This window comes from Sparus aurata, chromosome 20 (assembly GCF_900880675.1).
Source record: "Sparus aurata chromosome 20, fSpaAur1.1, whole genome shotgun sequence".
NCBI lineage: Eukaryota > Metazoa > Chordata > Actinopteri > Spariformes > Sparidae > Sparus > Sparus aurata.
Window position 1 is genome coordinate 17,071,990 of NC_044206.1, and position 576,716 is coordinate 17,648,705.

The 576,716-nt window shown below is 41.5% G+C and overlaps 17 protein-coding genes and 3 long non-coding RNA genes across 63 annotated transcripts in view; 7 read left to right on the forward strand and 13 right to left on the reverse strand.

Annotated features, from left to right (window-relative positions):
• Positions 1-6,849: 6,849 nt before the first annotated feature.
• Positions 6,850-34,601, forward strand: LOC115571833 (vinculin). Of its 2 annotated transcripts, none has more exons than XM_030401467.1 (21): positions 6,850-7,210; positions 18,411-18,481; positions 20,925-21,075; positions 22,628-22,736; positions 23,889-24,011; positions 24,156-24,316; positions 26,646-26,739; positions 26,864-27,011; positions 27,597-27,750; positions 27,840-28,015; positions 28,614-28,804; positions 29,427-29,626; positions 30,672-30,800; positions 30,938-31,087; positions 31,247-31,355; positions 31,438-31,740; positions 31,834-31,958; positions 32,069-32,254; positions 32,343-32,546; positions 32,685-32,789; positions 32,887-34,601. In XM_030401467.1, exons 1-21 carry the CDS (start codon positions 7,043-7,045, stop codon positions 33,031-33,033), a joined length of 3,204 nt encoding a protein of 1,067 aa, XP_030257327.1. In that variant the 5' UTR covers positions 6,850-7,042; the 3' UTR covers positions 33,034-34,601. The 2 variants fall into 2 exon arrangements, with proteins under 2 accessions (XP_030257327.1, XP_030257328.1); XM_030401468.1 differs by having other exon boundaries at positions 6,851-7,210; positions 26,649-26,739.
• Positions 34,602-36,222: 1,621 nt separating this feature from the next.
• adkb (adenosine kinase b) lies at positions 36,223-150,674 on the forward strand. 6 transcript variants are annotated; one of them, XM_030401469.1, is made up of 11 exons: positions 36,226-36,585; positions 40,286-40,360; positions 40,455-40,508; positions 53,416-53,494; positions 83,001-83,173; positions 85,694-85,802; positions 118,456-118,626; positions 136,650-136,685; positions 140,928-141,042; positions 148,636-148,722; positions 149,049-150,674. In XM_030401469.1, the coding sequence occupies exons 1-11, from the start codon at positions 36,533-36,535 to the stop codon at positions 149,171-149,173; spliced, it is 1,077 nt and encodes a 358-aa protein (XP_030257329.1). In that variant the 5' UTR covers positions 36,226-36,532; the 3' UTR covers positions 149,174-150,674. The 6 variants fall into 6 exon arrangements, with proteins under 6 accessions (XP_030257331.1, XP_030257329.1, XP_030257333.1 ...); XM_030401473.1 differs by lacking the exon at positions 36,226-36,585 and adding an exon at positions 37,537-37,558; XM_030401470.1 differs by lacking the exon at positions 36,226-36,585 and adding an exon at positions 39,268-39,426.
• LOC115571837 (uncharacterized) lies at positions 47,296-78,021 on the reverse strand. Its single transcript, XR_003981990.1, has 3 exons — positions 77,787-78,021; positions 72,943-73,062; positions 47,296-47,388 (listed from the first exon to the last, which is right to left on the reverse strand). It is a non-coding gene; the product is annotated as an uncharacterized LOC115571837 (long non-coding RNA).
• A 2,635-nt stretch (positions 150,675-153,309) lies between the features above and the next one.
• On the forward strand, positions 153,310-180,007 carry kat6b (K(lysine) acetyltransferase 6B). Of its 8 annotated transcripts, none has more exons than XM_030399775.1 (17): positions 153,310-153,671; positions 155,990-156,849; positions 161,438-161,546; positions 163,651-163,766; positions 163,990-164,071; positions 164,572-164,701; positions 165,844-166,805; positions 167,919-168,040; positions 169,115-169,227; positions 169,351-169,492; positions 169,627-169,788; positions 171,555-171,648; positions 173,219-173,450; positions 173,716-173,875; positions 174,299-174,589; positions 175,453-175,744; positions 175,867-180,007. In XM_030399775.1, the coding sequence occupies exons 2-17, from the start codon at positions 156,232-156,234 to the stop codon at positions 178,713-178,715; spliced, it is 6,474 nt and encodes a 2,157-aa protein (XP_030255635.1). In that variant the 5' UTR covers positions 153,310-153,671; positions 155,990-156,231; the 3' UTR covers positions 178,716-180,007. The 8 variants fall into 8 exon arrangements, with proteins under 8 accessions (XP_030255635.1, XP_030255643.1, XP_030255641.1 ...); XM_030399783.1 differs by having other exon boundaries at positions 153,314-153,671; positions 165,844-165,899; XM_030399781.1 differs by lacking the exon at positions 153,310-153,671 and adding an exon at positions 155,015-155,103 and having other exon boundaries at positions 175,867-178,715.
• Positions 180,008-180,893: 886 nt separating this feature from the next.
• Positions 180,894-182,898, reverse strand: dusp29 (dual specificity phosphatase 29). The gene is made up of 3 exons (XM_030399784.1): positions 182,175-182,898; positions 181,859-182,082; positions 180,894-181,226 (listed from the first exon to the last, which is right to left on the reverse strand). Exons 1-3 carry the CDS (start codon positions 182,354-182,356, stop codon positions 181,012-181,014), a joined length of 621 nt encoding a protein of 206 aa, XP_030255644.1. The 5' UTR covers positions 182,357-182,898; the 3' UTR covers positions 180,894-181,011.
• A 149-nt stretch (positions 182,899-183,047) lies between these two features.
• Positions 183,048-185,815, reverse strand: LOC115571528 (dual specificity phosphatase DUPD1-like). The gene is made up of 4 exons (XM_030400973.1): positions 185,419-185,815; positions 184,976-185,193; positions 184,655-184,815; positions 183,048-183,113 (listed from the first exon to the last, which is right to left on the reverse strand). Exons 1-4 carry the CDS (start codon positions 185,544-185,546, stop codon positions 183,048-183,050), a joined length of 573 nt encoding a protein of 190 aa, XP_030256833.1. The 5' UTR covers positions 185,547-185,815.
• An 898-nt stretch (positions 185,816-186,713) lies between these two features.
• LOC115571596 (dual specificity phosphatase DUPD1-like) lies at positions 186,714-191,978 on the reverse strand. Its single transcript, XM_030401066.1, has 6 exons — positions 191,730-191,978; positions 191,423-191,494; positions 190,354-190,388; positions 189,139-189,324; positions 187,850-188,070; positions 186,714-187,054 (listed from the first exon to the last, which is right to left on the reverse strand). The coding sequence occupies exons 4-6, from the start codon at positions 189,291-189,293 to the stop codon at positions 186,843-186,845; spliced, it is 588 nt and encodes a 195-aa protein (XP_030256926.1). The 5' UTR covers positions 189,294-189,324; positions 190,354-190,388; positions 191,423-191,494; positions 191,730-191,978; the 3' UTR covers positions 186,714-186,842.
• A 3,092-nt stretch (positions 191,979-195,070) lies between these two features.
• On the reverse strand, positions 195,071-200,022 carry LOC115571529 (uncharacterized). The gene is made up of 6 exons (XM_030400974.1): positions 199,779-200,022; positions 199,470-199,687; positions 199,086-199,275; positions 196,212-196,466; positions 195,820-196,037; positions 195,071-195,300 (listed from the first exon to the last, which is right to left on the reverse strand). The coding sequence occupies exons 1-6, from the start codon at positions 199,907-199,909 to the stop codon at positions 195,086-195,088; spliced, it is 1,227 nt and encodes a 408-aa protein (XP_030256834.1). The 5' UTR covers positions 199,910-200,022; the 3' UTR covers positions 195,071-195,085.
• A 278-nt stretch (positions 200,023-200,300) lies between these two features.
• samd8 (sterile alpha motif domain containing 8) lies at positions 200,301-206,268 on the forward strand. The gene is made up of 6 exons (XM_030401065.1): positions 200,301-200,497; positions 201,447-202,024; positions 203,105-203,200; positions 203,293-203,410; positions 203,524-203,674; positions 204,563-206,268. The coding sequence occupies exons 2-6, from the start codon at positions 201,468-201,470 to the stop codon at positions 204,865-204,867; spliced, it is 1,227 nt and encodes a 408-aa protein (XP_030256925.1). The 5' UTR covers positions 200,301-200,497; positions 201,447-201,467; the 3' UTR covers positions 204,868-206,268.
• Positions 202,984-205,558, reverse strand: LOC115571597 (uncharacterized). Its single transcript, XR_003981949.1, has 2 exons — positions 205,480-205,558; positions 202,984-203,392 (listed from the first exon to the last, which is right to left on the reverse strand). It is a non-coding gene; the product is annotated as an uncharacterized LOC115571597 (long non-coding RNA).
• Positions 206,269-206,987: 719 nt separating the features above from the next.
• Positions 206,988-211,705, forward strand: LOC115571142 (voltage-dependent anion-selective channel protein 2-like). Its single transcript, XM_030400249.1, has 9 exons — positions 206,988-207,140; positions 208,381-208,452; positions 208,580-208,629; positions 208,790-208,942; positions 209,024-209,076; positions 209,173-209,400; positions 209,891-210,041; positions 210,691-210,748; positions 210,843-211,705. The coding sequence occupies exons 2-9, from the start codon at positions 208,386-208,388 to the stop codon at positions 210,932-210,934; spliced, it is 852 nt and encodes a 283-aa protein (XP_030256109.1). The 5' UTR covers positions 206,988-207,140; positions 208,381-208,385; the 3' UTR covers positions 210,935-211,705.
• A 62-nt stretch (positions 211,706-211,767) lies between these two features.
• On the reverse strand, positions 211,768-293,062 carry LOC115571143 (catechol O-methyltransferase domain-containing protein 1-like). 5 transcript variants are annotated; one of them, XM_030400251.1, is made up of 8 exons: positions 292,942-293,062; positions 292,476-292,599; positions 214,973-215,097; positions 214,779-214,884; positions 213,949-214,067; positions 213,140-213,194; positions 212,159-212,292; positions 211,774-212,063 (listed from the first exon to the last, which is right to left on the reverse strand). In XM_030400251.1, the coding sequence occupies exons 2-8, from the start codon at positions 292,489-292,491 to the stop codon at positions 211,911-211,913; spliced, it is 708 nt and encodes a 235-aa protein (XP_030256111.1). In that variant the 5' UTR covers positions 292,492-292,599; positions 292,942-293,062; the 3' UTR covers positions 211,774-211,910. The 5 variants fall into 5 exon arrangements, with proteins under 5 accessions (XP_030256113.1, XP_030256114.1, XP_030256111.1 ...); XM_030400252.1 differs by lacking the exon at positions 292,942-293,062 and adding an exon at positions 292,693-292,760; XM_030400253.1 differs by lacking the exons at positions 292,476-292,599; positions 292,942-293,062 and adding an exon at positions 217,019-217,283 and having other exon boundaries at positions 211,768-212,063.
• LOC115571141 (zinc finger protein 503-like) lies at positions 242,682-245,353 on the reverse strand. The gene is made up of 2 exons (XM_030400248.1): positions 244,716-245,353; positions 242,682-244,262 (listed from the first exon to the last, which is right to left on the reverse strand). The coding sequence occupies exons 1-2, from the start codon at positions 244,968-244,970 to the stop codon at positions 242,835-242,837; spliced, it is 1,683 nt and encodes a 560-aa protein (XP_030256108.1). The 5' UTR covers positions 244,971-245,353; the 3' UTR covers positions 242,682-242,834.
• LOC115571145 (uncharacterized) lies at positions 292,483-354,825 on the forward strand. The gene is made up of 3 exons (XR_003981882.1): positions 292,483-292,705; positions 293,771-293,849; positions 354,789-354,825. It is a non-coding gene; the product is annotated as an uncharacterized LOC115571145 (long non-coding RNA).
• A 22,212-nt stretch (positions 354,826-377,037) lies between these two features.
• On the reverse strand, positions 377,038-474,088 carry LOC115571000 (calcium-activated potassium channel subunit alpha-1). 20 transcript variants are annotated; one of them, XR_003981859.1, is made up of 34 exons: positions 473,061-474,088; positions 458,340-458,483; positions 432,628-432,689; positions 425,386-425,479; positions 425,185-425,296; positions 419,868-419,943; positions 418,648-418,723; positions 418,383-418,553; positions 416,502-416,593; positions 412,862-412,972; positions 412,644-412,749; positions 412,456-412,538; positions 411,004-411,073; positions 410,743-410,898; positions 410,413-410,522; positions 409,794-409,862; positions 409,197-409,283; positions 407,267-407,343; positions 406,400-406,408; positions 404,880-405,053; positions 400,462-400,494; positions 396,411-396,504; positions 391,087-391,210; positions 390,507-390,731; positions 389,483-389,675; positions 388,378-388,491; positions 388,053-388,145; positions 386,941-387,071; positions 385,544-385,738; positions 383,728-383,846; positions 383,377-383,598; positions 380,487-380,516; positions 380,037-380,065; positions 379,114-379,227 (listed from the first exon to the last, which is right to left on the reverse strand). XR_003981859.1 is itself a non-coding variant. In XM_030399950.1 (34 exons), the coding sequence occupies exons 1-32, from the start codon at positions 473,292-473,294 to the stop codon at positions 380,506-380,508; spliced, it is 3,693 nt and encodes a 1,230-aa protein (XP_030255810.1). In that variant the 5' UTR covers positions 473,295-474,088; the 3' UTR covers positions 379,114-379,227; positions 380,037-380,065; positions 380,487-380,505. The 20 variants fall into 20 exon arrangements, 19 of the variants coding, with proteins under 19 accessions (XP_030255804.1, XP_030255803.1, XP_030255814.1 ...); XM_030399950.1 differs by having other exon boundaries at positions 380,487-380,542; XM_030399944.1 differs by lacking the exons at positions 380,487-380,516; positions 416,502-416,593 and adding an exon at positions 416,325-416,416 and having other exon boundaries at positions 377,038-379,227.
• A 693-nt stretch (positions 474,089-474,781) lies between these two features.
• On the reverse strand, positions 474,782-511,896 carry LOC115571561 (disks large homolog 5-like). Of its 3 annotated transcripts, none has more exons than XM_030401009.1 (34): positions 511,130-511,896; positions 503,804-503,872; positions 502,842-502,995; positions 502,331-502,474; positions 499,819-500,002; positions 498,495-498,751; positions 497,814-498,126; positions 496,697-496,927; positions 495,392-495,576; positions 495,164-495,289; positions 494,805-494,937; positions 494,576-494,700; positions 494,092-494,267; positions 493,887-493,990; positions 493,455-493,547; positions 491,236-492,198; positions 491,028-491,151; positions 489,655-489,799; positions 489,024-489,145; positions 488,173-488,253; positions 487,906-488,065; positions 487,577-487,654; positions 486,230-486,392; positions 486,011-486,144; positions 485,542-485,706; positions 485,274-485,457; positions 484,725-484,873; positions 484,245-484,415; positions 483,940-484,136; positions 482,702-482,845; positions 482,392-482,519; positions 482,058-482,167; positions 478,825-478,934; positions 474,782-476,436 (listed from the first exon to the last, which is right to left on the reverse strand). In XM_030401009.1, exons 1-34 carry the CDS (start codon positions 511,428-511,430, stop codon positions 476,333-476,335), a joined length of 6,027 nt encoding a protein of 2,008 aa, XP_030256869.1. In that variant the 5' UTR covers positions 511,431-511,896; the 3' UTR covers positions 474,782-476,332. The 3 variants fall into 3 exon arrangements, with proteins under 3 accessions (XP_030256869.1, XP_030256868.1, XP_030256870.1); XM_030401008.1 differs by having other exon boundaries at positions 502,842-503,010; XM_030401010.1 differs by lacking the exon at positions 487,577-487,654 and having other exon boundaries at positions 502,842-503,010; positions 511,130-511,430.
• Positions 511,897-515,846: 3,950 nt separating this feature from the next.
• Positions 515,847-525,523, reverse strand: LOC115571266 (annexin A4-like). 2 transcript variants are annotated; one of them, XM_030400554.1, is made up of 15 exons: positions 525,342-525,523; positions 522,451-522,869; positions 522,317-522,357; positions 521,995-522,135; positions 521,810-521,897; positions 521,602-521,696; positions 520,860-520,973; positions 520,510-520,600; positions 519,924-520,003; positions 519,720-519,776; positions 519,537-519,630; positions 519,272-519,367; positions 518,401-518,459; positions 518,168-518,290; positions 515,847-518,063 (listed from the first exon to the last, which is right to left on the reverse strand). In XM_030400554.1, exons 2-15 carry the CDS (start codon positions 522,857-522,859, stop codon positions 518,004-518,006), a joined length of 1,548 nt encoding a protein of 515 aa, XP_030256414.1. In that variant the 5' UTR covers positions 522,860-522,869; positions 525,342-525,523; the 3' UTR covers positions 515,847-518,003. The 2 variants fall into 2 exon arrangements, with proteins under 2 accessions (XP_030256414.1, XP_030256415.1); XM_030400555.1 differs by lacking the exon at positions 525,342-525,523 and adding an exon at positions 525,082-525,191.
• LOC115571267 (zinc finger CCHC domain-containing protein 24-like) lies at positions 525,167-544,892 on the forward strand. Of its 2 annotated transcripts, none has more exons than XM_030400557.1 (4): positions 525,167-525,280; positions 529,562-529,762; positions 542,071-542,235; positions 542,746-542,882. In XM_030400557.1, the coding sequence occupies exons 1-4, from the start codon at positions 525,188-525,190 to the stop codon at positions 542,857-542,859; spliced, it is 573 nt and encodes a 190-aa protein (XP_030256417.1). In that variant the 5' UTR covers positions 525,167-525,187; the 3' UTR covers positions 542,860-542,882. The 2 variants fall into 2 exon arrangements, with proteins under 2 accessions (XP_030256417.1, XP_030256416.1); XM_030400556.1 differs by lacking the exon at positions 525,167-525,280 and adding an exon at positions 525,598-528,273 and having other exon boundaries at positions 542,746-544,892.
• Positions 544,893-546,007: 1,115 nt separating this feature from the next.
• Positions 546,008-550,489, reverse strand: LOC115571268 (peptidyl-prolyl cis-trans isomerase A-like). The gene is made up of 6 exons (XM_030400559.1): positions 550,215-550,489; positions 549,973-550,003; positions 548,848-548,936; positions 548,660-548,756; positions 547,704-547,779; positions 546,008-546,477 (listed from the first exon to the last, which is right to left on the reverse strand). Exons 1-6 carry the CDS (start codon positions 550,365-550,367, stop codon positions 546,342-546,344), a joined length of 582 nt encoding a protein of 193 aa, XP_030256419.1. The 5' UTR covers positions 550,368-550,489; the 3' UTR covers positions 546,008-546,341.
• A 1,432-nt stretch (positions 550,490-551,921) lies between these two features.
• LOC115571265 (zinc finger MIZ domain-containing protein 1-like) overlaps positions 551,922-576,716 on the reverse strand; it is a 128,385-nt gene continuing 103,590 nt past the window's right edge. For 2 of the 4 annotated variants that reach the window (XM_030400550.1, XM_030400553.1), the window contains 19 exons: positions 572,842-572,877; positions 562,546-562,681; positions 562,026-562,140; positions 561,241-561,458; positions 560,943-561,144; positions 560,336-560,611; positions 560,063-560,245; positions 559,898-559,975; positions 559,649-559,814; positions 559,422-559,563; positions 557,928-558,138; positions 557,612-557,717; positions 557,353-557,513; positions 557,174-557,241; positions 557,021-557,089; positions 556,692-556,933; positions 556,437-556,600; positions 555,804-556,067; positions 551,922-555,639 (listed from right to left, as the gene is read on the reverse strand). In XM_030400550.1, coding sequence (XP_030256410.1) covers positions 555,532-555,639; positions 555,804-556,067; positions 556,437-556,600; positions 556,692-556,933; positions 557,021-557,089; positions 557,174-557,241; positions 557,353-557,513; positions 557,612-557,717; positions 557,928-558,138; positions 559,422-559,563; positions 559,649-559,814; positions 559,898-559,975; positions 560,063-560,245; positions 560,336-560,611; positions 560,943-561,144; positions 561,241-561,458; positions 562,026-562,140; positions 562,546-562,681; positions 572,842-572,877 — 2,945 coding nt within the window. In that variant the 3' untranslated portion in view covers positions 551,922-555,531. The remainder of the gene's footprint in view (positions 555,640-555,803; positions 556,068-556,436; positions 556,601-556,691; positions 556,934-557,020; positions 557,090-557,173; positions 557,242-557,352; positions 557,514-557,611; positions 557,718-557,927; positions 558,139-559,421; positions 559,564-559,648; positions 559,815-559,897; positions 559,976-560,062; positions 560,246-560,335; positions 560,612-560,942; positions 561,145-561,240; positions 561,459-562,025; positions 562,141-562,545; positions 562,682-572,841; positions 572,878-576,716) is intronic. The other 2 variants (XM_030400551.1, XM_030400552.1) reach the window with 1 other exon arrangement.

Consider the following 576,716-nt stretch of genomic DNA (forward strand, 5'->3'; position numbering starts at 1 on the left):
GAATGTTTGCATAGTAAAGGATTTATTATCCTTAAAAAGGCATAATTTTCATTTTAGATCTGCTAACTGCAGACAGCATAGTTAACTGCTCAAGTTTTATGTTGACATAATGGTAAATGAAACTCTATAAATGTATTTGTAATGCTGCTATAAACAATTATAAGGAGCTCATAAGGCTTTAATACAGTTCTTAAGCAGTCTATAAACTGATAAGCCTCTTAAGAGTGCTAATAAATGCTTTAAAATCCGACTATTAACATGTTTATGATAATATTTTATGATAATATTTTAACACAATTGGTCTTTATACTGTCTAATAATTTTTCCTATGCATCCTAAAAGGACTTATTAGGGCCTTATCACCTATTAACTAACACTTAACCTGTAACGGTCGGCTAATTTAATACAATTTTCCAATATCTATTGCAATAATTTTCTGATATAAACAATATGACAGGTTTTGTTTTTTTTTTAACTCTTCGTTAGCACATCTAACAGCTACTGCTATTGCTAACTCTTTCATACTTGTTGCTAGGCTACCACAGTTGCCCTCGTAGCATTCTATTAGCAAGCCAAACTAGCATGTCATTTCAGAAAGAATTTATGGAAGAAATGTTTTCCCTGTCTGGAGACTTTTCCTCTGATAACCCAAAGATCACTGCTTCCCTTCTCCAGTTTAGCTAAGAAGGCTATTTGTTGCTTATGCTAACGTGGATGTGCTCAGTTTGGGTGCCCTGCAGTTAGCATGTAATGTGGTTATCTAAAGCTGCTAGCTATTTTAACAGCTCCCAGGTTTACCTGTTTTTGGGTTGTGTGCGTCTAACATAGCGCTTGCTGGTTGATCATTTCTATTCTCATGCTGCTGTCATCTTCCTTTGTTCCTATTAACGCTGACATTTAATAGTTTCATAATTTTTTGTGTATGTTATGCTATGTTCATTATGACCATTCTTAGCTCTTTGAGTGTAATTGTATTGTTTTAATTGAGCACATATGTTGGAGTGATGCCTTTATTTTGGAGGTTTTCTGTCCTGTTGGCTCTGTTTAAAACTCTTATCTCACAATGTTTTGGCTATTTGGATGCAAACATTGTTGTGTCTTGGACACAGTCTAATCACGTTTTGTGTTTTCTCTGAAATATTGGCTTCTTTAGAAATTCAATGCCGATTTGCCACGCACAAGACAGGTAGACGCAAACATTTGCTTTAATTTTCGTATAAGCGTTCAACAAATACAGCTCAAAATCAATGGATTACGGTTCAGCTTTCTGTAATATTCATCATAATTACACCTAAACCGCAGAGCACCTGTTCAGCTGTTTATCAGCTGCACTCACTGGCATACATACAAGGACTGAAAGTCATGTACGGCTTATTAATTGCTAAGTCATAACGTTAAATAAGAAGAGGTGTTCAGTTCCAAGCCATGAATTTTTGTGATACCAGTTATCACAGTAGCACATCTGCATTGGCTGATGAGTAAAAGCCAGGTGGATTGCTGGGTCTACATTTTTGAGATAGTTTTTTCTTTATAATCGTTGGAGATATTTTATTGAAGTATGGTCTCATGGTAAACACCTGCAGTGCATAACATAATAGCTGGTGTTGACTTCTGTATCCAATGCACATAAGATGTTTAGTTTTTTGCTTCGTCTGTGGGGAAAGGAAGATGTCGAAGCCCAAACACTCACACATCCAATCAGCACATATCCAGTATTAACTGAATAAATCCGTTCCACAGGAGTTGGCTGAGTAAACTCACTTTCACCAAACTCAGTGTGTTGGCAGAGATTGCCCTGCTTGATACTGCAACCAATGCCAGCAGTCTGTTCAGTCAAGAGTTTTTAGAATTCAACTGATGTGATTCGCAGTATATTAATGTGCCTTAATAATTCGATGAGAGATGGGTCATATGGATATATATAATAAACTAAGTAGTCATGCATTCATACACTAAAAACTTATGCACATAAGTTTGTTAACAACCTAACTGCTATCCTAAAAATTGCACCAAATGTATTTTGTTAGTTGACTTATAAACTTAAACCTCTTTACAAATGGCGTTTGAGCACAAAGGCGTTGTTCATACCGACAGAATATTTGGTGCAATATTTGCCACGTTTTCACCGATACTAAATTTGTAACCCCAAAACACAAGAAAATGTGTATTGTGTGTATCTTCCTTTTCAGCTTTGCATTAATTCATTTGAAAAGGTCAACATTTCGATCACACAGACCTTTCTCAAGACGTATCACTCATTGTTTGGTACAGTTCACAATTACATGACATCCCACAGCTGTGCTGGAGGTGTATGTCCACGATCACATGGACGCAACAACACAACAGCTCATCAAATCAAGATCACCGTGAGCTGACAAAGTACATACAGTCTATATAATCCCTGACACAGAGGAAAACATTTCTCACATTGAACGCTTCAGCATATACACAAGAAAATAGGTCAAGTCTATAAGACATAGATGCCCAAAGGTGTCCTGCAGTCCTAAATCCATCCATGTAAATATTTACCACATGCACTTTCAAAAGGATCCCTATAGACTAAAAAATGTGTTCATCTGTCACCTATACACAATAAAATGTCTACACATTTAATTTCCCCCTCAGATGACAACTACTCTCCCACGAATTAACCAACATATGTTACCACAAAACAAAGTCACATTGAAGCCAGTCCCCTGCACGTGGCTACAGTATGTCGGAATCATCCAGCGATATTAGATGTTCACAAGAGTAGTCTAAGCAGAGAGTAGTTTTGTGATTCCTCTCCATTTCTGATGCTGCTGCTGTCACAGGACACGACAATGGTACTGAGTCAGACACCTCGAGCAGTGCTTTCTTGCTGAGTATCTCCCGCTGATGACAATGTACACTGAATCAGAGAGGCTGGAAAGGGTCTTTAAAATTTACCATCGTAAATATTCTAGGTATAAATGTTGAACAGGTGTATCACATATAAAACACCAAACCAAACAAAAACATAAGAGTGATGGTGAAGTAATGAAACCAGGTCTTACAGCGGAAGAACCTGCCTACAGCCCAACATAAGTCAACACAGGGAGTAAATAAGACACATGCTCATGTACTTTAACATCTGTAAAGTTAAAAGCTTACACAAATTGTAATAATTTCTGAAAGAGCATGCGTGTCAGTGCTGCGCCAAGGCTTTGCTGTATTTAGAGACTTTTATTGCCCCCATGTGGCCTTTTAACATATTACAGAATATGTTATCTACCCACACTGCACATGCATCCCCTCGCTTTCAGCTTTTGGAATAGATTTGAATTGATCCAAAGCGCTACAAAGAGCCAAACACACGTTCAATAAAAAGTCAAGACAGCAGAAGGCCTTCAAGGATCTAAGTGGATGTACGTGTGAAATCGTGACTGTAGAAGTGTTGCACAACAACATTCAATGACAGTGACAACAAATCATTAAAAAAAAATGAGATCCGATTAACAAGACCTAAACCAGAGATATTGTCACAGTAAAAAAAAAATCTGCAGAAGCATGCTAGTGACGCTGGGTGGCTGCACGATGTTGGTTTGAGTTGTGTGTGAACAGTTCACAATGACTACGTGTACAAGAAGAAGCTTAGTAGGTAATGTTTACCTTCTTAGTTAAGTGTTAGCATATTTATGCCAATTAGCACTACACACTACAGACAGCTGAGCCTGGTGGGAATATCAGTGTTGGCAGGTGTTTGGTCATAAGCCAAACTATTGTGCAAATAAAATAAAATTGACCTCAAGATTGTGCCAGTTGAAAGGTTAAGGGTTCACTGAATGTATTGCAATACACGAGGGGATATGAATGTCATTATGTCAACCTCACGGTGGTGCTAGAGGCTAAAGTGAGGGTGTCACCAGAGTCATAAGAATTGTCCAAGGAACTTAAAACAGAAGGGGTCAGCTTGTCACTGAATCTGGCTTTGGGGATAGACTATGAGGGCAGCTATATTGAAGTCAGTGGCAGATGCACGGAGAAACAGACTAAAATCTGACATATCTACACTCGATGACTTCTAATGAAGAAATGCCACACAGAAAATGAAAGACAACACCTTCTCACTTTTCCATATGATTGACAGGGCTGATCATATTGCCAACAAACAGCGAACGCCTGACTGATTTCTGCTGATGAGGAGCTTTTCCTACACAAATTCAAGGAATGAACAATGTGTCAATTTTGAGTGTGTTTCTCCACGTACTTCCCATAGACTTCAATACAGCTGTCACCACAGTCCAGCCCCAAATCAAGATTCTGTGATGTAACAACTCTTCCTTCTTTTTTAGGTTCCTTGGGATTGACCAGGAAGCATGAATACCTTTCCAAAATTTTGCGTGAGATATGACACTGGATAAGTGACCTGCTGGTGGCACGAGAGGAAAAGTCAGGCAGATCACATGGTAGCTATAGAAAAGTTTTCTCTCTACAGTAAAAAGGCAGCTGGATTTTAAAAAGTACAAACCATGAAATTAGTCCCATGGTCTCTTTTACCAGTTAAACACATTAAAGTATAAACATACTGCAGCTGTCCTATTAAAGTATGTACTGATGGATACAGTATACATACATTTGGACATACTATTATTTATACATTGCACTTCCAACTTTCACCTTGTTGCTCATAACCATCCAGAGCACAAACTTTAAAGCATATAGAAAATCAATCAATCTGACATCTGTCTGTTCTCTCTCAACCTCCTCAGGGACCCCTGGGGATCTCTGGACCCCAGTTTGAGAACCAATGCATTAAATCATCCAGTCACTTCTCAATGTTACTGCTGCACTGTGCACTCACTTGCTTTTGAGTTTGTTTGTTTTTTATTACAAGTACTTCCACTTGTTCTGGCCTTACACAGAGCAAATTCTTGCAGCCTCATTCTAGGGTTGGATCTTTCAGGGATGATGTACTTTGAACAGTGATGTTGCAGCATGTGTCCTCCACCTGCTCCAAAAAGGGAAACACATCTGCTGCAACATCACTGATTGGAGTTTGGCCAGGAGTGCAGCTCTCTTGAACGCATGGACATTTCAAATCAGAGAAATCAGTGCAACGGCTATTCGCGCCACTGTGAATCTGTGCTAATTTACTCTTTTAGCTGAAATCCCTCCCAACTTCCTGCAGGCAGTAGTTAATTTGCAGATATTAAGTGATTGAGTACGATATGTTTGCCTCACATACAGCATAATAGTGAGTTGTTCCTGTTTCACTGATTGCATTTACTTCTTTCAACCAGAGGATGGCACCTGCTGCTCACTCTTACAGAGATTCAACAAAGACAGGAAGAGCCAGGAAGAGACAGAAGCAAGCACCAATAATTGGTCTCCAATGAAGAACATTTAGAAAGTTTTGTCAACCAATTGTCATATAGAGTTGCAACTCGTTTAGTTGTGATGTGTTTTGATAAGCAACCAAAAAACACAATCGTCTATCTTAGTGTGTCTCACTTGAGATTTATGCCATTGAGAACATAATCTGTTTGCATTACTGTGTGAGTGCACTTTCCCACCCTTCTTGCAGCAGCAGGGATATGTATTATCAGCCCTACATTGTGTGGGGAAGGTGCAGACCACCCATCTTGAGCAGCCCTGCTCACATTCCAGCATGGACACACAGGACGGCCTTGTCAGTAACTGGAGTGCTGAGGAAACGGCAGGCCATCTTTGATGTCTATATTCAGGATGGACTCATGGCGGACAGTGCATTTACTCGACTTCTGGGAGATGCAGGAGGAAATAGACATGGTGCTAGTATCTATTGTTTTTTACTATCCAGGTATAAAAAGGGCATATGCAAAAAAACTACATCTACATCCTGTGCTCTGCAGTAGCTATGTTTACTTAATGAAGTAGTTAGGTTAACAAAATGAGGTGTCCGTGATGGATAACTCGTAGCCAAACAGCAAAATCGTGACCACGTAGGAATCCTGATCTCCCCAATGAGGTTAGCTTTCATTGGCATTTGGTATAGTAACCGCAGTATATATGAAAAGGGAAGCATATCAGCCCCTTGTATGTTTACACAAGGGTTCAAACAAGAGTAACTTCCTTGATTCTTTCTTTTTGGACTCTTCCTTTTTAGGAAACAGGCCGCTGCCTTGCGGGCCCTCCTGGGATTCTGTGGGAATTCCTTAGCTGATTTGCTTGGCAGTAGGTTTTTTTCAATCCTCAAATATTGTTGTTTCAGTGTGCGTGATGGAATTGAAAAAATGTGCGAGGACACTTTTCACAAGGCGCTGTCCTCCTGAGTTTGTAAACAAGTGTGGGTGGGTTGTTGGTGTCATCTATAATAAGTGAGAAAGGAATCCAGTCTTTTATTTTGAAACATCCTCCTTGGACCTCCTCCACATTTTTGTTTTTTTAAATAACATTATATTTATGTGGAAGCCAACAGATTAGCCTGTAATGAGCCAATGACAAAAATAGCCCTGAGAGGAAAATTCATTATCCTCTTTTATGGAGGGATCAGTGTGAAGTTTATGAGGAATGTCCTGTTCTAGCATTAGTTTTCAGGGACGTCTGCGTTCTGATCTCATATCTGTCGGTGCTGGAGGTGCCAAAAGCTTGTCTGGCTGGTGAATGTACAGCGGCTGGAATTTACTCCTCACAAACAGTAGACACATATTTCCCTTTTTAGGGCATGAGAATCTATTACGTAATTTCGGGAGCACTCGGATCTCTAGCAAACTCGCCTGTGTCGAAGCGGGAGGGGGTCCGACAGAGCGGCACCCCGCTCGTCCAATCAGACGCCATGGAACTCGCCTTCTCGCTCGCTGATTGGTCGGAGGGCGAATATCGTTGGTGACGTTTAGGCTCTCACTCCGGTAGGGAGTTTTGTACGTTGATGGTTTCACAGGGGTAGTTGTAGTCTTCACACCGGAGGGTGAAACTGTCCTGGAAGAGGGGCGCTATCGGGATTGTTTCAGGGCTTTTGTAGCGGGAGTTTGGGGAGAAAGCTGCCTCGGGTGGTAGGAGATTTACTTCTTTTTCTCTTGGATAGTGCTCTAAAGTTGCCACCATGCCGGTTTTCCACACGAAAACGATAGAAAGTATCCTGGAGCCGGTGGCTCAGCAGATATCCCATCTGGTGATAATGCACGAAGAAGGTGAAGTTGACGGGAAAGCTATTCCAGATCTGTCGACGCCGGTGGCTGCCGTGCAGGCGGCTGTTAGCAACCTGGTCCGGGTGAGTAACTTGCCTCTCGACCTGGTGAAAGTCTGCCTAAACTCGGCGGCTGCTGTGGGCTACCTGTCGCTCTTTGTCCCACACAGTCCGCTCTCGATTTAACTTACATGGACGTTGAAACACAACACTTTGACGGCTTTGGCTAGCTCTGTTTTAGGTGTTTAACAGACGAAACTATAAATGCAGGTTAGCAAAGTTAACTTTAAGTTGTTTGACTCGGGGCAAAGGGCAGTGACGCCCTTTTCCCCTTGAAAAATATGTCCTGCCTCCTCTGTAGCTGACTGCCATATCTTGACGTAGGCACTGCTGCTGCTATGAATGAGCCAGGTACTGGAGCAGGCTACAGTGATCACCTTTTTATTCAACCCAGTTTATAAAAAAAGAAAGAACATAAATTACACGTGTTGTCACTGAATATGACTGTGTATTTGAATATGAATGAATCTGTGTGTAGTGTGTCAGGATCCTCAGTTTACTGAACCATGTAGTGGGTGGGGCAGCCCAGTGCCCCGCATGTCATTTGAAACCAAAACTTTCAAACGGATCAATATACTACTACTACACTACTGCACAGGAGAGGTGGAAAGGGAAGCTGGAGAAATGATTGATCACTGAGTCATTGATATTAAAAGTAAGCTGTCAATGCTTTGCCAACATGATGAAATTATGTCAAGATAGGACTAGGAAGCGCCATCAAACCCTCCACCAAGGCTGCACAGTTGTGTGCCAAATTGTTGATATGTACACAGTGCTATGTTGCCTTCTGTGACCCATCAGATTTTCTGACCTGATAAGGGTTCTCAGCCACGTTACTTCTCCAGAAACACTTCACTGTCACATACTGTGTTTTAGTGGGCCCAAAGTGATGTCATCAAATTGCTTGTTTTGTCCAACCAAAGCCAACAGTCTAAAACCTGGAATCAGGATCAGGAACCTGGAAAAGGCTGGAATTGACAAATGTCAGACGTTTGTCCGTGAAAAGTGACTTTAATGGTTTATAACATTGATATTGGTATTTAATTTCCCTCCGATTGAGTAATTGACTCATTGTCGTATCCATTGTATGGTCACTTGGCATCAAAGAATCTGATTGGTCAGAGATTCTAGGAAACACAGAATCCGGATCCAAAGTAAATATAGTGTAATCACTTGTTCTTTGACCCATGGCCTAGAACTAAGGACCACAAAATTCAACCAAAATTAGAACCTGCCAACTAACAAACAAGCATACTGGACTAAAAATATATCCTTCCTGGTATAGATACAGTGTCTGTAATTTTGACTCACTCTTGACGCACTATGACAAACGCTCATACATCCTCATCTAGTTTGTGCTCCTGATATTTTTCTTCCCACACCGAGCAATTAAAATGTCTTTGGAGCTTCTAATTTTGCTTCCCCAGACTGTCTCATGCATATATTAAACAAGTTCCCCTCTTGACTAGATGCCACTGTGGTTTCAAGTATATTTAGAGTTAAAAAGCGGACGTCACCGCCGTGGTGTTCCTCAGAACTCCATCATAACTGTCATGGCAATAAGTGAGGAAATGACAGTGTTTCGTTTCCTCAAATTTAAGCCTTATACTCACCAATACATGGAGGTTTCCTAGAAAGGAAAGAAGGATCTGTGAGGGGGATGTCAGATATTGCGGCTTGAAATGTGAAGAAGAGATGAAGACTAAATTAGGCAGACCTGGACAGACTTGGTTGCTGTGTGGTGTTTTCTCTGTCAGCCTGGCCAGGCACAGAGCCCCTGACAGTTGTTGGGCGATACGTCTGGACAATAGCTTTGGCGTCTCCTGTCAGCAAAGGAATTCTTCATTTGAAGGGATTGCCTACCATTGGCCCGCAGTGTATTTGGTAGGTTTTATGGCCCGTAACCATTGAAAGCTAGTTGACTTCCTTCAATGCGGTTGTTTTTCCTCAGTGCCCACTCTCAAACTATAGGTCTGGACCCCATTGTGTGCATAATTGTCTACGTCTACAAGACTTCCTTCCTCTGAGGTGCATTACAGAGAGGTGTTTAGATGGTGTGTAATGGTTTTGTTTGACATCATACCTTGAAAGAAAACCCTCTGACGTATCTTATTGTAGTAATACCTTTGAAAACAGTTCTAAATAAAACTGTTGACCACAACCTGTTGTAATAATTCTTCACAAAGTCATGTTTCTGGTTTTATAATCCGATGTAGATGAATGAATGAATGAATGAATGAATGAATAGATGAATAATGAAGAGATCTGCTTTTAAAAGTTAACAAGGTTGTTTAAGGGTCATTGAAGATGCACAGACTAGTCTGTCCTTCAAAGGAATTCTGATGATGGGAATGTTAAGCAAACACTTTTGCACACCCCATTTTGTATTTCTCTACTAGATATTTTTGATGAATAGAAAAGGATGAAGCCACAGAGAAATAATACCTAACTCTGCTGAAGTTGGTTTCCTTTATTTGCATTAATATTTTAGATTATTTGTATTAATATGTTACAGATGGACATCCTTCTTTTATTATTCCCCAAACCCAAAGAGCCCAAGAAAGTAATGAACTCGGCTTTAGATACGGAAACATGACATTGTTACGATTTAATAAAACATTAATGGAGCACTTGTCAGCATTTCCTGACGCACGAACTGTCCTGTGCACTCTCAGCTAGCTTGGGGGTGAGATAATCCAGCCCTTCTGGACATTCTGAATTGTGATCAGATGTTTCCAACAGTGGCATGAATGAATGAACAGGCCTGTAATTATTTCCAGTTGCTGTAGCAACATTACAACATGGACACTGTTATGATTTCATTGAAGTTAAGAATCAGATGTAATTTCTTCTGGTTTCAATCCCACTAGTCCCATGAGTCATACACTGCAAAGCCCAAATGAGAAAATAAACACGCTGTGCGGCTCTTATCGTTGACTTCTTTGTCACTGAAGAAACTGAATACTGTCTAGTTGTTGCTACTTTGCCCATGCAAGTTTTCCCGAGTTTGATTGTAGCATTTCCAATATTTGCACGAATTGTCAGACACTCAGTTGAAGTGGTTCTGTCAAACAAAGTTAATATCTAACTGGAGAGTAAATTACTGTCAAGGAAAGGATCATCTTTGCAAGGGAAAGGGATGAAGCTGTCTATAGTGTTTCTGTAGACATTCTCAGGGCGGGGCTGTGTCAGAGAAAAGCGATTTACCTCATTGTCTGTGTTGCCCAGAAAACCACATGTTGCGCAGACTTCCTCCATCCTGAATTCTGTTCCAAATCTTTTGAGCCAGAAGTTAAACACAGTTAATCAAGGTGGATTTTGGATGACAAACGATTGTTCCTTTCCAATGACATATTATAATGTTCGTTTCTGGTTACTTTCTATTGCCAGACCAAAAAAATGGAAGATGCTTTTTAGGATGCTCTTGGTCTGTCTGAAGAATTCTTGTGCACTCACTGTGACAAATGTGTAGATCATTAAATAATTAATTTGAAAGGGCCTAATCTTATTATTCCAGATGCTTGGAGATAAAAGTGCAGCCCCTGTAAACTGACCCAGTATTTCAATCGTAGCTTTCTGAGTCAAATATGTCAACTCTGAGCGAGACCCCTCACTGGTGATCAACATCTCTGACTTCAGTGTTTCCTGATTGAGGCAATGAGCCTGATGAATGCCACAATTAAGGATGAATGTGAGGAATGTGAAGAATTCCCAGCAAGCAGGAATGTGTCCCTGCTCCGAGGGGGGTTGAGCTGATCCTGAAATGTTGAGTATGATCATCAATTTAGAAAGGTCCCTTCAGTGTTCCTGTGTTTATTAGAGCATGACCTATATAAGATTTTTGGAGCCAATTGCAATATCGAAATTTCTTGCAATAATGCTTAAAATGTGGTTAGCAGACACAACATTTTATATTTAATTATATTAAATATTTTGTCCAGTGATGAAGCTTGAGATTGCTGAAACTATTTTCTTACAGGATGTGGCTGGCCATAGACAATGAACGTGTGTAAATGGTGTGTTTGGACAGTTCAACAATTGTGCAATAAACAAGCCCTGTGGTTATTGCATAAATAGCTTGTGCAACAGTATCATAAAGTGAGAGAAATAACTACCGTCACAGCAGGGCTCAACCAACTCCTATTTTAGCCCTTTAATGTGAGGCAGCTCTGATGCTTTGGTTTAATTCCAGTTTTGTCTCATATTTGTCTGGTTTTAGGTTTCAACTTTCAAGTATGAAAAAGTGCTTGAATCATTATGAAACTGTTGCATTTAAAACATTCGGAGCAAATATGTGTGTACCGTCTACATTACAGCTTAACAGGCATAGAAATGTTTTTAATGTATATCAAATGATTCTGAGCGTTAACATATTTTCTTGCTAGGGTAAATGGAAGAACAACTTGCTTCTCTGTGTCAGCATTCATTCTTTTGAGTTGACTACACAGGCCCTTTTTATGTCAGGCCTGTTACTTCATTATTTTTATAGCTCCTTTTTATAGGCGTGGGATAAGGAAAAGAATGCCAGTGATGTACGGTCCTGGAGCGGATCAAGTTGTAAGTGAAAGTCTTCCTATTTGCATGGATAACAAGACTCACATGAGTTGTAGAGATGCTTCTGAGTGCAGATCACTCTGTCAATCTTTGGATAAAAAATTCACTTCTTACATCTTCTGCAGTGTTATTGAGGTTACAAAATACCACACTTTGCTTTGTGCAGTGGTACCAAAGAAGAGCAAATACTGGACGTTGGGTTCAACTGTAGTCTATCTGAAAAAATTCTAATACATTTGACTTGTTCTAGAGAAAACTTCTGCAACACACTCTTAGTGTCCTCAGCTTCTCAAACGGTAAGAGAAATACAGCAGGTACATCAAGTGGACATTTTCAAATAGCTTAATAAGCTACTTACATCAGTATTTAATGAGCTCTTGAACAGTCATTTCAAACACCTACTTCATGAATCCTTTACAGATGGGAAACAAATGTATTGTGTTCGTTAACGAAAGTGCTTGAAGGCATACAAAAGAAAATGCTTCCTATTACCTGGTACTCCTGCTTCCTGCAATTTATCAAGGGAAATCATTTCATGCTGCAAACCGTTTCGCTCTGTGATCTTGGCAACCATACAGCGATCACAGTCTGAAATGTTTGTGAAGTCTGTAGTGAAAAGAGATCATCTAGTCTTGAGAAAATGCAGTGTTGTGATATGGGCTCAAACTGCACCTGTAGTCTGTTTTTTTGTCATCAGTCGGATATAAATTTGTCATAATGGGAGGACACGGAGGAGTGTTGAATTGATGAGGAAATGCAGGAAGCCAAGTCAGGAAGACCCGGCAGCTGTCGGCCCCTCTCAGGAACAGGAGTGCGAGCCAGGGAAGGGAAACCCCTCTCCCTCGGCAATTGTGGTTGTAGACCATTACAAAGGATACAATGGAGTAGGGCTGTCACTTTTTCCAAAATAATTGAGTTTAAATCATGATTGAGAACAACAGCTAACCTGATGTGCCAGATAGTTTGCTCCACAAATCCATTTGGAGAGAAGCCACAAGAAACTATTTGGAATAGGACAGGCACTTCTAAAAAATGCTTGGAAGTTGATTGCACGATCCATCTGTCTGTCACGGTGTTAAAAGATTCAACCAATCAGATCACTGGTTGGAGATTGCTACCACCAGTCGAGCCAGTTCATAAATCAAACTCTTTCTCTTCTTTCACTGAATTAGACTCTGCAGTTATGTTGTAATTGATGCTAGCAGCATCTACGCTAACCTCTTAAGGAGCTCTCATAGTAACTGCATTTTTGTATCTCCTTGGACTTTTGGAGCAGGAAACAGGCTAATATGGCCCACATAATGTGCACCTACACTCATTAGAAAATTGGCAGTACCAAGTCGGGAAAGACCAATTACATGGCTGATTATCAGATCTGACATTCAGCATTTTCCCAGTTGTTTTGATTGATTGCTGATAAAATACATTTCTGTAAAATCTGTCGGCTTTTGATCAAACCATGAACGTTTGCCCCCTTTTCTAATGATCGTTTGAATATTTCAAATACAAATGATTGTCCCCAAATGCACTGAAAGTTTTAGTTTCATTCAAAAGCAGCCCATAGATTTATGGAATATTGAAACACCTGACTGGATTCCTGGTTTTGATGTTGTCATTTCCTGCCCCACCCTACCCCAACAGAAGGAATGTCTTCTTTTGCAATCCTTGTTCTGGTAGAAAATGACCAAGCCTTGCGTTATATCGACTCACTCTTCTGCATCTTTAGACAGGGATTCACACTGATGACTGCCCCTTCCTAGTAACACTGTACAGCTGCTAAGCTCCAGTAACATGATATAGATAGTTGTGATATATACTTTGTGGTTGCAGGGCCTGTTTTGCCATGACCAAGCAAGCCATTTGATTTGTGACTTTCATCGCCTTGGACACCCCATATGTCTTCCTGAACCGAACTGATAAATCATGTTACATGGCAGATGTACTGTCAAGGCGTTGACCTTCAGTGCAGCCTCTCTGCTGACCCTCTGAGTCATTATTAGTCAAAAGTCATTTGATATCTCAGATCACAGTACTTGCTGGTTCTGAGACTATTGATCAAGGGTAGCTAATGGAGTGCTGCGCCATCAATTTGGGAGAGCATGTCTTATCAGATTGCAGTCCAAAGTCACTTAGAGTGGGAATCAGTGTCTGAGTTGCACTTTGAAGAACTAGGCCTGCAGAATAACGTAAGGTTTATTTGTAGGACATTGCTAAGGGCAGCGGTGATGGCGCTTGCCAGAATTTTGCCATCATAGATCTTAGTGGTCGCCATGACTAACACAGCATTGTGCTAAAACTACCCAACATGTGAAAGGCAGACTGTGTCTTGGCAGTCTTGAGGCTTTCAGAGTGGCCTTTCTTCTGCCGGCAGAGCGATGGGCTGCTGTCAACAAAGCTGAGTCTGTTCTAAAGGAGCAGCCACTTTATCAAGCTACTTCACAACACAGGGTTTCCACACAGCACTCTTGGATGGTAAAAGGGAGTGTCAGTGTTTCCACTCCAGACATGAATGGTAAATGAGACTGTCAGGCCACTAGTGTGGTATGTGACAGCCTGGAAGAGGATGACACTGAATCAGTGAAAGGTTTTAAAAAGAAGCTGGAAGTGAACCTTCCTTAAAGTGGTGAGCTAGAATCTTTTCAAGGAACAGGATATTTGTGTTGTGGTTTGGCCCTTAGGTCTCGACTCTGATTAAGAATGAGTTGACACTGGACGGATGCAAATTAAAGCACAATCATTGTGCAGTGACTATAGCTGCAAGGATTCATTGATTTATCGATCAGATTAACTATTTTTTGATAGTTGATTAATCATTTCAGTAATTTCTGAAGCAAAAATGTTGGTTCCAGCTTCTTAAATTTAAAGATTGGCTCCTTTTCTTTTTCATTAATGCTAGTTATTGAATAGTCTTTGGTTTTTGGACCCTTGGTTGGACAAAAGAAGGAATTTGAAGATGTCACCATAGGGCACGGGGAACTTGATGTGCATTTTTCACAGTTTTATGGACTTAATGGAGCAGATGAATCCATAATGAAAATAATTGTCACTAGCAGAAAAAACGTGCAATTTGAAGATTTTCAGTGAATGCCAGTGATGTATGATTTTCATTTACTTTGCTTCATAGTAAATTATTAATCTTTTCAACCAAAGAAAAGTCCACTAGTTGAATCAATAATTTAAATAATCTCAAGTTACACCCTTAATGTCAAGTTTGGTCGGTGTTGGTATCATAAGAATGTGATCCAATATTCGGACGGAGGCTCAGAATAGCGAGGAAGGCCAGGCCTCATGAACTGCTTGACAACAACAGTTATGAACTCGGGTCAGTGTGCTATTCTTGCAGTGAATTGTTTGGATCGCTGTATGACTGCAGACTGTTTTTGAACTTCAGACAGCAGGAAGTGGCTCCGCAGGGAGCAGGAAAAGGAAGACAGCGATGACCTGTTGAATCCAGTACTGAGAGCCTCAGCTCTGCTTTGTTTCACTCTTGCATGATGCTTTGGGGAGAAAATGACTCAGCACTCGTTAAACTCAGCTTTTGGCCTCCACATTGTTGGCCAATAGTGTAGTCTTTCTTCTCCAGTTTGTTCAGTTTAGGTCATGTCCAAACTTGACTTGATCTTATATAAATCTTTGTTTCGTGTTGACAGTGCTGCGCTCAGATTACTTGAGTTAGCGTGTCAGTCAGACCTGCAGTTCACTATCTTAAGGAAAAGTAAGAATGGTACTATTTTATGTAGGGCTGCATATTTATTGAAGTATGATCAAAATCTAAATCATTGATACTTCTATTTATTAATAACAGTGAAATGTGTGACAATACATCATTTAGATGAAGGACTAGTGCTGCAGAGATGTCCTGGCCTACAAATCTTGTTTGCCAAATGTAAGAAAAACATTGTTTTGGTTTTTTTTCTAAAGGCCCTAACAAACGTCACATAATCGTGATATTATATGATGCGATAGATAATCATTCCCACCTATCATGAATCATATCCCAAACGTTATCACAGTATGGTTTGTATGTAGCTAATGTTTAATGTAGCTTCTGCTTTACATGTCCTTAACGAAATCTGCACTGATAAGCTACCTCAAAAAGCTTTCTGAAGACACACACAAACTGCAAATTGTTTAAAAGTATTGTCACCACCCTTCACTCCTATATTAGAAGTCACAAAGCAAGAGAGTGGTATTACTTTCTTAGAGGAGGTTACTGTGTTCTGCAGTGCTGTCAAGGATGTTAGGTCTTTGTGTTAACTTCCTGCCCCCTCAGTCCTGTTTACTAACCTGTCAGTGCCCTATATCCCTGGTCTGCACCTCCGCTGCCCTTTAGGTGAACAGGACAGAACAGCTTTAGTTGTTGCTGTTGGCTTTTATTCAGAGCCACTAGTTGGCTGACTGTCAGGGTGGTATATGTACACTGCCACTTTGCTCTGAGATGGGCAGCCTCTGCTAAGCTCCCATTTTAGTTTGGCACAACCTTTGGCCCTAATTTATAACCCCTCAGTTACTCAAGAGTCCCTCTGGTCCGTTGAAAAGAGAGTGAGGAGATGTATGTCTGCTCTGCTCCATTACAGCCTCCACGTCAACCACCTGGAATAGCTCTGCTACTGCCTGCAGTCGGACACGTTGACAAGCTCTCTTAGAGTGCTCACCACAGCATCAAGAATACATCCCAGATGTGCAAATAAATAGCAGAATTGACCTTTTTTGAGTTTGATTTCCAGTAGCGCTGCGTTAGGGTCGTGTTTTAAGATATTTAAAACACGACCCTAATGCTAACAGTGCCATCTCAATTCCAAGAGCCTGGGTCAACCTCCTTTTTGGAATTTAGTTTCAGTACTCATTTCCACCTTGTTTTGTATATGATCTGTTACCTAAATTGGATATCAATTAAACCTTGGCTAGTTTATAGCCTGTCACTTTGCAAGATTGTGCAGCAAAGTTCAGCATGGTGTAACATCTTGAAAATATTATATAATGCTAAATAGTGTGTGTGACAGTGAGGTAATCCCCAATGTTATAAACATTTGTTATGATAATAATGTAAAATATTAAATAAAAGGTTTAATATCTCCCTAAAGGGCAGGGATGCTGCTCATTTAACCCAGTCAGCGTGATCTGTGTCCTGGTATGAACGCCTGTGATCTCTCACCCATGGCAGCTCAACGTGGGTGAGTTGTGTCTCCCTACAGAGCTGAGGTCATAATGGGGGAGGTGAGTCATTTTGGCATTTGAGGGAGAGGAGGCGTTCAGCTGCTCTGCACATTATAGCTGTGCTGAGGCCTGGCATCCCCCCAGCAGCTGCCTCTGTGAAATGATGGTCCGCTGGACAAGTAACAGGGCATCATTCTGAAAAACTGCATGATTAAAGACAAAAATCCCACAGGGGGAAAGTTGTGAGTTTTTACTCAGGCATATGACATGCTATTGATGTATAAAATGAGAGCTCAAGTTGCATTAAAGCTTGGGGAATTGGATATCATTGAGGCAGCACAACTGTGGCAATCCTGTGAAACTTTGTGCCAGGGCTGAAAGTGTTGACTGATACAAAATCCTCATGACTGATGAACTAGTCATCAGGGCTTTGGCTGAGGTGAGGGTGTTTCCTGTCTCCACGGGAGACATTTTGACCACCTTTGGTGCCGCCTCTCTCACTTTTGAAATATGATACAGTTGCTAATTGGCTTGTCATTTATAAAGAAACAATATGTGGCATATTCCGTTTTTTTTTTTTGTTTTTTGTTTTTTTATGAAATCGATGCATTAGTTTCACAATGCAAGGTTTGGGTTATGTTATAACCTAGTAGTTTACAGCGTCCTTGTCAGAATTCTAGCCATATGCATAATTCATGACAAGGACTCCAATATGAAAAAATATAATGGATGAGATGGTGGCAAAGAACTTCAACAAATCCATTTGTTTTTTTACATGCTAGAGTGCATCATCATGATTATACCATGGCCACAAAAAAAGGAAGATGTCAAGAGAAGCTTATGATTAAAATAGAATCACAAGATCAAGTGTGAAGTTTTTGCGCTGTTCAGTTACTGCGGTTAAAGCTGTTGCACTGATTAAGAACAAAAGTTAGACTGTTTCAGTTGTAGCTGACACTGCTTAACCATTAGAAAATGGAATGACTTGGATTTGAGATTGGATTAATGTAAAAGCCTTGTTTAAGGAAATATGTCAATCAAACTAATGACATAATTTGATACTGTGGTTGACTTAAAAAAAGCACTTTTCATTCCGTATGTTTCGGTTGCACATGAATCCATGATATGCAGCAGTGATCACAATGTCCTGCAATCAATTCAAGACAACAAAAGGCATCAAAGAATATTCATCTAAAACCATTTACAGTAACTACTACTAAGGGATCCTGTATGGTGGCTCAGTTTTAGGCGTTTGATCCAAACACTTTTCACACGTTTTCACCCTGTTCGCCCAAATCACCTGCCACAGTTTCCGCCTCCGGTCCTCCCACGACTGTTGTGCAAAAGTTGGATAAAGATTGTTGTATAAAAGTGATTGTTCAGCATCTGTTATGACACTGTAATGGACCATTGACATTCTCAGGTTGTGACTGTTGTGTGTCAGTGATACATAACCTCATTATTTCCGTAATATTTTATTGACTTTTGCTCATAAAGATTGTTTGTTTTCCAGGTTGGGAAGGACACTGTACAAACCACAGAGGACCAGATCATGAAAAGGGACATGCCACCAGCTTTTATCAAGTAAGCGCAGAAGGATCTCGCTGCAGAACCTCTCAAATGTATTTGGATGACATGCTTCTCTCTCTGCAGTATCTGGAACCCACTAGCCTCTCTTTGGCTCTCCTTCTCTCTTTATCTGTTGCAGTAATGGCTGGTTCTGCCCAAGCAAAGGTCAGACATGGCATGTTAAGTGCCTCAGAATCTTGCCCTGGTGTAACATAAATACTTTTTTTCTTTGCACACAGAGAATTTCCTTTACCCTTCAGGAGAAAGGGCCACAATCTCATACATGCCCTCATGTATAAAAGCCACTGACTGCTGCTGCTGCTTCTTGTACATCTTAAAACATAAAACACACAAAAACATCTTCCTTTCGATGTGGAAAAAGAGCCATGTATGTATATATTTAATCAAAGTATTTGTTTATCTGACTCACTCCACATCAGATAAATCATTAACCCGTGCCCAGCTGCTTTCTGTTCGTATCACATTCCTTTACCGCTCATTATTATGAGACACTACAGTCGAGGGAGGGAGGGGCGGGACCCGGGAGCCCCCCCAAGGTCAGGGATGAAACGTATTGGCAGGCGCAGGTCATCAGGCTCAACACATTTGGCGCCTCGAAGTCACATCGTCACCCTGTCGTCATCCATCAGCACATGTGCTGGAATGCGTCGTCTCCACTAAATATAGTGTCTGGCGGGGTCCGGTTAATGCATGGCTGTTTTTCGCTGGTGCACGCTGAAGGACACTGCTGGCTGGCCCTCTAAAGACACACACACACACACACACACACACACACACACACACACACACACACACACACACACTCTCATGTCAGCCTCGATGACATGCACATACATTAGCCTTTATCCTGCAGGAGACTTGCTCCCTCAGAAGAATGGAAACCTCCTCTTGTTTGGCCCCTTTGCAACGCTTTTAAATGTGGAAAACGCCACTAATGATTCCTTGTTACCGTGGCAACATTTGGACAGTATACTGTGGGAACTAGTACATTTGTCGGTCTTTGGCTTGTTGCCTGTTTCTATGTGCAGTATGGCTGTTATGACACCATGCAGGTGGCATTTACAACATTGAATCAAAGGAGCGAGCCTGCGGGTTTGTGCTGCTCACTGCAGTTCACTGAGTGCATCACACCAAGAAAGCAACTATCAATCATTTACATTTCTGTGGAAATAGGGGTTAAATTGGGCCAGAGCCAGAGAGCCTGTGAGAACAAGTTGCTTTTGTGCTCATGCTGCAGATGCAGAGTAAGTCCAAGTCAAGTCATTTTCAATTATAGGGACAAAATGACAAATCAGAAAAATACCTTCATAAGACTTTACAATCTGGACATCACACGACACCTTCTCACCTTCGTACCTCAACCATTAGAAGAGTTAAATGGTTTCATTTTTTAAACAGCCCACAACTTCCTTCACCCATATCCAACTCGCTCAAAAATTCCCTGAAAAATGAAACGGCAAATCCATTCATTTGAATTTGTTCTGCTTTTTGGCAAATAATCTTCACTTAGATATGTCACAGTAGATTTCCTCTGGAGCTTTCGGCTCACAAAATGAGACTTAAAGCCAACTACTATTTCCGAGGTCAAGCCTAAACCTTCAGGCTCAATTTATCAGGCTGTTTCCTAGTCTCTCTTCCGGGTAGTGACAATACCACAACACATACAGTTTACTCCCTTTTAAGTCCCTTAACAATGTACAAAACAAAAGCTAAAAGAAATGTCTGCAATGAGACCAAATATTGTTCTTATTCTGTAAAGTATGTCTGCATAAATTACTTACTAAAAAACAGAGTTAAGATATGTAACAGTGTATTCATGCATGCTGCACTGTAGCTTGTTTTAGACAGTATTGGTTAACGCACAGGCTGCTAATCGCACAAAGACATTTTGTAGCACAGGAAGGAAACTACTGATAATAGAGACTCCCTATTTTCAGTTCACTAATCTTATGTCACATCCGTTCTGTGTTACTTTAGAGCATCACTTACAATACATTTTAAATTATTTCAATACTTAAAGTCATATATTAAAAAAAAAAACCATGAGGAAATGTACTGTTAGGCTTTGATTTAAGGTGTAAAGGAACTGATTTCTAATTCCCAATTCAAACCCTGCAATGTATGGAAGCAGATATAAAAATAATTCATCTGGGATTTAGACTCCATCCACTCATATAAGTCCTGCTTTAAAGATGATGAAAAGAATATAAGAAGAGGAAAAGGAAACAGAGTCATGCTTGGACATCAGCTACTGTGCGTTATGGCTAGCTGTATTCGAAGCTTCCATCTGTTTTTGCTGTAGGCAATTTGCTCCCTCCATGTGTAATGTCCATCTGGCTTGTTAAGAGCTTCCTATCATCAGCATGACTTGTTCTGATGATTTCCTTTTTTTTTTTTTTTATCGGCCTTCAAATCAATCGTCTTCTGCTTTCCACAGAGTGGAGAATGCATGCACTAAGCTGGTGCAGGCTGCCTCCATGCTGAAAGCCGACCCATACTCGGTTCCTGCTCGCGATTACCTCATCGATGGCTCCAGGGGCATCCTCTCCGGGACCTCTGACCTCCTCCTGACCTTTGATGAAGCCGAGGTACTTTATTTTGTTTGACTCATCAGTTTACCAGCATAAGTTTGCTTTAGATACAGTGTCTTCAGTTTTAGAGGATTAATGTTGGTGAAATGGTTTTCTGCATTTGGCAGGATGCTCTACAGTTCTCCCAGTGCATCAGCTTAGCTTTATTTCTCTTTTTTTTTTGTCTGGACTGACCCTGATGTTTACAGATGATGTAACAGATGAATGGAAATGCGTCAATGCGACATCACATCCTCTGCACTTGGCTGGATATAAACACAAATGAAAGCAGGGAGCAGACCTGGTGATAAGCTGATTGACTGCAGCGCAACTAGATACCAAACCAGGAATTATGGCCCCTGCACGGAAGTGACTGTGCCAACAAGGAGCCAAATATGTCCTGAACAAGGCTGCCAGAGTACACTAGAGTGGAGCTTGAGCATGCAAAAATAAATAGTGATGCACTAGATTGCAGTAATATATATTGAAAATGTGTGTATATTTGGACTTAATTTCAACTTAAATTAAAGTTAAATTAAATACTTATTTTTGTATGTACATAAATACATTTACAGTAAAGATCGCTGCCCAACTTTCTCTGACAGGGTTTATTTTCTAACCGTAAAATATCCTGCATTATTTTGATAATCAAATTTGGATGGTTATGTGCTTCCTTGTTTGTCAAAAAGTAAAAGGCAGAAAAGAAACCAGGAAAACACGACACCTATACCATGCAGTTGATATATGGCATCATATCATGAAAACAACATAATGTCTGTATATTGCAGATACCCATTTAAACTCACGTTGTCAACAGATTTTTATTTATCTCAAAAAATAGTGTCATCTGCGTCAAAACTCGAGCATTGGTAAGGCTGTCAAAGATAATGTGTATTGTAGCAAGGTCTAGTCCGAATTACTTGAACAAAACACTTCTAATCAGTAGAAGGCGAGAAATGGACAACACGTAGATGAAATACCTTGTAATTGTGTTAAAGGTTGCACCATTGATTTTCATTGAGCGGAAGCTGAGCTGAAAGGGCTTTTTAAAGAACACTTCGGCATCGCAGATGCCTGCTGCAACAGGTCTGTTTGCCCTTGGGTGCTGTAATGCCTATAAAGAAGATGGAAAGCTAGATAAATATACCACAAGTCTGTGGAACTCTTACACAAACTCTTCCTAAATCTTGAACCAGGCAGCACTATCATATATCAGGCCCATCGTTCTGTTCCTCTCTTGGACAGAGAGTATGAAAAAAAAGATGCAGATCGGCTCTCTGGGAGCAGACATCAGGCTGTCTGCAGCAGTCAGCAGGAGTCATCAGTCAGCGGTGCCATCATGTTTTCCAATGCAGCTCAGGCATCGCTCTGTATAACAGTTCACATAAAGCTGGAGTGAAGCAGGACAAAGAGGCTGGAATGTCAGTAGGCAGCATTATCAGAGTGTAATTAGAGAGAATGTGAATGGGAAGGGACGGGCTGTGTTTGCATAATCACTTTTTCTCTGGGAATGCTGCATCATTGTTTTCCACTTAGCTTTTGCTGTTGTTTTATCTCGTCATCATCACAGGTCCGCAAAATAATCCGTGTGTGCAAAGGCATCCTGGAGTACCTGACGGTGGCGGAGGTGGTGGAGTCTATGGAGGACTTGATCACGTACACAAAGAACCTGGGACCAGGTCAGTCTGCTGATGCGGTTGCAGCAAGATCACGTTGTTAATTTCTTGACCTGACAGTATGTCAGAGATTTGCTGTCAGTGTTGACAGATTTGAGGGTGCTTTTGCTGGAGTGAGCATTTTGTTTTTGCTATGTTGGCTTTTGTTTGTTGTTTCGAAAGTATAGCTCAAAATTTCTACTTAATCTGGCAAAAGACACGTTTTTTTCCTTCAGTGAATCGTTATGAAGTAAAAGTTGTTTGCACTTGTTTAATGGCTATAAAATAATGACCCCATCAGTGTTTACACTGGTTTCCTATAAACTATTAAATGTGCAATTTGATCTGACACGGGGCACAAAATCTCCGAGGAACATTATTTTATTCATCAATTATTCCTTTATTATCTAATTTTTAAGGGTTTTCATGTTTTTATATCAGTAAAGGATTGCATGCCCCTCCACATGATGATTAAAATCTCTGAAGCTCTTTTTGGGAGTGTTTTGAAATATCGTCACGCTAAAACAATTCTGTCTTTCAGTTCCTGAAAGTAGAGTGCAACTGCACCAGAGCAATCCTAGTTGATGATCTCATTACGTGCTGAATCTATAATCCTAATGAGACGATGAGCAATTATCCAGCCCTTTTTATTGATTCTATGAAAGACTATTTAGATCCTCATAAACCCAAATTTAGAACGTTGTGGAGATGTGAGGAAATGCTTGCAAGCAAAACAGCAAGCAGTATAAGCAATAATGCAGGGTAGCTCAAAGTTGAAATACATGATAATAAACTTGCTATAACGTCATGATTAACAGACGGTTAAAAGCATTTACAATTGATTGAAACATGACTTAAGATAAGGCCTTTGTAGTGTAGTTGTAAGAGAGCAACAACCTATTCTGTGAACAAGTACCATGATTATGAGTTCAGATTGAAAAAGGATCAAATATCAGGCAGAAGGAGGAATAAAAGCCAATGCTGGTCCCATCTCACGCTCAATGATGACCATTCGACCTTTTGATGAAGATGGCAGGGTGCATGCATTACTGTACAGACAGTTACAGTAGAAGTACAGCACTGAACTATTACTTTTTAAAAATAACACTCAAAGGCTTTTAACTAAGTAATCGTACTCCGTTCCTTTCCACCTCTGTTTTATTTGCCTGTATCCAGGAATGACAAAGATGGCAAAGATGATAGATGAGCGACAGCAGGAGCTGACGCACCAGGAGCACCGTGTGATGTTGGTCAACTCCATGAACACAGTCAAAGAGCTGCTGCCCATCCTCATCTCAGGTAATCACACACTTCTTCATGAAGAGCCTCGTTGTTGTTTTATACGATGCTTGTGTCCATTTCTTCATTACTCCATTTTCCACACAATTACATATTGAGCTGCAATATCGTGATGTTTATTGTGAGTTCTGTTCCATCTTTCAGGAATCAAAATCTTTGTGACAACCAAGACGTCTGGCAGCCACGGCGTGGAGGAGGCCCTGAAGAACCGTAACTTCACTTTCGAGAAGATGAGTGCGGAGATCAACGAGATCATCAGAGTGCTGCAGCTTACATCCTGGGACGAGGATGCGTGGGCCAACAAGGTACGTGCGATAAATTATACACGCCGAAATCACATGCACACACTTTTTTTTATGAATATACTTGAGCAACAGGAGACTGCTTTGCTCTTGGAGTGTTTATGCTTTCTTTTATGGATCACAGCTGGAAGCAGTGTCTGTACGAGCATAGATTGAGTTTTGTCACGCCTCACTGTGTTCTCGCTCACTCCCAGAATGCCTTTGGCAAGAGGCCGCAGACCATAGACATTATACAGTGATGTTATTCTCATTTGGTGTATTTTTTTTTTTAACAAGGCATGCACTTGGTCTCATCAGGATGACTTTATTTCAAGGTGTGAACAATGCTTTTGCTATATCTCTACCTTACAATGTTTAAAGAAGGAATGCTTTAACTTTCTCTCTGTCTCCATGTAGCCGGTTCAATCTTTTGGCTTCTTTTATGTAATTTCTCCTCTGCCCTGCACGTTCTGCTTCTTTCCTGTCCCGACACTATTTCCTGTGCCACTACCTTTTCTTTTGGTGACACTTTTTTTCCTGTTGGTATGTCCAGTTCAACGTTTGTATTTATGTCGTTCTTCCTTTCTTTTTACTGTTTCTTTCCCCCTTCACCCCCTGTAGAAGGTAAGCCCTCACCACTCTCGCCCCTTGGTTGTGCAGCAGCATGTCTGACAGATGTGTGCGCTGTCTGCTTTGTGGTGCCATAGTGTGCTTATCAGTAGCGAGGCAGTTCTGAGGTTAAACTGTTGACTATTATTAGAGTGTATTAGCAGTTTAAATATTTTTGTACTGCTAATGGAATGGTGTTTATTGAGCAAAGTGTCGAACAGGTTGAATTTCTGATGTGATGACGATTTTACTATGGATATGTTTCGCTTCATGACATTGTATCAGCATCTATGTGTCCTCCTCCTATGTCATTTTAGCCTCACCATTTGCATGTCCTTAACCCGCCTTGATTATTGATTGACCTGACTCGTGCGGTATCGATGCGGGTGTCATTAATGAGATTTCTCTCAGCATTCACCTGACAACTTGAACAGCCATAGGAGGAGAGCGCATAGAAAACCTGATCTGGATTTTTGTTGTATGAGTGGCTCATTTTTACTCCCTGAACGCTAAACATGCCTTTCACTTCCCATAATCCCCATTACTAATGCCATGAACTACACCTCGTCTAATCTCTAAGTAATACCAATGTGTGTTTGATTATAGGCTTTGGCGAATTTGTGTTTGACAGGATCTTTGCACTCGTATCAAACACAGTCTTTCATGTTACTTCACTCGCTTGTTCACTCGCACACACAGGTGGTTAGTGACAGAACAGCAGCTGCACATGTTTGAACAGTACACTAATACACCCACACGGCTCTGGTTACATCACTTCACACCTTTGTACTTCCGGTTTCTTTCTTTTTTTTCTTGTTTTTTTTTAAATCCCTTCCCTTGTGCACTCCCTGTTACTAACACAAACATGCCTGTTGTTTTCTTTCATTTTGACAATAGGTTTATTGTGAGAGGCTCAGACATATTTTGTGATGAATGTCTTTGAAACAAGCAGCAGAGTTCAGAACTCTTGCTGAACTCTGTGGTGGAGATTTAGACAGCATTATGAAGGATAGTTACTTGGGTTTTCTCAATGTCTATTCTCATGTCTTCAAAAGAATAAGCTAATTTCACTGCTCATTCATCCGCTCTTGTTCTCCTGCTTTGCTACATGTCCGACAGGACTCTGCTTTGTTCTGCAGACTCTGACAATGAGGGAGCTCATTGTCGAGTTAGCCGCTGTTGGACAGATTGTTTGTATTTCCATCCGCTCTGATTGAGATACAATGGAGTGCCGTTTGGCTTTTATAACATGACACGCTCATTATTGATCATGTGAAAGGATGATGGAAACAGCATGTGATACATGGTTTGTGCCTGACGGATGTTAGAGATGCTGCACATGAACTTTTCTGTGTGTGTCTTGAATAAGTAAACCATGTGACTTGCCCGCTCCAAGCTCAGTTTCTATGAGTCATCATGAACTTATTTTTAAATATGAATATATTTATTTAACAACATGCTTTAAAGAGGTGCTTATTCTTAAACAGACATACTTTTTCTTTTACCTGAAGTACTAACCCATTTAGACTGTTTTGGTGCAAGTTGATGAGTTTTTGAGATTTCTGCGTTCTCTTGAAAAAAAAGAAATAGAAGACCTTGGCATGTTTTGCTCAGTGTGAATGTGGTGATGAGGTTATGATTTGTAGAGAAACATTTATTCATGGAATGACTGATCGAGTCCTTTCTTAGTTTTCTTTGCATTGATTCCCTTCTAAGTTATTCATCATTCTGTCTTTTCAACCCAAAGGACACAGAGGCCATGAAGAGGGCTCTGGGGCTTATCGACTCAAAAATGGCCCAGGCTAAGAACTGGCTGAGGGATCCGAATGCTCAACCAGGTAATACATTTCCACATGCTCCTCCTTTAACTGTTCGTTCTGTCGCAATCATGTCCTCAGGCCAACAATCCCGTTGTATCTGGTGACATAATTGATGCGCTGACTTTGTGCTGTGTGTTTTCAGGGGACGCAGGCGAGCAGGCTATCCGCCAGATCCTCGATGAAGCTGGGAAAGTGGGTGAACTGTGTGCTGGGAAGGAGCGCAGAGACATCCTGGGCACAGCCAAGACGCTGGGCCAGATGACTGACCAGGTGTCTGAGATGAGGGCCAGGTAACCATAAAAACACATTTTCTTTTTCTGTGTCCCAGTTACAGCAAGATAACTCCCCTCACATCTCGCACAGCCAGTGTCTCTTTTATGAGCGGATCTTGTGTTCTTGTTACTGTGTGTTTCCTTGATACTATAGCCAAATCTTCATTGGTTATATGAACAGTATTAATATATGTTTCCTCGTTTCTGTTGTTTCATTTTCCGTCCTTAAAGTGTAGGCAGCGTACGGCAGTAAGCATATTGGAGGGGATTATAGTGTGTAAGAGTGGAAGTGATATTCATCTGACATGAAATCTGATCACAAGGGACCCTGAGTCACGCTAGATTTAAAGCAGCTGTCTGGTATTAATCCATAATCTACTTTAACCCCTGGTTGATATACTCGTCTGAAAGCTGAGAGATGCCTCTGAGCCTCGTCTGGAAATTGGGACATTAAGTTAGGAAGTACTATTTTTAAAACAGGAAGACCGTAAGGCTTAAAGTTTTGAGTCAACAAACAAAGAAGAGTGCATGTGTGGCCTTTTTGAAGGCACAGCGATGCTGCAGTTTATGGAATCCATGTGTTTTCCCTTCTGTCCACCCCAGAGGTCAGGGCGCGTCCCCAGCTGCCATGCAGAAGGCACAGCAGGTTTCCCAGGGGCTCGACGTGCTAACCGGCAAGGTGGAAAATGCTGCCAGGAAATTGGAGGCCATGACTAACTCCAAGCAGGCCATCGCCAAAAGAATCGATGCTGCTCAGGTGAGTCATTAACTACGGCTGCCTTCCAAAAACATGGACTCTCTACATGCAGGTATTTGATGGTTTTTCGTGCCATTCTACACCTGCAGAACTGGCTGGCAGACCCTAACAGCAGCCCAGAGGGAGAGGAGAACATCAAGGCCCTGCTCACTGAGGCCAGAAAGATCGCAGACATGTGTGAGGACCCCAAAGAAAGAGAGGACATCATGCGCTCTCTTGGAGAGATCGCTGCCATGACTGCCAAGCTGTCAGATCTCAGAAGACAGTGAGTTATTGACTGTTGGAAATGTTGCATTATTTATTTATGCTGAGCTTGTGTTTTTTTTTTTTTGTCAGAGCCCGACTTTCTTTCTCTCTGTCCCTACTGATCTAAATCAAATTGCATCTGTTTACCAATGTTGCTGGGTGTTTGTTTTATCATATGCAGGAAAATGTGAGAAATCAGTGTTGAGTAATGTTTAATCAACTTGGGCTTGAAATCAGTTAGTTTTGTTGGGGTTTTTTTCTTTTCTAATTCCCCTACAATAATTCTCTTCCTAAATTTAAAACCTGCACACATGATTATTCTTCGTGTCTGAGCAGATTTGGTGCCACAATTTAACTGGAGCTGTTCTCATTCCTCTTCGTAAAAGTTGACTGCAGGAAAGATTTTGTACTTCAACAGGAATAGTACTAAACTAATTTTCTCCCTAATTTTACTACATTTTAAGGTGAACTACTCCTGATTTGGACTAAACTTGGCTGCGTGGAAGTGCTGTTAGTCAAACTATTTGCTCTCTAACTCTAGCTGGCCATTTAGAGGCCTCATGTCTTCATAATAAAACACAACCGCAGACATTTTTGCTTTTTTAACTTCCTTATAGGGGTAAAGGTGACACTCCTGAGGCCAGAGCTTTGGCTAAACAGATCGCAACAGCCCTGCAAAATCTGCAGTCCAAGACCAACAAAGCTGTGGCAAACAGCAGGCCTGCAAAGGCAGCTGTGCACTTGGAAGGAAAGATCGAGCAGGCGCAGCGCTGGATCGACAATCCCACCATAGATGACAGCGGCGTGGGTGAGTCTGACTCCCATCCTTCCCAACTTCCTCCTCTGTCTATCTTTCTCTCACACTCTTTCACATTCTTTCCACTGCTCCTGTGGTTAAACTGCAGACCAGACACTTTGTGCACATTGCTTTCTACTGTACACGCCATTCCACAATGCTCTCCCAACACCGTAATTAGTGTTTTGGCTCGTCTCCTCTCAAACCTGGACATCGTTTTACATGTTTACACTAGAGCTGCAGGCTGATTGGTTAACACAATATAATGGAGTCCATGCTTATAAAGAAAGAATATGAAATGATGCAGAAGATGCAATACTTGGCTCATCCCTGTAGTGTTGATACAAGGTACAACTCAGGTAAATACAAAATCCACTTTGCATTTAATGGGCAGCTGTTTGCAGGAAGTTTGATACTGGCAGCTCATTTTATAGTGAAGAAATGCAGAAATAATTGACAATGTCCTGACGTCACATAAATACCAGGAGCTGTGGATGGCTTGTCACTTTAGTACACAAGTTTATCAAAGCTGATGCTCTAGAAGACTATTGATAACAAACTATTAAAAGGATTAGAATGTTGTTGTTGTTTTTCGTGGATCTTTATTTTCTGTCTATATTTGTGTGTGTTTTAGGTCAGGCAGCCATCCGCGGGCTGGTGGCAGAGGGCCGCAGGCTGGCCAACGCTCTGCCGGGCCCCTACAGGCAGGAGATGCTGGGTAAGTGCGAGCAGGTGGAGCAGCTCATGGCCCAACTGGCTGACCTGGCCGCCCGTGGCGAAGGGGACTCCCCGCAGGCACGCGCCGTGGCTCAGCAGCTCCAGGAGGCTCTGAAAGTAAGACTTGTCACGTTCATTCTCATTCAGATCTGTAGCTTCTTTGATAGATCAGGATTCAGTCACCGACACAGAGGAACAACCCCCTCTGCTGGTTAACAGTGGTGGAAGAAATACAAGTAGTGCAACCATAATGGGAAAATATTCTAATTAAGAACTGGTTAACAAGTATTAGTGGTATGATATGCAATTGTTAAAAGTAAAAGTACAGTACTCATCATGAAGAATGTACCCTATTACCATTGACATTTAGAAGACGGAACATATACAATGTGCAGATAAAAAAGAAGAAGTAATGGAAATGTCAGAGCTACAATTTTGTGATTTCATGCTTTCAGTTGAATTTAAAGACTAAAAGCTGCAGGCTGAGAAACTCTAAGAAGTCATTCTGAAACAAGGTCTTCATGGTTCCTGAATAGTCTGCATTGTGTAGAAGCCACATTTTGAGTTTATGTCATTCAAAGCTCTAAATTTCAACTAAGCTCTAAATCTGCAAGTTGGGTAGGTAATACAGCTGTTCAATATAATCTAATGGAGCTAAATGTGTTTTATTGTCAGAAAAATGTTTGGAGCAAAAATATGAATTCTCCAAAAATAAAAATGTAGAACAGTGATTTTTCCCCTTTAAACTTCTCACGTGTTTTTCATTTCAGTAAATATTCTACTGATCCAATATCTAAGTCCAAAAACTTAAAACAGATTGGTCTATCATAACTTTGTTTTAATTTTTTCCCTCAGTTATATCTGGTCTCCCTGGTATATACAACTGCAAATAAAGTAGATGATGTCATATATGATATTGTATCAGCCAGAGAGGTCAAAGAAGTACTTTTACTTTACTACTTCAATTACATTTTGCCTTGTAGGATTTTTCACACAGAACTTATTTTACATTGCCATATTGAAACTTTTACTTAGGTAAAGGATCAGAACAATACTTCCACCACTGATAGTTGTATCCCTAATCATATTCTAATACTGTATGTATTTTATCAAAGTGAAGCACTGACTGACACTTTTAAAAATGTGTTTGTCCTCTTCCCAGGAACTGAAAGGAAAGATGCAAGAGGCGATGACTCAGGAGGTGTCTGACATCTTCAGTGACACCACCACTCCCATTAAGTTACTGGGAGTGGCTGCCACCGCCCCTCTGGACGCCCCCAACAGAGATGAGGTCAGTGGTCAGTCACCCTCCTCCTCACCGTGACCTCACTGCACCGAGCCTCCTTTAGTGGTGTTATATTTGCCGGCAGGGTGTTGTTTTATTTCTAACAAGTCTTTTGGATAATTGTTTTATTTGATCATGTGTAGGTCTTTGACGAAAGGGCTGCCAACTTTGAGAACCACGCCAATAAGCTTGGCACCACAGCAGAGAAGGCTGCTGCTGTCGGCACTGCCAACAAGAGCACCGTGGAGGGAATCCAGGCCGCCGTCAAGTCAACGAGAGACTTAACACCACAAGTATGTCACGGTTTAGTGTTTATATCTGTTTCCGTTTGTGTCTGCCCTCCACTCCGCATCACGAGTCACAGAGCTTAAGTGTTTCTCACTTCTCGAGCCAAATCTGTAGCAGTTTTCAGTGGGCTGACAATTAATAGCTCGGAATGGTTTTTTTTATAGGTGGTATCTGCTGCTCGTATTCTGCTGAGAAACCCTGGCAACCAAGCTGCATATGAACATTTTGAAACCATGAAGAACCAGTGGATTGACAATGTGGAGAAAATGACAGGTGAGGTTTCTTAAAGATGCCTTTAATTATCTAATCCAAACTATTACATTCCTTCCCGTATTAAGATGTTGTGCATGTTTAGGTTTGGTGGACGAGGCCATCGATACCAAATCTCTGCTGGATGCTTCGGAGGAAGCGATCAAGAAGGACCTGGACAAGTGCCGTGTGGCCATGGCCAACCACCAGCCTCAGATGCTGGTCGCCGGCGCCACCAGCATCGCCCGCAGAGCCAACCGTATCCTCCTGGTGGCGAAGCGAGAGGTGGAGAACTCTGAGGATCCTAAATTCAGAGAGATGGTGAAGGCCGCTTCTGACGAACTGAGCCAGACAATTTCTCCAATGGTGATGGACGCTAAGGCGGTCGCTGGCAACATCCAGGATCCAAGTAAGTTGATCTTGCAAAAAGGATTTAAGATTATGTGTTATGTGTTTTTGTAATCCTCTGATCATTAATGAATGTTTTTTTTGTTATTACCAGGTCTCCAGAAGGGCTTTTTGGACTCAGGTTATAAGATTCTTGGTGCTGTGGCGAAGGTCAGGGAGGCATTCCAGCCTCAGGAGCCAGACTTCCCACCACCTCCTCCTGAACTGGATCAACTTAATGTGAGTCCTCAATTGTGCACAACTTTGAATTTGGCAGATTATCTTAAGCTATTTTGGTTCAGCATCCAAAACAACCGCCACACCATAATTACTTTAATTTGTCCTTGTAGCTTAATGATGAGGCAGCACCACCCAAACCTCCTCTTCCTGAGGGTGAGGTTCCTCCCCCAAGGCCTCCACCCCCAGAGGAGAAAGACGAGGAGTTCCCTGAGCAGAAGGCTGGTGATATGGTCAACGAGCCCATGATGGTGGCTGCCAGGCAGCTCCACGATGAAGCTCGCAAATGGTCCAGCAAAGTAAGCACACACTGAAAACACAGTATTGGACTTTTACTTTGAAAATCCAACACTTTCATATTGATTGCATTCCCGTTGCACCTCTTAGGGAAACGACATCATTGGTGCTGCCAAACGAATGGCTTTGCTCATGGCTGAAATGTCTCGCCTGGTGCGTGGAGGAAGCGGAAACAAGCGCGCCCTCATCCAGTGCGCCAAGGACATCGCCAAGGCTTCTGATGAGGTCACACGGCTGGCCAAGGAGGTGGCCAAGCAGTGTACTGACAAGCGTATCCGGACCAACCTGCTCCAGGTCAGTTCGGCACTTAGTCATTATATCCACCTTACTGATGATTAGTATTAAAAAATCTCAGTGTGTTACTATTTTATAATACTTATAGCCACCATTATAGTTAACAGTATTGATTTAGTCTTTCCGATCTCATTTCAGGTGTGCGAGCGCATTCCCACCATCAGCACTCAGCTCAAAATCCTGTCCACAGTCAAGGCCACCATGTTGGGTCGTACCAACATCAGTGAAGAGGAGTCAGAACAGGTTAGCAATCACCAATTATGTTCCTAAAATAGCCTTTGATAAAAGGATTATTCCAGTCTCCCTCATTTTTTTAATCTTGTTTTTTTTCCTTCAACAGGCTACTGAGATGTTGGTCCACAATGCCCAGAACCTGATGCAGTCTGTGAAGGAGACGGTCAGGGAGGCCGAGGCAGCTTCCATCAAGATCCGAACAGATGCGGGCTTCACCCTCCACTGGGTCAGAAAAACCCCCTGGTACCAGTAAGAGGAGGGCTGCTGCTCCTCTGCTTCATGCTGGTTCCATCCAGCCGTCCAGGAGGACATTGAATGGACAGATATTTAGTTTGTCAGAGCTATGAAATCGGCGCCCTACACCCTAATGTGGGCAGAGTTTCTGTATTAGTCCCATGTCCTGTCTGTAACATTTGCTGTTCTGGTAGAATGTAATGTTATGGGTTAGATTATTACTGGGAGTTTTTTTTCTAAAGTGTGTAAAAAATTTGTTTTTAAAGCTTATATTTTGACAAATCCCAGGAATATATATACGGTATGTTTTGATTAGAGGTTTCATATAATGCAAGGTTGTTTTTTGGCCTCTTCTAGACACAAACCTTAAGTTAAAAATTTGAATAACTAGATTTTTTGCAAACATTTTTGTATCTTTGTACTGATAATTTTATTCTCACTATCAGTCATTTTTCGCCTTTTGCTAGGATAAGCACATGAACTCGAGGAGTTGTTACAAGTACAGTATAGGCCTACGCTCAGCACATGCAAAATATATTCAGTGGTATTATGCCTGTTTACACTATTCTTATTATCACAAGTGAAAGAGAAAAACACTGTTTATTATTTCACATACTGTAATGCAATTGTAGCGATCTTTATTTTCTTACAAGTTCTGCCAAAGATATTCTGCCATGAACTTTTTGAAATAACGTCTCTCTCTGGTTTGCAGTAAATTTTTTGAGCTTTTTTTTTTTTTTTTTTACACAAACCTATTAAAGACGTTTACCAAAATTTCTACCAGCAGCAGTTTAAGATGAAAAACGTCTTTACAAGCTCACATTTGACTCTTTCTAGGTATGTTTAACGTTTCACATGTTGCTTTGAGATTACACGTAAGAAACAGGCTTGTGTGAGGCCGAAGAGCCAAAAAACGATTACGAAGACTTTCACAGCGAGCTAACAAAAGCACCGTCTTATTAAGAGAGGCTCGTCTTCATTGCTGTTTTTTCTTTTCTTAACTCTGCACACGGTTGTACGCCTCATGTTGTCTCGTTGTGCACAATCATTTTTTTTAGTGATATATGAATTGCACACTTCTCCTAGGTAGTCAAGGGAAATGACCAGAGTTTAGAGATGAAGCCAAGTGTCATCTGCAGCTGGTTAAAAGAAAAATCTCCATTGTCTCAACACTAAACGATAACTGGCCACTGTTTTGTGGCAACTGTAGTTGATATTTTGAAACATCTGAAGACCGTTGCCGTGAATGTGTCTTTTTAAGTATCTAATACCAACTGATGTGCCTTTTGCAAAAGAAACTTTATTTGCAATTGATACAAGTTTTAATTTCTAGATGATTTGTATCATTTGTACAAGGTGAGATCGTTTTGATATGTTCAAAAACACTTGGTGTACACGGTTCTTCTTTAAAGTTACAACCGCTTCATGACTTTTAACTTCCAGTCGGATTATGCTCTATGCAAACCTTGAGAAAGTTTGTCGAAAAACATGATAATTATGCAACTTGGTTGGGTTTTAAACAGGCCTTAACGACATTTTTGCTGAGGCACTGTTCACAATTTTGTAATAAAGCATTTTATAACACTTCTGGGTGTGTTTTCTCTATAATTTCTGTTCCATCCCATATTTGCTGCTTTAAGTGCTTTAAATGTATTGTTAGGAAGTCAAAGATCTTGTTTTATCTTATATTTGTTTTATTTGTTTCTTTAAGTCAGCAGTTATATTAATGTCAAGGCCCGTTTGGGTGGAGAAACAATATCTACATGCAAAAATCTGTCTTTTTAAGTATTTTATATAAACCGACAACTGCATTTATTTTACTATGTGTGTAATATACTGAGTAGCTGAAAATATTGTGTCTTTGACTGCTTGCTGACTCACTCCACTTGGATCAGCCTGCAGGTATGCAAACTTTTGATTGGGATTCTTTCTCTGAATACAAACACATTAATTGATCCTCCTTCAACAGTCACAATATAAAACATTTTCCTGAATTCCCATTAAGGCATGGCTGCAGGGGAACCTGGGGCAAAAAATGAACTGTTGTGGTCTCTACCGGCCCCTTGTTTGCACTCTGTTACTGTCACACAGGCATACTTATAAAATACAGTTCACACAGCAGACTACACTTGGCAGTTTAATTATATTTTGCCTGGAGTCACACAAATCAAACCAACAAATTCTCCTCCTATAAGAGTTTTACTTGCCCCCTAGGTTTGTGTCGGTGTATGAGAACTGAACGAATTACACATTAAGTCACACAATTTCAACAAACTAAATGTGTTAAAATGACATTTTAGGATCCTTCATTTGAGTTTTTTGCTTTATTAAAGCATATTAACAGACAAATTACCACCAACAAATTTGCACACGCTACTTGGGGCTTTTATTTGGGTGCCCGTTTTGTCCAATCAGTGATTCAGCCTTGGCATGAACATCATGAAATGAAGCCTCATTGCCAGCGGGCAAAAATGCGGGATTTCTGAATGGAGTTTGGTGCAGCCTGAACTGATGAGCAAGAAATTACCAAGAAACATTTCTTCATTTCTTGTTGTGTGGAGCCATTCCAGTATTCTTTTTCAATTTCGCAATATCGTTCCCTGAAATTGTTAATCTTTCATGTACTTTTGGGATGCACTTATTTATTTATTTATTTTCCTGGATCTTTGAGGGAATAAGCCAAGAAAAAGAGCAAAAAAAGAAGAAAATCATTGGCTGGGACTGAAATGGAAACTTTGCAGTATATCTCACATTTTCACATTAAATTAGTTCATTTCTCTCTTGATTTTTTAAAACTTGATCGGTTTGCTGATGTCATTCAGTGCCAGGCAGGTGACTCTATTTCTGGTAATACGCTGTAAATTAAATTAATTTTGAGATATGCACTATGCACATTTTGACCACTAATAAGACCAATAGTTAGAATGAAGGAGGTGATAATGTGATTTAGTGTAGCCCACTTTTTACCAAACTAATTTGCACTCTATTAAACTCATATAGGCTAAACCAGGTGACAAGAGATGAAGACGGGCCCTCTCGGACCTTGAGGGTCTGGGGTCTGTTTGGTACTCCCGCTTTTAAGATTTGGTGCAACAGCATCCTACAAATAATGTTAAATACTTTGGTAACACACAATGTCTTGAATTCAGCAGCTCAGATATATTCCTAAATAGACATATCTGAGTGTGGAGTTTAACTTGATCTGGGTGAAACAGGTGAAAGGCAAAGCACCGCGATAACACCGAGATAATGATATCCTTCTCCTTTTAATGTGAGTCAAATGCACTTTGGCACGGTCTGGATGAAAGAAACCCGCACACACCGATCCTCTCACGGACAAAGCCATTAGTTTTCTCTCCAGGTTGCATGCTGGTGACCAATTTATTCACCAGCATCTGTGGGGAAGGAAGCCGCAACCACTCACCACTCTCCCCCTGCCAGGCAGCAGCGGCTTCAGGGCTCCGCAGCGTCAACACAGCCGTTGCTGATTAAAAAAAAAAAAAAAAAACTAAAGAAAAATGTCCGACGAAGAACCGCCAAACATGTCAACAGGGAGGAAAAGAGCATTAAGGTAATACGCCGCCTGTATTGTTATGTGACATGGTGCGTGAAGCTCCCTGGAGTTAGCTGCTGCTAGCTAGCTGTTAATTCATGCTAACGTGTCTGGTTGCCGGAGTGAGCTGTCAGCGGGGAGGCGCGAGGCGACAAAGCGCTCAGCAGGTCGGACCTTTGAACGTTACATCGACCGGAGTGCTCAGGTGAAGCAGCCGTTAGCATTTAGACACGGGGTCGTTCCGTCGTAACGATGCTAACACGGCTAGCGGCAGAGGGGTGGGTACACCACTTGACAGGGAGGCAAGAAACCTCGCTACATCCACACAACCTGCGATTTACCGATTTAAAGAACATACACGTTAGCTATTGTGGCGGTTGGGAATGTCTTTATTTTTTAAAAGCAAAATGGATGAAGGGATTTTTGACAGGCGCGAGACAAACTTTGACGTGAGCTAAGAAGTTCAAACATCACGGATGCGGTCAGTGAAGGCATCTCATCATGAAGTGCACGGATTTTGCATTTTTTTCCCCCCAGAATTTTTCAATAATAATAATTTAAAAAATGCAGTTATCACGAAGAAAAAGGCGTATTAATTAACATTTAACCAACGTGTAATAGGAGCTATGGAGTATGATAAAGAGCACGACATACGAATGAAACGAAAAACGTCAGCAAAAAACCTAAACAATGATTGTTAAAGATGTCCTGTGACCTTTCAGTAAAACGTCGTTTCAGTACATATGGCTGTTCAATGAATCAAAGCATCAGTAATTAATCACACATTACCATAATGTAACCTACTACAGTGCTGGCAGGCAGCTACTGCCTTGTTGACATTATGCATAATGTTATGTGAATGGTGCGGCGTTCACGTAACTTCAGGAAAACTTTCGTCATATTGTCCATAGTCACGATTCACTCTGATGAGTACAGTCGGTAAAAACGGACGAGGACGTTGTATTTGCAGACTTGAATTCTCTTGGTAAAGGTAATTTTCACACTTTATATGTTCAGCAGGATTTTCTAGAGTACTTTAAACACAGCACAGTAATTTCAGATCGCAGGTGACTTATTGCTTCTGAAGCGCTGCGGTTAATATGGGAGCAGGTCAGGTTGGGCTGAAGAGTAAAAGTGAGAGCAACTTTTGGCTGCCTTTGAATGACAAAGCAAAAACAGCATTTTCATTGAGGAAATTTTGACATTTGGGTGATTATCGGGGCCGATATTAGTCATGTTTCTGATTATCGGTATCTGTGATTCTTCTGTCAGGTTGTCGATAAATGAACTAATTTTTAAAAAGTCACAGCATCCTCTCATACAATGTCCTGCCCACAGCAATATCTGATTAGTACCACGTCAAGATTACAAGCCTATAAACACTGAATAATCAGAATCTGCAAAGCAACTACTAACTAAGTGTATTATATAAATGTAGAGGAGTGGAACTTGAAAGTAGCAGAAAATGGAAATACTCAAGTAAAGTACCTCAAATTTGTTCCTAAGTGAATTGTACTTAGCTTTATTCTATGACTGAAGAGCTTTATTTTTACTGCAAAAAAATATTGCGTCAGCTGGCTAAACTGTCCAATGTTAAGTAAAAGTAAACTCATAAGAATGAGAGTAAACTTAATGTTTCATTTGAAAAAGGAGGGTAAATTGAATTTATCTGTGTTTCGCCACAATTTACAGCCCTGCAAATCAGCACAAGTGTAAATCTTTGGATTTTGATAGCAGAATTTCATATTGTTGCATCAGTTTCAGGGTCATTGTATTGTGACTGCCAGCCCATCGTATTGGCTAATGATCATTGTAACACCTGTACTATAGCATTATTCCAGCACCCAGGAACAGACTGAAGCTTCTGTTCAGAAGATGTCAGGTCTCTGACAGAGTGTAGACAGAATTCATAGGAAACCAGTGGAAATAGGCTGTAGGATGGGAGAAATTTGGTAAAAAAAAATGTCAAGGATGCCACAGTATGGTCCACTACCAATTTATATTTATAGTGGCCCTTCACAAGATGGCAGTGATGCAGGTGAGCAAGTGATATCATGCTACTAACAACTTAAAACAAGAAATAAGTATATAATCATCAATTAAATCACTCCAAGTCAAAAGTAAAAGACATTATCAATGATAAAGAATAACAGAGATGGTAGGCGTAACCTTACATGTTTCCTTTAAGCCCTAATTAAATTTTTTTTTTTTTAATTGTTTTACTATATCCCTGAAGATTTAATTGTCTAGACCAAATAAGAGTCATAAAACTATGTATGTGATTATTTGCTATACTCGAACAAGCTGCGTTCCAAATGTAAAGTAAAAATGTTGCTCCAAAACAATGTAGAACCTGCTATCAATACCACTTAGATTGAATTTAATGCACGTTTATTTATTTTTTTTTGTTGCTGTTAAAAGACTTTAGATACTATTTGTATACAGCTGCAAAACCTGGCAATATTTTTTCAGTTGACAAAACATACAACATGCAGTTGGATTACATGCAGGTTAAAATACATTCTATATGGTTAAAAAACTAAAGGTTAGTCCTTTAAAAGTCATTAATTTTTGCTAAATCACTGCACTTCCTGTTAACAACATGGTTCGCCTGCTTTCCCATTGGCATCAAACGCAGCACAGAAGGCTTGACAATAATTGGACCATGTGTAGCCAATCATAAGCCTGGAGTATACTATAGCCCGCCCACTTCCTCCAACAACCAGTCAGTGTCAGCCAAAGTGCAGCCACAGTTCCTGTAGTCAAAAAGCACATTGCTTTGACAGAGAGGAGGAAGCTGCTAACCATTTACTCATCAAGTGAGGCTGCTGAGTTTTCTGACACAATGCCAACTGCCAGGTAAGGTCCAAATGATAATATCCTCCAGGGTTTCCACAGGTTCTTCTGTTGTGGTTGTTTTCTTTAAAATGTGCTAACAGTACTGCCTGCCTTTAAATGGGTTGATTGAAAACACTGCAAGAAAGCGTATGATCTCAGATTTTAAAGAATCTGTATGTTCTTCCATCCATTGTATTACAAATCATGTTAAAGCCAAACTGCTGCCCAATGAATGCTAACTTTTAACTGACTCTCTGTGATCTTAACTGGACATTCATCAGGTTAGTGTTGTTTTTTATGAAAAATGGGTCACCTGTTGTGTCACTCCTGTTGTCAAAAGTAGACTTTGGCCACTGTGATATCTTATTGCTGAAAAAATATGAGTGGAATGGTCATAAGGAAATTGCCAGATTTTAAACATTATAAAATACAGCTTTTCCTGCTTTGATGTGCAAACTTTAGTTAAAACATGCATTATCCTAAAACTTTTGAATGACACGTCTTTACATGAGAACATTGCTTTATGTTCTGTCTTTTCAACAGGCTGAAATGCCTGCATTTCATTTGACCAATCTCCATCAAAATGTGGAAAAATAAACTCAGTCATTGCAAGATTAACATTTCTCAATGCTTCCCAAAGTCATAAAAGATCATTGTGGGTCTGGTATGAACTCAAAAGTTTGCAATTACACTGTTTATGCAGCATGTGTCATACACATGTTGACTGCAGGGTCAGGCAACAGAGTTTCATTGATTTAATGTCATACAATTGGAAACAGATGATTTTCTGTATCACAGCAGATTTTTGTGTGCTCTCTGTTCCTGCAGAGCCTGGTGAGTGGGAGTCTGCATAATACAATATGTTTTTGTCTCTCTGCAGTGAAAACACACTCTTCGGGATGGGAAATCCCTTGCTCGACATTTCAGCTGTTGTGGACAAAGATTTCCTTGACAAGTAAGTCTAAACAGCGCCTTTGTGGTGCCTGATTCCTTCCTATTTCTGTGCCTGCCTTAAAACACGCTGACATCTGTTTTATGCTTCCTGCAAGGTTTGGATTGAAACCTAATGACCAGATCCTCGCTGAAGACAAACACAAGGCCTTGTGAGTTAAAACGTCACACATGTGCTTCAGTGGTGCAACGCAAAGGGTTAAAATTACGTGGAACCATATAAGGGATACACTGGTCATTCATACCCAATACTACAGTACCATCTTGACACTTAAGCTGTGCTCAAAATAGCCAAGTTATAAATCAGCCCTCTGAAACTGTGAACCTCAGAGCTGGACACGCCCACATTTTCCCCTAAACTGAATTTGTGCCAGACTAAACCGAGACGGCTCTAAATTCCACACTGTTTTGGACTAAATGGTAGATCTGCATTGATATTTTAACTGCATTTCCTTAGGTGGACACAAAATAAATGAATTGATTCAAAAATAGAGGGTTTCTTGCATATGCACGCTGCCTCCACAGACCCTCCCTCTTTTACATTGCAAGCAAATGCAACGGTAACATTATAGCCTTCCTCGAAAAGCGTGGTTGGGTTTCCCTGAATATAGCGCTCCACTCATTTGATTTTCAGCCGAAGGTAAACCCACAACAAAAAAATGAACTAAAAATTAAAACAGATTACTGCCTGATCTTACACTGCCCTCTTCTTGATAGAGTGCAGATGGTGTCTTTTTCAGGGAATTTGTCTGTGTTAATTTTAGTGCAGAGATAAAAGGTTCACCATCTGCACGTGTGATGACAGTTAGAGGGAGAGTTTTTGACAATTTTCACACATTTATGGGTAAAACACTTGCACTCACCAACATTTGTTTTGTCCTCGCCTCTTTAGAGATGAGAGTGGGAATGTCGGATTTGTGATCTCTAATAAATACCATGGTAGCAAGAGTTGTTAACCTTACTGTTGGGTAATCATTAATTTAATTTGGCACATTGTACATGATACTGGAATTTCTAAATATGATACACTACCCTGAAAAATATAAAAGATATTTTGATTTTCAAATGGAAAATATAAACAAGATACATATTACAAGGCAAGTGTTTTTTTTGTTTTGTTAAGCAAAACAGCATTAAAGATAAATTACATCTGGCAATAATCATAGGAGAAGCAGGGGAGAGGCCTATGTGGACACTGCAGCAGTGTGTGTGTTGACTCGCTGCCCGAAAAGAAAAGAGATCGATATACATTGATACTTTGGGAAATGAGTGTTGAAACGGTTTAGAATATTCAGTTGTAATATTTTTCATAACACTATTCCAGACTAGACAGAAACTTTTTTTTAGGAATTGGATTCCTAAACATATTTCAGTATTTTGATGCATGTGATAAATATAGTAAAATCTAAGAAAAAAAGGACTGCAAAAGTCAACAATTCTAAATAAAAAATAGAAATGGAAAATGGAAAACATTTTAGGGATCAGCTCAGGAAGACAGATCTTTCCATTCAACTGAGTGTTGTAGTCCATGAGAAAATAAAAAGTTAATACTTAAAATACCATATATCACAATCAAAGAATTAGATAACCTTGAAATGTGGAAAGATCCTGCTGAGTAACAGACAAGACAAATTCTGGGCCATGAAACAAAACCTCCTTGTGGATTGATCAGGCATTAAAAGTTGTTGTTGCTGTTTTGGTTAATATTTTTATTTTCAAGTCTCTTATTGAAACAAACAATTCACTTTTCACTCAGTCATAAAAGGACATATTGGTTCTGTCGTGACCCACGGCTACACTGATTGAACCCCAGAGCATCTCTTGTTCATTTTGCGCTTGATTGAGCTCCCCAAAAATTGTATGTAATATTCAGACGTTGCCTGTAGTCAGACTGCTCGCCTCCACTTGGCCCTGCTCTCATAAGAGTCCAAGAACGGACTTCCATTTTTTTTCTTTTGGCCTTTATTTAACCCGGGTCACTGAGCACAAATGCTCTTCTTCGGGGATTTATTGCTCCACACTCGGGCACATTCACACCTTGAAGCTGCCCAGTACAACGGTCTTATCTGCTGGATGTAAGATAACCACATAAGACCTGTCTGCTGACCACTGAGCGGCTCCGCATTGGTGTTAAGTACCTTGCTCAAGGGCACCCACAATTCTCATGCTGGTTTTACGATTGAGCCCATCTAAAGCTCATAGCAAAATACTTTCATTCTTCTTTTGACATTAAATCTTTACCAGGACATTTGTATGATCAGGGTGATTAATTTGGGATGTGTAACCATGAAGGAATCTTTTACAAAGCTGCACACAAGAAATTCAAATAATTGTCCTTACAATAATTGTAATTTTTACTCACTGATGATGAGAGTAGAGACTACTTTGCAACAATTAGTGGTACTGTATACTGGACAGACGTCTTCTGGTACATTGCTATTGTTAATACCCTTGATTTTAAGGTAAAATTAACTGCCTTAAAGGTGCAAAATTATTCTGTTGATATTATTAAATATCAAAGCCCATATTAAGAAGTCATTTCAGTGAAGCTTGCTGATAGAATATTCATGTATTGGCACTCTGTTCCATGATTATACATCGTCCCTTGATGCAGATTTGGATCTAGACAAACATTCTCTGTCATTATTAAAATGGCAAATTTAGAAGATTACTCAGCCTTGGCAGAGGTGTCTGCTCTCTGAGTGCTTTTCTAGCTTTGATGCACGTTGATTGAACGATTGCAAACCTGAGAGGGGCAGAATTCCATGTACTCGTGTGTAAAATTCTAAGCAAGTGCAGTAATTGTAAAATCATAAAGCACTAGAGTAATGCGTACACAATATGAAGACAGAGGAGTACATTAGAGCATCTGTATCTTTTACAATAGCTACCTTGTCAGGTCTTGTTACTTGACAAAGGGACACATGTGACCTTGGGCGGCGGCAGCAGCAGCGGTGGCGGTGGCACAAAGCAGCATCATCAGCAGTGTTGTTCTCCTCCAGCACAAAAGCAGCGGTGTTATCTTTAGCCCCACAGACACCGTTCCCTCCACATTCTGCACAAGGTCAGGGCAGGATTAACATGCGGCTTTGGTGGTTTATTCCCAGCACAATGCATTTCAATGCATGTCCCCTCCAATACCACACGCACCACCATACTCGCCCTCACGTCTGTCACTTTATATCTGAATGTACATGTGGTTTTTTTTTGTTTGTTTCAGTTTATCTGTAAACTTTCCGCAACTTAAGCTTCAGATGCTGTGATACTAGCCACAGTTCGTGACTACGACAAGAGGTCATTCACGAGGTCATTGGTCCATGGAAGAGGAAGAAGCTGACTTCAGTGTTTTGACGAATAACATCATTACTTAAAGGGGCCACAACAGACTTACAAGGCTAGTCGACTAACGCCATTGTTGTGCTTCTGAATCTACAGAGTGTAACACGATTCATTTTTTCTCCCAATCACCCTGGTGGGAGAGAGATCATTGGATGCAGTGCACTGTAGCCATGAGTGAATTCAATTATCTAGTCACAGCAGAGCCCATATAATCCTGTTGTGGCTGAGAAATTGCCTGCTGTAGAAACCATCAGCATCCCTGTTAGTACTGGCTGGGGACCTAATGTTTTTTTTTTTTTTTTCCCGGAATAAGCCTCAACTGTGACTTTTGATGCCTTTTCATTTTACTTGGAATGTTTCAAAGTAACAATTAATTATCAGTTTTAAAGGTGCAATGTGTAACCTGGACTGTAGACATCTATGTTTTGTGTTGACAGAAGTGTATATATACAAAGGTTAGCATGCTTACCAGCTAGCTCTGGGCCGCTCTGTCTCGTAATGCCACGTAGTGTAGCTTAGCCATCTGGAGGTGGGCGCTGAGTGATGCCTGACTTCCATCTAGCTCCTCTCCCGCGTCATGCCTCTTCTGTCCCTGCTTGGGCCCCATTGTGTTGTATCGTGTCTGTGTTCCCTGTCGTCAAACTGGCCTCCCTCGGTTTTGGGGGCTGCTGAGCCCAGATCCATTGCCTACTCATCCTGCTTCCCTCCAACGTTCCCCGCTTGATACCCTGATCCCTGGGACTGAAAACCTCCTTGTCCCTGCAGTCCAAGGATCCTGGGCTAGCAGAGTAAACACCAACACTCTGCATGGCTAACTGAGCTAACTAGCCATCGGCAGCTAAGGATTGAAGCAGTTAGCGGTCACTCTGGTGATATATATCTGGTGCTTATGTATTGCACCTTCAAGTCAAAATGGTTTAGTTTTCTTACTATGGAAACTAGAGCAGAAATAATTACTTGATTAAGAAATTAGTTTGGTGACACTTGTTTGGCCAAAATACAGATTGGCTTTTTGTCTCTGCTTTACATTATTGTTAATGTAATATCTCTGGATACAAGACACTTAGTTGGACAAAACAGACTTTTTGAGGATGTCAATCAACGGTAGTTGGTTCGCAGTTCGAAAACCTTCATTTCTCAGATGTTCGGGTGCAAGTATATGTGGTTTTCTTAGTCCTCTATGCTAGTCAGGTAAATATTTAGTTTAAGGTACTTGATGTGAAAAAAAACCCAAGCAGTGTGGGGACAAACATTAATTGAGAAAATGATAATCAGATAATGAAAGCATGCAGGTTTAGGACACTTCCATATTGGCTTCACTTTTCAGACCTGGAGGCTAGGTCGCTGCCTATAGTCTATAGTGGCAGCCCAAACAAAAACTTTGCTCTGCTGAAAAAAAAAAAACCCACTAACCCCCTAGGAGTCCTGGTTGCTCAGCGGTTAGGATACATACCATATAAACCACAATGTCTCAGTTCATATCCGGCCACAGACATTTGCAGCATCTGCATTGCTTTCTCTCTGGTCACGTTTCCTGTACTTTCTCCTGTCAAAGGCCAAGAAATACTTCAAATTAAAATAAATGCATAAATCATGTAGATCAATCTCAAGTATGGCCAGAACCAACCCAGTAACCTCATCTCTCTCTGCTCTTTACTTATGTTTAACACAGATTTTTTACAGTGTGTTGGTTAGTGAGTCATGTCGCACTGAAACGCTCAGGTCCTGTATTGTATCTGCTTTCATTTGAACTGTCTTTCCACTGTGGTTTTCTTGACCTGCAGTTGAAAGGGTTGTGTTTGAGAGAATGCTTTGTGTGTTTTTGAATTCAGAGTATGAGCGGAAACCAACTAACCAAAGCACCGCATCTGACACTCCTCCACCCAGCGAGAGGAGCATCATCTCGCATTTCAGCGGGGGATATTTGTCAGATGTGACGCTGGAGGTCTTGCTCACTTTTTGCAGTCACTGCTGCCATCATGTGGCTTAAGTTCGGTACCTGCAAGGCGGGGAATATGCAATAGTGTTTTATAACTCACAATGATGGAACATATTGTCCTTATCCCCGATGATGAGACAAATTAGTGTTAAAATTGAATTAAAGGTATACTATTCACTGCACTGTTGTCTTTTAGAGTTTATACTGATTGGACGGCTTTGTATTCTTTTTATTTTGTCGGCATCTGTTTGTTATTTATTGCCACATTTCTCCCAGTGGTGGCTGACTTTGCCCAGTGCTGACTTGCAGTGGAAGGGGTATGTACCTTTTATACCCAGCAGGGGGCAACAGTAGCCTGCTGTTTTTACCCCAAGGAGTCTCCATAGGAAATAACATGTCAACATAATGAAAACACGCCTCTTTCTGCAGGAGATTATAATGTGGGCAAATAGACATTTTTATTCCAGGATAACTAGGCATTACAGGTTATTTCCTAACATACCATCCACCCAAACCCTCTCGGGCTTGTTAACCATATCATATTAGAGCTAATGATCATTAGCGTGTCAAATGAGTGAGTCATTGTTACTGTGAGTGTATTGTCACCTCCGAGGGGGAGAAACAAAAACATCAGCTGGCTCCTGAATATTAGTCCCGTTCAAACATTTGTTTTATGACTCCCTCTGTCCAATGATAATTAATTGTTTACTTTCTCATCTCGGGATGATGGCGTGACTCTTTTCAGAGGTTGTTTGCTCACAGCAATTAAGTTCATCAGTGCTCATCCTCCTCCCTCCTCCCTCCTCCCTCCTCCTCCCTCTCCCACCCCGCTTTTCCTCCTTTTTCTCCCTTTCTCTATGCTAAATGCAGATTAGCAGCGTCACAATCGCATCCAGAATGAGAGTAAACTCCTCATTATGCCGTGTGACCCTCTGCTGCATGAATAATTCAGGGCTGCAGCGTTAGTGGCTGCCTGTTATTAGCATTCGGGATGGCGAAGGAAAAACGAGAGAGAGAAGGAGAGAGAGAGAGAGAGAGAGGGTGGGAGGCTCATATCACTGACAGGGCTGACTCAGGGGGATCAGCCCTGGATTGAGACACACATCACACACACATCATCACACGACACAGGAGATCAGTGGAGGTGCCTCTCCACTCACACACCCCGCTGTCTGTGTACATCTTACACACCCCTGCCGCCGTGCAGCTCAATCTGCTTACTGGGAGGAAAACAACAAAGGCCCCTCTCACTGAGTACATGCTAAACACTGTGGCTCCTGGGTGTGTGTGTGTGTGTGTGATTGATTCTGCTCTGTAAACACACTTGACTCTCACCCCTTTTTTATGTCTATTTTTATTTTTTTTTATACATAACGAAGCGAATTGTGAGTGTTAGAAACCCCCAGCAGAGCTATCCTGGTGTGTCAGGAAGAGGAAACACTCCCCCTTGTGAGTGTGTGTGAGTGTGTGAGTGTTTGTGTGTTTGTGTGTGCTCACATGCAAGCATGCGTGCAGAAGCTGCATGTGCTTGCCATGGTGCCACTTCACTGGATGCACTCATGCTTGACTGAGTGTGTAGACACATCACAACCACCCCCCTTTTTTTACTTCCCAGCTCCCTTGTCTGTTGCTGAGGCTGAGTGCTGTACTACAGTACTTAAACTCACCTCCGCTGGCCCGCTGGGGGGTCAGAACATCCGGCTCCCCCTGCTGCTGAGGGCAAAGGTCGCGGGCCTGCATCCATCAGCTGGCCCCTGCGCCAAGAAGAGAGAGCAGAGATTAATGGCACTCGACTGGTAATTGAGACATCAGAAAACATGCTCGGCTGCTGTCATCCGCGCGCCGCTCTTGATGTTTTATTGATACGCGTGAATCCGACGATTTGGGGCGCTTGCTCACATCTGAAGCTGTACTCGACTGTAAGAAATGTGGATCTAGACCTTTTGAATTATAGAAACAGGAAAACTTTCCAAATAATGGAGCTAAAGAAGCCTCACATCTTGCCCCACTGTTTGTCCTCTGATGAAATGGGTTAACGCGCAGCGATGCGGTGTGATTGCCTCGCATTTAAAGCGTACATGCTGCATCATGAGAGATGGCTGATGCAATCATAATTAAAGCTCGTCCTCGCCGGAGCTGCAAATGCCTTTCCCCCCTCTTGTTGATGGCGGCTGCCAGCAGGTGGTGCCAGAAGGAAACATCACAAGTCAAAGGGAGTGTAACAAACATAATCCACATCTCTGTGCATGTGTCGTCTCCCCCCCCCCCCCCACACACACACACTCCTCTACCCTCCAACTCCCCCCTTTTTAAAGAGCGTTTTATAATTGAAATGTGGGCGTCTCAGCCAGTACATACAGCATGTTCAGTTCAGAAAAGCATGCTCAGGGCTATTTTTAGGCATCTTTGATCCCTAGCAGCCACACAGGAAAAGCCACTGATGGCAGCAGCCCTCATACATGTAGGCTAGTTAGTATACTATCTGTGCTGATCATTTCTCTACACCTAGCCTGTGCGGGGGTAGAGTTGGGAGGCCCGAGTGGTGAGCAGCAACACTCCCCGCGTGTTTAAAGTTCACACTGGGCCATATGGTCCCCGCAGTAGGGGGTGTTGGTGGAATTATTCACACGGAGCGCTCCGAATCGCCAAGATCCTGGTATCAACCTCCAAGATAAGGGGAACGTCTCAAAGGCTTTGTGCTCCGGCTTCAAATCTCAATCCTCAGGAGAACACCAGAAGCCCCGTCCTCGCTTACACACTCCCGTCTTCCCACTCTCTCCCTCAATGTGTCCCTCTTTCTCTCTCTTTCATGTCCTCTCTCTCTCTCTCTCACTCACACACACACAACACACACACACACACACACACACACACACACACACACACACACACACACACACACACACACTCTCACACTCCCTTCTCCCGCATCCACACAGTACAGTGTGACAAACAACGCCACCCTCTGCGGCGCGAAGCCAAAAACCTGTGACATTTTAGAGGAAATAATATGAACTCATCCTCCATGACCAGATTTTGCCCCCGCCGCCTAATCCTTGAGTGCAGCCTAATTAAGTACAAACAGCAGTCCTCGGTTAATGCCAACAAATGGGCTGCTGCCGCTGCTGGAATCGGCCAATTATTAAAGGGATGCACATTTGTTGTTTCTGCATTCTAATGCAATTACTCACCCATTATGACCATGTAATTGCGCAGTCATTAATTGTACATCCAGTCTATATTGCAGAAAGGCTCGTAAGGCTCTTTCCTGCACTGGGGGACTTGTGGCTGTTTTTTCTCCGCTGAACAGTGGACCGGTCCGAGATACCTGAGCGACGGCCGTATCGCATTGCTTTTGTACGAATCAACATTCATCCCTTTACTGTGGCATATTAGAAGATGTCAGAGGACGGGGAACAAGGCCTTGCTCGCTGTTTGAATCATGACTCATTTGTGTTCAGTACTTTTATGCGCCTCATTCTTCGCCATCTATTCCCATCCTGCCCTAATGTTCCGCTGATAAGAATGTCCTATTCATTCTGCGTTTTTCACCAGTTGCTACAGAGAGAGGGGGAGCGAGAGAGAGACTCTACAGGCATTGAATGAAAAGCACATCTATTTCTGAGGGGGAGCGCAGGCACGGTAGAAGATAATTATTGATTTGAAATAAGAAAAGATAAGGCGCAACCTTGAGCAGCCCGGCGATAGCGCGCAGAACAGAATAATTAATGGTCCTGTCTTGTGTCGGGACAAGCTTTCACACTGAGACGAGCGTATTGATTTTAAACAGATAAACTGCGTAACCCTTTGTGAAGGGTTTGACAAACAATTTAATTGGGGGGAAAAACAACAATATTCCTCACCCTTTCCATCTCCCTTTCATCACGTCCCCGAGCTGTTTTTCCTCCGCCTGACCTATGGAAACAATTACTGTGCATCAGGCCTTGTACTGCCTCCAGACTACCAAGGAAGGCTGGTGTAGGATGCACACACTGATTGGGGAATCTAATCAATGGTGTAACCTGTCTCCGCTCCAGATGCCCGTGTTGAAACCGGGATTACCGTAGCCTTTTAGCTGCGTCGTCCCCTCTTCTGCTCCCATCAGAGGGGGAGAAAGATAGATCCGCCTGTTTGAATGTACCTGCCTGCTATAGCTGAAGCAGAGATAATTTACTGTTCCTGTACAACCCTCCTCCTTCCTAATCCCCCAAGGAGAGCAGCAAAGAAGCCCCCAGTCCTCCTCACTTCTTGCCTTGCCCTCCCCTGATTAGCGATAGGGGCTGTTTGATCATGTTTCCCTGCCTGTCCTTGTGATTTGTAAGCTGTTTAAACGTGAACGAGGCAATTAAATAAGGACGAACGGAGGAGAGTGGGTGCCGTGGTGATCATTAGCGATGAATTACCCCGGTGTGCACTCAAACACTCGGGAGGACTTTCACGCGGACCACTCCCGAGGATCCAGATCCAATCTAGCCATTGATTAACAGAGACTTGTTCTTCCTGCGAAATCACTCGACGGGGATTTTAGGGCACTCATCCGGTCTTATCGAGATAGGCTAACATCAAAGGCGAATGAAGAGGGATTGGGTAAATGGGCTCGCCTTGCCCTCCATGTAAGAGACTTAGAGGAGCAAATCTTGAATTATTGCCTCATGTAAATAATCTACTTGGCTCGTTTTTTTGGGGGTGGGAGGGAGGCGAGAGAGGAACTCATGAGTCACTCGGGGCAGAGAACACTCATAGTACTTTGGAAGCTCTCATATTTCCCTTGATGGGAAACAACGGTGGGGGCTCCATCTTCAGGAATGTAAACAACACGATGTTCCTGACTTGTGTGATCTGCCCCGACAATTTGGATGCGTTAAGCCTTGGAGATGCAGAGGTATTAGTTTGTGAGGAGGACTCTCATATCCTCTGAATACAAATATTCCATTCAGTAGCCTAATTCCCCTTAATTTGATTTAAGCCAAATAAATAAGTGCCTCTATTAGTCTCAAATTGGAAGGTATGAAATTGAAAAAAAGCACAGTGCCTTTAGTTAAGAGTGGTATTTAACCACCAGTGTCAAGGGCAGTCTCTTGTAAATGCATGTGTTATATAACACAGCCTGTCTGTACATTAGTGGAATGCATGGCATAGTTGGAATTGCTGTTCCATTGAACAACACCAGTGGGTTTTAAAAAGAAAAAGGTTACCGGCTGAGGACATTTTGTTCAAAACAATTTCTTTTTCTTTGCTCCCTCCCATCATCGAGTGAGCTCACACTGCAGTCGACGGAAAAGGGATTTTCTCTTCCTAAATGGCCATGGGGGCCGTTTACGGTGTCACTACTATGGGATCACATGATGTTTGAGGGTGTAAAGGTCTTGAGGCAGCTGCTCCTTTTCGGATGGGATTTTCGAGGCATCCAAGAGCAGGGCCCCATGCTGTCTGCACTGAAAGGTGGAGCAAATACTTCTAGGAAGGGGAGAGAAAAAAAAGGCTGAAATCCTCAGAAGCTGTGTGTCTATTTGAAATGGGTTCTGGAGTCCCTCGGCTGCCTTCATGTTATAAACACCCACAGTGCTCAAATTCTTCCTTTGTCAAGGAGTCATAACAGGTGTCTCAGGAAGGATTTTTTTTTTCCCGGTTAGCATATTTTCCACTTGCATGGAAAGTTATTTTTTTTTTCTTTATTAGGAACATTCTGCCCTGGGTAGACCCCTCGCCTTGAGACATGATATGCAGACTTTCTTTGAAGCCGTAAAGGTTACTTTCACACTCGCTCAAAATTCGGCCATGCCTAGTTAAACCAGGTTGCGCTCAAGTATTGAACACCTCTGGCAGACACATGTTGGTAAGCCATGATGCACTTTGCATACATATTTCTCCAGTCTGCGGCGAGTGTATGCAAGCGACACAGCGTTTTTCTAGAGATTCAACAAGTTTGCTCTCTCAGAACGTGCAACCTTTGACCTCTCCTCCACGCATGTTTTTTTAATCCTAAAAAGGGAATGCATTGGCAGCGTGTAGTGGAGCCTTTACATAACCAGCGACCCTTGGGATTACGCTTGAGCATTTTCTCAACCCACCCCTCTTACGCAGTTAATTTAAGGTGGAATTACACATGACACCAGTGGGAATGGTACAGGGTAACGGTGCACCTTGAACTATTTACCATGTCATTGGATTTACAAATAAATACACTTAGAAATGGACAAGTCTTCAATTTGCAGTCGGAGGGGGAAAAAAAAACAGCCACGGACCTCCTAATGTGGCGTATCATCTTGACTGCAGTTAGGTCAATTTCCTTCGCAGGGTGGACACGTTTTGTATAGCCCGCCCCCCTGGGAGGTTGTTTGTATGAGCGATGTGGAGAATACACATTATTCATGTTCTCAGCTCCCCCAGATAAAGCCTCTATCTCGCAGCGTAGCCCAGCTTTGCATCATGTTACGCCTAAGCGTCGAGGCTATTGATGTTTGAAATGGCAGCATGATGGGAAAATACAAAAAAAATGATAGAAGCGCCGTCAGTATTTCACTGCAAGGGACCCAAGGGTGTTCCCGTGGTTTATGTTTGAAAACTCAGCAATTGTTTACTCCCTATTCCCCAATGTCGTGTCTGTTTTCTTGACTCATTGTGTTTAGTCTGTTACAGTCGTTTCTAAACTTTCGCTGTATGCTTCTTCATACATCAAACATTTAATCAGATGTGGTCTCTCCCTAAACAAGTTATCCGGCTATGAGGTTTTTTCTGCACAAGGAAATTGTAGAACTTGTTTGTCTAATTGCTCAGAAAAACATCACCTATAAAATAGAAAATCTCTGCCTGTCTCTGCCATGCGAGAGATGAATAGTTCCTTTTATGCATTCCCCTTTGAGGAAGCATTTCAAGTTCCCCCTCGCAAATGACTTTCTCTGCTCATCTTGCTTTAATACTGTGTACGGCTAACTACAACCATGTGTGGACAATGTTGCTCTTTTTGCTTTTATCAGGCTGACATTCAGACCCTAACTGGCTCTTTTCAACTCCAGCAGCATTTGTGGTCAAGTATCCCATTTAACAAAATCCAGCATTTGCTTGCTTCTTTTTTCCAGCCTCTTTTTTTTCTTTCAAAGCAGTTTATATAAACAGCTTGCACCTGGAATGTCACAGATGAAGAAGAAAAAAAAAAAGGAAAAATTGTATTGCAGAGTCGGCATACTGCTGTCTTCTTTACAGCCGGGACAGAAAAGGCAAAAACAAAACATTCTGATGACTTCACCGACTTATTTTTCGACGAGGGTGTAGTGAAGGAAATTAGCATACATTAGCATTCATTTGGCGATGTATGATGTAATTAATGTGCATTTAGCATGTTAGCAGGTTGTTGTGCTAACATCAGTGTAACAGCATGTTATGCTAGCCCGGTTCATATCAAAGCTTAAAATTTGCATCCCTCAGTACCCTGTGTTAAACTAGCTGTGGGATCAACATGGATGCCTTTTACTAAACCTCGCAGCAGTCCATCCAATAGTTTTGAGATATTATCGGATATTTTCACATCCTCAGTGTTCACAGCTGCTCTTCAGCTTTACCTGTCTAACCTCCCCTAATTGATTTTTGTGTTGACTTATTTGTGGTGCTTATGCCTCATTCCTCCTACGCGTGTTGTAATGTGACAAATGTTGAGAAGGCTGCGGTTGTACTTACTATGCTCCCCTAAGGCTTTTTTTTTTCAGCAGGTCTGGTCTAATTCAATTTGTAGTTAACCTTGAATGTTGCCTTTTGTACTGTAACACCTCTTCTATTTATTTCAGGTTTGAGGAAATCGTCAAGAGGAACAAAGTTGAGTACCACGCCGGAGGTTCGACCCAGAACTCAGTGAAAATTGCTCAGGTTAGTCTTCTCTGGCCCCTCTACAGTCTGCCTGAATGTGTTTTGAATATACAGTGGTATGCCTGTAACCTTAGATTTGTCAGCTTGGCAGCCCTGGGAATAGAGAGCATAGCTGCACAGCATGTTGACACATTACAGTTTTAGGTGTTGTGAATTCATCAGACCTGCCACGGAAAGAGAAAGGCGGGGAGGATTCATAATATTTGCAGCGTTATCTAGTTGGCCTAATTTCCTGAGACATATCAAACATCAATTAGAGAGAATTACAAGTAGATGCAATTAACATGTCACAACAAATTACATCAAACAAATGCTGATCTTCTGCCTGGCTGTTAGACAGATTTGAGCATCTTAAAAGAAAGTGGTGATTGTCCAAATCTAAAATTGCAATCTGAACTTGAGAAGATTATTCACTGAATCATTTTTTTTATTTATTTATTTTTTTTAAGTGACTGCAGCAAGTCTGTGAATTTGACATGCAGTGATTAGCTGCTGATAAGGCTTTGGTCTGTGCACAATAAACAAAGAAAAAGCATCCAGCTGAAAAATAATTCTCTTCCAAGTAGAAATGAGTCCAGAAGCTAATTGAGAGGCTGATGTTTGTGAAAGCGCAGACTCTTTCTTGTGTGTGGGTTTTTTGTTTGTAACGTGTCAGAACAGTGTGTAGACTTGCAATTTGTACATGTGTGCTTGTGTGTACGTGCCTGTGTGCGTTTCTTACACACGCTTGTGTGTATTTAGCACAAGATAGATACCAAGAGAGGGAAGAGAAGGCAGGCAGGCCCTCAGGCTGCCACCATCTTCATGCTTTGGAGACGGTAAGCATCCTTTAAAAAGACATGCGAAGCTGCGCGCCTCCATACAAACACTCTTTAATTATCAAGATGAGAAGCGAGAAGATGAACCTCAGTCACTCGCAGACATTAACTGCCAGTTTTTACTCTTAGGGAAGAAGCAACTTCCCTTATTTTTCAAATCTTGCGTGCTTGGTGCAGTTGGGTTTTAAAAATGGCGGCCCAACTTCCCCACCAGAGTCAATTAAAAACTTGAGCACTGCAATCGCAAAATTCCCCCAAAGATTATTTTCTACTTTCTTCCCATCACACTATTAGTTTAGTCAGACACAGACCTAAGAAAGGATGATTTATTTAAATGCACTGCATGTAATTTCTGCCACCAGGGGTCCCTTCATCAAAAGAGTGAGGGATTATGGGAGTTGTTGTCTTCATTGTTAAACAAACTGCCATTTTTGATGAAAGTCTATCTCCATGACTCGGGCTGAAACGTTCACTGACAAGTTCATGTGTTAAAGTTCTCCTCACACCTTCCTCACGCTCACCCAGAAATTAAAACATCCGTCAAGCAATACAACATTTTGTATTTCTCTTGGTTTGTTGGAAAAAATGTTTAATGTAAACACCAAACAGATGGTTTGTTATGCATGAACCATCTGGGAAAAGCGCCACAATAAACTTTCCATTCTCTCACTGTCTATCACGGGTAGTGCTGAATCCTTGTCTTCTACAACAGTTCCTGAATGATACTTTGTTTGATACTAATTATATGAAATCGGCTTAAATTACGCTTATGAGATTAACTCCTTAGGTCTTCAGATGTGGTATTGAATGACAAGTTATTTTTTGACGCCCGATCGTATCGAGGCAAAGCGGTCAGTAGCCATCAAAGAACGATACCCAGCCCTAATCACAGGCTGACATCAACCAATTAAGTCAAACTAGCCAACTGAGGGAAGAGCAGAAACATCTTTTCCATCGAGAAAAGCCTTCAGTGCCGTTCTCTGCCCCTTCTTCCAATAAAATATGCTCTTCAGTTCTGATATAACTGGTGCTGGCAGCATCTATGCAAACCTCTCAAGGAGTTGCCATTGTTGTTCAAGCCACAAGCACATAGTTTGAAGCCTGCTGAGATGGATTTGTGAGATCACTTGAATCAAGTGCACAGCTCAACAAAATGTATATCAAAGGTCTTTTTCATAGACATTTTACTGCATAAATGTTACATGTGATATGTTTAAGAAGACACTGAAGGAAGTGCCCCGAGTTGCTAACCTTGTGAACTCAGATGTCGAAGGAGATTTTCATTGCAGGCCCCTTGCTGGAGAAAGAGCCGTCATGGCCTCTTAGCCCTGTGAGGAGCGTTGAGTCAACTAAATTATTCTGTCTTATAATGGCATGGCAGGCCCCAGACAAATGTTATTCTACTCTGTTTATTTGGATATTTACCCCCTTCCGAGGGAAGATGTCGAGCCGATTCTGAAATGCTCAAGATAACAAGAGTGTTTTTTCGTCCCACACCCAGAAGTCTCAGAAACAGTTTCTGTCAATATATACCTTGAAGCACTGACTTTTCCACATTTCACTTTCAGGTGATGGTGTTCTTTTATGAAAAATGTATAATGCATAACCGGCTCCCAGATTATCACATTGTAGCACTTGCAATATGTGAAACTTCAAACCCTGCTGTATTGTGGAAGCTGAACCTTCAAACACGAATGATATGCACTGCAGCACTGAATCCACATCAAAGGGCCCAGTGACTAAATGAGATGCTCGATCCAGGGCAGGTTTGCTCAGGAGCACCATCGCTGCTGGAGGAGAGAAAAGTGTTCAGAGGCTTTGCACAGGAATCGCTGCACACGCTGGGAAAACCCAGGGTGTGGGAGGATCAATGCCTTCGCCAGTAGAACTCGTACTTTCCTCCAAAAAACTCGACCGCTTCATCGGAGGCTGTAATAGGTTAAACACTGCCGCTTCATCCGAGCTAAGATTTCTGCACTATCAAGGAAAACCTAAACCTCGGCTTTAAGAAGATGCAGAATCGATGGTAATTGGATTTAGTCAAATGAGAATTGACCAAGCTTGAGCTTAGATGGATAAGTATTGTTTCCCTCTAACTGCCGACTCTGCCCCCACACTTTGATCGAAATCAGCCGCTTGCAGTGTTGCTAGCCGTTGATTGGTTGCGCTCAGTTCCATCTATAGCTGTCTTTAGCACTGGTACGATCGTTTTTTTTCTTGTCACTTATATTCAAAGCCCACATTGCGATAAACATGAAGTCCACAGGTAGATGTGGAACACATTTTTGACTTCCTTAGCTTGTGCGTCAGTGCTACTCAATAATGCTTGGATCTTGTTCGGATCAAGCCAGTTGCAGGGTTTTACAGTATGCACATCTCTCTGGCTCCAAGAAGAGAGAGAGAGACAGAAAGAGAGAGAGAGAGAGAAAAATGCGATGATAGAAGTGGGTTGGAGGTTGTTGCCTTTGCCCAGGCTCTAACAAACACCATGCCCTGAAGGTGCATCCGACATAAAGGCTCACCTACTGGATGTTGCAGGGCTGTAAGGTAACAAAAAACAGCCCGTGCAGCGCTGCTTGCTCACATACAGCTTCACACATCAAAGGGGCCTCTGCTCAGATAGGGCACGGTGGGAAACAACAGTCCTATTTTTTTTTTTTTCAGTCATTTACAAAGTTGAAGGAGAAAAAAAAAAAAAGCCATGGCCGTTCTGAGCATGTGATCCAGAATTTGGTGCCGCCGAGCTCACATGGTGTTTATCACAGGTGACAGAATTGGTGGGGGGAGTCGGTTGACTGGAGGGGCTGGTATCAAGAAGCACAGTCAATTCATTTAGACAGAACATCAAAGTCCTCCAACAGCTCCTTAGGGCCCAGAGATTGAAGTCTGAGCAGAGACAGGCTCATAGGGAGTTATTGCTGCTGCCAGGGAAGTAGATCCGACTCCGAGTGCCTCGTGTAAACCGTGCATTCTCATTATGATCCTCACAAATCAACAGCATTGACGTATTTTATTTCTCTGCACTGTAAGCACGCTTTGTACCCATTCACCAAAGGGACAAATTGTTATGTTTAAGTGCCCTAGCTGTGAACGCGTCACAAAGAGTTATGATTAAGTGCGTTCCCATTTTCTTTATTTAGATTTTGTGCGATGTTTGCAGTCTATATCATCAATCCACCGTGATGTCTTAATTATTGTTTAGAAAGTAAAGGCTTTTGAAAAATCTGCAGTCTCTGTTATGGTTATGATGCCTGTTTAACATTTCCTCAGACTTGGTCAATCGTGGAAGGGGTGAATGGGGCCCAGGCTTGGATGTTGGCTCGGAGCGCTTAATTGGAAACGCATGTGCACCACACTGTCGAAAGTTGTATTTAAAAAACAGAAAAAAAAATCCCACAGCACTACTTGACTTCGAGAAAAGGTCCTCACCAGCTCATATTTTGTAGGGGGGGATACTTAAACTGGGTTTGATGTCTCATTGAAGGCATTGACTTATTTCTCGAGGTTGAAAATATTCCATGACCTAATGTTTGGCTTTTACAGCTCGTTTTGTTAAATAAATAAAGAACAGCAACTTGCCCTCCATTTGAATGGGCTGAATGAAGAAATGCCTACGTCTGGTTCCACTTAGAGAAAAGAGGACAGTTCAGGAGAAAGAGTGGAGCTTTTGTGTTTAAACTATGTGACTGAACGTTCAAGAGGATGTGCTAACATTTTTACTGTTACTTTGTATTTGTACTTCTGACACTTGTGCACAAGTGTTCAGAGAAATATTCTTTGTCCATGAAGAGACGTTTGAGAGATTCAGAGGTTCATTTTCCTACTGAGATGTACATAAAGAGCTTTGACTTTTCTTGTTTGGGTTTTTGATCGTGTCGAGTGAGCTTGTAGTTGCATAGATCTCGGCGCAGCTGTGCCGGAATGAGCACGCTAATGACCGATTAAAACCTGGACCCTGGTGGGCCTTTGAGTTCCACACCGCAGAAATCAACCCTCTCAAGCATGCGCCTGTTGTTAAAGCGAAAAGCCTCTTGTTTGTTTTAAGACAGGTTAATTGCAGAACCACTGTTAGCACCCACTCTGAGCCGTTTCATGGCACCGGGGTCGTGCCGTTTCCTTCCCATTACGAAGCAGTGGAAGGTCACAGTCTGTTAAGCTTCTTGTGAGAGATGCATGAAACCAAATGGATTTCACCCCCCCTTTCCATTCCCATCTCCACTCATTCTAGACATTCCAGGTGTGCAAGCGAGCACTTGAGGGGGGCTGCCATTGTTTTCCTCGGCACAAGCAGAGGAAGCAACGAACGCCTCATTCGCTTTGATGAGCGATGTGTTCATGCGTGGGCTTCAATGTCACCCGCCATGAGGCAGCTGTGAAGTCGCAGCTCACGTCTGTGGTGCCATTTACTCAATGATGAAGTGGGGAGATCTCTGTTGGTTCCACATCCACCTCCCCTCTACACACACATGTAGGTACACACACCTCGTCTGAGCATGTGTTCCTCCCACCTCGACTGTATTGTGACTGTATGTCACAGCTAATACCGGCGTGCATCAAATCTCAAGCTCTGTGATCACAATGATAAAGGTTGACTGGGCGATTATGCAAGGCTTTGTCATCAGAGGGATTTGTTAACAGGCGATGGCCCCCGCCGCGTTGCGCCTTCTTTCTTGTGTATCCTCGAATTTGACTTTCACACGAAAATGATTTGTTTGATTTAATTTTCCTCTCAGATTCACAAGATTTGTGTTGCCCCGGCGAGAAATGGCACAGATTGCTGTATAGGTGACACATTACCGTCCCAGTTGAAGTTAATTTGCCGTCAAATTTGCGACTTAATTTAAGCTGCCAAAGGGAAGATGTGGGGAGTAGATTGTAACTCATAAGTATGCATTGGAAAGAGTGTTGATTAACATTGAGGGCTCAGGAGACAGACGCACTCAATGTGTATCATCTGGCCTCAGAGGCTGGCAGTGGAATTGAATGTGATATCTTGCATAACGTGTCCTTGCTTTAAGTCCTTAGTTCCAGGCTCAGGAAGAAAGGCTGCACCGTTGGCTTGCTTGCTTTTTTGCTTGGCTGTTGTACAGTTGCCCGCGCTCCAGGCGAGCTCTGAGTGAAATCTAAAAGGACTTGTGAAACAGACAGTAGTCTACATATCTGGCAGCATTTTCATGTCAAATTAGAATGATACTTTGCACAGGACACTTAGTTTGCCTGCCACGTCGCTGTATTCTGCAGTTGAAAGCAGCCGCTTGCGTGTTGGTGATGAAACATATCCGCTCACATGGCTGCGGAATGGTCTAAGAGCCTTTCAGACTGTAAACAATGGTTCATTAAATTAACTATTGGTTGGAATCATCTGTTTGCACAGGTCAGGTAACTGATGAATGAAAGGATGATTGTGCATTTTACACAACTGTTCTCCGTTTTCATGTGATTATGATTGAACGATGCCCCACTCTCATATTTCCCCGCAGAATGTCTGTGGCAGTAGCATTTATTTGGCACATTCTCAGCATGCTCCCACTCTTGCAGTTGAAGTGTTGCATAGCAACTGAGAAAAACAGCTTTAAATATTTTGGTTAAAAAGGTTTTAAGAAAATAAAGAACAGCCTGCAATTACTGTTCATTTCTCCCGAGTTCATAAGTTTAAGGAGCTGTAGTATTGTGCCAAGTAATAAATGAAATACCAAATTAGGCTTTGTGTTTGCTTGGAAAAACTGAGAAAGCGGTATGTCTAGGATATTGCGTCCCCTTTTGCCAATCCGGTTATTCATCTATAGCTACTTTGTTTATCGAATGAGTGCTGGCAGCTGCCTGCACCTTCACTAATTCACAACTGTTTTGAAACAAAGCTCAGAGTAGTTTTCAGAGTGCAGCTTGGCGCAGTTTTCAAGCCAACTGAGTATATCTGTGACAGGATGGAAAATGTGTAGGTGAGAGCAAATTTGAAGTGATGTGCCTCAGGAAAATGGATGGGGATAGAGCGATGGGGATGGGGGCGCATGTGGAGAGAGAGAAGGCTGGATGACGCACAGCAGGTGACAGACAGACACTAATAGTAATGGCTCTTATCAGTGCTTCGCTCGCTCCCTCTTTTCACATGGGCTCTGACATCCTCCTCCTACTCCACCCCCTCCATCTAGCAGGGGGTGCTGGGAGCTCGCTGGGTTGTGCAGCCCGCTCAGACGGAAAGAGCCTGCCAAACACCGGTCCCCTCACATATAAATTGCATCATTAACATCGCCTAGATTATTCCAAGCTCTCCCACCGGGTTTATGGCAGCACCGGCTCAACTTAACTATTTGACTCACTGAAGACATTCAGGTTTCCTGAGTGAGCTGTGCTCAGATCTGCGCTGAAATGCGCCAATTCTATTCTCTCTTAAGGTTTTAAACAAATCCAGAGGAAATCTGTATCTTTTTTTCACTCAGAAAGGCTTATTATATAGTTGAATGTGCTTTGCTGTATTTCCTTCACAGCTATTTACTTCAGGTGTGTGTTGTCCGGCACGCAAAATCAAGACTAGTTACTTTTAGGGCTGGGTGATAGGGGAGAAATTACTGTTGAGGGACATGGCTGAATTCAGTTTCACAGTATTAATAACTCTTGTTCTGCCATCTCAATATATATTACCTATATGATCATCAACTTAATTTTTGATGCAACTAAAAGTTGAAATGTCAGACAGGACTCTTGAGGACTTTGATAACCAATTTTTGTAAAGTTTATTATTACAGCATGTTCATTTGTACACAGTATGCTTATTGAATCCTGATATGTTTCAACTGAAAATTGACATGTTAAAGATACAATATGTAGGAATTTCTTGAGTTGTTTACCTTACCACATTATCCCAAATGTTTCCAACTATGTTTAAACCCAGAGAAATCCACAACTTTACTCAAGGCAATTGTGCGTTTCATTTGATGGCCTGTTGCTACTTCCTGGATAAGGATGTTGCCTCCTCTCCTTTCAGTAATGTCTTCAAGTTTCCCCTCCAGCTCCAGTAAAAAAGGCAACATTACAGAACATAAACACCGGAAAATAGAGGATACCTCCGCAGAAGTTAAAAAGTAATCACTGAGCTCTCCTCCCGTCAGTAAACAGCTCCGGATCAGAGCAGAATCCGATGTAAATCTGGGTGGGAATTCCTCCAGAAGGGCTGGCTCTGCACCCAGCTTTCTAGCAGCCAATCAGCAGATATGACCCCCGCTCTGCCTGGTCCTCCACATCACTCTGCGCAGATGTCTTTTGTTTTGTACTGATATGGAGATATGATGCCATCATGTTTTGATTTAGGGCTAGAAAGGATCAGATGAGTAATCGTTTAGCCCACGAAACAACATTTTTGCTTGTTAACTGAGACGATTTTAAAGTAATATCCGGTTGCAGCTTCTTAAATGTGAGGATTTGCTGCTTTTCCGTTTTATTTAAAAGTTTATCTATTAAGAATATGGTTGGGTTTTAGACTGAATAAACACAATTTACCATTTACCATGTACCATTTAAATAAACACAAATAAACCCATTCATTGATAATAAATGTGTTGTCTCAGTTCTAATAGGATTCTGCTCGAAGTCAAGTTATATTCGATCATTACTGACCAGCTCTAGTTGCATTGTCCCTTCTTTAAATTAGAAAAGAGAATCCTTGATCTGTCGCACCTTAGAAGGAGGCTCTCTAGCCCAATTGACATCAGCAGTGGAGCTGGATGGAGCTTCCTCAGATCAGTTGGCAATTAACTCTGTAATTACTATCCGAGGTCAGGGTTAAGCTCCGAGTTAAAGGTTGGAGCAGCAAACATTTTTATATGATCCTCTTACTCTATTATCCTTTCTCTCTGCTACAAGGTTTTACCTCATGGGGAGAATACATTACATAAAGCCCCTTGGCAATTACTCCTCAATGAATATCCTCATGGTGTATAGTCCATATGATTAATCTGGAATCCCCTCTGCCCCTGTCCAACCCGCAGGCCTGGCTCTGCTTACCATGCAAGTTTCATTTTCACCTGAACAAATGGCTCCTTTAGACAAAAAGTGCCAACCTTTTACTTTTACTGGCTGCTTGGGAGAAAGGGAAAAAAAAAAAAAAACGGGAACAAGAGAGGGAGAGCACAACCTCCTGCAGTAAAAACAGATATTCCAACAAGGGGAAAAAAGGAGGGGTGGGGTCAGAGTAGTAGCTGGTGGTGGGGAGTTTTTTGGATGAGGAGGGGAGCCGACGCTTAATAGTGTTGAATAAAGGAACATTTATTTTTGTGCTTCGGTCTGTAACAGCCTCAGGAAATAGCTCAGTCTCTTGATCGGGAGCAAATCCTATTAACTTACAGTGCTCTCACTCAGGGTAATGGGCTCCACCTTGAGACTTGGGAGAGCACTTTTCCCTCTGACACATTGATACCGGTGTCTGGAGGGCTTGGCGTTGGGTAGTCTAACACTCGGGCGAAGACTAATCAAGTCAAACAATCCGCCGGGCCGGAGCAACACGGAGCGAGGATGTTGATATCCAGCGAGCTCATTCAACAGGCCCCTTCACACGTTCCTAACCCAATACCAAAGGATCAGTGCACGGGATCAGTTCAAGATCAGGTTATTCGAGCCCCTGAGAATTGTAAAGCGATCCCTTAGCAGCTTTTGCTTTCTCAGGAGTGATCGGAGCTGTCGGCTCTGTTATAGACTGCTTGGGCCAGGGCAAAAGGGAACTCCTGGGGTCTCCATTTATTTCGGTCCAGCAAGGGGAAGGACTGTCTGGGAAAGTGTTTGCACTGTATGTGTGTGTTTGTGGGAGAAAGTGAGAAAGAGAAACTCAATTTACAGTATGTGGGTAACCACCGTCCCCAAAGCCAATTGGTAGAGAAGCTCCAATATCTTTTAGTGAAAACATAGGGTACCTCTAGTTTATTATTTTCTGTCAGGAATCTGATGTTTAAAAAAAATATGGCTGGAGTTAGTTTAAAGCTGCCACATACTGTTATTAGCCTACTGCAAGAACCTCCAGAGTAATAGGAGCTCTCTATCAAAGCATAACTACTCCAATTAAGAGACTGTGCTGGATTTGTGGGTGGCAACAGACTTCTCCGCTGGTAAAAAGCAACAAATTACCCATTTCCCAACACACACCCCATATGTTTTTTGAGAATTGGCACCCTCCGAAGCCTCGTCTGAACGTGTCCTAAACTTGACCGCGTTTGAAGCTACGTGACACCACTGATGGATCGCTTCAGTCCGGACGCGCTCATAAATCCATGTTCAATGGCATGTTCTTCTCCTTTCACCATTACCCCTTGTGCCTGCTGTCATCCGGCTGTCTTATGTCTGCAGAGTTACAGTGTGCACCTGTCAGAAACAATTTATGGCAAGCAATTTGTTGTGTACCATGGGAGTTGCAGTTTCTTGAGTTTCCCCCTGTTTTTCTTCTATTTGTTTCACATTAGACATGGATGTTTGTCTTGCATTGTATCTGTTTTGCGTGGGATAAATTTAAGGATTACAACCCCCTTCTCAGGGGTTTTTAATGATCTAAAAACTCACTAAGCTTAAGACAAGGATGTTATTCTTTGGAGGTACATGTTTTTCTCCGGACAGCAACATTAGTTGGCTTGTCATGAGCTGTCACCAGCTTTGTTTGATACAATAAAATGAAATGAATGCTCAGCAATTAGATGTTTGTTCTGTCTTATTGTTGCACGACTGCGCCTCTGCTGCTTGTGCTCTCAGCTAGGATTATCGCCCCTAAGAGGGGGAAGCATTACAAAATGACAGCCTCTCATGTCGAACAAGTCAAGCTGATTCAGTGAATATTGAAGAGTTTCCCACCACATGTTCTCCTGCATGTTAAGGGAGCAGCGTTAACCTTGTTTTGATTTGCATCTCCTTAGCAATTAAGATAATATGTCGTAATTAGAATTTTAATGTACCGCTGTGAGATTTTTGATAATTATACAGAATTCTCCGCGGTGATTTTCTTTTGCCTGCTTGTCTTCACAGATGAATTCATGGCTGATTAGATCACCGCTCTAATCAGATTTGAGTTACATTGTAAAATATCTTCCCACATGTCTCTGTCAAGCTGAGTTACTCAGTGTAACTGTGAAACGGTTAAAGTGACAACACATATGTTCGATTGGCAGTTGACAAATTGTACTTTTACAAGCAGCAGGTTGCTGCATAACAACAGATAGAAAGCTGAGGTGGGACTTCAGTCTGCCAGACACATATAATTAAGTATAAAGGCTGGTTAGTTGAATACTGGGTTGGAGTGATGTCTTGTGCTGTGTGTCTGAAATCACTTACTCCTTCACTCAAGCACTGTTCTTTAAATAATAAAAGCTCAACGGTTTGCTCTGACTGTTACTGGCAGTCAGTTAGGACTTGGTACATCACTGACAGGTGCAATATCACAACACATCATCATCATCACAACAGTGACTCTTTGTTACATGATGGTATTTTTGGGCCAATGCTTTACATTTTTGTGTACTATTGCATATGTTTTAAGCTTGTATTTTACACTAATATTGAACATGAGGTTACACTATAGCTCTTTGATTGTGTCTCGAACACTTTGTTTGATGTTTCACACCTCTCTTGTTCTCAACCACTAATAAATGATTAATTGATCTTTCAGTCAAGGTAGTGGCATAGATTTTGGCATAGCAGTTACTGAAATGTGTGAAACAGATTGATTAATGATCATCAAGGAAGGGGATCTTATTTTCACCTAGCGCCACCATGTGGTCAAATTTTCACCTTTCAGATGACTGTATGATACCTTATACATTGAATAACCAACATTAATGTCAGCTCACTGTATTTTAAATTCTTAATGTTAGCATCTTCACTAGCATTAATGTAAGCAGTTGATTTTGCTAATTTTGCAATTTTAGTATAATAATGGAATAATACCATCCTAAAACCATGTTATGGTATAATATACCTTGCTAAAATTAGCATGTATGATAGTTTGCAGACATAATAAGTTTAAAGGATCAATTCAAGATATGGCCAGAATTTTATTTTAAAGGTGCAGCATTTTTAAAGAATTACTAATTGCATGCTGAAATTATCAACAGAATGTTAAGAAATGACAGTTTTGAGGTTATGGCATCTGCGTATTGTGTCACAGAGATATCTATTAATGTTAACATGCCAACTAGTTAGGCCCTGCCCATTTGAGTCGCATTCTCCGGTGCTAGTAGTGTAAACACCAATACTCCCAATACATGCCCAGTTAACTGAGCTAACTAGCAGCTGTAGTTAGCAGCAGTTAGCGGTTACTCGTGACTTGTGATATGCTGTCCCCTGTTTGTTTTGAGCATGAATTGGCCAATTCTCACATATTGCACCTTTAAGACATTAATAAGATAAATCAACACAACAATATTAAGTGCAGAGATGTCTGCTGAAGTTCCTTGGGTCATAGTCCTGTTCATAACTGCTGTAAATCACCTCTATACTGTATGTGCTGTCTTCAAACTGGCATATGTTAGTCTCAGAGGCTATGTGTCCAGCCGTGTACACTGGGATGCTCTACAAGCTCTACGGCTACCTGAGCTAGTGATCTTGTTAACAGCAGGTGGTCACCGCAGCCAAAAATGGCTACAGCAAAGGGTAGCAAGGCTGGTATAATTAGCAGCAGTAGGCGTTATTGCTGCCCGCTATAGTTTTGGAGTTACCATTAAATTCTGGCTATTTCTTACAATAATGAGTAAATTCCAGATTGAATTGTTGGTGTTTTATTAGGTCAAGCTATTTCAACATTGATGTGAATGTTTGCCTGCTCCAATTAGTCCTTACACCCCACAATGCAACCCTGGGATCACTGCACACAATGCATATTACATCAGTAAACTCAACCTCAATACATTAAGTATGGTTGTTTTTTTGTGTATCTGCCTGTGTTTTCACAGTGCTGTTTTCTAGCTGCTTGTTTATATTCAGCTCAAGACAGCAGCCAATATTCCCCTTGGCCTTTTCACTACAACAGTACAAACCAGTCAATATTGGCAGGAGAATATTTTCCTGCCCCAAGTTGCCACAGTATCAATACTTTAGGTGGATAACAGGGGCCAGGGTAAATGAACAGATATCTGCAAAGAAAAACTAAACCTGAGACCTCTTTGTGGTGCGAAATTGGCCACCACAAAGGAATTAATGACGGATCCTTCCAGCATAATTGTCTAATTATGCCGGGCAGATGGGGCACTGCTTTAACTAGGACACATTGTGCTACCTCTCCAGACTCTCCACAACAAAAGGCAAACCAGTGTGACAGCCTCTTCAGCAGTGAGTGGGAGGGAGAGTGAAAGAAAGAAAATGGAGAGAGAGAGGAGAGGAGAGGAGGGGGAAAAAAACTGGGTCTGTCACAGAGCCATTCCTCCACTCGATATGTTACCACAGAAACAAATGTATGGTGTAAACACTGCGTGGATCACAGCTCCTGGGAGGTGAATCACTGCAGTGTAATGAGGTTGGTTTACATGCTGCTTCTCAGCTTCCCACCCAGACTAACTCAATACTTAAACCCTCTAATTAAAGAGAATCGGCCACTCGATAATTGATCGCATCGGTTGCCTCGGCGTACGCCGTCACTGTTAGGCTTCACACCACTGTTTATTAGAGCTGTCTGCCAGCTTTGTCTCCTGGGAAGGAAGAGAGAAGGGAAATGCTAGAGGGGAGGGGTAGGTAGGGATGAAACAAAGGTAAACATGTAAAGAAATTAAATCTGCGTTCTTGAAAGCTGCTGTTTAAAGTAGCAGTGGGACAAGCAAGAGGCTATCACGTATCAGCGTTGGTCTCGAGGGTGTTTCAGGCACTTCAGCTGTACATGTCACTCGGTGGTTATACTGCTTGTCTGTGGTAGCCTTACTCCCTGCATCAAAAAGTCATTAAAGGGGCATTAAGTAATCTATGACCTTTATTGACCTCTTTCTGCAACCCACAGGAATTGCAACAACACTGAAGAGAATCTCGATATGCCAATGCCGATTCCATACCACACTATGTTTTCTAAGCAAAGTTTCTAGTAAACAATAGTCAAAGATGTGCTTGATTCTTTTTTATGTGCTGTTCGTCAACATTTTCATTCTAGGAAGCAGTGCACAAAGGAAACAGAAGAGCTTCTCAAAGCTGAAAAAAGCTGGGGAGACAGCTACAGGGACTCAGAAAACAAAAATAAAGTATTAAAAAAAATATATATATTTTTTCCTAATGTGCAGTTTAATTGGCAGTGGTATTCCAATTTTTGTAGTGTGACTGACGGCTGAATCTGCAATTCTCCCGTCGATAGAAAACAAAGGCAAAGTGTTGGGCTGTGTGATATAGCCTCAAAATAGTATCATAATGTTTTTTAAGCTGTGTTGCAATACACAGTATTTATCTCTATATTTTGAAATCTCCTCAAAAGGCCTCAAGCACTTAATATTTACAAAGAGTGAGAATTCTGATAAGTAATCTTCAGTAATGCGAATATAATGACTGTGTTTAAAGGCAAGTACTACAACAAGTCGAACAGTCTGATTTGTTCAGTCAAATTAAATCACTTTACTGTAATGCAAACTTTAAAACCAGGAAAAGACAACACTTATCTTATATCATGCTATAACCACATCCAAATCTATGACAATTTATTCTGTAGCCTTGTATTATGATAATTATTTGATATCGACATTCTGCAAAGCCTAAGTGGAGTGCATTGATTTACTTATAACTGTAGTATGTACTTGTACTACATTTTAAATGTCTGGTGCAGCTTGTTTCTTTTGCCTGAAACTAATTATAGTCATAATTTGCGGGTTTCAAAGCAGAGTTCAGGAAGTAGAGAAAGTTCGAAAGCATCTAAAATCGAAAAACACTTAAATAATAGTCATTTTATTCAGTCTGTAAAGAACGTGTGAAAGGTCATTACAACCCCACAAATATACAAATTAGACCTTTAAATCATTTTTGTACCCAAGAAAATGTAGCGTAGGCGGTAATCTTTGTGTATGGACATTGTGTCACAACATTGCAGGTGTTTGCACTCTCACTTCTCCTGTCTTTCTTCATTTCCCTTTCCCTGCCTAGCTCCTCTTCAGGTTATTATTGACCCATGTCAGCTTTACCACTGAGGTCCATCACTGTGTTTTGAAGCAGGTAGACAGGAAGTGACAGAACTGACTATTGAGCACCTTCAGGACCTTTGACTTATAGATTTCCTCTGACTCCCTGTGGCGTGGGGTAATTGCTGAGTTTCAAAAATTGATTTATGGAAAGTAAATGTATCATCAAGGACTGGGACTGGGAGGGGGGAGGGAGAGGATTGCCGGTGAAGAGGCTGAAGAAGAAACACGGCTGCTGGAGGAACATAACATACAGTGGCATGTATTTGTGGTAAATGGGTCTGGGAGTAAATACCCAGAGTACACCTGCAGAGCAGACAGAGCAGGTTATTACAGATAGACCTGAACAGGTGTGGAGGAGTCGAGGAAGATGTACGACTACAGTCAGTCTGTTGAGCTAATTTGAAAGGGCTTCTTTGTTTGCTACGGCTTCAAAACACCACTGGCGTAGCAATGCAGTATCACGCTGCTTAACTGCACCAACATCAGTTATTAGCCATTTAAGATAACATAGAATTACCAAGAATGAACATTAAATATTTGTACCAGGATTTTGTGCATGCCATTATTACCTTGTCAAAAAGGCTGCTAGGTAGAAAAGTGTGTGAAAGAATGTAAAGGCAAATGGCTATAATTAGGGCTTATTCATCAAAACGACTTTTTTGAGTGGAGTCACCATTATTAGATTTGTTCTTTAAGTTACATCTCATTTGTATTTATGAGCTAAACGGCGACCTGACCTTGGCCTCAGACAAATAATTATAGTTTTCCTTGGCACGGTGTTTTTTTGTACAGAATGATCTGATCAGTCTGTCATGTCTACATTGGCAGCAACCCATTTGGCAACCAACCAAAGAGAAACATATTATTACAAAGTGGGTGTAACTTCCTTATGCCAATCACAAAGTGCTGGTTTGGCATTTCTGAATTCCTGTGGCTGGCAGCTGCTAGCCATTTCTCTGACAACCTTTTTTAAAGAGGCTTGCTGGGGTTTTCCCGTCATTAACAATTATAAGAAAAAATACTCTACTTTCATGCACACTCATAGAAACAGTGATATACTTAACTTTATACTGGGAGGCCAGAAATATAGAGCTCCCCTATTGTCTTATGAGATGCAGGAGATCTTTATGAAATCATGTTTATTGGCACTGTATTTTTTTTTTTTTTATAAATGAGGCAGATAAAATGTCAGAAATACTCTTAAATGAAGTCCAACACTACAACATATACTATAGCCTGAAAACACATGAAGTTCAGTGAACATCCCTCTGAAATAGAGCTGCAAGTAATGATATTTTCATTATCAACTAATCTGCCAATTCTTTTCATGATCAAGTTGTCGATAAAATGCTACTAGCATTGCTTCTTTTGTCCAACCATCTAAAACCCAAAGACTTTTTGTTTACTATCAAAAATGAAAGAAACAAAGAAGAGCATTTTTTAAAGCTGGACCAGAAAAAACAACCTCAACGGTCATCAGTCATCAGCAGTTTGTATGTCCGCAGTTCCAAGTCGTCCGTTTTGTCCGAGTATCACCACCTGGTGGTCGGCGGGTTATTTCCTCTCATGAAGGCGGAGAATGTACAAGCTAGTTGGCTATTGGCTGTAGGCTCCAGGTGCAGTCTTTTTTAGCCGGGACATAGGCAACGTGAGGCAACGCAGCAGTTGGCTTTCTTTGCTACCAGTTCTCTAAATTTGATTTTGTGTGTCTTGGCAGCTGTGTGATGGCACATTTCCCCTGACAGAAGCTGGCATATGTAGCATGACATTATTTACCTAAATAAACTAAATACTGTCTACTTACACTGTGCTATACTTCTGCTGCCATTAGTCTTGATGCAATCATTGAGATTTGTTGTATACACCCAGCTGGTTTATCCTTGAGTGTGTAATACCATAAGAGCAAGCACAGCCCTGTTTATTTAATGTTTCTGCAGAGGTTATGAAGAGAAGTTAAGTTTATTGAACTTTGTATCCTTTTGCACTCATTGGTTTTTATTTCAAGGGTGTGAGAGAGACACAGCACTTCCCCCTGGCTCTGAGCAGATCCTCTGTGCTATGTTATTGTAGTGGTGACCTTGGTTCTTCTCTAAAAGCCTTCTGTCAGTGCAGATTCTTACAGGCACACAGCCGTGTAGTGTTGGCTGGAAACTCATTGAATCCGCTCCGCCAAAGCCAACAGGGCAGAAGGGTGCAGGTGCTGCACTGAAATTGGTTTGCTTTTTGCTTAAAAAGTAAAGTGTGCTTCACCCAGAATGGCTCTCTCTAAACAGTCTCTGTAACTAGACTCGGCTCCCCGCACTCCACTTTGGGGTTATGGTTTCACTGGAATTACAAAAGTCTGTTTACACAGTGCGAAACAAATATACAGCATGAATTGGATTCTGATACTAGACTGTATATATTTGGGTTATGAAAACTGCTCAGATGGTGGTATTTGGCCATTCCAGTAAATAATGAGTGTAGGATGGAAGTTAGGTGAATCAGCCTTGGCCCACGCTCAGTTTATAAAGATTATTATGAGACTGTGATTTCAAGTAGAAAATAGACTGAATGAGATCGAATTCGTTTTTTTGGCAGAAGGAAAGCCTTGTTGGCACATGGAACAATATCTAAATAGAAATCACATTTTTCACTCCAGTTAGATTTAACTGGAGTGCATTGTCCTCCTTTCTGGCTCAGAAACTTTGCTGTCTAGAAATGTGAAAGTTGCAGCCGCAGAGTTACGGTATATTAACATTATTGGCACGCGGGGTGTTATATCTGGCACGGAGAATCCATTTTGAGAGAGCTTGGAAATACTGTGTATGTAAAGAGCGTCTGTCACAGACCTTAGTTTCTTCTCTTAACCTGCAGAGTGTTAAATAGGTCAGTAATATTTCCCTTCTTTTTGTTGTAAAAATGCACAGGATACAGGACCAAATCATTAGCATGGATGGAATCCAGAGCATTAATGGTAACCAGGCAGAGTCGAATGACATTGTTATTGCAGCCGTTCCCCGGGAAAGTGAGGGGAGCTGAAAATTTATATTTGATTTATTGCAGGGTTTGAATTTATGTTCCAACTCTCAATAGGAAAGTAAGTGATCTTCGCCCGGTTTTCTCACAAGAGAGGGCCCCACAGCATCTGGTGCTGGAAACATCTCTGTATCAAACGGAGTTCCTTCTCGTTTTCTTTTTGCACTGCTTAACCACCAAGAATTTACACCTGTAGGGGATATAGTATTACTATGTTTATTGGATCGGATTCAAGTCTGAGCCTTGAGAAATTATCACACGAGCGAAATAAGCTGCTCTTTGTGGGAAACGTTGTGCAACAAGTTACCAGACGCACATTACATTTTTGTTGTGATTATCTGCTATTTGCTACTTTGCGATTCATGATTGCGACGACGTAGCTAAGTTGTTATTTACCTTGGTTTATTATGCACTAAATGGTGTTTGATAGCTTGAGTGTCTGCTCAGTATTGCAAGCATTATGACATTGATATAAAGATCTTTAATCTACTCTGCTCAAGTGCTGTTATTTATTAGGAGCCATTTTTTACTTATACTGCAGATGAGAGCAGAAATATACAGCTCACTGTCACCGTGAGTGTGCTTTTGAATCCTCGAAACATCGTATCTTCACATTATTATCTGCTTGAAGTGATGATACGAATACCATTCTTTATGGTTTGGTAATAACTGCCTTATTTTTCATAGGGACGCACAGCATTATTTATCACTGGCAGTGTTCATGAGGATTAATGATGCATAACTCTGTCGGAGTTGTCTGGCATACAGCACCAGCCGAAGGAATCTGGAAGGTTATCAGAGCAATAAATCCCAAGTTTTTCCGCCGTTGTTTGTCACGATGCACTGCAGCAGCCAGTAGTTATGACGGTTCCAGCTTGTCCCCCCCCCCTCCACCCCACCGCCACCACTTCTCCTTCTCTCTGTAAGCCGTCAGAAAAATAACACAACTTGTTTAAGCTGCCAGTTGATAAGGTGGAATTTGATCGCACAACCTCCAAAGTTCAAAGCGGGCAACTGTTCTCAAATCTTCTCCTTATTACGTTGATTCTGTCTGCTTCCAGCTGGATGATGGGGTGTAGATAAGGAGCGAGCCGCACACTCTCTCCACCTCTGATGTTCGTTCTTGGCAATGGGAACACGAGCACAGTCTGTTCAGTCTTGCATTTTAACTGTTTTGTCAATTGCCGTCATCCAATTCTGTTATGTCTATAAACTGAAAATTAAATTAGGTGTGCAGACTGTTACACAAGTTCAATCTATACCCGCCCAACAGCAGTATTTCTTTCATCACGGCTTATACTCGCTTGTTTAATTTATTGAATCAATTGCCCCTTTAACTTGCCAAGCAGGAGGAAGCCATCCATGCATTGTCCATGATCCGGGCAGAGAGGAAGATTCAGTCTATTAGTGCAATGATAGGACCCTTTACTGCAGCAAGCTCACTGACTGAATGGCATCCTTCTCAAGGTCAGGCCGGAGCTAAGAGCTATTTTCTGCTTACCTGTGCAGCCAGCCGGCCACAGAATCTGCACACAAACTGCCTTTACACCAGTGAGCTTAGTAAGCGGAGAGGCTCATCACTGATATTTCCAGCTGGTAACATGAAGATGAACCTCTTTGCCTGCAGAAAAGGACACAAAGGCATGAGTAATATGATAAGTGGGATCTTGCTACAGTGCGTAAAGACATTAGGAATGTTGTTTTTCGATCTGCGCCAGGGGCCGAATCACATCCTCCCATTGTGCCCCTGTCAAAGAAAACCGGTATGTTAAGCGTGAATCTGTTTGCAGACAGGGTCAGAGGTCAAACTGAGAGCGCGGTTGTTTTGTCTGCTTGTTTCTTGATGGATGTGAAATGTGTGGCCCGTACCTCGAAAAACACAAGCATCCGGATGAAGTAATGCGGCTTGATCACCATTAAAAGAACTCATGGCAGGCTCGTTTTAAGCTGCTTACGTTCAAGGACCTACTTTATGTATGTCCAAACCTTAAAGAAGTGTGTCAGTGATCCGACAATGGATATACCGGAGGATTAAGGTTAATAATGTCTGGGATGGTTTGTTTTTTGTTGAATAATCGTGATAATCATTTCCCTGATGGTAAATTATGTCACGAAATGCAGTCATAACACTCATTAGAGCCCACTTCCTCCCAGCAGCTAATGTTTTGAAGTGAATTTTCCGCACTGTCACATTAAATTTTACCCGGGCCTGACCTGTGCTAAGCCCTCAACCGGGGCTGTCATTTGGCGTATGCTCCAAAAAAAAAATCTCTTCGGTAACACGGATCACCCGCGCTGTCACCATATCCAGGGGGGGCGCTGCCACCTCCGAAAGATCAAAGCACTGTGCAAATCTGCCATACTGCATACAGGGGAGTTGTGATAGGAAGGCGGGGCCCCAGAACTGATTCACCTGTGCAGGGGCCGAGCGCAGCTGCACTCCCACCAGCTGGAGCCCGTGGACCACAGATAGGATTAGAGGCTTTAGCTGCAAAGGTCCCTCATCATCTCTCCGTCTGGACCTCATGTAGCAACAACCCCCGCAAACACAAACACCACTTTATGATCACTTAATAACACCCGCGGCCTTACTTCGCGCACACACTCACACACACACACACACACACACACACACTCGGTAAATCAGCTCATGTGCTTTTATAGCCACCATTGTCTCTGCAGATAAATAGGACAACCTAGCAGTCTGGGAGTCCCAGCCCATGAATCTGGTGTGGAGGCATTTTCTCTCCTCAACCCCCCCACCTCAGAAAAGGTATCACTGCATGGGCCCGCCATTGTGAAGCTTCTGTATCCCAGCTCAGCCCCTCATGCCTGCCAGGTAAACCCGTCTGCCTCTTTGCTGCTGCGATAGGGGAGTTTGGCTCTGACTGACTGAAACAACATCACCTTGTTTATCCTGTAAATAATTCACCCCTCCCGGGCAACAGAAACAAAATCAAGGTTGTGTGTTTAACAAGGGAGGCGAGGAATGAAGAAGAGCCAAAAAGGAAGAAAAAAAAATCAGGTGTTTCCTTTTTAGATAAACTTGCCGCCCGGGGACAGCGACACATCCCTCATTCCTATGCAGTGCGAAGATGCTGCAGTGAGATGTGTTAGGAGTTGTGTGTGTGTGCGGAGGGGTTTATTTTGTGTGCTCACTGAACTTGCCCTTTGATAGCTCTCTGAAGAGGGTGCAGAGATACTGTTGGGGACATTCTTGTCGTGTTTAACATCAGAACCTATGGAGTGTGTCCGCGCATCATCGAGTTTGATGCTTATCATTGGGGGCTGCTCCTCGGAGCTGTCACCTCCCCCCTCGCCCGCCGCCCCGTCTGTGACACGCATGTATGCGGACACGCAAGAAGTCTTCGTTTGTCTTGGTGTTTTGTGTTCGTCTAACATCGCTCCCCTAGGGTAGTGCACCAGTGTCTTGTACAGACAGACTGTTTATTTCCTTCTCACTTGTAGCATCCTCTCTCTGTTTTGTTCTGGGTTTTTTATTTGTTGGGATTTAAACAAGGCTTAAATTAAGTACAGTGCCGTCCGTGTATATTTAGACAAGTGACACGTTTGGTACTACGTCGGCTCTGAAATAAAACCATACAATGAAAAATGCACACTTTCAAACTGAGGATTATAAAGCAATGGCATCAGCAGAAACAGTTTAAATAGAAAGAAAAAAATAGGAAAACTAGAAGGGCATTCTGAGAGCGCAGAGCTCTGCCAAGGCCAATGGTCCACTGTACAACGATATGCAAATCTGCAAGCGCAACAACTAATATATGTGTGGATATATTTGTTATGTCAAAGTATGGTCGTGCCTAGTTGAAGCCTCATCATCTCAGCTGCACATTGATCATGTACTTTTAAATAGGAAATATTTCAGATACTTGGCATACATTTGTGAAAATACTTGTGATAATCTACATATGTACATATATGTAGAAATATGCACATAACATCATAGACATGGCAGTTTATCAAGAACAGTTGTTAAGAAAAACTTTATGTTAAAAAAAAGACGATTTTACTCTGAATTAATTTGCACATGTCAGACAATGAAGTGTAATTAAATTTCCATAGCAAAGCGATTACTGGTACTATGTGGATTGATCATTCTGATTTAAGATTCCAACTTAACCGCTTACATGGACATTAAATGAAATGATCCGATAAGAGGTGCGTTTACACGCCCCAAAGCATTTAATCAATATATAACTTTTTTGACATCCGCAAAGTGTTTCCAGCTGATGTGAATCATCTAATCTGCTGGAAATATAATGATTTATTTTGTAAATTAATTGAGAGAGAAAAGATCCGACTGTGTGTTGTTCAAGTATTTACATGGTAATTAGGAACAGATTATCAAAGATTTACACCACCGATCGATCTGATTGAAAGCTAATTCAGATCAGGCCAGATTGGAGCACTCTCTTCTGATTGAGGTGGCTACATGACACATGATTACTCTGATTATTTGGGTCCATTATCACAGCAAATGTTTTGTTATTTTTGTAGTCGTTTCTGTCCCAATTGAACTTAAAACCATCTACTGTAATTGAAGATGTGTGCCGTTTATTCTGCCATGGCCAAAAGCTCGATCTCGCGATGTCAGCGAAAGTAAAAAATCCCTTCTGTATCTGATTTGGATCAACTCCAATACGTAATGGGTTACTGCAACACCCCTCCACCGAGCTTCATGAAAATCAGGCCAGTAGTTTGTTTGTGATTCTGCTGACAAACAAGTGTAATCGAAAGCATAACCGCCTTGGTGGTGTTAAAATGTTTGGAAGGGTGCCCTGGTGTCTGTCTGCTGTCAGATACCTAATAAAGGCAAAAACTAAAGTCAAAACACGTGCATCTTGTTGCTGCTCCATCCTACAATACTTGCCTCCACCAGATATTTAAGGAATAAAGAATAAAGGGAGCAGAGGTGCAGTGTAAAATATCCATCCCTGTACGTATATGTCAGCCCCTCTCTATCCCCTGTGGCTGATTAGAAATGTGACACAGTGTGCATAGATCACATGCATAATATAAATGTCATCTTAAGTGGGAATCAGCACTGAAAAGCCGTCATCAAAGTTAGCGGCCCTCGATTAATTATGTAATCTTGTTGTGGCGTCGAGTCTATTTGCATAACAGTAGATGATGGAAATTGATTTGCATTTGTGCAATATTTTAATGCAAAATGACTTACTAATGACAAAATGTATCCCCCTCATCATCTGGTTGCACTGGCAGAAATCCCTACATTGTTAACTGGGTATGGATGTAAACAGCAAACACCTTCAAACCGACTTAATGATAATTTTTTTTTTTTTAAATAACTCACGTAATATGATTGGATTCCCTTAGAAACAGTCTTTTTAGTGGTTGGACATAACTCAAGAATCAAGGGGTTAACCTATCAGGATCTGTTTGATTTGATGGGAAAAATCCCTAAGGTGGAATATGAAATTGTTGAAGTCCCACTTTCATGGGTTCCTTCAAGCCAAGACTCAGCACTTTAACATTAGACAGGTTGTTAAATTTCAGATATAATGCCGAAGTAGAGCCAAATCAGTAGGACATGAGTCACTGTCCAAATACTTGCAGATTGTACAGTATATTTGAACGTCATTAAAGCGTCAGTCGGCTTTATATTGTCCTGCAGCCAGAGCCTAAAGCCGCATGACAACTGTGAAACAGCCATTGCAAGAGCAGACTTGATAGTGGCGATACACAAGCCTCCCCGCCATGCTGTTGTGTCAGCAAGGGACGCGCCAGGAACTGATCAGAAGACAACGAGGATCTGGATATTTGAAGCTGATATTGGGCCGGATTCCCATCAGGCTACATGCTATGCCTCCCCTTTGAGTGTTGATTGCAGAGAGGAGAATGTGGTTGACTGATCTGAAAGGAAATTACTGGAGAGAGAGCTTATCCATGCCTTTGACTGATAATCAGCTCATTATCGTGTTGATCATTTACAGCTCTCCCTCTCGCCTGCTCTCTATTCTTTTAGCTGTGTCACTGAAGCAGAGCACAGAGACTTTTAATGGCTTGGCAGGGAGCCTGCTTTGGTGAGGCAGAGTTAAAACAGCCATGCTAGCCCTGGCTAGTCTCCACTTTTTACACAGTGCAGGTCCCCACCCCACTTATCAACCCTCCCAGGGAAGAGAAAAAATTAAAGAAAAACAACAACAGCGACAACAACATATGCAACCCCGACGCGAACGGTGCCCCAGCACCCCAACACGGCTAACTGTGCATGAAATTGAACTGATTGGAGTTATTGACCAGAAGGCTCCAGCCCCTGAGAGGACACGGAGGAGGGAGGGGTAGGGGTGGCTTGTGTGTTACCTGATTGAGTGAAAAATCCTCAGCCGGTTGCTTTGATGCCCGGCACTTTACAGGAAAGAGTGATTTAATGGAAGCTGCCAGACCTCATCAATGTCAGCGCTCGTGGTGAAGGCCCTCCGCTCCGCAGTGCTTTATATAAAAGCGCTCGCCATGACAGGTCCTGATGGACAGATGTTTGCTAGTTGTTTTTTAACTGCACAGTAAAAAGAAACACGGATATCAGCCTCCACCCCTGGCTCTGAAAGACAGGCTGTGGAGCGAGAGCAGGCAGTTAGAGGCCACCCCGGCGTGCAGCACCCTCGCCCTCTGCTATTTTAGGCCTCTATAAATAGCCCTATTGAATTTTTGCCGGGGTTGATAAGCCTATAATTAATGTGACCATCATTAGGCACGGACATGTTCTTCTCAAGAGGACCCCGCTGGTGAGGTGAAGCGAGGAGAATGGACACTTCTCCCTCTGTCCTTGTTTTTAAGGATGAACCCGACGAGCGCGAGAGGGTGGAAACTGGAGTGACGGCCAAGCAGCTTCTTCCCAGTGATGTGCAGAAGGCGCCCACTTTGTTGTCGAGCCGTGGGATAACACACAGCGTCATCTATCAACTCCCCACAAAGGCCCACTGTGCAGTGTCTTCAGTAGGTCTGAATTGCATTGGAATTGCATCATTAATAGAGCAAAAATGATTCCTAGCAACTCCGGGAGAATACATTGACCCCGGAGGGAGACTAGAAACAAGACAGTGTTTTTACAGGAGGAATATCTAACTAGAGGTCCCATTACCACTTCATCAATATACAGCAGCAAGTGAGCGAGGAGACGGAAGAAGGGGAGGGGAGCGGAGAGAAAAAAAAAAAAGGCAGAAGAAGAGGGAATGTAATAGCTTATAGTGCTAATGGCAGTCTGAGCGCTGAAGTCCCAAACATTCAGCCGGCTCATCTCATCTGGGCTCTGTAATTGCCCTCCTGGAAGCTGCCACGCGAAGCGGCTGCCTCAGTAGTGAAGAGTGGCAGCTGCTGGATGTTGAGGAGCAGGCCTAGGTCAGCTCCCCAAGTGGGGCTCCTTGCAAACCATGAGATGTCATAATTAATAGCTACGTGGGGCCCCTGGGGGCCAGTGATAGGGGTGGGTGAGATTATTTGGATAAATGGAAGCCAGACAGAAAGAGATGGCAGACTTATTCTACAGTTAACATAATGTATATTTATCATCACTTCGCCTTAAGCGAGTACGCTTGTTTGTATTAGGTTTCCCTTCCTTATCTAAACGCACCTCGAGATCGTTCGCTGTGTGGTGTACCATGGGAACTTATTAATCTTTGGGGACTGGCGTTCTCCCTAGTTAAGTAAATATACATGAGCTGCTGTGCGTGATACAAGCTTGCAGCACCTTCAGAAAAAAAAAAAAAAATCTGTTAATTCAGCTTCTCTGTTTCTTCCCGACCTCCTCTCTCTCCTCTCTGTCTCTAACATGCCGCCTGGGGGCAAATCTCACTCTGTCTCATCTGCTGCTTAATTTCACTGGAGCGGCCCTCAGTAATGAAGCGCCTTGATGTACATTTGCCAATTTCTGCCTCTGCCACTGCGGTATAATTGGGATGTGACTAAGCATGAATACCCAGCGCAGGGTTGGTTGACCTCTCTGCGACCCCGCGAATAGCGCTTTTGTCATAATGGAGGTATTATCTCACATAATCTGGGAATGGAGAGGGATTGTCTGCAGGGTGCCAGGGATGGAAATGAATTGATATAACTCCCCGCTCCTGTGCACCACAGAGGAGGGGGGAAAAACCCTGCAAGATACATTTTTTAACATGCTCATAATGAAGACATTTTCTTCTTATCTATCGCTGCTTTGTGTTTATTGGAGTAGGAGAGCAGCTACTGGCAAAAGCAGGGGTGGGCTTTTTAGGAAGGGAGGGAGTTCTGATGCTGTGGCACTAGAGAGGATTTCTGTGTGTGTGTGTGTGTGTATCAGCCTTTTCCCTGCGTGGGTGCACTGTGTACTCATGCACATCTTAGTGTGTATGTGTGTCTGTTAATGACCCTGTAAAATGACAAGTTGAGCTGGCAGTGAGAGTACAGCCGACGGTCAGAGGGAGAGAGGGAGAGGAGGTGGAAGTGGCAGGAGGGTTCAGATGGAGGTGGGAGGGGGTGGGGGTATGGTTGCGAGGTCGGTGGTTCCACTGTGATTCACCATGCTGTCATCAGAGGGACGGGGGCCCCTGAGTGGCCCTCTCTATTCCCACCTGAGAGGCCTGCAAATGGAGGGGCCGCGCTGTCATTATTTACAGCCCGCAGCTCCTAACCTTGGATTCGGAGCTCATCACGGCGAAGGGAAAATCAGATAGGACTTGACGTGTACCCGAGCCAGTGACCTTGATAAGTGTGAGGCGCCTCCGGCAAGAGGTTAGGGAAGAAGAGCTCGCTTCTGTCAGCTTTCGCTGTGGATTTGCGCGTGCGTGTTCGCACATGTTTGTGTGTGTTTCAGCCAGGTGGGGAGGGGTGGGTTGAGGGGGTCCACAGCTGGATGACTGAACCATGACTCAAGTTGACACGTGGTGAGCCCGTTCATGGACCAAGATGGAGCAGGCATATGTGGCATCATTACTGTTCATTTTGCTGGCACTAGTACCGAGCAGACAGGTTAATTAACTGATGACAGAAAATCAGTTGACCATTATTTTGATAATCAGTTATAATTTGAAGAATTCCGCTAAATCCAGTTCTTGACCTGACTTTGGATATTTCTCCTAATCATTATTATTGGTGTTGGCATTATGTGTAAGGTTCCAAAAGGTCGTAGTAAGCCATATAGACATTTTTATTAGAAGAAAAGTCTTCAAAAACTGCATTAAATTTGATAGCAATGATATTTGAGCTGTAGGTCAAGTAGGCTTCACAATCAAGCAGGTGAAGGAGAGCGAGTTGCCATGGCAACCCCTTTAACGTTTGGAGTAACTTTAAGAAATCAAGTGCACAGCATTATCAACTACTGGTGAGAGGATTTCAGCTCAAAAGTCGTAAGAGAATTTTTCAGTAGGAAATTGAGTGCAGTAGGAAATTGGCAGTCAACCAGTCAATCAGACTATGGAATCTGGATCAATATGTGGATCTCAGACCTCGGTCTAGTATCAAATATATGAATTACATCAGTATTGGCACATGATACTGATATTGGATTGGATAAATCCCAAATTAATGATGCCAAACACTGTTTGCAGCTACTACTAATCACAAGGATTTTCCAGGCACACGCTGCATGAGTTTCGGGTTGATTTAATCCTGATTTGCCCCTCTCGACAATCACAGGAGAAATCTGGTCTGGGACCTTGGTTGGTACTGAAGTTCGGCCCAGATTATCTGTTTTACAGATCCAGTCGTAGACCTCCCGATGTGCCAGTAGACTGATTGGGGCTGCCCCCATTACATCAAATAAGTCATATTTAGGTTTAAAAATTTTGATTATTATGATTACGACTACTTTCGCCATAGCCAGTTAGAGAGAAAAGTCTACAAGGAGATGGAAGTGAATGAGAGGACTTAAGAAATGTTGACCACCAAACAACAACACACTGTATGTGTAGGTTAGACAGCAGAAAGGGATGGAATGCTTGTCCATAAGTGGCAGGAACATGACTGACTATATAACGTGTCTTCCAAGACACACAAACTTGAGCAGAACTTTAGAGAAATTCCCACTGCGGTGTACTCTTTTTGTTTTAGCATCACAACCCCTGTGAAATGACTTGTTTGACTGTCATAATTTGATCCATCCAGTTCAATAACATTTGGAAAGTCCAGAAGAGTCACAAGATTAAATCATTGTATCTCTATTCAAGATGCTAAACTGGAAGTTATCCAGGTCATTTTGTAGCCGGGAAGTCGAGCCACTTTGGCCTCATGCGCCATTGAGCAGTTTTCATAGGAATAAACAGGGATCCACCTCTAACACTGTGTCCAGATTTTAATGCAGTGTCCTTGGTTGTTGCGCCACAGTCGCTGTTTTGTTTACATCTGCTACTCCATGTGATCACATGAGAGAGAGCCCTTGGTGGTGCATTTCTCCCTATTGCGTCTTGTCAAATGGCGTGTGCATGTTTGAGATTAGAGCGTGGAAACATCTGTGGAGATTCTCCATACGTGTGTGATGGGGAAAAAAGATGGTTAAGATTTTAAAACTCCTGTAGTCTGAGCCCGGCCTTACTCTTAACGGAATACAAAACATGCAATTTGAGGATATCACCTAGGGCTATGAGAAATTACGATGTGGGATCTTTCATAAAAAACCATAGGGATTAATGGATAGTGAAATTAATCATTATTTTCGGCCCAATATTTTACCAAGTAAAAGGTGCAAAACCCTCCCAGATCAGCTGTGTTTGTAAATTGGCTGTCGTGGTGGGTCCCAAAACACATCTGACCCTTTTTTTTCTCTCTTTTATTTGATTATTTATTTTCTCCAACTGAACTAGTTACCTGGAGACAGTCAGGGCATAAAAAAACCAAAACAAACAAACGGGGGAGCATCTCTGGACGAGTGATGAAAATGCATTTTTCTTCCCCCACCGAGATGCTATTTGGTCGCGTGAAATGATTAATTTCACACATATACAGGTCATCCCCAAAAGCAGCAACATCTCATTCACAAGGGGCCCCCGTCAGCAACAAAACAGGAGGCTGCAATAAAATGAGCAAACAGCAGCACGTACTGTACGTCAATAAATCTTTGGAGGTTAAACCTGAGCGCTGTAGAATTTGAGCAGCGGCCCCCACCCCTTCTCCCTCTCATCAGGTAAGAGTCACTGAGTACATCGGGACTGTCGTGACCAAAAAAATGGTCAACGAGCTGTTTGGGGAGTGTCCTGTGGTAGCAGGTACACACACACACTCGCGCACACTGAGCCTGTGTTTGCATAAGTAGGATGGAGCCTTGAATTATGGGGTTTGTGTAAATAAGGAGATGAGACTGTTTTTAGCACACAGGGATAAGGGAGTGCTTGGATGAGAATAGTGCCTCTATGTGGAGTGGAATTGGTCTTGGGTTGTTTACGACAGCTCGCAGCCCTCATATATCACAGGCAGTATGTTTGCTGTGAAGCTACAGTTTGTATGCCATCTGCCTTAGCTGAACTTGACCATTCAAACAGACTTATATTTTGTAAACTGAGCTCACTGTAACTGCTGTTTTTTTTTTTTCATATATCTTATCTTTCACAGTGGATGATCCAGGAGCCCCACAAGGTGGCTACTTTCTTCGGGTGCATTGGTAACGACCACTTTGGGGAGATTCTGAAGAAGAAGGCCGAAGAAGCCCACGTTGACGCTCATTACTATGAACAGAACGAGGAACCGACCGGTACCTGTGCAGCCTGTATCACCGGGGACAATAGGTTAGCCACCTTTCAGTCACCCTTGACCAAGGAATGACCCTCTAGCTCGGATTTGAAATACTCCTTTTGGTTCATTTTTACATCCTCAGGCAGGCAGTTGACTCCTCAGGGCTGGAAGTCATAACAGCGAATCATAGCTCGGCTCACACATCAAAAGGAAAAAGAACAGCTTGAGTGTGTTTTTTCCAGGGCCCCACTCGGTCTCTGCCGCCCCAGTGGGTTGTCATCCATCTATAGGCTGACAGTAGCAATGTGTTAGAGATGGCTGGGCTATCCCAGCTCTCACCTGTCAGCCTTCTCGGCTGTAAAAGGGGCTTTAGCCTCTCTGGCGACTCTCACGCTAGCATCATCATCAGCACGTCTGAGACAGCAGAGGTCAAAGCCTGCACACACACACACACATACATACACACACATATATCACTAACAGCGAGGGCTCCAGTTCATGATAGACCAGGTGTGGATCAATAACCTCCTTCTCTAAACACTCCCCTCCTCTGCAGCCCTTCATCTGCTGCTACTGGAGTTGTCAGTCAGTCAACGACTGGACCTCGACCGCCCGGGAGCCGGCCCCGTTGAACGGTCTTAGTGGGCTTGTTTGATGTGGGCTCTGACACCTGAAAAGGTCAGGTGCCGTGCTCAGGGAGACGAGTGCTGTAATATTTCTTACAGGTGTTTAACAGACAGCTCAGGAGGCCAGAGGAAAGGTCGCCGGCAGGGCCAGATTGGAAGGGTGATGGCTTTGAAGGATTGGGAGGCAGTACGTCACAGCCCCCAAGGTTTGATTAGTGCAAGTCTTCAAAGAAAAAAACCTACTCCATCTGACAATTTGAGTCCCAGTCTGTGAAGATTCTGTATGTTACATCTAGGAGTTAAATTGGGGGATCCCTCCAAGAGTTCTTGTGTGATAATTGCAGCCCAAAATAACTTGCTGTGTCTGCTTTTTTGTTTTTTCACATAAGGAGCAATGATGTTGCTAACTTTTCACATTTAGGTGCACCAGCACGTGATTTAGATGCACTCCATAAAACATTTTAACGTAATTTCTGAACACATTATGTAAATGATTGTAATCTTAATTTTAATCGGATGCAACAAGAAATTGCAAGAATCTCAAAATAAACCTCTAAATCTGAAAATGTTGACTGATTTTTTGGGTGCAAGAGTGACCGAGAGATGTTGAATCATCTTCTGTGACTTGTTTCCACCTGAATTAAGTCTGCAAGCTAACTAGGGCAATTAACTATCAGCTATATTTTAATGATCAATTAGTCTGGTTATCGTCATGATTAATCATTTGGTCCATAAATGGTAAAAAAAAAATATATATATATATATATATATATATATATATATATATATATATATATATATATATATATATAAAAAATGAAAAACTCATCCCAATACCCCAGAACCCAAATTGACATCTTCATATTGCTTCTTTTGTCAAACCAACAGTCCAAAACCTAAAAACTGCTCATTTACTGTTGTCAATTACAAAGAAAAGCAGCAAATCAGTAGTTGGTAATATTTCAATCAACTAATTGTTGGAACTCTTAAGGTAACCCTTGTGTTCCCTGCCATACCATTTAGCACTGCTACCAAGCTCCATTCACAAAATCCTGCCAATATGATGTATTAGATAAAAAAAAATAATACATGTTTAATAACTTTAATCAGGGCTCTAGGGTGCAACTAATTTGAAATCTGTCAAGTGTGACAGAACGTTTTCACTGGTCGCAATTTAGCAGTTAAACGTGCTGTGATTTCAATGGAGAAAAACATTTATTTCATTCACCTTATTCCTGTTTTCAATCATTTGCATGATATGTTAAGAAATTAAATCCAACATAATTATATGCTGATACAGGGAAGCTGTAGGGAAACAAAGTGGTTGAATGTGGTTAGCTGACCATGCTTACCACCATGAGCAGTTTTTTTCGTGCCATGCAAGGACAGATCTCTTCCCGTAGTGGCACCCTCCTGTCACATGGTTGCCTAACAGTTTTTCCTCTAAGTAGCGATGATGGTCGCACTCATTTTGATGGCCGCTCATAAAGCGACAGCGCACAAGGACTGGCTAATGAGCTATGTTAAGATAATGCCACCTGCTTCACTTTCCAGCTCCCACCACTCACTACTCAACTCAAGTGTTCATTTAGTAATGCATTTCTGTTGTTTTTCCACCTTTTTGTTAACAATGGACCACTTTTCCAGGTGATATGGTAATTCAAATAATTTGGAGGTGGCTCATCGTTGGCCTTGAAAAAGCCCTCTGCTTATTACAATCTCTGTTTTTTGGGGCGAGGTGTTTGAGATAACCCTCCTTTTAAAAGAAAAAAAAAAATAAAGACGATTTCACCTTGGTTCAGACATTCTGGGAAAGCATTATCATCCTTTTATATCGTGAAAGAACAAAGGAAAGTCTGGGGCCGGAGTGTTTTTAGGGATGTTTTTGAGACAAAATTAAGATGGATGATAAGCGAGGCGTAAGATTTATGGGGTCTGTCTCTCCAGGTCCCTCGTTGCTAACCTGGCAGCGGCAAACTGCTACAAAAAGGAAAAACACCTGGACTTGGACAGCAACTGGGAGCTGGTGAAGAAAGCCAAGGTCTATTATATTGCGGTAAGTGAGACCCTCTACATTCAGAATGACTGTTCCCAACACTATTGCCAGAAGAGGACAAAATGTTAAGAGGCTTTATTCAGGAAATGCCTCAGCGCGCCTTCTGCATTGTCAATATATCCATTCATCCTTTGTCGGGTGAAATGAGCTATGTTACCTATTGAGACAATACAGCTCCATTCTCTCCATTTCCCCCCCCCCCCTCGGTCTTTGTGCGCAGAGCTTCAGCACGGTGTGAAATTGTTCTACATGTAATGCATTCATTCATTTCTTTTAACGTGAAGACAAGCCAACAGGTGCTGTGAAAGTGTGAAAATTGATTATTCAAGTTCATTCTGCTTTACCCCCCTCCTACACAATCTTCCCCTTTTACAGACAAAACTCAAGCACACACACACAGATTGAGGAGGACAGATGTGCTCTTAGGCATTCACACACACACTTAAGCTGCACCGCTGAGGTAATGTCTTCACTTGCAGCTCCTGGAGTAGGATGGCCTGCCATGCTCATGTTTCACTGTTTGGGATTATATTTAATTCAGGCAGATCAACATTTTGTCTGATCTCGAGTCAAGATGATATCCCTGAAATTGCACCGCATTCCACGTCTTTAAGCAGTTCATTATCGGCATAAATCAACGTTACAGCCCAGCCATCAGTAAACTCCTTGGCTTATTGTCCAGGGTGAAATTCACAATGCTCCCCCTGTTGCCCACAAGCCCTCTAAACACGAGTGTACTATAGTCCAATAATGACAGAGGTTTCATAATTAGCCGCCCAGTCGCAGAAACAAACACACACACACACACACACACACACACACACACACACACACAAAAAAAGCCGTCAGTGCTTGTGCCAGAAAGCAGATCAGTGAGTCCATCCTCCAGAGTTTGTGTGGTCTCATTTTTAGCCTCTGCTTCGCATTAGCAAACACAGCACATCCTCTGCAAATTGGCAGTTGGGTTTTGCCCACATCCGACAGTCTTGCGCGCAGGGAAAAGCTTCCGTGGGATTTGAGGAGGGGAATAGAAGGGCCACAAATGGGTGTTTGTCAGTGCTTGGAATCTCAAACGTCGTTTCCAGCATCCCTCCTGGGCCTCTTTGTCAAAACAGGGGGATCATTCGCTTTATTAGAGTCCCATTCGCACTTCTAAAGTACTTAGCCAGATACACTGCCACAGCTATTCCCACTTAATACTGTGTGGCGTGTCTAGACCGGTGTTCACTAAGGCCTCCTCTCTCCATTAACCTTGTCGAGAGCACTCAGATGTATTTACCCAATTTACAGCCAGATACATTTTCTCCATCTCTCTCACCCTCTCCCTCTAACTGTACCAACCTCTGCTATGTATTAATGTGCTTTGTTGATTTTCATTAAACGTCCGCTGGGCGGTATGCGCAGTCTTGTACACTCTAATCTGTAAATGTAATTGCTGAAAAAAAAAAAAAAAAGCATGTGTGTATTTTAGCATGTTATTCGCTCACATGTGTGTTTGTCGGAGCATGTGTGTGTTAAAGAGGTGATTGATGATTCCTGGCAGAGGCTCTCAAGGTGCCTGCTACTATGTGGTGTGATTGGATGAAAACAGAATTATTAGAGGGCTCTTGCAGCCAGTCTGGCTCATCCAGCAGCAGCGGCGGCGGCGTCAGCAGCGGCAGCAGCAGGGCTGGTGGCAGACGCAGAGCAGGGAGGCAACACTGCCATTTCTCACAAAGAGAGAGAATGTTGAACTCCTGCCAAATGTTTGGTGGCAGGCTGTTGCTAGGAAATCTGGGTCCTTAGGCAAATCATTGCACAAAGACCAATAACAAAGGCGTGAGGGGGAAGAAGGAATGGCTAAATGCATTTCAGGCAGAGGATATCTCTTCTTCTTCTTTTTTTTTTTTTTGCCGTTGAATGCCATCGCTGCTGCAGTGATGTTTACAGTTATTTCTTTCCCCGACGATTGTAAACATCAGAAATGGAGGGTGATGTATTGTGTGAAGGGGAGATGAGTGACTCTAATTGGTGGGGGTGATGTGTGCGTGCTGGCCCAGTTAGCCTCATCCCCCCCCCCCCTTCCCTTCACTCCCTCTTTCCTTCCATCCCCATCCCCCTTGGCCCTCTATGGACAACCTCTTCCCCCTCTCCTTTTGCTGTCTCCTTTGGCCCCCCCCTTCATCTTTCTCTCTTTCTCCAGTCTCTCAGACACACATACACTTGCTGCTAAACACACACAGCATGCACGCACACATTCTGCAGCATACCACTGGCTTGTTTTTCTTAGCACTGAGCGCTTTGCCCTGTAATTTGATCTCCGCTGCTTGATGCATCCTCGATGATGCCACTTTGAATTAACCTATGGCTCCACAGCTCTCCTTAGCCCCAGCTAATAAAATAGCTGCTGCTAACTTATGCTATTTACATTCTGGGGAGGAAAAAAAAGAAAAACACTTCCATCTCATGGCAAGCGACGGAGATGAAGAAGAGGGGAGACGAACAAGACAATTGACTGTGAAAAGGCCTGTTAATGACTGGGCACAGATGGTCAGAAATAACCCAAGGATAGACGGAGGAGACACTCGCCTCTGCCAACTGGCCTGATACACAAAACTCACCCAATGAGACACAAGCGGCAGAGCTGTTAGGTCACAAACCTGATCACAGCTGCGGACGCTGTTTCGTTTACGCCCTAAGCTAATGGCGCAATCCCTGTTAGGTTAGCCACGCCCGAGGAAAACAGCTAGCGCCACCTTTTTTTCCTTTTTCATTCAAACAGCGCAACGACTTGAAGTCGAACGCCTCACACTGTTAACACTGGCACAGTGCATATAGCATTAATTGGCGGTTGTATTCTTGCCCTCACTGCAGGGGAAAGCTGAGTTCAGCTTCAGTCACCGTAGCATAATATGCAAGGAAAGGAGGCGAAGGGGAGGGCAAAAAAAAAGCGCAATACTGGCACCACAAGCAGCACGTCAGCCTGCTTACACTCCAGAGTGGCACACATACACACACACACACATATACACACACATTGTTACTCCACCCCACCAGCCCCTGCAATTTGCAGCCAAAAAGCCGAAGGGAGAGGTTTTCCACACACACACAACTAACTGACATCTCATCAGCCAGCCGAAGGGCTGATTAGCACAGAGGTGACTGCGGCTGTGTCTCTGTCCAACTCAGAGGACCACACTGTCCTCACGCTGACCTTGAGCTCCCTCTTCCCCTCTGTCCTTCTTTTTCTATCCTCCTCTCTCCCTTTCACTACTGCTCTTTATCTCTAGTTTTCCTCCCCTCCTCTGTCTCCATATCATCCCTCCTTCTCCCCCCCCACCTCCTCTCTCTTTTCTGTCTTTTCTCTCTTTCCCTCTCCACTCTGTACTGCACCACTCTGCACTGCCCCTGTCCTTCCACATAGCCAGGGAGGGATCACGAGGCAGAATGCAGGCAGTGGAGAGAAAGACGGAGGGAGGGACGGAGGGATGAGGAGTGGAGGGGGGAGGAAAAAAACTGGCAGGCTCCCCCTTTGTCTGCAGGCGATCAGTTACAGTCTTGGTTGCCGATGAAATTTAATCCCCACCGCATTTACATGCCAAGTTTGACTTCTGGCAAGCCTTATTAAATAGATTTGTAAATCATTTCATCTTGATTAGAATCTGTTCTCAAGGGATCAACATTTTTTCGCCTTGCTTGTGTTTTGTTATGTGCACAATCTGTGCCCACTGGTGTTAAAAATTTGAAAGTCAACCCTTGGTGGTGTTATTTTTCTGTGCAGGCGGGTGTGAGCGGTAGGTTTTAGGGGACAAAGAGCGATAGGTGCCAAGTCCCGTCCGTCAGCGGCCAAGCCACTGTGTCAGCATGTCTCCCGTCTCTGGAGGTCATGTCGGTGGGCGAGCAACTGCTATGATGTGTCTTCTCTTTATTAGGCTGACACCACAGTGTCTTTAGCATGGAACAATGTCATTTCAAATTGTGCCTAATCAGATGGCATTTTTGTAATTGCCAGCAAGCGTCTTATGAATATGAATTCATAATTGTTCAATTACAAGCCGACTGCATCATATTTATTGGCTTATTTATTTTTTTTCTCCCGCTGGCCTGGGCCAATTATAGGATTTAAATCTTGAGGCAATCAAGTGATAAGGGTGAGGCGTTTAGTGTTTGCTGTCACTATATAATTCTCTCGAATGTTAAACATGCATCTGGGAGGGCTGTATTTGTCAGGAGGCTGTGAGTGGAGGTGCACCTGCCTAATTGAGTGGTAATGAGCTGTCAGGAGTGCGGGCTTGGTGATTGGCTCTCGGCGGGGCGTCCCGTGCCAGTGGGACGTATGGGCTGGCCCGGCCCTGCTGGAGGATCAGCCAGCTACGCAGCCCCGCAGGCCTGAGTGGGCGGAGCGTGGCAAATTAGGGTGGAGAGGCCAAACGACGCTGGCTGCCGAGACATCCTGTGGCTTTCACTCATCTGTGGGATTTATTTAGGTTGTTTACAACTATCCTTACTCTCGATTTAGTTTTACTTCTTCATGATGGAGGTGGAAGAAGATTCCACATGTTTTGCTGTTGTAAGTAATATGTTGCACTGTAAAGATACTCCGTTTTGAGTAAAAGTCCTGCGTTTAATTGTAATTGAAAGCCACCATGTGTAGAATTATTTATGGGATTATTACATCTAAAGTGCTCTTAAAAATTCCAACAGTGGAACAAAAAAGTGCCCGTGCAGGTAAGCTATTTCTTGATAATGATGGCACAATGCAATGCATCAAACTTTATAGATGTGAAAATTAAAAGTCCTATGACAGCTATAAAATAAAGTATTTATAATATAGCGATTTATAAGTGATTGAGGGAACAAGAGACACGGCTTCAGAATAAGAATCAGAATTGGATTTATTGCCGGGTAGGTTTTCAGATACAAGGAACTCGCCTCAGTGTATCTGCATAACAATTATGATAGTAAAAGGAAAATATAAAGAAAGATTCAGTCAAGTCCTGCAAGTTAAGAAGCATAAATAGAAACTGGAAAATTGACAGTATCACATGGTAAAAAGAATGTATTGTAAAAACAGAGTTTTAAGCCCATTTATTAAGTGTCAAACAGTGCCTTTAATACTCCCAGTCTGGTAAGTCTGGAAAATGAACTGTAGGGTCCAACAGGCGTCTCTCAGTCAAACAAAACAAAAGACGCAAGAGGATCATGGGAGTTGCTGACATCATTTTTAGGAAACCAGCACTGCCAATGAAAATCTACTCCTGTGAGATAGGCAGTAATGTTTGCAGATGAGGAAAGTTTTATTCACGTCATGTTTAGTCACACTTGCTTTTGGAAGTTATGGCAACAGGCGACCACACGAAACGCATGATTACCTCGGATAAAAAAGGTATTTCTTTGGGTTTGATCGCAGTTGAAAACACAATATGCAGATTGGTCATATTATCAAAGGAGCATGTTATTATTGATTATTTTACTGATGATTTTTTATTTAGTGTGCTGATTAACATGAGCTACATCATAAACTATTGGGAACCAGTAATAAATAAACTAGTGATAGCTAGTGGAGTAAAATGTTTAATATTTCCCTTTTGAAATGTGATGGAGCACCAATATAAATAAGTATACAATTAAATACACAAGTAAACTACAAGTACATCAGAGTTGTACTGTACAGTACCTTTTTCAACATACTCAGTGCTCCCACTGTTTATCTTCTATTTGTTTGATTAACTACAATATAAACACAGTAAGTTTTGCAGAAGCAGCTTTGTTTTTAGAAGCATTGCGCAGAAAGTTCACAGGATGTCAGAGATCACCTCATTTTTGTTATTATGGAGGAGAGGTTCTCATCACGCTGAATTGCATCTATTTTGGTTCGGATTTTCTGTATTTGTGTGTTTTATTTTTATTTATTTCTTGTTTAGAAAAATGTGTGTGGAAATACTTAAAAGTTGGCAGGGGCTCTGCTGGGTTTTTTATTTTTTATTTTGGGAGTCTTTATTTCCAGCATCCTAATTTGAACAACAACAGGAGGGGAAGAAAATGCTTTAATCCACTGTATCTTGAGTAATTGCCTCTTGGGGTGGGGGCGCGGGGGCACATATTTGGACTCTGGCTTGCTTCCAGGCTGTAGTCCATATTACTCTGCCAGCATGCAGTGACTTTCTCCTTGTACACCCACGTTACCTTGTAAAAACAGTTTTTCTTCTTCAGCAGGGAAAACACCATGTCCTTTCACCCCAGATTACTGTGTGCATCTGCTCCACCGGCAACAAGTCTGTTTTCCTCCTGCCTCGCTGCAAAAGGGATGAAATAGTTCAGACTTAATGATATTTCTACTTTCCATCACCTTGTCCTTTCTCCCTCTGCATCAAAGCACCCAGCTTGTGTTGTGTGTGTTTTATTCATGAGACGAAGTTGTAAAATGTAGAATAATGTTTCAGTCCTACACTGGGATGTTGTGGCCATTTGTGCGAGTTCCACGGCTTAATTGAATAGACTGAGTAATTATTTGTCAAGTAATGCTGAGCAGAAAATAAATAGCCACTTTGCGGCCGTGAATTGTGCCTGATGGCCATGTGTTGATACTCTCACCAGGGAGAGTAAAAACCTGCTCTACTGGCTAAGTATCTGATTAAGATTCACATGATGAAACCGCAGACGCTTTAGGATAGTGTGTCTCCTGGGCAAAGATAGGGAGTAGAGTTAAGTGTCAGACGCTGTTATATTATCACGCTGGAGCATAAAGCCCCCAACTGGATAAATATTGCTGGAATATTCTCCTCGTCACAAACCATCCGCAGCAGTCGAGTGAGCTTGACAGTTCCTCAGACAAAGCATCACCGCAGATGTGCATCGCTGTGCAGCAGATGCTGGACACTGTTCTTTGAGAATTGTTTCCTTCTGCAAGGTTTCATTTTTCCCTTTTATGTCGTTGTAATTTGTTTATGGTCTGTAATAAGCCTGTGCATATCTTCCTTCTGCCAGTTTGGCCCGGGTCCATTGTAAACTGCCAGTAATTTTTTTTTTCTCTCCCTTTTTTTAAAAGGAGACTAATGACTTCTGAGGATAATATAATATTTTGTACGGATTTGATCATTCATTAATTTAAGTTATAATCCTCGAGATTTTCATGATATCACACCTCAATTTTCATTCTATTTCTGGCCAACTTTTTCTTCTTTCTTAAACAGCCTTTGTAATTCCCTCTCCATTTAGTTGTTTCCATTGTTACTGGCTGACAGTCCCCATGGGATGTAAATATATCAAGAGTTTGACCAGCAAATATTCCACCTCATTCACACCTTATTCCTCCGCCCCAATGATACCTTGTGTGAATTATGGCCACAACTTTCAGTACATCCAGCCACTTAACCAGTAAAGGCGTTTTCCATGAAAACAGGTCACCAATGCTCAGTCCTAGAGCGACTGGTACACTATACTGCTTATTCATAAAGATTTAAGTTGGTGACTTTACTCTGTAGAATGAATAAGACCAACACTATTATTATTGCTTAGCCCACTTAGCTACGCTTCTAAAGCCTCAGATTTGCCGCTGGTGCGTCAGTTATTATGATACTTTGTTACTTACGCAAGCTCCATTGAGCACAGGAAGGATCACCCATAATTGTTTGCCTAGTGACCTCCCCAGGAAACATGGATAAGGACCTTAAAAATGCCAATTTTCTTTTTTATACAAAGCTTGAAGTCTGCAGGATGCATAGCGATGAGGTAATGTATCGATATGTGGTTATGTTAGATTAATAACTGTAATATGACAATGGTGCTGTTGATGCATCTAGGCTAGCCTACACATAGCCCACAGCTAATATATTGTGTAAACAGTGCACAAGTGCATGGTGAACATGATGAAGAAGACAAAAGGTGTTGCAATTTTATTTATATCACGCCATTCAAAGTCTCAACAGGATTTGATTATACATTATGTGCTACTACATGTATGTTGGCTGTCTTCTTTAGTCTTCATCATTATGTAGTAGTATGAATAAACTTAGTCCATGGTATACAGGAGTTTCTTCTGTCTGTTGAAAGAAAGATGAAGTGTAAAAGCAACAAGTTGTGGTTGTACTGGGTGTTGCATCAGGGACTATTTCTTTGTCGGGAGCAGTGACTTCTTGGGTGTCCATGCTGGTTGCCTGGCTGTTTCCCCCTGCTCTGAGTGTTTATGCGAAGCGAATCCCCTGATATAACTTTATACTCAATAAACAGATATGAGAGTGAAATATAGCTTCTCATTCAACTAAATTTGATTTAATACTTAAATTATTGTGTAGCTATAACGTGTCAAATGACAAATGCCCTTCACTAGTGCACAGAACCAAAGGCGTTTTGTCTTTTGCATTAAATTCTATAATAAATTGATGATAAGCAAAACCTCAAATTTGAAAGGCTGGAACCAGAGAATGCTGATGAATTGATAGTATTTGTTATTTTAGTCGATAGACACGTAGCTTCACTACAGCAGCAGAACTGATCCCTGCCTGGGTCTCAGTGAGCATGTCTGGGGTTAGCACATGCAGTGGGAAAGTGTTTATTTTTCATACATGGTCCCACTCAGACATAGGCTAGTACTCTGACCTTATCTATTGTTTCTCAAGTGTATATTGTAAGCAGCTTTGGAGGCTTTATAGAGACTTAGCCAGCAGGGCTGCCGTTGCTCTGGTGGAACATTTGGACCTCTGGCAAGTGTCAGATTTTCAGCAGCACATTAAATCTCTTAACCCAGTTCTTTTTTTTTTTCCCTCCCTTTCCTGTGTCTGTCTCTTTCTTTTCCTCTTTCCCTCTCCCCTTGCCATGCTAACAAGCTGGCTGTGATTTATTTTTCATGTGTGGCGCTGTTGGCCTCCGCCATTTTTTTTTTTTTCCCTCCCCAGCATCTAAACATCTTGTGCCAGTGGTTAGCCTGGTGCCCGGGCCCTAGGGGGGGCAGAGTGGAAATGCAGCCAAAGCAGCTGCACATCCACCCCGACCGGGCGAAGTCCTCCAGTCGTACTGTGATCAGGAGGCCAGCACCACTTTGATTAGCATGTCCGTCGTTATTGGCCTGCTTGAATGTCATGCACCGTGAGCCCAGTCGTCTAATGCTTCGGCTGGCCAACGGGGCCGCTCCCTGCAATTACTGATAGGGCTGCTTGTTCCAGCGTGGAGGAGAGGCCAGCGAGAGCGCCAAAGTGCCAAATCATTGTCCTCGGTAAATAAAAAGCAGACATCTTCCTTTTTGATGTTCTATATGTGCGTGCCTTATTTTCAGATGCTGTGGCGCAATCACATTTGAAAGCATTTTGCGCTCCCAACATAACAAGGGGGAACCAATCAAAACAATAACTGTGGTTCCTTTTGACAAAGCCCTTGGCTCACAATTGTCAGAAGATGTAAGCTGACTCATCCACACAAGAAGGGCATGTATCCCTGGGAGCGAGGGGCGAAAAAGCTATGATGAATCTTCCCCTCTGTGCTCTCCTCTCTCCACTGAGTCTGCATGGATTAATTACATGACTAGTAGCTAGTTTAGTCCCATTATTTATTTTTTATAATGAATAATTTTACTCTCCCTCTCCGCCTAGATTTTATTCTGCTCAGGACTTTTTCGGCTGCACCCCGTGGAAATAAGAATGCATTGATTATTTTCCATCTAGCAAATATCCCACCAACTGAGGAATAACATGCCTCTCCCCTAATTGGTTTGTTTATCTTGAGCAACAGACTCTGGGTTTGTTTGGACTCTGGCTGGCATCCACACACTGCACCGCTCCTCAGCATGATTACTCACCTTGGGAGGAGGCTGCTGGAGCAAGGTTGATGTTCCCCGCATAGACATCAGGCTGTCATTCTCCCCGCTTATGTGACATCATTTGCCAAGACAGATTTGTTACAGGAAAAATAAATTCAGGCCTAAAAAGGGATTGATTTAAGGACAGGCTGCGAGTGGAAAAAGGCGACAGGAGGGATGGGGGCTCCCAGACACATTTCACCACTGAGAGGGCTCGGGCCGGATCCAAACAAGCTGCCAACAGAAGATGGATTCTGGCTTCATGTATAATTGATAAACTGTATGTTCTAGGTGTCAGCTTTAAAGAGGGAGCTAGGACTATATCAGGAAGCTATTTTTCCTCTCTGAGGCGAGCATCATTTTTATTTTGTCCTCCCCCGTTCTCTGGCTTATCTTCTCAGTTCAGAAAGCCCCGTTGAAAATTATCGTTTTCTTTGAAGACGACGTTCGGGAAGTGCAGCTTTAAAAGCACATCCTGTTCCTGCGCCTATTAGGAGTGCTAGTCCAGGGCAGATAGCCATCTGCAAAGTTGACTGTACATCCTGAGTTATCAGGATTAGCCATCTCACTCTTGACACCTAGCACATTAATATTAGCTATGGGAGACTCCATCCTGCTGAAAGCAGCATAAAAGGATTAATGCAGCGCTTATCCTTTTGGAAATAATGCCCTTTATTGAGCGGATTTGACACTGTAAAGGCTAATGATGACATTGAATGGAGCCAGAATAAGTAATGGTGCATCATCCCGTGTCATGCAGCCAGAATGGTCGCTATTTGCATTCCGGCGGCTCAAACCGTATTGATTTTGTGGAAGGCGTTGGGTTGTTTTTCCTCTGCAGCAGTAAGAAAGTGTTACTCAATCATCAGCGTCTTGTAGCTAATGACAGTCCTCTCCCTGTAGGCCCAATGACATGCTCTGTTCATCCTCATACTGTACGCTACGATCTCACCTCTGAGCACTCTGAGCTGCAGCAATTACTGTACATGAAACACAATATGGCAGCGTGTCACCCTCCCCGCCTGTCACACAGAGACTGTGGGACTAATGTGGCTTTGCCCACTCACTTTAATAGGGATAAATTCGTATCCTGCCACTCAGATCTAAAAGTGTTAGCTGTACGGGCTATTTTTGTGGAACAGAGGAGGCTTTAACACCAACTTTGTACTCCATAATTTCCATTTGAGAACAATATTATAACCTTGAAAAGCTTTTTTTTTTTTTTAAATCGCCCATATATATTTGACTCTGGGTGTAAACAGGAAACGTGACTGCATGGGGTAACTGGATTTTCTGTCACACTGCAAGAATTTAAATCACACTAAAATGATTGTAATTCAGTGCGAGAGAGTCTCCTTGACCCCACCCTCCCCCAACAAGATTTGATTATTAAGAGGTTAAACAACTGTAATAATAAATCTGTCAAGTTTTTAATAAGACATGCCATTTTGTAACCGGTGTGATGGCAGTGAGGGGCAGACAAGTGGCCATCAGGGCCACCTGAGAACATTCGCTCTGTTCTTTCTGCTAAATTGCTCCTCCGTTAGGTGTTTTTTTTTTTTCTTTTTCTTTTAGCTGACAAGATAGTAACCTTATCAATCACAGCTGCTTCCCTCTCTCTCCCAAGGACTTGTGTTGATATGTTCTAAGTGCTCTCTCCTTTGGCGGTTTTAATGAGTATATTGCATGCTCATTTGAGCGATGCCTCCCTGTTTCTTAATGAGCTGATAAAGCCCCAATTATGGAGGCAAATCCTGATTTCTGATTTGCATTACCGACTCTTGTTTCACCACACACGGCGGAAATGTACATGATTGAGGTGCTGAGATGTTGGCCTGCCTTCCCAGAGACCTCCATGGTGTGTGTGCGTGTGTGTGTGAAGGGACACAGGAGATGGACAGATTAGATTAGATACAGTAGATGCTGCACGGCCCCGGCCGTTTGTGCGTAGAATGTGATTTAGTTGTGAGGTTTGAATCGGGCTGTGGGGCTGCTCTGGGCTCTGTGATGGGTGAGGGGACAGACTGACAGTGACAGTGGGGTGGTAATGGCTCTGAATGAGGAGGAATGGCCCCTGTAAGGCCTCCTCTCCCAGTGGCAGAGCAGGGCAGCCCTGTCCAAATACACTGCAAAATGAATTCTTCTCTACACCTATTTTTTTTGTCTCCACAGAGCTAGGAATCAAGGCTATTTATAGCTTCACCAGTCTGAGGAGAAAATGGTGAAAGAAATGGAAAAATGCTACCCTTAAAGAAATCCAGCCTTCACTTTTATTAAGTATCAGCAGCTGCAGTAACGCCACAGCCCATCAGATGTTGAGACATGAGTTGAAGTAAAAAGATGAGAGGATGTTGTATCACATTTGCAGTTTTTTTTTTTTTTGAACGGGGCCTCGATCCGATAGCCGAGAGGGAGGCGCAGGGGCCCGATCAAAGTTGACCCCTGGATGTGTGATCAGAGATGTGGGCATATCGGCACGAGTGCAATTGCATGCGAAATCCCAGGTTTGTTTTCCGAGCAGCCACATATTTGCCTCTCTTGCCCTCCATGCCCCCTTTTTTCGTCTCTGAAACTGAAACATCATGTCTAGAACTTTGGCTGGGGAGCTCTGCAGTTCATGAAAAATGCATTCACTCTGCTCTTTTTCTAACTCTTCGCCTCTGATACCCTTGTCATATCATATCCATGTCATGTCAGGGTGTGTATTAATTATGTAGCAGGCGCAGTTGAGGAGACAATATTGATGCATCTCAACTAGACATCCCCATGTATATTACTCACTCGTTGTTGGGAAATATAAACAAGACTTAATTAAGGATGAGAGGACCCTTTAATATTTAGCCTTGTGAGTAAATAATTCTTAGCCAGTGTTTACAGGAAGCATTTCTTTCTCTTTTGCCTGCTTCTCCCTCGGGCTCCATTTTATTCTCAGACTCTCACTCTGTTCAGCCGCTGTGGTCACTTCCTCCGGTTCAACTGAGGTGTCAACCCGGTCATCCTGCCTCTCTTTTAGGGGTGGTTAATCTGCCCAATTTCCCAATTCGATTCAATTCTGATTATTGAAGTCTCGATTTGTTTACAAATCAATTTTAGATTATTAACGAATATCGATTCGATTTTCAATTATTAACGATTATTGATCTTCCATTTAACATCAGTCTGCTGCTGAATTATTTTACTTATCTTTTGAGTAACACCTCACAGCACCTTCAATATTGTATAGTGTAACTGTAATATCAAAATTATTATTTTTTAATTTGTTTTAAATGTAGTGTTTCACTGTTAAAAGAAAGCTGCCAAGCTCAGCAGCCGGACTCATGTTAGAAGCATTGTTGGTGACGAGAACCAGGGCGTGTTTCTCTATTCCCCACTCGTCTGCCATTGCTTTGAGAAACTCACACATATTTGCGCTTGTGTGGCTATCATCCATAGCTTTCGTCTGAAGTACGTAGGACATTAGCTTCCATTAACTGCTGACATAATGAGCTGTAACGGTCACATATGAGACTGTAGCTCTGGATGTCCAGGCATCGCAGGTTATTGCTACCCTGTGAGCAGAGTTGAGGGACACTTGCACGGAAAGCTTTGTCTCCTTGTAAAGATTTGGAATCGATTTAAGTGTGAAAAAGCTCCGGGATGGAATAACACGTCTTGGCTCCAGACTGTGGACCATGTAGCGGAAGCCAGTAAGAGGAGGACTCCAGTTTGTATTACTATTTCAAAAAAAAGAAAAAATGTTTTCTTTTTTTCTTTTTTTTTTAATCGATTTTTGGAAATTTAATAATCGTCAATATTATAATCGCGATTAATCAATAATCGATTTTTTTCACCACCCCCTACTCTCTTTTGGTGTCTTTATGTGACGCCGTCGATGGGACCCAGTAGCACCTTTTTTTGGAGGTGGCCCAAATCTTTGCAAGCAAAAATATGCGCAAGTAAGAGGTAATTTTTTTGTAATAGAACATTGATCTGCAGTTGCAACACATGATGTCAGATCCTGTTTGGGATTTGTGTTTTCTGTTTATGAGTCCTTCTCCATGCTGTAATCTTGTGGAACTGTGACAGCACTTGAATATATCCCCTCACCAAATGAATATCAGGAGGGAGAACAGTTCTGGATGGTTCCTCTTGAAATGCAGCTGTTTCCCTCCGGTCCTCGTCCTCCTTCTGTGAAAAATGGTCTCTCAGGATTAAAAACCACTACAAACACTTCAGAGATATTAATCTTCCTCTAGGACTTCATTCAAAAAGTTGCTTTTAAAAGAGAAAAAAAAACAAAAAAGATTTTACACACTTGCTATGTTTAATGCCAAGATGGATATCTGTGTTCCGCGCAGATTGAATACATCATGCTATGAAAGCACACTGTCAGTAGATAACCCTGTCAACTTTGATCCCATGCACTTTGTAATGCTAGAGTGATTGTTTTACAGCGTGGTGATTGCAGCGGTTTGGCAGGAATAATTGAAGTTAAAGGTGTCGATCCGTGAGTGTAGCCTGTAGCCTGACACTTCAGACGTATTATGAAGCCATCACGTCTAATTTGCACAGGCCTCTTTTGTAATTTACCCCCAATTCAGAGGAACAGTCTCCTGCTCTGCAGCACAATGCACACTCTGCTCGCATTGTTCATGCTCATTGGAAGAGACACTGAGTGAATGAGTCTTGGAGCTCCAATAATGTGCAGCACTGTTCCTGTCATATTTGTTGCTGTGTAATGGCTCCTGATTTGTAGTTTCCTGCAGCGCCTTTTTCGGTTTTGGTGCAGAGCAGTCAGTGCTGCTGCGCGCTACACAGCAACTGCTTTCTGTGCATCCAGTCCAAGCAACTTGTTTACTACTGGCGGCTGAAGCAACTGCTCGACAGATAAAGGACCTCAAAACATCGTATAGTCTTTGAGAGGGGGAGGAAACCTCTTCAGAGGAAAGATTGGGGTTTTTCCACATGCCGCCCAGACATTCTCACACATATTGAGTTTGTCTGTGCGCATCTTTGAAGATGCAAATGTGTCAACCACATGTAACCAACCACCCAGCGAGAAGCTGAGATGCTCAACTGCCTTTCTCACGGCTCTTAAATGGCTGCCAGTGATCTTCAGCGGCTCTGCCTGTCTGTGAAGCCTGCAGTTCCTTTTTAACAGGCAGATTAGTTTTTGTGGGATATTGAATAATTTGTGCACATTTATCACTGAGCAGAAACGTCAGTTCAACCACATTAAGAGACGGAAAAGAGTTTGGCTGTAAGGTTTTATGACTTCTCCTGTAGCGAAGTGTTGCAGTAGATAGTGTGTGTAAGCCATTAATTGGTCGTCAATGTAAACAAGGCGCTGCCAGAGGCAGTCAAATGATTTATTCAGTCCAGTCACCAGGATAAAATGTTTGTAGTTAACGTTAGTGTCAATCACTGATATGCTCACATTTGTATGTGTCATAAGCTACATAACATATGGACATTTATGTCTAGAGGTGGGAAGAATGGTGGTGGAGTTGCAGGCAAGATGACTGGGCAAGCCAGTGACCGCAGTTCATAACTGCGTTTCAACATTTATCAGTGTAACATCACTGGCTAATTTGAAGAAGACAATTTCCAGCCATATATTTGTGACAAGAAATACATGTTTGTTTCTGGCTAAACATTTTAATGGGATGTCAGGGCATCTCAACAACAAAAAAATCTTATTTTTGACGAGAAGTTGGGACATGACCTTTTTGCTGACTCTTACAAAGTGTTTTTTGTCACTGGAGCATTGTCACAACAGAGAATTTAAAAGAAAAGGTGCAACATAAAGAATGTTTAAAGTTGAAACATGTCTGTTGTTTATGGAAAAATCCATTGCCAATATTAACTAGGGTTAGGGAACCGATAGGGTTCAATTTGTGAGTTACACCTTTTAGATCTTTTCTTCCTGACAACACAGACAGGGTACCTTTTACTTTGTACATGCATTCTCTCCTAAATCAAGAGAATATTTATACCTCAAACTTGCCAGCCTGCTTTGACGCCTGCTGTAAGAAAAAAATAATATAAAAAGACGGAACATCATAGCCTGGCATATCCTGACAGAGGAGACATTCGTAAATTATTAATTTTTCCCTTGCACTGTCACCTATCATTGCACTATCCCTCTGCTCCTTTCGTTTTTGAAATGCAAGAGTGGTAGTCCTGCAGCATAGCAAGTCATGTTACTGGCACTCATTTCAATATCTGAAGTGAAAGGTCGGGATGATATATTCTGTCCTGCCGCGGTGACAGTGACTTACATGCTACCAGTTCAAGATGGTACACTTTTACGAGGCCCACCCAGCCTGTCGAGCAAACTGATAATGAATCAATCTGTGTGAAACATTTATGGGTGCCCACCGCCCCCCTCCCCCCCTTCCTTGCGTGAGGCCAATTAGAGCATCCTCGGTGGCCCCTGCTGTCTGAGTCAGGGAAGCCCCTTGCATTGTCATATCAATATACCTCTGTTGATCTCCAGCTGAGGCGAGTCCGGCTGCTCTTTCCACACATGCTAATTTGCATTCGCCAGCATGTGTGGGAGATGGCATGCTGGCTGCCTCTCCTCCTTGTTCCCAAACCTACTGTTGCCTCCCTCTCTCTGTCTTTTTTCAACTTTTTTTCTTTTTTTCTTTTTTTTTTTTGAGAGGGAAAGGTTTCTTGATTCCTGGCATGCCAGAGAAGGGTCCTCTGAGGATTACATTGGCTAAGCCCTTATCACTCCAGGAAATTCACTGCCTGCTTAAAAAAGTGGTAGGAGTAGAAAATCAAGGGGAAGTGTTATTCTTTTTAAGTTTCTCCCTATTCCCATGGAAAGTTATTACGGGTTTGAAGAAAAGTCCTTTTTTTGGCACTCAAGTTTTTCTCGCAACTGCATTTCATATTTCACCCTTCCTTTTTTTTTTTTTTCCAAGCGGCTGGTGGAATTTTAGAAGTGGAAAATGTGAAGGCAGGTGCTTGAGAGGGAGAGAGGGGGAGGCTTAGGGAGGGCTGTGCTCACTGGGAAGCGATGTTAAACATCCAGGGGAAATGTTTGTTATTCTAATGGGATACCACCATGGTAACAGCTTTTAGAGACTCCCAAGGCTTTGTGTCGAGTATATGCACGCTTTCATCAATCTCGCCTAATTTCTTTGGGGATTAGCAAATATAATCAGTCCTTTTTTCTCCAAGTCGTCACCTGCTTATCGACATGAATATTATGGTGAAATTTAGCAGAACACCGCCCTGTTGGATGTGGGGAAAGCAATACACGGGCCATTAATATAAATCACAAATTGAAGTGAGTCACTAAATGGATTCAAAAGTCATTAGTATTCCTTTTTGTGCTGAATGACATCTCAGACAGAATAGCTTACATTTTGCACATACTTGCTTGCTTTTTTCAAAAAATAAAAAATCCTTGCAACCGAGACCAAAGCACTTCTGCTCGTATTACATCTCCAAGTTAAACATGCTTCACACAGAGGTAATGAATTATGTTATTTTCAGATTTAATACCTTAACAGGGGTTTTAAAGGCAATGGAGTGAACTCATTTACAAGACTTGGAGGAGAGAAAAAAAAGGAAACCCAGCCTGATGAGGAGCCCCTGTTTTTAAAAGGCTCCAATAACTCGTAAGCCCCCCTCTCAGTTTTATACCTTTTCCTCTCCCCCTGCAGATTTCCTTAAGTGGCTTATGTGAATTGCAATTGCCACATTGAAGCCGGGTGTACACAGAATACATTTCTTCCCGGCCGTGACCAGCTAACAGCGCGTTGAACTTGTGCGTGTGGTGATGGAGAGGTTTCACACACAGCACTGCAGCGCCATGGGAGTAAAACCTGACCTAAAGCTAAGCCCCCAGCCGGAACAGCCTTCCATCAAACTCTCACAACACTGCTCTCTTATCTACTGGCATTTCTGTCTGATACAAATAGCCAAGACGTGATATAGTTGGCTACATGTCATATCTGGCATTGTACTACGCTCTATCTGCTCCCCCCTCTGTGAAATATAATGCTTTTAACTCACCAGCTTTTTGCCTCGGCTATTTTTTCCATCTGTAGCAGAGACAGAGACCAGTGTGTTTGCTCGTCTTGGCCAAAGGCCAAAGGCTCTTTCTGATATAATCCCCACCATCGATCAGACTTTGTTTACTCTAACATGGTTTCTCTCCCCTCAAGCAATTAGAAGGCAACCTTCCACCTCCTGCTCCACAGACCAGCTTTATACGTTTATTTTTCCCTTAAGTGGTAATTTTTCATGTTGTGGCTAAGCTCTAAGAAGTGTGGGTGTATATTAAGTAATGGATACTCTTCAACCAGACTGACATGTTGGATACCAAATTTTTGTAAATGTTTCTTTGTCTTTGAAGAGTAAAATTCTCCAGTCTAATCAGTATACTGTATCACTTTGGGATGATTCACACGTTTCCTATGTAGCACTCCACATCCTGTGTGTTTCGTTTAGGCTACTCCACTTAGGAATCTCAAGCACTTTGAAATTTTAGAAAAATGGACCAAGCCGGGGATAACTCTCCTCTCGGTCTGAGAGGCTCTCGTCCTAATAAATCAGGCGGGAGAGTGACTGGCCTTCCCTGTGGTCCTGGCTAAAGAGGTTTATAATCCACACAGAGAGGGGAACATTTTGTTTTATTGGTAATATTGTGATCACAAACAGAGTTATGACCACTTAAAACACTTGTGCGGAAATACTTACCTTGAGTCAGTGACATGAATCAGATACTATTTTTTTGTGGTTTCATTTTGAAATGAATGTTTTAGTTAATCATGTACATAAAACGTATTGGAGAGGAATTCTGGGTAAATTAAAACTTATTTACTACCTCTTTTCTATCGGGAGCACTATGTTGACTTTTCATTTCATTTAAGTGATCTGAGTGGGAAATCAAGCAGTGATGAGAGGCCTAAAAATGGCCACAGCTGTGCAAAAACTTAACTTTTCTTTACCGTAAAAGTCTCAATTTGTGTAAATTAATGTTATACTGTGTACTACACCTTTCAGTGATGGTGCAACTGCAACTCTCCACTATAGAGTAAAGTATTGAGTGTTTATTGTGTAGAGAACAATGAATGGGTGAAGAAGGACCAGATGTAAATTTGTTCCATTCACCTGTTGTTTTGACTCTTTTAATATGTGCATAAACCCCCCCCCAAAGGATAAAATGGTTCAAGTATCGAAGAAGGTTTTTATGTTTTATGCTGAGGTGGAAAAGTTGATGTATTTGATAACAGCAAAATTTGAGAGTGCAATGGAAACACTAGCATTACTTTGCATTTACTTTAACTGATTTTTATGGAAAATGTGTTCTACTCATACCAGCAGAAACAAAAAGAAGGTCACAGTTAGAAGGAAACTTCTCTGCAAGAATTTGGGAACATGTGTAACAACAACAAACCATAACTAGAATACCTCCACCAAGGCCCAACAGTCTGTTTTAATTCAATCGAGCCTAATCCAATATCAATTTCAATAGCCATGAATCGCTCTAAATTTAAATCACCCGTAGCTGCTTAACCATAATTGAATCTCACCAGAGCTTCAACAGCCAACCACTAGGACAACAACACAAGACAGATGGATCATAAGCTCCATTGTTTTGTGGGAGAACGATAGATTGATAAACAAGAGAAATTAAAACAGTTATCTCAGCTGCGCATTGATGGTAGTTGCAGGTTTCTATCCCTATTTGTTAACATAATGCAGCTTAAAAAAACACTAAACACAATGAAAACATTAAATAGTATAGATTCAAATTGTACTCATTTGTAGATACCAGCCACCTAAATACACCAGATTTTTTCAAAAGTGAGAAAATTCCTTTATCTGGATCCACACCATAAGGTAAATGAATGGGGTCTATTCTGGATCCAGAACCATCCTCCATAGGATTTTTTTCTCCATTCAATAGTTTTGGAGAAATCCTTCTGACTACAACCAACCATCTACAACTGATCAAACAAACCTTCTACAACCAACCATCTACAACTGATCAAACAAACCTTCTACAACCAACTATCTACAACTGATCAAACCAAATATCTACAACTGATCAAACCAACCATCTACAACCAACCAACCAACCAATCATCTTCAACCAACCAACCAACCATTGACAACCAACTCCAACCAACCATCTGCAACCAACCAACCAACCAACCAACTAAGCAAACTGGCAAAGTGGACAAAACCTTAAAATTTGGACCTCTGCCAAGGAAGTTATGCCATAGTTGATAGGAGTGACACAAATGTTTTGAAAAAGTTTAACAAGCATGCAACAAAATGCAAATGAAAGGAAAAAAAAGGTATTTAAACTCATAAATACTCCTCTTTGTCCTCACAGCTTTGTGAGGACAACACAGCATGGTCAGCAGAAAAAACATGTGACATTGGTCAACAAGTGTCACTGATTGTTTCCATAAAAACATAGTGTCATTAGCGGATACTTTTTTTTGACTTAGTCAGTCTTTATTTTGGTAACACTGTCTACCTTGTGTTGGAATAATCCAAGAGTAGAATAAGGCTGGTCCAAGCCTGTAGATAAACATATCGTCATGAAACTATTCCCTGACTTGTTAGTCATCTTGTCCTACAGGAAAGACACTCTTAACCATGTTGGAGCTAATAAGTCTTGAAGTCAGAATTATCAAAGGCAGGCGGCATGCTAATGCCTCTGAACAATTTCGATTTAACATCTAACACATTGCTTCACCCTGTTACTTGTGCTTTTGGCAGACAACCCTGACGCCTACCAGCAGCATCTGAATTTTGTGATTTCTTAGGTTTTGTTTGATGCTTAAGAAAGACTCATATTTTCTGGCTGTGATTATAGGCATCTTTAAGTCTGAGATGCTATTCTCAAGTGGGAGAAGCTCTTAGTACACTACACTACTAATATGTGAGTGCTTTGAGGGAGGAAAATGTCTGTTTAGCCCAGCGGAGAGCAATAACTTTCACAATAACTCACAGAAAGAATGTAAGTAGAGGAGCAGTGGGCAACTTTTAATGGTATTGTCATGCATTCACTTTTAAAAGTTGAAAGTAGTCTTTTAGCCTCTTCCATATTTTCTTTTTTTCTTTGATCACTAAGATTTTGAAGTCCTGCGGAGGTATTTCAGCTGTGAATAGTCGTTCACAGGTAGAGAAGTAGTCCTCACTCAGCAGCTAATCGTAAAGGCATTTTCAAGTTTTGGCAGACACCGACCCCTTCTCTTAACAATCAAAGCACCACAGCAACAAGTGAGTCTTTTTAGAGCGGGTACTTGCACTGACAAGACCAGTCAACTTTCCGTTGAGTGCGCCGATTCTGCTCTTCCTCTCTGTATGTTTACATCATCTGTGTGCACTGACATATTTTTCTCCCTCTTGACCTGAATAAAAACAAAGACAATCAGAGTTGACAACATCACAGCGCTGGCAAGATAAAAAACATGTGGAGTGAATAAACAAGCTCTAAAGTTTCCTAGCCTTTGACGGCGTTTCTTACCAGTTGTCATTTTATATAGCTGTGTCATTTTGTGCATAATTCCACGGTGCATTGGGTTGGCTTGATTTGATTTAGGACCTCCACTTTCAAGGAAATTGGGCTTAGGGTATGAAAGTTCACACTTCTTGCCTCCAGGCAATTGATTTTTCTGAGCTTGATTCTAGTGCTGTAGCAATACCCAGTAGTGAGTGTTAGCACCGTGTTGTGTCACTGAGGTCCAAAGATACTCAAACCTTAGTGTGAACTCAGTCTGATTTTATAATTTAAAGTTGGAACGTGCAAAGTTAAACTAAGTAATCCATCAGTAGACAGAAAATACATTTTTATCAAAGGAAAATTGCAAATATTCTTTGTTTTTAGCTTCTCTAGTGCAAAAAGTCTCTGCTTTTCTCCATTTTGTATGATCATATGGTGAATATCATTGAGTTTTTAATTGTTTGTCAGTGGAAAAAAAGCATTTTTCGGGCATTTTCTGCCTTACTATAGACTTTCTGTAGGCTGAACAATTGCCAACTCACTAATTATTAGATATTGAAAATAACAGAATTAATAGCAGCACTTGTTTTATTATAGTTTGGTTTATTGCAAATCATAATAAAATCTTTAACAGCATAAACTGTAGCAATTTAAAGGAAATGTTTGTACTTTAAAGATACGGTATGTAACATTTCTGCATTAAAATGTCCAGTTGAGTTGTGTAATCAAATGATCCCAAATGTTTTCAACAATATTCAAACACAGAGAAATCCTTAGTTTCACTGAAGATAACGGTGTGTTTTATCTAGTCAGCTGTTGCTATAACTCTCTGGCATCATCAGACAATACGACAGAGAATGAGGTGGGTCTGTGAACATGACTGAACATGTGAATTAAACTTTAAAAAATTCCTCCTTTTTGAGCATTTCTAGTCACATCAGATTTTTATCAGCAGTGTTAGTTGTTCAACAATGAAGATGATTCCACGCTGCATCACAACATCATCAAAATAGGTCTTTTGTTTTCATTGTTTTGATTGAGAGAATTTAGCAGCATAAATAACATGCTGTGTGTTTAAATATAGAAAAAAAAATATATTATGTATCATTATATAACAAGATGAGAATTAAAGGCTCACTCTGCTGATTTTACTCATAAAGGTCAGTTTACAAGTATTGAGGAGAACTACTCAGTCTGTGAAAACAGTTTATAGTATGATGTCCGTTGTGGATCTGGAGAAGCTTTCCACAGCCTGAGAAAATAACCCCTGATGATGTTTGGTTTGGTTTTCGAGAAAGAACTAAGCGCCTATATAGGCAGGCAGGGCTCAATAAAAATACACTGCATTATAGAAAGTGTAGAGTCTGGGATTTTGACCCATAGTAGCATCCAAAAGTCAAGATATCTTGGCATAAATGGCACTGTACAGTACCACTGAAAACATGAATTGTGAAATCATAACTTGAATTGAGAATAAAGATCATATAAAAGATCACACCATAGAAACATCCTAATGCAGCATTTTTGAGAAAGTCTTCACACACCAACCAAATCACTAAAATTAATGTTATCAAAGTGTGTTTCTGAAGAACCACAGATTTCAAACTTTAGGAAGTTCAGAAGTTCAAACTTTAGGTTTCTTTATGTTACATTTTCTGTTTCTCCCATCACAATGCTCTGGTAGTGCTTTGGTTAGGGTTAAAAAAAACATCATGTTTTGACTGAAAATACCTGTTTTGGTCGCTACAACCGTGGCTGAAAATGTCCAAAGTCTCAAAACAAACTTAAACTTAAAAACACCCATTTTGGTCACCACAAACAAGGCTGGATATGCCATTTCTAGCCAAAATTATTGATGTTTTGTCTCCACAAGCTCAGCGAGAAATTCTCCTTAAAAATATCCAGTGGTGTCAGGCTTATGAATGTTGAAACACTGCAATCCCCCGTCAAAAATATCCAGTGATTTCACACTTACAAATTACTTAAAAATCACAGTTAAATCACTTTAACAGTATGATAATGCATACACATTTCAGCCATTAAGGTCTTCAGAGCAAGTACAATATGGCCACCTTTGAAAACGTCCTAATGTTTAAGTTCTGAAGCAGCACTCTAGATATTCCAGCAACTATTTATGCACGTTTGGCAAAAAAAAAAAAAAAAAAAAAGTCTGCTGCAACTTCTCGCTCCCGTCTGCTATTTTTGATTTGTAATTTGGCGATCAGGGAGAAAGCTGTTGATGGCTGTTGGTGTTTTCATCGGAGGGCCATCACATTACAGTTTCAATTATAGGATTTTTTTTTTTTTTTTTTAAAACACACATGAATAATTAAAAGTTATTTCTCTGCCATGTGCTCTCCTATGTCGCTGGTGCTGAGAGCACACAGTCCGAAGTTATTATTAGACTGAATGTAAGCGGCCCCGTGTCCTCGGCTCTGAGCAGTGGGCACCGAGCTCCTGCATTGAGTTTGACAGCCTTCACACAATATTGTGCAAGGGCGCTCCCTTAGCTTCTCATGCTGGTTAAATGTAATATGGCAGATGGATAGTATTTGCAGGGAGAGCGGGGGTCTCACCCTCCCTCTCACTCTTTTTTTTTTTTCGCCGTCTCTTGCCAGTACCTCAGACATTTCAAGGGGGAGAAATATGTATCAAATTAACTCTTAGCAACAGGGCCTCCGAGCTCCCTGCCCTTGTCTTTTCAGCAATCAGAGCTTTGTTATTTTAGTCTTTCAACCAAAACCAAACTGGATTCAATGGCTTCAGCAATTACCTGTAATTTTCCAACCTGGTGCGCTAGCTTTCACCAGAGCGACTGCGAACAGTGAAAGATTGTCTCTTCGGTTGCTCATTTTAGTGTTCAAGTTAAGTGCACTAATTCATTTACATCCACGGAGTGGCACATTTGGAAATGTTCACTTCCCAGCAGCAGGAATGTCTGCAGAGATTTAGTTTCTGTCTGTGCACACAACCTCAGAGTCACTGAAACTGGAAACCCCTCTGCAATGTCGACACTCCGACACTGAACCTCTGCTTTATACATCTGACCCATATATTAATATGTCCCTTTCAAGCCAGTTCAGAAGAGACAACTCTGAAGCCCCGACATCTGTTTTCACATTGCAGACTTTTATCCCATTTTTCCATCGACCCCCACAAATTCCCCTTTCGGTTCCCCATCCTGTTCTTGAATCGTGTAAGAAAACTACAGGAGCTCAACTTGACTCCATAAATGTATGTGTGTGTGTGTGTGTGTCAGTGTGTGTGTGTGTTTGTGTGAGTCGAAGTGATGTTTCCCCTTCAGAGGTACTGGAGGAGAGAGAACTGCTCGCACTAAAATGCTAATTAAGTGCAGTGTGGCAGACAAGGACACTTGAGAGTGTATGCATTAGCAAATTTTAACTCCCTGCAAACCAAACAGTTTGTTCTGGGCTAATCTCCCAATGATGGAGGCAAGAACAACAGTAGGAACCAGAGAGAGCAGAAGATATAGAGTAGCTTCAGAACATGAAGAGAGGAGGGGGCAGAGAGAAGCATGGTTTTTCTTTTCATTACCAAGATAACACAGTTTTAGGAGAAGAAAGCATCTCCTCTGGCATCGTTCGTTCGTTTCATCTCCTCATAGAGGTAACATATGGTATCTGTAAGGGAGAGTCAGTTTGTGCTATGCGGTGAATAATTTTGTGGATTAGTATTGGCATTTAAATGCTCTTGGCTTTAAATCTTGTCTGTTTTAGATCTTAAGTACATTCCTTGGCATCCCGCTCTCCCCGCTCAGGCTGGCCTCTTCCCCCGGCCAACACATTTTTGAAACTGTAGAGCTTAACAGGAGAGCAAAAGGCAGCCATCTGAAAAGACCCTGAAGCTGATCTCGAATTACTTTTTAGAGAGATACCACTCAAATCAAACGGATTCTTCCAATGTTGTGATGCCAACAAACCCTTAACCTGAAGTTGGGGTTAAAAACCTTTTTACAATTTTTTTTTCTTCTTTCCCATCCATTACTTTACAGAGTGGAGGCGTCTGAGGTTAATGTAATTACGGTCTCTGATGGTTGTACAAATTGCAGGCTGGTAGTGTGACACACGCTCAAGTGCTCTGTGGTTGGCTCTAATGTCCTGTTTTATCCACGCTCATTAAGACGACCTTGGCCAGGTATGTTTAGTTATCGCCGTGACCTTCGTGCTGCATCTCTGTATTTCACGTATGACCACGAGAGACCTTCATGACATCGGCTGGGGGGGAGATATCCGCTAGCTTGAATATCAGGTAATATTTAAAGCAGAGTAAAGGTTTAAGAAATAAATACTGCAGCAGTTACTAAGTCATGTCTCTGCCCAGTTGTTAAATCCAGCGTTTGTGGCACATTTATGTTGCCCCAGAGAATCCCGGCTGACATGATGGCCCCCTCTCCCTCATCTCTGAGCGGCCTTTAAAAGCACAGCCCTCCCTTCTGTTTCCAGTACAGTTGGCCTCCCTCCAGCTCCCTCCAAGAAGTGGATGAATTCCTAGATGTCTGATAAGCTCCACCAGAACACGATTCTTAATGGAAGAGAGAAGAAGAAGAAGAACAAGAAGAAGGGGGCCAGATGCTATCAGCGCGGTTGAATTGCCTTGCAGTCAGATCAAACATCCTAAAAGTTGCTGGGAATGCTGAATCATGTCGCGGGGTTGTTGCACATTTATCTTCTCTGTTGGTTTAATTGAACTTGTTTCTAAGTGAAACCAACTGGCCGCTTCAATGCAAACAAAACATCATTAGCATTGTGAAAATCCCAGTTGTTTCGTTGCTTTTTTCTTTTCCCCCCACGCATTTTCCTTTTGAAATAAAAAGCCTCAAATGAGCTCTTTTCATCCTTATAATTTTGCTCTCTTCCACTCAAGGCACTTTGTGACACCATAAATCACTTACCTCTGTTTGTTTGTCCTCTCTCTTTCTCCTGTTTATCGAGCCAGAGACTGACACAGGTCCCCCCCACCCCACCCCTCATCATGTGTGAAGGTCTTGTTTGTCCCTGTGTGTGTTTGTGTGTGTGTAAAACAGCGGGACCTTCAGGATCGGGGAGTAAAATGTTTCTCGCAACACTAGCGTAGCGTGCCGGAGGTGTCTTGATGGCGATGGAGTCATACTGAGCTAATGAAGCTCCAAACCTCAGCTATCGATCCACCTCGCAATGGTGCTTTACAGAGATAACTGAGGAGGAGAGCAGTGTGTGGCCTCACGCGCGCTCTGATCTGTGTGACATCTAATTCTGTGTAATGAACCCTGTGCACCAGAGAGCATGATGGGGGGCTGTCTATGGTAATGACAGGGATAGCATGGCCTGGGCGGCTTTTGAAAAGCTTTGAAACACACTGCTGGTTAGCTCACAGGGCTTTCCTGACATCGAGGAATATATCACCAGAGCAAATGCCTCAATAAAGAGGATCTGAAGCAAAGTCGCTTTGCAAAATCGTATACATGTGTTTGACTGCATAAAGTGCTTCTCTGTAGTTTCTGTTGTACACAGTATTTCCATTTCTTGCCTAAAAATAAAGAAGGGATCCCTTCGCTGTTGTTCTTCCATTGTGTGATCAGAACTTTTCCTTACCTCAACTGAAGGTCTAAACCTGCAGCCACATTAGCCCTCTGTCCATCGAAACTATAACAAAAACACACTGCAATAGATACTGAGCAGTAAAGAGTGTATCAGAGCAATAATATAGTTTGTATGCTAGTAGTGTGGCGCGACACTGAACAGGGCGAGGGCACACAGCTAGAATAATGTCTTTTATTTTCGAGCACAGTGCATAAGTGTTTCTGTCGGCCAACCGAGGCCATGAGTTGAACAAAGGTTAACTACAACCCATGAGTCTGCTCGAGCGGGCTGGGAACAGGGAACACGTCCTTGAATTTGTCAGTCGTACTGGCTTTCACAGAGAGATATTCACAGAGTTTGTGCAACTGCAATATTGGGCTGCGTTCACACTAAAAACAGCACCACATTAAGAAGAAATGCAATTTGCTGTATTGGTGTTGCTACAACAAAAGAGCATCAATAACACTGAAGAGTAATGAGGCACCAAAACAAAGCGGTTTAAAAATACTCTGAGGGTTTACCAACAGTTGAACGTTATAGTGCCGACAGTCAGTGTTTTGATAATCATGAAGTAAACAGTGACATTACTTTACGAAAAACTTCAGGCAGTTTTAACTTTGTTGCTGGATGATCAGGGTGGTCTTTGAACCGGCACCCTTGTTGGGCCAGTGCAGTGGTTATATTCAAACAAATGAGAAGGTTGTAGTTATTAAAGCTGCACTAACATCTTTGAACCTACATTGACATGTTTGGCCTCTTGGGGGCAGCGCAACAAGCTATAAAACGTTCACAGTATAAAATGTCGAAAGAGCCTCCGTGCCTTGAAAGTGAAGTCAATCTAGAAGTGCTTTAAACCTGCACTCTTTTTCTAATGGCCAGCAGGAGGCTAATCTACTGATAAATAATTTGTATTGTATGTAAGCGTATGAGAAAATAACCCTACTTATCACTCAGTTTATTAGCTAAGTGAAAGGTTTTCTTATGAGTTTATAGTCTTAATCACTTGTTTTCAGTCTTAAAGATCTGTAAAGTATGGTCCCATTTAGAGTCGAGGCTAATTTACGCCCCCTTTACGTACGAAAATAGATAGGTCTGTTTACGGACCTCCGCTTTTCCTCCGCCACCATCCAACTTGCATTTCATCCCTGTCCAATCTCCTCCCAGCTGTTATGCGCTGTTTGCCTCTTTGCCTGGGCAAAGTAACATCATACAGATGTTCCAGTCTTCTTGCCAACTGATAACCTGTCCTCAAAAAGCTTCATGATTTTAAAAACGTCTTCCTCTTGTCTCGTGGTTGTGTCTCACTTGAACTGTTGCCTACTCTGCTATACTGCCCCCCACAACTACTGCTCCGTTGGTCCGTATCCATAAGCTTTCAGAAAACGTGCAGAAATACAGACAAAATTAACGCAGAGTAAAGTCTGTATCTGTATGTAATGTTAAAACAGACGATAAAGAAGGGTATGCTTTTGTGCTTAGTTTACTACCAGGGCATTTTCATTCAGACCCAGTCAACATATCCTACGCATCCAGCAGAAACGGAGCCACATCAGAATTTGCAGTCAGGTTTGTGGCCACCTGCAAATGAAAGTCCAACACTCGCTTTCCTTTTTAGTGTTGGTTTTGATCTCCTCAAGTCCTGAGGGAAATATTGGTCTCTTTTAGCTGCTAAATGCTTCACTGTGTCCACCAGCTAGTCGCTAACTGTGTCTGTCTACTGCCTGGTGCCGGGCAGGTATTGCACAGTGGGATTATCGGAGCTTTCTGACGGAAAACAGCTGCCTCCTCCTGCCTGGAAAGAACTTTGAGGAGAGCAGATAAGACTGTGCCAAAACAGTACATTTTACTTCTATGAAACTGAAACACTAAAAAGCTTTATAGATCTGAGGGGGAACTCGAGAGTAAGATGATAATTCTGTGTTGGTTTGCTACGAGTGACCCCTTTACATTATGTGTAGTCTTTTCATCCATTTTTAATAAATATTGATAAGAGCAGCTCTAAGGATAGATGGTGTGTAGATTGTAAAACCCTCTGAGAGAAACTTGAGATTTTCCGGCTATATAAATAAACTTGACTAACATCTGGGGATTTGATAAAATTTAGTGCGATTGCAGAGGCCATAATTACTCTTCTCACTGAAGTGGTGATGGTTTAAATTCCCTCCATCATTCCTGAATAATAGGAAGTGTCAAACAAAGCCTTCATGACACAGTACTTTGAACACTCCCCCTGATCCCTGCAGAATTAAAATAGACCTGGGAGGGAAAAAAGAAAAGCTTTTCCTTTTCCATGACCACCTCGGCTGCCGGTGCAAATGAAAATGCCCTTCCCAAAATAGATCATTTTTACCCTTCAGATGTCCACTTTTATTTTAAGCTCGGTGACACCATGCCATCCATCACACCCAGCGTTTCAGATGTGAGCAGCCCCGGGGAAAACACTGATACAATGCAGGGAAAGTGTGATAGCGTGCTGTCGCTGTGTAGTTAGGACCTCTATGGTTAGACTACCACTAATTTCATCTCAGAGTAGCATTTAGACATTTTCTTTGTGTGATTAAAGTGGAAGTCATTCCTCTTTTTAGGGTAAACATTGAAAATGGATGCCCTGCCTTTCCAATTCTTCCCTCAAATTACCCCTTGACATGGCCAGACATCGCTCTGCATTATTGTCTGCCAGGAAAATGCTTTTCTGAATGCTTCATTGGATGTTTTGGCTGGCTGGAAATTGTACGAAGTGTACCCAGCGCTTTGATCATCTTGACCTGGAAATGCGATAGTCACCCCACTTCAGAGGGCTCTCTGACACCTAGGAAACTGGATCTGGTATTCTTGATACATGATCTGCACCGCAGCCCTAAAGACTCAAGTTCTCCTGTTTCGTAGTCGGCAGAGACTACTGATGGGAACTGGAATTTCACATGGCTCAGACTGAGGCTTTTTTTTTTTTCTCCCACAAGCCACTGGAGTCACAATACTCTGGTCTGGTGGAGTCTGGTGGAAAAAATGGCCTGTGTGATTTTTATGAACGAGATTCCTGCAGCATTACTTGAAAAAGAGACTCACAAAAATGTTTGGTTTTTTTTGTGCGTATTTTCCACTTTTCTGCATTAAAAGCCAATCAAGGATTTCTGACAAATGTTGTGAAGCTACATACAAGGGTGCACACTAACAGACATTATTCATCTTAGGGTTAGCCTTCAGGATGTCCTGCTGTGCTTTGTAGCGGAGGTGGATCATAGATCAAAACATAAAGTCGTCGGGCAGTGATTTCAACTGGCAGCCCCACAGGCCACATTCAGCTCATCAAAGATTTCCCATCTGGTCAGCAGAGTTCAGAATCTGATTATTCTCAAGCTTTATCCTCTCACCTGGTTGACCCACCATCAAACCGCCCAGCTCCCAGACTGGTCTTCCACAGGAGCTGACAGCAACGCACTGGCCACCCAGAGAAGTTGTTGGAGCGTCGCTAAGCTTGTTGATTAGCGGCAGGAGGGGTCACTTGGATTTATTTTTGTTTTAAATGCAATTTTGAGGAACTTTGCTTGAGTATTTCCATTTCTTTTGATAACTTTAGTGACTAGTTACTCCACAGATTGAGAGTATTCATTGTGATGGGCCATTACTTACTCACTACATGTAACCAGTAGGATAATGATGTGAGGACGAGAGAGTGAGAGGAGATGAGAAGGGATGCTGCATCAGAGCTATAGAAGTGCATTTTTTAGATTTATCTGCAATCAGAAACAAAAAGCTACGATGGCCAAAAGCAGAAAAATTATGAATATCAGCTTAGGTAATCTGCCAGACAAATATTCGCCCTATCCCCAGTCTGTACACAATGGTGAAGGCTAATAAAAATAACATTAATTTTGTAAGAAAGTGAAAAATGTATTTAAATTCAATAATAGGCTAATTAGGCCTGAATACATTTAATCTATTTAGTCCGCCCCCGCAGTGTCTGCCTAGAAAAACTCTGGCCTTAAGACAAATGTAGATGAATGACCCCTGCTGTAGGGAAAAACATGCAGAGACGGGATTTCATTCAGGCAAATTTCATGTATTTAAGTATTAAGGCTGTCTTTTCCCCTTTTTTTTAACTAAACTGATGTCAAGACAAGATGATGCTGGGTGATGCTGGCTCAGCAACATCCTGGGAGAAACCCCTGAATTGTGCTAATGTGGAGTTTAGAAGATTATGGTGTCATTTTACGGTGCATATTTTCATCTGTCTTTGGTTTATTTTCACATTTTGATGGCATTCTCTCACTGTAACATCACTCAGACTGAAAGCAGTGTGTTTCTCACGTTTATAAATGCGTCACGTCAAACCTAAATGGACTTGAGCGATCAATCACAATTAAGTGTCGGAGTATTTTTTTTTGTATTACATGGATTTAATTCATTGTGAAATCACTTCATGTGTTAAAGTCCTGAGCAGCATAATGTGACTGCACTGGCAGCGGTGGTGAAGGCTCGAAGTAAATTACACAGAGCCAGTGTGTGATTAGAGAAGCCGTGGCATGGCTTTTAAAGTTCACCGCCCCTCAGGATATTTGATCGAGCCGCCGGCCTTTGATCAGCGTTAACATTACGGTAACCATGACAGTTTATTTTCAACTTCCAAAAAAAGACCATTTGTGTCAGAAAACAATCTCCCCTTCTTCTGACACCTTGGCACGCCGCAAAAGAAAAATGTCAGGGTCAGTGATGGGCCATTAGCCCGGAGTGAGTTCCTTTTGTGCTCCGAGATCCATTTAAAACACCTTTTTAGTCTTCAACAGATGGTACCGTGACACAGCAGCCATAGGCCCTGACCTGGGCCTTAACTTAAAGACATTTCCAAAAAGACCACAGGACATACAACAGCGCAGAGGAGCGAGAATGTCTGCCCGGAGAGTGACTGACACCATGAATGTGTAATAAAGCGTTCACCTGCTTAGCACGGCTGTATTGTAATGCCTTGTACATTTGATTGACTACACAGTCACCCTCTATTCATCGGTATTATACCCTTTTCTTTTTCATGGAGGTCGCTCCACCGTTGCTGCAAATGTCATAGTGTTTTAATGAGAACTGCGCTGTAGCCCACAATGGAAGCTTTTCAGCCAGATTAAATGTATCACTGTGCTGAAACTTTCCTTTCCTCTCTCCCCCCTTTTGCCCCTATTGTGACACAGTGGTTTTACAGAGCAGCTTGTTGCTGAAAAACAAGGTTAAGAAGATCAGTATCAAAGGAGGAGTGTTTTTGTGTGGCTTGCAGGAGAGTCTCGCTTCAGGTTTCCACCTGAAACACAAAGGTGTTTTCTTACCTGATTTGTATTCATTCACACAATGAGTGGACCAGCCTCTCTTGTTTCCAAGTAAGGAGAGTCCAGACGAGACTTTTGTTCGCCCTATCATCGGATACGTGCATGTTGCTTCCTCCAGTACGAGCCTTGGAGCCCAGCCACAGGCTTTGTCCTGGATGGATTTTTTCCTGCCCTTTTTCCTCTTCTTTGTTGCACTTGTATGTGTTCTAAGAAACCATTTCAGATAAATGTTTCAGCACTACTGCTGTTTTTTCTTTTCTTCTGGCTCCTGTGTTATTTCAATAATACCAAGCCTTGTCACCCTAAAATTGCCTCGTCAGAATCCAGAACCCACAAATTAGCAGTTTAAAGTGTTTCCGTCTATAAGAGCCACGAGTTCAGTCCACTCTGGCCCATATTGTACTGTCAAAACCCAGATAATTCTGTCTGTACAGTGGTACTATACATAATTAATTTGTATGGTTCAGCTGAGGTCAGTCCAACTGCTGAAAGCATGACGTAAGTAAATGTTATCCTTGTTTTATTTTTGCAGGGATTTTTCCTGACCGTGTCCCCGGAGTCAATCCTGAAGGTGGCGAAGCACGCGTCGGATAACAACAAAATCTTCTGCATGAACCTCTCAGCACCTTTCATCAGCCAGTTCTTTAAAGAGCCCTTGATGAAGGTCATGCCTTACGTCGACATCTTGTTTGGCAACGAGACGGTAAGTTGAAACGAGACATGTGTGTGTTCAGGCCTCTTTCGCCACATATACTGTTTTCCAACACGTTGTTTTGATTAAGATGTACAGTACATGTGTTTCCTGTGTATGCTTACATTTATCTACTCAAAGAAGTTTATATTTTCAGTTGTGTTTTGTTTTTTTGTTATAGTGGGAAGTCTCTAAAACCTGTTTCAGGAAACATGTTTTGTGTCATAACTGCTGCAAAAACCAGCATTGATTCTCTTCCAAAATTCTTCATTCATGAAAAATACATCACTTAAGCCATGCCAATATCTGCCATAAAATGTTTTACAACTTAAGGAATTTGAGCATAGCGAATTAGGATATATTGACTTTTTTTTAGCCATGCTAGAAGTGCAACAATGTCAGGCTGTTGATCAGTCAAAGGCTGGTCCACCACTTTAGTCTAGACTGAAATATCTCCACAGCTATTGGCTGAATTGACAAGAATTTTGTATAGACATTTATGGTGCTCTGAGGATGAATCCTGATGGTTTTGGTGAACCATTGACTTCCACCAAGACCTTGACTATTTGGGTTTTTAAGTTATAATACAGTATGTAATCTTTCTGCATTAAAATGTCTAAAATGACAAGACCTTCGTTATATATTTTGTTGAGTTGTGTACTTAAGTATCCTAAATATTTGTTCAAACCATGAGAAATCCTAATTTTACTCTGAACAGACGACTTTCCCATCCCCAAGCGCTTCCAGGTTGTGTTATTGCCGGCTCTGCTGTTGCAAAGACAACTGGATCGTTTTCTGTTTTCCTCAGAGTCACAAATAACAACAACAGAGGACGAAACGTGAGTTTATTCAATCGTTTAGTCTATAATAGAAATGTGAAAGCAGACAGAATTGGTGCCACACCGCAACCCTTGGATTGGATCGCCAGTTAATCTTCCATTTCCTGGGAGATTTCCTGCCTGGTGGCAGACGAAATTGTTGTAGTGAAGGCGCAGTTTATGGCAAGCAATCAAAATGCCCATGGTTTCATTATTCTACAGTATATTCAGTACTTTGTGCAATCATTTACTTTATAATGATAAATTAAGCAGGAAACTTGTGTATTGCCAGTTAAATCTAATGGTGTGTTTCAATTGGTCACCTGTTGCTGTAACTTCTGGGGGAAACATCAGATGAGGAAGAAAAAGAGACTAAATATACCATGAAAAAAACTTTAAAACGTCACCTCATCCATGAAAACTTCATGCCACGTCCAATAGATTTCCACTCTCTTCTTTAGAAATGAAGACAGCAACTCCCATTATCCCCTGCTACTTCACAACATCGACAAAATTGTGTCTTTGGTTTTCATTGTTTTGATTGTGAGCCCCTTAGCGGCAGAAATGACATGCCCCGCATTTAACTGAAATGTCACGCCAACTATTGATTGGATTGCCAAAAAATTGCATTCACGACCTCCACAGGATTAACTTTTTTAACATCATAACTGCTAGACATCAAAATGTTAGCTTCATCACAATTCAGCCATGTGTAAGCCCTAATATTCCCATCAGAATTTATGTTTTCTCCTTAAAGAATCCAGCCTGCCATCAGCTAATTGGCATTTAATGTTTGTATGAGATGCAAAACCCAGATCTAAATGCAGATTAGATGCTTTTGAATACTTCTGTTGTTATTAAAAAACATTTGAAGGATTGTGCAGTCTTGTCGGAGGTATAAGTGCCTTATAGTTTAATACTATATCCTCTCACCTTGTTTAAAGCATCAATCAAAGTGCCATGTCCACTCTTTCGCTCCACTCATCGCTCTCATTGCTCCTCAGTATCCATTTAACTTCTCACTTATCACTGCCCCATAAAGGGATGAATAAGAATTAGCCCAGTAATCACTCATCTCAATCGCGTCACCATTTCATGCCGGTTGATCCATTGATTTTTTTCTTTTTCTTTTTTTCGCTGCTCTATGGAAGCGAGTAGCTGGTTGGAGGTCAAGCTGTGGTCACAGACCGTGGTGCTGCTGGGAAGTATCCTCTAACAGGCCAGCTGAGTTTGACTCGGAGGCACCGCCTGGACAAACTGCACCTTCAGGGGGGAGGAGGAGGAGGAAGAGGAGGGGAGAGAGAGAGGAGTGGGGGAGTGGATAATCACTGGACTGAACTTGCCTCCCCACTGCTAAAGCTACTAAACAGAGCCCTGTCTTTGGGTTAGAGATGGGGTCCACAGACCAGGACAGAACTGGAAGGAACTGCTCAGCATTTGAGGATTTATTGCTGTGGCTGACTTCAGCATTTTCCTTCTTTTCTCTCCTCTCCCCAACATAAGACCTCCCTTTTACATATGCACCCCTCTCTCTCTCTCTCTCTCTCTCTCTCTCTCTCTCTCTCTCTCTCTCTCTCCCTCGCTCCTTAATTGCTGTGAGGAACGATTCTGTGTCTCCTAAACCACGGTGTACATTTTGCAAGCGTTATGTATTTTCGGGTGGGTGGTACTGTAACTGTTTGCTTTAGAAGTTTGCTCACACCTCCAGTCATTACACTTTAATGACTCTGGATAATTGCAATGCATGTTTGTTGAGGGAGATTATCTTTCGGAGTCTCTGTCAGGGCTTGCTCTCAGGAACTGAACCCGACTAAGTCCGCCAGAATAGGAGATTCAGTGGGAAACAGAGCAGATATTCACTGCTCAGCTGCCTCAAGCAGTGAGGTCTTCCAGGGTCTATATGGGACTAATGCCTGTCCAGAGTGTTTTGACTCCTTCTGGCCTTCCTCTGTGTCGACTGCTGGGAGGGGGGGAGTGGGGAATGACTGCTCATACAGTCGAGCCCGAGACCTCCCATTGTGCACAAGCCAGACAAGGTTGGCGGTCATGCAGTGGTGCATGGTGAGTGACAGGCAACAGGGCTGCCTCACCCACGCTCGCCCATCCATTGCCCCCCCCACCCACCAAGCCAACACCCCCCCGGCCGTCCTCTCACCCCAACTTCCACCCCCCAAAGTGATGGATCAGCCTCAGCCAGCGATGCTTTCATAACAAGTCAGTGACAGTCAGGATCATGCAGACTGACTCCTATAGCCTTGCAGAATGTGCCATAAGGGAGGGCTAATGTGTCTGCCTGTCTCTGCCTTCCTCTCCCACACTTAGTGAGTCACGATACAGAGCTCCGCACACACTCTTGGGGAAATATGTTTTAAAGCAGCGGTGAGATCTCATGATTTGAAAGTGGCTAATAACAATTTTGGGCGTTTTTTTTTTGAGGAAATCGAGTGCTGAATTATTTGTCATGACCGGGATCTTATTTCGGTCGCATCACAATTCCCGTTTGATCATTTGGAAACAATCGGGCAACGCCGCAGACTCCAAAAAAAAAAAAATGTCAATAGCTTCTGTTTTTCCTCTTGCCTTCGCCTGCTTCTGATGTTGAAATGTGTCTGTGTTTCAGACTGAGTCCACCCCTGGTAATTCTGCTGTAACTCGATCCTGCTGGTACTTGTTTGAAACCTGGCATCAGCAGGCCCTCCCTGGCCTATCGGCAGCCTCGTACTTACATAACAGTCTCCCATCCATCCTGTAATTACTGCCTTTTTGGGGCATAGTGTAGTGTCTGTTCCTTCACTGGCGGTGGTGGTGGTGGTGGTGAGGGGGGCGTGGACGGGCTAGCGACGCCGTCTCCGCGTTGCCAGGGCCTCTGAGATGGTGCCGACGGAGGCACATAGACATCAAACGCTACTTCACTTAATTGGCAAACATGTCGTGCGATAACCTGGGAACAGCACAGGCTTAATTGAGTCCTCCTGTGCTGTCCTCCTCTGACTACCTGACATGGAACCCAGGGCCATTACATTTCCCTCCATTTAATGGCTGCAGTTAATTAGGCCCGAATGAGGGAATCATTACCGCTGGAAAAACCACATGCCAGTGGATTCGCCGATAAAATTAGCCACAATTTGCTTTTGCTATTTGAGCATAAGAGATAAACCACACAATGGGGGGGAAAGGATTGGACCATTACTGGCAGATTTGTATTATGGCATTTTAGACATATCATAGACAAATGGAATGATTAATCAAGACTGAATTAATCACCCTGACTGATGTTTTTCTTTTTTTTTTTTAAGCCAGGATTCATGATCTTTTTTTTTTTTTTTTTATCTGTGCAAATGGTTTGAAAATGTGCTTCCTTGATAAAACAGTGAGAGGAGCTTTTCTCCCCACAGTCAATATCCAACAACTTCCTCGCTCCCCTGCCATTAACATTATACTATACCACCCCCGTACAGGAGCTCTTCACGCCTTCCATTGCTGTCCAATGCGTTCTGCAGCTCCGCACTCAGAGGGAGCTTATTTTTATGGGCCCCAGCCCCGTCTTCCAAACGAGAGACAGCCATTGTAATTGAATACTCAATAGGTGAGCCATTTAACAAAAGTGGAAATGGCATTCAGCTATGTATTAATGTGCTTTGCTGAGGCAAAAGGAGCCATCATCATTTCAATGTTCAAGCTGTTTTAAAAGAGCATTTAGCCTGCCATCTCTCCAGGCCATGAGAGCGAAATGACACGGATTTCTTCCTCCTCTGTACTTTTGTGTGAATGTTCCTCGCCCAATATTTTGTATGGTTATCTCGCTTATTTTCCCATCCATCCCTCAGCACCTCTCCCTGATCTAGGTGGAGGGATACAAGCAGCTCTACAGAAGGTTACTGTCATGAAAAGCCCCTCAGGCGTTTTGGCTCTCAGCCCTATTTTTCTCCATCTGCATGCAGTGTGTGTGGGGCGGTGGGGGCTCTAATGATTTTTCCAGGACAGGCTGAAGTGGGTGTACAAGTGTATATATATGTGTGTGTGTTTGTGTGGATGGAAAAAAAAAGCTAGGTGGAGGAGATGCACGGCAATATGGCGTCATTTCTTAACAAATTCCCTGCATTCGTCATTTGGCTTTGTTTGTTTGAAGGACTGCTTGGAAGCTTTATCTCTGTGGCGAGGCCCATGGCTGCTATCGCCTCAGTGACGTATGCGGGAACGTGGAAGTGCGTGCTCCCTGCTGTCAGTACGTGTAGATGATGGCAGGTTCGCTAAAGGCCCCTCAGGGGTATGAGGGGTGTTCTCGCACAGGAAAAGAATAGGAGAAAAGAATTTCCCCTTGACAGCTCACCCACAGCGGACTCGAGATGTACTTCTCGACGGTAGCTTGGGGAAAAATATCCCGTCTCACTGCCTAAAACAAAGAGATGTGAGAGCCAGATTAGCGTATTACCGAAACAGCTTTCCTTTTAGGCTCCTCTCTCTCCCCTCCTGTCAGAGCTGTCTGCGGAAAACGGGGGGGGGGGGGGAGAACATGAGACATTAACCTCCATGTGTTTATTCACAAGGCCCCACAGGCCAACTGGGAGGATGAACACAGAACCATCTCTAAAGCTAGCGAAGCGGAACAATCACAATGTGTCATTGGAGGAAAAGACATGAAGTATTAGCTGCTGCTCTCCTTTTGTGTCTTTCACAGCTGAATTTTAATTGAATGTGCTATTTCTGTGATGAGTCACATGCCTTTCCGTTCAGCGCCAGAGTACATTGACCTTCAGTGTGACGTACAGTCAGTGAGTTGTATGATGAGTCATAGCTGTGATGATTTGCTAAATGCAAAAAAGCTGCCTTTTATAATATGGTTTGTTGTCTTTATTTTTATTTTTTGCTTATCTTAAAAAGGAACATCTCTGCCACGCTATTTTTTTCTTTTTTCCTAACTCTTCTCTATTAGTTGGACTGCTCACATCTCAAACATATGACAACAGGAGACAGGGAGTCTCAAGTCAACATTGCTTGGCTTCATAGCGAGATTACGTAAAATTTGCTGATGCAAAATTTCCAGAACTATATGGTTTAGTTAGATGTTATATTTCCATTCATCTATTTTGCCAGTCAGTGGATTCAAATCTAGGACCTTCTCACTAATGTCACAAAAGTACAAACTTGTCCTAAAGTAAAATAAAAGCAATACTCTAGGTGTCACACCTAATTCAGCTTCTTCAGCCCCAAAACATCTGGTCAAAAATAAACAGCTTTATAATGAGTTTATGGTCATAATCGCTAGTTTCAAGTCTCTGTGTCATCACAGCTTGATGTTAATTTAGTAAATTATGTTTCTATTTAAAGTAAAAAAGTTGAAAAAAACGGAAAGCACTATGATAGAATAGGATATTGCTACCTTGTGATTGACAGATCCACCCTCTTGTCCAAATATGGTCACTTCTGGGTCCTTTTAAACCAAGATGGCGATGGCTGCAATTCTAAACTCAAGGCTTCAAAACCACAAACCAATGGGTGACATCATTATCATTAGTGACTGAGTCAATGTGACCGGGAGCAGGTGGAAGAAGCACCTGGCTGTGCTGCAATTTTGACATGGTGGCGACAATCAGAGGTGCAAGTCACATGAAATCAACAAGATCAAAAATGTCTACCCATTAGAAAAGATAGAGCAATGAAATGTGTACTTTTTCCGAGCACCGCAAACACTCAGAGTGAGTGCTTGTAGCCACATACGCAAAATATGTGCATTTAATTTCTCATTAAAATAAGATACATATTTCACATGCTAAAATCTTGTCTGCAAGTAGCACAAGTAGTAAAGAGTCACAAAGTCAGCAAACTGACTCATTATTATGCATCAATATCTACTGAAAGTAAGCTATAACATTAGCCAACATTAGCAACTATTAGCTATTGGTCAACCCCATTTAAGGGTGCTTAAACTGAGCAATGGTAAGTTTTATTGCTCATGAATTCAGCTTATTCATTTGTAGGAGGGAGATTGTGTCATTTCTTTGACAAGTGTCCCTTTAAGACCGCATGAGCCAAAAATATTGAGAACCACTTAACTAGATCAGATGAAGTGTCACTACAGCGTAATGCAACTGCTACAATTAAACCATCATCCTTTTCCTGTGTGCTCACTGGCAGTGAGAGGGATCAGTGCAGAAGAAGAATGAGCTCTCCAACATTCCTCTGTTTTTCCTGGCCTGTCTGTTTGCGAGTCATGGTACTTTGGGAGCCAGCATGGCTCCACCAGAGGAGTCCGACTAACCACTGTAATTGTGCCGTGCCGAAGCCGCCTTCCCCAACCCTGGGATTGAACCATGAAATATTCGAAAATGCCGGGGTTAAGAGAGGGGGGTCTTTGGCAGTGCAACGTGAAATGTGAGATCATAGAGCATCTTTAACAAGGAGGCGGATAGAAAGCCAGCCAGCCTTCCAGTCGGGCAGCCAGGGCACACAGTGGAGTCCTCTGAAGGAGAATAATTATGGATGTAAGAGGAGATATTGCGCTGGGAGCAGATCAATAGTGCCCACGTTCTGCTGGCGCTGAGGCCAGTGTATTTCTGTCACAGCAGGAGAGAGTGCAGGATATCAGCTTGTTGCTGGAGGGACTCACAGAAGTTTGAACACCGGCGGGCTTCCCAGATAGCCTTACAACCCTCATGTACACCCCCCCCTCCCAAATCACTGCTGCTTGGAGCTTGGCTGCTTGCTTTCTCCCCATCTCCAATCCTCTTATCCACACAGAGTTGGCGGGAGGACTGGCCTTTGTCTACTCTCGATTGTATTCCCACAGTCCAGGCTATACGGTCATGTTTTCCACTGTCATTTGGAGGACTCCCCCTATTCTCCTCTTGCTTAGAAAATTCTGGATAAGAAAATGACAGGGAGATAATCGACAAACATAATCTACCACCCGTAATAACAAATTGATTTGCCCCCACGCCACTGATAATGAAACCTATGGGTTTTGTTTTAGAAATGTTGCTCATGTCGCTCCCACTCGAACTGAATGAAGCGATTGTTTTTTTTCTAATTTGTTGTGGGTCTTTTGATTGCATCACGCCAGGTATCACGTGTCAGCTGTGCACATGAATGTGAAATGATTTAGCCTCATTGTTGACAGAGGCCCCCCCTGCCCTCCATGCAGCTTTTCATCTGGCAAACGGCCATCTTATGCCACATCAACAGATAGCACGCTGGACATCATCTCAATTTTTGTATGGCCAATTTATTCAGACAAAGCTCTCATGTCCCTTGTGCCACACAAATGGTTTGAATTATTCTGAGAGCTTTTTTTTTTTTTTTTTTCCCTCCCTGGGTTTCCATTGTCTGAAGCATGCAAGTCCCTCCAGAGCAGATCTTTGTTTCTCATTAGGGGGTAAATAGAGCAGGCCAAATGTTCATATGTTTATTATACTCAGGAGGGCATGGTCACTGTTCTCAGCAGTTCACAGCAGAAAAAAAAGCTGTTTGCTTTCTTGACCTTTGTTTGCAGCGCCTGCAGCCAAATGTCTGTTAAATTTTCTGGGTAATAAGCTCCTAGAAACTGATCGCCCGCGATGAAGTTCTAGCCTCATCAAAAAGGGTTTCTCGAGCCTTTACCCAGAGTAAAAAAAGTAAATGCATAATCATCATTACTATTCACAGGTGATTATTTGAAGCATTGTTTGAAGTTTACACATGATGAAACATCTGCAAAGATATCAAAAATGCATGCATATGTTCATAAAAAACACAAAAAAACGAACACTAGAGAATACTATACTGGAGTACACAAACATGACATTCAATGATAGAAGAGGTGAACAGCAACAGAAAAAGTAGGTTTGAAATGTATTTTATTTCTCCATAACATTGAGTATTTCTGACTAAATACAGCAGTCGAAATAAAACCTTAAAGAAATCGTCTTTAACTACAAATAAATAGTTGCTAAAAGTCATAAAGGAACCTAATCCGGTTCCTCAGGACAGTGTGGGTCTGTTGAAATCAATTTTGACTTGCAACATAAGCAAACAAATCAAAATTGTGTGGACTCTTGTATTGTTCCTCTGTGGTGCGGCTTCTTCTTTCCACAGGCCAGACAGAAGACCACGAACGAAGCGCAAATACATAAATCTTTCATGCAAAATAACCACTATTGTTTAATAAAAAAAAGTTTTCAAGGCCTCCAGCAGCAGTTATAACTAGAGGGCATTTAAAGAACTTAAACTCTGCGAGTGCGCAACAATCCTCTACCTTGCTGTTTCACCTGAACGCATTATTTCTATTAAATTGCATTTTTAAGATAAATTGATGTATTGACCCTGGAATTGTGCCCCTAAGAGCTGGTATTAACATTGCTATTCAGTTTCTTTTTATGTGTGTGACTAAGAAAAAGTAATCCTCGAACTGTGGAAGACCTGAATCCTGAAAAATTCAATCAGGTGAACCTTGACCAAACAAACTTTCAGACAATCAATAAAAACTTACAAAAGTAAAACTTCACTTGAGAACAAAAGGAGTTCTCACTTGTGTTAGCAGCTTGTATTTTCTCGAGTAAGTTATTCTATAAAGCAAGGTCAGAGCTACTGAATCGAGGTGTATATATATATATATATATATATATATATATATATATATATATATATATATATATATATATATATATATATATATATATGTGTGTGTATGTATGTATGTATGTATATGTATATATATATATATATATATATATATATATATATATATATATATATATATATATATATATATATATATATATATATATATATATATATATATATATATATATATATATATATATATATATATATATATATATATTTCATGTTTGAAATGTGCACAAGAAGTCTTTAAATTCTAAAATCAGCTCGACATTTAAGAGGAATGACAGTAGTAAGAACTAGTGAAAAGCCTCTGCATTGGTTCTGCTTTTTGAGCAGACCACAGTTTTTTCATCCATCCATAGTCGAGAGAGCCAGACGCTGGCAGTCTGACGTTGTGGGCTGACCCCTTGTTAGAGCCCAGAGGTGAGATGTGTGATAGAGGCCCTCAGTGCTGATAAGGCCATCAGGCTGATAACTAACTCCCCCCAGTACAAAGCTGCTACTGCCGCTGCCCCGGCTTCCATTAGCCCCACCAGACTGGCTGAATGCCTCCCTGTCTCTATCTGAGGTTACATCCTCTGTTCTGAGCCCCTTATGCAAACCCTGCTTTCCCCATGCTGAGATTGCTATCAGCAGAGATATTTATGTACTGCACATGTTTCCAATTGTTTAACCTTTGGACCTGTGCTGTAGGTGCTGCTGCAGTCCCTGTTGGCTTGCTAAGAGACCTTTCTCCTGCCCTTGTAGGCAGGCTGAGATAGATGGGAGCAGAGGCTGTTGCTAGAGGTGTGTAATGGACTGGCAGGCAAGGGCACTGTTGAAATTGGTCACATCGGAAGCTTAGGTCAACCCTGCACTTGCACAAGTTTGAACAAATCTCATCCAAACAGACTCTGCTGTATTCTGTGCTTTTTAATGAATCTAACACGACTAATGTGGATAAAGTTGCACACCCTGTATTTCGGTGTAGTAAAACTTTAAAGCCATTCATTTAAACAAATAAAGTCTCCAAAGTGTGTGATGTTTTTTAGCCTTAAGGTCAAAATGAGTACACATTTTAAGTACAGTGTGATTGTTGGGGATGTCCCAATCAAGAGTTTTTGGCTTGATTCAAGTCCATTAATAATGGACATCCGCTCAAGTCCTATCAGATACTTATAGTTACTTGTGTGGATTGAAATAACAGCTGCACAGTACTTTAATATGACATATTTTATTTATTATTTATATATTTTCATAAGCTACTTGATCAAAAACAGAAGTGTCCCAGTTTTAGCCGAACATATTGGTTTGATATTAAGAAAACCATTGTGATGAAGTTGTTAGATGGTCAGATGAGAGTCAGCTGACAGTCACCTAAGAGACATCGTAAAAGAGCCATTCCACTGAGGACGACATGATCAAAAAGCAAGGCAAGGCAATCTGAAAGTCTGTAAGAAAGAGAACAGCCATGCTTGGGTCTTCTCTCCGCGCAGCATGAAGTAGAGAGATTTGATTTATCGCATTGAGTCTGTAATTCTTCAGAGAATTAGCTACTTTCAAATTCCACAGGAAGAATTTTCCCTTACTAGCCGCAACACAAGCATGCTGAGGTGGACGAAACACATTCACAGCCCAATGGATCAGATTGTCATCAATATGCCCGGATCGGCCCCCGATACCGATCCTTCGGTTGTCACAGTCTCTTATGGTCGTCAACAGAATCTGGACCGAAGTGGATCCTTGCTGCGGAAAAGCCCAATCCATGTCTGCAAGTTTGCACCAAGAACACCATCTGTCCACAGCGCTTCCATTGAAAACTGCAAAATGAACCTCAGTTCATGGTTTAGATGTCTATCAGACACTTCACAGATTATTATGGGAAAACATGCAGACTCTGTTATCATAATACAGGGCTATTCAGACATCAGAAAATGTTTTGTTTTAATGCAGGCTTTATGAAAGTAGTATGTAGGAAGCCGTTTAGAAAAATATCCATATAATTGAAGTAGACGCTGAATCAGTAACAGATCAGCGATTTGGATTTGAGGCAAACAGACATAATAGAGACGTTCATATTTCTAGGAGGAGATATTGACGTTCACAGCAGTACATTATATAATGAACATATCCTGAGGCGAGCAGAGAGGTTTGACAGAAGTTAAGAAATTAACACCATCTCATGCACTGCAGACGGTATCGCAAATGTAAATGCTCTTTCTCACAACAATACACCATCTGGACAAAGCTGTTTAAAGTACAGGGGGAAATAATGCAGTTATTTATTTTCTTTAATTATATTTCCAGCAAGTGTTTTTTTTTTATGCTTTTCACAACTTTGCTCCAAGATGTTAGAGAAACACTTAGGAGAAGACAAATTGCAGGTAATGCATTTGGGAGTTGTAGGAAGCCCTGGTTTCAAAATCCAGCTTAAACTGCCTGTTCACGCGGATGTAAATCTGTCAGTACCGAAAAAATTACTGAGTTGCAGATTGAACTTGTACGATCACACCCGAATGTAAGAAAATAACTAGGTAGAGATGAAACATACCACTTAATGGCTTGGTAAAAATGTGAAGTGAAATGCCATCAGTCGTTCTTGAGTAAATTCCCAGAGGCAGTAAAAAGCGACTCCTGCCTCTCTGGAGTGTGTTGCTCGGCGTGCGTGTTTACCCTCATGTTTGTGGCATGTCATGCTTGAGCAGGATTGCTGCATTCTCCTGGGAGCTACGGGAGGGCTCGGCACAGGTGATTTATTCCTCCTAATCTGTCCTGCACAGTAGCAGGCGGCCGCCTTCCCTCCGCCCAGCGTGAGCGAGGTTCTATCAGCTAGCGTGATCATATTATCAGCCCACATATCATCGAGGTGGCAGCTTCCCGTTCAGCGGCACCTGGACTCGTGCTGGGGGCTGACGTCCCAACATCCAGGAGGAGTCATGTTTGTGACCCAGAGGCCACGTCAAGGGCACTAACAATCCCCACTGATGCCATCGCCTTGATTAGTTATTCATTCTCCAACCCCCCACCCACCAGCCTGTAATGTATGCTGTAGTAATCTGGCTGGAAACGCTTGAGTTGAATGCCAGATGTTGTTTTTACTGGGCATTTATGGAAGCTGTCTGACTCGCCTCAGTGATGTCTTATGCTTACATGCAGGGAATCAGGAAAAATATGTCCTATGTCATTGTTGTATATATCTGTAAGTAGTGATAATTGGCTGAATTATTTTGGGATGTCGTGACCCAGTCATGCTCAGTTTGGTTTAAAAGGCTTCTACGTTAAGTGATTTGACATTTCCAAATGATGTGTCCAGACCTGATAATTTGTTCCCCCTTCAGTTTGCACAGTTTTACGACCGAACCAGTTAGACATATTTTCCAACCCTATCATAATGTTTTCAAGTTAGTTCTGCAATTGTGGAAGTCAGTTCTCTGCTAAATACTTGCAGGCTTATAACTCTGAAGTCTTTTGAAATGAGCTCTTATTGAAATGCCCAGAAAGGAAGAAGAAAAGACAGGTGTTGTTGTAAAAAAATTAAAAAATAAAATAAATACTTGTCAGGGCTATACCCTCTTCAGTATCTCCACACAATGTCAAATACAATTCAATTTCTGCTTCGGCATCAGCTTAGGCTAACACGGTCAAGCAAATGCCTATTTTCTGAAAGTCCCCAGGGGAGTTACGCTTCTCAGCTTATCAACTTTTATTAACCTTAGCACAGAGGTTTGCTCTTTGATTTAGATTCTTTGGGAAACACTGAAATTGGATTTTTTTTTTTTTTTCTTTTTTTTTTCTCGACTCACTCCTGCTGTGATATATGCTCAACAACTTGTTAAACAGGGGATGGAAAACAAAATACGTGCTTCGGTTTGTTGTTCGGAACATTTTATCAGGACAGCCAATAAATCCTCTTGTTTTATTAATTTAATCTCTGTCAGGTTTCTTCTTCTAATGTGGTGCTTTAAAGGCACAGTATGTCATTTCTGCCTTAAGGGGTCTCACAATCAAAACAATGAATTCAGAACAAAACAATGTGATGGCATTGTGAATTGAAGTAAACGACTTTCTTGTTGAACAGCTGATGGAAATCTATCCGATGTGACTTGCAACAGGCGACCAACACCCCCGTTACTTTTCAACATTGTTGGAAATATTTGGGATAATGTTCATACACAACTCAACTAACTGTATAATAACAGTCAGTTTTAGTTTTTTTTCAATAATCAAATGTGACATATTGTATCTTTAAGGGCAAACTTGTATGCATTAAATGTTATGGCAAGCAGGAAATGTCTGTTCAAATGCAGAGTAGTAAACCAGAAACTGTTTTGGTTCTTGGATCGACAACTTTACTGCTCTGGCTCAGTCTGACTTTTCTCCCAAGAATTCTTTACAGACAAGGAAGCAAAAGGCTAAAAGAAACAACAACAAAAAAAACTGCTGTATACTGCCAGCTCAACACCAAACAGACTTGCACACAGTTAGCAATGTTAGCAACCAACGGCTGAACATGTTATCACCTTAAACAAAGCATGAGCTGGTAGAGAATAAAAATGGATATAAAAGAAGAGTGAATAAGACACGGTCCACACACAGGTGTATTTCTCTTGAAACAAGCTTTTTCTTTAGGTTGAGGCCTTTTGTACACCAGAAATTCACAAACTTCATAATAATTTTTTTTGTGAAACAGAGATTTTTGGAAACAATGATGCAGGCACCAGTATTCGCTTACCAGTTGTATTGTAAAATCCATATGTGATAAAATATTAGGGGAATCTATTGTCTATTATATTGACACTGCAGTCATAGGAAAGGTAAACTAAATGGCTGCTGACTGTTTTAATAAAAATAGCATTATCCAGGAGTATTCTGTGAAGAGTAGTCACGTTTCTCTGCCTCGCTCATAGTATTTTCTGTAACCAAGCAACCAACCACATTGTACAACCTACTTCCTGTTAACACTGGAACACTATGCCCAGTGTACTTGGCAATGTCATATGTGTTTTCAGGTGTGTTGTAAGGACTTCGCAAACCCTTTTTCCAACAGGAAACGTGTATGTGTGGACTAGGCCTAAAGATTGGAGTTACATTGGCCAGGCAGATGGAGTTAATGCTGCTGTCGATCCGACCTCTCAGAAGTGCCCCAACTGCAAGTCACCTAACATAATCTCTGAGAAAATGAATCAGGTTTTTTTTATTTCCAGAACCCTTCATACCCACTTTGCTCCTCTATTAGATAAAGACTGGATCTAGATAGAGCAATTTAGCTTCGTTAGGAAGAAGGAAATAAAGTCTATACGGTTATGGATAGCCTCACAGAGAATACCCACATACTGTGTGGCACCTCGGATCGTTTCCAAACCGGGCATGCTAGGCTCCTGTGACATACAGTGTCAAGGAAAACAAAGTGTGAAAACTGCCCTTTGCATGAAGTGTGTATTTCCTCTTTCATTTTGCTTGGCAAGATATTGTAGACTCCCGCCCCCTGACTGGGCTCTGGATTATTAGCTTAAGCTCTCTAAAAATATCCCTTTGACTGTTTAAGCCTCTGACAGCAGCAACATCTCACACATTCTGATAGCTTTATACTAACTATGGCTGCAGAGGGCTCATGCACTCAAGCCCGCCTTGTTATCTTTTACCTTGTTTGCCCGAGGAGGAGAAGGAGGAGAACTCGTGAGGCCCCCGAAAATCTGCAACAGCCTTCTCTCTCCCTCTCTCCTCCGGAATCTGACTCGGAGCGGATCATCAAAGACGAGCATGCAATCACAGCAATCTCCGAACAAACGAGATGCTTTTTTGAGCACGAGAGGATTTTGCCCAGATGTCACTCGAAGCACTTGTCATTGTTGCGACAGCTGTAGAAGCACATGGACTGTCATTTGAAAAGGCGTATACTGCAACATACCAAAGCAGCACACGTCAAATGTGAAACATACACAGCCTGAAACATAGGATTTTTGAATATTAATACCGTAAGCCCCTTAAGGAAATTGTGAGTTTTATTGCCTAACGTTTCAGTGTTATTGGCTTGCCTGTGCAGTCGCAGTAATTGCATATTTACCGCCATACAGTATTTATCATACCAATATATTAGGTTTATCTGAGCGTATAGTACCAAATGTTTTTTGATGTTGGCATTCATAAGAGCTCATGGAAATTAATAAATTCCTGAAAGGGATTACACTGTACACATGTGGCTCATAGACATCGCTTCAATTATCTTTTCTTCTAACACCCACACTCTCTCGAAAGGCTTTTCTCACTAATATTATAGCTGCTAACTAGAGAGAGACGGAGGGTGAGATAGAGGCATGCGCCGCTCAACAGCACCATTGTTATTCCAGCCTTCATTCATGTGTCTCTCTTTTTAAATGCTTTGAGATGAAATATCACTGTTTTGACAAGACTTTTTTCCAAGCCACTCGTATCCCTGCGAGATGCCTCATGCTGGTCGCTGATGGAACGTTCCTGAGTAGAAAATGTCAATATGTGGTTGTAAATAAATGAAAACAAGTGTGAGACCTAAGCCCTCGATAGATCGAAAAAGGCAACTGGAATGAGAAAAAGAAAAAGACTACTCACCTGTGCTCATTATAAACGTGCTTTTTTGGCTACAGAAGCTAATTGACTAGCCTCTTAACCTCTCTATGTGTTGGAGGAGGGTTAGGGAGGTGGTGATGAATTGACATATTGCTGGCGCTGTGATGTTGATCCAAGGCAGGGAGCCATGAGGCTTTCCTCCAGGGACCGGTAACCTTATTGTTCCATGTCATCTCCTCCCCTTCTGTTTGAGGACCAGGTTGTCAACCTCTCCCCAAGGTCACGCAAACACCAGCCCCCTTCTACAGATAATTGGATTATTTAGAATCATAGCATCAACTTATTGCCCCGTCTGGGGTCAAAAGTGAATTTAGTGCACAAGGTTGTCTGTCATGGTTTGTGGCATCGTTCTGAACTGATGAGCAACAGCTTCTGTCACCATTTAAAAGGCTTAAATTGGACATCACAGCTAACCATATTGTGAATCACGCTGGTGTGTATTTAGTGTTTTGTTTTTTTTCTATTTCAAAAATGCACTTGTTTCTATTCATTTCTGACCCTGAAACTTGATACTTTTGTGGTTGGTTTACATTTCATGTTTTATTTTTTGTGTTTTTTCCTACCTTTCCCGACATGTATTGATTTCCATTGATCACTGTATAATATATAAAAACAGTAAGCCGACTTGAAACATGCTCAAAGTTCCTAAAATATTAACTTCAGCATTTACAAATCACAGAAAACTTATACTTGTAGGCAGTATTGAGTTTTGTGTATTTTTCCATGCAGCTGTTGGTTTCCATTCATTTTCATACAATATTAAAAACAGCTGGAAAACTCTTGAAACTTGAAACTCAGGAGTGTCATCTGGTAAAACTGGGCAGATTAAAACTGTGATCTAGTTTCACTGCAGATAGATTGGAGGAATTGGGCCTGCTTTACCTCGAAGGATGTGAATCTCTAAGCACATCAAACAATTAATTTCTGATTCAGAGGGCTACGATGCGATTATATACAGATTATAAATGCATCTTAATGGTGCCATAACTTTTGATTTCTATGCGTCTTTGCTACTCTTCTACTTTTCAAACATAGCGTATTTGCAATGATAAACAGATTCCTTTACTTATTCCTTTATTCCTTTACCTTTATTCTTAGTCACGATCAGCCATCCTCGCCAAAACTTAAGAAGTAGCCTAGCTTAGAACATAAACACACTGTACATGTTTCTGTTCATTATGTGAAGCCATGTAATCTGAAAAGTTGTAAATCGAGAATTGTTTTTTAAATGTTCGATTGTTGAAGATTTCTTCATCAAGGCATCATCTTTTAAAAGAGTTTTTGCGACACATCCAAAGAACTGTAAATTGTATTGCGGACTTAATGTTGTCTGTGATGGATTAGAATAATTTTGATTATTGTATTAAGATTAATGGAAATCAATGGCTACATGAAAAGGCTGGATCACCACATCTACATATCAAAACTATACAGCATTAAGTTGGATTAGACAACAAGTTTCAAGTGTTTGCCATCCGATTCTCATGCCATATGTTAATGAATAGAAATCAATGGTTACCCATGTATCTCAAACTCTAGCATATATTTTGAAAAGTGTAGCATCAGTGTTACATGATTTATAGTTAAATAGCAAAAACTTGCGTAAGCCCTGATATGGGCCACAAGTGCACCTGTTAGGAAACTACAGAAACATATAGTGGGTGTTGAATGCCTGCAGTGCTGGGGATTCCCACACACCAGCACATATTCATGGTTTCAATGGTGGTTTCATGGCTGGAGGCTGACATGGTGTTATCTCATGCTGCCGTGGTAAGATGAGATGAAGTGGGGCAATAGATTAAATGGGTGGGCTGCATGCCTGTTAAATCAGGAGCTGGCAGAGCAACACTAACTCGGGTTACTTATTCTCAGGTGACATGGCTGTACATGTGAGGAGCGGAGGCAAGCGAGATGTCTTTACTTCACGTCTGGAGTGTGACATTCTGCTCTGTTTGTGACTCTCTAATTAACTGCTCATTTATGTGTGTGTGTGTGTGTGTGTGTGTGTGTGTGTGTGTTTGTTTTCTTTTCTAGGAGGCGGCCACATTTGCCAAAGAGCTGGGCTTTGAGGTGAGTTGACCAGCAATTGCACACTAAACAGATCCTAAAGGTTTATTTTTTGCTGATAATGAAGTTCTTTTTGGACAGTGATTGATGTGCTATTATACTCTGCAGGCCTTGCAGCAGTTGCTATGGAAACCTGGCAGTCGTCATGGTTTCTTTGTTCAGCCAGCTCTCTGTTATGACGCACTCTGCTAGGTCTGCACCCAACATCGCCTACAGATGTTATTTATTGAATTTTGAAAAGCCTCTTGGGAAGCTGAGAAGTTGGGCATGGTTTCAAGCCTTTCTCTGCAGGCTTGGGGCTCATCAGGTTGCCTGGTTAAAAAGCCTCCTCATTATCTTCATTGCACTCGGGGATGATACTGTATGTCTTCCCTTCACTGCACACTGAAACGCACTGTAGTCTTTTAATAACGAAATTACAGCCACCTGTGGTTTTAGATTATGGAGATGAAAATTACAGTGCTTGTTACCCCATAGAATGTACACTATGTGTTTTAAAGTGGATGAATGAATGTTCCCCTTGGTCTAGATTTCTGCTTGTGTTTTGCATATCCCTCACGCTGCTTTTTTAAAATGTGAAATCAAAAAGGCACAAATAGCCGGTGCATGTGAGGTTTTTTTTTCCCCCCGTTTTTTTTTTTCAAATGGGCTCAGGTATTTTAAGTGCCTTCTCTCTTTCAAAGGTAGAGCTGCCTTGAATATGGCTCTGCACTGTGTGAATAATTGTCATCCAGAATCACTAACGGTGTGATCAACGTGACTGGAATAGAAATGCAATCCTGATGCCAGTGACAGGTTTAAGAGAGGAGAAGGGATGAAGGCGGGAAAAGAGAGGGGGGGGGGGGGGGGGGTGGCGGTGATGGAGGGGGCCTCGTATGAAAAAAAAAGAAACGCAAAGGGCAAAGTGTAGACTCTGCTAGTAGTTACAATTCTTTGACATTTTCCATGTCAACCTGATTTGCCAGAACACTCTGCGAAATTGCATTGGATGAATGTGATTTCTCAGATAACATCAGTGGCGTGTGCTGTACTTACTGCATTTCTAGATGGTTCACAGTTGTCTCCTCCTTTTTTTTCTCTCTTGTCACTTTTTTGATGACAATTTTGCTTGCCCTCATACTGAAGCTGTACACTGGAAATTCTTCAATAGATAGATAGATATAGATATAAATATAGATAGATAGATAGATAGATAGATAGATAGATAGATATCTCTCTATATATAGAGAGAGATATATATAGAAATATAGAGAGATATAGAGAGAGAGAGATGGATAGATGGATAGATAGAAAGAAAGTTTTACACGTAAGTAATATACCTGTATTATAACTGCACAATCATTCTAGGTTATGTAGTGAAAATCAGTATAATTGGTATATTCTTTCAACCCTTAGACAGAAAATTTAGAAAATGTCTGAAATTCAGGTTCAAGTGAGATTCGGTACTGACCTTGGAAAAAGCAGTTTGAAAAAGGCTGAGTCTTAACACACTTTGCCGGAGCTTTCAGACGTATCCCGTGGCTCTCAGTCACGAAGACTGCTTAAGGATGGCCACAGCTGACTGTAGATGGTGGATAAAATTGATTTTTAGATGCATCATGATTCTCTCTTGAAAGATTATGTCTCAATGCAGGGAAGTCAATTATTGGACATTTAAAATCCCATCCTCAACATCTTGATCGCCTTTAACAATTTTGTAAGACCGGGCTTTATGTTGGGTGGTGAAACGTTACGGATGTTAAACACGTGCACCATGATTACATTCTAAGATAGGCTGCCTCTTGAGTTTGTTGAGGATAGCTGAGCTTCAGCGAAGATAATGAAAGTGAAAGTACCTGTTTATTTTGATATGGATTAATACTAGTAGGTTATGACAAGCGATAATTGAAATATAATTGTCTGGTGCATAGAGATGCACAACCCCACATCTGACCACCAATTATCATTTGACCAACATTATGTAAGATCGAAGTTCATTGCACTCTCTTCCAGGAAGTATTTTCATTGCATCACAGATAGGACACATCTTATTGTGTGTCATCATAAATTGAAAGGCTCGTCTGCATTAATAAATGCTAGTTAAATGGTGGGCGCCTCATCTACCTGTTGTTCTTTGGTTTTGAAGTTTTTTTCTTTTTCAAGTCACCCATGCGAGTATATTATCCTGATTCACAATGGAATCGACTTCTTGTTTTTAACCTGATCCATGCTGATAAGCTCTTATATTATTCCATCCGGACTCATTAGTATGCATTCTAACAAACAGAGTTACTACATGTGTACCAACTCATGTGACCCACTAAAACATGAGAACATAATCAATCAATAATTTTTAACAACAGGCTTTAATAAATATTAATGCAATTTAATTATATCATCAATAATATGGTTCTAGTCTACGCCAATAAACAAACTCTATAAATTATAATTAATTTATGCAGCGCAGAAAAAAATGAGTTGTGTCTCTGAGCCATTAAGGCCAGTGATGTTCATAAAAACTCAGTAAATGTCCAGTTATGTGGTCGGTGTGGGACTTCTGAGGGGGGCTATAATTGTATTTTGTTGTAGTTGCTCCCTGGTAGTCAAAATCGGACCCAAAAACGCTGCACGACGCACCCTTAATGTATTCTGAAACATTGTTATCATCACATTATGGATGACTAACAGAAATGACAGCCGCACTTCTTCAGTGTAAATACATGATTAAAAAAAAAAAAAGCCTGTCCTCTCCAAAACAGCAATCAGCAGATCTGAACACAGTCGCCTGATTGTGAGCCGTTTCCTTTAAATGCTCAAAGAACTATCTGCATCGCAGCTCTAATTGAATCTCTCCCTGGCTGTGTTTCTCAAACAGCCTGCAGTGGAGATGATCACTTTCTCGCTGGCGCCAACACAAAAACACAATTTAGCACCATTGTAAAGCTTTCATATTTCACGGTTTGTTGATTTATGTCTGATCAATTGCCGCACAATCGTAAATATTGCCATTTGTCAGCAGTAAAGTAAATTGACCATATCGTTTGTCAATTCATTTGCTCTGCACTCATGTTATTTCTCTGCATTCTCCTGCCATATAGGAGAACTTGTCAGGTAAGTTCATCTGCCAGGCAAAAAGCTGGAAGTTGTTTTTTGTGTGTTTATGTGTGTGTAGTAACAGCTATGATGCTCTAACCCTCCACCTCTGGCCCTTTAGAACCTTTTAGCTCCTAAACCTGAGTAGAGCGCCTTTTTTTATGTCAGCGAACATAAAACCAAAGGGTGACAATGTGCCGGGGCCTTGTGCGGTTTTGCATTCAGTGTCTGGAGGAGTGCTTGTGGTTACATCGAGTCACAGTGACAAATTGCCTTTTTTTCACCACAGCCTGCTAACAGCCTCTGTATTAACCTCACCATTAGCACTTACTTAGAGTGTTACACCCATTTTTCCTCGGCCCAGGGTCTCCCTGGACCTCTCAGGGCTGATTAAAGGACATTTGGGAAGCATTTAGAGGTGTAAAAGCTCATTGGTTTGAGTGAGCCAGTGTGGCTGGTGGTATTGGAGCCTATCTCTCTGATTACTCCCATAACCACAGTATTTGCTCGCCCTGAAGGTGCTCGAGTGTTAGCTTTGATACAGATGCTAGAGGCGTCTCCGACCCTTAATGCTGGCTCCTCGGTGTGCTGTACTACGGAGAAGCAGGGTCCACCCCACTGCGAGACGGCGATAAAGACATTCCACCTGCTCATAGTACATCATGATGAGTTAATAATAAAGTAGCACTGACAGGTGTGGGTTTTTTTATCCCTCTCATGATCAAAGGCAAGCACTCCGGAGAGTTCTGTCGTCTCCAGGCGAGAATATCCATTCTGTGCAGATGCTGAGGAGAGATGGCCTGTTTCAGGAAGAGAATGATACAGTACACGCACCACCTATCCCTTCAGTGCGCAGAAGTAGCTTTATCTGACAACAGCATATCTTCACACGCTTACTTTCATCTCACTTAGGGAATATGACATTCTAATATTTTACAGCTCTCCTGTAACTGCACGGAAACATCATTGAGCACCGCTATTGATCTTTCTTCTCGCAGCGGTTCATAGCCCGTCTCGTTTCATTATCACTTGATCCGTCTGGCAGGATCAAAAATATCTGACCTCTCCCAGTCGCATTTGTGAATCTTTGATTAACACCTCAGAAATCTGCTCTCCATGATCCGTCAAACTTAACATGCTCATCCAGCGGTCCGTTTGGTTTTGTTTTTGCAGACAGATGACATTGCGGAGATCGCAAAGAAGACCCAAAACCTCCCGAAGGACAACACAAAGAGGCAGCGAGTGGTGGTCTTCACCCAGGGCAAGGACGACACTGTTGCAACTGTTGGTAGGCAATTTTTTGTGTTTTTTGACTTATTCCCACTCAACTCCTACCCAAAGCCATCCCAACTTTGGCCCCTTTTGGACATCTTTGCTCTTCACTTAAACTTCATCTCTCAAAAAACTGCAGAACGCGGCCTAAAATAGACGGTAGATCGCCGACTGAAGAGAGCCGAGTGCTATCAGTAATTTCTTTGAAGTTAACCTGCAATATTGACACCAGATGTTAAAAAAAAAAAAAAAAAATGCTTGCACTTAGGTTCTGTCATTTCAGAGCATAAAAGAAGTGTGGGGGATGCAGAGAGCAGGCATTGATTTGTGAAGTACTTCTAACTTTGTCTTGGACGGACTCCAGGCCAGTCCTCAGCAATTTTTAATGCTTCATCTCTTACATCCTGCCCCCTTTTTTTTTATTTTCCTTCTTCCTGCAAAATGCTTGGCAGAGTGACCTTGAGGAGAGGGGTTGACAATGTTGGTCCACAGATCAATCCAATTTCCTTTGATTCGGGCATATTTGTTAGCAGGACATTAAAAAGACAGTGTCATCATAACGGAGCAGGGGTTGCAGGTTTAAGCGGTGCGGGGAGAGACGATGGTTTCCGATTACTGCTGGGAGCCATTGCCTTTGTGTAGAGCCACGGGGTGTCTCTCCTCGATGCCCTTGCAGCTCAGACTAGTCGTGCACGAGGGAGAGATGGCCTCAGGTAAAGACTCCGGCATATCACTCATCACTGGGGACTGCAGAGAGGCACAGCTACAGCAGGACTGTCAGAGCTGCAGGACTCTGGCTTCACATGTGTCCAATGTCCTCAATTTCATACCGCTGGTGAGAGCGTTTACGAGCCGAAGTGATATAATGCCAGCAGTCACTGTTGGCATTATGAAACAATCAATAATTAATTGTTTATTTTCTCTGTTTTTCCGTCGTGGTTTGTTTTTTTAATTGTCTGTGCTGCCCTTTTGGACTCACAAGAGAGACTTGGTATAATAAAGGGTGGGAGTGGCTGTAATCAATATTTTTATATTACTAATAGAAATATCCACGTTTGATCTCAAAGGGGATGCTCATAGTAATGAACCCACATAATTATAGTGTGCCAGACTATTTTTAGCATCCTTTAATTCATTGGTCTGGTTTTATTACCGGTCAGTTTACTGTTTTGGTTCACTCTCAGCAGTGGTGTTTACAGCCGCAGCAGGCTGCTGTTTTCGGAGATAAAGCTCTGATAAAGCCACTATACGCTACCTGCTCGACAGAACAACAAACAGACACAGTTAGCCACTAGCTGGTGAATAGAGTGGAGCATTTAGCAGCTAAATAAAGAGATATTTCCCTCTGGACAGTTGGTGGAGAACAAAAACTGAGCTAAAAAGGAGACATATTTTTGCAATAACAACACACCTCACAAAATGCGAAATGTATGCAAGAATCTAAGTGATGTTCAGTGCAGTGAACCTTGTTCCACTCCTGAGGGCAAACGCACACTAGGGCACATTCATTTTCAAAGTATGAAAAATTCCTGGAAGTACATTTCCTTTCATGAGAATTTGAAACAAAATCTTTAAGCAGAAGCTCGACAGTTAAAAAGGACAAGAATCCATCCATTGTGCAGGAGGTGATGGATAATTCCTGCCCGCTCCATTCATTGCTCCTGCAGGAAGACAGAGCCGCGCGCCGCTGTGAACTTTATATAAAATACATGATGAATGCAGGCGGAATGAAAGACAATGTGTTTCAGATGTCATCTACAAAGGCAAACATGATAAATGTCATTGACTGTGCCATCATTGCTGCGGAGCTGTTACAGTAGTCGCTGCGGCAGGATCGGTGTGTATGTGTGTGAACATTGCTATTCATGCCAGCCAAATAAATGTCAATGTAAAAAGAGAATTAAAGATTTTCATTTCCCAGAGGCGGCGCTCTAATAAACTTGATCTCTCATTTTGTTTGCAATTTGTCCTCCTGTCAGGATTTGATCATTTGCCAGCCTCTGCATGTCATGTTAAACCATTTTATAGTGATTAAGGATGGGAGAAAGCCTTCCCCCGTGGTATAATTCTCCAAAAAGAGATGTCAATTTGTTATTGTTCTTTTTTCTTTCTCTTTTTTCTTCCCTCCCTGCCCTTCATTTGGAGCCTTTCATCACACCACCGCTTCAAACGTGCCTTTTAAGAGCTGGGAGCAGGGGGAAATGGCCCTTTATTTAGCTGCCACTGACACTTCTGAACTACGCCGGGCTTTTGCTTATACACCCATTAAGGCAGTAATTAAGATCATTGTGCCCTGAACCTTAACGGTGAGGAGATCTAATAAACGATCATTCAGTGGGGGTCGCCGCTCTAATCGCTGATAAGGACTTGATAAAGCCTGACTCGACTCCTCGCGGAGTTTTAGGGCTCTCGAGGGGGCCAGGCAGGCAAATTTCGACTTTGAAAAAAGACCTGATCCATACATGTTAATCACATGAGGTAGACGGAGGAGTGAATACTGAATACAAGGCTAAAGACTCCTATTATTTAGGGTTTATTTGCCATTCTCTCAAAGTGACAGCAGATAAAAGGTTGCAGATTTTTTTTTTTTACTTGTTGTTGCTGTTTAAAAAGCAGGATGTTTATGGTCTACACTTCATGAAAGACTAAATCAATTAACATTCTGCGCTATGAGAAAGACCGGCTCCCTTTTCCCTTGGCATCTCACGTTGAAGTGTTTTCTTTCATGTCTCCCTGAAAGGATATTGGTTGGCGATGATCTTTTGCCTGTGGTTACAGTAATTACAGGCATATGTAATTTATTTTTTATTTTTTTTACCCTAACTCAATTGTGAACAAAGATGCTGGTTATGATAGGGAAACAGATTGAATGTCAACTCGCTCCTAACCTGTCGCGTTTGCCAAGAAAGCGGTAACGTTGTTTTCCTCTCCGAGGCTCAGAATTTGGCTAAAAAGCAAAAGAAAATGTTCCAGGAGAAGAAGAAAAAAGAAGAAGAAGTATTCTCGGGGAAGTTTCACACATAAAGATGTTGAACTCTGTCGAGTGCTTCAACTCATGCCTTTTAGCTAAATATTCATGCGTAATTCCCAGTCACAGAGCAGCTCAGGATTTAAAATGGTGTATTAATTGTTTTAGATGATACAGTCTAACAGGATCAAAGTACATTTTAATGACCTGCCAACTATTTGATCCACCTGCTTTCTGTCAAAGCAACAATAGTGAGCGCTGGAACACAATCAAATGAAGCGTGTAATAATTCCAGAGTCAGAACAACGCTCCATATGCTCATTTTCCAATAAAGCCGAGGTCGTCTTATTTGCATGTACAGTCGCCTTTTTTCTTTCTTTTTTCTCTTTTCTTTTTTTTTTTTACAGGAGAGCATTTTCCCAGTCAGCGTTGTGCTGTGAATTGGCATTGTTAAAAAGAATAGCCAATAATAAAGGGCTTAATTGATACTCATTTCAAAGAGACGCCTGTTGAAAGAATTTCTTAAGTTTAATCACCACCACTCAAGGGTTGTAATGAGGGAATTATGAAGAGCGAATTAACAAAAGCACACAATTATAGCTTACTCGAAAGAAGTATTTGAGTTCCTTCAAATTCTTTCTCAGTTTTCTCTCTTCCCCCCCCCCCCCCCCCCCCCCCCCCCCAGTGTTGCAGGTTACCTGTCACAGCACAGCCATACTACACTCCCACGTATTCAACACCAATCTGCTGCTTCGCTCACTTTGTCAAACCAAACTCTGGGAATGAGAATATGTTAGAGTTAAAGCACAGTTTACAAAAAAATAAAAGAGAGAGTTTTATTGATTGAAAATAATGTTGCCGATCTCATTACAGTGAAATGTGAAATGAGTTCAGCAAAGTGATGTTTTCAGATGAACCACAAGCCAGAAACAACAGAGAGTATTTTGGCAGGAGTTTTTTTGCTATTGCCATTTTTGCCAATTGGATCTTTGTTACAGACGGCTGGGGAATTGTTGGACTGTAACCTGAGTTAACATGTCAGTCAAATGTAATAATTTGCATCATTGAGGTTATGTGAACTTTCCCCGAGCAGGAGAGTAGAAACTTTGGCCGTGATGGTAGTGGGAAGAGAAATAATGGATGTCTGCTGTGCTCTTCTCGAAAACAGGTCTCAGAAAAAGTTCTGTATGCCATAAACAACATCATGCCGCCCACAGTGAGGCGATCAGTTAGAAATGTTAAAGAGTACGTCTCTGAGGGGCCGAAAATCAAATTCGCATGTTTACATCTACATGTTTTCCAAAAAAAATAGAAGAATTTGTACACATCTTCATGTTGCCATATTCAAAAAGGACCAAAATATCTAGCTCAAATTCTAAAAGGTACCTGAGCAGTGTAGTGATGTGATTAGTGGCCAAAATTAATGAATTTGTTAAAGCTTTCCAAGAAAATTGCAGAAAAAGTTGGGTTTTTGGATTATTTTGTTAAGAACTGCAGTCATCCAGGGTCTGAGAACAGAAAGAGTTGTATTATATATGCAGGACTAGTGTTGTATTTACAGATTGTAAAGCCATTTGAGTCAAATATTTGCCAACATCCTCACAATGACAATGCTAACACGTCAATGTTTAGCAGGTCATGTTTACCATGTGCTAGCATGCTTACATTACACGTATAACTTTTACCACAGGGTTTTCACCTGATGATGACACTAAAGGATCACCAACATTATAAGGATTCATTTGTACAATTGTACTAGCATGGTGAACGGGGCTAGCTTTTGTGGAAAAACTGTATAAATTGGAAAAGGAGGCGATTTCCTGGAAAGATTGCTTGCGTGACATGAAAAACAGCCCAAAAAATCATCCATTTAACAATTATATGGTGCTCGAATGGTCCCTCGAATGGTTCTTCCAACTTCAGCTTGCTCATGAACACAACGTGGGCGGTACACTGAAGATGGGTTGACGGTTAATGCTAATAAATACATTTTCTAACTGATATCGGTTGCTCTATGAGGACAGTTACCAACAGTTACAACATAATACCAGCGTACAAAAACTTTGTACAACTTACCATCAACCAAGTTCATCCATCATGGTTGCGTAAATAATGTCAAATTAAGCAATCGTCTTCCAAAGTTTTTCGCAGACTGTCCAATCTGAGTTGGTTCACGTGATTTTTCCCAGTTGGAAACTCATTTTTCAGATTATTCCAACACCGCATGAATGCACAGTAAGACACAACAAAGGGCAACAAAAAAACACTAAATGCTCGTTAGTGCTCAGTCAAAAGAGTAACTTAATTCATGGTGAATTTAAAGGATCTAATAAGAATCCAACTCCAGCACTCACACATGCGACAACATGACAATCCTGACAGATTCAGAACCGCTCAGTGAATTTTGACACCTCTGGATGTGGTGTTATCACGAAGATGAGCAGCACTCTATGTGAGAGGTTACCTAGATGCAAATTGCTAATAAGAGCTGACACCCACACTGCAGAGAGCAACCAATTTTTTTCACAGCCATAAACATATTTACAGGGTTATTGTTTTTTCATATTTTTTTTTATTTTGTGCGTCTAATGAACAACAGAAACTATTCTGAACAAGTGCAGCAGCGTGAGATTTAAATGCATCCGGTTTTATAACCACAGAGAGCGTTGCAGAAGCACGACCACATCTAAGGACTTGAGTTTCCTAACTGTGGAATAACTGACAAGCTGTAATTTATTGTTAGCACATTCTCCATCGCGGCTAATCGTTTCAAGAGGGAGGAGGATTCTTCATCTGTGGCATTAATTAAGCGAAGTCGTTATGCTGCTAATTAGCTGATCCTAAAAGGATTCTTGTCTTATTGTCATTTATTATCAAAGTGACAATCACCTGCTTTCCTTTTTAAAGACAAAGTGTGTAATTATAAAAAAAACACAATCTATCTCTTTATCTGATGCGTCGTCAGTGCCCGACCTGTGGAACAGTCTCTTTCTGCTCTCTGAGATGTAATATTTAACTACAACCTGATGGAGTTTCTCTCACAGTCGGTGTATTACAGTCCATTTCCTTGACATCATGTGTGGAACATATGCTCAGCTGCAGGTTGTGTATCTTTCGCCCTGTAGGACAAGGACAGAAAATGTATTCAAAAATTAATAAGGCGGGGTGTCTTTTCTGCGGCGCGGATATTCTGTGAGCCGTTGTTAGATTAGCAGGGAGCCTCATTAAACAACTTTTTTCTTGTTTTTTTTTTCTCATGTTCTTCTTAAACCCTAGCCTTTTTTTTCCTCAATAAGAGGTCTGTCAGCCTCCTCGTGTTCCTTTTATCCACATGTCAGTCTTTTGTCTCCAGCACCTTTTTGAAGGTTCATGTCGGCACCAGAGCCCTCGGATTGTTTGAAGATCGTGTGTGTGGTTTAGATTGTTCTGACATAAGTTGCTGATTTAATGTCACTCTACACCTCCAGACTTTGTCATCTGGTAGATTTTTGTTTCTCTCTCTCCCCCCCCCCCCCACCTTCTCCTTTAAACTGGAAGTCTCTTTGAAGTGCATATGCTACTGATAATTGAAGCAATATAATCCACTGAAGATAATAAAGAGACCCTCATTTAATGGATTCCGTTTTTGAACTGAAACAACTCAGAGCAACTGTTCATGCTTTGGTTATAATTTATCAGAGCACTCACCTAAAGCATTAGAGATTTTTTGCATTTGATCATCTGTTGCTTCTGGAAATTTATATTAGAGCTACTGCGGGATATTTGTTGTGAAACACTATTTAGATTATCCGTTCGTCCATTAACAGAAAAGAACAATTTTCTTTGAGTTCATTAGTCTTTTGTTATTTATCATGCAAAAATGCAAAACAGTCACTGATTATAGCTGCTCAAATGCTGCTTGTCTCTGTTTTAAATCTCTATAAATGTAATCATACACTATTTTTGACATTTGGTAGACTTTCAAAGTTTTATCCAGAAATAATCAGGGGATTAACAAGAATCTACAACAACAACAAGCTTGCAGCTTTGTGAGGCTGCTTAGAGCTAAATGCAAATACCAGCATGCTAAAATATGCTCACAGTGGCAATGCAAACATGCTGATGTTTAGCAGGTATAATGTTTACCATGTTCAACATCTTAGTGTTGTATGTTAGCATGCTAACATTTGCTAACTAGCACTACACGGCACATGAGAGACGATTACCTTCAGGGAATTACGCCAGGACTGATTTTGACAATCAAGATGGGGCAATGAATGTATCAACTAACCTTGAGCATGGTTATTACAATATAATCTTTTTTTTTTTTTTTTTACCCTTGCTACATAGTTTCAGATTCATATATTTCTCTTTCAGGCTCAGCATGTTTTGACATTAAAGCCTTGTGTGGTTCATATCATTCCAGACTTGTAACCTGAGTCACAATCGTCCATTTTACATATCATTAATTAGCCAAAAAACCATGCTGAAGTGCTAAAATGAAAAAGCCAACTATCTCCAATTATCACAAAGCCTCGCTGTGTGAAATGACCCCCTGAATTGTTTTTTTTTACAATCAAAGAAGTAATAAGCCAAAAACTTGTAGGTGTGAAGTGGGTGTGTACAACTTTAATTAACTGCCCTCCCGTGTCTTGACCACAGGTGAGACGGTGACCATGTTCCCTGTTGTGGACATTGACCAGAACGCCATCGTGGACACTAATGGAGCCGGAGACGCCTTTGTGGGAGGTACGGCATGAAAAATCATCGCCTGCACAGCTTGATTTCTGTGTACATTGCCAATTAACCTTTGATACAGGCCAACTATGTAACGTAGTAATGTGTCCAGATTATATGAGCGTGACATTTAGCCTGCTGTTTTTACTCGGTATGAGCTTATCATAGCACCACATAAAACAGTCATCATTTGGGTCCTGTTGAGGATGAAGCGGCGTTGTCCCCCTTCCCAGAAACCATTAGTTACCTGACTCGCATTAACGCTAACTGCTCCCCAAACAGTTTTTGGAGGTGATGGATGGTCACAGGTTTGACCTTTTGCTCTTCTGTCCAACCAGGATTCCTCTCTGCGCTGGTCCAAGAGAACAAGCTGGAGGAGTGTATCCGGGCCGGACACTACGCTGCCAACGTCATCATCAAACGGGTCGGATGCACCTTCCCAGAGAAGCCAGACTATCAGTGATGCATCCGAGCAACGAATATTTGTCTTGTTCACAAGATACTTGTATATGTATGCTTCAGGATTGTATGTACATTTTTTCTATTTACAGTAACTGACTGCATGGGACTAAGTGCTGCAGCTTGAATATTTTATTTTAAGCTGTAATAATCAAACTCAGATGTTTTTAATATAATTCAAACACTGTACTGGTATCAATGATTGGAATGTTTTTGACTAAAGGAGCATTCTGCTGAAAAATGGTTATTTCAAGTATCAGAAAACAAACACTGTAAAGTGGAAAAAAAATGTCAAAATGTGTAGAAGCTATTCCATCATGGATCCTCATCATCTGTATGTTTACACCAGGATACTTTGGATCATATTGACGAGATGTATCAGTAGTTGTAGAAGTGCATTATCCTCAAGGGTACATTTTGAAAAGTTTCTATTGACAGAAATGTGGCTCTGAGAAAAGTTAATTATTTTTTTTTTAACTTCTTCACGAAGGACAGCAGCTGTAGTCCGCTTCAAGATACGATCGATTCCCTCGGTGACCCAGAGTCACGGCTGAAAAAAACCTATTCAAATGTCCATCGAAACTTCTCAAATCATTCCTGCTGCACACTCTACTCTTGATCCTCGTGCTGACTCTAATCCAAACAATTATCGCCTTCACCTATAAATTGCTAATCAAACTAATTGCATCGGAGCTCCTGAGCTAGAAGCTGGCATGCAGAAGAAGTGGCGTGTTCAGAAGTGTAAACTACGAGTGCCATCAGTCACGAAGCAGCAAGCTGCAAACTTTTTGGAGCCTTTTTCAAGCCTGCAGGGGTTGAGAGTTGTGATACTTATGTACTGTAAAATATAGAACATTTTCAGCTCAATGTTCCTTTAAAGGAGAAGGTCACCGGAAAAATGAAAATTCTGTCTTTATCTGCTCACCTCCATGCTGATGGAAAAGTCAGGTGAAGTTTCGAGGAGTCCACAAAAGTTTTCTAGAGCTTCACAGCAAAAACGGCGTTAGAGACGCTACGTGGGGGCTCGATTTTAAAATGTAAGAAAACAACAGGATATATAAAAGCATAAAAAGCCTCCATAAAGCTTTTTAGGCGTAATCCAAGTCTCCCAAACCCCCGAGATCCCAAATTGATTTTTAAAAAGGTGATGTTTGTTCTTCCGGAGACTGGGATTACGATGGATGAGCTTTATGGAGCCATTATAGTTTGCGTTTTTAAAACAAGTCCCCAGCTACTTGAGTTTGAGGAGAAATGCTGCACCGCTGTTTTTCTAACCAAGAATTGCTCTGTGGGCTAAGAAACTTCACCTGACTTTCCAATCGGCGTAAGGGTGAGAAGATGACGACTGAATGTTTTTTTATTTTTGGGGTGAACGCATCCTTGAATATTCAGCTGTCACAATGCAGAATTCGTTGATGGGACGCCATTATCAGTAACAGTAGCCATGGGACGAAACTGAAAGGAATGTTCTTTGTTATCACACAAATAAAACGATATGAAACTCATCCTACTTTGTTTTTGTATATTTCATATGAAAACAAAGTCAGCTTCAACATGTTAAACTCTGTCGATTCCCTCGATTCTTTCTCTAAATACTCTAAAATGCAAATATAATTCTATAGCAACACAGGATTTGTCCATTTCCCAATTATTTAATCAGCCAGAGGCTCCCTCATGCTAATCACTTTTGGACAGCTCAACACCCTCCATTATGGAGGGGACTGGGGGACTGGAGTGTGGGGGGGAGAGACCAGCACCAGCCTGGTGTCCTGGCTCCGCTCACTCATGCCTGTTGGGTCCTAACTGGACTCTCGGGGTCTGGAGCTGCACTGCGGGGCTACAGGAGATCATTTTTCTCAGTTAAGGGATTAGTGGTTGCTCTTCTTGGCGATCATTAGAGGGACCTGAAAATTAGGCTGATCCTTTGTGCCCAGCTGTGCCGTCGCTGGGGGTTGGAGACGAGGATCAGACGGAGGCCCCTCCCCTGCCGACCCCCCCGTCCCTCCCAGTGTCTGTGGGCCAGCAGAAGTGTTGGGCAGTGTCTCAAGTGTTTTGTGGAAAACAATTCAACACTCATCTGTTCTACAAAGAAGTGTGATTGAGAATAACATTTTTTTTTTTTTTTTTTTTCCCCTAGAGCAACCTGTTACATCATATTTTCTTTTGTTTTTCTCCAAACATGTCAGAAGGAATCCGTTTGTTTGGGGTTTTTTTTACACTTCCTGCACAAGAGCTCTGTTTTTCCGTAATGAGGCATAGTTTATGCATTTATGCTAATCGGGGGCGTCTAGGTGAAAACATTCTCCAGCCAAAATGTTATTAACAACTTTGAGACACTTTTTTTTTTCATCAGCATTTTTTTTTTTTTTTTTTTTTTTAAGGTTTCACACAGATGCGCTTTGAAAAGGACCACATTTGTGATTGGGCAAGATCACACTCCATGGCAGCTGGTTCATTTGCCTCTCAAGATGACAGATGGCAAAACACAAACACAAAAAGAGGGAGCCATGATCAAGTAATGAGAATGTCTGCCACAATAAGGAAACTACTAAATGTACTTTTCCTCACTTTTCCCAGCTAAACTTTTGCCTTTGCTCAGTGTCTGCGAGAGGTGGATAAAAACAAACATTGAATCTGTGCATTTAATTTACTTCCCGCCAGTACAATGCTATCTGTTTCTGTAAGCCGCTGGAGCCCGAGGCATTTCTCGAAAAATGTTTAATGTCCCTTTTATTGTGTAGCAGCAATCCTACAAAATCTCATTTTCATTTACCGCCGTTGAGTTAAATATGCTGTTAACAACTTTGAAGGAGAGAGAGGGTGAAAGAAAACTTGACTTTGCGATATTTGCCTTACGAAAACACACACACTCACACACACAAAAAATAAAAGAGTTCACGACCAGAATATATTTTTCCGAATGCGGGCGAAGGAGTAAACTGGGGCCCTGGCCAGTGTTTTGCCCCGCAGATGGGCAGCAGTGTTTGTGAACACCAGTGTGGCAGTTGGCAGGGATTGAGTTGGGGTGGTGGTGGTGGTGGTGGTGGTGGGGGGCAGGGGGGATGGGCAGATTGCAATGGCACATGCTCCAATTCAAATTATCCCTGGACCCATGCAGCAGTGGAGGACCTGCTGGGGCCCAGGGTGGCATTCATTATAACCAGACACAGGCAGGTTTTTTTGGTCAACGCCTCCGTCATGACACCAGTCGGAACCCCCCCACCATCACCACCATCACCATCACCATCACCCTACCCCTGTTATTCACATTTCACCTGCTATGAAAAAAAAAATAATAATAAAATCACAACACCACAAATTACCAGAAACCAGCGCCGCAAATTGGGCACAAGGCGAACAGGTAAATGGAAAAAGAATCAGTGAGGTCATCAAGGTAATAGGAAGTGCAACGTGGTGATGAAGATGCGGCGTCGCGACGAAATGACAAGTCTATTAACGTCTGAGTTAAACGGATGCAAATGTGATGTTAAATGTTTTTCATTTCGAGATCTCCGAGCTGCCTTGTACAGTTGAGAGGCGCGTGTTGGTAATCTGATGGGGAAGTTACCAATTATCTCTCTAATTACATCTGTATTACTGCATGAAAAATGAGCTTTTTTTTCTGGCATTTATTTATTTTTTTCCCTCCCCAACGCCCGCTCAAAGAGTTGGTGGGGAGCGCACCGCAAATCTTAAAAAAGACTGACAATTTAATGATCTACATTATTGCTAACAACTATTGCTCTTCTTCCTTAGGCATGGTGGAAGTTAATTAGCAGATTAAGGGGTGTTGGTGTATAATATTCCTCATAGTGCCCCTAGGTTGTGGGGATATAGCTCATTCCCCCCCCCCCCCCCCAAAAAAAAGAAGAAGAAAAAGTCTGTGTTTATGTCTAAATCAATCACATTTGAGGTTATATCTACAGCACATCAATTGGGGGGTGGGGGAGTTTAAAAATGCCCACAGGGGAATAAATGTTAATAGGGGTGTTATGACATAAAAAAAAAAAAAAAGTGCCGAGACTAATCCTGGAAATATGAAGTGAAAAAATGTTTCCCCTTGGCTCATCGCTGGACATGTTGATGGAGGAGGGGTGGTGGTGGTGGTGGTGTTGGTGGTGGTGGGGTAAAGAAGAAGAAGAAGAAGAAAAAAAAAAGTGAAATTGACAATATCATTGTAGGAGCGCACTAAAGGGGCGACGGTCCGCTCCACTACACTGAAGTAGGGATGTCTACAGTGGAAGAAGAAGAAGGGGGAGGGTACCACTTTGTCACAGGCTGCTATGTAGATTAACCTTTCAATTAGTTGTTATCAGGTCCTCTCCATGTCTCGGCGCAAGCTTTCCAGCCCTTCGCGTGTTTTTCTTTTTTTTTTTTAGAAAAAGAGAGATCAAATCCCCCCTCAAGGAAATCGCTTCGGATATGTCGCCGCGCATTTTTATCCTTCGACGTTTCCCCCGATAACGAAGAGGAGTATCCGAGGGGGGGAAAAACTTGAAGAGGTAAAACTAAACCAGCAAATATTTACGGTAGCCTGTGTGCCCTCGTTTTTTCTCCCCTTCTCTTCCCTTCTTCTCCTTCTTCTTCCTCTCTCGCTGTCGCTTCTTCTATACTAGTTATATGTTCATCCTTGCATGAAACTTGCTCGTTTAATTTCTTGTGCCCCGCTTCTTTTTTTTTTTTTTTTTTTTAACTCGCCCACGGCGGCGGAACATTACATACATAGATAGATAGACAGATGGATGGATGGATGGATGGATTGATAGATAGATAGATAGATAGATAGATAGGCAGGTCTGTTTGTGTAACGTGTAACAAAACGGCGTGGAGGAGAAAAAAGAAAAAGACAAACCAGAGGAGTGCTTGTGTATCATTTCCCTAATAAAATATGGAGAAAAAAAACGAGAGCGGAGCCGAAGCTGAGAAATGGTTGAGCTAAAGAAACTAGCGATACATAATTGAGGAGCAGTGATGAAGGAGCTGCTCTCCCAGCAGTCGTGTTAACTTGTATTCCCCCCTGAACGCCTCTTTCTCTCTCCAGGGCTCACTATTTCTCCCCCTCGTCGGGAGACATTTGATAGTTAATGGTGATAAAGAGGTCATGCCATCCTTTTTTTTGTTTTTTTGCACGGACGTTAATATAATTTTTTTTTTTTTTTTTTAGCTTGCCAGCAGAGCGAGCAAGAAAAAAAAAACATACACACACTTTTTCTCGCTCGGCGGATCGTTTATTTATCGCACCAACCCTCCCCACACACGATTTAACGTCACGTAGTTTAAATGTTAAATATCAGGAGAATTACGGTTTCCTCTCGGGGAAAATAATGAAAAAAAAGGGGAGGAAGATAAAGAGAGGAGGGGGAGAGAAAAAAGGCGATAGCTTAGACACGTTTAGCCTCGCAGGAGTCTTGAATAACGCCACCTTTGGATTGATAATATACGATGTTCCACTTTAAATCGAGCCTCTGCAGGGTTCTTTTATGCAAAGACATGATAGATTTAACAAACAGCCAATTAAAGTCTAAAATGTTCCAAATCACTTTCAAGTGTAACCAACTGTTTCAAGGAGGAATGGGAGTAAAGGTGGGCCGGTGTTAAACGCCTCGCAAATGAGGTTAAATATTCATCTTATTTAATTACCACTCCTCCAGTTTATGCCCGTTATAGCGTATTTATGACTTAATAACACTCCGCCGCTGCAGTTAGAGCTATAAGTTCCGATATTATGAGTGTTGGAGGTAAATGATATCAATCCGTCACTGAAGGCACCTTAAGAGGCGGGTCAATTGAGTGAAGTGACAGATCATACAGCCAGTGCCGTGCCTCTTAGAGTGAGCTCATACATAAAGATTGACATGTGCTTTATCAAACCAGAAATCGGATCTTGTCTTTACAGCCAATATTGAAGTTGCTAGGGAGGGCACATTAGTGTAGGTAAGGTTTAATGAGACTCCATTGGATTGTAATCAGCGTCATGTCGGATTCATGTAAACTACAACATTGTAACAAAATGGCGACTGTTTAGGTGACATCAGTAATGCTGGCAACACTGTCATTTATCAGCCCCCAACTCGGCGGAGCACAACTCTAGGTTTGTTACGCGCTTGTTACCGGTTTCTGCCGTCGTGAAAGGACTCGGTGGATGTTTGCGGACGTGCCTCGGCAGCTGTCAGGAAGTGAGCATTGATTATACGTCCGTCATTAACGCTCGCGCTGATCAGTTTTGTCGCTGCGGACGTCGAGCTGTCAAAAGTCGCGTGCGGACAACTAACGGTTAAACTTTACGTATGATCTCCTTTTTGTCTGTTTTAGTCACTTCGTGGGTTTCAGACTGTGAGACGTCGCGGTGACATTTTGGGAATTACGTGCGATAGAAATAACTTGTAAGGGTGGGTTGTTGTTTTTTTCTCTCTCTCTCTCTCTCTCTCTTCCTTCATGTCGACAAGGAGTCTGAAAGCGAAAATATGTATCAGTCGACGTGACTATTTATACTTTTCCCAGAGCTCCGTAGAAGTTTCTAGCTAACGTTAGCTACCTGACGTTGTGTGGAAACTTACTACTTTACAAAATAGTCCCTTTTTTGAAAGGGACATCTGGTTTAATGTGCGGATTGCGGTGTCAGGCTGTGGATTAAGTCACTCGAATTTCTTTAGCGACCATGACAGCTCCTGCATCTGTTTATGTCCATCTGTTTAACATATCCTAAAAGTCCTGCATTCCTTTAGCTTAGCCTCTGCAACCAACATGCTATAAGCTAGTTTATAGAATGTGAATAAGAGGAAGTGTTTGACCATTTTATTTCTGCTCTTTTCTCTTTTAGATTTGATCTGGGATTAAAGTAAATACAGCACCAGGTCAGCTGGTGACTACCCTTGTGGAATTTACTCGTGCCAACTTTTCCTGAAGTTCAGTGTCAGAGACCCAGGATTGAGAAGAAATATGTGGATGCTGTAGTGGAACATAACTTTTTGACCTTACCGAGGATGTGGATGTACCCAGTGTTCAGCAGCAGAAAGGGGGAATCTGTATGGATCACATTTTTGTGAGTCTAATTGTTCAACCATGGTAAAACTTGCAAACCCTCTGTACACGGAGTGGATTCTTGAAGCAATACAGAAAATCAAAAGGCAAAAGCAGAGGCCCTCAGAGGAGAGAATCTGTCATGCGGTGGCCACATCGCATGGACTGGACAGGAAGACCGTCCTTGAGCAGTTGGAATTAAGTGTTCATGATGGCTCTATTCTCAAGGTTACAAATAAGGGGAGCGCCTCCTACAAGGACCCAGGAAATCCCGGGAGAGTTGGATCAATCCCGCCTGCAAACGTATCTGTGCCATCAAAGGAATCTATATGGAATTCAAGCGATCTGCGCCATATTGATTGGAATAAAATACTTAAGAGGGCCATCGAGGGCCTGGATGATACCCATGGCTCCTCGCTAAAGAACATTGAGAGGTATCTGAGGAACCAGGATGACCTCTCAAACATTGTTGACAACACTGCTTTCCGGCAGAGGTTGCGGCTGGCGGCCAAGCGGTCAGTCAACAACGGCAGGTTGTTAAAAAATGGCCCGCGGTATAAGATCACCCATGGCAGTGCAGAGGGAAGGGGCCCCAGGTTTCCAAGCGCTTCCCCCTTGGTCTTGTCATCAGTGACACTCCTCCCTCATGAGCGAGACCAGGTACACACACCTTGGCCGCCTCATCCTCACTCTTTTCCCCTCATGTTACCCTGGACTTTGGTCTATATGTTGCTTTTACCCTCAAGAATCATCCAGATCATCTCAATCGTAAAATTCCTGCCAAAATATTCTTACTGATGTTAAATATTAGTGTTACGGATTACTTCTTATCCAGCTCCAGTATGTAGTAAAGCTTTCTTTTGCGAGAACTAATGACATTTTATGAACCTTTCCATGATATAATCACTAAGGAGTTTCCAGAAAGTTAAGGGCTCCACTGAGTGGAATTTGCTTGATAGGAATTTTACAATTGTGGTCTTAATCTTTGCAACTCCATCTTGGCAGGTCAGACACAACGCCATCTAGAGTGTGTCCTTTTGGGGGCCGTGTTGCTTTTGGTCTCCATAATAAGAGAGCTTGGATAATCAGAAAGTCATGCTGACAGTGTGTGGTAGGCAGTCTGCTGTAGACTTCCCACAGGTTATGTAACTCTAGCCTAATGACCTTAGGGGATGTGGCTGGCTGTCTTGTGAGTTAGCAAAGCATTAGTGAACAGATTTGGGATGTTTTATTGGAAATTTGAGCGTAAACCAGTCTTGACAAATTGTGCAGCTGAAATATGTGTGGTTGGACAGAATATTCTCAGACTGCATGCAGCTATTATGACCTTTGTGCTAACTGAGATGCCCCAGAGAGGAAATAAAGCCATATAAACAAACTTCCAGGTTGCATTGTTTCTGCTGCTTTTGGCACCTCAGGGGTGGTGTCGAGTTTGCAGAGATTGTGTCTCTATTACTGGTGCTTAGCTATAACACAATTTGCCGACAGATGTCTTTAAAATGACAGCATTTTTGTATTTGCATTGCAATTTTAAGACACTGTTAGATGCGGGAGGGTGTTTCATGGAAAATAGTTCTCATTTGTGCAGTGTACAGTCATCTCGATAGTTTGTTGTGAAGGCTCCTTGCAGATGGCGTGTTGAGGCTTTATCAAGATGAAGTGCGGTCTAATAGTTTATGCACAAGTCGTGCAGCTGAAGTGGCTAGCAAGCATCAGGCTATAGAGATGTCACCCTGCTCCCCACCAGTTTCACAGTGAATAATCAGGAAGCGACACCTTGAAACTGCAGCCACAACTGTGACTGTGTCTGTGGTCAGGCCAAAAGTGAAACTGAGAACTGTTTAGAGACACAGTGTCCTGCGATGGTTCTCATAGCTGAGGAAGGCCTGCTGTTTTCCATTTGGAACATTTCAACCTATTGCTCCGGGCTTGATGACATCACCTAGCCCAGTCCAGGTTTACCGTTCACTTCAAAGGATGAGACAGCTCTGCCTGTTCAGTTGTTGAAGAACGTGTGTGTGTGTGCGCCGTGTGTGTCTGCGTGTTGAGAATAAGAGATACTTTGAGGTAAAAAAGAGCAGTCTTGGTTTAGAGTTTATTAGATTCTGAAGAGACTCTGGCAGGAACAAAGGCAAGGAATGAGAGTTTTTTTTCCTCCTGCTGCGTTATGCAACCACTTGAGCTCTCTCTCTCTCTCTCTCTACCAGCAGTTTTCTAATAGGACCCCACCCCCTCACTCAGGACAGCCTGCTCTTTTGAAGCAGCATAATTTCCTGTAATGTACTTAATTTAGAATCCCCGAGTAAATCATCAGCATCTCTTCAGCTGTGTTTGTTTCTCCATTTTTTGCAGTTGCAAATTGCTATTGGTTTAAAATCACCAGGCCTTAGAATATTCCTGATGGAAATTAATTCTCCAGTTCCTGGATTAGACTTCATAGCTCAGTCAGTGGAGACTATGTTATGAAGTGAAGACTTCAGCGTCGAGCATTTCATCAGCAGTGTGCACAGGCTGCATATTAGCACTGATGTCTTATTAATCTCAAGCTTTTTACATTCGTTTTCTTGCTTGTATCTATAATTCTGTCACAGAAATCATATTTGCACTATTTGTTAGAGCCAAATCAGAGCTCTAAGGCCTTTAAGGAAACTGTTTACTCAGTGATTTCAGTTAGCCTCTGCAGGCAATATAATGGGAACGACACAGATGCACTTTTTGTACATGTAACTCTTGAAGAGATCACAACACTGAGGCCTTGTTATTCAACGCCTCTGGCTGCATCTTTCAGCGGTGATAATAACACAGACTGGCTTGTGATAAAGGACAGAAAGCGAACATTTTTCCATTTATTTATACTTGGAGGAAGTGGGATTTAAACTTTGATTAGCCCTAAACTGACAGACTGTGTGCAGTCCAGTTAACAAAACAGTGGGGTTACATGTAGGGCTGCAACCAAAGATTGTTTTCATCATTGATTCATTTAGACTGTATAATGTCTGACTGCTCATTACTAGTTCAACCAAAGGTCCCATCTTTGATTTGGTTCTTTTGTCCAACCAACAGTCTAAAACCCAAAGATATTTTAATTTTACAGCGATGTGAAAACAAGCCAAAACCATAGAATGTTTAGCATTTGAGTTTAGCTTATAATATATCTGTAAACTTAAGATGATGCTTATTTCACTGTTGACAAACAATACATGCTTTACAAACCAATTGATTCAACATTGTTTATTATAAAGTTGCAACTGGTATGAATAATAGTTTGTTAATGGTAAATAAGTACTGTGTAGTTCATCTATAAACATTATTTGGGTGGCTGTGACTGATGTTTATAAACCCTTACAATTGCAGGGCTCCAGGGTGCAACAATTTTGTTTGCACATGAGCCCAAAAATCTGTCAGAAGACAGACAAAACAAAACATATTCATTGGTGGGTCTAATTAAGACAAAAAATAGCCAGTAGAAATATTTTTGAACAAACACAAACTTGGTATTAAGACAGTTGCATTTGAACTATTATTACTATATTCCTAGAAAACATATTTTCTTAATTTATGTGATGTAATAGGAATTTGACTTAAATTTCCTATTGGGTGAACCTAAACAAAAGTTTAGGTGCACCAACGTAATGAGTATAAAAAGTTTAACTGGCACCCTGAATTGCTTAATAAATTGTTTATAAAGCATTTCAGTGTTTGTTAACAGTAAAATAACTATTCACTAACATTGAATTAACTATAAATGTAACCATGTAATAAGGATGGTTATTAAAAAGTCTTACTGAATACGAACAGGCCTGTTCAACAAGATTGTACTAATTACAGTTGGAGAATGTGTTAATTTTTCTTCCATAACAATAGACCATGCGAAAATCACTGATTACCTCTGAGCCGCAGTGTTATATCCTACAGGTGCAGCCCCCTCACACACAAGCATTTCAGCGTTTTTTTATGTCTATAATCGCAGCTCTGTGAGCAGCAGTCAGCTCCTAATGCCAGTGCCTGCTTGCAAATATTGACCTGGCAGGTTGGAAAATAGAGTAATCATTGATGTGGCAGTAAACTGCTTCCCCTCACCGTAACAACTAATTGATACAACAGCCAGGAACAATGACCAAAATCCCTGCTGCATCCTTGCTGAATTTCCCTCCTGGGGTTCAGCTCAATCATGTGGCAGGCTGGTTGAAAGGATGCTGCTGTCTTGTGTTTGTTGACGGATGAAAAAAAAATAGATCTCCCTTTAATTCAGCTGCAGGTCAGGAGGAGGTCACGACCAATAGAGATTTGGAGGTCGCAAATTTTGTTGAGGTCAGGATGCTGATGTGCGTCATAGAAACCAGGAACTAATTATGGGCATCCCTAGAGTGCCCTTCAAAGCACCGGTCAATTGACGAGGCCTTAGTGTGTAAACTGATGATGAGGTGGGTTATTTATGCCCACACCCGGTGAGTGTTATTTTCCTTTAAGAACTTCCTCTTGAGCAGAAAAAGAAGGTGGCAGCAGTTTGTTTGATGCGCCTCTAGAGGCTGGTGTATATGATCTCATATTTTAAAGGACAGCCACATTACGTCAGCGGGAGTTTAGTCTGGTCATGATTTCAGCTTGTGATTGGTTTTGACTGGTTGTAAGTCTTCTCCTCTGTGAAATCAGCCTCTCTTCATTGTGAGTGATCAATGGGAAAATCCTCTTAAACCTTGTGCTCATATTTTACTTCTTCTGAACTTAACCGTAAGCCCTTAAATGAGTGTTTGTTCTGAGACTTGCAACATTTACAGTGGATCATGGCGGTAACAATGAGTGCATGTTTTATTATTGAGGTAATTTGATTACATGCTGGTTAATCCTTTCAGACTGGAGTGCAAGCTTTAAGAATTGGATTAAGCCCTTAAACTATGATTACCAAGATCACTTACCCATTCAGATGTAATGGATAAAGGAGGTGGATCTCAAACGCAGCGTATCTCTGAGGATGAGACTCATTTATTATTCATTTTTAGTCTGTGAGAAGTCAACTCTTTTTTTCTTTCTCTGAGCTCATGCTTCTAGTTCATATTTTTCTGGCTCTTTCATTAAAGCTCACTCTGGTTTCATCGTCCCGCTTTAACCAACAATATGTCCACAGTGATCTCAAAAATCCCGGCAGGATAAAATGTCCGAAAACAAACAGGCTTTCAAGCACTTCATACACAGCCTGTGCCCGTTTGTGTTTTTTAAACAGTTTGTCTCTGTTTGTGTTCCCACCCAGCTCCGGGTTGACCCCATCCCAATATGCAGTTTCTGTCTTGGAACGAAAGAGTCAAATCGGGACAAGCGGCCAGAAGAGCTGCTGTCCTGTGCAGACTGTGGGAGCAGTGGTAAGTCGCCTTGTGTAACGCTTCAGTTCTTGGATGTTCTCACAAGCTATAACATACTGTCGTCTGGACAAAACTGTTGTATGTGTATGTTAGCAAAGGCTCACAAGCAACAGTGTGAATTTATATGAGGAATAGAAGTGGGAGATATGATATCACAGTATAGCATATACATGCAAAAGCCTGTGTTAAATATTAACACTTTTTTTGTTGCAATGATCTAGATTGAATCAGACAAAAACTCATATGTGTCTGCTTTTAAAGGCCAATGCCATCAACAGTATCAGGGAATACAAAATTCTGATAGAGATAAATTAAAAAAAAACTGTGATACCTCAAATTGTGGTTAACAAACATGGGAGACTTGGTCAAGGTAGCAGCTGTACAAAATCACAGCATAATAAAATGTAACATATGAAACATCATATCCACAATAAAACAGAAGAACAGGTGTTTAAATACAGTGGCCCCTCAAGAAAATCATCCACATGCCTCCTTCACCACATTCCGAGTAACATCCGTAAGTTCATCACCTAAATTCAGATCTCTCTCCAAGCTATTTGTGACCAAGGTGCATAGTATGAAAATGCAGTTTCCTGAATCTGTCAAAAACCCTAGGTACCATTAAAAGCAAAAAACTTGGAGTGTAGCTGGTAATTCGCAGTGCTTATACAGAGCAGGGTACAGAGGTTAAGAACAAAACAGACCCCAAAATGGAACCCCTCTGGGACACCTTCATTTAGCCCAAGCATGTCAGATTTGAGGCTCTCCGCATAACAGATGACAGTTTTATCAGCGGATATTGGAAAACATAAACGCTGATACTGATATATGTGATAAATCGGTCAGGCATTTTCAAAAACTTGCATTTGCTTTGAATCCTTAATTTGGTAAAGATACAGTATGAAAGCAAATCATCTTATCATTGCCATGCTATCAAAAATGTCATTAATATTGAGTTATTGCCCTTTTATAAGTCTAAGAATTGTGTTTAGCTTCAGCATTTAGAGCTGTGAGTATGATATGGTGCATTTTCTGGAAATTCAGTCAACCAAATGTATTTATAACTGCATGAACATGGCTGTTTTGAAAAAAAATCTTTGTATTGACGCAAACATTTTCGTAAAGGATTCCTGCCTTTATGATCCTGTTGATTTGCCAGATAATAAAACCAGTGATATCATAGCTACCTCAGAAAAATGAGTGTTGACACATTTCTAATATCTATCAATATACAGTGTGGTAGCATTACACCCAGCCCTTGTAGCAGCAGTTCTCAGCATCAGCGAGGCAGATGTCACATTCTTGTTCCACATTTCTCACTTCCCTTTAAGGGATTTAATGGAAGAACAATGTTCAAATTGAGTGGCTGGAGGGATCCAAATTGCTTGCAACCCTCATCGGGCTCAAGAAGGGCAGATGCTCCATAAGTGGCTGTTAGAATCTGAAATCACCCAAGTCATTTTCCCTCAATTCAGATTCTCCTTATAGAGCAGCACCAAGCACAGTGGATCAAAGATCAACCCTTTTCCCGCTGCAGATTGGTGGCATTTCCTTTACTGTTCTTTTGTTCCATACAAAACTGCGAACCCCCTATAAAATTACCTCTGCCAAGGAGTCAATTATGTTTGAACAATTATTTTAAATGCCGTAAGGAATTGTTCTCCTGGTGACATTTTTATAGCACAAATTTGACTAAGTAGCGTCGAGGTGGTTTTCATTAACCGCTCATAGTGTACACAAATTGTGCTCTCACTGTAAAACAGCTGTTTTACAACCATGAGAGGGAGCCGGGTGAGGGAGAAGGCAAGCTTTTACATGACTTTCATGGATCGGCTTCCATTAGAATGAGTGCAGCTACTGTTTCTGCCTCATTAAGATCAAATTATCTGTAATTAGCGGCTCAGATGTTTGATCATACTGTTTTTAGACACAACTTGTGGCAGGGGGGAAAAAAGTGTTGTGGACATACAGGCACACCATTGTTTCTGATGAGGTAATGTGCTAATATTTAACCGTACTGTGTGAATAACTAGAAAGCCTCTTGCTACATGCCACTGTCAACGCTGGTAAAACTCCTAATATGCATTTTCGATTACTTTTGAAGGGCATCCATCATGTCTGAAGTTCTCCCCCGAATTAACCTCAAATGTGAAGAGATTACGATGGCAGTGTATTGAATGCAAAACCTGCAGCTCCTGTCGAATACAGGGGAAGAATGCTGTAAGTATGACAATGCATACATCTTATCACTACCATTTTCAGTGTTGTTGGCTTGTGCTGAGGTAGATGTCATTTTGTGCATCCCTGAGGATTTGTTGGTTTTCCCTCAGATTTGTTAAAGCCTCTCTTGTGCAGGAAAAAGATTTTAAATGACGGGTGCGGGGGGGGTGTTAAACGTATGCAACAGCGACGTCCCTCAAACATGCCTGCTGTTTCCTTTCAGGATGAGATGCTATTCTGCGATTCATGTGATCGGGGCTTTCACATGGAATGCTGCGACCCACCGCTTTCAAGAATGCCAAAAGGTGAGGTGTTTACACTGTCTGGCTTCTCTGTTTCCCTCTCTGCTGTCATTTCAAAGCCTTTTCTTCACACACGGCCGTATGGGGCTGTCACTCAGCACACAGAGAGGCAGCGGTGGCTTATTAGAAGCTTTGCATGCATATCAAATTATTTCAGCATCCCTGGGGAGATTTGCTATCTCTGGATTACAGTACTGACCCTACAGCGAGGCTTGTAATGGTGGTGCACGTACTGTGGTAGGATGTTTGGCAGGCAATTCATACGAGTCACATAGCTTTGCTCAACAAGCTGACACGAAGTCTATTTGACTGGACAGAGAATTGACCCAATGTTTTTCTTATGGATTTTCACTTTGTGCTGAGTAATTGATTGTCATTGTGAGCTGGTAGGAGTCTCGCCAGCTCTTGGTATTAAAGGAAATGTTTCAAATGAACGTACTGTATGTCCTCTGAATTGATGAACCCACCCTAAACGGTACTCTCTGTGTTTGGACACCCTCCAGGAACCTGGATCTGCCAAGTCTGCAGGCCGAAGGAGAATGGGAAGAAGCTGCTGCACAAGAAAGCCGATCAGATCAAACGTCGATATGCAAAGCCAATTGGAAGGCCCAGAAATAAGCTCAAACAAAGAATGTAAGTGTGCAATAACCTCAATATTAGTACTTTATTAAAGGAAAGTTTCTTTTGGTTATAATAACATTGTAGTTGTTGTACTCACAGTCAATTGTTAAGGTTTTGTAATGTGTTGGCATTGCTGAAACAAAATCAATACCCCACATTAATATCACAACAGTTCATATGCAGAGTTTCTTGTTCAACTTACAGATGTTGTGTGTTTCCAAATCTGAACAATTACTTTAGAACCTTCAGGCTGCAACTAAATATTCATTTTATTTTCAATTAACCTGGTGATTATTTTCTTAGTCAGTGGGGTAGTTGTTGGAGTTGAAGGCAACATGCACACCACTTTTTACGTCTTGAGAAAATGTCTTTTTGACCAGAACTTTTTTTAAATAGATCATCATGTGTGAAGGAATCAGTGTGTGTAGGAATAACAATTTTTCTTGGAATTCTTTCTCATTGGATTAATTTGATAGTTGATGAATAATCCATTAATCGTCGCAGCTCTATTGGCATACAGTGTTGTCATAACAGATTCAGATTATAAAGTAAGACCGTTATAAACTGGAATTATCTTTCACAGAGAAAAATAACACACTAAACAAACAATAATTAAATACAAGTGGCGGTAAAATCTTTTCTTCTCATCAAAATTAATTAACAGTTATTTACTTAAGCACAACTGAACTTCGCTGAGTTTTTGGAGTGCAAAATGTGTCGATTGCTTCCAAAAAACACTTGTTACTCATGCAGAAATAAAGAATGAATTCTAGAGATCTGGGGTGCAGTCTGCAGTAGTGGAAGATCGGCAAAATTTAATTAAAATATCAAAAATAAGAGTACTCGTTATTCAGAATGGCCCCTTAGATAATGCATAATTGATGAATGAGAGTGTAAGCTGCACTTTAATATTGTAACAACTCGAGGTGAAGCTAAGTTTAACTTCATATGTTGTTGGTGGGTTGATTTCTAATATTGCATCATATTTAAGAAGTTGATCACATCATTTGTCAGTACTGTACATGTACGATTAATGGAGCGGAGTAAAAAGTACTAGTTGAAAAGAAGTATAAAGTAGCATAAAATGGAAATACAAGCACCTCAAAATTGGACTTACATACGGTACTTGATATTTGTTTTCCTTGTCTTGGCAGGTCTCTAACCAGTGGTGACGGCTCCATGGTAGCACTTGGAGGAAGGGGGTCACCTGGTAGGGGTCAAAAGATTACCGTCTGTTCCACACCTTCATCTGGTCATGCTGCATCTGTGAAGGACGCCAGAGACAGATTGGCTGTTGCAGACCCCTGTTGTGCGGTCGACGCCACCCAATTCACCACTTCCACCCCCACCACCACTCCCCCCCTCACGCCCACCTCCACCCCAGCTACACTCACCGTTAACAAGAAAACCAAAGGGCTTATCGATGGGCTTTCCAAATTCTTTACCCCTTCCCCCGTGGGCCGTCGCTCGCGAGCTGTAGCCGTAGAGTCGCCCGCCAGACAGTTAGGCTCTAGAGACAAGGGTCCGCCCAAACTGTCCCAGCCACAGGAGCCGTTTGCCTTCACTGCTGACACCACACAAAAGATAACCCCCTCGTCCTCTGCCCTCCCTCCCGCTCCCACGTTGCCGGGCCTTAGCCCACCCTCGCTGGTGTCCAGCAGCTCCACCTCTGCTAACTCACCCCAGAGCTCCTCCAGCCAGTCTAGTGTTCCTTCCCTGAGTAGTCTGTGCAATAGCAGCCAACTTAAGGGACTATTTGACGGACTCTCTCACATTTTTACTACTCAGGGCCAGTCGCGGAAAAAGCGACTACCTTGCTACGCACCGCCTAAGCGCATGCACCATAAGCAGGATTCTCCCCATCCGCCAAAAACGGGGCCCCAGCGCCTTGGAAAGAATGATTTTAATAAAAATAGGTTACACTCCACATCTGCTGGGCCAGGCCGACCCAGAGGACACCCATTTAAGATGGTCAGTCATTTCAAACGTAACCCCTTCCTTAAAAAGCACAGGACACTAGGCAGGCTGAGGTATAAAGTGAGCCCTCAGAAGGGAGCCCCCTCGCCAGGAAAGGGAGACTTGACAGACGGAAGAATTAAGCCTGAGAATAATCATGGTAAGCAAGGCTCGAAACTCCAGCCAAGACCTGCGTCTCCACACTTTTAAGCTTCTTCTTTATTTTTTTAAAGCTTGACACTCGCAGTTATTTTTTTTCCAGACTAGAGCTAATCTTTTCTTTGAGAAGACACCCTCAACATTCTAACAGACTACTAATCTTCTGCCTAATTTGAATTCTTTTAGTTTCTTAACCCAGTTTCGTTGCGTTTTGACTTGGCTGCGGAGTTTACGTGGCTTCCATCCTCTCGCCCGTTGGCTTTTGTCATAGTGCATGGCCCACTAACTCCCTCATGTTGCTCCTTGCTCTGTCCTTGACCCCTCTGCAGTAGTGCTCACATTGTGATCACTACCTAGCAGAGGCTGTAGTCCCATCAGCACTCTTCCTCATCCCACCCTCACTCTTGAAATCTCTGTCTCCACTCAACCTCACTTCCAGCGGTCATTAGACACATACAACCCAGTGATTCACCCACCCAAGTTGACTCAGAGCTGACATGATGATTATAGCCAGAAGTGCACTAACCCCTACATTTCACTGTCTTCAGGAGTGGAGTCACAGTTTAAAAAAAACAGATAACACGTAGGAAAAACAAATGGATATATGTTTCATCCAGTTCTAAACAATATACTGCACAAACACTACTTATCCCAACAGCACATTCCCATAAATATGTTAATGACACATCACGTCCACTTGTAATGGGTTTTTGTTTTGGTGGTTAAGTCATGGTGTTGATGTCTTTCATAGAATTACTGCCTGCTTTCCGACATCAGTTGCTTTTCATGTCGACACTCGCTCCCTTCACTGCATCTGCTTCTTCATTCATGGGAAACTGTCTTGGTGGATGACTAAGCACATGAAAGCAGTTACGCAATTAGAGTGATTTAGTTTCACTTCATTACATTAGGGATTTTCATATAAACATGCAAAGATGATACATTATAAAATTCCTCTGAGACACGGCCTCAAACAGGCTCAGCAGCAGAACTCACAGTATAAGCACATTTGCATAGAATGCATTTATGAGATTATTCAGCCACGGCTGCTTCAAACAGGCCAGGGTGATGTGCTATCTGATGTGTTGATGTCTTGTTATTGTGCCTGTAACAGGCCACAACGGGGAGCTGCGAGTGAAGCAGGAGGCCCGAGCCGACTTTGCGGCCATGTCGAGAGACCACGTCACAGAGGAGGACATTGAGACGTTCACACATGTGCAGGAACTTGCAGCACAGGTGAGAAATCTTATTTGTAATAACAAAATGTATTGATAACTTCAAGTTAGACAAGGTGTTTGATAAGGTCTTCCAATGACATCTAGAGGTTACATCTTATTGTATATGTACAGATTGGTGACAAAATAAATGCTAAACCAACATAAAGTGTCACCATATGCCGCCACAACAGTTTCAGTAGCCTAGGCATTGATTGTCCAAAAACATACTGGAGAGATGACACACCCTTCTTCCAACAGACATTCCCTCATTTGGTCCTTTGATGAAGGTGGTGGCATGCACTGCCTAACACATAGGTCCCAAAACTCCAATAAGTGCTCAGATTGAGAAATTGTCATCTTTGAAGAGACCACTCTAATCCAAATAGATATGTGTGATTATAGAATAAAGGTGATCACCACAGCTGAACAAAGCCCCCGTTTGTTATGTTACTTGATGTCAATGTCATCATTTATTCAGGTTATCCCTTTAATGTCTATAAACAACACCAGATCATCTGTTGTTTTACATATTTTTCAAATCAAACTTAAGATAAAGTTTCATATTTTAAAGAGATCGACATGTGCCATACATTTACATGAAGGTATAATGTAACAAAATGTCTGTCAACTTCTGTTTTAAATATTAATTTTATCATGCAATCCCTTGACAATATTACAAAATTTAAGCGCAACTTTCTCAGGCAGACTCACAAATTTGTAGTCTTAATTTATTTAGGATAGAGGTGGGTGACAAGGACATAATACATTATCAAGCATTACCTTGATTTGCCATATGTACTCTTATGGTTTCAGTGTACTTTGGGACAAGTTGAAACTTATTGCTATTCTGAAAGCTGTTAGTTCCGATGCTACCTCAGATATTAGGAGGGACTTAAAGATCATATGCCATTTCGGAATTTAAGGTCTTTATAGCAATACATTTTGTTCGAATCTTATCTAGCTTTTGTTTAGACAGATCTGTGGATCACAATCGTAATATGAGCCACTATGGACTGGTAATTAGAGGCATGGTAAGGGTGAATTATCTGGGATAACACATTTATCCATTTCATTTCACTCGATCTTTTCACAGAGAACTGGATCTCTGATGAACACGGACTCCGTGCGATGCCCTGCCATCATTGAATTTGGGAAGTATGAGATCCAAACCTGGTACTCATCGCCTTACCCGCCTGAATATTCGAGGTAATGCTGCTCTTACGTTGCAAATAATGCCAGTTCCTGTGCTATTAAAGTTGCATTTTATGTGAATGTTTGTTTCAATGTCGCTGGAGTACAAACCACAGCTGTCCCTTTTGTCTCCGTCAGATTACAAAAGCTTTATCTGTGCGAGTTCTGTCTGAAGTACATGAGAAGCAAAAACATTCTCCAGAGACACACAAAGAAGTGTGGCTGGTTCCACCCGCCAGCCAATGAAATCTACAGAAAGGACGACCTTTCCGTATTTGAGGTCAGCTTCCCTTTACAGCAATAAAGCAATAACTGTATGCTGCATGAGATTCCACTGAATGGGTTCTGGGAGGAGGAGGGGGAAATGGGAGCTGTTTGAACAGTGTCCTCTTGCTCTTTTTATTCCATGTTTAGGTTGATGGAAATGTCAGCAAACTATTCTGCCAAAACCTCTGCCTGTTAGCCAAGCTTTTCCTGGATCACAAGACCTTGTATTATGATGTGGAGCCTTTCCTCTTCTACATACTTACAAAGAATGATGAGAAAGGCTGTCATCTTGTGGGCTATTTCTCTAAGGTAAGAATTACAGAGTGATTATATGGGAAATGAAGGAATATACCGCACATCATTTATGAATAGTAATACTGATACAGTAAGACTTAACTGTTATTTGTCCATTTTCGTAACATGGGTTTTTACTTATCCACAGTAAGGTTTATTAATTAATTTAGTTAAGATAAAATGCCATAATGTTGGTTAAGCTTCTGGACTGTAAGGATTGTTTGTCTGTTTTCAATCATTGTAAATTTCTACGTTATAGGCTGTTACCATTAGCTGTGTTTCCATCAATTTCTCATGCAAATTCGAGGCATACTTTTAAAATGTTTGCGTAAAACAAACAAAACAAAAATAGGAAATTAAGTGCATTTTCGACATCTGGTTTGGAGTGAATAAACTAGGCCATGCAAGTTGTAGTTTTGGCCAAATTATCTATCATATTACTCTCTGTATATGTAATACAAGAAGAAGAGGTTGTGAACCAGAAACAAAACCAGTTTTCTAACCTCCAAAAAACCTCAAAAAGAAGAACAAGAAAAATACTAATCAGTCAGTTGGTTTCTTCTTGTTCTTCTTCTTCTACTTCTTCTTCTTCTTCTTCTTCATCACTCGCCATTTTTAGACAGAGCACCAAGTCGCCAATTTGCCCGTCCTTTTGGCGGCTCGGTCCGCAGTTTTAGACAGAGGCCGGCAAATTGGGGGTCTGTTTTGGTCCACCGATTTTCCGCCTCGGAGGGTACACTTATTACCGCCTCGCCTGCTATCTAAAAACGAGGTAGCAATGTGCCGGCCTCTGCGTGAGGTGGGCGGAGGTGTCAATGACCTGCACTGTTGTGCGACCAACAGCCAGGGAGTTTTAAAACCAAGAAACAGCTGATCACAGCAGCCAGTCCATCATTTAATCCGCGGACATTAAGATGAGCAACTGGACAGCCGTTGAGATCCAGGAGATGCTAGCGTCTCCTCGGTCTCTGTAGCTGTTTGGTTGTGTTAGCTTGTTGTTGTGTCGGCAAGCTAAGACCGGTCGCTACTTTCAAATTAAAAGCCCCCCGCTAAGAAGCCAGTTCTAAACTCCAATGGGGTGCAATGTAAAGCTCTTATTTTGAAGACAAATTCGTTGTCAACTGTTCACAGCCAAACTCCGAGCTTCACGTCACGTCACATGTTTACGCCTATCTCAGAGGCGGCTTTTGGAAAAGGAGTAATATTACGCCTCCGTTTTAGAAAGACAGGCCGGCACATAACCGCCCTTACCATGGAGCGAATGTGCCGCCTTTTCTATCTAAAAAGGGCTTCTGTCTTCTTCTTCATCTCCTTCTTCTTCTTCTTCTTCTTCTTCTTCTCTTCCTCTCAAAGCAAAAACAGCAGACCCGTTATGTTAATTAAGTGTTTGCTATGTCAAAATCAGGAAAAGTGTTTTTCATCTCCTATTAAGTATATAATCTAAAAGCGAGCATGCAAACATGCCATTTTAAACAACCTTTGCTAATGTCATACCTCAATTAGCACATAAAAATGTGTTAATGGAAACACAGCTATTGATTATTATGACATTTTGAATAAGAAACAATCAGTTAAACTAACAGATTAACCATAAAAGATAATTCACATTTGTTGTGGCCGTGAATCAGAACATAGTGAAACTTTCCATTGAAAGCTCATCACCCTGCGTGTGTGGCGTGCGTGTGCACGTGCACAGCTTTAGACAAGGACAATGGCAGGTGCAGTAAATTGCCAGCTTCAGCAGAGCTCTGACATACTTGATCTGTTTCTCCTTCCCTCAGGAAAAGCTTTGCCAGCAGAAGTACAATGTCTCCTGCATAATGATCATGCCTCAGTACCAAAGGCAAGGATTTGGAAGGTTCCTTATTGATTTCAGTAAGTTCCTTAATGTGTTTTTAGACCACTGAACTGAGGTTTTTTTCTTTTGGTGTTTTTTTATTCATTGGTCTTTACAAACACTTTCAGATTAAGGGGTGAATTTGTAGCTTGTGGCAAGGTGCTGTTATTTGGTTAAGGCTTTGAAGTAGCCTAATCAAGGGCATTCATGTACAGTGCTTAGGCAATCACAGAAGATTAGGAGCGAGAAACATTACATTCTGGCTGCATACACTATTTGACAGCCAATAGTGTTTCACCCTAGCACCGCTTCAAGAGCTTTTTCATAGAAAAATACCCCATTTCTCCCCTTGACTCGTGACGAGGTGTAGATACTGCTTTTATGTTTTAGACCAGTAAATGCATCACATACAATATTTAAAGCCTTGTGGTCCACTTATGAAAACAGTTGCTGCCTTGAGTGGATTTCTGTGTTTAGGCAGGCTGGGGTTTTTTTGTCATTATAGGCGTTTTATTGTTTTCAGGAGTTGTCTCTATGCCGAGTTTGTGTGTGATGAAGAGAAGGAAAAGGGGAGCGAGCGTGGGGTGGGTGGGCGGTAATGGAGCATTTGATTTCCTGTTCACTTTGGGAGCCATTGAGACACAGAGATGCAAGAGGATCTGTGATATTGAGAGTGTGCTGATAACAAAGACAGGGATTAAGGGAGATTGAACACAGCTGAGTTCTGAGCTCTTTGAAGGCTTTATTGGAAAATGTAGCTTTGGAGCTGGAAGTTGTTTAGATTAAGATTTTCTGTTATATTGGATTGTATTAGAGGAACACTTTGTCTCAGGTAGCTCTGAGAGTAGAGCATTAGTGGGTGCCTGTGTGAAAAATGATCTCTTTTAAATCATAATTCAAAGGACGCTGAGTAGCTCTTTTGTATCGGCTTATTAATGATAATATACTTGTAAAATGGCACGGAATGAAATATGACTTTTTTCAATTAATTTATTTGAATATTCATTGCTAAGTGTTTGTTATCACAGGCTGCTCTTCTTAGCTTTAGTAATGAATATTGTCATGATTACTGGAATATTATGTGTTCACTGTTTGGTGATTAGATTTGCTTGTTTGGTTCTCGGTAGTGGGTGCACATTAAAAGGCATTAATTAATTTCATGCCGCTCATAATGGATGACCCTTGACAGGGCTGCTATAAAACTAATTACACACAGATACATATTAGTATTAGGTTTTTTTTTTCTCCTGTTCGTTATCTCTCCTAAGTGTAGTCTCTTGTGAGCAATGACATCCAGCTGCTTCTCTGTTTCGCTCTGTCGCTTTGTTTCCTCTTTACTCCCCTCGTTCAACCTCCTTTGTTGCCCTTGCCAGCATGTATCATAGCTTTTGACAGAGGTTGAAGGAGAGAAAAACTGATTGCCTCGCCTCCCTTTCTACTATTTGAAGGTGAAATCCCAACCAGGGTTTGGTGTCACATCCTTACATGAATATGAAATCCATAAGGGAGGGTGTGTAGGGACTGAATTGCATTCTGAAATAAACGCAGCAGCGGCAGCCTCCAGCTTGACTAAAGCATTTTGTTTTTGTTTGAATCTTGTCTTTTTAGGTTACCTTCTCACCAGGCAAGAAGGACAAGCCGGCTCCCCGGAGAAACCGCTGTCAGATCTGGGTCGCTTATCCTACCTGGCATATTGGAAAAGTGTCATACTGGAGTACCTTTATAAGCACCCAGATAAACACATCAGTGTTAAAGGAATAAGCAGGGCCACTGGGATGTGTCCACATGACATCGCCGCTACTCTCCAGCAGCTTGGCATGATTGACAGACAGGATGGCAGGTCAGTTTCAGAGCCGCAGTCTCCTTGAGCCTGTGCCGCCGCTTCTGTATGCCGTCTGACTTATCCAGGCCAGCGGATATTTTTAACAGCATATCCATTAATGCCGCTGAATATTGACAGAAGTAAGTCAGGTTAAGCACCCCCAAGGACATGGAGCACCTGCTATCCCAAAGAGCTCGTCTTTGTGCTTGTATTTAACCACACATCACCTTCTGTCTCTTAGCGCTTCACACTTCTGTGCCTGGCTTTTCTCATTGTGACCTAGGATCGTGTTGATCAGACGAGAGCGATTGATCCAGAGGCACATGGACAGCCTGAGGGCTAACCCACGCCGGAATGAGGTGGACCCCGACTCCCTGCGCTGGACGCCTTCCACAATTCTCAACGCAGTCCTGTCTGAGGAGGAGAGGGAGGCAGAGATGGATGTAGGTTCCCTTGCTCATTTAGGGCAAACTAGTTATTTGTTTACACTTGCCAACAATGCTGTTATTGGATGTTTGTTTGATTAGCTGGAGAGTTCAAAGAGAGGCCATTAAAGGGAAACGCATTCTCGCTGTCAGCAGGCATCTAATGTTGTGCAAAATTGCCCTAAATCAGCTCACTACATAATTGATAGTGCTGAATATTCCATGAAATCTTTCCACGGTTACTTAACGGAAATGTTTCTTCCATGACGGGCAGGCATCCAATCAGGATGCTGTTCGTATTATCAGGAGGAACCTACAGTGATTCATTTGTCATGATGCTAATTCCAATCTCTTGTTTTCCCATTAGCCTCATTGCTCAGATGTTGGAGCCGTGCGTGCGCCTTTCCCAGAGATAATGCGTCTTGTCTGTTTAATTACCAGGCTGAGCGGCTGAAGGAGCAGGCCAGTTGCTGGGAGAAGGAGGAGAGGGAGGGCTACATGATGACTCACAGTAGCAGGCAACCTCTCACGAAGGTCCACTGCAAGGTTCCCTACAGGACCTATGAACGCCGCCCTGCGCTGTCCTGGACCAGGCGCATCCAGCAGTCGCAGGAAGTGAGCGATGACGAAGCCGATGATGACGACGACAATGATGAGGATGATTCGGATTGCTCTGATGGCTCACCACCCATCCTGACAAAAGCCCATGCAATGCTCGCAGCCAAGAGAAAGGTGACTTTTATTGTTTGTTGTTGTGAATCATGCACCATTTGCATCACCAAAAGTCCCCCAGCGGGATTATCTCATTGATTATCTTGAGTTTTATTTGAGGACAAAGTGGATTTAAATGTATATCATTAGGTGTTTTCCTTCATTAGGGGCCATGTTGTATACTCTGGTGAGATGGAAAGGTTTGATAAATATTCATGAATTCAGTGGAGGGTTCAGTGGCTTCCTCCTGTCATCTGGAGCCTCCCTGTGTGCCTGCAGCTGTAGATAATAGATTGTGTTTTCACTGCTGGTGTCGAGACTGTGCAGGCTAAACCTTGTACTATTGTCAGTGGTCATGGTTAATTTACTGCCCTCCTCTGTGCTTTTCACATCTGTTCTGTCTATATGGCACTGCCCCCTTGTGCTGGAGATAATATTACAGCCGGGTGCATGATGTCAGGGAGACCTTTTCAACAGAAACTGTGAGAACCAGAACAGAACGACACTGGCTGTTCGAGTTTATTTAGTGCATTAGTTACAGTATTGATTTCACATTCTTCTTGTGAAGGATTTCAGAGAGGCAAGCGGTTCAGTCAGAGGCAGCCGGTGGGAAACAACTGGAGAATGTAAAATATAGACTGTGGTTTCAGCTTACTCTGCCTGTCTCATTTGTGGTTTTCCACACCAGGCTGCATCTTAAACATTTAGTCTTACAGTGTGGTTTTAACATTTTACATTTAGCACAAAAGCCTGAATGAATTCCTGCTATATCCACATGGAGGTCATCCACCTAGTGCGCTAGTTTTCAGTTTTTACAAAGGTGCTCTACTCTGATGGAGGTTTTATTCTGTTTTACACTGGTTCCTCTTTTATTTGTGTTTCAGAGAACCATTGTGCTCAAGAAGAGAGGGCGTAAAAGGAAGAGAATAAACAGCAGTGTTACAACAGAAACCATCTCTGAGACAACTGAGGTGCTGAATGAGCCGTTTGAAAACTCAGAGGATGAGCGACCTATGCCCCTGTTGGAGCGCACCTGCAGAGTGGGCGAGATGGAGGAAGAAGAAGAGGAGGAGGAACAGGAGGACAAGACACCGATTACACCAGTGAAACGCCGGAGAGGTCGCCCGAGGCTGGAGAAAAATGCACAGAAAGACAATCGTGAACACTGGAATGAAGGTATTTGCATCTTGATGGTTGTGAAAATACTCTGTATTACATAATTTCTCATGAATTTATGTCCAGCAGTTTGTTCTCTCCCTCTGGCAAAGAAGTAAAGTGTTTTTATTTACTTTCTGAAGGAGCTGACGTCCTCTCAAAGAGACCCAGCAGACCCCGTCCAGTGAAACGGAAGAAAGGCTGGCCGAAAGGAGTGAAACGTGGCCCTCCTAAATGGAGACTAAAGAATGAGCGGAAGATGGGCTTCAAGCTCAACCTCTACACACCCCCTGAAACCCCAATGGAGGCAGAGCAGCACCACATTCAGACTGAAGAAGCAAAAGAGGAACCTGACCAGGATATTGTCAGTGCAGACGAGGGCAGCAAAGCAGGCAGAGGCTCCACTAGTCCGAACATAACTCTAGAGAGGTCCTTTTCGGAGCCCCCAAGTCTTCCTGACGTTGGCTCTCAGAAGTCGAGCTCTCCTGAAGGATCTCCCGTGGCTTCTCCGGTGTGCTCACCTAGTGCCTCTCCCGGCGCCATGTCCCCCACGCCTGAGGACAGAGATGACTCCCCAGAACCACCTGAAGATGATCAGCAAGACCAAGAGAGTGAACACGGACAGGACTCCCCAGCCAAAGATGTGGAACACAGCACAGAGGGTGCTGTATTGCTAGAGAATGACAATGAGGAAGATGAGGAGGAGGATGGGCAGAGAACTCAAATCGAGGATCAGGATGCAGATGATGAAGATGACAGTCACAGCAAGCCAGCAGAACCTGAGAACAGCAAAGCAGAGTTGGAAGAGAGTGCGAAAGAAATACCCGAATGCACTGAACCTTTTTTAGATCCAAAAGAAGACAATGACTCTGAATTGAGTCAGCAGGTTTCTACAGTACCGTGCAGTGAAGAGGAACCAGCTACTGCTACAGAAAGCATCCAGGAGTCAGTGACAGAAACGACAGTAGCAACACCACAACCTGAAGCAGTAGCAGTGGCTTCAGTAGCAGCTGTAGACTCGGATAACCCTGCAGACTCTGAGTCAGAGGAAGAGAGCGCGCCCAGTCCTTGTCCAGATCCCCCACCTCCTCAGCCTGCTGAGAGGCCAGCGCTCAGTCCCGTGCTGAGGGAGGACCCTCCAGTCTGCGCAGAGATTGACTCAGAGACAGCCCAAGCTGTTCAGTCCTTGACGCAGGAGACTGAGCGGGAGAATGTTTTCCAGGATTGTGTGGAGACCCAGGAGCCCTGCAGGACCCTGCAGACATACGCCCATGTGGCCCAGAGCCCCCAGCTCACCACACTGGATGACTGCCCCCAGTCAGACCACAGCAGCCCCCTTTCCTCGGCGCAGTCCCATCCCAGTCAGTCGGTACGCTCTGTTAACAGCCCGGCTGTCTCCATCCTTGAGAGTGGCTACACTCAGATCAGCCCTGACCACAGTGCCATCTCAGTGCCCTCGCTCCACAACATGGAGACGAGCCCCATGATGGACGTTCCATCGGTGTCGGATCATTCACAGCAGGTTGTGGACAGCGGCTTCAGTGATCTGGGCAGCATCGAGAGCACCACAGAGAACTACGAGAACCCCAGCAGCTACGACTCAACCATGGGCGGCAGCATCTGTGGGGCAGGCCCCTCCCAGAACAGCTGCTCCTATGGCAGCATCCCTCCTAGTGGCCTGGCCCAGAGCAGCTGTGCCGTGAGCCAGCAAATGGCCGCCGTCAACCCCGGCAGCTGTGGGATGATTCAGCAGAACAGCCTGAGCTCGCCGCCACACTGCAACGTCAAGTCGCCACAGGGCTGTGTGGTGGTGGAGAGGCCCCCCAGCAACAGCCAGCACAGCCAGCACAGTCAACACAGCCAGCGCAGCCAGCACAGCCAACACACTCAACACAACTCTCACAGCAGGCACGGCCCACACAATCAGCACAGCCAACACAATCAGCACGGTCCACACAATCAGCTAAGCCAGCACAGTCAACACAATCCCCACAACCAGCATAGTCACCACCACAATCACCACCTGCAGCACAATCAGCTCAGCCAGCACAATCAGCACGCTCAGCATAGCCTTCACAATCAACACAGTCAGCACAGCCAGCAGCAGTCCATGGCGCAGTGTGCCATCCCCACCAACTTCACCACCACCATGCAGCTGGCAGACATCCCTGAATCTGGCAACCCAAACTTCGCCCTCTACGAGAGGATCAACCACCAGGGGGAGTATGGCAGCGGGCACTACTCGCAGTCATCAGGCCTCAGTCTGGCTAAACTGCAGCAGTTCACCAACACGTTCATAGACCATCCTCACTCGCTGCCTTTCAACCACTCGGCCTCACACCCCATCACATCTTATGCAAACACCCCATCGCTGTCATCTCAGCACTCCAGCCTGGTCTCTTTATCCCAGACGCCACATCGAGTCCCCAACCCACAGGTGCAGGCCACCATGACCCCGCCCCCGAATCTCAGCTCCCCGCCACCCATGATGCTACAGCGTAACATGGGCATCCCGCCCTCGCAGCGGATCCAGCCCCAAATGGCCTCCAAGAGTCATATCTCATCACGCTCCAAGTCGGCCCCGCTGTCGCACCACCAGCAGCAGATGTACGCCCGGCCGCCACAGACTGTGGCCATGCAGGCGCCTTCCAGGACGCTGGCTGCCATGCCACGCATGAACATGAGCGTGAACATCATGCCGGCACCAGCCTACAATGTCAACTCCATGAACATGTCCTCCCTCAACGCCATGAACGGCTACAGCATGAGCCAGCCCATGATGAACAGTGGCTACCATGGCAACCATGCCTATATGAACCAGTCACCCCAGTACTCTATGCAGATGGGAATGATGGGAACACAGCCATACCCCCAGCAGCCCATGCAGGCTCCACCACATGGCAACATGGTGTACACTCCAGCTGGTCACCATGGTTACATGAACACTGGCATGTCCAAGCAGTCCCTGAAGGGGCCTTTCATCAGGCGGTAACTGTCCGCAGGACTGAGCAGTTTCTTCTCACGTGCATTTTGCTGTTTAAAGATGCACTGATCTGGCCTTTTTATTTTCCTCCTTTTGGTGTCTTTTTGTTATTGTTTATTACTTAAAAACCAGCAGCAGCACTTGGAAAGAATGCAAAAATTTTCATCAATGAGTAAATTTTGAAGCTAATGTTAAAAAGTATTTTTGTTTCTCCAAATGGGAAGCCTTACATCATTACGATGAAAATCTATTTAATTAGTGTTAGTGTCTCTGATGTGTCTTTAGAGCAGGGCGGGTTCAGAGCTCAGAGGTAGAGATTTCATCAGTGGTCTTGCAGTCGTGTAGCAGCCTCAAATGAAGCCATTTAATGTGCCTGCTACAAGTGGAGTTAGTGGCTGTTTGAACCTGTTCAGTGTACCTGTCTAACAGTGCTGACAATTAGTTTGTACTATACTCATGCCTTTGTATATTTAAATTATTGTACTTATTTTGTAAAGTGACAACTAGCATGCTTCAGTCTCTGTTAGTGACAGTGCATTGAGTAGTACTGTACAAGTGTTGTGCTTAATAGCAAGCCATTTTAAAGATATCTGGCCTTTATTAGGTTTCCCTCCACAGGGAGAAAGATGAAACTATATTTTGTTAATTCTAATAATGTAAAAAAATGTAAACTTAGTCCTGTTTTCTGTTCGGTTTGAGAGGTTTTATTGCTATGTATGTATAATTCTGAAGTCTTTTGTAACAGATCTCCTTGAGGCAGCTTTCTGTTTAATAAAGCAGACTGATTTCTGTCAAAAATAACAAAGCATATCTCAGTGTTTGTACCCTGAAAAATTCTAAAACATTTCAAAATGTCCAGAAGTGTGGCAGAATTTAAAAAGAACTAAATGATTATAACGATGAATAACAATAAAGAAAATATAAATTTAGTCCAAAGTCGATATTTTACATAATGCCTTTAAAGCTACGTTTTCATTCCATCTGTAGATTTGTTTTCTATCTTTATAAAATGTTGGATTTATATTTTACCGAAGTGTAGAAGAATAGAGCCTGTGAATAGACCAAACTAAGCTAATGGATTGCATGTAAAACGCAACTTGTACTTGTGTTTTTGTTTATATTGCTCTTTTGTAGCCTTTGTACCTGTACAGAGTTGCTGGTAAGAACAGGGGGGAAATACCTGGCTATGTGCACAAAAATCGGACAGAATGACATTCTTGTATTTATGACTTTTCTCCTTTTGTCAGTTACTTAAAATGCTGTACATTTTAGCATAAGAATAAATTATGATTGACCATGTACTTGATTGTTCTCCTTTTAATTTTGAAGCATTTTACTAGCCTGAGGCAAGTCACAGAACGAGTTTGCAATGATGGAGTTTGAATACGTGGTAATACAGGCAGCTGTTTTTTTCTCTGCGGAAAGTATTTTAAAAATAAAAAACAAGTGGTAAAACAAAAAAGAATCTTGACTTGGACTCGACTGCTCTGAGACTTGATTTACGTGAGGTTTCACCCTGACTAAACTGGGCATGAAACTTAAAAGCAAAACTTTGTCATCTCAAGTTTTTACTTGGTTAAACCCAAGAAAAGTTAAAAAGAAGAACAATAAAAAAAAATAAACAAATGGTACAGCAACAAACAGGCCTTGCATGGTCATACACATTTTATATTTAATTTTAAGGCCTCTGCGTTAACAGCAATTTAAAAAAAAAAAAAAAAGCAAAAAAAAAATTGTTTATACAACTTTAAAGGGAAAATTTTCAAAAGTGTCATTTCCATGGCCAGTATTCACAGACCTGTAATTCTTGCATCTTGACTTACTTACACACCTAGAACAACTTGAGCCTTAACTTTAGCTTGTGTTAAATTAGTTGAGACTCGACCTGGGCTTGTCTCGATTTCTTTTGACTTGACTTACCACTAGACTAAATTGACCTGAAACTTGAAAATATATGTGTGTGTGTATAGATATATATATATATATATATATATATATATATATATATATATATATATATATATATATATATATAAATATATATATATATATATATATATACATATGTATACATATATGTATAGTTTCTTCAGGTTTGACTCAGACTTGACTCAATATTGTCTCTGATGTACTTGACTTCAACTTGTCCTGAATGACATTTAACGTGTCTTGCGCTTGTCTTGAATGACCAGAGGCTTTTATTTCACCCCGATGACTTCAGACTTTTCTTCTCAAATGACTTGACATTCAACTTCAGTGACCTGAGGCTTGGCCTGAAGCTCAGCTTGCCCCGCGTGTCCTACAATCAGCTCTGCTCTGTAAGCTCCCGTCTGCTCTCCAGGAGGTGCATGTCCAGCTCTCTGAGCTGTTTCAGAAAGCCCCAGTTGGGGATGATCCGCCTGCGTTTCTTCACATGCTCGATGGCGTCGACCACCGTCATGTTCTCACAGATCATGAGGTACGCGAGGAAAAGCGTGGCGGACCGACTCCTTCCCATCACACAGTGCACCAGCAGTTTATCTGGAGGTACATGAAACACAAATTAAGGGAAAAAGCTTAACCATGAAAGCTTTCTGCCATCAAATTTGATTTGTGGTTGGAAAAGGAAAAGTTCATCCAAAACTTTATATCAGCATGAGGGTCAGTAGATAATGATTGGATTACATTTTTGGGTGACGTTACCCTTTAAAGGAAACTTGAAACCAGGACACTGTTCATGAAAAACACACACTGAGTTTTTCAAAGTAGTTTTTTCGTTTATTTGTGCTGCACAAATGAGAACTGCTTTCATGCCAAGATAAAAGGATGGTGGGTGAAGTCCAAGGGTGTATATCACACAATACGGCGAAGGCAGATCAAATTGTGGTTCTCAAAGTGTTGCCAAGACAAAACATGTTTGATGATTTTGGGCTTTTTTCACCTCAAATACTCGGGTGATGGTGGATGTTTCCACACAACAGTCTCAAAGCCCAGTCGTCAAAGGTGTAACAGGCAATTCTAGAGAAAGATGGTTGAATTTTGGATTTCCCAGATCTTAAAGTACCAGTTCTTCTGGTATTTCGGTCACCATTGCACCTTTAAGACCCAAACCATCAAGGCAAGATACCAATGCTTATGTGAAATGGCTGAAATGACCCTTTAAGTTGTCTTACTCTGAGGATTTCTCAGCGTTTCTCTGATGAACTCGGCAGCGGAGAAGAAATACTGGCTGAGGTCAAAGGTCGCGACGTCTTCCGCCACCACCCCGTGGTAGACGATGTCCATGTCGCCATAGTAACCAGCCCCGGTGTCCACGTTGTTCCACGTGCCCTCTGCCGCGTTCAAGACGTGCGTAATCCCCAACCTCTTCAGATTACACTTGTCCTTTGCGGTCTCCCTGCAAGAAAAACCAGTGTGAATGTATTTTAATCCTCCATTATTTGATCCAGTTTGGTAACTCAATACTTTTTTTTTTTTTTTTTAACTTACTCGTCCCCGATGTAGACATTAGGCCAGACCTCGTTGACATGAGTATAAGCCACACTCCCGCGGTTTAGGATTTTCTCCAGCTCATAGCCCCCAGGTGTGACGTATTCATCCACCGGACTGGATCCCTCTGCCGCCTTTGTAACATTTATCTTGGTGCAAGTCTTTGACTTGTGAGCAGCCATTTTCTCACCGTGGCTTCCCTTCACACATGATTTATTAGCTTTAAGGGGGAAATTTTTCTTATTTTATTTTTTTCCCCTGCCTCCACTTTCTTTCCTCTCCAATCATGAAAAAAAAAAAGCTCAGCTCTGTTTGTTTTTGTCTTTCGCATGCGTCTCCAGCACCGCTCACCGACAGATCGAAGTCCGTCGTCTTCCCGCTCCTGAAAGTTTTGTTTTCATCGTTCTGGCAGCTTGTTGTAAGGCAGCAGTCCTTAAAGGCAGAACACGGCAAGGTTTAATTCTGGCAGGCTCAAGTCAGGGGCAGGGCACAGATTGTATAACCGCTCTGTGACGGGCATCAAATGCGGAGGATATTTTTAGGGCTGTGATGTGGCGGGCCCCTGACCTTAGCTGCCACATTCCCTTGCCTGTGGGGAAAACTTCCACCCAGCCAGTCCCTGCCATCCACTTCTAAACACACAACTTTAATCTCCACTGCTGGCAGGAAGCCGTGCTTATCCAAACTTTGCACTTGCCAAAGGATACCCATATTCACTGGAGTGAACAGGACACTCTGAGCTTTTTTTTTTTTTTTTTTTTGCTCAGCCGTATGAGCGACTCCTTGAAATTGTGTCAGTCTCTCTCAGCCTCTCTGCATATCTTCAGACGCTGCCGGAGAAAAACCGTGTAAGCGCTCGCCTCGCAACACCCGTTAAGGATGTTCTGCGTTTTTCTGGAGCCTCTCGTGGGGGCCAAAAGAGAAGTGAAATGTGTCAGACTGTTAGACAGATGAGGTTTTTCACAGGATGGCACATGTCTTTGATTCCCCCCCACCACCACCACCACCGTTATATGATATGCACGGTCCATTCAGCGATCTAAATGCAAGCCCCCAAAGTGAGAGTGTGATGATGACTGTATTGCAGAATGGCTGGATGAAGCTGCTAACATGTCAGACAGAGTTTTCACACCATCAGACTCCTTTATTTTTCCCTCATATCTTCATACTCAGCCATCATTCATTCTGACAGTGAAATCATTAAACCTGTGATATCCAATTCCTTTTATTTTGACAGCATCTCTCTCTCTCTCTCTCCATCTATCTCTCTCTCTCTCACTCTCTTTCTCCCAGTGTGCTCTGGAGAGCATCTCTTATTAAGATGGCTTCAGCGTTTCATCTCTTTTCAAAGTCTGACCTGAATCTGTATACACACTCAGAACCACGCCGGCATATTTTTATCATCCTAGTATCAAGCCTCTTTAGACATCACAGTTTCGAACTGTAAGACGGCGGATCGCAGCAGTTAAGACAGTGTTTTTGAGCAATGTGAATATATAAGCGGAGCATTGTTTATTTATAGGAATACGCCGTCTCTCGTGTTGTTCAAGTGCAGCGGGGGCTTTTTGGCAGTTGCGCTACATTTGTTTTAATGGCCTCTGTGATATTGATTGTGCTGCGAATCACACGTAAGCTTAAGGAGCCACATCAGTGCTTCCGTATGTTTCAGCCTCCTTGCTACAAATTACAGTTTTGCTGACTGTTTTTCTGGATTTTTTTTCTTTGGTGGATTTCTTTCCGGCATCGCAGACAAGACACTGCGTTGAAATCACGTCCGTGTAAAAGTCTGTTCTCGGTATTGCGCGTCCTCCGATTCGAGTCGTTCGGGACTAGTCCAGGGTCACATCTGAGGTCTGTCAGAGCAAGTCTCATGTCGTCTAGAGCAAGTCCAAGCAAGTCGTAATTAGAAATAAGTTGAAGTCAAGTCCCACAGTCACAAGTTCAAGTTTAATGCCAAGTCTCATGAAAGTGAGGACAAGTCCGAGTCCCAGCTCCATTGCAAGTTTTGAGTCTTGAGTCATGTTGTGTTTTAAGAAATTTGAGACCAAGTCCAAGTCAAGTCTCAGCGCCATCACAACAGGTGTCAAGTCACTCAAGACTCACCCAAGTCTCAAGTGATATGAGACAAGTCCAAGTCATGTCACAAGTCATTTGAGGCGCGTCAAGGCCGAGTTTAAAGTGATTCGAGACTAGTTTGAGGCAATGCATGGGGTGATTTGAGATGCAAGTCAAGTCTCAAATAATGTCAGACAAGTCACAGTCTCAGCTCTAGTACAACAAGTTTCAAGGCTTTATTTGGGATTGAATATGAGTCAAACCTTCGTGTGAAAGCATAATTACGACGAAAGAGGCACTTTTAAGATTTACCGTAGTTTCGGTTTTGGGCACGTCAATTTTGAACGGGAGTGCATGGGGCAAAACATGCTAGCATCAAAATCGCTATTCTTAGAACACTAAGAAGGCTCAACACAACATGAAACTTTGCGCTGATTTAGAAATCCAACGTTTGGAAGGATGTTTCTGCGCCTGCGAACGGCCTCCACGGCCTCGACGAGGGTAAGTCCTTCTTTGATCATGAGGAAGGCCAGTGTCAGAGTCGCTGAGCGGCTGACTCCTCGGGCACAGTGGACGAGCACCTTACCTGCACGGACAAGAGGCAGAATGGCTTTAAATGTCAGCTTAATCAACATTACAGTCAAACCTTGTCACATTTCTATACCCTGATATATCGTGCCATAGTATACAGTTTTATTACACCTCTCGCCGCATGTGTTTCTGTTGTTTTTCCCGTGGGCTCATACCTTCCTGCCTCAGAGCGCCATGAATGAAATCGGCCGTCTCGGTGAAGAACGGGCACAAGTCAAACTGTTTACAGTCTGCTGCTTCGACTCCATGATACAGTATGTCGGTGTCTTCGTAGAAGCGTGGCCCGGTGTCAATGTGCTGGGGGCCATCTGCGGCATTCACCACATGTGTTACTCCCAGACCCGCTAACAGGCTCTTATCCCGAGCCGTGGCCCTGTGGACGACACGGGAGACGACACCGGGAGTGAGGCCCTCGGTGGTGTTTTCTCGCCCCGTCAGCGTATGTGTGCAGACGCATCCCTGGTGACTCAAATGTACAGATTTTTTATATTCATCCAAATCAGCTGGCCAAAAACACAGGAGCTGTTTGCAGCGACAGTTATCTCAACCAGAATCAGCATATTGCAGGAAGGGGCCCTGAAGTGAGAATGTCACTTACGCATCTCCGACGTAGAGGTTGGGCCAAACCTCGTTGACAGCTCCGGTGGGGCGTCTGTTCTTCAGCAGAAGGCCGAGCAGATCGCAGGTGGGCGGTGTTTGATACTCTGGCTCCTCCTCTGGGCTCATATCTGCATCTTTCACTTCACTCGTTGGTGGATGATTATCACAAATTAGATTTGAACCCAACACGCTGATAACAGTGAGATCACTTCCCCCACCCCCCCACGCAACACTCGACGCGCCTGGATGGAAAAATCTGAGAAGTTATCGCTGCTTTTTTCCGGCTAGTTTTTCCTCCCTGTAGGCTTTTGGAAAGGAACTCCAGTAAACTCTAACCTTATTGGTACAGCTCGCTCTGTTTTTCCATCTGAGCAGAGTATCAGTGTTGTTCAAAGGCTGAGCCCCCCTGGAATGAGACAGCTGAAGATGCCAAAGTCTGCGTGGACTATTTATTCCCTCGGATGACTGTGACAGAAGCCAGGCTGCTCGTGTGGTGACAACTTCAGCTACACAGCCACAGCAGTGTTTACAGTTGTACTGGTGTAAATGATTCAAAACACGGAGAGGGATTATTATCAGGGTCGCCGCATCGAGTCGACAGCAACTTTGTACCTAATATAGAGATTTTTAAAGCATCTTGCTGGTGGTATTCTTCCTAGAGACTAAACCAGCGATGACTCTAGCTGCCAAAAACTATGAAAAACACTCGTCACGTGTCAACGTGTCAAATCTTGTCACACATCTCTTCATTATTATGGATGTGTGGACACTGTGGCTCAATCTGAAGCCACTTCGAGACATTTTCCATTCCTAGAGAGACGCACAGAGAATTAGTTTCACCCTTTAAACTGATGAGATCAGCCAACTACAGTAGTTTAAGGCAACACAATCTCACCTCAGGGTTCTTTTAGTTGTTGCTTTCTCTCATATTACATGATCTTCACCAGCACCAGAGTTTGCCCATTCGTCACGGTAATATACACGGTCAAATGCATGTTAAGTAAGAGGCGAGATAAAAAGGAGGCGTTCTGCCCTGTAAGGATTTGGGGCTTATTACTGTGCGTCCCTTCAACATAGATTAGGATACAGCATGGCGGTTTTAACAGGTTTTGACCTAATAATCAGGGGAAATACCTGTGCTGACATGCAGAGTTGTTGCCATTAAAATGATTTTTACATAAGTGCACGGCTTACAGACCAGTGGGTTTACTACAGATGGATCTATTCAGCTTTTTGAAATCAAGTTAGACGGGGCTCCAGTCCAGTGCAAGTTTCAATAAAAAGTAGCTTTAATTTCTTTAAAAATGGAATTTATTTTACAAGGAAAAGACAAGTGCAACATGTTTCGACAGTGTCATCCACTTCACACTCAGATTCTAACAGGAAGCAACAATATATTCTGAATTTATGAAGGAGCAGATTTTATCTCAAGCTCCTCGATGACACCTGGCCGTGCAGCTGCTTGTCGAGCTCTCTAAGCTGCTCCAGGAAACCATTGTTTGGTGAGATGTTCCTGTTGGCGCTGACACCTTTGATGGCGTCCGCCAGAGACATGTTCTCGTGGATCATCAGGTAGGCCAGGACCAAGGTGGACGAGCGGCTGAGACCCATCGCACAGTGGACGAACACCTTACCTGCCGATTGGCGAGAAACAAAAACCACAACGTCACCTCGTGTGGCCCAGTCAAAAAAACTCAACCTTCCTCTCTGCCAGCTCCATTTCCGTATTTACAACCATGCAATGACAGGATTATTGCGGTGAACTTTATTCTGATGTCTAATTTGTTACTCCTCTGTGGATTAAAAAGCGTGCACATCACAGAGAGCGGCACTTCTAACTCCTGACTAAAAAAGTTTCCAACAATGTTGCAACAAATGTTTCTACACACGGTAATCCCCGCTTCCTTATCGGCCCCCGAGGATTAGGGGGCATAGGAGCGCGTAATTGAACTGTCTTGGCGTCTGTGTATTTCTGCCGGGGATTACTGTAGGCCCCGCCACACACTGGAGCCCCCGATCAGCCAGCATGTGAATGAGGAGGCCTCATCTTATTACTGTCATGTCAGATACCGGCTTCACTTTGCATAACAGGCCAGGCAGGCACAGGCCACAAACATAATTGTGTAATTTCCATGTCCAATAAAAGTGTTGCTTACAAATTACCAGGGCAATCCATTTAAAACCAATTTTCCTGGCCAAGGTCTGGGCTTATGAGAAGATTACCGTGGGGGAAAGATATTAGCTTGATATTATGTTTAGTGTTTGATTTGCATTTTAATGAGTGATACAACTGGGGGGGGGGGCTGCTCTAATGGGAATTGACTGACAAACGTTTCTGTTTCTTTGCCTCGCAGACACACAAAAAAAGAAAAAACGTCTTCCCCGTGTTAAAAGTGAAGAGAAATACCTCGATCACGAGAGCTCCTCACCTGTGGGCGAGCTCAGAGCGTTCTTGATAAAATTGGCCGCTGGGTAAAAGAAGGGACTCAAGTTAAAGGACGGCATGTCAAATGCTTCCACTCCATAATAAGTGATTTTGGTGTCTCGGTAGAAGCTGGGCCCCGTGTTCACGTTGAACTTCCCATCAGCAGCGTTAAGCACATGGGTGATGTGGTGAGCCTGGAGGGTCCTCTTGTCTTTAGCTGCATACCTGAAGGGATAAAAAGGCAGAATCCACCGTCCACTGAGAGAAGGGTCATGAGAGTAAGTAGTATGTAAAATAACGTATGTTAATAAATTATTGAGAAGCCTGTAATTTAGGATTAATAAAACATTAAATATTGTTTCATAGATTATCAATAAACCGTATAATGCATAGATTTGAAGACCTTTGTGTTGCCAGGTTGTGGAACCACGTTCAAGTGATAAAACCTGAAACTTTTCTTTGTAGAATTAGCCCAAAACAATGACAGCTGTTGTTTCCTGGGATGACCAGTTGCTATTTTTTTTTTTTTTTTTGTGATATTCATTTCACACCTACTGTATTTTGTTATCCCAGAGAAACACAACCAAGCCTGGGTAATCAACATCAACTCTTATCTTCTATTTTCAGGCACCAACTCAAAACATTTTTTTTGTATTTTTTGCATGTTAGCTTGTTTGCATGTTTACGCGCTAATGCTAAGACCGTGGCTCATCTGTGTGAAGTAAGGAACTATCAGCTAATGTTGTGCTAGCGTGTTACACAGTGTTTGCACGGTGCGATGCTAATATTTAGCACATTTCGACCAACAAAAGAAGAAAAATTGAAAACTTGAGTGCTTCTTTAATGAAAGTTACTTCAACTACACTTGAGTTCAAAACCTGGAAACCCAAAAGGTGCTGACTACTGAAGAAAGATACATGTAAACACTCACGTTTAACCTTAATTTGATATTGCAAACTTGTTAGCACACAGTTGGAGTCGTACCACAATATTCACTGTCTCACAGGCTCGCTCTGTGTTTTGTCTCCACCATCTCCTGAGGCAAATATCTGGTTATATCCGGCAGAGCATTCATTCATTAGCTCTTTAGCTGCTAATTAGTTGCTAACTTTGCTAATTGATGCTGGACAGGATAGTGGACTATCAATAATAAAATTATTACTTTCAATAATAAAATTATTGATAGTAACATTGTTAAACTTTAATTGATTGTTGGATATTTCTTAACAGTTTTATAACTCCTTCATTTGCGACAATTTCAATCTTTATTAACAAAAGATTTTTTGGTCTCACATGTCTCCAATATAGATCCGGGGCTGAACTTCATCCAGATGGCTGCTGGTGCCTTTCTTTGTCCACATCAGCCTCTGGAGCTCAGAAGCCGGGGGGGTCTCATACCTGCCGTCTGCCCCCTCAGGGCTCGCCAAGCAGCTGAAGCCTCTGGGCATGTCTGGATGCTCCACCTCTGCTTTTTACAACCTGTCACATTAAAATACCACGTATGATTTCCTGGCAGAGTTTACGGGGGAGATTTTATTGAATCAACAAAAATTTGGAGTGCTAAGAAGTAAGGCTGCAGACGTGGAGTCAACATCAGGTCAGTGGGTCTTAAACTATACTATAACCGCTTTACTATAAATTGATCAATATAAAAGTCTTAATGATACAGTTAAAATAGTCTGCCTGTGTAAACGAGTCTCTGTGTTCAGCGTTTAATTTCCTAAACAACTTGTAGTATTAGCCGCTTTTTAGCAACCGCCTTTTTTAAGATGTTTGAAAGGCTTCTTAATTCAAACATGGGGTATAAACTAAAATATTTTATGTTATAGAGCATGACATGAAAATAACTCAGTCATGTTTTAACCACAGACCTTAAATTTCAGGCATTTAACCAAAAACCAACCGAAAAAACCCTTAATGACTTCAAGAGACAAAAAGTGCAAAGATGCTAAATTATCTCTGAGTTTTAGGACTCATCTATAAGTGTCCCATCAAAAACTGCTAGGCACATTAGTGAACCCTAAATTTACACAAAGCTAACGGGTTGATTATGCTCAAAATTTTAGGGCTGTTTGCTAGTTAACATTCGGAATGCATGCTCGCTAGCTAGCAAACATTTTGCCAGGAACTTAGCAATAAAATTGTGGTAAGTGTATTTTTACAACGCTTTACATCACTGTCACAATCCACAAAAATGTAGTCTATGTTAAACTCATGTTACATTCTAGTTTTCGACTTTTTAGTACATTTAAAAATTACAGGAAAAGACTGTACACTGTGGGCTAACACTAGAACTGGTCGTCATAAAAATGTGAATTGATTTAGTTTAGTGAGGATTGTGATTACATTTGCAAAAGATTATTTTGGACAGCAATGCCTGTCATAGAATAGTGGTACTTTTTATTTATATTTTTCATATAGATAGCCTAGATTTTAAGATAGATAGCCTATGTTGGGATGGACATGTTGAGCATTTGTGACTATCTGACATATATCTTAATTACTGACCTGCTCCTAAGAGGCTCTCTTGAAGTGAGATAACACTGAAAGACAGATGTAACAGTGACAAACGTTAATTACAACATCATGTATACGGGCCTGTAGCCTTTAAATATAGACCATAAATATGCCAATAAATGCACTCCTCTGCAGCAGAGGACCACAAGAAGACATAATTGTTAAATGACCTTATGATGCTCTCATTATTTTATCTCCTGCTCAATAGCACTTGCTGGGTTTTTATTTTTCTCCGGGGATATGGAAAATTGGTATTCAAGGCCTGTAAACATCAGCTTTTCATTTCCTGCAGGCGAGTCTAACCTGCGCATTTACAATTTACACACTGGGCTGTAGAGAGACTTATGCTATGCCTACTGTATACATTAGCATCCATTTAGGCAGCTGTGTGATTCTGCTTGGGGCTGAGGACGTACAGTACAAACGATGTGTATGCATTGTTATAGTAAAGAAACCGATGGCGGCCCGGCTTCTTATTTGCATTCTGCCGGTGCACGGAGACATAATGTGGCACTCGGGGGTTCGGAGACTTATTGTCGTGTCCGCGGGGATGAGTCATTGAGACCAAATCTGTTTCCGTGACCTTTTGTTAAGCTGCCGTGGCATATGGAGGTGCACTCAAACATCATGATGGCTTTATCCATCTCGGTATTGGTTGCATGCGTGTCACTCAGGGCATGAGTGTGTGTGTGTGTGTGTGTGCAAGAGAAAAAAAGATGCATCTCAAACCGGCGTACGCTCCGTGCATACAAGTGTGTGTGTGTGTGTGTCTTAAAGGCAGAGTAAAGTGTGTCTTTGCACAAGTACAACATGTGCCTCGACTACCTGGAGGCTCTTCTTTCTCCTCATTGATCTATAAGTACAACCCTTCCCTCCCTCCCACTGTCAGGGCAGAGAACTGATTTCCCTGGTGCACATGTTGAGCTGCAGCGCTGCTTTCATAGCCCCCCCCTTAGGCTAACCTGTCCTTCCTGCTCTACTTCTGTGTAATTAAAGATGCTATGTATGGGAAAGTGCCCACAGTTAACATGGAGGGCAAATAAAAATGGCTTTTTGTTACCTCCTCCGGGCCTCTTCTCGGTGGTTTTTTATGAATTACACCTCCCTCTTTAGCCTTTCGGATGTGGTTCGTCTGCATTTGTGAGCAAATTAATAAAAGGGAGAAAAGTATCAGGCAGCTATCATCACAGCACGCACTCCTCCATAAAAGTGCTTTATAAACATGTTCACCCTGCAAATAAAGGTATACAATACAATAAATCCATACACTGTAGTTTATAAACACTGCACATACTAATAGATAACTTCCAAACGTGGACTTCTATCTACAATAAACTCCAAAGAACACATTGTTAGTAGACACTTGCCTTGGCTGGGAAAAACGTTGCTTTTCAAGGTCTCTCTGTACGAGAGCTACATGTAGGTCGACAGCACAACTGTCTGCGTTCTCCTTTGGTAATCTACCCTGCAACCTTTTTTGCTATTTTAACATCTGAATCTCAGCCCAAAATAATTCTGGCATCATCTTCTGCATTCCTTAAAGGTTACCCGAGCTACCCGGCGCAGTAGGAAAGGATAGGACGCGGCTTTTTTTCAGTAGCAAGAGAATTAGATCAGTGCTGCTGCTGCTGCACTCGGGCTTAAACCTGACACAGTCTTGAGATTCTTCTCTTCGGGGAGACGTGTTTGAATTAACACCTGGGCATCGGGTCAAGACTGGAGCTTCAGATCTGTCTTTTACTTATGAGCTGTTGACAAACATTAATGCAGCAGCTGCACTGTTCTGAATTTTTGAAATTGTACTGCAACATGAATAAATCAAGTTTCTGTGTTTTTATTCAGTCTAACCTGTTTTGCAGCATTTAAGACAATGAGAAGGTCAAATTTACAGTATTTTACAGATGTTTATCGAATGTAATTTTCCTGAAAATTCCTGCACAGTTCAAACAGTGGTTCTACAGGAGTACGCTGCTAAATTACAGTGTTCTGGCAGCTATTATCTGTAAATTTACAGTTCAATACAGTTATTTTACAGGAGCATACTGCTAAATTACAGTATTCTTACATACATTACTGTAAGATTACTGTAAATTAAAGTTACTGCATTTAAATGTGTCTTAACAGGGATTTACTGTTAAAATACAGTAATATGATTAATAACAGTTAAATTCTGTATTTCCTCAGGAGCATGCTACTAAATTACAGTTATCTATTAAAGTCAGTAATTCTACAGGAGTATACCACACAAGTTGCTGTAAATAATGGCATTACTATTACTACTCTGAGGTCACAGTATATAAACTGTCATTTGACAATAATTTACTGTAAAAACGATACAGTTACTGTGAAAGCTATGCAACTTGTGGCCAGTAAGTGACTGTGAATGTGCAGTCAAATATTTAACAGAAAGAATCTTTTGGTGAAAGAAAAAGCACAAAAATTTTCTCATTAAAAAGAAGAAAAAAATCTTGGACATACTCTGCTCGTCAAAAAGAACAACACAACTGTAGAAAGACGCAAACATGTACAAACAATGTCATCATTTATTTTTATCTTGAAGTTCATTTGTTGCATTTGTCTTGTACCCAAGTAAAATATCATTGATTTAAATAAAAAAAAAAAGCCCTTATATTCACACTGAACCTGTGATCCCGCCATATAAATCAGTGTAGTTGTACAACAAGGTGCCGTTTCTCTGACAGAATATTTGGAGGTGTTATTCCGTAGTGTCATCGCTGATACTGATGGAGACACCAGTGTGTGCGTTTGTGCCTGTGCATGCAAGTGTGTGACATTGTGAAGCTGAGAGATAATGATTTCTAACAGTTTGGAATAATTGCTGTCAAACTCTACTATATAATCAACAAATCTGTGTATCTGTTCGCGCCTGACATTCACTATTGACAATCAAAAGACCGGGAAGCGTTTGATTGTTGATCAGCTAGCTTTGACAAACACACCAAAGGAGTATTCGCACTGTGAACACTGATGGGCACAGAGACAGACGCTGTAGATTGATTCCCATTTTTGACTTTGAATGTCGACTTCAAGAAACAGGTTCTATATTTTCTGTTTACAAAAAAAAAAAGAAAAAAAAGAAATGATGCTTTGTAAAACATTTTCCATAAGATATTTGGTCCATTCTGCTGTAATACAAAGTGAGGTGCTGAAGATTAAACAATCTTACAAGAACGAGAGGTAAAGAAGTAACTCAAAGACATGAAAAGTCCTAAACCTTCTTATCATTTGCTTGTTTTTGTCAGTCTTGTGCCTGTTTTTCACTTCACATTACAAAAGGTTTTAACTCATTCTGCGATCCAACTCGACGTTCTCTGTTACTGCCATCAAAAAACATTCAAATACAAAAAACACTTTTTAATAACCATCATTAATAAATGGTACATTTATACTTTAAGGTGAAATATATCAGAATTTTAGTTGAAAACATCCAAAAATTAACTAAAACAACCGACAGAGTGTCAGGCAGCTAATGGCAGCCACAGTTAGCAGCAGTTAGCGGAGTATGAACTAGTGGAGTATGAATTCAGTTGGGTGGTCAATTCTTACATATTCCACCTTTAATTGAACTTTAATTAAACTTATTTGACTGTTAACAGAGAATAAAATGCTTTGTTAACCATTTAGCAATACTTTTTTCTAAAGTTGCCAAAGACGTTTATAACACTTGTTAATGATTAATAAGTACTGTGTTGTTCATGTTTAAACGATTCAAAGCCTTTACAATTGCGTAATAAATGGTTTTTTTAAAGCATTTCATTATTTGTTAACAGTCAGATAACTATTAACTAAAGTTAAATTAACTATGAACGTACCATTGATCAATGATGGTTATTGTGTTACCAAAAGATTTAAGACAAATCATTCTTAGCTCCTGAAGCTAAAAAGGTGAATCTTGGCCTGAGGGTGGCGCCAGAGGAAGTGTGACTATTGTATTAATAGCACACCTTTGGCTCAGCCTGTCAGGCTCAGCTGCTCTGCGTTGTCAGCTATGGTGCAACTTTCGTCCAGTTTGACATTTACTTAGGCTCAGCTCTGCAGTGCGCAGCGTGTTAGCATGCCTACTGCCATTGTGCTTCTGTGCATGTAAATAACTAGCATACTGTTAGCACCCAACATTTACAATAATGTGACAGCATGCTACGTTAGCATGTTTGTTTGCTATGTTCAGCATGTAATATTTACTATGCTGGCATGTTACAATTAGCATTCTTAATTTCTGCCCCTAATGGTTATATGTGATGTTTAGTGCGTTAGCATGTAATCCTCACCATGCTAATTTTCTAGCCCTAACGTTTACAGGATGTTATGTTTAGGATGCTAGAACGTTATCATTAGCATGCTAATTTAATAGCCTTAATGTTTATAGCATGTAACGTTTAGTATATTAGCATGTTATCATAAGCATGCTAATTTTCTAGCCCTAATGTTCACAGCATGTAATGTTTAGTGTGTTAGCATGTTATTATTAGCATGCTAATTTTCTAGCCCTAACGTTCACAGCATGTAATGTTAGCATTAGCATGTTAACATTTGTAGCTATACTCAATAGGTGTAACATGCTAACAGCTTATTTAGAATAACCTAAAGCTGAGCTGAGTCCGTCAAGTATAAAATCAGTCAGTAGGTGAACCAAAATTCATGACAATCCGTTAGCTGCAGAAATATTTCAGTCATCACCATCCATAGAAACCACTTCTCTCGATTACAGGATCTGACAAGTTTTTTTCTTTTTTCTCGTCAGCTGAAGATCCAGATCCAACAGCAGCGCCAGGAAATTCCTGTTGGGGTAGATGGCTCTCTTCCGGATCAGTGTCTGCAAAGCCTTTTTGAGCGGGAGGTGACGGTAGATCATGAGGTAGGCTAACACCAAAGTCGATGAGCGGCTCATTCCCATGATGCAGTGCACCAGAACTTTCCCTGAAGAACAGGACGAGATGAAGGGGAAGGGGGCATGTGAAGGAAGGATTAGCGAGAGGCCTCAGTCTTATTAATATCATACATGGCTGCTCGTCTCACGCTGTGGCCTTTCTTTTTTCCTGCTGCGAGCTAAAAATAGTCCCCACAATTCATCGCCTTTGTTCATTTAAGGTCCCTTTGCAGGCCCGGCCCGACTGTCTCTTTAATCCCACCTCGTCCTCTGCTTGATAGCTTCTTTGAAAGGAGCTCCGGTCACATTTTAGACTTAAATTCTGCAAGGTAAGACCCTTATTATTACTGCTGGCTGCAAATACACTTACACACCATTACAAGTTAGTGGTGACATTGAAAGGACGGCATGATGGGAGAGTTTGAGTAGCTGGGTTTATTAGGGGATTTAAGGAGTGAAATAAAAGATGTGCAGGGATGTGAAAACCACCATATTTTTTGCAGAAGATTACTCTGAATTATATCATTAAAGCAGAAATATGATGATTCTTACACCTCGAGGAGTCTTACCATCAGGTGACTTCAGCGCTCTATGAATGAAATCAGCTGCAGGCTTGAAGTAAACATCCAGATCAAAGTGCGTCGAGTCGTCTGCTGGAATGCCACAATACACAAAGCTGTTGCCATAAAAGCTTTGGTTCCCTTTGCTGCCTCGCTTGGAGTGTGCAGCGTTTAATACGTGAGTTATACCTAAATTCTGCAAGGCTGCCTTGTTTTGGGCTACTGCCCTAGCGAGACAAAGAGACAGAAAGAGGTTCAAGACATGAACTCTAAGCATCACAGCACATGTTTCAAACCACACAGCAGCATAATTCTGAACAGATACAGACTGTTAACACTACAAGTTCACCTTTCCTTCCAAGGCAAAGGTTTTTAATATGAAGAACAAGAGGTGTACTTACACATTCCCTATGTATATCTTCGGATATACCTCATCAACTTCGTTGAGTTGTAGTTTGCACGAGTCCAAAACCCTCTGCAGGTCCTTCACGGTCAGATATTCCTTCCTCTTGTCTTTCAGGGTTGACATTTTTAAAGTCCAAAAATCAACGGATCTTGGATCAATCACTGGTCCAAATGTTTGTTTGTAGTAAAGGCAGCTCCCCCCGTCAGCTGGGGCTCGGGGTGATCTGTACGAGCAGGTGTTTATCTGCTGTCACTGGACGGTTACCCAATTTAGTGCTTAACCTAGCGTGTAGTCTTACTCGTGTGGAGGGCAGAACAACAAACAGTGCAGCCCGGGCTCTGCTCTTTACACCGCTGTGGGACTCTAATTTAATAAGCCTCAAACAGAGATGAATCCTGCCATAAAGCAGTGATAATTGTATGTAATTAAGGACAAAATGTTTAAGTGCATTGCTTACACCGGATGACAGGGAGTCTCGAGTAATGCAGCATTTTATGGAATGGAAACACTAACAGCTTCATGCAGCTAGTTTACTGCTCCGACATAAATAATCTTGTGGAAGCAAATTGGCTGAAGAGGGTTAAAATTAAAGCTTTGCCGTTGGCTGCGCGCAACATCAAACAGCCCTCACACGGCTGCAGACGTCTCTTTTTTTTACTCTCCTATTATGTCGCAGGTCAATTTCACCCCTCTCGCCTTTTAAATGGAAGAAAAAAAAAACATAATTAACCTCTTTTTTTCTTCAAGGCATGAAATGTAATGACTTTTCTTCATTCAGGGTCATGAATGTGCATTTTAAAGTGTAACAAGTCAGAGCTGATGTTGTACACAAAACCAGTCGATAAAGGTCTGCGGGGCGTTTTGACCTGAAGACAGTTATTGATCGATTATTCAAAGTGCTGCTTCTGCTCATCGATCCACAGCAGCGTATGTGGTGGGAACAATCCTACCTGATAAGACATAATGTAATACTTAGGAAATAAGATCTGGACGCAGGTGGAGTTTGAAAAGTGTACTTTCTGTGTGGTTGATACTGCACGCATGCTTTGTATTCGAGAAGCTTACAATTCATCAGATTCACCAGGCATCATGATCTTTTCCTCTGAGTGCAGCAGTCGTGTAGAATAAGATGTTTCTGAGCCATTTATGATCCAGGATTCCTCTGAGGTGGACTGACTGGAATAAAATGGTGGCAATGTACGTTTTCTGCAAACCACGAATATGTTAGAATAGTACGTTTCTATCACATTATGTTCAGGTTAAAATTTGTATGAGCTGACTGTCTTATCAGGAGGACAGTGGGGATGGTGGTGTGAAAGCTCGGTGAGCCGGCTGCGTTCGCTTCTCATCTTTGTGGCGACGAAACCGAATACTTTTAAGGAGACGCCGGGAAATTTTGCAGCGGGCGTTTGTGTCAACAAAACCAGGTGTTTTGAGCCAATACAAGATTTTTTTGGAGCGTTTTTTGTGCCTGAACCTAACCAGAACTAAGGCACAATATTGTCAAAACATGAAGTTGAAATCTGAAGTTTTGTCATATCAGCCGGAATGTATGATGCCATCATTTGTTCTGGCGACTGCGTTGCGTCTCTACATCTGATTCACAAGATGGATGAAATCTAAACTTTGTAATGTTGTATTGTCAAGGCAGATTGTTGTCAGATAAAACTATTTTTTTGTCAACATTTGACATAAAAATGCAGTGAAAAGATATTTGCAGCTTGTGTGAATTTAGTGAATAAGTAAAGAGCAGCTAAAACAGTCTTGGGAGTTAAATCTTCTGTCGCTGACAAAAGCGATTGTGCCCAATGTACAGTGAGGTAGTTGAACACTCATACTTGTTTTCCACGGTCTAAATACCGAGGTCGTGAGTACAAAGTTTACCAAAGTGCAACTCAACACAGACGTTTTAGAGAAATCGTAGGGTTTGGCAAAAAGGTGCAGACACAGTGGTGAGCAGGCTGAGAAACAATAGATGTGCTTTATTACAAAGCTGCAATCTAAATCTAAATGTAGGCTACATAAAAGGCAGGTAAAAGACAAACCAAGAAAAAAAAGAAAGAATACTAAACTAAGAACAAACCAGCATGTGATGAAGATATTACGTTTTAGGTTTAGTTTCAAGGAGTGCTTATTAATGCATTCAAAACACGTGTACAAACAGTTAAAGAATACTTGATAATGTAGCTGTAATCTTATATAATGACATAAGATCACACACACAGATCTATTAGTACGCATTGATCATCCACAGGTTTAGTCGTGGATGCTTCATGTGTTGTCAGTTGCATAAAAAAATAACTTTAAAATGTCCTTTACTCTGTTTGCGGCTTAGTTAAACTGCCTTATAAAGCATCTATTGACTGTAAATATGCTGTTTAAGAATGCTAAATTATAGGGTTTAAAATGAAAAGGTACCAGGGTGACCTACCACAAACAAATACAGCATTAATTAACTAAAGAAACTCAAAAATCTGAATTTTAAGCATCATATTCCTAGTTAAAGTGGCACCAGTGTGTTGTAAATTAACTGTGCAGCAGGGTTGTTAATTTTCTTCCACATAATACGAAGGTTAAATTAGTCACTTTGTCTAATATTCAGTACTGAAATGGATTCCGCCTAAGGGTGAGCAGATTACTCTGATCTCCTATTAATATTAATATGGGGGTCAATATTTTGTGAGCCGGCAGCGTGAGTCACATCAAACACACCGGAGTCAATGAAAATACATTCGATTCACTCTTGAGACAAACTGATCCAAGTCAAAGAACAGCATCTCCCTCCACTGGCAGACGCTGAATTCTTCATTTATAAGGAGGAAAAGGAGGCGTTTGAGGTTCATTTCGGAGGCGCAGAGGGATTCCTCACGATGCCTCGCGTAGTTTCATATCTAAGGCACGGAGCTGTTTGAGGAATCCTCTGTTCGGGAAGATCCACCTGCGCTCTTTGACCTTATTGATGGCCTCTAGCAGGGTGTAGTGGTGGTGGATCATCAGGTAGGCCAGGACGAGGGAGGCAGACCGGCTCACTCCAACTGCACAGTGGACAAAAACCCGAGCTTGTCGAGAAGAAGAAGAAGAAGAAGAAGAAGAAGAAGAAGAAGAAGAAGAAGAAGAAGAAGAAGAAGTAGAGGATTACAATCAGTTTAAAAAGCATGAGCTGATACTGATATTTTACTCTGGATAGGATGAGTGGCATGCAGAGAGGCCTGCACAGTCTGAGTGACAATGAAGCAACGCGATGGGTATTTACCACCGGCCGTGTCGAGTGCACTCTGAATATACTCAGCGGAGGGGAAGAAATAGCGAGACAGGTCAAAGGACGGTGAGTCATCAGCAGGCACTCCATAATAATCCACAGTGGAGCCGTAGAAGTCATGACTCCCCTGACAGTGCATCCTCCCATGAGCTGCATTCACAACATGAGTGATTCCCAGCTTCCACAGGCTGTAGCGATCATTGGCCACCGCCCTGTGCAGCGAGGAAACATGAATTGAAACAAGAAAGAGTCACGGTGTGATTTTTATTTCACGAGCTGCCAAAAGAAATGTGACAGACTTACATGTCGCCAATGAAAAGGTTAGGCCAAACTTCATCTGCATGGTTTTCAAACCTTTTTCCTCCATACAACACCTTCACCAGGTCTTTCACAGGGGGAGTGGTGGGGACAGTACGGTCCTGCAGATTGCTCATAGTTGACTATGAGAACATACTGGACATACACTCTGGGAATAAATGTTGAGAGAAGTGAATACACAAACAGGTAGTTCCAAACTCTGTTGAGGCTTTACTACAGCCATGTTGGTACTGACAAGGACAGGTGTCCCTGGTCTAAAATTAAATCAGTGACCCATATTCTCAATGTTGTTCAGCCTCTCACCTCTAAATCTTTTTGAAGGACATTTCATGCACAACTTCCATTTCTCCGTTTGTGGCCTTCGACTGAAGAATGATTTGATTTTTAGCCTAAAAATCACAACACTGTAGAATTAAACACACTTGCAGTACCCGCTTTCTACCGGTAGATGCCACTGTTGTCCAGCTAAAGCCTTCCCCGTGTCTGCTCAATTTAACGTGCGCAGCTATTCTGTCCATTACCACCTTCTGTTGTCAACAGTGATGCTACCCACCGCGAAGCCAGGAGGGCGAAATGATTTCCAACGAGCACGTTTTATTGCTGCAAACGCTAATACGGTTTCTCCAGATTCTTGTGACATGCCATTTAGCTGGCTAGCTGAATAAACAAGCTGCCGTATCGTCCTCTCTTACACCTCAGTCCGGGTGAGTGAGCGTAAGGCGCACGCATTGATTAAGCTAGCAAGTAGCTTGCTAGCAAGCTAACGTTAGCTGGAGCTGAATTAGCCTGCTGGAGAAGGGTTGTTGTGATAGATGACGGGATGCTTTCGCTTGGTTTCGTGTCTACATCTGTCATACTTGTAGTTGTATACACAAGTAATCACCTGGTTGGCTTACTGTCTCACAAGATAATGAGATAAGTGAGTACGATTAGCTCCTGGCCCCACCTCATTGATAGCAAGGTGATGTGGGTTAGTGCAGGTGGATGGTTTTTACTGGACAAAGTTTCTGACCGTCTGTGATGAGTTGTGTGTTTGGTATTTGTTTGTTGGATCACAAAAGCCACAGTGCTAACATATCCTGTAAGATAGACCAGGTATAAATACTAACACTGTATAGATGTCTTGGCTGTGTTGTATAACAGACTTCAGTGACTTTGAAGATGAGCTTAAAGGATAAGTATTCCTTTTAGACGTAACACTGGGGATAATAACCAATGAGTCATTGTCCATAACTATCTCTGCAGTCTTAAAGTCTCTGTCTGGCCAGGGGAATGTCTGCTCTTTCACCTAAATTTCTAGGGTGTGGTTTCCATTGTGCAAACTTATCATAGCAAACTCTGTCCAGTCACTTGCCTCACATATTTGCTCAAGTTGTGAACTTCCCAACTTGCCTGTGGAGGTCAGGAATTGTTTTAAATTTGTACATCACTCATGATTGTATCACTCAGTGAAGTTGTTTTCTGTCTGTGTGGAAGTGTTGCATGGTTTGTGTGGAATTATTATTGCTGATTGGGTGGAAAACGTAGTGCCTACTTCTCTTTACCATTCTTTTATTTGTTGGTGAGGAAGTCGGTAAGGAACTGATTTTGATAGAAAAGTAGGGCTCAGCTGTTTAAGTCACGCTTAAAAAGTTTTGATGTTCTTTTCTCCAGCCGTCAGAGTGAGGAGGGGAGATGACACAACTGAGTGTCCGCCGCTGGACGCCCAAACACGTCGCCAAGTGGCTGAAGGAAGAGGGCTTCTGTGACTATGTGGACCTGCTGTGCAACAAGCACCGACTGGACGGCACCAGTCTGCTCGCCCTCAGCGAGTACGACCTCCGCTCACCGCCCTTGGAGCTCAAGGTCCTGGGGGACATCAAGCGTCTGATGGTGTCCATCCGCAAACTCCAGAAACAGAACATAGACGTGTTGGAGGAGTTGGGTCTTCCCTATGACGGTCACTCTCCCACAGGCTCCGGGGGGAGTTTGGACTGGCTGTGTAATGGAGACTCAGGCAGGGACTGTGATAGCACTGACACAGCACCGGTGGGCGAAGAGTATCATCAGTACACTAATGGGAAGTACAAGCAGCAGACGAGGCGCCTAGATCCTGAATACTGGAAGACAGTGCTTAGCTCCATCTATGTGGTGTTTGTGTTCGGGTTCACGTCCTTCGTCATGGTCATAGTGCACGAGAGGGTGCCTGACATGCGCACATACCCTCCGCTGCCAGATATTTTCCTCGACAGGTGGGTGTATGACAACTCTTAAGCTTTCTTTTTCAGACCTGGGGCGTTGTGGGAAGCCTTCAACAAACAAAACATTCAGCTGTGAAATTCCAGAGAGGGAAACAAAAATATATATTTTTTTTACCAACTGTCAGAATATCACACCAGATGGTGGACACCATAATTGCCCTACTTCTCTGTAGCATGTTTCTATTATTGTCCTCACCTATTCCTGATGGACTAGCCTTGGTTCAAAGAGATCTTTGAGTGTTTTTTTAAGTGACCTACTTTGTCTTGTGACCCGTTGTTTATGACCAGCAATCTGTTTTTCATTGAATGTTTTAGTTTGTTTGGGAAAGTTGGTTTCAGGAATGTTCCATGTAATGAAATTAGTGTTTATGTCTTTATTTTGCTATTTAGAATCAGTCATGACTTTAGAGACTTTTAACATAGAAATTAGAAAATGTCTAAAATATTTAAGCCCCAACTGTTGCCTTTTATGCCAAAAGATATTACAAGTGTATGTTTTTAGGGCTGACTAAATGGTCAGTTAGAAATATATAACTAATTACTCACTTGTTGAATCATCTCTGTTTTTTCTAAATTAATAGTGTAGTCTGTAAAATGTGAAAACAGCAGAAAACTGCTTGATTTGTCCACCAACTGTTCAACGTACAAATACATTTACTATATAATAATATATAGGCCTGCAACCAATGATTATCTTCATTGTCGATTAATCTGCCAATTGTTTTCTTGATGACTTAATAAGTTGTTTTACCCATTAAATGTCAGATAAAGCCAAGACGGTGTCCTCAATGTCAGTTTATTGTCATAGGGGATTAAAGAAACCAGAACAAATGTTTAAGAAGCTGAAATCAGAGAATCTTGACTGAGACCAATCAGTGATTATCCAAATAGTTGGCGTTTAATTGAAAAGCTGAAAATCCTCACATTTCACACACAAACTGAACCAGAGAGTGTTTTGAGATTTTTATTGATAAATGACTGCCATAGCTTTCCAGCATACTCGTCAATTAATGTGGAACCACTAATCAGCATTTCAGCACTAATCTCACTCTTTCTCTCCCTTTCCTACAGTGTGCCTAGAATACCATGGGCCTTTGCAATGGCGGAAGCATGTGGTGTGATCCTCTGTAATATCTGGTTGCTGGTTCTGCTGCTCCATAAACACAGGTAGAGTCCTGACAGTCTCTGACATCCCTGCAGTTTGTGCAGAGCTCTAGGATACTAGAAGACGTGAGTTAATTGTTCTTTACTACTTGTAGGTCCATCCTTTTGCGGCGTTTGTGCAGCCTCATGGGGACGGTCTTCATGCTGCGCTGCATCACCATGTTTGTCACCTCCCTGTCTGTGCCCGGACAGCACCTGCAATGTTCAGGAAAGGTAACAGAGAATGCTTTTTTAAAAAAAAAAAATGTAAATCCTTAAATGCAGCATATTGGGCTCTTTTTGAAAGATCACAGTGCTGACTGTTTACTTTTTTTCTGTCTGTCTAGATGTATGGTGACATGTGGGCCAAACTGCAGCGAGCTGTGGCCATCTGGAGCGGTTTTGGGATGACCCTGACAGGAGTGCATACATGTGGTGACTACATGTTCAGCGGCCACACTGTGGTCCTCACCATGCTCAACTTCTTTGTCACAGAGTGTGAGTAGTGTCAAAGTCAAATTTGTGTAATTTTGTTTTACTTTCAGTTGGGTTTAGAACCACAAAAAATATTTCCAACAATGTTTAAACCCAGAAATTGGCTGTTGCTATAACGTGCAAACATCAGATGTTCTGTCAAAGAGTGAGGTCAGTAAACCTGACTAAACAAAACGTAAATGAAACTAAAACATTTCCAGTATGTTTACACCACAGTATGTCTGTAAACATGTCTGTCTGAGTTTAGTAGATATATTTCAATCAGCAATCAAGCACAAAGTCAATAGTAAGAATTTAAGTTTGGAAGTATTTTGTAAACTTCAAACACAATTTGCAGTTGCTGCCCGTTTCCTAAAAAATAAGTTAAGAAATGGATCAGCAGTTAAGCATCCCTTTCCTGGGTGACTACATGCCGGGTGGCGTCATAATTGTATGCTGATAGTGAGGTTGATACGGAACAAATGTAAACAACAATGGTTTTATTATTCTCAATCCATTACACTGTAGAATCAACATTGACTTCATTATGGGACGTTGAGGCATAAGAGTTGTCTTTTGCCAGTATAATTTGCTTCATGACTTTAATAAAGCTCCCCTTTAAATGACACAGTGGTTGCCAGATTTGTCCACATTCATTCATGAAAAGCATGAGCAATTATGAGCGCTTATTAAAAACTGTGACAACATAGGGTCAAAGTCATAAATCATGAGGAAGAAACTGATAGAGGAACAAACAGTGCATCTGTGTTTCAACATTGCCCTTTGTTGCCATCCAGTGTCCTTCACTGGTATTACAAATGAAATGAGAATGAGCCTCCCTCACTGTCAGATGCCAACAAGGAAACAGAGGAATGTGTCCTCAACTGTTATTTCTTTTCATTTCACAAACAGACACGCCTCGAAGTTGGAACTTCATTCACACACTGTCCTGGGTCCTGAACCTCTTTGGCATCTTCTTCATCCTGGCAGCACATGAACACTACTCCATTGACGTGTTCATAGCGTTCTACATCACCACCAGACTCTTCCTGTACTACCACACTCTGGCCAACACCCGGGCCTACCAGCAGAGCCGGCGAGCTCGCATCTGGTTTCCCATGTTCTCCTTCTTTGAGTGCAACGTCAACGGGCCAGTCCCCAACGAGTACTGCTGGCCCTTCTCGAGACCCACTATGATGAGGAGGCTGATTGGATAATGAGCAGCGTCAGCGTTGCTGTCAGACACTTCTTAGCTTGTGTTGTTTCTCTGTCTGCTTTGTCAAGTTGCCAACTGAGGTGGTGTGTGGTATCTTCATCAACAAAGACAACTGATGTCATCCTCTTAGTATTTGATGGGATACACAGAGCCATACCTCCTGTTACGGTAGGTGGTTTAAACAATATCCCCAGAACCCTGCATTCATCATTTGAAAAAGTGAACACAGTGGAGATGTCTCTTTTATTAGTTGCTCATTTTTCCTCTTAAATAATGTCATTTTATGTAGCATTTTTCAGTACCTCACAACTTAAAAACAGTCTTCTGTTACAGGATTTGGTTAGAAGTCACATCAGAAACACTGTTGGGCAGAAGCAATCTGCCCAAATCCTTCATAGCAGATTCTGTATAATTTCAGATCCTGATCATTTCAATGTTTGAGAATGCAAATTCTTGACTGAAACTTGTTGTCTTACCTCCCGCTTTGTAATTTATCAAAACTTGACACTAACAACCACGGTTAAAGCAATAGGCAAAGATCTACATTTCATATCTTATTGTTGAACATGTTGAGAAACAGATCTTCTTTTTCATTCCTTGAGACAACACTTACTTTTTGACAGTGTTACTTAATGTGGACAGAGTAATTTATGTCTCATCATCTTGGTTGATGCCTTTTCCCCACCAGACCTAGAAAAGATGCATTCAAGCAAATGTCATTATTAGCCAAAAAACATGGAATCAAAGATATTTTTTTTCCAGTTGTCTTAAATATAATTCCATTTGCCAATTACCTTGAGTGTTAAGATAGGTTTCTCTATGTAGAAATGTTCCAAATTCTTTCATGTTTACTGTTGGGATAGTTGTAGAGTGCTTTTTTTTTTCTTTTTCTTTTTTTTTAATCATGATGGTGTAAGTGACCAGACTTGCGTAGGATTTAAGCTCTCCCTTTCAATAATGCTTCAACATTAACTTGTAGTAATAGTTCTTAAAAAGGACCCTTGAATTTGTATGTATGTGTTTATATTAATTTATTTGCTTTTGTAAATGTCAATAGGTATTTTTATATTTCATATACAGTGTTACAGCAACATGCACATGAAAAAAAAATATGTTTACAGTTGCTCTTAACTATGTATTTGTTTGAAACACAATGTGCTTTTTAATGTGTAACGTTGATTTCAGATTGGCCTCTGCATTCCACTGAGTGAAACTTGCCAGTTGTAATTCATTCGGTCATTACGGCACGTTAGAAATATGACAAGTCTAAATGGAATTGACAGTCGACTACGCATCCTTTCATTAAGGAACGATGCTGTCGTGTTCATATGTCCCTGCAAAGCCACATTACTTGTTTCATGTCTCGTTGAATCATCTCCATCATTAAAGAGCTGAAATCAAAGACTGGATATGTTTTTTTTTTTTCCCTGCTCACTGTACAATCAAATAATAAATGTGGTGAAAATTGTTGAAGGTTATGGTGTATTTTAATCAATGGATATATTATAGGTATGTCCTACTAGTGATAATTAGTGTTTCTAATCGTTTGTAAATTCAATTTATATTTATTACTATCAGTGTTATATATATTATTTACTTAACAGACTGAGATTTTCTGGTTTTCTTTGTAATAGTTTAATCATTTAAGTAACAAAAGAAAGACTAGGCTGACACCAGGCTTAATTTGGTCAAGTTTGACTGTATAACTGACTGATTTATATGAAATAAATATGAAAAATACTTAGTATTATTTACTTTGAAACGTTGAATAATAAATAGATAACAGTAATATAGGTTTTTTAATTTGTATACATGAGTAATATATCTAACTTTAATGCTCTATATTTAAATATTTCCCTGGCATTGTCATAGTTTGTTTATGCATTGTGAAAAGTAGAAGCTAAGTAAAACGTTAAGCTAACATTAGCTTACCATGGTGATTTAGACGTCTTTCATCTGCCTGTATGCTATTACCGCACATTTGGCATGAAGAACATTGACTTTCGCAGATGACGTAAATTGCATTTGTTGTTGCCAAACCGCAGGACGAGTTCTAAAAATTAATGGACGGAGAATTACAAAATTACGATCTTGTTACGATTTGGCACCGGCACAAAATAAACAGCTCTATTTGGGGTCCTTCGGCGCCGAGGTCAGGAGGGTGTTTGTTGCGGTGTCTCCTCCATATCGTCCTACACCGGTTCTTGCTGCCTTACCTGCCGCTTTTCCTCCCTCGCAAGTTGACATTAACAACGCCTAAAACAGCGATACTCGGTGAGTAGTTTGCCATAAAATTACACATGTCATCTTTGTTGTATTTTGTATTAATATCGGCAAGATGGTTATCAAACGTCCCGTTTGCTAGCTAGAAACCGCCCCCTACCACCCTCATGTGTTCAAACTCCTTCATAATACCGGTGACAGTGTAAAATTTAATCACTGGCATCATTCACACCTGATTGAAAAGTAAACAAATTTAAAATACTATGATATAGTGTGTATGCATCTAATTAATCGAAATTCGAAAGTTTTGCATTTTATTCCTCTTTCTATCCAGATTGTAAATTTATAAACAGTCGCTTTAAAACATATATTCATGCCGAAATATTTTATTTTATTTTTTTTAAAGGAAAAGACGCAGTTAATGGCATTTTTCTGTCTCTACTGTAAGCGGACAAGCCTCCAGTATAACCTTGACATTGACGAGACGTGACAACAGAATCTGAGACTAATGGAGACCGTATGACTCAAGAGCTGCAGGTGTCCGACAATCCAAGTGCTTTAAGACCAGGGACTGCACTTATAACTAATCAGTAGAGCAAGTGAATCCTTTCCCACACTGCAATGAGACAATTGTAGTGAGGACATACTGTCTCATCATTATTTTGTATGATGTAAGCCTGGTTGTAGTTAAGCTGTAAAAGTGCTGCCCTTTCAAAGGCTTCACCAGTTTGAACACACATATTCTCACTTTTTCTGTACACATGCAAAGTAGGACTGTACAATATTCAAAATATTCTTGTAATCCAGTGTGGACAAGTGCAAAAACCAAATAGCAGAAGCTGCAGTTTTTTTTTTTTGTTTGTTTTTGATAAAGGTAAAGTGTATGAAAAAAAAGTGACAGAGGTATTTCAAGGCTGCAAAGATACCTGGACCTAAAACATTGTTCTCCAGATGAGGCAAAACATGTTTGATCAGTAAAAAAAACCATCTTGGCTTATAGTTAATTCATTATTAATTTATAGACTGCTGCCGGGTGAACATTGTGACATGGGTGTTTGTTGTGTTTCAATTTGCTTTTGGTTTCTGTGCAGACAGATATGAAAATGAAAGCTGTGATTCAAAACAGATCATTCCCACTAATGGTGATCATATTGCCATCGCATTATCTCTCAAAAAATTGCAGTATGATGTCTTTTCTTCACTATATCTTGCAGCCCTAATGTGCATTTGTTTAGTCAACAAGTGCATTTGTGCCCCTCTGGAAGTATAAAAATGTCCCTTTTTCTGACAGGCAAAATGGCAGTTCCTCCAGCATACGCAGACCTCGGGAAATCAGCAAAGGACATCTTCAATAAGGGATATGGTAACTGGAAGCAAGATAAAAGGCTGTTTTATAAGTGTGTATTTATTGCCTCTCAGCGGACAGGCCGGCTGTTTGAAATGTGCTACCAAACCCAAAAAGTAGTCCCTCACTGTTATTGTCCTTGCAGGTTTTGGACTGGTTAAGCTTGATGTGAAGACAAAGTCTTCAAGTGGAGTGGTGAGTTTAGCTGTTATTATGAATAACCATAATATCAACATTCAGACACCTCTAACTGTATTTACTCCATCTCATTTAGGCCTAGTGAATTTAAGTACATGGATTTCTCCAACCCATTGTATTTTACCTGTACGATTGCTTTCCCCTTTATTCACTTTAGGAGTTTAAAACATCCGGCTCGTCCAACGTGGACACCAGCAAGGTCACCGGAGCCCTGGAAACCAAGTACAAGTGGTCCGAGTACGGGCTGACGTTCACAGAGAAGTGGACCACAGAAAACACACTTGGAACAGAAGTTTGTGTTGAGGATCAGGTAAACTGAAACTCTGCTATGTAGCTGATCATCCCACTGAAATAGCAATCATAAACTAACTGATGCATTTATTTTACTCAGATCACCAAAGGGCTGAAACTTACGTTTGACACCACATTTTCACCAAACACTGGGTAAGCTTCATTTTGGATGTTAAAGTCATGACTTGCTATCGTTGCATAGAGAACAACCTTCTGTCTTCACTGTATTTTCTTTTTTTACTTTCACAGCAAGAAAAGCGGCAAGGTCAAGACTGCTTATAAAAGGGAGTACCTTAATGCCGGTGTTGATGTAGATTTAGATTTCGCCGGCCCTACTATCCATGGAGCAGCTGTGGCTGGGTACGAGGGCTGGCTGGCTGGTTACCAGATGACCTTTGACACAGCTAAGTCCAAGATGACCCAGAGCAACTTTGCAGTCGGTTACAAGACCGGGGACTTCCAGCTTCACACCAATGTGTACGTCTTCAGAATCAATAAGTGTTGAGTCACCTAGGATGAGCCACTTAGCTCTAGAGTGGTGGCAAGTAGTACATTTTTCTATTGGCTCTATTATCGTTTTAGCTGCTAATGCATGACTGGGCCGTTTAGCAGAGACTTTGTGATTGTGGCTTGTGTTTAGGATCTTCACTGTGCCCTTATCCTGTTCAGTGCCTTTTAATTTTATATCTGAAGTATTAATCTCGACTTTAATGTAGTTCTTTAGTAATCTATCCACACAAATGAATTACATGCTGAGAAGCAGGCCTACTAAGAAAAAACACACTTTAATATCAAGCAGGCCAAAAGACCCCATGCAAAGCTTTGGTGACCCCTAGTGGTGGGGGTCAGGACCCCCAGGTTGGGAACCAGTGCTGTTGAACAACACAAATGACTTTCCAAAGAACTGACTGACCTACTGATAATGTGGTATTTATATTGCTCATCTTTTGCTTTTTTCGTCTTTCAGAAATGATGGTGCAGAGTTTGGTGGATCGATTTACCAGAAAGTAAACGACCAACTGGAGACTGCTGTGAATCTGGCCTGGACAGCGGGCAGCAACGGAACTCGCTTTGGAATTGCTGCCAAATACCAGCTAGACTCCAGTGCCGCCATATCAGTAAGTGTCTTTTATTCTGAACATCCCCCAAGGAAGTTATGTTTCCCCTCGTGTATGAACACAAGGGGGAAACATAACTTCCTTGCTGACGACAGCAAGTATCTCAAAAGTGTGTTGTAACAGTTCAGTGAACATTCGTTGGGAATTAAGTCATGGGCAGAGGAACAAGTGAGTGGTATTTGAGGATTTTTAACATTTTGATTGGACATTTTCACTTCTTCTCATCAAGAAGACAATTAAAATGCAGTGGAAACCTCTTGCAGTGATCATGTCTGTCCGGGTCAAACTGACCACTAAACATGGATGATTATTACATCCAAATGTTTTTATTTTGTCTTTATTTCTGACTCAGATTACCATCCATACACACACCATACCAAGTAATGAAATGGACAGTTTTGCTCTTACTGAATTTCCCTGTGCTGTGTTATGCGTGCATGTTGGTCACTGTTGGATCACTGTAAGTGGACTAAGTGATCACTATGAGCAAATTATTTTCAAAGCATTTGCAGATAAATTGTTCTGTCCCAAGCATCTTGATCTGTATAAATGGTTTCCACTGTAAGGTTGTAGTTTGTGTAGCATTGCAGGCAGCACTGTATGTACTCTTTGAATACGAGTTTAATGATTTCATGCTTTTTTTTCCCAGGCTAAGGTGAATAACGCCAGCTTGGTAGGAATTGGATACACCCAGACCCTGCGGCCTGGTAAGAGCCATCTAAGAAACAGTTGAAAGCACCTTCAAACACAATGGACCTCTCATTCATTAACTGTAAACAAGTATATTTTTTTGTATTCCAGGTATGAAGCTAACCCTCTCTGCACTGGTGGATGGGAAGAACATCAATGCTGGTGGTCACAAACTTGGTCTGGGCCTGGAGTTGGAGGCATGAGGTTCTGCTCTGCTCTGATTAATTGGAAGAATAGGAATATGAGCTGAATCTGAGCGTTCCTGTGTGGCCAGACAGCAACAGATGTTTTAAAGAGATGAAGCCAAAACAAAAAGAAGAAGCCCCAGTTCCCGAGCACTGTTATGATGGAAACCTTTCCACCAGCCTCCTTTCATTGTGGTCACAATAATGAGTCATGTTTCAATCACATATATTTATCGATCAGTTACTCCTTCTGCCAATTTATCCTCCATCGTGATAGAAAAAAAACCCCCTTGTTTGGGTGCACCGTGTTCAGGAATTGTGTCAGAAAACAAAACCTTGTTATTTGCTGCAGTGTGATAACGTAGAATGTAAATCTGAGCTGTTATTTTGCACAGTAGAATATACTTTTATTTAAACTTTCTCCTTTGTTTTATTTGCACATTCTATTTGTATTTTGGTAGTGACGTTCTGCTTTTGTTGGAAGATGCTTCCAACAAAATACGTTTATCAAGATCGAAGCCGACATATCGGCTGGCCTGCACTTATCTTTCTTAGAGAGGCTTAATTGTGCTGTGTGATGAGTTTGAGACCTCCGCTACCTTAAATACCTGCTTCTAAGTTACAAGACAATGCTTAATGGATTTTTCCTTTCCTCCATGTGACTTGAATGAAAGAATATGTGAGTGAATCATCCACTTTTCTTCCCGTATCTGAGGACTGTGACACTAATCAAGAAGCAGTTTGTGTGTTGGAGTGTGTCTAACCTTTGCAATAAAGTCCTGAAATCAACCATCATCTTCTCCTGTAACTGAATGAATTAATGATGCGCGACAAAAACAAATGGCAGGTGCTCCTTGTTAAATCAAATTCAGCATCTTTTATTCTACTGTAAAATTAACTTCGTGATGAATGTTTGAATGTTTCCATAATAGGTTAGCTATCTTTAAGAAGACATTGCAGTATTCCCTTTTACTACAACTGTTAAACACTTGTCCTATAGTTTGAATGCCAGGGTGACCCCATCTCCCACTGTGAGCATGCTCAGGTTGATCCGAGTGTCTCGGAGCAACCTCTTATTTAGCTTGTCGATGGCCACGGTGTCCTGATCGTCGGGGGAAGGATTCAAAACCTTTCCACCCCAGAGCACCTGAAGAAAAAAAAGAGATTTCAGGGATTTAGCTGCTTGGATATTCTACCAATAGAAGTCAAACTTGAATATGTGTTTCTGTTGGGAGCCCTTACGTTGTCGATCGCAATGAGACCCCCTTTCCTCACAAGTAACAGACACTTTTCGTAGTAGTTGTCTATGTTAACTTTGTCCGCGTCAATGAAGGCGAAGTCAAATGTTTCAGCCTGGCCTGCTGCCATGAGCTCATCTGCAGGAAAGAAGACAACAGAGAGGTAAATTAGATTTCAGGTTATATTCAACTCATCACCGAATACTGTTGCACAATGCTTCAGGGCATGTTGGGTATTTATTATAAGATAAATGCAACAAAGTACCGTGTGTTAGGCCTAACAGCTTCTAAGGTACTAATCCTCTGATCAGCAGGATAACTAATTAATACAGTTTAAAAACTAACAACATAATTTTTACCCATTAAAACAATTAAATGAAGACATTTCTCCTTTTTGCAAATGTTGATAATCCGATAGTGTCAGAATTTTCTTCAAGGGAAACTTAATTTCATGATTTAAAAAACAATAAATGAACAGTTCCAAGCTTCAGAGTAGTTTTAAAAATCTGTGACAAAAGTGTGACTGGTTAAGTAAAAGTAAATATCAATGTTTAGGATAGGCTATATGTAAACAAAAAAAAAAAAAAAGGAGAAGCAGCGTCATAAATTTGTCCTAAACTCTGCAACCTTTGACGTCAACCTAACCGTCTTTGCTGCGGATTTGACCAGGTGCTGAGATATAGTGAACTCAAGGTGAAGTATGTGATTTTTACAGGACATGTAAACTGGGTCTGCAGTAAAGCACCGCTGCAGGTTTGACTGTAGCTTGTGAGGACACAACAACAGTGCTAAGGATCAGGTTAGTAGAGCGTGGTGCACATTTATTACCCTAAACCTCAACGAAGGAAAGATGGTGTGGATGTGAAATTCAATCATTCCCACTGAGATGTATCGTTGCAGGAAAGTTAAGCCACAGACAAGCCTTCTGGAAGGACCTTGGTAACTTTTGCCTCAATAAGTTTAGAAAACAGATATATTACTGTACCCAGAGTCTTCAGTGCTGGCTGTATGCGCAGATCGATTTTATGCTCAACGCCAGCCTGGGAACAAGAAGGAAACAATTACATTTTCTGCAGCAGATCAACTGTCTGATAACAGATGAGAAAGGATGTAATGCAGCAAATCAGGATGTCTTTTGTGAGTTTATTTGCATGCATGACAACATTGTGTATTTGAGTTGGTTATGTCAACAAGGTTTTTTTTTTAACAATAACCTGGTTAAGGCTATTTTCTGGATAATGGATATAATGGATCATTTGGATACAGTGAGATCAGCCTGGATTCAGCTAACACAAGGTGTGTATTTGACCAATTTCAAAATATTCCAGTTCTCATGAATACAGAAATATATATGAACATGCATGTAATAGTTTTTTAGTCCAGTATGAGCAGTACTTTTTTAAATACTTGTGTGTCTGAAACATTGAGAAGCAAGTCTGCATTTGATGACTTTGACCAATCAGAAACCGGTGTCAATTTAAAATAGCAAACAAGCAGATCCTAACAACTGAGTCGCCAGAACAAGCAGAAGTTTGTCATTTCTGCCTGATGAAATTATTGAAATGACAAATAAATCATTGCCATCGTTGGACAACAGACGTTGCCAACAGACGCTGAAGTCTGCTCCGCATGCAGGTGCACACGCTCGTGCCGCACGTTGCCGTTACCTGTTGTGTGTGAAAATCCTCTGCACTGATCAGCACACAGGGAACAATACAGCAGCATTACACATCGTTTAATCAACCCCGTGATAACACAGTGTCAAACAATGAAAGACGTAGGTGCAGGTGGTACCTCTTTCCAGAAAGGTTTGCCAATGTCGGTGTATGTTTCGCTGATGTCACAAGCCACTATAACTCCGTCGTCGGGCAGAGCCAGGGCCATGTTCAGAGTGTTGTAGCCTGTGTACACTCCTGCAACGAGAGGGGCACTAAAATCAGTATGATGGATGACAACAGAGAGGGAAAATATGGATGCTCAAAGTTAGGTTTTCATACAGGCCGTGTGCTAACATTCACTTGGGTCACTGTCAGCTTTCTGAAGTCATCTTTTAATCATGTTATAGGCTGTATTAGTCTGGTATACAATGTTTATATACAATCCAAGACTTGGTGACTTTGCCACTGATAATCACACCACTGCCACAATGCCTCTATTTAAAAAAAAAAAAACAAGACTTACTACACTTAACTTCAAATTCACACACATTTCCACCACTGAACATTTTACAAACTGGTTTATAAATGTTCTCGCTGACAGTTCCAATCAGAGCCTGACCGATACTGGATAGTTAGGGTCAATACCGATATTACAGATAAAGGAAATCTGACATCGATAGAATACTTTTTTAACTTTTTGCAATGATCCTGCAAATGTGGTTATCTGAAGAGGATCTGTACATAGTAGAGATAGGATATTTAACAGTTTAACAATAAAATAAACAATAACAATAAACTATTTTCCAAAAATACATTGATTCAATTTACAGAAACAGGAAATTTGCTACTACATGCAAACTCCAGTTTCATCTCGTGTTAAATGTAAATGTAAAGGAATTAGTCTTACAGGTTCGTACTCCTACATGTGTCTATATAGTGTTGTGACTCTGTTGTCAAATCTCTTACCAACTTCTATCGCTTTCTTGGCTTTTATAAGCTTTGCCAGGTTGGCCATTAGCTGCGCCTGTTCACAGGCCACCATCATGATTTTCCAGGAGTCTTCCATCGTCCTCTGAAAGCAAAGGGTGGAAATGACATTGTGAAATTACATCTCATGACAGAGAGTGCTTAATTGTGCCAGATACCAGGACAACCCTCACCAGTCTGAGTTTTTTCAGGACCGGATGCTCCCTCATGGAGTGACTGAGGACGTACTGCATCAGCGGGTCGTCCTTTCCCTCGCAGTGACTTTTGGAGATGCTCATTGTAGGAGATTTCTTTTTCCCTGAGGGCGAACATGAAGCATGAAACAATTACAAGGATCTTAAGAGCACGATGATGCCACAGGAACTACCATCCAGGCAATACATCCGTCAGGAAACAGAAGTCTGGTCTACTTTATGTACAGTAGTTATTTGATTTAGATAAAACTTCAATGATCTCAGCGGAGAAATGCAATTATTGCACCAGCAGCAACAGATCCAGTTAAAGAAATGAATGCTGGATATTGTAAGTCAATACAGCTTGACATCTTGGGGGCAATACAATGAAATCAGTCTGGACTAAAACATTCTCATGATGTCTGTTTCCTTTAGTTTCTGGACCAAATGTTTTTTTTTTTTTATTGTACCAGTACTTGGACAAGTCCCTTTTCTTTCAGAGTGTTTGCTTTGTTTTATAATGAGGTTGAACAGAGACAAGAAGGGAAAGTAAACGAACAAATCAGTATTAGGGGACTTTGTACTGGGCGGCTCAGCGCTGGTTGTTAATCTGTCCAGCTGAGTAACCTTGAGGTGGAAAATGAATCATATCCTATTGATAAGAGGAGAAAAGCAAACCTTTTCAGTTAACCTTTTAATCAAATTACTACATGCAAATATGTTTTCTATACATGCAATACCCAAGTAATGCACATGATTTAATGGTTAAACAGTGTATAATGTAATCATTGCTGTGAAAAGGAAAAAACAAACAAACAGTCAAACAAGTCAAACAGCTACAAAGATGTCACAAATTGTGAAAAATGCTCAACACAATTTCCCAGACCAATTTAACATCTTCACAGAACTTCTTTTTGTCCAACCTATAGCCCAAAACCCAGACTCTTCATTTAATTTCACACATGAACAAAAAAACATCAAATCCTTACATTTAAGAAGTGATTGAACGATTATCAAAATAGCTAGTGATTCATTTTCCTTTCATGTGCAGCTCCACAGTGCAAAGCAAGACACAATAAAAGGCGAACACTACTAAAAATAAATTATAGATACTGGGACATGAGTGCAAATATGCATGTGCATAGATGTGCCATAAAAGTCAAATGAAATGTGTCGCATTACTTTTGGGGCCCAAAAATACTCACAAAATAACAATAATAATAATAAAAAAATTTAAATGTGTTTTTAAGTGACGTTATCTGTTTCCTGTGCCCTACCTGTCCATACTGAAAACTTTACGCTTATGCAAATTGGTGACTCTGTATGACCTTTATCCCACTTGTGAAGATTCCATATACTTTTACAGAGCTTGTCTCCCCTGTATAGATCCTATATGACCATAAAGTCTAGACAAAACATAACAATTAAAAAAGAGAGTCCATGTGACTATTCTGTCTCAGTCACACACACACACATCGCACGCACAGCTTACTGTTTACAGGTCAATCTGCTGAAGCGGAGACGTCACAGCGCTTTAAAACGGGTTTACACCTTCGCTCTTACCGAAGAAATAACCGGCGACAAACACAACTCCCAGTGTTATGGATCCAGCCAGAGCCTCTCTGGAAATATTACGAAAAGTCATGATTTATCTGATACCGCACGATTAAATCAACTGACCCCGCGCTAAGCTCTTCCGCGTTGGCTGAGCCGTCTACCGTAATGCCGCGAATGGACGCGGATCTCCGCTCTGTTTAAAACGGCGACAGCGGCAGCGAGACACCTCTACTGCGTGTACATCGTTAAGCTGTCCGTTTAAGATTCCGCCCACCGCTCTCATGTGACCGCCATTGTGTTTGGCATCAATTCAACAAGGAAAATTAAAAAAAAAACATACAGTGAGGCGACTCCAAACTGAGGTTAATGACACAGAAGAGGGTCGACGGACAAAAAGAACAAGCACCCTCGTGAGACGTGTTGCAGATACAAGACTGGAGACATGGAAAGAGAGCAGCAGCGACATATTTTTAAAGAAAGATAACTCACCAGAGAGGAGCGGGAGATAACAGTCTGCTGCTGCGTCTTACAGGGCGACCGAGTGGATTCCTGCTTAAACCGAGCTTAAAAATTCATTCAGTCATGTAGAAATGATGACGATCATATGACCTGCAGCAGCTCATATGATAGGATTGTACAAGCAGACGCCCACTGATTCGACCCACTGCTGCCAGGCTGTCTCCCTTATACGGACGATGTCAAACACAACCAGTGACACAGTGTGTGAGATGTCCAACTGGAAGTGCAGTTACCAGCAAAATCTACTTAAAGGGGCACTATGTGGTTTTGGAGAAGAAATCCACACTCAGTTTTTAAAACACTTTTTTTACAAAGTCAATGCGGTAATAATACACACAAGTGTTTGTTTTTCTCCATAAATGAACAAACAAGCTGTTCTCAGAGGAAAATAAGGTCCCCAGAACACTGTCTGAAGCTAGGAAAAGGTGGCAGAGTCTGCCACATGTAAACAATGTGAAACAGGATGAAATTGTGTTTGTATGTTAGTTTGTTTATTGTCACGAAAACAAAAAGTGTTTGTTTATTATTGTTGTTTATTATATGAAACGTAAAAGCAGCTGAAATGCATATTATTATTATTATATGGACCTATAAGTTACATTTTTATTGTGTCATTGTTATTGTTATTATTACAGATGCATTAACATCAGCACACAGCATTCATCTGAAGTCTGCAGCAGCTGTCAGATTACTGTAGTAGTGAGGTTAGAAACTATGAAGTTGCATAAAACAGAGCAGTATTTACAGTACAGTACAGTACAGGCTGCAGTAAATCTAAATATTACAAAGTGTAGTGGCCATTTGGCCCTCCAAAAAATCTACTTTTAATCAAAATTCAAAATGCAAATCAAAAGAGCCACTGCTGCACCGTAGGCTTGTGTTGTAAGCAGGAAAACGAAAGGAATGCATGCCTCTTCTGCTCTAATAAAAAAAAACAAAGGCCTACCCAGGTGCATCATGGTCCTACACCTAACAAAATACTAACTAGACAAAACTAAACATGCCAAACAAGGGAATAATGAAACTAAATGAACAACTAGCAAAACAAAATGCTATCAAACTCTAAACGAGCTTAATATCTAAAATAATCAAACAGAAAATAAAGTTATCATGAACAAAAGTAATAACTACAAACAAGTAGCTCCAACACAAAGTATGTATAGAAAGTAAGATGCTCCGATCAGGATTTTTGGGGCAGATCACTAATTGCTGGAAGAAGTATGATTTGTTGCATTCATTTCTGATAAGAGTATCTGATAAATAATATATAATATTATCATACAGTGACAATAAAACCTTCCATTGACAAACAGACTGAATTTCTTTACAAAATTATTCTATGGGGTGCATTATGTTTGGTGGCAGGAGGTTTTAGTCTGGTGCTTTCTAATCGGAATGAATTACAAGAAAATGGTTGTTTTCAAAAATGTTCTGTGCATCACTGATGTCAAGTAGCCAGGATAAGTTGTTTATTGTGTCATTGTTATTGTCATTGTTATTGTTATTATTATTACCCTGTTATATCAGGGTGATCGACCTTTGATACAAGCTTAAACTTTGAATGAATAATTAAAAGGTTATCAGCATTTGATAAAAGTCACTCTGCCACAACAAAGAACTATTGTTCTGTAAACTACTAGATTATGAAGCATGTAGATGACATGTAAGACTTTTACATTCCAGTATAAAAAGTTAAACAAATTAAATGAACAGCAAAAAGACATGTAATTTAGGTGTTCATACACAGAGGGGCAGTGTTGTCAAGGCTACTGATGCTATACAGTTTTGCTCCATCCCCCAGTAAATGATCATGATGACAGGAGGAAAATAGGTTAGACTGTTCTCATAAATGCATCAGAAAGTCCTGGTTATCAATGACCTGTAACCAAAATGACTAAGCAGAATAGGCGATAACTTTATATTTGTGGTGGACAAACAATCAGGCCGTGTATTTAGTGGCAAGGTGGTGAACTTGAATAACCAGCTGATAAAAATCCTTGAACAACCTTTTAAATGTGTTAATCGTCCTAAACTTCACATACACTCCCTTCATACAAACTCAGCATCACATGGATCTATTAATAAATGCCTCAAGCTTTGTAATGTTGTACTTAAATAAACTCTAAATGAAGAGAGTCTTTTGTTCCATGCACATTTTATTTTAATCCCAACATAAACAGTTTACAGGCTTTAATGTGTACATTGAAATGTATCTAAAGCATTGTGACACATTGACCTCACACTCTGTAAAAAGTGTAGTTTGATATTTTCTTTACATTCCTATTTTCACTGAGTAACTCCACCAACTTTACACATTAAAGTGTATTTACAGATCTTGTGGAGTACAACTGCATACTGTATAAAAAGTAGTATATATCCTTTTATGGCTCCAGAGGAAGCTGCTTGTAATCCGATAAATTGCCACCAGTGATGTCACTCAGTGGCTACGTTGCATTGTGGGTAATGTAGGTGCCAGGTTTTGAAAGGAAGAAGGATGAGTGGAATTAAAAGTGATATGTCTCTCCACAATGAGTCCAATGGTAGACTGCTTTTAAAAAACCTGGGGCACATTACACACACATTACCCACAATGCAACTTAGCCACTGAGTGACATCACTGGAGGACATTTATCAGATTTCATGCAGCCTTTTCTAAAGACTTCATACTACATTTTTCATATATGCCCTGGGACCTGTAAACATACTGTCATGTGTAAAATTTGTGGTGTTACCCTTTAATCCAGTGACTGTAGTTTCCACTAGAGGGGGGAAATGAGCTTCTCCTTTTTTAATGCTGCACACCAGACAAAGGTGTAATAATCACGATAATAATATTTCTTTACAGGGACAGAAAATATTTATCAAATAGAAACTATGGTAACACATCCAGTGTATGTGCCAGCACAGAGAGCTGGCTGAGTGTGCGGTGGGGCACCACTCATCCTCACAGAGAATGACATTTGGACCAAGTGCTGTTTTGGGGAATGACACCTCCTTGTACCTGTTTCTACCTGACAGACAGCTTGCTATCTGATGCTCTCTCCTCTCACTGATCTCAAGTTCCCAGGCAGGCCTGGCTGCCAGCCCGGCCACCGCCGCTTCCCTGACAGACTCCGGACAGCAGGGGAGGGGTGGAGTGTTCCTCCAGGGGGGCTGGGACACTTCCAGCTGGGCCGCTGAGGTGTGGAGCTCGCCTCAGGGTAAGCCTCTCATGTGAGTAAACACCATAACAATCCAGCAGAGAGACACGCTCCCCGGGTCGGGGAATTTTCTGGTGTGCCAGAACAATGTCTGACACTGTTGTGATGATTGAATTTTATAGGCTGGTCTGAATCGAGTCTACAGTCTCTGAGATGAAGTGTTTTATGATGCCGGGATGATTAATGTGTTCTGAAATGTGTAGGCCCTCTTTGTATGTGTGATGAGGCAATATTCTGTTTTTATCACACATTGCTGGAAACTTTATGACTCTATTATCTTTGTCTACACAACATTTCAGAGCAACTTGTTCAGATTTAAGTGACCTACTGTATCAACCATCCACGCCGTTACCCGCTACTACACATTATTGCTTAGAAAACATGCCCTACAAATTTTTAAATCAGAGCCGAACCCAGCCCGTCACACTTCTCGCGCTCTCCCAGACAACGAAATGTCATGTAAGTCCGCTCCTCTCTCAACTCTGGAATTTGACTTTGGCAGCAGTCTTTCTCTTTGACTGACAGACGAGCGAGCGATACGACTCCATCAAAAAGTGCAGCCTGACAGCTTGATTTGACAGCCCTCTTCAAACCAAATATACTCTTTGTTCCTGGCACTACATCAACTTGACAAGGAGAAAAGTGGTAAAAAAAAAAAAGACTAGAAAAAAAAAGATGTAGATATCTTTACTCTGATTTAGATTTCCCTCTGAAATAGTAATAGAAAACAAATGTCCACATACACAAAGCTGTCACCCAGTGTTTAGCTCTCCCATCACTGTCTGACAAGTGATGATATATTATTTCTTGCCACTTTTTTTTTTTTTTAGAGCTGCAACTAATCTTTTCCAGTACTGATACATCTATTAATTAATGATGGCAGAGGGGACCAAGGTGTAGGTGTTAGGCACTATTCATTTACTGTATCCATAATGAAAATAAGATGAAAATAAGAAATGCAAAGGCAACCAGTCATTTTGCATCTCAAATGTGGATAGTTTCTGTTTTTTTAGTCCTGTATGATAGTTCACTCAATCTTTTTGGGTTCTGGATTTTCTTTAGACAAATTCAAGACAGCTGAATACATATTTGTGGGCTCTGGAACCTGATTAATCAACAAAATAAGCAACAGATCAATGAAAATAAGACAATTAAAGTATTTTTTGTTAAAACCCTAGTTGAGAGATTCGGTACCAGTCAAGTGAAAATACCCATCAGATGTTTCCAGAGCCCAAGGATATATATTCATACGCGTTTTGTCCAAAAAACAGAGCTATTCAATTTACAATGGAACAAAGTAAATATTTGTTTCATAAATGACAAAGGTTGGCCTATAAGAGATTAATCAAGAATATTTAGTTTAAAAAAATCGATCAAAACAACTCTTTGCTGGTGCTGCATAGAAAATCGGATGCGAATAATCTTCTTGTAATAATGTATAATGCAGTGGTGGAACCTTAATGGACACACCAAAGAGCAGTGGTAACCAAAGACCTTTAGGGTAAACATGACCCCTTTAATAGCCATTAAACAACATCTTGAGTCAATTATTCATCACAGCGAAATGTTTTCTCCCATTAGCAGGGGGCCGACACGAAGTTGTGATCGAGTCGCTAAATATTCTTGTACTTGTGCTGTCACCACTCAAGTGTGTAAATCCTCATCACTGTGATATGCCTCCATTCTGCTCACCCATTTAGCTAATAAAATGCATGGCCCTAAATGATTCATGGCAACCATTTACATAATTCATAATTAAATCACAACCCGATGGCTTGGAATTTATTAATAGTGAAAGTGCATGTGCCGCCATCGTAATATACTAATTAATATCTTTAGTTATCATTGGCACATTGCTCACTCGGCTCGGGTCTGGTTATGGGGCAGGAATAATGCAATGCAACAACAAATTATCTGTGCATTTAAGTGGGAATGTCTCGGAGTGATCGCCACAATATGCATTTGCCTGAAAAACTTAATGGGGGAATCTGTTTTATCGGAGTTGTCACATGTTCTGGCTAATCATTCTGAACACTGTAAAGATTAGGGCTAATGCATTTCCATCCTCCAGCTCCAGTGTGAGGCCGCAGGGCGTCTCTAATCGCGCTGTACACTTTTCCCACAGTCCACAAAAACATATGCCACACGCTCTCAGCAACAACCGAAACACTGAAAAGCTGGAAACAGCATTTCCTGCAAAGACTAGATTTTTTTTTTTTGCTGAAGTGCTGAAACATTTAAGTCGAGTAACTGACAGAAAATTAATCAGCAAGTAATTTTTTATGTAAAAATACCAAAGACTGGCTGTTTATGGCCTCTAAAATGTACAATCGGCAGCCATTCACAGGTCACACGACTCTGCAGAAAGTATTTATCAACTCCATCTCTGATTAGCTGTGATATGAAGATGACGCCTGGGTGGACATGCTAATTTTTGCCCCTTTTTCCAGCTATGATGTGAAGTGAAGCTCCAGACGTTAGAGGCGTAACCGCTTTTGCATTCATCTCCGTTTAAGCAGTGCTCGAACGTCATTCAGTGAAGTTTATAAAGAGAGATTGAAGTGAAAGATATTGTGAGTCAGGGAACAAAAGGACCACCGTACCATCGGCACTGGCCTCCTCGCTGCTTTCTGCTTGGTCCCTGTCTCCGTCCGTGACGTCAAATGCGACACGGTACAAAATGAGGAACAGAAAGGCAAACTTGTCTACGGGCAATGGGAAAGGAGTCAAACCGTCTATTTTTAGCGGGTTAACCCACTTTAAAAAAAAAGCCACAGACACGCACTTAATTCTGGTGTAAAAATGGTTTTAGTTGCAGTTCAGACTGGTTGCACTGCAGCCTGTAGCAGCAAGACGTGACCTCTTAATGACATCCCACGGATTTAAAAACACACGGGTCAGGCTAATGAACTCTTGTCACCAGTCACCTTCCCCCCTTCTCTCATGAGCTAAATGTATTCACAGTTGCGACAGTTAATACGGAACTGAGCATCCACTAACTCCCCCCCCCCCCCCACCCCCCCCCCCCACCCCCCCCCCCCACCCCCCCTCCAGTGGACAAACAAAAGGGGTCCTCTTCAGTAATGGTCCCCGAGGCTTCACCACTATCTATTGATCTGCTGTCACCCAATTTCTCCGTGACTTATGCCCTGCTTAATTCCCATTACTGTGCACACTGAAGCCTTATCAGGGGGAACAATAGGCTTGTTGTCACTGAGGGGCAAAAAATATGAGCGCGCCTGTGACAGTGTGAGTGCAAACTCATGACTTCAACTCCTCGAAGCCCTCTCGGTGACCTCTACGCTCCTCGTGTAAGGCCGGCTTCGGAGCACCCGGCGTTAGAATACTAAACTCAATCCGGACCGCTTGCAGATGAATCAGAAAATTGGATCTCGCTCGTTTCATAAAAACGAGCCCCCCAAAAAAACAGAGGGCCGGCTCCTCTGGCCATAAAACTGTCGCTGTGATATGTCTCCAACGATGATGATTCTCAGTCGCAGCATGCCCCCCTCCTCCTCTCTCCGGCTCTCTTCCACTCGCTAGCTGCTATCTCCTCCTTTCAATTATATGTTTCTCTGCTCTTTTAGACAAAGAGTAATAAAGCTATAAATCGTGTAACCGGCAGAAGGTATGGACATTCTGTCTCTGAACTGCTGTTGAAACTGCCATAAACCACCCACAAAGTCAGAGATAAGGATTTACAGTTATTTAACATCATCCTAGTCCCCTAAATCAAGCTGATAAGAGAATTAAGTGATGGCTATAGGTTCTTTGTCCTCTAGCTATTGATTTTCTTAACAGAGAGGACCAGTGCAATGTTTTTATTGGGCATCCTATTTGCTTTGAGCTCAAGAGTGGAAATGCGGAGCTATTTGCGCCGCACGGATTAATTCATCGCACAACAGAGGCTTCTTGTTTAATTCACATTCACAGTGGAGAGAGTCACAAAATATGACAGAGATATTTTTCCAGAAAAAGAGTAAATACATATTATATTGATCCCTAGCAGTTGTTTCAGATAGTTACAAGCAATTGGATCTTTTATGGCGACTGTTTTCTGGTATAATGCCGCAATAATGTTCTCCTACATTACAGGCTCAAGACGTGAGTATGCCGAATGCATCCAGTCTAAATAGGAATGATTGTTCCTACTCGGGCCTCTCCAGACAAAACACATGACTTGATTTACAGGATGACGTCCATCCATAACAGTAATTGGTATTAATATCAAATGCACGCAAACAATCTCCTTGTTAAAGAGGCCATTGTTGCACCAAACCCTAGAGTATATGTCCCTCTTAGCGTATAATGTCCCAGTTTGAACAAAAGACGTGTTTAGCTTAGCGGAAGTTAGTCACTCGCTTCAGCATGAAAACACTTCTGTCAGTGCCTCCGAGACGGGGCGCAGTCGCAGCCGTTCACATTTAATGATTCAATTGCTGTTTTAGCTTCGAGTTCACGACCCTGGAGCTGTGATAAATGTCAAGCGCAAGAATGTCCTGCTAACTAGACATGCCACTGCCAGCCAATGATCTCGTTATTGACTGGGGAAAAAGCATAAGGTGCTGTAATGCGAGTCTAAACGCTGCGCTACAGTGGATCTATCTGGGCGACCGCGTGGGCCGGTCGTTCAGTCTGATTCAGTCTCGTCCATTTGGCTCGGAGCAACACTGTCAGCTTCCACGGCGGATCAGCCAGCAGGCTTTAAGGCTAATTGTGTGTCAATACTGTCATTAATCAAGGAAATATCAGGGTGAAGGAGCAGATATTAATTTAGAAGTTAGCTATAGTTCTCATCACCGTTAGCTTGTTTTTAGAAATGACATTTGTTGAAAGCAGTTCATTTTCGTCTCAGTGACATTTCCTTTCACTCGGCCTTGGATTGATGTGATGACAGCAATTAATGAATTTAATCCAGTGTACTAAAATAGCCCTGCTTGCGTCAGTGCTGAACCAACCTATCCATCACATAAGGAAAAAAAAAATGGTGACACCAAAGTCTTGGTTGTTGATGTTCGTCATTAGTGATGTTTGAGTGGACAGTTATGTTGTTGAAATCAGTAAGTCTGTTCTTTTTTTCTTCCTGATGGTGACATATGTCACAACATGAAAAGATGATGCAAATCACACACTGAGTAATAACACTGATGTCCACAGCAGAGAGCTAAGATCTGCTGCTATGGATATAAAACTCTTAACACAAGTAAAGCATCAACGTGACACTGTTAAAGTAAAATCAACATGTCCCAGCGCGGACCCACCCTGGTCTTTAGTGGGAGGTATTTATGATAGTTTAAGCTGCTGGGTGGGAGCGCATCACACTATCATGCTGCTGCTGTCCCAGAAAAAAGCTTAGAGGACGCTTCACTATGTATAGTCCAGTTGGGTTTTATTTTGGCGGAGGGTCATTCCATTCTGTACACAGACCTCCCAGTTAGTTCGTCTTAGTATAGTGCTGACCGGAAGAGGGGTTAAGCAGGTGGCAAGATTTTGACAATCAATTACTGGTGACAGTAATCCTTGTTGTTTCATTAAAATATGCCCCCTTTAAATAACAATCGTATAGAAGTCTACTTGCAGCTCTATGGGGTAATATATAAATATATATATATTTTTTACAAATGTTATCACCATTAAAAAACCCCGTTTAATTAGCATTATGCAAAATTGTTACAAACAGAACAGGTTGTGCGCCACTGACTCCTAAAATATGCCGTTAGTTAAGTGAAGTATGTTATGTAGTTAACATTATGAAACAGTCGCAGTCTAAATATGTTGATTACACACCCAACAAATGCAGCAGTCTCCTCTGTGAAATACCTGTTTGACGCATCCATCCACCCCCACACGGGCTTCATCACTCTTTACACTATGTCACCTGACTACCTCCTTTGCTCCTGTCATAATTACTATGGCCATTAGAGGTTGACACCAATGTAAACGTCTAAACATCCTTCATCAACAGTTTAAGTTACTGTCATATGAACACACCAACATTTTCTGGATAGCTTTTGAAATGCACAACTTCCTCACTTCATTACCATGTTTTTTTCTTTTTTAATCATGCTAACTTTCTTTGACCATGTTAAAGGTTAACTGTGTAGTTTTGGGGAATAAATGTCATTAGAGAATCTTCATTGACTTGAATGCCATAACAATCTAAATAAACAACCACCTTTCTAGCTTCAACTTAGTGTTCTAGGGACCTCATTTTCCTCTGAAAGCAGCTCTTTTATTCATATATGGAAAAACTAAACATTTCTGAGTTTGTATTAAAATCAAAAATATAAATATCTATTAAAACACATTAGAAAAAGACCAGCGAAGAAGATAATTGTTAGTGGCAGCCCTTGTTAGGTTGTGACCAACAGTGAGGATTTGCAGCACAAATCCATCAGTCGTCCTGAAAAGGGTTAACTGACCAAGAACAATTTATATGCCTATTATCAGCTGGCCAAGCATGTAAAAGGTTTCCTGGAGATCTTTTAAAATCTTTTTAAATGCACTCCTATTTCTGGGTGACCATGTCTCAGCATCCCTTCACAAAGTGCCCTTTGAGATGACCATGGCCAATGGTGGTGCCCTGCCTCATTAGTGAACTGTGGGAACAAAAGGACTCAGAGCCGAGGAGTCCAAAGCCCACATAAATACAGCCGAGCAGGAATTATGCTCAAATGTAAAACTCCCAAACAAATGAGATTGGAAAACTCTCCGGGGCGTCTTCGAAACTTTGCTGCTGTCATCAATCAAGAATATTGCCATGCGAGTCCATACAGGACTTGGACAAACTGCTTCTTTAAGCATTTCTCCGGGAGGCATAAAAGTGTATTTATGGTCACCGCGGGCAGGTATAGAGGAAGATTGGCAAACATGAAAATCAAGTCCTCTCTCGGGTACCATCTAGCCCCGCTCGGCTGTGTTAAATCATAGATGGAAAGAACAACAGTCTGGTGGCACAACAGTCCAGCCTGACAAAGCACTGCCTTGGGTCTGTGTTTTACATTCTCCTCCACAGCCCGTTATTGGAGTCAATGTTTTGTCTTCATACCTGTTTTCAGCTCTGTAATGAACTTCATCTGTCTTGTTCTGCACATCAGTGACATGTTCCAGTTTAATGTAACCTACAGTTTATCGTATATTACCCGATGCCAAGATTTAAGGCTGCAGAAGATCCTGTTTCTGCACTTAGCTGATGTGGGATTGATTTCCTTTACGGATATATGAATCACTGGGGTCATTACCGAGTCGGACTCTTTCATTAAATTGAGCTATGTCTCCTGCTTCAACACAAGGCCTTCGGAGAGCCCTCCACCAGGAATAATACTGTACCTCCGTGGGCTAAAACCACTTTGAAAAGCAGCAACATGTAAAGTATAGTTTCATTTATCCCACAAATGTAGAACATTGATTCTCTGCGTGGAAAAAAAAACAGGTGACAACACGCTCTTGGAACATTTTAATAATTCACATGTATGTGGAGCGATTGTAAATATACCGATAAGTAGGATCTGGGTGATGAATGGAGAAGTAAAAATCTTGCAGTTATTTGAATGAGTAATATCCAGAGTGGTATAAAATTATAAATACAACGATACATCCGTGTACTCATATAAATGCCAGCGTTCCCAAATGCTTTCCAAAAAACCTATTTAATTGGAAAGGCTTATAACGGATCACTGCGAGTAGTCCTCGCTAGAATATTCCTCACACACACGCGGGCAGCATTGACTTTTCAAATAAAAAGACATTAATGTAGATAACGGCCATTTTGAATCCTCATTAGTCACCGGTAATCTAGAAACATGGGCGATATATTAAGAGTGGTGTTTGCGGCGAGTCATTAAAGGAGAAATAAAAGACAAAATAAATCCAATCTTGGAACGCCTGCCATTAATCATGTTGGCCACCACTGGCTGGCTGGCTGCTTAACAGTTTTATTGAGTCATTTATGCTGGTTTTCCCTGATAATCCATTTATTCTGAATAATGCCTCCCTTCATGCTCAAAGTGCTGTGTTCAGGTGATACCGCTATAAACTGTATATTTTTTTTAATCCCCTTCCCCCCCCAGCCAGACATATATTACAACAATTACATGGACCGTCTGACAGAAGAAAAGCAACAATCGCACATAACACAAGGAAGCTTTTAATGAAAGTGTTAATTAAGTATATTTTCAATTATTTCCTGAAGGGGATCACAAACCGAGATGGTATCATGACTAATTTACTGCAGAGTATCTAATTCGACCTATTTTAACGTAATTTCCGCAGCAGAGAGCACTGGATTACTAAACAACACAATGCAGGGAGGTTCACCAGTGCACCTGAAATAGCACACAGGCCGTGCACAATGTCATGTGATTTGAGACAACGGAGCGATAAGCAGTGATTAAGATGTTCGGCGTACAACACAAGGGAGGATCCCATGCAGAGGCTGTGGAGCGTAATCCCTCTGTGCAGACGCCTGAAGCCATGCACACAGGACAGCACCTCACACGGATGTTTAAGGGCAACATCCTCACACTTGACTGATGACTGACTAGGTTTCTGATGTTACAGAAACATGATGGGATAAGATACAAATTTAGTCAGGCATATCACAGAACTGTCCCAATTGAGGAATTTCATGAATTAGGCATCCTAAAGTATGTTGGCCAAAATGTCAAATTATAATGCTACTCATACTGCAACTGTTGGAGAAGCTAACATTGCTGTTAGCCTGTTAGAGAAGCTAACATTGATGTTAGCCTGTTGGAGAAGCTTAAACTGTTGTTGCCCTAATGAAGATGCTAATGTTGATGTTAGCCTGTTGGAAAAGCTTAAATCCATGTTGGCCTGTCAGAGAAGTTAAAACTGATATTAGCTTGTCACCTAAGCTAGCATTGATGTTAGCCTGCTAGAGAAGCTAACTTTGACATTAGCCTGTCGGAGAAGCTAACATTAATGTTATCTTTTTAGAAATGCTAATATCGATTTAAGCCTTTTGGGAAAGAGAAAACTGTTGTTATCTCGTTGCATAAGTATCCATTTAATTAGAACTAAAAAGAAGAAGAAGAAGCTCAAAATGTTTTAAATTTGAACTCCCTTCAAACTCAAAATCTGCTTAAAATTATTTTGTAGTGTGGATTTGAGGCACAGCATTAGTCCCAATACTCCTCTCAAACATTTTGACCTTTAATAGAGTGAAAAGCACAGGTGTTGTTAATAACATTAACAGGGGCTGTGTCCTGTTAACGTGTCCCAGTGAGCTTGGACACTGTAACAGTGAGCCAGCAGCAACAACGCCAGGACCCTGAAACTGAGGGAGCTAAATGGAATTTAGCCATTATTAATTTTATTACTAACACCTGTGCTTTTAGTCCTGTAACATGTCAAAATGTCCTCTGTGAAAAAGGCCTTATTCCTGTGACAGACTAACTCTAAGATTTATAGTATGAAGAGCCTCCACACTGGAAACGAGACAATAGCTTGAACTCAAAAAACCACTTGATGTTGGACATATTCACACGGCGGCCATTTTCCCATGACAACATTCAATGATAATAATTTCAGACATGGGGCCATTTTTCAAGGTTTTTAAAAAACCTATTAGCTGTTGTCTAACAGTAGCTAACGGTACCATTTAATCACTTTCTAACATCACCATTTGTGTGACATGATACAATTGAGAAGCCGAAATTAACTCTCAAACATCAATGCACATCTAAAACTCATGTAAAAGCAGCTAATGTATGCTAACATTAGCTAATAAGTCATCAAATATGTTGTTTTACTTTAAAATATAGCCCAATGTTCCTTCATGCATTACCTATATGTTGTCTTTTCAGTTGCTGATCAGTGGTGGGATGTTTTAAGAAAAACGAAATGATAAAGAAAGATATGATATAAATTGGTTTATGGCATAAAACATTTTTGTGACCCACCCTTAAGTTTTAGTTTCGGCCCTCTAGGGGTAAATGTTTGGGCAACACTGCTTTAACAAATGTGGTGATTAACAGTGAAAAATCAAAGGAAGAAAATCTGACACTAGCAGAGAAAAGAAAAGACAAAAAAAAGTAATGAACATAACGCGTAGGATAGAAGAATCATAGTCTTGCTGTCAATGATTCATTTACAAGTGATCTCTGAGAGATGTTGTTCAGACACACGAGAGCTATTACCTCTCATCACCAAAGATGGCGCCAGAAGCCAAACAACACACATTGCTGCCATGGCTGCATATTCCTTTAAATGAGTTACTACTATAATAATAAATAGGGTACATACCAAATTTAAAGATGTAGCACTTAACGAGAATATGGTACAAACATTCAAAAATTAGTCATGAAGTTGAATCATTTAAAATAATTCTGGATCAGCCCTCAAAACTAGTCCCTGCTGCCAACATTCACTGAAATCTGTTTCCTAGTTTTTGAGATTAATAGCCAACAAAACCCCTTTAAGTATGTCTATGTTTAAAAAAAAAAAAAAATCCCAGCTGCTACTCTTCAGGCCAAACGTGACTGGCCTGTTTCCGTTCCCCATTAGCAGATACGCGGTTGTATATTTAGTAATGAGGGTTTTGAGTGTTCTCAGCAGCGTCTCCGGAGACTTTCTCACAAAGATCTTGACTAAAAAGCCGCGAAGCCTCCCACGCAGCGCGAGCCCGAGCACCTGACGACATAGTCCTGCGGGGAGTTTTCTGCTGTCACAATAAATCAGAAACAGACAGGATACAGTATAATCATGGGGGTGTCCCGTTTCTCTCGGCCTCTCCGGCAGAATGTACGCCACGCGTGGTGGCAGTGGTGGCGGCGTCCACCGCGAATGTATACGTTGCCGCAGAGCTTGATGGTTGACTTGAGAGGAATAATCCGTGAGAGATAACATACAGAGAGCGGCTGATGGTTTATGTTGCGACTCTCTATTGTACACAATGATGTACTGTACTGCCAGTAGCCTTTTATTCTGAAACCACCCTTTGCTTTGATAGTAGATGGAACAAATGAGATGCCTTTAAGGGAATGTTAGTCTGCTTTATATCTCAACATGTAGCTCCTACCTTGGAACCGAGGCGTTCGAGACGTTTGACGATGTTTGAAAACAAAGTGTTTCGCTCTGCAACCATATGAAGCCTATACTTCAAAAAAAACAACAAAACAAAGTAAATTGAGACGCCTGAACTATCAGAGCGGGGACCCGTGCTGTGCTTATATCTGAGCCTTCCTTTTCCCCTTCATAAAGATGAATCATAACGTCTAATTCGCACAAATTACCCAAACATTATGTAGCTCTCTCATTTCCAACGCTGTTTAATCTGTGTCTGGAGTATTCGCTGTCACTTCGCGTTGCAAACACTCCTTTCACTCTGGCAGTTCATTGTCTTTTGATGGGCCATAAAAGGCTCGGCTTGATGGATGATAACTCGGGGCATCTCTCTTTGTTGTGGGATGTGACGACTGAGTGCATGTGAGATGTGAGGAAGAAGACGCGGCGTGAATGGGAGATGTCATCGGTGTCTCGCGCTGACACCGTAGCCTTAAGCGCGGGGCTTTGATCTCCGTGAATGACTGCAAAGCAAACACAAATAAAAGATTCCAGCGCGTTGCAGAAAAAGTTGAACCGGCTTTTTAAAATTTTTCTCCGAGTATTTTTTGTTCCGAGGTTTCTGCCACGATTGGCATTTTTCTAGGGGCAGATCGACCTGCTTGCATCAGGGCCCCTGTAAGTGATTTAGAGGCTCGCAAATTGGAAAAGGTGCTTCTGGAAAGGTAGAGCATGATCCGGCTCCTACCTGTATGTAAAACTTGATTTATCAAACAGAGAGGACGGCTCATGTCATTGCCTTCTGATCCACTCCAATAAATTCTGAGCGCTCCATAGGCCCCCAGGACTCCCCGCTGACCCGACAACATCTGCTCAGGCACTTACTACTTAATATATTAGCTGTGAGAGCAGGGCAGGTGTTTTCAGCTGGAGCCAGAGAACATGAGAAACAGATTGTGCCTCCGGTTCACGCAATTGAATTAAAATGAGTCACCGCCAGCTTTTCTCGTAAAAAATAAAATCGCAAGTAATGTAACGGCATGAGGGGCAGGTGGGAATAACTCATAGGTCCGCTTGATGGTGGCGGGAGGACTTAAAAATATAATTGATTGCAGCTCGCATAAGGAGTCTATTGTGAGGTTAAGACTCCACGGTTTAATATATATAAATCACCATCATTGAAAACAGTGCAGCTTTACTTAACCAGATGAGCCTGATGTGGCCTTTACAGTATAGATCTCACAAAAAGGGAAGATTTAAAAGGTGTAATCATGCTGGTAAGTGAGGTTCATGAGCGAACACTTAGCAGCTGCAAGCTCTACCTATTTTGAAATTAAATATATTTAAGAGCCGACTCATCAGGAGAATAACCAGGAGGCACTGGGGAGAGTTTGACCACTGAACCTACAGTGGCCCTGAAGGTCAAAACGCACCATTGCAGAAAACTATTTAATGAAATGTTGTGTTTTGACCTTCAGGGTCACTGTAGCCTTGGGTCTGGTTGTCTCAAGGGAGAGCACCAGGTTTTTGAGGCCAATTTTCTGTAGTGGCCAAACTGTAACTACAAAGTCATGTGACGCACTGCAGCCCAGAAAGACCTTCTTTACCCCATGAGCTTACAAAATGTGAAGGAAAAAGCTGTAAAATGGTGGGTGTCACAACCCCTGCAAAACAAAACAGAGACTAACGGGAATATATTTGGTTTTTGGGGATATTTGGTCACAACTCAAAGTATTGGACAAATCAGAAGTAGATAATGCTATGATCCCGGCTGTCTGGTTAGAAGAAGAAGAAGAATCTTTATTTGTCAGACATGAATACCTGAAATTTGTCCTCTGCATTTAACCCATCCCTAGCTGCACATTCTAAGTATACAGACAGCAGTGGGCTGCTATGTCAGTGCCCGGGGAGCACACATGGGGGGTTCGGTGCCTTGCTCAAGGGCACCTCGGCAGTAACCTAGGAAGTGGACTGGCACCTCTTCAGCTACCAGTCCACTTCCATATTGCTGGACTAGAACCGGCCACCCTCCAGTCCCCAAGCCAAGTCTCTACTGACTGAGCTACTGCCAGCCACAGTTTGGCCCACCACATGTTTCTAGTCACAAAAAAAATTAAAACATTTGAAAATATAATATAAATTGCTGTTTACGCTTTTTTTTGTGAGGTAAAAAAGGTAATATGTTGGATCCCTAATCCCTAATCAGTTGTTTAACGCAATCTGAGCATGATGGGTGGAGTGACACAGACGCTTTGGGATGGCAACCGACCTGACATACAATCCCAAAGCGTCAGCATTTGATCACGGAAGTCAGGGTGCATGAAATGATGTACTGTACAAAATTTCCAGGCAATGAATGTAGCAGTAAAAGCCAGAAAATGTCAACCTGCAGTTGCCTACCAAACAACATCTCTAGAACCATGCCGGAAACTTGGCTAAAAATTCGACCGCAATTTTTTTTTCTCCCCCCTCAAAATCAGTGAAGAAACTTAATGGGGATTTGTCCTTTGGAAGAAAGTATTTCCAAGTAGTTTATATTTCATTCGGGGTGAACTGACCCTTAATGGGACTGTGATTCAAAAATAAGACTAGACAAGACTTTACGGGGCTTAAGATAAGTCCGGGATAAGTCTCGTGATATTACACATTTTTCTTACTGTCAACAAATCCCAAGAAAAGCCCAGAAGTATTTCCTGTGTGGCCCCGGCCTCATATATCTTATTCCTCTGTACCATAATGTACAAAGTAGAACAGCAAAGTAATAGTAAAGTATAATAACTTCACAAATAAAGCAGAAGTATATCTGAGTACACTATTACTAAAATAATAAGAAGAAGCACACAAAAATACAATAAATACACTTAAATTGGGCTTTTCTATGTCTATGTCAACAATATACTTTAGTTGCTCCATAATAGCAAACTTTGAGTTATCTGATCATTAACATAAGTAAGCGTACTGATGATAAGTGTGTCTCAAGTGTACTCAAGTGTTCCAATATCTTCTTGTCACAAGGGTATATCTTCAGTTTTCGTCCACTTTGCGTCAGGTTCCTTCGTTATGAGCAACACAGATGCTGTAGGTTGTTCTGAGTCAGTCTCACATTCACCGTCCTGCTGCTTGTCAAAATTGTCAACACACCAAATCCTCGGCTATAAATATTCCCCAACAAATGCTCGATGATTTCAATAGAAATAATTGCCGTAGAATTTAGCCACAGGCCAAATAAGAAGCGATTAGCGCGGGGGAAAAAAACAAAAAGTATTTCTTAAAATGTAAAATACGGCTCCTATTAGCATTTTCACCTACTCATTTACTTCCTCTTCACCGCTGCACTTCAATGAAAGAAAAAAATCTGGCACAAGCATCCCATTATTGTCTATCACTAGGGCCATTTAGACGCGGATCCAGACGCAATTAAAAACATTTTCTTCTCATTAAAATATGAACGTTTTTTTGGGCGTGGGCCTTGAGGGGAAGGTACGTGCTCTCTAGTGTGCACCGTCTAGTTGAAGATTGGAGTTCAGAATATCATGAATGTAGCGAAAGAATGAGTTGTGCTCACATGTGTGGGAGTAACACAGACTGAAACCACATTTTCTGGTCTCCTGTCAGTAGAAAATGAGTAATGTGCTGCAGATCATAGCCTCGGGATAAAGAAGCCGTATATCTGAAGCAGTATTTGAAGGATATCAAAAAACCCAGGATACCTCGAATTGACCCCTGTCATTTCCTTCAACAATGTATACGCTTTGTGTTTTTTTTTTTACTCTACTCTTTTTGTACTCTTTTTCTCCCATATGAGCTCAGCTTTATGTTATACACAGCTATCCTCAGCCATCTGGTTTTCATTTCCTGCGAGGTTCAAGATGGTAGGAGAGCTTTAAAAAAAAAAAGAAAAAAAAAAAAGGAGCCTCGTTTGAACCGGAGGCTAATGTAGTCAGGATGGAATCTGTCACTCAGTCTATTGCACGTTGATGACTCAGGGCAGTTTCAGCTGTAAGCAGTCGGTGATTTATGGACGCCGAGTGAACTCTTGTAAGCAAAAGCCAACTTGGAGTTCAAGAGCTGCAACCGGGCCCTTTCTTGGCCGCTCGCTCGCCTGCCTGCGTTTTTCTTTCCATTCATGCCAAAAGTATTTCGCACGGCAATTAGCTCCGTCCTCATTTGGGTCTGCAGTCCCGCAGGGTTAGCGAAGCCATTTATCATCCTCAGGGCTTGGAGCTGTGAGGCTCCGTCTCAGGTAGGTTTTTTTCGTAAACACGCGTTGGCCCCGGCTTCTTTCCCTTTCCCAACCAAATGAGAGGGGGAGATACAGTAGTTCTGAGGCCCTGCCATCCGCCCATCCGTCTGTCGGACGCTTTGCTTTTTTCCCCTCTACAGGTGTGAAGGCGAGAGGGAAATGTCATTTCACATGGCTCATTTGTCATACAGTAACTACATAGCCGGAGTGAATAGAGTGATGACAACATGGCCCCTCGCTTTTTCTTTTTTTTTTTGCGGAGGGTCGACTGATTTGGATTTGGGGGGGCCTCGAGAAAACTCTGAACGCGGCTAATGAGGAGTTCGCTCAAAAGAAAAAAAGGACTGGAGATATTTTTTTAATGATATCAAGTCTTTTAGCGAGCAAAATTTATAGAGGTTTTTTAATAGCGGGCTTGACGTTTAGCACATGTTTACACAGATACAGATGTAAGATATGTAACCTCGTTAGGCGCACATTAGAGAACTGCTCATGCTTTTATGCCGATCTATGCCTTGAGTTATACTGAAAAACGTGAGCATTGGCTCGGCTACAAGCGTTGATATAGCTTCCAAATGCCTGTGGGGCGTCATTAAAACACATATTTGAGCAGGCAGGAGTCATAAACATACGCTGGGGTACACGTTTTCGTGTGTTCCTAGCCGAAACATCTTCAGAGGCAGCCAGGAGAATAATTGAGGAACAGTGCGTGCATTTTTGTGTTTTCACATCGATCCTCGGAGAGCCATTACTCCACGAAGAGCTCGCCATGCTGATTCCGGATCCATCATTGCGTTGAAACCGATACATATTGCTCTCTCTTGTCAACTACTATGTCTTTATCAATCAGAATTAAGGAATTGGTTTAAGCTCTTTGGTTTCCCTTTCTCCTTAAGTGGAGTCACGGCGCAGCGCAGGCCCAGAGGTTAGGAGGAGTATCAGAGGGGACTAATTGTCAAGGTTATGTCTCAGCGGATGATTGATGTGGGGCCAGGCTGTTTTTGTCAGCCTGTCAGGTGGCTGGAATGTTTAATGTTCTCATTATTGGTTGCTCTGTTGTGTATATTTCTCTGTCAGCGCCGCTGAGCCATCTGAACTGCCAGAGCACTTCAAAGGCCTGCAGGTCATCCGTCTTCCTCCTGACGCCCTGAATGTTCAGCCTCAGCTGAGTGCTGGTGATTTGTTATGACTTGAGAGCCAGCTGACAGACAGGTCTCCTATAAAAAAACATGCACCCATTTCCCTTTTGTCGTGCATTGAAAGCACCGCTGCTCCTGTAATGGAGGGAGGGAGGGAGGGCGGGAGGGAGGGGAGGGTGGACTGTCAGAGGAGGCTGGCACCTGACAGTTGTGTCATCTCACTAATTTGCAGACAGGATGACTCCAAGTATTTTGTCTTCTTCTCTGCCTCAGTGTGGGTTTTTTTGGGTTCTGGTGTCACATACTCTCACAGGTCACCATCTGCTGCAGAGCGCCGCAGGGAACAAAGCCGAAGAGAAAAAGGGGGGACCACTATATTATGGCACATTTTCATATTCATCATTAGTCCAGGGGCTGGGTGTGTGTGCGATGGCACTGAGTAGGGGAGCATCATGGGAGGAATGCTGATGGCTGCAGAGCCGGTCATGCAATGAAAAGTGAGAGGTGAGATGCTGAAGACAAGAGGAGGGGAGAGCAGAATCCAACTCTCTACAATTCTTTTCCCAGGCCCTTTACAAGATTGATTGTTTTCTGCTGATCTAATTTTGGATGATACGAAAACAGTCCATTTGTCTTAAAGAGAAACGATGTGCCACATGGTGCAGATGGAAATCTTTTCTTTTTTTTTTTTTTGAAAGCTGAAAAAGATTAAAGAGAAACTCCTCTCCTCAGCTCTAATCACGAGCTGTAGATTACTGTGTCGATTTAACCAGATGGCAGGCTCGATTCTGCGGGCCCTCCTGTATATTAATGAATAGCAGTCTGTTATATTTGACTTAGGTAAGTGAAATGTCCATCACCTGTAATAGTCTGCCAGCTGGCATTATGCATTTTGCACCACTTTGGGTCCACGTGGCATTTTTCATTTGCAACGTTATCGAAGGAACATTTTATTTTTTTGTTCCCTGCTATTCTCCGTCATTGTCACTGTTCTGGTAAATATATATTATCTGTTTTCTTTTTTTTTCACCAGGAAGAAAAAAAGGCTCAGAGTTGTGTCCGCGGCTAATTTTCCCTCTCGTAGGTCACGGCAATAATTCTGGCACTAAAACTGTCGCGCTGGGCCGAAGCGCGCGCGTTCGATAGTAAGTTGATTAAGTTAGCTTGTCGACATGACTGCAAACACGGCAATACAGTATGTTAACAAACCTAATAATAGGAAAGGGGGGAGATAAAGTGGAGGGGATGGGCTGCTGCACCATTTCTGGGCAACAGCTGACCTTAAAGAAAAAAGCTTGTGCGGTTTATGATTAGTTAGCTGCGACACAATGTTTTCTTTGTCTCGTCGCTGGCTCTACAGGAGTATGTGTTATGATGAGGTGCATTTAAAGGAGCACTTTTTAGTTTTTGGGGATTACTTTTTTATCAAAAAAGGAAGATCTTTGTTGATTTTGTTCGCCTTAACAAACCAAACAAACCTTAAAGGACGACACAACTATCACGCTGTTTGACTTTGTTTTTACGTGGCGGACCCTGCCACCTTTTCTAGCTTCAAACTGTGTTCTGGGGACCTTATTTTCCCTCCGAGAACAGCTTGTTTATTCAGTTATGAAAAGGAAATCAGAGTTTGAACTACATAAGGCTCCTTTAAGACCGAGTCTTGCTGAACAAACTGATTGTCTTTGTCTCAGAACGTCAGCCTGAAGAGATTGCAGAAAACTCGAAGAGGCAACGAACACATGTTAGCCAGCCCGAGCACCCAGAGAACTCCCCTACATGAATATGCCAAGCCTAATTTTAAACCAACAGCGGTGGGGGGGAGCTTTGGCTGCGTTTCACCGACCGGAGAGCACGAACAGCGTGGAAGCACAATGCCAGTGTGTCATACATTTAAACACTGTTAAATTAAAGGCTGTTTACTGTTCTCAGAGGCCATTCATCTTGCTCAAACGTTAAGTCTGCTGCTTGCAAATTTGTCAGTAAGAGCTTCCACATGCCAAGAAGAAAAAAAAAAAAGTTGGGGGTTATCAGAGGAGGGTTTTCATAGCGTGTCTCTTCAGTCAGCCTGTAGTTAATTAGCCACCTCCGCACAATAAGGCCACAAGTCATTAATCACCCCGGACCGAGCGAGGAGTCGACTCGCTGTGAGCAAGACATTTGGAGACAAAAAGTTTGCCGCCTATGACAGACTTCAAAATGGCCCCTGTCAGTGGTGTGTAAATTATAGGGCATGTTGAGTGCTGAAAGACAAGGGCCCACTGTTTAACTCACTGTTGCTCTTTCCTTGGCTTTGTGTGTTGACAGACTCTCTTTGAGGGAAAATTCCCCCTTTTCTCCATTTCCTAACGGCTGGCTTGCGACTCAGAAAAAAAGGCCCACTTTATTGTGAGTATACTCAGCAACACACACAAGTTATCCACATTAAGATCCAGCTCGCCTCCTCTCGGGTTTCGAGTTGATACAAGGGGGACGAGCTCCAAAAAGGTTAACGGCTCAGCAAAAAAAAAACCCAGCTTTAACTCCGTGCTCCCCTACTGTTTGCTTTTGCTTGTCAAAGCGGAGGAAATGATGGAGTGATGATAAATACAGGGCTTGTTTGGAGAAGCAAAAGCCTTTCTCCTGCAAACATAAACCACCATGTTCCTTTGGATGATGGAAGACACACTTCTCAGCTGATTGAACATGCGAGAGGTCATCGGCTCCTTTTTTTTCTCTCCCCCCCCTTTTACGTCTGTAAACAGAGATCCGCTCGCCTTGCCAGAGTACATAAGCAGTGAGGAAGATTTATTCAGAGCGTGCAAAAGTTTATGTAAGAAGGGGGAAATCCCTCGTGTGGATCATTAATACGGCTGACAAAAGGGTGTTAAATTCAGTGCGCGACCACACAAGTGTTTTGACGTTGCGTTTGATGCATCATCCCGATTCGGAAAAGGTCTGGGGTTTTTTTTTGTACGCTCACGAGGCGATGATGTCCACCAACCCCAACCACAACAGACAGTGCAACACATGGCGCGCAGCTGTGGCAAAAAGTGACCATTTTTTCAAAAACACGATGGGCCAAACTGTGCTGATCTGTCCTCCCCCCCCCCGCCCTTCAGGTGAAAAGGCCATGTGTCTCCTCGCTCACGGCACAGTTCAAAGCAGAACAGGTGGGGCCGCCGCCATTTGCCGCCTCTGTGATTCAACGCGTAGTCACAAAGCCGCCCGAGTGTTTCATCTCCTGACAGTGTTTTACATTGAAACATGTGGGGAAGCCATCCTGTTAAAGATTAATAGACTTCAACGTGCTGGTATGGGATGTACGTGAAGACCCACTGAGCTAGTTAATGTAATAAACAGGGACATACCGATTACTCCGACCCATATGATGCAACATCTGGCCTCCAGAGTGCCTTTAAATTAAGTTAGCGTTCTCTACACTCGAGCATGATAAAGATTCATACTGTTGGCGCTCCAATTTTCACTACATTACAAACTGTTAAGTTGATGCAGTACAGTTTTATTACTACTGACTAAAGAGCAGATTGTCCTCCAAAATGTTGGGCAAATTCAAATTAGATTCAGATTTCTTGGAATAAGCTTATTTCTCCCACTTAAAACATCCGTACGACGTTAACGGAAAGTTGTCATTAGACACCGTTTACCACAGCAGCATATCTTTTCTCTGTGTTCATGTATAGGTGGTTCCTGTCCAAGTTAACAAGGTCGATCAAGAGCCCCAAATTTAGTTTCCTACTGGGTAAAACTGGTCAGCACATCTTAACTTTAGAGGGACTCTAAGACTTCACTTTAATCTCCTGTTTTTAGCACTTAAAAGCCATATGTAAACATGTAGCATCTGGTCAATCACACACAATAAAGGAGCTGTACACAGATGTAAGGACGTCTTTTCAAGTGCGCGTTAATGCAAAGTACAGTCAACATTTATGGCATATTTTACGACATTGTTATTCATTATAAATCAGCCTCTGCTTAGACAAATACATTAAAAAGATATATATCCATGTATAAAATGAGTTAGCATATTTTTTTACTTCTTATAAACCTCGGTTGAGGTTAAGGAACTTTAAGTTTTCTGAACTAATATTTTTTTTAAAATAATTTTTGAAAGTGCGGGTTTCTGTTAAACATGAGCAAAATATAAAAATGAACTATTAATGAATAAAAACAAGATTGTTACACATAAAAAAAACTTCACATTTTACAATCCAAGGCTTACTAATTAATCATTCTGTCCACTCTCTTCGAATTTCTCTCTTTGTGTGTAATGAGACTGACTTGTGTAACTTCTTGTATAGAACATATTCATATTATAAAATCTTTCACTTGAAAATTCGCTTTTTATAAATAAAAAAACGGGATTGTTACACACAAAGAAACTCTAAACTTTAAATAGCAAATCTTGGATTGTAAAATGTCAAGTTTTTTCATGTATAACAATAGTTAGCAGTCAAATAGTCCACATGTACCAAGCACACACTCACAATAATCCAGCAGCTGATGCTATAAAATCAAAGCCACTGAATAATTAATATACGGGTTTCCTGCACGGGAGGCTGCCTGGATTTACGCTGCAGTGTCACACATCAATTAAAACGTTGAGGACTAACGTTCAAAGACCTTAATCCTATTTGTTCACATCGTGTTGATGGGCTGTTTTGTAAATGGAAAAAAAAGGAAGATTCATCACATATGGTCCACCCTGTGCTTCATGGCTGACTGGCTTGCGGTGCTGAATTGTGGGTTAGGGGGCTTTATTACCATCTATCACTGAGCCGTGTTTAGGTCTCATCTACATGAGGGATGGCAGGATTTGATGAAAATGACATCTGACTGTTAATGATGGTGATTTTATTGCTGGAGAACAGCCTGATTTACTGAGGATGGATAATGACACCATTGGCTTGATTTAGTTGACTTGTTTTAAAAGGGGGCTGATTAAATAGTTTAGGCCTCGCTGTATTTCATGCTCTCTCCGCCTCGTGGCTTCATTACGGCGATCACAAAAGCTGTGGAAACGTCCCACATCTGGTGTCATCGTAAATCTTTGTTTAGCGAGGCCCCTCGCTCATATCAGCGGCTCGTTTGTCTTCGTTAATGAGACGATAATCCATGACCTCGTGACTGAGAAGATTCGGCGTGTTTTGTCGAGCACGAGAGATGATGCACACACACACACACACACTGTACATACTGTAGCTACAGCACCACGATCTGTGAGTGTTTTGAGCTTCTTCTCATGAATATGACAAAAACATGCATGCTGGAAGCTCCATGGCTATCATCTCTCATTAATTATTAATATATGCTAAGGTTTTACAGTTGTATAATTAGTTCTCCATCTTAAAACCCATTATCAGCCTCAATGACACCAAAACACAAAAGCAAAAGGTGTGAATAATATGAAAGGAGTTAAATTTAGCCATGGCTGTTCATAATAAAATTAAAAAATATATATATTTTTATGTGCATTTACAAGCAAATTAAATAAATTAATAATATATATTTGATAAAAAACAACAACAGTAACTTTCATTAGTACAGCCAAACTAATACCTTAACATACAATTAAAAAAGGAAGACAAAAAAAAAAGAGAGATAAATTCCTAAAACATTTTTTGACCTGATTTTCACCTGACCGACAATCACCTGGTGTACAATAATAAATGTCCCTTTCTAAAATTAGAAAACAGACCACTGTAAACAGTTTCACAGCTGTCTGAAGTTTTAAAAAAGAAAAATGCCATCCGGGGTCAGAGCTGGTGCTCCACCAGACGTCTCACTCCCCACAGAAATAAATCAATGACAATTCTGAAGAAGCTGCTCTAATTGATTTTTTCCACGTCAATCATTCTGTCAAATCACTCAGCATTTATCCTCTCCCAGCGAGGCTCTGTTTAATAAAAGCTCTGGATTCAGCATGAGGGGGAAAAAAATATAAAAAATCCACAGAGGTCCCATTTAAATGTGTGTGCACAGCAGGTAACACAACAATCTCTCCTGTGTAAAATAACGCACATTGAGCCTTTTTCAAAGTTATATTATTTTTTATTTTTAGTCACGCTTGAAGCTATCGCAAATAAATACACTGATCCCCACATGGATCCAGTCCCTGCATGAAGTACAATATAAAACTCATTGGGCCTAAATCTCCTTTATAAATGCATAATTCTTTGTCTCTACTGGTATCCTAAGGCCGAGGCTGTCGTCAGTCTTTGTCCATACAAGGCGTACGGGGAGTAGTACGCCCCTGTGGCCGCGGGCACCGGCACCGGAGCCCCGGGTGTGGGCAGGGGGCTCTTTGAATAGGGGTGGTAGCGGCTGCTCAGTCCGAGAGGGTGGTGGGGGGCCCTGAGGGCCAGCGCGCCGGGGCTGCCCGGGCTGCCGTTATGAGGCATGTGCATGTGACAAGCCATGGCGGCGGCGGCTGCGGCGTTGGCGAGAGAAGATGACCCCGGGTACCCAGATATCAACTTCTCCGTGCCGGCGAAGGCCGTGTGAGTCCGCAAGTGGCTGAGGAGCTCGTCTGAGGAGGAAAAGCGCTTATCGCAAGGTCCGTTAGCAGACACCCAGTTGCACACGTGCGGCAGGGGGTCATTGGGCAGCATAAACCCGTAAGGGTACAGGGGGTGTCCGCTGAAAGTCGGGGTGGAGGAGTGCACGCCGTGCAACGCGTGCGTCGGGTACATGAGCGGGTATCCAGACTTGAGCGCGTTGGCGGCCGCGGCAGCAGCAGAGTCATGTGCGCAGTTGGCGCTGGACGCACCGGACAGATGGCTGGAACAGTGGTAGCTCAGGCAGTAGGGGTCCCGACACAGACTAGCAGACATTAGAGACGGAGGAGACGCTCCAGCTAGCGGACTCGTTCCCGCTTTACTGCATCCCAGTGAGCTGGCAGCGGCAAACTGCGCGCTTAAAAGCTGGCTGCTGGATTTGGTGTGGTCAAGGGTCATTCCGTGAGGGAGGAACGGCTGCGGGTAACCTGCATAGGCGCCCGCTAAACTCCCAGGATAGGAAATGCCAGCAGGTGGCAAGGGGAAAACTGTATGACCGGGCTTGTAGGGGGAAACGGGGGCCACCAGTCCGGAGCCGAGGACGGACGAGGACGAGGAGGTCACAGATGGCGAGTCTGATGTAACAGTCTTGGATCCAGATGTGTTCTCCTGGCTGCCATCAGAGGTAATTCCACTTATCCTATGGCTGCCGTTACCCTCCGCCGTGCCGCTTTTATTGCTCTCAGACTCCTTCTTGTCCTCCTTGTCCCCTTTGCCGTCAGCCGGCAGTGGAGAGACGGAGGTGCAGGAGCTGGGGCTGCCTGTCCTGGGGGTGAACGGCTGGCAGGTGGCGCTAGGCACTCGGAAACTGTTTTTATCTCCACTGAGGCTGCTGCTCGAGTCCTTCTTCTCCGACGATTTGGAGTACGGCTTGAAGCTGGATTTGTCGTCGGCTCCAATGTCGCTCATTTTCAGCGGACCGGATTTGGCCTCCTTGTCACTAGATCCGTTCGAGGTCGAGGAGGACAGTTTGGAGGAGGACGGCGGGTCCGGTTTGCCGATCTGCGAGCACGTCTGGGCCAAGAGAGCCAGAGGACTTTTCTTGGCATCCAGCTGTGTAATAAAAACAAAACAAAAAAACAGAAAACACGATGAACACATGAAACACATAAACGCACTCGAACATATCTTTTGGGGTTTTTTTGGCGATTACGCACAGACGAAGCGTCCGCGTAGTTTACGCATTGCGCATAAACTTATGTCGGGATGAAACTAAAAACAACTCCGCGTCTAAGAGGCATGTACAGAGGGACTGAACACACCGAGCTGGTTTATAAACGACATGATAAACACGAGCATCAATTTGCTACAACAAGGTCATTAATTTTCAAAGCGAGTCCAAATCCGACATCGAAAAATCACAGAATTAACAGAATCTTCCTGTCGTCAGTTATTGACCCAGTTTGTCCACAACATCCATCCCATAATAGGGGCTCGGACGTAGAAAATCACCACAGTTTGACAACGTTTATCACAAAATAACCCCCCCAGCTGACGCTTTCTTACCTCGATGGGGCTGATAGGGGTGGACGGTAAAGGCTGGAGATACTCCGGGTGTAAAAGGTGTCCTGCCCGTGCCGTGAGCATTTTCAAAACCTTGATGGGAAGACGACTGGCTTGGCGAGAAGGGTCTGCCGGAGAGACGGAGTTGTGCACGGACTGCTGGCTGATCTTCGCTGCGCCCTTCTCCCCGGAGGAGCAGCTCTCCCACGCTGGATTCGTGCTATTTCTCAGGACAGAGACCGTGGGCGATGTGCTCATGACCCAATTCTCTTGGAAATGGCTGAGAAATACATGTGGAAGGGTTAAAAAAACAAAGACAAGCCAACGTCACGCGGGTAAAGCCTTTTTCTTGTTGTTGTTGTTGCCAGAGGTGCAAAAAAGAAACAACGTTAAATCCTTCAGAGAGACGCGCAGTGTGCGAGAAGAAGAATCCAGCCGCGCTGCTTCATCCCCGGCGTCGCTCTGACGGTGTGGCTGCGGGTCCGAGAGCGCACTCGGTGTACGGTGGTGGTGGTGGTGGGGGTGATCACTCCGCCTCCTCCTCCTCCTCACTGGATGGAGCAGCGCCTGAATCAGTCCGCCGATCAGAGCCGTCTCCCAATCAAAAAGAGATCCCGAGGTGATCGGAGGGTCGAGTGAATGCGACGCTTGCTCCTCACACGCTTTTTAATTTGGGGAGCTTTTTATTTATTTTTATTTATACGCGTCTGTGCGTAATTGGCACACGGACGCATGCGCCTCTCCAACCGTCCTGTGCGGGTTTTTTGGGGGCCAACAAGCGGAGTAAAAATGACCAAAAACACCTCTTTATGTCAAGTGAGAACACATTTTAATTAACGTTTTTTTCTTCTTCTTCTTCTATTGAGCTGTTTTATCGCAGGATATTTGGCAAATCGGCACCTTTGGCTACAATATCGCACATTCACACTCCAGCTAATTTTCTTTGGATAACTACACAGCAATTAGAGGGAATCAGCCCATCTGATTGCCTTTTTTTTCTCTCTCTCTCCTTGCGAAGAGACGACAGTGACTCACTTAATGAACAACTATCTCCGCTCAGATATCCATCGGCATGTTTCACATTTTCTGCAAACTTTCTCCCCCTCAATCACGCAGCTCCCCCCTCCTCCTCCCCTCCCCGCGTCATCTGTCACTCCCCCCTGTCCCGCACGCCAGTTATCTGTCAGCTGTCTCGCTCGCTTCTCTTTTTTTTCCCCTTCCCCTCGCCTTCTCTTCAGTCAGATTCAGGTCAACTATTGTAAAGTGAATCCAGAAGAGAAGAGAGGAGAGGAGAGGAGAGGAGAGGAGAGGAGAGGAGAGGAGAGGAGATGTGTCTTCTTCCCTCACTCCTCCATCATAATTTGGGGGCCCGTTAGTGCGCAGTCTGCTCTGGTAAAACTCAAATATAAAAAAAATAAATAAAAAAAAACTTGCGACTTGTTTAATTGGAGATAAGCTTTGAGGCATTTTTCCACAGCCCCCCCCCCCTTTTCATTCCGCTGCAGACATTTGATAGCATATAATTCTTTTTTTTTTTTGGTCTTGGAAATTAAAAATATTCCTCCACATTTCCGCCAGAGTAGAGCCAACAAAAAAGAAAGAAAAAAAAATCTTTCTCTTTATTCCAAGAGCGCATTTAAAAAAAAAAAAAAAAACCCTCTTGTGGCTGCCATTAATCATTTAAAGCTTCCACATTTCTTCCCATCGAAATAGACCCACTTATCTTATTACTCAATAGCCTATAAATGTCTTGCTGATCAGGCGAAAGTTAAACATATGCAAGTGTTTTTTGATTGATAACAGGGGGGCTGTTTTCGGCAACGGCTGTCAGGCTCTGACACGGCGCTTTGAGTTATTAGGGCAGAGAAGGGCGACCATAAATTTCGACCGTCAGGCAAAAACTCCTTTATTGTGGACGTGATGGATGGCGCGCCGCCGCAGACACCAAATTCTCGGCTTTATCCTTAAATGGCTGCACATTTCTTTCTTCTTCTTCTTTTTTTTTTTTGTCGTCGCCGTAATTCATTACTTTTAAACAGAAAAAAAGCTCCAAATCTCCCCCGATAGTATTTCACACAAGGACACGTTTATGAATCACCCGGAATCCACGCAAATACAAGCGTTTACAAGCGGCGAGGGGGCCCGGTCCCCCCCCCCCCCCCCCCGCCCAAATTGAAGGAATGGCTCCTAATCCGGGCTGTACCGTTTAAAGATTAATAATGAATATTTTCCATTAAAGGGCTCATTCATGTTTTTTTTCTTCTTTAAAAACGTGCACCAAGTCAAACTTTTGCAAGTAGCATAAATTAAAGGGGCAAAATGAACTTTATTTTGATATTTACAATATTAATGAGTTAATGATACAAACTCAGAGATATCTGTCTTCTCCATGAGTGAATAAACAAGCTGTTCTCTGTGGAAAATAATCTCCCCAGAACACTGTTTGAAGTGAGAAAGGTGGCGGGGTCCGCCACATATAAACAAAGCAACGCAGTTTAAAACTGTGTTGTTCTTTCAGGTCAGTGTATCAGTTTATTCAGCCATGAAAAACAAAGAGTTGGTTTATGAAGATCTTCCTCTTCCCCCGAAACTGCACCGTGAATCTTTAAAGGAGCAACACGTAGTTTCGGGAAAACTCAGGGAAGGCATTTCTTTGCATCATTTCCTAATTTATATCGTTAACTCAGATGAATGTTTTTCCATAAGTGAATAAACAAGCTGTTCTCAGAGGAAAATAGGGTCCCCAGAACACCATTTGAAGCTAGAGAGGTGGCAGGGTCCGCCACATACAAAGAACATGTTTGAACATGTTTGTTATTGTTGTTTATTGAGGGTTTCTCTTTTCTGATTAAATTGTATTCCCCTAAAAACTAAACAGTGCACGTTAAAGTTTCCTTATCGAGCACAATAGACTTTCTATATGCAACCTTTTCATCACCTAACAATGACATGGAATGTTTTCATTGGACACATTTTCATTGCTGATCCTTAAAAAAAACCAAAAAACTTTAATATACAATTTTGTGTTAAGCATTACACTACTGGCTATCGACTGTCCTTTTATTTATTTACGGTTGCTCTTGGTCAAAAGAAAATACAAGATGATCAACAACACACAGGGGAAATGGTAAACACTGTATAGGTCGGCAAAAAAAACTAGTTTTGCTTCTTCAAGTGTTTTCTTCAAATGTATTCAGGCTCAAATCTAAATGAGCCAAACCCTCGACCTGCCCGCCGCACAGTTTTTATGTACGACGTCGCTTGTCTGTGCGGATAAACACCTTAAATGTGTGTCGGAGCCGACTTCACAGTTTGTCTGCGGAGTTGATAAAAAATTGAGAATAATGGCAAAAGAGTCACAGTGACAGGACCCTGTTGTATAATGTATAACTGTATAATGCGTGTTGTATAATTCAGCTCCTCAGCCACTACGGGCTTGATTAAACAAGTTCATGCATGTGATACGATAGTTCTGTCATTTTTCACACAGTGTTGAACTCCGTTGTTCTGTGAAATGACAACAGATCTCATGATGATTCCCCCCAAAAATATGAAAGAAAGGGTCGCACATCACGAAACACTCACATTTCGGTTGTTTATGTGGTTCGCATCACAAAGGTTAAACACTAACAACACAGGACCGTTTTCACAGTGATTGACATGTACAGGTTCATACACAAGTACATAGTTAGTACACAGCTGCAGCTGGAAGGAAGCATTTAGGAACCAATCAACTTTGTCATGTGGTTCTAGAAACAGCGACCAATCACATTGTATAGTTCAATCTGATTTAAACTCCATTAGATCCAATATGAATATGAATCTTCATAGATCTCTGTTTTTGTCCATCGTAAGACCACAAAGTAAATGACTATAAAGGTACATAGATTACAAACAGTCCTATTCTTGAATTTTTGTGAGATCTTTTCATTTCTAGACACTTTGGAGGTTCCAAGCGACATCTGGAGATTTACCCAATAGGCATGGAGCTAAGCCACTGCTCCAGTCTTATTATCCTGTCCGTAGATCTCTTGGGCCCGCACGTGCACATTAAAAAACACCACAAAACTGACAAAAACTCAGGTGCAAGAGCACTTGACATATAGCTCTCGAAAAAAAAGGATATGGTCGATAAATGCGGCATTATAATGTCTAGCAAATGGAATGAGAAATTCCCCCCTCGACATGACATGAAAATTCACCTTGTGGCAGGCGGCGCGGGGCGCACCACGTCAGCAGCCAGACAGGCCGACTGGATCTGACAGGTAAAAAGGGGAGATGATGGTTAGAAGGTGCTATTGTTTCATGCCGCTTTCTTGACCTGTCAGGTCCTGGCACAGAGGCCTGGATCGAGGACCTCCTTGTCACATGCAAACAGTCTTAAAAGGCCGTTATCCAGACTATGGTGATTGCTCCTGTTTAATTGATTTGCTTTGCACCGAGGCCTGTCACATTAATAATGGTTAAGTACAGCCCCAGTGTGTCACCCAGAGTGGTGCGTCTATCGGGAAATTAACAGCCTTAACTAACTGCTGTCTGTGGAGGCAAGAACTGTGTGATGGTATGAGATGAAACTATGGTATTTATAATATAACTGCTCTCTCGTCAATGTGCAGCACGCTGTACATTTTCCTTTTTCTTGCCCGTATGTATTTTCAGATCTGTTACGGTTTGACCTCTTCATTCAAGTCGCTGAATATATGGCTGTATTATATCCCCATCTCATTACGAGCTACCATCCGGGGTAAAACAGAGAGCTACGCTGACAAGTAAATGGTGCTGAGTGAATAAGACTCAGATTACGCTCTCCAGCACTTCACAGGAGCCTTTGACAGGTTGCAGTAGACATTAAGTCTCTCTGATATTTCTATGACTGACTGACAGGTTGAAATTGCTCCCATCACCTTGATAGCATGGAAATGCACCTTGCATGTGGACTGTCTTTAAAGTGCAGGAAATTAGACTCCAAGTTGAGAGTCGCCTTTCAACCAAATATGACAAGAAAATAGACTGCTTTTCTTCCGCGCCTGGAGGGGGAGAAAAAAAAAAAAAGGCCCCACAGAAGCTGGCACAGAATAAGAGGTTATAGGAGAAAGTGTCAGGAAGTATTACAGATATTATGTGTTTAAGACAGGACGTTTCAGATACTTAGAAGTCATACCCATTCCCCTTCACTACACCCGAGATATTACCCCCCTCCCCTCCTCATCTGTGTCAAAGCGTTGACTTCATTTGCCGGAGCTCAACTCCCCCAGCTGACGCGAGGAACTCGCACTATCTTGCCGGAAGTCAAGACGATGGCAGCACGGCATGACGGGGAGAGTTAGAAAAGTTGAGGTGCAGCCAAGATCGCAGCGGTGAAGGGTCTTTTTCACGTTGTCTCCTCAATTAGTTAAAGCTGGTCAGGAGTAGGAAGTAAAGCCTATGGAGATTATGTGCTGTCGTCCACTTGCCATCAGGTAGGTGAGGATCCTGGCGGGTTGTAGTCATGCTGTAGAGAAGAGTTAACTTCACCTACCCTCCCTGTTAGCACTGGAACCGACAGCTCAATTCAACCTGACAGCTGCCATATTACCGGTACAGAACTTTGTGGAAACTTCAATAAGCAGCAGTCAGACATACTGTACTGTAACCGCTCGTGTAGCAGCTTAAAGGTGCACTGTGTAGTTTTTGGGAAGAAGAAACAGTCTTTATTGATTAATTTTAATGCTTAAAACAAACGAAATAAACAAACTAACTGTCTTTGTTTTCATGACTGAATAAACTGACCTTAAAGGACAACACAGTTTTGTACCGTTTTGTTAATTTTTGGCGGACCCTGCCACCTCTCTAGCTTTAAACAGTGTTGTGGGGAGCTTATTTTCCTCTGAGAACAGCTTGTGTATTCAGTTATGGAAACAGTAAAAGGAGTTTGTATGATTGCCTTATGTATATCTAAATATTATCTTTCTGCTATTCCAAAACTACACAGTGGACCTTTAAGTAAAAAAAGGGTGCAATCATGATTATTTCTGATGACCATTAAAGCTTCATTTAATTATTTTTTTTATTATCAACATTTCATTTTCAAATTAGAAAATGGTAAAACAATGCCAACTGAATGTTTTCAATTGGCTTGTTCTGAGCAACAGTCACAAATCCCTAAAATATTCATTCTGCAAGCATATAAAATAGAATAAAGTTTGCTGTTGCTGTTAAAAATTGCTGTTGATACATTTTCTGTCCATTCGTTAGTTAACCAGTTGTCACAATCCCTTTGGTTATTGAATCTATGTTATGTTAAAGCTGTTATTGATAGCATTCAGCTACTAAACGTTATATATTGTTAATGCTAGCTAACGGTGATACCTTTAACGCTAGCTAGCTAGCTAACGATGGAGCAGGACAGTTTTGCTGGATGCATACTGTAAAATCAGCAATAAAAAAAAAAAATTCTCCATAAACTGGCAACTACCAAGACTCTTGATTGCTGATGAAACACAGATACCACATGATCCTTGTTAGAAGCTGGAACCAACAGTGACGTAAACAAAACAATCATTTGAAATGTATTAATCACATGACAATAATGTTTTTAAAGCTTTTATTCTGCACCTTTCCTCAAGCTCTGTACATGTTTCATTTCAAAAAATGGTTTGTCTGCATCTAAATGTGATCAATAATACCTTTAAAAGACAACACACATGCAGCACTGGATGCCGATCCCCCACGTTTCCATGTCTAGATTTAATTTATGGAGCCTAAGCCGGGGTGAAAATGTACAGGTAGCGTGTTATGACACTGGAAGCACTGTGCAGGTCGGGATGAATGTCTGTGATGGGCAGATTATTCAGACTAAAGTAGGCCTAAAGAATGATCTTGTCACATTTCACAGGCAGGATTAGGGGATACGCAGGAGGAGCGCTTCAGTCAGGAATTAGCGTCATGTGGTCGGCTGGAGACAAGCATGCGAGGTATTTGCCGAGACAGGGCTTGGACACTTACTGCTCCATTTGTCTACTTAGTGATCAAATACCGAGGTTGATGGTTATGTCTCTGTCGTTTGTAGTTTATGTGATACATGTTCATCTGTGTGTGTGAAAATTGTTTGGATTTCAGAGACCAGAACAGCCTGTGGCCATCCAGAACCAGGTTCATTCTACTTTCTTTTCATAAAACCACCAAATGAAATTATACATATAAACGTGCAATAAAGGATCGGGCAACGACAAGATGCCATCTTGACGTGTAGCCCATGGCAGCACCTTCTATATTTGTGGCTTTGCATTTTAAATGGTAGTGCGTGTGAGTGTCTCCAGGCTATCAGAGTGAGCTATTACCACGATGATTGAAAGAGTGAGGGAGTGCGTAGAGCTAAAAGACAAAGTAGAAGAGGCCTGACAAATGAAATCAAACTTCATAAGACCTGCCAGTGGTGTCAGTTGTTATCCATATCTCAAGCGCATTATGGTACTGCAACGCAGCGTACTGCCTTCTCATCTGTCGGCTCAAATTCATCACGTTCTCGACTGTTTCTTTTAAGTCACAAGTGTCAGTGTGAAGAGGAGCCTTAATTGACACATGAGTGGCACAGACGTGGACCGCTGCCTTTATTTTGGTGCCAAGAAGGGTTGTGTTGTTTTGATGAGCTATTATTGGCAGAAGCCAGTAGCAGATAGCAGTCGGCCTGGAAATGGGAAGTGACATCAGACAGAGAGGAGCTTGTCATTGTCTGCAGGCGAGTTCAATCTCGCTGTAAGTTTGGAACAGCCTGTTGAAATGTCACTCAGTGGGCTTTCTTATCTCTGCGAGAGGAGAAATTTGGGTTGATTTGGCGAAATTTTTGCTGGAATTATTTAGACATTAGCCATCTGGGATTTTGAATAGCTAAAATAAGTCGGCGTGGTTTCAAAGAAGATTCTTTCTGGTAAATTAGATTCATTATGTCGAAGAGAGAAAGCTATCACAAGCCCCCAGACCTCCAATGTTGCACATTTCATATCTATAACCGCAAATTTGCTGCAGTGTTTCTCAACATATTACTATATTTCTTCATCAAATTTCAGTGGAAGTCTGATTCTTTTTGTTGATGTGAATTTGTTGTCTTGTCATGTCCTTTGTCCAGCTATTTTCTCACTGTCTTGGTTTGGTCTTACTCCCGGGAGATATTTTAATCTCAATATGACTTCCATGTTACATAAAGGTTATATACAGTATATTTCATAGAATGGGGAAAAAGTTTATACAACCACAAACCATATATTGTATACAGTATGAGGATTGAGGAAAACAGGACACAAATGTAGCAATATGTGGCTGATATAGGTCAGTCGAATGAACAGTGGTAATCTATTCATTGTATCTTAAAAATGCTAAACTAGGAGTGATAATGCCAACCATTATACCTGCATGTGTTAGCACTGTCATCGTCAGCATGAGCTTAAAATATGAACAAGTAAAATGGTATTTAGCATGGATAGATACCACTAGAGCTGTGGCTAAGGTGAAAAAATACTGTGTATCTGTGTGTAATTTCGGTGGACTGTCTCTTTAATATGATTTGAAGACCGGATTGTGCTCGCCATAACAACTAATGTAAACTGTTGTACTTGATACCATAACCAGCTCTACGAGCACATCTGGCATTTATAACGGGAGCGAATCAATGAGGCGCCTGTAACGTGTGGCTCAATAGAAGCACTTCTTAATCACAAGTTGTCCTCTAATATTCACCCGGTTGTAGTACGGGGAAAATAAATAGCTCTCGGAGCACTGCATCTTACTGTACATTGATCACGAGCACGAGACCCCAGGCAACAATGCACAAAAGAAAAATGGCTTCCTTATTTTCACTCATCCGAGGCTTTGTGCAGCCCTTAATAGACAGAATCAGAATGTCTGCTGTGGTGTTGCGGGCTTTATGAGACCATTACCGCTTTTTATTGTGTATCCCTGGACTAATGGCTTTCTATAGTCCCTCTGATTTACGGCCTGTCAGCTGTGCTGCTGTCCATTAGAATGGGAGGGTTGACATCAAGCCAGTCGTTGAAGTGCCCACTGTTAAAAAAAATAAGGAAGTCATGTCTCACACACAGACGCCAGTACTCCTGAAACCCTCTGTTCCAAAACACATTCACAGCCGCTTGTTTTCCACACTGTTTTTGTCTTTTCATACTTCATGAGCAATATACCAAGTCATTTACTGCAGACAAATGTTACACTGTTTGACGTAAATGACACATGTCTACGGTAGGAAAAATAAAAGTCTGTCAAATCCATTAACATGCACCAACACTTCACTCTGGAATCATCTGCATGAAGCTGTGTTTTTACGAGGGCTTTATTATGGAGCGTAAACTGTGGTCCTAGCACTTACCACATCATTAAATATTAGTTTGTCATTAGGGTTTTATTTTCTGCTTTGATTTTGCAATGCTTTATGGGTTGGATGGTGTCCTTTAAGTAAAGCACTGTATGAGTCACTCAACACATCAGATGAGGACTATTGGTGCTGACATCCCTTATACCTGGCAAACACCATTATTAAAGTTTATTTTAGCACGGGTCTTATTTTCACAGTTAAAGCTGCAATTCTATCAGTAACAATAACATTGTACATACCAGAATAAGTGGTCAGACTCTGTAATATTGTGGTATGAACAAAGGTCAATAAATCAGACAATCATACAGATTTTGCTTTATTTCAAAACTATATTTCTTGGGATTTCTGTTTTTATTAGATGGAGAAACCATATAAGTGGCAGGAGAGCAAGAAACTGGTGATGAAGCTGTGATTAAATGTTCAACATCTAAAACCTTGAGGCCGTGATCAGATTTGAAACAAAACACAAAAGTTAGCTAAAATTATATTATAACGGGAAAAACAAAGGTGAATGGAAAGTTATGACCTGAAGTGTTGGTTGCAGCTGTTTACAGACCAGCATCCTGTTTCAGCTTTGACCTACAATGCATATTGTTATGTATGCCATGGTATGAAATATGTAAATCTGCCATGTTTATGTTCCATTGATCTTCTTATCCATTGATCTGCTAAGGATAAGAAGTTTCAAAGTTTAATTGCAGCATGCTTTATTTGAAACAATTAAGACTGCAGTCAGCCCTGGCTTCTGATTGGTTAAAAGGAATAACATGCTGCCCCAGGGCTCGTTAGACGTGTAGAATATTTTGCTATCATTTTTTATCGTGTATTTGAAGAAAAGTTCTCAGTAAACGGTTAAAAGAAGAACTTGGACTTTTTGTTGAAGCGCATGTCTACTATATGCTTGGACTCCACAATGTTTCCTCTGACTAAAATAGTTTTTACTCTGACCATCTGCCTGTCAGTGTTTTTCGGGCAGTCTAAATTGTTTTTAGCAATGTAGCTGACTTTGCTCTCAAATTGTTTTAATTACTTTGGTGAGTTTTCATGAAAGATCTGATGGACACGATGGCCAAAACAAAGAAAATAAGACTCATAAAAGAGCAAAATAAGAGAATAAAATTGTAATAATGTGAAATCATCCTTTAATGCGTCAGTTTGTGTTCTCTCTGAGAGCAAATCTGAAGGGAGAAAACAGGGACTAGACAAGACTTATCCAGAGATTTTGACATTTGATAGCAGGAAAAGCAAAGGCATAACTCATTTAACATAACTCATTGGTTGCATCCCATTTTGGTGGTCCAGTTAGAGGGTCCTGCTATTATACATACTGACACAGCTTACCGTGACACTTAATGGCATGGAGCCGTTATTGATTTAATTATTTTCACCTGTGCTTCTACTGCTAATCAGATCAATGTTTAAATTCTTACAAGAGAAGACCTGGATGATGGTAAATTCAGACAAATCAGGGGATATTTCTCAAAATCAAAAATGCAAAGGTCAGAGATAAGACTGAGAAGTGTACCTGCACTCTGTTACTGTTGCCTGCCAGGACGAGCACATGCAGACAAACAGGAAGGAATGTTTAATTTAAAGGGGATCGTAAATGGATCACCATACGAGAAAGCCACCTCAGACTTTTATCTCGGTTGGCTCTTGCATGACCTTTTATACCGCATTTTTTTACATGTACAGCCGGACTTACTTTAAAGTCTGCTGATTTGAAGAACAGTGCTCTTACCCCCACCCGATAATCTGTCCCGAATCTTCCATAAACCTCACTTTATTAGCTCATACACAAGGATCATCCATGTGGCATTAGAGCGGAACATTTTTTTTTAACCGTGACAATTTAACTTCCTTCAGATGTTCAGTAAAGGAAATCACGTCGAACAGAAACGCGCTGTGCAGTTGCTGATACATAATTAGCGAAATGCGCTCTGAAAACCCGCAGATACCTCGTCAATATGTCGCTGTCTTTCACTAATTGTTCGCGGTGCATCAGAGCCACAGGCGGGGGTTAGGCAGGTGATCCCTGACGGGGGCGGAGCCGGTCCGCTTCACATAAAATCAATTCTGGCCTTTGGTGTTGGCAAGCCAGCGGGGTCTGGGTACGAGGAGGGGGAACACATGTCTGACACCTCCTGACTTTTTCATGAGGTGGTGTTTGAAGTTTTTTAAACCCCCACAGAGGATTCTTGGGGCGATGAATATGAAAAGGGGGTGCAGCTTAAAACTCAGGCTCATATTATCATCAATGACGACCGTTACCTACTTTGAAGGGGGAAAAGTCAAATGATTTGATTTTGATGCACCTAAGTTGGTAAGTAATTCTAAAAACCTGGAAGAATTACCAAGAATATCAACCTTGAGGAGCTAATTTATTTAAACATCGCCGTAATGATTCCTCGCTAATGGCGTGTGTTTTCTTTCATGATGGACGTCCTTTCATTATAAGCTGCTCTTAAGTCGTCCTTGTCTCGAGTGGTTCTGTTCCCCTCTCTGTTCACGCGCTGCGGCGGGCACAAAGAAGAAGAGCATGACCTCAGAGCATCTTTTGTTGCGGAGGCAGTGGAGGGTAGTGGCTGTGATTCATGTGATGGGGTGAGGAGGTGTGGTAGGTACTGAGGAGGGTGGGCCGACAATGACAAGCTTGAGTTCTGCAGTCCTGGTGGTCCTGTCTTTCAGCTGCTCTTACAATAACTCTACTCTGGCATTCTCTAGAGAAAGTCTGATAGTAACATGTTCATCTCCGACTATGTGAGTGTGTTTGACATGTGTTTACATGACTGAAGTCTTCATAGATATTAGGGCTATGATGATTTATTAATTAGTTATCAGCTAACAACTATTTTGATAGATGAATCAATCAGTTTTTGGTCATTTTTTAAGAAAAACTGCTCAAAATTTTATGATTTTAGCTTCTTAATATAAAATATTCAGTTTGTTTCCTTTCTATTACAGTAAATTTAATAACTTTGGATCGTGGACAAAAGAAGACATTTGAGGACGTCACCTTGGCCTTTGGTCTGAGGGCCACAATTTTCACAATTTGATGACATTTAATTGGCGTTTCCAATACTGGCATCAACATCGGAGCAAAACTTATTATGAGCCAAATCTTAAAGTAAAACAAGTTTGATGGTATTTTATTCCATTTCACCTGGCGTAAGCATTTCTCCTAAAAAGACCTAAACCAACAATGAGCTGATCTTACTGTGTGTATTTAAAGCCTGATTATAGCCTACACCGTTGCACTGGGTGACATCAGTGTCATCATCATCATCATCTATGTTCTTTCATTACTGAGAACATGGCAACTGTAGTTTATATCGGGTCAATACCACAAACACCATCCTGCTGCTGTAAACACTCGCTGGGGCTACAAATGTGTATTAATCCGCAGCTGAAAATAGTCCCAACAAATGTACTATATATACACTGCTAAAAACTACAATGTCCTGAATTATTTTAACAACCAAACAATATATTTGTGAGCTGCTTGAAACAGACCACAAATGAGGTAGGAAAGTTGCCATCAACTATTGAGAGATAAACTACGGATTTCCTTCTTTTGGTGAGATTTGGTGACACTAACATGTTTTAAAATAAATTGTTCTGCCACTTTTCTTTTGTGCTCAACTTTAAAAAAATGTCCTTAAACTTTCATTGAATATTGTTCATAAAATAACTGGATAAATAAATTGAGTATAATTTGTTTTTTTCCTGTTATTTGTACCCTGATATCTTGTACGTGACCTTTCTTTTTAAACATAATTTTGCTAAAAAATTAATGATTAACTTGACACATGCACAAAGTACATTTGAAACACTGTGCAAAAACGTAAGTTCTTCTTCATCTACTGATTAATGATTAACGAATGAATAATTTGAATGACTTAACACCTCCACATTAATATTTTCACACTTATTGGCTGAACAAATGAATTAATATTTCAAGACAGCATATATTATTTTCAAGAATCGTGGAAATCAATCAACCAGCATGAGTTACTATCACTCAAAGCAGCTCTTAACCCAGTTGCAAACAAAACACTTTTTTAAAGAAATGTGCATCTGCTGATTAATTTCTAGTATTTTTCCTCAAATTATGTTTTTTTTCCAACCTCACAGTAACTGACAGACGTTACATTGAGCAGTGCTCCAAATCCTAGGAAGTGTCATTTGCTGACTTCCTCTAACAGATGCTGGTGCTCGTCTCAGAGAAGTGCAATGTCCTGGATCTAGTGGCGCTGCCATATAACTGCTGTATAAATAGATTCCTATGACAGAGCCATTCATCTCCAGCCATGAACACATCAACATTAAAAGACAGCTCGCCGAGACCTCTGCGCTTGTTAGGGCAAGATCAGCAGTCCAGATGCCCAGGATGTAAACTCGTGAAGGGAAGATTAATTTATCTGTCATCCCTGCCTTTGACAGTAGTTATAAATCTGATTTAGCTGTTGAGCAGAGGCCATGAAGAAGGGCAGTTGGACATTAAGATTTCAAAGGAGTGATATCAAGAGGACTAACTCGTGACTCATGGCCTGCCACAGTCGGGTCAAAAGTTCTTGTGGGATGTACAGTGTGTGTGGTGTGATGTTTCGCAACTTTCAGAGAAAAGAGGGGCTTCTACTCATCCCTTCTTCCTTGTACTATTTTCAAAATGGCGGCAGTCATGTGAGGAGCCTCGGACAAAAAGCAGGCACAGGGTGTCAAAGAAGCTATTTACTGGTAGATGGATGGGAACAGGCGATACGAGGTGGTCACATCCTGTGACCATCTGCACGGGAGTCATGCTAGTTATTCAGATCGGACACAGATGCTCGGGTATAACATGAGCCTCTATGCAGATATTTGGATGCGTGACAAAATGTTTAGTGCCACAGTTCACGGAGTGTCAAGTGGACTTGTGACGTGCCAGCGTTTCCTACAGGTTCATTTGTGTTTCTCGCTAAATAGCTGCTTTCATTCATCGGTGTGAACTCCCACTTTTCATCTTTAACGAAAAATCAACCATCCCCTTTAGAACTTCAGATTTATCAATGTGAACTCACAGTATTTTTCCGTTTTTGTGAAATTAACTTCATCCTCTTCAGAGCTACTAATTTTTAAGCCATCTATACTTCCTTTTTTCTCAACCTAAACCTATCAGAGGGTTAAAGAAACTCTGAGGCGTTTGCTGACACTGAAATGATTCTGTGCATAACACACAGCTTTAAGATGCTTAAGGTGGGGATAAAATGTCATACCACATTAAACAGCTAAATGACCTGATCACAGCGCTGTGGAGGTGTAGCGTGGGTGGGTGGGGGCGACACATGATGATGAATCTCTTCCTTTGAAGCCCTTTTCTTTTCAACGTGTCTATGTTGCTTTCACTCAGATGAAACCGCTCTCTTTGTATGGTAAACAAGACGGTTTTGTGACGGGAACAAGGCCTGAATGGAGGTTCTTCAGGGAGTCTATTGTTAGTGCACATATGTATGTCAAACGGGAGGGCACTGAATACGCCGGGCAGTCCTATGTACTTACATGGTTGTGTAATGTAGTCTGCAGCAGCAACAGAAAGTGTATATTCACTCAAAAACATTTCTATATCTTTCTTGCTATTTAATGATTAATATTACAACATATTTCCCCATGTTCATGCCAAAAATAATATGGTAATATGAGTTCAGACACCCCTAAAGCGGACCATACTATTTCTTATACATGATGTTACTTGACATGTCTCTTTTGCCTGCCTCACTCCAATCATTGCAGTGGTTCATGTCCTGGAGATGAAATGGTGATTGCTGTAATATAATAGTTTAGCTAACTTAGTACACTTCTGGGTTTACAGATGAATGCTAACGGTAATTGGTTTCTAACATTTAAATAGCCTTAAATGACAGGAAAACAAACGTTGGCTTAGTTTGTGAAGTCCTAGGGGAAGGCTAAAACTGCTAAAAAATGCTACAACTCAGTATAACATTAGCACAGTCAGCAAAGATTCATAAAGTCAAGAAACTGACTCTATAAAGTAAAAATCTAGTGTCAGCTAAAGTTGTCACAATACAAGAATTTTAAACTTGGATAGAATACTTATAAAAATTTACCACAACAAAATGCAAAAAAAGACCTAGACACACAAAAAAACAACATATCAAACCTACTAAGTGCTAAGTGCTAACCAAGTATCAATAGTTTTGAAAACCCTTGTAGCTGCTAGCATTAGCAAAAATCTAGTCATACAAGAACAGGTGAGGCTGTCGCTGCAAAACTGGACTGTAATGAATAAAGAAGACTGTTATTTGTTTTGAAACGTTACATAGTCTTCCTTTCATGCAGTTACATGTAGGCAACTTATAATGGAATATTTTTACATTGAGGTACTGCTACTCTAACTTAAGCAAATGATTAACTGCTTAGTAAACCACTGGTCTGCAGTATGAAATCAAAACACATTTTTCATCCTCTGCTCCAGTAACTTACAGTGTGACTCTTAATAAAGTACATTTCAGTGGGCTCCTCTCTCTGGTAAAGTCCCATACATTACAGTGCAAAGTAAGTCATAGCGGACTGAAGTGAACCTAATTACATTAATGATGGCATCAATTACTCCGCTGGTGTGGTTTGGCCACCGTGGTGCATTTTTCCCTGAGCTGTGGCACGGAGGACAGTGGGAATTTTGACATGTCAAAGCGTACAGGGCCAGAAGCAGGATTAATGGCCGCCTGCCTGCGTCCAAGGTCCTTCAGCTGTAATTGCAAGCAGAATCTGACTCTATGATCTCAGCAGTGGTATGCAACATGCCAAAACAGCCTGCTTTTGACAGATTACCTTCCTGCAGTAATAACTTAAGCACGTTCGTTCTCTCAAATTAGACATCGCATGCCTCCCACACCACAAAACAGGAGCGACGGCTTCTTTCCACCTCCTCGGAGTATATATCTTAGTGTGCATTTCCCTGCTCTGACAGATCTGAGTTAAAATCAGTTTTAAGTTGACAAAATCTGCTTTTGTTGGCCGTATCTTCACCTGCACGTTGACAAGTGTTGGGAAAATAATATGTTTTGAATAAAAGATGTAACATTCGTCTCTTGCAGATTTGAAGTGTAGACCTAATGAGAAGCTTTCGGAGAATCGCGCTTTACAAACGTCTTCGGGGGCCGCTCTCCAAGCCTGGGCAGGCATAAATCCCACTGTGGTTCACTCTCTCATTCTCTCAGTTGATAGTTTGTGTCCAGCCTCAGGACAGAGGGACTCCTATGTGCTGCTCTGTGGTGGGTTGTGTTCTCTGGAGCAGTTAAAAGCCTGGCAGCTCCACCCCATGACTGTCCAAACACAGTCGACTCTAGGCATCCACATCAAACAGAGCTCTCTGCGAAGCCCATTGGAAAGCTAACCATGGGGTGCTGCGCTTATTTATTTATTTTCCACATATAAAAATGTGTCTGGCTGCAGAATTTATTTTGCATTTTTTTTAAAGCAAAATTCCCCCATTTGTGCTTGTAATTGACAGGACAAAGCTGTAATTGAAGAGCGGCTCTGACACCACACCCGGTTCTGCTCAGCTCTTCTGGATAAAGTGGAAAGGCGAGATTCAGAGCGAGTAACAAGAAAAGACAAGTCAGTGAAAGATCCTTTCAGTCTGCTCCTCGGCGGCACTCACAACGGACATGTCGGAGCGAAATTAACTTTCTTGGCAATGCGGGTTTTTAGCGTGCACGCACTGCAATCGCTTATTCATCCTGCCTCGAGATCCTTTGACACTGACGCTCGGGGGGTGGATGCTTATGTGAAAATGTAAATAAACTTTGGAGGAGCTTTGGGTCAGTGCGATGAAATTTATAGTTTTGGCATTTACTCCGCAGTCATCATTCATCCCCCTGTCGAGAGCAGAGGCCTTGATCAGCAGAGCCTCCGTTGGCCCTCAGATGACCCACAGCCTATCTGACCAGCTGTGGTTGAGATGCCTCAGTCTGAGACGTTCACATTACTGTAATAACTGAGACTGTTAACTCTTTCGGCGCTACAGCAGCTCTTTGTCACTGTCTTATTACACTGCTGGAAGGAAATGCATATAGGTGTTACTATAGGTAACTTTAATGTTTTATATTGAGGCCCTTGTGATAAGGAATACAATGGTTAGCTGCACAATGAACAATATATAAACCCCAAAGAGGTGTAGTGCTTATAAAGTTTTGATCTTACAATACAAGTGTTTATTATGGTATTATTAACTCTTGAATAGATTTACTAATGTTAATAACCATCACCTGTTAATAACCAATAACCTTTTAACCTGTTGACAAACACTTATTAGAAGGACCTAATTAAATAACCCTTAAATGTCATGTTTTCCTTGTCAAATGTTGCTTTATAAAATATTAACAATGGCTTATATTCTGATGACTGATTCTTATTTTTTACTGTATTTCGTTTGTGATTGCGTAACCGTATGAAATGCTGCTGAGCTGTTGTAATAATCAGGCACATCCAACTTGTTTCTTTGATTATTGCTAATAAATGTTATTCGTTCACTCTCATTTAATGGAATGTTGACATGTTTTGTATAGGGTTATGTGCAATGTTTACGCAGGGCAGCATTTAAATTATCATTATGGATGTAAAAGAATTTAATTAATGGATTCAAATGGCTCTCATAATATAGGCAATATTTTCCTCTGACAATGTTTAACCTTATTGATAAAATCTTTCTTTAGAGTAGTAGACTAGTTTAACTTTAACTGTCTATTTAAACGTCACGGAAATGAGTTGTAAGAAAAGCCTAGTTTTGAGTTATCTGCACTGAACACTCCCAATACAGTGGAGGTGAATGGAAAACAATGTTCTTGACTTTGGATGATCGTGAGATCTCAATGTGATAGTTTTCATAGGGACTAAGGCCATTTTTTTCTTTACAGAGTAGTTCCAAGTAAACGTATCATTGGTGGCAACTTAGGAGTATCCACGGTAACCTGTGCATTGATGTTGACTGATCTTGACGATCACAAACAATTTAATTTCCCTTCAATTGTATTGCTGTAGTGGCAGAAACCTCAGTGGCTGATATCTCAAAACCTTGTCACATAAAAACAGAACTGTCTGCTTGACCACTGGATCTAAGTGACAAAATATCTCTTTATGATTTGGGTAAACCGACCTACTTCAGCCTCGATTATAATGGCTTTGGCAGCTGCTCCAAACTCAACAGGGTGTGTGCACTATGTAGCAGAATGTACAGCGCAGTAAAAGCCAAATCAAAGTCTAATAATGGGAAGGTGGCCTTCAAGCAAAGTGCCAATTATTTTAAATTGCTCCATTAAAGGCAGCAATCACAACTGTCACGTTAGCATTTGGACATAACGGCTCACTTCTGCTGGTTTCGAGTTCACGTGGGTGCAACTGCAGCGTAATAAACACATGTGGATTTACATAACCCTTCAGAAACAAATGATTTTGTTTGCTGACTGCTTGCCATAACACATAACTGACTGACAGGGGGAAAAGCTAGACATTTTCTCACTTGGACCGAGAGAACAAAGCCCCTCGCTGTTTTTCCGCCTTTTAACAGGTGAGTGCTCCAGCTATTAATTTGTGTAGGGCCACCTACTTTAATTGGTCTTAATCTGGAGTGAGTGGCTTTGATCTCTCTGACAGTTTGACTGCATTAGCACGAGTGTGCAGGCTAATCCTTGGCGTAGCTTGTTCTTTTGGCGCAGTCAGAGGCCTGTCCAGCGATAATATGTCAGCTGAGGGATAAGCCCTCATCAAACAACCAGGTCTAAGCTTCTGGAAAATGGGGGTTGAAGGGCCACCATCATGCTGTGCTTCAAACAAAGATGGAGACGTAAACCAGCTCCGGCTTGCAGTTTTAAACCCCAAGAGGGACATTTTTAATGCTTCCAAGGTTCGTGTCCTTTATGTAAACGTGTTGTTGTGTTCTGGTGTCTTATGCTCTGTGACCACACACTTCTTGCTTTCTGATAAACACTATTACATGATCCTCTAACCCCGAGCCAGTCCCGGGTGCTACAATGAACTCTTTATATCCATCATCCCACCACGTTTCACACACACACTGCACGCATGATCCACATGTCCAAACAGTGGCTTCATCTGTGCCGTGTCATCTTATTAGGAAGTAACAAGCGTATGAAGTGTTTGTCCTGAACTCGAGATGAACTCTCATGAATTATGATAACCATCTCACAGTCAACAATATCTGCTTTCAGGAAAGGAATAGAGAGATAGTGTTTGAAATGAAGAAAACAGCAGTACTTGTGCTTCCCTAGTGATTATATCACACATCACAGTGATTTACTTATCAGGACAGGCATATCTCGACTTCAGTGGATCTTTTGTTTTTGTGTTCCGTGACAGAGGAATGTTAGCTGAGCTTTTATTCACACTTGCATGTGAAAGGGCCAAACACATCAGTTAATGCTAATTCAAAGAGGACAGAAAGCAGACGGGTTCACAAAAGATATTGTGTCATAAATCAAAGTAAAAATCATTGTTTTCTTCACTTGTGCTGACTTCTTTTTAGCGTTTTGGTGAGCATTAACATTTCTTCGGATATGTTTCTTGTTGGCTGAGAATGTGTTTCTTGAGCCTTTAGTGAAGTAAACACTGTGTGTGAATTTAATTGAATTTCTTTCATACTGCATTTCGCTTTCTAACCAAACAGTACTGTAACCTCTTGTTACAGATAAGGCTCTCTCATTTTCATAGGCAAGAGAAAATTCATCTCAACACAACCAAAGCCATTCATTCATTGTGGCTCCATTGCCTCACTGAGTAACAAGCTAACGAATGACTTCAGATTTGCCGTTGTGGTAATGATACAGTAGGCAGCTGCTCTTTGAAAGGGCAGCAAACAGCCTCACCTTTATCCATGATTGTGGTATGGAATTGACAAATAGCTCCTCAGATGGTTTTAGTTTCCTCTGTTTTGTGTCTTGGAAAGCTGAATTTTCCATCTACAGTGCATAGCTTGACATTTTGGGACACTTTTTTAGACTGAGATTGGATGAAATGAGGGTAGAACTCCCATATCCATCCCTGAAGTCCTGCCTTTATTGTGAGTTTGTCAGTCAAGACTTCAGGAAGTCGCCGCTCTCAGCCAAAAAATTGTTTCCACACATCACTGCTGTCACAGTATTAGCACATGTTGATTTTACTCTTTGGTTTTGTGGACATGAAACAAACAAGATGTAACTCTTGCCTTAAGTCTTCATGCTAAGCTAAGTTAATTGGCTGCTGAATCAAGCTTTGTATTTAAAAAGGTGGATTATATAGGAATAAGCCACCTTGAATTCATACTCCAAACCAACAGGAAGCAGTATTTCACCAGAGTAAATGCTAGCCGTGGTGTAGTGTATCTGCCATTAGCAAGAAAGCTCAGTTAACCATGCAGGTAGTGGTTGTATTTGCTGACTCTGCTCGCACTCAAGAGTTGGGAGTACCAGGGGAGTGTTGGTGGTGTTTACTATCGGACCATTTCCTCTTAAGGAACAAATTGGCTAGGGGCTAGCAGGTTAGCATACTTACTTAAACAGATATCTCAGCAACACAGTACAAAAACTCATGAACATATAAAGATAAAACATGTTTCTTCTCATTCTGTTGATATCTTTAGTTAATTTTTGTTTTACATCAAAGTTCTTTAACATACAGATGTAAGAGTGGTATCAAACTTCTCATGTAACTCTCACAAAGACAGCGAGAAAGTTCACCTCCCAAAATGTTGAATAATGTTAATTTTTTCCCATCATTTGAAAAGGTGGTCTATGCCTCTGTGACTTTCCTTTTTACAAGTAAAAGGCAAAGATTTACTGAAAAAAAAAAAAAAATCACAAAGCATCATTGTGTTCATTAGTAACATGTTGTCTTTGTCTTTTCTAACTCATTTGTCATTTTGTGACCCCTCAGATTGAGTTTGTGATCCCTTAGGGGATCCTGAACCTCAGTTTGGGAATCTGAGGGCCTGAAAGACTGAAGAGCTTTTGATAGCTCCAAAACCCTAACAGCAAAAGTAATGCTAATTTCCTATGTTATTTCTACGTAAAAAAACAAATAAATAAATAATTGGATTGTCATAATCTGTATTAAATCATGTATTAAATGATTTTTAAAGGTGTAAACTTTCCTTTCTAAATCCTTCCTGCTTACTGCCTTGACAAACTGGAGGCCACCTGTAAGTGGTCATCTGGTTTCTGGCCATTTGGCCGATCTGTCATCCATCAGAAAACAGCAAAAATATTCAATCCGCCAGGGAAACCATTGGAAGGTGACTTGCAGTCACAGGCACAAGGTAAAGATTAATCAAATGTTATGTGTACTATCACCAGCTGGCAGCACCAGCCTCTAAGCCTTTGAGTGAGTAAGTCCACAGAGAGGCCCGTGGCACAGCTGAGTTTGTCTTGTAAAAGTGCAGCTGTCCAAGACATGACAGCTACAGCATTAGCAGGGCCATTAAGAGGTGTAGAACATTTCCAGGGAAACCATTTGAAAAATGACAACCCCCGGCACTGCTGAGATATTAATTATATGCTGCACCCGTGGAAAATAAGCAAAAACAGTTGGTAAGACAAAAGACGCTGTGTTTTCTCACAAGATGCCTTGTTTCTGCATCAAGCATTTAAAAAGCAATAACAGAAGAAGAAAATGGGGAAAAAACTAAACTACTGCCAGTGGCAAACAGTCCTGAAATAAGGATGACCTGAGCAATGACTAATCGACTGTCGGCTCTTTTTCCAAAGAAAATAATCAAGAATTCTATGTGAGAATTAGAAATGATTCCGGAGAAGAACAGCAGCCTTTTGTTTATCAATTTGCTCTGAGGAAAAGAAAAAGTGGATGCAAAATAAATTTCTCCTGGGAGTGCTTCAGTGCAGATATTCAAACCCAATGTAAGGTTTGATAATGTTGTCCTAGACAACAAAATCTCCAGAGTGAGTTGCAGGAAAATGCACTATTTGGAAACTAACCCGAGCAATGCTTTTCTGCAATAGAATCAATGCTGCTGTGTGCGAGAAAATTGCCGGTTCAGGACTTTCACTGCAAGGTCGTAACGACTTGATTTTGGGTGTGAATTTGCAGGAATGTAAAAACCTAATCACTGTTTATAAATTCAACAGACCCCAGGGACAACAACACCAACTCCCAGCATTAACAAATTCCAACACCATTGCCTGATAATACAGTGCTAAGAAGCTGAGGTTTCTGTCTGTGGAGTTAGAGCTATGTAAGACAGCTGCCTAGCTGGAGACCACTGTTTGAGACAGCGTTCTTTTGTAAGCATGAAACCACTGGAGATCTTCACCAATCAGACGTCGGGCAATTTTCAGCTGTGTATTTCAAGGTAAAACATGAGATAGCTGCCAAGCCAGAGACCACTGTTTGAGATGGTGTTGTAACATTTGTAGGCTTAACACCACTGGATATTCTCAACAGCAATATATCAGGACATTTCTAGCCGTGGTAGTAGTGACAAAACTGGGTATTTAAAGGATAAACATGATCTCGTCTGAGGCTGAGATGGCTGCCATGGCAGAGACCACAGTTCAAGCTGGTGTTTCAACATTCGTAAGAGTGAAACCACAGACTTTTTCTTTAAAGGACAAGTCATCAGGACATTTCAGCTGTGTTTTTGATGAACAAACCAGGTATATTAGGTCAAAATATAATCTTTTCTGAGGCCGAGAAATCTGAGAAACAATCTGTCTATTGCCATTTTGAGAGCTATGAACTACTTCATAACATTTGTGTCAGATATAAAAGATAAGAAGGACTGCTCAGGTGTCCAGGCTGGAAAGTTGACATGAGTTTGGGTAAAAGATGAGTCACTTGGTCATGAATCAGCCTCATAAAACAACTCTCAACTTGTTCTGTGGTGTTGAAAAGGAGGGGATGTAGAGGTCAGGAGGAAGCTGAACTTGTTTTGCCTTGCAGGGCGAGGGGGCGTACAGGATATGGACGGAATAAAGATTAAACCACTCACATATTTTTATCCCTTTATGCGGAAAGCAGTTTCATAATGACTAAATCTGCCTGTAGTGTTAACTGGGGATTAATTTGCCATGTTTTCAGTAAGTTAAAGGCATTAACAAGGATCCAACAAGGTGCCTCCTAATTAAAACTGCAAGTCCCTGAGAGTGTTATAATTCCCAGAAGAATAATCCATTAATTGGTCATAACTAAACCCTGTGTGGAGTTGATTACAGCTACGGTGGCGAGCCTGGTCAGAGTGGTTTAAACCCTGCATATATAGGACCTATATCCTGTCCTCTTCTCAAGGGAATGAGAGGAACTGATGATGGCCACATAATGTCTATTCCCAGAGCCTCATAAATAAAGAGCTGCCCCTGAGTGCAAACTATGTTTATTATAGCCGCCTGAACCTCCGTGCCAGCCCTTGGAGTTACTTATGCAGATAAATGCAGCACCATTCATCATCACCTCTATTCATAAATAGCCAATAACTCATCTCTCTCCATATGGAAGATTAGACCTTGGAAATGTGACTTAAGCGCAGGAAGTATTCAGTTCATGAAAAACGTCACACACACACACACACACACACACACACACACACACACACACACCATTGCCCCTTTACTCATTATATCTTATTCTACATGTCACTCCCCTGCTCAGCTATCATCCACGAGGTCCATAAAGAATCAGAAGCTTCGTGGTGGTATGAGAGCAGATAAGGTGTTTTTTCTTTTTTTTTCTTTTTTTTTTACTGTTGTGTGCTGGTTCGCAGAGAAGAGGCCGCAGAGGTGCATAGACTGATGAGAAGGGATGATATATGTAGCGCCTGTGTCCCAGCTCTCCTCTGGCCCATTGTCATTAATCACGGCCATTAGGCTCCCCCTCCGCCCGCCGTTTGCCTTGTCTGCGCCCAGCCATCACAACCTCCCTTTTGTCTCATATCCATAAAGGGAAAGGCCGTATTCTTTCACCTCACCTCCCACTGCAGAGATGCGTGGATGCTTAAAAAAAAAAAGGGCGCTAGCATGTGTGGCTGGGAATTAAAAGTTGTAATTTATCTCATTATTGCACGGGTGGTGTTTCGTTTTGCTGCAGCTGAGGGGTTTCATTCCAAAGCTCGTCCCTCTGCAAGCTTCTGTTATGTGATTCACTATTTTATCTTAGAAACAAGTGGAATTGTTTTAATCTAAGCGCTCGCATTATCATCCTGTTGTCTCTGCGAGCTAATCAGCAGTCAGAGTCGCTCTCCTCTACTCGGCTCTGTCTTCACATCGTTAAGTCCCCCCCCCCCGATCCTCCGTGTCATCAAACCCAAGAGGTCTGATATGATAATATGTGTGAACTGAAATGTGAAAGCAATTCATATCACTTTCCAAGGGCTTTGAATGTTTGATTTGCATAACTAGAGAAAATGATATTAGATGGGCATATTGATTTAATTTCATCCTAGAGCGCTGTTAATTATGGTATCATAAAAGTGTCATCTCTTTATTATCGCGTTCAGAACGGGGGTTGATGGCTGGTGTTGGCGAAGTGCTCGCATCGCTACGGAAGAGGCTATCATCATGATATTGTTTAGCATAATTTTACATTATGAGGCCAGGTCACGATACGCCAGAGATACAGCTTTTTAAAAAAATTATCTCTCCATCAAACTTCTTTGACTTCTTAAAGGATTAGCTGTATCTATTCTTACTTTGTTCTTTGATATTGCATGAATAAGTCTTGATGATGATCTGTCCTGAATGCTTTACATCTGCTTCACCCCTTTTGCATGCACCCCCTCCCACGCCCTCCTCGCCCCCGTGCGTTGGCGTCTTGATTTATACCTCAGTATTACATGTTTAAGATGATATGATTAAGAAAGGGTCCACGTTTATGCTTTCAAGTCGATGAGTAACATGTGTGCGTGTTTTCATATCATAAAGAAAGCAATCTGCATGGGATTATGGGATACCTTTCACCGTATAGCTACGCATGCACATCTTGGGACACCCAGTAATGGTTACTGGGAGGAAGCTGGAACAAATGAAGTATCCCCTCCTCTGCTTCCAGCTGAATTCAGATCTTTACAAATGGATTCCCTGAGTGCAATTTATCTAAATGAACAGTGATCATTATTCCAGATCTACCCCATCCTTAATGCTAAAGCACTATTGAGCAGATATCTCTTTAAACACAGCAAATAGGTGGTCTGGGCTAAAGGAAGGCTGAGTGCATTCATTACTTCTCTTCCCAGGAACACAAAGCAGTGCATAATGTGCAATCTGATAAGTGTTCTCTTGCGCACTCCAGCCCCCACCCCACCCTCCTTCATCGTCCTATACATCACTGGCCGGCTCAGCTGTGGTTTGCGAGAGGAGAACTCTGGGATTGGTGTGGCTGAAGTTGATGAATAGGCCTGCGAGGGTGAGAAACTCCAGGGCCAAGCTGTAGGTCCATCCCCATGGCATGTGATGCTGATTGGCTTTGTCCTGTGCGGCCGCTCTGGAGAAGCGGACATTAAGATTAAGTGATGCTGTCGTGTCGGGGAGCAGTGCACTGCATCATCCTGGGGAAGAGACAGCTGCGGTGGTTAATCCTTCATCACCAGGGGAGCGCTGCCAGAGCAGAGATATACAGCCAAAGATAACCCTCCATAACTTCTGCTAAAGATCAGAAACTTTGAGTTCGCATCCATCTGTCCTCAATCCTCACTTAAAAATGAGAAATGAGCAGCGGAGGTGCTGCAGACAGTGGAAAACAAATGGAGCAAATAACATCAAGATGAGGTGAATGTTTTAGTGAGAGGTAATCCTTTTCTAACTAACGGTGGGTAAAAACCTGGCCATTGTGTAGCACATACTGTAGATCCTGTGAGCGGAGGGAGAAGAAACAAGGGCAAACAAACAGAAACCCATTTACACGGCTTCTGCAATCGCTCTCATGTCAGTGGCTAACAGACAGAAGTGTACTTTATCACACATTCTGGGTTGTGGGAATTCCCAGTAGATGGAAAATCTAGTTTAAACAGAGAAAAAAAAGCCACTCAGAGCGGAGCTAAAGTGGTCTGTATTTATGTGTCTGCGCATGGCGTCAGCATATTTTAGATTGCTGGGTTTGCATGTTTGTTGTTGGTTTGATGTAGCTGTCATGATGTGATGGATGAACATCATCATGTAAAGAGTTAAAGGAGAGGTCTGAGAAAGCCGACATGTTATATTGCCCAGGACAGCCCCGAAAAGACATTACAGCGGGATCAGTCTCTTTCTATCCACTTCACCCGCTCTCCACTGCCCAAAAGCCAGCCTGCTTGAACTTTACCTTTTACATTTTCATACCCACTTTTCTGAATATGGTAATTTCCTTGAGAAAAGCCGCTGCGATCCTGTGGGATGATATATTTGGTATGGCGGAGGCATACCTGCAGAGAGCACTTGTGACAGTGACATATTAGTTATGGTGTCTCTTGGAATCTGATAACTTCAAATTTGCCACCTTGTTAAGTTTTGATTTATGTGATACCATTTCACTAAAGTAATTGGCCTGGCCTGTTGTAGAAAATAATCAGCCTCTCCGCAGAACAAATGCTGGGCCATGCTAATGAGGCAGCCCGAGTGCTGAACTGATGCTGCCAACTGACAGTTATTAATGATTGTTATGATATACAGACGAGTCGAGATTGGACGGAGTTGGGTAGAAAAAAGTGACATTTAAAAAATACGGCATATTGGGAAGTACTAATGAAGTAATATACTGCAAGGAAAACAATCGTGCGTTGTCAAGGCAATGTGTAATTACCCAGCAGCCACCCTGGCTGGCTGTTTGGCAGGCAGGCGGGGGGAGAGCCGAACAACCTGGCCGGTAATGGATGGTGCTCTGCAGGCGAGGGGCTAAAATGCACTAGGAAGTGACAGAGGTGTACAGATTGATGAATTAATTGGGGCTTTCTTGGGACATAAGGGGAACCGCTGCGGCATATGCTCGGCTTGTTACTTTGGAAAGTCTACTGACCCTGAAAGTGAAGCCATCCCACGCAGGGAGCTGTGGCTTTTTTTTATTGCTCTTTTTCCTGGGGGGTTGGATTGCACACACTGAAGTGAAGTCAACTGCAATTTGTTACAATTTTATAATCGTACACTGTAAGTACAGCTCAACAGAGCTGGATGATAACTCAATATCAATGAGTTCATTCATTATTGTCGTGGCGATATCTAATTATGCAATCATTCTGTACATTTCTGTTGTCAATGTGAATGACTCACAGGGAGCTGGTGTTAAAACTTTCAAAACCAGTTATTAGATTTTGTTTCATAGTTCTGAACATGACAATTTGTCAAAGTTCTTGCAGAGCAAAATATCTCCGCGCTGCTTCAAATCACACTGGGAGCATTTTTGAAGCGTGTCATGCAGGCCTGATATTGATGAGGTGTTCAGATGGTTTATTTTGTCATTTTCCCATTATTGTTTACCTTCTTTCACGGATGAGCGGGCTACATAGTTACATCATTTTGTTGTTTTGTGTGTTTAAAGTGTGTTAATTATACATTTTTCCAACTTTGTTGTGCTGTAGGTCCCGACATTTTATATTGAAAATTGACCTGATGCACTATTGACGCATTTGTGGTCCGCTTCTCTCAAAAACAGACTTGGCGTGCATTCCCCCACGGGTCTGAGCGGAAAGACGCTTTTTGGAAGTTACACTCAAAAGCAACAAAGACACGTTGTCCCACCATGTTGGAAATCAGAAGCGTATATAAGTGTTCTGAATGTGACTGAAATGTCTAAACACAACTAGAAATTTGTCAGCGCGAAGAAGGAAGTCAGCAAACGTGACCAAACATAGCATGAATAAAACTTTTAAATATTATCTAGACAGTGGACATTTCCTCCAGAGTCGCGTAGATAGATTTCATCACTGTTTAACAATGAAAACAACAACTGCCATAATTCCACACTACTCGTGACTCTTGTTTAGTTAGAGGAATTATATACTATGCATTCAAAGGTAGAATGAAATGCTGGCTTTCATGTTAAATTGATGAACAGTGTGTGGAATTTCTTTCTTCTTTCATATGTGATTTTCTATAAATGTTCTATATCACTGTATATATAAATAGAAGAGATTCTGATTTCTTAATAATCAGTTTAGTTGTGTTGTCCTTCCCTGGCTGACAAAAACTAGATGATTAATCTATTGGTCAACTAACCAGAACTTGAAACTGAAAGCCCCACTTTGGCCTGTGGGAAATAGTGATGGGATTTTTTTACAATTTTATATACTTATCGAAATATTTATAATTATTAATGATGCAAAAGTTTCTGTATTAATTTTGAGCGTTGAAAAACACAATAAAACATTCATTTGTCTTTACTTTATCAGCACCTTTTCCTACTGTAACTGAGATCTGTTTGTTTTTGATGTCTCTAAATCAGGCATCAGTCAGAGAAGTTGACTAGTGAACAGGACTAATGACCTTTTGCTGGATCCAAACCAAACACATCAACGGCGGATCAAAGAGTCCCATAAATGACATCACACTCCTCCTGACCGGTCAAACTCTTCGTCCTCCAGCAGCCACTTGCAGAGGTCTGCACGTAGTTGCCATTTAATCACCGCGCTGCAACACCCCTCTGTCAAACCTCTCAAACGTTCTTACTTAGCGCTGACTCCCGCTGAGTGAGAATGAAAGTTCTCACAGCTGCTAACTGTCACTGTGGTCTTACTTCAGCAAGTGCCCATTGGCTGCGATCGCTCCCCCTCACTCATCTCCCATCAAGCCGGTGCATTAGGGCCGACTGCCGACCGCATCAGTGGGCCTCCTCGGCCCGCAGAGAGTCCCAGGCCCATCACCACGAATTAAAGCAGAGGCTCTGGTAGTGGCGCTGCTTTTGGTGCCACTGAGCATTACACTGACACAAATGCTGAGGATCTTTGTCAGCTATTATTTCAATACATGAGTGTGTGGTGCCTTGTCCATCCCAGTTTCTTTGAAGCTCACATATCCTTCTCCTCCTGCTCGGAACAATTCCGCTTTGAAGTGTAGGAACAAGCTCTCGGATATCGATAGTTAATTAACCTCATGTTTTCATTTTTGTTCCTCAGGTGTGACTGTATGTTATCTGGGTGAGCGTCTTGTCTACAAAGGCAGCAGTCTTGTTCGATTAGATTTTTTTTAAAGATGTTTTTTAATAGAATAAATCCTGGTAATGTACATCTGTGGCTGCATCAAAATGACGATATGCAGTCAACCCAATGATGTGATTAGATAATTAGCAGATCAAAAGACATGTAGAAAATATGAGCTGAATTTGATTTATTTTTGAAACATTCCACTACAGATGACGTGTTATGGTTGTAGCAGAAAAGGACCCAAACGCAGACTCTAGGCATGCAAATGGTGAAACAAAAGGCTAGCTTTAGGGAAAAGTTGGTATCAAAAAACAGGCAAGAGGCAAACACTACGAACACAAGTAAAACGAAGAACCAAAGAAATACAAAACATTCAAAAACTAAACCAGGTAGAACCCAAATAAAGTGCGGGGAACATGGGCAGGAATGCAAATGAAACATGAGGACCAAACAGAGCAAACACGAACGAACTGACAGCAGAAAAAGGAAAAACACTTGGACGAAATACACAGGAGGCTAATCAGGGACAGGTGAAACTAATCAGGACAATCACAAGGATGACAAAACAAGACAACGACAGGGAAGTAACACGACATGACACATGAAGACGAACCTGATGAAATAAAACAGGAAACAATGATTATCGCTCCCTCCGTAAATATAAAAAGCTCATATCAAGGTAATGAAAATACTAGGAGTCCTGGTTTCAGATGATGATACACTAATAAAAACACAATTCTGAATATCATATTCCATTTCTGGGAAAAGTCAAGTCAGCTAATAAGACTGCTAGCTGTACTGCGAACTGAGCTAGTTAGTTAACCGAATTTAAAGCTATAAGCAGTTAGCAGTCACTCCGCCTCCTATTCATTTTAATTATATGAGATAGTAGCAATATATTTCTTAAATCCCTCATTTTGCAGGGTTAAGAAAACCCTCCTGGATCTGCATAGGAAAATTAATCAGGTCATTTTTTGGCTCACAGCCCACATTTCATCGAAATTTGCCAACTAACTAATAGGCAAACAAATGGGACTGACAACATGACCTCGTTGGTGTTGATAATGAGTGCCAACTTTTTCTTTAATCAAAACACTGTTTTCGTCCTCTCGGCTTCGTGGTTTCTAACCTCTCATGGTTCAATATTTCTGTGTCTTCCAGCTCCACTGGAGCTGTTAATCTAGCATCCGACATATCTTTGTTTATTTGGGACGCCAGAGAAGTGATATACTCTCCTCTCCATCCCTTCCCTCCGTCTCTTCCACTGCCCTCTCCCCTCCCTCTGCTCCGTTTTTACACTCATCGGAAGAGACAGGTGAGTTAGTGCACGCTCAACTTCAAACCGCCGTAATTGTTTTTCATACGGAATGAGAGCTGCGGACTAGACATGGATTGTAGAGGAACAACAGGGCTGATTAGTGAGGGTTAGATTTGCTTGCTGGACCATTTTGACACCTGTCTCCCCGCCTTCCCTGGAAGCTGGACCTGATCCCTCTATACTGTCAGTCACACTGGTGGGCAGAGAACGAGGAGAGTAGGCAAGATAATGGATTGAATAAGAGTGGGAGACTTTTCCCCTCTCAGTCAGGACCGTAATCACAGCTTGTCTTGAAAGTCACCATGATGGAGCTATTATACTGTACTCTGTGTTATCTACGGCTCATATTCTGGAGACAATAAAGCTCGGGAGCAATTAAGTCCAACGACTTTTCTATTCCATTACTGTAGTCAGTGATGTAAAGCTATTTTTAGATGGATTGTGCAGCGTCAATGAGGTATAAAGTTTGCTACGTTAATGCACTCCCATCATACATCACAGGCCATTATGGTATTTTAACAACATTAATATTATGCTTATTTAAAAAGTGCATTGAATAGCTGTGCGGCCTTATGTTCTGGAAAACTAATGTACAATATTCAAAATATGCATCCCATCTGGCTGCGTCTTGTTTACAGAACACAGTGGCAGCTTGGGGTTATTAATCATGTTTGTCTTAATTACCCCGCATAGCTGCTCCATCCCCAACTCTGCATTTGACCTTTTTTCTGGATCCTTTCAAACCATTAATCATGCAAAGATCAACGCCAGCCAAATAAGAGTAGATTGCATTGCATTGCCTCAGCTCTTCGTGGAGGCAAACGGGCTACTTGGAAAGTAACTTGTGTATAATTATCAGCAAGTATGAACTATCTGCACAGCTGGGTTTCTTATGCGCCACTTGCACTTTGAAAAAGTAAAGTTGAGAAGCTTCACAGTCGTTTTCTGTAACAAGATAAGCAGAGTTGTCTTTGAATGCCTCGCTTCCTAATGTGTCTTGATTTTCTTGAATTAACAAGCGTTGACATATTCAGAGACAAATAGTTCCTTCTCCAAGTACTGTTCCTGGTTTCGTGCCATATGGCCTCGAGCAGAGTCACTCCTAATCTTAATCTGACAGGTAAATGAGCGGCCGTGTGTGGTCTATCTGTTGACGAGGGACAGTTTAGTCCTGTGGGCTTCAATGTCCTTGCCAGAAAGGCAATACAATTTACAGAGGACTCTTAACCCAGGGATCTTTTCGAACGATTTTTATTTGTCACCACTGGCCTGAAGAATTAGATACTGCCATCTTTGAACAAATCACAGGGCAGCGGCTCAGTATACTGATGAGACGTGCGTGACAAATGGCAATTAGAAGCCTCTTTTTGTTTCAAGAGATGGGTTTCAATGGGACACATTACATCTGATGACCTGGAAAGGTGATCTGCTGATTTGCTAACCTCTGTTGTCGACTGTTTCTTTTTTTGCAGTGAAAGTCATGTCATTCATCATTCAATTCAACCAAGCAGTGGCTGTAATTTGCATCACACTGTGCAGTGCTGTGATATGGAGAAGAACTCCCTTTTCCACTCCTCCTCACCTTCAGTCAGTTAAACAGATGAACTATTGCAGGACAAAGATTAAACAGTAACTGTGGGTGCCACAGCACTATGTGAATGGGGCCTGACAGACATTTTATCAGTAAACCAATTAACATGATTTATGGTCGGGGGTAACCATGAGACTTGCCCATAAATACAAAGGGCTGGCTGAGCAGCTCCTTCTAAAGCGAGATGTTATCAGATTCCTCTCGATTCCGCTTTGCTGGCATGGAGTCAGCATGCATTTGTAAATGCAGCTACTGTGCATGGAGGGCCTCCCCCCTCACTTTGGGTCAGGAGTTCAAAGCTCAGCCTGAAGAGTTGAAGAGTGGGGCGTGAACTCCCGACCCGCTTAATGTAACAGGGCTAGCGGTGGAAAACCAGTTCTTAACAGGCTTCTCCCACCCAGGTGCCTGATCTGTCCATCCCACGAGATGTAACATGCAAATAAACAGAATTCCTAGAAAACTATTTGACTAATGATGGAATATCCCAATCGAGATGATTCAGGGGATTAAGATTTCAATAACTCACTAAGTCCAACATGAAAAACTGAATTAAAACTGATTGAAAGCAGCTGACTCATATCTGCTGAAGGCGAGCTGAAGGCCTGACATATGGTTTACCGCTCTCTTGTTGTGTGGAATATCGCCAGTTCTCTTGAGTTTAGACACAATGTTTGCTTGGGAAAGATTTAGTGTTTTCCACAAACATGTTAATTGCGCTCTGTCTTTCTCTAGGTGATCTACTGTTTTAACTCGTGCAGCCAGAGGTCAACAGGTCGCCAACATGCACTCGCCTCAGGTCTTTGACAATAAATAGAAGCTGACAGGTGCTTTTTGTCGTATTTTGGGAGGAATTGAACGTCATTGTATAAAATAGTTTTTCCCCCAATTAAAAAAAAAAACAAACTAAACACACATTTGTTGAACAACCATGCTTATTTGACGGTTCTTTTCTTGTCTTTAAATAAGATAAGATTAACTTTGGATTTAGATAGGTCCAAAGAATTTCTGAAACATGCTCTTCGAAGAGCCCAAGGCGACATCAGTCCACAACATAAAGATACACCATTTGCTGAAGAATGCTGTGGGATACAATCAAAATGTTTGGAAAAGGCTAGTAGTTGGACATAATTTCTTAAAAATAATTCTTTATCACAGATGTGATGTCCCTGTTGTGCCCCATCTCATGTTGTAAATATTAAATTGACAGTCTTATTTGGTTTTCTTTGGGAACGTTTACCATTTTCTTGTGACCTCCTGAACCAGGTTGTGACATATATGCTCTGAATGTTCCCAAGAATAACCTCCATGCTTAAAGATATTCCATTTGTAGTAATGTAAATCACAGAAAAGCAGCACATGCACTGTAAGTTAGCTATAAACAGCCAGTGTTTCAACATTTTTAGCCATGTGACTCTATGTGACTCTATGGATTGCAGGACAAAGATTAAATATCCCAACTGTTGGTTGGTCCATCAGCTTGGTCATGACTGAAAATGATCACCAATAACTATAAGATGGATTATCATGAAATTTGGTACAGACATCCAAGTCAACAGAGGATGAATCCTCCTAAGGATTCTAGCGTGTTGACTATTGAAGAGTTTTGGACAAAAGAAACACTTCAAAGATGTTGGGGTGTGGGAAATGTGATACGCATTTTTCTCAATTTTCTTTTACATTTAATAGACCTGTGAAAATAATTGGCAGATTAGTTGACAATTATTAGCATTACTAGCATGCAAATAAGCAAAAATAAGTTGATGAAACCTTTTAAACATCACCTTGTTAGCATCGTCATTGTGAGCAGGTTAGCATGCTGATGTTAGCATTTAGCTCAAACCACTGCTGTGCCTAAGTAGATGGAGAAGCTAGCTTGGCTGAAGACTGTTCACTGATTAACTCGCTGTTTTAACACTATTTTATACAACTACAGTATTGGATATATTGAGTTTACTTATTGAGAAACACATTTAGCCAGATGTCCCATCTTTCACCTTGATTCCAGGCAGCTTGTTTACGTTCATAAATGATCCACTGATGCCGTCTCTTCCTTTTGTGGATGTAAACTGCATTTTACAGTGACAGGCCATGTTATGAGATGGTAATGATGAGCTCCTTATTCCCTCTCAGAGATCAGTGTGATCAACTACTCATGATTAATCATGGCCGAGTGATTCTATGATTAATGTTTATACAATCCCTAAAGGAGCTGCAGGACATGTACTCTCACATCCTTCAGCATGTTTACAGTTTTACACCTATTATATGGGAAGATGGAGAGCTCCATTTACAGTTCACTAACCTTTATGACAGCGGGCTCTCATCTGCATTTTATTTTCTTTTTAACGCTTCAAGTCAACCACAAATGTCAAAATAAAAACGGGCCCGTGAAGGGTTGAGGCTCGGCTTTTGAAAGAACAACGCTCTTTGATTTAGTCGAGGCCATCCTACTCTCATTCCCGCTTTTATGAGAGCTTTTAATTTTTATTGAAGGACGGTGCAAAGTAAATGGTTCCTCATCTAAGGAAGATTAAATGGTCTTACACAGTTTACAGAAACACGAGGGCATGAGGGACAAAGGCCTGAAATGAGCTTTACACCACACGTCCTCTAAATAATGTGAAGGGAGGTGGAGGCAAAGAGCGAGGCGGATGTGCTTCTCTGCAGACACATGTAAATCAATTTGTATTGATCTGCACAATACAGCCGGCAGCTCTGCACATTCATTGATTAAACAATTAGATAACTGCTGGATCTATCTAAATAGAAAATTATATTTGATTTAGCTCAAACCTCACTGCCACATGTGTTCATACTTTGACCTGTTTATAAGATAGACACACTTTTGCAGTAATTTATCATTCATGATTTCCACAGCAGTGGAACATTTACTCATTACAGCTTTGACTATGTGCATTTTATCCATGGATACATTATTCATTTATGCTTATACTTTGCTTGCATTTTATGCTACTTTACTTCTACTCGACATTCACATCAGACGGAAATATTAAACTTTTTACTCTTTACATTATCTGCATACTTTATTACTGGCACTTCTTTCTGTGAAAGGGTGGATTACCAATCAGGGGAAATGGGCAACTTAAAGCCTGATTCATTGTGTGTCAAGTGGTTTCCAGCATTTTGTCGAGGGGCCTTTCTGTATGGAGATCTTTGTTATTCTAACTTGTATATATCTAGATGAATTTGTAGTGTAGCAAATATTTTGTCCCACATAAGATATATAAGAATATTGGCCAATATATATCGACATTGGAATATTTTCGCTTCCTGATGCTGATAATCGGCATCAGCCCCTCGTCTCAAGTGTCATTTATGTGTAACTGTATAATGATAACTATTCCTTATATCGTTAAAAGTCACAAACCCCCTAGTGAAAACACAGAGAATAGGATCTCAGTGTCTTTAATGGTCTGCAGTCATACTCATTTAGCAGAATTTGGACTAATATGCAATAAGTTAATGCATCTGTTAGGGATGGGCAAGATACTGATTTTATATTGCTATGGCTGTATGAGTGCGTGATGCAATTTTCTTAATTTAAAAGATTGTTCTACTTGTTTTAATTCGTTCCTTTACCTACATAGTCATTATATAAACATTACTGATGAGTGTTTATCATAAAATCCCATTCTGTTAATATTTTGGGAAAGTACCTTATAGTCATCCCTACAATATTGTCGCAATTTAGATATCAATGTATTTGGTCAAAACCTCCCATTTTGTTATTATGTCATATTGCTATGAAGTGCTCTAGGGTTACAGCTATGGTGTAAAACAATACAATAATGTTTTAAAGGGGTCATTCTGTCTGCATTAGCTTTTAATACTTACATGAATTTTGCTGAAAATACTAGAAAAAGAAAATACTACTACTTTGTCTCACAAAACATTTTAAAATTCATCATCTTTACTTCATTATCTTTACTTGTAATGGACTATTTGCTCATTGTGGCACTTCTGAATACGTGTTTCACCACTGAAAATTCATAAAGGAGCCATTATAATCCATCTAATAGAGAATATCATGATGTTTATAACCATGGTGATTGCCGAGCAGCATAATATTTTGTGTTTCTATTGTACATCGCCGCACCCTCTTATATTTGTCAGACCTTTTGGCTGCTGTCTGCCTTTCTTTTCTTTCCTTTTATTTTTTTACCCCACTGTCTTTTAGAGTTTCAGAGGGCCAGTAAACCATTGCTTTCAATTCCCCTGCTCAGGTGTTTTCACTCAGGAATAGGAGTGATGAGCAAACGCTTTCAGACTCAATCCTTGAGCAAAGGGCTGTGCTGACAGGGATTATTATTTATTTGTCATGGTGGATGTAATAAGCTGTAGATACAGGATGGAGGGGCCTGTGATTTATTGCTCTGTCGACCGCCACTAGCAGGACGTGCGCTCTAGCGTGCAGGATGAATACCGCACTGTCAGTTCTGTCCATCCGTCACCATCACCTCTCCCCGCCGCCGCCTCTCTCACACACCCTCCCATTTCATGCCACAATACATAAACAATCTTTCATTATTTTGATACCTTCTTCTCCATATTTGTTTTCTGCATGTAACGTGGGGGCCTCGGTTTTATGTGTCCCATTATTTTGATGCACTAGCTTGAGTTGTACACCTTGGAGTTATTGCAAAACGGTTGACACTTTCATCTACTTCTACATAAAGGGAATCAAATCTGGTTTCTTTTCCCATCGTGGTGTGGGCCAGGCTCTCATTTTTACATTTTGAGCTACTGAATTAATGTTCTTCACACACACACACACAAAAAAGATCCTCTTTAGCTTCTGTAAATGTCATATTTCATACTTAGAGACATATGGACAAGCCTATTGTCCACCGCCACCAGCCACTGGAAGGTTGTACTCCAAATAATTATGTCCGTATTTTGCTGCTGCGTTTAATGTTATTGAGCCGCATCTCACAGAGCGGGTGACTCTCTTGCCTCTCTGTAGGTCATGTAATCTTGTTAAAAGCCTTCATGGTTTTAGGATTATGTTATTGAAATGTCACTTAATTGGATAAACATTTTTTCATGGCGTAAACACACTGCGCCGGGGTTCTGTTTAGTCGCCGTGGATATTGTTTACACGGCAGGGGGATTTGCGTAAGTGGAACTGACTCTGTAAACAGCGGCTCCCACTAGAGGCTTTATGTGAAAAGCAGGCTGAGAGTGAGGCATCAGGGAAAACACTTAGCCCACATATCAGAGCTGCGGACATGTGCTTGGCGAGAGGGAGCGAGCACGTCGTTGACAGCGCTTAATTAATATGAGGAATTGCCTTTGTGTCCGGGTAAACGACTTGAGCAGGAGCCGCTTTGTTGTTTAAGCCCACTCAGCTGAGTGTTTGGTGGGGGATTTTGTGTGTGTGTGTGTGTGTGTGTGGAGTAAGCTGTAATCTGGGAATAACATTACACCCCTGCATGGGAAGCATCAGGCAGCCAAATTTTCATTCCCTACATCAGACTTTGTATCAATCACTCCTCTTTTTCTTTCTTTCAGCCAAACAGCAGCCACTTCCATTCTTCTCTCCGGGCCCTCGGATGTCATTTACCACGACTCAGCTTTGGTATCTGTCTTATTTAAAGGCTCATTTTTCCTCAGCAAATTGTTATTTATGGACTTTTGTTTGTTCTCGGGCATCATTACTAACAATACCGTTAATAGCAATCATTTGTTATTCGGCGCTGGTGCTGATTCTTGGGATGGGGGCAGTGAAGTGAGAATACTCATTTGGAGGTTGAGGAAAGTCTTGACAGGGCCCATTTATAACACGATCATTCTGGAAAGTCCAGCCTATTAATAACCCTCCATCGCGGTCTAATTAGTGCTCTCTGATGTAAACGAGTCTGAATCATGGAGTTGTGTGAATTTCTCGTCTAAAGAGCACTGTTGGTGTCATCCTTGTTTCTGTGAAACAGATGTAGAGGCCCAGATTATTGATTCAATCAACTCTCGTCTGTTGTAGTGAGCCTGTCTAATTATATCATAATATAAATGCATGTTTCCACTATTCTTCAGTCTTCACTCGATGCCCTCAGGCTCTGTTTACCAGCCACTCAGACGACAAATAGAGAATACCATAAAGTCTTAGAGTATATTGCTTTTACACATTTTCCAATAGAGTTCAGTTTTGTTAACTGGCTCTTTACAAGTCGTTTTACCTTCTCTGTTGTTTTTGTAATCAAAGACATTAAGGGTAGTTTTTCTTTGGTAAATAGCAAATCTGCTTAAAATAAGTGCAAAATCTTGCAAATATACCAAACATTCATCAATTCCAGCATTTCAAATTCGAAGATTGGGTTCTAGAAACTTGTGGTGAAACATTGTTTATATTATTGATTGATCAATTGATGAATTGATTAAAGGATTGAACCAAACAATACTTGAATAAAACTGGGTATAACCAATAATACAACTGCTGTAGTATTCCATTTTGTTCAAAAGATAGAAAATCTACAACAACCACAATGCACTGCATCGCATAGGACTGATAACAGTCCCACTGATGGGTGAAGTACTACAAGTTGTGAAGTTTTGAGACAGGAAACTGTAAAACAACCAGCTTTTACATCACAGGAACAACATGGTAGCATTTCTGGTCTAAAATAGGTTTCTGAAAACATTTTATGTGAGGAATAGTCAGTGTTCACTGTAGCCCCTCATTCATTTGAGTGAGGCTAGTCCCTCAAAGGAGAAAAAAACCAAACCACAACTAAAAACCCTTGCTTGCTTGGTATAAAAGTTGACCTAGCCTCCAGTTTTACCACATCGTGATGGGACATAATTTGTCAAGGGGCCTCAGTAGCACACAGCCCCGGTCAAGGAAATGCTTTTTGTTATTGTTAACCTTACAATCATTGCGATGAAAGATAAAAAAAATGTTTTAACCTATAACTTTCTCTTCATGTTCCCTGTCTATCTCTGTGCTATATGCTATCAAATAAAGACGAAAACACCCCAAAACTTAAAAAAAAAGAAAGCTATCATAACATTAACTTATAAATGAATAAACTGTCAGTGACAGCCCTGCACACTGTAGGGGTTTCACATACTAAGCTGATTTAACACTAAAGATTTTATCAAATGCTATTGCAAATGTATGCTAGCCCCATGATCTCTATTGCTTTAGAAACCTCCATATGGAGTAGCCGACTCCCTCCTTCTCCTCCTCTTTCTCTCTCGCTCTTCAAAGTGCACTTGACTCGCTGCTTATCAAGCCTTAATTAGTGATACATTTTCTCCCCGTGATGTCTACTGATGTATTTGAGAAGAAAAGGCAAATTGAGTTGTAGCCTGACCCGGGAGCCAATCCTTCGTGAAACTGTTCCCCCTCTTTACCTCCCTGCCTCTCTCAATCTCACCTCATTCCCTCTCTCTCCCACTCGCTCTCTCTCTTTGCCATGCGAGGCCAGGAGTGGTCTGGAGAAATGAGGTGCAGCATTAGTGTTTTTTTGCTTGCCTGTGCAATAGAAAACACTGCACGTCAGGGGCCCCGTCAGCAGATCGGGGAGATGCAGATGGGAGGTGAAAAAGCTCCCCGGTGGCACTCGGGCCCTGCTCGGATGTGATTGCAGCCGCCAGGATGAAGTCAGCACTGACAAAGTGCGCCCATTGATGGATGGACAAAGCCGGGAACTGGATGTGAGAATGGATGGGGCCAGAGTGGGAACTTAACACATACAAACAAAATGAAAGACAGAGAGGAATTACCTGCTAAAGCATTCCGGCAATACAAATCCCAGAGCAATTTACTTACTGCTAACTGAGCACAGGAGGAGTGTTTGCATCGGTACAAGTGAGCCCGACAGCAGGAGTGGCTTTTATTCAGCTGATAGAGGTTGCCTGATTTTACACAATTGTTTTATGATGGCCTTTTTTTCAATATAGTCAAATTCATACATAACACACGCAAGCACACAACCTTCTGTGAGGCTGCTCGTACATGTACACATGCACAGACTACATGGATGTAATCTGTAATCACACTTTCTCAATTAATCTAATAAAACAATTTTTCCCAGTTTTATTTTTGCTTGATAAACACTTTAAAACCCAGAGACATTACATTTACAAAGATTAAAAAAAACGACCAAATAATTTATAAATGATCACAATTTTTCCTGATTGATTTTTCTGCCAATCGACTCTTCGCTTCAGCACTTTTCAAGACTTCATCCCGGCTGTTTAAAGGAGCCTTAAATCGTCTGTGTGCTCAAGCACAGTTTAATTTGTCCTGCCTCAAAGTGGACTGTAAAACACAAGATATTTTAGGTACCTCATGGCCTGAGGAGAACTAATAACCCCTGAAACTCCAGGCCAATAACCTTCCCAAATCCAGGACCTGTGTGGGGGGTAGAAGAGTTTGCTCCCTTGTTGGGGAATGAATTCTCATTACCATTGCACTAGCACTACATTAAATGTCAGTGTTGCTGCTGGATGGGGCCTGGAAGATTAAGACTAATGCTGTTGGCCTCAGGAACTCCGATTAGAACTATTCTCATTAATCAGAGTCTCTGAGATGGAAGCAATTTAAAGCCCCGGTCCGCTCTGAGCAAGGGGCAGGGCAGCACCCTGTCACCGACGAGGGGCGACACACTCGCACCCATTCACCATCCCTCTATTACTGCTGCCAAGGACACGTGAAGGCCGGTCGACCCTTGATCCCTCACTTCCAATTAATCTGACCACTGAAGAGCTACTTTCACTCACACACTGATTGTCACATTGGGATTTATAACACTTGTTTTTAGTTTCTCTCTTTGTACCTGCGAGATGAGTTTGGGGTTTGAAACTACAGCATGTTCATGCTTTTTTATTCCTCTTAGAAGACACTTAGTAACTACAACAATTAGAAAGCCATACAGTCAGGTCAAACAGAAGTAAGGCCAAACTGAGGTAAGGTTCAAGAAAAAATATATCCCCAAAAAAAGAAGTAGATAATTCAGGTATTATCTAGTCTAGTAAATTAGACAAAACGGCTTCATACAGTTCACCTGGAGTAATCAAAATCTTCAGAAGCCCTTAAATCCCAAATTGATTTGAAAAGATGTTATTTTCAACCTTTTCAGTTAGCTCTCAAGCTTAAAGCCATAGCAAATCAAATCAATATGAGATCTCTGAGGTCTTTACGCTTATTTTGCCGAGGCAGTACGCTTCTCAGGACTGTACAGACTGAGTTTGATTGACATCTCTCTGACTCTCATATTAGTTTTGTTGCATGTGTTTGGGTGGGAGAAATTACACCTTCCACATCCTTATTGGTTCATGAAGCCTGGCGGCCTGCAATTCTCAATGTAACTCTCAGCAGAGCTCGGCAGAGGTCTAATTAACCCGAGTAAGTGCAAACACCTGTGTGGGTGTGCTGAGCATGAAAATGTCCAGTAACCATAGAAATACATTCACATTTGGTGATTCTGCAGCAAATGATTTACGCTGAAATGCCAATATTCATTCCCTATGCAGGATGCACTGTGTCCTTGGCAGTGTGTAATGAAGCTACAGTACGGGTGGAGGTTGGGGTAGTGGACAGGGCAGAAATTAAAGGTAGAGTTTTTCCTAAAACAAACAAAATCACAACATCTATCAAACATCAAACATTTACATATTCTTCAAAACACATTGTGTGTATCCTTGAAGTCTAAAAAACGTGGCTAATGATTAGATTAAAACCCTTAATTAAGTTTTCTGTTGGATAAACTCTACCATGTAGTAAACATACTGTAATTACCATGCTAAAAGGGAAATGCTGGTGCTGAAGCTTGAATTACATCACTAAACATAACCCAGGGATTTCTATAATCTTCCAATTTCAAAGATTTGTGTGGCGATTCGGTAGCTGTAACGAACGTAATAAGAATTTCATTTTCACACAGATCTATTTTAGATTTTTCTAATAGGACAAGGTACTTTCCTAAACCCCTTTCCCATGGGATAGCATTACATTGAGGCCTCTAGTCATTTGTAATAATTGCAAAGATTGTCTGTGATCTTAATCCAATGCCAATCTGCCATGTCCATTAAAATCAAGACTCCACTGAAAATGACTGACCCAACACAAGAGTCATGTGATAATATCAGTCCAGTTGGCGTCCCTCTGATTTGGGGTTGTATTTCATTTAACATCTTTTTCCTGTTTTCAGACCACAGAACAGTTATGAACTATGATCATGGCTCATAATATGTTGAACGTTAAAGTGATGACAGTGAAGGCTTGGAGCAACGAAAGCTCGTCATGTACAAGTGCAGCAACGAAGCAACCATTACTTGATCTGAGTGAGCTGTAAATGTGTATTTATGCTTCTAACATTATGTTATGTGTTATCAAGTGGTCTTCAACTGCGATTTAAGGTAACATAATGAGGGATTGTATGTGGTCACAGTACAAAATTATGGACAGAGAAAATGTCATGTTGTTTGTAAGTTTTCTTGGTTCAAGCTATTTCTTAAGCACAACTCTAACCAATTCTGTTTTTTAAAATGTAATGTGGCCAAAATTGATCAACAGACATGTCCCCACCATGTGTCCCGGCAATAACTTCAGTACAGACAAGTAATGACATCACTTATCCAATGGCTGCGAAAGTACAGCACAATGTAGAGGGTAACATTTCAATCACATTTGGTCCCCTGGTAATTTTTTTTATTTTTTATTAACCTTTATTTATACAGGTAAAATCTCATTGAGACCCAGGGTCTCATTTACAAGAGAGACCTGTTCCAGTTCCTGTCACAGTTTTGTATTGTGACAAGTCATCTTATGATTTCTGTCTCTGTGTCAAGGTTATCAATACCAATACGGTAACAGAAGGCCAGAGACAAGCTTTGAGGTTTAAACTGGATGCAACCTGTGTTTGGTTCTCAATTAGCACCTGTCACAGGAGACAAGCTCCTGGGCTCCTGCTCTCTGTGACACCCAATAGATAGGCTGCTGCTTTGTAAAACCACCGGGGATGGAAGCAGCTCCTTGGTGGGAGTCAATGTATTCTGTAAACAGGGAGGCAAACGGGAGTGAATCTCTCATAAATCTTGTGGTGCTATCATTTCCTTCAGCTGACCTTGGCGGGGTTTGTAGGATGGGAAGCCTGAGAGGGGAGAGGGGGGGAAAAACAGCATCCCATGATATACGGGCAAGCGGAGCGAGGTGTGCCATGAATCAGAGCGGCCAGTGATTAGCTGTGAAATCTTGCACATGTGAACTCTCTCTTTCCTGTTGCTCATCACCCACACTATTTACCTCTCATCTCTTTTGATGCGGCAACTTTGGAGTCACACAGTATGAAAAGCTGAAAATAATCTCCAACATGTCACCAGTCTGCGGTTTAAAAAAAGGTCAGAGCTGCTTAGAAATATTACCTGCAGATTGTTATCTCCATGCAGGCTGCAGAGCAGGAACATCAAGCACATTTCTCCCCCCCCCCCCCCCCCATTTGTGTTTCAAACAAATACTTATCAACAGGCCATGAAGTAATCAATGAGGATAATCCATCTGGGAGCCTGTCGATATGGTAATGACTCTGTCTCATCGTTATTGCTACACCGCCATAAATCATTCGCTTTACCAGAATGCTCAGCAGCTGTTGCAACAATCCCTGTGGTTTGTGTGGAATAAAGTGCTGCCTTTTGTGATCAATGCCACAGCATTGTGCTGCTCGGCACACTGATTGTTTTCAGATTTTCTGAAAAAGCTGGACGGATTGTATATCAATAAGTCAAGCGGCTCGAACAAAAAGGTAGGCTGCAGGTATATCACTCTCACTGAATCAATGCTCCTATTATGCTTTGTTAATGGTGCATTCATACATGCATTTGTGACAGATATGTATTAGGGGAACAATCTGTTATCCAAGTGTAAACAAAAAGGCCCAAACATAATCAACCTGCTGGGCTGTCACTCTCAAAATGACTGAAAGTCTGTTTAATACAGATAATAATAGTACACAGCATTCAGGTTATTCATGTGTTCTTCTGCTGTTGAAGGTCTGTTTACAATTGTCATTTTGTTGACATAGCAGGACGAAAATTACAATAGTCATCTGACATACTCTCAAAATGCAAATCTTCATAATTTAAACAAACTTTTCTCTCATTTGTAAAAGAAAATAATGTATATAAAGTTAGCTTATCAATGTAGAATAGAATGAATGTTCAAAATGTATATCATCAAATTTATAAAGACAGATTTGAAGAGAAATCCCCCAAAAAAATTAGAGTTTGTTCACAGTCTGCTGTTACAGTAAATATTGTAGTTTAACATACATCTTTCTGTGCCTTATCTCTGTTATATTATCTCAACCTAAGCCTTCATTCATACACAACTAATATGTTTTAGGATATAATGTTTTGTAAGATGTGAACAGACAGTTTAAAAAGGTTCATTAAATAAGAGTAATTGTGAGACGTTCACTTTAAAAGAGGAAGAAATAGATAAGAAAAGGTTGCAGCTCGTAACCGCTGTTAAACTGTTCTGTAAGCAGTTGTTCTCAACTTTTTCTGGCCTGCCCGCCCCTTCAGTTGACTCCCCACACTAGACAATTTTCATCTTTAATAAAGATAAGAGGAAAAAGAGAAGGGGAAGCAGCAAATACGAAAGGATCCAAGTTGAGTTTATGTGAAATAAAACTCAGCCAGATAGCGTCAAAAAGATCTTGTCTGTTTAAAAGGAAGGCAAGATGGTGCATACTCTGCTGCAACAGCACAGACTGCACTACTATGCGTTGTTGTAGGTTACTGTGTGTTGTTGTATGTACTGTTTTTGTAAACTGGCTGTTGCATGTGTTGCCTGTCTGATGGCTATGGTGCTTTGGACAGGAATTTCCCCTCAGGATAATGAAGTCTAAGTCTAAGTCTCATACGTCTTAATAAGTCTACAGTGGCTCTTTGGTGCCGATATTGGACCGCCCTTCAGTTTGACAACCACCGCCTTAATTCATGGGTTCCATTTGAACTGGCAAGTCAGATTTAAACTTAAATTCCTAGTCGGACATTTCTTATTGAAATCATCACAATCTGATTCTGAGAGTTGGAAGAGCCTCACCAACCCTGACCTTAAGATACAAGAGCCACTGCCAGCATCAACAGTAAGTGAGAGCTGTAAAACATGCATACTGTTCATATGCAGTTACGTCTTATTTAGTCTAACTAAGTCTGTCAGCCTCAAAGTACTGTCCAACTTATGTCTGTAAAATTGTTGCTACGGTGTTTTGCACATGCAAAACGCCACAGAATGTGTTGTTATCAAGCACAACAAATGGTTACCAGGGGGCGTCGATTGATTTTTCATCTTGTTTAACTGTAATGCGGTCATCTTGTCATTCCTACATCCAACTTCTGAGGCAAAAGGAACAGCACAGCCATCCATCCTGACCTCCCACATATGACTTGTGGAAAAAATGTGGCCAGTAAACGTAACACAGGCAGCAATAACATTTCCTTCAAAGCATATTCAGAAAGTCAGGACTATATATAGTTAATCTGTAAGAGATTAGCAAAATTGGAGGTGTGTAAAGTGCAGGTGCAGTAATAAAAATGGTTTGTTTTGGAGTTATCTGGTAACGCTCTAGTCATCAAAAATGCTTACATTACAGTCATTTATTTGGTTAGAGGAATTAAGTAATTGCTGATTTATAGTCTGCAGACATCATGAGCTCCCTGCAGATGTTAAATATTTATAAAACATAAAACATTAGAGTTCCTGCCCACAGTCGTGTTGTACAGCTCACAGGGCCAAATCGCAGACTGGACCTAATTTATTGCGGCCTTGTGCTCTGGAGAAGCAGGAAGGAGTTGTATACGCAGGCTGACTGAAGGAAGAAAGACAATTAAAACTGATAGCACTCGTCCACATGAGTGTCAACAGCAGCCAGGATGGAAGCAATTTATTCATCCAATCATCTGAGTACATGAAGTGTGCCGGTGCTCCGCTGCGGCTGCAATGGGACGCTGGAAAATGTGATAGTTGTTTCCTCCCTATGAATCACTAGAGGCAGGATGCTTGCCGGACGCAAAGTGGATTGTTCAGTGTCCTGATAACAATTTAAATCCTGTTATGGATAATGCTGGGTAATGCCGTCCTGAAAATTGAACATGACACTCAAGCGATTTATTATCTTTGTGTTCTTAACCTTGGATATCGGATTGTTTGTCCAACCATATCCTTTAGAAGGTGAGCTCTTGATACAAGCATGCATTTTTCATTGCATGTAGATTGTGGCAACCCACAAAAACAGATAAAAGCAAGTGCGAAAGATGAAGAGAAGATGATGTATGTGTCTACGAGCCCGGAAAGGATGTCGAGGGTTACGCCTAATGATGCCGAAATGCTTTCAAATGTCACACAAAGCAGGAGATATGCTGTTATTGTAATTCTATTATATATATTTTATCACGCTTTGGTTTGGTATAGTCAAGTGATGATTTTCAACCTAGATTCCTTTAAGCTGTTATTTAGTTCTGTGTTTCTCTTAAATGAACTCAGTTTTAAGTTCTCATTTTAACCTATTATGCTTATCTAGTTTAGTTCCCCCTCTGAATAGTTATTTAGACCATGGGTGTCGCTGCCATAAGACAAGGGTCCCATCCACTTTTTAGAATTACTGCTTTCGTCTCTTCCACTTTTACTTTGATTCAAATGTGTCTATTCATTTGGTGCTGTTTTCAAACGTCGTGTCTTTGCCTCATTAGCTATCAAATCCGTTGATTGAATGGATTAAGGGTATAAAAACAGTATTGTATTTTTAGCCAAAAATGTACAGGTTATAATGAGCCTACACTTAACTGAATCAATTGACTTACTTTTAGCTTTTTAATATATTCAAAAATGTAATCTGGGGCACTTCCTCTACCAGATAAAGCAACAAACCCCCTGCACATAGGCACCACGATACATGCAACAACATCTTCTCTATGCAAAAATGTTGAATTAGTTAAAAATATCAGTTTAAATTGTCCCATCCACTTTTCAAAATGCTTCCTACACCCATGATTTTAACCAGGACTATATGTCAGAGTTTACAGTAACAAAACATTTTTTTTCTCATCAGGGATATTGGGATATTGTAGTGTTTCACTTTATTGCTTATTCTATGACATATGTGGATTCATATACTGTGTTTTGTGAACATGTTTGGTCCCCAGAAATAACACATGCTACACATTTAATTTTCATATTCACTGCATATGCATCCACAAGCCTATGTGCACCCATATTCCAAATATGTCTAATCAATTTAAAGTAGTGTACATTAAACAACAATAAAGAAACACAACTCGAATCCCTCACATCAATACATATGATCAATGAACTAATTTCCACGTCAGACTTGTGTAATCTTTTTTTTTTTCTTTTTCAAATGTCCTACCTGGATTCTGGCGCATGAATCAGTGTCCCTCAAGTGACGGCTGGTCTTCATGACTCAGATGTTTATTCAACGCTCCTATGAATTGACGTCCTCTTCTCCACTAAACACCAAACGATATCCACAACTAAAAAAAGAACAAAGGCATGTTTAAGAACAGTCCAACATGCAAACAAACACTTCAGTTACACATGCCACGTAGGTACTTGAGGAGAACTACCACCGAGATACAGGTTAGTTGCTTTCTGAAATGGCGAAGACGTTCAGCGTTGCTAACGTTTCTAACGAGGCTAACGGCTAAACTTGACCGTGCCTGATATGTAGCTTCACAGGGAAAACCACACATTTTACACAACAAGTAAACATGTTTGCGCTGGTTTTAGCTTAGCTGCTGGCTAAGTTGACTTCACGTTCAGTATAAAACAACAAGGGATAGCATAGTAACCAGGATAAAAAAGGTTTGACTCACCAGATCCTCCTGCAAGCTCAGACAAAACAGTATCCAGCAGTAGGTGAACACAAAATCCTCCAAAAAGTGAAAAAGTGTTTCCACTTGTCTGCAGCTACCATATCTCTCATTAGCTGTTGTTTACTCTCCATTTTCCCTCCGTCACCAGTACGCTGCGCTGTAGTTACACTGGCTTGGTAGCTGCTTATTTAAAGGAGCAATACACAAATTAAAAGAGCAGAAATCATCAGTGTAAGCTACTTTAATGACTAAAAATGTTATTTCTCTATACTTGATGTTACTTTACCAGTGGCGGTTCTAGACCAGTTTTAATAGGGGGGCCAGGTTGGGGCCGTCTTTTTTGTTAGGCGGCACATACAACCCGGAAAAAAGGATAAATCCCTCATTCAGACAAAGCAGTGTTTACAATTTCAGCAATTGTGATTGGGTAGTAAACTGCTGAGACACTTTATTTCTGCCTTTCCCTTCAGAACAAAATCATTGCAAGAAATCTGTCATTGTATTATTGATGCAGACTCCCTGTCAGGGGGGCCACAGGGGGGTCCAGACTCAGAGTTACGGGGGCACTGGCCCCTGCTGCCCCCCCCCCCCTAGAACCGCCCCTGTACTTTACACTTGCAAAATATGCTTGATGTTACTTTTGTTGAACCTTTCTTTGGTTCAAGGCTATATTAACCTTGGTTACGTCAACATTTCTACAATAGGACTCGTGGATAAGTTGTAAGTTTGTTGATAAAAAATATAGTTTTGATGAGACGTTGAGGCATTTTCAAGACGTGTAGCAACGAGCCCAGATGTTTCATTCTGATGGGTCTTTTTTTTCTCCCAGAAGTTCGTGGCAACAAAACTGGATGTCTTTGACGAGACATCAGGACGTTTTCCAGCCGTGTTCGTGGAGACAGAACCAGGTAAGCCCAAACATCTTTCCTTACTCCAACCAGATCACAAGCACAGTTTTGTCACAACATAAATGTTTCAACAAATCTGAGGTTTGCAGACTCGTACATTAACAACATATATTCTGGCGATTGGGTCGCATTTGTCATTGTATCATTGTCAGTTTAGATTTAGCCATATGGGTCGGACAGTTTTGCAGATGTGAAACAAATGTTGGGGTAGAAAAAAAAAATCAAGCAGCTATAAAATAAATCACTCAGCTCTTTCTGAGCTTTCTTGACTCATCAAAGCCTGTAATCAAGTTCAACGTGTTGTCTCGTTAAAGTCATGCCATTTGTGTGAGTTTGTGAATAAGCCGCAGCTCCCTATGACCCAGAGGCATGTGTGCTCAGGCCTCTCATACTGCAGCCTCTTTGTGTCCAGCTGCTTTTACAGGCCCAGCTGCTAATGCCCAAAAAAAATAAAATTCACAACAAACAGGCCTCCCTCCAGCCCCTCCTCGTTGTTGTTGAGAGTTTCCTCCCCCTCTGGTCCTGAGCTGACACCAGGGCCAGCCTTTGGTCTGATTTAAGACCCTGGCCTACTGATGACCCTGTTTGCTGCTCTCTCCCCTACCCCGCCTCTAGCTCTATCTCTGGCTCTAGTTTAGCCTGATTTAGGGAAATGCTAGCTCATTCTCTCCACCGCTCGTTAATCCAGCGAACAATGAAAGGAGCTGAGCACAGACACCGGTGTTTGTAAATCTTTAATGTGGAGCTTTTACTTTTCTGTCCTTTGTTTTACGAGCCCAGAGGTTTTTGCCATAAACTGATTTTTGAAATATATATTGTGTCCAATGCAGCCATACTCTGAGGGAACAGTTTATTGCTTCCAGTTTTCAGAGTTACGTTTGTAGATTATCTGTTTTCCTGTCACTGCCTGGGAATCACAGCAAACCCGACTTTCCTACTCTTGACTTTTGGCATCAGAGTGCGTGTTTGATGATTCATGTTCTCCAAATGAACGTCATTACTTTTAAGACAAACGACCGGCCCTTGACCTTGACACTCGGACTCCTGTTCTAGCTTTTGGACATAGATGTGTAGCCTCTAAATACATAAATATATTATTTATGTGTGCTTGAGCCGCTGCTATTGTTGTCTCAGCACATACAAAGGCCAGAGTTGTGGCCTTGGGCCAGGCGGCGGCACACTTTGTCACGGTTTTTCATTCTCATGCATAATTAAAAAACTTAAATTACATGCCATGTACAAAATTATAATGCTGCAGGAAACAGACTACACGAGAATTTATTTTCTTTTTTACGAGACGGACAGGAAATCAATTAATCCTGATGTATTATTTTATGCTGGACAGGCAGTAGGCTTCAGGAGAGAGAGGATGGAGATTGGCTACAGCTGTTCTCATTGGTGCAGCCATATTTTATAGCTGGCGTGTGTGACAGCTTCAGAGGAAAATGGCTGAAGGGTATCAGGCAGGTGACTCGACTGTAAAAAGAATAACACTGTGGGATACAAACTGTTTCCAGAGACTGATGTAAGATTTGTGGCGTTGAAGAGGCACTTTACAGCTGCTCCGCATGTGCTGTAGGTTTTGCCATTTTTTTTTTCCAACAACGGCTTTCTGTCACTGTTTATGATGAAGCTCTCTGTAGCTCATGTCATTTTCTGTTTGAGTGCCAGGAGTTGCTGTCATGCGGCTCCTTGTGCTCAGATCTTATTTCCAACTTCTTTTTCACAAGTTTACAGCAAGCCGTTGTTTATGTCTCTGTCGATAAAGTTTTAGGAGATTCTTATATACTTGTCACTTTAATTTCAGCAGTGGTGGAATGTAACCAAGTACCAAACTGATGTTAATGTGAGTATTTCCATTTCCTGCATCTTTATGTTTATACATCGCTTCACCTCAGAGGCAAATAACACTTTCACTCCACTACAGTCGTCCAACAGCTCCAGGTGCTAGTTACTTAAAAACATTCTAGTTTTTCTCTCCTGTCCTGTTAAAACATGTATCACCAAATTTTGCGATTTTGAACGTTTGTGATGAATTTAAGGATGAAGTGTTCCTGTATTGGTTGAGAACATTCTTAAGATAACTTCTTGCATTAGCTGAAAAATGCGTCATCAAAACAGGCTGATACAAAAATGTAGGCAGTCAGTATAATCCAGGCAGCAAACATGTTCCCATCAAACGCAACCAAACAAATTAGCCATAAATTCGTAGGGTTGGTCAAAAGCTTAAAGGATTTAGGCTACATGTGAAAATATAAATATGTAAATATATATAAGTATGATTGTTGGCTTAACTTTAAAGTGTTGTTTCAAGTTCTGGTGACTTGATGAGTCTTACATTAGAAAAACCAATGGAAACTTAGAATTTGTCAGCGATAACTCAGTTTTTGCTGAATTGTTACCCGGCCTGATCATGTATTAGTTGTAACAAACTTCTCTCTTTTTTTCCAATGAAGCAAAACTTTATATCCGTGCATGGATCAGTCTGCTATAAATAAATAATAAAAAAATCATCTGAGGTATCTGCATCCACTTCCGGGTTGTTCTTCGTGTTTGTGAGATTGAACGGCAGACTGCTGGATTTAAAAGCCAAATATCTGCCGTCAGATGGAGCAGCTCGTAATAAATGTGCCAGGTTACTGGTTCGCTGGTTGCACGGGCGCATATGATTGGTTTATCACCTTCACTTCTTGTTAATGGGCCGCTTTTATGAATGAAGGGAGACGCAACCGCTCAGGTCTTGTTTATAGCCAGATGAAGTGTGCGTTTACTCTACTTCCTATATCATTGGTGTCAAAATATTGAGCCATAAATTTCATTTTGCTGTAGAAGCGATTGGTCACAACTATGGAAAGACTTAACACATTTTCTCATCTTTGGTTGTAGTATCTATTTATGTAGCAGGAGCTATTGAATCGCGCCAATCCTTCACCGTCTCACAGTAGACTAAACAAATGACAGTATAATCTTTTTTTTTATCAGATTTATATTAAATGAAGACAGGTCATCACTTCTGAGATTGAAAACGAAAGCATTTGAAATGGCAAAATTTGATATTTACGAGCCCACCCACCCGGATTTGAATTCAAAATTACCTGTGCAGGATGACATGTGAGGTGACACGCACCAGATAACACAATGCAGAGTCCTGCAGAGGTCAGATAACACTTCCCCAGTGAAGCCATAATACTCACAGCCACAATATCAGCGACGGTGAACACACACACACACACGCACACACAAAAGGGAATTGTGAGCGATTCAGGGAACTGATGGCAGCCAGGTTTTTTTCTTCTTCTCCAGTTTAATTCATTGGATGAAACGTTGTGGCACGTGATGTGTCATATATCAAAGGCAGGGCATCAGTAATCTTTGCTCAAGGGCATGGATAACAGGCAGATAGACATGTGAATGAGATGGAGAGGGGGGTTGGTGAGCGACTCATCCCTTTCTGCCATCACCACAGAGGAGATATAGGAAGATTTATGGGACATCACAGACCACATACTCGCAGGCTGACCATCTTATATGTGAGCCGTCCCTCCCACAACCTCCCTCCATCTTGTTTAGTTTTTTAAACACAAAATCCTATCAACCAGTTGTCTCACACATCAGGTATTTAGAGTCATAATTGGGGTTTTTTTTTTGGCTTCTTAGTTAGCCATGTTGTTTCCATATCACACCTACGTCACCCGCATTGCTTTGTACTCCTTTTTCCAAACTCTAATCCAACTTTTTGAGAGCCGTGCTGCTCCTACCGCCCACCGATGACCGATTGGTGTTCACCAGGTTCCAGCTCAATGATTGACGCTGATAAAGCCGCATGACTAACTCTGTGTTTGGGCTGCCTGACACATATATCCGTCTCAGGCTGCGTGGTTGAAATAATCTTAGAGCAACCATCACATTTCTCCCGGGATCTACCAAACAAAGAGCTAGAACACAAGCATATCTAATGTTCAGGATATCTGTATTTGTTTTTACACATTAGCAACCCATTGAGGTTCGATAAACACAGATGGTTTGGAGTGAGTCCAGTTTTCCGTAAGTGCGGCACAAAGCACAATAGTCTTACGCATTATTTAATTACAGTCATCTGTAATGCTGTCACTCTGACTCCACCTTCGTTGCGTGACATGGCGCTGAAAAGGTCTTGCATGCAAAAGCTATTTGACAGAAATTAGGGGAAGTAACACGTATATGTCTTAATTGAGTGTGATCCCTGAAGTAGCGCTGTTATGGCCCATCTGATGGGATGTAATCTGATCTGCAGTGATTATAACTGTGAAGACAGATAATCACTGAGGTACACGGTGTCGTTTGATGAATTCCCTGCTTCTTCCTGGAAGAGAAGTCGTCACATCTGCCCAACAGGTCGTGGATGATTTCTGAGGATCACAGCTGGTGCCCTCCCCCGGGACACATTCATGTGCTATAATCAGTCATTACAAAAAGTCTTTATAAATTAAATGTTCAAAGTCCCATTGGGCGTATCAATGGCACTGTTCACGGAATAAATATCCTGGGGTGCTTTGAAATTAGGAATTAACATGTGCTGTTTTTGGTGAGACTACAAGAATGAACCGTTGTTGTTTTGAGCTGTAAAAAGGCTTTATTGCTGCAGTCAGAGCACCCAGCCAGCTCTCTCAAGAAAAACTATTGCTGACATTCTGCAGAGTATCCAAAAATGTCAGGGTAAGGGTGAGGGTTGGCGTTACAGTACAGGCCCAAGCCCTATAGCACAGCTTTTTTGTATTTTTTGTTGTGTTTAATATTGTATGTATCTATGTAGTATTGAGGAAGAAATCTTATCAGAAGAGAGCGATTACATTGACTGGTTTTGTGTTTTTATGCCTAAACAAACTAAATTGACAAATTAACCTTATACTGTTTTAATTGGTTTATATTTCCCCCTCTGAGAACAGCTTGTTTATACAGTTATGGAAAAAAACATGTATTTCTAAATTTGTATTATCACTTCATTAATATTGTAAATATTAAAATTCTGAGTTTGAATTTATTCTCCAAAATGGCAGTGCCCCTTTACTATCACATGATATCCTATTACTTTTTTGCTCTTGTGTTTCTCTGCTCACACTCTCCATCAGATTCAGTCAATCATGCTGTACTTTGGATGTTCTCTGTAGCAAAGAGACGCCATCTTCCACATAACTCTGCTAATTGACCTGGGTGACCGTTGAGAACTGGGTGAATTATAACCTCTTCAGCGAGTGCTCACTTGTTACATAGCAGTGTGAGGAATCTTAGGTAACTCTTTCTTAGAAGACCACATCATAAAGTGCTCTGGGGACATTCATAATGTATATATCATAATGATTCATGACTATACTCATAAATGCATATAAAGCTTTCGGATGCACTGTATCAACAGTCATAAAACATAATAGATGCGACTTTCTTATGGATGCTCTTGACTAGTTGAAAACTCAAAGTTGACTGATGGGGCTGGTGATACATTTTGACTTCTTACACACCTCAACAATCAACCATAGTAAGAATTCATTGTCTGCTATAATTTTCCTTGCAGTGTCATTGGTTATCATTGTATTTGTAAGCTAAAGTGTACATATTGATGCATCTATAACTAGAATTGTATTCAGTAGAGCACATACCTCCACCAAGGCCCAACAATCCCAATGGCGTTTTTGTTTTCTGTATAGTGGCTGAAAAAAGACTACCCTCAATAAAAAAACAACAACTGTTAAATCTAATAGATCCCGATTTCAAAAGGATCTGCATCAAGTTTATTTCATAAAGATTCATGCTTTATTCCCTGAGAAATGAGAAACAATCACAGAAAGTGAGAAGAAATTCCCCTTTGATCTTTCCCTTTGTGTGAATCCACACTACTCCACACCAAAAGTTAATGGGCTCCACAATCCAACTTTTATGGAAATACGTTCAGTAGCTTTTGTGTAATCCTACTGACCAACCAACCAACCAACCAACCAACCAACCAACCAACCAACCAACCACAACCAGCCAGCCAAAACATGTTTGGATCTGTGTTAATGAGTGTAGTAAAAAAAAAAGAAAGACAAATTATGCCCCTATAACACTCTAGTTGTGGTCTTCATAGATAGGTCTATTGAAACTTGTACAAATTCAGAAATATGCACCATTTCTACAGTTAGTTGTGCCGTTGCATTTAATCGTTGAATCTGTTGTGCATGAGCATGTTCAGTCTTGGGTTACTTCTGTGTGATATAGATTGCACTCAAGGAGCAGAAACAGGACAAACCTGAGCCTCAGTGTGTGTCAGGTTTCTTGCCAGGAACTATTGAACTTTTCTTTGACAGGTCATTCAGACTGTGACAGAAGCGAAAGGACAGTGGGATCAACTTAAAAGCCAGGAAACAAAGCGAGTCTGTCGACTCCACTCTGCATCTGATCCACCACAGATGCACTGGTTGGTGTTCACGTACCTGTCAGGAGCTGTGAGTGCGAGGAGGAAGCGGCTGTGTTCGTCGGGTGATATCCTTCCTCTCGGCAGCGGCGAGGAGAACGCCCTGCTCACACAAAGGGTAGCCTCACTCCTTCGCACTGTTTATTTTTAGTCATAACATCCACTACAATTGAAAGTATGGGTCAAGGTGAGGCTAGGACACTTGTGAGGGGAGGGTGCCAGAGGAACAACAAACAGATGTTCTTTGATGATAATTGCAGAGAAGGGAAAAGGAGTGTGGAGGGCAGCCTCGCAAAGCACTCACTTGTTGAGGCTGTCCCCCCTGCCTCCTGCCCCCTCTGAAGCCCTGTGGTGGTATGTTGTTTAGCCCCAGGAGTCAGAGTGGGCCTGCTGGTGCCATTACCCTTACTCGCCAGAGGTGACATCTGCTCACAGTAGCAGCCACAAATTTGAATGCCAATATCCTCGCCTTGAACCGACCTGGAAAAAAAAAAAGTTTGTGTCAGTGAGTGACAATCTTTCTCAACATGAAAGGTTAGGGAGCCACAGCCCTTAATCAAGTGTGGCTGTCAGCAGGTGCCCTTTAAAATGGAGCTGTAAAGACAGGCTGCCACTGTTACAGCCGATGAGCGCTAGCACTGAATGATTGATTTGTGTAAATCATTTTCTTTTTCGCTCTCTCGCTCTCTTTTACGAGCATCAGCAGCGCTAGAGGATGGTGAGCATACCATCACGGGATTAAGTATAGCTTCTCCTGGCTGTCCTGGTGATTAATGAGCTGCCACAGCATTCCCAACTGTCACTAAGAGGAGCATGGGTTCAAACCATGTCTAGACTGATGATACAAAAGATAAAAATCACTTGTGTCATCGTGTCATTAATGTCCTGTAGTTCTGATGTTGATTTAGCAAGTTGCCAGTCACCCTCAGGGGATTGTGACACTCTGGTTATTAGGATCTCACAATTGCTTCATTTCTGCAAACTATTCAGGGCAGATTTAATTTTAGAATTATTGATCTACAGTAGTTTTAGCGTTTGGGTCAGCAATTTTTAGAATGGTGTTTAATTTAGAATATCAGCTCGGTTTAACATTAGCTTTAGCATTGTTTTTTAGCGTCATGCGGCACAGTGGTTAGGGTTGTTGCCCCACAACAAAAAGACCTGGCTGGGGCAGGGCCTTTCTGTGCAGAGTTTGCATGTTCTCCCCGTGTCAGTGTGGGTTCTCTCTTGGGTTCTACGGCTTCCTCCCACAATCCAAAGACATGCAAAAAAGTTAGGTTAATCAATTACTCTAAATTGTCCGTAGGTGAATGTGAGTGTGAATGGTTGTTTGTCCCTATATGTCAGCTCTGTGATGAACTGGTGTCCTATCCAGGGTGTACCCCACCACTGCCCAGTGTCAGCTGGGGTCGGCTCCAGCTCCCTCGTGACCCTGAAAAGGATAAGCGTTTTCAGATAATGGATGGATGGATGGATGGATTGTTTTTTTAACTGCTTGCCCTCTTCAAGTGCTCAAGATGTTTCCAACCACTTCTTACCCTGCCCCTGCTACCTTAGCACTTACCGCACAGTCAGGGAAGAATCAAAATTTACTACAGTAGCATTGGTGTTTTTAAGGAATGCAGTTTTCTTCTTGTTGGCTTCCATGTTGTTTACACATTCCACCTTCAAAGCTCATTGACACCAGTAGCGTGTGAATGCAGGGTTAATCCTAAATCCAGCCCAGTCTGCTGTTTGCAGCTAAGAGAAATAATAGGCTATTTCCTGAGGAAGGCCGTCCCTTCCACTCTGTATCTTAAACTAGCTGGACTTTAGGAAGTCAAGCTATTTTTCAGACCAGTTTACTCTAATTGAAATTTGAAGTGAACTTTGTCGGATCAATGTGCCTCATCTAATACTCAGAGTCACCATCTCCTTTTCTTAAACCTTCCAGCAAAGTGATTTGCGGTGTATGGACGCTATCTCGCTCCTGCTTTTTAATTAGTACTTTTTTTTATCTCGGATATTGACAGAAATGTCTGTTTCCCCTCACAACCAGCTGTCAGTCTTGTTCTCCAGATCCTCCAGAGATTCTTTATGTCTTGTTTTAGAGATCGTCCCTTGTAATGTCTTCTGACCTTTTGCATCGAACTAGAAAGCTGGGCGGCGAGCTGCGAGGAGAGCGAAAAGGAGGGGAAATTGAGCCGCTCTACATCTATCTCTCCCGGAGGAGTGTCGTGTTTCTCTTTCCACCGTTTATTTGAAAGCTATCATTTCCTGGGATTCATCGCTGAAAAATGGCATCGATTCTCCGGATGATAGATGCTAAGTGTCCTTCTATCGACATGCCTATTGACAGGCCTGTGTAAATTCTGCATCTTATAACCCCCACAGATAAATGATACACCTTGCGAGCAGCGAGGATGTAGCTCAGTCGATGGTGGCGTCGGAGCATCTCCTACATTAGCGGGTGTCACTTCTGACCAGTGTGATTCATTTTGTCAGGAAACACCTTATCAGTCACTGTGCTGAATAATTAAACACAATAAGACTGACGGGAGAAAAGGTCCCTCTGCAAAACACGCGGGCTAAGAAACAACAAGGAGGATTTTATTCAGCTCTGTTCTGCAGCTACTGTAGGAAGGTCAAATCTTAATCTAAAGATGTTTTTGAATCTAATATGCCTGTCTGGAAAAGTTTGCTGTAGCATTAAAATGACTTATGTAAAGCCTTAAACCTACTGCATGTGCTGTGAACCAACTCATTTCTTTACTGCATTGTTTACAGGGGCTATTTTTCTCTGACTCTGTAAGGTTTATTGCATCTTAATCTTACCCTTTTGTAGCGCTGCCTGCAAGGACGTTAAATAATGTCCCACTGCCAACCGTTTTCTCCATCTCAATTTGTTTTATAGTAATACACAATTTAACCTTCAGAATAGCATTTGCAGGTTCATAACACTTGGAGCAGGTGTAATTTTTCTAACAAACAGAGCTGCAATGTGACCCTATTTATCTCTGTTTCTTATAATGCATTGTATTAATCTGAGGGCCATTCATGACCCATTATTCCAGCAGGACAATAATTCACTCTTATTGTTCAGTTTCGCTACTGAAGAAGCTCTATCTAGTCCAGTTGTGGTTTATTGTTCCGCCGTGTGGCTGTTGCGTGGGATCTGTGGGGGTTTACCTTTGTAGCTTTTTGCTCAATAATCCATGAACCATCATATGTTATGGAGAGTGAAATGGGCTCTTGTGGTTCAGCCCCTTGAAAATGTGAATTTCATGGCTTGATTGATCGCGGTGATATGTGTTGGAGATTTTTCTGGTGCCTTTATGTGCCATTACTCTGTTCGTTGATATCAAAAAGAAAACATACCACATTCCACAGCACGGACTACATACTGGAAGCTATATTGGCAGACTTCCAGAATCCTCTCATCAAACACTGCTGCAGAAACGGGAGTGCCGTCACCATGTTTCTTATTGTCACACTTGTCCGACCTAGCAAAAGTAACTAAGGGGAGCAGGATATGGTATTGGTCGCATGTTTTAAAAGGAATCTACTCAATTTTAGCTTTACCAGTGCGACAATTGAAATTGTTATGTCAAACTTTTTTGGGTGCATGTGCAACCAAAATAGTTGCAACCTGGTCCTGTACATAGAAAGGTATTTATTTTACACCAATTTTAGTGAGTATATTGGTGCTTACTACCAATTGCCAGTAGGAGTTTTCTTTCTTTCTGGTGTGTAATGTTCGACATCACAAACGGGACAGGAAATGGGATAAACGAAAGCTGCAAATCATGTCATCAGACTGCATAGAGATGTAAAAACATGTTTTTTGTCTTTGAATTTGGAACCACACCCATAGTTTTTTTCCAGAGCCGATGATGACGTAATGATGTTCAAGCACTGCTTGAAAGGAGAGGCATGGAAAAGTATTTATGCTCCAATGTCCTTAACGTCAACATGGCAGAATCCCAGCCCTGGAAAAAGGACAAAAAGTGTGTCCACCTGGGCACCATGTGGAAGGTGTAATAATTGCAAATCTACCAACAGCGTGTGCAAGAAGTTAAACCATCTGTGATCCCTTAATAAAAGATCAAACTAAAGTCCAGTAAGATAATTTTCAAGAAAAAGTGAGGACCTTTACATTAACACTGCAGCTTAAAGCAGAGCTGTGTGGTTACTGCAAGTTGAACCTCCCTGCCAACGTTTCTTCCCCTTGTTCCGAAGATAAATTAGCAGCTTCTAAATAATGCAGTGAACCCTAATTCTCTTTGATTAGTAGTGAGTTAGATGATGGCGACCCATTGAAATTGGTCATCAGCATAAATAACGAGCGAATGAACTGATAAAATGCAAAGTCCTCGGCCATCATAAATCAAATGGAATCCACTGGCCGTGGAAGCGGGTGGAATTAGAAGTCCATGCTCCTATTAATTATGTTGCCTTGTGAAGGCGACAGCGTGATAAATCAGCGCTGAAAGGCCCTTCACTGGCTGAGCCTGAGGAGTTAGACTGCCTGCAAATTGCTTTGTGTATGCTCCTAATTGTTTCTTAAATAACCCTCCTTTTTGAGGCAGGTTGGAAAGGTACTCTACCAAGAAGGGTCAAGGAAGTCAGAGCCGCTGCCTCTTTCAGACAGAATTAAAGAAAATCATCTCTTTCTACCGCTCTGAATTTGTCTTAGCTACTCTACAGTATATATGTTAAACATAAAATCAACAGCTGATCAGTCCAAATATCCAACATGAGTAATACTTCATTGAAATTATTAAAGGAACAATATGTAAGAATTGCCCACCTTTAACATTCATCTTCAGAACAAAGACGGGGCAGCACATCACCAGACTAACCGCTAACTAGTCATTAAACCATGAAGCTATTGGCTGACTTCCAAACGTCGGGGTAATATTGTTGTCTTTACTATCGTGTAAGGGTTTGGTAGGGGTGGGATGCAGGATAAAAGCACTTCCACATTGGCTAAACTTTTCAGACCCAGACACTCGGTCCATTTTTTACAGTCAAGGCTTTTCTTTTGTTTTTTTTGCCAACACAGTTTTATAACTGCTTTTATTTGACTCCCATTCTTTATTAGTGTCCCTCTTGTATAATATTTCCCTGCAACAGCGTTTTTGTCGGCCAAATAACATTAAATGGATTAAATTAAATTACTTCAACTTTCGAGGCATGTAATAACGATCAGACCTCTGAGGAGCATGTAATTAATGTGAATACTGAGGCAGTCATGAGCTATTGCTCATTAAAATACAACCAAATATAAAACTGTGAATTTAGCCCAGGAACTTAATTTGTATTTGTTGAGCAGTGGGCATCGTCTTGCATGAAATGTAGAGTTTCCAGAGTATTTAGCAGGAACATTCAGTTAGGTTTAATTGTGTTTGCTGCCTGAAATGCCAGCGGTCATGCAATGTCAGTGTATGGCTTTGTGTCTGTGTCTGCTGTCAGTGTGTGTGATGAAGGGCCTCAGTGCTTTGAGTGCTTTGATCCGCTGACAGCTCTGCAGAGGAAGGTGTGTGTGTGTGTGTGTGTGTGTGTGTGTGTGTTTGTGTAGCGGGACAGCTACCGAATGTTGTCATAATCGACTGTTTTCTTCGATTAACCAGCCATCCTGTAAAATGTTAGGAAATGATGATGAATGCCCGTCACAAGTTCCCAAAGACCAAGGTGACACTTTTTCTGATTATCACTGGGAGAGTGATGAATACAGTAACATTTTAGAAAACTGCAAGTCAGCTGTTAAACTTCCATTTAATCATCAAAACTCATTTTTACAAAATACATTGTTGTGTTTGAATCTGTGAATGTAGCACAAAGGTCTCAAACCTAATTTGTTTTTTTAAACCGTTTGTATTGTAAAAATTGACTATACATTTTCAGCACTGTCAACAAAACCACAAACCAAATGTTTAAGCTTATTGTGAGGAATTAGATCAGTTCTACTAACTTAAAAAAATGAAGGAACTTGTTGATAGCAATATATATCCTGAGGGGGCAGAAGACTTAGGATCTTTTAGGTCAGATATTTTTGAAGTGATTGGTAAGACTGGCAAGTATTCTTTCATTTTGGCATTTTCAGGTGGAAAAATTGGAGGGATTTAAGAAATACAAGATCCCATGAGTGTTGCAGGACATTGCTTGAATTTGTGCTACTTTCTTTGATTGCAAGATAACAAATTACTGGGTATATTCACGTAAACAGTTTGACTATTCTGGCTGAACAAGAAATAAAACAACAAAAATGGAATTCTTACACTTAGCAATAATTAAAGGGGCTGTAACTAAGTGGTATTTTCATTAATTAATCTGTAATCAGTATAGTTTCCTACCGCTCAAGGTTATGTAGTCAAGCTGATTAGTCCAAAACCCCAATTTATTAAATTGTCTATCATATATAGCAGAAAAGGAGCAAATTCTAACAATTTCTTTGTCGTTTTTACTGGATAAATAACTGGAAAGGACAGATTGATTCTTAATATCGTTGATTAATTTTCTGTCTGCGTGTTCATAGGTGCCCTTCTGTTGACATTCAGCCCCTGGTAGATGTTTGAGTTTAAATAATGCTCCTGTGCGGTCGGAGGAATAATGGTGTGGACTTTCATGACATTGCGTCAGTGCCAAGGTGACTGACTGGAGGACTGATTGCTCCCTCTCCCTCTCTCTCTGCCGCTCTCTGTCCGTTCCCCCTTCTCACCCTGTCAATAAGCATCCTCTTGTCTGATGGAGTCACATCAGGGCACTGCAGCTGACACCATGGTGTCTTTATTTCCTGCAGCAATCCTTTTACAACACACATCAGTGGTGATTAATACACTGACAGCAGCCAGGAGGTTAACCCCCTGCTGCCGAGCCAGCCACTGTTACTGACAAACACACACTACTCACCTTACATACATAACCACACCATACTGCACCTTCCTCTTTAATATATCCTGTGTATAATCAAAGAAGAGAGATAACAGTGCAGAACTCCAGTCCCCCAACACTGTACACTTTAGATTTGATTGATGGCACTAGATAATACTTGGTATTCCAAAACTGTCTTTTACATTAAACCAAATGGTTGCTCCCACTTGCAGCTGTCTGCAGGGTTATTAAATCGCAGGTCTTCAGATTTAAATTTATGGCATCCATTACTCAAGAATTTACATGTCCAGGTGTTGCATCTGTTTGGCTTCAGGTAGGGGTCACTTTGATTTATTAATATCCACTGTTTCGTCTGCTCGACAATCACTGACATATTGTCACTTAGGGCAGCGTGTCTCTCTGTCTTTAACAGCTGTGACAACCTGCGTGTTATTAGCTCCCCGGCTGATTATGCAGACGTGCAGACCGAACATGTCAGCTTCTGTAGGGCGAGATTACACACAGTACTTAATGCCTATAATAGCCAATAAACAGCAATCATAGACTCCAGGCTCGAGTGTGGATTTTCTCATTACATCTTATCAACACCTGCTTAATTGTTGAACATCACAGAAGTCTCATGATAGAGGAGATAAGTTGCCCGTCTTCAGGAGTGATCGAACCATCTGGGTCATCCAGAGCCATATGTTCACACTTTGTTATTGTTGCACAGTTTGTTTTTGGTAAGATGGAGCCCATACGGTGTGTAGCTTCACAGCTTTTGGTATGCAGGTTGTTGGTGGGTGAAGGAGCATCTGTATTAGTGCTGGAACAATTAGTGGATTAATGGATCAGCAGAACATTTGCCAAACACATTTTTGAGCCTTTTGAGTCGTGTCAAACACTGGCTGGTTCATGCTCTTTTTTGTTTCATATGAAAATGCTTGTGATAGCGTTGGATGTCAAATTACTGGTGTCCTCCTAAGCTGACCTGTAATGTAAGCTAACTCCATGAGAAGATGGAACTTTCTTTTACGTGATTATATGGTTAGTGGGAGTAGTTTGGCAGAAAGAAAATAGTTCCTACATGAAACTGCCAGCCCTGTGTTAGCAGTTTCATGCAGGGATTGTATACGACTAGATACGTCCAAGGTTGACATTTGTACCAAATGTGGAAGAGATGGTGGTGGTGTGCTTACAAGCCGACAGGGCTGCTCAATGGACACCTGCAGATATTTCCAGCCAGTTTTGTGGCGTCAAAATGGATTGTTTTTTAGGAGATCTGTGAACATTTCCGGCTATTTTTTGCTGAAAGTTGGACTATCTCCATCTCTGATCATTGCGACCTAAACAGGTATTTTAAGCCAAGCCATCACCCTAACCAAGTGGTTTCTGCATGTAAACCTAACCAGAACACAAGCTCAGTTGTGACTAGAGAAAAATACAAAACAAAAGTCAACTCAAACAAATGCAAAGTTGCAACATAAAGGACATCTCGGTTGTAACTTATCTGAGGTTTTGCAGAAACTTAGCTCACTAACATTTTTTTTGGTGATGGAGTTGATCTTGTGGGAGTCATGATTTCTGAGAAGAGACATTGCTGTTGAGTTTTTCAAAAGTAACCTTTTTGGCACTTTGAGCATGACTAGTTCCATTATAATTAAGAAAAAGCAGACTCTAAACTCTAAGGTCGATATTTCTAAAACTCAGCAACTCATACTAAAACAATGTAGATGAATAAATACAACTACAGGTGAGAGGAAAAATATGTGTTTTTGATTTCGGGGTGAACTATCCCTTTAATACCTTTTGTTTTGGACACTGCTTTGACGTCACCTTGAGCTCTGGGAACTTCTAGCTGGCACTTATATATATTTTTTTATTATTAAATAAACAATGAATCTATTATTAAAAATCTATACTTTTCTATACTAAAAAAGTCATCACATCTTCATAGTAATATTGGATTGTACTAAACCTTTTGGGAGTATCTTCATAAACAGACATTACAGCTGGATTTTAAATGTCACATGTTCAAAATTCAATCTTTCATGTCCGTTCGGCACCTGCTATTTGCATGACACCATCAGCAAAAAAACCTGACTGCTCTTAGCAGCAGACAATCAAGACATAAGCAGGGGACTACAACCTGGTTTGGCACCGAACATCACTGTACGCTCCGCTCACAGTGCGTGTCAGCAGGACGGACCACTGAGGGCCATAGGTGGCCCAGTTGTTAAGACTTAGCAAATGTCACGGGCGGAGGGAGAGAGCGTCCCCTCGAGTCCCCCAGATGCTGCTCCCACCTCTCATCATTAACTCTCACACTGAGATAGTAATTAGGGCTCCTCGCGGCATAAGACAGATTCTGCATCAGACCAAATTTTCTAAGCTGTCATTCTAATTATATAGGCCAGGGCAAGATGGATCAGCTTGGTCGTGAGTTAGTGTTGATGTCAGTTAGTTAATCATGGTGACTCGGCCCTGAGTCACAAGGCTCTCTGCTGTGTCCAAAACACGAAATCTTTGACATTTTTATTCCAACTCCGTCGCTGTCTGAGTGTTGTTGAATGTAGTTTTATCTCATGGCTCGTAGACTATAGCACAAAGAATATCCCAGTGTCACGGTACAGTGTCATGACTCATGGTAAGAGTTAAAGCTGCTCATTTAAGTCTGACTTTAGCCCCCGCTCCTCCAGCAACTGGCAAATTATAACCTTTTCTCACAGTGCGAGTGAGGACATGTTAATTGGATTTGACAAGGGCATATTATGCACAACAAATATGCATAATTTGGCAAAAATGGAACAGAAAATTGGAAATAAAGAACAGAACAAAGTAGATTTACATGGTCGGGTAGTCTGAATGTCTGGTATCATATTCTCTCCTGCCGCCTCCATAAAAAGGCACAGAACTGTAACAATGGGTATCAGTGGAAAGTGCTTTAAAGTTAAAGCTGATGGATGGCTTGTCAAAAAAAATAATTGCACTGGTGGGAAAGTGGGTCTGCGTGCTTAGAGGGGGGAGAGCAGGATCTACAGAGAGGATGATGGGAAGTGACAGTGGTCTGTCAAGACGCAGTGGCTGCCCAGAGTAGTGTGAAGCCCCAGCTAGAAGGTGGCAGAACAGAGCAGGCTGTCAGAGCAGGAAAGTGCCTTTAATACATTGAAATGAAAAGGAATCCGCCTGTCAGACCTGTTCAGCCAGTCGAGGGAGGAAGAAGGAATATGGCGGAATAGGTGTAGACGTAGTAGAGCTGGGAGAAGCCCGCGTGCCACTGGCCTGGCTACAGGTACAAATCATGCAGTCGAATGAGATGGGTCGTCAGCCGCTCGTGGCTACTACCAGTTACAACTGGTTCCTTTTGCTGTGACAATTCATTAATCAGTTTGACAGATCTGGCCTTATTACATGAAATATTTGACACTTGAGCAATTGGATTGTCAACTGCCTCCTATTATACATGCAATTCAAATTCTGGCTCTCTTGTTGTAATTCAGAGAAGCCTGTTATCTTTAAGAAGTCATGCACCGACCTTGGGAGGCAAGCATTACTGCTTTATGCTTTAAAATATGCTGTATTACCCCTTTCACACTGGATAAAAACCCACTCATACCCACTAACGTCTGGTTTCTGTCTTCCATGGGAAAGGATGAAGCATTAGCATTAATTCCTGGGTCAAATGACTCTGCAGCAGTCACAGGTATTCATCAGTTCCAGCTCTGATCAGATGTGATGGAAACATGACACAAGGGTGGACATGGTTATTTTTGCCAATTTTCTGGTGCAGATGTTGGCATGTAAATACTTTCCTCGCAAGCGGTTACCAACGTAACACTGCCACTGGCCTCAATGTTGATTTGTACTGTTTCCTTTTTTCCAGCACATTTGTGAGTCAAAATGGGATGATACAAGATTTTCATTTGCAAAAAGAAAAAACATTGAGAACAAGTTTGAATTGAATTTCTCAATTTCTCAATTATAAACCACCCATAACTGCTTAACCATAATTTCAGTTTACCAAATCTAGGACCTGCACCATTTCACTCACTCATCGGTTCACCAGCCACCTAAAAAGCAACTTTTTTTCATTAGTGATATGAGTGAAGATGTCGAAAAATGCCCCTTTTTGCAATGTTAAAGAAGGTGAGAAAACATTCTTGGATATGACACCAAAAGGTTGATGGGGTGCCTTCTGGGCAGAGACCATCTTACCAACCAAAAAATCAACCAAAAAAAATAAATTAGACGTGTGAGGATACTACGGATTCCAAACTAAATATGTGTGTCCTACCTGTGATACATTATTGGGATAATATTGTCAATCACAATTATTTTAAAGAGGACAATCATGACATGAAATTTTCATACCATCCCCTGCCTATTTGTAATATTGAATGGGACACATCGGAATAAAAACAGAAAGAAATAACTTGTCTTTTGGCAGTGGAAAAGGAGTCATTCACCAGTTTTTAGCAAGTTAACCAGCGTTTAAATGTCATTTTGGTATTCATGTGGTATTAGTGAATATACATGAAAGCCCCAAGACATATACGACACGGAGCTCATTCTTCTGCTTGGTCGTCGCCCATGCATGATATAAAAGTGTCAGGCTTTGATTGGAGGAATGATGTATAGACTGACCTAACAAAGGATCAAGTGCCCAGTAAGACAGACAGCTAATAGATAGAGAAGCAAGAGGAGCCTCATTTAGAGAGGAAGGGCTGTTTGCGCTGCCAATATGACAAAGGGGAAGTCGACAACCATTGATCCATGCTCACGGATGACAGCTTAAAAATTCAGCAATAATCATGACAAATGAGGAGAGGCACCACAGCCAGAAAATTATCAATAATCGGCGGCTGAGAAGAAATGCCAAGGTCAGAGAGAAAAGGCTACTGAAGTTCTGTCTGTGTGTGGATGCTGCCAGGTGATATATCGGTAAAGATAGGAGGAGCAGCCTCTAAAGCGAGGTAGAAGTTATTAATTAAGTTTTGGATCCCACTGGGAAGCGAATGTCCCTCAGTATGGATTCCTCGCTGGAGCCCACTGAATGCCAAGGGCAAAGAGACCATTATGTAACAGGCAGTTTCTGGTGGCTTTGATCCCTCACAGGGGAGCTGCTGGATGGATTTGCTGTATCAATAACTCAATCCCTTTTCAAAGGAAACCTGAAGAGGGCTGTGGCATTAGTGGCATCGCGTTTCATGACAGGTCACTGCTGATGTGGGCTCAAGCAGGAGGGATTTACCTATTCATTCATCCAAACTCTTATGAGTGGCCTGTCCAGGTCAGGGTCACAGTGACGTGTAATTCTTTCATTTAACAACTTTCTCCAGCTACAAAAGGACAGGAACCTCGAGGCCAAGTAGGAGATGTAGCACTTCTTAACTTGCAAAGAGAAAAGGCATCCATACAGACTTGCTTTCCAACTCTAATCGTGAATGAGCAAGAAGTTTTTCTCTAGAACTGAACCCCTCACGTCATCTTGTGAAGCTGGCGCTTGTCATGATCAATGTCTTAGAAAGAGCTAAGGTTATTGTAAGTTCCCTGAAACAGAGGTCAATCTAATCTCTCTTTCACCGTCACTTGTGACAAATGAAGCTCTGGAGAAAGATTCTTTTTGCATGCTTAGGCCTTTAGTTTACTTCTCATACCACCCTGTCATGCTCACTTTCTTCATCATTTCTTCTGGAGTATTTCTCTTGCTGCTGCTCAGGTTAGATGCGCTTCAATCACAAAATCTCCATGTAGAGTCTAAGTGCTGAAGACTTTCTGACAAGACTCAATTATCACGTAACATCTGCTGTGATAAACATTATTTACTTTATTCACTTGTCTCTCCTGATTAAAATACCTCATGATACTTGAACTCGTCAACTTGGGGCAGCTGTGTCCTCCTAAGGGCCTGAGTATAGTCCCAAACGGACGCGTCCACGGACGCATGGTAGTTCTGTCTATGCTACTTCCTGAAGTCTGCTTCGAGGATGCCTTCCACACATGAGTAGATGTGTTCTGTAGCTTGTTGTAGCATAAAGCCTGCTTCGAAAAGTCTGGGCCTTCCTACCAACTTGGAGGTATGCTGATGTCCACACAGATGATGTCTTCTGATCACCGGATGTAGCCTGTGATTGGTCGCCTTTTCCCCACTTCCTTCCACTATCTGCGTGTGGTGTTTTCAAAAACCCCATCACAAGAACAACCTACAGGCTTACACGCTGAAAATGGCAAGTTACCCCAACACTAACCTGTTGTCACTAATGGCACTGGAGTAAACCAGCCAACAGCTGTTACCTTTTGTTTACCTTTTGCGAGGATTTAGCCATTTTAATGTTGCATGCAAACTGAGTTTCTCCCTGACGCCATTTTGCAGGGGCACCATTGCTATATGCATGACCACTGCTAGCATAACACATCCAAAACGCATGGAATGAAAAAGAAGGTATAGGCCTAGCTGATTCAGCTTCTAGGACTTTGGAAACTGTCCATTGTGACTATTTATGACGTTGCTATTAACTCCCACCGTTACATTTCAATTCATCCAGGGAGAAAATATTTTTAGATTCATTTGTGATGTGTGATTTGTGAGTATGAAAAACTGTATCTACGATGATATCGAGGGCAGTTTGAATCAGTCTGTTATTTGATTAACAGTGCACATACACACACAAACCCAGTGAGTCACAGGCATTTGAGCAAGCCTCTGCGTCAATGAGTGACACATCCTCCAACATATATTGTAGTCGTATCTAAATTTATGGAAATCCTTGTAAAAAACACTAAATGAGGTGGTTCATTTTGCACACAAGGTCACCCCGTTCATTATAGTGTACTGTCATTATGTGTTATAAAGTGGATAGCTTTTTTTTTGTAGTTGGAGCAATTCATAGTAGCATCATTAGACTTAGCTCTCTTTTCATTTGGGCTTAGCAAGTTGCATTACGTTAATGTCCTTAGTTATTTCTGCTAAAGTTGCAAGGACAAAGAGTAAACTGGAAAGCAGTTAAAGGAGTTGCTTGCACGGCCAAAAGATCTCAATTCAGTGAGATGCAAATACAGTAATGCAGCTGCCAATGCACTTTAATTGTATCTTTTCAAATCAGCTGAGCGGGTCACTCGTTCAGCCAAGGTTCAATGGGCCACGAGGTCAAAGAGACAAGAGAATAATTTACTAGCTGTGTCGTGCTCCTGTGATTGAGTCGTCTTTCTGGCTTTGGGACCTGATTTGTGACCTCGGTGTGAGAAGTGGCATGCGGCTGTAGGTATGCACACTTCAGGGGAGGTGCGCTTTCTCACATCTCTGCTCCAAACTAGCACATTGCTAAAAACAACACAAGATATTAATTCTCGGCTGGTGGATATGATCGTGCAGCAAAGAGAAAAACCTTGGTGGAGGTGTGAAACAATTAAGCGTCCGCAGCGGCTCATTTGTTGAGGTGTGTTTGGCATCTTTACTGCGTCTACAGAATGCTCACATCCATTCACACGGAGTTGTAATTTTTTTTTAAATACTGTTAGCATCATAATGTTGTACGTCGCCTGAAGAGAGATGATTATTCTGTCAAATTATTGCCGCCCAGACGCTGCCCACACACTTCCTTTGCCTTTGCTGTAAGGATAAAAGCACAGTTCCTGTTTTTCTGGGACCATCTGTACGAAAAAAACCAGCCCAAGGTAAAAAACGATGACTGCAACTTGGCAGAAGATTAAACGGGCCCTCCGCAAAAGCCATTAATAATTCTCATATTTTGGAAACAGACCATACATACAGAATCTGTGGTATTTAATCTCCTCTCTCAGCGAATAAAAAAAAGGTCAGCTGGGAGGGAGAGACTTTTTTTTCCCTCTCCAGCCCAGACTGATGGGCCTAGCTTTTCCAAGGCACCCCATTTGTCTGTCAGGGCTGTGAGCAGAGCCAGTGATTTAGTTTCCATCACATGAAGCTCATGTCCGGTTGATGATACTGCCAAGCGGGATATGGGGAGAATTTGTCACCTGGAGCTTTGACAGGGAGATAATTGCTGATAGTTAGCAGAATAATAGGATATGAGCATTACTTGCCACACAGGGTTTGGGGTGTGTTTGTTGCTCACACTTCAGAGCACATTTCCCCCACACCACTTCATTACTGACTTTGTTTACACAGAAATTATTTAACCTAATCAGTGTGAAACAACCAACACGTCAACTTAGTATTTAGAGAAAGATCTACGCGCAAGATTTTTTTTATTACACAGCTGAGATGTTAATTATCATGTCAACACTTGAAGCTGATTCAGCATGATGTCATTATTTATACAGGTGTCCCGACAGTCGGGGTTTAGCTTTGAGCCGTTTACTTCATTAGTGATGAATTGTACAGATGAGAAATGTGCTGCAAGTGTCTGTGTCTTTTGCGGGAAAAGTCCCTTTTGTTTCTCATTAACTGTATATGATATGAAAGGGGCTTTCGGGGTCTGAGAAGTGAAGCTGATGCCTTAAATCAGAAATCTGTCTAATGCAGGGGGGCGATTACACAGATTTCCAAAAGCAATCAATTGTATACAAGCTCATGAGAAAATCTGCCTACTATTCACTTGATTTAGTTTTCTCATGAGTTTATGGTCACAATTGCTACTTCAAAGTCTTCAGTCCAGTATGATTTTCATTTTGTTAATTATGGTCAGATTTAGTCTAAAAATGAGGATAAAGCAGGGTATGCTCTAGAGTGTGGCTACTTTGTGATTGACAAGTTGCTACCACGGGGCGTTCTCTTTAAAACAGAAGATATATGAATAAAAAAATGGTTATTTCTCGGTCTAAAAAATCTAAAAAGACATTGATGGGCATAAATTCAAACTTAAAAACAAATGTGTGATGGTGGGTTTACACTTGATTTTTCCCTTCTCATCAGCACAGTTGTATAAAATACCCGAAAGTCATACTCTGATATTGAATGCACTCAACTACCATGTAGTAGTCGTACAACAAAAAGTGCATTAATGAGTTTATTTTCCAAAACTAAAAACGAAGTGCGAAAAATAAAAAGCAAGCAACAAAAACTGGTTATAAAAAAACTGGAAAATGATGATACTCAAGTAAAAAACTAAAGACAAACCAGAATAACTAGAGGACCAAACCAGGAACACAGGGAACACACGAGGACAGAGGAACAGACAGGCACAGGAGAATCCTGGAAGAAAACAGGACAGCAACAGACAAACCAGCAAAGAGTGAAGGAACAGCACAGGCTAACATACAAATGGTTGAATAAATATACTTAGTTATATTCCATCACTGCCATTTATGACAGCCCTTACTTTCAGAACAATCATGGTGGAGAGACAAATGAATAAATAAATGCAGAACATTGGCGCAGGTGTAGCACAGCTGTACGTGTATTCATTGAGTGCATTCAACATCACAACTTGGTAAAAGTCAAAATGTTGTTCATATTCACACTGAGAAAAGTAAAAATATGTGCATGTCATGCATTGTCAGTGCCACACGCCTTCTCGTATCCGCGTGTGTGTCATGGTGAATATCCACGGGTCAGGCAAGAACCCTCCGGCCCATCAGCAGGTCTCACACGGCCTCAACACCTCTGCCGAGCAGCATCCAAAAACAACAACTCTGCCTGTGGCTACAAACACGGCAACGCACATCAGAGCACAATACTGAACCATTTTAAACTCGCCAGGAGTTGTAGTCCCCTCGAGTTGAGTCAAAGGTTATTTTTCTCTCATTATTTCTTGGTTGATCCTCGACTAGTGCCAACTGTAACCTCCAAAGTGCAGCAGTCAGTGGATACGATGCAAGCTGTCTTTTTTAGAGTTTTGGCTGCTCTGGTTTTCTTATTGACAGGATTTCCAAAATCCTCACATTCCCAGATTGCAGCTGGTCTGAGAGTTCGTCCAGGGTCTCTTAATGTTCTGTCTTAGGGCTAATTTGGACATCTTTAAAACCACTCATCCCAATTAGTTTGACTACAAAAAGCCAAAGTTTAAAGAGTGTTTATGTAAAAGTTGTACTGTTGCCCCAAGTGCCTCTCGATTTCCCTTACTGATGGTATTGGCAACACGTTGGGAGGATAAGTGTTGTGTGTTTTACATTCCCTTCAAATATAAGACAATGAAGATCTTTGTTGAGACTTAATTTGACCCAAATGTTGGCGAGATGAACACACAGTTTTTCCTTGAGTGACTTACAAACGAGACAGGTCACATTAGACGGCTGTAATAGATGGAGCAGCGAAAAGGAGCGGTGCAGATAAGGGAAATGTGCCAGAAAACTCAGCTGTGGGGGTTAGGGAATAATCTCTCTATAATAGCCAGTGTTGGGTCAGAGAGCACTCCCAGACCCTCCCCCCTCCCCGCCGTCTTCCTGTGTGTTAACTAACGCTCACCAGAGTGCTGCCTGAACTCTGGGCTGGCAGAGCCACGGAATGGGATCCAAACTCTCAGCAGCTTTGCGACCTGGCTGAACCTCTACCTACAGCCCCTCTGTCGGAGGGGTGAGACTGCTGAAGAAGTCCTCTGAGCCACTGAGAGGCTGATTTGGGCAGATTTACCCCCCTCCCAGCAAAAATATGACTTTGAAATGAAGCACAAATTATCTCTGTTGGGAACACTGTGAAATATTTACCGCTGTTGTTTCAGTTGGTGTGGTTTTATGTGCCGTTTGTGTATTGGATAGTTAATGGTGTGTATTTTCCGCTCTTTTTTTCCCAAGGATACATGAAAGGATAAATCTTTTTTCCATGCTAAATATGAAAATCTTATTGCCTTGCCAAGAGTGTCTTGATGCATGGATGGAAATACATTCTCTCCCGGGCTTGAGGGCCATTGACATCAGGCTTTTTAAAACAATGTTGTGCTTGATATGTTCCAAATGGGAAGAGGTTGCGAGACATGTAGATCCCACCCAGGAACAGGGTTTATCCCTCTGACTCGCTTCATTCAAACTAGGCCTAATGAAGGTGGGGGGGCTTTAAGAAGACTCCAGCATGCAGCCAGGCATTACAGATTAGGTCAGTGGAACGGCCGCTGGGCTGAGCATGATGGATGACTGGTGGAATGAGTTTCTGCCTGGCGGTATTGTGAAATCTTTTCATTGTCACTGACGGGGCCTATGAAGGGGACTGATAAATGAGGGAGCAAGTGTCAGAAACGCCCTTCTCTGCCCTGCCTCGGCTTTAATATCTCCCCCAGCTTCACAGCAGGGAGTATTGATAAAAGCAAAAGTTTTAAAAATAACCACGCTCTGTGAGAGCCAGGCGGAGCGAGGTGGGAATGATTAAGGCGATCGGCTCCTGGACCAACCCAGAGTTGGTCGCTGTAAACACCAGTCGAGGCCGGTGCCCATGCTGGGAAGAAGGGAGCCGCTTCTTTATGGGGAACGGGTGTTACCTCAGTGACACCTTGCTGTGATGAATGTGTTGCCTCCATCTGGTTTCAGCACATGTAATAAATATCTGGACTCATGTTTGACCTCTCTCACTTAGCAGACACATCTTTCACATCGGAAACATCCAAGAGGGGAACTTGGTTATGGGTGTGTGGAAGGAGGACTGCAGGACCAGTATTTTATTTTGTTTCCCTCAATATCTAGAGGTACTAGTGCAGAAAAAATAGGCAGGGATGTGTGAAACTAGTAGAGTAGTCGGTACACGTGTTATTATTTTGTACACATTTTAATCGCATTTTGACATAAATTGCACTGAGTCAAATGTTGCTTTCTGAAAATAAACAAGCAACAGATACTAATGTTGACAATGTCGGATAACTGCCAACCAGCACTCGAGTGCCAGCAGCGCTGAAAATAACATTTTTGAATGCCCGTTTGTTGGTTGGTTGGTTTGTCAGCGGGATTACACAAAATCTACTCCACAGATTTCCACGAAGCTTGGATGGAGGATGTGTCTCGGCCAAGAATAGACCCTGTTTGGTGCGGATCCAGATAAAGGAGTTACTTTCTGTAACATTGCGCGATATTACAGTTTTCAGCATTATCCTTATTTCTCAGGGAATAATGGATGGATCTTGATGAAAAAAAACAGGTATATTTAGGTGGCTGGTATCTATTAAGGAGTACAGGTTGATTTGGATCCACTTAAAGATCAGAATCTATCAGATTCAAACGTTTTATCTGATGTTGGACGAGGCTTGATTGGATTAAAGGGGCCCTTGGCGGAGGTATGCACTCTATTGAGTGCTTTTCCAGTTGGTGAATGTGGTTAGTTGTTTTGAATGGCTCTTATGATATTCCATCAATGTATGATGGACCTGGATACGGTGGCGTCCCTCAGCTTTGCTTACGGTGTGGCCACTTTTAGTATTGCAGCAAAAAAAATTTCCCTTTGACCCAAAAAGCATTTTCCCCGTAGAGCACCATTATAAAATATGGTTACTGATACTTATTGATAAATGAAGGAATCTATTATTTATCTCTATAAAATGTCTATAAAATTTCTGATAGTTGTTTAAAGTGGCCATTGCAGGTTGAGCCCCAAGTGGCGTTGTCAAATTGCTTTTAAAACAACAAAAGGTCACATTTGAGAAGCTGGACCAACAGTATGTTTATTTTTGCCAACAAATTACATAATTGATTATCAAAATTATAATTTTTGTAGCCCAGCCAGTTGATTAATCAACTAATTGTTTCAGCAGTAACTTGAATAGATGAGTATTTACAAAGCGAATGGAGGGAAAGAAATGACATAAGTAAAACACAAGCACAGTTCTTCCTTTATCCTCCGCCGTCCTGCAGGTTTGCGGTCTGACCTTGCAGCTTCTGTGCCCCATCCATCTTAGGCTGTTTAGCCATTTCGCTGGATACATACTGCGCAGATTAACACAATTCATCACCACAATCATCCTCGATTCATCACCCTTCCCAATGAATGTTTTGACATCTAGTTAATTTTCTGCTGATGATTTATCAAATTATAATTACCATACTCTGAAGGAGTCATTCATTATGTTGATACATGATAATGATGCCAAAGTGGATTGAATTTTAAGTAAGTTCTCTGTGATTATAGCGTATGCATTATTGTGAGTAATGCCTTACAATTTGGTCGCCTCCAGCAGTAGAAAGTCCGGGGACTCTGTTATGTTGTGACAATAACTGCAGAAAAAATGCAGGTTGTTAATTCATCTTTTCACCACAATTTATTGAGCAAGGGCATGCAGAGCATAAAAAGTCAGTTTCAAGACTCTGATTTAAGGTGCTTTGTAATTAGAGGGTGCACTAATTCTGGCAGGACTTCAGTTACGCTCTTGGGGAGCAAAGACTTTAATAGCTTCAGGTGTAGCCGCCCTGCTCGGCTACTTTATTAGCAGCTCACTTGTTCATTGAGCCTCACTGCTATGGCTGAAAAACAATCAATACAGAGACCGGTCAGCTATGCATACTGCAAGACAGATAGTTAATCTGTTCATTAATCTTGTTATTAGTTAATTAAAATGCTCATAAGGCTGTAGTCAGTAGAGCTGCAGGTAACAGTTATTTACATCATTGATTAATCTGTCCGTTTGTTTTTCAATTGATCCATTTATCTATGATATGTTGGAAATTTTAGAAATGACCACCCAAGATTATGTCTTCAAATTGTTTTGTTTCTTCTGTTTACTGAAAATACCTGTGATATAAAAGAAACGACAAATCCTCACATTTGAGAACCTGGAACCAGCCACTGTTTGGCATTTTGGCCTGATAAATAACTTGATCGACTGATTGTTTTCGCGCAAGAAGTCAGAAAAATGTAATATTGACATAACAAAACTCTAACATGTGATCCAGACTTACTCTGGCACTGCAACTTCCTTCTGTCAGTTTCTTTTTTTCAGACTGGGCATTGCATTTCCTGCTTCACTAGCTAATTGGACTCAGAATTAATTAACTTTGGTAACCAAAAGGCCTGTATTGTTCAGAACAACTGTCTGTCATCGTGCAGGGTATGATGGCCTCAAAGAGTGATGATTATGTGTCATGGATCATAAAATAGAGAATATAAACCACTGATTGAAGGCAACAAACATTAACCATACGCCTGAAATGCATATTTCTGTATCCCTTACTCAGATGAGTGAATTGTCATCATACTGTTACAGCATTGGAGTCTACCCATTGTCTTTGTACAGATTATTATTATTCCACTGGAAGAACACATTGTTGAGAGGCTTAAGACATTTGAAAACTCATAACAATCGGCACACATATCAGAACTGGCAAAAATTGAAAAGTGCTGCAGTGATTGGTCTCGGATGTGGTTCTGTAGCTCCCTGTGGGCAACATAACAACCCAAAACACACCTACTACTGTGATAAAGTCGCTTTAATTGTCTAGACGTTTAGTGTGAACATTGTCCTCTTGAAAATAACATGTTTCAATTTAGTTTTTACGAGATTCATCCCGTCAGGAAGACAGACATCTTTAATTTCACTATTAAATTAGAATATTCAAAATATTTGATTTTCTCAATATTAAGTTGGACTGTTGTTTTCATCCTTAAAAATTTAAAGTTTCAGATTTTCCTAACAGGATGTCAGCCATGTTGGATTTCATGGGTAATTTTTAGTCGATATTTGGTGGAATCATTTTCACACCCATGTTTGAGGTCTTTAGAATGATCAAAACTCACAAAAGTTCAGAAATGATCCATATCGTCTTCTCATAATTAAAACTTGGATGCTCCAGCAATGTTTCCTCCTACTTTGCTGTTTGTATTTACAGTCTCTATAATACAAATGGGCAGGAATAAGGAGATATATGCTCTGTCAAATCTGTTTGGAATCAAAGGTCTGTCTTCACAGACTCCTACTTATCAACAGACTGATTTGGCTGTCCTCTCCCATGCTTCCTCGCATCTCACTGGTGCCCATTTTGTCAGTCTAAGTGCTCAAATTGAGCCATTTTGTCTCACTTTAAAATAAATCAACATCTATTATGTTGATCTTTCATTCATAGCTCCTTTACCTCTCACCTCCACCTCCTGCTGCATCCTCTTCCCTCTCTCTTCCCCTATTTGCCCCGGCCCACAAAGAAATGTATGTTGGCTAACCTTGTGAGGGCTCGCCTCTCCACTGCGGGCTTGTCAGCCACAATCTGCAGTCATTTGGTGTGAAATGTACGCCTTGGTCCAGGCCTCTGAAGGTCAGGGCCTGGTAATTGATGTTGCTTATTCATCTGTTTCCTGTGTCTTTTCTCCCTCCTTACACAGCGGCCTTTGTTTGGATAGATTGTTTGAAGATTTACTGTAGTTCTTAAAGGCCCTGAGAAGTGTCCCCCTGCTGCCGGGGCTCAATGTCCCTGCCCCACGGGAGGCCCAGAGCTGATGACACACTGCTGGTCTTGGACAAAGGCCTGTTTTTCTAAGACATGATGGAGGGAGCATCTCCCCGCATAACAAACTGAGGCGAGACTAGAATGAGACTTCCAGTGACTCCTAGTGCTCTAAATGGTTTGTTAAGAAAAGAAAGAGTTTTGTAAGCTGCACATGAGGAAGTTTTTTTCTTTCTTTCTGCGCCCAAGTACTAAAAAGTGACATAACAGGAGGATAAATGGAGGAGTTTGTTCTGTGATGCCACATCCAGTCCAAAATTATATGCATATCAAAAAATCTCCTTCTCTTAAATCTTCTAAATTGCCTTTTCTTTTGGCAGGAAATCCTGGCAGCCAAGCAAATCTAAATCAGAATTTCCAAGTGTTTTGAATATCTCCAAACTGCAGATAAAAAACTTTAAATATGGGCTGAAGTGGATCCCTCTACAAGCTCACAAAGTATCTGTATCGCCACTTCTCGAGCCTCCACAGCGCTGTGCGCCCTTGATGGCTGTCACCCAAGGTGCTGGTAAACAATGGGCTCATTTGAAAACAAAGAAATGATTATGGGGGGACGTTTAATCCCAGCTTGACATGTCAGCAGGCTGCATGGGCGACAGCTTTCAAGAGAGGCTTTGAAGTGGCAATCTTTTCAGATTCTTGGCTCATTACACAATAAAGAACGCTTCACATGTAGCTGAAGTGGGCTGGGAAATGATGGTTAATGATGTTTATGGGCTCCTTGACTTGCAAGTGAATTTACAAGATTGGCCGTCATGTGGCTAGCTGGTTCTTTTTAAGTAAAGGGTGAGATGAGGCAACAGGAAACATGTAAATCACTCAGGAAGTTTAATCTGTTTTCAAATGAAAGCCACAATCATGGCTACAGTTATCACTGAAAGTTAGACATTTATGTTTTGAAGAAAGATACTCTCAGGTTGTTGAGAAATTAAAACATTCATAATCTGACAAGATCATCTGCAATGTTTTATAAACCAGGAAATGATTGGAAAAGCTGAAGTCGTTCTCGTCAAACTCTGACCTTTTCTTTGTGGCCAAGTCATAGAAATCCCTTTTAGCAGATGTGTCGAACCCCTTCTTAATGGCTTCCCATTGGCAATAAGTTGGGCATTTCACTCCTTTATCATCCCCAAACAATAGTACTAATCTCCTTGATCCTGCTCTGTGAACAAGTGGGGAGGAATGTGAGCGACGTGCTCACGGTAAACATAGGAAATGCACCTGTGAGGACAATGTGTTGTGGAGGGAACAAAAAAAATGCACACAAGGCAGCTGGAAACCTTTTAATTAGTGCTAATTACCTTAGCAGAGGAACGTCGGGAGGCTTGAAAGGATTTGTGTCAGCGTGTGAGAGATCAAAGATTGAGGCGGTCACGTTTTGTTCTGCTGAGTCAAAAACTAATAAGGAGGGTGATAATGGGGCCCAGGAGGATGACAGCCCAGGTGGCGGTGTGTTTAATCCTCCACTCGAGCTGCAGTTAAAAAATCAGATGGTTCAATTTTAAGTTATTTTCTTAAAGGTGAGACTGGGAAGTACGATCATATTAAAATGTACATTTAAAAGCGACGCCAGCTATTTCTATATTCATTATTCAAGTATAAAATGATTAAACCACTGCTAGGATGTCAGGTAAGCCTGTCAGCCAGCAAGTTTCATTTTTATGATTGTACAAGCCAGAGGGTCAGCAAGCTTTTCAGTCACAACCCATCAACCCAACCCGTGTGATGGTATCTGCAAGTTTTTCTGGAGGTGGGTCAAATCTAGCTTAAAAGTCGGTCCCCTTCACATCCAATTCACCGTCACATTCTTACCTACGGGCAACCTCTGCTGAGCCCCGGTCATTAATCAAAGCGGAGTGCTGTCCTGACCTCAGCCCCTTCCCTTTGAAGTGCTCTGTCCTCTGCAGCATGAGGAAATCATTTGCTGCCTGATTCAATGAGCCATCAGTCGAGCCAGCAGACCTAATGACATGTGAGAATATTAACCTCCTACCACCAAGAGTGCTGCTGCTTGGGAAGCAGTCTATTATTCATCCAAGGTTTTACGTGAAACCCTTTTTCCAAGGGACTGCCTCTCCGTTGAACGCTCCTACAAAAACTGTACCCAGGCAGACGTCCAGTGCTCAATTCTAAAATCGTTTTTTCTACTTTTGATAAAAACGATGATGATATCAATTTATTGCTATATTTTATTTAAGATAGCCCTGTGCTTAACAGTCTTGGAAAACAAAATGATTTTTGATGTACATATACAAACCACACTCTAGTCACACAAAGACCAAATAAGTAGAACACAATGGAGCCTCTATTACGCTGAAATTTCTGTCAGGTGTTTAAACTCCTCACATCACACAACAACAAGGTCTAAGGAACTAATAAGTAGTAGTAAATCAAGTCCTAACTTCAATTATGATGCTATTAAAATCCTTTTCTATTTCATATCGTCAGGAGAATTACATTTTAATGCTACATGTAGCGTTATAACCCGCTTTCAGTTTAGCGATACAGCATCGTCTTTAAAGGTGCAGTGTGTAGGATTTAGGGTGAATTAGGCGATCTATTAGTATAAATGGCAAATTATATTCATAAGTATAACTATGTTTTCATCACCTCAGAATTGATGTGTTTTGGTTACCTTAGTATGAGCCATTGATAGTTACATGAGTAGTGGCTTGGATGTATAATGAGAACAACCCTAACATTTGGTATCATACAACAAAATCTATGAATTATACATCATGTATGTTTATGTCTATGTCAAGCTTTATGGGGTTGCTCAAGATTTTCAGTTTTCATTTCCATAACATAAGCCTACATTTTCAAATTATTTATAGTTATCAAACACACAAATTATGATCTTACAACATTAATCTGGAATGATGTGTCTCAATGTCTGGTGAAATATAAACAAGTATTGGGACTTAACCAACATTGTCATGTCTTTTAAATGAGGGTAAAACAGCCTTATATTTTTATGACCATGCTCCTCCGTGCCATTCATTATAGTTTCCTATCTCGACAGGCAATCTGTACTGAGAAGCATCCAGTCCATTACACACATATGAGGCCCATCACTCCTGCAGTATTGACAAATTCATCAGGCATTTGTCTCTCTGCTCCCTGAGCAGAATTTAGATTTGACTGCCATTCCCAACCCAGAATGGCCTTGTTAGAATACAAACATGACTTCTCCACTCCGGAGCTAGTTGGGAGCTCTTACAGTGATGAGCCATTACCTGTCAGCAGTTAGAGCACGGCCTCGAGTTTACACTGATTTGTCAAGTACAACACAGCGGCGAGTGGAAATGCATCCAGCATTACTCGAGGCATGAAAAGACAGGACTGCTATTTTATTGAACAAAACAAATGCAGGGACTTGACAATGAATATTTTAAGTACAATGTGAGCTGCCAATTTACAAGACGTGCTGCTTTTCAAAATAGTAGATTGTCCTGAGTCCCCCTAAATCCTACACACCGAACCTTTAATTAATTAAGAGAACAGCAACATCAATTTTCAACTTTTCTTTTCATATTATTGTAGTTTGAACATATGTGGGTTTTCGGCTGTTGGTTGGATATCACCTTGATTATTTGAAATTTTGACATTTCCACAATTTTTCTGAGCCAATAATCAATGTTGTTGATTGTTAGTGTTGTTGTTGCTGCCTTGTATTGGGTTAAGGTTACCTTAGGGTACCTCAGTTCATGGAAGAGATGCTAACATCAGACCCATTTCAGTTGCTCATATACATTATCTGTTCATCACTGTCAAAAATCAAGGCTGCCTTATTCCTTGTCACATACAGTTGTACTGAGACATGGACTGACACCGAGTTGAATTGATTCTGACAAGTGATAAAAAAGTGTTTTGGCATGTTACGGACCTTGTAGGCTGGCCTTAGTACCCCACGGTCACAGGTTGAGGACATCCGACCTGAAATGCATGCAAACTAATGGCCAACATGACTGACATTTCCACCGATGAGCCCAAAGTGTTCGCCCGTTGTCAGCAGGAGTTTATCAATAGGCACGTCTGCATATGCAGTTGTGTATCGATCCATCCATCTCTGTCCGCCCGTCTCTGCATCACTGTAGCTGTCTGTTGTCATTCAGTGGATCGGCTGTGAGCAGAGATGGCTGCGGGAGACTCAAATTTGCAATCCTTCCATCTCGGGGAAGGGATTTAGAATAATGGCGGCGTCATTTTGTGACATGATGTTGAGATCTCACCTGACCTTGCCGTTGTGGATGCTAAAAATCAGACTTCTTATTTCGCAGTCAGCTTTTTTAGCACCTTGTAGGAAACATGTAGGAAGGCACATAAAGTAGGTATATTTTTCGACTCTGTTAGCATCATTAATAGATGCGAGGCCTTGCTTGCACTATCCTCCCATGGAGACTGACTCGCTGTACTGAGTGTTTTGGTAACAAGGCCCCAGGTTAATTGTGGCGAGTACCAGAGGCCTTGCCCCTCCAGATAACGCGGCGCTTTAGCAGCAGCGAGATGCTTTGTGATTAGAGAAAAGGACCGGGTAGGTGACAGAGGTGAGGATAAGGAGCCAGATCAGGTCTCTGAGGAGAGAAAGGTGCGAGCCTGCGGGGGATTGAGGTAAACAAGATTGTACCTGCGAGGGAGATAGAAGCTGCTGCCCCCAGGTCATTATTGCCCTTAGAGCAGGAAGCAGAAGGCGTGCACACACACACGCACACACCATTCAGTGCTTATCAATGTCCAGGGGATAATAGGGTTACTATTTTGCCCTAAACTGTCAGCCAGTCAAAGCAATCTTTCATGATGAGCAGACACTCACAGGGTCTACGAGAAGTAGGCGAAAATTGAATTAATGAAACGGCAGCATTAACGCAATGAAGGAGCCAGATAATAACTTCATCCCATTTGGCTAATCAGTGTTATTCAGCGCGCATATATGTAAATCACGCTCAGAAATTAATCGGAATGACAGGTTCATTGCCAATATATTATTATTACACCTATTGCGTTAAACCTGGCGCAGGCCGCCGCTCCCATGGCAGTGAATTTAGCTGATTAAATCACTGGGTGCACACAGCAGTGGTGACACGAAAACAACAATTAATAAGCCAACCCCCAGTGCACAGCGGCTCCATTTTAACCAGGCTGCTAATAACATTACATGGCAAAAATATCCTAATCAGACAGGTGAAAAGGGATTTGGAAGCAATGTGGTTTTCTCCCTCAGTGTGTGTACAGCCAGCTGCTTTTTTAAAAAACTTTATTTGTAGGAAAATTAATATATTTCGCTTGGACTTGTGCTGTCGTGGAGATTGTGGAGAGTTCTCTTTTTACTGTTTATGCTGTTTATCTTGACAGCTTCCTCTCTTTATCTCATTTGTATCCTCACTCCCTCCCCCGCCATGGAAACCATCCCCCCTCACACACGCACATGCACAATCACTCACAAAGAATGCACATTAAAAAGGATTTGTTCCCCAAAGAAGGTCGGCATTTGTAAGGCTACTGACAGATTTAAGTGTCAATTAAGTTGATGTACAGTGGCCACATTATCATACAAGGTTGTCAGCCGCGGCCATTTGAGGGAAACAAATACCCGGAGCTTTACACCTTCCACGGCTTGAACTTTGTATGGACCCACAGTTGCAATGAATGTCACAGTCAATCATTTATCCTGTTGGCAAGCTTTCTGGTGGGGAGTGTGAGATCAAGTCATTTTATACAAATAATCACCAGAAAAAAAACTAAAATCTGGATTCCAAAATGCTTTGTCATGTTCAGTGACGAGGTCCTATCCCTGGCCTGTTTGGAGGTCTTAAACTCATTACTGGGAGGGGGGGGAATTATACCTCTGCACAAGGATGATGGATGACAAGTTAAATTTGTGTCCAGGGACTGAAGGTGAATGGTGACAGAGGTATTTATCTTGAGAATGGAGGTTGGGGTCAGGCGAGGCTGGGTGCCTTAAGGCACAAGACATTGACAAATTTATCCAGTGGACCCCATTGCTTGGGCCTTTTCTTTGTTTTGAATCCTTGCCACTCGCTAAGTGACCCACATTGCTCATGCTGCCAGTGTGTAAAGAATATCCTGCCATGCCAGGCATCCCACCTCTGCTGATGCTTGTAGTTCATTCTTCTGTGAGGCCCAAATCTTTGACTCACTTTGAACCGTGCTTGTTTGGGGTGTTAGATTCTGGGTCACTGGGTTAATTTGATTTTTCAAAAGTTACAGAGGGCTTCAGAAATATTTTAATTAAAGTTATTTCTGTGCAACTCCTCAGCTTGGTCTGGTACCATTTTAAATTCCACCCCAAAATGGACTTCACATGTTGTCTCCTTACTTCATGGTGACTAGTTTCCTGTATCATCCTCACTGATGTTTACTGAGGCAGAGGACTGTGTTTACATGTGTCTGTATGGGGATATGCTATGGAGGGAAGGAGGTGAGGGACAGAGACCTCTAGTGGAGATTGAAGAATCCTTATGCAGGATCACAAGGAATCTATTATTCCTCTGTACATCCTGTAGTGTTACAGACACTGTTTGTGAGATTAAGACATTTGTAGCTCCTTTGTAGCTTTGTAGATTTGTAGCTTTTTGTACATATTCATTTGCATGTTGAATACTCCTGTTACTATAACACTGTGCACAACATGCAGCCAATCAGATGCTTAATTAGTTTTTCCACATGTTCTTCAAGGGCACTGATTGCTTTATTGCATTGTAAAGTATGATGAATTGGCTCAATAATATACAGTAAATGTAGCTCTCATGTGAGCAGTATTGAAATGTTTTGAACCGTCAACATAATTACAAATGAACAATTAATTGCAGTGTGAATATTATTGCTGGTTTTCTCAGATTATTTGCTTAAGACACACATCGATGGCTGGGGCTCAGAGTTACCATGCCACCTGCACACTAAGTCCCAAAGTGTTCAATGTAAAATGAATAAAACAGATATTATAAGGCAATAATAATATGGGCAAAAATGTGTAAAATATATTAACTAACAAATGTATGTTGTGAAATAATTTAAGAAATGATTAAAGCTCGACTCAATGTCATTATAACAGACATTTTTTAAAACAAATTTTTTTTAAAGACATTATGATTTTCAAAATGCCATGTTTCAAATGTCTTATTTCTCAGTCTGTTTTCCAACAGTGACACTCAGTTCAACAGTTCACTTTTAATTTCATAATATCCATTTTATCACTTTTACTGTAAAATAATTGTACGGCTCTACATGCTACCAACCTAGTAGTTTACTAAGCTAGGTTGGCTTGTGAGTTTAGATTTTATCATTCAAAGCAAAGAAATCAGCTGGTTAATTCATAGTTGACTTTTCTATTCCACGCTATTCTGTTGAGAGCTCTTTGGTTAGCCCCTGTAAGCTAGAGTAACAGCACTACTATCAAAAACTAACACAGTCACCTATCTCCTGTTTGTTTAGTTTAATAAGGCTGCACATGCTAACAACCTAGCCAGCTAACTTAGCTAGGTTAGCTTGTGAGCTTGCAGTTTTAGTTAGCATCTACGTGAAAAATAAGCATTCAATTAGAAAATGTTAACCTTGTGAACTTTTTCATTCTATATATTCCATATTCTGCAAAATGTCAAAAAACTAAAAGAAGAAACAACTATCTTTTTTTCTTCTTTAGTTGCTCTAACTTATAGGCGCTAACTAACACTGGTTCTTCAGCTATTCACTATGAAGCATCCTAGCTTAGCCACTTAGTTGGCTAGCTAGATAGCACGTAGAGCCTGGTTTAGCTCAATAACAATATAATGTCATGTCTGCGTTTATTTAAAGTAAACTGTTAGTTTGTTGAGTCAGGATAGCGATAGCAGTGTTGTTGTCTCTAGCTAACAGAAGCTAACTGGCTAAATGTGGGAGCAGTTGTTGAGTATGTTAGCTTAAGCAAGTCTGAAATTCTGGAGTAAATATGTCTGATTGTATATCAATTAACTCAACTATTTGGAAAATAAGAATAATAAGCTTCAAGAAAAAATGTTGGGTAGATTTAGGTCTGTATATTTGACACTATTAATTAATTTATCTTTTAATATTGGACATTTTCGGGCTGCCAGGGTAAAGGGTTCATTGTGAACAAAGCAACCTAGCTGAGATAAATTTGTATTCCAGCACATTGTGTCTGTGGTTTTGTGTTTAGATACCAAGGGTCTCATTTTCCAATTAGGACAATGTATCAGTGATGGATACAATGTGAAGTGGTCATTTGTTTGTGCTTTGGAAGAAGTTTTCAGAGCCTTTACAATCGCTAACCACTTTACCATGCTTCATCCATCATTTTGTCAACACCCTAATGTTTTGGACCTTTACAACCTCGGCCCAGAGAGGAAAGTAACACAGACAAAGCAGTCGTTCGCTTTCACAACATGCCAAATTTTCAACCTATCTTGTACCTCCCTCCTTTTTTCCGTGACTACCATTTTGAGAGGATTTGTGACTTTTGAATGGCAGGAAATGGCTTATGGGCTGAACAATATATGTGTCTGGAGTTCACAGTGTTATTCAAGTCACCATTTAATCACTAACACACTGAAGGCTGTTGTTGTCATAGATATTTACCCGTACCCCTTTTATTTTGATGACAGACGACTACATGCAGCATGACACTATAATAATAATTGACATTGTGTCATACAGTTTTATACACATGCAACATTAATGAAAGCTGATGCTATTGACTTTACGGAACTGCGTAATCAGCAGTTAAGGCGCATTGTACTTCTAAAATGTATTTCCTGTATTGATTTCCTGTCTGCAATAGTGATGTAAAAGTTAAATTAAATGTTGAACCATTGATTGTATTTTAAGCATAAAAAACATGCCTTACCCTTCACGCAATTACTAAAGTACATTCATACTAAGCTATGATGCTTGAGAAACAGCGCCAGCAAATACATGAAAAGGGAATAATGACATTAAAAAAATATAGAATGACTTACCGTGTCATGTTAATTGACTGCTCAAAGTTTTTGAAGGGTGCCAGAGCAGATCTATTCAAACTAAACCACTTCTGAGCCTTTTATATCCATTAACAACCCTGGGCATTAATATGCTTTCAGACAGCCCTGGATAATGCTACAAGCTTCTTCACCATGACTTATATTTACTTTAACCAGCCGTCGCCCCCCCCCCTTAAGTGCTGTTTTCAACAATGCAGGCACTATGAATCATTTACCATACAGGAATACCTTAAAGGAATCATTTGCTGTGGAGATGTTTGTGGTTGGTTTGATGCTGACTAGAGGCATTATCTCCTGACTGACAGCTTCGCCGGCTCCTCTGATGCAATATTTATTATATGTCACATAGCTGCGCATTAGGACAAGAATGGGCCATTGTTTCTGTGTTATGGACAAGAGGCTGACAATGGTTGGGCAGAGGCAGGTCAGGGATAATTAGACCAGAGCAAATATAAACTTATAGCTAGTTAATGCACAATGCATGTAAGAAGGTGCTGAGATATAGTTTATCTTTAACATATAAAGTAAATAAATAAAAGTGGCTTTTATAGATCTGCCCTCAGTGGGAGAAATATTCAGAGCCTTTAACTAAATAAGAGAACCAAACCGAATCCTACAAATAATCTCTAGTGCTTTAATTAGTGAGTTGTTTTAGCAAATGACCAGCAAAACCTTCTTTGATAAACAATAAACTATTTTGGTGTTTTACATCATTACAACCTGAATATCTCTGTTTTTTAAACTGCATTGTTAATGTCTTCCTGTTAGATACTGTTGTTTCTTACTTTGACATATGATCGACTATATTATTACTCAATTAATTAAAAAAGATAAATTAGGTGACACATCACAATAACCATTATGTATAGATTGTACATTTATAGTTATTTCAGTGTTAACAAATAATGAAATTATGTATATAACACTTATTAAGTAACTGATGTTCATAATGCTTTGTGAATGTTAATAGATAATGTGTAATTCAGATATAAACATGATCTGGCTGTCCATTATGAAGTTGCAGGTTATTTTTATAAACCTTTACAATTACAAGGTCATTTTTTTGTCATTATACAACACAGATTTGCAAAATGAAATAAAAGTTTAACTAGGCCTGGGCGATAAACCGAAAATTTACGGGGCCCAGTGACTCCAGCAGCAGATTGTATTAGTAAACTGGACGAATGAGACACAGCTATGTTTATTGTACTTTAGTGCTTCCTAAGTCGTTACTTATCGTTCATTTATCGTTATCGAGGTGAGTTGCTCAATATATTGTGATATTGATTTGAGGCCATATCGCCCAGCCCTAACTCCTTCGAGATATATATATATATATCTATGTATATATCTATGTATATATATATATATATATATATATATATATATATATATATATATATGTATATGTATATATATATATATATATATATATATATGTATATGTATATATATATATATATATATATATATATATATATATATATATATATATATATATATATATATATATATATATATATTCTATATCTATGTGTGTATCATATGTCTGTATGTCTCTATATGTTATGTCTCTCTTATGTATATCTGTTTCTATCTGTATCTTCATATGTTCTATATATTTCTCTGTATCTCTATCTCTATCTCTATCTATCTCTTCTCATCTATCTCTCTATTCTCTCTTCTCTTTCTCTCTCTCTTTTGTCTTTCTCTCTCTCTTTGTATATCTCTCTGTTTCTCTTTCTCTCTTGTCTCTCTTCATCTCTTTCTCTTTTTTCTTCTTTCTGTGTCTCTTCTCTCTCTCTTTTATCTCTCTCTTGTGTTTTCTGTTCTCTCTTCTCTCTCTCTCTCTCTCTCTCTCTCTCTCTCTCTCTCTCTCTCTATCTATCTTGTTTCTATATATATCTTGTGCATCTTTTGTGTGTGCATCAGCAATATGATGATGATAATGTGGTCGGCATCTTCATATCAATAGTTGACAAGCATCAATGTTATAAGCACAGAGTCCACCTCCCTCATCCTGCTGTAGTCAATAGTGGAACAATTAGTAAAATGGTTAAATAAATGATTTATAAAGCATTTCAATGTTTTATTACAGTGAGATAACATCAGTTAATATGAATTAACTTTAAATTAACCATTTATTAATGATGGTTATTAAAAAGTTTTCCCATTAAAGCAACATTATGTAGATAGTTTTGTGCAATTTGCGGAAGAGTTAAATGTAGTGTATTTACTCTGTAATATAGTACGCTGTTGGGTTGTTGATGTGTGACAGTATTTTATAAGCTGATAACCTGCAAGAAATGGAACTCAGATGAATGTTGTTGATGCAGTGAAATAAGAGGCACTTTGGGTCTGTGTTAATGGTGTAGGATTGCATTTTATAGTTTATCTTCCTGGATTTGTGGTGAGCTGTCTGGACAGTTAATTTGCATAATCACACTTGCTCATTTTGCTTGTTTCCAGCTCGTTTCCCCTCATTGTACATTCCCCTGCACTTAATACAGTCTGTAGCCTCAACAGAGGAGAAACTGCAAGCAAGGGGGAAACAATATCAACTGAATTAAAAAATCTTCGAAAGAAATGCAGAATGACATGTGAGTAGACCGGCTGTGGGACTGGTCCTTTCGTTCCTGCTCAGGCAAATGATCCCTGTAACTTCTAGCGTTCTCATCGGCCTGAGTAATTGAGATGTGTAATAACTGTGACAGAGGGCATTATCTGACCCATTTTACTTTTCTTCTCACATTGCTTTGTTTATACATGCCTTCCTGTCATAATCCCTTACAAATCTCCAAAGTAAAAGCCCCTTTGAAGAAATTGCCTTTCGTAGCGTGATATCCCGAGTAAAGGAGTTCTTTTTAATGACCAGGATCTGACCTCATTTCATATGCATAAGCCTACATCAAAGTAGACAGCGTCCGTCCAGTCTGCGCAGCGTTCTTCCACTTGACAGTCTTTCACATTGGAGAGACAAAGCACATACATGGAGCTTGTAATTGCTTAATTAGTTTGAGGCCGTGCCGCGTTACCTTGGGTTGACCTTGTATGAGGAGGACCACTGCTCCGCTCAAAGAAACATATGATTTGATTGATTTACATTACCATTTTGTCTTTCATCAGTCATTATAGATGCTCTAGGGCACCTCTGAGAGAACTCAGATCTGTGTCTTCGTTTGTTCATTGGATTGTCTTTCTGAAGTGCTTTTTTGAAACGTGCACTTTTATTGTTATGACAATTTGTCAAATCTGACTCAAGGGTCAAGTTTTTTGCTTGTCTGCCCCTGACATTCTTTGACTTTGTCCTGAATAATGTTTCCTATTAGAGTGACTTGGTCCTCGCTCCTTCCAGAAGTCAGTTGGGAAGAATCTTAAGATGCTAGATAAAGGTCTCAATGTATTTTCATTGATTTTAGTGAAGTTTACTCATCACTTTGGGGTATTTCACGTTTAGTTGGTCAAGTAAAATATTGTGTCTCTGAGTTAGCATGTATCCCTCTTACATCATCAGTTACAGACAGCCGTTGTCAGAGATAAAGCAGAATATTGCGATGTCTTTGATTAATTTAATTATGTTCTAATTGCATTAGCATTGCTCTAATAACACCTCTCAGTATTCAGCCGTGCAAACAGCTCTGTGAGGTTGCAGTGATGCTAATGTCAGCATGATGACACGCTCTCAGCGCAAATGTTAACAGCTGATGTTTAGCAGGGTTCACCGTCTTAGCTCAGTGTGTTTGCATGCTAACAAGTTGTGATTAGCCATAGTACTCACTCACAACTCTTTAAATACAGCAGCTTGGTCAGTGGCCTTAAGCTTCAAACTGTGGTGCTTCTCTGTCCCTCTAGAGTCAATTTTGAAGAGTTGATAGATGATGATGAATAGTTACACTGCAGGGAGTTTTAATGTCTCAACACAATTTCAGGGTAATCTATCAAATATCTGGCTAAACATTTCACTCAAAGCCACAAATGTCAACCTCATGGCACCAGAGTGACTTCAAAAAGGAGGAGATAACAGATGTGTTTGACTCAACTTAATGAAGCCAGGTGTTTTACCAACTCAAACTGGATTCAAACTTGCTGCCACAACCCTACCCCTATGAATGCACTGTTTTGGCTGCACACATCCCTGAGAGCCCCATAGATGTTTAACCACGGTAGCTACAGTAATTCAACCTGTGGAATTATATTTTGTTTTGAGAGGTTGGACAAGGTTATGAGGAACAAGCAATAACATGGACCTAAAGCCGCTGTATTATGCTGCGCTGTTACAGGATGTAGTGAAAGATCATCAACAGATCTGGCAGATATTATTTGTGAAAACCTTCAGCATGAGACACGAAGTTTAGGCAGTTATATAAATGACACTCACATCAGAACACATGTCTCGGATTGGCATCGTTTCAGCTCTATCTGACCTATAATGCTGTGAGCACCACCTGCCAGCACCGCAGGCGCATTTTTCAGCCATTTGAAGTTAGTTATTGACCTCAATCTGCTCTCTCTGTTCAAACAACAAGCCCTCAGTTCAGCACCTCTGCCAGGTACTCTGTCTTTTCTGGCAGCTCTTTGATGCTTAATCTAAACACGGGTGTTTATCTGACTCGATGAGATCATCAGGACAGTGCGTCCAGTTGTTTTGGTTATGATAACAGCTGGGTGTTAGCCATGTTCGCGGCCAAAAGGCCTCTACATCATCATCCTTATGCTGTCTTTACTGTTTATCTTTGTCGTGCTTTGTGTTTGCTGTGGTTAAACTGCTTCTTCCTGTTATACAACTACTGTGTCTAAAACTGTAATCCCACTCTAAATTTCATGTACACAAGTTTGAACAGAGTCATGCTGTCTCATTTGTTTCAAGTCTTTGTTTGTCTTTGTAGGGCGGGAAATCTATAAAACGTGTTTGTTGCTGCACAGAGAACTGAAATTTCAGAAATGGAAAATGCTACATTTCATGAAGTAATTTTACTTTATATCACCACTGGATGATACAGTTGCGAGTGGCACGTACTGGTATTACTGTAATTTAGAGTAGCTGAAAAGGCAAAATTAACTGTTTTTGTAATGTTTATTTATTTATTTTTTTGCCAGTATTAAATGGATTCTATCAACATTTACTTGATAGTTTTCCCACACAGTCCAACAACATGCTGGTCAGATCACTGGGTAGCTCTACATTGCTCTGTGGGGTAATATACAGTCAAATGGGTGAATGGAGGACATTTAAAGAATGGACTTCCTGCAGCAACTTCCAGGGCTGAAAAATGGCGCCAAATTAAGTACCATACACTGCAACTCCACCAATGGCAACTCAAGGATGGCTCAATCCCCATAGAGCCCCCATATTTAAATACCCAACTTTAGAGCAGAAAAAAACATGTTTACAGCATTGTATAAAAAGCAGTTAGCTAATATAGCTAATATAATAAAATATTTCCCTGCCAATTTCCCAAATTTCCCTGCCAATGACAACTGCACTGTTCTTATATAAGTGTATATTTCCCTGCCAATTTCCCAAATTTCCCTGCCAATGACAACTGCACTGTTCTTATATAAGTGTCTTGTTTAAATTGTATTTTGGCTTAAAGTTATACATTATTAAGGGTGTAGTTGCTTTGAGGGATAGCTAGGTGGTAATTCAATTAACTTTGTTTACCAGACCTGACACCCTATGCGTTGTAATTTTTTGTGTTATCCGTAAATTCAACCTTTTGTTAATATAGTGTTACGTTAGCTACCTAGCTAATGTAACTCAAAACCTTTCACTTTACCCTAAGAATAAAACGCTATAGGGCCCAAGGCTCACTCACATTAGCTAGCACATTGATAACAAATACACATTTGAATAGTAATTTCAGCATTCCAATTTTATAAATTATTTTACTAATCGATTTAAATCCTGAAATTTGCCCTAACTGCCCCAATGTCAAGATGGCGCCACAGAGCCACCACGCTGAGCTTCACAATGGCTCATTGGAAACTATTGGTGACATCATGGAGACTACATTCATGTTTAAACATATATGCAAACTGTTTTGGTAAATACAATATAAAACTGGTAAAAATGTTCACAGTCCTTGAAACTTTTTTCCCGGCCATTACCCAATATACACTGACCACTGTCCGTCACTGAGCTATTTCTGGAGAACGCCCCAAACACATGTGCGACAGAACATCAGCACATATTAAATCTTTTCATCAAGTCAGCAGAATACCTGATGGAGTGTTTTCCACCATATTGGGTGTGTGAAAGTTCAGATCCACACCGCAGCTTGAGCCCTTTAATCTCTCCAGCTCCACATGTTGTAACCTAAAGTGCCAGAGGGGGAGGGGGTGTACTGTACTGTGTATGTTGAGGTCACCATTAGGTCAACATTCACAAAAACAAGTGCAATTAGTGCAATGCCTCAGCTTGTTCGCGTAATTCACACAAAACTGCACCTCGTAAAGCCGACTGTTAAACTTTAAAGCACATGCGATTACTCATAATTGCTGCAGAAATTGATTTATTAGCTCGGGTGTGAGGCTGTGTGAGCCGAGTGCCATCTGACCTCCAGCTGAATTATTAATCAACAGGCTCCACCAGCAAGCAGATGTTTGAGAGTGTTGCTGTTTTATCAGGCTCGTAATGTGAACAGGCATGAAACCAGATTAAATTAAATGATGTGAGGACAGACAGCTGTGACACATTTGGACTTTGCTGCTTTCCCCCTTTTGTGCTAATAGCAGCTTATGTTCCCAAACATAAAAGACGTGCTAGTCTACCCAACACAGTTTTTTAATGAGCGTGCTAAACGACGTGGCGAGAGAAGCTGTTGAAATGTTTGTCTGCTTTTTCTCTGTTGCCTGATATATAAATCATAAAAAGTAAAATAACCAATGGAAACAACAGCTTAACAAACAGCAGTAAATCCAAAGCTGTTTTTCCCCAGGCTGATGTTGCACCACTGGCTGTTTTGTAAGACGTGGTGTTCTTTGGTGTTCTTTAGGGACGTGACTGATGATCCCTTAGCTTCAACCCTTTTTCTCTAATTGCTGTTTAATTTCTCGCTTTGCTCATGATAATAATGTGTAGCCAGCTTAATGAAGCACGGGTGAGTTGTTTGTGAACTCTATGCACTTTCACTTGTTAACATTGAGGAGTTTTAAGGTTAGTTTATACAATGAAATACAGTACATGCATTGTTTATTTTAGCAGCCGTCTCCTTTCACAACCTCTCAGACCATTTCAGGAAGGAATAATGATGCACATGAAGCTGTAGAAAATCTTCTGAAGGGCTTTTCTTATCTTTGAGTGTTTCCAGTTCGCAGTAAGTGATACTTTCAGGTGGAGCGCGGTTGGTTTGTATGTTGAAGTGGCGGTCGTCTTACATTGTTGTGTCTGCCCCAAGGAGCTGTCGACTCGAGTGCTTCCCTCCAAACCTGTCACACTTTTCAGGAACAATTAGAGAAGAGAAAGTAAATTGTTCCCAGGCACTTGGATTGCTGTCCTCGCGACATCTGCCACCGCAGTGCGGATGATAGATTCCTCCTTCATTAGCCAGGGGTGTGGAATTACCCAGTGAGAACACATTAATCACCACTTTCTGTGGCAGCCTGAATGCACCGCGCTTTGTGAGAAAAAAAGTTTTTTTTCCTGACGTGTCACTCTTCTCCTGTGACAGGCCACAATCAATCATGTTGATTGACAGCACTGATAGGTTACACTGTTTACACAATGTGTAATGAAAGATCATGTTACCCACTATTGTTGTTACTGAGACAACTCTTTTGGGCTGGATGTGAATAGATAGAGTGGGTGCTTTGGAACGAACTCACACAAGCACACACTCGTTTGCTTTCCCTCTCTGTTTCCATAGCAGTTCCCGTCTGGCCTTTCTCACTCTCACTCTCTCTTTCTCTGTACAAACACTTCAGAGGTATGGGCAATTTGCATAAAATCTATCCCTGTATAGGTAATTTAATTTTGTGGAAGCAATATAATACTGTGATGGTGTAGAGTTTGTGGAAAATTGACTGAATTATTTTCATACATAGCATAGGGACCAAATTTACAGATAAAAAGACTCCAAAAAACTTCCAATAGTTACAATAGTTATTACTTTACTGTTTTTTTTATTTGACATGGCTGTGGTAAAGGCTCGATTAGCATTAGCCACAAAAAGCTCTGTTAGCTTTCAGCTTGTTCGTTGCTAGCTCTATTTACTCCATTAGCTGGTGGCTCCAGTAGGCGGCTGTGTTTTCACATATAACTGCAGTTTTGCCAACTGTTTAACCTTTACTGTCGTGTGTAGCTATAGCTCCTTTACCTGTTAGCTATTATTTCTGTTGTTTCTGTCAGTTAGCCAAACACACAGCTTGACTCCCCTGCCCACTGGTTGCTAACAGCTAACTAGCTGTCCTCCTGTTGATTACAACACATATTTATTGTTCACAATGTAGCATCAGGGGAAAAAATAGAATGATTGATTAGCTCTCCTGCTAAATAAAACACATGGGTTAGGGAAATTAAAAATTCAAGACATAAGACCCTCTATCTGTCATTCTGATTGTAGGCATACAATACATTTTGTTGGTCAAACCCTGATTGACCAGCAGCATTAGACAGCAAGATAGCAAGATTACCTCCCTAAAATTATTTGTGGTTTTGCAGAAATGTACTTAGTTAACATTTATTCTGGCAATTTGTTTTGCAATTGCCATCTGAAATTACAATTTCTGATTGGCTTGCAGATGTGCCATTGTGGCATTCTTAACTTCACCCACTATTGTCAGTCCACCTTGTTGTGACTTATTGCTTACATATTCTCCAACCCTACAATTCGATACTCTTAATTCATAGCTTCAAAAGGGATCAATACGTTCTTCATTATGCCTTTCAATCCTTTTATAATTCAGGAAACCTGGTTTAGAAACTTGAATTTACCCGCAGAACTTCACAACCCAACCCATCAATAGCCTCACTGTATAATAAAGCAAAAATTAACTTTCTCATGCGTGTGTCAGTATGATATGAAGAACAATGACTGTTAACTGTCCTCAGTATTGATTAAAGGTCAATTTCAAAACATTGTGATGCAAAGTTAAGCAGCTGGAGGTGATATATCCTTCTACAAGGTTGTTCTAACGATGCCATCGTGTCTTGAGAAGATTCTGCTGTATTTGTCACACTGTTTTCACCTTTTTGTGATTAAAGGGCACAAATGGCCCCTAGTCTCTGCAGTGTTTCAGACTACAGTGAGCATGTTCTTGTCATAGTCGAAGTGTTTTACTTTCACTTTTTGATGTGTTTTTCTGCCTCAGAGTGTCACCTTTAAATCAGCCCTACGAAGGACATTCACCATACAGTACTAACAGTGCTTTAATGAGAAAAGGCATTAAACTTTCAGGAGCTGTAACACCTAAAACACTCATACATCAGTTTAATGTGGACAGGTTGGTAATTGTGCTCTGGAGTGATCGATCAAGATCAGCCCGTGAGTTATAATTAGCCCTTTCAGATTGACGTATTGACCATTTATATTGAAGTCCTTTCTTATTGGAGGTTTCCCATCTGCCATCTGTCTTTTTCCTTTATAACTTATTTGGCCTGTAGACTTGGATGACCTCAGATTCACAGATGTGTACGCACCAAAACATCTCACGTGTAGACACAGATGTGGTGTTGGCCTCCAGGTGCTACTCTTCCTGGGGTCATATTCTGGTCAGTGGAGAGGTCAGGTGTCTCTGTAGGTCTCTGTAGTTACACTAGCTGAGAGGATCATCCAAAAGTATCAGTGCAGTGAATTTAAGAATCCCGCATTCATCAGAGGTATTGGTCATGTTATTAATGAGAGGTGTGTTGATATCGATAATTTTGGCCTAAAATTATTCCCAAAAATTAAAGGTGCATTGTGGGCTTTTTCTTACATTCAGTATTACACACCAAAATCAAATCCTTGTTTTCTCATAAAACATTTGCAAAGCTGATTTCTTAAAGGCGTTATTAATGACATTCAGCCATTAATTGTGACATCATATCTCCCCTCTTTCATTGCATTCATGTCACAACACCGCTGTTGTTCAAATCATCTGCGGCCTCAAGTGGTTGCTGGTTTGTTGCACCAGCTAACATTGCTAACGCAAGCTAGTGTGTTAATACTAGCTATTGAAGTTGACGTTGCTAATACTAGCTATCGAAAGTTGACGTTGCTAATGCTAGCTAGCAAACGTTGCTGTTGCAAACACTACATAACGTCAATGTTGCTAACGATAGCAAGTTAATGTTGCTAATGCCTGATGCTAACGTTAACATTCCTAAACCTAGCTAACATTACTGTTGCTCACGCTAGCTAGCTTTTAATATGACCTTTAAATATTAGCACCATTTTGTCTTCATCCTTGTTAGCCTGCTAGCAATCTTCTTCACAGCCTTTGTGTGTTGCTACATACAGTATCTTGGCACTTTACCGACACTTGTAGATCAGTGGAATAGTGAGAAAAAACCAGCAAGAAGGGAATTGCATCACCCACACTCCTCATTCCCACGCATGATAACATACAAAACAGCCGGTACTAGTGGTCAAAACCTCCTACCATGCTGTGTAGCACTGACAGCCATCTCCATAAACCATCTTATTAACTTCTGATACTGTAATAATGTACAAGAGCTGCCTAAGAACACAAGCTTGAGGGAAACAAAGTCTTCACAGTGTGTTTTGCTGAGATCAAGGCTTGACCTTTATTTGAACTTGGCTTGCAAATGTTGTTCTGAGTTAAATTTATTTTATGGGTAAAACTGAGAGAATTGGTGAAATCAGAAAACTACTTCTCGTACAAAGATTCAGGCTCTGGTTGGTCTTGCATTAATTTCTGCAATTACAAATTCATGCACTGTTTTTTAGTGAAACAAGGACTTCTCATGAATATTTGGTTATTTTTATTTCAGCTCTGAGCAGAACAAGAGATGTTTTTAAGCTCTAACAGTCATGTCGAGTGACTCATATGGAAATATGTTGTTATTTGGCAATGGTGGACATATCTCTTCCTCCTGGGCATCAGAGATAAGCTGTATTATTTTACATCTCTCGAGCAGCAGTCGTGTCTTTCCCTTCCTGGTGTCAAGACTCTATTCAGAGAATTTTATACTCCCAATCATTTGATACAGTAAAGTACCTGTCTGACCCAAATGAAGGTGTGATACTTTATGTCCTTCCAGACGTCAGAGAGCAGTGGAGATTGGTTTGCAGAAATATGATGAGGGGACATAAACCGTCCGAACTCACTGCCCTTTTTTTTTCCATACTGCTTTGTGTCCTATAGCTGCGGAACATAGGAATGTTATTTATTCTTCAGCTAAATAACGCCTCAAAGCCAAACTACCCCTTTAAATATTCAGCCTCTTGCAACATAATACCTACACACACAAAATGCTGTAAGAAATGGCTCAGCGGCAGCTCTAATCGGCACTCACACTGGGCACAGACCAGCACCTTTATTGTTATCCTACTGGCTGTGCTGGACGGAAAGTTGACTTTCTCTCTCATGTTATGTTCGGTACATCCACCTAGTTAGATTAGAGTCCACAAGACCGAAAGCGACAGTGACCGGGGGAGATAAGAGCTGCTGTGCCGACTGAAATAAAGCCAACTCATTCCCACCCGACATGGCTGCAGGAAGACATATCAATTCTTACCTGTCATCTTTACCCCAGTACACTGTCTCATTACGATTATCTCTCAAATACACACAGTGCATAAAGGCGCCAGTAAATCAGATCCTCTTCTTTTACAGGTTACAGGCTCTAGTACCATAATGAAACTCAATGATCCATCATCAAAACGGGGTACAATGTCAAGGAGTTCTCTGCAGATACATAGAGAGGATTATATGTGTTCGGTTGTTTTGATTAAGCTGAAGATTATCACAGTCGTACAGCTTTTTAAGCAGAGACCCCTTGCTGCCTCGTCTTGGGTGGTCTCTCATGATGACTTTCTCTGTGTGCCCTACCTCCTGCTTGACGGCCATTGTACAATGCCGACAGAGCACAACGGTAAGACATACACTCCTGAAGAGAGGGCCACAAAACACACTCTGAAGCTTGAAGCTTTTGGCGTCTGCCTCACTCCTTTAAAGAGGCTGTTAAATATGAGTCAGCTGTTGTGCTCAGGACTCCAACAACAGCTTTAATTCCTCTGCCTCCCCCTCCTTCACTTAAAAGGGGGCTTTGTGCCTGTAGGGCCCCCATCAGTTACCTGCTGACAGGCCGAGCATGACTGATGAGCTGCCCGAGGCGTCCCAGTATACTTTGTCAGCTGCTCATAATTTATACATCTTATCTCCGTCAGAACAAAAGACAGAGCGCGGCTTTATGGAAATGAAAACAGAGACTTGTTTAGACTCCAGCATGTGGAGTGAAGTGGAGTGATCCTACTGATAGTTGTTTCTCTCTGCGAGCAAGACGAGCTTGCTTGTCTGGCTCGGAGCTCTCCACACCCGTTCTGTCTGCCCACACCTTGACTCTGTGTGTATGCGTTTGTGTATGCGCATGTGTGTGTGCATGTGTGGTGAGCCTGAGAGGCCATGTGAGGTTGTTCTGGTTGTGCGTCTGGATTAAGGTGGCAGGTGACAAAGACATGAAACACAGGCTTGTTTAAAGAAGGTCATATCCGTTGTAAAATTGGCGGTTAGCTTTCATGCACTAAATTAAATCAGAATGCCACTGAGCATATTGTTGATACTGACGTTTCATCAAATTAATCTTTGTACTGAACCCACTGTGAATCAATACCAACTGTGCAGCTCTTTGCTTCTTTTAACCACCTTTAGTGTCACTGTTTTTGTTTTATTGACTTTGCTGATATATAGCTACCATAAGTAGCTCGACCTTGCTTAGCATATAGGCAAGGAGTAGCTAGAAAACAGCTAGCAGGCAAGTCAACATCAACTGTGCAGCTCTTGCTTCTTTTCGCTGCTTTTAGTGTCATTGTTTTCGTTTTCTTTCTGGAAAGAGTACATGGTTGATTTTCCTGATATATAGCTACCATAAGTAGCAGGAACAGGAAGTAGGGGAAAACAGCTAGCTCAAAAAAAACACAAAAACAATTCTAAATTTGACTATATTTTTTACATGTTACCGTATATCGAATTTGTTTAACCCATTGGGAGCCAGGCTAGCTGTTTCACCCTGCCTCCAGTTTTCATGCTAAGCTAAACTAACCATGTCCTGACTCCAGTTCCATTTAAAAAATATAATTAGTTTCATTTACTGATCATATTTCTGATGTTTTTCACTTATTACAGGCTGGTAGTAGTTTAAGCACCCAAAACATAATCAATATAAAAACGGATCATCTCGCAGCTGACAAAGACGTTTTCCTTTAGATTAAGTGGAGTCCAAAACGAAGCTATAACACGAGTAAATGGGCAAAATTTTTGGACAGAAAAATAACAAAAATGAGATGTAAATGTATCCCTTGGGCTGAATAAGTACGAAAAAAAAATTGCTAAGACGTTAGCTGTAACGACTTTTAAGCAGATGGTATCTCAGGGCCATTTGTCTGTTTGTTTTTGAGCATCACTGCCTCCTGCTGGTTAACAAAACCTGAAATTCCGCTTTGATATAATTCAAACCCAGAAAAAATTTTGCCCGGCTCTTTGTTACAGATAATCTATATTTCCAATCACGACGTATACTAAGATTTAGACGTACTCAGCACTGTATATACTTTGGATATTTAGTTTTTTTGAAACGATTGAAATCGTCTGGAAATGTCTGAAAAAGTGCATTAGCGATACCTTTGATGGGAGTCGATACATCATAATGAATGGGGTATTGATGTGAACCATCTGTAAGACGCTGCGGAGAAAAAGCAATTCATCACTGCCAATGGAACACTTCCCCGCTAAGGGTGGATTTCTCTCCAAATGCTGTGCTTTGGTCTCTGATATAGAGAGTGATTCATTCACTGACTCATCCTCAACTACTTTGTCAGATTCAAATTGTCCTGCCAACTCTCTTTTTGTTTTGGTTTTCTCATGGCCTTGAACAAAACGTGGGATATGCACTTACTTGCAGCAGTTGACGCAGCTGCCAAAACAAGCGACTCATCCTGCTTTTGTTTTGCCTCATCGGTAATGAGTTACTTGGAGTGCAACCATAATAGTCGGCCAATGGTTTTATTGCTAATACATCTAAAACAAAAAAATAGAAATAATCTTTTGCAACATAGACGCTCATTACTGTTTCCTTCCTGACTTTGTTCCTACTTCACAGAACTTCTGCAGAATATATTTCGCTTTATGTAACTGAATTCTCTGTCCTCCCTCCTTCTAAGGTGAGTGCGAATAACAAAGACATCACTCTTGCGCTAAGAGAGCGAGGCGATGAAGGACTGCATTATCCTGCTTCCCTTTTTCCTCCTCCAACACTTCTTTTTGTGTTTTATCTAAGACAGCTCATTATATGCTACTGGAGTGTTCGTACAGTTTCCTGGTTCAGAAGTGTAACAAGCAAGCCAGCTGCAGCTATTAAGCAGAGGAATGAGCAGATATCTAAACTGTTCTGCTGATATCCATATCTTCATGGGGATTCTGTTCGGTGCATTCGGAGCTGGCCGGGCAGTGGATCATTTGCACCCCAGTGACAAGTACATCATCATCCGCCTGTAACCTTAGCTTCCAGAGACGATGCAGGCTTTGTACTCCGCCAGGCTCACTTGGGGATGTTTGGCAGTGTGCTGATAGATATGATTATCCTTAATGTCAGTGCATAGCACCATCCCTGATAACAGATTCTCTCAGTAGAATCCACCCTGCTTATCTCGCTGCTATGTTGTTAGGCAGCGGCTGCCTCTCTGTGTGAGGAGATGCAGCGCAGGCATTCTTTTTTTTGAGTGTTGGTTCAGCTTATAAATTCAAGTAAAATGTTTACAGAATTTGTTCTTGATAAGGATCAAGTCAAAGCAGAATTATTCATGCCTAGTGGCGTAATACCAGCAAGTACAAGACTGACATGCAAAATTACAAACGCAGATTTTCACGTGAGATCAAGAAGAATTTAAAGATATAATATGTAACATTTCCACATTAAAAATGTCTAAAACCTTTCATTTGTTTTATATTTTGTCGAGTTGTGTACTGACTTTACTCCAAATGATCCCAACAATGTTCAAACTAAGAGAAATCAGTAACTTTACTCACCAGTGATTCATTTAGTCACCTGTTGCTATTAATTCCAGGACAGCACCACATGATGAAATTAGTCAGCTAATGTGACTTAACATAATTTGAGTAAAAACCGTCACCTATCTTTTCTGCCATCGTAAATAAATCTGCAAGTTGCTGATCAATACCAGTTATTCAGTAATACATTTGACAGATGCTGAGGCTCCTCTGAGAACCTAATTTACTCCTATTTTTATCCGCTATTAGCAAAACAATCAGCGACACTAAACCGAAAAAAGCTGACAAAACACATTTTACTCCCAACATGACATATAGTGCTACCTGTTCTTTATTTATAATTCTGTTAAATTTTCAGTCCTTTCCTAGGAAACTGATTAAATTCAAAGATTTCTTAATTCCCCTGTACGATAGTTTGCAGCTGTGTTAGCAGGAGACAGTAGACAACCTCACTTGACACTTGTGATGGGGTGGAGGGTGGGTGTTGACGTTGTAGTAGTGGTAAAAGGGGGATGAGGAGGAGGCCCGAAGGGGAGAAGAGGATCCTGTTCAGCTCCACTCAGCAGCCCAGTGATGAGCCTGCAGGAGAGGACTGTGTCTGCAGATTAGAGCCAGGAGATGAGACAGGGGCCTGGAAGGGGTTGAGAAGGGGGGGGTGAGCTGCAGACCTGGGAATGCCAGCTGCCAGACAGTTCACCATGTGCAACACATGTCTCTCAGCACCTACTGTTCGACTATGCAAAGCTCCCTTCACCATTAAGATGACAGAACAGTTCATATCCTGCGCCGGGATGATAGATATGTCATATCTCTGAAAACCCTGTTTGTCTTCCACAGGTGTATGAGCTCTTTTATTCTCCCGGCAGACAGCGCACATGGCACTTTTCGACACTCTTTTTCCCCGATAGTGATTTGGCATGCAGACGGTATCAAAGGGGAAATCTTTCCCATGCAATTATGGCAGAAAATAAAGGTGATGAGGTGTGTCGCACAAAAGAAAGCAAGGGATCAAAGGGCTGGAATGAAAGCTGATTACAATAAAGGGTGAAGCTTCCACCCACTGAATGCCACGATGCGAGTGAGTCAGTGGAGTCAGTAAACAAGCAAAGAACAGCAGTAGCTTATTTATTTAAATGCTTTCATGAGGTTAGGGCCCAAGGTAACGTCTTCCAATTTATTATTGTGTCTGACTGAAGTACAATGATTTAAGCCTAGAGAAATGTAAAATCTTTAGATGTGGGCAACAGGTAATGTTTGGCATTTTCATCAAAACCTGCAAAACTAGTTGCTATTAGCCTCAGCTGTACTCTGCGTTTAGTTGTGATTAGTGAATGTTAGCATACAACCACACTTATATAAGACAATAAACCGGGTAACCATTATTTCCTCTAAACAACAGCATGCTAGAATGTAATTATGAGAATGTTAGCATGCTAATATTAGCAAGAGCAAAAGCACCACTACATCCCCTTAGTGTGGCTGTAGACTCTCAAGGCCATTTCTCACCAAGATGAGTTTTATGTCAAACTAAACGAGGAAAATTATTCTAAATGTTTTGTATTTCTGATCACGATGTTATTCTAACTTGAAAAGTTACAAGGTGTTCACCCACCGTTTGAGAGCACAGATGGAATCAGTCTCATGTGATGGTGGGTAATTTCACCTGGTTTTCAGAAACAGTGGGTAATTGGTAATGAGTGACCGAGCGCAAAGCTGATTCTGTGTTTTTCTTTTTTTTTTATTGCTAATAATGCATGGTTGTTCTCTGTAATCCTCTGCACTTTTCCCCTTTCATCTCGACGATGAGATAAAAAAAAAAAAGGAGATTTGTTGGCCAGGCGGCCCCATGCCATGGTTAGACGGCTCAACTCTCTCAAAGGGATTTATCCACTGTTGTTATGACTAATACTCTGTGGATTACCAGTTAGTGAGAGGTCACCTATCGCTTCTACTTCCTACAAGCGAGACTCGTGGTGCTCGAATTCATTCCCTTGCCCTGGACCGAAAATGCACTACTCGTCAAAGCGGTGAATGACAAGGTGTTGTCGACATGCTACTCCGGATCATTTGCAAAAGTCTGACTTGAAAGCTTTCTCCCTTTTGAGCTGAACTCAAACTTGTCACTTTGTGTAATTCGGAGAAGAAATCCGCAGCTGTTGAAATAATGAATTAGGGTTGATGGACAGAATTATAGCGGGCCGGCTACACAGCCGTCCAATGACACCCCGCTGCTCCCAGACGCTGCTAGTGATTTAGCACCTCACCGGGGCAAAATGAGGGAATTGAATTTATTCACAGGGAGGTGGTGGCTAGCACTGACTCATAGCCTTTACGCAGTGGAGCACGTCCTAATTCATCAACGAGCATGTCCTCCCTAAAAGGGCAGAGGAAGTTCATACTCAGCAAATAGTTACTTATTTATGAGATGAGATTCAGAGATCCAACACTCCTGTTAGGTGGTAACAGACTAACCCTTCCCCCCAAAAAACCTTATGGATGATACATGTTGCGTTAAAATCAATCATGTGCCTGATTCATATCTAAATTTGTTGTTTTTAAGGATTTATGACTTCTCAGGGTGTTGTCACAGCAGAGCATCTGGCCTCTAGTAACCTGCTCAGCCCCCCTTCTCAAAAATAGTAAAGTCCTTAAAGGGTTGATAGGTTTTCGACTGATGCTTAGCAACAGCATTCCTGTGCCTTAAGTAGCAGTAAGCCCCTCACTGCACCCTTTGATGTGGCTGTCAAGGCAGATTTATTTCCTCTTAACACATTGTCTTCTTGTCCACATACATAAAGGGATGAAAGAGAGTGATGTTTACACTTTTTTTGGGGGGTTGTAATTAAATTGTGTTGCTCATGAATTTTCAGGTGATGTGAGGCATGCATGTTGGCGGATCATAGGGGGAGGTCTGACCAAGCAGCTTAATTTGATTTGACCAGCTGACATTTGAAAACAGGCTCTTTTTTAAGGCCAACTTAATATCTATTGTTCATGGTGACCAGGGAGGTTAATGTCTACATTTTGGTTTTGTACAATTGGTTCGTTTCCTGTTTAGGGTTCGAGCGTAAAAAATGTTGATTGGCCGAAATAAACAAATTTAATTCCCTTTTTTAGTTGTTGCTTATTCAGCAGCACTGGTGGACTCGGGCGCAGTGCAGGTGGGAGGGGGCAATCGCCCATCTTCTAAAAACATGCCGCGGAAGTGCCCTCTTGGATGCTCCTATCACAGATAAAACATGATAAAGTCCCCTCTAGGGTGTCTTTCGAGTGGAGAAAACATGGTGAAGTGCTCCCTCTATACTATCAGTATACACAGATTTGGGGAGTAATGGAATACAAGTAACAGGATTATGTAATTAGGATCCAAACAAAAGGTAAATGTTGTCCGGTGTGGTTACAGTTCAGTATTCTGAATACAGAAAACACACTTGTTATAAATATTAAATGAAAGTATTGAATTTTCTCTACTCTTATTTGCATATGTTTTGCTTTGAGGTATTGTGATGCTGTGGATTATGTTACTGGCTGTATTGTGTAACAAGTAATTAATAACTGTATCGAAGAACATTTTTAAAGCAAATCTTCCAAACCCTCTGAATATATCATGATTTTCTGCGCACTGCCCCTCAAACATCCACTGTTCAGCAGACTTTCTCCTGACATGACATTGTTTTCCTAACAGTCATCCTGTGAAGTAAATGATAGCTGTGCACGTCCTCCTCAGTTACACACTTCCCCCTTCCTTTCAAACACTCACTCACTACCTGCTAGCTGACATGTGTCTTTACAGGAACTTACAGCAATGCTACCAAGGCCCCCGCTGTGAGTAAGGCTTCTTGTAAAGCCACACTTGACGTCTGCTTGGCCTACCTCCATGCTGCTCATCTCCACGAGCTCTGACTAACCCCTCCGTGTGCTCTCATCACTCTCACATGGGAATGGGGCAGCTGGAGAAGTGCTTGTTCTTTGTGTTTTGTCAGACAGCCCGCTATGTCCTCAGCCACATGTCTGCGGAAGAGATGTCCGAGCGTGGCAGCGCACCAGGAGTTTCCCTAGAGGGAGCACGTAGAATCAAACCCTGTGTCCTCGTCTTTGACTGTGGGCTAAATGTGAGGCCAGAATAAAGTGACTTAGTGCCAGTTTGGTTTCAGGAAGGAGTTTAGAGTAAAAACAAACGATAAAGCAGGGTATGCTTCAGGGCGTGGCTACCTTGTGATCGACAAGTCACTACCACAGAGTCAGATCCAATCAGGACATCCTCCTCAGCTCCACCCTCGGGTCCAAGTTTGGGCACTTGTGGCCTCAGAATACCAATATGCATCAGCAGCCATGCCAAAGTTGGGGCTTCAAAACGGCAGTCCAAAACCAAAGGTTGACGTCACAGTGGGTTTGAACTTGGTTAAACCCAAAATGTCTTGGAATGAGACACTTACTAAACCTTGTTGTTATTAGCTTGTTAGGAATGTTTCATGATTCTGTCCACCTGGTGATGTAAGGTCAATATTCATTCTCCTTATAGCTCTGGGTTTATCCAACCCTTAACAAAATATGCTGCACTGAAACTGTTCCAACAGCCCATTATTCCTTTTCCCTACATCATGATATTTTTTACCCCCCACTGATATATCATGAACATCCACCCCTTCCTTTCCTTTGATTGACATTTATTTCTAATCCTGACCGTCTAACCAGCTCTCTCACCCAAAGCCAGCACTGAACACTAGCAACACTACAAAGGGACACCGGGCAGGGCCACTTCTACCACTTTCAGATAGTCGACATTTTTCTCCATGTAGCGAGGTGCTAACTTAGTCCGTCTGTTGTTAGGTTACAGTGGAGGTTTTTGAAACAAATTCAGGTCAAGGACCCGTAAACTGACCCAAATAATGCTACGGATCTGTAATTAATATTCTTGTCAATATGAATATATGACAAAAAGTAATATATTCTGTCATTGTTTCACTTATGGATGAGATTATAGTGAAAATAAATTCTGCAAACCCTCTGGATCCCCTTTAATGAGAACCACTGGCCTACAGAGATTTATGACGGACATTAGGTTGATAAGAGCGGAGAGCCAAAAGATACAGCTTTGTGCCATAAAACCAAAGCCATGAACTGAAAGAGACTAAAAAATTTGTGTTTGTCCCTCCCAGGTTCACATTATATACAGCCATTTGATTAAACGTTGATGCTCAATTTGTTTGACATTTAAAGACACACCTCAGCCCACATGGATAATTTGTCTCTCTCAGGACTCTTCACATAAACTTGTTCCAAATGAAATCCAAATTGATCCAGTCACATAAGTTATTACCATTCTGAAGACAATCACGAGTCAGTCCTCTTCATAACTTGAATAAAAGCTCTTTTCACTTTTTTATTTATGTCAATGGAACTTTGGATTCTCTAGTGACTCAAACAGCCAGGGGGGCTGTTGAGAGGGATGATTCAGAGGGCCCACAGCTGGACAGGGGCCCCAGGACATGCCGAATGTATATATTTACTGAGTCAGAGCTGCTATTGAGCTAGAGATAACAGGTTTGGTTCTTATCTTTGCATCTCTACAGGCAGCCTCTGAAATGATATCTACTGCACAAAAGCATGTGTATAGTGTTTCACTCATCTTCATTGTTAGCACCACAGAATCCTAGTTTGCGGTTCAGGTCATCAGATACAGTTTGTTATTCACATCGTCTTCTCCTGCTCCCAGGAGCCCCTTCAAGTTTGAAACACTATCACATATTTTACTGACAGACAATCTTTTTCCCAAATCCAAAGCCTTGATATATCACTGTGAGAATTTCTCTTTCTGCAGTGAAATGGTTTCTTCATTCTCTCTGATAATAACTTTGATCGCTGACAGCGAGTTGAGCCTGGCCACCGGAATTTCTGTGAAATTCGAGGATGTGCTCTCTGCATGCGAAGTGCGGGGAAATACATCAGTTTATTAAGACATGAAGGAAACGAGAGGAAGACTAGACAGATGGGTGACACTAAGGTAGAGGTGTTGTTGCAGTGGTTGGAGGTTTGCATTTACAGCTCTGAGTGACATTTTCAGTGTTTGTTACCTTGCAGAACAACGCAACTAATGTATACATCAAGTATTTCTCCAAGATATAGTAGATGTCCTGAAGACCTGACAAATGTGTTGAATAGATTTCCATCAAGAAGGAAAAAATGACATTGTTTCCATCCATGCCTGTGAGTTAGCATTCTTCTACGTTGCTCATGTATATGGTTCTTTTTTGTGTTACTGCTACCAACTGCCTGTTACTGAACGACATGGATGGGAGCGTGTTGGTGTCACCTTCATGCATCTGCAGTATACGCAAACACAAGAACCCAATTATCAAAAAATGACTTAGTCTGGACTCTAGAGCAGCAGGAACAAGCTATAAACACAACAGCAAAGCTGTTAGCAAACACTTGAACAAACAGGAAGTTAGCTTTGGCAGCCGGATTAAAGTCCTGTACCCCCTCTCTTTAAAGGTGGTATTGACAACGTTAAGCCGCTAAATGTGGACTTCCATCGCCCCCCTTCCACGTCACAACACAGCTGTTGTTTGAATCATATGCTTACTTTACTAACGCTAGCTGGCAAACATTAACATTGCTAACACTAGCTAGCTAACATTATCATGGTCACACAAAGTCTCTTGGAAGCTGTGTGGAGTTGAAGGGCTCTGCAGACTCAGGTGGATTATTTGTGAGACTCCAGATGTTAAGAATGAAAAGATTTTCAACAAATTTCAGCATTTCAGAGAATTTCGCGAGAAGCTATAACCTTGAAATATCCTGCCTTAGGCTGTATTTATACGTGCTTTCGGCAGCAAGAAGCAATATGCACATTAACAGCACGGGCAGTGAAGGGCCAGTATACGGAAGTGACACAGTCAGGGTTCAGTAATAAGAAAGTGGGCAGCAGCGTTCAAACACGGACTGGGTTCTTTGCTGTGCCATCTAGTGGTATCCTCCAGTAACACGCTTTGTATCTCGACAAGTATAAGAGCAACTTCCACAACGCAGCCATTTGTTTACACACACCTGGTTAAAAGTCAAGTATATCTCACAGCCAGAAAAACAAAATTAATGAATGTTTTCATGTGAGATGTTTTTTCTAATTTACCCCTACTTCCCTTGGCCTTCTTTCAAGTTTGCCACTCAGTGTAGCCCCATTCTAAAAAACCTGTTTCCTTTGCATTTTATTGGAGCCAAAAGAAACAAGTCTAACTCAGCAGAGAGTGCTTTTCTGCCACGGAGAAATGTTTGCTTAACTAAAACTTCAATCTGTGATGATTCACTGCTAAATCTCCAAAGGGACGACAGCAGCAGAAGACAGTCTTGTATCTTTCAGTGCGATACTTTGGTAAACAACATGCCGCAGCTCAGCGGGACTGTCTTCACAGCGGGGCTTTGTTGTAGACCTCAGCATAATAAAAGCTCTTGTTTGGAGATGTGAACGCCTAGTTTTCACTTTGGACATCCCCAGTAATTTCTCACCACTAACAAAGCTGCCTGCTGCCTTCTGTGCTGAGTAGAGCCTGAGATTTAGATCTAAAGGCCTTATTTGAAAGTGCTGGTCATGCATGCAAACAAGGGGGTGCTATGAAACCATGTCCTTTGTCTGACACACAATAGCATTTCAACCACTGGGGAACAGCTTGGATCTCCATAGAACTGGCATTACTTTCATGTCAAGTGACACTGAAGGCAATAGAGTGACCAACTTCTCAAAAAAAAAAAGCCTCCACACATTCAGCTCGTACGCACTCCCTTTCTCTCCCCCGGTCTTTCAGAATTGCTGGATTGGGACATTATTTCATATTCTTTTAAAGTGGTGCCAAGCTGTTCTCGCAGCAGCAGCTTTGATCAAGACTATCATTTGTAGAGTATATGCTAACGGCTAAGACTTGACTGGTAGAGCTCAGCCCAGTCGATGGCCACAGTAATCACTTGTGTTTAACACAACAAGACAAACAAAAAGTGGGATATTGTCTCTGTTTTGTTCTTTGTTTACACAATTCCACTCCTGGCTTTTTATTATAAGACATAAGATACATTTCTGACACCACCGTGTGCCATACGAGCAGTTTGTTTTGACACGTCAGCTGTTGGGTTCATCACTTTGATTTAACTCGCTGACGTGTGTTTCGTATCTGTCTCTTACAGGAGAGCGTTATCATGCATCTTTCAGCGCAGTTTTCAGGTAGAGTAGTTTGATTTCTCATCATCTGTTTTGGATTTTAGTTACCCGATTCGAAGAGATAAATCATTCAACACACACAGAGAGGAAGTCTTAAAAGGGCACCATGTAGTTTTAGAGACGAAATTCAATCTCAGAATTTTGATGTTTACAATATTGCAGAGGTAATGATACAAACTCAGAGTATTTATTTTTAGTTTAAACTAAATAAAGCTGTTTTCAAAGGAAAATAAGGTCCCCAGAACACAAATATAAACAAAGTAAAACAATATGAAACTGTGTCATCCTTTAGGGTCAGTTTGTTTATTCAATTTATTCAGTCATGAAAACAAAGATGAGGAATAGTTATAAAAAAAAAATCAATCAATGAAGATCTTTCTCTTGTGACTTCCTCAAAACTACATAGTGCACCTTTAAGATTGAACCTATTATCAATTAATGTGCATTATGTAAGAACTTGCCACTTGTTGAACTCAGCAGAGTAGCTAACGCTGCTAATTGTATTCTTTGCATGACTTTAGCTACTCTTAGCTTGTGAGCTCACATCGCTCAAGACCTTTGAGCCGCCGGGAAAAAAGAGATTTTCAGGACTGGCTAGCTGATTAGCATGCTAACTTCAGTCTCAACAACACAAAACATCGACGTCTTCGACATCGAATGTGAGTGCAACATGGACGGCAAAAAGTTGTTTGGCTTTTTTTTTAAACGCTCACAGTTTATCAGCATCATAAATGACAAAGAAAGGCTGCAGATCTTGAAATTTCAGAAGCTGCAACCAGCAAATGTTTGACAATTTTGCCTGAAAAACGACTGAAGTATTAATCAGTTATTTAAAGTAGCTGAAGTTTATTTTGCTTTTCTATCGACTAAATGATTTATTTATAAATAATTGGTGCGGCAACAGTCCTAAATCTCAAAGTTATTCAATTAGAATTTTGTATCCAGCCTATTGAAGTAGCGACTGAGATAAAGAGCTAGTTTAAGTTCTTCCGACATGAATGGTGCCTCCTCCTAATTAGAGGGACGGGCTGCTGAGGGACGACACAGGAGAGATTAGAGAGACAGGGACAGACAAAAAGAGAGACAGCCGAAGGTAGATGGAGAAGAAAGTCGAGAGAGAACTCAACTGTGGGGTTCTTTTTTTTTTTTTTTTTTTTTGGTGGGAGGGGTCACGTTGTTTGATCAGCAGACACGGGGGGGGGGGGGGGGGGGGAGGTTGAAAGGCTCCTTGATGCTGATAGTGGGCAGCGGTTTAAACCCCCGGAGTGATTGACACTTCTGCCACTCCGCTGAGGGCCGAGTGAAGGGAAGGGTAGGGGGGTCGCACATAGAGAGGCCTGTTCCTGGCTTTTTACATTTGCATCCTCTGCCCGTGGGTGGTTGTGTTAATAATATGGCAACTGGGAAGATTAATTGTGGACAAGCAGCAGGATTACGAGGGGTCTTTGTGGGAGCAAAGGGAGCACTGGGTGGGAAAGGCCTGTGATCTGTGAGGCTGAGAGGAAATTAGTCAGGGCAGGCTGGAGCTGCCTTTTAACAGCGTACCTAAGGAAATGAAAGCCTTGTATAAAGAGGATATTGAAATAAGTAGGCCAAAAATTGTTAACATTCTTGAGCGGCTAATATTGGTATAATATAATATTCTTTGCACTAACGCACAAAGAAGAAAAAACTATTGTGAGGAGGAAAAGTATTTTATAAATTGACTCAAGGGCTCATTTAAGAAGACTGTATACCAACTGAGTCACATATGTAGCTCCTCTCCCATTATCCACTTCAGTTTGTGTCTTGTAGTGAATTAAGAAACCTAACAACACAACAAAGCCTCAGTCCCAGCTGTTTCTCCTTCTTCTGCTGAAGAAAGAAAACGAAAGAGCAGGGCAGGAGTCTCATGCCACCTGTTGGATTGTCCTCACATAGCAGCACAAACTCACACAGGTTACTCAGCTGCTTCCTGACCCTCGTCTGACCCTGTCCTCACAACATTCGGTCCAGATTTATTTGATGCCAGACGAGTCCTGTGCAAGCAGCCATTAAACAGCCTCAACTATGGAAGTCCCTTTTTCTGCCAGTTGAAGAAAAAACTGATGAAAACAAACAAAACAAAATGTTTACGAGATAAAAGTGAAAATTATGAATGAAGTCAAAATAGTCTTGAGATTGAAGTCGAAATTATCAGAAGAAGTCCAAATCATGACATGAATTTTGACTTTTGTATCTCATAATTATGACTTTTTCACTCATAATTTAATTTATTTATCTCGTAAATATGAATTTTAGTTAATAGTTTTGACTTTTATTTCATTATCATGTCTTTAAATCTCCTAATTTTGACTTTTCTTTACTCATAATTTTGACTGTTTATCTCATTATGAATTTAATCTCATAATTTTTGCTTCTGAAACTGATTATTGTCATTTTCTTTCTCATGATTATGACATTTATGAGCATCTTATTTACTTTTTGACGGACTTTTAAGTATTTTAGCAGTATCAAGACAACTGTGTGCTGTGAGAGAGGCGGAGAGCTCTTAATGGCACAAACGGTGCTGTCACAAAAACGTCAATTTTCCACCACACACGGGAGAATTCTCACTTTGCAACCTCCTCGCCTTCATCGATGTTGGGCTGCTTTGCTTGTGGCTTTCGCATCAGTAATCATTTACAAAAAAAAAGAAAAATGGCTAGGCATCTGGACATTCAGGCCTCTTAATTAAAACACTGGTGTTTTTCCAATGTAAGAGAAATCATGAAAAATGGCCTGTCATGGCGAGTTTCTGAAACCAGATGACAGAGCTGGACGGCTGGTGGGGGGAGTTTCCAAACAGAAACACCGAGCTTAATGGTTGTTAATTAAATGTAATTGTTCAAAGTACAAAAACGTGATGCTCAAACAGCATCGGCTGGAACGCACAGTGATTTAAAGGTAGATTTCTGTTACCTGCTCATTCTTGATTAATTTCAGACATATTGAACAATCTCCAGTCAGGAAAAATGATCTACAGCTTATTTTTTCTTCACCGTGAGAGCGCTCGACGAGGGAAAGAAACAACAGACACAGAAACAAATGTGCCATTTATTAACAAATTACTGGGCATGCACAATCGACGCGTGATGCTGCAATGCACTCTGGTCCACCTATGAGCGTTACCAGACTTCCAGCAGCCCTCGCCAGTATCTGGAAAGATATACAGTCGCAAATGTGTGTGTGACATGATGTGCTTTGAAATAAATTCCTAATACACTGAGCCTTTGTGATTTGTGGTCTCAGAGCTCAGCATCTGAGATGTAGTCTTGTATTTCAAGTATGTTTTTAGTCGTGCCAAGATGTTGCACCACTCATTATTTTCCTCGGATTTCTGAAGCACCATGGTTTATCAGGGAGATTTATTGGCAGATGGACTTCCAGATGTTTTGAGTATCTTTTGCAGTGAGGAAAGAGAAGAGGGAGCGAGTGTGTTTTAAAAGTTAGGCCAACGACAGCGCTGTAGACATTTTTATTTTTTAAGAGGAAACACATGCACTGGATTAGGGTTTGAATACACTGTGTGTTATCCTGATACTTTGTCCTAATTGAGCTACGCCCAACAAACTTTCAGTTGATGTTTTCCAGCGCCTGGCCACCGGGGCTCATATATATGTACGTAAGAGTTTACAGTCTCCCTTCTTCGTGTCAAGATAATGGAGCTGCTTTCTTCACAACAGAGACGGCATGAAAAGGTTTCTTTGTGGCTTTGAAGGGTCCGTTCACCCAAATTACAAAAACAAACAAACACATAAAGATGGTTATGACTCAAGGTGTTGAGCCATGCTGAGAGTTTTATTTAACAAGGTTTTGAGAATCCAGCTGCTCAGTCTTTAGTGGCCATGGTAATTGACTAAAGTTGATCAAAGTTGCTACCTTAACTAGTCTTTTAAACTTATTATTACTATTTTATTTACATACACATTTTTACTTGGCTAGGGTTGAGAGAGGATCATGTTTTGGCTTGAAAATACCTGTTTTGGTCGCCACAAACATGGCTGGAGTCTCCTTAAAGATATCCGGTGGCGTCACACTTATTGAAACGCGCTCACTGGCTTACCAGCTTTCTCACCTATGACTCCACCACCATCCCCTCCACCTCCCGATGTGAAAGTCAGGCCATAAACATGTAATGTGAACCTGATTTGACGCGTTTTATGAAACTGTCAATATGGTATGCAGCCTATGACGCGTACAAAGGGAACGACCCATGTCTTCCTATCGTCAAATGTTGCTTTATAGAAATCAAGCATCCGCGACTAATGTAACAACAACTGCAGCTGGATGACCGCCCGGTCAATAGGACGAAATGTTGGCAGTGAATGTTTATAACATATACTGACATCCCTACAGTTCGTCACATCATGTTCCGCCACATGTTTATGACCTGACTGTCATATCAGGAGTTGGTGGGGGGATGGTGGTGGAGCGGCGGGGATGTCTGCCAAGGGAGCGACCGCCGTTCGAGACTGCGTTTCAACGCTTTCAATGCAACAGTTACAAGTTTGAAACCACTGGATATTTTTAAGGAGACCTCAGGACTTCTCCAGCCATGTTTAAACAGTTACTTGTAAGCCAAAACGTGATCTTTTCCTGTCCCTAACCGAGTGGCCTTTGTACGGAAACTTAACCAGATAATAAACACGGCATTGTGCAACTTAAAACAGAAAATATATCCAAAAGAAATGTCAACATTTATTTTTGTGATTGTGCTGTGAATGAAGGGGATATCCAAAAAAATCTAACTTTTACATGAGAGATGGCCGTTTTGTTCATGCTTCTGACAGTCAGTCTTGTTTTTTTTCAGTGTGAGCATCTTTTCATTTTGTCATTTTCATGCCAAACTGCGACGTGTCCACAAACCCTAACCAAGTTGTTTTTGTGCCTAAAATTAATCTAACCCATTGTCTCTCCTGATTTGCTCAAGTGTAACCATACAGACTTCATGTCAAAAGAGATACAGATAAGATTTGTTTTGGTTTTGGAAAGCACTTGTTCTTTCCAGTCACATATTTAATCTTTTTTTTTTTTTTTTTTTTTTTTAAATTGTTGATTTCTTGGAGTGTGTAACGCAACAAAAAAGTCGACAAATCTGTCTTCTTCCAAAAAAACATGTCCTGTTCATTCTGGATAATCCACAAACCTCCCTGTCAACAGTTTCTTTTTTTATTAGGAATTATGTTCTGCCAATAAATACCAAAAATGGGAAACTGTCCAGAGAGAGTCAAGCGAATGTTGCTCAAATTAAATTTCTCAAAGCTTTGAGCACTGAAAATGAAATCCGTCTGACTCACATTACGGCAGAAATTGTTGATATCTCAAAAACATGGGCACATAAAACCTCAGCACTCATATACACCAGCGCCGGGCATGTAGGAGACATGTTTTTCAAGATGCATCTCATTTGATATGCAGTAGAGAGAGGATACCCAACTAAATCACTGACAGCTACATCATACATTATGCAGATTTAACTTAAAGTTAGCTCTGTGGAATTATCACAAGTTTTCCGTTTCAGTACATTTCCATTAGCACGGAGATGACAGCTATTTAAGAGGGAAGTTAAATAGTGCCGTATTACAGTAATAGAGTTGAGACCGATTGTAAAAATAGTCATTTTCATGGGAATAAGTGAATGCATATTATATTAATAGACCTTCCGAAGCGATGAATCACCACAAAAAAACATCTTTGTGCCTGACACTATTAAACCAAAGTTAACATCTGACCTCTGGGTTGGCTCACGAATCTCAGCGTCTCGACGCAGCGGCCGATCATGACCCCTGTGATGAGATTATAAAGCTGCGGAGAACAGATGTACTGTATCACTTGACTCAGTTATTTTTTTTTGCCGTTTTTTTTGGCGAGGCTGATTCGATTTTTCAATGACTGGTTCTAGTTTGAGCGGGCCAGCTTTAAAAAAAAAAAAAAAAGAAGAATGCAGCCCTGTTCGGAGGTAAATGGCTGCTTTGAGGGGAGGCAGCACAAAGATTTTAGTCATTTAAGAAGAAAAACAGAAACAGTTGTTTGTGTCTGGCGATGCTGAAATAACCTTGGGAGTGGAGATAAGAAGCCACGGGGCCACTTTTGTTGTCGCTAACGAAATGTGACATTTGGGCATTAGAGCTGTTTCAAGTCGGCGTGCATAAGAAATTTGTATTTGAACAACTGGCTCTCTCCATCCCGTGCCTCGTGAAACTAGCAGGAACAGGTTGGGCCCGGTGCTTATACTGGATGTATCCATAAATTATCATCAGAGAGCTCGCTGCTGTTATTGTACAGCCTCTCCGCATTGAGTTTCAGCTCATGTTCCTCTCCTCGCTCCCCTCATATCTCAGCTGTGACTTTGTCATGCAGCCAAGCACGTAATATGCTCTGAGCTCTGTATCATGTCCAATTATAATTAGCTTTGTCAGGCCTGAGCCCTACAACCCTCATGCAGATAATATGATAATATGTCTTCATAACCAAGTGACCTTACATGTGCAATATTTCTCTCCTTCTTAGGATTGCGTGTCAATAAAGTAATGGAGTCTGGGAGGCTGCGGCAGGGGGAAGATTTAGATGATTGGGCTCTCAGGTGCAGTGATGTATAACCGTTATTATTCTACCTGTCGGAGTTGTATACACAGCTGGGCGCAGCTTGGCGGCGGCCGGGGAGAGAGCCGGGCTTTCAAGGGACGCCTTTGTTAATAAGCCTTTAATCCTTCGTTAAAGCCAGCCACCGAGGGGACACTCTCTCATTTTCACTCTGAACATGGAGATTTTTGGGTCTGATTATGAAGGAGCTGCAGTGTTAATGGATGTGATATCAATGACAGCGGTGACATTGATTATTTGGGATGTCAAAAGATGTGGACGTGTGACAACCGGGGCAGAAAAGTGAGCTTGTCACCAACAATTTATTAGTCAATTAGTATTTTCACAGTTGATTAATTTGTTGATTTTTTTTCCCCGATTGATTGATTAGTTGTTTGGACTAATCAATCTTATTATGAAAGGGATGCAGTGTCATAGATGTGATATTAAAGATGGTGGTCCCATTTATTATGTGTGGATGTCAGTAGATGTTGATGCAGAAAAGTGAGCTTGTTAGTAAATGTATTTGTCAACAGACTTAAAATGTGATTATTTTCATTGTCAGTTAATCAGTTGTTTATTTTCTCAAATAATCTATTAGTAGTAGTGAATAACAGTCTTATTATGAAAGGGCTTCAGTGTCACAGTCGTGATATTAATGATGGTGGCCCCATTGATTATTTTGGATGTCAATAGGATTAGATGTATGACAACTGGGGCAGAAAAGTGAGCTTATTTGTCAGTTAGTCAACTGAAAATGTCGATTAGTGTTTCCCAAAGGCCAAGAATACATCCTCAAATGTCTTGTTTTGTCCACAAGCCAAATATATTGAATTTACTGTTTTAGAGGAGTCAAGAAACCAGAAAATATTTACATTTAAGAAGAAGGAATCAAAGAATTCTGACTTTTTCTTAATTACCTTACTTTTTTTAAATTATACATTAAAGTTGCAACAAGTAAGAATGATCACCTTCATTCTCCAAAGAAATAGAGAGCTGCAGATCACCACAGTAATCATTTATTGCTGCTAAATGTAGCTAATAACTCTTTAGCTCAGTTAGCTGTGCAGTAAGTGGTCCAGACTGGGAGCTTATAGTGGTTAAATGAGAAAGGACAGACCGGTGCTAGCTGCTTAGCATGCTAACTTTAGTACGTATCTCTGCAAAACACTTAATGTTTTATTTAATTGACACATTTTATAGATATTTAGTCTTTTACAGCAGATATTTTATCGCAGAACTTGGTGATCAAATGAAACACACCGATAGCTTGAATAAAACTAGGATTCCTCTGGGTTTAGGTGTTGTTTGAAATATTTGGGATCAACAAAAAAAAGGGAAAGGAAATGGTCGACAGTGTGATCAGCAGTGACAACAATCTGTTGCAGGCATAAAGCTTGAACCTGTCATACTGGTGAACGCGTCTTTGTCATCAGTAATTTGCACTGAGGCTCACAGGCGCCGACGTGTGCAGCCATGCAGACGCCTTGCATTTCGGTTTGCGGTGAGGTCAGCTAAAAACGCCTAACACATTGACATGTATGTAATAGCTGCGAGATTCCCATGCGCTGTTGCATTCTCGCCCCTGCCGCTGATAGAAACAACTGGACAAAAGAGACTCTTTTTATTCCTGACAGGCCAAGGTTTCACTAACACTGACGCAATGTAATGAGGGAGCCAGAGGTGAGGCCTATCTCAGCACGTCTGTGTGGATTCTCCTGAGTGATTGATGTGTTCCAGTCAAATGAAGCAGTGGGCTGAGTGATATGACACTTGTCTCGCTGTGACACACGTGTTCGCAGCTAACGGTTATTGGTGTTGATGGGCCCCACTCCAGTCAGCCAGCCAGGCACAGTTATTTTGATCCCTTGTTCTTTTATTTCTGTCCCCCTTCGTCCCTGTTTTCTGTCTCCTTGCCACATCAAATCAGAGTTTAGAGATGGAGGCAGGACCCCTCAGGTACTTGCTTATTAAGCATCAGGAGTTGAGATGAGATGAAAGTAATAATGGGGACCAGACAGCCGGGTGGGCACCTAACATCTCAGGTAGGAAGTGACATTTGGGATTTTTCTGGTGAAAGGAACCCACGGCAGAGCTTATATGGCTTCAAAATGCATAACTGTCTCCGCTGTCAAATTGTCAGGTAGAAGTCGCTCCCTTATTTTCTTTTTATGCAATGGATTTTGGTATATTTGGCGGAGGAAGATTTTCAGTCTTTTCTCAGAACGTTCCAGCGTTTAATGGCCGGGGAAGCTTTATTTCATTATCTATTAATCCTCCCCTTTTCATTATTCAATAAACTGTTTTCATTAAAATGATGTCAAGATAAATAAGCCAAATGTCCGTCAAGATCCAAAAGACCAAAGTGACTCTTCAGTTTAATTATTCAACCTTAACAACAGAAAGATATATAGTTTGAATATACACTGAAGATCATTTCTTTGTAGTTGTTTGGCCAATATAAAATGTCAATGTTGTGTTTATTTCATAGAGGAGTAAAGAAATAAGAAATTTAAGAAGCTGCACTCAGATCATTATGACTTTTTTTCCTCCAAAACGACTCAAACCGATTAATCAATTATCAAAATAGTTAATAGGATTAATTGTATAGTTGACAGCTGATTGATTAATTGATGAATCATGGCAGCTTTACATGAAAGAGGCAGGAACCATGTATCTATCTCCATATTCAAGAGTTCAAGAGTCTCACAGCCAGAGGAAAGACACTACTCTGTAAACTGGTGGTACGACAGCAGATACTTTTGCCAGACCAAACTATCCTTACACCCGAACACCTGAATAGGGCGAGTGACTCTCAAAACAATATATATCATTGTTCCCAATACAACCAGACTGTTGCAGTGTCATAGCCTTCATTGCTGAGTTAAGGCAAGAAGACTACTTGGTTAGCTTCAGACAAATATTGAGGTTTGGCCCAAACTATGTTACTTACGTAACTTCAGTTACAAACATACCTCCATACTGTCCTGTGCTTAATTGGTCTGACTAATCACCTCAGACCTCCTCTTTACACTGACGCTCTTTACACTACTTAGCCTGACTACCTCCTTCGCTGCTGTAATAATTACTACAGCCACTGGAGGTCGCTGGCTATCGAGAAACGTAAATATTGGTCGTAATAAGCTGGTTTCACATCTCTATGATAATTTTTCTAATCAGGGTGGCGCGGCCGGTGTTGTCTTTTACCATACTTTACCGATCCCTGAAAAACTGATGACGTTCCCATGAGCCTCATCTATACTTTGTGTCCAGTCCTACTCAACACATCTCGGCATGCAACATGGTAAACTGAGATGGTGCTAATGTCATGATGCATGCTATTGTGCAGCAACACTGAGCTAGTCACACAGCTGAAAACTAGCCTTTTGACTTGATAAATGACTTGAAACGTTGTAGGTATTCATTAGTTTTTGATTAATCAATCAACTGACTAATCATTGGCTGGTGTCAATTCTACATGAGCCTATTCCACTATAGTTTGATAGCAATCTTTTTAAATGATCTCTATTACTTCAACAAGTTAAACATCCAGTAAACATCCAAAAGAGCTTTATCAGTTAATTGATTTATTGTATAATTCTATGCAAGAGCCTGTGTGGGAACGAGTTGAAAGGCGTCTTTCCAGGCTGTTATCTCGTTGTTGTGACTCAACACATGTTCAACATCAGATGCCCTTTTCTTTCAATCCAGCAGCCATGAATCAAAGGCTGATACACTCCAAGAGTCTAATGACTAGTAATTGGATTAAAGTGGTTCCAGATTGATCGGCATGTGATTCTGAAATTGCTGTTGCCTTAGCGAGGGCTGCTGTGTAATGTCTGGGAACCCTCAAGTCTTTATGTTTTTCAGATTGTAGATGTGGGCGACACTTCCAGTGGTCGCAAGATGGTCGCCATCAAACACTATCTGCTTCTGGTCTCCGTGACAGCTCTCATTATTGGAGGCCACCGAATACTTACCAACTGATAAAAGCATATCACACCACGGAGGAAATTGAATTCTGGAGGACATAAATTCTGACTGCGAGAGCTCATAGTCAGAAGCTAATTTAAGGAAGATTAAATTAATTTCAATGACACCCATTCTATCTTGACGAAGTCGGTACATAACATAATGTAGCTCTGTTGCCTTGAGATAAGAGGATAGTCATTTTAGACTGGGCACAGCAGTAGCTGAGGATCAAGCCCTAATCCCATTGCTGCAACCTTTTTTACAGAACATCATGGAGGATACAGAGTGTCTGACAACCATTATTCACTAAGGGGATTTTAAAAGTCTTTCAGTTTAGTGTGATAATTTAATTGACTGCTGACCCAAAGCCCCAGGACACAACATGCCTTCATACACAGCCAGCTCAGTTCTCATGTTCACAGGCAGATTTCTTATTTCCTGTTTTGTCTCGAGATGGCAATTTGTTATTTTTTCATGAAATCAAGTCATGAAATATCTCCCCAGCTGAGGCTCTCACATCCAAGCACCATTTCTTTTGTTGTGGGATAAAGATATTTATGAGTTATGAACAAGTTTCAATGAGTTATACTCTGTTCATGACTTGCATAGAAGCCAGAATAACTAGAGACACGTTGCCCTGATAAATTAGCACTTACTGTAATAGAAAGCCAAAGTCCTTACGTCATATTCAGGCCTTTGATCCACTGGTTCCCTGTTACTCAGGTCAATCTATTATTCAGCTTTTCTTTCACAGAAAAAATAAATCCACAGACGCGTTGACACTATTGTGATTTTAACGAACATTTAAAACTCTATTTGTTAGAAAACAAAAAAATAAGGGGCTTGTCTTCCATATCCAACGATTTCTTCTGAAGTCCTCTTTACATTTCTTTGTCAGCTAGAATCGCTGCTGTCTAAGAAAACATCTGTATTTTTCTGCCCTGCTGTTGTTCTAGACCAAACTAGGCCATATGTTCAACATGACTGCGGAGGTGTTAAAATATGGATTCACCTCATTCTGTCGGGCTGGTCACATTTAGACCACGGTGATGTAGGGCTGGAGTGGAACGGTGTTGAAGGCCACCAAAAACAATAATATACTTAAAAATATGACACAACCGCATTAACAGTTACTGTAATACTCTTATCTAGACATCTAGAGTGAACAACATACTGTACCAAGTTATGTTCTAAGGCTTGATTTCTATTGATTTGCATTAATGTTTCTAGAATTCTCATAATGAGAACCGAGAAGTTCTGTCCCGCCTTGTATATTTTTTAGAGCCAACCACTTATAGATATATGAAATCGTACGATGCACCTCCACTTCTTCCTTCTCTACAAACATGAAGTTATAATATCCTGGATATGGTGCTGCCATATTGTGCTAGTGATATTATTCAGAGCTAGAGTCTGTGCAGTTGTGATTGGGCAGTGGAGCCATGATATGAAGTTCTTCGGGACAAGTTGTAGTTGTTTTTTTGCTGCTCCAGTGCGGTGGATGGCGGCAATGGATTTAGAAATCGGTTTGCCAACTGTCATTAAAACCCAAAGAAGACACTAGTAAGTCTAATATCGACTCCGTCTTCGCAGTAGCTCTGTCTTGGTCTCCACAAGGAAAATGTATGTCTTGAGCTGCCAGATGTTTGACTGTGCTCGCCAGGTCGCTGCTAGCTTCGTCTGTGTGCTGTAAAAACCAAAACAGTGAGCAGGATTTTGTGAGTGACACCTTTCACATTGCACGTGATCATTTGGTCAACAATTAAAATACAAGTGATATTTAAATACGGGCATATTTAGAAGTTTATCTTCCCTTTAATGTTGACAGTAATTAGATCTGATGTTGTTCAACTTTTATCCCATAAAAAGTTAACAAAAAACGTTGATTCTTTGAACTTCCAACCTAATCATCCTCACTTTTGTGCTGAATCCTCTTTACAACATGAAATCTATTGTATGTAACTGTTTTAAGCATCTAGCTTGCCTTCCACCATGAAAAATGGCCTTTCCTCTGAAGACGGAGTCCTTGTGGTTGAGCTTTCTCAGCGCCTAATGAATCACAGATGAACGTTGAAGCAAATTAATCTCCCAGAAGTCCCTGGGTAATATGGCATGCATTTAAAACTTTAATCAATAACCCTGAAGTTGAAAGCGTGCAGGCGCTGCACTTGTTTGGTCACAATAAACAGAATGCAGACTGCATCCTCCTCTAAATCATGGTGACAAGCACAGTCACGCTAAATCACTAGAAGTGAAAAATAAATGTCTGCATAACTTTATCAGCTGTGCCTCCATGTTTCCTCTGGGAGCGGGAGGATATCAGCAGAAACAACAGTGGAAATAAATGATTTATCATCTAAACTAATACTTCAGTCCACTCTTATTGGTTGTTTTGTGTAATCTGTGATGAAATATGTACTGTATATAAATATTGAGCAGGCCACAGGAACATTTCATTAAGTATTACATGCCCTAGTTATGTCGAAATGTTAGTAAGTTTAGCTTTGCATTTTATCTTGCCTTGACATCTCTTACTGTATGTAAACAAAAGTCACCATTATATTACAGTTTATCAACTATGTCAAACTACGAACTTTTGTTATTGTTCAAACAGATTTATGGATAAAATACAATATTTCAGCTGTTTAGAAACTAATTTATTGTAAACACTTTAAAACTATGGCTAGATACTGATGTTTATTATTGTATATGATAAAATATGTCAAACAAAATGAAATCGGTGTCAGCATTTTAGCTCATTCAAGTGTAAGTGTGCAACTAAGGATTTCTTTCATTATCATAACTTTTACGATTAATTGATTAATCATTTAGTCTAAAAAAATCCTGATTAATATCATAAATGACAAAGAAAAGCAGCAATCATTTATATTAAGAGGCAAAGTGTTTTTGCATTAGTAATAGATCTTTAACCCTTGCTGATTAATCTGATCTCAGCCGATAGCTAGTCACATGTGTCACATTCTTGATTTTGTCGTTTAAATGACCCTGAAAGCCAAAAAAGTAGATTGCGGTATAAAAACGTTCATTAAAGTGAATGCGATTTTGTCTTCCTGTCATTGTTTTTGACGTATTTTGAATATCTTTGTGGTTTCTTCCCTTTGATTAAGATATTGTGTTACATTTTACTTTGATAGAAAATAACAAATAAATGTAGTGGAGTAAAACATTCAAGATTTGTCTCCAAAATGTTGTAGAGTGGAACTATGAAGTAGTAGAAAACAGGCGTACTTAAGTAAAGTACATGTACCTTACAATTGTACTTGGGTGCAGTATTTGACAAAATATTCTTAGTAACATTCGATCACTGATACAGGGTTTTTATTAAAATGCAAGATTGCAACGCGCACAAAAGATGAACAGTGTTTTTTATTAGCTATCCTGTACCAGCATACTCTACAGTGCCCAAATTGCTTCCATGCTAATGCCTCTTTAATTGTCGACAGATGCCCATGAATATCAGGTGAGTGTGTTCCTCGCCTCTCTCGCACTGACACGATAACGCCACCTTACCCTTCTCCTCTTCCTTGTTCTCATAACCGTGGCCCTGATCTCCCCTCTCCACCTCAGACAGATGATGTGTAGATGCAAGCTCTGCGTTTCTCTCATCTGTCTCGTCCTCCCACTATCCCTTTCCTGCACTCCATCTTTCAGAACTGTAACCTACGGTCGCCAGCTGTGCAGGGAGCCCCAGAGTGTATTTACGGCGAGCTGCACTTTATCACACACAGCCGCACAGCTGCCAACTTTACTCGGGGCGTGCTCTAGCCTCCCTGCCTCTAGACATGTATTTTTTTTTTCCTTTTTTTGTGCCCGTGTGATCCTGCACCGCTGCTGCTGCATGCTTCTTTTTTCCCCCAGCTGCTGCCCTGCTGGAGAAGGTGGGGTGAACTGTTAATGGCCTGTAGAGTGCAAACTGTAGTGTCGGCCACTGCCACCGGGCCGGCTTACAGCACACCTTCCAGCAAAAACACTCAAACAAACAGCTCCAGTCAGTGTTGCAGAAAAATGTTTTAACTCAGAATTTTAACATTTACAATATTAATAAGGAAATAAAACAAACTCAGACTTTTTCCTTTCTTTTTTTTTGGAATAACTGAATAATCAAGAAAAAAAGGTCCCCAGAACACTGTTTGAAACTACTGTAGAGAATTGTTGGGGTTCGCCAAATATATATCAAACTGTATTGTCCTTTAAAGTCATTTTTTTTATTTAGTCTATTTAAGCACTAAACTGATCAGTTAATGAAGATCTTTCTTCCTCTTCCTCAGAACTACACAATGCACCTTTAACAAGTAAATAATCATCTTGTGTAGGCTTTAACTGTGCTCTTTTTTCTCATCTAAATGAAGTGATGATTGTCGGTGCTCCTCTCTGTTGATATTTTGATACATGTCCCCCCACGTTTGGCCCCGTAACAGCATAAATTTGTCCAGAGTCTGCAGGGGGTCCTTGTGATGAGCTGCCTCCTTTCCTGCCGACCTCCAGTCCCCAGGCGGACAGAGCGGAATACATTCCCCCGTCTCTCTTATAGGGTCCCCGGTGTCCCCCGCAGCCTATCAGGTTAGAGCGATCTCCACCCCCCCTTTCCTCTTAGCATATCAGGAGCCACACATCGTCCACTGGCGCAGAGCTTTATGCAAGGTGACAGCTCCTCACACTTCAGTGTTCGGATCACCTCAAGTAGCTCAGATATCGGAAAAAATGAGCACACTTCCCGGCGCGGTGACCAAATGTAGATTGACTGAGGGTATCCGCGGGCCGCGGCGCCCCTATCCTCCCGTCCTGACAGAACAGGCCTGCTGGTAACTCTCTACATAAGAGCGAGAGCAAGAGTCTGGAGACACATCAGAGGGGGAAAGCTGGCTGCAGACAGAGAGAGAGGTGGGGGGCAGGTGGTGGTGGTGGAGGGGAGTGAACACTTTGAAGCCATTGGAGGTGATGTCAAGTTTGCTTAGACTCAAGGATGGTGTTTGAATATGCCGGCCACTAATATGGCACCAGTATCTCTGTCCTCATCTCTGTTTTCTGTCACTATGTACAATCTGGGCCCGTCTCCTCGGCTCCTGACAATGTCCTTTCACATCATGTTATTGCACACTCGGAGCTGCAGTCAGCAAGCCATCACTCAGCTCCTTTGTCTGGAAAGTCAGGCCCGTTTTTTGCCATTAATGCTCTCAGAGTCGGTGACGGGGAATACGCTAGCTATCAGGAAATCATTGGCAGTGGAGCTGGTGCATCACTCACCGCTCGCCTTATTTACACCGCGATGTATCTACATTCTCCGCTCTCTGACACGTGGTATTTTGTTCAAGGCGTCAACCTAACCGCCTGCCCTGGAGGTCTTTATGCACATGAACCCAGACTTTTTTTCCTCCGAATAATGTACACATCAGCGCTATTCAACCATGTAATTTTCTGCCCTCATCCACCGGTTTTTTCTGGGCTTGTAAATATATTTTACTCCCCCCTTGGTTTTGTTGTCTTTGGCGTGTTTGTGTCACGTCAGCTCACCCTGAAACCTTCGCCTGAAAAATAATTTCACATTTCTTCTAATTGCAAAGTTTATGTTAAAGTCATGGCTCAGCAGCACACCGTCGTCAGCCAGCGGTTCTGTTTAAAGAGTATTCAATCTGTCCGTCTAGACAATGTCCTGAAGGCAGTAACATATTTTGAAGGTCAGACTTGAAAAATTGTTCATATCCTGTCTTTTTGTAATGTTAAACAGAGCAGCTTTAGATCACTGGTAATGGATTTTTGTCATGAATGGAAATGTGATTTATGTAGTTTTAAAGCGATTTTCAATTAAAAACAGAATTTTAGCTCAAACAGAGCCCAATCCTTACTCACGCTGTATGACTCCATCGCGGTTTTGCACAGAGGTCGGGGTATTTCGTTTGTTGAATTTCCACCGTTTTTGAGTTTATTCAGACGGTTGTTCGCTGTAGATAAAATCAGCCGTCACTTTGTGGCCACGGAGCAATCAGACACAGCCCTCCAGTGTCTTCAGCTGACTCTTCTGGCCCTGTCAAGTCCTCCTTCAATCTGGGAGTCTGAGCAGTCGCATGGAGGTTGACATGATTGCCTTTAAGCAGCCCCTCTTAGCCAGTGACACACAGCTGCAGCCAGGCACCTCTTCTGACAGTAAGAGCACCATGATGGATTGCCTTGCCAAAACTGCTGATCAAAGAAGGTCAAAGTTCGGATGTGTGTCTGGCTGCGCGAGGCGTGTGCAATCACCAGAGATGGCTTTCCCCTCAAACATCCGAGCGCACGGCTGAATTTTTATTCCACTGATAGCCGCCTGACTGAGCTGCGGGAGTAATTATGTCATTAATTATCGGGAATTTATCAAATAATAAAAAAAAAGATAAAAAGCCCATGTGTCAAGAAAATTTGAGTTTATTGATCTGGAGGGTTCAACCGAGCCTCAGAATCATAATAAAGTACAAGCTTCATACTTGACACTAAGCCAATATTGCCACTAAACGCGGCCGGCCAGTATTCGTACATACATTAATACACATAAAATGCCATCTTTGGGGCTGCGGGAGCGCTCTGCTAAAAAGAGCAGACGTTTAAAAGTTTCTGACATGTGTCGCACTACCATTGAGACACTGCCACTGATGTAGGTAGAGATGACAGCAGCCCGGCCATTGAAGATGGCTCTGGGACATACCAAGTTTGGTATGTGTCAGCTCTCGTTGTTGTCAGGATGCATCCTAAGTGAAGTCGGAATTTGTAAACAGCATCATTAAAAGGGGAATTCATACGAAACATTCCGAGGAGTGGAGTGGCGGAAGATGTTTGTGATGTTCGCCACAAAACACTTGTGCGCGTGACAAAATGCAGATACTATAAACCATGTAATGAATGGAGTTTATTAACAAGTGTGCATTAGTGGTTTGGATAGACTTGCGAGACGGTCAGAGGAAAGTCCACCGCAGCTCTGCCATCTGGAGGGCTTTGCAAAGATGTTCCGCCGTTCTTATGAAGCATACTGGCACCTTAAATATAAAAGAAAAAGTGTGAGTCAAGTGTTCAATAGATAATACACATGACCTAACAAGAGCAATTTTACAATTTGGGGCTTTAAGCTAACTTGATTCAGGAGGAAATGAAGCGGAGTGAAGCGTCTCTATCTAAAGATCCTGGCTGGAGTGGGAGACTTTTGCGGTCGAGGTGACTAAGGAGTCTTATTTCTGGGCCAGCTTCACATTAGTGACATTTATCATTAAGAAGGAAGATGGTATAATTAGCTTGTCAGTCTACTTTAGGCTGAGCTGGCGCTCTTTGTGAAGAAGAATGGACTGCGAGCCCAAGGAGCTGACAGCCAGTCGATAATGTGGCAATTAATGTCATAAATAATTCTAAAGCCAATTATATTAAAATGGACCTCACCCTCTAAAACAGCACTTTATTTCCTATCATTTTATGATGTGTTGGGTATCAAACAGCAGGAGCAGATTTCCTGCTTTATTTCTACATATGGCCGACATATGGCGAGGCCATAATGGGAGGCATAAAAATCAAGAAGGGGCCATGCAGGAGATTTATGTGTTGATTTAGTTTGCTTTTGACTTATGAATGCCTCACTTATTGCCGAAGCATCACCTGCGGTAAAAGGCAAATACAGCGTGTGAAACCACTTTTAATCAAAATGATATTGCCTCGGTGTTGCGAGCTACATAAAATGTCTCTGGCTCTTAAAGAATGTGAGTAATTTAACGGCAGTAGTGGTTAAATATATCAAATGCTCTTTCTGGCCTTGGGAGGGTCAAGCCCAGTGTGATATACAGAGAAGACCGTGATGGCTGAAGGTCGTGTCAGCTTCTTCTGCATAATGCATGAATCCTGTAACTCTCTCTGACTCCAATCTTCTGAACCTGAACCTTGGGATGAAAATTTTACTAAGTAAATCAGCGAGCATGCTGGCATTTCTATTAACCTCCAGTGTGGAACTGACAGAAACATGAATCACGGTAAATAATATCTTGCAAATTGTAAATCATGTTTACAACTTGGGGCTCAGAAGTGATGTTATGGGATAGTGCCATCTGTTTGCTGTTTGTTACCGCTAATTTCTTCTGCACAGAAGCGAACGAGGGGCTGTTCTTCAGTGTGCGAGATTACAATTTGGCAAAACACAAAACACTGATTACTGATGCTGAACAGAATTACCTTCACCGCGAGCGTTTATGTCTTCAAACAACCGACAAAAATGTGTTTAACATTTTGCATTTTTATCCGAAACATTTGCACCTGACAAGAGCAACAGATGGTATTTTATCAAAGTAGCAGTAATTCTATTGTTATACAGGTTACGTTTTGTTTTTTGATGAGTGGTATTTCCCACTTCAAAGATGAAAATAGCCGAGAGCTTTGATTTATGCATGCATGGAGTGAAACAAAAGAAAGGGAAATGATGACCTTTACAGGGAACATAAAGGGTCAGTGCGGCAACTGTGCCTCACGGGCAAATTGCCTCCCAGTGCTGGCAATCTCTCCTCACAAACGGGCATGAAATTCTTATCTTTTTGCCATTTGTTTTCTTTCCTTTAGTCGAAATGTTGAGATGCAGCAACTATTAAAAAAAAAAAAAAACAGGAACAAATGTAGCAGTAATGATGGAAATGTGAACAGCAAAGTTTTCCTCAATTTAAATCAGATTCAGAGAAATATTCAAGTAGCAGCACCGAGAATCCTTACTCTCTTTCTCCACACTGCGTGCGAGTCTACAAGCCCTCCTGCCCGCCTTCATTTCTGTATCAAAGGGTAAACTAATGCAAAATGTATATGGCCCTTGGCACAAAAGATGGTGGTGCGGCTCGGTACAGGAAGATCTGTGTGCTAAAAGCTTGAAACATCTGTGTAAACACATGGCCTTTTTCCAACCATGTAGACAATGTTCTCATAGCCTTAAGATAGATGTCCAAGGCAATATACCTTGCCCCGGGGCCATGCTGGAATGGCTTTGAACATCTGAAAAACCTTGAGCTTCCAGCAATATCCACTTTCAATATTCCGGCTTGACAGCAAAACGTAGAAGAATTCAACCCATGGCTTTTTATTTGACTCTTTGTTGTTCTTAGCATTGGATCGATCGCACCAGTGTGGACAGGATATGATACAAATACATATGTTTTAATGATGCAGTCATAATTTATGGTTGTTGTTTTTTCTGCTAGAATACTTTAAATTAAAAGGTTCTTTTTGTGAAACTGTGTTTGGAAAGGCAGACAGAAAAAAAAGAGGAGCTTCTGCCATTGTTTGTTGTTCTTTAATTCTGTTAATAGCCCAAGGTAAAGATTTATCTGCTCTTGTCAATTTACCTCAGCCTCAATATAAAGCACCAAGGTCACTTTTTCCTTGCCTGGCCCACAGGATTAAATTGTCATGTCACTCTAATAGGCAGCACAGGGAATCATTAGTCCAGCTCAGCTGCCTGACTGATAGGCATTTCAGTCCAATCATGGGAGTGTGCCGCCACAGGCCAGCCAGTATTGACACTGTGTCAGGACTGAGAGGGGACGCCTTAATCAGCGAGGACACTCTCAACATTGATTTGACAAGCTGCCGTAATGACCCCCTTGTTTTGGTAAAGGATCACTGTTTATCCAGGCTGGCATTGATGCACTTGGAGTGCCGCATTGTCATGGAAACTATTATCACCAGCCAAGCCTGTGCAGCTGGACAAGAGTTGTGTTCAGACTAGAGGAAACCATGGACATGTGTGTTTGTATGTGTGTGTGCGGCACAGCCCAGCGTGAGCCGGTCGCTACATGTAGTTACCGAAGACGACTGCAGTTTTCAGAGCCGACAGTAGCCAAGATACATTTTGATTACTGAACTCTGATCACATGTTACTCAGTTTTAATCAAGTTTCACCTCCCCTAATTTAAGTCTCAATGGAGAATGACATAATGGCTGCAACAAGAGGTCGCTCTGATGGTAAGTCTTTATGTTATACACTGCTGCTGTTCTGTAGGACATCATTCAGTGATCTCTGAATCATCAGCAGACTGACAGGGCCTTTAAAACACTTGTTAAAAGCCCTCTAATGGCTTTTACATTGTCAACAATAAAACGGTGTTCTGCAGACAGCAGTTGTTTCAGTTGAATAGCTGGTTCAGTTCTACAGCAGCTACAGTTTAAGTGTTTTTTTTCACATCAAGCCTTTTGTTAAATTTCTGACCAGACAAATATTAAATGCCATGTTTTGAAGCATTTTCTTCACATATTAAATATAGTTGTTTTGTGTCTTACGATTTGTTGACTTATTTTGCTTGCTTGACAAGCTAGCCATTAAGCTAGCCATAATTCTACTTGGCTGAGACGAATGTGTTAATGTGCTAATGCTGATTCAATATTCTAAGTATCTTTTAATTGACTGTTTTTAGGCTACTCGTTTGGCTTTTCTATGTATGATTAATACATTCATCACTGTGTTGTACTTCCACTTTTGATTGAATTAATATGAATTTCATATTCGCTTGTAATCCTATCTGTGGGTTCATTTTCCTTTTAAACAATGTGGATACGTATTTGCTTTTTTTAGATGCAGTCACAATTTTATCACATTTTCTTTCAAATTGGATTAGCTTACAGGTTAGCTTGTTGTACCACAAGTGTATGGTCCAGGGGAGAGTATCATTAGATAACTTTTGTTGTGAATTGGCCCTGTATAAAGAAAAATTGGATTTAAATTGACAACACAAACTCCAGAAGTAACTCATGTATACATATATAAACTGATAATGAAGTGAAATTAACATGCACTTTAAAGAAAAGCATACTACATACACTTCGTACACTGTATGTACACTTCATAACTTTTGTATACTTAATTTATATTTCTAATACAATGAAAGTATGCTAGTTTTTGTTTTATTTTCCCGGGGAACTAGGCGGCAGGAAGCGTAATTCGATATCAGTAGGTTACACTACAGTTAAATTTTACACTCAAGTCTTTGCTTCTCTCTCAGTTCTCAAACAAATCAGTGAATAACTGTTCCAGTTATGAGCTTCCACGTGATATTGGTTCATAATCAAGCTTAATTATTGGGGACTCTGTCATAATTTTACACAGCACATTTAAAGTACTCTTTTTGAAAAACACATGTATACAATTTTCCTTATAGTTGATATATACGGTAGGTAATTAGAGTCTATATTGGTGTGATAGTTACACGTGTTTGTTTACTAAGAAGGTGACACTGCCGCTGGCAGGAGTATCAGGGAAATCAGCGGTCTCTGTGCGAGGTGTTAGTCTGTAAATATTATTGGCATGCTGACAGTCTCCCACAGTGCCATGTGGTGTAAAATCATTAACAAGCGACATGATGGGCCCTCTCCATCCCCAAGGTGAGAATGTGAAGTGTGGAGAGTGCTTTTATCAGTCATTATCCAGAGGGTGTACTGAGGTGTCACATGATCAGTCTGGCAATCAGAAAGCACCTTATGTCATCATCACTGCAGAATACTTTATATATAGTCGCTCTTTGATAGACAGACGTGTGAAATGTGGCCTAGAGCTGCTGTGTAATGACGTTTTCTTTGCTGGACCACATTTCCAGGCCATTCATGTACTCCCTAGCAAAAACTAAAAGACACAACACAGTGTAGAACACCATACATCAGCTTTTAATTTGTGAAAATACAAAATGAAATCATGTACAATTTATGTACAAGCCTATTTGTACAAGACAATAAACTGTATTTATTATTGGGTAATATGACATAGTCAGAAATATCAACTTAGCACTGTCATTGTGTCCACAAGTGAATGTGCTAAACCAAAAAAAAAAGAAATCACAAAAATAATACAAACTAGACTGCAATGCCGAGTGTGTCTCAACCCCACAGGTACTGTAAAACAAGAATATCTGTCAAACAGGAACACACTAGAAAGAAATATCTTACATTAAGCTTTACAGATTTCATCGAAGAGTACATAAAAATGAATTGCTATCAGGCTCTACTAATTTAAAAAATTGTTTTTTTAAGACTTCAAATTATTTACTATGCTTCTAGTTATCTCCAGGGAATAACAGCCTCATTAAAGATTCAAAAGAATGGTGTCAGGTGGAAAGCAAAGAGGAAAGCATAATTTCTCAGTCTCGCATCAAAATCAAAAAATGTAAATCCAGTTCAACTCGAAGCCTCTTTTCGCAGCAGTGGGTCTTCTGGAGTCCTCCGTTGGCTTCAGCACTGCCTGGCACATCACCGGCACTCAGGGATGGACTGTTTGGATGTTCCGTGCCAGTAAAAATGTCACAACCTCCCTTTTTCATATGCAACGTGAGTCCTCAACTAGACTATGACACGTCCTCTGTGGATTTTTATAGATTGCTTGTGTAGTTTTTTTTTCTCTCCACATTTTCTTTCCCCTTCATTGATTCAGATGTAAAGTGACAACAGTGCCAATATAGCTTTGTTGTATTGTTTAAATAAGACAGGATTAATAACCACTCTTAGCTCATCCAAGTGGAAACAAATCTCTGTTTCATTAGACGTTTGTCTTATGAATACATCAGGTACGATATTGATCACAGATGGTACATAAAAAATAGCCAAAAAACACTTCTTATGATAGAGCTGTTTCTCCAGTAAATTCAAAATAAAAGCATACATGTGTCTGATGATGGCATTAAGATTGGTCATGGAGTACATACAGTACAAGCGCTTTATGGCCTCCAAGACAATCCTGTGTCAGGCAGTGCTTACAGCCAACGGAGGACCTAAAGAAGCCCACTTCATGCGATATGCGGCTTTTATATTCATTTGTTCCCTACAGACGTATCATACGGCATTGGCGTTGCTCTATATGGCGTCATTTTATTTGAGATTTTTTTGGTTATTGTTAACAAAACAGCTCTATCATATTTGGCTATGGACAAAAAAAAAAAAGACAAGAAAAAAAAAATACCCCTAACATTTCATCCCTGGAGAAACTTTGCAGACACTTAAAAAGCTTTACTCGATAAGATTTCTGGGGGTTTTTGGACATTGCAACCAAACAGCGACATGAAAACATTGATAACAAACGACTCAAAAAGGCAAAGATAAGACAAATATAATTGGATAGAGATAAGGCTGGAGCCAAATGCCATTTACACATGGACGCTGGCCATCTTAACTGTCACAAATGTTGTGAATTAGCTCCAAATGGCAAAGGAATCACTGAGAGTCAGTCACTAACAATGCCATTGTGGTGGGACCGCAGCTGGATGTAAAATACACGTTTTTTAACATACTGTACAGAGTAAATCTGCAACACTGGGTGAAGTAAATGCAGTAGTAGTAGTAGTTGTTCATCAACAGCTAAAAAGGCAACTTTTACAATTGCAAAACTTGATCCAGTTATCATAATAATCCTCTTCTTCGAGTGACCCTCATTCCCCAAAATGGAGCAAAAAAAGTCATGGAGTCTGGTCACCACTACAGATTAGCTGCGCAAACTAACATTTGACTATGATTGTCTTCATGAATGATTCTAAATCTGCTTGTACAATAAGCTATAGCTGCAGAGTTGATGAGGAAAGCAGTATGGTTCTTCTCTTCTAACGTCAATTGATGATTTGTGTCCGCAGGTGAGAAGGAATTCCCGAGTGTGACACGATGAGTCCTCTGGGAGTCCAAAGCGTTCAAGTGTCGCCACTCAGCACTCGTCCTCTGCTTCTCTGATGGGCGGAATCAAGCTGCTCGTGGATTTATACTGACTGACTTGGTTGACGGCGAGAGTATTCACAGGCTTGATCTGTATGGTCCTCAGGTGGGTATTCTCTGGCTCATCTGTAAACCATGTCTTTTCTGAGAAGGAGCCAAAATCATACAGAGACAAAGAGGAGGGACAGGAAACAGTTAATGCTACAGTTTCGGTGGTTTTCAGTGCACACAGAACATTTGGGAGGACATTTTTTTAAAAAGAAACAATCGTTTGGATTTGTAGAAAGAAATTCTGACATGATAAAAATATGCTCCAGGATGTGTTTTTTTTTTTTAATGGAAGGTAGGTATCACCTCAATGTCCCTTTTCACCTCTGTAACGTCACTTATCTCGTGTTTTTTGAAGCATGCTGTTTGTTGGGTCAGCAGACATGCAGATCACCAGTTAAAGAAATTCTGTTTCACTGTACCAAATTACAAGTTAATACTTTTAACTTCACAAGTTTTAATCTCTTCGAGGGGCTTCAGGCTTTTGGCTTGATGCAACTCTCTTTTCTTATAGAAGGGGAAATAGATAGTCTGGCATAATATATCGCTGGTGGTGATTCATCCAGTTGGCAATATCCATGGTCATGCATTTTCATCAACATGACTTAAGGCTGTGGTTCTATAGTACATTAAAATAAATGCCAGCAGATACATGTTGCCAATAACAAAACATCAAACATCACTCGCAGCAGAGTAAAGTGAAGTGGCATCAAGCCATTAAGTCACACATTCTACGGTCAAACCTACAGTAAGATGTACTGCATAGGTCATAACCATGCGGTCCTGATGCAGCCATTTGGAAACACTAAACTACTTGGCTTTCATTCAGAGGGCAAAATGTCAGCAAGGACACGACCGTGTTCAATGCATTATTTAACATCATGCATAATCATTCACTTCCATACCTTGGCCCACTCTATTCATCCTTGTTGCACTTTGGAAAAAGAAAGTAGTACACTAAATGTAAGCTAAATGGGAATATGACCATTAATAACAGAGAGTGCACAGCATGATGATCAGAAGGTATAAAAAACAGCAGATGCTCTCATTACATATGGATGTAGAGTAGGTTAAACAGTAGGGTGCGACCGACAACTTAACAGAAGCTAAAGAAAAACAGAACATGTATCATGTCAGAAAATCTTTTAGGTGCCGTTACTGTGCATCTGTAGCATGTGTAAAGCAGCCATATTGAATCCATGCCTTATGCAGCTGGAAGGATGATGTCCATGTTTCAGATGTCATTCAAAACCCATTGAGCAGCATGCAGTCAGCATACCATATATTTTATATAATAAAAAAAACAAAAGGGCGCAGCAACTTAATACAAAAAAAATATATTTCCAATTACTAACCATAGAATGCTTGTAGTATTCATTCAGCAGCTGGGAAAACGTAACATGTGCTCATTCTTTTTTTGAATGAACAATTAAAGAATATTTGAATGTGAATATTCGCCCATAGCAAAAATATTTCAGAAAATGCTTGGAGAATTCATACCTGCACCGATTCTGCAAAATCCTCACAATGTATTAATAATGAAACATAGTTAGATATTTGCAATTGACAGACAATAATGCTTACTAACTCATATTGGACATGATTTTTGGCCAAAACCTACTTCCTGTCTGCAATGAGTTACGGCCATTTAAATTCATCACATCCAACCACAGATAGTGGTTGGGTTCTTTCCTTTTCTGGAGTTGTCCAGGGTTAGTAGCTAGTGGGATTGGTGATACTCAACGACCTCCGGCTGGGCACTGCTATATCTGAGTTTTCCCCGAAAGTTAGAGCACTGCCACAACATAACAACTTTCTGCAAATATTAAGGTTTGTTGGGTTGGCTATGGCCGAGCCTAATCAGAAGGTGTGTGATTCCATCCCCTTCCATCAACATGTTAAAGTGTCCTTGGGCTGGATACTGAACCCCAAATTGCTCCTGTTGGCTGTTCCATTGGTGTGTGGGTGTGTGTATGAGTGTTGTTATTGGTCCTGATGAGCAGGTGGGGCCTTGCACGGTAGCCTTCGCCACCAGTGTGTGAAATGGTGAATGCATTGCTTTTCTTTGTGTGTTAAAGCCTGTACAGCAAACATTGGATTGCAATTTACAGCTGCCCTGAAGTCTCTGGTTTGGCTGCTATATAGGGTGACACATGAAGACTGGATTGGGGTTACTAGAAGGATCTGCCTGCCTGATCATAACCTGAGTAGTGTCAAAACAAAACATGTGTGCGTATTGGACTGTCATTGTCTCCAGAACACCTTAGACCAAAGACCAATCTTCGACTTTGTTTGGTCAGCTAATGTATATCTTAGATGACCAGATGAAAAAAGGCGATGTTGAATTGGAAACATCTGGCTAACTTTCCACAAAGTCTGACTGGAGAAATGTTTTCCTGCATCCAGAGGGTGACTGGAGGCCATGTCTAAAGCATCCATTGCAGAAACTGCTTCATTTAGAATTACTGCCAGGATGTTGCTGGAGCCTGTTGCAGAGCCCGCCACTGAACACCAATGGTTAAAGAGGCTTTTCAGGCCTCCGTTGGCTCAGTGGAATTCTGAGTTAACAGACAAACATCGCAAGGCTAGGAGGACTGTAGCTTCTATGATTGCAGGTCCAAAAACATGGATGTGGAGGGAGTTTGAATAACAGACTGTTCTCAGCTCGACTCAACTCAAGCTCATGTTGAGTTGTTGAAGGAAATGTTAAGGAAATCAAAAACTCAAATAAAAATCTCATGAGGAGGCAACATTATTGGTCTTGCTCATTGCAGAAGATTCTGAATGCGCATCTTCACTGTCATGTCTCACTTTGGGACAGTGCCTATGGTTCCCCTGTTTGAAGTACAGTTCCCCTGTTTGAAGTAGGGGATTGGAAGGTATGCTCAAATCTTAGGTCTGTGTGCTGGATGAGGGGTTCCTGATCAACATGGATTCCACCCAGCTTATGGAACAACCAAGACAAACGATACTGCAGAGGTCAATGGAGCTTGCAGAAAACAATCTACAGATGTTGCTAAGGAGTATTCATGGTGTGGTTTGATGACTTCAGGACTGGTTCTTTGCCTTTTTGCTGATGATGCAGTCCTGTTTGCGTATTTGAACCATTACCTCCAGTAAACATTGTGACACTTTGTGAAGAATACATGGGTTGTTCAGTAGCCAAACTGACTAAAATGACTTGAAAAAAGTTTAACAAATATGAAATAACACTGAACTGTGACATTCACATTTGAAGACAATGTTATTATAATGATGGTGCAACTTTATTGATGACTGTAACATCTTCAACTTGCACTTATCTTGACATAATTGATAGTTCATGGTGGCAAATAACAAGTAGAGCATTTGAATGTTGATGGAAATCAAAAGGCATTAAGAGGACATGGTGTTCAGTATTTCAGAGACACAATATGAAATTTTAAGACATGTAATATAAAGTGCAGTTCAAGATTCAGCTTTGATTTAAAGAAAAGAACAAGTTTCAACAAAGCAAAACTTGAAATTCTATAAGTAGGAGAGACCTCATGACTTTTTATCACAGAGGTGAGAATTAACACAAGTATTAATAAAACTTAGCGTCTTTTGCTTTAAGGGCCCAACACTAGACACCGAATTTATCTCAGTTGAAGAAACATAGCCATCTTAGACAAGTGTGTATGTCTCAAAGCTTACAATAAACAAAATATTATTGGTTGATTCAGTTATCTTGATTTCACTAAACAGGGCTTTTGGGTGAGTTTCTAAAACAAAGAAGGGCCTTTTGTGGACAGTGAAAATCAAGAAAGACTGTGTTACATGTAGACGCAAAAAAATGTAATTCAAAATTAATAAATTACTCTGCTACTCAAGAATGGTGGAATAACTTAAAAATGTGGTCAAAGTTTCCTGTAGTTCTTGGTGTGAAAAAAGGTAGAAGTATGGAAAAATTCAGAATCACGTCACCAACCAATGGTTTGAAAGAAACTCAAATGAAGTGCTCGCTGTATTGCGGCCTCCAGTAAAGACAGAAGCCCTTTGTGGTAGCCTACTTTGCCCTGCAGTGGTCAAGGGGCAAACCACACAAGAATGCAAACCAAGACATATAATAAACAAACATACACATTCAGACAAACAAACACACATTGACATCCAGACATGTTACAGTCTTTGGACCCTGCAAAAGGACACACAGGACGCACAGCAACTTTTGGCAGGCACTGTTCACGGACAAAGACAGTCAGAGAGCTTTAGAGGGGCACATACTTTTGTTTGTCTCGTGAGTCCCTGCTTTTGTTGCGGTTGGTGCGGTTGGTGGTTGGGATAGAGTGGACGGAGGAGCTTTTTTTGCTGGAGGAATGGGACGAATGTGAAGAGTGAGAGAAGCTGGTTCGAGACTGGCCGGCGTTGTGGTCAAACTGCATCAGGCAGAATATCAGGTCTGAGGGCACCAGCTCAAACGCATACGGCGGATTGGTTATGACATACCTAGAGGAGAGAGGGAACAGATGGTAGGCCGGTTCTAAATTTAGTGTAGGCAAGGGTGAGTTCTTAAAGCCTTTTTTTAATGGCTTATTTTTTAGCATCTCAATGCAAGGACACGAGGTCTGTACTTACCGTTTGGTACACTGGCTTTGAGAGTTGAGATGTGCGTCTCGTAACCGATAGATGCCAAAGCACAACATGTTGTATGTTTTCAGGGCTTTGCAAAACAGGTCACCATAACAACCACCATCCTGCAAGACAGTGAAACAAAAAATAAAACTTTATAGTGCACAGTCTGTATTTTAACAAAAGCAACATTCTAAATAAATATAAAAATTGTTATATAAAAAGGAATCCTGAACCGATTGTTGATAAAGGCTCGGCAACACCAGCATTCAAAATGTTATAATTGTATTGGAATTCATTTAAATTCAATCACATAAAAAAAAATCTGCCACTGACTAACAGACCATATTCATGGTGGCCAGAGTGGTAAGGTCAAATATTTTTTGCAAAAGAATAATGTCATAATGCTTTGCTCAAGGTTGAAAGTCGTTAAAAAAAAAGTATGAAATCGTTATTATTTCACCACTTACTGACTGATCAGAAACGAAGAGACAAAGGCAAGTGAAAATCCAGAGAGACATCAGGCCTTTTGTAAGGCAAAACACTTATTTGATCACCAAATTCCTACCATGCATCAGCTAATGTTAGCATCAACGATTTCCAAACTAATGTTACCATTTACACGAAGCAATGGCCGAGAAGTAACTCTAAGCTTTTGTTTACCTCTTCAGTTACTCTTTCTGATGAAATAATGTTGACATTTTGTGCCCAAAGGGAGGAAAGTGGGAATAGAACTTTTTAGATTTAGGAATCAATGCATAGATTGGGACATGTCCTTCCGTGATTCTCTGAGTTGTGTGGAAGTTTTGAGGAAGTCAGATGAAAGTCAGCAGTCTTACATTACATTAAAGGGCCATTGTTCTGGGGTGGAGACATGATCATCACCTGAATGTGTGACGCATGAAGTCAGCCTTGTCATGAGGTCTGCATCTGTTGTCCTGTTGTTAGCTGACAGTATATAAATCAAGAAGAGAAGACTATACTTTGGTTTTCTCTCCATTCCGCACGTATTGAAGATTCACTGAACCTGACCATCTCAAACTGTAACGATGACAATTTCCCTTTTACATGTACAGTACTGTGAGCAGAGAACTAGGAGGAAAGAAAGTAGCCACACAGAGCTATTGGCACTGATTGCACAAGTATGTTTCCGGCTGTCTAGCATAATCTGGCAACGCAAAAGTCGCAAAGGTAAACTTGGCCACATTCTGGTTAGACTGAGCCTTAAGATCTTTGCTGTACAAAAGGTCTGATTAAAGTTGGGCGGCTATTTCTTATTATGAACTACAGAGCTGAAGTGTTGTTGAGTGTTGCCAACTCAACATGCAATGGTACTGTGCTATTAAAAACTAAAATAAATATTTCTGAATATATGGTACCACACTGATTATAATTTACGATCACTAAATCAGCTATATAATATTCAATATACATACCTCTTTATAGATGTTATTCATATTACATATTGCTATATGGATTGTATTCATATTGCATTCATTTCAAACATCATTACGGGCTACTATCATCTGTAACTGACACTGTGAAGTCCATAAACTACATGGCTGACATCTGATACTGTATGAATGTATGAATATGAAATGTAATATTGCTGGGACTTATTTAAGGATGACTGGATTTGATTAAAACTCTGCATTTCATTGTTACAGCACTCACTTGTTTTTGGACATACACTCCCTGCGACTTATCTCAACTCTGAATCAGCCGTCCCTGTTAGTCTGAATCCTTCCGCTAAAGCCAGCTCCCACAACACAAGCAGACAAGAGATGTGCTCAGCCCTTCGGTGACAAGATCAGTCACTTACCCCAAGGTCAGCAAAGGGCCCGTCGTACAAGGCCAGCTGTGCCACGCGACACCTGTCCCTGTTCGCCAGGGTCTGTGGCGTGCTGTAGCCGCCCCGTAATGCGTTCTCCTCTGCCAGCAGCCCCTCCAGCTCCGGCGTGGCCCCGCCTGTTACCAGCGTCCGGATCAAGGTGAGGATATTATCATTGAAGTATGTCTGAAGGAATGAAGGTAGGGAGAGGGTAAATCCTTAAGCAAATGCCAGCAAAGTCACAACTCAAAGTGCCAGTCAGGTCGAATGGAGCTATCTAACCCTGCCCCACATTGCTTTGCACGTCAAGTGAAAAGACAGGAGAGTCCAATTACTGCAGGTTACTCTCAGTGCCATCAGAGAGAGACACAGTCATGCTACCTGGGCATTTCTCACAGTTTAAAATAAGACAATTATGCAACAAAAAAAAACTCACATTAAGCCTGCAGATACACTTTCAGCCAGTGGCGTTGTTCACTTTTTAACCCCAACAAGTTACCTCTTTGTTGATTCAAAAGAGGCCAAATAGCTGCCCTATCTCTTTGCACTGCAGTCTCTTGTCTCCCTCTGCTTGTACAGCGCCATGACATCTCCCTTGGCTGCTGACAGCGCTATTGACTAAAATGATGGATGAGGGCTGTCCATTAGGTAGCATTACCTTTGTCTAGACTGGAGCGCACTTGAAGGCAGCTTTGTTCTAACCTCACTCAAACTGAAAGGCAGACAAGTGAAGCCATCATGCGCAGTACAAGTTCCAGTCTTGTCATGTATTGTTTTTTAATGTGAGCAGAGAGCGTTTACATTTTTTGGAGGGGATAGAGGTATTCTGTTACCAGCGCTCATATCAAAACACAAGTTTTCCGATCGCTGACAGATTGTATGCGTCACTGCACAAACATCTATAGCATAAGCTAATATAAATGCCTATGCTCTCAGCTCCCAGTTCAGATCGCTAGATGCACAGTTGAATAGCGGAGTATGAATCACAAAGCTGGCAAATTCTTACATATTGCACCTTTAAATGGCCCACAATTGAATCATTATAAAGTGCTTACATTTCTTAAAAATGGCAGTTGCAAACAAGTGGCTAAATGAGACTACAGAAGTTGTCGGGAAGATTAAACATCATCACGCCGAACATGGAGAGACATCTACGCACCAGTCCGTCTTTACAGGCCGACTTCAGTTGCAAACTATTCTGACTCCAACTTTACAATGTGTAGATTAATCAGTTTATTAAAACAGGTAAATTGTGTAGTAAGACTCTTCGTGGTGCTGACGCTGAAGTCATGCAACTGCAGCGATGCTAACTTCCGGGTTAGAGTACAAAAATACGTTATCCCTACAGCACTCTATATTATCGGCAAGCTACATGGATTCAGACTTACAGCACTCATTAAGGAATCCAGCACACTGACAGCGAAGGCCGTCCCACAGGCAAACGGCTGAGTGAGGTATAACTCTGTGTCCGGGTCGTCATCGTCATCTTGGTCCAAGAACTGCACGTTTGAGTCGTTCACTACGGGGATAAACATGTTAATTACTTCCTTTTTCTGCACCACAAACCAGATTTCACGCAATTCTTTTTCGTGATTTAAAAAGCATGGATTGTGTGTTCAAGCATACATCAGGCAAAGACTTGGTTCATGTGAAGAGGAGGACACAGAAGAACAGTGGTTGTGCACAACAGTCAGTAGCTGCAGATATGGACTGTATTAGAAATCTGTGTAAGGTTTGACAAATTCTTTTTAATTTAATGTTTGCAAAATTTTGCCAGAATTGTAGTTTCTTTTAAGAGGCTGAGATAAAACCATGTCTGGTATTTGTGTTTCAGCCCTGTGGCCAACTTGCCTCTGCCACATTCCATATCCAGGCCATTCATGCACACGCTCATGACACCATGCATATTGTCAAAGCTCCAGGCCTCGAGTCAAAGTCCTCCTAAAGTCAATATCAGTAACACCAATATGCCATTGTTTGTCTTGCAAATCCAAGACAGAGCTTCCAATTACTTGTACTCGCATGTCAAAACAAATGAAAGTATCTCATTGCCCCAGAACCTTCTTTGAAGAGGTCTTTGAGCACAAAAACACATGCAGTAGCTGGAAGAAAGTAATGATGTAAAAATTTAGTTTGAGAAACCACTACTTCTGCGAGGACAGAAATAAATGTCAGTCATATTGACGAGGGGCTGAGATGAAAGACGGGCACGGGCCAGAGAATGTGATCCGACAGAAGATGCTATGAAAACAGCCACAAGGACTTCTGAGGGATCAAAGGCCTTGTAATTCTTAGAAAAATAAAAGGGAAAAATTTTGCTTTGAGATAAGGGGCCAAAACAAGACAGGCAATTTCAACCAGAACCAAGGGTAAAATGTGCTCAAAGTGATGCCATGGGAATGGACTGAGCCCTCTTGTGCAGCGAGAGAAATCAAAAGGAAGCTGATATGGAGGCAGCGGCAGTTACAACACTGCAGTACAGGACAGAGGCACTTCTTACCAAGCTCAGTTATCATTTGTATGCTGGTCCCACTGCTTTTATCCTGACTGAATGAAATCACAGGCAGTTTTTTGCCTGGCTTTGCTAATGGCGCTAGACAAGTGTTGAGGAAAAACAGTTACTGGAGCATGTCAACAAGGGACAGAATAAACATAAATACTCTACTTTCAGTAGGGTTTAATCAAGTGGTGACAGCTGCTAATTGCAGAAACTGTGTTTTTCAGATCTGTTAACAACTACTTAACTGAAAAAAAAAACCAGAACATGCAACACTACAGCTAAGCGTATCAATCAAGTGACAATAAATATGCAGCGGGAAGCGTACCTAGTTCTGTTATGATGGGAATATTTGCTCCAGTGGTGACAGAAGTCTGCCTCACTAATCCATGGACGGGGCTGTTTTCTGGAGAGGATCTATCCATCCCTGGTGGCGTGAAGCCTAAAAGAATGGACACACACACATAACATGAAACATAAAGCGCATCTGTTAATGCAATATTCAATACTTCATCAGGGGTTGTGGGGGGGGGGGGGGGGGGGGGGCCTGTTTCACCCACTCCCCGCCACACCAGGAAAAGCATAAAGTTGCTGAGTGCGACGTTACCGTATTCTTGACAAGGTCCAATATTAGTCCATTTATAATAGATGTGACATACTGCTCATTTTGTTTCCCTTAGAATGTGTGTGCATGGAGATGGAAACCTTTCACTCACACACACACAAAACAACATGTACAGTATATGGAGCCAGGAAATAGAAAATAAGTGACGCAAGATTGAATTCAAATTGACTTGACATTCCTTGCTTTCCTCAGACTGACAAGTAAGCACATTAAATCAGTGATGCTGTATGTATTATACATAGGCTGTGTTTTGACATCCATCACTTACTGCTGACTCAGGCAAATGCGAGGTCATACATGTATTAGAGCAATAATGAAATTGGCAGCGATTTTTTTTTTCCCGGTACACCCCCCCCCCCCCCCCCCCCACACACACACACACACACACACACACACACACACACACACACACACACACACACACACACACCACACACACACGCACTCTCTCCTCAGGTCAAAAAGGTTCCTAAAAGCATTTGTCTCAACGCCACAGAATGACCATTATTGAAGGCCATCTCAAGCTTTGAAAGCTGCAACATGCAATATTCATAAATTATACACATAATGTCTTTTTCTTTACGTGAAAATACAAATGTGTGTGAGGCAGGTAAGGCTGTGCTTGTTGCCACCAATTAGGTTTGTGAAGAAACCAGTTGTTACAGTAACCTGAGGAATAGTCAGTAGGGTTTACTGTCAAACGCAGTGACACCAGGTCAGCCAGGCAGCACCCAGTGAGGGATATTCTCTGTGCCAGGGCCCTGTCCCTCCCAGGCGGTGCAGTGAACTATGATAGGGCGCTCCTTACCTTGGGAATTAGCCTGCAAGACCCCTATGCTGTCATCAAACAGCATGGATTTGATGTTGAGTGACGCCAAGATGCATTCTTTGTCCTGCAGTGATGCATCGTCAATATTGTTCTGATTGGCTGACAGGATGACACACATGTCGCAGAGGTTGATGTTGACAGCCCTCAGATCTGCCCGACTCAACGGTGTGCCCTTTGAGAGGAAGGTGAGGGAGAGAATTTGTTATCTCACCTATAAAATACGAGAGGTAAATGAAAATGTAGCGACTTTTGAGCTTTATGTCGGCCCTGCCTCCAACAAAATACTTCAATTCAGTACTGAAGCACTTTGCCAAATATGTTCTGGAAGAAACTTCATTGCTGCCTGGATTACTTCGTTGGATAAGTCTTTATGTGACATATTTATGCTGAACAAACATCAAGAGAGTGGCGGGCATGATGGATTGAGTGAACAAAGCACACTTTAACATCATCTATCTTTACATCCGTTGTCTCAGGTGTTGTTAGATTTGGACAGGTTGTTAAAGTCTTGTGCTTCAAGTCAGCTTTTTGTTTTATAATATTCAACCCAAATCACAATTTTTTTCGAACCTGAACCAAGTGTTTAGTTGCCACGTGTGAATATTTTAAGTAAAACATACGAAATAAGTTAACAATGAATAATTTCAAGATACAATTAGCATGAACATTCTGGTGTAGGTATACCAGGGGTATAGTTATGTAATCAATGAAGTTATTATAAATCCTCCAATGTTGAAATATTATTATTAATTCACATAAAGATGTGTGAGGATTTTTATTTCATCATTTGTGAAAATGTCCAGTGCACGTTGCATCATTTTATTTTGATATGTTAAAAGCAAATTTCACGTGATTCGTTGTACCGTTTAGTTTTCAAGAGTACATTCTGACATTTTTCATTTTCACGCAGAATTTTCATTCACATGTGAAAATAGCCAGTTGCATGTGAATTAACAAAACATGTGGCATTCGCATAAGTGATATAAAATTGAATTGTACTCACAGGTAAAATGGAGACCTTTGGAAAGTTGTGAAGGGTCTCCCACTCCCGCTTCAGATACTCGAGGGAGCCAACGAACACGATGTGCTTCAGCTCATGGTAGTGAAAGTTGCTCGCCCTCAGAGGCATGACGAAGTTCCGGAGACCGATCAACGCCGATTTCACGTCTCCAAATATGCACACGACCACATGGCCGCTCAGAACCGTCATGGCTGCCTCGCTCCGCGTCTGAGAAGAGAATAAAGGATTTTTAAAAAATTATATTTATGACACAAACTGCCTTTTCTGGCAAACAGTAATGCTTTCTCTTCTTTCAGAAGCCTTCTCAACCAGTAAAATATATCACCCGGTTCATGACGGCAATAGACTATGAAAGTAATTTGAAAAATGGCATATGTATTAGTACAAGAAATGTTCTATGTACAGGGCCCCCATATAGCAAATGACATGTCAAACACCTCATTACAGAGTGTTTAAGTGCCCTGTCAACCTCTGATGGTGCTCTGTGACATGACACATCTGTCACCAGGGAGAAGAGTGTCAGGGACAAATGACGTGTGCCGAGTAAAGGAGCAGAACCCACCAAGATGACCTTCTCGATGTCTTTGGACGGGCACCAGTGAAACATCCCCGTGGAGTCGTATTTCTTTATGTTCTCGTCCATGCTCTCAATCTGCTCGTTCCCCGGGATGAGGAGCGGGTCGTGTCTAATCAAACAAAAAGACGGGAGGGAGGGGGATAAAAGATCACCATCAGACACTGTAAATGTGGGTTAAATGAAGTCGTTCTAGGCTTTGGACTAATAAAACAAAAATTGTAATATGATAATGCTGAGAATTGAATCATTTTAAATCCATTCTGAAAGATCTTGAGACAGAATCGATGGGGTGTGATATTATAAATTTAAATATTCTCAGTTTTTGTGTTGTGTCTGTTCACAATGTTGTCTTATTTCAATCTCAAAGTCACCTATCCCGAGTACATATATATTGAGATAAAGAAATAAGAATAACAATGCCAAGTAAGGGCTTAACTGTTCACTATTCATCAATAGACCGTCAGAATATTTGAGAATCTCCAAACAAATCAGCTATCCTGGAAAAAACTAAAAGTAGTTTTCTTCCCTTTTTTTTCTCTTTGCTCATTCCTGTCAGAGGCCATCTGCGGAAATGCCAACAAAACTGCCATGTCATCAAGCAGAGTGACATCAACGGCGGCAGCCAGGCGGAAGGAGATGGCAGCAACACACTGCGTTGACTGGCATGAGCACGGAGATGCAATTACGCCCCCTTACTGCATCCAGCTTTTGACGTAGTGTGCGGCGTGGTAAAAGCTTTAACAGGCCAGACTTTAAATATTTCAGCAATTTGCCAAATCATATTTGCTTTTCAAAGTGAAGGATATTAATGTTTAAACAGAGCATCAGAACTACATAAGCTAATTTCACTGAGCGCCGTGGTGAGCTCCATCCTCCCCAACAACTGACCGCTAAAGTGGTCTCTTAACACGAGTTCCTGCGGTTGTTACATGCTTGTTCTGGGCAGAGTGATATGATCTCTCAACAGTTCCTAGATATATGTAAATGTAAGATATTAGTGTTACAAAAAAGGACAAAAAATAGAGAACATGTAAAAACAATGTAATTGTACATGTAACATAAATAACAATGACTGACAATGACAAGGAAACCTTTTTCTGTTGAGATTTAATAGTGATATGCTTTTAATTAAGGGTTAATGTCTTGAGTCATACCTTACATTTTAATATGTTGATGATTTACATTTCCACAGATTTTAGCCCTTGAATGTGGCTCTGTGCTCTCTTAAGGTACAGTCCCCGCTGTTCTCTTGTAACCAATGTGGCAACGCATTTCCTTTCTATCCATTTTCTAATCTGTCTGTCACTGGCCAGGAGCTGTAGCATATCCCAGCATGCATTATAAGAGAGGCAGAGCATATGCTGAACAGGATTAACACACACACACACACACACACACACACACAGAAAAACACATTCAAACCTACAGTTAGTTGAAATCAATTTAATAATGAATAAAGATCGTTAATGTTCTGTTATTGATAGATCGTTGATGTATGTTAAACCACACATAGATAAATGTGATATTCCGTGCAATGCAAACTCTCATTAAACACGAGACAAAAAGAGTTCTACAGTATCTGCCCAGCAACTGTACTGCCTCATGTTAGCTAGCTAGCGTTAGTGAAGTTGACGTTAGCCCAGCTAGCTTTAGCTACGTTAGGTATTGCAACTGCTTGAGGAGGCAGATGATTCAAACAACAGCAGTGTTTTGACGTGAAGGGAGAAGATGTAATGCCACATTCAGTGGCTGAATGATATCAGTAACACCTTTGATAATAAGTCATTATTATATTAATTACAATTCATGATTACAATTTGCTTGGATTGGAACATGATTTTGTAAAATGATAACACATATGATCAAACCATCACAATACCAAAAGTCAATACATGATAATATGTAATTACTAGAGCATTTGAAGATTCTAATTCACCTAACACTGTTGGATGAAATCCACACATACAAAAGAAGAACTAGATAAAGAAAAGCCCTAACCAACCACTGTGGTCAAACACCATCAGCTACAGTTTCAACAGTTCTATCTACTATCCTTTCTATCAGTGTGCTGCCCCGTCCAGTTCCACCTAATGGACTTTGTTAGAGTCCGATCAGAGCTGCAGATGTTATCTTCTGAAACTCAAGACAGAAGACTTTTGTCTCTGTCAAAAAAACCTTTTAAATACTTCAAGTCGCCCCCCCGTAAGAGGAGCTTCCCTTTAATCCACGTGAGTACTTTTAAAAGAATGCTACTTTAGGTAACATGTTAAGTATGCATGAAAGTGTCAGCTGAAACTACCATCCCTGAGGCTCCACGAGCTGAAGCCAAAAAAGCCCGCCTTGGGCTCATACCCCTAGGCAAGACCTGGATGTCCTTTCAAGAATGGAGGAAGTTGGAGAAGTGAATGTCTTTTTCTGCCACTTTCTACCTCTCAGAATCTCATCTGTCAAAGCAATTGTAATTTGAAAGGACAAAGGGTGTGCACATTAAAAAAATATTCAACTCTGTGAGAGAAAGTATGTAAAAATGCGAAATTTGAAAATGTAGGGAGAGAAAATATCGCCCAGTTTCTTTCTAGCAATGATGCTGTAAAAACAAAGACACTGAAATACTGTATTTACATAAAAGGACTGACTTCAACGGGTACTTTTTTATGAATTCGTTTTTTTTTTAATTAAGCAGTTGATATTAATAGTCTATAAAATGTCAGAAAGTTAAAAAGCTCAAGGTTGTCCAAAACCAAATACATTTTATCTGAAATGATATATAACAGAATAAAGCAGTCGTTCCCCAACACGTCAGAGGCTGGAACCAGTGAACGTCTCACATTTCTGCCGGATAAACGATGTTAATAAATCTCCTGTAAATCAACATATCCATAAATCCGGCGCTATTTATCCATGCAAATCCTCCACCATAACTCTTGTTGTGCTCTACATCATCGCCTTGTGCTCGAGTCTTAAATTCAAGTTCTAATAAGAGTGAAAGCATTTAGTGGTTTTACACCTCGGGTAAATATTTCATCAGAAGTCGAATGTTTCACCACTCACTCAGTGGAGCGCCTGTCACTTCAGTTTGTCCTTGTGGAGATGACTGGTGAGGCAGAGCTCTGCCAGGATAGCTATCGCTCACTGTCAGCCATGACGGCCTGTCACTATCCTGCACTGCCAATTGCCTCAGCGGTGCTGTAGCAGACATGACGTGTATGTCACAGCGCGGCCCGATGTGACCGAACGCGTTGTGACATCCCACAATTAGATGTGTCTTATGACCCATCAAGGAGCCTGTGGAAATGGTGTTAATTTCAGTAAGGTCGTCTTAGCTAAGTTCCAGACAGGACGCGTTGGTTTGCTGATGCGTCTGGAAACAGGAGACAGTTCTGCATCCACAGCTGATTGCTTTCTTCTTTTGAGCGGTTCGTTTCATTTGCACGAGCATGAGCAGAGTCTGTGAGTGTCATCTCTGTGAGCGCACTTCTAAACATTGAAAATGATCAGCAGCATAATTCACTGCTTTAGTAGTAAAGATGACACGTTTGACAAGGCTTCACACGTCATGACCGCGAAACATAAAGCCAGGTGTCTTCTGGAGGAGTGAACTGACAGCTGAGAGAGACATAAAGTAGAAGCTAAACATGCATATTATGCAAATGTTCTATTTCAGCATCGCTGCACTAGCTGACTGTAACAGTGCACAAGCAGGACGGGCGAAGTCTTTGAAAATCCTCCCCATCATGCAAACTGACAAAGGCTTGCTCTTCAAAACCCACAGCCAATCTGTTGATCATTACTTATTTACAAAGGCCTTGAGGCCGCAGGTCCTGTAAAAACACATTTGATATAGTATACACCAAAATGTTTTTTTTCTCAGCTTGTTGCAATGAAATATCCCTTAGGCTACCGCAGCGAATCCCTCTCCAGCGTGCCTGCTGCCTACACGCTGGATGAAATAACACATCTACCTGTATTGTGGGGTGTATTAGCATGACAAGTAGATGGATTGGTTCGGCGGGCTGATATTTAGCTGATGGCTATAGCATTTGAAAAGCCTGGGTTTGTTACCCAAGAGTCTGGAAATCACCCGGAGCGATTCAACTTTGACTCCACTTTGAACCAAATCAAACAATCAAACAAGGGCGAACGCCCACCTGAAAAAACAGAGGCCACAGATCAAAAGGAAAACGCTAAATTATGCGAATAAACACTCCTTTTAGATCTGTTGCTGAGCCATTTTTATAACCACTGCACAGTTGCTGTATGGAATGGCGTAGTATTAAACAATACAGACATTTGTGGATTTAATTTCTAAATGTCAAATGAATAGCAGCCATATTAGCAACTGGAGCAAAAGTCATCTGTCAGTTTTAATTCAATTCCAACTGTACAATTCCACTTTGTCTACGTCAGGCTACAGGACTTCCATGTTGCCTTGCTTCCTTATAACATGCCACTTAATGACAATGACTATTACTATTATCATCCCCGTAATGGCCTCGTGTTGAATAACAGTGTTATCTCCAGTCAAAATCAATAAGCGCCGATTTAATTTCATGGGACAAGATAAAAGCAAGGTAGCATTTGAATTCGGCTTTCATTGTGATGATACATATCATCTGTGGCCCTACGCGCTGAAAAGAGCTCAGAGGGATCCAACAATAGATGAATAGCCTTGGGCTATCTATCCTTTAGAGTCTCTCTGACTAGCTGCTGCTGTCATTAGTGCCAGGCCTGTTTAAGAGCTGCAGTCTGTGGTTGTCACTAGGAACCTCGTGGCAAAGAGCACTTCTGCAAGTCTGACATGTTTGCCATGAAAACACGAGCACACTAACATTTTCTTTAAGATGTTATCTATTATACAAACCGTCGAGTCTGACCAATGCTGGATCTTTGAGGCTGATAACAGTATCAGTGCTGGAGGATTCTGATACATCCAATAACAATATGTCAGCAGGTATTTGTTTTTATATATATAAACCCATTAAAAACAATGAGAAGGAGCCTTAAAGGTCCAGTAATCAATATTTATGTACTAACAATAGATTAGATGGTGAAATTAATGGTTTGTGTTGATGAATTGACAATTAACATGCCATTTTAGCGTCTTTGTGCTTACCACAAAAGTCGAGTCAGGACAAAGTTATCGACTAGCTAGTGAACAGGATGGAGAATTAAGTGGCCAAAGAGTCAGATATTTCTCTCAAAATAGCAGGTGGAGACCAAATATTGAGCTAAAAGGAGAATGAACATGAACCTTGCTGTACACTAACTCAGCACACAGTAAAGTTTAATAGTCATCATAATCATCCTACCTCATTATCTTGGGTGACGAGTTTGGAGAATTTCTCATGCCTCCGTTACGTTGCTTTTTTTTAGGCGATAACGCCGACTGTTGGTCCTCTTCAACTGCAACAAAAGGCAACGGTATGAGGGAGCGAATTATCATGAGACAAGAATAAAAAATTCCAACAATCTGTGGCAGCAAGAGAACAAAAGCACAGCACAACTTGAAGTCAGTGAATTCAAAGAGATTACACGGTTACAGAGAAACAGAGTGGAAAAGAGAGGGTTGGGTGGACAAAATGGAGCTGACGGGGACACTTCAACTTGTGTGCTGTACAATGATGACAGGATGCAGTTAGCACGACGTTTTGCATGATTGTGTATGAAGATGCAAACATGCAGAAGTGCCATCATCAACCATCATGCCATCGGGGTTTAATTCACCACACCCTAATCCAGAGAATTGGTTTAATCCACATGTCGACAAGTTAATAATTTAGATGATGTAGTACCACAAATACATCAGAGGTTATTGCGTTTCTCTAATTTTTCAGTCCCTTGTTAGTACAAACCTAGACTTGGATGGCTCCTCTTTTTGGCCGTGCTAATCACTCACGTTCTCATTTAATTAAAGCAATAACCTAAAAACATCAAGCATCCAACATTATAAATAAGGCTGCTTCGGTGCCAATACTGAATCCAGTCTGGATTGCTGGTCTTTCTTCATCTTGGAAGTGATGCCCTTGGCTCATATAATTAGCTCGGTCCTCGTGCCAGAGTGATTTATGTACAGCTGAGATGCCCCTTGGACATTGTCTTTATCGCTACACGAAAAACTGTACAGAGCTCCTCATCGGGAACGAATTACAAGTTTCGCCCTCGAGTCAAGTAATCAGGGAAATATTTTCACGAGCTAATATCACAGTTGAGGAAAAACTACTGCTGGTAAAATAAACACAGGCAGCAAGAAATCTGTTTTAGCTAATTTAACAGTCATTGTTTATAGCCGGAATAGCGCGTTACAGGTCGTGGAAAGTATTACTTTTAAGATGGTTCGGGCTGAATCTAAAAGCCGTCAAGAACATTAATAGAGTCTCTGGGATCATGCTCCTCTGCAGAAACACGGGATTTCAAGAGCTGCTAGCATGTCCAAGAGTGACACCATAATGGAAAGCACGGGGGGCTTCCAGTGGAGAGGGATGCTCCAACACACTGGCCCTTCACATCTCGCTCGGCCTGTTCAATATTTAATGTTTCACAGCTGACAGCTGCACACACTGGGTCATTAGTAAGGAATGCTACACATGCAACCACTCCAGCCTGGCAAGCACATGCTTTGGTTGTGCTGTTGTTGAGTTCAGGCCTGCCAAACACGCCAAAGGGGAGGAGGGGGGGCCCTTACAGTGCCTGTGACTGAGTGTGGCGTTATTGGAGTGACTGGGGTGGTATCTGTATTTCACCGGAAGGCTACGTGCCCGCTGGAGCCGGCTGGACTCTTCTGACACCCCTGGTAGCCGCCCTGCCTGGCCAAGGTCCCCAGAGCCCCTGAAGCTCAGGGGCAGCAGACTTCCCTTGCGGTTGTTTACTAGCGGGACCGACACAGCGGCAGACCCCCTATAGACCCCGCCGGCCGAGTTGTGGTTCAGTTTGGCTGACTTGTATTGATAAGCTGACGACTGGATTATGGAGCCGTCGTTTACTGCTAAATGAAGAGGAACCAGGATCAGAATCTGTTCAATTGCAAGTTAATGGATTCTTTGTTTTTTTTTCACCTTAATCACAACAAAAAAACGTTTTCCCCCTCACTTTAGCGGTATCTAGAGATGTAGCCAGCGTTGGTCTTATGTTTGGAGGTTTCGAGTTTGCAGCCAAATTGCCCAAATAAATGTTTGCGATGTACAGTGCATTTGCTGGAAATCATAGATATGTTCAAACTGTTTTAGCTGACTGCAGAACGGATTTCCACGAAACTTGGATGGACAATGGGTCAATGGAATTTTTTCTCACTTTCTAACGTTCCAAAGTAGGGCGTTATTTTGCTAGTTTCATACTAGTTTCTTTAGGTTCAGATTTAAGTTTTTTGTGACACAGCTGTTCTTATGCTGTGGTTAGGTTTCAGCACATAAACAACTTGGTTAGGATGAGGGAATGATTACTATTCTTTGGCTTAAAGGATCTGTTTTTGTCACATCCAACATGGCTGCAGATGTCTCAATGGCTTGTTAAAAACAACTGAAGTCAAAATTATCAAGTGATTCAAAAAACATTTTTTTTAGGTTACATTTTCACTGGTAACAAAAATTCTTTGTTAGGGTTAAGAAAAGGGCTTTTTTTCACTTTAATCACCTGATTTTTGTCACCAGAACCACGGCTAGAGATTGTCCTGAGGTCCCCTTAAAACCATCCAGTAGAGAAACGCTTGCAAATGCTGAAATGCCGTGGTTACTTGCAAGTGCTTTCACTCTCAGAAATGTTGATTGAACAGTGGTCACTGGCTTGGAAGCCTTTTAACGTAGTTTTAACTCCACCAATGGACATAATTCAAACTTTCTAAGACATTTATTATAGAAATGTCAATATGGTACATATGACACGTATGAATTTGAACATATCTGTGGTTTGCACAAAGGTGAACTGCTAACATTTTAACCTGCCGACTGGGCTGGAGCTAGCGTTCTGAGATGTCTGCCTGCATCCCAGTACAACAAAGATGCAACACATCAACACATTACTACTGTTGAGTTTTTCAAATGGAATTTTTGATGCCGTGAGCCACACAAACACAATCCGAACCATCTCCAGTGCGTTGGGTGGAGGCAGAAATCTCAGAGACAGATATTTCAAAACATGGGTACATTAAACTGAAACTATCTGCATGAGTAGATACCACAAGGGGTAAGTTATAAAATGTTTGCTTTGTGGTTCGAGGTGAAGTGACCCTTTAAGCCTTCACATTAACCTCAAGATAGGATCTGATTTAAACTGACTTCCATAAGACCTGCAGTGTGTTTGTTAATAAAACATCTTGTGACTCTTATCATAATTAAAGCATAATCGCTGGTTTTCGGGGGTAATTCTTTCTGGCACAAGAATGCTAATAGCTGAATAATTAAAAAAGCTCATTTCTATTAAACACCACTTAACCACTTGGTATAGCCACCAATGAAATGTTGGATTTGACATTCGCTTTGATATTTATAATAAACATGAATTAATAAATATGCTTTCAGGTGTTCCCAGCGATTGTTATGCCATAAGAACAAGGAGGTGACAGTGTGAATTAGCAAGCACTAGCTGCTGCACGCTGCTTATGCCTTATGAGGTAGGAGTGAGTCAGTATCCACTCGACTATTTGAAATGTGAAAGCTTACAGCTTCACCAGAGGTAAAGCTGGTAAAGATAACATGATAAAACAGACAAAAGGAAGCAAAGGAATAGTGTTCCCCTCACTCCAAAAAATGGCTAGGAGCAAAAAGTGTAGAATAGAGATGATTATTTCAACAGTCAGCTGTCTAGCAGATTATCCTCTCTGCTCCAGACCTCCACTATTCATCTGCCCCATGTCAAACATGCACAGCACTTCTCCAGGACAACGCGTTGTGGCAGATTTGCTGCCTATCACAGATCCCGTTGAAGTAGACGAGCAGCGTGATTCTCACACGAGAACTGTAAAAATATCAGGTTTTTTCTTTTTACGCTTCCTGTCTGAATCTCTATCATAAATTCTTGTGTAGATTTATTCTAAATGTTTATATGTTGTATTCTCAGCTGTACCCTGGATTAATTCCTCCCCCACACACAGTGAGGCAGCAGCACCATCTACTGCTGGGCTGTAACTGATACCCAACACAAACCACTCAGAAACAATTCCCCCCCCCCCCCCCCCCCCCCCCCCCCCCAATGCTTTGCATATAAAATATAATGATGGATGATGATAGACTTGGACAGAGCGATGAGCAGCAAACAGTAAAAACAGTGAAAGCGGGTTAGAGGCAGCTTGAGTGGCGATGGCTGATGATGCACGAGTGGAAGGGTTAGAATGAAAATCACAAAACAGAGAGAATGGAAATCAAAACTTACTTGATTTGATATATCCATTATAGCTATTTTTAGCTGAGAAAAATGCAGAGACAGATGAGAGGTTACAGGGGAGAACAGGCTGTAATGTAAGCAAATTATAAATGACAACTGAAGGCTGAGGGTTTTTTTCTCTTAAAGGCACTTTAACAAAAGGGCGGTGCCTTGAAGACAACATTGACAAAGCAATGGGAAATAAAACACGAGTCAGTTACAAACATGATTGAGCTTGGTAAGCTTGAACAGATGATCACTGTCAGTGTTTGGAGGCAGTCACCTGCTGAATATCAACAGTCATGTTTGAGGTGTTAGAGTAAGCACTCATTCTGTGATTTGCAAGTCAAAAGACGTTTATATATGTCGAGGTTAAACCTTAGGTTTATTAATGCAAGGTTATTTTTTTTATTTTTTTTTTTAAAGGGACAGCACACAATAAAGAGTTATCGCACCAGAGTTAGCCAGCAGCTCATTTGCTTCTGTTGTTCCCGGGCAGGTAAACAAAAAAAACACAGAACAGCAGGTACACTAGCATAAAACAGCACCACACATAAAAGTTCATCAGTATGAAAAAAGTAGGATCAGGGCTCCATTATAGATTAATCTGCTGATTATTTGCTGAAATAACTGATTAATCTTTTGGTCAATAAAATGTGAGGAAACAGTGAAAAATGCCCCAAAGTTTGTGTCTTCAAATAGCAAAAAAATAAGAGAGAGACACAAACCCAAAAAAAACCCAAAAAAGACAAACATCAAATCATCACAATTGAGAAGATCAACCTCAGGGATATTTGGTAAAAATAAAGAATAAACGCTGATTCTGTTAACAGACATTTAATGTATTGGCTAATCATTCCAGATCTCTTAAAGGTGCAATATGTAAGATTTACCCGGCTGTCTGATTCATATTATGAACAAACAAATGTTAACTTAGCTCATCTAGCTAACTTATGTGCTGCTAACTGTAGATGCCATTAGCTAGTTAGCTCAGTTAGCTCAGTTAGCTGTGCTTTAGTGGTGCAGACATGGAGCTCAGAGCATTAGGGGAGTGTTCATGCTTACACTGCTAGGATACAAGCTTCAGACAGAACGGGCTGGGGCTAGCTGGCTAGCATGCTAACTTCAGTATATATCCCTGCAACACAATACATCATAGTTGCCAACTCTCCCGATTCACGCGGGAGACTCCCGATTTTTAACCCTATCTCCCTCGATCTCCCGGTCAGTAATTTCTCCCGTTAATCTCCCGATTTTACAGTAAAGGAAACAAGTAAGATTGTGTCCCTATATTTGTTGCAGTATCTGGCAACCCTGGCCTGCCTGTGTGGATGAGCAGGTGTGTGATTGTTCCTGATAAATCCCGCAATCCGGCTTTTCCGACCTGAAAATGAGGCTCTCGTGAATCATGCAAATCTGTTTTTCTTTTTTTTTGGGGGGGGGGGGGGGCGTTGCGCAAGGCACGGTCGGTCGGGTGGGTATTGATAAACATAATGACATTTGATTTTGATGATGACGTGATTTTTGTCGGTTTAATATCACGAGCGAATGGGGATTGCACACAGTGAAAGCACCACACCCCAAGTTATCTTGAAATCGATTATTATTTTCATTACTGCTATTTGTACCATTGAATTTGAGTGACTGAAATCCTCGTCATCCTATTCAAAGGCTGCAACAGGCGACTCATCGAACCGGGGTGAAATTAGTTTCAGTTTGGATATTCTGTGGATATCGGGTCCACCTGAGACTTTACTGAGGTTCTCCCAGTGTCAGCAGCAGGAGGACGGTCAGCTCACCTCTCAGAGCCTCGCGCTGAATCACTGAGACTGATTTAGGGACCGTCATTAAATTACTTAGCATAAATAAATTAATACAAAATAACTGCTGTTTTTTAGAATATCTTTCATGTCATGTGACCCAGTGACTCCAAACCAGCTGCAGATTGTATCAGTAAACTGGACGAGTAAGACACCTATTGTTATTGTATTTTAGTGCTTCCTCTATTTAATATGAATATTAATATGCAGAAATTATGATGAATTATTATGATAAATATTATGAATTATTTCTCAATAGCTTCCATGGCATGTGGCTCACTGACTTCTGAAATGCTCAGGATGTTAACATATTTTCAAGCAGCAATGTCAGCTTCTACACTATTTTGTCTCATGTCTTAGATTCTGATTCTGAAATTCTGAAAATGATTTTCTTTTCAAAAATCTCACGAGTAGGTGAGATTTAAAGGGTCGTTTTTAAATTTTTTTTCCGGGGGGGCATGCCCCCAGACTCCCCTAGTGTTGCTAGGTTATCAACTCAGAGCGCAGCTGCTATAAAAAAAATTAGGGGAAACACTATTCTAAGAAATTTGTGTGGTTTAAAATACAAGGCAAGAAATTATGACAAATAAATCGCACACCTGGCGAAGGAACCTTGTGACTTGGGCCGATACACCGATGAAAAAAATCTCCCTATTTTTCACAACCCAATGTTGGCAAGTATGATACATAGATGTCATGATGTTGAAATTTCAAATTTTTTTACATTCTGTTGATCATTTTAGTTCATTTTAAAATGTTTTCAACTAGAAATTTTACATATTGCACCCTTAGGTTAAATTACTTGACTATATGTCAATGTGAAGCCAATCCTTACAGCTGTGCACATAAAACTATAGTCATTACATTTATTTTTTACCAAATTCAGCGGTGTTTTAATATAACTAGATGTTTTTTTATGCTTACTATGTAGACCTGCAGCTAAATGTATCAAGACTCACAACATGTGACAATACTGCTCTTAACTCAGTAGTGTTATGTTTTTATTTTCCCATTCCGACTAAACCTGCACGGATACATGGAACTTTCTGTGAGTCACTTTTTGGAGCCGTGAGACCCACACATGCTCATTAGTACCTTATTTCAACCCCTTGCTTATAATAAAGGTCATGCATTGAGCTTAAGGCAGGACAGTGACAGCAATGTTCAAGCAGGGACCTTGCTGGTCCTGGCATCTGTCGCCTGCAATCGGAGGGCGCGAGCAGAGTCACAGGACTAACAGGCTAGCATCTGTCCCACAACGAGAGAGGAGGAGAGGGGCAGGGGCACTCGGCTGCCTGGTGGTTAGGAACTGTCAGGCTGAGTTTCATGACAACCGGTAGCACTCCAAAAATGAAAATGCAAACATAATTTTCATGTCAGGCCGTATAAGGCCTCGCTCGGCGCATCTCCCGCACCGTGTCGACAGCAACTCCGGAGCTCTGCTCGAGCTTGAGCTTTAGCTTAGCCAGGGCGATGCTCACAGCACACAACCCTGGAAGATGCGTTGAGGGGTGGAAATGCCCGGAGACGTTCAACTATACACAGAATGGTCTTTGATCAAGAAACATTCACTAAAACCGTGTGACAGTCGACAATGTTTTCCAGCAAATTGTATCAACGCTCCACGAACTCGAGACACATTCTTCATGCCTTCTGAGATACATCAGTGCAATTTAACATGCCCTCTGGCTTTAAAGGGGAATCGCACTTGAATTAAGAATTTATATGCAGCTGGAATTCAATACAATCCTGCTCTTTACAATTGTGTTCTGTTTGTCTTATTGTACAATTCAATCAATATTGTGAAACTCAAAACTCAAAAAACCCAGAGCTTCTCTTGTGGCACTGATTTGTGTTCTGAATATGTTTTTAATATTTTTACTTCTAGTGGGTGGTTCAAACGTTTGATCTTAATTTAATAAAACCAGTACATTAACCTCAATATATAATGCTACACTCTGAAAATCCCCCTCAGGTGCTCTCAAAACCAACCTTTTTTAATTAATTATCAGCGTTTACACACGGGAATATCTCAAATCCTATCCAGTTCATCTGTTTCTGGAGGGCACGGCGTTGAAATATTTGGATTAAATGAATGTTATTCGGGGTTATTCTTGATATGAAGTTACCCTCTCCAGTGACATCATAGTAACTCAAATGTTTCTTTTAAAGAACCGCATGTGAATTCTCCACCAAGATTCCCAAGTTTGAGCGTGCATCGAGAGGTTCGCGTGGCGGGGATGCACAGCTGTACATTTTTCATGGCTTCGGCTTTAATTCCTCGGAAAATATGTTGGCGAGGTCACTGGAGGGGGAGAGAATTCACACTGTGCAAAAAAATTTAGCATCGGTGACCCCTTGATCTAATTTAAAACTACAGGTCAATTTGAATTCACATTCTCTGACAAAACACCAGCAAAACAGTATACCGGCATGCTTCACGACAGTTAAAAGTCACCTCCACAAGGCAAAGCAACATCTATATCCATGATAGTAACAACACAGCTGCGAGAGCAAGACGGCACACACACTAAAGACACACTTGCAAGGTTAAACACAGTGCCTGTTACGAAACACTGAAGAGCACATGTCATGGCGACAACTTACAGGCACGTAAAGTGGCTGAGCAATCATTAACAGAGACAGCAGAGAGTGGGATGTCGCGTTGAGGGAAGTCCATGTTACAACGCACATTAACTGGCATGCAAGAGCAGTCCCGCTCTGAGCGGCGGCAATCAAAACAACATGCCAGTCTCATTTTCTTGTAGGCGGACGTCTTGGCTACAGTCACGGGTTCAGACGAGAGGAGAGGAAGAGCAGGTTAATGTCGAGGGTCGTTTCTGGAGGAAGAGTGGACAAAGGCAAGACAGGGCACAGAGGAAGGCTGCTGCTGGGATGCACAAGATCAAACTTTGTCCTGACAGCGTGCAAATGTCAGATTACGAATTTTGTTTTTTGATTTTTTTTTTTTGGGGGGGGGGGGGTCATTTCTGGGACGAGCGGGGAAATATCACAAGTTCCTAAAGTCATGTGGGGATTTGCGGTAAAAATGCGACACAGTTGGGGATGGTGGGTAGGTCATGTACTTTTCTTTTTAGCAGCAGATGCAACAATGATTCCCTTCAGTTCCCTCTAGACTTCCTGACTTCCCCCTCTACCTTTCACCTCAACATGGCCCCTACAAGCTTAGTGCGTTGTCCTCTATGTGATGACACAAGATCAGAGACATGTTTTACAATTTCCTCTTAAAGGTCCAATTTGCAAGAAAGTAGATTTTTGATTTTGTTCCCAAACTTGTCAAATGGGGATGGCGGCTGACCTGACTTACAATGTTCTTACAAATTGGACCTTAGATCGTGCTCGGAACATCTTTCATCAAGCGGTATCAGATTCCAGCTGAGAAGTAAAACTCTAGGACAAGATGGCAGAAATTTCTCAGACAAAAGGTCAAAGCAAACGTGATCGTGTCTCACATCGAACCGTTTCCTGGATCTGTACAGTAAGGACAAAAGTTCTGCTTGTGTGAAACGGTATTAGACCATAAATCCAACACAACAGCGTCATTTGTCAGATCAAACAGATGTGCTCAGAGAAACTGCGCAGTCATGTCAGTGAATCACATCCTTTCGGCAAGTGTGTGTCAAAACCATTCAAATAAAATGTGCCTTGTTTCTCTTCCTGGTGGCCTTCTAAACTGTGCTCCTCTTGCAGGGATGTTGTGTTAATCAAAGAGCCCTGGGGACATCTGGTGGTGATCTGGGGTACAACAGACTCAACCAGGCATGACTATAATGTCTGTTAATATTACTTTAGAGATGCTGTAATAACTGCACTTTTCCAACCAAATGTTTGGGTATTGCATGCACAAGTGTTTATCCTCGTGTCTCTGTGTCTTGTCCCAAAAGTGTTAGCGTTTTATGACAGTAATAGAAACATTTTTTGTTGAATATTTTCCTCGACTTTTAAAAGCGACGTGCACATGACAAACGAGGGGGGGAGGGGGGAATCCAGGCAGCATAAACCATCGTACATGCAACATTTACAGTAACATTCAAACAAGTTGCTTCACTCGGGGGGGGGGGTAGCAGGCTGCGTTTTCGGAGGGGAAATGAATCCACATTACTCACAATATATCACTATAGAGTGAATTTTTTTTTTAAGGAAAGTGTGTCAAGTTCCCAAGCAGCAGGAAGAGAATACATCAAATGTTCAGATTAGCTGCGACTGTTAAGACAATGCAAACTGTGTTAAATCAGCGACAAAGTGACCATGATGTTTTTAAAGTCTAGGACCATACACTCCACCCTGGAACCTGTGGTGTTAACAGTCTCTCTGAACGCCTGTTAACATCACAAAGTAATCAATTAACTGTATCAACCCAGACAACTGTTATACAAAAGAAAACATCCATACAGGCAAATGGACAAAATGCACATTTAAACTGTTCACAGGTGGTAGGTAGCTTTGTTTCTTGCTTCCCTGTCTATCTTTAATGGGATGTTATAAAAGCTCCACAGTTCTCTCTATCATCTGAGGAAAAGATAGAAATAAAGACTACTTGAAGAATCTGTTCACCTAAATTACACACTGATATTCAAGAGAAGATTATCTCAAAACCTCAGCACGTAAGAACAAAACTTTCTGCCAGTGGAAAGCTTTGTTTTGTAATTTTGGTGAACTGACCCTTTAATGAGAGCAAGTATTTATGTCAAACAGAGGTCCAGATATGTAGTTTGACAAGCGAAACTTGGAGTGAACCTTTGCTGTGGAAAGTAATCCGATGACCTTTGTTTCCTGCGAAAGTTACAAGGTTTCAAGAAATGAATAATTAACGCGGGAACTAAGTGGTTTGGACACGTAGCTATGTAGGTCATGTAAATACGCCATTGCTTACACTAGACTTATGCTAACTCGGTGCTGTTTCATTTCATGCTGTGAAGAAAAAAAGGTGAATGAGTCAAATTAACGCAGTCGATGTTTAACATGTCACTTACATTTCTTGCAACCACATTTCTTTATCCTTTTGGGATCAGTAATGTCGTCATGGCAGGCTTTACAGTAAAAGAGCGCCCTGTGGAAGAAAAAACAATAATAACTGAAATCATGCTGAAACAAAGCAGTTGTAGACATTTAATCATGGTCTGCAACAAGTAGTTCCAGTTTCAGTATTTAGTGACTCTCAAAGATAAAACATTAAATTGAGGCACAGAGATGCATCAGGTTGATTAAACATATTTAATCCCCTGCTAGACAAGCATTTGAAACATTCGTCAGTACCATATCAAAAATGGGGTGAGCATTACTTTGGAAGCCAAGTATTAATGTCAAATGATGTTTTTACCATTAATAATCAGGCCCTACACTGGATATCAGGCTCTACTGCGCTGTACCAGCAACAGGACTGTTCATTGTTCCAGTGGACTTGTTGTGAAAGCCCAAACGTATAAAAAATGTACAATTTAGGGTTGCCAAATAATTTGAAGTCGGAACAATGGCATGGCAAACCAGCGACACAATTCTATAACACTGATCTAATGTACCTTTAAATTCTACCCTCGCCCAAGTAAAGAGCAGGTATAAGCTAACAGCTAACATAATCTAATAACTTCATAGCTAATGTTAAACTATGTCTAGCACTGGCAGCATGTGACCTGACCTACCAAACAATTCTCCTCAGCTACTTCATAAGCAACAAAGCACACACTATCTATATAAACAACAGCTAAAATCCTTCCGCTAACATTAGCTAACTCACAACAACAAACTAGCAATGTGTTATGCTATATCTAGCATGATGCAAGCACTAGGGGTGGGCGGATCGATCCAAATATCGATAGTATCGATACCAAGGTGAGTATTGGTATCAGATCGATACTAGCGTGATGAGATCGATATTTTTGTTGTACTTTCTCTTCTATAAATTCAGCAAAGCATTCGTATTTCTTCAGAGTTTGTGTGAGCGCAGCGCCCCTCTTCACTTCTCTCACTCAGGTTCACTGTAACTGGAACTCAAAAATATATACTTATATTGATAAAGAGCCTACCTCAAACCTGAAGTTTGAATATGGCAGAATATAATAACACTTTTGTGTATCTGTTGAAGGAACATCAGTATTTCTATTTAGGCTACATGCAGATAGGTTATAGATTTAATTAAGTTAAATATAATTTTCTTATTTGGCTAAAATCTTTGTCTTGTGTTTTATCGTTATCATAATCATGGTCAACTAATTAAAGGCAAAAGTACTAAATCACTCAATGTTCAGGAATTTTCAGGTAAAAAGTATCAGTATCGGTATCGGTATTGGTATCGGCAATACTGGCCCTGTAATTACTTGGTATTAGATCGATACCACAATTTGCAGTATCGCCCACCCCTAGCAAGCACTGGCAGCACATGGCCTAACCCACCAAACAAACCAAATAAGTTTCCTCAGCTACTCCACCCCAGCAAACAACCAAGACTCTATCTTTATCATCACCAGCTAACATCATTAGCTAACGACATGTTTGATTAAAACAATGACATGATTGGATAACTAGCATACTGTAAGCATTGGCTTATCTGACCCACCAAACCAACCACAAGCAAGATTTCTCAGCTTCACCATCAACAGTCCGATCTAGCATGTATTCTTTTTTTAGGAAATACAAAATGTTTCTTTTATTATTTTGAAAGAAATACAAATACTTGCACCAACATCAGCACTGAGGGAATAAACTAATGCAACCGTCCCTTAATTTGTTTTCATCCTAGTGAAGTTATCTTCAGCCATTTTCCTCACATTTTAAAACCCATTTGGAATAAAGTGGGTAGAGATTCTGTACACAATGTCTAAAGGCTCAGAGCTGAAAAAAGAAAAAATAAAACAGCATGACTTTACTTTTAGACACCATTTAATCTAGAGGCCCATTTATTATTACCTCTTTACTTCTTTGGCATCGCTGGCAATGAAAAAGCCCAAGGTCCCCTCCTGCATTTTCACGTGGTTTCCAGGATTTATCAGGGTGCTGTGAGGATTTATAGAGCAAAGATGTCACAGCGGAAAAGTTATATCACAGAATTTGCAAGGCTTTGCACTAATCACTGGCAGTGGCACATGCTGGCAGGATTAGTTTTTTCACAACTCATTTGGCAGGATAGCCCTCTGTTTATTAAATTAAGTTGATGAAAGCAGATTGTAGTGACACTTCAAAAAGGTATAAAAATGAGCATCAAAAAAACATTAAAACAAAGCCTGAGCTGTGCCCAAACAAAGCAGCCACCTACTCCTTTATTAATTTGTCAGGATGTTATCAGAGACGCCTGTGATGTCTGTAAACAAACCAATTTAGACACCAGTTTAGCACTTTGTGTCGGGCACCGTGTGTTTGCAGTCAAACAAGAAGAGTGGATTCAAAGTAGCTTCATCACTGAAAGCAAACACCGAGAGCAAACACACCTGCGTATTTAACGTTTTTTTTTTTGCATCCATGAATTTTAATGATCTCGACAATCCACTTGCGAGCAGATCCACTCACCTGCTCTCCCTTTGATCAGACTTGTACTCTATGGCGATGAGCAGCAGCTTCAGCTTCACATAGCAGAGTCTGGAAATAGAGAATAACAATGTAATTAGATCTCATGTGTGCTAAATGTTTTAGCGTTTCTGAATATCATCTTATCTTGGAGTGGCTCTCTTCTAGTTTGAGGTTTGATCTGGACTTTTGAGGCGGAGCAGCCCTTTATGCTAGTTGTTGTTTTCATGGGGGGATTCATCTAAAGTGAGGTTTTGTTTCTCATTGCTCTTGCCTAGTTTCTACTTTGTTCTATTCTTATTTTATACACATTCAATTATTAATTGCCTCCAAGGTTTTCTATCTATCTGTTCTTACTCTTTCCTTGAGCATCTGTAATATCCAAATCTCATAAATGGTTCTTAAATGTAAGGAAGCCACAGAGCAGCTGTGGTTGCCTGTTTTTGTAATTCCCATTATTTTGAGTTCACAGTTGCAAATTATTATTAAGTGGCTTTTGCGAAATGCCACAAAGCGCAAGTTTCTTGAATCAATGAAACACACACAAAAGTAACACAGAAGACAATAGAAGACAAACACGAAGCACAACGTTTGATTCAAAAAGGTATCTCAGTGCACTTACTCGCAAATTACAGGGAAGGACAAGCCCACAAAGGCACTCGACAGGTACTCGGTGTACATCTCATTGGCTACTCCCTCCAGGTAGTACTTCTGCCACGTGTCCTCCTCAATCTACAACAGAGATTTATCACAGAAAGCTTCTTTTATTTAAAAAAGAACTGAACACATAAAAAACTAAATAATGCAAGTTTCACTTCCTCCACCCACTCACCAGATGCTACAAATGGGCCTCATCTGGGAGACTCATTATTATCTATTCAGACTACTCAGCCAACTTTACTTTTGTACTTAATCCAGTGAGCGCAGATGGATGAATCATAGCTATGGCTACCTTGATGAAGGACCTCATGGAGAAAAGGTTGGCCAGCATGGTGGAGAGGCCCTGAGCCAGGCAGCTCTGGGCGATGAAGCCAAGCTTGAGCTCCGCAAGACAAATGGCGTCATCTCCCTCCTTCCAGGTCCAGCTCGGGATGTTCAAAAGGTGGGCCTGAAGGCAAGAAAAACAAAAAGTTGGACAAATACAAACTGTACAGAGAAGAGACGGAGCAATAAATCTTTCAAAACCCGGGTAAAAGTAACAGATTACACCAACCTTATTGTGGTACTGCAACATCTGAGTGATTATTCTGATCTTTGGATGGTAGTTCTTGATTGATATTACTCTGATGCATGAAAAGAAAGACAAAGCAAAATCCTAGTTGAACTCTCCAGGTACTTTTATATCATTCACTAACATATAAACTCCTTATAATAAGGATCATTTGCAGTTTGCCGTATCCCTTCAGTGGAAGAAAATGTGCCGTGTTGTAGCTGATTCATGTTTCCTCTCCTCTCTCGAATTCTTGATAATCCTCCAAAAAGGAGAAGTGAGCACCAGGAGCTTGTACATGCTGAGAGCCTGTCTGTTTGCAGCGAGAGCCAGCAGCTCCGACATGCTCGCTTACACTCACAGTTCACCTCCAGGAGGAAAGTGGGAACTGATATCAAACCCTGGCAGTCACTTTCAGTAGTGTGATTATTTGGTAACATTTTCGTATATATCCCATCCTATTATGTCCGGGCTTCCAAACACCTGTCAGTACAACGTGGAGGACGTGCTGTTGCAGAGTTTTGCGGTTTAAAAGCTACCACGTTGTTTTACACAAGATGACCAGTGAAGTGTGCATTCGATTCGTTCCCTGCAAACTTCACTTTCACGATTTTTCCTAGAATAAAATATTGAATCACGGCACAAAGGAAGGGCGGCTGCGATTTTGCAACCAAAACAGGAAAAGGCGTCGGAATAACTGTGGAAGAACCCCTCTGACGGAGTAGGGCAAGACGGGGAAGTAGAGGTAGAGGAGTGATAGAAACAGAGGTAACTTCACTGGATGGAGAGCTCCATTGTTGCATCGAAGTCTGTTCAACACCATCTGATATGTGTTTCACCTCACAAGACCACCAGATCCCAAATCTGTTCTGAAAGGTCTTTTACTCCCACTTCCTAGCCACTTGACATTCCCTCAAAATCCATTAAACAAGTGTGAATCCTCCGTCTGAATTTGTCCCAGAGCTTTTATCAATAACTACAACGAAATCAATCATGAGATGGTCACAGGATAAACACCTGCGAAGCTGCTGTTCTTGAGCTATGGCTTGAGAAAACATGTCATGTCACAGTTAAGTTGACCTTCGATCTTTTGGATATAAAATGTCATCACCTCATCGTTTCATCTTATTAGACATTTATGAAAATGTAATTTGTCACTAATTAGAATTATAATATAACGTATTGAGAAATGGCCAAAAATGTGTTTTGTGATGTCACAGTTTGACCTTTGACATCCAAAATTTAATCGGTTCAATTTTGAGTTCAAGAGGACATTTGTACCAAATTTGAGGAATTTCCCTCAAGGCCTTCTGGAGATATAGCATCCAACATCCCACAACAAAACACAACATAACATGAAATAACAGAACGCCTCCAGCAGCTCACCGGTACCGAAGCGTAGAAGAAAACAGAACAGACAATCTCGTATACCTCTGACAAGCTGCTTTGGTTTACCTCATGATGTTGGATGCATCCTCGGCGTCAGGGTCAGCACAGTATTTGTTGGCTAAAATCAAACAGGCATCAGCTGATTCAATCTGAAAAAAACAATAACACACACACAGCAGACAGATCAGTCAGCAACCTGAAGTAAACACTATATAGACGCCACAACAGCGGTGGAAATACTATCTGTGAGCTACCTTCACTCGGGCCAGGTCATGTGGATTTAGGACAGACCCTTGGTAAAACTCCACCTGGGTGAAGTGTCGCTTGAACAAGGCTTCCAGCTCAAGATTAGGGGAAATACTGAGAGAAAAAGAAAAAGAGAAACTCTTAAATCAGAGGAGGAACACGATTTCTAATCTCCCAAGGAGACGATTAGTTTTTCTTGAGAAATGAAATGCTGTTTTGTACTTACTTATGGAGAAAAACAATTTCTACATTGACATCATCCCTGTCCTTGTGTAGGAAGTCTTTTAGAAAGTTGGACACACTCTCAAGTGTAATATGACCACAGACCACGATGTGCCTGGAAAAACGAGGTGCAGAATAATAATGAAACTAAAAAGCAGTCGAAGAAAAAGTCAACAACAAAACACAGACACACTCACACACACACACATACATACACACACACACATACACACTGTTGTTTTATCTTCACCTTTGTCCTGAAATCGAAAGGTAAATCTGAGATGAGGGACGATGGACATGAAAAGTAATCAGCAACGTTGTATTTAGGTGATTGATTCAAAATCCGTGTGGAAATATTAAAAACTGTTGTGTTGACGTTCCTGTCGTGACGATTGAGGACGGACTGAGAGGGTCAGAGAGCAACGTGGATTTCAGTATCAGATTATAAAGGATCAGAGTTTACTGAGATGGAGATTATAAAATCAGCTCACAGTCTCGCTCGATTACCACATATCACAGATCCTTTATGTACGGAACCCCATTTACGTTTATTTCTATATGCTTATATTCTATCATATATTATTAATTACTTAGAAAATAATTTCAGATGTGATTATTTGTGCTGCAGTGATTCTTTCTGGCTTGAATTTACAGTAAATGTGTCAAAATTGTTGGTATTTTTTTAAATGTTAAAGTTTTCAAATGAAAGTGTTAAAAGGATGTTATGTTATGACAATAATGAAACTCATAATTACAGGTAGACAAAAAGAAGAAAACAGATGGAAAATAATGATGCTATTAATGCTATCCAGCTGAGACAATAGCTAAAGTAGTACATAACAAATTAATGTATTAATGTTTAAAAGGTAGGGAGCCAAAATCAATCATACAGGAATAAAAATGCTAATGTTGCTAAATGTTTACAGATAATTAAAAATAAAGACAAAATAATGAATACAAAACTGTACAAAACACAGAAATCACTTAAAAGCTCTAATTGTGAGTTTTCTACAAACCAACAAAAGAAGCACTGATTTGGTTTAAGAAAAGTTTCCAAAAACCAAGTCAGACTTCTTGAAGTGAACGACCACAAGTACCAAAAAGCATGCTACAAGGAGCCGTGTTTTGTTTGTTGGAGGCATCCAGCAGAATCTCACTGTCTTTAGAAACAGCTGAAAAAGCTTGGGACACAAAAGTGTATACGTTAAAGGGATAGTTTGACATTTTGGGAAATACACTTTTTGCTTTTCTTGCCACCAGTGAGTTGAGAAAATTGATACCTCTTTCATATCTGTGTGTTAAGTACATAGCTGGAGCCAGGAGGTGATTAACTTACCTTTTTCAGGCTAACCTTGTGCTATACAGGGACAAATATGTACGCTCTCCAGCACCCTCTGATGCTAACTAATTAAGACATATCTTGTTTTGTTTTGTTTTTTATTTCATACACAACAAAGAAAGTAAAAACAAAAAGTTCTATTTTCATCAGGAATTACTTTACATGCTAAGCTAAGCTAAGCTAATCACCTCCTGGCTCTAGACTTATCGTACAGTCATGAATGGTATCAATCCTCTTGTCTGACTTTGGCCGAGAAAGTGAATATATTACACAAAATGTCAAACTATTCCTGGTAAGCTCAAGATTTTATTTAGTCCTGAGGGTGTAGGTCAGACTGAAGATAAAGGCCAAGAATATTCAGAAGCGAAGCGTAGACAAGCAGCAAGTTTTTCAAGAATAGAAAAACAAAAATCCCTCAAAAATCAGCATGAAGCAAGCAATGGCGTTACAGGACTGGATGTATGAGTTTGATCATTTCATCGAAATTAACTCAGGTAACCGTAAGTTTATCAAGTTTATCATTTTATCATGGCTTTATTGTTTTCTTGAAGGCTCTCTCTTAAAATATAATTATTCTGTAACTATTGTTTTATCAGAAATGAGTCACACTCATATGAAAACATTATTATTATTATTATTATTATTTATTTAATACCCTTCAAGATAACACACACACAAACTGATGTAGCTCTACTGCATACTGCACAGAGTTAATTAGTTAGTGGTAGGCCTCACGATCAGTCCGTACTTGTACGTATTTGATTTTATCCGGTATACAAATTTGAGTTTGGGTGGGTGCGCAGGGAGATGGGTGAACAAAACTGTGAATGACTGAAAACACTCGATTTGCAAACACAATATTGGCACAAACGTACATCAACAATAAGCAGCGTAATTACAAGTAAGACACCATGAAACATGTGGGATTTTCTCTCAGTGCATCACGAGAATATGTGTAATATAAACTGTGATAAAACGATGATTTGTGTTTTGATTACATCTGTTGTATATCTGTGCTTTTTAGTTTTGTTACAACATGGATACACGTTATTTGTTAAAATTGTATTACAAGGAAACCACTAACATAGCTCTGGTCAACGTATAACCACCACTGTGAATAAAACGAGATGTTGCATTTCAACTGACATAACTGAGTCAAGTCATTGCAAAATGTTTCAGTATTTACCATTATGTCACTTTTAGGCCACAGCTGTTCAGTAAGAGCAAGATTACAGATGTTTTAGTTTTAAGCTAGCCTTTGTCACCAGTTGAGTAAGAAGAAGCAAGCTAAAGATAACCTGATCATGTGTTAAGCTGACCAAAACACACTTTAAACTAGACGAGGACTCTACACAGCCTCTTTCTTTATTAGCTTATCATAGTTTATTTCTGTTGACCGATCAAGGAGACAATATTTCCTTTTGGATGGATGGATTATAACAGTTTTTATCACAGGGACAGATGAGAGAGAAAATCCTACATGTGTCAAACTCTAAGCATGACAATACTGTATGTACATGAACTACACCACAAAAATATCTGTCTTATCAAGTCGCTTCTGTCTGTTTTTGAGCACTCAGTGTGCTATTTTCTCAAAACAAGTGAAAACATGGCTGATGGCAAGTTTCAAAATGCCCCAATTGGAACTGAATCAGGCTAAAAATAATTCCTGAAATATTTTTTTTCTTCAACACACTGACAGTTAAACTTCTGAAAATATTTGAAACAAGTTCAACTGCACTACCAGATTATTTTCACTTTTTGTTCTGAGAGAAAAAAAACAAAACATTGTAGGACTCAGTAACAGACACAAGTCACTTGTTGAGACGGGGGGTTTTTTTGCAGTGTAAAAGCAGATTTTCGTCCGTGACGAGCAGCGATGACAGCCTGCACACATATAAAAGCAGCAGCAGTACAGTACAGTAAACTCTACACATTAATCATGGCCAAGTTCTTCAGTCACAGTGTGACTTTAGTGCTGACTGAGATCATTACATCTCATGTTAAAGTTTCATTACGTCTACTTAAGCAAGAATCAGGGTGTGTCACCTCTTTATGAGAGGGCCACTTGAGTCACACAAAACCACACCATTATAAAGTTTGCTGTTTTGTCATTTGTTTGACTTACTTTCTGCCTCTGGTCGAGTTATAACTCCCTCCATATTTCTTCCGATTAAGGATGAGAGCAGCAATTTCTGGCACGTAGCGAGCAAACATGGCCTACATGCATGAAAAAGAAAAAGAAAAGGGCATGCAGCGAAGGTTCTACTGCGGCGGAGGCAGTAGAGCCTCCTTGAATACTTACTTTCTCCCATTAACCGCACTATAGGAACCACCATATTTCTTGCGGTTTCCTATTAACTCTATGATTTCAGGGACGTAGCTTGCAAACATGGCCTAAGGAGAAGATAGGAGACAGAAGAAGAGTCTAAAAAAAGGAAAGGCAACCAAGAGCAGGTCCTCTATTTTGACTCTAAAGAAAAGTCTGAGAGACGAACACTAGTGGAGAAGTATTAATATCTATTTGTTAACAGGAAAAAGAAGAAAGAGAATTAAAAAATTAATCATCTACGACTGAATGTAGCCTGAAGTTATATCACAGTTACATTCCAAATAGTACTGTAGTATGAAAATGAAAAAGGAAATTATAAGGCCAATATTTACGGATATTGGAAGAATAAAGGAGAAAAATGACAGCTGATGAGCGGTATGTCAATCTGTGACAGAAAATTAAAAAATTATAGAAATTAAGAAAAAGCCTTATGTGCCATGTTTCGTCCAACAAACACACATGTCAGGTTGATTTGGATAGCGTGGCAAAATGGATGGCGGACACTGACATGACTCTAAGACTCTACACTAAACTCTCCCCCGCCTGTTTTTGTGTCAGGGCTTGGACTCTTATTCAAAATGCCACCACGTATTTGTCTGATATTACAGTTTCCCAAACTTCGCTAACTAGCCAATGGCAGCTTGCTACCGTTAGCAGCAGGTAGCGGCTAGCCTACTTTAGCAGCAGCTTAAACTGTCTAAACCACTGTGGTACTTATTTCTTGACACCAATCTGGCCTTATATAACATTTAATGAAATCTTCTGGACTTTAATTCAAAATGCCACAAAGTATTTCTCTGATATTACAGTTTGCAAACTTGGCTAACTAGCCAATGGAAGCTTGCTACCGTTAGCAGCAGGAAGCGGTTAGCCTACTTTAGGAGCAGGTAAAACTTTCTAAATCACTGTGGTACTTATTTCTTGTCGACAAACTGGCCTTATAACATTTAATGAAATCTTCTGGACTTAAATTCAAAATGCTGCAACGTATTTGTCTGATGTTACCATTACAATAAGTACGCTAGCCCCTATAGCTAACCAAGCTAACTAGTCAACAGCTTCCTACTGTTAGCAGCAGGAAGCAGCCAATAGCATAACAGCCAATGTCCAAACCAACCACGCATGACAGGTTACTGAATATTTACACATAAAGCTACATATGCTTTTTAAGTTTGACATAACTGACACAGTGTTTGGAATAATTTTTGCATTTTGGATTATATATAGATATTCTATAAACTGAAGTTCAAGTAGTCAGATGTTTTTTTGTTTGTTTTTGGAATTTAGGGAGAAAATATCAGTGTAGAAAAATATCGGTGTACGTGTCGATGAGGCCTGAGAATATACTTAGTCATATTCTTATTCTTCTTGTGCAATTCAATCACCATTATGCCTTTTAATATTTGTGCAGCAGCCGAAATTCTGTCGCTACATCCATCCAGCCAGGCTTTAATAAATCATTCCAGTCTCATTGTGTTTGTTGGAAAGAGGGAGGGGGCTGGGAGGGGGCGGGAGGGTGGAGCCACCTGAAACCGTATCACTTGTACAGTTAATAACAAATGCAAAAAAAACTTCTTAATTATTTCTACATGTCATTCACAAATTAATAAATTAACAGAAACAAAACGTCAGCATCGTGCCTGAATAAATGCTGCGATACTGTAAACAACTCGTACAATACATGACATGCAACGTACTGTGGTGACGTGAGGAGCCACAGAAACACCTAAACAACAGGTGAAGGGCGTCCTGAGCTGACAGCATCCCGGCGTGTGTTTATAACACCTGGCGGGCTGCGATGACTGGTTGCATGGAGGATTTAAAGCAGGAATGAGTAATAAGAGAGATTTTTACCAAACCACCGAGGATGAAGAAGACCATGAACAGGCGGCCCAGGGTGGTTTTCGCGTACACGTCTCCGTAGCCGACAGTGGACATAGTGACCATGAGTAAGTAGACACATTCCCAGTAGGAAAGTGCCTGGGAATTTTGGAAGTTTTCCCAAGGATCCCCTGAGTTTTCCACCTGGAACAGAAGTTGAGATTTGTACAACAAGAATCTTCTTTGACAATAAAAAATCAATGTACTTAATAATTTTTTACGGCTCCCGTTAACTTACCAAATGGATGAAGCCCGCTGCCGTCAGCCATGTGCTTATGAAGATTGAACACAGGTTCACCAGCTTTATCGAGTTGCTGTTAACAAAGAGAACACATATTATGAATTATCGAGTGTTTGTTACAGTGTTATCACAATAGAGTACAGTAGAGACGCAACGATTGATCTATTAATCAATTAGATATCGACAATTGTCAGAATTTCAGTAAATGTAAATACTGTCTGTTTTCTTTGCTCCTCTATGACAAAAAAACATCTTTCACACTTTTTCTGACATTAAATAGAACGCATAAGCTCTAAAAATAAAAAAAATACTGGAAGTTTTAAGATTATGATTGATGTTTTATACTGCGTTCAGTCATGACGTGAGCGAGAGCATCGCGTTGAAACTGTTAAAAAAAATAATAAAACCTGATCTTTTTCAATCTGAGTTTGATTCATAAAGCATCCTTAAAGTCCTTAAAGCTGCCGCAGTTTATTTAATTTCAATACACTGTATTATGCCGGTAAGCCATTGAAAGATTTAGTAACATATGGCACAAATTTGCCATTTCTATTCATATTTCTACTCAATTTCTACAAAAAAATACTATTTTGTCTCATGAAATTAAAGAATGTGATTCATATAAATGCATTCTGTAAGCAAAGGTCTTATGTATGTTGGATTTACACATGTGAAATGTATTTGTAGAGACTTTGTTTTGTCTTTATCTGTGAGCAGCTGTGTTTATATCTGCGGGACAATAAAGTCTAAATCATCGTCATTCTTGAAATAATAAAGAAAGCATTCTAATGTGGACCTCTGCTCTCTCCTACTTTTTGTCTTACTGTCTTCACCTTCATCTCAATGAAAGAAAGAGCGAGCGAGCGAGGAGATTATTGCAAAGTGTTTTGTCGCTCTGTAAGCTCTTCCTGACATCTGTGCAGAAAGCTTTCATTCTAAGCTGCGAGAACAGAATGCTGTTTCATTCACGACTCCGTCACACAAAGTACAGCGCGGACAAAGCTCACTGCAGGACTGAGGAGTAAACTGAATGATAATGTTCACAGAATCACATGAAAGCAGTCGCTCATGCTATTTTTTTCTTCAGGCCAAAAAATTGCATTAACTTTCAAAATAAAACCACATTCATGCTTGTGGCTACAAAATAAGTCACTTTGCATGCAATGTTCACACTGCTACATTGACAGAAAAGTGAGATAGAGTATAAACACACTTACCTTGTCTTTAGTATATTCAAAAACTGTAAAATTTCTGAGAACTGTATCAACCTTAAGGCCCTTAAAAACCTCAAGCCTGTGAGAAAGAAAAAGACCACAAAGAAATTAGTTAAACATGATTAATAACGGCTGAAAACAACATTGGCAGAGCATTCGACAAGACTTCCGTACCTTTCATACTTTCTTCCATATTTATAAACTTCATTGGATTCATTTTGACCAAAAAAAACAAAGAAATAACCTCCGACGGATCAAGCAATATCGACCCTTAAGTGCATCTTAAAAGAAACAATATTTGGGGGGTGAAAAAACGAGCTCAGCATCCCAGATGTGTCTCTCTTCTCTCGGGAGGACTACAAAGCACCGGCATCTACCTGACACAAGTTTCACTCTGATCGCGGACGAGATGAAAAACCTGGATTAGAGACAGGTGGATAGATTCGGAAAACAGACATGACGTCAAATCCTAAATTTCAGGGTATTTATGGCGAGGGGGAAAAAAAACGGAATGTGCGTGTTGCAAAGAGGTCGAGGGCGGCATAACGCCAACAGTGGCAACACCAGCTACTGACTCACTGTATGGTATCACACTCCATCACAACCTCATCACTGCCGTTTAATCCAATAAAACTTCGGATAATCAACATATAAATCACAAAAACACATCTGGTAAAGCTATATAAGGCGTATTTTATCGTTAATCTTCATTGTTTAGGTGCATTGCGTAAAAGGAACCTCCCACCTGAGTTTAAAAAGCCAGATGTCTGATGTAAAAAAAAAATCCACTGCAGTGTTGATGCGTAAGCAATTCAAAGCCACCTCAGCCAAGAGCGAGCAATCAAGTAAAATCCATCTCTGCGTGCGCTAATGGAGCAGACAAACTGCCCCGCCGGGACGATTCTGTTTAAATGCCAAATGACACAAATCAAAGACGTTGCGGGGCAATCACTCAGCAGGAAATATATATATATATTTAAATAAATCATTTTTCATAAAATGACGTGCACCGTGTGGTGTGTGCGCCGGGCCAAAGCTCATTTTTTGTTTTTGTTTTTTTCATTTCAAGTCAGCGTTTGCCAGATGGGGAGCATAATACGGAGCAAATCCTGAACCTGAACCTGCTCCAGCTGACACACAGAGAGAGACCAAAAGACTTCTGGACACGCCAGCGGTCAGCTTTAGCGGAGAGATTTCCCCCCTCGTTTCCCACGTCCCTGCAGGTCTTACCCCAGTAGGAGATTACATGGAAGCATGCACCGAAGCTGTACCAGATGCTGTCCTGGTCCTCTTTGTCTGCGACCTGGCCGTGGCCCATCCTGACCCTGTAACCCTTCTGGAAGAGCTCCCCGGTCGATTTCTTGCGCCTCCTCGTGTGAGGAATCGTCTCGTGGTGTGTGCCCCCGTCGGGCCCCCTGTACGCTAACATCTTAGTGGGAATCATGTCTGAAAGTTACTCTTGGTCTTCCCAAAAAAAAAAAAAAAGTCTGCTTCACGTCCACGTCTTCGCTACTCTGCTTCCCTTATCAGGTGGAAAAAATATCCGCCTCCTCCAGAGCGAGAGAAAAACAAAAGGAATCGGCTGCCTTCATGATGGCAGCGACCGACAGGTTTGGCGTCAAAAGGGAAGAAGATTTTTTTTTTTATCAGATTTATCACAGACCTTCACAGTATTCTCGCTGTGACGAGGCGTGTTCGGCGAGCTTAAAGCAAACCCTTTTCCCATCAGGATATTAGAGTGTAAGCTCCTTTAGGATTCATCCAGGGATAGGAAGAGGCCGGGCAGCAGAGTCTGTCCATCAGCTGGCCTCACAGTGTAACCTACATCTCGTCCCTATAACCCTGCTCTCGACAAACCGAATTTCATTCCCTAATCTTGGACGGGAACAGCGTGTATCTTTTGTCTTACAGCAGGGCAGAAACAAGTCATGTGAACAACAGCCAGCAAAGCTTGGGTACGGGACCACGACAAGCTCTGGCAATAATTGTGTTTCTCTATGGGTTTAGTGATTCCGCAATAATCCTTAAATTAATCACAGTTCATGTCATAACTGCTATTGTGGACGAGATCTAAGTGCACAGCAGGAAAGAGCGATGCCGCAAAGAGAGAAAGTGCATCAGCTGACCGGAGTCGACAGAGTCTGTTTAATGTGAATGTAAAACGAAACTTGAAACGTGTCAAGAGAAACTGTCAAATGTCCCGTAGTGGAGAGTTGATTGTTTTTCTGACTTTTATTAGATTTATTTAAATGAAGCAAAGATTAGAAATGACTGCATCATTTTGTGGTTTTAACCCATTTCTTTCACAAATCCTGTAACTTTCTATATTTTCCTCCAAATCAACTGCAAATGTATCTGGAGGTTGTGGTTGGGGGGTCACGACTCCGACAGAGGGCGCCAACAAAGTTTGGCGAAGGGCCACAAAACGATTAACAGAAAGAAAATTGTTGTTTCCTCTGCGGTAATTTACGTTTATCTATTGTATCTCTAATCTCCGCTTCAGGACTCTACTTATTCAAAGAACATTTAAAAGAATTACTCTAATTGTTGGCGCCAACTGTTTGATTTCCATTTTCAGACTAAACTCAAATGACTCAGAGCTCTACCTGACATTTTACATCCCCATTTCACAGACCTCTTTGATAAAAGTCTTTGCATTTTTCCTTCTTTCCTTATACAGTAATCTTTCTGAAGCATATTTATCTAAAAACTGTTTGGAGGTCCTGACCCTCAAGTTAGGAACCACTCTGCATTTAAGGAAAAATCTGCACCATGTGGCCGCCAAAGAGTAATATTCTGTTTCTGATATTTGGAGGAGCTGTACTGGATTCTTTTCCCATGTCAGAGATACATTTTCTGCTTGCTTCACACCTGCAGCAGGACAGCACTTCAGACTTCTTCCAGCCACTGTGTGTTGTTTCTGGATTTGTTGACACGACGATCAAAATGTGTCACCATCGCGCCCACACGCATCAACGAGAGCGCTCGCGTGAGAGCGTATTAGCGCGTACTGTGCGTGTATTTGTGTCAAAATGTTCAGACATGAGGACTGGCGAGAGCGACGGTTTGGCCGCGAGCCGGATGAAATATGGAGTTTTGATCGAGGGAGTTTTTAGACAGCTGCGAGCGAGACGCCCGCTGAGCTGGTTGTGACCTCGCCACCTGTTTGACCTCAGTTTAACTAAACAGTAAATCACTTGCTAATCCGTACATGACCATATTGAGGGAGATTATGACATTTCCCACTGGAATCAGCTCCACGTTTCAAACTGCAGGGAAATGTTGGTATGTTTGTTTACCCTTTGATTCACAAAAATGCAGCCAAAACAATATCCAACTTTATAGAGACAATAATTCTCATCATGGGAATATTTAGCACATCTTGTTTTGAATAATCTACATCCTCCATCATATCTGTGATTCAACAAACAGAATTACCGCGAGAGGCTGGATTCTCTCGTGCTAGTCACATTTGATAAATTGAAATCATCTGATGACCGTCTTTGTCATCATCACGGCGACACGTGACAAAGAGAATTTTAGTAGTCTTTAGTTTTGTTAGTGATGTGATTTGGTCTTTTCACCAGACATCTTTCTAACCACACAGACCCGCACAGACGCACTGCAGGAGAGGACGAGTCTGAGGGATTATTGGGTGCCTTGTTTTTCTGTTTTTCGGCAGTATGCAACAGCAGAGCACCTGTGTAGAAAAGTGAAGCAGGGAAGGAAATAAAACAAACAAAAAAAAACAATACAGCAGAGCAATACCCTGCGGAGGCCACTAAAAAGCAGAACATTTGCCATTTTCTAAGTCTGATGTAAACTATTTTTGTGACAGGTGAAAAAAATGTTTTCCACAGGATAAGGAGTGACCTTATTTAGTTTATTAAATTAAAAAACAGGCGGGGAAAAAAAAGTTCTGACAGGTGTGATTTTCTTTGTCAGGGTCATTTTAGAAAGTGTTTGTTGTTGTAATACTCATTTGAGCCACAGGAGGCTCAAATGGAAGTGCAACATTACCCCATGTCCCCCCCATGTCCCCCCATGTCCCCTCATGTCCCCTCATGTGCCCTCAGGACTTAAAGTTAAATTGTTGTGCATCACCATTTTTTTTTTTCACAAATGAAAACTATTTAAATCAGACTTTTAGCCTCTCAGACAATTATTCCCTTTGACTCCTCACTACAGCAGCAACAACATGCCTTGTTTCTAACAAACCAACAACCATCAGTTTAATGCAACTAACAACAATATAAACATTGTAAACTGCTATCCAAATCTACTACAATCTAATACTGTAAAAAAAAACAAAAAAAAAACTCAGCCATCCCCTCACATGTCCACTAGATGGCCCCGGCAGCCAACACCAGCTCGCTCTCCTTGTATTGTTTTCACACCACAAGTCACAGAGCATTAAGCCCAAGGGGAGAAACACACAGCCACATTATGCAACTGTACCCATCAAGCTGTCACAGTGACTCTAAAGTGGAGGCTGTTCGGTGCTGAGAGAGGCGCTGACGTCGGCCGCACGGCAGGTTTGCTCCTCAGCTGACAGCAGAAGAAAAAGCAGCTATAAAAACCTGTAATGCAGCAGGAAAAAAATGATCCCCCTTAATCCTCTAATTCCTGACAGACCTCTCCGAGTGATGAGCTTCACACATTTAGCAGATTGACTTTCTATTCAGGCGCTCGAGCCCCCCGCCAGCAAAGCTTATTACCTTTTTTTTTTATCCATTCATGGACTTTTCAATCACAGCATGTTTTGGTTCGAGCGTTAGTGCAGGTGAACAGGAGAGTGAAGGGCAGGTGAACGACCCCTGCAATGAAATGCCCAACTGACCCCAACGCACACGGCCAAAGACGTGATTGGAAACTACATTTCCGTTCAAATCAAGTTTAAAAGGCACGCCAGATGATAGCCGTACAATGTTTGATACTGTTGTCATGCCAGCAGCCGTAAGTCCAGATAGTAGAGCTTCTGAGTCACCATGCTGTGCCGTGGTCTTTAATTTGATGCACTTTAATATTGAGGGACATTCAAACTTCTCATGCATGCCATGCAATGTCCAGAAGTTCACTTGATGACAAAATATCAAACCTATACAGCTAAAATTGCCAGTGTGCCCATGGAAACGACTACAAAACACCAACAAGTTCCCGTCTTTCAGCTTCAGAGACCTGCTGAGATTATCTGTTGCGTTCACTGACAGCTGCAACATCCGCACAATCCACTGGGTGGCGCCACAGGCTCCTAAATATTAGCCTGAACATCCACCGTCCTAAGCTTGGTCCTAGTGTGATGTGACGTGAGCGTCCTTACCGAGCCAGCTCCTGTTCAGATACACCGACACAAACACCGGGGGAACCGTGAAGAAGTCCACCACGGAGTTCACCTCCAGCCAGAACCACAGCTTGTCGTTGGCAGCAATAAACTGTGGAAACCAACGGTCGAAGATGAGATCCATGGATTTCAAGTGAATAGCAAATAAATCAAATGTTTCAACTTCATCGTTTAACTTACACGCAGGCCGAAATACAGCAAGAAGAAGACGTTGAACGCCATGTCGATCTGCAGCGTGAAGTCCTTGTAGAAGTTCTGACACGACTCAATTGGACTGTTGGAGGGAGAAATAAAATATTTTAACCTCTTACAAATATCGGAAGACAAATGAGGAAAAGTTTGGATGTCATGAAAAAAAAATATCAACGTTCAAACTTATTTTCCTGAAAATGCATTTTTTTAAGATTTCCAAAAAAGAAAGAGGAACTTAAGTGTTGTAAAAAGTGCAATAGTTGGTATGTTCCAATGGTTTCTCTGTTGAGAAAAGGACATGCATTAATCCGTCACACAAGCAAAAGAACTTGTCGAGATACCTGGTTAACCCTTAAATAACTGCGGAACAATCCGTCTGATGCATTGTGATATAGTGAACAATGATGCCTTTGTTTTTTCCTCTCAGGCCTGCATTTCCTACATTTCGGGGTAGATATCGAGTCAAACGTGGTGGAAATGCAGAGCCAAGGCAGTAGTTTAAGGGTTAAAATGCATGCAGGGGGTTCATGTCCTCTTTTTTTTTTATGAAGTCAGGCAGCCATAGCATTCGCTAGCAATGCAGTGAAGTCTCACCCTCAAAATGCTTGTATCTGGCACAAAGAATTCAAATAAAGAGAAATAAATAACCAAGTAAATGCGACTGTAATAGGTTAGTAGGGTTGGGTAATGAAAACACAGGATTACTGGACATTCAAGGGTAAACAGTGAATTAACTTTAATCGCCGTAATAAGGGGTATAAGTTTGATTAATATGTCATTTATGAATAGTCGAGTGAAATGAATAAAAAATAGGATAGATTTTAATGACTGAAGTGCTGAATGGTGTTAGCTGAAGCAATTAGCAATTAGCCGGCAGAAAATTTATATACGACAACTGTGATACTTGATTAATCATCAAAACATCTGCTACTCCCTGCTGCACAGATGTGTGGATTTACTGTTTTTCTAGGTTTTGTATTTTAAAACTATCTTTGGATTTTTGGACAAAGCAAACTATTTAAAACATCTTCTTAGCTGGGAACTTGTTTTCTGCTTTTATCATGTCACTTTCCTACGGAAGCCCTGAGAGGCAAGTGAGAGAAAAAACTTCTGGTGATCCATTTGTATTTTGTTTTGTTATTTTTTTTCCTTTTCATCTGTGAAAACAGGAGAAATAAAGTTTTGGCGGGGGGGGGGGGGGGGGGGGGGAGAGACACATCATGATTTTTATTTACAGTAATGTTTCTGTTTGCTAACACACAATATACCGTATGTCATGAGTATTTCGAGTGAATGGAGACAAATAAATTAAAGATTTAAAGTGATCTTGACAAAAGAAAAACACCAACAACAAGAGGAAAATCGGTAAACTTTCACAGATGAAAAAACTGAATAATGACCCCGGCAAAATGTTTGTCTTTGCCTGTTGAAACTTTTCTTTGACAGTTTTTTCACAGATGGATTTTTTTCTCACATCACACCTCAGGGCTTCCGTATTTTTCTTTAGTTAATCGCTTGAAAATAATCAGATAACTAGAAGCCCCAAAGCAACACATTCTTAACTGGTATTGAGGCTCTCTCCAATGGGTCATAAGGATAACTAAAAGGATAGGAATGCAAAAAATATATACAGTATACATATTTTTGTTTTTTTCAGAAATACATTGAGACTTTTCAGTCGTCTTCGCTTTTTCAGGTGAATTACTGGATGCACAAATGATTTAAAGAATGAATATTTGGATAAGTATTCAATTCCATGGGCGTATGCGACTTTGGATGAGGGGCTGCAGATACATATCACTTTTTTCTAAAGGTCCAGTGTTTAGATTTAGTGTCATCTTGTGGTAGCAACTGAACATCCCTCATCTCACCCTTCCCTACGGTGGCTGCTAAAAGGCCCTCCCTCTCTCTCCAGCCAGTGTTTGTTGTGACCATTCGGGGCTACCATAGAAACATGGCAGTGCAACATGGCGGACTCCGTAGACTCCTCTGTTGTTTATAAGAGTCTCATTCTGAGGTAAGAAAATGGCTTATAGTTTCAGGTGATTAAACACTAAAGACAACACAGTTCTGAAAATTATTTTCCTTTCTGCCAATAGATTCTTCTAAATCTTACACACTGGACCTTTAAAGGGGAACTAGATGGAAAAGTTAGGAGATACAAGTTAATGTGAACCATGCTGATTTTTTTATCCCCCGTGTCCCTCTCACACATTTAGTCAGTTTGCTTTCGTGCCGTTTTGTTAGATCCCTAATGTACACTCACAATCGCAAGCTTCGCTAATGCACACCTCGTCACTCAGCAGCAACAATCTCCCCTGTGCTGTTTTAATACCACTCGGATTAAAGCAAATTGCTTTGGTTATGTAAAAATCTAAAAAAAAAAAAATCGAATGAACTCCATTTGATAAACAAAAAAAAAAAAACACACACACACACACACTGTCCTCATGGAGTTCAGGAGGTGACATTAAAAAAATACTCTGGGGGATTATTTTGAACCGATCTGATGCACAGCGGGCGTCACTCGGCCGATCTTCTCGTCGGGGATCAGGAGGTCAGTGATGTGATGAAGAAGACTCCAGTTATCCTAGTCAGTGACCAGCAGACAGCATGTTGTTTCGACTCTGCTGCACTGGATTTAATTGGTTGGAAAATGGCTGAAGTTCTACTCGACCCTGTCACTAGTGTTCTGAATATTTTTCACCATCATCACCTCAGAAAAAGATTGTTTTAATAACATTTTGCCTCCTGAAAGAACACCCTGTCCATGGAATAAAAGAGCGAACATCTGAAAGGCATGTCTTTTAGAAAACCACTTCAGAAAACGAAAAACAGTCGTGATAAGTTTTGGAAAATGAGTCACATTCTTTAAAAACCACAATAGTAAGACACTTCATTTTGTGTCTTTTGCAGATTATCTGATAATGTAATGAGCACTGGTTGATGTTTTGATTGCACTCCGGCTGATTTCTTCCCCCTTTCGCACTGCATTTCTTTTAATTGCTGCATTGAACTTTCTTGCATCTAGATGATATCTCAAAAAGTAACAATGGTGTAAAAAGAAAACAGTCTTCTCTGAAGCAACTCTAAGAATAGTCCAAACGCGGCGGACAGCTCTGCCCGCATTAGCTCGTAATGACACGTCATCCCAGCAAAATCCCTGTCGTGGCGGGGTGACAGACCATACAGCGGAGGCAGACCTGCAGTGCTAAATAATTGAGTTCCAGTAGGCCTGGTTTGAAAGGAGGGCTAAGCCTGTTATGGATCACAAACCCTCCCCTGCTCACGGCCTCTCTCAGCGTCATGCAGTTCGGACTCAGATCAAACCGAAGAGCTTAACGTGATTTCAAACCTTGGAGGTCGAGATAAGCTGAGTCCGCTGAAGGTGTCAGGTCACAGAGAGATCACTTTAACAAGATGCTGTTTGAACATCTTTAAGTTTTGGTGTTGATACCTTACTTTGCCGAACATAAGTGAAACTATTTTCTAAGTCTACAAGTTTAATGCTTCTGTAATGAACTTTCTTTACATTACCAATTAATGTAATGAATTGCTGCTAGACTCGATGCCCCAGTTGCAGCGACAAAACCCAGAAATAATCAGCACCCGAATTAGAAGTTCTACAGACCTTTCTGGCCTCTTTCAGCACATTTCTTTGGTTTAAAGCCTGCAAACTCTTTTCAGACAGTTTCCAAGTGCAACGGACATTTATTTTCTGCTAAACAAACAAAGTTCTAATAAAACTAAATGCCCACCAACAACTTGCAGACCCACTTAGTAGCTAGTGAGGGAAGAAAGTGATATTTTTCTCATCAGACAAAGCTTAAAGTTTTAGCTTAGCTTTGTTTAATCCTAAAACAGAGCTTAAGCTAGGCTATAGAACAGAGCTAACAGGACAGCTAATGTGAAAACTTTAGCTCAGGCTCAGTACTGCTGGAAAAAACAGCATAGAAGAGCAGGGAGGTGTGTTATTAAAATGTAGAAGCTAAAATATAGTTATTGCTCTCAGGAATCAGTGAATCTAAAGCTAAAAGGTGAGTTACTATCATTTAGCGGGTATTCTTTTCAGGAGTTAGTGAAGCTAAACCTAAAAGTTTTACCTTTAGCTCTGTTGTAGCCTAAAGCAGAGCTGAGGCGAAAAAGTGGACTAAAAAGTTAGCTACTTACATTACCAGCTTAAACAGAGCTGTTTTTCTCAGGAGTCGGTGGAGCTAGGCTAAAACTTTTAGCTATAGCTACACAGTGCTAAACTTAGTTACTAATGGACTGCAACTGCAACTGTTTGCTAGCATGCTAGCCATAACAGGTACGCGTTTACAGCTCACTACCTGGTCCAAACTGGTCGAAATAATTTTTTTGCTAAAGTCAGTTTAATCAAGCTACAAGTTTTAGCCATAGATCTGTTGCCTGAAAGCCTGAAAGCCTGAAACTTAGCTAAAAAGCGAGACACTAGCATTTAGCAGCTAAATGAGAGATATTTTTCTTAGGAGTTGTTGAAGCTGAAGTAAAAACTTTTAGCTTAGATCTGTTTTAGCCTACAACAGAGCTAAATTTGAGTTGGCCTACTACTGGAAACACAACCTCAAATGAATGCTAAATGTTTGCTAGCACGTAATTTTTGTGATAACAGCTATATTCACTGCTCCCAACCGGCCCAAAAATAATCAGTTTATGCAGGTTTAAATTAGGTTATTAATGTTTTTTGAACAAGATGTGTTTAAAAAAAACCGCTATAGCACAGTTTAATTCTACTCTTTCAATACTCTGACACAGTTTTTCACCGTTGAGGTTTAACACTCAGCTGTACTTTTACGTTAATGAATCAAAGAAACTGCATGGCACTTTCAACGTTTGTTATTAACAAATGACCACATGGACACTTAGGGTGCAAACTGAGATAAGACTTCAGCTTAATGAAGAGAAACGCCCTTTGTAACCGAACTCGCAGCTCATAGTTTGAGCTCTTCTGTACAAATTTAAGTGGGTCTTCAGTGTTGACGTCTCTAGGTGTCACTTCCAGCCAGGTTGGCCTGTCCATCATACAACAGCCTCCCCAGCCCTCGCAGGACTAATTACAGGAAGGGCTGTATCTATTACAGTCCGCTGCCACTTATGAGCAAGCAAGAGAGCAGCTAACTAGCTGCTCTTTGGCTTTAAGTACTGGGCTTGTTGGGTTGACAGGTATTGAAAAATACTGTGTGAATAATAGAGAGACCTGGACAAGACTGAATAAAAACTAGGACAAAGAGCCGAGTGGGATGAATATGAATATAAGTCATCGAACAGGTGCCGCAGCATCGTTCTCATTGTCCACTTAACAATGCCGCCTTCTTGTGTGCGAGAAAGGTTAAAGACAGAGGTCGTAGGTCATCCTTCATCAGGTGGAAAGGTACACAAGCATTGGTTCTGGGAAATGAGAGGCCACAGATGGCATCGGTGAGGGATGTAACTCTACCTGAGCTTGTCCAGTTAATGAAATGAGATCATGCTTGAAAACAACAAGCCCGCAGCTGTATGCAGTCTTATGAAATTACAAAAAACCTGAATACAAAAGCTTCAGGACGCATGAGCCAGATTACGCGAGTTTACGGCCCATTTTCTCCTCACTGCCTTAACGTTGCTCACGGTGGAGAGTCCCTGCACGCTCGATAAAAGCTTTTTACCACGCTGTATTTTGCTCTGCTCCTTAATGGCACGTCCTGTACAAACACCACCGGGCCGCAGTAACAGTATACTGTCGCGAGCGGAGCTAAAAGGGTCTTCCGCTTCCTCGAGGTTGATGAGCGATGGGGATTGTTTTAGAGCAGGAACTTTGGTCTTTCCTGCCCCGTTTGAGGGTCTGATCCTTTTCATTACGGAGATTAAGCAAATGTCATCCGTGAGCACTGGCTGTTTGTCAGCAGAGATCGCCCGTAAGCTCAGAGCAGTTTACCTTGAAGGGGATTGGATGAAATACAGGCAGCGTTCTCGAATACTGTCGATGCAGCACAAAGCACTCAATGTTATTAAAGCTAGTATGACAGTATATGGGGATTTATGAGAGTATAGGAAATGGATAATGGCTGAGGTCTCTTAAGCTAATCTAAATCATACATGTCTGAGATATATGCAATTTTCCGATAATCCATAAAACGGAAGCATCATTTTACCAGCAGGATGTGATTAACTTTGGCCACAATAAGATCATATTATATATACAGCGTGACTGGTAAGTTTCTGTTTTTCTCTGAGATGAAACTGACAAAATGAATGTCAATTTAATGAATCAGCTGTTAGCTTTAGTGGAGGACTCAGGATGTTGTGAGGGGTGGAGGTGAAAAATTTCAAAGAATGAGAACGAGAAGGGCAACTTAAAGGGCATTTCACCCCATTTTGTCATCATAGAGGGAACTTGATCACATTTTATCTGCTTTGAGCTTAACGGACTCAGAGAATAGAGACCCAACACCTCCAATCATATGCAAGGCCACTTAAATATGTAAATGTGCATCCCCTTTCATCCAATAGATTTAAGAAGAAACACAATAAAACAAAGCTGTATGCAATAAACTTATAGTAACATCATAAACAATTGATATATTAATGTCATGAAGTCATATTCTGATGTACAGTAGCGAGATAAACACATGATGCACATAAGACATGGACATATTTTACCATACCACAAATACTGAGTTAGTACTGCCCAGGACACAAAGCACATCTCACAAACACAATGTCACCTTTGATATGCTATGTATATAAAGCATATCATTAAAGGCGCAATACGTAAGATTTGACCACCTGTTGAATTCATACTCCAAACAATTAGAGGGCAGCATATCACCAGAGCAAATACTAACTGCTGCTAAGTGTAGCTGCTGTTAGCTTACTTAGCCCTGCAGTTAGCAAACCAGACTGGCCTCTTGGAAAACCAGGGAAAGTGTTGGTGCGTATACTTTTAATGAATGTGTATGCAATATTAAATGTATTTGGATACCATGTATTGTATGAGCAAATGCTGGTTCAGTATTTGACCTGACATATTACTCATTAAAGCGATTTCAGGTTCATTCGTCCATTTTCAGACCTGTTCCAGTCACAGTGTAATTATTTATAGAGCCGCATCTGATCATTGGGTCAAATGAACGCTCATTGTCAACTATCTGCAGTGGAACAAGTTAAATCATGGTTACTTTTAGCAGCATCCGAAGTGAAAGTGTGATGATTTGACACATAAATACTTACTCAGACGAGTCTATGAAGTATATGACAAGGGCTCCGATGCTGAGAGCAAATACGAGCACCACCTGGAAGAAAAAAGAAAAAAGGAACATTCTTACAAAGTTGCACATTATGATACTGAGACATCATTTGCAGTATACTTTTTAAAATAGTTTAGAACCAGACGGTAGACGTTAAATCTACGGATGTGTCTATTTTATAGGAAATTAAACCAGCCTCAGCCGTCTGACAAATTTGAGTAGAAGTGCTAATTTATTCCAATATTTACAAGAACAAATAGCAAAAATTGCCTTTTTTTTTTTTTTTTGCAATGTGTGATGTTGTAATTTCCAATCCCTTTAAATACTGCATGACCTTGCTATTTTGTACAGATACCATATCATTATGATGATTGGGAGAATTTGCAGGAAAATGACTGTGATTGGAAAATAATTCAAGGTTGTTGCAGAATTCGCAGTTGACATGACAACTTCCTAGAGGGACTGAAAACTAAGTTACAAGGTGCTTTAAAAGACATCAAAGCAGAAGAACAAAAGAATCAAGAATGAATATCAACAAATGAAATTAATCGTGCCATCAATGAGCACTGACAGACCTTGATACGTCTCATACAGCCTGTTATAATTGTGTTATATAAAGCAGAAAGAAAGAGTCACAGTTTGGAACAGCAGTGTCACACACACACACTCATCAGCTACTGTACATATGACAGTGTAAATAAATACGCCAGAGCTCAGCTCATCATGTAAATTGGCAGCGGAAGAGTGGGCGAGGTGACAGAACGTGGCTTCAGCTTTCACAGACGGAGGAAAAGAAGGAAGGATGCAGCAGCAGAGCCCTGAAGCTTCGGCCGCCGCAGCAGAGCAACAAGATAATTATACTTTTTTTAAAGAAAAACAGGGCACTGCTTTTTTCTGTCACTCTGACTTTCCGCAGGGGAGACCCTGTTGTATAAACCAAGGCCTGGAGTAGGAAGATAGACTTTCAAGGCAGACAGGGAGGCAGGTTGCAGGGTGATAAACATGAGATCCAGGGGTGTTAGCGAACAAAGCAAAAGCTGTCAGGTGACAGCTCTGACACTGACAGAGCTTAGGTGAAACTTAATAACTGTTGGGAATACCACAGGAAGTCAGGCTTAACTGTAACTACAAATTAAAATGGGAAATAAACACGGCACAGATCGAGATATTTAGGGGTCAAAGGGTGGCCGCTGTCATTTCGATCAGTGTTACCTGTAGGAGAAAAAAAAAACCCTGTGTTCTCAAACTGATCCCAACGCTGCTGTCACCCAGAATCACACAGTAACATTCAGAAGTGACTGCTGTCACGTTGTGTTTGTCTAACCAGAAGAGGAAATGGAGGGCAGAGAACAAAATCTGTTACCTAACTAAAAAAATCAGGCTTAAAACAGCAACTTCAGTATTTTAATTGCATGTAAAATATCCATCTAGCTCTGTTGCATAAGTTAAATGAGTCACATACGTGTATAAATAAAGTAACTAGATGTTTGATTTATTACAGGAGAGAGAGTAACCAATTTAAAATGCAATTATTGACCAACAGTCCCCTTTAATTCAATCACACCTCATCCAGTAGCAACCAAAACATATTTAAAGGGCAACTCCACCAATTTTACACATTAAAGTGTTCTTGCAGGTCTTGTGGAGAACTACTACATATGTGAAAAAAAAGTAGTATAAAACCTTTTTGTAGCTCCAGCAAAAGCTGCATGTAATCTGAAACGTTGCCTCCTATTACCTGCATTGTGGGTAATGTAGGATTTGAAAAGCAGTGACTCACTATGAACAGTTTAAAAACAAATGATAAAGACCAGCACATCAAAACAAGAGACAACACTTTTTTTATTTAATGCATTCTTCTTCCTTTTCGAAACCTGGCGCATACATTACCCACAATGCAGCTTTGCCATTGAGTGACATCACTGGAAGCAACCAGTGATTACCTGCAGCTTGCTCTGGAGCCTCAAATGGCTACACAAGTAATAGTACTCTGTGAGACCTGTAAGCATTTTCCATCAAGATCCATGCATGGGAAATCAACAGAAATGTTGAACAATGCCTTTCCTCATGGATCTTTGTCTAGAGCCGCATCTTTAAAAGTTAAAGGGGTCTATTCTGGGCTGAGACACATCCTCCATCCAAGTTTCGTGGAAGTCTGTTCAGTAGTTTTTGTGTAACGCTGGTTACAAACAAACCAGCTAACAAACGAATTGACATCGGTGAAAAACACAATATAATTAATTCAATTAAATCGACTGACTTAATGTATTGACTCAAGATGATAGAAAAAACATTGCACTAAATGACACTGAACGTACACTACGTAATAGTTCCTGCTTCTTACAGAGGCTATAAAAGAAGCTCAACCACAACACAGCTGATGAGTTTCTATGATTCACACTTTGCAATTCAGCTGTTGCAAAACACATTTTCTGACATTTTGTTTTGAAGAGACCTAGATTTGTAATTCACTAAAAAGAAGTTCATTGTACAGTATCGTGATTTGACATTTAAAAGACAAAACACAAAGACGCTCTTTGATACTGCTGCAAAATTAGCGTCCCAATTTCCCTTTTTGAAAAGCCAGAGCTTACACAGACGAGGTCTCGACCCAGAGAAACACAGACGCGGACTGAAAGACGACTGAACAAATGTTTTACATCCTGAAATACACTACCAGGTTATCTCAACCCCTACCTGGCTTTCATCTATTTAAATGACACAATGGCCATTCTGAACAAGAAGCCACTGTGCATCCATAATGAATGAGCTCAGCCTAATTCATTTCCATGATGTGAAATTGTATTGTCAACCCGCAAACACTGATGGCCTCCTAATGACAAAAAGCACCTGCATGCATTTTTAATCGACCCCTCTTCTTTGAGAGCCAGGAAATCTCTTTATGCCTCTGACCGTCCCAGTTTAGAAACTGGAAACAATGTTGATGCAACCCTAGAAATGCTAATGCTGCCGGCAGAGGAAGGCTCAGGGATGACAGTAAATAAAACACAGGCTGCGACAGTGAGGGGAGCAGTCATGACTGTGTTTGTCAATGAGGTGACAGCAGACAGTGCCAGCATTCATCATTTATCTCAGTCATCGGATAATGATGCATCACATCTGTATCTTCAGCCGTCTTCAGGCGTTGGCTGGCAGATGGCTCCACCCGCAAGGGGGGCATGGTGAGATGGGACTCACAGAGAGGGCCGACCAACGCATGACGACCAAGAGAGCGGCCGAGGCAGCCTGATTTATATTTATTCCACTTAATGCCACAGCCAATTACAAGATGGGAGGGGAAATGATGCTGCAGTGAAAGAAAATGACAAATATGTTCCCTCAAAGCGAACTATATGCATTCACTGCCAGGAAGGACATCAATTCTATGATGTGGCGAAGAAACGAAAACAAAAAAAAGTCCTGAATCGGCAAGTCACAGTTAATTTTCAAATGACTTGAAACAAGTCCAATTTAAGTCTGTAGTCATCGGAGAAGTGTCCGATTGAATTTCAAGTTATTTGACAGAAATCTGAGTCGGGTAATAACTATTTAAGAGTAAGTCTAGACGCAAATTGTTTTCGAGGCAAGTCGAGGTCAAGTCTCAAGTCATTGGAGACAATTCCAAGCCAAGTCTTTGAAACTACAACCACCCGACTATTTGAATCAACTCAGACTCCAGTTCAGGTTATTTAAAATAAGTGCCAATCGAATCCCGAATTTTGAGAAAAGACCAAGTCAAGGCTCAAGTCATCTGAGAGCAGTCCAAATGAAGCCTGAAGTTACTGGAAACAAATGCCAATTGAGTTCTATATCAGTTGAAACAAGTCTGAGTCAAGGCCCAAGTCGGTCAGAGCAAGTCTTAAGCCAAGTCTCAAGTTATTTAAAACACTTGTCAAGTCAAATCCAAAGGTCATTTGAGGTAAATCCAAGAAAAGTCAGGTTATCTGTCAGATTACTGTACGTCTCAAGTCACAGATCATTCTGTATCATCAAGTCCAAGTGAAGTCTCAAGTTATCTGAAACAAGTCAATCATCCCAGTTAATGTTAGAAAGGACTCAAGACCAATTCATGTTAATTCTGATGTTATTTGAAACATGTCAGACTCCAGTCCAGGGTCTTGCAGTTAGTCACCATTTATTTAAAGTCTCACGTCACTTAAAACAGGTCCATGTCAAGTTTCAAGGCATCTAACATCTTATGTCATTTGAGTGACGTCTGAAGAGAGTCTCAAGGTCTCAAGAGAGTCTCACGTCAAGTCTCAAAATCATTCAAGACAAAACTTTATAAGCAAATAAGTGGAAAGACAAAGCGCTGAAAAATGTTCCTTTCAACACTGTTATGCAAAGACTGTCACTCTTCGGAATCTGTTTTCATTGCTGCAAGGTTGTTTTGGTCATAAATTGGGACGGATTACACGCAGCACAGATAGTGAAGGATTTCTTACAAACACAGATAAAATTAACTTTACTGATTTCCTCAAAAGTCGCAAAATAAGTCCTTGAGGGTTCGAGGTACATTATGACTTACAGTGGTCAAGTCCAAGCAACGAATCTGTAACACATCATCACAATCAAACTGGGGAAATGAAGCAGGTTTTCTATCTTTAGAAAGACACAAAAGCATGTTTCCAGATGTAATGTGCTGAAAAGAGTTAGATAAAACCGAAAAAACACCCTGATGCATTAGTTTATGTTCATACTTGTTCAAAAAGAGAAAAGAACAATTAGAGGATTCTACAGGTCCACCTTCACACCACAGATGATGTTATCACCAATGATCCTGTCAATGGTGTACGGTATATTACAGCCCTGCAGGGAGCACCAGCACATCTTAAGCATTCAGAAGTCAACCTCCAAACATCAAAAAACCCACTCATGCTCCTCCACTCTTCCTGGAGAATGACTCACCATCAACCAGTGTGAATAACCTGCCAAAGCAACAGGAACTTCACTTGAGCAGAAAAATCACATTTACTGTGAGACGTGAGCTCAAAGCCAGAGGTGATGTCACCATCACTGATATTTCACATTTAAATGATATTTTTTTCTTTTGTAGTCGCCGGGGAAAGAGATAAATGACATATTTTCAAGAGTGAGTGGAAACAAAGGATGCTTTTAGCACTCCAGTGTCGTACTAAAGGAGCTGTCAGCTTGTATTATTGATCGTTTAAAGGGAAACACTCACACTTTTGCACGCACTGTTTGGCTTTCATAACATGCCATGTATCAGACTAGTGAGAGAATATTTCCAAAATACACATTGGGGATTTATTTTAGTTCACATTTATGTTTTTGACATTGACGCAAATTAGTGCATATTTAATGTAATTGCCTTATTTGCATATTCATACATAAAATATCAGAACAATTTTCATACAAAAAATATTTGTCTCAGGTTCATGTTGATGGCTGTTAGTTAAAATGTTTTTTGCTGTTGTTACTGATTCATTTGATATTAAAGGTGCAACATGTAAGCAATTTAAAAGACATTTTTTTTTTAAATGTACTAAAATTATCAACATAATGTGAAGAAAGAGCCGATCAAAAGCATCAACGTTTTGATGTTAAGGCTTCTTTGCACTGTAGATATCTACTGAAGTTAGCATGCTAAGCAGCTAGCCTTAGCCGGGCCTGGTCCAACACTGGTCCGGACCACTAGCTGCACGGCTAACTGAGCTTGCTAGCTAATGTTAGCTACAGTTTGCAGCAATTAGCAGTTACTCTAGAGACATGCTGCCTCTTATTTTGAGTACTTACTTCTTACGTAGTGCATCTTTATGGCTGTTTTGACTAAATTAGATTTTTATGATACTTTGAGGCAGAGAGGTTTTTAGACAGGGGTTTGTTCATATGTCATTTATTTATATTATATGTTCTATTCCTAAAAACATCACAATAGTTTATATTTTTTTATGGCTATTGACAGTATTTTCTGATTTATGGATTGCTAAAAGACAGAGCCAAACTTCTAATCTGCAAAAATGTGTGATTCTAATATACTAATAAAATGTAACATGCATTTTAAACCGTTATCCTTAGTTCTGATTCTTCTCATAGAAATGTATGCAAACTAGTGCATTTTGTAATTGCAAAAAAAAACAAACATGTGAAAACAATCAATAATAGAGTTTTAGTTGAGTGAGAATGCAGTAAACATTGTCATTCGTGTGTTCAGAGCTTTAAGTTAATATAACAGTATAGCAGCGGTCCAGTTACAAGAATTCATATGATGAGGGGCTCATTGAGATTCAGGTGAGGTAGAAACATGTTTAACAGATATCTGCAGTGGGAGGTTGTGTTATTCTGAGCTGCTAGAGCGTCTAAAAACAGGATTCAGAAGAAGCAGAGGTCAGTTTGTTCCGTATTCCCTTAAAGCCTGCGGTCACTGCGGGATCAAAGCAGTCATTGGTGGGATGCCAGAGATTTGTTTGTGCGGTCACCTGACCGTTTTTTTGTGTTCGGTGAAGTCAAAGCTCTGTTTCCCTCAGTGTTCATGTTGCTCTCCCATTTAACCGTTCATAGGAGCAGAAGTCCATCATGGGTGACTAACCCCAAGAACGCAGCGCTGCTTTCCAAGACAAAATGACCTCGGGACAATCCCGTTGAACTCCACCCGCCCCATCTGTCTGCTCTCAAGTGCCACTAATAAGGCACCATGGACACAATGGCAAAAATACAGAAGTGCACAATGGAAGAGGGAAAAAAAACATGGTGCCGTACATGAACTGAATAGTGCAATTATATACAGCGATATGAATGGCAACACAAATGGACATCCATTTTCCTTCTTTAGATTTCTATCTCTTAGCTTCCAGTGTTTTTTTTGTTGTTGTTTTTTTGGTTTTTTTCAAAGATGAGTGGCAGAGTTTCAGTTTTAATCAATAGAGGCATTTTCTCTGGCATGAATATCGATTTTTTTCGAGTCATGCTGCAAAGGAAGAAAACCTTACAATACAGCCTGGTAAAATGTATAAATCACAGGAGTTATTCTCTATATTATTTTATTTGACTGGCTGTTAATTACACAAATGATCACACTCATTAACTTCATTACAAAATCATTTAATTAGACAAACTTTATTTTGTTGTGTGCGGGGCCATTGGCTGTAAATGTGTAACAGGATTGTGAATCATGAGACTCCTCGGTCATCATGTTTTCACTAACCAGACTTCTACGATGCTCCTCCACAGTTTATCCCTCACCCCGGGGCGATAACGTCTTATCAGCATGTTTACAACAACAGCCACAGACCTGATCGACTGCAGCCCTGACAACCACTGACACTGAATTACCATTTGAGTCGTTTGCGGTGTCATCACTGTCAAACTCCTCCACAGGACATGAGACGGGACATGTGTGACATGTGATGCAACTTCAGCTCTGCAGTCTCAAGCTGTTGTTGCTATTGTTTCTGTCTTGACAGTTTGGGAATATTGGTTTGCTAAAGCACCAGGAATGGATGATGACCAGTGACCTCATCATGACCTTTCCTTACTTTGACGTTCTCCGCTGTCTATTTGGATGTATTCAGAGTGCACACGGAGCACTTGTGAGGCCCAGAATAGAGCAGGGCTAAAACAATAATCCTGATTATATTGCTGGATTTCAGTCTGTGATTGTCCATCAGAATTACTCTCTGCTGACTAGAGTATACAATTAATTAATGGCCCTTTTGTGTATCAACCTTGTGGCTATTTTGAACGACGGCAGCTCAACCTGAGAGCTGCGCTTTTATTTTCATAATCAAATACTTTGTATGATGTGAACTTGAGGGTTGGTAGAGACCCAAACAAGAGCTACTCATACTGGAGTAGGCATGTAAAACAGATCTGGGCTCCGAATTCATGCTAATGTTGAAGCATTTGGTGCTGAATAAGCAACTGTTTGCTAACATGTCTTGCGATGTTGCACCTAATTTATACATGTTGTTAAAACCAAATTAAAGTCAATCTTAAAGCCTGCAAGTACGGAAGTGTGGCTTAAATTAATACATACTTGCATTGCATGTGCATTTACTGGCAGTTAACTATGGGCTCTATAGTCCTATGAATCCATAATTATGTTAATACACATCTTATAAGGTCTTTATTAAATACAGTTACAGTCATTAAAAGGACCATAAAGAGCTCATATTATGCTAATTTTCATGTTCATACTTTAATTTGGGGGTCCTAGTAGAATAAATGTACATACTTTATTTTCAATTCCTGCAGCGTCACTTTACTCATTGTGTCTTGAACACTCCATTTTAGCTACGGAGTGAAACATCTCGCCTCTGTTCAATCTTTGGTGAGAGTTGCATATTACGTTAACGGGCGGCACGTAGCCAATCAGAGGCAGAGTAGAGCGGGTCATGCCGAGCAAGGTAGCGTGATCTAAAATAACGCCACTACAGCAGTAGCAGTCTGCTGACTGATTGGAGTGTATATATTTCATAATATATATATATATATATAGATATATATATATCTATATATATATATATAGATATATATATATATATATCTATATATATATATATATATATAGATATATATATAGATCTAAAGATATAGATATCTATATATATATCTATATCTATATCTATATATCTATCTATATATATATATATCTATATCTATATATCTATCTATATATATATATATCTATATCTATATATCTATCTATATATATATATATCTATATCTATATATCTATCTATATATATATATATATCTATATATCTATCTATCTATCTATATATCTATATATCTATCTATATATATATATATATCTATATATCTATCTATCTATCTATATATCTATATATCTATCTATATATCTATATATCTATATATCTATCTATCTATCTATCTATCTATCTATCTATCTATATATATATATATATATATATATATATATATATATATATATATACATACACACACATTACAGCATTTTCATCAGTCTCAATGCTATTTGTAAACACAGCATCTAAACAGGCCTAAATATTCAATTACAATCTGCTTAAAAAATACAAAATGTTTATATCTCATCAATAATTCAAATTGTTCGATCATATTTAAAAATGACAGATTGGGTCTTTAACAGAAAGCTGCGTCCCTCTGCGGCTCAGGCCTCTATCCACTGGCTGCGTCTGCATGTGCCCCGTGCTTGTGGTGACAGGCAAAAACACAACACGCATACTAATGTGGTTACTGGATGGCGCTCCTGAAGCATGGCACACTCCTCAAGCATGATCTTAATATAACCACCCCTGCAAGTGTGGAAGCACTCTACTGCTTTGTCTGCCCGCACAAGAAATTATGATTAAACGGTCCAGATCACTCTGACCTGTGTGACTCATGTGTTTGACGAGGTCAGAGGCAGGAAACTGAAACAGACATTCACCGTCAAACCGGAACATTTTGAGAAGTATCACCGGTATTCGACCATTGACTGCGCAGGAGTTCATTTCTTTGTGCATATTCACTGCAAAAATCACCAAACACATTTATAACTGTGACATAAACAAAAACAACACGCTTCATGTACTAATCTTTGGGTAAACAGGTTATGTAATGTCCCTTTAGTGTATCAGCTTGAAAAGAATTAAATCCAGTTGCAAGTCACACTCACAAAGATTTTCTAAACACGTTTGATATTTGTGACTGATGATACCACTAGTGTGTCGCCTGAGGGAGACATACCAGTAGATAAACAACTTCATTCACCTCTTTGGGCTATATTCCCCTCGTCTCTCCATCCAGAATTTCATCTTTTCCCTTCCTTTTTTGGGTCTTTTCAGCACAGATCGCACTGCATGTAAACAACACAAGCTGCCAGGGGCTTTCCATGTTTGTTTTTTTGACTCCAGTGGTCACTGACCAGTCGTTATATGTGTCGCTCTTTGTATTTATTGAGTTGTATTGCTACAGTTTTAGTAGATCTCAGGTTTGTCCCCGGCCTCAACAAACCTTTACGGTGATATTAACTGAACATTCAAGTTAGATTTTCCTGTGACAACTGTGGGTTTAATCGCCTAGCTGTCGCTGCCGCTGTCGTTTAAGTGTCGATCGGTAACACAGCACAGTACTTGACAACTGTGATGTGTTCCCTAGCGATGGCCAGACACCTTTCTCAGAGGGTTCGGGTTCAGGACACTAAGGGAAAGCATCGCAGTTAAAAGTGTGAATAGAAAAGTTACTTTGTGGGTTGGTTTTTTTTTTTTTTTTTTTTGAGTGTTATACATTTTTCGTGACATGCAACTTTGATCCGCGCTAATAGACTGGAGGAAAAATGAAGCCTGAGTGGGCTTGTCTTCATTCGATTCATCAGAGTGGGAGGCTTCATTGACAGCAGTTGCATTAAGATGTATGAATTCATACAGGGAAAAACCTACATCTCAGATTGGCGGAGCGAGTAACATTACTCATCTTCAGACAAGACAACAATGAGATTGCATAATGGGCTGCAGCCGCTGACGACAGCAGCAGCAGAAGGATGATAAATATTATACAATCCCCAGACGCTCGTGTGTGTGTGGTTAGAAAATTAGCTCATCGTGTGTCATTCCGATCATGCCCGCGCTGTTTTTATGCCGACCTGGTGATTCATGACCGAGGTGAGGCTGAAGGACACGGAGTCGGACGGGGTTCAAAGAGTCAGTCTGCAAGCTGCGGGATCAGCGACCCTGCCAGAGTTATTCCTTCACCCTCCGGACGGGTTTATCAAGGACATTAGACTGATAGTAGACTGAAAGGCTGCGACGGACTGTAGGGTTTTTTCGGTAATTACTGTGAAAAGACTGTAGAGAGCAGATAAAAGCTCCAGGCGTGGCATAGAGCCTAAAAAAAATGTGTTTTACTTTCGGTTTCAGCACCAATGCAACACAAATCAAAGAATATAACGAACGCTAAAAACCATATGCCTCCTCAGAGAAGAAAATAATAGAAATAAACAAAAGCACTCTGGAGATTTCACTGCAGGTCGGCCTTCTTTCCAGTAAACAAGCCACAAAGAAAACCACAAACCCCCGACTGATGATTCTCCCGTGTATCAAGCCCAACTGGTCAAACATAATTTAAACAGTAACTTAACACCCCCTTAAAATATCCTCTTTGCACTTTGCTTTAGTAATGTGCAGTGAAGTGTACTCCGGGGTCTGTTTCATCTCTGTACTCACCCATCAGTGATTCAGACTGTACAGTAGTCTGAGGTGAAGCAAAAGACTCTTTAAACAAAGAGGAAAGTGAAAAGAAATCACAAGAAAGGGAGGAAGGAACATCATTTAACTGTCGGCCAATCAAATACACGTAATCACATGTTTAAGGTAAGCTTCTCCTGGCCGATCATGATAATATAACTATTAAATCTGCCAAGCAAAGATGGATGATTTGATATTCGATGGCTTGAACACAATTTGTGATTTGTGATTTGTGTTTTTATTCTTCCTCTTCTTCTGTGTTTATTGGTGGATCTCGACACCAGTTATCAGGGCGTAAAGAGCCACCTACCGTATCAAAGTTCAGAGTGAGCTCACAATCTGGCCTCTGATAAATCGGCAATAATATAAATTTCCCGAGATCGGGCCGATAATCCCCGCAGCTAAACTTTGTACTTTGAAAACTGTTTGTCTGCCGTTTAACCTGGCAACTGTTGTGAGGAAAAACATCACCGTCTATCACTGTAAGAGTTGTAAAAGTCCCCCCTCATGGTATAATAAATCTCTAAAGGGTCATCAGATGCCAAAATACTGCAAGAACTGGTGCTTCTGACTATGGGCCCCAATCATACAATGCAATTTTGAGTAAATATTAAACATGAAAGTTGAACTGATCAGTTTTGTCACTTCTGTCATAAGTTTATATAATTTTGGGAATGTAGCTGACATAAACAGGAAGTACAGTGCTGCCTCGGAGCCAGTTAATCAGCTGCAAGCTACATCTTGAGTCTTTTGAATTATTTTGTCTATATTTATTTATATTTTGGCACATTTGTACCATTAAAAGTATGCCGAATTAGCTCTTAGCAGCTCTTGATTGCAACAAACCAGTGAATGTGCTGACAACCATCACTGGATTATTTCCATTTTGAAGATAACTTAAAAACGTGATGTATTTAAGGCAAGTTCTGCAGTTATATGAAGCATTTCTTCTTATAGGTTTACTCGGCACATATATGGATGCGTATTCATGATGAACAAATCTTTGAAGAGTGTTAAATATGTGTCTCGTGTCTGTGTGTTCATATGGGACCGCAGGGAGCCATTGGAATGATAATTCAAATCACTGAGCATTGAACTGTGCGTTGGTTACATGTAAACGGGGACATATTAGAACATACAGTATGAATGTTTCTCTGGGAAATCACTGGAAACCCTGACAGTCGTATTGAACTTAATATTCAGGCTTGTTCTGCCTCATTCAGAATATTCCCCAGGATGAGTACATTGTGAAGCACCGGCTCCGTCGGTGGCTTTACTCCTGCGCCCGAGACATTCACACTCCAGAGTAAAACCGGTGGGTTTAAGGGATTTCTCTCTCTCATCTCGTCAATAAAAGCAGATTATTCCTTTGTCTTGCAGGCCTCCAGTGGAGCTGCATGCAGCTGCTTCCACATCATTAGGAATCACTACCAGCTATCACGCGGCAGCTCCGAAGGGATAGACCTGCTATTCAGTAATAACATCATCATCATCTCCAAGTCTGGATGCATCCGGCTCCGACGGCAGAGTTTACAAGCAATTTAACACAGCACAGGCAGCAGTGGCAGTGTGAATGAATGTGCACACAGCGTATAGCTTGTTCAGGAGACACTGCCTGCTTTCACGTGAGTTTTTTTCCCCTGCAACTGTTAACGAGAACTGGAAATTAATGCCTGACATTTAAGAGACCTTTAGCTTACAAAACCCCCTGACAAACGCCCCATACCAAAACTATCATATGATTTGATTTATTTATGGATTGACAGATCAAATCACAATGAATCCGAAAGGTTACCGTGTTAAAGTGGGAACACCGCTTCGAAACGACAGAAACATATCGGATTACGGCGTGAAAATCGCTCAGACTCGATTCACATGAAGGGTCTTGATCACAATAACATTTACAACAGCTCGAATTTAGAGAGAAATCCATTCTTTTCAGCAGAATCACAAGTGGAAAGAACAAGTGGTTCGTTCAAAATGGAGGAAACTATCATATGTGCCGTGTCTATATTAAAAGCTCTTCTCATCTTATCAATTTTTCCACAAACCAAATGAGGCACAGCTGACAGTCGCCACTGTGCAACCTGCAAGATGTCCTCGAGCATCCAGCGAGACCTGTTTCCATCCATCCACCATGTTTTCCATCTACCTAAGCTTGACCAGTTTCAACAACCTGAAATATACTCACATAAAAATGCTTAAAACCAATAACAAACATCTAAATGATGGCTCATCTCGCACCCTAGATATGTATGAATCCCTGATTTGCAACATGTGGCCATTTATTGCATGTCATCCCCTCTCTATCTCTATCCATCACTTCCTGTCATCTCTCTAAGCCATTCTGTGCCAATAAAAGGCTTTATGACTGAGATATGATACAAAATTTCCTTTGTGGATGTCCGGAAACAACTAAGAAATAGGAAGTCCAGTGTAATGTTGCCGTTAAGTACTGTATGATAAGTTAGTTGGGAGCCACAACTTGAGTTCTGTGTTATAGCCTTCATTTATTTATCATTTTTGCATATTAGCACCATGAAAAGTATGCCGAATTAACCTTTTGTGATTCCTGTTTGCAATGTACTGATAGCTCTCCCTGGATTACTGTTGTACTCAAGAAAACCTAAAAATGTGACAATTCTGGAAGCAAGTTCTGGAGTTAAAAAAAAAGAGTTTTGTCCTATGATTTCTATAAAAGCAGATCTATGACCATTTATTCATGATGGATTTCAGAGATACTAATATCCTCAAAAAGCATGCATCATACTGAATTAGATAAAATGTGTATCCTGTCCATGTGTTCATTTTTAAGTTATGAGTCCAAGGAGCGCAAATGTTCACACAAATTACGGCAATCTGGCACCAACACAGGTAGCTAATTTTGCCCAAAAAAAAAGGAGATGTCTGTTGAGTTATATAAAACGTTATATAAAGATAAAAAAAAAAAAATGTGTTGTGTGTTCTTGGAAAACAGGAAACAAAAGGACTTCAAAAACCAGACGCAATCAAATTATTTTGCCTGCATGAGCCGTGTGTCCCTTTTGATAAGCGGCCCAAATCAGTGATCACGCCACCATAACTAACCTCCATGCACCTGTCCCCTCATCTGTTTCATGTTCTGGAGCACACAGACAATTATGCAACTTCACTGGAGCAAAGTTTGTCCCCTTACTTATTATGCATCCCCCTGACTCGCACAGCTGATACCAACAACATGCGACCAAGTGCGCACTTTGAACATTGTTTGTGGTAATTACTGGAGGCACTGGAGGAGAGTTCCTGGTAGCTCATTAGAAGTTTTCGTTCCCGCTCGGAGCCACGGAGGGCTGCCCGAAGCTGCTGAAAAGTATCCGCATTCAGCTGCAGAGGGACCGACGAACAGGAAAGCCAACAGACGCCTTCGCTGACGTCGGCAGGAGGGACCAGCGCAGCACACGAGGGACGAAGCCAGTATGGAAAATGAAAATGTCTGGGGTGTACACTCCGAGGAACAACATCTGTGTTTCTTCCCTTTGTGTTTTTCCTTTTCTACACACCTCTGCTATCTCATAGATACATGACGTTAGTCTGAGCCCTAAGAGACTTACAGGTTGTGCTTATTTTAAACAACCAACTGTCCAAGAAGGGCAAAAGTTTGAAAGAGTCTTTTTTCATTATCTATTTAAATGTTGCTTTTCAAAAGGTGCAACATGTAAGAATTGGCCACTCAAAACAAATAGGGGCCAGCATATGACCAGAGAAACTGCAAACTGCCGCTAACTACAGCTGCTCTTAGCTAGTTAGCTCAGTTAGCATTGAAGTGAGCTGTCTAGGAGCTCCAGCTACAGTGGAGTGCTGGTGTTCGCACCGCTAGCACAGGAGCTTTGGACCAGGATGGTGCCGTGGCCAGCTTGTTAACATGCTAACTTGGTAGATATGTCATAGACATTATGCCAAAACTGCTATTTCATTCACACTTCATTCACATTCTGTTGATATTTTTTGTTATTTTTTCAATGTTTTCAACTAGAATTCTTACATATAGCTGCTTTAATCATTTAGTCTTTCTTTTTAAAAGTATACGGAGCCAGAGAGTGACACTTTTTCTATAATTTGAAGCCTCCGACCAATGATCAGCAACCTCACACCAGCTCTTGGTGTGCATTACTTTTCTATTAAAGACTTTATAAACAGGTTATAGCAAACGCTCTGGTGTTGAAATCAGCAGGGTCAAAAATAACCGGTGAACTTTCCCCAACAGCTGCTGTCTAAAATAAAATACACTGCTGCTTGATGCACATTGATTTATGACTTAATATAAATGAAACCTTCCCTGAACCTGACATGTGTTCAACAAGGGTGAGAATACATTCAAAAAAGGAACATATAATCAGAGGTACATCAGCAATCACCCCTTCCTCCTGCAAGGTAAAATGGTTGTTGTTGTTGTCGGCAACAGGCAGCATTACTCCTGAGAGTTGAGGCTTGCCTGGGGACGAGTCCGCGGGGTCTCTACAGCCACTCACACTTCCTGATTCACTCTGTAACCCACCGTCAACACACCAAGCTCTAATCTGTGCTGCTCAGTGAACTTCAGAACACTCAGCGTGGAGGAACAGGCTCCTGCAGGTTTCTACTGGCCACGAAAAAAACATGATGAAAACCCATTTTGAACTTGTGGGAAAAAAAAAAGACCCACCGAGGAGCAGGTTCAAATACGAGGTTGTGCTCATCAGCCAGGTATAATAAGCGGAGCAGTCATGCTGTGCTGATAAAACACATGTTTCTCCAGAAATTTCCATGCACATGACGACGGCAGTGGGGATAGAAAAGTGGAGTGAGGCCATGAAGGCAGTGAGTCACAGATTTTCTGAGTGTTGTAGGTATGACTGGGAGATAAATGGATTACAGCGAGACACTCGCCTTTAAACTGTTTATACAACGCTGTGAAAATTAGCGGTGAGCAACCTTTCACTGCTTTGATGAAGAATCCATGACACAGAGCCCATAATTGTACAAATTTGGACATATTCGCCAAGTATGTTTGGAGTCTGAGGTGACTCTCCTGTTAAAACATTTCCTCCCCCTCCTGCTGTCAAAGATATCTAACACAGCAGCATAAAAGGGCATAAAAAGGTCGGCAACGAAGCCACTAACTCCCGGCCCATGGACTTGTCTCTCCTGTCTCGTTAAGGCCCCTCCTCCTGAATACCCACTCTCCTCTGATTGGTCAGCTCACACATGCCTGAGCCAGCACCGCTCACAACGTCATAGCTGTGCTAAATCAATTCTTACATGCCAAACTAGCCACTAGGCATAAATTATGCCAATCTGTGTGATGCGATGTCACGAGGCATTTCAGGAGCAGTGTTTTCTGTGGGATATTGCAAATGAATGGACGGAGCTGATAATGAAATGCAGTGGGCGGGGCTTGCGAAAGCTTGCGAAAGCTGACCAATCAGAGCAGACTGGACTTGGCGGACGGGGGATCTTAAAGAGACAGGACGAAGGGTGAACAGAGGTGCTGCAGCAATAGTTATGTTTTTCGAACATTGAAGCATGTGCTGGTAGACACCCAAAGTAAAAGTATTAACCTAAAAATGAGTGTAATATGGGACATTAAAGCCTTTTTTTAAAATATCCCCCCACATTTAGATTTAAATTGACATTTCACGAGTGGCTTGGAGCTGTTGGACAGAAGCTTGATGTTTGGCTTCCGACCATTAGCCATATTGCACACATATTTAATAAATAATGGAAGTTAAAGCACTCGGACACTGGATCCTCCCTTTAACCCTTGGCAGCTACACACAAGTGCTCAGTTTCACGTTGTATAGGTTGCACTGTAACTACCTGAAACCCGACCCTGTGTTTGTTTGACACCAGTCACAGTGTATAGTGAGCGATCTCCTCCGCAGCGTCCTCTGCAATGCTGTGAAAACAACGCTGTACATTTCAGGTTGAGCCCTTTGGAAAGTCTATTTGGCATTTTCCTCTTCGCTTTTTTATCTCTTACATGTGAAAGGATCCAGAAATACTCTCATTGGGCCTGAAACAGCATGTTCCGCTCTGTTATAAATAAGAGACTTAAACTTATTCCACAATTGTTTGCGCCATTATTCAGCTATTCAAAGTGCCCACAATCAAAAACATGCAGTGTCGAACCCCAAATCCCACAGTGGCTAAGCCATGATTTAAGCCATCTTGGAAGCAGCCCAACCACTCTCACAGTGAGGCGTTAAGAGCTTAGGATGGGAGGGGATGGATGTGTCTACCCCCCACCCCCCCTCGTGCCGGCCTCTCGCTGTCTTGTCTCAGCTGAAATATGAGGTTTGAAACTCACTTGTGCCATGAACAAGAGAATGAAGCTGACGAACCAGATCATAATTAAACAAACTCTGTCTGAAAAAAAAAAGAAATCTCTGATGTCTGTCGTACAAGCGATGACTCACCTCTCTGGCAGCTCTCCAGAGAGGAGGGGTTCTCGCTGAGGAGCCTCTCACAGTGGAAATGGAAATTCCTATCGTGTGTTAAAATGTAAATTGTGTTCCATCCGCAAAGCTGGACGTACAGTAACTGTAGCAGCCGCATGCATTTTGAGGTGTGAACTCTGCAGCGGGAACATCTAAAGTGGAGTAAAAAAAAATCGAAGACTGGGTTCATTTTCTGCGATCGCGCAGAACGAGGGCTGAACCCAGAGTGAACCTTTCAGAGCTATCACCTGTTGTGTGACCGGTTTGCAACAACATCTATTAACCTCCAAATATTCATTTTCTCTAAGTGGCTGTGCTAATTAATTGAACTGAACTTGCCAAAAAATGAAAAAGCCTGTTGGATGTAAAGTGCCAGCTGCAAGAGTCATTTTTTACAGTCACACCTCCTTTAATGTCCGCCTGCCTTTTTCCTGTGAGAGTGTGAAAGGGAAAGATTGTGATGAGTTCTGAAGAATACGTAAGCTCTATTACGGCGGCGGTTGCCGGGTCATTGTGTAGCCAATGATTGTTAATGAAATCTGGAGGAGCTTGAATTCGTGACGGCTCGGAATTTCTTATCATGCCGCCGCTCGTGAATTGGATTTTCGGGGGTGGGGGACGACGTACGGGGGGGGAAAAGAATGTTATCGCAAACCTTTTCTCCACAGCTCTCTGAACATGATGTCACTCCACAAAACTAATTACGCTCCGCTGATTGTTTGTGTCAAATGAGATCCTGCTGAAAAAATGCGGCTGCCGAATAAAGAAGCCCAGAAATGTGAAAAGCCTGCACCCGGGGGGGGGGGGGACGGTAATTATCACACCTGATACTCGCCGGTGTGCAAAACTAATGACGTGATTGCTGCGAGAGTGAGAGTCAAGGATCAGATCGGTAGACTGCCCCGGCACAGATGGCCACAGGTCAAGACAACCTCAAATAAATGTGTCAACGCCACGCTCAGATTTGTCTGAGCACTGCACCGAGGGCGAGAATTAATTATGTTGAAAAGCGAGACAGACTCCTGACGGTCTCGTCCTGCGATCTGTAGGATTTCGGCCGAGATATCTTGTGCACACTGTGTCTGTAAGGCTCTTTTGTTTTGTTTTTTTTTTAATGGGTTTCAATCTAAAAAATACTAAAAAAAAAAAAATGTTCAAAAGAGCAGATGGCAACAGTTTCCTGCCACGTGAAAACACTGACCACGACGGTTCAAACTAAACAAGCTCCTCTTGGCATTTACAGCTCAGAGAAATGATTCCGGTCATAAAAAAAAAAAAAAAGTGAAGAGAAAAAATGGGAAGAAAATGCAAATGAGCTGCTTATTATGCACGAGGCTCTGTCTAAAGTGAGTAAGAGTCGACAGCCGGCCGTGCTAGCTGCTTTATGGGCCTGCACTTTGAGCTAAATGCTAATGTCTGCGAGCTAACATGCTCTTAATGACAGTGCTAAATGCCGAGGTTCGGCAGGTGCATTACTTTCCCCCATTGTTCGGTGTCATGTGCTAATTGGCATCACTGTCACTGGGTTTTCCTGGTTTATGGTCCAAAGTTTAGAAAAATTAAACATTTTTATTCGGTGATTGTGAAGATGGAATGTCGAGGGGAGTCATAAGGATTCATCCTGTGCAGAGGCAGGATTAAACCAAACAGACAAACATCTTCAGAGCCATAAAGCCAAGAAATGGTTAGACGTGATTGTTGTTTGGTATGTATTTTTCTTAATCTTTACATGTGGCTACCCGTCAAAGTAGCCAACTCTGTCTCAGATCAATGAAACATGGCCGATAGGGGTCGACCAAACACGAGCGGGACCCGTGGCGTTTACTTGGAACCTGGTGCAGTTAGCCACGGTTAGCAGCTACTTGTCAAGCCATCTGCTCATTAGGAAACTCAGAGGTGGGTGGTAGAGCACCCATAGGACATAAGGAAAACCAGGAAACGTCAGTAAATGAAGTTATACATGTGTTTTTTTTGTACAGTAATCAGTGAAAAACTCTTCGCTTCAAGTTGCAGATTGAAAGACGGTGGTCGCCGTGATGTTACTGGTCAAAACTGGTTAGTACAAGCTTACGTGAGCACACCTCACGCTGAGTTTTACAGGAAGACATCATGATTCATCATGATTTCGATTTTTTGTCACTATTGTTAAACAGGTGCACAATGTGACAGTGATTATGAATAAAACCGTGAAATAATTGCACAAAATCACAGTTTTGTGAGTGTGATGAAGTCCCCAAAGATTTAATTGTTTGAATTGGTTGAATCTTTTAAGGTCAAAATGAATTTTTTATGCAATTCTGTTCAGCCTGAATTTCAAGAAGAAACAAACTGATTTCTATCTGAAAGAAGTTCTCACTGCACTCTTTTGGACTTGGTCTCAGAAAATGGAAAGTTTTCAGACTCTCTTTAAAGACAGAAGTTACTTGAAGATGACGTTCATGAACGACAAGCGCAACAAATAGCTTTAGTCTTACATGGCATTGTTTCCTTCTGGAGGGCCCTGACAAAACAGGCCTGGCAGCTGCTGTCACCCGAAAATAGCGGCAGACTTAGAGGCAGGCAGAGAGCCGAGTGACGTCCCCGCGTTGTTCACTCCGTTGCGCTGGGCGCGGTGAAAGTCACACACGATCCCCTTGGCACCGGAGTCCACAGGTGGCAAACGGCCTCCCGTCTGTGCCACAAGGCCACGGGCGTGTTGTTAGAATATCCGTTACATTTAACAACACTGACGTCTAATCTGGATCCAAGAGTCAACTGGGAATGTCAAGAAAAGGGCACAAACGCTGAATCCAGTTTGAGCCCTTTCATCCTGAGCTGCATAGAGTGGAGCCCGAGAGATAATAAAGCGGCGCTAAGCTGAATTTCTCAGTCATGTAAAGAATAATGCTTCCATCACTTCTGAATGGACATTTCTGCCACTGCAGTCGCCTTTGAGTCCCCCCCGCAGAAGTGTTTACCGTTTCCCTTTTTTCACTCTCATCAGACAAAAAGCTTTTCCATGTAGTGCTACGATTGCTCAGCGAGCCTCTCAGAGGAGGCGGAGGTGAGTTCGTCCCCCCCCGATGAAAAATGCCCTTCTGGCCCACCTATAATTTCGTTCAGAGCTCCTCTCCCTCTCCTCCCCCCCGAGGCTGCACTCGGGGCTACATCAGATCTAGACCACAGCGGTCAAGGCAAGAAGACGACTCCCTCACCCTGTCATCCGAGAGGACTTCCCCTCCACATGTTGACCCCCATGTTATCCAAAGCGATCCTGCATCTGCAACACTTTGTCTGACAGATGGTGGGGATGAGCTAGAAGTGAGTCGATACTGTTGACTTGTATCCCGCTGCATCCCCGATCCGTCTCCAAGAACTCTGTGGTCATGGAGTCTGAATGAATCACGGTGTTGAGAGAGAGAGAGGCCCAAACCCACGCCACCTCCTCACCTCCACACATCTGGACAATCAATAAAGCATAAAGTTAGTCGCACCCCTTCTTCTCGGTCAAATCAAAATGCACAGATCAGTTTCTCTGATGTCCATCGAGATCAAACACAATGAATGTGCTCAGCGGAAATCATATTTAAAGTAACAATCTCTATGTCGTTCTTTTTGGCGGCACTTGTGGTGATACGCTGTAACTGCAGGTGTGTTTTTCCAAGATCCGAACTGTGTTGCCGGTGTGAATTCACCCTAGTTTTTGAAGTTTCCTCATCTGTAGTCATGGATCTTTCCTCTGTTCAGCCGTAGATAACATTTACTCAAAGATTGCTACTTTAAAAAGTGATCTTTATAAATTCATATCTTGACTCTTGATCATTAGGTTTATAATTTCTTTAGGATCAGACGAATGCAGGTTTTTTGATATAGTTCTTTGTATATCCAAGGTTACAATGTGGCAAAGGGCTCAGGTGAGGCCCAAAGCTATGTACCTGACACAGTGTCAACATTATACATACATGATGCATGTGTACATCAACCAAACGATGATGGAAACCCTCGTGTCAGAAAACATATAAATCCACAATGGAAAAAGAAAAAAAACACAGTAAAGAAAAGAAAAATACATGATTTTCTTTAAAACAGTCCCTGAACGTGTCACCACTGACACGTCAAATGACTGCATTTCCAAGTTATCCTGATAATAATGGTGCGTAGTGTGCCCAGTTAATACAAGTAGTGTTATAGTCGTTTAAATAAAAACAGCCTGGAGTCAACCAGCCGTGCTGAACAATCAGAGATGATTCATCAGTCTGACTTTAACATCACTGACTCTGGTCAACCTGAGACTGCAATTGGGGTTAGAGGGCAAACACAGCAAAGGGAGCCAGAGGGCAGCTCTGTGCTTCCATTAATAGAAAAACCTTTCTCTGGCCAGAATGATTGCTTTGCGACATCCCGGTCCCTCCCGCGGACCTGCAGAACCGAGCGCACGTGGGCTAAATGTCACTCAGCGGGGTCCCATCATCTAAGAGGAATCACATTGTCCCCCAGAATGCACCAACTTCACGCTCGCTCCGTCACGCTCTCTCCCCATCTTACAGTTTCTTGATGATTACATTCTCAGGGGGGAAGTGCGACTGAACGGGGAATAGATGCATGACATTAATGGAGACCCGCTGGGTTTCTTGGCAAAGGTACAAGCTGCAGCCACCTGTTCGGCCCCCAAAGCGAGTTGTGTTTGTTTTGACGCGAGCAAACAGTGGCGTGATGACATTTTTGATGAATAGGGAGGGTGGTCCTGTGTGATGCACAAGTGACTGGGGGGGGGGGGGGAGGGGTGGGGGGGATTGCAATAATGCATAAACTGACAGATGGGATCCTTCCGTGTCCCCAATCTGGGGGAAACCATGTCCTGACATGCAGTATGCGGCTCATCTGAAAATTAGCGAGTCAACACGCCTTTTTTTCGTCTGTATCTGAGTGCATCGTGAGGAGCGGTGTACTGATCCCCAGCAGATAAACCTTTACAGACTGAAAGGTCATCAGGAAGTGTCCTCCCTGCTAATCAAATAGCCCTGAAGGCAAGGTTTGATCTTTTACAATCTGCCGAGACGCGAGGCCAGATGAGCGTAGGGGCCTGCGGGTCTTCCACAGGGCAGCCTGCACCTGCTTATCACTCAACATCCACAGTCAGAGGTAAACAGCTTGTGTGCAGCGAGCATCACCCTGTTCCGTGTTGCGAATGGGTGAAATGCGCCATGCTGCAATTGAAGTTTGAATGCCACATTATAAAGAAGCGGGAGAAATGAGTTTCATGTAGTTGTGGAGGTCAGATCAGACAGCCGGGGCTCCTACACTGTAAACATTAACCAGCGCCTTAACCTTCGACACATGTAGCTTGTGTTTACAGAGCAAACTGAATAGAAATTTACTGTGGTTTTGTCATTTGAGTTTTGCCTCATTTTCTTGACCTTAATACTTTATATTCTGTGGTTTTTAAACTGTACAAAAACACTTACTAACTTTATTCAAAGATTTTGACACTGAATAATATTCTATGGAGAAAATAACTTGTGATTTCCTGACAGATGCCTTTACTTCATGCTAAAATAACTGCTAACTGCTGCTAATTGTAACTTCTGTTAGCTAGGTAGCTCAGTTAGCCATGCAGCTAGCAGTTCTATTAGCTCGGGATGACAGTGGTATGAAAGTGAATTCTACTCAGTGTTGTAAAATAATAACAGAATCTAACATGGTGTTGATGTCGAGGTTATGTTTAAGCAAAAAAGAGTTATCGTTAAAAAAACAAAACAAAACGTACTTGTCTGGCTTAATCCAAGTCTCCAGAAGCCCTGAGCATCGTCAGCGATCTCATTTGACGTCAAGCTCCAAATATGTTTTGTGGACTACAAAAACTTCACCCAACTTCCCTTCATTATTCTTTAATTAATTCAGTCTGTCAAGACATCAACCAGTGTTTTTCTGACTGGTCCATAGACCTGAATCAAAATAACAAAACGCTGGCCTCCTACAGCTGAGCTTCTTTTTTTTTTTTTTTTTTTTTTTTTTGCATAATCCATTTCTCAGATGTCTTCAAGGGGCTCAGATTTATTCTCTCATCGACTTCATCCAGCGTCTCCAGCTCATTTATTTAAGCAAGTCTAATTGGGGGGGAATTCATTAGCGGATGCACATTTTACTCAGATTCCCATGCACCCAGAGCATCATGGAAATTTTTCTCCTCACCGGGTGTGAGGAAGTAAAAAAAATAAAAAAATCGATTGGCTCTCCGCTGGCCTTTATTAATGAACGCTGTGTGCATTAAACAGGTAAAGATTAATATCCCGGAGTAAAAAAAGAAAAAAACGCTGCTTCTGAATATTTTCAAGTGCAAACAGGCGGCTCGCAAGAACTGGATTTTGAAAGAAAAACAACAACGTGGGTGAAGATGTGGGAATAGCAGCTCACCCCTACTCAACAAACACACACACACACACACACAGAATGATGCATAAGATAAACACACACACAAACACACACACAAACACACACACACACACACACACACACTGCCTCTCACTTAAGCCATCCCCTGCTCTCACTCCACTCAGATGGCCTGGAAATACGCTTTAATGTGCCCCCCTCCCCTAAACAGCCTGACATACAAAACACACATCTGCCGTGTTTAGGTAAGCTGCAGTTGCCATGGTTACAGACGAGCGCTCGCTAAACAGTTGTGTGTCAAGTCATCATTGAGACGGGGCACTCGAGCATACACACACACACACACACACAAGTTGAAGGGAGCGTTGGTGGTTCACAACAAGGAAACGGAGGACGGCGGTCGAGCGGATGACACGCTCCTGTTAGCAATATGTCGGTGTCGCCCGTGAACCGTCGCTCGCGCTCGGGGACAGACTGTCAGAGGACGCCATGGGGACGAACCTGAATTCAGTCTGAGTCATCAGAGCTTCTCGCATGACATTTGGGAGGAAGGTGAAGAAAATGTGCTGTTTTTAGCCCAAATTGAGGGGAAATAAAAGGTGCAGAAGCCCACGGCTACATGCATCATCTCAAAACAACAACAAATGTTTCACCTCGCTGGGTTTTGAAATGGCAACATCCACCAAAAGTAGGACATGTCGAGACCTGACTATAAACAAATCTTATCCTTCAACCATGGTCAGCAGCTTCCCCTCCCAAAAAAAGACAACATCAATAAGTGGTTCGTTAACATCCCCCGTCAAACTATAATGCTTGAGTGTGGCTGCCTCCATGATTAACAACCTCCACAAACACACATACATTCACTGAGCCAAGTGGAGATGCTGCACCACATTTAGAGGGGTGGGTGAAAGCGGGGATCAGCCCCCCGAGCACTGCGGCAAGCCTTGGCATGGAGCTTCCCACTCATGCCATTTCATTTCATCACTCCTCACTCCTCACCGCTTCGTTATTGCCAAGCACTTATAGCCAAATCATCGAGCACTCTCTCGCAAAATAAAACAAAAAAAAGAATCTCCATCGCAACCAAAACTGTCCTTGACGAGACACAGCGGGGTGACACAGGTTGCTTGTCTGTCATTTAAATGGAGATAACATGCAGTCGATGAGGCATGTGCTCTCCAGCTGACCAAATACAATTGGTAAACTGTACATGTCCCTCCCCTCCCTCCCTCCATCCCTCCCTCCCTCCCTCCTGCTGTATCTGTTTCTCTCTGCTGTCTGAGGGCATTACGGGGTGTTTGACCTTAATTCACTTGTTAAATCTCTCTCTTGTTGATGTATTTGCCCTCCATGACTGAGAGATAAGCTACCAAGATATGCACTTTCAAAAAGGGTGTATTTATGCAAGATAATGTAACGTTCATGCACGCACAACGTTTCCAGCCTGTCCTATAATGACAAATATTTCTCGAGAGTCCCCCCCCCCCCCCCAGACTAAAAACACAACGAGGGGGTTCAGCCCGCGTGCCGAGCTGTCATGAGGAAGTTTGGGAGTGATCATGATCGGCTGTCACGCCTCATCTCACTGATGTCCTGAGCGGAAGCATGCTACGTGTAGGCCGAGGGAGCCGGGGATGTCAATCACAGATTCAGTGAAGGATGAAGACCGAGTGTGTACTCACCAGGACTCTCCCCGTCAGCGTCTGAGCTGAGATCATGACGCCGGCCCAGTCTTTGACCGAGGTCATCCAGCCCACCTCGCTGGCCGCCGGGTCGTCCTTGTCGGTGCGCTTGATGCCATCGCCTGTTGTGATCCGGTGGACCTCCTGAAAAAAAAGAGGTAACCATGAGAAACCAGGCGCTTGACAAGAGGTTAACACTAAATGATTGGTAACACAGCCGTCTACAGTGATTGCAATGTACAGAAATACAGCTAGAGTAAAAGATTATAGGACGATGAGGAACAAGTCAGCATTTTTGAGGAAAAGAACAGTTAAAATGACAAATTACATTTGGGAACACTGGGTACCTGTGAGGTACAGTACAGGGAAACAAAACTGAAGTTACATGATACTGTAATGATGTTATAAACACTGATAAACCTGTAAATTAATACATAACAGCAAAGAGCAAAGAGCATTTTATTGTGCTGTAATCAATCCAAAGATCATAAGCTGGTTGTTTATAACCTTTGCAGTGAGCTATCGCTTTCTTCTTAAATCAAAACTGGAACAAAATCCCTCATAGTTCAAGATTTGATTCCCATCCCAAAACTACCGCCTTGAAATGAAGTACTGTCATGCTGCAGAGACGCCCGGGCCTCCGAATGTTCAGATGTCCGTTTGGCACAAATGTCACATCATCATGATTCTCAGAGTTTAATTCATGAAAAAAACTGTGATGCCCAAATGATCTGTACCATTAACCATGAATCTTAGTGTAATCATCATCATAGGCCCAATTTTATTTTTTTGGCGATCTCTGCACTTTATGGCTAACATATTAGCCGACTTAGAGCTACATTAGCATTTATTTGTATTTGTGTTTTTTGGCCGTTTGATGAATCTTAGTCCAGTATTCGCTCTTCATTATATATATATTTTGGTCTCTAACAACTATCTGGCTCTGGCTTCAGCTGCTATATGCTCCATTACGCTCACCGGGCTAGCCGCTAACTTTGCTAACTCTGCTAACTCTCTGTTTTTTCGTCACTGGGAAGGACGGTGCTGGGTTTTATCAGTTAGTGAAAGAAAACCAAAACAGTACAACTATGAGCCTCAATTATTTTTTACATTTAATTGTATCCGATTCATCAGAAATATTTGAAAAAATTGAAGAGACACTGAAGTTAAAAGAAAGAGCTGAAAGACACCAAAACTCTTCTGAATGCTAAGATGAAGAGCAGAGACAGATGATGATCGATTGCAGGATCGTTACATCATAAATTTCATTCACTGTTATTAGAAGTATTCCCCGGATCAGCTTTAGGTTGTTACCTTTGTCATTAAGTGCCAAAGACGTCGTTTGATTGACAGTTATGCAAAAAAAGTTATGCAGTTATGCAAAAAAAAAAAACAACAACAACGTGAACAACAAAAACCACCCCTTCAAAAACATAAATGCGTTGTTCTTTTTATAGTGACCGGGCTGCGAGGACTCTAAAAGAAGCCCACGCACATGCATGCTCACATACAGTAAACATACAGAGTGAGAGCGGCGCAGAGACTCCAGGAGTGTATCCATGGCAGCCACTGAGCTCCTGGTGTTTCTGCTCCACTGAGTGGGCTGCCTGCCTGACTGCCTGCCTGTCTCTCCGCCTGTCTTTCCCTCTGTCTGTCCGTCTGTCTGTCTATTTGTCTGTCTGCAGGGACTGGCATGATTCACAGAGCAGGAAATCGAGACAGGATGCAGAGGTTAGCCACGCTCCCTGATGAAACACCCAGCAGCCTCGAGGCTAACACGACTCGGACTCTTTGCCCCCCGTGACATCCTGCTGCTCGTCTACCTTCTTAACGGTGTCACACATCAGTCTCTCTGAGGCCTTTTCTTTTTTTTTTTTTCCTTCTGGATTAGTCGATTCAGATTACATAGTTAGATGGAGCAATCCAACGCTATAATTTAAGGTTTGCATTAATATCTGCACTACCACAGGAGTCCTTCATGTCCTGGTGTCCAAGATGTCAACGCGCCACATTCTCCATAATGCACAACGGGCTATTGTGTGTCTCTGTGATCGGGGGCATCAGCTTCAAAGAACTCCTGGCATGCGACCATGCAACATGTGCTGTGCTTCCACTCCACCATCAATCTTTCTAAAGCCGGAGGGGGGGTTGCAGCGCCATCAAAATAATGGAATGAACGAACGAATATGGTCCTTCAACATACAGCTGAGGGGCGCGCAGATGTAATGAGACAACGAGGGCATCTGTTTGCCAGCAGTCTGGTTTAGGAAGAAGGATGGCAAAGTGTTTACTTAATTTTTTTTTTAAAAGTAAGACTGGGAATATCTTCCCCGAAACAGCTGGGCATTGTAGTTTTTTCGCAGATGTTACACAAGACGGAGGAAATGGCGGAGGACTATTTTCAGCTGCGGATTTCGGTACGTACGCGAGTATTTATAACAGCAGGGCGGCGCGTACGGGATCAACTTAAAATAAACCACAGGGCCCGTGTTCATCATAATGAAAGTAACACGCCATACAGAGGAACAGCGAGGATACCGTATTAGTCAGTCGAACCACGCCGATGCTACGTTTTTCCCCCCAAAAATGTATTTGAACAAGTAGCCAAAAGCTCGGTGTGACTTATTCCTCTGAGGAGCTTCACTGTTGTACGTAAAACACACGAATGAGCCTCACTGTGACACGTTGCCTCGTCACAATGAGTCAGTCCCACACACACACACACACACACACACACACACACACAACACACACGCCTCTGAACATAGTCCCTAAGAGTCATCTTTGTTGAAATTACAGCGGCCAGCTGATTTAGGAAACCACTGAGGTTTGTAAATGTATGTATTTTCATAAATAACAAATGGGTTAAGGGCGACGGTAAAGTGTCACAGACAAGGTAGAAAAGACAAAAAAGAAGAAGAGACAATCTAATGCATCGTTGATTTTGTTCTTCTAATGGATTTGTTGATCATATGGAAAGTTTAGACAAATGCCAGCTATTTATTTAATGGTTTTTGTACAACAACAGAGGATATATCAGGCTTTGGGGACACGGGAAATATTTATCAGTTCATTTTTTGGTTTTGGTCTTTTAATAGGAAATAAAATGAAAAAAAGAAATATACAGAATATCAGCAAACTAAGAAGGAAGGAGGTATAATTCAAATTAGAGATTGGAAAATATAAGTCTTGTATTTGAAACTGTCTGAGCAAATGGGCAACTCTTAATAAAGATGCCCCATCTAACTCTACACTACGGATAAATCAAATAAATACAGGGATGTGAGAGAGAAATTACTTTTCATTAGTCTTAAACTCATAGCTCACAGTAAAATACTTGTTTTCTTTATTTAAAAAAGCAGAAAAAAACAGTGCTAACATCACAAGATATAACATCATGTGCAAACATTATGAGAGAGTCTGTACGTGTGTGTTGAGGACTCATCGCTGCCAGGTACACCTTCCAGAAGAGCAAGAGGAAGGATAAAGTGACTGCAGTGTGCAGAGTGGAGGCAGGAGGACGAGCCAGTGTGACAAATGTCGACGAGGAGGCAGGTCTCGCACTAAAGCAGAGTGAAATTTGGAAGCTCATTCCTTCTCCTTGGGATCCGTTTCATCCATTTCCATTTGCAAACTAAAGGGAGCAGAGGGCTCGAGTGAGGCGTCAGGCGGGCCTCACCTCTGCCTCTGGGTCCGGTTAAAATCAGGAGATGAACCAGAGAAAAGGTTCAAAATAGGAAGACTCCTGCAAAACAGTTTGCAGTAACATGAACTATGAGTGTCTGTAAACAACTCATAATGTACCATTTTTAGGATTTCACCAGACCCCATCATACTAATTATCAAAACAACTATATATCAATCAAAACACATTAACAATCGCGATTAGCTCAACATGTTTCATGTCTTCTACTCAAGATTTGAGTCAAATGACTTTCTCATTTTACACCTTTTAACATAAAAAAGGGGTTTTCAGCGCGGTGCTCCATAATGGGGCCCACCCACGCGCCAAACATTTCCACCACGCCGCTCCAAGAAATTCAATCATGCTCGGAGCCATTAATCAGGGACGAGCAGATCACCAGCAGGCCAGTGTTGTTCTCCACCACAGCCTCGCCCAGAGCCCCACAGCACTAACCTGATAACGCAGTATAATAACATGTCCAGTTCACTTAGCGGCTAATGCAGCCAATGAGATACAGGAACGGAAAAAATTCACTGGAACTGCTATTAAGAAACTGAGAGGCAACAGGTATCCGCTTGTTTCCCAGTAATTCTCCCTCCTCGGTGTGGTTTTAATACGGGCAAATTGTGGCGTGTTTTACTGCAATGGAAACGGATAAAGTTAAAGAAAGAAAAAAAAACCTCTGAGAAGTTACATCATTTAATTTGAAAAAAAAAAAAAAAACAGAAAAAAACATTTGAAACAGAGTCCCTGAGGGATTTTAAGCTAAATCTTACTTTTGAATCCCCTTAGAGGGATCAGGATGAGTGGGATCAGACGGTGGGTTTGAGGCTAAAAGGGAAAAGAAAGATGCTCTCCGGAGCCTCTTGAAGGGGTCTTAAACTGTCAAGGAGTATAAAGGTGTACGCGTCAAGTTTCACTGCAGGTAACAGGCAAACATCCAATTAGAGGTTTGGTTGAGGCATTACATGACACAACAAACAAAAGTGACACCACCTTTAGGGGACATTCAGTTTACTGGTCATGGAGAGAACAGCATGCCTGTATAAAGGAATATTTACGTTTTAGGATTGAAATGTAACGATTCTGGAGAGGAGCTCTTATGTCTGAGAAATGTATAACGTCACAGTGTTGTCATCAGAGTGTCTATGAAGCCGGCGTGATAAATCAGGGGTATACAGGCTGGACGGAGGCCGAGCCAGTGACCGCTGTTCAAGACTGTGTTTCAAGATTTGTAAGTGCGAAACAAGTGGATATTTTTAAGGGGACCTCAGGACAATACCCATGTTTGTGGCGATCAAAACAGGTATTTTAAGCCTCTCACAGCGCTTACCAGGTGGTTTTGTGCCGAGACCTAGCTAGACCGATAAAAATTAGATATAAAATAGAAACTGATCCTCAAGAAACACAAGGGAGGTTTGCAACATATCTGTGGTTTGGGGAAATGTATTTAAAGTGTTCTTGTTCAGAGACATTTGAAAATCATCACCTGTGAAAATTATAATCCAGATAAAGGAAGGGGCAGCGTGTCATCAGAGTGACAGCTAACTGCTGCTTACTTTAGCTGCCATTTCGGGTTAGCTCAGTTAGCTCACTTAGCTGTGCAGCTAGTGGTCCTGTTGGCCGACCCATTCTGCCCAGACTGGGCTTTAGTTGATGTCTCTTATTACATTATACAGAAACGTCAAAACTGTTATTCTTTCACATTCTGTGGATAATTTTTGGATATCTTAAAAATTTAAAATCAATGCTTTTGAATTACTGTGATGTGTGTAACTTTTGTCAGTTTTTGTCATATGGAACTTAAGTTTTTATCTAATGTCTCAATCTTAATTTGTATGCATACGGTAACGTGTTTTCTGATTGGCTGTCAGTACGTACGGAGCTGTCATTGTGTGTTAACTTCGCCTGATGATCGTCTGAGGGCAAAAACTTTTTAAATAAAGAAGTACATTGCTTCCAAAGCACTTTGAAATGATGCAGTGATTCATATGAAGTGTTTTCAGCCTCGACTTTATGAAACACTCGACCTGATGTGTTTATCTGAAGCGGGCACTTTCCTGCTTTTTAATGAATGAAGAGACTCGGGGCCGAGTTGAGGGAAGCGATAGCTGTTAAGTAGGTTTAATTGGCACCACGCTGCCATCCCCCTGCACTTTAATGACCACATCTCAAAGTGTGCGCGGAAAACACATCGGCCATGATATTTTTAATGGCAGTAAAGGCAGAGTTCAAAGATTAATAATTAGTGATTCATGACTTGCTTCTGTCCAATTACTTTTTTTTTTCCAAAAGGGTCAGCCGGGTGATTGCATCTGAAGGGCACACGAAGGAAGACTGCACTGATGTTGAGACGGAGAGCTGCATTTTTGACATTTTAATCTCTCGTTTCTTCCTATTTAGTTATAATCATATCTGTTTGTAAGAGCTGTAGATTTAGTTATCGAGACGTCAACGGGGTTAAAGAGTCTTTAACTAGACTTTATTTTAATGAAATTAAAATAGACGGGACACTTTTTTAATCACAGCGGACACCAGAAGAGTACATTGGAGTCATTACGCCCACTCAGGCGGCACATCTACTTGCCGTCACTTTGATCAATAGTCCGGGCCTCCAAATTTAGGTTTCACTATGTCGCCCGACTCCTCCTGACACCAGAGGTCATTGATCAACTCCGTTAGCCTATTCTCAGGATCCTCCGTGATCATTCCTCACAGGGCGAGTACATTAAACCAGAATAGAACATGTGGCCCGTGACACAATTCCTGCAAAAGTCGATGAATTATTTAAAGATATATTAATACAAATCAAATTAATAATACATCAAGACATTTTCGGAGGGATGAAAAAAACTTCCTGATATATCCGCGTCACACAGCTGATCTATGGCCCCTCAGCTGGGTGAAGAAATACTGTATCTGTATCACATATGGCCTCGTGGTGTCCTTACAGTCGATGAGTCACTAAATGAATTAACACAATAATTTGGTTGATATTAAACATCGAAGAGCAGAGAAACCACGGCTCCAGTCTGCAGCTAAATTCAGCTCGGACGTGTGGATACGAAGGTTAATTGGAATCAGAGGCTTAAATGGACATGAGTAGTGCGTGTTGACATTAATGAATGACTCACCTGTTGATGAACATCAACACAAACTATTTGAAATAACTGAAGTTTAGTCTACAGTGGTAAAGTTGGATAAAATCAGTGAAAATGGGTAAGACGCATCTGCACACACACTGATATTCTGGCAGCAGGGGCGCCTAAAAAATACTGTAAACAAACAGACTTGTCTTGTAAAAACAGCAATTTTTATATCACGAAATGATTAAAGTTTTGACATTCTGACTTCGATGTATTGTGTTTAAAGGCATGTTTAGCATGCTAACTAGCTAGCCCCGGCCCATCATGGTCCAGAGCTCAGGTGCTAGCAGCGACAACACCAACGCTGGTGCTCCGAGCTCCCAGTCCAGTCGGCTAGCTTCACAGCTAACCTAGCTGACTGAGCTAACTAGCCGACAACGGCTACAGTTAGCAGCAGATAGTTACTCTAGTGATATGCTGCCCCCCATTTGCTTCGAGTATGAATTCAATATTATACATATTGCATCTTTATTTAGAAAATCCTCACATATAAACACGATGAAATTACCTAAAAAAGATTATGATAGATGTCGTGAAAACAAGTTATTGTTTGTTGTTTGTTATCAAACAAATTAATGCAACAACACAATACTTCTAAATGTAACTAGCGAGTCAATACTTCTTTTAGTGTTGATTGCAGTGTTGTAAAAAGTAATCAAAAGTATGTTTAAAAGTAAATTAAACATACATTTACATGTATGTTTACACTGATACCGGCCAATCATCAAATGGGATATTCAGTATTTTTCTGATTATCAGAATCAGTGCATCTTTAATCCAACTGCAGATAAAATAAATTAATCGTAAATGTGCTGCTTTAGCTGATGCAGCATGTAATCTGCAAAGTAACTGGTAACTAAAGTTCTCAAAAAAATGTAGCAGAGTAAAAAGTACAACATTGCCTCGAAAAATAATGCAGTTGAAGTATAAAGTAGCATAAAATTGAAAAACTCTTTACTAGATGTACTTGATTTCATCTATCACTGGTTGATTGTCGCTCATTTTATTTAAGTTTGAATTTAACATTTTTAATTAAAACATTTTTGCAAAAGTGTTTTTATGTTAGAAAAAAAAAATAAGGCATAATATGAACGTTATATCCACATTATCTCTAAAAGTGGACGATCATCCTGTGAATCTTTTGTCTCCGACCGACTCAAAGCAGCAGGCTCTGGCACAGTCGAGATGTTTAACATTTGTGTTAATCTGAGACCTGTTGGATCACAGATGGTGCCTTGACGGCCGAGCTGCAGCATGCTGCTTTTATTATGCAATGCGAGTCGCTAATACTTGACTGACTAATTACACGGCTAATTAAAAAGGACATCACCCGGAATATATGTGAGCTCTTTACAAAGAGGACTGACGAGTTGACTTGCAGAGATCTTTCTAAAAAAAATGGACTGAGGGTCAAGGTGTTGAATAAATGATGTTGCCTTCGAGTGCTTCTTCTAAGTTCATGCTGGGTGCGATGTGTTCAAGCACTGGCCACTGCTAGAATAAAAATAAGCCAGCTCGTGTACGTGTTCAGCTTGTGTTTAGGAATTGTGAGAATAATTGATGATAGCTAGTGTAGTTGATGTTGCGCAGCTTTAATATTCACTCTGCTTGACTTGTTGCCATTGTGTGTGTGTATGTGTGTGCGAGCGTGTGCGTGTGCATGTAGCAAGGAGAGGAGACAACAGCAAAGTGCCACTCAGCTATTCCAACTTTCCGACTCCGCAATTACCGCTGTTCGATCACGAGCACTCGTCTCATAATTACAAAATTTCAGACGGCACTTAAAAGCACCATGAGAGCGATTCATCCATCTGAATCCTCCAGTCACCCCAACCTCACCCTCCCCCCACCCGATCCCTGCACCTGACACATCTGAGGACGCTGAGTCACCGACGGAACGAGAATGCAGGTGACTGAGCTGCCTTTTTAGACTCCACGTAGAGATTGTGCGACCAAACACAAGCGCAAAAACAACAATATAACAATATAAACATGAAAAATGAATACTCATCAGTACAGTCATATGATACATGATGCATTTTAAGAGAAAATATTAAATATATTCAAAAGAAATGGCGCTCTTTGCTTACAGTGGTCAACGCAGTGCTGCGAGCTAAACGCTAACATCGGCATGCTAACGTTTACAATGTCTAACATCTTACTCTGTGTTTCATGCTGCCATAACTGCCATAAATTTAGTATGCCGAGAAAATATTTAGTATATTCCACTACAAAATATGTCTGATGCAGCGTGTCAAAATACCAAGATGTCTGACCAGGGGTTAGCGTGCTTTTCCAGCTAGCAAGCTCAGACAAACGACAGCTCGGGCTTCCAAATCACCTATTTTAAAAAATAAATGTTTTCAATGTTTCAACTTTCTCATCGTCCAAGCGTTTTTCTTTTGTATAACTCATGGCGCTGCTCTCGCAAAGACATACTTTGTAAAGGCATCTGCAGTTTGTTAAGTAAAATAGAAAAAATTGTGCGTTCAGTGTCTGCTAGCATGCTACCATTTGCTGATTGGAACTTAACACAAATGTTTCTCTCGGGAAAACGGATGGGCCATCCAAGTTGGAATTCCAAGTCGGAGCAGAATCCATGTAGCCTGATTTCCCCAGATGACATCATAGAAGTATGGCGACGCACGTAGTAAACAATTGCTTTCATCGATTTTTGACTTCATATAGCGTTTGTTTTTGAAACGTGCAGTAAACACAACTCGTAGTTGTCATTTTCACTCCCACTCCTCCTTTGAGTGCCCTCAGCTGTTAAATCGGTCGCTGTAGTTGGCGGTGAAGTTGGCGGACTTGCCGTTCAAACGCCCGGTTGCAGTGAGCGCGCATGTTTTCCCGAGCAAATGCACCGGGAACGCACCAAAAGTTGAACAGATTGAAATGCTGACCTGCCGATGGCCCCTCGTGAGAAGTCAGGGAGTCACGGAAGTCTTTAGAATTTATTATTCGAGGGATTTACAAATTCATAACCACTTTGTCAGAGGAAATGTCAGAGAGGCTGAAAATACAAGGGTGAACACAGGCTGCTTTCAGAACACCACACAGTGACCAATGTCACATCTGCTGCTGAGCAGGAAGTCCACTGTTGGATGTGTAGTGTAACAGACACACACAATCCTTCAATGAACTGTGGGGCTGGAAAATGACTGATAATCTGCCACAGCTCGTCATCCTCCCATCCACAGTGCACTGCCATTTACAGCGAACACCGTGTCTCCTCTTCCTCCCAGACAGATAATAGCCGTCATTCATCAAAAAACCCCACAAACGACGAGTTCCATCGATTACCATCAGACTACTGGGAAGGCAGAGCGGCGGAGATGGAGGCTCGGTGTCAGCGAGCTGTCAGAACAGAGGAGAGCGGGGCAGCGAACGCCCCGCAGGACGGGGGGGAAAAACAAGCTGAAAAATCAGAAGGAGGAGGAAACGGATTATCAGCTCCCATCTATGAACAATGCGCCATGTTTGGGCTGCTAATGACATGCACAGACGGGGAGGGGGTGGGGAGGTGTTCCTCCAACACAACCTGCCACATCTCACAGCCCGAGACAACTGCATAACCGAAAGAGATTTACTCTTATAATGAAATCCTTTTTTTTTTTTTTCTTCTTCTTTTTTGCTTTGCTAGTTGCTTAGCAACAAAAACACTGATTCATATGGCACATAGCGTATGCGCCTGACACTGCATTTCTGACACTTTCTGGAGGAAGGTGGGTTCGTGGATGACGATAGAGAGGAAGGGTGAGAAGAAGACGGGGCAGGAGTCCAAGGAAAATGAACGCCAGGAGAGCAAAAGGCGGTGATGGGGAGGGGGAGAGATTGAAAGTGAAAGGATGACCCCGTCTGTGACTGACTCCCACCGAGTAGCACAACAGGTTGGTGGAGCCGAGCGGCTTCACTTGGCAAAAAAAAAAACTGTGGAGAGAGAAACACACAGATCCGACTGCGCCCTTGCATTCGCACATGAACAGTGTTGGACCAAGGAACAACCTCATCCTGAGCTTATTTTCACAGATGTATTTCTGTTGCATTCCTGAACATCTATAAATAAAAACCAGGATGCAAGCTGAGGGAGGTTTTTTTGTGCCTTCGGTGATTTATCAAGCAAAAATATTACAAACATTTGCTGGTTTTCTGCTTCTCGAATGTGAAGATCTGCTGCTTCTCTCTGCTTTATGTCACTATATCACTATATTACTAGGGCTGCACCGTTAATCAAAATATAATACACGAATCCCGAGAACCTGCGATGTCTGATAAAGACAAAATGTATTACAACGCAGGATTAAAATGAATAACTAAGGTGCTGCACAGTCGTCCTGGCCCACAAATCTTGTTCTCCACATGTGAGAAAACCTTTCTGTTTGGTTCAAACCCCAACATATGTCACATCTAATGTTTAATAGGTTTTTTCACTGTTCAACCAAAAAATGATCATTTCGACTAATGAATGTTTAACAACGTCGTGCAGCCGTGATTGTCACCTGAATATCTTTAAGTTTTGAATTGCTGAGATCTGAGGACATTTATTGGTCGTTTATTTTGTATTTTTAAGAATTGCTAATGAGAGAATCGTCAGTTGCGGCCCTAGTTGTTTGAAATTTCAACCACAGGTGGACTCACGTGGGGTGCAGGGTGCAATTGCCTTGCCTGGTGCCCCCATGTTCGCTGCTAAAGTGCCCTCTTGGGTGTCTTTCCAGAGGAGAAAATGTGAACAAAGTGCCCTCTACGTGACGATGTAATTACACAGTATGACCACTATTAAAACTAGTGACAAAGCCATCCTTATTTAGGGACCAACAAAAAAGTCAGAGTGGCTAAAAACAGGGGTTTCTTTCAAAGCACGGACAAACACATTCCTCCAATTAACATCCTGACTGTGGGGCGGCCAAAAAACGTGCCGTTACAGCAGCGACAACGCGATGAAGCGCCCTCTCTTCACTATACATCTATCAGGACTTTCTTCCTGCTGGTGCCCTTTCGCCCCGGCCCCTCAAACATCCCAAGTCCGCCACTGGCTTCAACCAAAGCACTAAGACGATACAGACGTCTACATTAAAAAAGAAAAAGGTCGGCCTCGTTCTGCATGCAGCCTTTCTTCCTGCCCGTCTCAGAGATGAACGCACATATACTCCATCTCTATCAGCGGACTCCATCTTTGTCCTTTAGCGTGTGAGGAAGGTTGCCAACTTATCAGACGCAGCCAAACTGAGCCTGATTTTTTTGGTTTCCCTCAGCAGGACTGCCGGCGGCCGGGGCCTCGGGGGCAGATGGTGTCGTAACAATTGCGAGGCGGAAAATCTAGTGGCAGTCTGCCTTTACTGTTATGAAAATGATTTCTGGGGATTACACCGCGGCATGAGTGTTAACCTCCACACAGGCACTGCAGATGCACACCGCCGGGGAAGGGAATGTCGGCCTGGACAATCCATGTGGCAGCAGCTGACTGTTTGTCCTGGACGGCCAAAACTATTCCTAACTTTTGGAAACGTGTCAAGCGGACGGGGCTTCAAGCTGCAAGTAATGACGACCTCAGGCCGTGTTGACGGGAACATACATCAGTGGGGACTGCACGAGGAAAAAGTTGCACAAGTAACACTGGGCCTTAAACCAAGAATCCCACTCTTCTAACCTTTGAAAAGCTGGAAAGTTTCTAATCATTTCTGCTTCTTAAAATCTGAACTGTGGGTTCATTCAAGTCTCAAATGTTTGTGAGGGTAACGGCATTCAGAAAGATTTTTCTTTTCTTTGAAAAGCTGGAAAGTTTCTAATCATTTCTGCTTCTTAAAATCTGAACTGTGGGTTCATTCAAGTCTCAAATGTTTGTGAGGGTAACGGCATTCAAAAATATATTTAAAAGATTCAACATCTCTTTCCAGAAATGACCTCTCTTACTCAGATAAATCCTCAGCACATGGTCGCCGAATAGCTGCGACGATTAATCGATTAGCTGTCAACTATTCAGTTAACCGCCGGCTCTTATGATAATCAATTATTCCAAATCTTTCAAGAAAACTAAAGTCACGATTCTCTGATTCCAACCTCTTAAATGTGAGGACATCGTCTCAGGCTTGTAGAAAAACACCAATAACATTTTTTCTGAATTTCTGACATTTCAATAGACCAAACCAATCGAAAACAGACAATGATAATAACTTCAATAGTTGCAGTCACGATAACAATATTATGGTAACATCTCACCAAGATTTGAAAATGCCTGCAGTCGAATCTGTCTTTAACTTTGTTTACTGATGTTTTGTCTCTTATCTAGCAAATAAACAACCCTCAAAATACAAGCGTAGGGATGTAGCGCAAAAGTCGGTAACCATAACTGTGAAGGAAAGTGTACAAAACTATATTTATTATAAACAGTCTCCAGAATTTATATCGTTATTTTATACAGATATAATATCGGACTTTTTCTCTTCCTAATTTCGGTATCGCGATCAACCCCGATATCGAGTATCAACCAACTAAACAGGCAGATCAAAAAAATAATGGACTAATAAATGTACAATGATCATGGTCTTGTTAACTGTAGACCTGCGTCACCAGGACTGATTCTGCCGGAGAAAGAAGTTTCAGCTAAATATTCATAGCTATGTTTTTTTTCCCACCGTCTCTTGTGGCCTGGAGGCAGAAGTCTGGATACTGCAATGTCTAACGTTGATACAATATCAATAACGGACACCACTGTTTTGATACCACAGGGAAACATTCACATTGAGTCCATTAAATGTTTGACACGTGACACTGAGGTGCAGCTTCTCTGTTCTTGGCTGGCAGCAGAGAACAGCAGAATCACTGTAGTGAAGATGTAATATCAGGATGTTTTTTTACTTTTTATTTTTAGAAACACTTGATTTTTCTCTGCAGATCAGGCCCGTGTGTGTCGACTTGGTGTATCGAAACTTCAGGAAATGCCGATCGAATCGGTTTCAGAGATTCAGAATGGACACTTATCGACGTGACTACACACCTTTTGTGGTGAAGTTTAGTTTTGTCACTCTGTAGTTAACAAAAAGTTGCTTCAAAGAAGGGCTTCTTAAAAGGGGCACTGCATAGTTTTGGGGGAAGGAACTGACAGATTTCTTTATGCCTCAAACAAACTAAATAATCAAACTCTCTTCATTTTCATGCCTAAATAAACAAACTGAGAACTCAAAGAACAACACAATCTCACACTGTTTGTTTATGTGTGGCGGACCCTGCCACCTTTTCTAGCTTCAGACAGTGTTCTGGGGACCTTAGTCTCATCCAAGAACAGCTTGTTTATTCAGATTAGGAAAAAAAAAATGTGCTATTATCTCATATTGTAAAAAGTTCTGAGTTTGGATTTCTTCTGTGAAAGTGCCCCTTTAAGAAGCAGAAAAGATGGAGTAAGACACAGACCTATTAAACTCCTGCTTGGGTGCATTTATTTAAAATCCAGCCAAAAGAGAATGCACAAATAGTTGTGGGGGGAAAACAAAACACTTTAACCTGCTTGTATATTGGCTCACTTTCAGAATCGGCCCTAATGGTCCGACCAACAGGTGTCAGCCGCGCTTCCAAGTTAAACACCTGCCCATCATCCGGCCAGAGTGAAGCTGCTTCAGTCTAATGGCATCTCTGAGTCTGTGCAGCGGCAGCAGAGTGAATTATTCACGGTGATGGGGGGGCCCTCACACAGATTTAATTAGGGAGCCTCATTTCATAAATCAAACTGGACACATTGTTGTCACGCACTGTTTGGCTGTAATATAAAACCCCCCACCTCTCCCCCCAACACACACACACACACACACACACACCTCTCTCCCTCTCTCTCTCCCTCCTGTGATGAATAAGTCATCTCACTGAGGTGTGGTTGCTCTATGAGATGAGCGCACTCACCTTCTTCTTGGCGTTACAGTGGCAGCACACAGTCCACAGGTACTTGAGAGTTCTCCACAGGAGGATGATGAAGAGACCCCCAAAGAAAGTGACCATGGACGAGGCGAGGAAAGCCCACCACATCCGCTGGCCGTTGCTGTCACAGGGCACATCTGGCGAGAACGGGATGATCACGCTCATCTTGGATATGTGGATGGACGGGTCCGGGTTGAATTTATCCCGGTTTTTCGACATTATCGCTTTCTGGTCACTTGCCCAGCCCCCGCCCACAACAATCAGAAAAAAAAAAAAAAAAAAAAACTCGACCGGGGTGGGGGGGAGAGGTTCAGGCGCTTTGGGGAGCTCCAGCCAGCGCCCCCTGACGCCCCAGCGGCTCAGCCATGTTTAAGTCAACCACCTCCCGCTCCTCTCTGCCTTCTCATCTGGCTCCTCCGAGCGGTGTGAAAAGTTGAGTGGAACAGCGAGACACGCGCACAAATAAATATATATTTAAAAAAAAAAACTTCCTTTGAAATCAGGAGATCACATCAGTCGTGCGCCTCTCGGTGCGCGTTCATGGCTGGACTCGCGCGTCATCCTTTTTGAATCGTGCGTAAAAATCACATTTTATTTTTTTTTTGTCCTCCTCCAAAAAAAACCTCACAATTTCCCGACAGCCCCGACGGTTAAAGCGATAAAAGTGTTAATTTGGACACACCGGAGGAGCTTGCGGCCGACAGTCGATGGATCCACTCACTGCTCCACCTTGTTGAGCAGCAGCGCAGCTCGCAGCGGCTCCGCAGCGCGCACTGTTGAATGCGCTCCCCGCGTAACGACAAAAGAAAAAAAAAGAAGAAAAAAAAAAGAGAAACGCTCGCAGTTTACCGATATCCTTCGAGCAGACGTCGTTTGTCGACAGAAAATATGTCGGTTTCTTTCAAAGAAGCGGGGATTCAGTTGCTGTCGCTCCCCGGGCTCCGGCGGCCGCCTGTCACATCCGTTCGTCGGGAGATGGCACCGCAGATTTACAGGTAGCGGGGGAGGAGCCATCGATGGCAGACGTCGATGCTTATCTGGATGTCTGGTTATTTATAGTGAGCGCCTCGTCAATTTTTGATGACTCTAACTTTGTGGTTACGCATGTCTTACTTCGAAACTATCGCTTCTGTCGAGACACGTTTTTGTCTTATAACAAAGAACATCCGATAAAAACCCAACTTCAGACTCGGTTTTATGTTTTATTACAGGTTAGAGTTTGGGGTGTTATATAGCTAAATTACGGGAGATGCATTAAAGGCAGCTGGTTATAAAAGAAAACACATGTAGACATCTATTTTTGGAGATTATAAAAGAAAATTAACGTTTTCATAACGTCTGTGTGTGTTCAGGGTTTAAAAAACCCAAATCCTCTTAAAATGTGAACTTAATACTCAACAGCAGCAACATCTCCAGCATATTTTAGCTCTTACAACATTATCGCTGTCCATCTGATTGGAATCTAAACTGTCTGATATTATACATTTACTGGGAAGTTGTCAACAAGACAATAACTAGGTTTCCTTTCTGGAATAAGCAGCTATGATGAAGTATGAAAAGAGATAAAGACATCTCGTTTCTCACCTTCAGTGGATGGTAGCTCCGCCCCCTGGTGGAGGAAAAGTGCATTGATCATTGAGGCACAGCTTTCTATCAGACAAGCACGAGTCAATCTATGGTTCAATGGAAAACACAGACAGCCTTCATTCAAGTAACAGAATCTGTTTTTTAATATTTTATAGAAATATTAACCTTCATTAGGAGAAAACCTGACCTAAAGTGTTTCATCCAACTCGAGCGTGAAATGTTGACAACGTGATCTACTGAAAAATCCAAGAGGTGTGTGTGTGTGTGTGTGTGTGTGTGTGTGTGTGTGTGTGTGTGTGTGTGTGTGTGTGTGCTGAAGTGTTAAGTTGACAGAATCAGAAATGAAATATCCCTTCTTAAAAGTCTTAACAGAGACAAACAAGTATTGGCAAAACCAGTAGAACACAAACTGGGACAAACTGCGCTGAGACAAACACACCTGCAGTTGATTCGTACTGGAAGATGGAGTGTTAATAAATCCATAAACTACAGAAGCCCAGAGAGGCAAAGGAGAAAGGAAATCCTGATGGTCCACGTTTTTAAGACGAATCTAACCGGTTTTCTCTCCGGTGTTTATGACTTAAAAAAACCAAACAAAAATAAAATGCTTTGACAGGAAGTGTTTTAAAATTTTAAATTAATTTAAAAATAAAAGAATTGAGGAAAAAATGTCACAATTTCTTTGTATCAGCCCAAACTTTTTTCTTTCCCCATCAACGGCACATATGAAAAGTTACTTAGAAAAATGAACCTTAAAATATTATCTTGGAAAAAAAAATGTTTTCACTTGCTTCACAGATTTGAAAAAAAAAAAAATAATAATTGAAGAAAAATAAGAAAAAGAATAGGGAACTTAAAATATTATCTGGGTAAAACCTTTTTCTGGCCTGTTACACAGATTTGAAAAAAAAAAATATGAACTTAAAATATTATCCTTGTTTATAAGTCATAATGTCAGGAGAGATAAAAAAATAAATAAAAAATAGATTGGAAAAATGGATTTGAATTAATAATTTGTATCTCCGGGCTTCCGTAAAGAATGAATAGTGATTAGCAAATATTTTTCAGCTTGGCACAAATTTTTTTTGAGCAGTGAAATGATGTCAACAGAAATTTTTTTTAAAAACACAAGACTGCAACATAATGTGATGGTTGGAAGCAAATTTGCACCGACCGCTCTATAAATAAGAACATTAATTGGAAAATATCATCCTTCCTATTAACTAGTCAACTACATTTGTATAACAAAAGGTTCATAACCAACATCTTTGATTTGATTAGATAAATTAAATGGCAGGAAAAATAAGTATAAATATAGAGAAGGGAACACGGTGGTCCACTATATCTTCACTTCAAGAATAAAGTCTTCAGCTTGCATCGATGTGGTCCGACATGTTTGAGGGACAGAGTGGGATTAAAGGAGTGCTACTAGATATGAGGGGAAATAAAACATTCAAGTATTAAATACTAGTGTAAACAAATCTATCTGTAGTACAGTACATTACTATTGCAGTGGGAATATTACATGATCATCATCAGTGCTGATATTGCTATTTGTGAGGAAGCAGTTGAGTTAACCATGATGTCTGTTAGATGTACCGATTCTGTGTCCCGTAATAATAATAATAATAAAAAAAAATCTTCTTGACGAGTGCTGAGAGGAGACGTTTCTATGGTGCTCCATCTGGAATCCACAGTACTTTACTCTGCTCCTGCTCCACGATGGTCATGATCTGAGTGCAAATGTAGGAGACGCTGCCGGCCTGGACGACGCCTGCAACACAGTGAGGGTGTGGGAGGAATATTTACAAGAGGAATGTTCAATATTTATGTCAGATCTGGCTGCAACAAGAATCTCAGAGCTGCAAAATACAAATTATTTTTGAAGTGTGAAAAGCATTCAAAAAAGATAGAGACACAAGAAGGATGATTTGAAAAGGATCAAAATGATGCAACAGAACCAGAGACTTCATCTTTTTTTTATTAAAAGCATTCTTCCTTGTCAGAACCCGGTGCCTACATTACCCACAATGCAAGTGACATCAAGCTATGTCACTTGACTCAAGTGTTGAGGCATTTTACCATAATCCTCACAGATCCCTCTGAAGGCTTTGTATCTCTTTTCTCAAATTTGCATTTCTTTACTCCACAAGACCTGTAAACAGACTTTTTTTTTTTTTGCAAATTATTGGAGTTCTTTAATTATCAAATACTTAAAATGTGACAAATACCGAAAGATGTCCAACATAATTTATTTTAGACAGGGCTCGTCTATCCGACCAACAGTCTGAAACCCAAATACACTGACTTCACTATTTTATGAGACAAAGAAAAGCAGGAAGTGACTGAGAACATAGATCTATGACCCAGATTGAAAAAAAGTTGTGATGCTGTGTAGATATATTAATGTTGCTATGGTGACAGTGGGGCATGGGTGATGCGGCTGTCAGTAGGACCCTAAAACTTTGCTACACCTTTTCTCCGTTTCACAATGCAACCCTGGTGTTGTAAAATAACAAATGATTTGCAAATCTTTCTGACCTTTATTCAATATAATATAAGATAAAGACCAGACATTTAATTTTCAAACTTATAAACTGTGTTTTATGCATATATAGGCAACATAAATACTACTTACATAAAGTTGTTGTTGTCGTTGTGGATGTTACTGTTTTTTTATTGCTATAGTTGTTGTAGTTCTTGCTATTGCTGTTATGGGTGTGGTTGTTAGTTATTGTTGTCATTGCTGATGTTAGTTATTGTTATAGTCGTTATTAACACAGTTCACAAATTATAAATGTAATGCTTCTAACACACAAGAGAAGAAACGAAGTATCCTGCTTTTCGGATTCAGGCTTTAAGGAGATAATATTTGGCGTTTTGCTTGAAACAGTGACTTACAATTGATCTATTATCAGAAAAGTAGTCGTAGATTAATCTGCACAAGTTCCCAGAAGCCAGTGCAACTTCTTCATTCTGCTTTCTGTCAATCATCTCAGTATTTCAGAGCTATAAATACCCTCATGGACAAACAGGATTGTAAATCCATTCATGAACTCTGCCACCAGACACTCAGATTGATGACTGCTCATAATTACAGTTCTCATCGTCGGGGCTCGTGTGCAGAAGTTGGCCGGCCACCTCTTTTCTGTTAGAAGGGATCAGTGGCGGTATGTGTTCATTTCCAAAAGCCCTTCCACATAAATCGCCTCCCTTTATAGAGTCATTAATCAGCCTGACAGTTGGGTGTCTCGGACTGGCTGCTGCTCCAGATACCAAAACTTTAACTGAAGATATTGTGCTCTAAAAACCTCAGACGACCTCCAGACTCACATTGGATAAACTAGACCATATCTACATATTACACTTGTTACCAAGACTTCTGTAACTGGGTAGTCTAGATGAGTCCCCTACTTTATTTTACTATTTGGCAGAAAGGACCCTTGATATGCAACATATTCTGCCTTAAAAAGGTCCAGTTCACCTAAAATACAACTTACGACTGATCTTTTAGGTTGTATTAGATTTTAGGCTTTGAGATTTCCGCTGCCAGCCCAGCACAGTGGAGATATTCGTCATCCTTCCATTATTTATGGTGAAAGTTTTCTTTAAATTACATTTGAAGAACTCAACTAGACTGAAACGAGGCCAGGTGTTGACATATCGGTGAAAAAGTCTTTGTTTCATGGGCAGGTGAAGCATCAGAGACAGGAATTTAAGTGACCACAATAAATCAAAATCATACATTGAATCTTTTGTCTGATCCTCACATTTACTTACGGTAGAATTATCAACAGACTACATTGAGGACAGTCCACGGTGACATCCCTGGATTAATCTGGATAAGTGGAGCTCTGCTGCTTTATTTTCTGAAATGTAATTCACTCAATACATTGTTCACTAAAAGCCTCCACTGCACTGAGGCAGAGAAAGCTGATCTTAAAAAATCCAGCAGATTAAACCAACATAAGGTAAGGGATATGTTTTTTATAATTTAGGTGAACTGACCTTTTAAATGTTCAGCCGTGCAATAACACAATAAGGGCCTCATTCAGTACGTTAACAGAGCAATGATGTCTTAAAATAACCATAATTATTACTGTGATTTGTGTATCCACGCCATCTTCTGTACATCACAGAAAAACAAGTCATTTCCACCAACCTGTGAAGAAACGGCTGTACTCCTGCTCTATTTTCTGCGCCGCCTCAAACTGCTCCTTGGAATGTTTCTGTGAGAGTTTATCCCGCAGGTACAGAGGATCCTTCTGCTCTCTGAGGACACAACAGCAGCAGCAGCGTTGAGAATCTCACCTCACACACACACCGAGTCAAAACAACGTGCGACATCACAGTTTGTCAAACAGAGCAAATCATTATAGAGATCTTCAGATCAGATAGAGATTACACAGAATGTACACACATCATTAAAACAGTTGTGATCTCGTATTGTTTTAAAGCTTCTCTCTCTAGTTATATGTTTTTCATTAGGGTTTTTTATTGTTCTGTGATTGGATATCTTTATTGGCTACAAAAATGCAGATCAAAGGTTTAGATGTTAATTCAAATTGTACTCAGAATCCAATTATGATTGTACAAGTAATACAGTTATACAGTAATTTGAGAAGATGTACCTAGTTAATTCCTCCCCTGATCACAATACTAATACAGTCGGTGTGTATGAAGGAATGACTGACGCTGTTGTATCTTTTGTGTTAGAGTTCATCTCACTGTCTTTTCACTACTAATTGTATTAAAGCGTACACAAAAAACAACTAACATCAACTACTCACTTATGGCTACAAAATAAGAGACAAAAAACACAAAGTAAACAAACTGTAGTATAGGTTCGACTCCTTGATTTTAAGCCTGTTAATAAAAAGTAAATTTTCTGGAAATTCTCTTGAGAATAACCAGATGGGAATGTCTGTTTTTGGCTCATCCAGTCAAATAAACGCCTGAACTTAATCCAAAATCCCCTAAATCTAACTCAAAATGATGCAACATCGTCAGCAGATGTGCTGCATTAAAAAGGGAAATTTTAATATGTATGATACAGCAAAATCTCTAGTTTCTATCATCAATCCTAAACACACAGCTAAAGAGGTTTTATGAGATCCATCTACTGCAAACCCTTCCAGCCCACTGCTTCACTCCATATCTGCACACAGACTTAAAAAAGAGTCACATGACTAGTCGGTCCTCAGTCTTCATCCACTGGGAGCCTCTGACCCAACCTAGAATCATACTCCCGTCTCTCCCTGGCACTCAGCATGCAGTCAACATATTGGTCTGCTGATGCCTCCCAGAGGATAAAGGAACCAAAGAAAAAGCTCGAGCTCCTGTCAGTCGGTGTAGGCAGTGGGAGGTGTGTGTTTTTGTGTGTACGAGGCGGCTGCGGCGGGTGGGGTCAGTGAATGTTTTAGCCACCCACACCACGAACCGGAGCCACAGGCCCCCGCAAGCTTCTCCCCGGACAGCTGGCACTCAGCTGATGACAGCGGAGGCTTAGCAGGAATCAATCTCCACCATGTTTGCCTGCTGCACCACTTCATAGATTTGTGGGCGTGGGTGTGTGTGTACGTGTGTGGCAGAGAAAGCCTGTTTCTGCCAGACCTGAGCGTGTCTTTATGTGTGTACCATGCTGAGGGTTCAGCAGATTTAATCTTCCCAAGCGATTAGAAATAAAAAAAAAAAGTGGAGGGATCTTTGAAATATCACAATCATCCTATCAAAAACCCAGCAGGTGGTGGGAGAGAGGATGTGGTTTCTGAACTACTGACACTGGGATCAAATCAGGTTGGTCAATTCGTTTTTGTTGTGTCTGCAGGATGAATATGATTATGAAAGCAGCAAGACTTCTAAAGAGGACAGTTTCCTGAGAGTCTGTCTCAATTGGGAGAAAATTATGAGGAAAAATTATATTTCTGGGAAGGAGAATTGGCATCATCACAGACATGAGCTTTTGTTTTTGTTTTTTGAGAAAAATGAAGCTGAGTCATCCTAACATCCATCTTCTAACATTGGTACTGGGCCTGTACCTTTTGAAATCTCTGTAATCAGTTTGTAAGGCTATACAAGTACTGAGAAATTAGTTGATAAACTAGCTAAAAATACTTTTGAAGCAGCTACTTTTCAAAGACAAGAACCTTTTTCATGTCGAGTAGGGTTGTTTCGTAAATCTGTACACTTTCAAAGATAAAAAGATGTACTGAAAACAGTTCAGTTATGTTGTTTACAATTAAAGAAGCACCGATCGATGGGCCAGGGACTGGAATCGTCAAATTTCAGCATGACCAATCAGTAGTCATATTGACAGGCACTTGATAATATTGTTACTGTGACTTTGTTTGTCCACAATAATAGAGTAATAGCAGAAACATCGGTATTGGCATCGGCTGTCAGCTAAAAAGTAATAAGCCCAGAATTTCACAACTGGTGCAGCCAGATCTAAAAGATCTTAATGTTGCACTTTTGATTGCACATAAGTTTAATGACTTAAAGGAACAGTGTGTAACGATTTAAGTAATTTATTAACTCAAATCAACGTCTTCGTTCAGAAGTAAGTCCTCATTGGTGTACAATTACCTCTGCCAACAATCTGACTTATCCTCCTGAGCGAAGAATTACCTATCTGAATATACATAGCACGGGCAAGCTCTATGGAGGCCGCCATGTCTTTCCGGTTTTAAAAAAAACTATGGACTGCCGAGAGGGACACAAAGCACTACGTGGTACTACGTAGTAAGGCTGAACGCGTTTTCGCTCAGAGCCAGCTTGACTGCAGAACTGAGAGGGAGCTCAGCGAAAGCGCTCGTCATTAACAATAATAATAACTAACTACATCTTTACCTCATTACTTGAATCAGTAGAAATACTTGACACTGTTGGGAAAGAGTCCATATTTTGAAAATGAGTTTCTTGTCCGTCAGGGCCACCGTAGCCTCCGGAACGTCTCCAACGTCTTCAGAACGGGAGGGGTGAGCAAAGGAGTGTTGCAATGTAGAACCTCACAGCTAGATGGCGCTAAATACTTGATAAATTACACACTGTCCCTTTAATTGGCTAACCGCAAACTGGTAACTTAATTAGATGCTACAGAAACTGCTGTGTTTGTTGATGACTTATGGGCAGTAATACTTTTGTAAGAAAATAATATTTTGTGCCCAAACTTCTGTAAAAATCATATTTTTTCCCAAACATGATATTCTCATAAAAAGCCTCCAGCATCAAAATGTGTCAGTGAAGGCTCTGAACTTAGGGTGACGTTTGGTAAACTGCACTGCCACCACAACACAAAGTGCGCATGATATACACTTGACATGTTTTCAGGCAAGAAACAAAAAATTTCTGAAATAAAACAAAAAAGAAAAAGAAAACAAGCATGGGATTACTCACTTTATCTGCTTTGCATTTTTGTAGCGAATGAATATGACGATTGGGTAGATGTGAACGCTGTGAAGACGTTCGATGGCGTGAGGGGCAATGTCAAGTAAACAGTGACAGTCCTATGAGAGAAAATGACAGCAAAAGACTGCATGAGAAATGGGGGATGATTCAAAGCAAAATGTTGCAGAAAGTATTGCTAAATGATAAATATGTTTCTCACAATTAACATCTAACATTAAGCTGCATTTTGGATTAATTGAACTCAGGCGTAGCTGCCAGTTCAGCCATATCTGATTATTTCCAAATGCTCTCGATCTTCTCGTCCTTAGAGAGACGAAGTTACCTTCTCTGTGATCTCTTTTATCGATGCAACAGTTGTCACATCAAAATGGCCGCTCCTCCGCTTGTAGTCGATGAACACACAATCCTTCACTCCTCGCTCTATCGCTTGCTGAGATGCCTTCATGATCTCTGTAATTTAAAAATTCACACTGATTTCATTCCCTCTAATTTTAAAAGTAATGTCATCATCTAATCTTTAACCTTCCTGTGAAGCTCTTACTGACACTCTACAGCATGTCACCAATGATACAAACAAGACCTTCATGAATAAATAAACTAGAAATAGACACAATCTGTGTGTACGAGCTCACCGGGCAGACAGCGACAGAATTCAGCAGGAGTCTCCTTCACCAACATGTCTTTACAGGCCTCCACTAATGGACCCAAGACCAGCACTGGTCTGGGGGAAGAGCACTCCACCCTCTGAACCCGCTGGTACATCAGGCTCACTCCGTCTGAGGAGGAGATACAGATCAGCTGCTCTTTAATAACCACCGTTATGAATTTATGTATCCCAGCAAAAGGTTCTGTCGAGCCTGCATGCTTTTTATAGCACCCCCGTTTTGTGGCCACACTTTTATACCTGGGAGAGCTGCCTGACGGATGTGAACACCACTAATTCGAGGTTAAGTCATTATACAGTACATTTGCTTTCCTCAGAGAGATGTTTTTATCTTGTCACGACAGGAGCTTGATTACTGAAACATGCAGATGTTAATGTACTGTGCTTACACTGAGATAAACAAGTAGAGAAAACTATATATCTAATGAAGTCATGTACTTAAGAATAAGACTCAACAATCAACCATATTTCCCAAAGAAGAACTGGTACTCTTTTACTCCAGAGACAGTTATTTGTATTTTTCTACACTATACTTATCTGGCAACCGCCTGTTACTTTGCATATTGAAGTTTTTCGATCTCACACCTCACTGCTGTGGATTAAAATGAATCTTGGTGGGTTTTAGAGAATGAACTCAAGCTGTTCTAGACTTCTCTCTTATTGAATTTTCACTCCTTGCTTTGTTTTATTCCTTTAAAGCTGAAAGAACAGATGCTCAAAGATTTGACTTGTCTTTTCATTGAGTACATTTATTTTGGAAAATTCCTGCTAACATTCAAATTTAGAAAGCAGGACACTTGTCATAAAAGCCATGTTTCTACTGCAGGGACAACAGTCTAAATTAGGTTCTGGGGATATTATTCTACCACCTGGTTTGAGGGAGGTACCCTCTGAATTATAGGAACTTTGGGGGTGGGGCTTCCAGTGCTGACCATTTTGTGGCTGGTCAAGTATTTGCTGGATTCCATTTTATCCAAAATCCGCTGGGGTGAAAACAGAACTCACTTTTTCATCATCAGTGGACTAATTTGCTTAATCTATTCTGGTCTTTAGACCACGAGGGAAATGCAGACAACACCGGGAAGAAGGACCCTGTCAGTTTCTAGAAAAGTAGTTCCTAAGACTACAACTTTCAGGTACTATGAGTGGAAATCTAGAATCCACCACAATTACTTGTTAAAGCTGCCTCTGTAGATGATTCCTCACCCTCTGTGATGGGTAAAGAATCTGTGCTTATGGCGTCCAGAGCCATCAGTTCCTTCCCGTCTTTGGACCCACTGCGTTTGTGCTTCAGCCTCCGGCGGAAGAAGGATCTCCGTGCAGCAGCGGACAGAGTCTTGTTGGTGCCGTTATCGTCTTTCATGTCGGCCATGCCGTGTCTCCTGTAGAACTCCTGGTCCATCCTAATGGAGACACAACAGCACATTCACATAAAGTGCAAAAACACTCTGTAGTTATCTTAAGTGTAGATGCCGATGAACAAAGGACTAGACGACCTCTCCTGAACTTACATGTATTTACTTGGAATCTGCCCTTTTCCAAGCTTCTGTGCATTCTCGTCGAGTTGCCAGGCCATCCAGTAGCCGAAATTGCCATTTGGTAGTGTGTCTTCAACATACAGGATGTCATCTTTGTTAAAGCTCAGTTCCTGCTCCACTTCTGCCACCCTCTCATAAAGTGCTCTGACAAGAGATGAACAATGAGCCATTACGATGGATGCAGTTGTCTGACCTTTCAACAAGGACATAACAGCCTGAGAGACACCTCGACAGAAGATTAAATGGACTGCAAGACAGAATTTGTGTTTTAGACTCAACCAAAAACACAAAATCAAAAAGGTGGTATGAATATCTCAACGCATGTTTTGTTAGGCCTCTTAAACTTCACATAAACATATTTTTACAAAGAGGGGGATGAATTGATTTGCATTAATATATGTGAAATCAAACAACTGAAGCTGAATTGGACTGCTTGATGAATACTTGAGGTACCTTATGTAAAACCCATCTCCACAGGACTCTTTGATCGCAGAGAGGTCTTCCACGCAGTTCTGGACCTTGAATGTGATCGTTTCAGCTGGTTTCAACATTTCCAGGTAAGCCTCTTCTTTCGTTTTGTTCTTCATGCTGATGCCATTGTACTGTTTGAAAACATCAATTACTCAGCTGATAAAAGGACGCTGAGCTCAGCTGCCAACACAGAATGACTCATCATTTCCAGTAAAAGCAAACCAAACAATGCACAAACAAACTGCTTTAACTTAAGTTGTACTTTACCCACCTATATGCAACCAAATCTGCTAAAATGGAGCAGTCCTTGAATATTTGAGTATAGAAAGATTTCCTTCAGTCTCAGATAATTGTGGTGACTTATCTTTTGTCACTAGTGTAATTTAGGAAGATGAAGTGATCGACTGGATGAAGCACAGACATACAAAAGGCCTCCGGAGGTCATTGTTCCAACATTGACTCTAGTAAGTCTTTTTAATTGTTCACATAGCATCGATAGTTAATTAAATCATTGCTAAACACTGCCGGTACCTCCAGTATCAAGTCTCCAGGCAGCAGGCCATCAGGACTCCTAGCAGGACTGTCGTCATCCAGACTCTCCACAAAGATGCCGTAAAGGTTTCCTCCACAGATCTGAACTCCCAGCTCCCCCTGGATCCTCTTCAGCCTCACCAGCCGAGGCTCTGCAGCCCGCCGCATGCTTGAACCAGGAAGCCTGAGGACAAAAACACACAGTCAGGCTTTGAATTTGTCTGTTCACAGCATACAAACAGCTGTATGAGTGATGCTGCAGTCCTACCTGAAGGAATTTTGAGGGCTGGTAGCAGGAGTCGTCTGTTTAGACGGTGGCGTCATGGTGCCCTCGTCCTGCTCGCTCAGCGTATCCACAGTGGAGTGATTGTCCGGGGTGGTGGCTCCGCTGTCGTGGGGAGTCGGCTGGTTGCTGATGGACTCCATGCGAGAACTACGGACAACAGGAAAGAGGCCAATGTCTTTTTAACTCTTTGCTAAATTACTAAAAATGAAAACTTTTCAACAAGTTTAAGAAATAAATGTCAAATTAACAACAAACAGGGATTCAAATAAAGATACAAAAGTTTTGCCATACATTTAGGAAATGCCTCATAATGAGTGGGTTATGTACCTGACATGCGAGTAGATAACACTTTCAATAATTTGTCACATTACACTGAGATCATTTCATGAGACCAAGCCATTGAAGTTGTTGTTAAGGTTTTGTTTTGGGTCTTTACTCCTTTCCTTCTTACCCTGAACGAGAGTGGTTGCCCAGCTGAAACATGTGAGGATTATACTGAGCCAAAATGGTGACCGTGTCACACTGCTGCCCGATCACCAGCCGCGCCTGCTGCTCGTTGGCATTGCGAAGGTTGATTCCATTAAACTGTAAACAGCAGTGAGTCATCACATACAGAAAGAATCCGTGAAGCACGCAGAGACATTTAGCTGAAGTGTGATGGCTGCTGTACCTCGAGGAGTTGGTCCCCATACTCTAAACGGGCTTGGTGTGCGATGCTGCCTGCTGTAACTTTTGACACGAATACTCCCCCGTTCTCTCCGCTCACAATGGAGATCCCCAGTGGTTCTGCTCCTTTCTGCACAGTCACGTTGCGTGGCTCCTCCAAGTACGGCCTAGAGGGTGGAAGAGATTTTGCAATGTTCTGCCATTTGTGTGAAACAATGAAGTGGATGCAACATGCAATAAAAACTTTTGCCTAAGAAGTAATGTAGCTCTTTGTGCTGTGACCTGCTTCACAATTTCATTAAAGCAAAGATGCCCCTCTAGTTTTCAGTCTAAAGAAAAGTTGGGAAGGTTTTCGATGCTCAGGTTTCTGATACTGACATAATTCAGGATTGACATCAATGATCGACAAAACCAACCTGATTTGAGAGTCTGTTTGATTGATTCACACTACAATCTTTTTGTCTTGTTACTTTTGAACTTTTTCAGAAATCTTACTTTATAATAATAGATAATTGATCAGCGTTGCCCTCTGAACAATGTATGGTCAAAATTGCCATGGTTGAATGAGAATATGGCAATTTTGTGACATAAATTAGTAGTTGAATTTAGTCTATAGCCTCATTTCAATTAAATCCTGATATAATGTAGATAGCAAAACAATATAGATCCTTCGTCTCATGTCTCTAACCTCTTTTCAGCCATTCACGCCTGGTATAGGCTCTAATAATAAAAACGATTTGTGAACACTCAACACTGATTAGAAGCTACTTGCATGAGGAAGGTATGCTGCGTTCAAGATGAGTTGTTTATAATTCACCAAGTCCAGTTATCTAATTAGCCTAGTTTATGGCCTTAACCGTTTCAAGCAGAATATGAGAAGGCTCCCAGTTATGCCATCTTGTAATTCCATTTTCTGTTTGTAGGCTATTAAAACAAAGAAAATCGCAGACTGATGGGCCATATTTCATGCAATATAGCTATATCAGCCTGCTTTAAAAGAACACACAAGAACATCACAATGTTACTAAAAAGCTACAAAGGGCACCTTTAAATAAAAAAAATGCCACAGCAATTTGCCCCCCTGACATGTTGGTATGTTGAGCCTACTTCACATCTCCGTTACAAAAAAAAATTCAACAACAGGATATGGGAGCTGTGTGGGACGTGCCAAATGCATTTCAGAAGCCACCTCATAGCCATGCAGTCAACAAAAACTTAACAGCATTCTCACTAAATAAAGTAAAGATGAGGAAAGCATTCATATCTGCAGTGTGCACACAGAAAGGTCTTGAGATCTGTGCTCTCACAGTCTTGCAGATGCTGTATGTGCTCAAAGCAGCATAGGACAAACCTCAAGCTTCTTAAAGAGAAGAACTTTGGTTTAACTGCCAGTGGAAGTCTGACAGAGGGAGTGTTATAAGAGACAAATCTGAGAAGGAGACGGAGAGAGGGAAGAAAGAGAATGACGATTTCAGGTTATAATGAACAAAGAGATGGGAATCAAATGATAGATGGAGACTTGTTCTAATGATATGTAAGATGGAGGCTCACAGCTTTGTTTACTGCTTTACAAGCACTTAATCACAATGAAGGGGACAGAAGTACAGACAAATGGTGGAAAACACGTCATGTTCTGCTGAATGATGGCAGCGTAACGACCCGGACGACGGGCTGGCCTACCCATCCTTCCGCCTGTCACCAACTGGAGCAGGGCTGACTGATATCCTGGGCTGGGGGGAGATGGAGCTCTGCGATTGGCTGCTGGTGAAAGATGATGTCTCCAGGTTGACGGGGGATATTGGAGGTGTCGGGCTGCTGCACTCTGAATGTGAGAGGGAGCCTGGAGTTGCAGAAGAGAAAGGTAAGAAGAAAGAAAAAAAAAATCAGGCTTGCTGCTTACTGCTGCGACTCGCTATCAGACAATGTAGCTGTAAAATGTAACAGTACCTCTGTCAGATCCAGTGGAGCGGGGATAACGAGTTGGAGGGATCTTAATGCGCTCTGCTCTAAACTGTAAAGTGGAGGAACCTATGGACCACAAAAAGAGTTTATTAAAAGGGTAAGATCAAGCAGAGAGTGTGTTCCCCAGGAAACTGCTTAGTGAAGTTGGTGAGCTGTTGTTCCTGAGTTTGCAATAGGCTGCTCCGATGAATTGCTACGATAATAATGTATGATGTGGCTGATCAGTCACTGTCATCTCCTGAGCTGATTTAGACAGACTGTGCAGCATCTCCTGGTCAATTTACGTGCTAGATGACAGTCTAAACAATCACTAATTGCGTGGCCTTTGCTCTGTGATAAACTAATAATGCTACTGCTTCACTGATGCTTGATGTGTCGTGTAGTTTCATCTGATGCTGCACTCCTGTAATCACTTTGGACTCACAATGAACAATTAAAATTATAGAAATTCTTCTTCCCTCTCAAAACATGGTGCCTACATTACCCACAATGCAGCTCTAGCATTCACAGGTAAATGGGAGATTCAGGTGTGCTATGAAACCTCGAGTTCCTTGTGTTTTCAGAAATAATGTTCAAGTCACTTACTACTTTTTAAATCATAAGGTTCAAACGTTCCGAGAGAAGACTGTGGATCATCCAGAGTCATCAGGACATTGTTTTTGATATTTCAAAACATACACAGGTAATCAAACCAAAAATTGTCGACCTGTGTAAGGTACTGTGACAAGTAAAAGAAAAAAAAAGAAATACCCTTTGGGAATTTGGATGACTTGAAATGAGAATAATTGGATCATTTACAAGTTATCCTTTGTCTAAAACTAGGACTCCATACGTACCCAGTCTGGCGCTGGAGGGCAGGGAGTTGGTGCTGTGTTGTGGTTGGCTGCAGCTTGTCTCCGTCAAGTCTCCAGTGTGCTTGTGGCTGAGGTCCAGGCTGAGGTGACCTTGATGCTGGGGGCTAAAAGTGGAGGAAAAAAAGGCCTTAGTAAGTCCCCCGGTGGTCGATTATTCACCCCAGAGCAAGATATAATTTGCTACAAGCCATCTGTTCGTGAGATCTGGGGCAGAGTAAACACTGTTGCTTTGTATCATAAATGCGCCATCACAGGGTTTCATTGAGACAATGTTGAACAGGAAGAATAATACTAAGGCTGCAACTAATGGCTACTTCCAGTATCAAATCATCAAAAGATTTATTTTTAAAACTATAAAATGTCCAAACAAATCGGAAAAAAATCTCTATCACATGTTCCCAGAGCACAAGGTGGCGTCTTCAAAATGTCCTGTTTTGACCAACCAACAGTCCAAAAATCAAAGATATTCAGTTTACAGTGACATTAATCAGACAATGATGAGCAAACCATCATTAATATCGTTAGTAACACCTGTGCTTCTCCTTCTACGACATGTGAAAATCAGGAAAAAAAAGAGAGTCTACATAATGAATACACTGGCAGATGTTAACACCTTGCGTGTGAATGTGGGTGGACGCCTGAGCTGGGAGCTGGAGGACAGTTGTTGCTCTGGATCTCATGGCTCCAGGCGGTGTACACCGGGTTCCTCATCACAGCCGTCACAGCAGGACATGGGGCAAGACCTCGCTGTGCTGGGTCTGGAGGAACACGCACAGGAACGAGATCAGAGATGATATCAGGCTCACATAGACACAGTATGAATATCTGCTGTGTCTCCCATTTATTTCTTTTCCAGCAACAAATTCAAGAGTGCATTTCCTGATTCATTTGTGATAGATGCCAAAAAAGTAATTATTCAGGCATGTTTCAACATCATAAGACTTATCAGCCCTACCCCTACCTGTAGCTTCTGTAATGTGACCAAACCTTAAAGCTTTGTTTCCACCAGTACTTTCTGCATAGTACTCTGGAATCTGTACGTTACCCTCAATTAATGTACATGTACCCTACATCGGTTTTGAGTTTCCACTGCATACAGTGCTGTTCGGGTCAGCAGTTATTACCAGGGCTTATTCCTTTCACTTTCCAGCAGTTGGAAAACAACAGGGGAGACTTTTCTTGACTCTTGAGTAGCTGCTGCATTTACTCACTGACACATTGTGACCTGTGCTGTACATAACTGCTGGACTGACAACGTATTCAAACTCCTAACCTCTTTCCCTCTGCTTCTCTCACATTCGCCTCCTTCTTGCTTGACCACACACTCCCGCACAGCACACTCAGCACACACGCATGGTTGTTTATTACAAGAAGGAAACAAGCTTCACTGAAGAAAAAGGCTGCAGAAGGTTACAGAAAACACTGCCGAAATAAATAGCAGTTTAATAAATCCTACGTCGAAGCACAGAGAAGACAGTGGTGACTCCGCAGACCAGATTTGTCAATTGTAACAACCAGTGTCTACAATGGTTGCTTTTTTTTAGTTCAGTAATTTCTTGTTTTATTTTGTAGGATCGCCCCTCATGTGTCATATTTTCTATCACACTTCCTCCCTTTGACCTTTTCCCAGCCTTGTTTTTGTTGACACTTGCACTTTGTTAGTTAATCTATCCCTGTGTAAAGTCAGTGTTTTCCCTCACTCTTCGGTGACTCCTCATGCTGCCCTTGTTCCTCATGTCTCCCTGGGCTGTTTAGTTTTATTTGCACTCATGGATTCCTGTTTGTTGCAATATTTTTATTTTATGCCTTTTGTTTTCTTGGACAGTTTTTATTTTGTCAAAGCTCGCCTTTTGTTTTTCAACCGTGGTGCCTCTGTGTCTTCTTGTTTTTCTATATTGCATTCAGATGATGTTGGCCCAAAAATCATCAGATCACTCCTGGATGTAAAAGCAAAACCACACGGACAAAGTTGTTCAGATGGCTTACGTGCTGCGATGCTGCCGTAACTAGGGGGTGCGAAGGGCATGCTGTACCGATTGCTTCTCATAGGAGAGAAGCGTAACATGTCCATCGGCTCTGGGGAGTGCTCATCATTAGAAAAACTCTGTACCTGCAGGAAGCAAACAAACAGTTGATATTACTCAAACTCACACATGAAGAATAGTGGATCAAATAAGAACAGTATCTCAGTTACCTGCATAGGAACAGGGATGTGTAATGGAGTCACATTCCGCCGCAGTGCTGGTGCAGATTTTGGCCGATACCTCCTCTTTCCCCGCTCCTCTGCCCGGCGTCGACTACCCTCATCCTCAGCAGAAATTATGGAGCTGCTTTTGGTTTTTCCTGGAGTAGTGTCAGTGTAATAAAGCTGGTTCCCTGCTTCCCCTTCGTCTGTTGGGATTGTGGCTTGGGCTGGGGAGGCCGGGGGAGTGCCGGTGGTGATGGTAGAGTCTGATGCAGAGCTGTTCTGCTGGCGGTGTTTGAACCTGAAGGAGTCACTCCTGGTTGGTGGGGTTGGAGGGGTCTGGGCCGATTCTGACATGGAGCTCTGCGGCGAATGTTTGGGCATCTGAGAAAGAGACATATAGTCCAGTTTTGGGGGTGCCTCGGGCCTCCTGAAAGCGTTCACATCAAAGATGGACTTCCTCTGTTTGACTTTTTTGTAGATGGACAGCTGGGCGAACTCGGAAATAGAAGCTACAGCTATGACTTTAGGCCACGTTCCGCCACTGGGCTTCGCTGGGGAGCTCTGCACTTGGTCTACGGCAGTCTGCGGTGAGCTGCAGTCGGAGGGCACAGGGGTAAAGGTGAAGGGGCGGTGGTGGAGGTCATGCCTCCTGTAGGAGAAGTCTGGGTGGGACTCTGAAGGACTGTGCGAGGAGGAAAGGGAGCGGGAGTGTAGGGAGCTGTTGGAGAAAGGCTTGTGGTGAGCACTGCTGCCACTGCTGTCCAGAGAGTCACCTGTATCCTTGCACGCTTCATCTCCTCTGTCACAGCTGCAAGTGTCCGTTTGTGTGGAGCAGTTGTGTTTGGGGCAGTTGTGCTTGGAGTTCCTGCAGTTCCTGGTGTGGATGTCACAGGACTGAAGCCGAGGGAACTTTTCTGAGTCCCTCAAACCTTCGAATAAACTCTGGCCGGAACAGCTCTGTGGGAGGAACTGTGGAGGAAGGGAGGTAAATAAATCATACTTATTTTATTATATTATTTATAGCATACAGAGATCCTCTTTGCAAATAAAAACCTCAGTGTTTTGCAGCTGGAGCAATTCATGAGATAGCTGAACTTCAAAAAGATAAAAGACACTCTTCACATAAAAGTTCTCCTGAGACTTTTAGGCACAAAAATGTACCTTTTGTCTTTCACATCACTTGTAGTTGTCTCTAGAGGTTGGATTGTTGTGTAAGTTGAGTATACTAGAAGTAACGCTTTCCCAAAGAAACTTGTCACCGGCGTTGTTGCAGATTCAGGAGTAAGACTACTACAATACCAGTGTGTAAGAACACATTTACTTTCAAACCACTAGCTGCATTTACATGGAGCCCGATATTCCAGTGGCAGTTTACACCTTTTCATAAAAGTTGGCAAATGGCTGTGTTCTTTCTGTACATGCCCACCATCTTGATACTTGTCCAAGATGGCGGTTTCTAAGGTGAGCTGGTCTACTGCGGAGAGTCTGTTTTTAATACAAACTCTTGAGAACTTGGATGGATATCCAGCTTCAGAAAAAATATCCAATGAGGAAGAAGAGTGCATGGCGTAATATCGCTTTTGCTCACACACAGCTGTTCCAATTAAAATGTGTTGTTGCATGTAAACACCAGATTGAAGATTTCAGGTTAGATATCACAATCAGAATGTTTAAATGATGTCCATGTAAAAAAAGTACTGTTACTCTACTGTTATAGATTTAGTTTTTTAGTCCTGAGAGACCCTCCCCTCAGGCAGACTCAGAAACATCTGCACACGGGTTAACAGGTTGAGAAACAACTTTTTCCCTGGAGCTGTAGTCAAACTTCTGAACCCATGACACTCCCACTCACTCAACCCCACCATAACAACTACCTGACCCCAGTGCAATATCAGTCAAAACCTTTAATGCTGTAGCATTCCAGTAGTTTTAGGGACTATTTATTGCACAAATAACTTTTATAGGTAATTTTTATACATGATGCTGCCATTTTATGGACTGATGCCTATCAAAATATTGTTGTCTTTGTAATATGCAATGACAATAAAGTATCTCCTGCCAACTACTAGTAGTAAAGCAATGCTTGACAAGTGGTTTAATAGTCTTACTGATATTAAATGCATCACACAATCCTTAAAAGTTGTTCTAAAGGGCTTCTTTTGGTTGCATGTGCGTCAAGGTGTCTGAGACAGTTTCTGTGGGGTGTGTAAGTCTGAGGACTTCACCTTCATGAGGGAGATGCTGAGAGAATCGTGGCAGCTCCTCAGCAGAGACTCACATTCAGAGAGTGACTTGTTATCGAGCGCAATCCCATTGATCTGCAGCGGACAAAAATACAAGGTCAGCACCAATTCAAGCAGGCATATAGATATATAGATGGAGGAGAGGAACATTGCCTTAATTTGGCAAAAGCAGACAGCAGCAGTTTGATTGACATTCAATAACAAAAACCTGATCTTAAAAAAAATGGTAAAATACACAAAATAAGAACATATTGTGCTCTTTAAAGTCTTACTATATGGTAAATATTTGAGATCTCCAGTGTTTTCCTTGATTAAACACAACAGTGTACAGCAGAGGGCACTAGAGGCCAACGTCAGCTGTCTGTTGGCATTAAATGTGTATCATCTTGAGAACATTTTGGGCAGCATACTCACAGCTAACAGTCTGTCCCCAACAGTAAGAGCGCAGTCTCTGGCAGCTGGGCTGCCTGGAGCCAAAGTTGCAACAAACACTCCACTCTCCAGTCCTATGCCACTGTCTGTGGGAAGTTAGAAATAGTAAACATATGTATTAATAACTACTGTATTTGGTGTACTGGAATGTTAGAAGTTTATTTCTTAATTGGAGCTTGAGACTGACCTTTGTGTCCAGACAGGTTTATCTGGATCGGAGTGATAATGCGTCCTCCAAGTGACTTCCTTCTACGCACCACCATATTGATCACTCCCTCACCGCTCAGCACCGCTTTGATGACCTGTTTCCTGTCCTTATTGGCTAGGTCCACGTCATTAATCTTCAACAACCAATCGTTCACCCTGCGCAGAGAAAACAGTGATGTGGTGGTTCAGCAAATCAAAATCTCCAAAAGATAAAGGGGGACACAATAAAATGTAGTACTAAATGATTTACAATTTGTATCGAAAAGGATTGGGATGTTTCTTGGTCTTCTGATACCTTATTTCTTGATCTAAAATCAGGAAACATTTCTAGCTTTAGAAAATACCTTAGTCAAACACACTGCATTTGAGTGTGTTGCATATTGTCTTAAAAAAGGGTTCAAATATGTCAAGTATCAGTCGGATAATACCCAACACTATCAAAACTAGTGTAACAAGACTCTTACCTTAATCTTCCCTCAGCAATACTTCCTTTATCCACCTTACTGACAAATATGCCACAATCTCCTGGTAAATAAGGATCATTTACCCCTTCAGCGATATCAAACCCCAGTGCTTTCAAATCCATATCCTGGATAAGACAAAACATTGTTAAATTTAGTCAATTTGATGGAACAAAAAGTAAATTACTGACTATATATTTAAGAGAATAACAAGCTTAGTAGTGGTTCTTACTCTGTGCTTCTCAAATTCAACAACTTCCGTCTCCCACTCCATTGAGTCAGTGTCTATGGCTGAGTCGTGTGAGCTGTGAGCCATTAGCTGACGAAACCTTGCTTCCTTTTCTAACTGGTCCTCCATCTTTTCTCTGCAGGAAACACAAAACATGTAGCTCTTCACCTTTAGAAGGGATCTGAACGTTGCTCAGTCAATGACATAATTCCTCCACTGGGTGGCACAAAAGATCTGGTTCGAAGTCTTTCTGGATCCCCCAAAACAACAACTCTGACAGGAGTAGAAACTTTAGTTTTAGAGCTAAAAATAGTGCAGGAGGTTGGAATCAGCCTGCCAAGTTTTATGAAGGAATGACTCACTTTAGTTCTTTGAGTTCCCGTGCAGCGTCGTTCTTCTGTTTCCTCGTGTCATCCAGATTTCTCAAAGCGTCTGCCAGATCACTCACAGCTCTGTCCCTCTCTCGCCTCAGGTTGTCACACAGCGTGCTGACAGATGCACACATTTTTCACAAGACGTCACACAAAATGTAAAATCTATTTACTTCTCTGTCTTTATAAACATGCAACGAAAATGTAACATTGCCTTACCGTATGCTCTCCCTCTCTGCCACTATCTTGTCCCTCTCCTGAAAGGCCCAGTCGCGTCGACATTTGGCCACCTCTGCCTCTTGCAGGGCCTCCTTCAGCTCCTGAGAGATGGCCTCATACTGCTTCCTCAGCATATCGATCTCCTTGTTGGCTCGCTCCATGTCCAGAGTGGCAGAGTCTTGTTTCTGGGGGAGTTGAGGGAAATGCAAGGTGATGAAGTCCAGTACAAAGGATGTGAGCAGCAAGGCGCTTTAATCTAATATGTTTGATAGTATGGTAGAGGTATTTCAAAAGGACAATTTGTTTTTTTTACCCTCCAACAGATATTTATGAGACCCTTGAGACTGTGTTTGGTGGATGAATTTATGAGATGAAGGGTATAATTCTTCTTTTGACCTTGTGTTTGTTGTTCACAGTAACTTCGTTAAGGGAGCAAAATCTTGTCTTATGGTATTATCAGCCACTGTGCAGTGTTTTGGTGTGTTACGACTTCAAACGTATTGATATATTGCTTAAACTGGACTTCAAGGATCGTTTGAAGCAACACACCCTCACCAATAAATCCTCATTTTTAATACGGTCTGAAGGCTAAATGGAAATCGTTTTACATGGTGAGTTTAGAGAAACTGCAACTTGTCGTCAGAAGAAGAAAACATTCAACTTAACTGACTTCAAGGTGAAATTTTTCATCATGTTTAACCATAAACACCTAAAATAAATTGCTGCACACTAAAAAAGCTTCCACCATGCTGTCTTGTCAAGGTAGTTTGAAGCGTAGCAGGCATAGATTGGATTAGGTAGAGTGCTTTGAAGTGGGTCAGATATAGTATAATAAGTGTACGTCTCTGGTGGATCTGCAGCACATGCTCTCTCCGCCTCCCTGGCTCTAAATAACTGCACTGCCAAGTATAGTGAGAGCATTAATTAAGTCCACAGCTAAATTAATTCCATTAGACTTTACTGTGATCTTGTTTAATTATCCATTTCTGAGGCGGTGCAGTTTTCTTCAAAGTCAGAGAGCCTTTTCTCTGTAATTGCTGGTCATTTCCTAAACCAGGAATCTCAGCACTTTCTCTGCAATCAATCTGACAACCACACTAAAACACTGTGTGACAGACGGCAACGCACGTTTCTCTAGAAACAAACAAACAAAAAAAATCAATGTGTGGGAACCCACCAGCTGCTAGAAAAAAAAAAAAATTACTACTCCTATATGAGATGGGATGAAGGGATTATTGTCAGAGGAATAAATCAATCCCTTCACTTGTAATGATAAATCTCCCGTCTGTCTGTCTGGCTGGCTACCTGTCTGGCCTGGTAATACTCTCGCAGCAGCTGGTCCCTCTGGATGATGGCCTCCGTCCTCTCCTTGCGGGCCACGTCCCTCTCCTCGCGCACCATCTCAATGTCCTTGCAAGCCTGGCTCAGCTCCTTTTGGGCCTCAGCCTTGTCCTTCACCTCGTGGCAGTATTTCTCCAGCAGCTCGTTCTTCTCGCAGATGGCCCGATCCCTGTCCACCAGAGCCGAGGCCAACTCCTTCATATGACACGAAAACAAGTCACAAGGATGATAGAGATCAAGAGTTAGTAGATACGACTAACTTTCTGATTTGTATCTTTCTATCTGGTAGAAAAAACAGCTCGTCTTTCATTTTGATGATAATCTTGATGCATGTGTTTATTTTGCATGAATACCTCTATTAATCTATACTATTTTTTTGGCCCGTTTCTTTTACAGCTGTGACACTGCTTGGGTATCACTAAAATCCTGTCTTATGTCATAAAATAAAATGTGTAATTAACAGAAATGTCTGTTAGGTGAGTAAATGAGGATTTGATGATTTTGTCCTTCTAAAAGTAGAACTGAAAAGTTGATTTATGTCATTCTAAATCAAAAGAAGGGGGCTGCAACTTTATTTACTTGATTATTTTCATAATAAATGGATTAGTCAAAAATTACCAACTTCAAATTGCCTCTTTTGTCCAACAAACTGTCAAGAAACCCCAAATATCTTCATTTACTATTATAAATTGCAAATCATCACATATCAGCATGTAGCACTGGAACCAGCAAAATGTTTGACTTTCACCTCAAAAATGATTGAAACGCTTAATTGATTGTTGAAATAGTTGGCATGTAGTTTCTTTCAATGACTAATCTAATAATCGACTATTTGTTGCAGCTTTACTTATATTATTTTCGACATCCATGATCTTAAAATGTATGTGTTTTACAGATATGGTTCAACAAGTCCAATCAAAACTGGACTAGACAGTTCTTGCAGTCCTTAAAGGGGCTCTGCTGAACCTCTGTGTTAGGCATTAGTGTAGAAATGGAGGCTAACATAAACTACATTAATCTGCTCACATATGCTACAAATTGTTTGAGCCCCTTTAACATTTAACCTAATTACATTTTTCACCTGTCGGAGAGCCTCCAGCTCCTCATTGGCCACACGCCTCTCTGATGAAGTGTTCTTCAGCTTCGCCTCTGCCAACTCCAGCCCGGTCTGAAGCCGGTCCACCTCCTTGATCACCTGGTCCCTCTCGCTCATGATCAGGCGATACTCGCTGATCACAGAGTCCCGCTCGTCCTTGTATTTCTCGCTGTCTTTTATCGCCTTGAGCTGCTGAGTTTTGAGCCGGGTCGTCTCTGACTGCAGCCGATCCATCTCACGCTGCAGCTCCTTGTTCTGGGAAGCGGCCTTGGACAGTTCTTGCTGCGTGTTGTCAAACCTGTACAATATGAATTGTGTTTTTATTGTCCTTATGAATTGTCACACTTTGCAGATTAATATATAATAAAAACAGACAGGTTTTTGCCTGTCTGTGTTTTTTTTGTGCCTGTCTATGTTTTTAAGGGATCAAGCTTGCAATCTCTGCATCATAAAAGAAAAGTTAAATTAGGAAAGCATCTGCCCGTCTGCAAAGCCTCATCTGCCGTGGATTAGGAATGTTTTAAGCACTGTGACCTTGGCATTAAACTCAAGTACAGAGTTTGAAGCAAAGTTTGCAGCGCCTGCTGTTAATCATTAGACTTTTTACAGCTGCAGAGTCTATGTGTGCAGATGGCTTTGTGTATCCCTGTTATTTTCCGGCTTCACCTTCTTATAGACGAGGAGTACTGCTGCTGATAGTGGATGGCAGCGTCTCTCTGCTTCAGCACCATGTCCAGCTGTTTCTGCAGCCGATGGTTCTCCTCTTCAGCCTGGTCCAGACGACTCAGGTCTGCATTGTGGCCCGCAGTCTTCTCGTTGTAACGCTTCCTCAGAGCCTCGTAGTCACCCTTCATGGCCTCCAACTTGTCCACAGCTGTGTCATACAGCTTGTTGAGGACGTCAGATGAACCCTCTCTCATCACCTGGAAGTGACATAATTCAGGTTACTCAATGAAATAAAGTGTTACAACAAACAAGGCTTTGTTTTCAGAAAAGTTATACTCCCTGCAACTATGTTTAATGGCACAGTGGATTAAAATGTAGAAAAAAAATAAGACAAAAGTTTTGTTGTTAAGTTGCATAACGTTAGCAAAAACAAACAAACAAACAGTGCTTATCCATCTGTCATCATCTATGACATTAATTAATTGTGGTCTAGACTATTGACTATGCTGTGCACACCTATTCTTCATGAGAAAAACACACCCATAAAGTGCAGCATGACTTGTAGTCAGTAACCACAATAAACATGGTTATGACTTTCTCCCACGGGTATATAAAGTGCTGATGTCAGAGCATCTAAGAGCGTCATCAAAACTTTCCAGTGAATTTAATGCTCGTCAGTCTATATGATATCATACTTACACCCCATGCACATATATTCTCACAGAAACATTCTTTTCTTTCCTTGTAAATTACTATGGTATAAATCATAAATTGGGCTGATTAGCTAAGGACAAACCAGGATACATTTCACACAGGAGACAGTATAAGAATGTAGCCCGTCACTGTCATCTACCGACTACACTATGAAGGTCGACTCTGGACTGACATCACTGAGCTAATTTGATTCCCAATTTGACTGACGCTGAAGATCAGTTTACTTAATGATGACATGAGCTCTGTGGACAATGAGGCACGCATCCTTCCTATCAAAGAGTCATTTCAGACATTCCCCACGGTTATGTAAGCTATTGCAAACATTTAATGATCTGACCTTCTGACTGCTTGTCGGACAGAGGTGCACTGAAAGACCCAGGTTCTAGTCATTTATTTCATTTGAAAGATTGTTGTGAACGATGAAGACAAGCTTGTCTGACCCCATTTCTCTAACTGATGTCTGGGACGTAATGGTCACCAAGAGATAAGGAAACTGATTTGTGTCAAGATCTAAATGATTGAACTCTAATGTGTGTATGCAGAGACAGTGTGCACCTGTATGTAGCTGTATAAGCATGAATGTAGATGAGATGTCCAGTTCCACAGTTACCTGCTGGTGCAGCATCCTCATGTCAGCCACCTCTCTCTGGTCGTCTTCATGTAGCCTCCTCAGCTCCTCGCAGGCCTGCTTCACATGGTTGTGCTCCCTGACCAGCTGAATGTTGTCCTGTCTCACCGCCTCCAGCTCGTCTTTCAGCTGGGCGTGCTCGCTCGCCATACGGCTGTGCAGCGTACTGAGGAGATACCACAGCAAGTACCATCAGATCGTGGGCGCAGCCAGTCAGGTTTAAAATCAGCATTACTGCAGTTTTAGCCAAGGAAAAGTATGACAATGCCTTGTGAGTCACAGAGCAACAAATGCTGAACTAATGACTATTTAGCATATAAGATGCTATTTGAGATGCACTGTTTACTCTACAAAAAAGCCTGTCACAAAATCCCAAGTTTACAGATGGGGTGGGACAAAACATTAATACATGCAGTATATAATATAGCTTCTTCTTACGACAAGTTTGTTTTTTCCTTCTTCAGTAAAACAGACATTGCTATGTATCAAAGATGATGCTGATGTCTAAAAATGTTATAAAAGTATCACAGAATCGGGGCGCCGTTTAGCTCAGTTGGTAGAGCGCGCGTCCCATGTGCCGAGGCTCTGCAGCGGACCCGGGTTCGACTCCCGGCCTGGGTACCTTTGCTGCGTGTCACTCCCCCTCTCTCTCTCCCCGTTTCCTGTCATATCTTCAGCTGTACTACCAATAAAGCCATAAAAGGCTAAAAAAAAAAAAAAAAAAAGTATCACTGTAACATGATACTATCGCTGGACATGGCATGATATGGGGTAGAAAGATTATCTATCGGGACGATATTTAGCATTCTCCTAATTATCGGTACCTTTGTTTTTACTGTTAGTGGCCACAGTGGCGGCAACTTTATCTGATGTCACGGGTAATAGCCAATCAGAACTGAACATTCTGAATTTGCAAAGTAACAAAGTAGCTAAACGTTGTAAGTAAGTACAGACGTTGAGTGAATTGTAGTTATATTCAATCACTGGTTATTCTCGAGTTTAAGAAGAAGATTTTTATTTTTTCCTGTTTATGTATGTAGATTCCAGTATTCAGTCATTCTCTGCATCACTGTTGACCCCTATAGTATTGTATTGTGAGTTGCTCCGTGCTTCCCATATCTAATTTACAGCGATTAAAAAAAGAAAAAAAAAAACAAACATGAAAAGCTGCAAATCCTCAAATTGGAGAAGCTGGAAAACAAAGAATATTCAGCATTTTGCTTGTTAAGCTACTTAAATGATTAACTGATTAGGAAAATTGCTGTTGATTACTGTAATTTCCTCTCAACAACTAATCATTTCAGCACTCCTCAGAAATAACGCTTCATAATTTCTACAAATTGATAAGCAGGATTTTCAAGCCAACAAGTCAAACATGCTCGTCTGCTGTTTTTCTTTACCTTAAACAAAAATCAAATAAATAGAAAAATTTAAGCTTGCTCATAGTTTCTAGGGAGCTCTTTGCAGTCTACAAGGTACTGTGTCATGTACCCTGATATGATATGAAATAATTAGCACCATTTCAAAACTTGTTCTTTTAAATGCTAATTGGTTTTATGCCAATACTAACAATTAAAAATACCACTCATGTAATGCTGCTCAACTTGAAACAGCCCCAACATGAATTACAATGGGGATCAATAAAATCCTCCATGATTACCGAGTGCTAATGCTAGCCTACGTGTTAAGTGACTTATTGATCTTAGCACAATGTGATTTCTGATTCTCAGAGGATGGTGCTGAGTGTGAACGTTTTAAGAGCAGAGGCAGACATGACAGTTATAAATACTCTCTCTGATGTGCAAACAGAGTTCAGAAGGAGAGGCTTAAACATGGCAATAATCCTTCATCTGTCTGTTTGCATTGGGGCCAGATGTCGGTCCCCTACATGACGGAGACAGTATGGCACACTGAATCACACAAATGGGCTGGCCTCCTGCTCCACGTCGACTCGGCACAGCTTATTTCACGGGGCAACAAATGCTCCGTTCACAACATTATCCTCATGGCACAGATGCCGTGCCATGCAGACGGCACTCAGATGATGATGATGATGATGATGATGATGATGATGATGATGATGATTACAGAGCCACGCTTTGGCATGAACTCTTCAAGGGCATTACTTATAGAGAAGTAATTCAGTCCCCTCTCTCTCAACCTTTGCTCTGAAAGATGACTCTGGATTTATGCTGCTGAGAAGACAATAAAAAAAACCTCTTTTTTTTTTAAGAAAGATGAAATTAAATTGATGAAGGGATGTGAGGATTTTTTCGAGGCTTAACTCATCAGCTTTCTGGCTGGTATAAAGGCCTCATCCCTATTACTCCCAAAAAAAATAAAATCTGTTCTATGCAATCTGCTGTGAATATGTCAGAGGAAGGAACTGAATACGAGCTAAAACCCTGCAGGCGGAGCGCAAATGCATACAGCACAAATGCGCCGGCTGTTGAAAAATTTACAAAAAGGCCCTGTAGTAGGCATTTCCACTCACTGGTAGAAGTCTGCTTTCTTCACAGCCTCCTCGCACCTCTTCAGGGTGGTGCTGTGCTGGTTCTGTAGGGATTGCAGGTCTGCCATCGCCTTCATGCACTGAAGCTTCAGACGCTCATAGTCATGACCTGCTTTTGAGTTTGGTCTATTACACAGAGAGGGGGAAGAAGGAAGGCAGACAAAATTGAGTTTTGAGACAACACATGGGAGGATGAGAGAAGCAAGAGCGTGTTAAACATCACACAAACTTTGTGCTTATGGGAACACCGGGGAAGAGCAGCATCATTAAAATTGTATGCTTACCCCTTGTTTTACAGAGTTGGGCATAGTTTTAAGACAATTTTACGTCACGTAAGACCTCAGCTCACTAGTTTTTTTGTTGGTTTTATAAGATGAACAAGGCAACATGTCTTTATCCGCAGAGTGCAGGTATACACGGGATCACTGCCCCTTTCTGTCAATGTTTGCTTTGGGAAAACATGCACTCAGGTGCACGAGATCAGAAACAGTACCTGCACTCATCGAAGGTGGTTCCAGGTGAGGAGAGAGCCAGACGTTTGCGTAGTTCGTCCCTCTCACGGGTTACATGCCTGAGCTGGAACAGGACCGTCTCCATCTTCTCGTTCACCTGGTGACTGTCCATGTTGGCAGGCGGTGGGGAGGAGGCTTGACCCGGCGTACCTGTGTGAGTCAGCATGTCACTGGTGGCATGGGCTGTTCACAGAGCTCAGACGATGGGGGAATTTGTGCAGCCCCATTGATTTATTGAAAAAAGTAAGCTCAAGTAAGCTAATAGAATACAACTGAAATGTGCTTTCACTAAACTAGGAAAACTAGTGTACTCACAAGACTCAAGAACTCTGAACTTACCTGGTCTAAATATTAACTAATCATAGAAAAGAGCTCTTTGTTGCAGCTACTGGACCAAAAATGTACACATTCATTTACAGAACGCAAAAAGAAAACACCTTTGAAATCACTGTTTACATTCATGCCATCAGTTTAATATTGTACTTCATTATTTATCTACCTCGTTGTAGTACTCATTAACCGCAGTGCTTATGAGAGAAGTCGCCCTACTGACTGAGATTAAAGTTCTGTTTCCCTCAGAATGACTAAATGAAACAGGTCTGTGTGTGTGTGTGTGTGTGTGTGTGTGTGTGTGTGTGTGTGTGTGTGTGTGTGTGTGTGTGTGTGTGTGTGTGTGTGTGTGTGTGTGTGTGTGTGCGCGCGCGTGTTGTTGGGGGTAGAGGGTTACTAAATCCTTCTCACATCTGTGTAATCACTTGCATGTGCTCAGAGTGTAAACAGGCGACCAACGTCTGACTATTATTCAACAAAAAACTATCAGCTGAATCTGTTCTAAGGTTGGTTCCTTTGCACGCACTTGTTTTTTTTTTCCAAGGAAGATAATGTTCTTTCTTAGACATTTCTTCACCCGACACCTGAATGCCACCGTGAGCACCACACTCACCTAAGCTGCTGAGAGAGCTGCTGCTTTCTGAATCCGATGGCATGGTGGACAAGATGCTGTAAGTGGACCCTGCGAGACGAACAAAACATTAAAGTCAGCTATGAGTGTACTCGAGCATGTCTGCATTATAGTAAGATGATTATCTGCTGTATTGTATGGCACATCAAGGCTCTGTGGCTAAGGTTACATTCAGGGGCCTTTACTGGAAAAAAAGGCCAGCCGGAGGCATAATAAGGTGGGACTTTCCCCAAGTTGGGATGACGGGACTGTGGGCTGACAGCAGAGTGTGGCTAATTATCAGTTGGGCAGGGAGCTTGAATACTGACTAGCCAGGGCCCCAAAGAGGCTGCAGCCCCAGAGCTTCTCCTTTTATCTCCTCTGACAACATCACACAGTTCCCCCCCTGTGAAAGCCCCTTCTTTTATAGCCTACAGTGATTCAAAATTAACTGTATAGAAAGAAAGCCTAAGAACAACACTGTAAGTACTATGGAGAAGATTGTCTTACTTGGAAAAGAAACACCAAAGTCCTTCTTGAAAAGAATCCAAAGGAACGATTGTTTTTCCATCTTTGGTGGATCTATTGATTATTTTTAGATGAATAAATAAAAACCAATATCTTATGAAATATCAATGTCTTTATGGCATCTTTAATATCTGATGGCTAACGCTACCGCTCAAAAGGTTCGAGTCATTTTAGTGTTTATGCAAGATTATCTCAACTAATTGACAAAAAAGGCTGTGACTGCTGCAGTAGATGAAAGTCGACTCATTTGGCAACTCATTTGATGACCCAAAACTTTTGAGCCGTTGTGCATGTTATTCGAGAAAAAGTTAGTAATTTGCAAATTGTTTTAATAAACAAATGTAAACTTCTTGCAGTTATGTTAATGTCACTTAAACTAACAATCATTTTCATTATCTTTTTACATATTGAGTGAAAGAGTGAAAAATGCCAATCATACCTACCTAAACTCTAAACTTTCGTTTGTTGGTGAAAGAATGCAAAAAAAAAAACATAGTTGGATTTCTAGCACAAAACCATGGAAGAGCTGGAACCACGCAGAGTTTCGTATTTCATGACTTATAAAAATAAAACAAAATAGTTGTGTAATTTTCTATGGCTAGATTAGTTTTTTGATCCATTTACTGTTACAGCTCTAACTCAGAGTCACCATTACATAGTTTGTTCTCGTGAGAAGCTTATTTTTCAACTTCAGTATTTCCTACTGAGGACATATGATGGTCACAACTCTAAATAAATCAAATAAAAGGATGCATATCGAATGTTTGCCATGTTTGTGTTTAATGTTAAGCCTCTCAATACTGGATTTATCAGAGTTTCAAATATCAATATCTGCCTCAAATATCCAAATTCAACTAGGACTGAGACCAGTCGATTATTTTCTTTGTCAATGTTGATCATATTTTCGATTAATCAATTTGTCTTTTTGTCTATAAAATGTCAGAAAATGTAATTCAAAGCTTTCCCAAAGCTGTAGGACATCCTTGATGTCTCGTTTAATCCACAACCCAAAGAAGTTTACTGTCAAAGAGGAGGAAATTATACTCACATTTAAGTTTTTTCCTTTGAAAAATTACTCCAACTGATTGATAATCAAAATAGTTATTGACTAGTTTAAAAGTTTTCAACCTATCAATTAATAAATTAATCATTGCAACCTCAGTCTCAACTGGACTCCAGTTTTCAAAACATAAACATGGTTTGCTTCATTTAATCCAATAAAAGATCAGATAATACCATCATCACATCTTCCCCTTCAAGCGGGAGACAATTAACACATTGTTAAATTTGTTATTAATTAGGTTTTGTTTAGTTGAATTAAATACTCTTTTTATTGAATACAAATCAGAGCACCACCACACATTTCCTCCTCTTACACTGTCAGACATAAAAGGATTTTTTAAAATGGTGCTTAAAATGTTAAACAGACTACACAAGCCTTTGAGATCAAACAGCCAGCAGTGCACATTTACTGAGATATAACTTGGCCGTGGGATGAGCAGCTTTTAGTTTGGTTAAATCAGCAACTTCCACCCCTGATGTAAAGTCTAGCGCTCGACTCGGAGCGGGAGCATGACAAACGATTCTGTTTACCCACGTCTCAGTACTCTAAATCAATCCCTGGCTGGCTCGGTTCCCACTAGCTAAAGGAGACTATGAGTTTGATTAAGACTGGAAGCAGCCCAGCTAACATGGCTCACCCCTCTTTTTCCCAGCAAAGAGCTGAAAGAGAAAAAAAAAAAAAGACTGATGTGCCTCAGGAACCGTGGCATCCCATGGATCAAGCTCTCTTTGTTCTCTCTCTAGCTTAAGTTTCCCATGACTCTGTTTGAGCAGAGAGTGTCTCAATGGGCAAGGTTCACTGTGTCATAGCTTGCTCACTTTTCTGCTCCGTGGAAGTCAAATGACCTGGACCTCGCTGCGGGTCAGACCCTCACGACTCAAGTATCTTATTTGGGTTGATATCTTTTCTAAAGTCACAGCAGCTGAAGCTAAAACCGGCTTGAATTCTTCCTCAGATCTGACAGTTCGACAAGCTGTACGTGTCCATAACAAGGTCATATCTTTTTATTCATTAATCCAGCAGGTCCAGGAAGTGTCTGTTAATATTGATTCTGTAGAAGTCATAAAATGAAACATTCAGAGGGCAAAATAATGCAACTGATATCACTGTTTAAAGCTGAAGTCAGATGTTTCCTGCACATTCAAGAAGAGATATGGATTGTACAATTTGTAAAGTTGTGACAACCTAATTTGACTTGTCACAGCAGGAAAAGCTAAGGTGCTATTAATAGAATTACTTTCCATTCAAGACTCCCAATGAGACGGGAGACAATTAGCCAGCATGCTTAATTAACAGCCATCATTAAACTTATTACCAACACCTGTGCTCTTCCTGCTGTAACTGAGCATGCAAGCATGTAAAAAGTCAGCATGTAATGGCCATTTATCTGGTAGATCCCTTTAGAGCCACAGAATTCTTTTCACATGCGCAGTTGTTGTACTCAAGGGGACCTATAAATAGACTTCTATGTGTGAAATCATTTAACATCCCCTTTAGCAAATATTTAATGGATTGCAGAAGTCAATCGATATCAGATTTTAAAGGCAGATATAATGATGAGAGTTTGGAGCAGTAAAAAGCTGATAATAGATAAATCACTGCATGTCACCCCTGCTCAAACCCGCCTTGAAAATAAAAATGTATCATTAACTTTATTAGAAACTGGATAGCTGTTGACTTGATCATCTTAGTCAAAGTACTAAAATTCAAAAATATAACATAAATTGGTGATGTATGTTCCTGTATGACTAGTGGACCACTATTCGGCCAATACTGGAGCCAAGTTCAGCTGATGTAAACGTATCAGTGCAGATTAATCAATAAATTGGTCGACCTCTAATGGACTGCCATGAAATTTGACATTCCCGGTGTCCAGAGAATTAAACTAGAGCCTCCAGCAGGTTGGCATTTGTGATTCAGGGCAAAATGTCTCAACAATCATGCAATTTGATTTAGACAATAAAGGAGCTTTATGTATAAACTGAAAGAAATTGACATGGGTTATTAACTATATTCTCGGTTGCCTGTACAAACCTGTGGATGAATCGTCTAAGGACTCAGATTTGCCACGACAGGCCAAAGAATATGACTTCAAATGTTCTTGACTGCCTCATCACAGTGCCTCTCTCCCCTCTGCTAACAAAGAGCAACAGTAGCTAGCAATTGTTTAGAAGTAGAGTCTGCGAGCATGAACCAAGGACTAGCTTCCAACACAGAAGTTCCACAGAGACATTTTAAATGTCTTTGTGATCCTCAGGTCCATCAGGTCAGAATGTATGCATCCATAACATTGGTTTATCAAACAGTTCTGATTTCTACAGCCTCACAGAATAGCTAACATCGCTGCAGACTTTTGTTCTTGTAAAGCCACCACAACATAAGACTGAATCAAACAGCTACACGATTGTTTTGATTCTGGAGTAAAATGCTCACTACCATCTGTGGTAATAGCTCAAATCCATTGCCAAAAAAAGGGTGCATACTCTAAACTTCGTTGCTCTTTAATAGGGAGAAGATCAAGACAGGAGGAAACTATAAAGAAAATATATCCTGCTACCTAACCTCAAGTAATAATTTACAGAAACACAGCCTAGTGAGCACGTCAGCAACCATACACACCCTTTTGATTTGCTGGCGTCATGTTATTGTTCTTCCCGAAAAGGTAAGTACACTCTGTAAACCAAAAAGGCATCTACTGTCAAGCCTTGAAGCTATGGTCATATAAAACTACTGAATAGCCCTCTTTATTAAAAGACAAACAAGCCTTCTTGGATATGTACTGTATAGGCATGCATCATATTCACATCACAGTGAAATTCTTGCAGCTCAGTGATCATTTCTATCAGCTACTTCTAGCATCTCTGTTTGTCAACTAGCCAGCTGGTGTTAACTAACGAAGCTCCCACTCGTTAACCTTGTTTTGATTTCAAACATGATCCAGCTCTCACCCTCTGGGACTCTGGGTCACTGGGGAGTAGCTCCATCAGGCTGCTGCATATTATTCAAAACCAAACGCTGTAACAGGCTTCTGTTTTGCTGGGGAAAGGCCCTTCTTGTGGCTTTCGCAGTGGAGGAACCTGTCCGCCCAGTAGCAAAAAGCAGCTCAGCCCATTTGCGTCCTGTGTGACTACCAACAGGGAACTGCTGCAGACTACACCCGACCAGCCCAGAACACGCTCGTGTACAATCCTCTCCAGCTGCAGCGGCAGCAGGAAGCCTATCAGTGCTCACTTTTAGACACGGTGCACGATTTGTGAAATGTGGCGCAAAAATGAAAAAGCTTAGAAAAACAGACTCACTCTGTAGCTTCAGTTCTCTTTATAAATAATGAGGGCAGAATAAATGCATAATTAACACCTCACCATTCAGCTCACTGAGTATGACACGATAGCTGAGAGCGAACAAAGTAACCGGCGATGCAAATGTCGCTTTTGAAATGCAAAGGTGCAGCAGAGGTGCTGAGCAAGGACCATGTGCCATTGCTGGCTGCTGCTGCTGCTGCTGCTGCTGAATATACATACGCTACATATGAATGAAGGGTTTAGTGCTCAAAGTGACACATTTCGGGACATAAATCACCACCGATTTGGCTTATGCTGAATTTGATGACACATTTATTAGCATCATAAAAACAGTCTTTAGGACTTAGCTGTTAGGGAGAAAAACACATTTCAAGGAATAAGTGGTGTATTTTGGGGAGAAAAACAGGACAAATTAACACACATCACACTGAATGAACTGCAGAGGAAATACATCCTATGAGATATAAACACGAGGTGGATTTATGTGCCATCTAAGCTTTGCATCATCTATAAGTTGTTTGTTTTTAGTTAAAAACTCACATCTATGGGTGAAATAAGAAGGCATGACAGTGAAATATGTGGCATGTTAGAACATTAAATCTAATGTCAGTGTGTAAAGCTTTTTTATTTACACTAAACGTAACAGTAGGATAAGAATTGAATGCACAGTTCGTTGACCTCACGGATATATCCTTAAAAAAGGTTTTTAATCACAAGAAAACTTAAAAATAAGTTGACAGTACGTTTATGAGTTTATACAAATACAGTTGCCTACATGTTTGATGATCAACAAATCATCTGAATCATTTATTGATCAGATATGCCAGTTTTTTTGGGTTTTTTTTATTTGCAGGTGATGTGAGGGATTTGCAGCCTTTTTCTGTTTTGTTGTGAACCGTTTTTTGGTCTGTTGTTCGGACAAAACAAGAGATAAGACCTGAAACGATCAATCAAAAGGAAATTAATTGGTGACTGTTTCGTTTCTCGATAAAGTAAAAAATTCCCATATCCAGATTCTCATTGGTATGTATTTGCTGCATTTGTCTGCCTTATTTGCTAGTAAAAGGAGCATTGTTTGGTTTTGAGCTGTTGATCAGACAAAAGAAACTTGAAAATGTCCCTCTGGAGTAAAAGTGGTTAATTTTTCACTATTTAAACGCTTGTGTTGTCAAAAACATGGAAATATCATAGTATTGATCCATTACAAGCTCTGTTGTTTACGCTCTCCTCTTCGAAAGCAAATTAACACATGCACTTCTATAGTGCATCTATAGTCCTACCATCCTCAGAAGTAAATTAACTTAGCTTGTGCTTAACTCATAACACACAAGCCTTCTTATATATTTATCTTATAATCTTATGCTCTCAATGTTGTGTCAGTTTTTCAAAGTTAGAAATTCCACTATGGTGACAACCCTCTCTCTCACACAGCAGGGGTCCAACGTCCAAATCATTTAATGCACCAAAGCAGTAATGTTTCGACTGAACCTGCACTTTTTCACTATTACATCAAGAAAACAACGAGCAGACTGGTCAATAATACAAAAATAATAAGCTTAGTGATGACCAATATCACCCTTCGTAAATGCTACATAATCAGATGAAACTAGTGTTGAATAAATAGGCCTATGTCCAAACCGATATTGTGAGGATGACTACTGATACTTTCACAAATCAATGATAATAAGCTTGTTGCTGAATATTCATCAATAATGTGGATTTAATGACTAAAATAACACTTAAATGCCACATAACCAAATAATGATATCCAAAATGTACAGATGCTATATTGGCTCAAATCATGATAACAATAAAATACTGACACATTGCCCAGCTAGAAGGCAATTTGAAGCCATCATCTTGGTCTCTATGTGATTTGTGAAGGCCTCTTTGTGGCACAAACAGTGATTCAGCTAATAAATCAAGTCATTTACAGGCTCATTTATAATGAAAACAATCATTAGTTGCAGTTGTTTTCTGTACCAAGACACAAATGAAACATTTCATTTTGACTTTGACAGTGTGGGTTATTGATTCATGCACAGGCAGCCCTGTGCTGCCACTACATTGATTGTTTGAGTCTTTTTTAGGTCCATTAAATGCTTTCACACAAGGGGGGCTGGCAGGCTGTGCTTTTAGTGACATGGCAAAGGGAAAAACAAGCACAGTAGTGTGAGTGTAAATAAGCATCAGGTCACATGATTGTACAGCCCTCTGCCTCTCTCCCTCTTTATTCCTGCCCAAAGGAAAAGTCATGCCCTTCATCAAGTTGTCATATGGTCAATACCTCTAATGTTACATCAGGATCGAAGACAGGGGCTGGATCAGAACCAAAAACACAGTCCTCTAAAAAGACAAATACATCACTTATGAAGCTACACATGACCCCCATACCACTCTTCCTTTAGTTAGGAGATGATCATAAGGCTTTCTCACCAGTTGTGTTGTGATCCACTGGCCCGATGCCGTTGAGCAGCACAGAGTGCAGGTGAGGGTGCGTCTTCTCCAGAGCCGAGCAAAACTCCGCGAAATGGTCTCTGTCCTTACTTGTGAGTATCTTCAGCAGCATGTCCACTTTCTCCGAGTTGGACGAGCAGTTGTGTCCCAGCTCGTAGCGTTCCGACTGGCTGAGGGTCCCGCAGTGAGCCAAGACATCCACCACTCGGTCCGCATCTGTTAGCGACTCCACCAAGTTCTGGTAACATTTCTCCAACAACTCTTTATGCTTGGGCTCCATCTCGTCGGGCGCTTAAAAAAAACGGGGACAAAACAAACCCCACCGAGCTTTTGTTTTTTTTTCTTAATCTTTCCGTCCGGGTTCAACTTCACTTTTACAGTGGTAGCGACTCCCGGAGGCTCTCCCGCTCGGCCCGGTCGGGACGGTTTTCAACCCGAACTGAAGGATACACAAGAAGTAGCCATATTTGTTGCCCAAGGCTGTTGACTGCGCGAAGATGACAACACATTTTCCCAACCGCCGCTTCGTCCTCCTCGAGCGAGAAAGGAAAAAAAAAAGAAAAAAAAAAGACGTGTGTGCCTCTTTAAGCTCCGCTCCGTTGACGCTACGGAGACGTTAACGTCCTCAAGGCAAGTTGTTTCGACATGTTCGCGAAGTGTTTTTAAAAAAAAAGTAACTCTTGAAGAGCCCCCCTTCTGTCTGTCAGACTACAAACTCCGCCATGTCTCACCGTTGAGAGCAGCTGTAGCTCTGTGCCAATCATATTTCCGTGCAGTGGACATTTAAGGTAAACGTGGGCGGGGCTTCGTCTGTGGACGCACCTGGCTCGTGCAGGCTATAAAGTCCCATTAAGACACTATTACAACACATTATAGTTCATTTAAATACTTTTAGAATGTTAAAAAAAAAAGTATTATGACAAATTTTGTGGTAGCTGAAATATCAAAGTTAGGCTAAAACTTTTGGTTATGCAGTAAAATGGCCACTTTGATAAGTGGTGGAATGTAACTAAGTACATTTACTCAAGTATTTCTACAGATGTACAATATTGATATACATACTTGAGTACTTCGATATTATGGTACTTTATGCTTCTTCTTCACTACATGTCAGACTGAGAAACAGTCATTTCTACTCCATTACTACTGATGGGAGTTGGCCCATTGAGTAAAACTGGATTTGGCCCCAGTAAGCCCCTTAGGGGGAAAAAAGCGGCAACATCCCCGCGACCCTCACAGATAAGCGGAAAGAAAATGGAACAGAATTCTTTACTCTAATTCTGTGAACCTTCTTTTTGCCAGGGAATAAAAATTGTAAAGCAAATCTTTACTTTTTTAATTGACCTAAAAAAGGAACAAGTCAGTCAGTAATACAGAATCTATACAAGTGATAAAATGTCACATAAATGGTTTTGTATTGTGGGAAACAGTGGTTCTCAACATAGGGGCCACTTTTGGTCTAAACATCATAATATTGCATGTTGAAATCCCATGTTTTCAGGGTAAACTACACACGTATGACACAAAAATACAGTGTTTTCTTTCAGCTGGTGAACAATGGAGCAAACCATTTTCATAGGTAGGCAGTTGTGTAAATATTACATCATCAGGAATCATGCATGTATTGATTTGGGCTCTGCCTCCCAAAGCCTTATCTGTTCAGCCGTCGATATACATTATGTACCTCCGAATAGACTGTAATGAATAGGCTTGGAATCCAATAGCTTGTATTTCATGATTCTATCTCCCCTCAGAGCAGAACGTATACCTCTAAACTGTATAGTTGCCTGTTCCTCGCCTGGATTGTCCCTTGACACATCTGCCCCGCTCTGTGAGCTTTCTTCTGCTCCACATAATCCAATCGGATCTCAAAGGAGGCGGACGTCACGTAAAGACTGACATCCTTAAGAAACAAATCATTCTCAAGCAGACAATGAAAATATATGCAGGATTATCTATATGTGCTAATCTGCAGCCTTTGTACAGACATCTGAACTGTGGAGATGCTGAGAAATCTGCTTTGTGATCATTTATTCTAATTGCTGACAGTACTCTGTATTATTAAGGGGCTTCTGTGTTTTGCCTTTATGAGGATTGTGACTCTCATTTGGAAGTAGCTAGCACGCTCAGGGCCTGGCTTTAAAGCTTAATACAGTACACTGTGTGCCTATACGTTTCCCCCCCACTAAAGTTCAGCACAGCTTTAACAATGTAGGCGGTTATGTAACAACTCAACTAATTTATTTTCATCCTGTAGTGAAAATCCATTTGGCGCCAAACAAGAAAAACTACTTGGAATGTTTGGGAATTATGTAAATTCCTAAAACCATCACACTGGAGGCTCTCACACCGAACTCTTGCTGTTGTTTTGAGGTGAAAACAGTAAGCTGATGCCCTCTCATAGAGTGATATTTTGTCTTCGTGCGCTGCTCTTCTTCAGAGCCTCTTCAGGTGGATGTATGCAGGCTGCATACACAAATGAAAAGGAGCAGGTTGGAGGGGTATTATTCTCTTATTTCGCCAAATATCATCAGTTGGTGATCCTCGAGCCGTGCAGGCTGCAGCTCTGCAGGCCGGATAGTGATATCTGCTGCTACATCTCATTATGTGTTGTTCATCTAATCCTCTGGGTTTGTAATTTGCTTATATGCACTCATGAAGTTTAAAGCGGGATTACGTCCCTGGCAACCAAATGTCACTTAACCGCACACTCCTCATTGGACGGCTGGAGAAAATCCACTGCAAATCAACAATTTGGTCAAAAACTTACTTTTACTGATTGTCTGTAAGATTATTAACATCAGAGGTCTGAGACGGGTGGTGTCAATTAAGGTGAAAACGTGGACTAATCTCAATAGATTCGCAGAATTTGATTTTTCAAGAGATTATGTTTAATCTGTCTGTGAGCCAAACCTTTAATGAGACGCAGTGTCTTTGCTTTATTTAGGCATCTCTTCATTTTTAGCCTGTGTGTTCGCAGTTTTCTTCAGGAATGCCATAGAAAACTGGAAATGACAGGTGAAAGATGACATTTCTTTTTATGATGATTTGATTTAATTCTCTGACAGACCCACTTTTAAAGGGTATCTCCACTATTTTTACACATTAAAGTGTGTCAGCAGGTCTTGAGGAGAATGACTGCATATATCAAAAAAGTAGTATAAAGCCTTTTGCTGCTCCAGAGGAAGCTTCATTTAATCTACTAAATTGCCTCCAGTGATGTCACTCAGTGGCGCCTACATTACCCACAATGCAACTAAGCCACTGTAGTGCAGGTGATATGTAAAAAAAAACAAAAAACATCACTCACATTTTCAGCATGAAACTTGCTCGAGTTGTACAGTTTGGGGGCATGAACATTTTCTCACATGGAGCCAATGCCACAATACCTTGTGGTGGGCAGCGACGGCCATTTTACTTTCCACCATAACCAAATTATGAATTCATATTCATCACATCTCCTAAACCAAACACGATGTCACAGATAAGGTGACATCTACACCCATGTTTTGATGGTCAAGGATTACAATGATACCATATAAAACAACATAAATTAAACAGTTACGATAAATACATGTACGTTGTGAGAAAGAAACTAGATAGTACAGGTGATATATGACAAAAATACAATTAACTTAATTAGTAAAACTTGGTACAGTTGCACAGTTTGGAGTCATGAACATTTTAAGATATGGAGCCATTGCAAAAATTACCACATGGCAGCCATGGCGGCCATTTCACACTTGAGTCAAAATTTCTTCCAATGAATCACTCCAAATTTAAATCAAAACCCTTTATACTGTCATTTAAAAGGGGAAGAGAAAGCTCCAGGGAGTTTGATCAAAGGCTGACCTTCACAGCTCCCATCTCCCTAGCACTGATGACGCAGACAGATACTATTGATTCACACGACTCCCATATACGCACATGTGCTGACATCTCCATTAAGACTGCGCATCCCTCTGCATGGTTCCCAGACAGGGCGCAGCATCCTGCTATCACGTCCACTCGTTAATAATTTAAGCACTTTTTTCAAGAAATCTGGATCAGGGAAGTGCTCTGTTTTGTCTTTAAATATAAAAGCCAAATGGGAGAACCCCCACTGATTTGGCCTATATATTTCAGCAGGTACCACAGAAAAGCAGTCTCAGCTCGAGAGAGAGAGAAAAAACCCCCACAAATACTAACATCAAATATTCATCCTTTTTTGTCCTCCGTCTGGCTTGTGGGAGCTTTTCGTTTTGAGTGTGTGTGTGGACAGTGAAGTGAGAAAGGTGCAGAGGAAAGTGAGGCTCGCTGGAGTCATTTGTCTCCCCGTCACAGCCCCTCTGAGGCTGCACTTTTGAGGCCAGTGAGCACAACATAAAGAAGATTTTAGGACATCCGTGTCTCCAATATGGACACTATTTATAGCCCTGAGAAAAGCTCTCTGTGCCATATCACTTGAGTGCAACGCAACTGCAAAGAGACATCGCTTACGTAAGCCACATTACTCGCACCTTTTAAACAGAACGTGCAGCTCGTGATGCTCTAAGGACGGTTGGCTCACTCGTCGTAATCCAGACCAAGGTGGTGAGAATGATTCTGGCTTTGAAATGCAAATTGCTCATTGTGTTCCGGCTCAGTGCAGAAAAAATACCACAGTCCATGTTTCATGCAAAACACATGATCCCATTTCACAAAAACAATCCGGATATGGCTTAATGTTATTTTCCTTTTTATTGAAATGAGAAGTGGCTGTTTCGTAAGTCACGGGAGACTGGATCTATCAAATGGCACAATGTTGGAATACTAAAAATGCATCCATTGAATTTCAGCCATTATCCTGTTACAAGGATGTTTGCAGAGTAGAGTTAGTGCAACAGATATTCAGATCAAAGCAGAGCTCTAAAGTCAGCAGGCAAAACAATCACACAGACGTGAGGTATGACGCTTCCATGTGCACAAAGAGCCCTCTACTGGCAGCAAAACATACACACCAGAAAAGATCACTGGACAAACTGTAAACAAAAAATATTGACAATTACATTTCTGCAGCCACACGGATATGATAATGATTGTTTGCAAGATAAACCACAGTGAAACATCCCCTAGTTCGGAAACAGTTTACACAGCAGCCCCGACAAAAAGGCACGTGTTTTCTGTCTTTCAGGCTTTGGCTTTTCAGCAAAAAAAAAAAAAGGGCAACACCGTCTACACATTTTGAACAATGATTGTAGGAGTTTACATTTCAAGACAAAAGAAAAGTCTTTTAGAGCGGATATAAAGTGAAAAGCTAAATTGCATAGACTTGCAAGCTGGAGTGAAACTCCGGGTTAGTTTAGAGGAGACGCCTTTTTTTGCTTAGCTTCATTTCTTACATTCAAAAATTTACCTGGAATTTAATTGTGAGTTACACGAGCGCTAAATGTTCATATGTATTCTGTACGAGACTCAGTTACACTTCATCTGCTGACACCTGCACAATAGTCCCTCACAACTTTGCATGTATTAACGTACACAGTTGAAATTAGGGATGCACGATATATATATATACATATAGGTTGAGCCGATAAATTACTGGGAATAGAGCCAAGTGCAGCATCTACACACTCCGATACACCAGGTGGTGGTATTTGCATTTAAAGATGGTTTCGTTATCTGCCAATAAACACAAAAGAACGAGCGCAGCATGCCGTTGTCGCTCTCATGTCGTCAAAACTGCCGCACGCTTTGGTGTGTATGGATGTTTTTTAAAAGTGATTGCAGTCAAGTACATATTCCAGGTTTAACACAACAATTAGAGCACTGAAAATCATCCATCATGGCTTCACATGTTAGCGTTTCTTGCCCTCAGGTTTGCATAAACTACAGATTAGGAGTGTGTCGGCCATAAGAGGCAGGTCATTATCGGCTAGAATATCGTGCATCCCTAGTTGAAATGATTGGCAGTGAGGTACAATTAATGTCAGTAACACAGTTAATAAGGTATGTTTAAAGTCGTGTGTTAAATAAGGGTGGCAAGATTCGTTTCACTTTGAAATGTTTTTTTAACGTCATTGCTGGACAATTGAGTCTTGAACCGCCATTTTTTTCTGGAGTGTACAATTCTAATGTCAACTGGGAACAAACTGTTAATCCCAAAAAACAAAAAAAAAGAGTTACAAGATGGCAGAAGGGAAGAAACTTCACAGCAACGGTCCGTGAGTTCCTTCACCTGTAAAACCCGCGCTTGTGTGTCCTTCTTCAGACACACACCCGATACACTAAAGAGATTTGCTGATCTTGCTTTTGATTTTTGATAGTTGAAATCGAATGCTCATGTTGATTGATTTTGAAGTCAAATCGTGACACCCTTCGTGCACAACGCTGCCTCGTAAATGTCCTTTATACATGAGATAAATGAGATCCTCGTTCTCGTTCTGCAGATTTCGGTTTTTCTTCAGTCGTGGAACCCTGACCGTTCCTCCAAATACAGTTTCTGGAATTATCAATACAAACTGAAGCAGATTTTAAGTTGGACATACTTTTCTATGACATACCATAGTTACTCTTGTTTTTTTGTGGATATAATTTAACAATATTCTTAATCGACTATTTGCTTCAGACTCCACCGTCCACCCACTAATGGCAAAGCTATCCACTGCATCTTTAAAAAATATTCATATTAATATATATTTACTGTTTGGCAATCATCTACTACAATACAATTTGCAAAAAAAATAATGTAAAACATACAAAAGTAATAATTACTGATTATTGTTATAGGAAATCTAAGTTTAACTACATGCATCAGAGGTGATATAAGGTCCTATAACTTTGTTTCAGTGTGGACATGCATCGTGTCCTCATGAAACGTTGCCTTCATTCCCATTTAGTCGCTACCACCACACAGCTTCAATAGCAGCTTCTTGTAATCCCCGGAGGTATCACCCTTAAAAAAAAACAAAAAAACAACAACAACAAAATCAATATTTAGTTTAAATTTATCATTTATAAAAAGTAAATACAAAACAAGAAGTGTTTTGTGGGACTTACTGAGATGGCAGTGTACAGTGACTTTCCATAATTCCTCATATACGCCTGTCTGATGTCCAGCATGTCGATCTCAGAGCGGGACACCATGATGCGGATCAGGGTCGTGTCCTTGGTCCCCGCTCCCTGTCGACACAACACAATGTGACACTTCAGTGACTGCAGCAGTGAAATCTTCTCCTCTGTCAGTGCAGGAAACCTTAAGAAGAAAATGTGATGACAAAGAACAGGCGTACCTGCATGGCCTTGTGGAGCCTTTCTGCGAAGTAGGCAGCGGTGTCCTTGATGCATTTCACTGTGATAAAAGGAGAAGATGTCACCGGAATAGTCTTGTATGAGGCTTGCTTGAGCTGACACTAACTTCCATTCAAATATTATGCAGTCGAATTAAAAAAAAAAGGTTTTGTTGTCTCATTGTTCTTGTCTTCTTCTTCTGTACAACACCAACTATTTAAGATAGTTCCATACTGGCTTGTTCTCATTAGTCTGATTGGTACTTGCAAGTACAGGCCACTTTAAATAACTTAAACACATTTCGTGATACGTGCAACATGCTAAACTGAAATGGCTCCAACTCTGTGGTTTTCAGTCCGACTCAGTCTGTTTTACAAACATTTATTTTGAGTCAGTGATAAACTTTGATATATTTTTTTTAAATGACACATTTGACAGGAAAGGTTTATCCAAAAATGATCATTATCATCATCGGTCATTATTTAGCTATTCTCATGTCGATGGAAGATCAGATGATGTGTTTTAGGTGAACTTTTCCTTTAAGTCTTAATAATAAACAAAGAATAAGAATACATTTCATTTACTGTATAAACCTTTCATAGTGCTCAAAGACACGTAACATAAGTTAAAATGAAAACAACATCATTAATAAACTAAAATCAATCTTTCAATCCATCATTTGCTTTTGATCAATAATCAGGTATTCAAAAAAAAAAGGTATTTAGGTCAAACAGCAGCATGTTTGCATCTGCAGGATATTTTCCTCTCAAAAACAAACATCTGCCGAATGACTTCAACATAAACTTCAAAGTTCAGCATGTTTTTCTGGAAAGCTAGGTTTGGAAAAAACAAAAAAAGACCCAAGGAACGTACCCACAGCCACCATGCCAGACTCCAAGTTTCCAGACATTTCCCTGCAGATACTCTTTTCAATCTCTCGCCCGCACATCTGCTGGTACTCCTGGAAGACTGATAAAGAAAAAGAAACACAGGTGAGAAAATCCTAATATTTGAAATCCTAGGTGAAAAAAAGGTCAACATGTGCAGTTACGACACAGGGAGAGCAGAATCAGTTGTATTGTGTTGGAGTATTAAAGATGGAGGAAGAAAAGATATTCTTGTGGAAGTTTTCACACACCTGCACGGAGGTGAGGCTTGCTGCGAGCACACAGGATGGCATTAAACTGAGACTCGTCAGTTCCAACTTTGTTTTCCCCAGCAGCGTACAGTTTCTGTCGGACACACAGAACACACGTCAATTCAAAAAACGACCACGGCCATGCTTGTTCATCGACGTTACAACAATTAAGCAATATCAAACCTGAGCATCCTGTTTGGCCAGGGCGATGTCAACAGTCTCGCGCTCGTCACGATTACCCTGGATAGACGAAGGCGCATGCTTATTAAAAATACATTATGTGGGCAGACTACACTGGCAGAGTCAACACATCAAGTTCACATGACGGATCTCAGCCTGTGATCAGAGAGCTCTTTATGAATCAGGTGTAAAATATGCAGCGGTTACCTGGCAGAGAGAGACCAGGAGTCTGCGGAAGTGACCGGAGGTGTCGCTGCTGATGGCGTCCTCCAGGCTCTTCCCGTACTCTGGAAAGAAGGAGGGCGTTGCTTCTTTTAGGGAAATATATTCATTTGCATAATATTTGCATCTTGCTGAGTCACCACTTTTTCACAATCCATTATCAAAGTTCCAACAAAGGGTAGTCACTAGACTGTATTTTGAATTTTGAAGAATGATCCTCACATATGGGATGAGCTTTGTACGAGAAAATTACTTCTAAATTGACAGTAGGATTGCAAAAGTGAAAAGTTTACAAAATTCCTTTATATGTGAATTGTCACCACTTTATGAATCCTGTCCATGACGCTCAAATTTCTAAAGAAGACAAAATAATTTTTTTATAATACAAAATTTATCCAGCTCTAAATAAAAGTTGAAAGTTAAAAATATTAAGTTAAAATATCGGGTAAACTCAACACAAAAATATGCCTGTTTTGTTGTTGTTTTTATAAAACAAATGAACAGGGACAATAACAGGGCATCACTACATCCTTTTTAAAAAATTGTGAACAGTGTCGAGCTCAGAACTCACCAGCTTTGTAGATTCTGGTGATTTCATGAATGTCTGCATTGGAGCGAGATGACAGAATCTCAATCAGACAGGCTTCATCAGTTCCTGCACCCTGAGGAAAAAAAAAACCAAAAGCATAGAAAAGCCTTAGTGCAACATTTAAAAGACACACCTGCTTCATAGAGTAAAGAAACGGAGAACGTTCATTGGTCATCAGCCGTATCTCAAGTCTCGGCTCGTCTAGCCTTCACTTGCGCTTAGAGGATTATTTCTGTTCTTATTTTCCGACTGCATGATGAGTCACACGATGTGGTTTGGACTAGGAGACCAGAATTGAAGGATCTGCTGAGACAACAACTCGAGCTTCCAACCTTTATAGCCTCTCTGAGTTCGGCTGCGTCAAACTGTGCAGGGGTCATCATCATGGCGAGAACCAGCTTCTCAAAGTTTCCAGTGAGCTCAGACTTCAGATCCTTCAGTAAATCCTGAAGGGGGAAAAAAAAAAAAAAGACAAAAATAAAACCCATGAGAGCAAAGTCAGCCTAAATATAGGTACCATATGGAGTCAGTGGCTGTGATTACATGCACACTTGTTTGGGACACATGTGGGATAAGGTGGTGATGCATGTATTATGCATCTCAACTGGGGTTTATACTGTAATTTGTGGCTGGCAGCCTCTTGCCTGTTTAATGGCAACTCTGTCAGTGGTCGTAGATGCTTTCTAGACAAAATAACTAGCTAGCACTTTGCAAGGCTTGGGTAGAGATGCATGCCCAAAAGGGAAGCCCACGTTTCTGCTCAGAAGACTGTAGGAATGAAAGAGGGCGGCTGCCTTCCCACGGTAAAAAAAATAAGCATCTCCAGCTGTTCCACTTTTTGACGTGATAAACGACACGTCAGGGCATGAATATGCACAGCTTATGTAATACAAGTAGTGTGTTTCTGTTCATTGGGCATGTAGACACCTTAGTAGGTACATATTCTTTTTTTTTTCTAAATAAAAAGGCAAAAACTGGAATATTGTAATATATGTACACGTTAACATAGCCAGTGAGAAGCAACAAATGACATCCAACTGGAAAATATTTGCAACAAAATATTAGAAGATATACCTTCCCATAAGTTGTTTTATAGGCTGCAACCATTGGAGCCCTCTGCTTGTTGGTACGACTTCCCAGAAGTTCGATAATGGCGTTCTCGTCAGTGCCTGTTGAAAATATCTTAGAATTAATGTATGACATTTAAAAAAAAAAGGGAGGGGAATGTGTGAATTCAGTGCTCATCAGGTTTGGCATATTCATATAAACACCATATACTGACCAAAGCCCTTCATAGCTTTACGAAGCACTTCAACATCCCTCAGTGGATCGGCCCCTGGAAAGTCTTTCAAAGAACCCCGGTACCCTTTCTATAAAATAAGAAATAAAAACATTAGAAGATGAAATACAGCAGTTATAAAGTAGTTTGTGATGGTATGTCATCGGATGAAGACAAATGCATCTTACATGAATGGCAGGTGCCTGAGGGTTGGACGGAGCTCCACCTCCATATGCCGGCATTTGTGGGTTGGCGGGGGCTCCTGGGTAACTTGGCATGGGCTGGCCCGGAGCGGGACCCCCTTGGTATCCCTGCTGAGCACCACCTGGCTGCAAACAGAAGACAGATGTAAGTGCCAAGCCCACGGCGACAAACTTCATATAGAGCTAATAAGGTTCAAGACGGACTGGTGAAGATAAGGTGATTTAAGCAAACAAGAGATTTAGCTTAAGTCAGTCCATATGTTATCAGTGGGGGCAGCGGTGAGGAATGAGGAAAGAGTTTACGAACCGCTCCATAGCCACCTGGTGCTGCACCCCAGCCTCCACCACCTGCAAAGAAAATATTGACATAACATTCAAAACGCAATTCATTTTATGAACAAAACTATAGATATCTTTTGGGTGTAAATCCAAATGACTCACCTGCTGGAGGCATGGAGGGATAGCCTCCTGCTCCAGGCTGAGGCTGCTGGTATCCTCCTGCTTGAGGAGGGAAGCCTCCAGCTTGGGCAGGGTAACCACCGGCCTGGGGAGGGAAGCCCCCGGCAGCTGGGGGATAACCGCCTGCTGCGGGAGGGTAACCACCACCGGCCTGGTTTGGGTATCCGCCTCCCTGTTGGGGGTAACCTCCTGCTGCTGGAGGGAAGCCGCCTGCTGCTGGTGGGTAGCCACCTTGCGCTGGAGGGTAGCCGCCTTGCGCTGGAGGGTATCCGCCTTGCGCTGGAGGGTAGCCGCCTTGCGCTGGAGGGTAGCCGCCTTGGGCTGGAGGGTAGCCGCCACCAGCCTGTGGTGGGTATCCCCCGGACTGAGGAGGGTATCCTGGGTAGCTCATTTTTTAGATCCTGGAGGTGACATGAAGGTGTAGGTTGTTACTGTGATGTGTGAGGGCCATCGTGTCAGCCTAACTGAGTTTAAAGTCATCCATCAATTGGTATCAATATGCGTCTTGAGAGACCATTTGTGATGGATCTCGCATCCTCACTCTATATGCAACTACACATGTACATCAATGGACCAAAGGTTTACCATGTTTTTTACACAGAGAAAGAAATATGTTCAGGTAAAACATTTGCTGAATTAACAAGAAGGCGTAAATGTTCAAATAAGTGACGTAGACAGTGTTTCACAAACTTCACAAACCTACATCAACAACTCACAAAATTGAGCGTTTTTAAGATGGAGTCTGGAAAGGTGCTTTTTATTAAGGGAGTCTGGGAATATTAAAGTTACTAGTTCTGGTCAGATCAGTTGAAAAAAGGCAGTTTATTCGTAAACCCCTGTTGTGAACACTGGGTGGTTTGATCAAATGTCAAATGCGTTCTGAGGGCATTCACGCCTGTACATAGAGCTGTCCACCTGTAGTAAGATCACTCAGGACGGATGATGAAAGAACGGTCTGAACAGGGTGTAAACTCTCCCTGCTCCAGTGATAGGATGTTCAATGGCCCTGGAGGTATTGGGTTGGAGGTTTAACCTCTTATTAGTATGGAATTTTTAAACAGCGCTCTAAAAATAGCACAAACTGATACCCAACCCCTCACCCTGGCTGTACCCATTTAGTGCCGCCCTAAAACGCTCAATCCTTCACTCAGACCTTCAATAAATTAATGATAAGGCACAACTTCAGATGAGGACGTAAAATGGGTTTTTCCTGCTGATCACACTTCACAGTCTGTTTGATCACACCTCCATTATGACCACAATGTATTTGACGGCGTTCAAGTTTCCCTTCCCTTTTCTTCAAAAACCACCAGAGCAAACACTGAATAATGCAAAACTAGCGATTGACTTTTCGGTCACACTTTAATTCCCCATTTCGTAAAAGTCATTTTGTGTTGAAACTGTTCAGGTGCCACCATGTCCACCCATAACAAGACAAAACACTAATTACAGCTGCAGGTCTGTGTGCTGTGACGAGCGATTAGGTGGCAGACTGTAAATTCACTTTGTTTACATGCATACAAGAAACCAGTTACTGGGAGGAATCAAGGTCTTTTTGGAAGCCACAGTGAGGCCATCTGGCTCTGTAAGGTAAGTTTTTTTGCCTTACAGTGTTAAGACACCTGTATGTTGCAAACAGGTCACTCTTTGTCTGCATGTACAACTTATTTACAGGCACACAAAGACAATTCGGCAGTAAAAAAAAATGACGCGTTCAGAGCAACAGAGTTTAATTAGTAAAATATTAAATCTGAGTCCTGATTTCATGCGCGCACACACACACACACACACACACACACAAACACACATGCACAGTGTGTGTAGAAGTGACCTCACGAAGGACGTCTGATTGTTGACACTCCCCTGCTAGTTTCCAGCCCTCTCCTTTGGACCCTTGCAGGCACTGATGAGGCTTTAAAGTGTAATCGTAAATACGAGAAGCTCCACCAGATCAGAGATTTACAACCCAAGGATGCAATTAAAAATGAGTGGGAGGATTCGAATTTGTTTCTATACTAGACATTATCATCCCAGCGGTCAATGACATTTAACCATCTCTTATTTTTGTTCGTTTCTTTAAAAAAAAAAAATCTAAAATAAGAACAATTAAAATGCGCGATTGGCTTGTAAAAATGTACGCCACAGAGTGCTTGAGTATAAACAAACTGGTGAGTAACAAAAGTGAGCTGCTGTTGTTGTTATATTATATTACACTTCATTTATGCGCGTTAATGCACGAGTGCGTACGCATGCAAAGCCGAGACTTACTATTACGAAGTGCACTTGAAAGCAGCAAAACACAGACTTTCACTTAGCATCACAGGCCTTCGTTTTATATCTAGTCAAACTAGTTAGCTAAGATAAGATTTCACGGTGGCTTCTTTTCTGTCTACAGTAACATTTCGACTCTGAACTTAACATGCAACGAAGCCTTGCCAATGTTTAATGTCACTCCATCTTCATCTTTGCTGTCCGAGAGCTCGAGCCGACTCAACGGTCCGTCAGCGTTGCATAATCCTCTCGGAGGAAGTTTAAATACTGATTAGCATTTAGCTAGCATCCACGACACCTAGCTACGGTGACAGACTCTTTTTTTTAAGGCAGATAACTTACAGTTTAAAGTATGAGGAAACCATTTCTTAAAAAGTTGGACCAACGTTCCCGTTAAACAGCTCGGTCAACGGCTGTGCCTGTTTAATTGGGCGAGGCTAATCTCCTAATGACATTCCTCCTGCGGGGAGATAAAAAGCTACAGCAAATCCCATCAGAGCACTTTGTCGAACTTCGACGTCGGCTGCAAAGCAAGTGCGAGGTAGGAAGAATATTCCGCAGTCCAAAAAAAAAACCAAAACAGAAACATGTAGGTGACTTACTTGTGTGGTTCGGATTTCGGATCCAGGAAGAGACGAGCAGAGGAGAGAGTAGTAGCGGGGAGGATTCAGCAGCCCGGAGGTGGGTGGGTCCTCAGCATTGTTTCCGTCCTGCAGTCACAACCTTTGCTCGTGTTATCATGGAGGGACCGGGGCTGGTCGTGTTGACTCAGCGGGCTGTGGTGTGTCATTTACATCACATGGGGCCCAGAGATGTCTGTCAGCAAGTGATCAGGTTTGGAAGGTAATTAGATTTGTCTCCACGGGGACACAACAGGCACAGCATGTGGATGTTAGTGCACACATTTATTTGACACCAAATCTTTTGTGAGAAAACAAGTTGTGATTCAACAAATGTCAGTGACTATTTGACCACTGACTATTTATTTTTTATTTTTATTCTTAAAGACCCCCCTCGTGTGTTATGCAATGTGTCTCTCCTGTTTTCTCCATCAAACGTTTTATTATATTGTTTATTGTTTAATTGAACTGTCTTTTGGCTGTCTCAGTTTGCAAGGCTATAGGATTTCTGATTCTGAAGTTCAATTCCCCATGTCCTTCTCCCAAAAATGAGCAATCCAGACCTTTTGAATATGCTTTGTAAAAGTCTAACAGCCACGGTCAAGATGTCTCCTGCGTCACAGGACTTCGACTCACAGGCTGACTCTGGCTGTCTGAGGGCCGGGGCAGAAAAACAGAATAAGGGCACCAGTGAGCAGGAAGATCTGATGCAACCTATATGTAGTGACGGAAAGTAACTAAGTACATATAGCCCAATAAAGTATTGACATGAGTATTTACATGTTCGCCTACTTTATGCTTTCCAAAAACTACTTTTTGCTCCCCCACCTTTGTTTGATGACATTGGTTACTAGTTACTTTGCAGACTTTTACCACAACTTTTGGGTACTTAATGACTTTTTCACATCACAGGCAGAGAACCTTAGTGGGCTCTTAATCATGTTTACTTGCACATTGGGCCCCTCTAGAGGGTACTATAACATGTTCTCTGTATCTATCTATCATCAGGGCCCTTAAGAGGAAACCCTCGCAGTGTACATAGAAGGTTTGCAGGGCCTTTATTTTGTTCTATTAAAGTAATCAGATTGTAAGCCACCTTAGAGTCCACTCTAATAGGATGAGGCTTTACAACAACCTCCAGGCCACGATTTATAGTATTTTATTTGAAATGTACTAACATGCTCCTAGGGTTAGCTGTAGCTCAGCGGGTAGAGCAGGTAGCTAGTGGTCGGAGGGTCGCTGGTTCAAATTCCCCAAATTGCCCAAATTGCTCCTTGCATGGCGGCCTCTGCCATCAGTGAGGGCCCTGCGATGAGCTGGGAACTTGTCCAGGTTGTACCCTGCCCTCGCCCAGAGATCGCTGGGATTGGCTCCAGCAAAAGCCCCCAAAAGCGACCCAATAAAAGAGATAAAGCGGTTACAGACAACAGATGGATGGATAACGTGCTCCTGAAATGTGACAATTATCTCCCAGTATCAACAAAATACACTAGATGGCAGCAGTGTGCTTGTGGTCAAGATGTGCACTGCAGCCTGCAGGCTGTTGGCATCCTGGTCAAATACTGTGTGTTTACCTTGAAAACAAACGAACCCTGATTGTAAATGAAGACAGCCTCAGTAACCCGGTGTGTGATGCTCATTCTGATTTAGCACTATGAATAGTGGGATTTCCAAAAAAACATGTTTTTGTTTTATTTTACGGCCGTGAGTGATGAATCTTAAACCTAACGAGGAAAAGTTTTTATTCCCCTTTATCAACAAATATAACAAGAGAAAAACCTTACAGGCTTTCCTTGAAGATGCTCTATGTAGTTTCAGAATCGGAAATTAAGATGATACAAACGGAGAAATATTGTTATAAGTGAATAAACAAGTTGTTCTCAGAGGAAAATAAGGTCCCCAGAACTCTGTTTGAAGCTATAGAGGTGGCAGGGTCCGCCAAATATAAACAAAGGTGCAGTTATTTAAGCTCAGTTTGTTTATTGAGTCCATTCAGTCCTGAAAACAAAGACAGTTTGTTTATTTAGTTTGTTTAGGTACAATAAATCAACCAAAGACGCTTTTTTTCTCTTCTGACTGAAACTGTCTCCCCCAAAACTAAATAGTGCACCTTTAAAAACTTTGTTATAATTGTACTGTAAAGTTTTTTTAGTTTTTTTTTACTGTTCAGTTTTGGTAATATACTAGAGTACATTAAAACAAATCAAACAAAGCAACAAATACAAACTACAGAGTTCTGGATATTCATCGTTATTACGCAACAATAATTAATTTAAAAATGATTAATGTACTTTTATCATTGATTACGCAGGCTCATGTGTCAGATTCGCTTTTAGATCATAACTTTTAGATCATAGTGTGTACAGTGATAGTTCCTCTCCGCTGCACGGTAACTCAACACGTGAAGACAAAGTGAAGCAGACAGATGTGGGCTGCTGTCGGACCTCCTATTCGCTGTGACGCAGCAGAGTCCTGGCCGGAGCGCAGCTCGCAGCCTCCCGCTGCCATTCAGGCTGCTGCGCTTCATGCCTCCACTGAGCTCTTCCCCCGTGACTGCCGTCCGGTGACCGGAGTCCTCCAGGGCTCCTCAGGTGAACACGAGGACCATACAGTGGAAGCAGGGGGATGACTGAGAGGATTCGCGTGGCCCAGATAGTGCGGCGGTTCTGACGATCTAGTCTGTCTGTCGTCCAAATACAACATGATGTCTGCGATAGAGCCCCGTGCGCCTGTGTACCAACCTGCACAGCTGCTCAACTGGGTCTACATGTCCCTGCAAGACACCCAGAGCGGAGCTTTCGATGCGTTCAAGACCGAGTCGGACACTCCTCCTCAGGACGTGAACATCTCCAAGCGCAGCGCAGCTGACCTGAGCTCCAACTATCTCAACAACTTCTTCCATCTGAGAAACGAGGTACAACACATGCTCATAGTAACTCTTACAACTTTTATCCACTGATTCATCTCGTCTTTTTCATGCTGCATGTCATAAACCTCTCCCCTAAGAATGTCCACACTCACACATTTTTCACTCCCAGGTTATTTTTGTTGCCCATACAGTAAACCTCACCTACATGCCTTCAGTGGGTGAGTGGGTAGCACATGAATATGCGTTTTGTGCCCTGGTATAGTGCCTGAGTGTGTTCAGACTGTTCTGGTGTCAGTGTGCAGCTGCAGGTTGAGAAAGAGCTCTCACAAAGTTTTTCAATATGTGAGGAGTTCACCCTGGCCGGCCTCTGCTTGGTCAGAAGAGCCTGCAGCTGCTTAATTTAACACTGACACATTCAGGGGAAGTAGGAAAAATGGACACAAATCATAAAAAGGTAAAATGGTTAACATAACAACATCGAAAATAATTACCATATGCCTTGCCTAAGTTTAAAAAGCACTTTCTGGCTTAATGAACAATTCAAATGACATACTGTAACTCTACACAAGCTAAAGACATGCAGCGGTTTGGTGTCTCCTGCAGAACATTACTCGCTGCAGTGCACACATGCATCTGATCACAATCCTCTGTCTGTGATGCCTTCAGAGTAAACAGCCAGCGTCTGCAGGCTGCTCCTCTTCATGTTTGCCCTGCGGTGCCATAGCACCCGTCTCCTCCAGAGGCACAATGATGCTGATTGTGCCGTGTCAATAGAACAAGTTAGAAGAATGCACGACAAAGGCATTTTGTTCTGACGAGGAAACGGACACTATTGGCTCCACACAGCATCAATGCAGAGAAGGCAGCGCATCTGCAGAAATGAAATAATGTCGGCTACTGTCGCCGGGACAAACAGGAGAATCAATCAGGGTGATGGACTGACCAGCCGGCTGAAATGCTCCTTTATTGTCGAGTCGCAACAATAATCTGCTGTGTTTTTGTGACATGAGAAGCACTTGTGTGGAGCTGAAATGATACATTGAAAAACAGAACAATTGATCCTTTAAAGGGTAACACCACGCATTTTACACTTTCAAGTGTGTTTACAGGTCCTGGGAGGACCACTGCACATGTGAAAAAAAGAAGTATAAAGCCTTTTGTGGCTCCAGAGGAGGCTGCAAGTAATATGATAAATTGCCTCAAGTGATGTTTCTCAGTGGCTAAGTTGCATTATGGGTAATGTAGGCGCCAGGTTGTGACAGTCCAGTGGTCTAGAGACGCACTCCTTCTACCATTTGACTCATTATGTTTGACTCTGTCTTTTCTCCAACAGGCCTTGAACAACAATTTCTACAAGAGCTCCTCGCCCTACGGGTCTCTCAACAACATCGTGGACGGCCTGAGCTCTCTGGCCGACCATTTCTCAGACCTCTCCCTGTCCCCCGAGTCGCGCAAACCCAGCAAAAGGCCGCCACCGAACTACCTGTGCCACCTTTGCTTCAACAAAGGACACTACATCAAAGACTGCCCTCAGGTGAGCCAGCGAATCGGCGATGCTGCTGCACGTCAATCAGGTGCAGATCCGCACAGACAGCAGGCTAAACTGAAACAGCTGCGCAGAGTGTGGGCCATTTTGAGGTTTCTATCAAATGCATAACATGACGTATGAAGTGCTATCTGGTACTCTCTTCTTCCACCTAGTTGAAGGTAGACTTTCCCTTTTTTCAGTGCAATGGTAATGAATGAATGGTAAGTTAGAATATTATGTTTGTATCCTTTTTTTTCCTGTGTGAAATGGATTCCTCAGCACATATTTAAGTTTGATGTACCACCGCGGGTCGGTAATGAGCAGCAGATGCCAGATTGGATCTCAGAGCGGGGCCTTAATGAAAGATGATAGGTTTCTCTGTGGAACTAGGCACGACCTCTACTCCAAACACAAGAGAAATATTACCGCTGCTTTATGCACAGCTGCGGTTCCCCATTGATCATGTTCAGAGGGAAATGCCTGACATTTGTTGGGCATAATGGAAATAATCAAATGACTGATGGACAGGATGTGTCCGAGAAGCAGGGGTAGCAAAAAAGGAGAAGTTGAAAAATGGCTGGTAAACTTTGACTGGTCAATTTTATGAAAAAGTGTAAAAGCTTACTTTTGTGTCAGAATCAGAGGATTCACTTGTGTGAAAGCTAAAAAACAATCTCTGATAATTCTACAGGTGATTATACTGAGTCAGGTACTTCTGTTCAAAGGCATTTTTGTAAATACAGAACGACAAATAAATAGGTGTCAGGCAGAGTTCCAGCACTTGATGTGATTGCTCTAGACGTAGGACTTGAATTCTGGCCTGTAAAGCAATAGATGAGCAACAAGATTAGATATATTTATGGAACAGAGCTCGATTGTCCTCAGCATACTGTGAACATATACACTTTCAATGGTCAATACTATAGACATTCCTGGACAAAACTTTACAGATACCTCAGTTTATATGTTTTTTTTAACTTACTGTGTTTATTGTTATGCACCAATATGACTCTTACGTCTAGTACAGCGATATGTTAAGGTTTAGTACAGTGATTTGTTAGGGTACAGTACGGCGATATGTTCCTGTCGGCTGTTAGCGTAGCTTAGCATAAAGACTAGAAACTGGGAGAAACGGCTAGCCTTGCTCATTTTAAAGAAGATGTAAAAAGCCCCTGTGATGACACCCATTGATTTGTGGACTGACTGAGAACCCGAGCGAAAGTGGTGGTAGCTAGCTGTAAATCACAAGGTAGCCACATCCAGTTGTCTATTTTACTCTAAATGGGACTATAATTGACAAAAAAAAAAAACATCATGCAGGATTGAAGGAGACTTAAAAATAGTGATTGCGACCATAAACTAATTTGTAAACTGTTCAATGAGGTACTAAATCAAGTGAGAATTAGGGTCACCTTCTCATAAGCTTGCATACAATTGGGCTTGTTTTGGAACTAGAGGAGTTGCCCCCTGCTGGCCATTAGAAAGAATAAAGGTGGCTTTACTTTTCAGACAGAGGAGCTCCAACGAAGGCATACAACATTCTGGCGTGTCCTGTCACTTAAGCGGAACCAACGTTTTCCATGGTAATCTTCATTCTAAGAGCAACTGGTCCAGTGTGTCATTTGTTCATGAAGATCTAACTTTATCGAGTGAATGCTTAGCCACATAGCTAACATTGCTAAAGCCTTGAAAGTGCTGCAAGTGCATCAGTTATTAAGATACTTTGTTGCTTACATTAATACCTATGAGCACCAAAAGTATCACCCCTAGTCATTTCCCTAGTGACCTTTCCTGGAAACTTGTGGATAAAGTGTTAATTAGTGAGCTCTAGAGTCATAATTTGTTACCTGGATAAGCCAGGTTAGCTGTTTCCCCTTGGCTCCAGTCTGTATTCTAAGCTAAGCTAAACATCCCCTGGCTGTTTAATGAGCTTAAGTGAGAGTGGTAAAAATCATCTCAGCTAACTCTCTACAAGCAAGCAAAACCGCATTTTTTTTCCAAAACAGTCCTGTAACTACAACACAAGGAGCAGAAATGTAGAAAGAGTCATCTCGCATCGGTCCCATCCGTTACTAAGAACTTGATCCCCATCTGATCGCTCTGTCCTCTCGACTGGTCTTCGAAAGCTTGTCGCCTCTCCATCAGTGCCAACGCGCAGCTCAGCAGCACATAGAAACTGAACACAGACACTGGAGGAATTTGAGGAATGTGGAAAAAATCATTTGCAGTGAGCTTATAGCTCTTAACATTTTCACATCTGCGCACACCTGGCCAGAAAGTGAGTGTGACTGTGGGTCAATCAGTTTCAAATTATACCACGCTGTCTTAACTTAAAAAATAAGCTCTGTAAAACACTTATTTTTTAGTGTATATTAGTCCCCTGATGAGCTGTTTTTTCATCGAGAGATATGAAGACATCACATTAGCAGCAGCGAGTTTCTTTGGACTGCTTGTTGCAGACTTCCACAGCTGACTGGTTTGTACTGGTGAGCTGCAGTGGACGGGAATCAAAGAATGTCACGGCTCAGTAAGATGAGAGAAGAAGCACACAGGAAGTGGGTGTGCGGGGCCTGTAACGGCCTTTCTCCGAGTGGAATGGGGCCCATGTCAACTCTAGAAGTCTGCTACTTTGATAAAGAAACACACAGTACCTCTGTGGAAGCCTTAGGTGATGAAAAATACTGGAAAAGTGCCTGTTAAAGGTGGAGCCCGTGTATTTGTACTGCAGCTATGCTTGAAAGGTATTAGATACGCTATCCACGCTATGATAAACTTCCTGTTGACAGCAGAGTGGAGAGCTGGTTTACTCTTTCCACCAGAAGGTTAAGATGTCAGAGGGTTACTCAGAGATATTTACGATTCCTCTTCGCCACCACGCCCCTGAAAATGTGCAAAATCTGGAAAGCATTTCTGCCGGCTGGCTCTCTGCCGCGCTCAGCCCGCTTTGGACAGACGATGTCAGATTTTATCATGTGTTGCTAATATTTCCGATCCAGAGCGATAATTATGGAGCGGTTGTCATGACAAAAGGCCTCTTCAGTCGAGCTGGACGGTCTTCTGAAGCTGTAACTAATGAACAAACTGCTTTTTGTTCTTGTTAGTTGGAATCTTGGGCATGTTTAGCTCCAGAGAACCGAAATATTTACGTTTGGTACACTTTCGATGTCTAACTATATGTTGAGATGCAGAAAAGTCTCATTAAATTCAGCTGAAAATCATCCGTCCTCCATTTTTAACCAAATGTGTCGCAAGTTTAAAACCCCTCACCCTTTCACCTGGGGTCAGAACATTTTAATGACCCCTTGCCAATTAAGTAGCTGGACGCGGTTACTGTAAAGAGAACACAGAAGTGACAGTGTGCTGACAGTAAATGGGTGTACGGTGGGAAGAGCCTGGGCTAAATAAGGAGGGCATTGTTTCTCCAGAAGGGCTGCGGAACCAAAGGTCAGGAAGTCAGGCTGTATTGTTCGCTCAGCTCTGCTTGGCTGCAGTCATCGGCGTCTCTCTCAGCCTGAGCAGAGGAGCGGGCTGTCCGACGGACCCTTGCTTAAAGGGCCAGCGAGCAGCTGCCTAGAGATGTCTGCATCCAGAAATGTGTTTTTGGAAACAGGAAGTGGGTGTACGTCTTCACAGTTACAGTTTAATCTTGTTTGAATGGAAGCGGAAAAGTCTGCTTTCATGATTACTTTGGACAGAGGAACTTTTGATAGTTGCGGGGCTGAGATAAGAAATTCTGATTTTATAAACTGAAAGCAGATTTCATCCTATTATTCACTTTCTGCTAGCTCTATTTATTTACTTAACTTTTATGGAAAGTTTTAACATTATCCAAGAAATAGTGTTGCACATAAAACCTCTAAAATGGAGAATTGTTTTGATTTTACTTTACTTTTTTTGAACGAATTAGACTGATGAGTTACAACATGTTAATTATTGAACATTTAAAGAGCTTGTCCGTAGATTTGTCATCCTTGGTAGGAGTCTAGCTAGCTGTTTCCCTCTGTTTCCAGTCTTTGTGCTAAAATAAGCTAAGCTAGATTGCTGTTGGATATAGTTTCAAACTACAGACAGGAGAGTGTTTTACTCTTGATAAGAAAAGCAGATAAGTTATTTCCAAAATGTCAAACACTTCCTTTAACGTAAAGGGCTTTCTAATCCAGGGAGTCCTTTTTGGCTCCAGAAGGCAGCTGTTCTTAGAAAGCGTTCTAAAGACCCACTACACACTCCCTGCTGAGCACCAAACATCAGACAGTCACAGTTAGCAACTAGCTAGGAAACGTAGTGGAGCATTTAGCTGCTAAAGAGCCAGATATTTTCTCAGGAGGTGGTTGAGACCAAAAACAGAGCTAAAAGAGAGTCAAAATTCTATTGACAAGTGCCAAGTAACACAATTTTTAAATGAATAATAAAACAAAACAAAAATGTATTTCTGCTGCGACCAAAGGACCAAAAAAATAAATCAGTTTTTGCAGTTTTGTGCAACCCAGCTGCCAGAATAACTGTTGACAGTGTATGTGTATATGTGGAAAAAAGTTCTTCATGTTCCAACTTTACATTTCTTTAGGTTAAATGTCCTATTTTATGTCGGACAACACTGTGCTTATGTTCTGGTTAGGTACAGGCACTGTATTAGTCAGCGCAAACAGGACTGGAGATGTCTTAAGATTTAACATATATTGTGGACGCGATATGTGATTTTGGAGAAATGTCAATAAGGGACACAGCCGCGTACAAACAGGAACATATGAGTGTTTCATCTCCCAATGTAGTACAAAGTACAAATACCGATGATGATAAAGTTCACAGCCAAACATGTAACTGGTGAATCTCAAGCAACACTGTCCGATTCTCGTTGCTTTGGTCCTTTTGTTTTCACTGCTGATAAATGTCTTATCTGTCCTCAGTATGCTGCCTGTTGCTTTTGGCCGGATCATCTGCTGAGGAGGATGAGCAAGATAGAGGAAACTGTGGAATGTGGGGTAGATAGACTCGCTCTGATAAACAATGGCTTTCAGCTGCTCAAAGCTAATGAATATATAGGACAGGAATGCTGTGGAGCTCGGTTTTTGTGTGGATGCATGTTTTAAAGATATTATCACTCATGCTGGAGGATTTGCTCATTGTATATTACAGTTTTGTTCCAGATTCAGTGACATATGAGGGGAAGGAAAAGGGAAATGAGTGTGAAATGATCAGTTTCCCTGTCCTGGGGCTCTAAATACACATCTTGAGTTATGCGTTATTTGTATCTTGTCACGTTTGTCTTGAGGTTCATTCTCAGAGCTTAATTGGAAACAGCAGTGAACAAAACAATCTCACCAGGATGATTAAGTTGTTGTTATATCACATGATCATCATCAGCAGTTAGAGTTTGAGAGTCTGAGCACTTATCCTTGTTTTAGAGTTATAGTTAATATCCACTGTGTTGTCTCCTAATGCAGTTTTTGGTTACAAACAACATTTTGAATTATTATTATTATTATTATTATTATTATTATTATTATTATTATTATTTGATTTATTTCTAGGGGAGTGAGATTGGGATATTTGGGTGCTATAACACATTTTTGGATTTTTGGGCGCCAAACCAATGTTCAGGTTTTCAAATCATGACAAAATTATGACAACATGATACATTTACTGAAGCAAAATATGAATTCTTGTTCTCCATATCTGGGTTTCTTTATTGGCTGGTTGGTTTGTCAGCAGGATAACCCAAAAAGAACGTAACAGATTTCTACGTAACGTAACCCTTGAATGGAGGATGTGTCTCGGGTTGGAACAGACCCCATTAACCTCCAGTGCGGAACAGAATCAGAGAGTGAGGAAAGAAGTCGAACAAGACTTAACGTGTTGTGAATAAAACTTAATTAACATTACCTCGTTGGAAGACATTTCTGCCTGAGTTTCTCAAATGAAAGGACTGGTGTGCTCAACTTAAAACGACTTTAGGGTAGGATTTTGCAAATTAAGTCATTGGCACTAAATATGCACTAGTTTTTTAATAATGAATGGCAAAAACAGTCCCACCTCAGCCTTGGGCTTTCATCAGTGTTACTGAGACAGACTGTTAAGTGCGACTGCTCACAACTTCAATTGCCACTTCTGCCTGAGTCACATCAGATAGATCTTCATTAGCAACGGTGGTTGTTTAACAATGAAGACGACAAGTGCCATGATCCCACACTCACTATGTGTTTCGATTGAGAGACCCCTCACAGAGTTTTAAAAACGGCTTTATAGACCTTATGGATTCTTATTTTATGCTTTATGCTGGCAAAGAGCCTGCATTTAGTTCAGCAGGGCTGTTATGAAGGTAGATGGCAACAGTATGGGCATTATGTACATGTAACTGTGATTCAGAAAATTAGAAAGAAAGCAGGAAATTTGCATCCCAGAGCTGAAAGTTAAGGTTACCAAGGGAAGAACTGACCATCAGTACAGTTTATGGAGTTTAAATGATGGCAGTTGTATTTGCACTATAAAGTGCATCGAGGAACTCAAACCCCTGCGAATACTAATATGTTTAGACTCAAGTGCAGCCCTGGCTAGTCTCAAAAACACCTCTTCAAGATGCAGACATGCATTTAAGTTATTCTCAATATTTTGTTAATGCTATACAGAATTGTTATAGTTGCTGGCTGATGGAGGCATCCAAGAAAATGATCTTGTCCAAACTGGAATAAAAGCAAATCAAGAAGAGTTACCAGTAAGTAAGGCACAAACTAAAGCTTTCATACGGAGCAAAATTAAGAGGCTACACCTAAATTCACCTCTACAACTCATCGAGGCGCATCCAAGCAGAACATGATGTCTGCAATCAAACTGTGATTGTGTCATTCATATCCGTCCTAAATATGCAAATGAAAGATGGTTGTTAAGGAACGTACCAGAGCGGTAAGGGATTAAACACACTGAACTGAAAACAATCTTTACTTCAATCTCTGGAAAAGTGTGTTTCCTTGGCCCCCAACCGACCCAAAATGTGACTGCGGAACAGTACGTTCTTATGTTTTCCCCATCGACAGCAGCGAGACCCATTCTCACAGTACAACTGTGATTACAACTGCTCTAATTACTGAATATAACTGTGATTATTGTTTACTCCAAATACTTCCAGCCACTTCCTGACTCTCAGGTCAGCTGTGTTTTGAGCTGAAGTTGGGGAATATTCTCCCGCTGCACTTCTTGCATGTGTGCCAGCCCATCTGCGCCTGTCGTTCACCCTTTGTGAAACCCAACGCCGGTTTACAGCTGTTTGACCACAGCCAGAACTGGAGCTCAGTCACACTCTGGATGGAGCAGAGTGTGTGTAGGTGGATGATTGTCCTGGGAAGTATAACGTATGCGAATGTGAGGAAATCACTCTGCATGCTTGTGATGTACGACAAAAAATCAGAAAAAAACAGGCATCGTGTTTGTTCTGGAGGTTAATCCACTGAGTATTCCAGATGTGAAGAAGGATTACAGCTTCACATACAGTAACTGTGTCTTCACCATCATCATAATCCAACAACAAGTGTGTTTGTAAAAGTAATATGCAGAAGTAAAAAATTTAAGGAAAGGAAATGGGCTGCAACAAATGGTTATTTTCATTGTTGACTAATCTCTTCGTGAAAGTTGCGTTTTAATTCACAATTGGCCTTATAGTTGTTAGAAGAGCATGAATTAACAGTTCAGACCATTTTGACTGCCACTTCCATATCATCTTATATTATCATAAAAACATACATATTTTGAAAACTTAATAAATGAGACTAAATGGGTTGCATTTAGGAGAAGTTAACACTCTAGTTTTGTCCTCTCATCAGTAAAACAAACTCTAAAAACCTTGAAACTGACGGCTATTTTGATAGCGTTAGCTCTTGTCTGGTTTTTAACTTGTGAAGTAAGTATACCAACAAGCTCCCCCATGTGGCCTAAAGGTGCGCTGCAGATATAAATCTTAAATAGAAGAATAGAAACTCTGCAAATTAATTCAGCGACCCAAATCAAATCTTTTGAGACCAAGTTTCTGGGAAAGACACGTTTCTTTCGTCCAACCAGCAGTCCAAAACCCAAAGACTCTTCATTCACTCTCGTGAACGACAAAGAAAAGCAGAAAATCCTCACGTTTAAGAAGCTGGAACGCCTGACATTTTTGCATGACAACTGACTGTAACAAATAATTGATGTGTTTCTCGAGTGTTTGTTTTGATCAAGTAATTGTTTCATAGAGTAATCATTCCAGCTCCATAAAATGTAGTGTGACTTACTATCTATCATGACAGATTTATAACATAGAAGTATTTTCTGTCACATCGTAACAAAGACAGCTTTCTGAGTCTCCTTACTTTAAAAGTATCCACACTGGTCTTCTTTGGCGCTTAGCAAAGTGGAATCTCAATCATATTTTGCAGCAGTGCAACAACTTCTACCCTGTGAGTCCAAGGTGCCATCTTCAAATAGCTCATACTGCCCAACCAAGGAAACACCTAATAGTTTCATCTTTCTTTGAATGCTGTGAAAATTGTCTTCCGTAGCAGAATCTAGCTGTTCTAGTACTTTGCCTCGACGGAAAAATGGAAAGCCATGAGTTTGTTGTTTTAAACCCTCCTGCAGATCAGTGATTTCACAAGATAATGAAAAGTTGTCGACACAGGAGTCTTTGCTTTGGGTTTTCAGTCCAAACACGGATGTGTTGTTTTGCTTTGGTAACAGCTGGGCTTCTCCCCTGATGCTGTGGGGGTCCGATACAAATTGAACCCAGTGAGGGAGAGAGCGAGAGCGCCGTGGGTTTGTTAGTGTGGAGTAATTGACCACATGGTATCCAGTGGGCTTGGTGTTGCTGTGTACTCCGGGATGAATGTGTCATGGGGGTATATGGAAGTGGGGGTGAGAGTGAATGAGGGAAAGAGAAGGAAGGAGGAGGAGGAGGAGGAGGAGGAGGAGGAGGGGGTGAGGATTTGGAGTAGTCCATTGTTTATCCTGATGGTTTCCAGATGATGGCAGAGGGAGGCAACCAACCTCCCGGGCCTCTCTCACCAGGCTAGAAGGATCTGGGCCAAGCTTATCTGCTGCAGACCTCAAATCTGGCTTTGCATCGCTCCGCACTCTCTGGTGCTGATTTAGGTTAAACAACTGCAGTTATGGCTTTTGGATGGGATGAGTTGTAATGCACATGAGAAGTTAATTTGATGTCTTTTTACTTTGAAACTGTTTCTCACATGTTATTACAGGCTGTTAAGATCTTCGACGTGAAGGATCCGTCTCGAGAACGTGCTGTTTGTTAAAGCTTTTATTGTGCAACGAAGAAAAGGACGCCGAAGAACAAAACATTTGAGTCGACTGAAAATCTTTGACAAAGCCTTAAACATCATACCTCGGTGTATCGCCAGGAATGGTCGCTCCGTCGGGGAATGTCGCCCATGGTCCCCAGAGGATGTATCCTGAAGATACACGACGACGCTACCATGCGGTTCAAATTTGTAATTTAGAATGAAATGTCTCAACAGTTATCATTCATGGTCCCCCTAGGATGAACCCTACTGACTTTGGTGAGCTCCTGACTATATGTGCAGCACCATCAGCAGGTTAAAGTTTTAATTTATGTGGTGAAATTTTGAAACCACTATTGAGGGAAGTGGCACACAACTTTTCTTTCCTACATTCATGGTTCCCACACAATGAATCCTTTAGACTTTTCCTCCATATTTGTGGTTAAGAGAGAAATTCCCTGACAACTGTTGGATAGATTGGCATGAATTTTTGGTACAGGGACTCATTTTCCCCTCAGAATGAATACTAAGACCCAATCAGGTCAAATTTCTCGACTACTTTCCATCAACATCAGCTTTTAAAATGTTAAAATAAAGATGGTAGACATGCCAATCATTGTAATTACCACACATCAGCATGTTAGCATTGCCATTGGGAGCATGTCGATGTTAGCACTTATCTCAAAGCACCAGATCACACAGAGAAGCGTCATGCGAATGCGATGCCAGCAGAACCATGGTTGTTGAACTTTGCGTGAGCTCCTCCCTTGCACCTCATGTCCTGTTTTTTCCTGCCGTTTTTTTAGAAGCTCATATATCCTCAACTTTTCAGCTCGAGCTGTGGAGCTGCGCCACTTTTTCCAGTCATGCATCTGATGCTGAGGTTTCGCTTGCTATACCAAGGCAGTTTTGAAGCGGCCACTCCTGTTGCATCAAATCCTGGTGTTATCGGGAGCATGTCTTGCAGGTTTTTCGATTTGCATAAAAGCTAAAGCGTTCTCAACTTGTCAGGGCAAGTCGCAGCTTCGCACTTCTTTCTCCTTTTAATAACAATTGATCACTCCACAGGCGCGGAGTGCAGTTTACCCCATGGGCTTCTGGAAGACATTTTTCTGTCTGTAGTGAAGAGCTAACGCTTGAGGAGCGCTTTTGTGGCTTTCTGTGCGTTCACTCAAACTTTCCTTCTTTCCATCAGAGCTTCCATTCACTGTCGGGTCATGAGTGTGATTTTCATTTGTCGGTCGTCAGTGTCACATCTCTGATAGGACCGGTGGAAACTCCAGAGTGTGGCGTGGCCTTTGCTGCCCTGTGGGCTCCAGACTTTAGGTAGGGTTTGTTTTGCTTGTTCTGCGGAGTGAAAGCCGTTTCCTCCCTCAGGAAGATGATGCTCCGTCTGCTCTCCCTGTAGGTGCCCCGATCAAAAGTGACCTCCCACAGTGCCTCACGGTGGCTGAATAGTGCAAACACAGGCCTCAGAGTGCCTCACTGTGACATTAACAGCTAGAGATGCGGCCGGTGGAACCTTAAATGTGGTGCATGGAACAGATGTAGGCCTGGAAATGAACAAAATGATCTGTATGAACTTGACATGTGTTCCTGCAGTGAATCAAAACAAGGGTTGACGTGCTCTCCTCGGCTGGATTCGGTCTTAATTTTGACTTGCCCTACTTTTTCAGCCGAGGTGCTTCTAATTTGAACCAGTCGTGTCGAGATGATTTCTTCGTGATGGGCTTTGGATTTTGTCATGTTATACAAGTGCAGAGTTCATCTGGGTTTTATTTCCTCCCTGCTAAGATCTTTGTGTCCTGATTGGTGGGCCGGGGCCAGCTGGGAGGGATGACTGAGAGCCTGAGGTATTTGTCCTATAGCAGGGAGGCGTCTCCCATTGGTCCCCCCACAGGCCGGGGCCTCCTTTATGGTCCCCCGGGAACACAGCTGGAGGGAGGGAATTCATTTCTAATGGGAAAGCTGAGACTCCTTCTTTTCAGCCCAACAAATAAATTATGCTGAACTGTTACAATATATCCCAACTCCCTTGAAACAACGCCTCTGTTTTTCTTCTATAGAACAAGGAGTATTTAGTTTTTTTATCCCTGCACCGTCTGTCTACACTTGTAGTTGAGATAAGATAAGAAAGGCTTCTTTGGAAATGGAAAACTCCCTCTTCCAGGGCTGTATGTATTTATCAAGCATCAAAGCAAATGAGCGTCTTAACTTTTATTGACAGACACCATAAATAATCTTGTCATTCCTGAGAAAATCTACTCCTTCAACTCCACCCTCTTGACCACCAACAGGGCTGCTATCACTTCCTGTTTTAATCATGCAGAGTTTTGAATTGGCTGCAGTCAACGGGCCAGGCAGTCTTTTCAAGACAGAGGTAGTGAGAGGGAAAAGCCAAACTGTTTATGCAATTGAGGTTTACGCTTGTAGAAATGTCGTATTTCAAGCATTTAGATCACGCGGCAGGTTTAAAGTTTCAGAATTTAAGAATGTTGACTCCATACTCTAAACAAATAGGGGACAGCACCGAGCTACTGCCGTTAGCTAGTTAGCTCAATTAGCCGCACAGTTAGCGGTCCAGTGTTGATGTCTCCCTTAAGGAGATATCTGTGCATCATAATACGTAGATGTCAAATTTTTTTTTTTACTTTAAAGTGGGTTTTTTTTATTTTATTATTAATTTATTCAGCAAAATTTAAAGAAAATACACAAATACTGACAAAGAATACAAATAACATACAGTGCAGGAAGAGGCAGAAAACCCAGTGGGCTTATTTAAAGCCTCCACCTAAATAATGTTAAAATTTCACAATATTATAAGGAAACACAAAATTAACATACAAAAAATTAAAAATAAAAACTACATAAAAGTAATAACAACCTAATAGTAACAAATTATATATAATAACAAAAAATAATAACATCAATTAGAGAGTATATAATGTGTAAATGGACAATGTGTAAAAAATGAACAACAATGTGTAAAAAATGAACAACATAGCACACATGATCAGTGATTTAAAAACTTGCTGTGTTCTTTGTACTTCTGTTCAGGCTCGACCCAAAGGTGAAGGCCTGACCCCGTATCAGGGAAAGAAGAGGTGCTTCGGTGAATACAAATGCCCCAAATGCAAGAGGAAGTGGATGAGCGGGAACTCCTGGGCCAACATGGGGCAAGAATGTATCAAGTGCCACATCAACGTTTACCCTCACAAGCAGGTAACACCACGTTCATGATAGAGACAGAAGTGCCGGACTGGTAGACTGAAACGCTGAAAACAAAAGGTTTTTACTGAAACGTCTTGAGATTATTTGTTACTTCTACCAAGACTGACCCTCTCCGTCCCATTTGTCTGCCTGCTCGTTTGCTATTAAAATACAACCATGCGACCTGATTTGCATGAACTCAACTGCGCATCAAGGTTGTAAAAAAACATATTTTCTGATCACGTTGGAATTTTGATGCTTCCTTAAAACTTAGATTACACCGTATGGAGCCATTTCATGTTTTTGTAATACAAAACAAGTCCCCATCTACTTTAGTTGTTAAGAAGAATTCCTCAACACTGTTCTTCTGCGAAGCTCCAAGGATGTTTTTTGTGGAATACGAAGCTTTGCCTGACTTTTCATCAGCATGTGAACGAAAGGATAATAACAGAATATTTATATTTGAGTGTATTTATCCTTGTTTGAACGGTAAGAGTAAAATCCTCTGTTTCTTTGTTCCAGCGACCTCTGGAGAAACCTGACGGGTTAGACGTGTCGGACCAGAGCAAAGAGCATCCGCAACACCTGTGTGAAAAATGCAAAGTCCTCGGCTACTACTGCCGCCGCGAGCAATAAAGCGCTCTACTCGCCTTGTATACCGCTCCAAAGTTTTCAGAAAGGAGGGGACTCGCATTTAAATGACTAAAAATACACGATAGTAAACTTAATTGTACTGTAATGCATCTAACGGTTTATTTTCAACGATATATTCTCTCTGACACTGTGACCCTCAGTACAAGAGGCTCATTTTATCGACAGTACCTCTCAGTGGAGACGAGTACTTTGCATCTGCTGGGTTCTTTTAGCTCACTCAGTTATCATGTGAATATTATTTTTGAAGTCTTACCAACTGTGAATTAAGAAACTTCAGTTCTGCGTCCGTCTTCGCTCGAGACGGTGGTGAAGTTTCCAGATGAAGATTCTCATTTACACGTTTGTATATTCCAGAAATAAGTTAAATAGAAATGTTTTCTGTATAAAATATGCGACAGGTCTTTACTAAGAAAGATTTATGTTTATCTGCGTTATATTCAGTACTAGAAGGTACATCATTTTGGAATATATTTTGAAGCCATTATTTGGTGATTATTACACTTAGTGAAGGAATATATTAGCCGACTAACATTTATTCTTGATATGCTACATATGTGCCTGTATTTCCAAAGATGTCTTTTTAGGTAGTTTGTCGTTCCAGTTGTACACAACTGTAAATCAATGCAATACGGTGGAAATAAAATACGACAGCACAGTTATGTTTTGGCAACTATGGCTAATAGAGACCCACCAAAGTGCCTTTTAAGGGTCAAAGGTTATTATGTCTCAAATGTAACATTAAAGCTGTGAGCAGTGTTGAACGGGCCATTGACACAACTCTGGTTTTTAATATATTGTGCGAACTGTACAAGGTGGTTCAGCGTCACCTTCTGTGGCATCTATGTGGCGCCACACAACATGGACCAATTATACTTTATGTTCCTGCAGATCAAGCCGAGACCACAACATGACAACTTCATGAAACTCAATGACTCACGTAGGTTATTAATGATCAAACATGAAATTCGGGGCAGATTGAACCATTTAACTTCCTGTGTGATGGCAAATGTATGCATTGCTATGGCAACCACCATCAATGACTCGAGACTATTGAGACCAAACTTCAGGTAGATCTGGTCAGTCGGCTGGGAGAAGGACGTCAAAGAGTAGAAACTGACAGTTCTGGTTGCCAGAGGTCGCACTATGACTGTTGTTTAATCTTTTCATTTAGATGTCGTCAGGCCGGAGCGGTTATCGCACATTGGACTTGGACCAGATTGGACGATTTAGTTTGGAAGGACAACAGTTTCATGTTTGGTTGAAAAATCACCATGCCGCCACAGCCATGCTGCCGTAACCGGGCTACCACAGCATACAACGAAAACCCAAAAGCTTCACAATTTAGCATTGCAAAGGTTTTTAAATTGCACTGGCCAATTTTTTAGGTGGAATGCCAGTAAACGGCAATAAGGGAAAACTACCTTCGCAATGGCCGACTCCCAGGGATCTGGACTGGAGTCATTGTGACATCGACTCGACTTGACTTTCGTCTTTTGATGACTTGCAAATGTACAATGTACATAAATGACTTGAGACTCGACTTGAATGACTTATCTGTGTAAGATTAGGTCAAACCATTATTAGACAGGTATTAATTGGGGGGGGGGGGCATTTTGCTCCATCCACAGGCCAAGGACTACAAATAAGTACAACAATGTGTGACGTGTGTGCAAAGTGTCACGAGTCTTCTGAGCTTGGGTAAGCACTCAAAAATTCGTTTCACTCGAGTAGAAAAAAAACATTCCGTCGGTCGTCAGTGGTCGGTGCTCAGGCCCTAATGTGACAAAAGAAAGAATAGGAACCTAAATGTTCCAAAGATCATCAAAGTTGTGTTGTGCGTGTTGCTTTACAGGCTTTTTCATATTCCAACGAACTCGTGATGATAAATGAAGATGGAACAGAAATACCTTTTTGACCTTTAACTGTTTAAGATGTGTGAAATGCCATTTAATGTGCCTTAGTTTGATCCCTTGATCTCTTAAAATGTTTTTGTATTAAAAATGTATTTAAACATCTTACTCAGTGTGTTGCTGGTTTCTCTACTGATCTGCTATCCCGTGGTTTTTAATTCATCTGTCCATAGCTAACGACTGATAGTCCCACATCCTCCCTACAACATTAAGCGCTCCAGATGTTTTATCTCCCCACAACATAATACAGAACGTCTTGATACTTTTTAAACATCTGGTAAAATTTTACTCATAGCAAAGTAAAAACACATTTGTGCTTCATCCCCCTCTCATATATCACCAACAGCAGAACAAACATCGAATTGTGACACTAGATAAAGAAAATCTGACCTGACCTCCAAAAGAGAAACATTTCAGCAGAAAGACCTCCGCAGAAGCAGAACAAGATCATCAGTCAGCTGAGAGGCTGATGAGGAAAACAGACGCAGGGGCAGGAAAAATGACACAACACTGATCTCACTCCTCAGCTGGTGAACATCCAATAACTGGACACACCTTCAACTACAAAACAGTTTTATTTGAGAACAGGTGCGAAACTGAGCCTCAAAGCAGCTATAACATTATATATATGTAGATATTTACAGGCTTCTATTAAACAGGGTGGCAGTGGCTCAGGCGGTAGAGTGGGCTGTTAAGCGACTGGAAGGATGCAGGTTCGACTCCCCAGCTACATTTCAAAGTATCCTCGAGCAAGATGCTGAGCTCCAAAGAGCCAGGTTTTTACACCAGGAGTTGGTACAGACCAAAAGCAGAGGTTGAACGGGGTTGATACTGGACTTAATTAAACATATCAATGCCGTTTACAACTTCTTTGAACTGCCTCCACACAGCCAAAAAGAATCAATTATTTCGGTTTTAAAAAGGTCCAGTGTGTACGATCTAGTGGCATAGCAAGGTGTTTGGAGTTTGCAACCAACTGAATCATCCTTTTCCTCACGATTGCTGCTTGTTTTCTGTTCTGTGATGCCAACTCCTGGGGTAGACCCCCCAAAAAAGGACTCATTCTAAGAAAAACACACCGTCTTAGTTCTTATACAGTGAAGAACACAGTTATGAATATGATATGTAGTTCCTAAATCGCACGCGATGGACGTTCAAAGGCTTTTTGTGATACTGACATTGACGTTTATTTGGAATAAGAACAGAAGGCGAGAACAAACTCATATTTAGAAAAAATTACTTTATTTTTTTGCAAATGCATGCCCCTTCTCCAAGACAGTTTCAATGTATATTAATGTTTGAATTGTTCTTTCACATACAATACAACCATCCCGTTGTCCTCTGTCCTATAATACAAGTTCACATTTTATGACGAGTTTAAGTGCTTGAGTTGCTACTAAGAAAAACTAACCCAGACTTGAAGTACCAGAGTGAGATAATCAACTGTCAGTAGAGAGAGGTACCATGACTGAGGAAAGAGCCTCCTTCAGCCTCTCACATTGAAATTACAGCAGGGAGATGAGACTACAACCTTCTCAGCCACTCACGTGGAGTCTAGTCCAGCTCTCCACAGTCTGTGATAGTGATCTTCTTGGAGGTTCGCCCAGACTGGGAACCGAAAGACTCCACTTTCTTGATCACGTCCAGTCCCTCCTTCACGCTGCCAAAGACAACATGCCTGCCATCCAGCCTAAATGAAGAAAGAGGAGGTTTATTATCACTGCCCCCGAACAGTTGGGCGATCCACAGTGCACCCAGCGGGGGTTTCGACTCAGCTTTTTTGGTGATGCCACCGTTTGTCTAATGGTTCTGCTGCTTTAGGCCGTCAGTCAGATCTTCACCTTCTTTTTTGCCGTCATGTCAAAACATTCCAACGAGAAATGTATTCCCAGCATTTCAATAATAACTGGACGCTGCTAAACCCACTTTAAAAAAACAGCTACGATAACAAAAGCCTTCCAAAGGTAGCAGAGTGTTAAGATTGGATGGCATTGCCGAAGTTATTAAACTGGGTGGAATCTACAGGACATTTTATTTTAAAACAAGTGTGTGTGTTATAAAAAGACACTTTTCTGTTGGGCTGGAAAGATCCTGGTGTCGAATCTAAGCACTTGTATTTTTGTGTCATGGGTAAATTGCTGCATATCCTACACTATGATTAAAAAGATGCAAATAGGCACCAATAATCAACTGAAATTATATAGAACTGTTTCAGCGTCGCTCTTCCTGCACAACTGACATTTTACTGAATGTTTCAGGGTTTTGCGGTGGCCAAGCAGCATCACAACACTCAAAGGATTTAGGCAGAATTGTTTTAGTTGTTGTTATGTGTCGTGTTTTATGTAATTGTGTTTAAAATAGGGCTGAAAACTATACACACACATCTCAGGATGTACATTTTAGAAGAGGAGATGAGGGGCGGGAGACATTGCCCCTCATCAAAACACACTAATCAGCTGCTTTTAATTCTCGATACTGATGTTTTTGCCTTTATTTTATCTTAGTGTGTGCTTGTTTTGATTAATCTTATTGTTTATATGTTCATATTTGCAATTACCCCGTAATACTTTCTTTACTTGCACTTTTCTCCATGTATTTGATTACTATGTAATTCTGTTTTTTGGAAAATGTTAAATACATAAAGTTATTACTATCATCATCATTGGTAAAAATACAAATATACAGATGCCTTTGCATTCAGTGTACAACTAAATCCTTGGAGAATCCCATATTAATCCTTAATACTTTATATACAGTATTGATGTGTCTGTTCGTGTTTAGTTTTCCCATTGCACAGGAGCTTTGTGCAGATGGCTCAACAGGCCATCCAGTAAATTTGATAAAGGAAAATAATGGGAATAAAATGGCCGCAGCAGCATCACCACCATGTATAATGCCGTGCTTCACTGCACATACCATTCTGTTTTACTGGTGCAGATGAAGAACTGGGATCCGTTGGTGTTGGGTCCAGCATTGGCCATAGACAAGATACCTACGACAGAGCAATGAAAACATGATGAACTACTACAACAAGTGTAAAAAAAAAACTGTTGAAGGAAACATCATCCGAAACTTTCCTATGTTAATTTATAACAGGTCAGTCAAACACGGTTTGCAGAATGCTGCCACCTGGTGGTCAAGTTAAGTGAGAGCCCATGTTACAACAGAACAGTATGTACAGTTTATTTTTGGGCTCACACAGTATTATTTGAGCTTTTAATACTCACTATTTGAGTGAATAAGGTAGTTTTATCTGTTCCTGCTCTTTGTTTGATTTGATCTCATCCTACAATGTTAAACAGCCTCATTTTGAATACTTTTCTGTAGACAACCGCCTGAACCACACCCGATTTTCTGCCCCTCTGGTGCCTTGTAGTGTTACAGGGTGTCTACCGATATCCAACACTTGAAATGAAGGTTTCTTAGGACCTCTGAGATCATTTTTAACCAAATCTAAAAGACTGATCTCTGAACAAATCATCCTTTTCTTAATCAAGCATTGCACATAAGTATAAAGATATGTAGTTTACAGTATATTTCGTCCTGTTAAGAGGTGACTTTTAAAGGAATATGGTTATTAGTTTGTGCATACCCGTCCCGTTTGGTGCATCAAAGGAAAGACTGAGTTTTGGACTGACAGAATAAAGTTTTTTCTGAATGTATAACATAAAATGGGGAATCCGCTCAGTGACTTCCCTGTGTCATGATCTGCCTGTGAAGTTCCTTGTTTTCCCCTGACATCCAAGGAAAAATGTATTAGCTGACTTCCCTTGCGTGAGGATTAGTTTTGCAGAAGTATATTTCAAAGAGAATAAGCATTAACTAATGAGACCGCACTGTAACAGTGTATACAAACAGAATGGGATGGTTACCAGATCCAGTGTGCTTCAGCTTGAAGTTCTCATCAGGAAACTTCCATCCGTAGATAGACTTCCCTCCAGTTCCATTGTGGTTGGTGAAATCTCCACCCTGAAAGACACACGCACACCTCATGGTAAACACACTGAAGCTGCCCACCGGACAACAAAAGAATCACAAAAGAAGAAAGGGAGAAGCCTACCTGGCACATGAACTGAGGGATCACCCTGTGGAAAATTGATCCTTTGTAACCAAAGCCATGCTCCCCTGTGCACAGCGCTCTGAAGTTCTCTACAGGGAAAAGTTTGTGTCAGATTCTCATGACGTGTCTGGTGAGATTATAAAACCTCTTGATTATTTGCTGTAATCTCTGATCAGATATTTCATAATCAAAATAAAAAATGTTGATATGGCAATGTTGTCCATGTTCAGATAAAATTCATAGTTGCGAGGAAATGGGTTTTTATAGAAAGCCATTTCAATATTTCTCACAATAAGGCATCAAAAACATTATTTTGGCATTGTTACCAATTTTTACGTATTTTATTTGCAGTATCTTGACATATCAAATCCTGCCAAACTTTTTTTTTTTTACTTGTAGAGCTTTAATAATCAATCAAGCCAAATGTCAACTATAACATTAGACACCAACTGTTTTGATAATCAATCTGTTGGAGTAACGTTTAGTCAGATTCCAGCTTCTTTAGTGTTTCTTAACTCCTCTGTTACAGTAAACTTGATGTATTTTGGTTGTGGACAAGACAATACATTGGAGATGAATACTTTTCAGGGTAACCTGCTCAGTATGTCAAATAAAATCTGAAACCATGAAAAGTCTCCTCCTTAAGGACTGTCTGCATGTTGCACTCCTGTATTAAACCTTAATCTGAGATTAAGTAGCTATTTAAGGGTTTCTAAACTCAGGTTTTAGTTTCAATAAGTAAACACACTCTCTTTGTTTATTCAGGTTATTCTGTCATGAAAACAAACTGACCTTTCAAGGACAATGTAGATGTCTACGTTTTTACTGTGTTTATATGTGATGGACCCTGCCATCTTTCCATACAACAGCTTGTTAATTTGGTTATGGATAAAAAAAAATAAGAGTTTGTATTATTACTTCATTAATATTGTAAATATCACAATTCTGAGTTTGATTTCTTTTCCAAAACTACATAGTGCCCTTTTATAGGAAAAGTACCAACACCACACTGTAGCTAGCCCTGCATTCCAAACCCCACTTAAGTAACGCTAAATATAAGGATTATCAGCAACATTGACTAAAAATTATGAAATAAAATCCTATGAGACATTGTTCACTGGTTACCTGCAGTCTTTGGCACGACTTCGGCGTTGAGCTGCCAAAGAAAAAGCAAAATGCCTGAGGGTCAAATAATGTGAACATGTTCTGACATTTCACCAGTTTCAGTGAGCCATTATTAAAAAATGACGCGAGAAGAATTTCTCCAGCTGGGCGTACAGCAGCTGCTGTCTTCTCGTTAATTCATGTCAAACTGCGTTAAAAAGCTCAAAAGAAACGAAGCCATGTGCATGTTTTTGTGGTCTCACCTCAAAGGTTACCCTGCCGAGTGGCTGGTTGTCTGCAGCAATGTCAAAGTAAACCGTCGGGTTCTTGTTGGCGGTCGTGGGGCCGCTGCTGTACATACGAGCGGCGGTGAACGCCAGCGAACAAAACTTTATCCGGTTTGATAAAAGCAACATTTTCCCAGAGTGTTGTGGTTCAAGTCAGCTCCTTCTGCTCAGCAGTCGCCGAAAAGTCACGTTTAGTTACATAGGCGAACTGAGGAAGTTGTTCCCACGAAACCGGAAGTACAACCCCCCCCCCCCCCCAGCAGCCGCGGTTTAAATATCGCGAGATTAAACGAGATTCAGAGCAATAGCACGTTGTTTTATTATTTACAAAATTCAAATTTACAAACTGTAACGTCATTCATAACAGTTTAAATTGTTTTAGAGTAAACAGACACTTCTTAACACATAAAATAAGACATAAAACATTAACACAGAGACAATAGAAAACATTTAAAAACGGGGGAAAAGTTGATCCAAATTATCATTAAAAAAGAAAATGAATGAAAGTGGATCAAGGCATAACATTGGTGATGCCATTTTCTAATAAAACAGATCTTAGACAGGCATAGACAGGCAGACAGATTTACTTCAGTTCAAAACTGTGACTTCAGCTGATGGAGGACAGGTACAGGAAGTAGTGAAGTAGTGAAATACCACTTCTTTCAGCCACAGTTAGAGTCACAGAGGGGGAGCTGAGAGCTGAGGACGTCTTACTCCTGGCGAGTCTGGTGGGGGCCCCTGCTCGTTGCACAGCCCTGCTGGAAAAACCAAACATATGCTAGTCTTGCTGTTTGTTGTGTTTTGGTGCTGGTCTATGTTTTTTTTCCAGCAGGGAGCTGCCCTCAGGAGCTCTGATATAAGAGGCCAGGCAACCTGGGCAACCTAACCTTCAGCATCTGGAACAAGATGAAGGACTCTGGTTTAAACACCTGGTCTAAAACTCATCCTGTCTGAAGATCTGAGCAGTGCCAGAGACAGAGAGAAACAGCAGAGTCCTGATAATCCAGAGAGGTTTCATGATCATTCCTGGTTTGTCCTAGGCTTTGAGGGCTTTTTCTAGGGACTCACAGCCGGGATCCAGGTCGGAAATAGCAAAGTCTGGTCACTGGGTGTGTTGGAACCGTCTGTCCCGAGGAAGGGAGACATAGGCTCTGGATTATGGGGAATCGTGTTCTGTGGAGGTACCTACTTTGCAGAGTCACCATCAGATCCATCTGCTGATCTCCGACTGCAGGAGAAGATCCCGAGGATCAGAGTGAATCTGGACTGCAGCAGAGTAAAGCTGTCGTTCTCTGGTCTTGATACCAACACACACACACACACACACACACACACACACACACACACACACTTCAACTGAGAGGGTGTTTCCATACTGAAAGTGGGCGAGACTCAACTGGTCTGACGGGGTCTTTCGTTTGATAGGTAAACAAACTACTCAATGTTTTCGTATGTAAATATGTGATTACATGCAAAAGCACTCTGCGCAAGGAAAATACAAACTTTTCAACATGTATTCTTTACTATTTTCTCATAACTTTTTCTATCCTATTTCTTCTTTAATTTCTTCACGAGTGACTGAATGTTAAATAAATTCCACGAGCAGGTTTGTCTCACTCATGCAGCTGTGTTCATTAATATCGGCACAAGCACACAAAAAACAAGACCACGGCAACATACAGGTATCATCTGAATACATATTTATTAGATAAATATTAGGTTGTCACATCATCTAACTACATACAGTTCTGCAAGACTAAAAATCACAATTAGTTCCTTTATTTTCTGACCAGTTTAGAATATGAAATGATTGTACATACAATGTACACAATAGAGACAATGGCCACATTGCATGAATCACCTTAGATTGTATCATTTTTCCAACTGCTCATGATATCAAAAAATTGTACAAACTATGGATTCGGTTACAATCTTCTGGACCCGTCCCCTCCCACCGCCTCTCTCCCACCCCTCCGAGCGATTTTCTTTGTAACCTTTATTTTTTTTGTCCTTTTTTTTTTTCTAGTTTTCTTTTCTTTTTTTTTAGCTTTAGCACCTCAGAGTATGCAGGTGACAGACTAGAACACTTAGGCTAAATATTACATGTAAAACATAGCTGTCCCAGTTCCCCTAACAAAAAGAGGTGAAAGTATTTTACAGCAGGGGGAACAAAATGCTGAGAGATACCCACAGACACTAACTAACAAGTTTCATTTTTCCATATTCAGCCACTTCCAGTAGAGGGGTTGCAAGCTTTTTATTATTCTGAAGAAACAATGCACATTCCCAGGGAAAATGAATAAATTTCTGTTCACATGTCTCTATATTCATTTACATATATACAGGCATCCTTGGGACGTTTTGATCTAGCCTTGCCCTCGACATCATTTCCAGGCCAGAATGATAAGCGTGCCCTTACTCTCTGTGTTTTTTAATTTTTTTTATTATTGTTTTTTTTTTTTTTTTTTAAACAACTTCCCCCCACAGAAATGGCCCTTTTATTGTGATTGTGCAACTACAGATTTTGGGGTGCTGCCTTTTACACCGAATTGGCTTCCTTGAAAGTGAGAACAGAACATGAAATGGTGACGACCTCCACGGGACTGATGGAAAGTTTTCAAATCAGGCGGGTTTTTTTTGTTGTTGTTTTTTTTTTTTTAAATGAAAACGTGGCAGTGTATCGTTGAAAGAGGGATTATTTGATTTGATGTCTCTCTGTGACAGAAATATGAAACAACATGTCAGTGTGTGTGCTGAACTGGAACAAACAATATTTCTCAGAAACGACGTTTAAAAGTAATGTCGACATAAAACCAGGGCGGTGAATCGAATCAGCACAATGCTACAGTCGAAAGAAATTGGATTTTTTAGCCTTACAGATTAATAAGAAAAACCAGTACAAAATAATTTACCAAAAAAACAAAAAGGGGATAAAAATGTATATGGTCTCGTGCTCTTTAAAAAAAAGCCACATTTTCTATAACAAAAATATAAACAATATCATGGATTTCTTTAAAATATGGTTGTGATATATATTTAAAATACCACTGTGTATTGACAATTAGCAACAGTTATGATATTCACATAGCTCACTAATTACACTGAAAGCCAGCCGATACCGCATCTTTAAAAAACATTACTCGTTATTCAGTATCACTGATGAAATGTCAACATAAAACTCGTGAATAGACAACATTGATCATTTTCTCGAACAAATACACCGGAGCGTGAAAGGAAAACGTCGCGTCGGACTTGAGCTTGACACCTGAAAAAAACCTGACATGATGCTACACAATCACCTCGAGCTGACGCAGGGGGAAGAGGAGGACACCCATCTGACGGGGGGTGCACCAGGAGGTGAAAAATGTGAGTGGAAAAGCACGATGACCTGCAGGAAATAGCTTATGAGACATTTGGACCGGCCGACTTGACAGCCCGCCGTATGCTGGTTACAAACAAAGTCAGTGGTTAGATGGGAGTTCGGTGGGCAGGGGGGGGGTAGGGGGCCGGGGAGGGGGCATACGTGGTTAGCTTGGACGACTAATGATCAAAAGGACAGACATTATCAAGATGATACAAAAATATTCACAATGATATTTACAGTACAATAGCATTTCTTAAAAAATAATACATTTGCATACTGAACAGCACTCTTCTCGAAAGAAGTGAAATTGAAAACAAACGTGGCAAAAACAAAAAAAAGGTCTGCACCAATACTGCTTTAAAGACCACTTCTTGAAACAGCAGTGATGGATAAAACTGTATTCGTCCTCCCCCTTATATCTTTGAAATCAATATTACCTCCCATAACACTAATGGAAACACACACGTGCACGCAGTCGCACACACACACACACACACACACACTCGCACTCGCACTCACGCTCTCGCAATCTTAACGCAGGACCGAGCAAACACAAACGTCTCCATTCTCATCCCTCTTTAACTTTGGTGATGTTGAGCGGTCCCCCCCCCCAAAAAAAAAAGATTTATGGATAGTTTTAATTATGCAGCAACAAAAAAACAGGAGAACAAAACAAACAATAATACAGTCTACCCGGCGAACGCACGGTGAAATGCATCGCAGATATCAGCGTTATCCCTTCAAATGTTAGTGTTAAATAAATCATTCTAAATCTGACAGAAATCAAAAAACAAAAACAAAAAAACGTACAAACAAAAAGAGAGTAAAATCCACGCTAACTTTTTTTTTTTTTTCACCACTTGGAACAGCACTAGACAAAAGGGGCTTGGCACACATGCACTTTTTGCAGACTACTTAAACAGCACATCATTTAACAGGGAGAGAGATTGCAAAGAATGCTGACAGGAGCGACGTGGAAGGAGTTGTAGCAGCAAGCATTAAAAAACGCAGCAGGATCGTTCCAGGAACCCTCGATCTCTCATATTGTACCTTTTATGTCTCCTTTAAAAATCACTCCTCTGTACGGGAGGACGATAGCTATACAATGTAGAAGTGCAGGTATGCTATAAATTGTTTTCGGTGGGGCCAAAAATCTCCTTTCCAGCTGTCAACCCTCAGAGGGCCGAGGGGCAGGGACTTCTCTTTTGTTGACAAAAATATGTTCGTATCAAATTGTGAAAAAAGTGGAAGCCAATCATTCCCAAAAAATCACTTTAAAACGTTTGGCAGAAAGAGCAAGAAATCATTTAGAAAACATTTTGTCAAGGAGACATACACCGATCTAATTCTTTACTTTTGTGAAGGTTTTTAAAATTTTTTTTTTGCATCGCCAAAATCTTTTTGTGCTTTTAAATGATGTGTGGTGGGACAAAAAACAGTGCGACTAACCAGACCAGTCAGGGAATGGAGCTGTGACACCAGGAGGCCTCTCAGATTGGACTAACAATATGGACATAATGCACACTGGCCAGATAGCGCAGGTTCTTTTTTTTTTTTTCAGTTGTTTTTCTGTTTTTATACAGTGAATTCCTTTTTTTTTTACGTCTCAAAAGGAAACAAAACATGAATAAAAAATGCTACAACACGTTTCCTAATGTGCACACATACACCTGTGTGTGGCGTTAAAAAAATCAACTGAGTATAGCTGCACAGTTCAAAAAGTATCGCCGCGGGATGAGAGGGCATCCCGCGTCCCGCCGTGTCTTTGAGTTTTGAACCTCTTTCAGTCAATCTGCGCTGGCCAATGAAAACTGTACAAGAGGAAGAAGAGAAAGGGAGTGCATCTTTGCGTTTATCAAGTACTGAGCGACCGCCCCCCCGGGCTCTCTGCAGGCAGTCAGAAAAGTTTTATGTGAGTCTGAAATTGCCTCAGTTGTTTTCGAAGAGCGATAGAAGGTCGTCGTTGCTATTGCTGGGAAGGTCCGGAGGGTCCAGGTACGACAGCAGCTCGTCTGGGTTAGCCAGCTCTGGAAGAAGCTGGAAGGGAGAGGGAAAAACATTTGGTCAGGCAGCGAAAACACTTTTTTTTTTTATTCAAAGCGATACTTCAAGTTTGTTTTAAATGAAGTTATAAGAGGTACTCCAAAATCCAATCCAAAACCACCCCTCTAAGAACATTTCTGATGCTTGTCAGTACTCACGTCTAAAGATGGCTCGGGCATGTCCGACCCTGCTTGGCTGTCCAAACTGCTGGAGGGGTTGAAGGCCAGGTCGCCGTGGGGATGGTTGTTGGGGCCGGGCTGCTGCTGCTGCTGCTGTTGCTGAGGAGGCGGAGCTTGACGCGACGGCTGAGGAGGCCCGCTGTGGTGTAGCTGCTGCCCTGATTGGCTCCCAGGGTGTGGAGATGCATGTAAGCCCTGCTGCAACGGACCGTGCGACTGGTCGTTACCGGCAGAGTGAGGTATCTATAGAGAGAGGGGGGGAAATGTGGTTGTAGATGACAGTTAGTTCGCTATCAGAAAATAGTGTCCAAAAGAATCTAGTCACAAGTTTGGTAACGTCTTCAAAATGCTTGTTTTTTTTAATTAACAGCTAGCTAAAATGACCAGTCAACCAGAGGACACTAGATATAACATGTTCATTGGTTTGTTTTAGAGGTGTTGGTAGGCGTTTACTCTTGTTTTGACAGAGACAAGCTAGCTCCCAGTCTTTGCGCTAAGCTAACCTTCTTCTGGCTCCTGCTACATGTTTTCTCACAAGTATGGGGTACAGAATCAAACAAAAAGAAAAGGCTGAATCGCAGAGTCGTTGAAAGAAACGTTGGGATAACTCACTGAGTCAGGCATGTTGTGGGAGAGAGGCTTGTCTTGGGCCATCAGGCTGTTGGGCACGTCGGGTGGGTGAGACAGCTGGGGACCGTGCATGAAGTCATTCATCGACGTACCACCGGGGGTGACGTGAGGGAAGTCAAAGTTCCCGTGCCCCTGGTAACTGTTGCCTGGCGCAAAAAAAAAAAATAAAAACCAGTCAACACATGTGTACACTTCTTACAGTCATTGCTTCACAGTGATTGCCTGTGTGTGTCCTACCTTGGCTGCCGTATTCGCTGTTGTTGCCCCCTTGCTGAGATAGTAAGGGGTACGGCGAGGGTCCGGGGCCGAGCTGGGCTATCATTTCCATCACATTGGGCATGATCATCTGGCTGGGACTCATCGTTTTGAACCTCTTGGCCAGCGGTCCATCTGGATCCTCCTTGATGTGGATGTCAGATTTTATAGCCACCGGCCGCCAACTACACGTCGGGTCGATGGTCACCTCCTCAAACTCCGAGCTGTTGGAATAGAGATCATACAGTTAAAATACAAGGAAAGGCAGAGAAACATACGCATTGCAAATTAGTTTTCTTGTCACAGCTTACTTTTGAATTGCGTTCAAGATTCCCCACATGTACTGGTCCACTTCGAGTCCCTCTAACAACGCTGTTTTACTGCGGAGAGAAGTGAGACAGGGTTAATAATGCTGAGAAGTAGAGGGTAAAACACCATTATGTATTTAAGCCTGATAGACTCACTTGCATACAGGACATCGCCATGTCCCTCGCTCACAGTTCAGTTGTAAATATGATTCCAAATCAAAACACTGCAAGAAACAAGAAAGGAACATTTGTTATCCAGTACACCACTTTAAAATTCTTCTTCCCTCAAGGCATTCTCCACTCTCGGTGTGTTTGTTTATCCCTGCAGCGCTGACCTGAACATGCTTGCAGTCGTGGCCTCTTGCTGGAAGCTGTATTCGCCGGAAGGTGATTGGACATTTGAGGGAAACCTTAATGGCCGTCTGCTCCACGCCGTCCTCTCCGTTGAGCGTTGCGTTCCCCGATGATGCCGCGACGCTGCTGAAGTTCCTCTTAACTTTAATGCGAAGAGAAGATAGTGTTAGCGTAAGCAAGGACTCTGAGAATGATCAGGGGACGAGGCTACAAAGTGTGACTGTGTTCTTTTGTTTATACCTTTGGTGATGCAGTGTTCTGCAGGCAGAAGCCTCTTCTTCAGTAAGCCCTGGAGGACGGAGCGTACTGAGGGCCTGTGGACCAGCTGCAGCACAAACAAGTGCGACTACAGGAGGAACAAACACCGTCACTGTTACAAACATCCTCATAAGGTTGGTTTTTAATAGTTTCTTTACTGTTTCAACATGTTTGTCCTGAGGAAAAAAGACTTAACTGTTAAAGTGTTAGCATTAAATTTCCCATTCTGACTTCTTTTAATCTGTGTTTGGATTTGTGTGAACCTCTTCTTATTAGTTCTGATGGCTTGTGTACTCACACAGCAGCAGGCAGTGACTGTGATCTGGATCGTGTTCCTCCCTGGCTGGCATACGTGTTTCAAGTGCAGGGGTTTGTGGGAGGTCTTATTGTCGCCCCGCTCAATGGTGAGCGGTGTGGCGTTTACGCTGACTTGGACTGACGCCGGCCAGTTGGTGTTCATCTGACGGTCTTCGTGGTGGTAGCACTTGAACTGCAGCTCCAGGTCCGATCTGCACAGACAAGGGAAGAAAAAAATTTAAGAATTTTTAACTAATAACATGATCCAACATCTGTAGAGACAAACTTTAGGAATTCTTTCCAACCTTTTAATCAGTTAAACTAATGGAAAATGTGATTTAGCGGCCTGACATCAGAATGTTTCCTAATTTCATGATCTTGATCAGCTCTGGATGTGAAAGCGAGTTTTGCTCGAGAGGGAAATAAATCAGAGGAACTTATTACAAGGATGACCTTCTCCAAGTTAGCTGGGAGGAATAGTGAGCTTTGATTTTTGTAAAATAAATCTCAGCTGCAGACAGTATGGCCATGCAGCCTTTTCAATCTGCTTGCCAAAGGTTAAGAAGAATTAAACAATACACATTGGTTCCGGACTGCAGATTTCTTGAGTGAAGCCATTTCTCCCCGACCACAAAAGAAAAATTGAAGAAAAAGGGAAATCCAGGTCACTTTAGGCTCAAACTGAAAATGCAGACTGTTAGAACAGTCGGGTTTTCAACTGATGTATATTTGATGTCATCAACCTATCTATGGAATTGGGATGGTTCACATACACATCCTGAACTTTCACGGTGGTCGTCACGGTCATGTGCAAGAAGTCAATTGAAGAATATGACAGTCACAATATAGTTCGAGTGTTGATTGGTAGTATTGTTTATTCTCATGGATGAGTCTTCTCACATTGCTGTTCCTGTCGATGTTAACCACAGCAACTCTTTTGCAAAGTTGTTTTGGTTATTTGGACAAGGTTGGTCATGTTGATGGAAAATAGTACTGGCCGTAGAGTAGTGTCCTGTGGGATCTCATGGGATATTATTAACAGGGCTTCTTTAACCAAATACTCCAAATTTAACACCATGAGCCCCTAGAACCAACAGCCAGGAACTAAATGAGGGACTAGTAGTGATTTTAGGAATGATTTTTCCATGTTCATTTCTGTATTTCTACCAAATTTAAGAACTGGAACCACCTCGCACTCCCAGTAAGCCCTTCCTTCCTTCCTTCCTTCCTTCCTTCCTTCCTTCCTTCCTTCCTTATGTTTTCAGACCAGTTTACCCGTATTACTGTAGCTATAGTCATGAAAAACATTTAAAAGGAATTGCCATCCCTAGCACTGATGTTGATTCTGGTAACAAGAAGTTTTTGGGTTCTCGAAAAAGTTCTTGTACATAAAAATCTAGGGATTTTCGTACTGTGATGCTCTAGCTGGAGATAAAATATCTTGGAAGAAAATCTAGCAGTATACTGTGTGTTGATGCTGCGCATGATGTCTTACCTCCACATGAGTGTCTGGTGTACAGATGGCCGTAAGTGGAAGACGTGGTTGCTGACAGCCAGGTTATGCTCTAGCCTGAAGGGCTCTAGGACAACTCCATCCCGCACTGGAAACGTCAGACGCAGCTCCTCGTTGTGGTTGGCTGCACGGTGAAGAAGAGCCATGGTCAGATTTCACTTTTAAAGGAACAACCACTGTTCAGATTTCTTCATTTGACCTTTACTGACCTGGGGGAGGGAGAGCGGTGATATTTGGTTTGATGTCAGGAGGGAAGGGTGGCTTCACATCCTGGTTTGGCGACAGGTATGGAGGGATGTTGCTTCCTGGGGTCATTGGAGGGGTTGGGTTGCCTGGCACAGGGGAGTGAGGGTAGTTTCCCACCGGTCTGGGCGGCTACATTTAAGACAATCGATTAATAAATGTTCATGGGGCTATAAACAGCAAAACCAAGATCATGATAAAAAATGTGGACTTACCCCGTTCATAGTACCCTGGTTGTACTGATATCCACTCCCGGAGAAGTTATTTGTTTGGCCATTGAAAGGTGGCTCTTGCTGTAATTCAATAAAAAAGATGAAGAGTTCATTTTCTTTCTAAATTATCATCATCTACATGCTCTGCAATCATCAAGTCATCGTTACCTTGTAGTACTGGCCCATGGCACCACTAGGTGGTGGGTATTGGCCCTGCAGCTGCTGTCCTGGCATCCTCTGGCCCGGGTAGTTGGGGGACGGCAGAGGCCTCGAGGCGTTGGGTGTGGGGTACTGCCCCTGCTGGTTAGGAAACTGGCTGTTTGGTCCATACTGCTGCCCACCGTAGTTTGGCTGTGGATGTGGTGATGACAGACATATATTTAGCTTACAACACACAAGCTGAAATTGGAAGGTAAAAGAGTTGAATTTCAATCCACTCACCTCTCCCGGGTACGGCCTTTTTATGCCCTGCATACCCATGCCCTGAGGCCTGGGTCCTGCGTACCCTTGCTGGGGCATCCTCTGGCCGTGGGCTGTAAAAGGTCCCATGCCTTGGCCCCTAGGCTGGTTCATTCCCATGGGAGGCCCACTCATGTTGGACGCATTCATGCCTGTGCCCATGTTCCCAGGGAGGGATGGAGGGCCGCGGGGTCCTGGCTGGTTCATGAACTGGCTGTTGTATGCCTGGTTTGGTGCCATCTGGAAAGAGGAGCTCATCTGGAAGACAGAATGGGCTCAATCAACCATCTCTGAGTTGACTTTCAGTGTGGGAAATTTTGTCTATTAAAAATCACAGACAAAAAAATCTTTGAAGTAATAAAAGACAAAAATGTTCCGACATCTGGTGGAAAAACGTGCCCGTTAGCTTTTGTTATGGCTAAATGTTCTTTGTCCCCATACTACTTTGGCAATTTATTCACCCTCAGCATAGATTTTGTCTTTTTCACAAAAAACCCTAAATCTTCCTCCCTCAGCTCTCTGTTCTAGTACTATTTCTGGTATTGAAAGGCCAACACAAAAGTGCAATCAGTTTTTTGTCTCGTCGTACCGGTCCGTATTGGTTCATGTCCTTGTTCTGGGTTTCTTGCAGGGCAGCTACGGTTGCTGTGGCAGTGGCTGTTGCCGTGGCGGCAGCAGCTGCAACAGCAGCAGCAGCGGCAGCAGCAGCAGGCTGGGTGAAGTCTGACGGAGGACGGGAGTGTGGAGGGATGCCCATTCCTCCAGGTCCAGCATTAGGCCCTCCAGGGTAACTATGATGAAGAGAAACAGGATTTAGGAAATGACCTCAGACCATCATGCTGGAGGATTGTTATCATTTTAACTAACAGTCTCCACTGTCCACTTACTTGCCGCCAAAGCCTCCTCCTCCGGGGTAGTTAGGTCGTCCATACATCCCCTGCTGCATGTAGGCCTGGTTGGAGTTGCCTTTGTTTGGGAACTGCTGCTGAGGACCGGGAAACTGAGGAGAGTTCATCCCTGGATTGTTACCAGACATACCTGAGCCCATAGGGTTGCCCCCAGGGTTCATAGGATTGTTGTTGTTGGCCATGGGATTTCCCAACACCTGTTGGACATAAACACACAGAAACGCTTTAGTATTAAAGCTGAGGTAAAAAATGCCATTTAAAACCTTTTGGTTCACAGGCAATGAATGTTAGCACTAAAATTTAAATAGTGTGTTGTGATTAGCTACCTAGCTAATCAATAAATGTTAGCACTGAATTTCACTAGTGTGTCACATGTTGTTTGCTTCCTTTAACCTTGTTTATTTCCCCCAAAATACCATGTTCCCAGGCCCACTGGCTAGAAAGGATTCCCTTTGAGAAAGACATTTTACGGTAGAGTGCTTTAGCCACTACATAGAGCATCCACTGGGCTTCATTCTGGCTCTCCACTGGATGTCTACTCAATATCTTAGCTGATGTTGAATAGACGTCTTTTGGATGGTTTTGCTTAGTGGGTTGAAGGTAAAAGAGTCTGTGCACCCTTGTGCTAGATACTCTCAAAATGAAATTTAATCCGGCCTTTAAGACAATGTACCCCCCCCCCCAAAAAAAAAAACCTCAAAAAATAAATACATGACTGTGAGTGCTGATTCTAACCATCAGATCCAACAGGTATGGGATCTCACCTGGCTTTGCGATGTGTTGGTCACGCCCCACACTGTAGTCACCACGGACAACGAACCTGGAGGCTGATTGGTGTTCTGTTGCCAGGGAACTGAGTCATAGGGAAAAGACCCATCTCTGCAAGGGGGAGGAGCAAAAAAACACATTGTGTTTAGCTGGACAAATATTTGCCATGCACAAAAAGTACATCTGTAGAAAGTCTATTTGCATTGGTTGAGTGATAGGGAAAGACAAAGGTTTTATTGTTAGATTATAAAATAAAAGCATGCTCTTCCTGTTGAAATGCACAAACATAGTGTTGTAATTATTAACTACATGTGCTCGGGGTTGAGCGGTAGTGTTTGTCCCTATTGACCGCGCTACAAGCAGTTAGTCTGGCAGTTTGTCTGACCACTGATCCATAAGGAACGCCGGGCTTCGTGTGGAGAGGAAGGGCTTTCCCCGAGGGCCTGGTCTGTCTGTTCACACACACAAACACACCTCACACACAAGCCAAAAAGCAGCAGCAGTGTGAACACTGACCCGTGCGAGAGGCCGGGCTTCATGGAGCTCATGGGGGGCTGCATGGGCACTTTTCCTGGCGGCTCGTTCTGCCTGTTTTTCTGGTGACGGAGGAGGAGGAGGCGACCCAGCTCCTCACACCACGACGACAGAAGAGCTGAAAGAGAGAGAGCAGAGGAAGAGGAGTGTATCAGTGCTGTCGGAGTCCTGTGAGAAATAACTGCAGAGGTAATAGCCCCTCTAGTGCAAGCGGTGCAAAAAACCTGCAAAAACTGATTATGTGGGAAGAGGAGGGCTGATGACATAACTGCTTGGAAAAGAAGCTTCTGAGCAGATTTAGACAAAAAAAAAATCGAAAAAAAGCAATGACCTGACTGACAAAATCATGTATCAAGTGTTTACTTCAAGATACCCTGTGAAAAATCGGGGGAACCCAACGTAAACACACAACAACATTCCACATTGAAATATTCTATTAGCTGAGAGAAAATGATCTATAAAGTAGAAGTAGGATTTGTCACAGTCATTTAATTGGTGAATTTTTAGTTGTGTTTTTTTCCCCAACTGGGAATTTTTTCCTCGATTTTTTCTTTGGACAAATAAGAGCTAATTTGTTTTGGTTTACAGAGTTGGTTATCTTTCTTTGACTTTAGGAAATCTCCCCGTACACGTTAGCTGCTTGTTTCCTCGGACGCACTGCAGTTGTGTTCATGGCCTTTTGATGATTTTGTAAATAAATTCAGTTCTGTTTACTGGACATGACATGAAGAATCTCTGTGGCAGAAGGATGCATAAAGTGAAGTGAGTGACCTAACCTTGACATAATTGAGAAAGTGACGGTACAGCTGTCTCTTAGACCTGATTGTAGGAAACATTTGTGATGTGCACCGTCACTCTCTTCATCTCTCTTGTAAAAGTACGTCTGTCTGCAATAGACAAAATCTACTACACTGTTGCCTCCTGAAGTCGGTATGCTTTACCTTGAAAATCAAACTTTTCTAGATACACTTAAAGCCTTCACAGTATGTTGCATTATTAATATCATGACATACCAGTATTGACTATAATCGTGATATTTCATGTTGATAATACACGTGATAATACTACGTGAATACTCAAGACCACCCCCCCCCCCCCCCCCCTTAGGTAATTTCCATTTCTTTCGGTTCCTACTTTGTCATTGTAGGTGGCGAGCATGCACCTTCGTCATCGGATGCTACCCGCAGTAAAACACTGCTGCCGGACCACGTGAGAAGAGATGAGATATGGTAATAATATCGTTGTTGTGAATTATTTTGCCCACATTAACCGCAAAAATGTGTTTGTTTATGTGAGCATGATCACATAATTTGGAGCACAAACAAAAAAGAACAGAACAATAGCGCACGGCACGGCCAAAGTACAACAAATGAGGGACATTCTTCAAAACAGGGTTGATCTGATTGTTATAACAAAATTAATTCAAGCATGGATGGGTGGTTTAGATCTGTTTTATATCTTCCAGTGACCTGACAAATCCTGGGATTGTTTGCTCTTAAACTACTAATAGCTTAACTGCACTTGGTTTTAATCAACATAGATAGTAAAGGATGCCAAGCCTCTGAGTTCACTTTGCAGCCTCATCTTCCAAACAGCTCCGCGTTCAAATTAGCTTTACAGCCCAGATGAACGCAAAATAAACGGCCTAATCTAAGAAACAAACGGAGGCACCTTGATGCTGCAGTCTAAAAGATCAGCTTCAACACCGGCATGCCACTGCAGCCCTCGGCCACTAGGGTTCACTCTGATCCTGCGGATGGACTCCAGCCCGTCCCCCCTCCTCTCCACCTTCCTACCTACCGCTTGGTTAGGCAGCTACCACAGAGCGCGTTTGATCGAATCATATGCTTTTCATCTGCAGTGCATGTTTTTGTACTGTGCCAACTACAAAAGACTCACTTTCCCTTTTTCTCTTCCCTCCTGCCTCCTTCCTAGCCTCTCTCGGCGGCGGTGCGGGAGAAAAGGGGAATGTGGATTCAATCAAAGAGCAGGGCAGCCACCTCCTCTCATGATTCACAGCACTTCTAGGGCCGAGAGTGAGGAGCGAGCGAGGGAGGGGCGGGCGGGTGAAACAGAGTGCTCGGTGATTTCAGCTGCGGTTCGCGCAAAAAAAAAAAGAAAAAAAAAAAAAGCCACGTCAATATGACAGCAGACAGCGCGGGCTGTCCTTGCAGGCGGCGGGCGAGGCAGCAGTGAGTCAGTGAGGGAGAGAAGAGACATCAGGCTAATGGGGCTGATGGGAGGGAAGGAACAAACAAAAGCTTCTGACTCCCATCACAAACATGGCAACCCAGAGATTTGACCACACATGAGTGCTTGCAAACAGAGAGGGGGGGGGGGGAAGACACCACACTGGATTACATTAACAAACACACACAGGGGCAAAATAAATAGGACGCGAGGTGTCCTCTGAGCGCTGAGCGAGGACAAAAACATGAATCTCGGCGTTGACACACAAACACGCACGCACGCACACACACACACACACACACACACCTTCCTCTCCTCTCAGAGCATCGCACCCCCAAAAAGGCACCTCCTCTCCTTTCATTTGAACACTGAGCACACCAGCCTCGCTCTGTGTAAAGATGAGGGCTGGAATACAAAAGACATGTACAGATGGTGCCAGCAGTCTCCCTCTCCTCCCCTCCCTCCCGCTCCTTTAAAAAGCAGCACAGGGCTCGGGCGCAGAGGCAGCTGGGTTTTTCCTCCTTCCCACCCGCTCGTGCTCTCTCTCTTTTCTCTCTCTCTCTCTCTCTCTCTCTCTCTCTCTCCCCCCCCCCCCTCCCCTGCTTCCTCCTCCTGTTCTTGGCGAGGCAGGTGCCAGGAGACAGGCTGTGCTGTTCCTCCGGAGGATTGATCTGACTTCACCGCGGCTGTGCTCTGGTTGACAGGAAAAAAAAAAAAAAAAAAAGGGCCTCTCAGGTGTCTCCTTCCTCCTACGGACATCACACGCTGCGCAGGTAGATTTGTAGGTTACTCTGAATTAAATACAACCAGGTCCAAAGCGCGGCTAATAGGTTTACGAGTTTCACGTCTACGTTTCAACGGCGCCCGCCCTTCTCCCTGGACCCCCTTCTGATGGAGTGAGTTTTCAATTCAAGGGCCTGGCGACCAGCCAGCATGTTACAGCTCAATTAGGTCCCATTATTCTCCTGCAACAAGGGGTAACTTGCACTTCTTCTATGTTGATAAACATGTCTCCGCAATTTATCCCTTCACCGTGCCACCGCGAGGCCGCCTTGCTGGGGGGACGGTGTCCTTTTGCGTCACATCTACAGCCGCGGGACACAAACAGCATGAGGGCGAGCGGGATCACGACAATACATATCTGAGAGGAAGGAGGAGAAGGAGGGAAGCACCGACTCTGCCACTTAAGGGGGAATTACTCTACCCCTCCATTAGATAAAGGGCTTATCACTGCACAAAATTACCACCTCCGCTGAGCACCGACCTGTTTAAAGGAGAGGTGCTCTGTCATTGACTCAGAGGATAAACCTCAGGTTTCATATGACAGGAGGAGGAACAGCCAACCCGTTACTCTTCACAGTCTCTCCCTCCTCCTCCTCCTTCATTGTAGCATCTCTGAGGACAGTGTGGATGATGAACACAAAAGGATTACTGTTTTTCTTCTCCTCTCCCTCCCACAGACGGCCCTTCAATACACTCATCTGTCTCCCTCCCTGAGAAGAGCCAAAACTGGAGATAACCCGTCTCGGGGTTCAAAATCACAGCGACTATTCGAGAGTGAATCAAACTGCCATTTGGTGCTACAGAGCGTCTTCTCGCTCTGTTTACATTGCTCTCCCTGGCGGCCATGGGTCTCTGTCTTCCATAAGGAGAGGAGCCTATCCTGTTTGCCTTGTAGATAGTCCCAGGGGCCCGGCTGAGTCTGAGCCGTATTGATATTCTGGTGCTCAGCTGCGGAGCCTGATGGTCAGCCACGGCGAAGGGCGCTAAACGCATCTGCTGGGACTAGATGGGTGGCTTCGGTGGCTGGGCCCTGCAGCTTCCAGCTTCACTCTGTGTCATAGAGCCCCCGGGGGAGGCGATGACAAATGACGTGGACTGCATCCCTGACAGTTGTTCAATGCTCTCTCCAATGATAATGCTCCCCCACCTTTCACCGAACATACAGACGGGAGGCAGAGAGACAAAAACTCTGATTACATAGCTCGATTCTGTCTGGTTTTTGCTCTCCGCGAAAAAGAAAAAAAGGCTCTTTAAAGGATTATGTTTTCTCACTCAGAGGCCCAGGCACAACAAACTGACGTCAAAGAAACAAGTGGCAACCGACGCACTCGTACAAACCACAAAGACTCGAACAGAGAGGAAATACACTCGACTTTTAGGGCCGATACCTCTCCAAACGGAGAAGAAAGACGTCATTTTACAAAGCTTAGAGCACGGAAATTATCCATTTGATTAGGATGGACATAAAAGATAGACCTTCTTTGACCCTGTTTACAGATGTGCAACAGATGCAACCAACCCAACCAAGATCGAACAACCTCTGGGAGAGGATAACCCTGAGAACATGGCTGCCATCACAAAGGTCACTCATTCACTTGCTGCCTGCTCCCAAACCTTTCCCTCATCTCTTCGTCTTTCCTACCCCCCCGCCCCCCCCAACCGTCTTACCCTCCACTTACTGGCAGGAGGACTGTAGAGGAGGCAGCAGGTAAGGCAGATGCCAAGAGCTCTTATGAATTCCCCCCCCCCCCTTCCTCCCTCCCTACCTCCCTCTCTGCTCTGTATCTAATAGACACCTGCTCCCTTGTCAACCCTGGACTCCCACCTGGCATCGCCCCACATGGCTCGGTCACTAACATATCAGACATACACACATCCAACCAGTCGTCACGTCGCACTCACATTTTCACTACAGCCGCACTTCCTCACTTATTCCCACACTGACTGTAAAAAAAAAATCAAGTCCAAATTTTTTGCCATAAACCTGTCGGAAAAGATTCACAACCCCCAAACGGCTTGTTTGAAGACATTTAGCCAGAAGGGCTGAATGGAGAACAAAGACCATGAGCAAACTAACAAGAGCGGCTCTAGTGGGCTGCACTCTTTAGTTTCTGAGTGAGCTCTATTCACATTCTGTTCCTCCTCCTCTCCTCTCCCTCCCTCCCTCTCTCCTCCTCCTCCTCCTCCTCCTCCTCATCGCTCTCTCTCTCTCTGTGCCCAGAAAGGTTTGAATGGACACAAGCCTCCTGCAGGCCAAAGTCAATTAAAATAAGAGAGAGTTTAGGGAGCTCTAGTATCCCTGGTTACTGGAAGCACCGAAGAGGCCATGCAAAACAGCCATGTTTTGCCTCAGCCAAAGAATTCCTCTCCTATGTAGGCTTCCCGGAACTGTAAAATTCTGGGATGCACCTCGCAATGTGTGGAAAAGTCAAGTCCGAGCCGTGCCAAACTGTCCCGCTCGATCGTAAATCATGTCCCGCTCTCCCTCATCTGGACGCAGAGCCGCGGACGTCCCCCTGGCAGCGATCAGATGTCTCTATGTCTTTCCATAGATGGCGCAAATTATTAATTGACGGCTATTTGACGAGTCACTCCCATTTCATTATCAATCGCGCTGGTAGAGCAGGTTACAGACCTGTCATCCTCACAACAGATCCGAGTTTTCAACTTGTTTTTACATCAAAGCTCACCGGTAAACTGCTTTAAAAGAGGTGTTATGTCATATTTACAATATTAAGGGGAGAATACATTATTTTTTTCTCCACAAGTGAATAAACAAGCTGTTCTCAGAGGAAAATAAGGTCCACAGACCACTGTTTGAAGCTAGAACGGTGGCAGGGTCCGCCACATTTAAACAAAGTAACAGTATGAAATTGTCCTTTAAGGACAGTTCGTTTATTGTATGAAAACAAACAGAACTTGTTTGTTGAGTTTGTTTATGCATTAAAAAAAACTACATACTGCACCTTTAAACACATTTCACCTCGAACACTTCAGCGCCGAAGCGAGTGAGAACTGCGTGTCGTAAAAACCAAGTCTGTAAACCGACTTCATTAGCTCACTCGCTTTTTAAAAGTCGGGTGAGTCATTTGGCGACATAATTCAGGGTGAGAGTTTTTCCGGCAAGCCGATGAAGTGGGACTGATGGTGTGAAGTGGCGAACATGTGAATGTCATGGCTGCCATGTGGCATCAAAATGTGACACACATTTCCCCCCCGAGGTCCCCTTAAACATATGCAGTTGAGCGGCTATTTCGTTTCATTAAGTGAAAATGAGCTGAAGAAGAAAAACACGCGGTGAAGAGCGCGGGGGAGGCGACTACATGTTGTGGAGTGAAAGCATTAACGCTAACGGTTATAAAAGCGCCCGTCTATCTAGGCCAGACAACTGCCTCCTGTCTGCACCTCATCTTTGTCTGCTCCTTCTTGCATTATTTCCCCTCCTGCGCTCCCTGTCTCTCTCTCCTCTCTCTCTCTCTGGAAAGTCGGTGATGTTGGAGTCTTGTCAATGAGTACTTAGGCCCGTTGCCTCATGGGGAGCCAGACTTGCTGGCTAGGTTTTATGGCCCATTTCAGAGCTGCCCCGGCTTAAATACAGCCTCCTGCTGGCCACATGGCCGCAATGTCGTGCCATGTCCATCCGGCGAGGAGAACAGGAGGAGGATAGGAGGAAGGAGGGGAGGGGGGGGGGGATGCTTGGATTTGTGCCAAAAAGGTTTTACCGAGGCCACAAACATATGTGGCCATGTGGAGGCAAGCGGCACAGGGAGAAAGAAGAAAAATGCTGCGGATTTTGGTGTTTCTGAGTCGCTGTTTTGACATCTCGCGTGCTTTGTTGCAAAATCAGAAACCACTAAACGCTGCATTACTGACATGGGAGAGCTGCCCCTTATCCCTCTTAACTCCCCGCTACCGCTGTCATAATAACTTCAGTATTAAAACATCCAGCCAACCACTTTGTGATGCAAATGTCTTTATATATACACATAAAAATGCAGGATTCTGTATTAAAATCCCCCCCCAAATGACAACGATTTATCCTCACATAAAATCTGTGTTCACAGATTTTGAGATAAAGATTAGACTTTAAAGAAATCCACTTGGCACTAACCGAACACCAACTGGAACACGATACAATAAACGCCACAACCTCCAAGATGATTTATGCAGATCTCATCACTCTGGCTGTCAGTTCTCGGTCGTGGTTATACAGGCACCAAAACCTTCGCCCAGTGTTTTTCAAAAAGATAATCTCTCTCTTGGCACACGCAACAAATCTCTTCATTAAAAACAGGGCAAGCCATTCAGGGTCTGTGTACAGCAAGAAGGTGGAAATCTATAGCATTTAAAACCCCCTGGTGTGAATTAATTCCTTGTGCATTAAAGCCAAACATCTCCCACAAACCAGCATTCAATCTGTTACTGTATTTCGCTCCGTGCCGCACAGTAAGCTGATTGGGAGCAAAACTAGTTCCAAACCTACATCTTTATGTCTCAATTCATCTGGCAACTGCACGCCAAAGTGTGTGATGTCGAGGTTTAAAGCTCCCAGAGCAGTTTTAGCCCAGTTTTCAGATCACAGCTAACCATTTTTTTTTGAAAAAATCCTTCCATTGTCTTTAAGATTTTTTATGTATTTTTGAACTGTTTCACGCACCTCCGTAAAAAAACAAAAAAACTCTATACACTTGTTCTGGTTTTAAAAGAATGCATCAATGTGCGTTTTGCCACATCATATTTGTGTGGAAATGCAGTTGTGGTGAAAAGTTGGGACTGTATTACCACATATGAATCATTTAACTCTTAAGGTGCAATATGTAAGAATTATGGGTCAAAGCATTTCAAACTCTACTTAAATTATCAACAAAATGTGAAGAAACAGCAGCGCTGATGTTAAGATATCTCCATATTTTGTTGAAGAAATTACTACAGAAGTTTGCACGCTAACCAGCTAGTCTTTTTCTCTTAAAAACATTCTTGAATCAATAAATCATTTTGTCTAAATAGCTGACAATTAATTTTAACGGTTGACTACTAATGGATTAATCTTTTCAGCTCTATGATTTACTGTTGAATACTCAACTCAAGTACTTTTATACTATATAGAAATGAGTGAAAGTCAATGGAAAAATGCATACAAAAAAAAAAAAAATCTAGAACAGTGCGTTTGACAATGGGCAGCGGAAATATCATGCAAACATGACTTGCGATAAGCGGCTAGAACTTTGACATGTTCCAATAAAAAACAGTCAGGAGCATCTCTGAGTTCTGATGTCTATCTGATGATTGTCTCACTGATGATTGTCTCACTGATGATTGTCTCACTGATGATTGTCTCAGCGACGACCCTTTCACCTCACCACACTGAGGTTCCTAAAAACTCTGCCATCTGCCCGGTGTGTGTGTGTTTTTTTTTTTTATATAACCGTGCACTTCTGCAACCAGATTATCAGATGAGCAGACCTGCGACGAAGCGGCTTACAGGAGGCAGACTGTTTCCCCGAGCAACAGGCTGCTATTAACGAAGGCCCACTCCTAAGCCCTCGTCTGCAATGATACTAATTAGGCACGGAGCAGATGTGCCCGGACTAGTGCCCACCTCAGGGTGCTGGGCAGGGCCGGTAGTGTCGCGGTGCCATACGCCGGTGGCTGATTCACCTGCGACCTTTTCACAGTGGGCCTGGGGGTCAGAGCCTCCCTTCAGAAGTACAGTAGGAGCAGACACTGGAGGGGCCGGGGTCGGGTCCCGGCACCCCTCTGGGCTCATTAGAGTCATCCATATGTGCAACGGAGCAGGGTTTGTATGAAAAGCTTCCTCGAGATAAACGCTCAGGCCTAATGGAAAACAATCAAACTCTGCTTCAAACGAGATGAGATAATTCTTATATTCTGATGATGCAGCACGTATGACCTCAGGGAGGATTTAAAACAGAAGATATTATGCTCCTAATGTGCATTTCTTTTTCCCATCTCATTCATTAAACTGGAATCCTGCATTTCTATTAATATTTGCACAGTTTTTTAGGTTTATATTCTTTTAAGTAATTTCTCACTTTAGGTGTCTTAAATTATTATCAATTTTATGCTACTTTATTTTACACATCCTCCTGTGTCAGATATGTTTGTGGTATTTTGTCCATATACAAAAAAACATCAAAATCTATATCAAATAAACATAATATCACATATGCTGACTGTCCATAGGGTGAAATTCAAGCACTTTTCAAGCAGTTTCAAGTTCATCAAGACCCGGATATTGTTACTACACTTGCTGTTTATATTGACTTTGACTGTATATTTTGAACTTGATTATCTAACTCTCGCTAATTTTATCATCAGGAGACAACAAACGAATATGATGACGGGATCGTTTTAAAAATAGTTATTAAAAGTTTTTTGGTTTAAACAAGTGATTCTGGCAATTAAACCAACTAAATTCCTGAAACACCTCATAAGCAGCCCGCCTTTAATTTACGTGACTTTGTGACATCACACTACGTCACCATGTCACACACTAGCATAATTTACGCCTAGTGGCTAGTTTGGCACGTAAGAATTGATTTAGCACAGCTGCTCTGTTGTTGTTGGCGGTGCTGGGTCAGGCGTGTGCGAGCTGACCAATCAGAGCAGACTGGGTTTTCAGGAGGGGGGGGGTCCTTAAAGAGACAGAGGGGGGATACAGTGTTTTTTGAGCACTAAAGCATATAAACTTATTCTGTTAGTTACCCAAAATAAAATAACGAACCTGAAAATAATCATAACATGTCTCTTTTGAGCATTTTCCAAAGATGTTATACAAACTCTTTGTCTACAACCTCCAGTTCGCGTTATTCTAATCTATGCTTGTTGTGCCTCCTCCCTCACAGCAGCGATTTAAGTTCCACCACATTATTCGTACTCTTGACTTGAGCTCCGTTCAAGAACTTTTACTACCTGCCTTGCCGAGAGGGCAGGGGGATGTAATTGACACATAAATCACCAAGAGGAACAAAGCATAAACTTGATAATGGCTCTGATGAACAGCCGAGAAAACATGGGTGTGAACTATGACGCAAGCAGGATGATGAAACAAAGTGTGTGTGACATGCTTCATACTGTACAACTCCGACAGACAACACAACAGCAGCCTTTCTCTAGATGGCAAAAAAATTAAAATAAAACATAAAGCACATCTGATGTCATTCCATGTACAGCATGTCGACACATGTCCAGTGTGAGGACATGATGTGATGAGGATGGTTGGGGTTGGATTCAGCCAATGTGTATGGGTTTCCTGTGCAGCACTTTCAACACACAGCCAAGTACCTGAGTCAGACTGACACCTCCTGCAGCAGTCGGTTTCTGTAGGGTTCAAATTTTTACATTTTACTGGACTTTACAAACATTTCTAAAGAAATTCAGCAAATGACACACATTTGAGCATGAGGTGCTCCCGTATTCAAACACCATGAGATGACCAGATGGTTGAATTATATATGAGAGTATAATTCACAGTTTGCCTGAAAAACCTACTCAGAGGAGGAGAGAATGATTGAACATATCACACTTTAAATAAGCAGAATTATGGGTATAATGGAAGTTAAATAGGTTATACTTTTACTGTAACATGGCACAAAAAGACGATAATATCCGGCGCAGGCTGTTCGAGGACTGTCGAACATTTCTGGCTGATGCATCGCGACATTCCCGCTTCAAACGCTAAAACCCCTCTGGACTTTGTTCAGCTCCGATCTTATAAATGCAGAATATGTGCTGATACCGACACAGCTTGAGTTTCTCCAGCTAGCTTACTCAGTTGCAGACGGTCTCACATGGTCCAACGCTGTACGCTGACTGAAAAGTAGTATTATTATTACTTATTGATCTCTGCGGTGATATCTCTGATCAATTAGCCAACTCTTCTCCATTACTGTCGCTCAAAATGTGACTTGAACGATCAGAACTCGATGACAGACGATGGTTTCAGCTGACGATTTCTGTTTACGCGTGCAGCGGTGAGGTTGTGGCTCGAGGAACTAAGTCCTATTGATGCCGTTTAAACCTCCGCCGTCCACCTATAGAGGTCGATAAAGGTTATAGATTAATTAATGCCTCTTTAATGTGCTGCTGTAGCATTGGCCTGATACGCTCATTTATCTTTCATCGCAGCCTTGGCCTTTATTTTACGTTTTTCACCAGTAAAGGTTGACGTCTCCTTTCACTGATGTGTAAAAGCATCTTTTCACTGCTTTTAGACTTTTCTGAGCAAACACGTATAAAAGATCCCGCAAAGGCCTTCACTTCCTTTCTGCAGAAGTGAACTTTCTCTTCTGTAGATGCAGATCGAGTTAAATCACTTGACACACAGTTCGAGCGCTGGAGGTGTCATTCTATTATCGATGTCAGCGTTTTAATAACCTCACACAGTGGTTGAACTCACTGTCCTTAGGCTAACGTTAGCTGTGGAAGCTTTACTTTGACACACATCATATCACTCTAGTAAGAACTGCCAGCAAGTTATGTCTACATGACAAACTTCTCGAGAGTTTCGATTTCAATGGCAGGGCTTTTCTTTCGGCGTCTCCTGCCGACGCTGATTATGCCTAATCTGGCACTTTGAGATTTTTTTTAAATCCAGAAAATGATCGTTCATTTTGGTGTGCAGTGTGTCTTTGACCTACATTCAGTCAATTAAACGTGGTTTAACAAAGACGCTGAAATAAGAGGAATGATGTGTTTTAATTTTAATTAGTGTTTTGGAAAAAAAACCTCAATAAACAATAAACTGGTGATTTATTGAAATATAATTGTGTCGGTGGTGCATGCAAAAAAAAGAAAAAAAAGAGAAAGAAGAAAGTTACAAGAGTGAGACTGATTAAAAAAGAATGAGCGCGCTGAAGTCTGCTGTTTGTTCTCGAACTTACAGTGAGAATAACAAGAAGGCGGAGGCACTCGTGTTTCCCCTTCTATGTGAGGAGGAGAATCTACATACGGACACACCTGGCATTTCAATGCAATTCAAAAACTCTTGATTTTCAAAATCCTCAAAGATAACATCGCACGTTGTCCTGTTTTAATGACAAACTGGTGTGTCAGTGTTTCCACTTAAATACCCTCTCTGACCTTTGCAAAACTGATTCAGACAATAGCTTAGACTTGTTAAATTCAGGATACTATAGTTATTTCTCCGGCTATGACATCACACTGAGAGACAAACTCTGGGCCTCACACTTAAACTGCACCTGAGCGACGCTGACAGTGAAGGTCTCACGATGGCTTTCTCCCTCCCTTGTATTAGTTTCGGCATTAAAGGTGCACTTCGTAGTTTAGGGGAAGAAATCGCGGAAGAGATCTTCATTGAGATTTTTTTGTGCCTAAAAAAACTAAATAAACAGAGCTGTCTTCGCTTTCATGACTGGATAAAGCCAATAAACAAACTGAACTTTAAGGATAAAACAACTTTGTGTTGTTTTACTTTGTTTATATGTGGCGGACCCTGCCACCTTTTCTAGCTTCAAACAGTGTTCTGGGGACCTTATTGTCCTCTGAGAACAGCTTATTTATTCACTTATAGAATATAAATTGTACCACTATTTCATAAATATTGTAAATATTAACATTCCGAGTTTGAGTTTCTTCTCCAAAACTACATAGTGCCCCTTTAATTAATGTCTGTTTTTGATTATTATATTATTTTTTTAAATACATTTTGCATTTATATATAGTTGCATGCATTTTATTACATTTGTATGAAGTTAGTATTTTTTTCTATGAACTTAAGTCACATTAACGGTGACTTAAATGAAAAACTGAGTCCCTGTCAAAGGCTTTCTCTAATATCAACACACTTTAACATCAGATCTTTTGAGGGATTTAGTTTTAAATGTGATCAAAATCCTGCTTCGGGCTCCAAGATCACAATATAACAAGAGGTGCAAATAAGCTACACTCTGTAAGTGCATAAGGCTCCATGACCTTTCACTAAAACGCTGCATGAAAAGATGAAGAGAACCTTTCTGCAGATACACAAATGACATCGACTGCTCCTGTGTGCCGATAGCTCCTTTTTTATCATGTGGAACTTTTTATTGGAGAGCAAAAAACTTAAAAGAAAAAAGGTCACTGCAATTTCACAACTTGGTGGCAAAAAGAGAAAGAAACATCTTCAACACAAGAGAACAAGAGATTCATTGAAGCTGACAAAACAACAGTAATGAATAGTTGGAAGTGTGGAGCGCTGCACAGCCAGCCAGACATCATCTCCTCACCAAACGCCGCCTGTTGCAAAACCTCTCTTGTCTTAGCATGTTGGGAGCCGTCCCACAGACACATTTTAGGGAGGAACAAAAAAAATCATTGAATAATTGCCCAAACCGGGACTTTACTGTACAGCTTCACAAAAACCCCTCTTTTGGTGGAGAGAAGTGAACAATGAAGAAAAAGCGACATGGCAGAATTCTCGAGTGAGGGTCGAGAAGAGACAGAAAATGACACCAGCTGACTTTCACTCTTAACAAAAAACTCATTCATTAAAGGAAGACGTCACCCAAAGTCTGTCTTTTTCTTGGAAGGTGGCTCTGAGAAGTTGTGAACTTGGCCTCAGTGATGAAAGAAAAGACAAAAAAATGGTGTCAAAATGTGTAAAGATACTTGATATGATACCTCTGATGGCGTTTGGAGCTGAAGGAGTCACAACGGAGTAGTTTATTTAGCTCTGATGTGCAGATATTATCAGTAAGAATGGTGGTGGAGTGGAATTGAAAAGGTCCTTTGTATGATTTGATAATTACATTGATGTGAGAAAGCCCCTTCAGAGCCTTCATTCAAGCCTGAGTGTCTAAAAACTGTAAATATAGATATTTTGACGAAGTGTTAAACATGAGTGAAACAGGTGCATCTGCACCTCAACGCAGGCAAAATCTACAAATATCAAACCTGTTGCTCAAATTTAATAAAACCCGGCCCCCTCGGCATGACCGAACCATGGGAGACACTGAATCCCTGATATGAAACCAGTGAATTAACCACATAAAAAGCAGGAGGATCTGTGCGTGTCTCTGCAGCGAGCTGCTCGTGGCACCGAGGGGGAGTGGGTGTGATAAACTGCCAAGAGTCTCACGGAAAACGCCGCCTCAAGTAGGTCAGCGCAACTCAGAGAGATAATCAAGGCCATTTTGACCCCTTCTGTGTGAGCCGTAAGT

What these genes read in the sequence shown, in the direction of transcription:
- LOC115571833 (XM_030401467.1), top strand. Translation starts at nt 7,043, where the DNA reads ATGCCGGTTTTCCACACGAAAACGATAGAAAGTATCCTGGAGCCGGTG. An exon ending in ATGCCACCAGCTTTTATCAA is followed by an intron (nt 18,482 to 20,924) that starts GTAAGCGCAGAA and finishes TGCTTTCCACAG; the next exon opens with AGTGGAGAATGCATGCACTA. An exon ending in CGAGAGACTTAACACCACAA is followed by an intron (nt 31,088 to 31,246) that starts GTATGTCACGGT and finishes TTTTTTTTATAG; the next exon opens with GTGGTATCTGCTGCTCGTAT.
- adkb (XM_030401469.1), top strand. Translation starts at nt 36,533, where the DNA reads ATGTCCGACGAAGAACCGCCAAACATGTCAACAGGGAGGAAAAGAGCA. An exon ending in GGGAGGAAAAGAGCATTAAG is followed by an intron (nt 36,586 to 40,285) that starts GTAATACGCCGC and finishes GTCTCTCTGCAG; the next exon opens with TGAAAACACACTCTTCGGGA. An exon ending in TGTATCACCGGGGACAATAG is followed by an intron (nt 83,174 to 85,693) that starts GTTAGCCACCTT and finishes CTGTCTCTCCAG; the next exon opens with GTCCCTCGTTGCTAACCTGG.
- kat6b (XM_030399775.1), top strand. Translation starts at nt 156,232, where the DNA reads ATGGTAAAACTTGCAAACCCTCTGTACACGGAGTGGATTCTTGAAGCA. An exon ending in GCTTTCAAGAATGCCAAAAG is followed by an intron (nt 164,072 to 164,571) that starts GTGAGGTGTTTA and finishes GACACCCTCCAG; the next exon opens with GAACCTGGATCTGCCAAGTC. An exon ending in AAGGTTCCTTATTGATTTCA is followed by an intron (nt 171,649 to 173,218) that starts GTAAGTTCCTTA and finishes TTGTCTTTTTAG; the next exon opens with GTTACCTTCTCACCAGGCAA.
- dusp29 (XM_030399784.1), bottom strand. Translation starts at nt 182,356, where the DNA reads ATGGCTGCTCACAAGTCAAAGACTTGCACCAAGATAAATGTTACAAAG. An exon ending in AATGTCTACATCGGGGACGA is followed by an intron (nt 182,083 to 182,174) that starts GTAAGTTAAAAA and finishes TTTTTCTTGCAG; the next exon opens with GGAGACCGCAAAGGACAAGT. An exon ending in AACGCTGAGAAATCCTCAGA is followed by an intron (nt 181,227 to 181,858) that starts GTAAGACAACTT and finishes ATGTACCTCCAG; the next exon opens with ATAAACTGCTGGTGCACTGT.
- LOC115571528 (XM_030400973.1), bottom strand. Translation starts at nt 185,546, where the DNA reads ATGAGCCCAGAGGAGGAGCCAGAGTATCAAACACCGCCCACCTGCGAT. An exon ending in AACCTCTACGTCGGAGATGC is followed by an intron (nt 185,194 to 185,418) that starts GTAAGTGACATT and finishes TGTCGTCCACAG; the next exon opens with GGCCACGGCTCGGGATAAGA. An exon ending in GATTTCTAAATCAGCGCAAA is followed by an intron (nt 183,114 to 184,654) that starts GTTTCATGTTGT and finishes TCTGTCTAACAG; the next exon opens with TCTGACACATTTCACTTCTC.
- LOC115571596 (XM_030401066.1), bottom strand. Translation starts at nt 189,293, where the DNA reads ATGCCCAGAGGCTTCAGCTGCTTGGCGAGCCCTGAGGGGGCAGACGGC. An exon ending in CGGATCTATATTGGAGACAT is followed by an intron (nt 188,071 to 189,138) that starts GTGAGACCAAAA and finishes TTATCCCTTCAG; the next exon opens with GTATGCAGCTAAAGACAAGA. An exon ending in CGCTCTGAGCTCGCCCACAG is followed by an intron (nt 187,055 to 187,849) that starts GTGAGGAGCTCT and finishes GCCAATCGGCAG; the next exon opens with GTAAGGTGTTCGTCCACTGT.
- LOC115571529 (XM_030400974.1), bottom strand. Translation starts at nt 199,909, where the DNA reads ATGAGCAATCTGCAGGACCGTACTGTCCCCACCACTCCCCCTGTGAAA. An exon ending in TGCACTCGACACGGCCGGTG is followed by an intron (nt 199,276 to 199,469) that starts GTAAATACCCAT and finishes CTTCTCGACAAG; the next exon opens with CTCGGGTTTTTGTCCACTGT. An exon ending in AAGATATACATAGGGAATGT is followed by an intron (nt 196,038 to 196,211) that starts GTAAGTACACCT and finishes TTGTCTCGCTAG; the next exon opens with GGCAGTAGCCCAAAACAAGG.
- samd8 (XM_030401065.1), top strand. Translation starts at nt 201,468, where the DNA reads ATGACACAACTGAGTGTCCGCCGCTGGACGCCCAAACACGTCGCCAAG. An exon ending in CTGCTGCTCCATAAACACAG is followed by an intron (nt 203,201 to 203,292) that starts GTAGAGTCCTGA and finishes TACTACTTGTAG; the next exon opens with GTCCATCCTTTTGCGGCGTT. An exon ending in CAACTTCTTTGTCACAGAGT is followed by an intron (nt 203,675 to 204,562) that starts GTGAGTAGTGTC and finishes TTTCACAAACAG; the next exon opens with ACACGCCTCGAAGTTGGAAC.
- LOC115571142 (XM_030400249.1), top strand. Translation starts at nt 208,386, where the DNA reads ATGGCAGTTCCTCCAGCATACGCAGACCTCGGGAAATCAGCAAAGGAC. An exon ending in TTCCAGCTTCACACCAATGT is followed by an intron (nt 209,401 to 209,890) that starts GTACGTCTTCAG and finishes TTCGTCTTTCAG; the next exon opens with AAATGATGGTGCAGAGTTTG. An exon ending in CACCCAGACCCTGCGGCCTG is followed by an intron (nt 210,749 to 210,842) that starts GTAAGAGCCATC and finishes TTTGTATTCCAG; the next exon opens with GTATGAAGCTAACCCTCTCT.
- LOC115571143 (XM_030400250.1), bottom strand. Translation starts at nt 216,617, where the DNA reads ATGACTTTTCGTAATATTTCCAGAGAGGCTCTGGCTGGATCCATAACA. An exon ending in TCCTGAAAAAACTCAGACTG is followed by an intron (nt 214,885 to 214,972) that starts GTGAGGGTTGTC and finishes CTTTGCTTTCAG; the next exon opens with AGGACGATGGAAGACTCCTG. An exon ending in GCCAGCACTGAAGACTCTGG is followed by an intron (nt 212,293 to 213,139) that starts GTACAGTAATAT and finishes TCTTTCCTGCAG; the next exon opens with ATGAGCTCATGGCAGCAGGC.
- LOC115571141 (XM_030400248.1), bottom strand. Translation starts at nt 244,970, where the DNA reads ATGAGCACATCGCCCACGGTCTCTGTCCTGAGAAATAGCACGAATCCA. An exon ending in CCCCTATCAGCCCCATCGAG is followed by an intron (nt 244,263 to 244,715) that starts GTAAGAAAGCGT and finishes TTTATTACACAG; the next exon opens with CTGGATGCCAAGAAAAGTCC.
- LOC115571000 (XM_030399944.1), bottom strand. Translation starts at nt 473,294, where the DNA reads ATGTCGAAAAACCGGGATAAATTCAACCCGGACCCGTCCATCCACATA. An exon ending in ACTGTAACGCCAAGAAGAAG is followed by an intron (nt 458,484 to 473,060) that starts GTGAGTGCGCTC and finishes CTTTTTTTTCAG; the next exon opens with GAGGTCCACCGGATCACAAC. An exon ending in TGCTGTATTTCGGCCTGCGT is followed by an intron (nt 425,297 to 425,385) that starts GTAAGTTAAACG and finishes TGGTTTCCACAG; the next exon opens with TTTATTGCTGCCAACGACAA.
- LOC115571561 (XM_030401008.1), bottom strand. Translation starts at nt 511,430, where the DNA reads ATGGAGCCCAAGCATAAAGAGTTGTTGGAGAAATGTTACCAGAACTTG. An exon ending in TGAGGATGCTGCACCAGCAG is followed by an intron (nt 498,752 to 499,818) that starts GTAACTGTGGAA and finishes TGTCACTTCCAG; the next exon opens with GTGATGAGAGAGGGTTCATC. An exon ending in TTGGGGACAGACTGTTAGCT is followed by an intron (nt 493,548 to 493,886) that starts GTGAGTATGCTG and finishes TGTCCGCTGCAG; the next exon opens with ATCAATGGGATTGCGCTCGA.
- LOC115571266 (XM_030400554.1), bottom strand. Translation starts at nt 522,859, where the DNA reads ATGAGCTACCCAGGATACCCTCCTCAGTCCGGGGGATACCCACCACAG. An exon ending in CACCAGGTGGCTATGGAGCG is followed by an intron (nt 522,136 to 522,316) that starts GTTCGTAAACTC and finishes TTCTGTTTGCAG; the next exon opens with CCAGGTGGTGCTCAGCAGGG. An exon ending in TCCTGGTCTCTCTCTGCCAG is followed by an intron (nt 519,777 to 519,923) that starts GTAACCGCTGCA and finishes TCGTCTATCCAG; the next exon opens with GGTAATCGTGACGAGCGCGA.
- LOC115571267 (XM_030400556.1), top strand. Translation starts at nt 528,061, where the DNA reads ATGATGTCTGCGATAGAGCCCCGTGCGCCTGTGTACCAACCTGCACAG. An exon ending in ACATCAAAGACTGCCCTCAG is followed by an intron (nt 529,763 to 542,070) that starts GTGAGCCAGCGA and finishes ACTTCTGTTCAG; the next exon opens with GCTCGACCCAAAGGTGAAGG. An exon ending in ACGTTTACCCTCACAAGCAG is followed by an intron (nt 542,236 to 542,745) that starts GTAACACCACGT and finishes TCTTTGTTCCAG; the next exon opens with CGACCTCTGGAGAAACCTGA.
- LOC115571268 (XM_030400559.1), bottom strand. Translation starts at nt 550,367, where the DNA reads ATGTTGCTTTTATCAAACCGGATAAAGTTTTGTTCGCTGGCGTTCACC. An exon ending in TCCCTCAGTTCATGTGCCAG is followed by an intron (nt 548,757 to 548,847) that starts GTAGGCTTCTCC and finishes TGTGTCTTTCAG; the next exon opens with GGTGGAGATTTCACCAACCA. An exon ending in TGCACCAGTAAAACAGAATG is followed by an intron (nt 546,478 to 547,703) that starts GTATGTGCAGTG and finishes TTCTTCATTTAG; the next exon opens with GCTGGATGGCAGGCATGTTG.